This window comes from Mucor velutinosus (assembly GCF_035048745.1).
Source record: "Mucor velutinosus strain NIH1002 chromosome Unknown tig00000093, whole genome shotgun sequence".
Taxonomy (NCBI): domain Eukaryota; kingdom Fungi; phylum Mucoromycota; class Mucoromycetes; order Mucorales; family Mucoraceae; genus Mucor; species Mucor velutinosus.
This window is the reverse complement of record NW_027041907.1, coordinates 1,738,365-2,288,047: the sequence shown is the minus strand read 5'-3', so window position 1 is coordinate 2,288,047 and position 549,683 is coordinate 1,738,365. Positions and strand designations below refer to the sequence as shown.

General features: G+C 41.3%; 190 protein-coding genes and 4 non-coding genes across 194 annotated transcripts in view; 95 read left to right on the top strand and 99 right to left on the bottom strand.

Annotated features, from left to right (window-relative positions):
* Positions 1–88, top strand: part of ATC70_002504 (uncharacterized protein) — a gene marked incomplete at both ends in the record, with an annotated part of 1,477 nt that extends 1,389 nt beyond the window's left edge. The window contains one exon of the mRNA XM_064821878.1: positions 1–88. This exon is cut by the window's left edge and continues 306 nt beyond it. Coding sequence (XP_064681564.1) covers positions 1–88 — 88 coding nt within the window.
* A 506-nt stretch (positions 89–594) lies between these two features.
* ATC70_002503 (uncharacterized protein) lies at positions 595–1,956 on the top strand (the record flags this gene model as incomplete). The annotated part of the gene is made up of 1 exon (XM_064821877.1): positions 595–1,956. One exon carries the CDS (start codon positions 595–597, stop codon positions 1,954–1,956), a length of 1,362 nt encoding a protein of 453 aa, XP_064681563.1.
* Positions 1,957–1,978: 22 nt separating this feature from the next.
* On the bottom strand, positions 1,979–2,836 carry ini1 (Pre-mRNA-splicing factor ini1; the record flags this gene model as incomplete). Its single annotated transcript, XM_064821876.1, has 4 exons — positions 1,979–2,542; positions 2,600–2,668; positions 2,723–2,747; positions 2,808–2,836. 4 exons carry the CDS (start codon positions 2,834–2,836, stop codon positions 1,979–1,981), a joined length of 687 nt encoding a protein of 228 aa, XP_064681562.1.
* A 2,902-nt stretch (positions 2,837–5,738) lies between these two features.
* Positions 5,739–6,928, top strand: SKO1_2 (Transcription factor; the record flags this gene model as incomplete). The annotated part of the gene is made up of 3 exons (XM_064821875.1): positions 5,739–5,788; positions 5,848–6,566; positions 6,630–6,928. The coding sequence occupies 3 exons, from the start codon at positions 5,739–5,741 to the stop codon at positions 6,926–6,928; spliced, it is 1,068 nt and encodes a 355-aa protein (XP_064681561.1).
* A 2,904-nt stretch (positions 6,929–9,832) lies between these two features.
* ATC70_002500 (uncharacterized protein) lies at positions 9,833–10,946 on the bottom strand (the record flags this gene model as incomplete). Its single annotated transcript, XM_064821874.1, has 5 exons — positions 9,833–9,909; positions 9,966–10,047; positions 10,111–10,203; positions 10,262–10,816; positions 10,878–10,946. 5 exons carry the CDS (start codon positions 10,944–10,946, stop codon positions 9,833–9,835), a joined length of 876 nt encoding a protein of 291 aa, XP_064681560.1.
* A 1,689-nt stretch (positions 10,947–12,635) lies between these two features.
* SIT4_1 (sporulation-induced protein) lies at positions 12,636–17,433 on the top strand (the record flags this gene model as incomplete). The annotated part of the gene is made up of 8 exons (XM_064821873.1): positions 12,636–12,816; positions 12,882–13,085; positions 13,148–13,412; positions 13,468–15,176; positions 15,238–15,473; positions 15,525–15,900; positions 15,958–17,032; positions 17,094–17,433. The coding sequence occupies 8 exons, from the start codon at positions 12,636–12,638 to the stop codon at positions 17,431–17,433; spliced, it is 4,386 nt and encodes a 1,461-aa protein (XP_064681559.1).
* Positions 17,434–18,028: 595 nt separating this feature from the next.
* ERG1_1 (Squalene epoxidase) lies at positions 18,029–20,909 on the bottom strand (the record flags this gene model as incomplete). The annotated part of the gene is made up of 4 exons (XM_064821872.1): positions 18,029–18,543; positions 18,594–19,895; positions 19,954–20,593; positions 20,670–20,909. The coding sequence occupies 4 exons, from the start codon at positions 20,907–20,909 to the stop codon at positions 18,029–18,031; spliced, it is 2,697 nt and encodes an 898-aa protein (XP_064681558.1).
* Positions 20,910–22,821: 1,912 nt separating this feature from the next.
* Positions 22,822–23,443, bottom strand: ATC70_002497 (uncharacterized protein; the record flags this gene model as incomplete). The annotated part of the gene is made up of 3 exons (XM_064821871.1): positions 22,822–23,019; positions 23,077–23,132; positions 23,188–23,443. The coding sequence occupies 3 exons, from the start codon at positions 23,441–23,443 to the stop codon at positions 22,822–22,824; spliced, it is 510 nt and encodes a 169-aa protein (XP_064681557.1).
* A 1,418-nt stretch (positions 23,444–24,861) lies between these two features.
* Positions 24,862–25,287, bottom strand: ATC70_002496 (uncharacterized protein; the record flags this gene model as incomplete). Its single annotated transcript, XM_064821870.1, has 2 exons — positions 24,862–25,080; positions 25,138–25,287. 2 exons carry the CDS (start codon positions 25,285–25,287, stop codon positions 24,862–24,864), a joined length of 369 nt encoding a protein of 122 aa, XP_064681556.1.
* A 2,299-nt stretch (positions 25,288–27,586) lies between these two features.
* On the top strand, positions 27,587–28,551 carry ATC70_002495 (uncharacterized protein; the record flags this gene model as incomplete). The annotated part of the gene is made up of 7 exons (XM_064821869.1): positions 27,587–27,687; positions 27,745–27,790; positions 27,843–27,929; positions 27,985–28,037; positions 28,094–28,226; positions 28,277–28,336; positions 28,399–28,551. The coding sequence occupies 7 exons, from the start codon at positions 27,587–27,589 to the stop codon at positions 28,549–28,551; spliced, it is 633 nt and encodes a 210-aa protein (XP_064681555.1).
* Positions 28,552–28,629: 78 nt separating this feature from the next.
* On the top strand, positions 28,630–29,466 carry ATC70_002494 (uncharacterized protein; the record flags this gene model as incomplete). Its single annotated transcript, XM_064821868.1, has 5 exons — positions 28,630–28,696; positions 28,749–28,828; positions 28,882–29,070; positions 29,123–29,271; positions 29,334–29,466. The coding sequence occupies 5 exons, from the start codon at positions 28,630–28,632 to the stop codon at positions 29,464–29,466; spliced, it is 618 nt and encodes a 205-aa protein (XP_064681554.1).
* Positions 29,467–29,643: 177 nt separating this feature from the next.
* ATC70_002493 (uncharacterized protein) lies at positions 29,644–31,274 on the top strand (the record flags this gene model as incomplete). Its single annotated transcript, XM_064821867.1, has 6 exons — positions 29,644–29,679; positions 29,739–30,047; positions 30,108–30,200; positions 30,262–30,476; positions 30,532–30,905; positions 30,958–31,274. The coding sequence occupies 6 exons, from the start codon at positions 29,644–29,646 to the stop codon at positions 31,272–31,274; spliced, it is 1,344 nt and encodes a 447-aa protein (XP_064681553.1).
* Positions 31,275–31,770: 496 nt separating this feature from the next.
* ATC70_002492 (uncharacterized protein) lies at positions 31,771–32,338 on the top strand (the record flags this gene model as incomplete). Its single annotated transcript, XM_064821866.1, has 3 exons — positions 31,771–31,913; positions 31,966–32,219; positions 32,280–32,338. 3 exons carry the CDS (start codon positions 31,771–31,773, stop codon positions 32,336–32,338), a joined length of 456 nt encoding a protein of 151 aa, XP_064681552.1.
* Positions 32,339–32,986: 648 nt separating this feature from the next.
* ATC70_002491 (uncharacterized protein) lies at positions 32,987–35,090 on the bottom strand (the record flags this gene model as incomplete). Its single annotated transcript, XM_064821865.1, has 4 exons — positions 32,987–33,846; positions 33,905–34,394; positions 34,453–34,683; positions 35,031–35,090. The coding sequence occupies 4 exons, from the start codon at positions 35,088–35,090 to the stop codon at positions 32,987–32,989; spliced, it is 1,641 nt and encodes a 546-aa protein (XP_064681551.1).
* An 809-nt stretch (positions 35,091–35,899) lies between these two features.
* ATC70_002490 (uncharacterized protein) lies at positions 35,900–37,457 on the top strand (the record flags this gene model as incomplete). Its single annotated transcript, XM_064821864.1, has 7 exons — positions 35,900–35,941; positions 36,015–36,411; positions 36,474–36,523; positions 36,582–36,754; positions 36,818–36,984; positions 37,046–37,221; positions 37,281–37,457. 7 exons carry the CDS (start codon positions 35,900–35,902, stop codon positions 37,455–37,457), a joined length of 1,182 nt encoding a protein of 393 aa, XP_064681550.1.
* A 2,017-nt stretch (positions 37,458–39,474) lies between these two features.
* On the bottom strand, positions 39,475–40,782 carry YCG1 (chromosome condensation complex Condensin, subunit G; the record flags this gene model as incomplete). Its single annotated transcript, XM_064821863.1, has 3 exons — positions 39,475–40,327; positions 40,381–40,543; positions 40,599–40,782. 3 exons carry the CDS (start codon positions 40,780–40,782, stop codon positions 39,475–39,477), a joined length of 1,200 nt encoding a protein of 399 aa, XP_064681549.1.
* Positions 40,783–41,472: 690 nt separating this feature from the next.
* GYP8_2 (GTPase-activating protein gyp8) lies at positions 41,473–41,960 on the bottom strand (the record flags this gene model as incomplete). The annotated part of the gene is made up of 2 exons (XM_064821862.1): positions 41,473–41,877; positions 41,934–41,960. 2 exons carry the CDS (start codon positions 41,958–41,960, stop codon positions 41,473–41,475), a joined length of 432 nt encoding a protein of 143 aa, XP_064681548.1.
* Positions 41,961–42,313: 353 nt separating this feature from the next.
* GYP8_1 (GTPase-activating protein gyp8) lies at positions 42,314–44,271 on the top strand (the record flags this gene model as incomplete). Its single annotated transcript, XM_064821861.1, has 8 exons — positions 42,314–42,833; positions 42,898–43,071; positions 43,130–43,255; positions 43,323–43,432; positions 43,492–43,558; positions 43,611–43,699; positions 43,756–44,161; positions 44,222–44,271. 8 exons carry the CDS (start codon positions 42,314–42,316, stop codon positions 44,269–44,271), a joined length of 1,542 nt encoding a protein of 513 aa, XP_064681547.1.
* Positions 44,272–46,519: 2,248 nt separating this feature from the next.
* Positions 46,520–48,058, top strand: ATC70_002486 (uncharacterized protein; the record flags this gene model as incomplete). Its single annotated transcript, XM_064821860.1, has 1 exon — positions 46,520–48,058. The coding sequence occupies one exon, from the start codon at positions 46,520–46,522 to the stop codon at positions 48,056–48,058; it is 1,539 nt and encodes a 512-aa protein (XP_064681546.1).
* Positions 48,059–48,531: 473 nt separating this feature from the next.
* On the top strand, positions 48,532–51,377 carry MSH4 (MutS protein msh4; the record flags this gene model as incomplete). The annotated part of the gene is made up of 4 exons (XM_064821859.1): positions 48,532–48,748; positions 48,826–50,001; positions 50,081–50,676; positions 50,742–51,377. The coding sequence occupies 4 exons, from the start codon at positions 48,532–48,534 to the stop codon at positions 51,375–51,377; spliced, it is 2,625 nt and encodes an 874-aa protein (XP_064681545.1).
* A 1,558-nt stretch (positions 51,378–52,935) lies between these two features.
* MTR4 (ATP-dependent RNA helicase mtr4) lies at positions 52,936–53,704 on the bottom strand (the record flags this gene model as incomplete). Its single annotated transcript, XM_064821858.1, has 4 exons — positions 52,936–53,046; positions 53,102–53,293; positions 53,362–53,452; positions 53,511–53,704. The coding sequence occupies 4 exons, from the start codon at positions 53,702–53,704 to the stop codon at positions 52,936–52,938; spliced, it is 588 nt and encodes a 195-aa protein (XP_064681544.1).
* A 907-nt stretch (positions 53,705–54,611) lies between these two features.
* On the top strand, positions 54,612–57,494 carry ATC70_002483 (uncharacterized protein; the record flags this gene model as incomplete). Its single annotated transcript, XM_064821857.1, has 2 exons — positions 54,612–55,589; positions 55,641–57,494. The coding sequence occupies 2 exons, from the start codon at positions 54,612–54,614 to the stop codon at positions 57,492–57,494; spliced, it is 2,832 nt and encodes a 943-aa protein (XP_064681543.1).
* Positions 57,495–57,509: 15 nt separating this feature from the next.
* Positions 57,510–57,925, bottom strand: ATC70_002482 (uncharacterized protein; the record flags this gene model as incomplete). Its single annotated transcript, XM_064821856.1, has 3 exons — positions 57,510–57,599; positions 57,655–57,792; positions 57,848–57,925. 3 exons carry the CDS (start codon positions 57,923–57,925, stop codon positions 57,510–57,512), a joined length of 306 nt encoding a protein of 101 aa, XP_064681542.1.
* A 197-nt stretch (positions 57,926–58,122) lies between these two features.
* NTH1_1 (alpha,alpha-trehalase nth1) lies at positions 58,123–58,447 on the top strand (the record flags this gene model as incomplete). Its single annotated transcript, XM_064821855.1, has 2 exons — positions 58,123–58,221; positions 58,286–58,447. The coding sequence occupies 2 exons, from the start codon at positions 58,123–58,125 to the stop codon at positions 58,445–58,447; spliced, it is 261 nt and encodes an 86-aa protein (XP_064681541.1).
* Positions 58,448–59,199: 752 nt separating this feature from the next.
* Positions 59,200–60,481, top strand: ATC70_002480 (uncharacterized protein; the record flags this gene model as incomplete). Its single annotated transcript, XM_064821854.1, has 6 exons — positions 59,200–59,370; positions 59,435–59,509; positions 59,561–59,776; positions 59,831–59,930; positions 59,992–60,386; positions 60,443–60,481. 6 exons carry the CDS (start codon positions 59,200–59,202, stop codon positions 60,479–60,481), a joined length of 996 nt encoding a protein of 331 aa, XP_064681540.1.
* A 30-nt stretch (positions 60,482–60,511) lies between these two features.
* Positions 60,512–61,195, bottom strand: ATC70_002479 (uncharacterized protein; the record flags this gene model as incomplete). The annotated part of the gene is made up of 1 exon (XM_064821853.1): positions 60,512–61,195. The coding sequence occupies one exon, from the start codon at positions 61,193–61,195 to the stop codon at positions 60,512–60,514; it is 684 nt and encodes a 227-aa protein (XP_064681539.1).
* A 760-nt stretch (positions 61,196–61,955) lies between these two features.
* On the top strand, positions 61,956–63,820 carry rhp57 (DNA repair protein rhp57; the record flags this gene model as incomplete). The annotated part of the gene is made up of 9 exons (XM_064821852.1): positions 61,956–62,098; positions 62,164–62,426; positions 62,483–62,530; positions 62,588–62,656; positions 62,718–62,948; positions 63,003–63,101; positions 63,159–63,262; positions 63,323–63,637; positions 63,698–63,820. 9 exons carry the CDS (start codon positions 61,956–61,958, stop codon positions 63,818–63,820), a joined length of 1,395 nt encoding a protein of 464 aa, XP_064681538.1.
* Positions 63,821–66,930: 3,110 nt separating this feature from the next.
* ATC70_002477 lies at positions 66,931–67,012 on the top strand. The gene has a single exon. It is a non-coding gene; the product is annotated as a tRNA-Ser (tRNA).
* Positions 67,013–68,254: 1,242 nt separating this feature from the next.
* On the top strand, positions 68,255–69,194 carry SPS19 (peroxisomal 2 4-dienoyl-CoA reductase sps19; the record flags this gene model as incomplete). The annotated part of the gene is made up of 2 exons (XM_064821851.1): positions 68,255–68,788; positions 68,847–69,194. 2 exons carry the CDS (start codon positions 68,255–68,257, stop codon positions 69,192–69,194), a joined length of 882 nt encoding a protein of 293 aa, XP_064681537.1.
* Positions 69,195–69,357: 163 nt separating this feature from the next.
* SEC24_2 (COPII subunit) lies at positions 69,358–71,023 on the top strand (the record flags this gene model as incomplete). Its single annotated transcript, XM_064821850.1, has 3 exons — positions 69,358–70,131; positions 70,196–70,547; positions 70,611–71,023. The coding sequence occupies 3 exons, from the start codon at positions 69,358–69,360 to the stop codon at positions 71,021–71,023; spliced, it is 1,539 nt and encodes a 512-aa protein (XP_064681536.1).
* Positions 71,024–71,063: 40 nt separating this feature from the next.
* SDH2_2 (succinate dehydrogenase complex, subunit B) lies at positions 71,064–71,678 on the bottom strand (the record flags this gene model as incomplete). The annotated part of the gene is made up of 4 exons (XM_064821849.1): positions 71,064–71,153; positions 71,212–71,402; positions 71,461–71,513; positions 71,569–71,678. 4 exons carry the CDS (start codon positions 71,676–71,678, stop codon positions 71,064–71,066), a joined length of 444 nt encoding a protein of 147 aa, XP_064681535.1.
* A 447-nt stretch (positions 71,679–72,125) lies between these two features.
* On the top strand, positions 72,126–73,491 carry ATC70_002473 (uncharacterized protein; the record flags this gene model as incomplete). Its single annotated transcript, XM_064821848.1, has 3 exons — positions 72,126–73,084; positions 73,145–73,217; positions 73,276–73,491. The coding sequence occupies 3 exons, from the start codon at positions 72,126–72,128 to the stop codon at positions 73,489–73,491; spliced, it is 1,248 nt and encodes a 415-aa protein (XP_064681534.1).
* A 3,183-nt stretch (positions 73,492–76,674) lies between these two features.
* On the top strand, positions 76,675–78,274 carry ATC70_002472 (uncharacterized protein; the record flags this gene model as incomplete). The annotated part of the gene is made up of 3 exons (XM_064821847.1): positions 76,675–77,616; positions 77,677–77,891; positions 77,950–78,274. 3 exons carry the CDS (start codon positions 76,675–76,677, stop codon positions 78,272–78,274), a joined length of 1,482 nt encoding a protein of 493 aa, XP_064681533.1.
* A 996-nt stretch (positions 78,275–79,270) lies between these two features.
* ATC70_002471 (uncharacterized protein) lies at positions 79,271–79,939 on the top strand (the record flags this gene model as incomplete). The annotated part of the gene is made up of 3 exons (XM_064821846.1): positions 79,271–79,399; positions 79,452–79,714; positions 79,777–79,939. 3 exons carry the CDS (start codon positions 79,271–79,273, stop codon positions 79,937–79,939), a joined length of 555 nt encoding a protein of 184 aa, XP_064681532.1.
* Positions 79,940–80,386: 447 nt separating this feature from the next.
* On the bottom strand, positions 80,387–81,135 carry ATC70_002470 (uncharacterized protein; the record flags this gene model as incomplete). Its single annotated transcript, XM_064821845.1, has 3 exons — positions 80,387–80,595; positions 80,647–80,964; positions 81,024–81,135. 3 exons carry the CDS (start codon positions 81,133–81,135, stop codon positions 80,387–80,389), a joined length of 639 nt encoding a protein of 212 aa, XP_064681531.1.
* Positions 81,136–84,483: 3,348 nt separating this feature from the next.
* Positions 84,484–85,503, top strand: ATC70_002469 (uncharacterized protein; the record flags this gene model as incomplete). The annotated part of the gene is made up of 1 exon (XM_064821844.1): positions 84,484–85,503. One exon carries the CDS (start codon positions 84,484–84,486, stop codon positions 85,501–85,503), a length of 1,020 nt encoding a protein of 339 aa, XP_064681530.1.
* A 425-nt stretch (positions 85,504–85,928) lies between these two features.
* On the top strand, positions 85,929–89,645 carry ATC70_002468 (uncharacterized protein; the record flags this gene model as incomplete). Its single annotated transcript, XM_064821843.1, has 1 exon — positions 85,929–89,645. The coding sequence occupies one exon, from the start codon at positions 85,929–85,931 to the stop codon at positions 89,643–89,645; it is 3,717 nt and encodes a 1,238-aa protein (XP_064681529.1).
* A 1,255-nt stretch (positions 89,646–90,900) lies between these two features.
* Positions 90,901–91,741, top strand: ATC70_002467 (uncharacterized protein; the record flags this gene model as incomplete). The annotated part of the gene is made up of 4 exons (XM_064821842.1): positions 90,901–91,177; positions 91,235–91,478; positions 91,540–91,558; positions 91,616–91,741. The coding sequence occupies 4 exons, from the start codon at positions 90,901–90,903 to the stop codon at positions 91,739–91,741; spliced, it is 666 nt and encodes a 221-aa protein (XP_064681528.1).
* Positions 91,742–92,086: 345 nt separating this feature from the next.
* On the bottom strand, positions 92,087–92,347 carry NOC4 (Maturation and nuclear export of 40S ribosomal subunits interacting protein; the record flags this gene model as incomplete). Its single annotated transcript, XM_064821841.1, has 2 exons — positions 92,087–92,102; positions 92,163–92,347. 2 exons carry the CDS (start codon positions 92,345–92,347, stop codon positions 92,087–92,089), a joined length of 201 nt encoding a protein of 66 aa, XP_064681527.1.
* A 170-nt stretch (positions 92,348–92,517) lies between these two features.
* Positions 92,518–94,954, bottom strand: ATC70_002465 (uncharacterized protein; the record flags this gene model as incomplete). Its single annotated transcript, XM_064821840.1, has 4 exons — positions 92,518–92,810; positions 92,866–93,700; positions 93,753–94,611; positions 94,668–94,954. 4 exons carry the CDS (start codon positions 94,952–94,954, stop codon positions 92,518–92,520), a joined length of 2,274 nt encoding a protein of 757 aa, XP_064681526.1.
* Positions 94,955–95,244: 290 nt separating this feature from the next.
* Positions 95,245–97,244, bottom strand: ATC70_002464 (uncharacterized protein; the record flags this gene model as incomplete). The annotated part of the gene is made up of 8 exons (XM_064821839.1): positions 95,245–95,372; positions 95,430–95,847; positions 95,911–95,997; positions 96,055–96,377; positions 96,434–96,593; positions 96,650–96,768; positions 96,820–96,892; positions 96,945–97,244. The coding sequence occupies 8 exons, from the start codon at positions 97,242–97,244 to the stop codon at positions 95,245–95,247; spliced, it is 1,608 nt and encodes a 535-aa protein (XP_064681525.1).
* A 555-nt stretch (positions 97,245–97,799) lies between these two features.
* Positions 97,800–98,154, bottom strand: MSS1 (mitochondrial splicing system protein; the record flags this gene model as incomplete). The annotated part of the gene is made up of 2 exons (XM_064821838.1): positions 97,800–98,051; positions 98,107–98,154. The coding sequence occupies 2 exons, from the start codon at positions 98,152–98,154 to the stop codon at positions 97,800–97,802; spliced, it is 300 nt and encodes a 99-aa protein (XP_064681524.1).
* Positions 98,155–98,437: 283 nt separating this feature from the next.
* On the bottom strand, positions 98,438–98,773 carry ATC70_002462 (uncharacterized protein; the record flags this gene model as incomplete). Its single annotated transcript, XM_064821837.1, has 1 exon — positions 98,438–98,773. The coding sequence occupies one exon, from the start codon at positions 98,771–98,773 to the stop codon at positions 98,438–98,440; it is 336 nt and encodes a 111-aa protein (XP_064681523.1).
* A 1,282-nt stretch (positions 98,774–100,055) lies between these two features.
* ATC70_002461 (uncharacterized protein) lies at positions 100,056–101,395 on the bottom strand (the record flags this gene model as incomplete). Its single annotated transcript, XM_064821836.1, has 6 exons — positions 100,056–100,219; positions 100,295–100,312; positions 100,375–100,458; positions 100,529–100,810; positions 100,861–101,299; positions 101,360–101,395. The coding sequence occupies 6 exons, from the start codon at positions 101,393–101,395 to the stop codon at positions 100,056–100,058; spliced, it is 1,023 nt and encodes a 340-aa protein (XP_064681522.1).
* Positions 101,396–103,530: 2,135 nt separating this feature from the next.
* RHB1_2 (GTP-binding protein) lies at positions 103,531–104,637 on the top strand (the record flags this gene model as incomplete). Its single annotated transcript, XM_064821835.1, has 3 exons — positions 103,531–103,921; positions 103,980–104,320; positions 104,377–104,637. 3 exons carry the CDS (start codon positions 103,531–103,533, stop codon positions 104,635–104,637), a joined length of 993 nt encoding a protein of 330 aa, XP_064681521.1.
* A 107-nt stretch (positions 104,638–104,744) lies between these two features.
* Positions 104,745–106,449, bottom strand: ATC70_002459 (uncharacterized protein; the record flags this gene model as incomplete). The annotated part of the gene is made up of 4 exons (XM_064821834.1): positions 104,745–105,673; positions 105,731–105,939; positions 106,024–106,193; positions 106,249–106,449. 4 exons carry the CDS (start codon positions 106,447–106,449, stop codon positions 104,745–104,747), a joined length of 1,509 nt encoding a protein of 502 aa, XP_064681520.1.
* An 845-nt stretch (positions 106,450–107,294) lies between these two features.
* Positions 107,295–108,832, top strand: ATC70_002458 (uncharacterized protein; the record flags this gene model as incomplete). Its single annotated transcript, XM_064821833.1, has 3 exons — positions 107,295–107,445; positions 107,502–107,929; positions 108,050–108,832. The coding sequence occupies 3 exons, from the start codon at positions 107,295–107,297 to the stop codon at positions 108,830–108,832; spliced, it is 1,362 nt and encodes a 453-aa protein (XP_064681519.1).
* Positions 108,833–111,725: 2,893 nt separating this feature from the next.
* On the top strand, positions 111,726–113,202 carry ATC70_002457 (uncharacterized protein; the record flags this gene model as incomplete). The annotated part of the gene is made up of 2 exons (XM_064821832.1): positions 111,726–112,797; positions 112,856–113,202. 2 exons carry the CDS (start codon positions 111,726–111,728, stop codon positions 113,200–113,202), a joined length of 1,419 nt encoding a protein of 472 aa, XP_064681518.1.
* Positions 113,203–113,331: 129 nt separating this feature from the next.
* Positions 113,332–114,753, bottom strand: CDC37 (hsp90 co-chaperone Cdc37; the record flags this gene model as incomplete). The annotated part of the gene is made up of 6 exons (XM_064821831.1): positions 113,332–113,408; positions 113,469–113,853; positions 113,906–114,298; positions 114,357–114,507; positions 114,561–114,688; positions 114,748–114,753. 6 exons carry the CDS (start codon positions 114,751–114,753, stop codon positions 113,332–113,334), a joined length of 1,140 nt encoding a protein of 379 aa, XP_064681517.1.
* A 261-nt stretch (positions 114,754–115,014) lies between these two features.
* Positions 115,015–116,102, bottom strand: ATC70_002455 (uncharacterized protein; the record flags this gene model as incomplete). Its single annotated transcript, XM_064821830.1, has 2 exons — positions 115,015–115,807; positions 115,867–116,102. The coding sequence occupies 2 exons, from the start codon at positions 116,100–116,102 to the stop codon at positions 115,015–115,017; spliced, it is 1,029 nt and encodes a 342-aa protein (XP_064681516.1).
* Positions 116,103–116,542: 440 nt separating this feature from the next.
* NRK1_1 (ribosylnicotinamide kinase) lies at positions 116,543–118,364 on the top strand (the record flags this gene model as incomplete). Its single annotated transcript, XM_064821829.1, has 7 exons — positions 116,543–116,646; positions 116,702–116,837; positions 116,893–117,393; positions 117,449–117,503; positions 117,561–117,783; positions 117,840–117,976; positions 118,033–118,364. 7 exons carry the CDS (start codon positions 116,543–116,545, stop codon positions 118,362–118,364), a joined length of 1,488 nt encoding a protein of 495 aa, XP_064681515.1.
* A 4,852-nt stretch (positions 118,365–123,216) lies between these two features.
* On the bottom strand, positions 123,217–124,483 carry ATC70_002453 (Glycerol-3-phosphate dehydrogenase [NAD(+)]; the record flags this gene model as incomplete). Its single annotated transcript, XM_064821828.1, has 1 exon — positions 123,217–124,483. A coding segment is annotated over one exon (1,267 nt), but the record flags the coding sequence as incomplete, so codon positions are not given.
* A 90-nt stretch (positions 124,484–124,573) lies between these two features.
* On the bottom strand, positions 124,574–126,505 carry ATC70_002452 (uncharacterized protein; the record flags this gene model as incomplete). Its single annotated transcript, XM_064821827.1, has 2 exons — positions 124,574–126,376; positions 126,428–126,505. The coding sequence occupies 2 exons, from the start codon at positions 126,503–126,505 to the stop codon at positions 124,574–124,576; spliced, it is 1,881 nt and encodes a 626-aa protein (XP_064681513.1).
* Positions 126,506–128,984: 2,479 nt separating this feature from the next.
* On the top strand, positions 128,985–129,206 carry ATC70_002451 (uncharacterized protein; the record flags this gene model as incomplete). Its single annotated transcript, XM_064821826.1, has 1 exon — positions 128,985–129,206. The coding sequence occupies one exon, from the start codon at positions 128,985–128,987 to the stop codon at positions 129,204–129,206; it is 222 nt and encodes a 73-aa protein (XP_064681512.1).
* A 2,813-nt stretch (positions 129,207–132,019) lies between these two features.
* KIN2_4 (Serine/threonine-protein kinase) lies at positions 132,020–136,172 on the bottom strand (the record flags this gene model as incomplete). Its single annotated transcript, XM_064821825.1, has 6 exons — positions 132,020–132,484; positions 132,541–132,680; positions 132,737–132,923; positions 132,974–134,429; positions 134,485–134,640; positions 134,695–136,172. 6 exons carry the CDS (start codon positions 136,170–136,172, stop codon positions 132,020–132,022), a joined length of 3,882 nt encoding a protein of 1,293 aa, XP_064681511.1.
* A 2,255-nt stretch (positions 136,173–138,427) lies between these two features.
* Positions 138,428–139,381, top strand: ATC70_002449 (uncharacterized protein; the record flags this gene model as incomplete). The annotated part of the gene is made up of 1 exon (XM_064821824.1): positions 138,428–139,381. One exon carries the CDS (start codon positions 138,428–138,430, stop codon positions 139,379–139,381), a length of 954 nt encoding a protein of 317 aa, XP_064681510.1.
* A 954-nt stretch (positions 139,382–140,335) lies between these two features.
* On the bottom strand, positions 140,336–143,785 carry ATC70_002448 (uncharacterized protein; the record flags this gene model as incomplete). Its single annotated transcript, XM_064821823.1, has 1 exon — positions 140,336–143,785. The coding sequence occupies one exon, from the start codon at positions 143,783–143,785 to the stop codon at positions 140,336–140,338; it is 3,450 nt and encodes a 1,149-aa protein (XP_064681509.1).
* A 439-nt stretch (positions 143,786–144,224) lies between these two features.
* tmk2_2 (mitogen activated protein kinase 2) lies at positions 144,225–145,787 on the bottom strand (the record flags this gene model as incomplete). The annotated part of the gene is made up of 1 exon (XM_064821822.1): positions 144,225–145,787. The coding sequence occupies one exon, from the start codon at positions 145,785–145,787 to the stop codon at positions 144,225–144,227; it is 1,563 nt and encodes a 520-aa protein (XP_064681508.1).
* A 564-nt stretch (positions 145,788–146,351) lies between these two features.
* Positions 146,352–147,587, bottom strand: tmk2_1 (mitogen activated protein kinase 2; the record flags this gene model as incomplete). Its single annotated transcript, XM_064821821.1, has 5 exons — positions 146,352–146,725; positions 146,789–146,943; positions 147,000–147,224; positions 147,279–147,381; positions 147,437–147,587. 5 exons carry the CDS (start codon positions 147,585–147,587, stop codon positions 146,352–146,354), a joined length of 1,008 nt encoding a protein of 335 aa, XP_064681507.1.
* A 792-nt stretch (positions 147,588–148,379) lies between these two features.
* ATC70_002445 (uncharacterized protein) lies at positions 148,380–149,109 on the bottom strand (the record flags this gene model as incomplete). The annotated part of the gene is made up of 3 exons (XM_064821820.1): positions 148,380–148,394; positions 148,454–148,806; positions 149,007–149,109. 3 exons carry the CDS (start codon positions 149,107–149,109, stop codon positions 148,380–148,382), a joined length of 471 nt encoding a protein of 156 aa, XP_064681506.1.
* Positions 149,110–152,428: 3,319 nt separating this feature from the next.
* Positions 152,429–154,148, bottom strand: ATC70_002444 (uncharacterized protein; the record flags this gene model as incomplete). The annotated part of the gene is made up of 4 exons (XM_064821819.1): positions 152,429–152,467; positions 152,540–153,831; positions 153,895–153,996; positions 154,097–154,148. The coding sequence occupies 4 exons, from the start codon at positions 154,146–154,148 to the stop codon at positions 152,429–152,431; spliced, it is 1,485 nt and encodes a 494-aa protein (XP_064681505.1).
* Positions 154,149–155,708: 1,560 nt separating this feature from the next.
* ATP1_1 (Alpha subunit of the F1 sector of mitochondrial F1F0 ATP synthase) lies at positions 155,709–160,124 on the top strand (the record flags this gene model as incomplete). The annotated part of the gene is made up of 1 exon (XM_064821818.1): positions 155,709–160,124. The coding sequence occupies one exon, from the start codon at positions 155,709–155,711 to the stop codon at positions 160,122–160,124; it is 4,416 nt and encodes a 1,471-aa protein (XP_064681504.1).
* Positions 160,125–161,511: 1,387 nt separating this feature from the next.
* ARP2 (Arp2/3 complex subunit, actin nucleation center) lies at positions 161,512–163,220 on the top strand (the record flags this gene model as incomplete). The annotated part of the gene is made up of 6 exons (XM_064821817.1): positions 161,512–161,688; positions 161,749–161,880; positions 161,937–162,569; positions 162,624–162,952; positions 163,011–163,117; positions 163,180–163,220. The coding sequence occupies 6 exons, from the start codon at positions 161,512–161,514 to the stop codon at positions 163,218–163,220; spliced, it is 1,419 nt and encodes a 472-aa protein (XP_064681503.1).
* Positions 163,221–163,397: 177 nt separating this feature from the next.
* On the top strand, positions 163,398–165,011 carry ATC70_002441 (Methylase MraW; the record flags this gene model as incomplete). Its single annotated transcript, XM_064821816.1, has 5 exons — positions 163,398–163,812; positions 163,882–164,096; positions 164,148–164,388; positions 164,453–164,668; positions 164,728–165,011. The coding sequence occupies 5 exons, from the start codon at positions 163,398–163,400 to the stop codon at positions 165,009–165,011; spliced, it is 1,371 nt and encodes a 456-aa protein (XP_064681502.1).
* Positions 165,012–165,200: 189 nt separating this feature from the next.
* On the top strand, positions 165,201–170,996 carry ATC70_002440 (uncharacterized protein; the record flags this gene model as incomplete). Its single annotated transcript, XM_064821815.1, has 11 exons — positions 165,201–165,256; positions 165,306–165,600; positions 165,685–165,879; positions 165,934–166,402; positions 166,463–166,748; positions 166,802–167,691; positions 167,747–169,659; positions 169,716–169,839; positions 169,890–170,053; positions 170,110–170,886; positions 170,943–170,996. 11 exons carry the CDS (start codon positions 165,201–165,203, stop codon positions 170,994–170,996), a joined length of 5,223 nt encoding a protein of 1,740 aa, XP_064681501.1.
* A 736-nt stretch (positions 170,997–171,732) lies between these two features.
* NRC2_1 (serine/threonine protein kinase, AGC) lies at positions 171,733–172,231 on the bottom strand (the record flags this gene model as incomplete). Its single annotated transcript, XM_064821814.1, has 3 exons — positions 171,733–171,851; positions 171,918–172,161; positions 172,229–172,231. 3 exons carry the CDS (start codon positions 172,229–172,231, stop codon positions 171,733–171,735), a joined length of 366 nt encoding a protein of 121 aa, XP_064681500.1.
* Positions 172,232–173,069: 838 nt separating this feature from the next.
* Positions 173,070–176,802, top strand: ATC70_002438 (uncharacterized protein; the record flags this gene model as incomplete). Its single annotated transcript, XM_064821813.1, has 10 exons — positions 173,070–173,162; positions 173,219–173,320; positions 173,380–173,452; positions 173,504–173,610; positions 173,667–174,014; positions 174,070–175,522; positions 175,587–175,816; positions 175,885–176,032; positions 176,092–176,497; positions 176,553–176,802. 10 exons carry the CDS (start codon positions 173,070–173,072, stop codon positions 176,800–176,802), a joined length of 3,210 nt encoding a protein of 1,069 aa, XP_064681499.1.
* A 1,274-nt stretch (positions 176,803–178,076) lies between these two features.
* Positions 178,077–179,701, top strand: ATC70_002437 (uncharacterized protein; the record flags this gene model as incomplete). Its single annotated transcript, XM_064821812.1, has 3 exons — positions 178,077–178,453; positions 178,591–178,817; positions 178,875–179,701. The coding sequence occupies 3 exons, from the start codon at positions 178,077–178,079 to the stop codon at positions 179,699–179,701; spliced, it is 1,431 nt and encodes a 476-aa protein (XP_064681498.1).
* Positions 179,702–181,104: 1,403 nt separating this feature from the next.
* On the top strand, positions 181,105–181,768 carry ATC70_002436 (uncharacterized protein; the record flags this gene model as incomplete). The annotated part of the gene is made up of 4 exons (XM_064821811.1): positions 181,105–181,168; positions 181,229–181,248; positions 181,305–181,376; positions 181,439–181,768. The coding sequence occupies 4 exons, from the start codon at positions 181,105–181,107 to the stop codon at positions 181,766–181,768; spliced, it is 486 nt and encodes a 161-aa protein (XP_064681497.1).
* A 7-nt stretch (positions 181,769–181,775) lies between these two features.
* ROT2 (glucosidase II) lies at positions 181,776–185,914 on the bottom strand (the record flags this gene model as incomplete). The annotated part of the gene is made up of 7 exons (XM_064821810.1): positions 181,776–181,994; positions 182,049–184,211; positions 184,268–184,717; positions 184,776–184,849; positions 184,903–184,960; positions 185,029–185,284; positions 185,340–185,914. 7 exons carry the CDS (start codon positions 185,912–185,914, stop codon positions 181,776–181,778), a joined length of 3,795 nt encoding a protein of 1,264 aa, XP_064681496.1.
* A 288-nt stretch (positions 185,915–186,202) lies between these two features.
* LYRM2 (LYR motif-containing protein 2) lies at positions 186,203–187,671 on the bottom strand (the record flags this gene model as incomplete). The annotated part of the gene is made up of 9 exons (XM_064821809.1): positions 186,203–186,279; positions 186,344–186,401; positions 186,471–186,481; positions 186,534–186,625; positions 186,681–186,903; positions 186,961–187,036; positions 187,092–187,317; positions 187,376–187,516; positions 187,580–187,671. The coding sequence occupies 9 exons, from the start codon at positions 187,669–187,671 to the stop codon at positions 186,203–186,205; spliced, it is 996 nt and encodes a 331-aa protein (XP_064681495.1).
* Positions 187,672–191,904: 4,233 nt separating this feature from the next.
* Positions 191,905–197,706, bottom strand: ATC70_002433 (30S ribosomal protein S17; the record flags this gene model as incomplete). Its single annotated transcript, XM_064821808.1, has 1 exon — positions 191,905–197,706. The coding sequence occupies one exon, from the start codon at positions 197,704–197,706 to the stop codon at positions 191,905–191,907; it is 5,802 nt and encodes a 1,933-aa protein (XP_064681494.1).
* Positions 197,707–207,695: 9,989 nt separating this feature from the next.
* Positions 207,696–212,048, bottom strand: GRX3_1 (glutaredoxin; the record flags this gene model as incomplete). The annotated part of the gene is made up of 8 exons (XM_064821807.1): positions 207,696–207,713; positions 207,765–207,933; positions 207,993–208,202; positions 208,256–208,729; positions 208,787–209,013; positions 209,069–211,590; positions 211,651–211,681; positions 211,746–212,048. 8 exons carry the CDS (start codon positions 212,046–212,048, stop codon positions 207,696–207,698), a joined length of 3,954 nt encoding a protein of 1,317 aa, XP_064681493.1.
* A 969-nt stretch (positions 212,049–213,017) lies between these two features.
* Positions 213,018–215,135, top strand: ATC70_002431 (uncharacterized protein; the record flags this gene model as incomplete). Its single annotated transcript, XM_064821806.1, has 4 exons — positions 213,018–213,858; positions 213,914–213,976; positions 214,034–214,976; positions 215,033–215,135. The coding sequence occupies 4 exons, from the start codon at positions 213,018–213,020 to the stop codon at positions 215,133–215,135; spliced, it is 1,950 nt and encodes a 649-aa protein (XP_064681492.1).
* A 905-nt stretch (positions 215,136–216,040) lies between these two features.
* Positions 216,041–217,675, top strand: ATC70_002430 (uncharacterized protein; the record flags this gene model as incomplete). The annotated part of the gene is made up of 7 exons (XM_064821805.1): positions 216,041–216,120; positions 216,180–216,277; positions 216,333–216,433; positions 216,494–216,616; positions 216,683–216,924; positions 216,984–217,068; positions 217,130–217,675. The coding sequence occupies 7 exons, from the start codon at positions 216,041–216,043 to the stop codon at positions 217,673–217,675; spliced, it is 1,275 nt and encodes a 424-aa protein (XP_064681491.1).
* An 89-nt stretch (positions 217,676–217,764) lies between these two features.
* On the bottom strand, positions 217,765–218,822 carry ATC70_002429 (uncharacterized protein; the record flags this gene model as incomplete). Its single annotated transcript, XM_064821804.1, has 5 exons — positions 217,765–217,913; positions 217,971–218,135; positions 218,189–218,365; positions 218,422–218,667; positions 218,729–218,822. The coding sequence occupies 5 exons, from the start codon at positions 218,820–218,822 to the stop codon at positions 217,765–217,767; spliced, it is 831 nt and encodes a 276-aa protein (XP_064681490.1).
* A 171-nt stretch (positions 218,823–218,993) lies between these two features.
* On the top strand, positions 218,994–220,164 carry ATC70_002428 (uncharacterized protein; the record flags this gene model as incomplete). The annotated part of the gene is made up of 2 exons (XM_064821803.1): positions 218,994–219,352; positions 219,417–220,164. The coding sequence occupies 2 exons, from the start codon at positions 218,994–218,996 to the stop codon at positions 220,162–220,164; spliced, it is 1,107 nt and encodes a 368-aa protein (XP_064681489.1).
* Positions 220,165–220,833: 669 nt separating this feature from the next.
* On the top strand, positions 220,834–223,392 carry ATC70_002427 (uncharacterized protein; the record flags this gene model as incomplete). Its single annotated transcript, XM_064821802.1, has 5 exons — positions 220,834–221,485; positions 221,543–221,946; positions 222,005–222,179; positions 222,233–222,552; positions 222,604–223,392. The coding sequence occupies 5 exons, from the start codon at positions 220,834–220,836 to the stop codon at positions 223,390–223,392; spliced, it is 2,340 nt and encodes a 779-aa protein (XP_064681488.1).
* Positions 223,393–225,639: 2,247 nt separating this feature from the next.
* ATC70_002426 (Rhomboid domain-containing protein) lies at positions 225,640–229,053 on the top strand (the record flags this gene model as incomplete). The annotated part of the gene is made up of 9 exons (XM_064821801.1): positions 225,640–225,762; positions 225,818–225,872; positions 225,928–226,012; positions 226,068–226,182; positions 226,240–227,679; positions 227,731–228,115; positions 228,167–228,605; positions 228,656–228,788; positions 228,844–229,053. The coding sequence occupies 9 exons, from the start codon at positions 225,640–225,642 to the stop codon at positions 229,051–229,053; spliced, it is 2,985 nt and encodes a 994-aa protein (XP_064681487.1).
* A 52-nt stretch (positions 229,054–229,105) lies between these two features.
* ATC70_002425 (MFS domain-containing protein) lies at positions 229,106–230,204 on the bottom strand (the record flags this gene model as incomplete). Its single annotated transcript, XM_064821800.1, has 3 exons — positions 229,106–229,268; positions 229,323–229,801; positions 229,854–230,204. The coding sequence occupies 3 exons, from the start codon at positions 230,202–230,204 to the stop codon at positions 229,106–229,108; spliced, it is 993 nt and encodes a 330-aa protein (XP_064681486.1).
* Positions 230,205–230,454: 250 nt separating this feature from the next.
* ATC70_002424 (uncharacterized protein) lies at positions 230,455–231,114 on the bottom strand (the record flags this gene model as incomplete). The annotated part of the gene is made up of 1 exon (XM_064821799.1): positions 230,455–231,114. One exon carries the CDS (start codon positions 231,112–231,114, stop codon positions 230,455–230,457), a length of 660 nt encoding a protein of 219 aa, XP_064681485.1.
* A 4,193-nt stretch (positions 231,115–235,307) lies between these two features.
* Positions 235,308–235,900, bottom strand: PIR3_1 (beta-1,3-glucan linked protein; the record flags this gene model as incomplete). Its single annotated transcript, XM_064821798.1, has 2 exons — positions 235,308–235,648; positions 235,708–235,900. The coding sequence occupies 2 exons, from the start codon at positions 235,898–235,900 to the stop codon at positions 235,308–235,310; spliced, it is 534 nt and encodes a 177-aa protein (XP_064681484.1).
* Positions 235,901–237,087: 1,187 nt separating this feature from the next.
* ATC70_002422 (uncharacterized protein) lies at positions 237,088–239,386 on the top strand (the record flags this gene model as incomplete). The annotated part of the gene is made up of 4 exons (XM_064821797.1): positions 237,088–237,102; positions 237,162–237,452; positions 237,507–238,919; positions 238,973–239,386. The coding sequence occupies 4 exons, from the start codon at positions 237,088–237,090 to the stop codon at positions 239,384–239,386; spliced, it is 2,133 nt and encodes a 710-aa protein (XP_064681483.1).
* A 188-nt stretch (positions 239,387–239,574) lies between these two features.
* On the top strand, positions 239,575–241,139 carry ATC70_002421 (uncharacterized protein; the record flags this gene model as incomplete). Its single annotated transcript, XM_064821796.1, has 6 exons — positions 239,575–239,636; positions 239,688–239,787; positions 239,840–240,145; positions 240,225–240,314; positions 240,385–240,493; positions 240,544–241,139. The coding sequence occupies 6 exons, from the start codon at positions 239,575–239,577 to the stop codon at positions 241,137–241,139; spliced, it is 1,263 nt and encodes a 420-aa protein (XP_064681482.1).
* Positions 241,140–241,164: 25 nt separating this feature from the next.
* On the bottom strand, positions 241,165–241,605 carry ATC70_002420 (uncharacterized protein; the record flags this gene model as incomplete). Its single annotated transcript, XM_064821795.1, has 1 exon — positions 241,165–241,605. The coding sequence occupies one exon, from the start codon at positions 241,603–241,605 to the stop codon at positions 241,165–241,167; it is 441 nt and encodes a 146-aa protein (XP_064681481.1).
* Positions 241,606–241,902: 297 nt separating this feature from the next.
* ATC70_002419 (uncharacterized protein) lies at positions 241,903–242,334 on the bottom strand (the record flags this gene model as incomplete). Its single annotated transcript, XM_064821794.1, has 1 exon — positions 241,903–242,334. The coding sequence occupies one exon, from the start codon at positions 242,332–242,334 to the stop codon at positions 241,903–241,905; it is 432 nt and encodes a 143-aa protein (XP_064681480.1).
* Positions 242,335–247,935: 5,601 nt separating this feature from the next.
* Positions 247,936–248,677, top strand: ATC70_002418 (uncharacterized protein; the record flags this gene model as incomplete). The annotated part of the gene is made up of 4 exons (XM_064821793.1): positions 247,936–247,975; positions 248,035–248,069; positions 248,135–248,368; positions 248,438–248,677. 4 exons carry the CDS (start codon positions 247,936–247,938, stop codon positions 248,675–248,677), a joined length of 549 nt encoding a protein of 182 aa, XP_064681479.1.
* Positions 248,678–249,159: 482 nt separating this feature from the next.
* Positions 249,160–250,994, top strand: ATC70_002417 (uncharacterized protein; the record flags this gene model as incomplete). Its single annotated transcript, XM_064821792.1, has 4 exons — positions 249,160–249,750; positions 250,011–250,053; positions 250,121–250,474; positions 250,672–250,994. 4 exons carry the CDS (start codon positions 249,160–249,162, stop codon positions 250,992–250,994), a joined length of 1,311 nt encoding a protein of 436 aa, XP_064681478.1.
* A 1,610-nt stretch (positions 250,995–252,604) lies between these two features.
* Positions 252,605–254,254, bottom strand: ATC70_002416 (uncharacterized protein; the record flags this gene model as incomplete). Its single annotated transcript, XM_064821791.1, has 3 exons — positions 252,605–253,697; positions 253,755–254,065; positions 254,123–254,254. The coding sequence occupies 3 exons, from the start codon at positions 254,252–254,254 to the stop codon at positions 252,605–252,607; spliced, it is 1,536 nt and encodes a 511-aa protein (XP_064681477.1).
* A 262-nt stretch (positions 254,255–254,516) lies between these two features.
* On the bottom strand, positions 254,517–255,605 carry ATC70_002415 (uncharacterized protein; the record flags this gene model as incomplete). Its single annotated transcript, XM_064821790.1, has 1 exon — positions 254,517–255,605. The coding sequence occupies one exon, from the start codon at positions 255,603–255,605 to the stop codon at positions 254,517–254,519; it is 1,089 nt and encodes a 362-aa protein (XP_064681476.1).
* A 63-nt stretch (positions 255,606–255,668) lies between these two features.
* Positions 255,669–256,688, bottom strand: ETF1 (Electron transfer flavoprotein alpha-subunit; the record flags this gene model as incomplete). Its single annotated transcript, XM_064821789.1, has 4 exons — positions 255,669–255,822; positions 255,875–256,451; positions 256,517–256,568; positions 256,650–256,688. The coding sequence occupies 4 exons, from the start codon at positions 256,686–256,688 to the stop codon at positions 255,669–255,671; spliced, it is 822 nt and encodes a 273-aa protein (XP_064681475.1).
* A 1,250-nt stretch (positions 256,689–257,938) lies between these two features.
* ATC70_002413 (uncharacterized protein) lies at positions 257,939–258,873 on the top strand (the record flags this gene model as incomplete). The annotated part of the gene is made up of 4 exons (XM_064821788.1): positions 257,939–258,056; positions 258,117–258,184; positions 258,246–258,361; positions 258,540–258,873. 4 exons carry the CDS (start codon positions 257,939–257,941, stop codon positions 258,871–258,873), a joined length of 636 nt encoding a protein of 211 aa, XP_064681474.1.
* Positions 258,874–259,624: 751 nt separating this feature from the next.
* ATC70_002412 (uncharacterized protein) lies at positions 259,625–260,969 on the top strand (the record flags this gene model as incomplete). Its single annotated transcript, XM_064821787.1, has 3 exons — positions 259,625–260,392; positions 260,452–260,503; positions 260,560–260,969. The coding sequence occupies 3 exons, from the start codon at positions 259,625–259,627 to the stop codon at positions 260,967–260,969; spliced, it is 1,230 nt and encodes a 409-aa protein (XP_064681473.1).
* Positions 260,970–263,220: 2,251 nt separating this feature from the next.
* ATC70_002411 (Phosphotransferase) lies at positions 263,221–265,220 on the bottom strand (the record flags this gene model as incomplete). The annotated part of the gene is made up of 3 exons (XM_064821786.1): positions 263,221–263,510; positions 263,569–264,781; positions 264,840–265,220. 3 exons carry the CDS (start codon positions 265,218–265,220, stop codon positions 263,221–263,223), a joined length of 1,884 nt encoding a protein of 627 aa, XP_064681472.1.
* Positions 265,221–266,113: 893 nt separating this feature from the next.
* ATC70_002410 (uncharacterized protein) lies at positions 266,114–267,557 on the top strand (the record flags this gene model as incomplete). The annotated part of the gene is made up of 6 exons (XM_064821785.1): positions 266,114–266,573; positions 266,633–266,788; positions 266,849–266,955; positions 267,011–267,154; positions 267,212–267,354; positions 267,422–267,557. The coding sequence occupies 6 exons, from the start codon at positions 266,114–266,116 to the stop codon at positions 267,555–267,557; spliced, it is 1,146 nt and encodes a 381-aa protein (XP_064681471.1).
* Positions 267,558–268,023: 466 nt separating this feature from the next.
* On the bottom strand, positions 268,024–268,531 carry DOM34 (Translation factor pelota; the record flags this gene model as incomplete). The annotated part of the gene is made up of 3 exons (XM_064821784.1): positions 268,024–268,189; positions 268,244–268,411; positions 268,518–268,531. 3 exons carry the CDS (start codon positions 268,529–268,531, stop codon positions 268,024–268,026), a joined length of 348 nt encoding a protein of 115 aa, XP_064681470.1.
* Positions 268,532–269,379: 848 nt separating this feature from the next.
* Positions 269,380–270,587, top strand: ATC70_002408 (uncharacterized protein; the record flags this gene model as incomplete). The annotated part of the gene is made up of 2 exons (XM_064821783.1): positions 269,380–269,505; positions 269,562–270,587. The coding sequence occupies 2 exons, from the start codon at positions 269,380–269,382 to the stop codon at positions 270,585–270,587; spliced, it is 1,152 nt and encodes a 383-aa protein (XP_064681469.1).
* Positions 270,588–271,189: 602 nt separating this feature from the next.
* Positions 271,190–271,761, bottom strand: VPS36 (Vacuolar protein-sorting-associated protein 36; the record flags this gene model as incomplete). The annotated part of the gene is made up of 4 exons (XM_064821782.1): positions 271,190–271,192; positions 271,255–271,512; positions 271,573–271,685; positions 271,746–271,761. 4 exons carry the CDS (start codon positions 271,759–271,761, stop codon positions 271,190–271,192), a joined length of 390 nt encoding a protein of 129 aa, XP_064681468.1.
* A 290-nt stretch (positions 271,762–272,051) lies between these two features.
* On the top strand, positions 272,052–272,730 carry ATC70_002406 (uncharacterized protein; the record flags this gene model as incomplete). Its single annotated transcript, XM_064821781.1, has 3 exons — positions 272,052–272,160; positions 272,244–272,359; positions 272,419–272,730. The coding sequence occupies 3 exons, from the start codon at positions 272,052–272,054 to the stop codon at positions 272,728–272,730; spliced, it is 537 nt and encodes a 178-aa protein (XP_064681467.1).
* Positions 272,731–272,798: 68 nt separating this feature from the next.
* On the bottom strand, positions 272,799–276,692 carry ATC70_002405 (uncharacterized protein; the record flags this gene model as incomplete). Its single annotated transcript, XM_064821780.1, has 8 exons — positions 272,799–273,120; positions 273,173–273,392; positions 273,451–273,679; positions 273,740–275,736; positions 275,794–276,124; positions 276,181–276,392; positions 276,449–276,590; positions 276,645–276,692. 8 exons carry the CDS (start codon positions 276,690–276,692, stop codon positions 272,799–272,801), a joined length of 3,501 nt encoding a protein of 1,166 aa, XP_064681466.1.
* Positions 276,693–277,488: 796 nt separating this feature from the next.
* ATC70_002404 (uncharacterized protein) lies at positions 277,489–278,613 on the bottom strand (the record flags this gene model as incomplete). The annotated part of the gene is made up of 1 exon (XM_064821779.1): positions 277,489–278,613. One exon carries the CDS (start codon positions 278,611–278,613, stop codon positions 277,489–277,491), a length of 1,125 nt encoding a protein of 374 aa, XP_064681465.1.
* Positions 278,614–278,708: 95 nt separating this feature from the next.
* Positions 278,709–279,493, top strand: SSK2 (Suppressor of Sensor Kinase (SLN1); the record flags this gene model as incomplete). Its single annotated transcript, XM_064821778.1, has 2 exons — positions 278,709–278,727; positions 278,802–279,493. The coding sequence occupies 2 exons, from the start codon at positions 278,709–278,711 to the stop codon at positions 279,491–279,493; spliced, it is 711 nt and encodes a 236-aa protein (XP_064681464.1).
* An 86-nt stretch (positions 279,494–279,579) lies between these two features.
* ATC70_002402 (uncharacterized protein) lies at positions 279,580–283,338 on the bottom strand (the record flags this gene model as incomplete). Its single annotated transcript, XM_064821777.1, has 3 exons — positions 279,580–281,430; positions 281,475–282,232; positions 282,306–283,338. The coding sequence occupies 3 exons, from the start codon at positions 283,336–283,338 to the stop codon at positions 279,580–279,582; spliced, it is 3,642 nt and encodes a 1,213-aa protein (XP_064681463.1).
* Positions 283,339–284,746: 1,408 nt separating this feature from the next.
* ATC70_002401 (uncharacterized protein) lies at positions 284,747–289,936 on the bottom strand (the record flags this gene model as incomplete). The annotated part of the gene is made up of 4 exons (XM_064821776.1): positions 284,747–285,918; positions 285,978–289,085; positions 289,170–289,210; positions 289,272–289,936. 4 exons carry the CDS (start codon positions 289,934–289,936, stop codon positions 284,747–284,749), a joined length of 4,986 nt encoding a protein of 1,661 aa, XP_064681462.1.
* A 1,772-nt stretch (positions 289,937–291,708) lies between these two features.
* Positions 291,709–292,161, bottom strand: ATC70_002400 (uncharacterized protein; the record flags this gene model as incomplete). Its single annotated transcript, XM_064821775.1, has 3 exons — positions 291,709–291,808; positions 291,872–291,955; positions 292,016–292,161. The coding sequence occupies 3 exons, from the start codon at positions 292,159–292,161 to the stop codon at positions 291,709–291,711; spliced, it is 330 nt and encodes a 109-aa protein (XP_064681461.1).
* A 74-nt stretch (positions 292,162–292,235) lies between these two features.
* Positions 292,236–292,715, bottom strand: STI1 (Hsp90 cochaperone; the record flags this gene model as incomplete). Its single annotated transcript, XM_064821774.1, has 3 exons — positions 292,236–292,327; positions 292,396–292,585; positions 292,638–292,715. The coding sequence occupies 3 exons, from the start codon at positions 292,713–292,715 to the stop codon at positions 292,236–292,238; spliced, it is 360 nt and encodes a 119-aa protein (XP_064681460.1).
* Positions 292,716–292,781: 66 nt separating this feature from the next.
* Positions 292,782–294,904, bottom strand: ubi3_1 (ubiquitin-40S ribosomal protein S27a; the record flags this gene model as incomplete). Its single annotated transcript, XM_064821773.1, has 6 exons — positions 292,782–292,784; positions 292,833–293,016; positions 293,086–293,523; positions 293,583–294,102; positions 294,157–294,319; positions 294,413–294,904. The coding sequence occupies 6 exons, from the start codon at positions 294,902–294,904 to the stop codon at positions 292,782–292,784; spliced, it is 1,800 nt and encodes a 599-aa protein (XP_064681459.1).
* Positions 294,905–295,007: 103 nt separating this feature from the next.
* On the bottom strand, positions 295,008–297,938 carry ATC70_002397 (Aldedh domain-containing protein; the record flags this gene model as incomplete). The annotated part of the gene is made up of 3 exons (XM_064821772.1): positions 295,008–296,050; positions 296,112–297,497; positions 297,557–297,938. 3 exons carry the CDS (start codon positions 297,936–297,938, stop codon positions 295,008–295,010), a joined length of 2,811 nt encoding a protein of 936 aa, XP_064681458.1.
* A 3,800-nt stretch (positions 297,939–301,738) lies between these two features.
* On the bottom strand, positions 301,739–302,089 carry ATC70_002396 (uncharacterized protein; the record flags this gene model as incomplete). The annotated part of the gene is made up of 1 exon (XM_064821771.1): positions 301,739–302,089. One exon carries the CDS (start codon positions 302,087–302,089, stop codon positions 301,739–301,741), a length of 351 nt encoding a protein of 116 aa, XP_064681457.1.
* A 1,886-nt stretch (positions 302,090–303,975) lies between these two features.
* Positions 303,976–305,418, bottom strand: ATC70_002395 (J domain-containing protein; the record flags this gene model as incomplete). Its single annotated transcript, XM_064821770.1, has 2 exons — positions 303,976–305,018; positions 305,073–305,418. The coding sequence occupies 2 exons, from the start codon at positions 305,416–305,418 to the stop codon at positions 303,976–303,978; spliced, it is 1,389 nt and encodes a 462-aa protein (XP_064681456.1).
* Positions 305,419–305,843: 425 nt separating this feature from the next.
* ERG24_1 (erg24, C-14 sterol reductase) lies at positions 305,844–306,800 on the bottom strand (the record flags this gene model as incomplete). Its single annotated transcript, XM_064821769.1, has 1 exon — positions 305,844–306,800. The coding sequence occupies one exon, from the start codon at positions 306,798–306,800 to the stop codon at positions 305,844–305,846; it is 957 nt and encodes a 318-aa protein (XP_064681455.1).
* Positions 306,801–307,306: 506 nt separating this feature from the next.
* On the bottom strand, positions 307,307–310,240 carry ATC70_002393 (uncharacterized protein; the record flags this gene model as incomplete). The annotated part of the gene is made up of 1 exon (XM_064821768.1): positions 307,307–310,240. One exon carries the CDS (start codon positions 310,238–310,240, stop codon positions 307,307–307,309), a length of 2,934 nt encoding a protein of 977 aa, XP_064681454.1.
* Positions 310,241–310,664: 424 nt separating this feature from the next.
* Positions 310,665–311,581, bottom strand: ATC70_002392 (uncharacterized protein; the record flags this gene model as incomplete). Its single annotated transcript, XM_064821767.1, has 2 exons — positions 310,665–311,358; positions 311,403–311,581. The coding sequence occupies 2 exons, from the start codon at positions 311,579–311,581 to the stop codon at positions 310,665–310,667; spliced, it is 873 nt and encodes a 290-aa protein (XP_064681453.1).
* Positions 311,582–312,245: 664 nt separating this feature from the next.
* Positions 312,246–312,318, top strand: ATC70_002391. The gene has a single exon. It is a non-coding gene; the product is annotated as a tRNA-Lys (tRNA).
* Positions 312,319–313,382: 1,064 nt separating this feature from the next.
* ATC70_002390 lies at positions 313,383–313,455 on the bottom strand. The gene has a single exon. It is a non-coding gene; the product is annotated as a tRNA-Lys (tRNA).
* Positions 313,456–313,679: 224 nt separating this feature from the next.
* Positions 313,680–314,636, top strand: ATC70_002389 (uncharacterized protein; the record flags this gene model as incomplete). Its single annotated transcript, XM_064821766.1, has 1 exon — positions 313,680–314,636. The coding sequence occupies one exon, from the start codon at positions 313,680–313,682 to the stop codon at positions 314,634–314,636; it is 957 nt and encodes a 318-aa protein (XP_064681452.1).
* Positions 314,637–315,061: 425 nt separating this feature from the next.
* Positions 315,062–317,995, top strand: ATC70_002388 (uncharacterized protein; the record flags this gene model as incomplete). Its single annotated transcript, XM_064821765.1, has 1 exon — positions 315,062–317,995. One exon carries the CDS (start codon positions 315,062–315,064, stop codon positions 317,993–317,995), a length of 2,934 nt encoding a protein of 977 aa, XP_064681451.1.
* A 224-nt stretch (positions 317,996–318,219) lies between these two features.
* ATC70_002387 (uncharacterized protein) lies at positions 318,220–319,906 on the top strand (the record flags this gene model as incomplete). The annotated part of the gene is made up of 2 exons (XM_064821764.1): positions 318,220–318,232; positions 318,282–319,906. 2 exons carry the CDS (start codon positions 318,220–318,222, stop codon positions 319,904–319,906), a joined length of 1,638 nt encoding a protein of 545 aa, XP_064681450.1.
* Positions 319,907–320,860: 954 nt separating this feature from the next.
* Positions 320,861–321,817, top strand: ATC70_002386 (uncharacterized protein; the record flags this gene model as incomplete). The annotated part of the gene is made up of 1 exon (XM_064821763.1): positions 320,861–321,817. The coding sequence occupies one exon, from the start codon at positions 320,861–320,863 to the stop codon at positions 321,815–321,817; it is 957 nt and encodes a 318-aa protein (XP_064681449.1).
* A 425-nt stretch (positions 321,818–322,242) lies between these two features.
* KOG1 (Target of rapamycin complex 1 subunit kog1) lies at positions 322,243–323,685 on the top strand (the record flags this gene model as incomplete). Its single annotated transcript, XM_064821762.1, has 1 exon — positions 322,243–323,685. One exon carries the CDS (start codon positions 322,243–322,245, stop codon positions 323,683–323,685), a length of 1,443 nt encoding a protein of 480 aa, XP_064681448.1.
* A 1,886-nt stretch (positions 323,686–325,571) lies between these two features.
* Positions 325,572–325,922, top strand: CCR4_1 (Glucose-repressible alcohol dehydrogenase transcriptional effector; the record flags this gene model as incomplete). The annotated part of the gene is made up of 1 exon (XM_064821761.1): positions 325,572–325,922. One exon carries the CDS (start codon positions 325,572–325,574, stop codon positions 325,920–325,922), a length of 351 nt encoding a protein of 116 aa, XP_064681447.1.
* A 1,688-nt stretch (positions 325,923–327,610) lies between these two features.
* ATC70_002383 (uncharacterized protein) lies at positions 327,611–333,413 on the top strand (the record flags this gene model as incomplete). Its single annotated transcript, XM_064821760.1, has 2 exons — positions 327,611–328,663; positions 328,725–333,413. 2 exons carry the CDS (start codon positions 327,611–327,613, stop codon positions 333,411–333,413), a joined length of 5,742 nt encoding a protein of 1,913 aa, XP_064681446.1.
* Positions 333,414–336,159: 2,746 nt separating this feature from the next.
* Positions 336,160–339,775, bottom strand: ATC70_002382 (uncharacterized protein; the record flags this gene model as incomplete). Its single annotated transcript, XM_064821759.1, has 5 exons — positions 336,160–336,309; positions 336,366–337,728; positions 337,779–339,078; positions 339,140–339,245; positions 339,302–339,775. 5 exons carry the CDS (start codon positions 339,773–339,775, stop codon positions 336,160–336,162), a joined length of 3,393 nt encoding a protein of 1,130 aa, XP_064681445.1.
* Positions 339,776–340,196: 421 nt separating this feature from the next.
* ATC70_002381 (uncharacterized protein) lies at positions 340,197–343,123 on the top strand (the record flags this gene model as incomplete). Its single annotated transcript, XM_064821758.1, has 8 exons — positions 340,197–340,552; positions 340,618–341,030; positions 341,089–341,404; positions 341,458–341,624; positions 341,682–341,879; positions 341,939–342,080; positions 342,140–342,537; positions 342,591–343,123. The coding sequence occupies 8 exons, from the start codon at positions 340,197–340,199 to the stop codon at positions 343,121–343,123; spliced, it is 2,523 nt and encodes an 840-aa protein (XP_064681444.1).
* Positions 343,124–343,253: 130 nt separating this feature from the next.
* Positions 343,254–343,857, top strand: ATC70_002380 (uncharacterized protein; the record flags this gene model as incomplete). Its single annotated transcript, XM_064821757.1, has 3 exons — positions 343,254–343,287; positions 343,346–343,431; positions 343,492–343,857. The coding sequence occupies 3 exons, from the start codon at positions 343,254–343,256 to the stop codon at positions 343,855–343,857; spliced, it is 486 nt and encodes a 161-aa protein (XP_064681443.1).
* Positions 343,858–343,989: 132 nt separating this feature from the next.
* ATC70_002379 (uncharacterized protein) lies at positions 343,990–344,364 on the bottom strand (the record flags this gene model as incomplete). The annotated part of the gene is made up of 1 exon (XM_064821756.1): positions 343,990–344,364. The coding sequence occupies one exon, from the start codon at positions 344,362–344,364 to the stop codon at positions 343,990–343,992; it is 375 nt and encodes a 124-aa protein (XP_064681442.1).
* A 1,819-nt stretch (positions 344,365–346,183) lies between these two features.
* Positions 346,184–348,752, top strand: syf2 (Pre-mRNA-splicing factor SYF2; the record flags this gene model as incomplete). The annotated part of the gene is made up of 5 exons (XM_064821755.1): positions 346,184–346,294; positions 346,352–346,792; positions 346,852–346,977; positions 347,044–348,192; positions 348,249–348,752. 5 exons carry the CDS (start codon positions 346,184–346,186, stop codon positions 348,750–348,752), a joined length of 2,331 nt encoding a protein of 776 aa, XP_064681441.1.
* A 220-nt stretch (positions 348,753–348,972) lies between these two features.
* Positions 348,973–350,095, bottom strand: ATC70_002377 (uncharacterized protein; the record flags this gene model as incomplete). Its single annotated transcript, XM_064821754.1, has 2 exons — positions 348,973–349,878; positions 349,937–350,095. The coding sequence occupies 2 exons, from the start codon at positions 350,093–350,095 to the stop codon at positions 348,973–348,975; spliced, it is 1,065 nt and encodes a 354-aa protein (XP_064681440.1).
* A 3,008-nt stretch (positions 350,096–353,103) lies between these two features.
* On the top strand, positions 353,104–354,630 carry ATC70_002376 (uncharacterized protein; the record flags this gene model as incomplete). The annotated part of the gene is made up of 6 exons (XM_064821753.1): positions 353,104–353,660; positions 353,721–353,860; positions 353,923–354,101; positions 354,157–354,242; positions 354,296–354,459; positions 354,521–354,630. 6 exons carry the CDS (start codon positions 353,104–353,106, stop codon positions 354,628–354,630), a joined length of 1,236 nt encoding a protein of 411 aa, XP_064681439.1.
* A 1,404-nt stretch (positions 354,631–356,034) lies between these two features.
* YME1 (i-AAA protease yme1) lies at positions 356,035–357,454 on the top strand (the record flags this gene model as incomplete). The annotated part of the gene is made up of 7 exons (XM_064821752.1): positions 356,035–356,594; positions 356,652–356,702; positions 356,770–356,889; positions 356,946–356,959; positions 357,019–357,066; positions 357,126–357,276; positions 357,328–357,454. The coding sequence occupies 7 exons, from the start codon at positions 356,035–356,037 to the stop codon at positions 357,452–357,454; spliced, it is 1,071 nt and encodes a 356-aa protein (XP_064681438.1).
* Positions 357,455–357,585: 131 nt separating this feature from the next.
* On the top strand, positions 357,586–361,232 carry ATC70_002374 (uncharacterized protein; the record flags this gene model as incomplete). The annotated part of the gene is made up of 8 exons (XM_064821751.1): positions 357,586–358,105; positions 358,179–358,232; positions 358,294–358,409; positions 358,465–359,400; positions 359,452–359,514; positions 359,580–359,894; positions 359,950–360,986; positions 361,043–361,232. 8 exons carry the CDS (start codon positions 357,586–357,588, stop codon positions 361,230–361,232), a joined length of 3,231 nt encoding a protein of 1,076 aa, XP_064681437.1.
* A 93-nt stretch (positions 361,233–361,325) lies between these two features.
* On the bottom strand, positions 361,326–363,108 carry ATC70_002373 (uncharacterized protein; the record flags this gene model as incomplete). The annotated part of the gene is made up of 3 exons (XM_064821750.1): positions 361,326–362,587; positions 362,654–362,825; positions 362,887–363,108. The coding sequence occupies 3 exons, from the start codon at positions 363,106–363,108 to the stop codon at positions 361,326–361,328; spliced, it is 1,656 nt and encodes a 551-aa protein (XP_064681436.1).
* A 910-nt stretch (positions 363,109–364,018) lies between these two features.
* Positions 364,019–366,336, bottom strand: ATC70_002372 (uncharacterized protein; the record flags this gene model as incomplete). Its single annotated transcript, XM_064821749.1, has 3 exons — positions 364,019–365,169; positions 365,226–366,114; positions 366,169–366,336. The coding sequence occupies 3 exons, from the start codon at positions 366,334–366,336 to the stop codon at positions 364,019–364,021; spliced, it is 2,208 nt and encodes a 735-aa protein (XP_064681435.1).
* Positions 366,337–368,568: 2,232 nt separating this feature from the next.
* Positions 368,569–372,052, top strand: RPL17B_1 (60S ribosomal protein L17B; the record flags this gene model as incomplete). The annotated part of the gene is made up of 14 exons (XM_064821748.1): positions 368,569–368,623; positions 368,690–368,938; positions 368,993–369,409; positions 369,462–369,484; positions 369,544–369,681; positions 369,742–369,759; positions 369,829–369,861; positions 369,932–370,000; positions 370,056–370,266; positions 370,333–370,469; positions 370,521–371,145; positions 371,193–371,268; positions 371,324–371,681; positions 371,765–372,052. The coding sequence occupies 14 exons, from the start codon at positions 368,569–368,571 to the stop codon at positions 372,050–372,052; spliced, it is 2,697 nt and encodes an 898-aa protein (XP_064681434.1).
* Positions 372,053–372,158: 106 nt separating this feature from the next.
* Positions 372,159–373,553, bottom strand: ATC70_002370 (uncharacterized protein; the record flags this gene model as incomplete). Its single annotated transcript, XM_064821747.1, has 6 exons — positions 372,159–372,589; positions 372,664–372,760; positions 372,813–373,051; positions 373,114–373,268; positions 373,335–373,387; positions 373,452–373,553. The coding sequence occupies 6 exons, from the start codon at positions 373,551–373,553 to the stop codon at positions 372,159–372,161; spliced, it is 1,077 nt and encodes a 358-aa protein (XP_064681433.1).
* A 985-nt stretch (positions 373,554–374,538) lies between these two features.
* Positions 374,539–377,188, top strand: ATC70_002369 (uncharacterized protein; the record flags this gene model as incomplete). The annotated part of the gene is made up of 3 exons (XM_064821746.1): positions 374,539–374,644; positions 374,710–375,591; positions 375,645–377,188. The coding sequence occupies 3 exons, from the start codon at positions 374,539–374,541 to the stop codon at positions 377,186–377,188; spliced, it is 2,532 nt and encodes an 843-aa protein (XP_064681432.1).
* Positions 377,189–377,639: 451 nt separating this feature from the next.
* On the bottom strand, positions 377,640–377,936 carry GRS1_2 (Glycine--tRNA ligase 1, mitochondrial; the record flags this gene model as incomplete). The annotated part of the gene is made up of 1 exon (XM_064821745.1): positions 377,640–377,936. The coding sequence occupies one exon, from the start codon at positions 377,934–377,936 to the stop codon at positions 377,640–377,642; it is 297 nt and encodes a 98-aa protein (XP_064681431.1).
* Positions 377,937–379,318: 1,382 nt separating this feature from the next.
* GRS1_1 (Glycine--tRNA ligase 1, mitochondrial) lies at positions 379,319–381,632 on the bottom strand (the record flags this gene model as incomplete). Its single annotated transcript, XM_064821744.1, has 4 exons — positions 379,319–380,688; positions 380,755–380,931; positions 380,994–381,551; positions 381,608–381,632. 4 exons carry the CDS (start codon positions 381,630–381,632, stop codon positions 379,319–379,321), a joined length of 2,130 nt encoding a protein of 709 aa, XP_064681430.1.
* Positions 381,633–381,984: 352 nt separating this feature from the next.
* On the bottom strand, positions 381,985–382,704 carry SRSF1 (Serine/arginine-rich splicing factor 1; the record flags this gene model as incomplete). The annotated part of the gene is made up of 5 exons (XM_064821743.1): positions 381,985–382,019; positions 382,072–382,212; positions 382,318–382,449; positions 382,505–382,619; positions 382,678–382,704. 5 exons carry the CDS (start codon positions 382,702–382,704, stop codon positions 381,985–381,987), a joined length of 450 nt encoding a protein of 149 aa, XP_064681429.1.
* An 850-nt stretch (positions 382,705–383,554) lies between these two features.
* On the bottom strand, positions 383,555–384,351 carry ATC70_002365 (uncharacterized protein; the record flags this gene model as incomplete). The annotated part of the gene is made up of 5 exons (XM_064821742.1): positions 383,555–383,640; positions 383,700–383,976; positions 384,034–384,068; positions 384,133–384,237; positions 384,297–384,351. The coding sequence occupies 5 exons, from the start codon at positions 384,349–384,351 to the stop codon at positions 383,555–383,557; spliced, it is 558 nt and encodes a 185-aa protein (XP_064681428.1).
* A 2,942-nt stretch (positions 384,352–387,293) lies between these two features.
* Positions 387,294–388,358, top strand: ATC70_002364 (Protein kinase domain-containing protein; the record flags this gene model as incomplete). Its single annotated transcript, XM_064821741.1, has 2 exons — positions 387,294–387,296; positions 387,561–388,358. 2 exons carry the CDS (start codon positions 387,294–387,296, stop codon positions 388,356–388,358), a joined length of 801 nt encoding a protein of 266 aa, XP_064681427.1.
* Positions 388,359–388,767: 409 nt separating this feature from the next.
* Positions 388,768–389,487, top strand: rcd1 (RNA-binding protein, CCR4-NOT complex subunit Rcd1; the record flags this gene model as incomplete). The annotated part of the gene is made up of 1 exon (XM_064821740.1): positions 388,768–389,487. The coding sequence occupies one exon, from the start codon at positions 388,768–388,770 to the stop codon at positions 389,485–389,487; it is 720 nt and encodes a 239-aa protein (XP_064681426.1).
* A 267-nt stretch (positions 389,488–389,754) lies between these two features.
* Positions 389,755–391,034, bottom strand: ATC70_002362 (uncharacterized protein; the record flags this gene model as incomplete). The annotated part of the gene is made up of 2 exons (XM_064821739.1): positions 389,755–390,592; positions 390,649–391,034. The coding sequence occupies 2 exons, from the start codon at positions 391,032–391,034 to the stop codon at positions 389,755–389,757; spliced, it is 1,224 nt and encodes a 407-aa protein (XP_064681425.1).
* A 1,160-nt stretch (positions 391,035–392,194) lies between these two features.
* CYS3 (cystathionine gamma-lyase cys3) lies at positions 392,195–392,616 on the bottom strand (the record flags this gene model as incomplete). The annotated part of the gene is made up of 2 exons (XM_064821738.1): positions 392,195–392,501; positions 392,555–392,616. The coding sequence occupies 2 exons, from the start codon at positions 392,614–392,616 to the stop codon at positions 392,195–392,197; spliced, it is 369 nt and encodes a 122-aa protein (XP_064681424.1).
* Positions 392,617–393,126: 510 nt separating this feature from the next.
* On the bottom strand, positions 393,127–394,983 carry RPL26A_2 (60S ribosomal protein L26A; the record flags this gene model as incomplete). Its single annotated transcript, XM_064821737.1, has 5 exons — positions 393,127–393,300; positions 393,356–393,576; positions 393,636–393,884; positions 393,944–394,518; positions 394,577–394,983. The coding sequence occupies 5 exons, from the start codon at positions 394,981–394,983 to the stop codon at positions 393,127–393,129; spliced, it is 1,626 nt and encodes a 541-aa protein (XP_064681423.1).
* A 5,298-nt stretch (positions 394,984–400,281) lies between these two features.
* On the bottom strand, positions 400,282–401,220 carry ASF1 (Histone chaperone asf1; the record flags this gene model as incomplete). The annotated part of the gene is made up of 2 exons (XM_064821736.1): positions 400,282–400,392; positions 400,465–401,220. 2 exons carry the CDS (start codon positions 401,218–401,220, stop codon positions 400,282–400,284), a joined length of 867 nt encoding a protein of 288 aa, XP_064681422.1.
* Positions 401,221–401,660: 440 nt separating this feature from the next.
* ATC70_002358 (uncharacterized protein) lies at positions 401,661–405,033 on the top strand (the record flags this gene model as incomplete). Its single annotated transcript, XM_064821735.1, has 6 exons — positions 401,661–402,027; positions 402,096–402,368; positions 402,447–403,139; positions 403,223–403,734; positions 403,815–404,107; positions 404,181–405,033. 6 exons carry the CDS (start codon positions 401,661–401,663, stop codon positions 405,031–405,033), a joined length of 2,991 nt encoding a protein of 996 aa, XP_064681421.1.
* Positions 405,034–411,008: 5,975 nt separating this feature from the next.
* On the top strand, positions 411,009–412,784 carry ATC70_002357 (uncharacterized protein; the record flags this gene model as incomplete). The annotated part of the gene is made up of 5 exons (XM_064821734.1): positions 411,009–411,192; positions 411,282–411,509; positions 411,569–411,806; positions 411,881–412,584; positions 412,642–412,784. The coding sequence occupies 5 exons, from the start codon at positions 411,009–411,011 to the stop codon at positions 412,782–412,784; spliced, it is 1,497 nt and encodes a 498-aa protein (XP_064681420.1).
* A 175-nt stretch (positions 412,785–412,959) lies between these two features.
* ATC70_002356 (uncharacterized protein) lies at positions 412,960–414,574 on the bottom strand (the record flags this gene model as incomplete). The annotated part of the gene is made up of 2 exons (XM_064821733.1): positions 412,960–413,479; positions 413,538–414,574. The coding sequence occupies 2 exons, from the start codon at positions 414,572–414,574 to the stop codon at positions 412,960–412,962; spliced, it is 1,557 nt and encodes a 518-aa protein (XP_064681419.1).
* Positions 414,575–415,587: 1,013 nt separating this feature from the next.
* On the bottom strand, positions 415,588–417,052 carry ATC70_002355 (uncharacterized protein; the record flags this gene model as incomplete). The annotated part of the gene is made up of 6 exons (XM_064821732.1): positions 415,588–415,720; positions 415,778–415,924; positions 415,974–416,197; positions 416,250–416,503; positions 416,556–416,825; positions 416,893–417,052. The coding sequence occupies 6 exons, from the start codon at positions 417,050–417,052 to the stop codon at positions 415,588–415,590; spliced, it is 1,188 nt and encodes a 395-aa protein (XP_064681418.1).
* Positions 417,053–419,529: 2,477 nt separating this feature from the next.
* Positions 419,530–423,737, top strand: ATC70_002354 (uncharacterized protein; the record flags this gene model as incomplete). Its single annotated transcript, XM_064821731.1, has 16 exons — positions 419,530–419,640; positions 419,697–419,748; positions 419,802–419,908; positions 419,971–420,054; positions 420,110–420,307; positions 420,369–420,570; positions 420,629–420,783; positions 420,834–421,431; positions 421,480–421,574; positions 421,670–421,916; positions 422,000–422,574; positions 422,631–422,672; positions 422,726–423,193; positions 423,245–423,316; positions 423,374–423,519; positions 423,578–423,737. The coding sequence occupies 16 exons, from the start codon at positions 419,530–419,532 to the stop codon at positions 423,735–423,737; spliced, it is 3,312 nt and encodes a 1,103-aa protein (XP_064681417.1).
* A 178-nt stretch (positions 423,738–423,915) lies between these two features.
* ATC70_002353 (uncharacterized protein) lies at positions 423,916–427,113 on the bottom strand (the record flags this gene model as incomplete). The annotated part of the gene is made up of 7 exons (XM_064821730.1): positions 423,916–424,283; positions 424,334–424,654; positions 424,705–424,784; positions 424,838–426,537; positions 426,596–426,763; positions 426,816–426,960; positions 427,022–427,113. 7 exons carry the CDS (start codon positions 427,111–427,113, stop codon positions 423,916–423,918), a joined length of 2,874 nt encoding a protein of 957 aa, XP_064681416.1.
* A 378-nt stretch (positions 427,114–427,491) lies between these two features.
* ATC70_002352 (uncharacterized protein) lies at positions 427,492–428,367 on the bottom strand (the record flags this gene model as incomplete). Its single annotated transcript, XM_064821729.1, has 1 exon — positions 427,492–428,367. One exon carries the CDS (start codon positions 428,365–428,367, stop codon positions 427,492–427,494), a length of 876 nt encoding a protein of 291 aa, XP_064681415.1.
* A 2,193-nt stretch (positions 428,368–430,560) lies between these two features.
* VAC7_1 (Vacuolar inheritance and morphology protein) lies at positions 430,561–431,433 on the bottom strand (the record flags this gene model as incomplete). The annotated part of the gene is made up of 1 exon (XM_064821728.1): positions 430,561–431,433. The coding sequence occupies one exon, from the start codon at positions 431,431–431,433 to the stop codon at positions 430,561–430,563; it is 873 nt and encodes a 290-aa protein (XP_064681414.1).
* A 4,875-nt stretch (positions 431,434–436,308) lies between these two features.
* Positions 436,309–436,911, top strand: ATC70_002350 (uncharacterized protein; the record flags this gene model as incomplete). The annotated part of the gene is made up of 1 exon (XM_064821727.1): positions 436,309–436,911. The coding sequence occupies one exon, from the start codon at positions 436,309–436,311 to the stop codon at positions 436,909–436,911; it is 603 nt and encodes a 200-aa protein (XP_064681413.1).
* Positions 436,912–437,429: 518 nt separating this feature from the next.
* Positions 437,430–444,378, top strand: ATC70_002349 (uncharacterized protein; the record flags this gene model as incomplete). Its single annotated transcript, XM_064821726.1, has 18 exons — positions 437,430–437,732; positions 437,798–438,211; positions 438,282–438,476; positions 438,537–438,782; positions 438,845–439,041; positions 439,109–439,445; positions 439,509–440,749; positions 440,801–440,961; positions 441,014–441,112; positions 441,174–441,501; positions 441,556–441,772; positions 441,833–441,901; positions 441,959–442,073; positions 442,132–442,314; positions 442,365–442,456; positions 442,511–442,653; positions 442,707–442,996; positions 443,087–444,378. The coding sequence occupies 18 exons, from the start codon at positions 437,430–437,432 to the stop codon at positions 444,376–444,378; spliced, it is 5,922 nt and encodes a 1,973-aa protein (XP_064681412.1).
* Positions 444,379–444,487: 109 nt separating this feature from the next.
* ATC70_002348 (uncharacterized protein) lies at positions 444,488–447,472 on the top strand (the record flags this gene model as incomplete). Its single annotated transcript, XM_064821725.1, has 10 exons — positions 444,488–444,541; positions 444,596–444,773; positions 444,831–444,984; positions 445,043–445,146; positions 445,206–445,335; positions 445,384–445,716; positions 445,829–446,106; positions 446,159–446,541; positions 446,602–447,279; positions 447,335–447,472. The coding sequence occupies 10 exons, from the start codon at positions 444,488–444,490 to the stop codon at positions 447,470–447,472; spliced, it is 2,430 nt and encodes an 809-aa protein (XP_064681411.1).
* A 181-nt stretch (positions 447,473–447,653) lies between these two features.
* On the bottom strand, positions 447,654–449,707 carry ATC70_002347 (uncharacterized protein; the record flags this gene model as incomplete). The annotated part of the gene is made up of 2 exons (XM_064821724.1): positions 447,654–449,074; positions 449,131–449,707. 2 exons carry the CDS (start codon positions 449,705–449,707, stop codon positions 447,654–447,656), a joined length of 1,998 nt encoding a protein of 665 aa, XP_064681410.1.
* Positions 449,708–452,246: 2,539 nt separating this feature from the next.
* ATC70_002346 (uncharacterized protein) lies at positions 452,247–453,783 on the bottom strand (the record flags this gene model as incomplete). Its single annotated transcript, XM_064821723.1, has 5 exons — positions 452,247–452,720; positions 452,783–452,847; positions 452,902–453,054; positions 453,110–453,244; positions 453,300–453,783. The coding sequence occupies 5 exons, from the start codon at positions 453,781–453,783 to the stop codon at positions 452,247–452,249; spliced, it is 1,311 nt and encodes a 436-aa protein (XP_064681409.1).
* A 158-nt stretch (positions 453,784–453,941) lies between these two features.
* ATC70_002345 (uncharacterized protein) lies at positions 453,942–457,069 on the bottom strand (the record flags this gene model as incomplete). The annotated part of the gene is made up of 12 exons (XM_064821722.1): positions 453,942–454,016; positions 454,076–454,236; positions 454,316–454,760; positions 454,814–455,036; positions 455,096–455,177; positions 455,236–455,326; positions 455,381–455,584; positions 455,640–456,311; positions 456,364–456,510; positions 456,570–456,677; positions 456,736–456,873; positions 456,929–457,069. 12 exons carry the CDS (start codon positions 457,067–457,069, stop codon positions 453,942–453,944), a joined length of 2,487 nt encoding a protein of 828 aa, XP_064681408.1.
* A 567-nt stretch (positions 457,070–457,636) lies between these two features.
* On the bottom strand, positions 457,637–459,981 carry ATC70_002344 (uncharacterized protein; the record flags this gene model as incomplete). Its single annotated transcript, XM_064821721.1, has 7 exons — positions 457,637–458,137; positions 458,194–458,727; positions 458,781–458,915; positions 458,970–459,051; positions 459,106–459,290; positions 459,354–459,476; positions 459,535–459,981. The coding sequence occupies 7 exons, from the start codon at positions 459,979–459,981 to the stop codon at positions 457,637–457,639; spliced, it is 2,007 nt and encodes a 668-aa protein (XP_064681407.1).
* A 931-nt stretch (positions 459,982–460,912) lies between these two features.
* Positions 460,913–462,003, bottom strand: ATC70_002343 (uncharacterized protein; the record flags this gene model as incomplete). The annotated part of the gene is made up of 4 exons (XM_064821720.1): positions 460,913–461,116; positions 461,173–461,309; positions 461,390–461,481; positions 461,540–462,003. 4 exons carry the CDS (start codon positions 462,001–462,003, stop codon positions 460,913–460,915), a joined length of 897 nt encoding a protein of 298 aa, XP_064681406.1.
* A 4,261-nt stretch (positions 462,004–466,264) lies between these two features.
* On the bottom strand, positions 466,265–466,337 carry ATC70_002342. The gene has a single exon. It is a non-coding gene; the product is annotated as a tRNA-Lys (tRNA).
* A 667-nt stretch (positions 466,338–467,004) lies between these two features.
* ATC70_002341 (uncharacterized protein) lies at positions 467,005–467,922 on the top strand (the record flags this gene model as incomplete). Its single annotated transcript, XM_064821719.1, has 1 exon — positions 467,005–467,922. One exon carries the CDS (start codon positions 467,005–467,007, stop codon positions 467,920–467,922), a length of 918 nt encoding a protein of 305 aa, XP_064681405.1.
* A 422-nt stretch (positions 467,923–468,344) lies between these two features.
* On the top strand, positions 468,345–471,289 carry ATC70_002340 (uncharacterized protein; the record flags this gene model as incomplete). Its single annotated transcript, XM_064821718.1, has 2 exons — positions 468,345–470,771; positions 470,831–471,289. The coding sequence occupies 2 exons, from the start codon at positions 468,345–468,347 to the stop codon at positions 471,287–471,289; spliced, it is 2,886 nt and encodes a 961-aa protein (XP_064681404.1).
* Positions 471,290–471,802: 513 nt separating this feature from the next.
* Positions 471,803–472,759, top strand: ATC70_002339 (uncharacterized protein; the record flags this gene model as incomplete). Its single annotated transcript, XM_064821717.1, has 1 exon — positions 471,803–472,759. One exon carries the CDS (start codon positions 471,803–471,805, stop codon positions 472,757–472,759), a length of 957 nt encoding a protein of 318 aa, XP_064681403.1.
* Positions 472,760–473,184: 425 nt separating this feature from the next.
* ATC70_002338 (uncharacterized protein) lies at positions 473,185–476,118 on the top strand (the record flags this gene model as incomplete). Its single annotated transcript, XM_064821716.1, has 1 exon — positions 473,185–476,118. The coding sequence occupies one exon, from the start codon at positions 473,185–473,187 to the stop codon at positions 476,116–476,118; it is 2,934 nt and encodes a 977-aa protein (XP_064681402.1).
* A 529-nt stretch (positions 476,119–476,647) lies between these two features.
* Positions 476,648–477,808, top strand: ATC70_002337 (uncharacterized protein; the record flags this gene model as incomplete). The annotated part of the gene is made up of 1 exon (XM_064821715.1): positions 476,648–477,808. One exon carries the CDS (start codon positions 476,648–476,650, stop codon positions 477,806–477,808), a length of 1,161 nt encoding a protein of 386 aa, XP_064681401.1.
* A 1,230-nt stretch (positions 477,809–479,038) lies between these two features.
* ATC70_002336 (uncharacterized protein) lies at positions 479,039–479,956 on the top strand (the record flags this gene model as incomplete). The annotated part of the gene is made up of 1 exon (XM_064821714.1): positions 479,039–479,956. One exon carries the CDS (start codon positions 479,039–479,041, stop codon positions 479,954–479,956), a length of 918 nt encoding a protein of 305 aa, XP_064681400.1.
* Positions 479,957–480,378: 422 nt separating this feature from the next.
* On the top strand, positions 480,379–482,100 carry ATC70_002335 (Biogenesis of lysosome-related organelles complex 1 subunit 5; the record flags this gene model as incomplete). The annotated part of the gene is made up of 1 exon (XM_064821713.1): positions 480,379–482,100. The coding sequence occupies one exon, from the start codon at positions 480,379–480,381 to the stop codon at positions 482,098–482,100; it is 1,722 nt and encodes a 573-aa protein (XP_064681399.1).
* Positions 482,101–483,140: 1,040 nt separating this feature from the next.
* On the bottom strand, positions 483,141–488,060 carry ATC70_002334 (uncharacterized protein; the record flags this gene model as incomplete). The annotated part of the gene is made up of 1 exon (XM_064821712.1): positions 483,141–488,060. One exon carries the CDS (start codon positions 488,058–488,060, stop codon positions 483,141–483,143), a length of 4,920 nt encoding a protein of 1,639 aa, XP_064681398.1.
* A 942-nt stretch (positions 488,061–489,002) lies between these two features.
* Positions 489,003–489,957, top strand: CYR1_1 (cysteinyl-tRNA synthetase; the record flags this gene model as incomplete). Its single annotated transcript, XM_064821711.1, has 2 exons — positions 489,003–489,259; positions 489,339–489,957. The coding sequence occupies 2 exons, from the start codon at positions 489,003–489,005 to the stop codon at positions 489,955–489,957; spliced, it is 876 nt and encodes a 291-aa protein (XP_064681397.1).
* Positions 489,958–490,420: 463 nt separating this feature from the next.
* RNR2_3 (Ribonucleotide-diphosphate reductase (RNR), small subunit) lies at positions 490,421–491,473 on the top strand (the record flags this gene model as incomplete). Its single annotated transcript, XM_064821710.1, has 6 exons — positions 490,421–490,507; positions 490,587–490,675; positions 490,734–490,848; positions 490,902–490,989; positions 491,047–491,249; positions 491,306–491,473. 6 exons carry the CDS (start codon positions 490,421–490,423, stop codon positions 491,471–491,473), a joined length of 750 nt encoding a protein of 249 aa, XP_064681396.1.
* A 1-nt stretch (position 491,474) lies between these two features.
* ATC70_002331 (uncharacterized protein) lies at positions 491,475–492,512 on the bottom strand (the record flags this gene model as incomplete). The annotated part of the gene is made up of 1 exon (XM_064821709.1): positions 491,475–492,512. One exon carries the CDS (start codon positions 492,510–492,512, stop codon positions 491,475–491,477), a length of 1,038 nt encoding a protein of 345 aa, XP_064681395.1.
* A 766-nt stretch (positions 492,513–493,278) lies between these two features.
* On the top strand, positions 493,279–493,710 carry ATC70_002330 (uncharacterized protein; the record flags this gene model as incomplete). The annotated part of the gene is made up of 1 exon (XM_064821708.1): positions 493,279–493,710. One exon carries the CDS (start codon positions 493,279–493,281, stop codon positions 493,708–493,710), a length of 432 nt encoding a protein of 143 aa, XP_064681394.1.
* Positions 493,711–493,787: 77 nt separating this feature from the next.
* On the bottom strand, positions 493,788–494,558 carry ATC70_002329 (uncharacterized protein; the record flags this gene model as incomplete). The annotated part of the gene is made up of 1 exon (XM_064821707.1): positions 493,788–494,558. One exon carries the CDS (start codon positions 494,556–494,558, stop codon positions 493,788–493,790), a length of 771 nt encoding a protein of 256 aa, XP_064681393.1.
* Positions 494,559–497,868: 3,310 nt separating this feature from the next.
* Positions 497,869–501,788, top strand: ATC70_002328 (uncharacterized protein; the record flags this gene model as incomplete). Its single annotated transcript, XM_064821706.1, has 2 exons — positions 497,869–498,068; positions 498,140–501,788. 2 exons carry the CDS (start codon positions 497,869–497,871, stop codon positions 501,786–501,788), a joined length of 3,849 nt encoding a protein of 1,282 aa, XP_064681392.1.
* Positions 501,789–501,978: 190 nt separating this feature from the next.
* VTC2_1 (Phosphate metabolism transcription protein) lies at positions 501,979–503,562 on the top strand (the record flags this gene model as incomplete). The annotated part of the gene is made up of 4 exons (XM_064821705.1): positions 501,979–502,482; positions 502,537–502,736; positions 502,822–503,157; positions 503,223–503,562. 4 exons carry the CDS (start codon positions 501,979–501,981, stop codon positions 503,560–503,562), a joined length of 1,380 nt encoding a protein of 459 aa, XP_064681391.1.
* Positions 503,563–503,690: 128 nt separating this feature from the next.
* On the bottom strand, positions 503,691–505,366 carry ATC70_002326 (uncharacterized protein; the record flags this gene model as incomplete). Its single annotated transcript, XM_064821704.1, has 3 exons — positions 503,691–504,935; positions 505,032–505,145; positions 505,220–505,366. The coding sequence occupies 3 exons, from the start codon at positions 505,364–505,366 to the stop codon at positions 503,691–503,693; spliced, it is 1,506 nt and encodes a 501-aa protein (XP_064681390.1).
* A 7,024-nt stretch (positions 505,367–512,390) lies between these two features.
* ATC70_002325 (uncharacterized protein) lies at positions 512,391–516,406 on the bottom strand (the record flags this gene model as incomplete). Its single annotated transcript, XM_064821703.1, has 9 exons — positions 512,391–512,436; positions 512,500–513,554; positions 513,614–514,399; positions 514,454–515,038; positions 515,102–515,205; positions 515,270–515,429; positions 515,486–515,884; positions 515,946–516,089; positions 516,161–516,406. The coding sequence occupies 9 exons, from the start codon at positions 516,404–516,406 to the stop codon at positions 512,391–512,393; spliced, it is 3,525 nt and encodes a 1,174-aa protein (XP_064681389.1).
* A 289-nt stretch (positions 516,407–516,695) lies between these two features.
* On the bottom strand, positions 516,696–517,870 carry ATC70_002324 (uncharacterized protein; the record flags this gene model as incomplete). The annotated part of the gene is made up of 3 exons (XM_064821702.1): positions 516,696–517,434; positions 517,498–517,569; positions 517,626–517,870. The coding sequence occupies 3 exons, from the start codon at positions 517,868–517,870 to the stop codon at positions 516,696–516,698; spliced, it is 1,056 nt and encodes a 351-aa protein (XP_064681388.1).
* Positions 517,871–518,552: 682 nt separating this feature from the next.
* Positions 518,553–519,928, top strand: ATC70_002323 (uncharacterized protein; the record flags this gene model as incomplete). Its single annotated transcript, XM_064821701.1, has 3 exons — positions 518,553–519,530; positions 519,589–519,703; positions 519,765–519,928. 3 exons carry the CDS (start codon positions 518,553–518,555, stop codon positions 519,926–519,928), a joined length of 1,257 nt encoding a protein of 418 aa, XP_064681387.1.
* Positions 519,929–521,647: 1,719 nt separating this feature from the next.
* Positions 521,648–523,215, bottom strand: ATC70_002322 (uncharacterized protein; the record flags this gene model as incomplete). Its single annotated transcript, XM_064821700.1, has 8 exons — positions 521,648–521,786; positions 521,839–522,006; positions 522,059–522,119; positions 522,173–522,487; positions 522,551–522,692; positions 522,756–522,860; positions 522,921–523,023; positions 523,088–523,215. 8 exons carry the CDS (start codon positions 523,213–523,215, stop codon positions 521,648–521,650), a joined length of 1,161 nt encoding a protein of 386 aa, XP_064681386.1.
* A 387-nt stretch (positions 523,216–523,602) lies between these two features.
* On the top strand, positions 523,603–526,028 carry UBE2N (ubiquitin-conjugating enzyme E2 N; the record flags this gene model as incomplete). Its single annotated transcript, XM_064821699.1, has 4 exons — positions 523,603–523,803; positions 523,870–524,387; positions 524,456–525,503; positions 525,555–526,028. The coding sequence occupies 4 exons, from the start codon at positions 523,603–523,605 to the stop codon at positions 526,026–526,028; spliced, it is 2,241 nt and encodes a 746-aa protein (XP_064681385.1).
* Positions 526,029–526,148: 120 nt separating this feature from the next.
* On the bottom strand, positions 526,149–527,520 carry RHB1_1 (GTP-binding protein; the record flags this gene model as incomplete). The annotated part of the gene is made up of 4 exons (XM_064821698.1): positions 526,149–526,634; positions 526,690–527,081; positions 527,141–527,304; positions 527,402–527,520. 4 exons carry the CDS (start codon positions 527,518–527,520, stop codon positions 526,149–526,151), a joined length of 1,161 nt encoding a protein of 386 aa, XP_064681384.1.
* Positions 527,521–529,049: 1,529 nt separating this feature from the next.
* Positions 529,050–530,740, top strand: rpl8_1 (60S ribosomal protein L8; the record flags this gene model as incomplete). The annotated part of the gene is made up of 6 exons (XM_064821697.1): positions 529,050–529,719; positions 529,772–529,830; positions 529,905–530,119; positions 530,174–530,282; positions 530,336–530,484; positions 530,554–530,740. The coding sequence occupies 6 exons, from the start codon at positions 529,050–529,052 to the stop codon at positions 530,738–530,740; spliced, it is 1,389 nt and encodes a 462-aa protein (XP_064681383.1).
* A 332-nt stretch (positions 530,741–531,072) lies between these two features.
* On the top strand, positions 531,073–531,921 carry ATC70_002318 (uncharacterized protein; the record flags this gene model as incomplete). The annotated part of the gene is made up of 4 exons (XM_064821696.1): positions 531,073–531,144; positions 531,198–531,440; positions 531,496–531,648; positions 531,706–531,921. The coding sequence occupies 4 exons, from the start codon at positions 531,073–531,075 to the stop codon at positions 531,919–531,921; spliced, it is 684 nt and encodes a 227-aa protein (XP_064681382.1).
* Positions 531,922–532,271: 350 nt separating this feature from the next.
* On the top strand, positions 532,272–534,956 carry TVP38_1 (Tlg2-vesicle protein; the record flags this gene model as incomplete). Its single annotated transcript, XM_064821695.1, has 9 exons — positions 532,272–532,385; positions 532,441–532,540; positions 532,598–532,691; positions 532,744–532,831; positions 532,886–532,967; positions 533,023–533,833; positions 533,894–534,036; positions 534,093–534,225; positions 534,281–534,956. 9 exons carry the CDS (start codon positions 532,272–532,274, stop codon positions 534,954–534,956), a joined length of 2,241 nt encoding a protein of 746 aa, XP_064681381.1.
* A 64-nt stretch (positions 534,957–535,020) lies between these two features.
* Positions 535,021–535,695, bottom strand: RPS20_1 (40S ribosomal protein S20; the record flags this gene model as incomplete). Its single annotated transcript, XM_064821694.1, has 3 exons — positions 535,021–535,047; positions 535,106–535,338; positions 535,422–535,695. 3 exons carry the CDS (start codon positions 535,693–535,695, stop codon positions 535,021–535,023), a joined length of 534 nt encoding a protein of 177 aa, XP_064681380.1.
* A 138-nt stretch (positions 535,696–535,833) lies between these two features.
* Positions 535,834–537,050, bottom strand: ATC70_002315 (uncharacterized protein; the record flags this gene model as incomplete). Its single annotated transcript, XM_064821693.1, has 5 exons — positions 535,834–535,924; positions 535,980–536,092; positions 536,145–536,343; positions 536,423–536,715; positions 536,772–537,050. The coding sequence occupies 5 exons, from the start codon at positions 537,048–537,050 to the stop codon at positions 535,834–535,836; spliced, it is 975 nt and encodes a 324-aa protein (XP_064681379.1).
* Positions 537,051–537,503: 453 nt separating this feature from the next.
* On the bottom strand, positions 537,504–537,840 carry ATC70_002314 (uncharacterized protein; the record flags this gene model as incomplete). The annotated part of the gene is made up of 2 exons (XM_064821692.1): positions 537,504–537,587; positions 537,649–537,840. 2 exons carry the CDS (start codon positions 537,838–537,840, stop codon positions 537,504–537,506), a joined length of 276 nt encoding a protein of 91 aa, XP_064681378.1.
* Positions 537,841–538,107: 267 nt separating this feature from the next.
* ATC70_002313 (uncharacterized protein) lies at positions 538,108–539,808 on the bottom strand (the record flags this gene model as incomplete). The annotated part of the gene is made up of 3 exons (XM_064821691.1): positions 538,108–538,449; positions 538,510–539,009; positions 539,061–539,808. 3 exons carry the CDS (start codon positions 539,806–539,808, stop codon positions 538,108–538,110), a joined length of 1,590 nt encoding a protein of 529 aa, XP_064681377.1.
* Positions 539,809–545,645: 5,837 nt separating this feature from the next.
* On the top strand, positions 545,646–547,156 carry ATC70_002312 (uncharacterized protein; the record flags this gene model as incomplete). The annotated part of the gene is made up of 2 exons (XM_064821690.1): positions 545,646–545,828; positions 545,885–547,156. The coding sequence occupies 2 exons, from the start codon at positions 545,646–545,648 to the stop codon at positions 547,154–547,156; spliced, it is 1,455 nt and encodes a 484-aa protein (XP_064681376.1).
* A 79-nt stretch (positions 547,157–547,235) lies between these two features.
* ATC70_002311 (uncharacterized protein) lies at positions 547,236–548,538 on the bottom strand (the record flags this gene model as incomplete). The annotated part of the gene is made up of 2 exons (XM_064821689.1): positions 547,236–548,246; positions 548,302–548,538. The coding sequence occupies 2 exons, from the start codon at positions 548,536–548,538 to the stop codon at positions 547,236–547,238; spliced, it is 1,248 nt and encodes a 415-aa protein (XP_064681375.1).
* Positions 548,539–549,683: the final 1,145 nt, after the last annotated feature.

Sequence of the window (549,683 nt, the reverse complement as noted above, 5' to 3'; positions counted from 1 at the left end):
CGAGCAATTAGTGCAATTGTGCTCTGAATATGGGTTTTTGGATGTCGAAGGCGAGGTGATTGACGAAACTCAACAGCAAAAGCAATGATATGTTAAATCTACATAATAAAACATGCTGTGAAATCATGCTGTACAAGCAAGACATAGATTTGGGTACATTGGCCTGAGGATGATGGGATGATCTATAAGTCACTTAAAGTGACGTCTTGCAAAGATTGTGTCCCTTCTTTCTTTTTCCCCACCCTTCTTTATAACAGCGTTATAGCCCAGTCAGGCCTTTTTTTTATTTTGACATATTTTCCTTCCCTGCATCGCCTACCAAAGAGATTATCAGGTCTAATCCCTTTTGCTTACACACATCATTGAAAGAAAACCATGCGAAGGCTCTGGCATCGATTGAACAGCGTGCCGAGTCAAACAAGATGTATATACTGCAATACCCTGTCTCGAAATGTGATACTTCCATCCTTACTGTCACGGGCGGCCCCTCTCTTTCCACTCGAGCTATTTCGACCTTACAGCAGTAGCAATAACGGCAGCGACAGTAGCATTAGCACGACTGATGATTCAACACAAAAGCCGCACACAAATTTGATGGCAAATGTACAAGACATTGAGCTGTCGATGCGTCGAAACAAGGCGACACTGATTGCTGATTTCTACCGCTCCCTGTCAACGCAAGACATTGATCGAATATGGCCCTTGTATACATACCTTTACAACAATGACTACCTGAGCTGTCTGACACGAAAAAACTATCACAACCTATTTGTATATACGATTCGATCTCGAGCATCCCAAAAGAACCTGCACCGATTGAACGCCCTGGTAGATGATATGAGGCAGCGCGGCTTCTCGTTACGGCTGTCAGAATACAACAGTTTGATCAATTGGGTGGGCGGAAAGACGGTGCCTCACAAGCATCCTCATCACTTGATAGATGCACTTCAGTTATTCGACGAAATGCAGCAACCTTATAGAATAGACGAGAATACGGGCGAGAAAATCGAAAAGGATGTGGTGCAGCCCAACGTAACGACATTCAACTCGCTAATACACATTGCAGCTCAACTCTTGGACCTACGAACTGCTCAAAAGCTCTACCACGACATGGTGTCAAGAGGTCTTCAGCCGGACCAGTTCACTTATTCCACCTTGCTGCATGCCATGGGTAAAATGGGCGATGTGGATGGCATTGATCGCATGCTGGAAGATGTGCAATCAAGCGGATTAAACAAAGTCATGAATACAACAGTTATTTGGAATGTGGTGATGACAGGCTACGCTTGCAACGGGGCAAAGGATCGAGCTTACAACATGTTTAAGCGCATGCTGAAAAGTCAAAGGAGGAGCGGAAGAAGGCCGTTAAACAAGACAGCAGCACCGGTCGTGGATGCGGAGAGCTTTAGGATATACATCGACATGATGCTGCATGACGATAAACGGAATGAGGCCATTTCAACACTGTACTCGATGAAGGATGTCGGCGTGCAGCCTATCATCACTATATACAACACGCTGTTCAGTTCGTTTATGAGTCAAGAACCTCGTTTTGGGCCGGCCGACATCGACACATCTAACGACCATCACGACGAGGAGGGCGATCCTCAGCGGAAACAAAATTTAGACACTTTAGAAAAAATATATCAACATATGAAAGACACTCAAGTAAAGCCGAATTCGGAAACAATGTATACCCTCGTATCCGCTTTTCTTGATTTAGGTGATACCAAAGCTGCTTTGGAAGTATTTGTTCATCTTAGCACCCGCCACAACAACACCACCACTCCCCCCACTGAACATCATGCTGAAAAACCAAACGTACGTTCCAATTCCGTCGCGACACTGGCAAGAGATCGCTTGTCAAGAATGGACCGCAGTGAGCCAGCTAAAATTGAGCCAAATCCTGAATTGCTGGAAAGGTTGAATAGTATTTTAGCGAAATCCAATGTATAGTAATATCAATAAACTTTGCTTTTTATTCCAACAAGTCCTGTACTATCTTTTCAGCTACTTTGATCGCTGTCTCATCAATACTGAATTCGTCCGTGTTGATGATCAATAGCTGGTCGACTGTTTCGTCATGTTTGCTTTGATTCAGGTACTCGGGCCACACAATCTTATCAAAGTAGCCAGGTGGATCTACCCAGTACCCCTCTAATGTATGGTATCCTTGCCGCTTTTCTCTTCTTAGTTTTAAAGTCTCGTAAGAAGCTTTGAAGCCTATTTTGCAATCCAGTTGTTGAGAGACATTGTCGCTGCTGTAAAGCAGGAATCCATCCACAAAAACAAATGTGACATGAGCGTGTTTCTCTAGCAATGGGGCCAGTATGTCTCGTAGTTTGGCAGATGCTTCCTGGCTGATGAGAGTGGATCCATCGTGTACATTGCTTTCTTCGTTTGACTGGAAGCCACTGGGCAGCTGTCCACTGTGTTTCTTTGCGTATTCTATATTGCGTGCAAATGCATTAAAATCGACGGATTCAGGGCAATCCCAGTTGGCTAGGTTCGTCTTGGGATCAATAGGAACTAGTTTTTCAGGCTATAGCTAGCAATTCATTATCGTAACTCATTGCAAACCGTATCTAGTGTGATATACCTTGTAATAGTCATCTTGGTAGATGATGGCCGTGTTTTTGAGTATCTGACGAAGGATACGTGTTGCTGTCTATTTCGAAGCTCATTAGCCATTTGAAAATAATCGATAGAAGCTGGTGCTTACCGTCTTTCCAGAGCAAGAAGGTCCGCTATGTAGAAATTACTATTATCAACTTACTTTGCTGTCTTTTGGAGCTAAAGCTACATACCCTATACCAATAGTAAATACTTTTGTCATGACAGTAAGAAGCAAACTTCTTGTATCTGACTTTTATTTCCGCTTGTAAAAGTATCAGCCTGACCAAGCCTTCATGACAAGAAAGCGGCATGGATCACTGCCACCAGCCAAAAACTATTAAATCGCCGATTACAAAAAACCAGTTCAAGATTGGACAGATTTGATTATTTTCGACTCGTTTTCAATTATTTTGTAGAATTCGACTATGTAAACTGTGCTGGTCATCCCATGCTCCCTTAAGCTTTCTTGGAGTACTTTTCAAGGCGCATCTAATGGTGCTACCTATGAAACATGTTTTGAACAAGCTTACCGAGCAATATTGGAAAATATGAAATGAGGTTTTTGACCAAAATGTCGAGATTTTACATACAAAGATATCACAAAAGTTGTTTCAGGGGTTGCGCTGAATTCGTATTAGCATTTTGATTTAATAGAAATCATAATAAAAGTGTTCAATTTTAAGGTCAAAAATGCGATCGTTTGATTTTCGTTAAAATTCATGAGGCATTTCTCATGGTTTAAAGCCGATTTTCGGCGATCCCAAAAAAGTTGAGCAAAGGTGTCAGAAATTTAGTGCTAGATTAGAGCAATTGTTTGGTACCATTTTGGCGGTTCAAAGAGGCTTACAGCGCGAGAAATCGCGGCTCAAAGCCATCTAAATTGCAGTGTTTATCGCTTACTTTTGAGTAGTGAGAGGTAATGCAAGTGTGCTGTTTGCTTGTTTATGAATTGACCCCGTCGATATAGACGTATAGCATCGCGTAAGAGCCTCATACACTTATACAGGCCATTTATAGAAGGATTTATGATGGTAATGAAGAGTTAGACTTTCTGAATATTATACATTTTGTAACAACGAATATCCAGTCAGCATCTAATGTATGATATGAACTCCATCACATCGTGGTGCATTCCATCGGTTCTAGCATGGTCTGTCTTATTAGAGTCAAGCAAACGAATTGCCAATAATTGCGTGCGACTGGTTCTGTCCAACTGATTCTTCGACAGGTATTGCTTGTCAAACAAGTCGAACGGCGCCAATGTTCAAACCATTGTTTATATGTGTGATTGTGATCACAAACAAAGTACTTTTTGTTTGAATAACAATGCCTTCGAAGAAATTGATGTCAAACTTCCCTTACTTTCCGTAATAAAAACAGTTGCGTCTTCTGGCCGTTCGTCAGATGACCCTTAGATCATTACCAGGTAAATCAATGGTATTCTGGCCATCATATAGATTTTACAAACATTCAACCGTTCGTGTTTCAATTTGCAATGACGGTAAAACTGACAGCTACCATAATTGAGCGATTGATGATTTACAGATGCCGATTGTTTCTTTTATATGCGATGAGTGCACCCATCTCAACATAAATTATACGTTGCCCTTAATGCGGTGATTAGGGATCCCGACGTAGCTTTTCATGTTTCTTTTTGTCTTCATAATATAAAAACCCATATTTCGCCTGATCAACTTAACCAAAACGAATCCTAAACATTCAACGGGGAGCAAAGTAAGTAAACTTTTTGCTGCTCACGCTTGTATTTAATAAGATGATGCCATTGACTTTTGATTTGGTATGTATATCTTTCTGTATTGAGAAACACTATACATCGAATGTGCCCGTTGAAAGACGGAGCCTTACACTTATAATTGATTTATACAGTTTTTGTAAATTATGACCTCACTTGCACCGATTCCGATCATTTATATACATCGCATGTGTTACTCGCAGGGGCTATGGCATTTAGGACATGCAAAGCAAAAGTCGTTGCAGAGAATTCAACGTACCCCTTTCTCAATTACCAAATATGGAAATTGTTTGACAGGTTTGCGATACAGCCTATGCTTTCTTGCCCAAAGCCAAATGGGTTCCCATTTTTGCTGACGCTGTGTATGACTATATCTATCCCACTATCCTCACCATCTATTTGCTATTGTATCAATTACTATAAAATGACTATCAAGTCAAATAAGGCAACGTTTCGGTTTCATATTAATACAAGAAACCCAAATTGAAGGTGTGATATGAGTGCAGGGTCACTGTTGCTCAAAATATCTCTCGAGATGAAGGGCCCCCCCCGACTTGATGTCTTGATGTCCATGAATCCTTATCTCCCCCCAAAATAGAATGGAAGTATACTTATATTTCGTTACCGAGACCTGCTTTTTCACATATATCTAATACATTTGTCGTAAATGTGGCGTGCCTTTTGCCCTTTACTTGTAAAAAGGGAGTTATCTCGTTGTGATCTCGAAATTTCTATTTCTTATCAGTGATCTCTCAAGGATTTTATGTACACGTTGCACACTAAATTTCTTTCGGTGTTTTCCCGCTCGCCTAAGAGAAAATGGAAACGTTTTTTTCGAGTGATTTAGATGCCGAATAGCAATTCACTTTACTATTGTAACATTCTTTCTATGTAGAATGCATATAAAGTTTTTTGTAGTTGTTCAATATATACGAAAAAAAAGGAAAAGGACGATCTACCAAATCATTCATTTTAAAGTTTGTTGCTAGGCGACGCATAGGCTAATTTTCTGATTCAAGCTGTCAAGAGTCCACCATGATGAAAAATGCGCATGCCAAATGTACGTCATGCAATCAAAATGTCTTTACCATAAATATGAAAGCTTTGCTGAGTCTTGTTTCGAACCAACTTGTAGCTTTGCAACAGTCATACATGTGATGAAACCTTGGAATGTCTTACTGTGATGAATCTCATCATTCGTGGTAGGTTTCTCCTACGCGGGGCTTGATAGGCTAAATGCGAAATTGAGACTCGTCTCAAATCATGTATATATAAACAGATACAAATCACCCCCCCCACCTCCCATCTTTTCTCTTCTTGATTTCTACATATAAATCGAAATATATATTCACACATAAATACATACAACATGCCTGGTATTCCTAAACAAAGAGTAACCATCATCGGTTCTGGTAACTGGTAAAGTGTAACATGACTTATGCATTGATAAGCGCCTGTATATTCAACATTTGACGTAGGGGTTCTTCTATTGCTCGTGTCTGTGCTCAAAACACTATCAGACATCCCGAGCTCTTTGAACGCGAAGTGCGTATGTGGGTGTTTGAGGAAAAAATTGACGGCAAAAACTTGACCGATATCATCAACGAAAAGCATGAAAACGTTAAATATCTCCCTGGTATCAATCTCGGTGAAAACGTTGTGGCTGTCCCCGATGTCCAAGAAGCAGCCAGAGGAGCCAATGTCCTTGTCTTTGTCTTGCCTCATCAATTCGTATACAAAGTTTGTGAGTCTCTCCGTGGCGTTCTTGACAAGGATTGCAGAGCCATCTCCTTGATCAAGGGTTTGGATTATAGAAACAACAACCTGCTTATCTTTTCTGAAGAAATCGAAAAGATTTTGGGTATCCACTGTGCTGCTTTGAGTGGTGCCAACATTGCTAGTGAAGTTGCTGAAGAACAATTTGGCGAGACTACCATTGCCTGTAGAGATCCCAAGGACGGTGAAATCTTTTACAGACTCTTCCATACTGACTACTTTGATGTCAATGTCATTGGTGATTGGAGAGGTCTCCAAGTTTGTGGTGCTTTGAAGAACGTTGTCGCTCTCGGCGCTGGTATCTGCGACGGTCTTCACTATGGTAACAACACCAAATCAGCTGTCATTCGTCGTGGTTTGCTCGAAATGAGAAAGTTTGGTAAGACCTTCTTTGGTGGTGTTCATACTGAAACCTATTTCGGTAAGTTTTAAAATGCATGAATCTACAAGCGAGCTGAATAACTAAGACATGCAATTATAATAGAGTCTTGTGGCGTTGCTGATCTCATTACCACTTGCGCTGGTGGTCGTAATAGAAAGGTAGCCGCTGCCTTCATTAAATCTGGCAAGAGCATCGAGGAAATTGAAAAGGAAATGTTGAATGGTCAAAAACTTCAAGGTACTACCACATCTCAAGAAGTCTATCATTTCTTGTCTGCTAGAAACATGACACAAGAGTTCCCTCTCATGACTGCAATCTACCGTGTTGTTTATGAACATGCTCCTCCTGAGAGCATTGCTCTTGATCTTCGTACTCGCAATGTCAAGGTTGACATGGAGTAAATCATTTCTCTCCATTTTACGCATTAATCTGTCTAATATCTTACCAATTTTTTATATATATTTTTCCTCCCTCTCCTCCTTCCCTTGAAAATACAACGCAATATTAACCCTTCATCTCAAGCACTCCCTCTTCATTGTGAATAAAATTAAGAAAAATGCATCAAATCAATATTATAAAGCATGGGTTCTTTCTTTTTTTCGTGTTACCAACGCTTGTGATGTTTATCTGATGCAATGTTTGATCGCATGGGAGATAGATGATTGGATGTGGTCCGAGAGTGCAACTGCTATCGCGTTTGCCTGGCCTAGTAAAAGGGATAGAGCCTTCTTGGTGATTGCTATCAATCCATCAAACCTCTTACCATCGATGTATACCTATTTTATTTCAATGATGCCACTTTTTCCACCATCGATAAGCAAATCAGCAATCATCAACAGATCGGCCCGATTTAGCAATGTGCGAGCAGAGGCGTATAAGGACAGAAAGGGCCCGGATGGCAGAAGATGGTGCCTGATTTCGTTGATTTGCTTCCATGCATACATTATTCTGGAAAACCAACCTACAAACGGCGCTTATGGGCATTTGCAAGTGCACATACAGCTACTGAAGGAACACTTCTATGACTCACATCTCGGCTATCTCCAAATCAAGTTATCTTGAAAAGATACAAGTTGAGATGAATACGAGACATTTTTTTTTTGTTCAGCTGCATTTTAATGAACATGGAAATTGCCCATTATTTTTGTTTCAATTTTGGACCGCTGCTAAGCTGATTTGAATGATATTGATTCATATGCTTAATCGTTGTAGATCATCCCAGATGGCAATGGGGAGGGGGGTTGGGGGAGGGGTTTAGCCCCTCCACCAAGAAAGATGCAAAGCTAGGGTAATCAGGCACCTAATCCAATACTTGGTAACATTATGAGGGCTTGATCGCAGCGTAGCGAAGGTACAAAGCCATAGTATTCAGCAGCAAATTCGATTTCTCATTCCCTAAATTAACAATTGATTGTTTGAAATCTACTTATATAGCAAATTTTTATTGTTACTGATTTGAAATGTCTACGGCGACAGACCGCAGGGCTACACCGTCGTCGAGCGTAGCGAGATTGCATTTAATTCAATATTTGGTAATATTAGTCTTAATGGTTTTTACCGTAGCCGAACAAAGATGCAAAGCCATAGTATTCAACAAGCAGCAAATCCGGGTTTTCATTTTCATTGTTAATAGGCTTACCATCAACATATCGTATCAAAATTTGCATGAATCAGCTTTATCAAAACCAATATGTCTCCTATTCGAATTAAAAATTGTTCAAGCTACAGAACTGCCTTCCCAGCAAATTGTTACTACCAAAGATGTGATTTATGCCGTGTAAATAAACTCTATAAAGCAATACATAACCAAATCTGACAGCTTTCAAGCCCTCGTATTTTAACATGTACACTTTTCTGAGCCGCCGAAATGACACCAAACAATTGTACTTCCGTAGTAGTAACTTTCTGACACGTTTGCTCAACTTTTTTAGCCAAAAAAAAACATGGCCAAAAATCGACCAAAAAGCATGAGGGGTACCTCATGGTTTTCACCGAAAATCAAACGATAGCATTTTTCACCTTGAAAATGAAGACTTTTACTATGGTATATATTAATTCAAAACGTTTCTCTTGATCCAAAGCAACCTCTGAAACCACTTTTATGAGGTTTTCATATGCAAAATATGGCTATTTTCGCAAAAAACCTCATTTCAAATTTTATTAGATTGCTCAACAACTTCAGTCAAAACACTTATTACAGTTAGCACCATTGGAAGCGCCTTGAAAAGTACTCTAAGAATGTATTAGGAAGCGTAGGGTGATCATCACAGTTTATATAGTCGAATTTCATAAAATAGTTTAAAGAAGTCGAAAAAAGACGAAATCTGTCCAATCTTAAACATGAAAAAATAAACTGAGTTTGAATTATTTTTGGCGGCAGCTTGCTGTTGGCTGACCTAAATGTCTTTCTGTTGATGACAATGATGATTGCGATGCTGATTAAATGGGGATCATGGAATTGAAAGGGCAATTGCTTAGCGCAAATACTATTTCGAGGAACTTTACCTCAAAAAGGTGTCTTTTTCAATGACAATATCTCGAAAAAGTCGCTGTAGATCTTACACAAGTCCTATATTTACTTATGACCAGTTTTAAATCGCCATCTTATTAAAGGCATCAGCAGCAGCGATTGATACGACAATTCTATTATCAGAAAATAGCGGTTGTGATGTACAAATGCTGCATAAAACTTGAATTTTCTTTCATATTGTCCCAATAATAGGCTTCGTTTGATATCAGTGTAAGCAAGAAGGATACTGAGGAAGATACCTCCTCTCCTCCTCCTCCAGGCTCTGATATTACCTTTCTTTTACTAATAGTTAGTTGTTTAAAATCTACTTAATATACCAAAATTTTATTATATCTAATTTAAAATGTCTTCAGCGAAAGCCCACAGGGCGACGCCGTCTTCGAGCGTAGCGAGATTGACTGGCTAGTAGTCATATGTTGAGTAGTGTCATCTCTGCTTGATGTATGACTAACACTTTATGAGAATTGTCGCCTCTGATGATAATTGTGAATCGTACGAAACCAGGCTCATCAAATCAAAATAATTCTACAAACTTCATATGCATTTTGAGAATTCACCCTTTACTTCAAAAATTCAAAATGGGCGTATTTTGTCAAATATTCATTTGCAATTAGACAGCTCGACAATTTCTGTTTTTATTTAATGGTAAATCTAATCTATGGCATGCTATTAGAAGACGATTTATAACATTGATGGCTTGCCATCAAGCTTCAAACAGCAGCTACAAAAGCTGGCAGTGTCAACACAGGTTTATATTTCAGAAATCTGTAATACATCATGCCTTTTCATTGGCAAGCTTCTTGTGCTTTGTAATCGCAGTGAACAAGCCTCTTGCAGCATCAGTTAAAGCGTCTATCAACGAAACAATGATAAGAACCTGTCAGTTTTCGCAAATTGAACGTACTCACCATGATATAACTGATCTCCCTCTAATGACCATACTTGCTTGATGATGCGGGAATGGGTACTACGACAACTCTGGAGCAGATCCTAAACATAACATGTGGTTAAACGCATTTGCATTTAGGGCCCTTTAATTGAAGGTCAAGTTACCTCTAATAAATCATCATTGCTATCGATTGAATCCTCAGCCAAATCTGTCAATAGCTTAGCTGCTGTTTCAGCCTCGTAAATGAGCGCATCCATCTGAAAGTACACTGTCAGTTAGTTAATCTTATCGTACATACACTTGTACTCGACTTACATCGTGTCTAGACATTGCGGCAACAGTGTTCAATCTAGCCTTTCCTTTGTCAGTTGTAGGTACGGAACTTGAAGTTCTCAATATCATATTGTAGGCTGTATTTCTTTTAGAAGTCGAAGAGCTTGCAGAGGCGTGCAATTCGGAAGGTGACAGGAATGGATTAACAATAGAGGTTGTTCTGTTGGGTCTTTGAATATCGTTCAAGATGGAACAACTATCATCAATATTATCGTTAGTATTATTAAAGGTATATGGGTTGTTTTGGTAACGAGATGCTGATGTTTGAGTTACATCCATGACACGATCAATGGGTGCATTGGTGGTTTGGTAGCTGGGCAATTGTGATGGGGATTGTGGTTGAGGTAGCGATGATTGACGGTACCAAGCTTGAGCTTGAGCACTGGCGTTGTTTCGTACAGAAGTAATCGCAACGCCATTTCTTGCATAAACAGAATTACAGAAATCAATTAAATGATGAAAGTACAAATCATCATGGTAAGCATTGATCCAAATCGATATACATAAAGAAAAGTTGTCCCGCACTTTCTGATGTATCTGCATGGCCTCATCGTAAGTAGGCTATAATTTCATTGCTCTGCCTTTGAGTAACACTTACATTACTAAACCAGATATTTCGAATCAGATTGATAAACTCTTTGTTTCTCAATTCAACTAAATTATACATGTTAGTCAGCTTTATGTTACAGAACATCAACTTATTCCATACCTTCAAATTGGCCACAATTGGTGCAAATTTCTCGTAGCAGCTAATTGAGGCATAATCATCAGTTACACATGAATACAAATCCTGCTTTTACTAGTAGAGTTTTACATACACTCAAAGCAAGATACTGTGTTTGTGGTTCTTTGAAAGCATATAGGTATTTGCTCAAAGCAATTCTCGCTTTCTGGCTTGCTCCTTTGGTGCAATTGATTTCTGTACAGATTTTGATAAAAATGTTCCAGTCTTCCTCAACGTTGGTATGATGGGTTGCTTTTTCTATCGAAAGTAAAGCTTAGAGCTTCTATATTATACATGCGATTTAATCATGGTCTTACTTATCAATCGCTGGACATCATTATTGTTTTTTTTAAAACTGAGAGAGCTGCGAAAATGGACATTAGAGTCGGTAAGTATAATATCTTGTGTATGCATAGCAATTGCATTCACCCACCTCTTCAAACTGTACATCTTGGTGATTGTAATATAAGACTTGATTTGAAAACAAAAAATGGGAAATGCTTGCTGTATTTATATATTTACCATCCTCAGACATGGTACTAGGTAGCACGAGTATTTTCATACTTTTGTTTAACCATCAGTATTACGATTTAGTTGATATGTTGGCACAAGAGTACTGATTAGTACCCTTTTTTTGTTACTATGATACTGGTTGCTATGGTTACCGCCTTGGGTTTGCAATAAAATTCACCGCAGCAACAAATAGTATTGCTGTTCTCAAAACCAACATCTCTTGACTCTTGCGGGTTATGGCACCTCAATCCATTGATGAATGTATGATGGGTCAAAGATATGTGTTTGCTTTGATACCATATACCAGTACAGATGATTCAGAAGAGTGGGGAAACCGTTTGCTATTGAATGTCTTGATTGTTTTTCAGTAGCATATAGGTTTTTTGGATGACAATGAGATGTTACATAGAGATTCTCAGAACCACCAGTGATTTCAATATGTGTAAGGGACACAAACTACCGCTACTGTTAATAAGCTTCAAGCAAAATCTCGTTCTCGAATCAGGCACGGTTTGCTCAATTTGATGGTCGCAGGATTATGTATCAAACATAACTAATTTGTTGTCAACAAGGCAGTGATAACCATTTCCAAGCATTCACTCACGTTACTTTTATGTGAGCTATGCTTCAATTAAGCAAGCCTGAAACATTAATATAAGATAGAGATTGATACATTGCTACATTGAGAGTTTGTATATCTTACACATGCTGTATGAATATGACCTGGTAGCTACAGGGTTTTTAGGAGAAGAGAAAGACAGAGGGCTTTATTAGATTCAAGGAATGAAGCTTGTCTGTGTGTCGGACGTAGCTTGTAATTTGCAATGCCTGCCAGGATCAGCATCACTCGGTAGTGACTCTAGAGTAGAAGTATAACAGACATAAACTAAAGGAATCTAGCGACTTTACAACAGAAACCTATCATATCGTGTATAGAGAGGGCACAATGCGTTGCTACAGCTGAATGGCCAGCAAGAGAAGAGACGCGGGTATTCAAATGCAACATGATGAACAGACGCCAACATTTGTGCAAACAACAAAACAACGGCACCAACAAGTTTTCTTCTCTTTTTCTCTCTTATTTTTTCTTCCATTCAACAATACACACACCTGAGAGTGATGGAGAAACCTTTGCCTTTGAATCCATCCAATCTCTCTACTCGAGATTATATTGCTCGCACGTTAGGGCCCTTGGTTGCAGTGGCAGCAAGTGAAGATGCCGAAGAATTATGTCGAGTAAATCATATCCCCTCCTTTGCCGACTTTATCAAGCCGTTTGGGGACATGATTGAGGGGCGAGGTATGGATACTCAGATGCGATCTACGCAAAAGACAATGCTTGCTGACTACCTTCATTGATACTAGTAACACCTCGTGATTGGCAAGGTGTGCCTATTCCTATCGACAACTTCAACATACGTTTTCGACCTATCAACAAGTTGGAGGAACCCAACCATCAGGCAGTGATGAACCTTGTGCAGGAGAATGTAAAGGAAAAGGGTGAGCAATTTCAAGATCTTACAGAAGAGATTAAAACAAGAAGTGATGTGAGTGAAGAGTACTTGAGAAGTAAGTTGTCTTGAACTAGCAAGCATAATAATGTCCATTAACGCACTTGGAAAAAAACAAAGCCCCTTTGGACGATTTGACACCTTGGTACGCAGATTTTAAGAATGCAGTGCTATCGCTTCGAGGTATCACAGAATACGAGACATTTGACCATCCAGTAGCCACTATGATTGTGATATCATCATCCAATCCAGATCCTGTCAGCACAATCATGCAGCTCTACAATCCAAATGTGCCATCGTTTACCGTTGATAAGCCCTACGTGGATACAAATATCTTGAGATACTATGTTGTGCTCCACGATCCAAATCGTACCAGCATTGAACAGTAAGAAACAAAGAATTTGTAAAGAGGCCAGCATATACTGACTTTTTGATTCCAGATCCAATGCAGTATTCGAGAAATTAAAGCGCACCGTTGGATTGCATTGTTACCTGCTTAGAATCAACTCAAACCCTAGAGATCCATTGGACGATGATAGTATAGAGGATCTTTCAGAGGATGAAATCAGGGCGATCTGGGAGCAGGGACTGACAGAGTCGTACGCTGTAGAATCCAAGCTACAGTCTTTCAGCGCATCCTCATCCACTACATCTGTAAACTTAATGGAAGCAGTTCCCAGCCCATCGCTTCCATCTTCGCCTATCGTCTCAACTGCTTCGTCCACGCCTGGACACTCTCGCTCAACTTCGGTCTCTTCCAGCATCAGCAATCCTTTACAACCTACCGTCATTCACGGTACATCCATTCAATCAGTCCCCATTGATTTATTGGACGAGCAGCTCAGTACAGAGGATAACACAACTCCAGCACCCGAGACTCCAGTAACAGCAGCTGCGCCTGCTATACAATATGGGCGATGTATGACCTCTGGTGATGTAAATAACGTCAAGGCGATGGTTCGCGAGTTTACCATTCAAAGCATGATTCCCTTCATGGAGCGCAACATTCAGCATTGGAATGAGCAGGTAGCTTCAGCACGTCGTGGCCTCACAGGTAGACTGTTTGGTGCCAGTCGTCGCCTCTTTGGCACCTCCACACGAAACCCAACTTCGCAATCCGTGCAAACGATCACAGTGCATGGTGCCAATGTACCTGTGGGTGCAAACGCACTAACGATATACCCTTATGCAGCGCCCGAAGCACAAATGCGAAAATTAGCAGATTATGCCTTCATGCTGCGAGACTATAAATTTGCACACACCATCTACGACACAGTGCGCAGAGACTATGCTACCGAGAAAGCTTATAAATACCACGCAGGAACACAAGAGATGATGGGTATCTGCTTGCTCATGACGAATCAACCACTGACCAACAAGACGGACGTGGACAGACATTTTGAATTGGCTGTGCAACAGTATTTGGGCCGCTGCAGGTCGCCCTATCATGCTACTCGGACGACCATTGTGTATTATGAACTACTCAAGGCTCGTCGCATGTGGAAGGACATTCCTACTGCTCTTGTGCGTATGACGGGCGAAGACTCGGATCTGAGGTCCGGCTTATTCTTGGAACAAGCGGCTCACTGTTTCCTGAGAGCACATAAGCCCATGGTCAGAAAGTACGGTTTCCACTTGGTCATGGCTGGACATCGCTACGGAAAGGCATCCCAGCGTCTACACGCTTACAGATCGTACAAGATGGCCTCTTTTGTGCTGGAGAGTAATGCATGGTCTGTTGCCAAATCACACATTCAGTTTGCGCTAGGTCGTCAGGCATTCCATCTTGGCCGCTTGGAAGACGCCGTTACATACTTTTCCAATGTGTTGACAGACACAAAGCAGACACCTCAGCAGCAAGTGGCTCACATACGCGAGTTCCTGTTCATCTATAAACAGTATATGGCATCCGTTGGTATGGACCCTCTCAAGGAGTCATTGCCGCTTCTGGCGCTTCCTGTCATTGATGATAAAGATATACAAGTGACGCTCTCCAACGCACAGTCGAACACAGCGCTCCGAGAGGAATGGGCTTCCATGGAGCTGGAATTGCTAGAGGAGAGTATCGCCAATGGCTATATTTCGAGCTCCAAAAGGGCGATGGCAGTGCAACAACAGGACGATCATCGTGTTGTCAGCGCTGTAGGAGGTATATATTGGGCACTGTACTGGATAGGGATGAGACAGCTACTAACCTTGTGTGTGAATAGAGCCTGCTATTGTCCATATTGAGCTATTCAATCCTCTGCAAGTAGCAATCTCATTGGGCCATTTGATGCTTGGATGCCAATATCAAGCGTCCACTGAAGTGCAAAAAGTTACAACTGATGCTTATCAAGTCATGCCCGAAGGCACGCAGCAAGGGGATTCTGACATGTTTGAGTTCGAGAACTTTGACCTGCAAAAGATCAATGAAATCACTTTGGAGCCCTTGGAAAAGAAAATGGTAAGCAGTCAGCCACTGTGCGTTGTTGTAGTATTTACCTTTTTGTGCTAGATCAATCTTGCTATTGTCCCCCGACATGAAGGAAGTGTGCAAATCAATGGATTGCACTACACGTTGAATGAACTGGTGCACACATTCAGGCCATTCCACAAGAAGGGCAGGCGCTTGAACAAGACCAAGGAAGAAATGATGTCGGTCGTCTATGCACCCGACAGATCGCTCGATATTCTTGTGACATCGCCCATGCCACTGCTTGATCTTGCCTTTCATAACGTGCCTGAAACAATTCTCTCGGGCGAAGTCATTCAAACTGTGTTGGAGATCAACAATAAGGGCAACAAGGGATTGACCGCACTCAGACTCAAGACCAGCCATCCCAGCTTCATTTGTGTTGGTAATCCAGAAGACATGGACAAGGATATCTATGGTAAGCAGTGATAAATATACAAGTATCCCAAAGAAAAGTCGTTGAACCTATTCCTAGCGTCCGATCCATCGAATGCACCTCCTCAAGTGGAACTGCAAAACAAGCTGTTTGATGCTAGTGTGTTATCTATCCCCTTGCCAGCTAAAAAGAACGAAGAACGCAGTAATGAGAATGGTGTGGTCGTTCCCGGTGAAACGACGCTAGTACCCTTGTGGATCCGTGGTGATCGTATTGGCAAGCACACGTTCAAGCTTTTGTTCTCGTATCAGTCGGATGAAGACAACGCCATGATTGCTCATAGAACACTACGCTACACTGTAAACGTACAGGTGCTTCCTTCGCTCAAGATTAACGCATTCACTCGGCCCAGCACCACGGCTGTAAACGAGTATATTTTAGGCATTGAAATCGAGAATTTGCAGACGGTTGCCAACTTTGATTTGACGCAACTGACAGCAACAAGTCCCATGTGGTCTATCACACCGCTCAGTATTGATCTCTCGTCTGAGGAGGATGTCTTGGCCAAGACCGTCATACCTCCACGACAAACTACATTTGCTTACTACAAGATTCGTAAGTCGGAGCAGATGGATACATCTTGTCCAGAAGCATGGACATCCAAAGCATTAGGCACGTTGCTAAACAAGGGAAACACCAAAGCGATCCCACCTCCTATCCATCTCAACGTGAGCAAATTAGCCTTCAGACAGAATGACATTCCATTCGACATCATACCGCTTAAATCCTTTGCACGGAACTCTCGCATGTATTGGAGACAAGGTAGCTTGGAAGCTCAATTCCCCAACATTTCAAAAGACAAGTACAGTCATCTCTTTACTCTTTATAATACGGCTGATGTCGACTTGACCTTGTATTGGGACATTCCTCAGATGAAGCGCCATGGCCATCATTACATTATTGGCGTGAACCTAGGCGTTCAGCAAAACCCCTTCCAAGGCAGCTCTTCTTATCTGACGGGTAAGGAAAGCCGTAGTTTGTTTGAAGCTACTGCCAAGGAGAGAGCTCTGTTAGTGAGCAGTTTGACACGTAACCGCGCATTGAAGGACGAGAGTCCTATCAAGCTAAAAATCTCGTCACCAGATCAGCAGAAGCATGATTTTGACAAGGAAGGGTATGTCTAGTCTCATGGTTTGCACAATTTACTCGTTTTCTGACACTGCTTCAATATATAGGCTTTTGAAAGTACCTGTCCTCGTGTCCATACGCAACTGTTCTTGGAACAGAAGCAGTAAATACACATTAGAATTGTTACCATCATCGAAACCAGAGAAAACCAGCAAAGCAGGCAATTTCAACATCTTTCCTTTCCATTGGACAGGCTCCACTGTATTTTCAGGCATATTGAGGCCAGAAGAAAAGCTGGATATCCAAATTTTTGCTACATTCCATTTACCTGGAGTGTATGATATTAATAGATGGAAACTCACTGTACGTACAGACGAAAAGGACGATGCTGAAGTCTTTGTACATCAGCCTAGTCTACCTCAATTAATCACTGCCATTGCCATCTAATAAATAGTTTTGCTTGTTACCCCCTACTACCCAACATGCCATCAGCCAAATGTTCATTATCTTATTTGCTCTGCTTATTTTTGTGTTATGATGAACAAACAGCGTAGTGTTAGAAAAATATACAATATTTCGAGCAGATCTAACAACTTACAGGCTTTGTAAACTATATATCACGACGCAAAACTATCCAAATATAGAGTTACGGCCCTAATATCATGGTGGGCCGATACATGGTCTTTACGGATACTTGCAGAATTCTAAGCAGATATCTATTGGACTCCAAAATAAAATATCAACATCCACAGTAGGCCTAGAAAGAATTAACTAAATCTAGGCAACATAATCATAATTAGAGGGCATCTAACCCAGGCAAATTCTATCTATCGGTTGACTCTACGTAACTGGCTTTAGCACATAATAGATCCTTTAATAATAATCAAAGAAATCGGCTAAAGTACATGCATTGATGTAGCTTTTATTAAATTAGGCAAATTAAATAGTAATATGATCAGGTAATACAGTATGTTAAATAAATTGTATGTAATACAGTTCAGAGAGAGCTGATGATAAATGGTTGCAGAAAAGAGGATCGTCATCATGAGGAAGAGCGCTTTTGAATGCTATTGATATCGCTAAGAATAGCATGATAGATGTTTCGAAGCACTTGCTTTGTGTGGAAATTACCATCATCCACATCCTTCACTTTGATACCCATCTTACCACCTGCCCATCTTGCTTCATAAACCATAACCAAAAACTGGAGATCACCATGCTGGTTACTGTTGTGTGCTTTATCAGAGTTGTTGCTATTGCCTTCCTGCAGATACTTTGACCAAACAGGGTATGCACAGCGACAGTGGAATTGGAATTGCTCCTTTGCCAAAATGTCAACATCTAGTTGCTCAAGAACGTGCACCAGATCTGTCATCATTTGAGTAGGTGTGGTGCGTATAAGATGGCCTCGGTTAAAGTGGAACAAGCTTTTTGGGTTATTCGATATGGATTTTTTTCGAGAGGAAGACGAGGATTGAATGAGCTCTGATTTACTAGTAACCATCACGATTTTGGGTGGTGCTTGTTGCGGATGTTGTTGCTGATGAGAGGAGAGACCTACACCAATGTCAACTGTCTGCCAGATTACATGGCAAGTGCATACTTACCATTACCAGTGTATTGCGTGGTCGAGGAGACTGAATTTGATTTCTTGATGGGCGCATCCAATTTGGAAGCCTTGTCCGCTAACATGGTATCTTTTTGAGTTGGTAAATTGCTTGTGGAATGGTCTATAGAATGACGAGTGCTCTTTCTACTAATCGACAGTTTTCTCCAAGACGGACGGTTGCTGGTAGTTGTAGAAGATGTAGAGTTGGTAGACTGACGCTTTTGTAGGGGCTGCTGGTTGTTGCTTAACTCGAGTTTAAGCCAGTTGGATTTTCGAGGCGTAGTAGATGGGATGCTGGTTGCGCTAGTCGACTTGTTGGCAGTAGCACAGTGATCTGTCGCTGTCGTGTTTGCTGTGTTGGATGTAGTCGTTGTAGCAGAAGACGAAGGCGATGAATCAATGATACTCGTATTGGAAGTCTTTTTAGGGGCGTTTTGTGGTGCTGCTGCATCGTCAGCTGATGCGCGAGGGGATAATTCTTGATGTACGCTACCTGGTAGCTTGATACCAAATTTTCGCACTGTCTGCAAGCTCTTTTTTCTTATCAATGTTGTTGTTGATATGACTTTTTCGCTTCTGCTGAGTGATGCTGATGGAATGGGCGTGCCAGGTTCTCTGGTTGACGTCTTGTTGAGCAAAGGCAAATCAGGTAACTTTTTCGATGTATCAAATGTTCTTCTTCTGGTGAGAGATGGGGTCACGCTTGATAGAGGTGGCGATGATCCACGGGTATGGTTGGTATTGTTGCTGGCACCAGTAGCATCGCTTGTCAGCCTGCTGACAACCAATGTGCTTGTAGATCTGCTGAGGGCAAGCGGATTTGGTTCTGCTTCCAGTAGCTGCTTTTTTCTCTGATCTGATTCTCGTCTTTCCTTGACAAGATGATATATAGATACAAGTGGGTCGTACATGGCTGGCAGCGATTGGAAGTCATCTTGCATCACCGTCTTCTTTCGAGTGGACAGTGTTCTTCTCCAACGAGGTTTGCTTGCAAGAGACTGGTCATCGCTGACCTTTTTCTGAAAGTTTTGATCAATTTTTAATGCGGCCGTTTGGTACGCAGCGGATGAAATGATCTTTTGCAGCTTTTCTGCGATTTCCTGAGGACTTCCGAGGCCAAATCCGTCCATGCCGTTTACAATGTCCATATCAATGTGCTCGAGCGGCTGCCTATGAGGCAAGTAGTTGCGGATGGGCTCCTCGTAGCCCTTGTTCATCCACGGATGTGATTGAATGGCTGACAGTGTGATGCGACGACTGGGATCAACCACGAAAATCTTGGATAACAGATCCAAGCAATCTACCCTGTGATGTCAATAAAAAGCATATAGCCTAAATGGGCAAATCTGTTGCATTACCTTTGCCCAGGTGATCAGGATAATCTTCCACAATACCCGACTTGATCTTTTCATGCAAGGCTGGTAGGTTGGTATCATCAAATGGAACTCTGCCGCAGACCAGTACATACAGCACCACTCCGAAACTCCAAACATCTACTTCAGGGCCAGTGTACTGCTTTGCTCTTAGCAGCTCGGGTGCTGCGAAATAAAGTGATCCGCAAAACGTGTTGAGCTGCTGTGTGGGTGAATATACATTCGACAGGCCGAAATCAATGATCTTGAGCTGCTCTGACTGTGTAATGAGGATGTTTTCGATCTTCAAGTCTCGATGGACGATGGAATTTCGATGGCAGTAATCCAGTGCACTTACAATTTGCCTGGCAAACTTTCTCGCTTGTTTCTCTCTCAACTTTCCATGCTTGATGATATAGTCCAGCAGCTGACCGCCGTCCACGTACTCCAGAAACATGTAATACTTGTCTCCCTCTGTAATGTATTCCTTCAATTGACAAATGTTCGGATGTCTCAGTAAACGCATGATGGCCATCTCTCGAATAGTGCGCTGCTCACGTTCCTCAGGCGTGTCTTTTGGATCCTTTGGCTTGGCTGATGCAGGAATAGAACCCAAGTCCACTTTGGGCATAATCTTCACTGCATACTAATGAAAAGAAGGCTTAGTGTGAGTTACATATGTTGTATAATTAAAAAGGGCTTAAATATTATAATTAATTTACCTTTTGCTTGTGGACATCTGTGAGACATTCAGCTAGCTTGACCTTTCCCATTGATCCAGCACCAATTGTCTTTCTGTAAATGACATAGTTTTGAATCTTCATTACTTGGTGTCGCTCAGAATGCTTGCGACTGAGCGTTTCTTTGTTATTATGCTGCTGTTGCTGCCTGGTAGCCGACATGGAACTCGATCTTCGACGATGATTTGGTTGATTGGCTGTCGTTGTGGTGGTTTCTTCCATTGTGCCTGGAATAGTCCTGTTCTATGTTGGTTTAAAGAATATAAAAAAAAAGAGAGAGAGAGAGAGAGAGAAGAAAGAAGGAGAACGAGAAAGTAATATTCTAACTTCTTTTTTTAAAAAAGGTCAACCTGTGCGACCAACCTTAATACACAAAAAATGAAAGGGGGTTTGCTAAAGAGGGGTCACTTGTGTAAGGTTTGTAAGATATGATGCTACTACTACACGCTTTATTCTAGGGCAAAAAGAACAGAGAGAAGATCCAAGTCATAAGTAATGCTATATTCTCTGCTACAAAACTAGCTGCTGCCAGATATCAATGGCATACCTTGCTTGATTGATTTCAAACGCTTATCGACAGTGTACATGATTTATCATCACAGATATGGTATATGAAACGTGATGTATAAACTAGTAGTGAAGAAAGTGTATCACCATTAGCGCTACATATCTTCTAAAAGGTCTCAAGGGAGTTTCATGTGATAAAATGCCTAGTGTATCAAGTAGAATTCCTTAGTGCACAAAGAATTGACAGATGGTTGTTCTCGCCAAGCACAAACAAATTGATCAAGGCACGAGAGAGAGAGAGAGAGAGAGAGAGAAAGAAATTGCGGGGTTTTGTCCATGAATACAATCAGTCAGTCAGTCAATTGAATAGGTACTCTGTTTCATTATGTATACTGCCAGATCAATTAGACATATACCAACATCCTAATCCGTATAAGTCAGTACTTCCAGGAGGAGAACAACTAGAGAAGGAGCAATCCAAAGAAGATGAAATACAGGGCACAGACGTTTGATCAAAGCATCATAGTTACATTTGCTTTCCTCTCCTGCTGCGCCAAATGTTATTTTGTTACGTTTCATTGTTGCCCTGAATTGTATCAAATGAAGCACTAGCGGCACATCTTACATAGTGCCTGAGTGCCTCAAAACACGTCTGAGGGAGAAACAGGGGGGAGGGGGAGACACAGCTCTGAGGCATTGATTGTTTGGCATTTCTTGCTGAGAGGTAAATCTGTGCCTGGTACGAGGAATTTAAGATGGTACCACCATGGATTTATTTTAGGCGATTATCTGAAGAAATATCTGATCAAGACTCCAAACAGTAAATAAAAATACTACTTGGAGCCAACCCTAATCATGGTTGTACCACCCCCGCGGCCAATATGTATAGTAGCATAAGCCGAAATAAGGCCACTATATCAGACATGTATCTTTTTGAATGATGCTAAAAATCTAGGCTGATCTGCATAAAATATCATAGATTTCCGTTAAGAGGCAGCACAATGCGATGGCATATACACTCCATGATTACTGCGAAAAAGGCTAATTATAGATTGCCGTGATTTTGTAGTTCCTATAAATACATGGCTTGTTCTAGAGCGACATTCTCAAACTGTAAAATACATTGCTTGTCATTCGTTGTACATCGTTCACTTTGATTACAATGGTTTTTTCTAGGTGCTGATCATGGGAATCAAAACAAAGCATGTGTAAATTATCATCTTGTCCATTACAGAGAGGCTGTTTTTCCGATCTTGTACAGTTTGTGTTCAGAAGCTCCATGTTAAAGAAACGATTTCGCCAGTAAAACTATTTGTTGATTTTAATTTACACACATTTTGTAACTGTGTAATGAAAAGGCTGGCGCACAAGAATATAATTTATTTGTAGAGTCGCTTGCTACGGCACAAAAGAGAGCGAGATGGATTTTGAACGAGTTGAGAGATATATAAGAGAGAAAAAAAAAAAAAAAAAAAAAAAAAAAAGAGGAGGAAATAATATATAGGAGGGAATTGCATTAATAGAGAAAACAAGAGAGATGAAGATATGATAAAGAAATTAAAATGTTATATGATAGATGCATTGGGGATGAAGTGAATGGGCTATAATGGTGCTGCTGTTGGTGTCGTTATGAGGCCTTTGGTGTTTCGCTCAGGACAATACATGACCAATCTCCACTCTTTTGGTCGGGAAAACGTGTTTCTAAATATTTGCGAACAAAGGGACATGTTGGTATCACTAGCAAATGTGTTTTCTCTGCCCATTGGAATGCTCGATACAATAAAAGATCGCCTAGACCTTGATGTCGATATGCAACTGGTATTTCCTATAACGGCAATAAAGTGAGTATAGACACTAGATGGCGAAAGGTAGTAATATTTACAATATGATAAAACTCGACAATATTTTTACATCTAGTTGGTAAATAGCATAAAGCAGCTACTGTCATAAGTCAGTACACATTCCATTTTTCATTGTGTGCATACATAATTACCAGTATTCTGTTTGTCCAATTGGATTTTGAACATACAGTAACCTGGGTCATGTATGATATCCAATGCATGAAATTGGGACAGGTCGTTTATCAAGGGTAATGCTGAAGGAGGAGATGGTTTAAGAGTGGGCTGTAGTGGCGGCGACAAAGGCATTGCTTTTTGCTGCTGTTGCTCTATCATGTATTTGTTGTTTAGTTCTTCATAGTCCTGGATCTTCAAATCTGGAGGAGACGGCAAGGGACGCGAGTGTGTCATTGATGGCTTTTGTGTTGATATTTTTCTACGTTTACTACGTCTATCCAGGTCGGATAGAGAACCCGTAACTGCAAATTTAGATTGGAGTGTCAAAACGAATATGTGGTGCTGCGATTTTTTATGTTATTTGTGAATTAAAATAACATAAAAATGGGGGGGAAATGTTGAGAAAAGGTCAAGAGGAAGGAAGAAAAAGAAGAGAGAAAGTGGAACAATTTCTCTTGGGTGAACCAAATTTAAAGGCAACCCGGGATCAAAAAGAGAAAGAGAAAAAGGGGTGTACGTGGTACGAAACCTGCACGGGTGTAGGGAATAAATAAAAGCCCGGTATTCTCTGATGAGTTCTCTCCCAAGCTATGTTTCATGGCATTTGAATCAGAGATGGGTCCATTTACTGGCCATTCTAGCATGCCTAGCAGTAGCGCTCAAAGATGTCTGATCTGCTAGTAAGTAAGGATGAGCCATTGTTTCACCAACTAGCAAGAACAAGACGACATGAAAAAAGACATTCTGATGAAGAACCTAGATTTTCACCTGATCCATTATTTTTATCTCCCTCCCCCCCCCCGCTTTCTTCAGAGAAATCTAGACCTTTTCATCTGCAATGTCAACAAAAAGAAGAGCATATATAAACTCTATGCAATTATCATTAACCTAACTTTCATAATTATACCCTTTTTCTTTTTCTTTTTATCATGTATTTCAGTATTCATCCAGTCTGCTCTATTTCTTTTCGTCAATGCGTGATTTTTTTGCCCGAATCAACCACGCGACATCTTCAGCAAGTAACTGGAAATTGCTTCCAAAATGGTATATAACGCAATGACCATATTTCATCAAGGTAAGCAATTCATTTTACAGTACGGTTATTTATATATTGGGGCGGTATGCTGTTACAACAATTGTCCTGCATTGCAGCATTGGTGTGTGTATAGATTTGCCATCACATCAACAATGCCATTATCTCTATTGGCCTCTATTGTAAAAAGAGTTCACCGCTTAATGTTTTTATGGCTATTTATTGTAAATTGCATTTTCGTTACACCCAAACGGCACTAAACCATATCGATGATCTCTGCTAACCATTCTAGTGATTTGACGACACTGGTTTATTTCTGCCAAATTTACAAGCTAAATTAGCGACTAAACACAAATGTCTCAATTTTCTGCTCATTTCGGGGAATCAGCACAAAATGCTAACAAGATGTGTAAGCAATCAAGGACCACACGATATATATCCATGACAGTAATTAGATCATCAATCAGTAAGATTTAGGATATGCAGTAGTTTAATGATTATAAGTAAGCGAGCGTAAACAGAAAGGAAAATGGAAATAAATAAATAGAAGAAGGGTAGAAGTGAATCAATACAAGTGTTAAAGTCTAAGTTGGAACAGGAAGAAAGGCGCGAGAGTATATCATACAGTGGGTGAATGTGAGAGTAATTTGTCCATAATGGTCGAGTGGTACCGCAAGAATCTCTCTTGCTGTGTTGTCATTGATGTTGCTTGTTGATTTTCTTGGTAGATTTGCTTAGCATAGATCACGTTTTGTGCCATGTCTTGGAGGATGAGATTGCCGTTGTTGACGTAGTCTTCCATCATGTCGATTCGATCATTGAGTTCATCATTATCGTCCTATTTATTTGATAATTGGCCATCTTGGTTACGCCATAAAAGAGATCAAATACTTACAATCAAGCCATCCATTTGCAATGCTCTGAATTCAATCAATTTATTTGTCCAAATGTGTAACTGACTAGTACTGGTGATGATTTTCGATGCTAATTGATTCAACTGCGTTTCAAAAGAATAAAAATCAAATGGTGTGAGCTGGAATCCCATTATAAAAATTTAGGGTGATAGGTGGATTTATATGAAAAATAAAATAAAAAGACAAGCTTGCAAAGCCTTCTTTTTATATTCATTCACTGATAAATGGAAAATCATTTTGATTTCTAAAGTATCTTTTCCATTGCTCTCAATTCTAATTGGGAGACTTAAACCAATAACTTTTCTTAATCTTGATTTTCCACGCTATATTCCCTCTATAGGTTGGAAATCTTTCTTGTCGATAGAAAATCCAATTACAGAAGTCGATCAATACAGCAATGGTGCGCTTTATTTGTTTAGCCATAAAGATGTGTTCTTTTCATTGTTTTCTACGCAAATCAAGATATTTTTTTCTTTTGCACTATTTAATCTAAAAGAGAATTCTAGCATTTGCAGAATGGAAAGATGTCTGTGCGTTCATAAATGGTGTATGATTTTTTTTTTCGATGGGGCTGCCATGTGACAAGAAAAATAATGTCCTGTTCTCTTTCAATTACTAAATAGCACTGGGATTAGTTGATTGGAGTTAACCAGTGCTAAGATAGCATCTCGTACTTTTCTTTTGCAACATTCAATTAGCAACATCCATGTACTCCTGAGTCTTTTTTTCTTTCTTCTTTTCGAAGCTTTTCGACTGCCCTAACCTGTATTACATTTCCTTTCGATTGTATTTACATGTTTATCCAGAAGAGAACATGCCGTTGGAATTTAAAGAAACTATTATTTAGCACAATGCTGCATCATGCTATTTGGCAAGTGTATGGAAGAGGTTCATGAAATAAAAAGATCTAGACAAGCATTTGAAGTAGGTGACAATGTTGCGTTTCGCATTTGGATAAGCAATTTGCAAGTCTCAAACTAATCATGCCCAAGGTACTCAGTTGGAGTAATAAGCCGTATTATAAGTAAACTATAGTGCCTCTTTTTAAATTCGTAATTGCATTCTGACTAGTTTCATAGATACTGCCTTCATTCATAATTTCAAGATAGATGAAGCATCAGTTTGGCAGCCAACCAAGGCAAAAACCAATTAAACCTCCGGCTAATTTTTTTTTTTTTTTTTTTTTTTTTTTTTTTGTTCCAGATTGGACAAATCTTGATGGTTTTGAATTCGATAAAGCTATTTTTGCAGATTCGACTAAGTAAAATATGATGATCACCGCATGCTTCCTTAAGCTTTCCTGGAGTACTTTTCAAGGTGCATCCAATGGTACCAAGTAAAATAGATGATTTGAATAAACTTATTAAATGATTTATGAAAATATGAAAAGAGGTTTCTGGCCAAAATGTCGAAATTTTACATATCAAAGTCCCACAAAGATGATTTCAGAGGTTGCTTTGGATCGAGAGAAACGTTTTGATTCAAGATATACCATAGTAAAAGTCTCCATTTTCAAGGTGAAAAACGCGATCGTTTGATTTTCGATGAAAACCATGAGGTATCCCTCATGCTTTTTGGTCGATTTTTGTTCATGTTTTTTTGATCCCCAAAAAGTTGAGCAAAGGTGTCAGGAAGTTACTACTACTCAAGTGCAATTGTTTGGCGTTGTTCCGGTGGCTCATAAAGGCCTACATGCCAAGATATGAAGGCTAGAGAACTGTCGGATGTAGCTGTGTTTCATACATTTGCTTGTTAACAGGCGCGTTTTGTTATGATACAAAGGCGTAAAGACATTGTATGCAGTGATATAGATTCAGAGCATGCTGTTACATCCAAATATTCAGCTAGAAATATCAGGCGAAGTGGCACTGTTGTATCGCTGTATCATAGCACAGTGATACAGCTTATTAGTGAGACGATGGCGGTTGTAAGGCACACTGGACATTTTACGCAATAGATAGTCTGCTTCTAGTAAAACTGTAATATAAAATTAGGTAATCCATAGCTCGGCAGCTCAAATTACTAGGTGGTCCATATCATATCCGTGTACGCAGTAAGTAATGACAAAATACAACTCTTGCCAACTGAAGCATATAGTTGGCATGCAGTATTAACAGCCTGCGTGCTCCATTTAAACAGATTAACTAATGAATCGGCAGGATAAGTTGCATCTAATACAACTCATGATTTTGTCAAACTATGAAATCAGCATAGTGTTCAGCTTACTCGAGTATGTGCATCTTGTGAGGTTAAATGTATTGATCCCTTGTATCACATCAAAGAGAATCTGAGAGTAGCACAGCCAAATGATTGAGTCACAACAGCAATAAATATCCCAAATCCTACATTGCCATTGTGCCTTGAAAAATCAGCTAATCAATTCTCCTTTTTCTCTTGTTTAACCCGTTTTTCTTTAAAACTAGACACAGTATGGGATACCATACATTGAGCTGCTTTAGCCAAACATTTCAAGTAGCCGAGAAATACGAGCTTGTTAAAGAGATTGGACAAGGAGCATATGGCATTGTTTGGTAAGTGATTTGACGCATTCAAATGGCATGCTAAACACATCTCTACATGATACACAGTGCAGCAGTCAATACGCGAAATGGAGAGAAATGCGCAATCAAGAAGGTACCTTTTTGTCATGGCACTGTGAGTGTCAAGACTAATGCTGCTGAAACAGGTCAACAAACTGTTTGAACGACCCATATTGACCAGACGAGCATTGAGAGAGCTCAAACTGCTGGAGCATTTCAATGGACACAAGAATGTAGATATAGGTAGAAGAGAGGTCGCATATACGAGGACTCACACATTGTACACAGATTATTGGCTTATTGGATATGGATATCGTGGACTACTCAGACTTCAACGAAATGTAAGGGCTTTGGTTATGGATCACGACCCTGTTGACTGATATGTACATGTGAATAGTTATTTGTATCAAGAACTAATGGAAGCTGATTTGCACCAAATTATTCGATCCGGTCAGCCATTGACAGATGAGCACTATCAGAGCTTCATCTATCAAGCATGCTGTGGGCTCAAGTACATTCACAGTGCCAACGTAAGCACTGCTACAGTAATGTAAAAGCATTGAACTAACACATGAAATAGGTTCTACACCGCGATTTAAAGCCATGTAACCTGCTTGTCAATACCAAATGCGAGCTCAAGGTATAAAAGATACAAACAATGTAAAAATAGATATAAGAGATGGCCAACAACGCTATAAATAGATTTGCGACTTTGGATTGGCTCGTGGCTATGTAGATGCAAAGAGTGGACAGGAAGGAGACGCTGGATTCATGACAGAGTATGTGGCGACCCGATATTACAGAGCTCCTGAGATCATGTTGAGCTTTAGAAGTTACACAAAAGCAAGCAAGTAATATAACATTTTAATAAGGAGCGCTTCAACGTAGAAGAGAGTAGGTTATTTTTAACACACATCATGTAATATAGTTGACATGTGGTCTTTGGGCTGTATCTTTGCTGAACTACTGGGCAGTAAACCGCTGTTTAAAGGAAGAGATTGTAAGTAGGTGTAGCAAATATTGTGAATGTCATGCTCATCGCTGTTGTATAGTCGTGGATCAATTGAATCAAATCTTGTATATATTGGGAACGCCTGACGATGACACACTGAACCGCATAGGCAGCGAAAGGGTAAAATCACCGAATATCACTGCAACACACATGTTTGACTGACATTCAAGTAGGCACAAACCTATATTAGAAGCCTGGAAAGATTTGCAAAGATACCACTTGATCAATTATATCCCAATGCAACAGAAACAGCCCTTGATCTATTGGAAAAGCTGCTGACATTTGATCCAATGTCTCGCATAGAGGTTGAGGATGCCCTGGATCACCCATATTTCGAGCTATTTCATGATCCAGAAGATGAGGTATACACGGGCTACTATGCTTTCCAATTTATGTACTGAAATGTTGATTCAGCCCACACATTTTGCAACCGTTGATTTCTCTTTCGAGTCACTGAATACTATCGAAGAGATGAGGGAGACGATCATTGACGAGGTAAAAATGTTTAAGGCAAGGAAGCACAGCTTGAGGCTGGACATGAGAGGGTTGCGACGTCAAAACAGGTAAGATGAGATCATCATGACATGCTGAATAGAAACTCAAGATGTGTTGCATTGGGGATTAGCATTACAACACCTACATCAAAGAGGGCACGATACAACTCGCAAGTCAATGAGATGGGATACGCAGATCAGCTAATTACAAGTCCAGTGGATGTAGATCCAAATTTAGAGCGAGATCTCGGCGGTATAATATAAGCATCTTGAGGCAGGGGGACATCCAAATCATCATACATCACGTCAAAGTTCAATAAACACACATTGCTGTGACTTTATTAAATACATCTCAAACAGAGACTATTAAATGATTGTTGTGTTGTCGAAAGTTTCCCCACACATTTTCTCTTTTTTTTTTTCTTGATAATTGCATAAAAAATGTCAAATACAGCCTTTTCAGACACACCTATTCCTGTAAGTGAGATAAAGCGCACGGCTTTAAGTATGCGTACTAATCCAGCATATACAAATAGCATGTCCCCGCCGAGGCACCTCTTCGGGTCAATGCCTTGCGTATCTTGGGCACAAATGCCACACGCAACTCGTTCTTGAACAGCGTCACTTCAAATGTGTTCAATGCTGATACTACTGAACAAGTGCTCAAGCGAGTGCAAGATATTGCTGCACAATTGCAAAAGCACGACATTTTCGATGAAATCAAGATCTACCTTGATACTAACCACGAGATTGCTGATACTGTCGATGTGACACTCCATCTGAAGGAAAAAGATAAGGGTTTGTTCGAGACCAAGGTCAATGTTGGAAACAATCAAGCTGAATTGGTAAGTGTGTAGCAGCTCATTAATCATGTCGTATCGAAATCTAATTAGCATGTAAAAAAGAACGGTGGTGTTGGCTTGCGCAACATTTTCGGTGGTGCTGAATCCGTCTCTGCCAATTTTGCATTCGGTAATCGCACAAAGGCTTCAGTTGAGGTAAGTCTGGTTCAAGCGTCTAAGGACAGCATCATGTAACTCATGCTGATATAAAATCAAGGGTGCCATTGAAACACCTTTCCGTGGAAATGCTAATACTAAGATTGGTGTGTTTGTAAATGGCTCTATCAGAGACCATTCTCAAATCAACGCCTACAAGGAAAGCGCAAAGGCAACTGGTGTTCGTCTCAAGGGTTGGACTCAATACGGTGAGCACGAAGTCGCTTATGCCGTAACACATAGAGACGTTCTTGCTTTGCCTACAGCCACTGCAGGGTGAGTTACTGCATGATTCTGTATGGATTGGATGGCTAATGTTGTTATGTCACAGTGTTCGCAGTCAATCAGGTACCAACGAAAAGTCGTCTGTATTCCATTCATTTGTCCGTGATCAGCGCGATGATGCTGTGCTTCCTACCAAAGGTCATTATCTTGGCATCTTTCAAGAATTAGCCGGTTTGGGTGGCCGTGGTGATACCAACTACTTGAAGCATGAATTGAATGCGTCTTGTCATCAGTCATTGATCGACAGCAAGAGCAAGGACGACGCCAAGTTCATTCTTAGCACGAGCTTCAGAGCTGGTTTGTTTTCTACCGTGTTGGACGCTCCCAAGGGCAGCGATGGGCCCAAAATCTCTGATCGTTTCTACGTGGGTGGCCCTACATCTGTCAGAGGCTTCAAGATGGGCGGTATTAGAGAGACAGGTAAGTTTGGACAGCATTCAATCTGACAACATGTATTGATTGTGCCATACAGAGGAACCTGTTGGTGGAGAGGGCTATTGGGCTGCTGGTGCTAGCTTGATTGCCTCTGTTCCTGGATTGACTCATTTACCTGTGAAAGCTCATGCCTTTGCCAATGCTGGTAGTATTGTCTCCAGCACCAAGGGTGTCAGCGTTGGTGACACTATCAAGGCTCTCAGTGAGACTCCTCGTACTTCTGCTGGTTTTGGTCTGATTTTCCACCACAGCATTGCTAGAATCGAACTCAACTACTGTATACCTTTGAAATATAGCTCCACAGATTTACCTGAACCCAAGTTCCAATTTGGATTTGGTCTTAACTTTTTGTAAGCGTAGATTTTTGTTTAATAAAGCGATTTTATATTTAATACATATACAATGCAAATTTGAATATCGACCAATGCATTATGTAAAGCTATTACGACCAGCATCATTGTGCTTGTACACAGATCACGATGCGTCAGACTGGACATAGGTGCAGCCTCATTCATGCCATGGCAAATGAAGTGAATTGACGATGGATTTCTTATAGGAGCAGGATGGACCAGCATGTGTGTGAAATTCATTTTTCAACCACTGGACATGATGCCGTATGCTTTGTTTATAACATCTTTTCACGGTACAGGTAGCATTGATGTAAAAGAACGAGACCACTACTGATGCCAGCTACCTTTGTTTGCACCATGTACCCGCAAAGCAAGATGGCCATGATTCTAGGAACGTGGTATGCCTGGGCTGTGAAACTTATAGTATAAATTTCATCAATTCCTTTACATTCATTCCTTGATATTATTATCGCCTTTTTGTCTTCTTTTACGACTATATTATGAAGCTTCTCTTTTTTACCATTGCTACTGTATTAGCATCTGTCCTTGCCTCTACGATCGAGCCCCCTGCTTCTGCATTAAAGAACGATACGACTATCGCAGAGCCTGACCAAGAAATCTGTATCTTGTCCATTGTTCCTTGGTAAGTGCTAGTTTATGATAGACAGCACCATGTGTCTAATCCATGTTTACAGCCCCAAGAGATGCCGTGATACCTGCATCTATCCTGATGTACCTTGCCCCAAGACACACCCTCCACATTGTCCAAATGAAACGCCCAAGCACTGGCCACTTCACCAGAAGAGATCTGATTCCACCGTCAGAAGCAATACCGTTGTTTCTGAACAAGATGATGGTATTGAGGAAACCAACTGTTTGGACCGTCCATGTCCCAGAGTTATTTTCAAACCTTGTCCTAAAGCATGTCCCTCCAGTTGCGAGTTCCAGAGTAAGATATCTCATTATTTGACATAGCCAGCAGTATTCTGACAAGTATTTTTTCGCTTAGACCCTGCAAATCCCTGTTGCCCTTACTCTGGTAAACCAGTTTGTATGGCATTGAACTAAATATGTTGAGATTTGCTTTTTTTGATTATGAATAAATCCTAGACCTTTATAAAATTCCAAACGACTAGATTATCTCGAGTATTGATTTGGCGTGAATAACTTTCATTCAATCAAGTCTAGGGCTGCACTTTGTTGTTTGTGAGCTAAAAGTGCGAGGAATAGATGTAGTAGTATTTGATTATTAGATGTAGCGAATGCACCACCTCAGTATCTCTTTGATTTACTAGTTGACATTGGATGTCATACAACTCGAGTGTGCAAATGTGACGAACAGAGGCAAAGAAATTCTTTACACAAGGGCACTGGAATGGATTAAAGGTGGATATCCACCCAACAGCCCCTCCATTATCCACCTTTAATTATACGTTCAAAATACCCTTTGATTCACCCTTAATCCACTTTCAAATTTACCCAAATCTGCAGTGCTCTCCATCACATCAACCATTAGCAGCTTACAAAGAAGCCATCGTGCACCTGAATCGTCAAGAATTTCGCTCCTTCTGACAACGCATTTTAACAGGCATTTTGATGTTGATTATATTTTTATTTTATAACAAAGTGTAGAATTGCTTTTTCATCTTCTCTTTCTTTTTATGTCATCTTTTCTTTTGCATTTACAAGAAAAAAGTTGTTATATCATACTATAAATTAATAGAAACCCTTGGCATGGTTATCACAGACATCACGGAGCTTGGTCTCGAGTTCCTTGGAGAGGACACCCTTGGCACGGATTTCCTCAAGGATATCGCTGTGTTGAGTAGCAACGTGGCTAATGAAGTCCTTTTCCCAATCAACGACCTTGTTAACGGGGATCTTATCGAGATAACCGTTGACACCAGCAAAGATGATAGGAACTTGGGCTTGGATAGACAAGGGAGAGTATTGAGGTTGCTTCAACAATTCAGTGAGACGGGCACCACGGTTCAACAAGAATTGAGTGGAGGCATCCAAATCAGAACCGAATTGGGCGAAAGCGGCAACTTCACGATATTGGGCCAAGAAAAGCTTCATGGAACCAGCAACTTGCTTCATGGCCTTGGTTTGAGCAGCGGAACCGACACGAGAGACGGAAAGACCAACGTTAATAGCAGGACGAATACCCTTGAAGAAGAGTTCGGCTTCCAAGAAAATTTGACCATCAGTGATGGAAATAACGTTAGTGGGGATATAAGCAGAGACATCACCACCTTGGGTTTCAATGATGGGAAGAGCGGTCATGGAACCGTAACCGAAGCTCTTGTTCATTTTGGCAGCACGTTCCAAAAGACGAGAGTGGAGATAGAAGACATCACCAGGGTAAGCTTCACGACCGGGAGGACGACGAAGCAAGAGAGACATTTGACGGTAGGCAACAGCTTGCTTGGACAAATCGTCATAGATGATCAAAGAGTGGCGACCGTTGTCACGGAACCATTCACCAAAGGCAGCACCAGAGAAAGGAGCAAGGTATTGGAGAGGAGCGGCTTCAGAGGCAGTAGCAGCAACGACAATGGTGTACTTCATGGCATCTAATTCAACCTTTCAATACACACAATCAATCTCTCATTCAACACATTTTATACATACCGTTCTCTTCGAGAGTTCTGACGAGTTGAGCAACAGTAGAACGCTTTTGACCGACAGCAACGTAGATACAGTACAACTTCTTGGCTTCATCAGAACCGTTGTTCCAGTTCTTTTGGTTCAAGATGGTATCGAGAGCGACGGCAGTCTTACCAGTTTGACGATCACCAATAATCAATTCACGTTGACCACGACCGATAGGGACCATGGAATCAACAGACTTGATACCAGTTTGCATGGGCTCGTTAACAGAGTGACGAGGCAAAATACCGGGAGCCTTGACTTGGACACGAGAACGGCCAACAGTGTCAAGAGGACCCTTACCATCAATGGGGTTACCGAGAGCATCGACAACACGACCGAGGATACCAGGACCAATGGGGACATCAACAATGGCACCAGTACGCTTGACAGTATCACCTTCCTTGATCAAACGATCGTTACCAAAGACGACAATACCGACGTTATCAGCTTCCAAGTTAAGGGCCATACCCTAAACAGAGCTGTAAGTAAATCACGCAAACAATATAGACATGACAAAGACTATTTACCTTGAGACCGCTAGAGAACTCAACCATTTCTTCGGCTTGACAGTTCTTGAGACCGTAAACACGGGCAATACCATCACCAATGGACAAGACACGACCAGTCTCTTGGAGGTCAACTTCAGAGTTGGCACCCAAGATACGTTGTTCGAGGATGGAAGAGACTTCAGAGGTGGAAGGCTTGGCGGAAGCATAACCACGAGCAGCAGTGGCAATAGCACCGAGGTTGACACGGGCCTACATGAAAAATCAATGTTCATTAGTAACCTGTTGGATCACAGTTTGGGAGAAAATGATGGGTTCAGAAATGAAGTCGTCTCGTATCATAGTCATCTCAAGGCATTCGAAGGTTGTTTGTAGCAGACACTGGCATGTAGTGATTATATGATGCAAAAGGAGTGATCCTCTGTCCGACTGATAGGATTCAAGGTGTATGCTTGTATGTATGTGAGTAGACAAATGTATGGTAAATATGTTGCAATGTAAAAATTTCTGATTTTTTTTTTTTAGGTGATTGGATGATAATACGAGACAATCTACATTTCTACATCCAACTTTCTCTGTTCAGTCAAAACGGTGCTTACAGCAGGAGCCAAGCTACGAACAGCTAAAGGACGGGCAATACGAGCAACGTTTCTAAGCATTGTTGTAAGATATTGTTTGAGACAAAAGAGAGAGCACTTGCCCACCTTGAATTTTATTTAACTTTTTTTTTAGTTTCCCCAGAATTTTTCGAGGGGTCTTTGAATTGAAAGGGGAGGGGGTGGGGCTCTAAACATCTGGAATAGTGTCTACGTCATGAATTTGACTCAAGATTCTGTTCCATTTGATAAACTTTTGGAGCGATGAAGCTGTAAGTGATATAGGAGACACAATGACACCGCATCCAAGTGATTGAACCTCATAATACTGGTAAGTTTGTCGAGAAACTTGGCATTGCAGGCTTGCTCGATTCAATGTCTGGTTGATGTACGACCCAATGTGGATGAACACTGCTCTTGATCTACAACATTGCTGTAGCTGCGAGGGATTGAAGCCTTGTTTTCATCATAAAATTGAATAGACAGCTGCAACGCAAGCTATGAACCAAGGATTTGGACCAAAGGCATCACAGAATAACCAAGCATTCCTTGCATTTGTCATTGTATCTACATTGATCTATCCTCTTACTAATCCAATGTTGCAATTGCTCTCGAAATCAATTCCAATGCCAAGGTACCTACAAATGCTAATGTATTTCAGCATCCAACTTTGTAACTACATCTCACAGTGGCATTGACGTAATTTCACCATGATGCGGGTATTTAATGAACATCTGAAGAGAGCTGAAATGGAGCTTCAATTAATCGTTGTGCTTCACAAAGCAAACCAAAAGCAACTCATACTCACACCTATCTTTTTTGTTCTTTTTCTTAATTTCTTATTTCATTAAAAACCTAAACAGCAGTTGAAAATGAATGCTACAAATACGCTTGTTGTAGATAACGGTACAGGTGTAAGTGAACCGGCACACATTTCGTATTCAACCAAGTCTAAAAACGCGCTTCTTGCTGTTTCTCTACTTGTAGTTTGTAAAGTGCGGTTATGCAGGCTCCAACTTCCCTGAGCATGTCTTCCCCAGTGTTGTAGGCCGTCCTATCCTGCGTGCCGAAGAAAGAGTGGGTGACCTCCAGGTCAAGGATATTATGGTCGGTGAGGAGGCTGCTCAGCTTAGAAACATCCTTCAAATGTCGTATCCCATGGAAAATGGTATCATTCGTAACTGGGAAGATATGCGCCATTTATGGAACTATACTTTCGACGAACAGCTGAAGATTGATCCAAGAGACTCAAAGATTTTGTTAACCGAAGCTCCCATGAATCCCAAGCAGAACCGTGAAAAAATGGCCGAGATTATGTTTGAGGAATATGGCTTCCAGGGTATCTATGTTGCTATCCAAGCTGTATTGACTCTTTTTGCACAAGGTAGAGAGCTAAACTATATGTGTTACTATGGCAAATTGTGCTTATTTATTGTCTGTTATTAGGTCTGATGTCTGGTGTCGTTGTTGACTCTGGCGATGGTGTTACACATATTGTGAGTGTATTATACGAAAAGCCAAGACTATTTTAAAACTCATGTGCTGAATCTATAGGTACCTGTTTATCAAGGCTATGCGCCTGCAAACTTGACACGTCGTCTTGATGTTGCTGGCCGTCATGTCACAAGATATTTGATCAAGCTATTACTCTTGCGTGGTTATGCATTCAATCGTACCGCTGATTTTGAAACTGTTCGTCAAATCAAAGAGAAATTCAGTTATGTCAGGTAGATCTTACATCGAAACCTTGGCATGAATAGCTGCTTATTGAAAGGACTCGATACATGTAGTTACGACCTTGAGTTGGATCAAAAATTGGGTAACGAAACAACAACATTAGTCGAAAGCTACGAGCTTCCCGATGGTCGTGTCATCAAGGTAGGATCTGAGCGTTTCGAGGCTCCTGAGTGTTTGTTCCAGCCCAACTTGATTGATGTGGAGGCTCCTGGCATGGCTGGTAAGTGGTGTACAAAGTTTAACTGTGATGGGGTGAATCTAACTTGTTTCTATATTATCAGAGATGCTTTTCAACACAATTCAATCCGCCGATATCGATATTCGTGCCGATCTTTACAAGCATATTGTTTTGTCTGGTGGTTCAACCATGTATCCTGGTTTACCCAGTCGTTTAGAAAAGGAAATGAAGCAACTTTACCTCACAAATGTGCTCAATGGCGACGCAAGTAGATTAAATGTACGTATATTGATATCTTTCGATGATGAGATGGCATTATAACGCTTTTTTAATCCTAGAAATTCAAAATTCGTATCGAAGATCCCCCTAGACGTAAGCACATGGTGTACCTCGGTGGCGCTGTACTTGCCGATATTATGAAGGATAAGGATAGTTGGTGGGTCACTAAACAAGAATGGGAAGAGATGGGTCCTCGTTCATTGGAAAAGATGGGCGTCTTGGGTTCTACCGCTTAAGATGGCAACTATGAATAAAAAGAAATTAAGCCCTAATTTTACACATAACAACCTTGTGGGAGGTCTTCCAAAAATCACAACTGTAGATAAGAGCCATGCAAATGAGACGAACAAGAATGTCTACTGACAAGAAACATGTGGCAGTGGCATCATTTGAATCTGGATGACTACCATGGTTACCGGATAACTGGGCAAAAGCAACTAGGCTACTCTGAACTGTCAAGATGCTACACATGAGAATATGATAGTGACACTGCTTGCGCAGTCTTTCAAGTGCAGTATTTTATTACTAGCCGATCAATCTCGCTACACTCGATGACGGTGTCGCCTAGTGGGCTCTCGCCAAACACATTCCAAATCAGAGATAATAAAAACCTGGCATATCAAGTAGATTTTAAGCAAATAATTAATAGTGAAGAAAGGCTATATTAGAGTCAGAAGGGGAGGTATTCCTCCATGCATCCTCCTCCTTTTGCTTATACACTGTTATTGACGAAAATTATTATTGAAACGATGTGAAAAAGAGTTCAAGTTTTATGCAGCATTTGTATATTACTACATTTTCCGTTCGTGCCACATTTTTTGATAGTAGTATTGTCAAACCATCTGCTCGCGTTGCTCTTGAGATGGCAACATAAAGCTGGCCTTGTATAAGATCTACAATGACTTTTTTGAGATGTTGTCATTGCAAAAGACACCTCCATGAGGCAAAGCTCCCCAAAAAAAAAGTATTTGCGCTAAGCAATTGCCCTTTCAATTCCATGATCGCCATTCAATCAGCATCGCAATCATCATTGTCATCAACAGAAAGGCATTTAGGTCAGCCAGCAGCAAGCCACCGCCGCCGCCAATATCAATTCAAATACCGCTTATTTTTTTTTCTGTTCAGGATTGGACAGATTTTGTCTTTTTTTCGACTTCTTTAATCTATTCTATGAGATTCGACTATATAAATTGTGATAATCATCCTACGCTTCCTAATACATTCTTGAAGTACTTTTCAAGGCGCTTCCAATGGTACTATCTGTAATAAGTGTTTTGACTGAAACTATTGGGCAATTTAATACAATATGAAATGAGGTTTTTAGCGAAAATAGACATATTTTGCATTTGAACACCTCATAAAAGTGGTTTCAGAGGTTGCTTTGGATCGAGAGAAACATTTTGATGTAATATATACCATAGTAAACGTCTTCAGTTTCAAGGTGAAAAACGCGATCGTTTGATTTTCGATGAAAACTATGAGGGGTACCTCATGCTTTTTGGTCGATTTTTGTTCATGTTTTTTTGGTCCCCAAAAAGTTGAGCAAAGGTGTCAGGAAGTTACTACTACTCGAGTGCAATTGTTTGGCGTTGTTCCGGTGGCTCAGAAAGGTCTACATGTCAAGATACGAAGACTCGAAAACTGTAAAATTTGGTTATGTATTGCTTTATAGAGTTTATTTACACGGCATAAATCACATATTTGGTTGCTGCAATTTACTGGAAAGACAGTTCTGTAGCTTGAGCAATTTTTAATTCAAATAAGAAGCCTATTGATTTTGGTAAAGTTGATTCATGCAAATTTTGATGCGCTATGTTGCTGGTAAGCTTATTAAAAATGGAAATGAAAACCCGATTTTGCTGCTTGTTGAATACTACTGTATGGTTTTGCACCTTCGCTTCGCAACGGTAAAACCCTTATTGAGTTTAATATTACCAAATGTTGGGTTAGATGCTTAGTTGCCATGGCTAGGCACCTTTGCTTCGCCACGGTAAAACCCCCTATAAATCAATGCTATCAAGTGTTGAATTAAACGCGTTGTTATGTTCTTCCCCCAACCCCCCTCCCCCTTGCCGGCTTTGCCGGTGGTTTTGTTCATCTTATACGGCACACAATTCTTTAAAATTTTGAAAGGATATGGTTGGCTTGTCTACTTTTTTTGAATGTTTTACAATATATATATAGTGAAGAAGATGATAATGCGATATACAATAGGGGTTATTTGTTAAGGTGAGCGTGTTATTTACAGCAGAGCTATGGCAATCCACCAAATGGCTCAAGAGGTTGTGCGGATGTGCGTTTGGCCACTCTCAACTTTGCTGATCGACTTCTGGGATTCTCCTCTATCTCTTCCTCTGTGGGCTGAATGACATGCTTGGTGCAAATTTCGAAGGAGGGGATTACTTTATCTGGTTTCTCCACAATTTGCTTATGGCTAATGTCTATCAATCCTTGTTTCATTGCCTTTCTATATTCTTTACTTGCAGCCCTCTTGAGATTAAATTGGTTGTGTCCAGCTTCCTCCATGAGTCTTTTTCCAGCACAATGATACATAAAGTTTTTGGCAATGCGATCTTCGAGTGAGTGGAAAGTAACTACAGCGAGGCGTCCGTCTGGTTTCAGCAAGTGTTCACTTGCGCTTAGTGCTTTCTCAAGCTCGATCAATTCGTTATTGATGTATATTCTAAGTGCTTGGAAAGTGCGTGCTGCAGAGTTTCTCACCATATCGTCGTTGCCTCGTTGCCATCTAGGTTGAGGACATGCTTTCTGAATAACAGCAGCTAATGATGATGTTGTTTCTATTGGACCAAGCTGCCTAGCTGTAACGATGGCAGCAGCAATCTTGCGAGACAATCTGTCACCGCCGTATTGGTATATGATGTCTGCAATCTGCTCTCTCGAAAAGAAGTTGACAATCTCGTACGCAGAAATTGACTTCTTCATCAAATGTGCTTCATTCTCGTATTCTGTCTTTGTATTGCGTCCTCGAGAGAACATTCGCATGTCTAATGGTCCATCTAGCTTGTATGAAAACCCTCGGTCTGCCATCTCAATTTGTCCACTGGACACACCAATATCCATCACAATGCCATCAAAGCATGGAATACTGAAATCCATGTTTCAGTAAAAAGATCTGAGCCCATCATTATATACACTTACTCCCAGTCAAACTCGGATTCTATCTGCTCGTATATACTGCCAAATTTTGCCAACAATGGAAACAAACGATCTTTATATGGCTTTAGCTCGGCTAATTGAAGAGCTTTGGCGTATGCTGTTGGATCCTGATCGACAGCAACCACCTTGCAGTCATCGAAAGAATCTTCAAGATATCATATTTAGTCATTCAAGCCGATGCCTTTCATAAGGAAGCTCACCTAATAGTGCTTTGGTATAACCACCTTCACCAAATGTCATGTCGCAATAGATACCTCCATCTTTTGGCTTCAAATGGCTTACTACTTGTTGTAACATAACAGGGACGTGCACTCTGGGATATGGAAAAGCTGCAGTAGATATGCTTCGTTTTGGCACAGCATATTTCAGTACAGACAGCATCATTTGCAGTAATTAATAGCAGAACAAATGCTTCAACAAGGTGTAGTAGCTATTTTCCGTCAGGGTTTTGATCAGTATGGAGTCACATAGACAGGACAACAACGGTTAAATATTATTGCGATGATGGCACCTATTTTATGCCATTCATAAACAAGATGGCTACACAAGTGTATTTTAAGCTTCAAAACCTATCAATTAAACACGTCTATCACATGAGCTCGTGATAAGCAACTTTCAGCTCAAGAAAACCCACAAAATTGGGAAGCTAAACTGTCTCTCTGTTAATAATTTATGAGTCATTATTGCTGTCTCATTGGAAAACCATCTCTTTAAGATCTCTATCAAAGAATTATTCAAAAACGCCATTTAGCATTGAAGTTGTTTAAAAAGGATTCCCACAGGGGGATTAGTTTATTTTGTTATTAAACAAATGCGTGAGAACGACTAAACATGCGTGTAAAGGCGTAAATAGCCATGATACGTAAAGCAATAGAGTGGGGAGATAGCAGAGGTCAAATGTCCTCATTACAGTTTTTTGCGTTTCTTCTTCTTTTTGCGGAAACCTGAAAATGCCATGATAAACAATGGCAAAGCAGTTTGATCCATGTGTTCACCTAATGAATTGGATCTACGGAGCAGCAAATGTCGATGCTGATGCTTAAAGCCTTCCCTTTGAGGGGGTTCAGCATGGATTCAATGTACAGAAATAACGCTTTGCAAATTTTGCTTGTGAGCAGCAGTAGCAGCATGGTTTCTCTTTCTCTTCTTTTGGTTCTTCTTACTATTGCTGGTCTTCTTTTTCAGAGTTGAGGTGGTGACAGTTACAACAGGTGGTTTTTTCAAACAGCTTTTGGTGGGAACAGGTTCAGGATGAGCTGATTCACCTTCTTCTTCAGAATCACGAGAGCCAGCAGAACAATCTTCTTGGATTTCCACAATGATATCTTCGCTCAACATGTCTTCATTGAGTGTTTTGCGTTGCCATTCTTCTCGACTTCTTTGCTTGGCGGCATCACGACATTGTTCCAATGTAGGTAGAAGATAAACAGTATTGTGGCTCAAATCGAAGCTTACTCTGCGAGGAAACTGATGATGAGGCTGTATTGCCCAAGGTCAGAAACACATTGCAATATAGACTGATAATTTGTATTTACCTCGTTACTGTTGGATGAAGATAGCATGATTTGTTTTCTTGAAAAAGAGAGGTAAAATTGAGAGAAGAAAAGAAAAGAAAATGAGAGAAAAGATTGCATCGGCTTTAAATATTTGACACTTTTTCGCAATCCATAGCAATCTTTGACTCAGAACCACACCAATCATTTAGATGGTCCGAGTAGTTTAGTCTGCTTCCAACATTGGGCTTTTTAAAGGTACCATTTTGCACTGAATCATCCAATAAGAATCTATCCCTCTGTTTTTCTGGTCTTCTTATTCTCTTTCTGTCTCTCTTTCTCTTTCGTATCTCTTTTAAAGACCAAATTATTGTATATTTAAAAAGTAACCTTGTTTGATTTCAAACAAACAATCGGTTGCCATGGATACAAAAGACGTTACTATGGAGATCTCAATACCTCCACCATCTTATGGCCCAAACATGGCTTGGAGAATAAAGTCCTTTTTCAACGCTACTCCACCCGTTCCACCTTTTGCTGTACCAAATGATTTTGATACAACGTCGCAGAAAGGCTTCAAGAGTAATTCTTGGTTCAACAACAACAACGTAAATGACAAAAGCACTGCAACGGAAGAAGAAGAAAAGCAAAAAGCCATCCGTAGAGTGGCTTCAGCACCCAACGCCAAACTCTTGAACATGGCAACGCCAAACTACATTAGTTCCTCCACTATTTCTATACCATCTCTCATGACCGATTCACCTCCATTACAAAGATTGCGCAGAACGTGTCGTCGCACATACTCTAGCAGCAGCATCAAAGTGAAGAAAGTTGAAGTTGGGCCATCTAGTTTTGTCAAAATTAGAATGCTCGGTAAGGGTGATGTGGGCAAAGTCTACATGGTCAAACAAAAAGAAACAGATAAACTGTTTGCAATGAAAGGTATATACATACTAGTGATGATATAAACCTCATGGAAGCAAGGTTTAAACCTTTGATTATACAGTATTATCGAAAAGAGAAATGATCAGACGAAACAAGATCAAAAGAGCCTTAGCAGAGCAAGAGATTCTGACTACATCGAATCACCCATTTATTGTCACTTTGTATCATTCTTTTCAGAGCCAAGATTATCTGTACTTTGTCATGGAGTACTGTGTTGGTGGGGAATTTTTCCGAGGTTTGTTATTTATCAGTATCAGATCACCATGTTGCAGAAAAATCTGACCTGTTCATAGCACTTCAAATGAGGCCAGGCAAGTGCCTAACAGAGGAAGGCGCAAAGTTTTATGCAGCAGAAGTTACAGCTGCCTTAGAATACCTGCATCTTCAAGGACACATTTATCGAGATTTAAAACCTGAGAGTAAACTACCCAACATGTTTTTACTACTTCTCCTAACGGTAACACTAAACTAAATTAATGTGATTAGATATATTGCTTCATCAGAGTGGGCATATCATGTTGACTGATTTTGATCTGAGCAAGGGATCTCAGCCCCCAGGTAATCCTTGTGTTGTCAAATCAGGATCTCCTCATGTAGTAAGTTTTATTTCTATTCGAGAAACTGACAATACTAAGATGTTGCGTATACTCAACAGCCACCTTCTATCGATACTAAAAGCTGTGTTGTTAACCTCCGAACGAATAGTTTTGTTGGAACAGAAGGTAGACTGAGATAAGACAGCCAAGACATAAGAGAAATTAAGATTATTTGTAGAATATATTGCGCCAGAAGTAATCAAAGGCTGTGGCCATACAAGTGCTGTCGATTGGTGGACATTGGGCATCTTGATATACGAAATGCTGGTATGTAAATCACACTTGCAAGTCAAGCCGCGCATGTGGGTTAACCTTGAATGTAGTATGGCACAACTCCATTCAAAGGCGCAGGACGTAACGAAACATTTTCTCGCATCCTTCATTGTGATGCTCAATTTGGAGAGCAGCCGGCACCTTACAAAAGCAACATATCAAGCTCAGGTAAAAGCCTGATTAGAAAGCTATTACACAAAGACGAGAACAAGAGACTTGGGTGCCGTGCAGGAGCATCTGACATCAAAGCGCATCCGTTCTTCAAATCGGTCAATTTTGCTTTGCTTAGACATTGCAGTCCACCTATCACGCCTCTAGTACAGAAACCAAACGGAATTGATGCCCTTAATTTTAGAAAAATGCCACCAGAGAGTCTAAGTTTTGATCTCGAAACAGATGATGTATTGGTTTCGCTTAAGTCTGACAAAACAAATCCTTTTGAAAAGTTCAATTCAAGTAAGTTGAAACAAAATAGTTGATTGTTTGGTCGAGTAAATTTAGATTTGTACATAATAGTTACTCTTTATCATGATGGAGATTCTGATTCAGACGATTTAGATGATTAATTATAAACGCCATTACTTGCAAGAAAAGAATACACTACATCTACACATTTACTTAATATCCCTGATCATGCATAACAACATGATCATTTAATTCCGTTTCTACTACAAACACAAATACTGACCATCTTCTTAATACTAATTCTTTTTACGTTAATAATAAAATCAAAACAATACAAGCATAGCTTTACTACGCATATCATTAGACAAGGCCACTGGTGTAATTCTAAACTCTCTCAACATAACGAACTACGTATGCAGTGAGACTTTGCATGACATTGGTGATATAAGATCAAATCAAGGCCAACTATCAATACTCTGTAGATTTCAAAAGCTTTTTCCAGGGGCTATATGTAGCCATTAAACTACATTAGATATCAAACCAATATGTAAAGTAGCTTCCAACGCTGCTTCAGCGATTAACTGAAAGCGTCGGAGATTTAACTGACGGATCAAAAAATCCATCTCAAATTCAGGGGTAAATAATCAACTCATTATTCTTGATGGAATCATCAGCTACGAAGAGGACGCTATTTTATGTCGTTTAAAAAAAAGACTCACAGCTTGGAAATATTGTAAAGATCCTGAACGAGAGATAAGGGAAGTTGAAAGACAATTAGGATATACGGACAGCAATTCCCAAAATCTCCCAAACGTTTCAATTCGGTGCTGTCCCTCTTTCAAGCTTCCCAGTGATAGCGATCGTGCTACAATAACCATTCGCATTTTGATTGCATGTTTGTTTCCCTAAAGGACGGACTTGAGCTTTAGTTCCCTATAGAAAGCTTGACATTTCTGTGTTTACCTGAAACCGAGATCAAAATTTTCTGATCTACCAACTACTCAACTTGCATAAATTTATGCCCTCCGCTTGGTTTCCAAACTGAAACTTGATGAGTTGAATTGTAGAAATTGGTTGCTTGATGTCATGCTCAATGCACTTATATCTGAAATTGAACAAATTAAAAAGAGATCATCTAATTTTAGTAGCATTGCAAGCTTTTTATTTTAAGTATTTTCTACATCTCTCCTTTTAGACATGTAGCAGCAGTGACAGCAGCATAGTATGGGCCACCAGATCCAATCTCATACACACGCACACTTTATCTCATAGCTAAAAATAAAGGTTTCAAGAGGAGTGTCGTTCAATGTGTTAAAAATAACGTAATGTAACCTGCAGACGCACAAATAGCAGCAGAAAACACTCGTTTTTTACAACGATAAAGAGAATATATGTCTAAATGGAACAGATTGGCTCCTCTTCAAAGCGATTTAAAGTTTTGATTTACGTGCATCCCTAAAAATGTCCTATATAGCAATTCTATTCAATTTGGACCTGATGTACTACTCTAATTTATTGAGTGGATCAGTCAATCATTAGCTTAATAACAATTCAATATGTTAGTTTAAACATCCACAGGTGAAGAAGCAAGTCGTCTCTTGCGGTGGTGGAGAAAAAGTTAATTATATAACTTATTCGTTCTTTATTTGGCAAGTCGGAACAACAGGTAAATTAGATCTATCAATCAATCGAAACTGCATCATCTAATTAGCAATTTACAGCCTATTGTTGCCACGAAATCACACTAAAAAGACTTTATACCTTACAATAATCGCTTGAGCACGAAATCGCTTGGCTGATGTTACAGGTGGCTCAACCAGATTGAATATGGCAACTAAACATATTTTCCAATTACTATAAAGAAGGTGCTAAAAATATATCGACGACATGAACGCCACTTTGGTCTCTTTCTGTTGCAAGATCAAGCAAATCTGTTTGTTTCCAACTGACCATGCTCTCAGTAGGGCATTACTAGACCACGCTGTCTCGAATCTCTCTCTCTCTATATATGGCTCGTATGCTTATTCACTGTGCATCAGCATTAGTTCTCTTAATATTGATTGCTTCTTACAAACGGAGCTTATTCGTCAACCCTTGTCTTACTTTGAATTACAATACACATTTGACTCAACAGAAAGACCCAAACTCACACATAAAATTATACAACATTACACTGTATCCAATTTCTCCCCTTTTCTTTTTTCCTTACTGCTACACTACGTCTTTATTTTTTTTATTCAGCCCTTTTTATATATAGACTTTTTCTTTTTTTCTTCCTTTTTTTTTTTTTCTTTCTCTTCCTCTCTCCCTCACTCTGTCTGCTACTCTCTCTGTCTCGCTTTTACCATCCTCTCGTTGTCTATCTTCTTACAAAGAGTTCCGAATCAGAAATATACACATATACACAACATGAAAAAATCAGTAGCAACCATATTACTGTTATTCGCAGCCTCAAGTATAGCACAGGACGATAATCTCACTTGTCTATCGTTAAAAGGTTCAACAACATGTGGTGCTTTTCAAAGCTTTTATATTAGTACAACTGGTCGATACCCCTTTCTTGCCAATGTGACAGATGTAGCTTCCTTTGATGCAGCAATGAGAAGCTATGTCAAATCCTCGGATTCGTATTTATCAGCATTGGGCTGTGCAAATAGAGCCGAAAACCTACCAACGATACCCTACGCACGCTACTCACTCACCTTTATGTGTGCCACTATTATTCAAGACAATTACTACTCGTTACCATGTAATTATCAATACAACCTCTCGCCGCCACCACTGTGTCAGTCAACGTGCTTTGATTATACTGCAAGTTTACAAGCCATCACAGGAAACACAGAAGTATGTCCTAACCAGCGGGAGCAGCACAGCCAACTAGAGAATCTGAATTCGTCTTGTGTATATTGGAGTGGGCTGAATGGTACATACAACTGTATTATTGGCATGGCAAATGAACCGAGCAATTGTGGATTTGGATCAGTATCACAGGCGTGTGGCTATTGTAAATCAAATGGTACTGATTCGTGTTGCGAAACAGTGAGTGGATGCCGATCTTTATCAGTGGGCGCTATCATAGGTATCATTATTGGTTGTCTGGTGTTTGCAGGTTTGGTGGGTGCTTTTGTGTTTTGGTTCTGTTACAAGAAGAACAAGAAGCAGAAATACAATGGGTTTATGATGAACAGCCAAAACCAAAAACATGAGCTTCACGACAGTTCCAGCGCACTGGGATATGAATCATTGGTATCACAGCAAGGATTCAACAATGCAAGCCAACAAAAAGTGATGACACCACCGCCCGCTATCAGTACAACCAATTTGGCATCGCCACCACCTATCAACACAATGTCAACAAACTCTGTTCAGCCCGTTTTGGACGAATTCTTTGAAGTGAAGCATCCCTATCCACCGCAGATGGGAGATGAGCTGGGATTGCATGTGGGCGATATTGTATGTGTTGCAATGAACTTTGATGATGGCTGGGCACTTGGATTCAATGTGACAACTGGCTTGAAAGGTGTATTCCCGGTTGTATGTGTCGCTCCTGCTCCTGAAGAGCTGTTAGAACAACTATTAATACCGGAACAAAACGCCACAAACAAAACACTGGTTGAAGATGGTAGCCCTGAGCACTTGAACATGCAGCAAATATGTGAAAATTTGAAGCGATCCATGAGTCAACGTACCAATGCAAGCTCTCTACCTACATCAGAATTGACACAGCATAGCAACATACCAAGAAGAACAGCAAGTATAATGAGGAGCACATACGATTACCGCGAATCCGACTCACCCACTTCACCCACTCACCATACTCCATTCTTTGATGTAAATATGTTACATAGCAACAATAGCTTATCACAGCCTGAACCTGCTCTATTTCAACCTATTGAAACCATTGAAATGCATCGAAAAAACAACCGTGTATCTAAACTTGAAGAATAAAATCACCAAAAAAAAAAAATAATAGAATTTCATCCGTGAAACCGAAAACCTCTTTCTCATTGCAGAAACTAATCAAATACAGCAAGACATGATGTGATGCATTGACATTTAAACTACATTCTGTTATTTTCTCTTTGCAGAAAAGACAGAATTTACTTGCTAAAGATGTTTCAAGGAATTGAATCTAAATCATTCAAGCAAAACCCCCCATCTTCTGGTAGTGGTTGCTTTAACGCTGTCAATTCTGACCAAGGACCTTCATAAATGCTTAATTTACGGATATGCAAAATGAGACGAGGTAGGGAGCTTAGGTGTGTGTGGAGTTGATTAGCAGTGTGTGTGTATCCAATCAAGGGCACTATAAAAAGCATAAATTTCTACACAAAATGCTCTTTTTCCTTTTTCTCTCTCCCTTATTCACAGAAAAAACCTATTAAATGTCATATACCCTCATTTCTTTAGCCTTGTAAATAATGAAAGCACTTGATAAAACGAAAATTGATACTGTATTTGAATCCGATTCAAGTCATCCAAGTAGCTCATCATCCTCTTTATCGTCGTCCTCAGTAGAAACAGCAGAGTGCTCTCGAAAACTATGGAAGAAGCCTCACCACCATCAGCATAATAGCACTATTGAAGACACCTCCCATGAAGACTATCCAGAGAGCAATAATGATGTGATGGATCAAGGTTAGCAGTAGAAATTTACGTAGCACATCAGATGGGGTAATCTAACAAAATAGTCCGGGGCTGATCATCATGTATAGATGCTTCATTTTTTTACGCCATAGCAAAGGAATCATTGCCATCAAGCAATAAGCATCGTCGCCAACAGCAACACCATCAGCAGCAGCAACACCGCCGCCATGAGAATAACCTGGCTGTCACTAGGAACGCTTCAAATGACGCATCGAGCAAACGTCAAACAAAGCTGCTGTTGGTTTCTTTGATTGAATCATTGTGTCAAACTTACGGCGATTCACCAGAATCAACACGTAAAATATTTTTAATGATCTGCCAAACACTCAGTTCTTTAGGCTTCATTGATTCTGAATTCATTGATGAAGTAGCTGGTGTACGATCGACTTATCACAAGGCATTTGAGCAGCTATTTTACACTGCTGCTCAAACAGTTAGGCAACAAGAGTTGCGCTCAGGAAATCAGCCAAAGCTCCTTACCTCTGCACAACAACAAGAAATACTGAAGGAGAGAATCGAGTCTTTATCAACGTCTCATTCATCGTCTTCCTCAGTGGAGTCATTTTTAGGTGGCAATGAAGAGATAGCAGATCAAGATATCTCTCGACCTCTCAAATATTCCCTGTCGATTCAACAATCCAGATACAACAACGATTTTGTACAGGTTGGCATGTTGGGTCGTGGTGGTTTTGCCTGTGCCTACAAAGCACGCAACAAGTTGGACGATATTGAATACGCTATTAAAAAGATTCGTCTCCTGGATCAAGAAGAAGATGACGGCTACGACAAAATATTCAGAGAAATTAAGAATCTGGCTCGTTTGGAGCATCACAACGTGGTTAGATACTATTCGTCCTGGCTGGAATATGCTGCTTCCATCGATGAAAATCATGGAGAAGATGATGAAGACGAAGACTTGTCATGGATATCAAGTTCGTCTCCAAACAACGAATTCACATTTGATGATGATGATGACAAGTCAAGCATCTTCAATGGTCAAGACCCTACTTTTGACCTAAGCGAGGAAGATTCGTTGAACAATAATCGACCCACAACTGCTGAAGAAATGTCCTATATTAGCTTTGGAACGAGCGACAATGAGCCTTCCGAAGCTGATAACGTACAGCTCTGTGCATCTTCCTCCAACTCGACGATCAGAAAGTCCTGCTATGGAGGTAGCAGTACCAAGCAAAAGCAAGAAAAGGGTGGCTTCATCCTCTTTATCCAAATGCAACTTTGTCCTAGTAAGTTTTTTTTGTCATCTATGTAGTTCGTCAGCCTCATCAGTTCTGTGTAACTTTTTCTCTTTCACCAACACTATAGGTACTTTGCATGAATATCTCAAATTTCGAAATCAAAACCCTAGCGAATACTTTGATGATCAACAAAACATTGACTTGTTTAGCCAGATTCTTCAAGGCTGTGCCTACATCCACCAACAGGGACTCATCCATCGTGATCTGAAACCAAGTAACATCTTTCTATCACGTCCAGCCACCGTACCTGAACATCGCAATCGTCGTCGTACGGCTAATGGCAGTGGCACCAGCCTGAGCGATGCTAATATAAATTGCAAATGTTGCACTGAAGCCCTTATACCCAAAATTGGTGATTTTGGTTTAGCAGCTAGTGTTTTGCACGCAGAGGATGAGGATGACGAAGTCATGGACGATGAAGAAGACGACCACTATTTAGCATCTACATTCGAAAGCCAACACTCAAACAGTAGTAGTAGTATCATTGAGTTGTTCGCCGCCTCACACCCTCATTCACACCGACATCGCCATCATCGTAGCAAGCATGACGCTAGTAGCAGCAATTCAGATAGCATCTTGTCACTTCGTGCTGCAAATTCCTTCAAGAACACGGGGCGCCCTCGTTTACGAAGAAACAGAACTAGTGGTGTTGGTACTCGCACAGTAAGTATATACCATAGTAGCTTTGGAATGCTAGCACGTATTCATGTACGTCATATATTATATAGTATGCTGCCCCTGAGCAGTTAGCAACCCCATCCTACAATTATGACGAGAAGGCTGACATCTACTCGCTTGGTATCATTCTGTTTGAACTCTATAACCCCTTCTCATCTGCCATGGAACGTGCCATCGCCATTGACCAGCTCAAGAAAGGAATATTCCCAGACAAGTTTAGTCAAGTGTATCCAGTGGAGAAACAGGTCATTTCTCGTATGATGAATCCAGATCCTTGTTTGAGGCCAACAGCACTCGATATTCTAGATTTAGATATCTTCAACCCACAATCACAACATCATTCACAACAAGAACAACAGCAGCAGTTGGAACACATCGAGTTGGCTGCCATCTCAACTACTACAGAGCTGAATATTATCCATGATCGTGAAATGGCTGAAATGCGTGATCGATATTGTCAGATGAAGCAAGAAAAAGAGGATCTTCAACGACGCCTGGATGAGCTGGAACACAAGCTGAACCATTGCAATGTCAATGAGCATCCGCATAAGCGGCCTCATGAATTAGATGATGACAATGATGATTCCTCTACTGCTGTTGTTCCCACAGTACATCAGCATAAAAAGAAGGAAATAGATAGCCTTTTCCAATCAACCCTGCTTGCTAAATTCATGATGCCAAATTGAACAGCATTCATTATTTAGTCTGTACACATGTACATTTGAACTATCTCCTCCCCACTCTCTGTTTTCGCATTCTATTGTAAATAAATTTATTCCTACATCCTCCAATGTTTATAATGTAGACTTTGAAGACGACTTCTTTTGCATACCCAAATAATACAATGTAAAAAACGTCGTCAGAGGCAGAAAAAAAATAAAACATTGGGCATTGGACAAGGTTCAAAAAGCCTTTCTTCACATCTAGAAGCACGTATATGCGATCCTGAGTGAAGAAAAAGAATGGCAAACTTGAAATAATATCAACGGGGATGCTCACATTCGACTCAACTCACAAATGAGGCTGGAGCTAATCGTCAATGAAGATAGGCACACTCAGAATCTACCAACTATCAACCAGAGTGCCGTCGTTATTCCCAATTAATATTCTGATACAAGTCTTAAAGATATCCTCATCACACATCGAAAAGCTTTTCATCAGTCAGTAGCAATAGTCTCTTTTAAACGAACTAATGAATGCATACTGCCTACATGCCATGCTGAAATGCTGTAGATCACGAATAGGAAGTTACGATTACATATATTTTGGTGATAAGATGTGAAAATGCCTAGAGAAACCAGAATAAATTATTCAAGCTAATGATTGTCCTTTTAGCTTTATGGTCCCCATGTAATCAGCATCGCAATCATCATTGTCATCATCAGAAAGGCATTTGGGTCAGCCAACAACAGCGCCGCCGCCAAACCCAATTCAATCTCCGCTTATTTTTTTCTGCTCAAGATTGGACAGATCATTTTTCTTTTCGACTTGACAGATCTACTTTGAGTGATTCGACTATATAAATTGTGATAATCATGCAACACGTCCTAATACGTTCTTGAAGTACTTTTCAAGGCGCATCTAATGGTGCCAAGTAAAGTAAATGTTTTGAATAAAGCTATTGAGCAATTTGATAAAATATGAAATGATGTTTTGACCAAAATGTCGAAATTTTGCATATGAAAGCCTCGCAAAAGCGGTTTCAGGGGTTGCTTTGGATTAAGAGAAACATTTTGATTCAATACATACTATAGTAAAAGTTCATTTTCAAGGTCAAAAACGCGATCGTTTGATTTTCGATGAAAACCATAAGGGGTATCTCATACTTTTTGGTCAATTTATGGCCATGTTTTTTTTTATCCTAAAAAGTTGAGCAGAGGTGTCAGTAAGTTAATGCTAATTGAGAGCAATTGGTTGCTGCTATTCTGGCAGTCTAAAACAACTTCTAGCACTAGAAATCACTGCTATAATGCATCCACATTTCACTGTGCTTGACATATTTTTGGGTGGTAAAAGGCGGTGCAAGTATAATGTGAGCCCTTACACGAATCCTTCTCATTTATGCAAACATGGTGCATCGTAGAAGAGTCAGATCTACAGTTACTGGCCGTTTATGGGATTCTCACGCGATGATAGACTGATTTTAAAGCACAATTACTTAAAATCAGGATCAAACGAAAAAGTTGCATAATATGCAATATCAGATTAAGATGTAGAGCAAAAACACTAATTTCGCCAGCTATTTTATTTATTATTTTGTTGATCCTGTAATGTAGAAGGAGCCATTCCAAAATCTTGAGGAGTAGAAATGTTCTGCTCGATACATATTGCTTTAATGGAAGCATAATGATGGATCTATGTAACGAGTGAATTAGTCTTTTTGCAGCGAATCGTATGCAATTCAACTCACTGCATGTATACAGCTGTAGAATAGCTCTCTCCCAAAAGACGATGCAAATCGATATTTGCTATCATTCGCTGGATCAATGGTCGCTAAAAGAGTCAGCGGCTGCTCTAGTGGAATGTGATCATGCTCCTTGATTACTGATATCAGCCGCTCCAAGTATTGAATAGCAGCGAATCGATTCGTTTCTGACGGATTCTAAATAAGCGAGTCAATCAGTCAAAGTGAGGGAGATGGTCTCTATCCATATCAAGTTTTGGTATTACATTTCGTGCTCTTATATCATAATCCACAACCCAATCAGATGGAATGGGCTGGCATTGTTTGTACAGTAGGTTGAAATGATCGGATACATGTCTATTTCGAGTCTATACTCAGTGTTGTGTAGTAGCAACGCAATTGTTTTCCTAGATACCTAATGTGTTTGCCTATGCTCCCTCCAAACATGACTTTGGAAGTCTGGGTATATTGTTCATCTTGCAATGTATGAATGAGATCAATGGCTTGCTGGATAACGTCGCAGGCCATTTCTTGTATAGGCACATGGTCCTTCTTTTCTTGGGGAGGAGAATGTGGAGCTGTTATTGTATCGTACACAGGTAGAGACATCTTGTTTTTGTTGGTAATGAAAAAAATGGAAAAGAAGGAAAAATAAACAACTATTTAAATGAAATGAGATTTATAGCATTGAATGCAATTCATGTGACGTTTGGCTGACCGCATGTACATCACATACATCCCATCCCATCAAAATCCTGCAGTTTTTCGAGTTGAGAATATTGGATTTCCCACATGAATGGTTCAAAAGCAAGATCATTTGACATGTGGGGGGGGGGGGCAACCCACCATGTATGCCTGTGGCATAAATTTTGCATAATTGGGATTCATGTTATCCGTTCTCAAATCAAGCTGGACTGCTGGCTATCATCAAAGCTAGCACTCTCTTGATGACACTATACAAAAATGACATGCTGAACACACACTAATGCACTGAGATCATTAGGAACATGACGTAGAGTTGCAAATATTGCGAATCTGGTAAAATTGCCATATTTACCATGAACATTGTGAGTCAAGTGAGCGTTTGCTTATGTACACTCTCTTTGCATCTTTCTTAATTTCAAGTCGGTTGGCTGCACATCAACATGTAAGGTAGGCTCTCTACGGGCCGTAGATGAATGCGAGCTACTTGCATATAGATGGCATGTCTTTGAGAGTTCATTTCAGGACATTTATGATTGACATCGCTTCTCGCATGGCATTTTTTAGCAGAAAACACATTGGGATCAATCATCATGGATATCCCAATTTGATACAGCTGTTTATAGCTAACACTCCTTCAGGGAATGCTGGGCTGATCGACCCAAGGAATTCTACCCATCTCCCCATTCGGCTTGGAAGGAGGTGCTCTTTTATGACCAATGGTATTTCTCGACGTACAAAAAGTATATGGTTCCGCTTCTAACAAGCATTTTTACCTTCCTTGTTCTTTGTTCGCATATATACGACTTTCGATATGAAAATTAGTTTAGGCACCTGTCTACCTAAACTAGCCTTGGTGGTTGTGTTTTCAACCACCTTGGCGAATGCAATGAAGTTTGAGGATTTCAAAACCTGCTCACAATCCGGCTTTTGTCGTCGCAACAGAGCCTATGCGGATGAAGCGTCTCTCGATTCGTCTCCTTATACCTTGGTGAAAGACTCCATTTCCCTATCAAACAACAAAGTCCATGCAGATATCAGAAACACAGACACGCAAGTCATCTTGACTTTGGATCTACACATTCTCCAAGATAACACAGCACGCGTTCGCATCAATGAAAAGGCACCCATCAAACCTCGTTATGACGAGCACGGCAAATACACACTTGTACAAGAACCCGAGTTAGTGGACATGTTGTCTTCTGAACAGACAAACGAAGGCATTGTTGTTTTGCATATCGATACGACGCGCAAGATTGTGATCCACCCTCAACCTGTTCGTATCGAATTCTTGGTGAACGATGCACCTGTCATCACTTTGAACGATCGTGGCTTTTTCCATTTTGAACATTTGCGTACCAAAGATACTCACAAGCCCAAGATGGTGGAAAAGAAGAACGAAGATGGCACTGTTAGTACAGTCGAAGCTGAATGGGAAAAGGATTTGTGGGAGGAAACATTCAAGACTTGGACTGACCCCAAGCCCAATGGCCCTGAATCCATTGCTATGGATATTAGTTTCCATGGTTTCCCCAATGTATATGGCATTCCAGAACATGCTTCCAGCCTTGCATTGAAGGAGACTCGTGGTGGTGATAACGCTTATACTGAGCCCTATCGTCTTTATAACACGGATGTATTTGAGTACGCTTTGGATAGTCCTACTGCTCTCTATGGTGCTGTACCTTTGATGATTGCTCACAAGCAAGGTCTGTCAGCCGGTGTTTTCTGGATGAACCCTGCCGAGACCTGGATTGATATTGTAAAGTCCAAGTCTGAGGAAGGCGTCAAGGTAAGTTGACTCAATTAGGTTGATTCACTCGTCTGACGAGTAGTATTATAGGCCTCTGCTCAAAAGGTATTGGGACTACACAAGGAGGGCACTTCAACACAAACGCACTGGATGTCAGAGGCAGGTGTCCTCGATTTATTTGTCTTCTTTGGCCCCTCCACCAAGGACATTCTTCGTCAGTACAGTAGATTGACAGGTCCTCCTGCCATGCCTCAAATGTTTGCTGTGGGCTACCACCAATGTCGCTGGAATTACATCAACCAAAGAGATGTGCTAGAGGTGGATAGACAGTTTGATGAAAATGATATGCCTTATGATGTAATTTGGCTGGATATCGAGTACACGGATGAAAAAAAGTACTTTACCTGGGACACGCCCAAGTTCCCTGACTCTATTGGCATGGAAGAGGCTCTGGATGACAAGGGCCGCAAATTGGTGGCTATCGTGGATCCTCATATCAAGCGTGCTGACAACTATCGCATCTGTGACGAAGCCAAGTCAAAGAACTTGTTCGTCAAGAAGCCTGATGGGGCTGACTACGAAGCTTGGTGCTGGCCAGGTCAATCCTCTTGGGTCGATTTTGTGCACAAGGAATCCTACGACTGGTGGAAGAAGCAATTTGCATTTGACAAGTTCAAGGGAACTCGCGAGAATGTCCACATTTGGAACGACATGAATGAGCCCTCCATCTTCAATGGACCCGAAATCACTATTCAAAAAGAGATGATTCATGATGGCAAATGGGAGAACCGTGTGCTGCATAATTTGTATGCTCATTTGTCTCACATTGCTACTGCTGACGGTGTTCGTGAACGCACAGAGGTTCAAAAGCGTCCCTTTGTTTTGGCTCGTGGCTACTACGCTGGTGTACAGCGTGCTGGCCCCATTTGGACGGGTGATAACATTGCCAATTGGGAATCTCTCAAGTATACAAATCCTATGATTTTGTCCAATAGTATGGGTGGTGTCCCCTTCACAGGCGCTGATGTACCTGGCTTCTTTGAGAACCCTACTCCCGAGTTGTTGGCTCGTTGGTATCAAGCTGCTACCTATCAACCCTTCTTCCGTGGTCATGCTCATATCGATACCAAGCGTCGTGAGCCTTATTTATCAGCAGAGCCTTACAAGTCTATTACGCGCGATACTTTGCGTGAACGCTATGCTCTCTTGTCTCACTGGTATACCTTGTTCTATGACGCCTACAAGAATGGCACTCCCATGATGCGCCCCATGTTTATGGAGTTCCCTGAGGATGAGTCTGTATTCACGATGGATGATCAGTTCATGGTAGGTGATTCCATCTTGGTCAAGCCCATTACAACAGAAGGAGCTGTTACCACAGATGTGTATTTCCCTGGCGAAGGACCTTGGTATCATACTAAATCCCATGAACAAGTCTCCACATTGGGCTGGAAGACGATTGATGCTCCTTTGGACACGATTCCTGCTTTCTATCAAGGTGGCCGTATCATTCCTCGTCGTGAGCGTGTGCGTCGCAGCTCTCCAGCTATGCGTTTGGATCCCTTCACCTTGGTGATTGCCAAGAATCAACAAGGACATGCTCAAGGCCGCTTGTACATGGACGATGAAGAGACCTATGCATTCCAAAACGGTGCCTACGCTCACACTGAATTCAGCTTTGCCGACAACGCATTGACATGTAAGAACATCCACGAAAATGCCTCCAGCAAAGAAGCCGAGGCGTTCGCCAAGACTGTTGACAAGGTTCGTATTGAGCGTATCCACATCTTGGGTCAAAGCAAGAAGCCATCTGGTGTCAAGGTTGTTACACAGGGCAAGACAATCGAGAGTGATTTCACCTTTGATTATCAAAGGCAAGCTGTTACCATCAAGGACCCCAAGGTGTCTGCAACTCAATGCGGCTGGTCTATCATTGTCTACTAAATAAATATGTGTTTTTTATTGCTTGGATGTGTGCGCTAAAGTAACTGAACTCTGTAATGAATGCATTTGATGTTTGCCGGATGAAATGAGTGATTTAATGTGATCCTAAACAAAGTATTAATTGTGATGGATCCACATCTGAATTATGGCAAGTGCTTACAATGCTCTTTTCATTGCGGTGACGCTCAAAGTCGGCTCTAGCCCACTGTATCAATTCTTTAGCGTCTCCCTTGTCCATGCCTTTAGTACAGCGCACAATCTGTCGATATAAGGATATGACTTGGCCTCGCAGCAGAAACTAGCGCTAATGAGTGAGTCGATGGTACATGTGCGACTGTTCAATGGATACATACATGATCTAATGTCAAGCCCTCTTGAAAGAACTTGGGCATAGGAGGTGCTTTATGGAGTCGAATCAGTGTAGGTAACATGCTGGTATGTGGATATGCGGGGTCAAAACGATTTGCAACGAGAAGGAGAGGGGTAGAAGAAGGCCATTTCAACTTCGGTAATTGTAATAATAACCCTGTCACTTTTCACAGCTTTTTTTTTTTTCCTACATCCCATTTGCAACCCCATCCACATCTCTTCCTCATTCTACTTTAGACACAACAATATCATATACAACATGAGACAAAACTTTATTGGTATGGTCGTTAGCAATGCTATGCAAAAGACAATCAAAGTGAAGGTTACCAGCCAAAAGCTTCACCCTATTGTTCTCAAGGTATAATCACATCACATATGCCACACACCCCTGGCTATTGTATGCTAATTCAATTTCGCAATAGACTATTAAAACACACAAAAACTACCTCGTTCATGATGAAAAGGAAGCTTGTAAGTTGGGCGATGTCGTGCGCATCGAAGCTTGCAGACCTTTAAGTAAACACAAGCATTTTGCCGTTGCCGAAGTCATCAGAAGCGTCAAGGGCTCAGCTACCTCTGTATAGATCAACTTTAATTAATAATCAACTCAACAATAAAGAACGATATCAGTGTGATGTAAATAGATATTTAAAAAACAAAGTGGAATCATGTATTATACACTGCTATGCTTACATGTGATGAATACATCACATTGCTCTTAGAGGGTCTCTTTTCTGACCGATTAAAGCCAAGTATTAGGATAGCGCCATTGCTAGGATAGTCTTTGTTGGCTACATACTGTCAGAACTTCAGATATCCATTATAGTGCCACCTTGTAATATCATGGATTAAAGAAGCGGGACGTCAATCAATATTGTCCATTTGACAGATTTGCAGCTTTTTAACAGTGAACCAATGCTACAGTGTGGCTACTAGGTCTATTTGACAGTTTAAGTCTGTTTTTCTTACATAAGATCAAGGGATTGCTTTTCGAAGCGTTTTAATGGTGAAAAATCGGATAAGTTTAATCAGTGAAAGATACACTCAACCAGGAATTACAGCCTATCGCTTGCAGCTGATACTATCTAATCTTTCTCAGGCTAAAGGGACACGAACAAGCATATGAAGCTCTGCTACAGATTTGATCTGTCCAACGTATCCAATCACATCCAGAGATTTGTTTGTAACATATGATAACCCAATCAGATCCACACTGTAGTCTATAAAATATTTTCTTTTTTTACATCTAAAAGGCACACTTTTAATCTTTAGGTTGCTTTTTTCTTCTTGTTTCTCTAATTGATCAACTTTTCTCCCACTTTGCAATAACAGCACCATGTCTAATTTGTTAGAAATCAGCTCTGATGAGCAATTTGGCGACCTCCTTTCCAAGAAAGATACTGTCTACGTCTTGAACTTTTGGGCTTCTTGGGCCGAACCTTGTCAGCAAATGAATGAAGTCTTTGCTGAACTCGCTGGTAAATTCCCTGCTCTTCAATTCCTCAAGGTAGGTTGGATGTGGCTGGTATGAATCAAGGCCTCTAATTGATACCCTTGTTTTGCGGCTACAGATTGAAGCAGAAGAATACCCTGACATCTCTGAAACTTTCGAGATTTCTGCCGTTCCTACTTTTATTGTACTCAAGGTAAGTTAGACTTGTGAGTATGATTGATCTGTCTCTGATGGATGTGCTTAGGGTGGCAAAATTGCTGAACAAATTGAAGGTGCAAAGGCTGCTGAATTGACAAATGCCGTAGCTAAGCATGCAAAGGGTGTGTTGAATAAGTTTGCCAATTCCGCAGCGGCTGGCACAGATAACGGAGCAAAGCCTGTCAAGGATTTGAACGCTCGTCTCAAAGCACTTGTGAATAGCGCACCTGTCATGATTTTCATTAAGGGTACTCCTCAGCAGGTAAATGCAACTTGACGTGGATTTTTGGGATTTGATTAGTAATACAATGTGTAGCCTCGTTGCGGTTTCTCACGTCAATTGGTCGAGTTATTAGGAGAGGAGAAGGTCAAATACAGCTCGTTCAATATTCTTGCAGATGAGGATGTTCGTCAAGGTAAACCATATATCTGTCATACATGAAGCAAATCAGGGCGATTAGTAATACATCAACATAGGGTTAAAGGCTTACTCTGACTGGCCAACATACCCTCAAGTGTATGTCAATGGAGAGTTGATGGGCGGTTTGGATATTATCAAAGAGATGATTGCATCAGGCGAATTTAAAGAAATGTTACCCAAAGAAAAGGACCTCAGCACTCGCCTGCAGGAATTGATCGAAAAGCAATCTGTCATGGTGTTTATCAAGGGCACACCTGAAGAGCCTCGCTGTGGATTCTCAAGACAGTTGATTGCTTTGTTGAACGACAGACATGTTAAATACGGTTATTTTGATATCTTATCAGATGACGACGTCAGACAAGGCATGAAGGCTCATGTAGACTGGCCAACATTCCCCATGCTGTTCTATAAGGGCGAATTATTGGGCGGCTTAGATATTGTAAAGGAAATGGTAAGGTTTTATTATGATTGTATGGCGGATATTGTTTGCTAACTATTGTGATTTAGATTGAAAGTGGTGAATTTGATCAAGTTTTAACTGCTTAAAGAAATTATGTATAAAGTTTAATGATAAGATTATAATCCAACTGGGGCTGCGGTCACTCTTGTGTCTCTTTCGAGTCTTGTAAATGTTGCAATCTTTTCTTTGCATGAGGGGCAATGATGCGTAACGTCCTTTGTGTAGGGGAAAATGAATGGGATCAAGCAGCCTCCACTGTGACAGCCAGCCAAGAAGAGTCCTGCAACTGACAATCCAGTGCATAAACCAGAGTCGTAATCCAAAACTGTGTATACCAATTGTTGGCAATGTGGGCATTGCACCAACTCAGATGATGTCCTTAATGCGGTTATCGGTTGAACTGTGTGCTGCGATTGTGATTGAGCCTGTGCTTGTTGTTGGGAAAGAGGATGAGGATGAGTGGTATCAGGCGGCGCCATACTGCCGTAATACATTACAGGAGGTTGTGGTCCATTGGGCTGTTGATTTTGAGGAGCAGGTGATGCTTGGTATTGAGGATATGGATATGATGGCTGATGCGGTTGCTGATGTGGGCTGTACTGTGGATAGGGTGCTTGCGGCATGTTTGTATAACTAGGTGATGACACCGAATAACTTGGAGGCAAATCGTCCTGAGATGGTAGCTTTGGGTAAACCGAGGCAATAGGCTGTTGCTGTTGTGGTTGCTGTTGTGGATGATGAGGAGATGAAGGCTGTGGTGGTGGCAGCTCTAGATGAGGGTTGTTGTGTAAACTGCTCATTTCCACAAATGGCTCTTGTTTGAAAAGTGGAAGAAATGCAAAAAGAAAAGTCCTTTTTATCATCAAACCGAGAAATTTATACGTAGTTGGGCTTAAGAGAGTAATCATCTGACCAGAAAACCAAGCAATCTTGGCAAAAGAATCATTGTCAGTGTAACCCTGAAGACTGATATAGTCATAGGGTGTGGCTAAGGTCACTATCCTTTAACTCTTAGTAGGTTTACCTAGTGTCTAAAGAAATTACACTTCTCGCTCAAGCCAGTTTTGTGAATGAACTTTGCAGTATTTGAGTGGAGAGCTCTAAACGTGTCCCAAGTTGATATACAGCATGTCAACAAAATGCTTTGAATTGTCGGTTTATTACATTTTTTTTTCTCAAATATTACAGCCTGGGATAGCTCTGGATTTGGTGTACTGCGCTGGTATTGAGAGCAGATGTTCATCGATGAGAATGGAGCCTTTGCCTATAAAACTATCATTGCATTGAGTTGGCATTTGCACTATATCAGTCACTCGCAGCCCTTGGCAGAAGTAAAAACAGCACTATATTGAACATTTATTTATGAAGTGGGCCCTTACATGCTAATTGCATTTACATCTCAAGAAAGCGTGCCTGTAATCTAAGACAAACCTTGGATGAATCTCGCCAAATAAATGCGAGATCAGAAAGGAAGTCGCTTCATTGACAACTGCCGGTTTTTCATGTTCAGTTCAGTGCAACCTGAAAGAATCTTTTCTTCCCGTTAAGCTTGTTTCAAAAATGACAAAATCCAACAGCGGTAAAAGACAACAAAATTTATTAAATTACTTTAAAGCATCCAGCCAGGAAGGACCCATGAGGCCTATTCAACATGCATCAGAAACTTCCCCTTCTACGTCTATTCAGACAAACCGCAACGAACAGTAATGATTGCTATCCGTAATCATGAGTAGACAGCTTATTTTTTTTTTTTTTTTGTCTCGAATAGAACGCCTGAGACCCTTGGAAAGAAGAAAGGGCCTATTGTTCTCATCAGAACGAAGAAAAAGCCTACCATGCCCCTCAGAAAGAAGAAAGGGCCTGTCATTATCGACAGCGACGAGGAAGAAACTGATCATCAAGATGACGATATGGACGAAGAAGTCATTCCTCGCAAAACAAACAAAAAAAGGAGATTGATTGTGGAAAGTAGCGATGAAGATGAGGATGTGGAAGCACCCAGCACTGTCGCATCCGAAGGGCTTGTTTCAGGTACCCTCAAGGATTTCAATAAGCTACTAAAATAGCTAATGCTTACTTTGGTAAAGACCCTGATGAAGACATGGAGGACGATTTAGAATTTTTGGATAAATCAGGTAACTGAAAATCGCAGCAGATGATAAAACCCCATTATTGATTATGGCATTTATCAGATATACTTACATCACGAACAAGAGGCAAACGTCTCGACAAGTATGCCGAGAGCCTGAAGAAACTGAAAGGTATTTTTTTTTTCCCCAGTTCAACGCATAAGGTACAATGCATGATTAAAACATTTATCAGATCGAAAAGTAAAAGCAGCGCAGTATGACAACGTACAGGATGGTCCAATTGACTCGTTCGTCTCGTCAAGGCGTCGTCCTGTCGTTATTTCGTCATCAAGTGAGAGTGATGGAGATGAAGACAGTTCTGAGGGGGGCAGTGGCTCGGACGATGAAGATGATTTTGTCGTGGATGATGATATTGTCGATGGACAAAGGGTTGAGACACCCATTGTGAACGCCGCTTTGCCAGGTACACTCATTGATTGCACAATGAAATTCGCGTAATAACATTAGCCTTGTATAGCCGAATTCAGCACAACGAAATCCATGTCGTTCAAACGGCAAATGGACTTCTACATCCAATCCCTCATAGAACTTGTGTTGGACCCAGCTTTTGACATGTGTAAGGAGAGTTGCAGATGCCGAAAATAAGAGATTGCTAATTTTCGATAAACATCAGCATCAAATCAGAAATACGCCTTAGCAAATGAAACCATCAACAGGAGGGTACAGGCATACAGAGACTCAATGGCTACCAGCGACGTTTGGTATCCCGAGTTTAAGGTATGATTTACAACACAATACTTAGCGCCTGTGCATGATTAATCTGACAGCTTCTTGTAGTCTGACGTAGATAAATATCCAAAATGGGCAGAAATTCGCAATTATGTGTATGATGGATTTGATGTCTGTGAAGCCTGTCGAGCCAACAAACCTGCCAGCATGTCTATCAAACTCTATTCAGATGATGAGCTTGACTATGAAACATATCACATTGGAAGCGAATGCAGCAAAAAAGCATTTATTTACCACGAGCTGAAGCATTTCCGAGCCCACATGTTCCAGAAAGTGCGCAGCCTTGTCAATGATAGACGTTACTTTGCCAATACTAGCGAGGAAGTGTTTCATAATCTGTTACAAACGGGTCATGTCAGAACGGTAAGGCGGTGGGATCTCTATTTTTTAGTTCATCCATTAACAATCGTTCGTTGCTTCTAGTTGAGAAAGAGCATAACCAAGCTATTCTCCAATGTTGTAGTAAGATACAACCCAAGAGGACAAAGGGCAGGAGTTGTCGAAGATGACAGTGATGATAGTAGCGAGGATGAGGATATGTGCTGAGTTATTTCTGCGTAATAATAATAGAAATGCTTTGAATCGTTAGAGCCAGTGTTGAAGGATTTGCAAACGGTTGCTATTTGAGAACATGAAATAATTTTCCTGTGTTGTGTTGAGTGTTGCAGCAACGCCTCCCGTTCGAAGTTCTGGGCTTCTCTTGGGAGTTCCTAGATAGAATATGCTTTTTTTTTTGCCGTGATTTACAAATCACTTGCGGATGCTGTATACCCTATTGTCTTATAAGCATCCTTATGCTCTAGAGCATAATAATAAATAGTAGCGAAATGAAAGTATAAAATATATTCTTTTGCATTCTCAATAATAGTGAAGCTCTTTTATAGATTAATTTATACTGAATTCTGACATAAAAGTCCTGTTATAGCTTTGAGAAGATTACAATTTGAGGTAAATACATCTACACATCCAAAAAGAAAAACAGTGGTAAACTGCCTGAAAAAATTCAATAACAAATTGCTCAGGAGAGCATTTTATAAGCCGAACATACATTTTAACTCCTATATCGGAGTCCCGGGTTAATTTGAAACCCAGATTCTCCTCTGAGGACGATGGTGTAAACCAAATTTCTGTAGGTAGAATGGTTTGTGGAATTTGAGGCTTTATAGACTAAAATTCACGGAAAAAAAAGAATAAAAAAAAAAACAGTAGTAAAGTCTGTAATGAAATAGCCACCCAAACGCAACTTAATTGAAAACCAAAGTTCATCAAATAGCACTCATTCAAATTCATGCTATTTGGATCTATTAATGAAAGCGCTCAAATGTACATCAAAAACCCATTTAAAAATACTAAAGTAAAGATACACGCTTATATCGCACATCGTGTGAATGAATCACTCCTGATCACAGTGTATTCAATCACACCCATGATGGTCGTAATAGGTGATGGTATCTTTATCCAAATAGAATTAAATCAATAACAAGCATATTCAAATATGACAACTATGCCCTGCTGCCATAGTTGCACAATATCCCAGATAAAGGATTCCATGCTTCAATAACAAACATCACACTTTAAACCATCAAGGTTACATTAAATCATGCTATGACGATAGCTCACCCAAGCCCATCAAGGTTACTCAAATCGACCCTTATGGCCAGTGCTCCTGCATTGATTACCACTTTAAATCAAACATCAACAACATTTGCCAGATATCGCAATAGCAGCACCTATTGCTCTCTATCATCACTAATCCTACAAGCCAGATGCAAATGTATAAATACTCTTCTTTTTTTTACTCAATTCCAGGATCTTCAGTTCATTTTATACACAAAATAAAATACAGTTGATTTCTATTGTATTTTACCTTTGCTTTATTTTTTTTGTGAAATTTATTTAAACCTGATTTCACTGCAAAGTCAACTTGATAAAGGTATGTTTTATTATCAAACTGACAGGTGTAAAGTAAACTGAAGTCTCTCTACTGGCCAGGTAGATGATCCTTCTTATATACTATAACAATGGATAAAAGTTCTATTAATTAGATTAACAAATAAGTCAACTCAGATCAACTAATGTCTAATCATGCTAAAAGACAACTCCAGCAAGCTAATCATGATTTAGCTTTGCCTGGATGAGTAATTAGACTCTCATCCGAAATACCCTGATCTATCCTTTCTATAAGGATAATTAATATCGATCTAGTAGCATGTATCCGATAGGTACAGTCTTCTTAGTGTATATCAACAGTACATATCTGAGTGTATATCGCTGAGCATACATCTTTAGCATGTATCTTCTGGATATATGGCATGTCTATAGCATATCGTATGCATGTCTATAGCATGTCTCATATATAGTACAAGTCTGTAGTACATAAAGTATCTGTAGCTAGTATCACGGATATAAGCATGTTGAAGTGAACTAGACTAGATTCCCATCATAAACAAAACCCAAAATAAATGTCATCTCAATCAAATCACGCTACCATCAGCAGATAAGCATGCACAATAATAGTATTAGCATGATGATAGCAAGGGTTAAATGCTCTAAAATAAGAGATGACAGATACTAAAGTAAATGTCAAGGGTATTGTAATGTGTTGTAACATAAATATGCCTAAAAAGGATACAGGCTCAACAATAAAGAGCTATTCTTTACGCATGATTCAAAAACCATATATTGAAATACCGTTCTTGATCCATCAGATCAACAACTAAATGACCCAACAAAAATATATAAAGTAATGGAATCACTGGCAACTACTAAACTGCTGCCAGATAAGAGATATAAACCAAATAATATAAATAGAGACGTAGAATATACATTTTATTGCACATTATCCTAATTTCAAATAAAGAAGGATTTTAACAGTATTCTACTTGCTTTTTTAACCCCCTTTTTACTGCACATGTGTCTTATAGCGTGGATCATGAAGTGCACATCTGAAGCAACAAGCTTATATTGCATTAATCTTGGTGCTTATCCAGATATGGTAAACATCCGTAGTCAATGTCGGAATACAAGTATAAGTCTATAGCGCCATCCATGTCCGTGGTGCCAACTATAGCCTATATCTTATATAGTATGAATCTTATAGTACTAGCGTATCTGAAGTCCATATCTTCTTATAGTATAAATCGATATCGTACATCTAATCCAGTGTACATACAGTTTATATCTAAATCTGGTAACTGGATGAACTGTCGGAATGCAGATCATAGTGGATGTATTCCACATATATAATATCTTCTTGCACACTCTTCATATCTACTTCCTTATATATCCCGATCAGATCTCAGATTGCATATGCTATGTTTATATATAAGCATCTCACAGTATTGTCGTCTTGATAGATAGATCCAATGGTAGGAGTTTAACAAATAACTTAGAGTGTAACTAATAGATTTGAGATTATGTTCGAAGATACTGTTTATTGATTGCATGTACAACTTATATTTATACTATTTCTACGATCGATAATTACTTAATCAATAGAACTTTTGAGTAGATATAATACTTGATATAGCAACTGATAATCAGATCAATGTCTGCTGCTATCAGTTTCCATAACCTTCAAGTATGTGCTGGCGCCTTTTAGTTGCTGCCTTAAGATTTGGCCTAAATATAAACTTAGGCACGACAGTATATAGAAAGTCGCTTTGTCCGAGTGGTTAAGGAGTATGACTAGAAATCATATACGCTCTGCGTGCGCAGGTTCAAATCCTGCAGGCGACGATATTATTTTTACTACAATCTTACAAATGTAGTGCATGTAGACACATGAGGTAGTTAGCCTTTTTTTTGTAACTTCATGAGAAAAGAAGGTTAGACAGCAGTTTTAATCGTTTTGGGTCCTATGAGGACATATAAGTTACGTGATAAACGCACAGTCTTCATGTGAGATGTAATGAAATGCATTACATTATAATAGAAATGCTACCTTGTTCAGCTAATAAATGTAACAACCAAACAAACTTGTTGGACTGAGATGGGTAATAGAATATGTTAAAGAGCATTATTGTAAGTCTCTGCGCAAAAATCTTGGGTCATACCGTAGAGATATGTTTCATAAGCAGTTCTGGTAATGCTACAGTGTTATGAAAACTCTTAAATTAATATAGCATCTATCTTCAGTGAGGTTATCCGCCATTCTGATTTTAATTTCTTCCATGTTACATTGCATCAAATGTTAAGTGAGCTAAACTGTTTTGAAAACATATAAATGTCACTATAAAGTCTATTTCTTCCAGAAACCTTGGTTTAAAGATGCTTTAGTGAATAGTGCATGCTATAAATTTTTGGATTCTCAAATAGATCTTCATTTTTGTTTTAGGTGATCCGAGTTAGATTGATGCTTTCATCTCTGATCTTGGGAAGCTAACGGTCAGTAACAATATATTCAAGTTGTACAGCTCATAGAACAAGAGGTCCAACATGCAGTTTATATATATACACTGCATGTTTTTCAGTGGCCGTGCTTTCCAACAATCATAAGCACATAGCACAAAGGGCTGTAAGCAGGGATTCCCTTTTTAATCAAATACAAAATGAAATAATCATAAATGAATGTAATCAATTGTAGACAAGAAAAGCTGTTTTAATTTAATAGGTGCTACTCCAAATTGTATTTTCAGTCCGTGTATTATAGTATTTGCATTCAATGTGTTACGTTTCATCAAGGCAGAACTAGAAATCTTACTGCCCGAGATAAACCCCAAAAACTTAGATGTGAATAGCACAGGTCAATTCGTGGGTTAGCCGGGTGTCATAATTTCATCTTTATATATAAGGTCAAAGGGATCGATCAACCATGCACCCTTTTCCCTCTTCTCTTCTTCCGTCTCTCTCTTTTTATCCTCATTTCTCATACTTGCTTCATCTATAAATCGAGCCAAGCCGATTTTCTGCAATCGCAACTATCATTAAGCCCATCAAGCGCCAAGACGGGGGGCGTCAACTGAATATATATTTTAAGAAATGATCTCGACAGTTGCAGCATTATATATCACCACAGTGGCATTGGAAGCGGTTTTGTCTGTATTTATTACAATCAAAACCTTCCTTCAACCAAGAAAAGTTCGCTATGTTATGCTAATCTTCAGTTTGATTACGTTGGCTGCGAGTATCGTCAACACACTGTCCCATTTAAATCTGATAACAAGTCATTGGAACTCATTTGCGTATCTGGTATCAACATTGTTTATGCTTGCTTTGCATTACTGGCTAAATTTAGATATTGGCAAGCATCTTAGAGTGGGTGGCATCGATTGGAAACACCCGCTTGTCTTGGCTGGTGCAGCAGGCCTTGGTGGATCCATGACTTGCCTGACAACTCAGGTCATCATATTGCTCATTCGAAATGAACCATATCCAATCCGTGCAGCATTCATTACCGGTGTATGCTTAGCTATCGCTTGTGATGGTGCGGCCTATATGTACTCATTTTCCTCGTTGATTTATTTGAAAAAGCACAGAATCCATGAAGGACAGGCAAAGACAACATCTTTAGGTGTAAGTGCGATGCAATAGTTTGATAACAAGAGCATGAAATAACCTTTAACTCGATTAGGTATGGTTCTTGCTGATTCAATCTACATGGTACATGGTCTATGGGGTGCTTTATATATGGTTCTTCTTTCAGAGTTGGGAATACTTTCAGGCGTTGCTTGTGCTTGATTATTTGGCCAGATTTGTCCTTTGTCTGATGTTTACTTGGGCACCACCCAACTTTGTGATTACATTCATGGCGGGCAGATTGTTTTCGGACTTGTCGCACAAGAGTATTACTTTGAACGACAAAGCTGATTATCATACGCATACACAAACGCAAGACAAAGTACAAGAAGACGATATTGAATCGAATAATAGAAATGATATGTTTTATGCCAGTCATGTAGCTATTGTTAGTAGCAAATAAAAGTCTGTCCATGTATTTTTAGCCAAGCCTTTGGGCTCTCTTCCCTCTTCCAGGTCTTCCATGCTCCGATAAATGATGTTGCTATTATCTAAGCCCAAATTGGTTTAAATAGCCCTTTTGCCCTCTTTCTTTCCTGCTCTCTTCTTCTTGTACATTCAACAACATGAACAACGCCAATAACAGCGACTTCAATCCATTCCGTGAAAACGAAACGCCACCGGCAGGCTCTCCTCACGTAAATTTTGCTGCGAAATCACCTTCCATCATGCCAACTCCTATATACGATGATACATCTTCAGTTGGATCGTCTCCATATCAGTCTCCTGCTCTGTCTACCCCATCTACAGCGATGCCATTGTCGCCTTCGCCTCTTGGGAGACAAGTATATGAAACAGATCAAAGCGATCATGACAAAACAGAAGTGTATGGGCCGACATTCTCTGCAGAAGATCAGTACAATAGCGCACCAAACGCACCTCCAGCCACAGGCGCCTTGCTTAGCAAGGGCTTTGTGCCACCAAGCGAACAAACAGAAGAAATACAACTGTACGAAACAAGTAATCAAAATAACAACAATAGAAACTTTTCACCTTCCAATGCAAATGCAAATGCAAATGTATCACCACCACTACCAGAACAGAGCCGAGTCGATATATTCATGAGCAAGTTGAAAGGGTACCAGCAACCAAAAGACTACAATAACCTGGAATCAGGGATCAACACAAGTCGAGGCTTTGCTCAGCCAATGCCAGTCAAGCAAAGAGGAACTGTATACAAGCACTTGTTTGGCGGTGGATCCAGGTTTGCCATCTTTACCTGGGTATCAGGTGTGATCATGGTCGGCGTCTTTGTATACGAACTTATCAGGAACAATACTCTGGCGGGAAGTGTGATTCAAACCAACCCCTTTAATCCAATGATTGGACCTAATTACATGGTAATTAAACCAAGCAGTGTTGATGATCGCAATTCGAAATGCTAATGATTTGACATGGAAATAGGCACTCATCAACATGGGCAGTAAATTTGTACCTTGCATGAGGAATATTGCACAATATCCAGCATCATTTACACTGAGCAACTGCTATCAATCTCTGGAATCGACATGTACAATCGAGCAAGTGTGTGGATTTGGTGGTTTCAACGGTCAACCGCCCAGTCAAGGATTTCGATTTTTCACTCCCATCTTTCTACATGCGGGTGTCGTTCACATTCTTTTGAATTTGGTCACTCATTTTTCTACAGGCAGCGAAATCGAACGCTCGTTGGGTGTTATTCGCTATGCTTTTTTGTATCTTGCATCTGGGATTTGGGGCTTTATATTGAGTGGTGTGCTTGCTGGGCCTCTTGTCTGTAAGTCGCATGAAGACCAACTAAATTCCACACTTTACTGATCATCTTACTTGCTCACTACAGCCTCCATGGGATGTTCAGGTGCATTGTTCGGCATCATTGGCTACACAGTCATCGAATTGATTGTTCAATGGAAAGAAACTCTCAACCCTGGCAGAGAGCTAGTAAAACTGCTGTTTGTCATTGCCATTTCCCTGGTGTTGGGTTTGTTGCCTGGCCTCGATAATTTCGCTCATATTGGTGGCCTAATCATGGGATTGCTCCTGGGCATCCTATTGGCACCAAATCGTCGCACTGCAACTCGTCGCGCTATCCTATTTACCTGGATTGCAAGAATCGCAGCACTCGTCGTTGCCGTTGTGCTCTATGTTGTCTTCTTGCGCATCTTTTATACCTCCTCTGATTTATCCACCATTTGTCCCAATTGTAAATATCTATCATGCTTACCGGTGAATGGTTGGTGTGATACAGTTTAAAGTGCTATTTATTCATATCATGGTATATACTATGTCGAATTTAGGAGGATTCCAACTTCTTCAAATGATTGTATTTTGGTAAAACTTCACGTAAATAATCTAAGTGTCTCGCATGAAGTGTTGCTTGTGTCTATATGTTTGTTTGTTTAGTAGATGGCTGGAATAAATTAATGTCGTGTATACTTTACAGCTAATGGTTCACTTTGATTCCGTCTTTTTGATTGCGATCCATAGATGATGGTCAAATCAGGAATTGCTTCATTACTCTCTGTGGAGCAAGCTGATCCAATAACACAGTAGTTGCCCAAGGAAGTGCTGCCGATGATACGGGCTCTGGATTCCACTATATTGTTGTTTCCAATGCGGGTGCCTTCAACATCTATCGTGCCGCCATATATCAGTATCTATGACAAATGTGTTGATTGAGTCAAACCTACAGCATCCCACTTCAAACTCATTATCGTCGCCAATAACCAAAGGGGTTGAATTTCTATTGAAAAAAGATTTGAGTTTCATTAATAAATCAGAGCCATGCAAATCCTTACTTGTTGAAGATGATTACATTTTCTTCAATAATGTTGTTTTTTCCAATGTAAATGGGCCCGTTTTCAGCAATAACTCGGCATTGAGGATGAATGACGGTACCTTTCATCATATCGTGTAAGGATCTCTACCATACAATCCCTTCAAATCTCGCGTCTCTTACCTGCGCCTATTGGAGTATGATAAATGCGTGTAAATGATCAGCGTTACAGTGTATATACAGTTTGTTTTCGGTACCTATGGAGATCTCGCCTTTCAGTTCGGTCTCTTGACAAACAACTGATTTAGGGCCAGCTGTGATACGATTTCTAGTAGTGCATATTAATACAGCCTGACTTCGTCTAAACTTCCATATGAGCCTTCATACCTTGACATTGTATAGTTAAAGTGTTGAGAAAAGATGATCAATAGTAGACGAAAAGAGCGCCAATGTGATTTTACTACCACCCATTTTATTAGAGCTCCGTAGACCTGCCATGTCCTTTTTATAAAAAGCCCAACCTCGCAGCTCTCGATACCTTTCATTTTTATTCCATATTTATTATTATAGACCCTCTTCATGTTTAGACATTTTTCAAGAAAAAGCAACATAGTAATCAATAGACGTTTTGTGTCCACATCAAGACCTCTCTGCAGGCCTCCTCGACACGTATCTACTCAATCCATTACTCCCCAAACGACAATTACTGTACCCCTTAACAAGATACCATCCCCACCACCCCCACCAAAGCATTGGCGGCCACAATCTTCGTTCCCTCATGTCAGATACACAGGACCTATCGCTTACGGCATTGCATTAACAGCGGGTACATTCATCACTGCAGGCGTCATATTTGATAAAAATCAGCAAACGTTATGGGATCGGTTTCGTCAGCATTCTCGTCAATGGTCGTTTTTTGGCACTGCTGATGAAGAGTCCATCTTGTCTGGTTTATGGAGAGAGAAAAGAGATTTGCTCATCGAAAAAAGGCAACGCTTATTGGAAGGATTAGCTCGTAGATTGGATAATATGAGTTTGCCTCGAGATGTCAAACAAGCTATTTGGATTGTAGGGGAGAAATTAGCAACCATGTCAGAAGCAGAAAAGACTTTAGCTGGACTCATCGCCATCAACACAGTCGTTTTTGCTTGTTGGCAGATACCAAGACTTGCGCCATTCATGAGCAAGTGGTTTTTGCATTTACCCGGCAGTCGACAAAACATCACACTGTTGACAAGTTGCTTTTCCCATCAAGAGTTCTTTCATTTTGCGTTGAATATGGTGGGTCTATGGTCCTTTGGAAAAGTTGTACATGACACGCTGGGAAGAGAGCAATTCGTAGCCATGTATTTGAGTGCTGGTATCGGTGCGAATGTCGTCAGTCATGCTTGTAGTCTGGCATTGCGTAATTCAAGACCGTTGCTGCCTAGTCTAGGTGCAAGTGGTGCCATCTATGGTTTGGTGGCTTCCACTGCTGTTTTGTATCCCAATTCGAGCATCAGTCTTATATTTTTGCCAATGATCCCCATTAAATTAGGGTAAGTCGAAAGTTTTGGATAGCTTGACATGCGGGCTAAAATTTGTATCAATTTTGATAGGTATGCACTCCCTGCTTTAATGAGTTTTGATCTAGCTGGTATCGTATTCAAATGGAGAATGTTTGATCATTATGTAAGTCATATACACGTTATCAACGTTGCTTGTCATACACTAATCACTATTAAACTAGGCACATTTGGCAGGTGCTGGTTTAGGATTAGGATACATGTATTACGGAGAAAGACACATTTGGGAACCATTGATTCGTAAGATCCATCATATCAGAGAGAATTTTCGAGGTAATGAGAGAGGCCGAGGTGGAGAAGGAGGCACATTTATGTGGACAGAGCCAAGACAACCTGTTGATACAATTACAAGCAAGTGGACTGGATGGTTCAACAAATAGAGAATCATTTTTCGTTTAAAATTTACATTATATAATAAAAATTTAGATTGCATTTTAGTACCGGTGCTCCCTAGTAATCACCCTATGAATAAATCCATAGTCGAGAGCCACAGTGTGGATAGCAAACATTGAGTCTTTGGTGGCCGTGTTGTGTAACATGCAATTAGGCCGACAGAGTCAGTTCCACACACATCCACAAGCTTTAAAACCCCATTAAAGAGTTACCCTTGCTGCCAGGTAATTTGAAAGCCATACTTCGGGTTCACCATAGCGCCAAATTGTGGTTTCGATTAGAATAATTCATTGCAATGGCAGTCATTAAATTTTAAACGAGGGCATCCAGATCTGCACGCAACCACATCCTGATGCTGATTGCAACAGTCAGAGCCCATACGGACTTCGCTACAAAATTATGAGTTCCAAAGAATTCAAAGAAGCTACTAATGTTGTGTGCATTACTGGCAATAGCCATGTTTTACCAGGTTGAAATCATTTTGACAGGTGGAGAAAAAAGTTTTCTAAAAGTTCAAATTATCATGTTGATTCAGCGCCTAAAAGTCATCCAACTGCCCACCGTCAGGATTGCGATGGAATCAGTTGATTATTCCAGGAGATTCACTATATCATTCAATTGAAATAGCCGATATAACGTTAATATACTTTCAAAGTTATACATTGATTCGAGACTACCTCACTAAACAGCTATATCAAGGCATGAAATATTTCACTTTTCCAGTCCTATAGAGAACCCTCCAGAAACAATCTATAATTGTGGATCTGACTCCTCTACAATACTTCACACCTGTATCAACCGGAATGATCCATATACGCGCTTACATTATAGTAGCATTGCCTCTCACCACTCAAAAGTATGCAAAACACAGCAAAATTTGGATGTATTTGAGCAGCAATTTCTCTTGCTAAAATCTGTTCTAGACTACCAGAGTACCACCAAACGTTATCTCTCGTCTAACGCTAACTTTCTGACACCTTTGCTCAACTTTTTTGGGATTGCCAAAAATCAACCAAAAAGCATGAGGTACCCCTCATGGTTTTCATCTAAAATCAAACGATCGCATTTTTCACCTTGATAATGAAGACTTTTACTATGGTATACTTAAATCAAAACGTTTCTATCAATCCAAAGCAACCTCTGAAATCATCTTTGTGGGACTTTGATATGTAAAATTTCGACATTTTAGCCAGAAACCTCTTTTCATACTTTCATAAATCATTTGATAAGTTTATTCAAAACATCTATCTTAGTACCATTGGATGCGCCTTGAAAAATACTCCAAGAAAGCTTAAGAAAATACAGGATGATCATTATATTCTACTTAGTTGAATCTGCAAAAATAGATTAATCAAGTCCAGAATCATCAAAATTTGTCCAATCTGGAACAAACTATGATTCTGGATTTGAATTAATTTTGGCTTGTGGGGACAGCTGGCAAACTCAACGCCCTTTTCATACTGCAATACAGTAGTAAATGCCCTTGAAGCGTATGAAAAGTAGGTGGCAGGCCATAAAGCTATTGTTTATAATGATATTTTATTGCATTCTATATTTAATAACGTTAGTCTGGACATTGACGATGCATGGATTGCACAAAATGTCTCCAGTAAGTAGTGAAATCTCTGAGGCTCCGAGCCATCGTCCAAAGAAAGCGTTGACAGTATTGAGCAGATGAAAGAGGGTAGAAATAACAGTGGTCTTTGTTGATTGATTGTAAAATCATTATTCACATATGAGCCAGGCCTAACAGATGCCTTGAAACTCAGGTTCCATATTAGGGTCGTAAAATGTCTAAGGACTAAACATTTATTATGTTATGATGATGATGATATTGAATAAAAATGATGCTATCGTTCCAAAGCAACCCTTGAAAACACTTTTATGAGGCTTTGATATTCAAAATCTCGACATTTCGGCCAAAAGCCTCATTTTATATTTTCAGATATTTTTCAGTAAATTTATATAAAGTTTTTATTATAATTTCCACAGCTGAATGCGCCTTAAAAAGCACTACGAGAATGAATTAGGAAGCATGATATAATCTTCACAGTTTACATAGTCTACTCTTGCAAAATAGATCAAAGAGGTCGATTTTCTTCAAAATTAGTCCAATCTGAAGCAAAAAACTAAGCAATGATTTAATTAGGTTTGGCAGATGAGTATAATGCCTCTCTGAGCCATGAGTGCAAACGATGTTTGTGAAGCTAATATCCAGGGAAGAGCAAATCGAAAAGTACTATAGTATAAGTTAGCTAAAGCTTGCTACTGCTATTAAATCTTATTAAATCCATCAGGACTAACCGTTGCAAATTACTTGTTCAAGCAAATCCTAATGCCAAATGCAAAATTGGCACCCTTATTAGAATGCCATGCGGTATTTCGTGTCTAAGGTCTGGTGTGCTGCACGTAAAACGATAAGACTACCCGACAGGTTTGCATGGATTTATATATAAATGACCAGCGTCGACTCGTACTTAGTTTACCGGATATAAATCCGATGGGAAACGTGCCCTTCCAGTAGGAACCTTTTACGATGGGATCACAAAGAATAAGCAGATCAAACATCATTTTGTATTATTACTGCATTGTTTAAATACAGAGGAATCAAAGTTGCAGTAGGTTTAAACAACATCATACAATGCAACAATACATTAGATCATCCGACTCCATTCCGTGTAGTATCTTTATGTATATATATATATAAAAGTAGAATATTTCTCAGTCTTTCGTCCTTGTAGATTGTAAAAGTTTGTCCCTATCATTGCAGCGTTCGCATAATAAACTAACGAGCCGATGAGAAAATTATTGCCATTGATTCTTCAACTTCTTTTGGCACATTTATATCCGGGTTTTTATCTATTCTACTGCCAATGCTGTCATGTAAAAAGCTTAAAGTTTGAGCACTCTCATTGAATTGTTCAGACACAATGTGGGGAAAGCACCATATTGCATTGATCTCTGTGTGAATATTTTCACTCTTGACATTTTTTAAGCATTTCTATTTCAATCTAAAAGAGCAGTTTGTGTACGAGAACAGATGAATCAACCCAAGCATTCAAAAGAGACTCAATGCCTGTTTTACCCACTACCTTTTTGTCCTGGGAAGAATGATTCTTTATAAATATGCTTCTTTTTTCTCGTTTTGTTCCCATTTAATACTACAAACAATGACACATTCTATCAAAAGAGATATTGACACATTTGTCGACGAGAAAGCAGCAAGCGTTTACAGCAACAGGGGCGATACTAGTGGTAACTCAAGTGATGATATCCCTTTCCAAAAGAGCGAGGCAGAGAAAAAGCTCGTCAAAAAGCTGAATTGGACGTTGCTTCCATTTGTAGGCGCTATTGTCTTTATTCAATTCGTAGACAAGTCTACATTGGGCATCTCTGCTGTCTTGGGCATCATTGAAGACACGCATCTTACAGGCTCTCAATATAGTTGGCTTGGTTCCTTTTTCTACCTCGGCTACATTAGTTTCCAACTGCCAAACAACTACCTGATTCAAAAGTTTCCCATTTCCAAATACCTTGGAACACTGCTTATCTTGTGGGGTGCTGTGATGGCGCTCACTTCACTGTGTCATAATTTCGCTCAATTGGTAGTTTGCCGTGTTTTTCTGGGTCTCTTTGAAGCCGGTACTTATCCGTGTCTGCTCATCATCATCAATGCAGTCTATCGTCGCTCTGAGCAATCTGCTGCTTATGGTTTTCTCTGGCTCAGTAATGGCACTGGAACAATGATTGGTGCTGCATGTGCTTACGGTATCTCTTACATTGATAATGCTCGAGGCATTCATTCGTGGAAATGGCCATACATCATTTGGGGTGCCTTAACTGTCCTCTTTGGTGTCATCTGCTTCTTTTTTCTTCCTGACACGCCTCAATCGTTTATGTTTAGACTCACTGAAGAAGAGAAACCAATTGTATCTGAAAGAAGCAGAGACAATTGCGTTGTTCGTGTACAAAAGATCAAGATGCACCATGTCTGGGAAGCTCTACACGAAGTGCGATTGTGGTTGATTTGCTTGGCTTGTTTCTTTAATAATTTGTTGACTGGTGGCGTTGTCGTCTTCAATACTTTGATTGTCAAAAGTATGGGTTACTCTGTAAGTTGTTGTACGCGTCGTTAGCGTGTATTCATGAACTAATGTTGATATTGTGTCTAGAGTCAAGAATCTATCCTATTCCAAATTTGCAGTGGTTGCGTCTCTGCCATCTTTTCTCTGGTAGCTATCTTTGTAGCACGTAGAACGGGCCAGCTCTATCTCGCTGTTGTCGTGTGTACATCTGTATCATTGGTCGGTGTCATTCTGTTGGCTGCTCTTCCGCCTAGTGGTGTCAAACTCTTGGGATATCTGTTAGCATGGGCAATGGCGGGAAGGTGAGTGCAGCGTACATACATGTACGATAACGCTCCCACTGATACATTTCGTTTAAAGCCATAGCACCTTGCTGACAATCATTGCAGCCAATGTCAATGGATATACTAAGAAGATCTTTTACAATGCCATGTATATGATTGCTTTCACATTGGGTAATTTTGTGGGCCCCTTGGTCATGCTTGAAAACGAGGCACCAAATTACAAAACTGGTATGATTATCTATAGTATTGCCAACGCAGGTGTGCTTGTATCTCTCTTTATTAATCGGCAAATCATGGCAAGACAAAATAAGACGAGGATTGCTAATCCTTCCAACGATGTCATTGATGTCAATGATGATTTGACAGATCGTGAAAATACAACATTTATATACAAGCTCTGAGTGTTCAATCTTTACTTTGAATATCGTCCTTCTATAGCCACATACCCCTAATAATTTATAAATAAAAAGTCATCCTATATGCCCATCCTTGCGCAAATGTCGGCTTTAAGATCTGTTCAAGCCGGTTTTCCTGGTCAAGTAGGAATCTCACTGCGAAAATGAGGTATTTTTGTGTGCAACCTCGAGATGTTCAAAATAAACAGTTTCTATTCGTTCCCGAGATAAAGACGTACTAACACACGACGTAACCATGTAATGCATTGAGCGATTCCAGATCAAGACGCATGGCTTCATCATCCGTTATCGCATTTATCAAGGATCAAACCGTAAAACTAATGAACTTTTGCACTTGAATACGCCAACAACGAGCGAGTTTAAGAAAGATCAATGACAAACTTCATTCACATTGCATCAAGAGAGTATCCTCAAGCAAGATGGGCATTCGCACTCCGTGGGCCGTTTTCCAGCTACGTCGTCGTCAACGCACACCCAAAAAAAAGGGAAGAGAATGAAAACAAAAAAAGGTCTTTCTCTTTTTCCCTTCATTACATGGTAGATCCAGGTTGATGATTCTTTAGGCTGTATTTCCTCTATCTATATCACCTCTGTACAATTAAGACTTCTATATATATATACATATCCATAAAGAATAGGTAAATATTACACACATTTGGATAAAATGCTTGTGTGTAAATACTAATTGTTGTAGATTTCTATCTTCCTCCCTTTTTTTTCTCTCATATATTATAGACTATTATTTAATCACCAGCACCATTATCAACAGCAAGCACTTACATTTACAATATTTGCAATACCTTGTTTCTTCTTCATCCTGTGCATTAAAGGCAAATAGGTAAGGCATTGGGATACATGTGTAATGAATGCGTACTTGTGTGTAAACCTAAACTGAATTGATAGTGATCTTATCTAGTCAAATCACCGATAAAAATAACGAGAACCTATATTACCCCCTCAAGTAACAATTCAACATCAATCATGTATCCTCGAGGAACTACGGGTGGAATTAGACCATTGATCAATCCACCAACTTACATTGAATACAATGGCCTGCGATTCTTGATTGTAGATGCACCAAGCTCAAACAACTTGCCTTTATACATCAAGGTAGGGGATCAGTTTATAAGCGGTAGATGAGCTGGTGATAACGTTGGATTAGGAATTTGAGCGATGGAACGTAACGGACGTCGTACGTTGCTGCGAAGCTACTTATCCCAAAGAGCCATTGAACGAGAAACATATCCAGGTACATGATTTTGTGTTTGCTGATGGTGAGGCACCACCAGCACTCATTGTAGATGCGTGGCTCCAACTGATTGAGGCACGATTCAATAACCAAGCACAAGAGGCACATGAGGAGGAAAAGAAGCCAGGCGAGAAACTACCATGCATTGCAACACATTGTGTAGCGGGACTAGGAAGGTTTGTGTTGATGGTTATTTTGGGTGTCTAAGATCCAGCGAACTCATGTATCATTCAACTAGAGCCCCTGTTTTGGTGGCCATTGCGTTGATTGAAGACGGCATGCCTGCATTAGATGCAGTATCTTATATCCGTGAACGACGAAGAGGAGCCATCAATAAGAAGCAATTAAAGTACATTGAATCCTACAAACCAAGAACAAAGAGTCGATGTGTCATCAGCTAAATATCTGTGTGCGTTGTTTCGTTTAGACATTATTATATACTATTCCCTTATTACCAGACCTCTTTAATCGATCTAGATATAATACAAATTTGCCCTCCCCTATTTCTAAAGTGTGCGTGTGTGTGTGCTCTTTTTGTTTTTTTTTTTTTTTCACTAATAAAGTTTCATCCCAAATACCAGTATATTCTGTCAGACTTTTGATTTTCACAAGCACTGTGAACTAACTCTCTTAATTAATAAGGCAATCATTAGTAAACAACAACTTCGTTTGATTAGCATGCACTCATTAAGGCCCTAGGTTGTAACAATAAACCGTTTGCTTTTTTGTAAGGGAAAAATATAAATATTTTATTTCAGAGAAAAAAGGAGGAGTGTACCAGAGAATATAAGATAATTAGGTAATATATTTATGTTTAGTTTTACAAATTCATATGTCGAGCAACAGACTTAATGGAACAACATGTTACCCATGCGAGCCAAGAAGAAGAATTGAACAATAACAGTGATTGATGCAACACCGATGGCAACAGCAGGTACGAGGAGGGGCTTGGAAGCGGCTCCAGATTGTGCAGGTGCTTGGGAAGAGGCAGGTGGGGTAGGCGTGAATGTGGCAGCGCTTGAGGCAGAGGCAAGGCTCGATGAAATAGCGCTTGAGACTATCAAAACTTATCAGTGACCCCATCACGCACTGTCAATAAAAAACTTACCACTAGCGAGAGAAGAAGCAGCAGAGGAAGCAGCAGATACAATGGATGAGAGAGCAGTGGCAGAAGGGGCAGCAGAGCTACCGCTGGGAACAACAACGACAGAGGAGGGGGCAACAGTAGTGGCACTGGCAGATGCAGAAGAGGCGGATTCAGTGGTGACAGAAGCAGCTTGAGAGGCAGAGGCAGAGGCAGAGGTAGAGGCAGCTTGAGAGGCAGTGGCAGAGGATTCAGTTTGGCCGGGCCAGTTGTTCTCGATACAGCTGTTGTAACAGCTGGTATCACCATTACAGTTTGAGATACATTGTTGGCCATTAGTTACTACAATGTCAAGTTAGAACGGCAACATTTAGAGTCTCTGGTACCAAGCTATACTTTACCACACTTTTGAAGACAAGAGGTATCTGAGGGATCGCAATTACAAGCGGCATCGACTTGAACAAAGAGATAGATCAAAGCAGTGAAGACGAGGAGATAAGCTTTGGATTGCATGGTTGTATAATGATTAGGGTATAGTGAAGCAAAGAAGAAGAAAATCCTATTGTCAAATGCAAAATGCCTTATATTTATACCCTGAAAAAACTGATGCTCCTTAAAAAAGAACCTTAATCATTGATCGGGTCTATCAGCTCTTTTTGCTTGTATTAATAGACATTTTGTTGTTTTTGAAAGGTTAAACAGCTCCTTCTTGTAACCAGCGCATAAATCATCATTATGTCATTCTATGTATACATACATTGTATTTACTGTGACACATCCTACGAAGAGAGAAGATGGACACAACAGCGAAATATCGTACCATTATATGATATCAATGAGAAGGCACTTTAATGTGATGATGCACTTCTTTTGTTATAATGGCCTCTAAATGACGCTCTTTCAATACCAAGTCTCTCATCTCTTGGCCCTGTGCAAGGTACCATCGGGTGGCACTAATAGATGAAAAAAAGAACTCGATCTGTGTGTGTACACAGGATACAGCTATTTCAATCGTTTCACCCGAGATCTATTATGCCGTCGTCGTCGTTGTATATAGTTGTAGTTTTCGCTTATCATTATTTATTGAAGCCAACTCATCAGGAGATCAATAACATTCTAATTCATCGCATTGAGATTTATAGAATATATGAAATTAATTTAATGGGTTCATTGTTGTCAATAATTATAGAACAAGAAGCTCAGAGGAAGACAGAAGGAAAGGGAGTGGTGTCACAAACTGTGTGCGAAATCCCTCTTATCATCAGAGCACTGCAATGGAATCTGATACATGAACGCAAAGGGTATCGATATAGTAATCTCAAGCAATAACACCCTATTTGAAATAAGGAGAGGGTATATATATATTCATTATCATCAAGCAGTTTACTTTTTTTTTTCTTTTTTTTTTTTTTTGTAATGTATAGAGTATCTTCGATGCTTTCTATTTGTATCACAACCTCTATTTCTTTTTTAATGATTACATGCGAAGCTAGTGCCTTTTTATTTTTCCAACGCTGCATCCGAGATGATATTTAAGCTTATTGTTTCTTTACAAGAAAATACTGCAGCAGAATTCCATAATCGAGTAGCTTACCGAGTATGTGGGGTTTCTGTACAAGTATTTGTTGTTGTCGATTAACATCACTGATGGTGCATTTATTACGAAATCTGACAATTTTTGATTAGCCAAATAAGATCCTCAAGACAACCATTGCAATATAAGGCACAAATGTATCAAAATGCTCTTTTGGCCGCTATTTATAAATGCTTGTTCTGTAATGTCAGTTGGAGTCAGAAGACGTGCCTCGTATTTGCTGATATCATTGGTAATTCTCATAGTTCCATATCGCAGCACGATATTTCAAGGCTTGCGATTGATCAAGGCGTGAATGGATGCCAAGCAGTACACGTTTTACTAACTACATCATGTTGTTTTGCGGTGAGAGTACGGAAAGTATACAATTTAAGGTCTAGTCAACAGGTCAAATCACTTTAGTCTATCGTGAAATATGTCTAGATCTATGCGAAACTTGTGTCCTGACCGAAGAAATAGAGTTATTTAGAGTTTTATAATATCGCTTTTTCAAGACGTCTGTTTTTATGCTAATTGCATAATAGGAAAGCACCATCCATAGGCTTGTTTTCAATAATATAAGCTCAAAAGATCGTCTGAATTAGAGGTTAACGACGATTCAGTTTGACTCTTTTAGAAACAATAGATAGCTTATTGTTAATCTATTCAAACCTTGATCTTTGTTGTAAGTGACACATTGTAATGAGTTCTGACAATCGAAAGGGAGCAGACTTTATATCATACGAGCCTTTCGACACTTTGGGTGGTTTCCTGACCTACGCTTCGCTTTGGTGGAAACCAACCTACGTTCAGGCGGCTCGCGCTGCCGCGGGCCTTTGGCTAATATCCCAAAATTAATATAGCTAAAATGTTAGAAGAGCTTTGATTGTTGATTGATATATAATCGCTAATCATATGAAAGCTTATGCCTCGGATGATTCTTTACCTTCGCTTCACTTTGGTGAAAACCAACTTGCACAGCGGCAGTTCGTGCTATCGATTGCCCTTCAAAATACTACTACTTTTATTTTGAACCTCCACGTACACATAAAAACCCTTCATATTATCTGTGGGTGTGATCCTTATGTGATGCTCTACATCCATATACACATAGCTACTTAATATACAGGCAAGCAGCATACTGGTATTTCCCCTTTTTATTCCTCAGTGTCCCTGATACAGCAAAACCTCAGTACATTTGAGCTGCGTTTTCTTGCGTTCAAGGCCGTCTTAGGTGGTCAGAATAGTACCAAACATTTGCTCTCATCTAGCACTTACTTTCTGACACCTTTGCTCGACTTTTTGGGGATCAAAAAAAACATGACCAAAAATTGACCAAAAAGCATGAGGTACCCCTCATGGTTTTCATCGAAAATTAAACGATCGCATTTTTCACCTTGATAATGAAGACTTTTACTATGGTATATCTTGAGTCAAAATGTTTCTCTCGATTCAAAGCAACTTCTGAAACCACTTAAATGAGGTTTTCATATGCAAAATTTTGACTATTTGGCCAAAAACCTCTTTTCGTATTTCCATAAATTACTCAATAGGTTTATTCAAAACATCTATATTACTTGGTACCGTTGGATGCGCCTTGAAAGGTACTCCAAGAAAGATTAAGGAAGCATGGGGTAATCATCATATTTTACTTAGTCGAATCTGCAAAAATAGATCGATCGAGTCGAAAATTATTTAAGTTTGTCCAATCTACAACAGAATATGATTCTGGGTTTGGATTAATTTTGACTTGTGGGGTCAGCTGGAAAGCTCAATGCCCTTTACATAAGGCAATACAGTAGTAAATGCCCTTGAAGCGTATGGAAAGTAGGTGTCATGGCATACTACTATTTTTTATAATAATATTATATTGCATTCTATATCGTTCATAATGATATTTTCTTGCATTCTATATTTAATAACGTTAGTCTGGACATTGACGATGCATGAGTTGCACAAAATGTCTCCAGTAAGTAGTGAAATCTCTGAGGCTCCGAGCCATCGTTCAAAGAAAGCGTTAACAGTATTGAGCAGAGGAAAGAGGGTAGAAATAACAGTGGTTTTTGTTGATTGATTGTAAAATCATTATTCACATATGAGCCAGGCTTAACAGATGCCTTGAAACTCAGGTTCCATATTAGGGTTGTAAAGTGTCTAAGGACTAAACATTTATTATGTTATGCATACCTTTCTTCCGCTTTTCAAATTTTTACATAGTTTGAATCACCACTGTAAGAAAAATCCCTGAAAAAGCGATAGTAACAACAAACATTGCAACTTTGATCAGCATGTCAAACATTGTGATCGATCAAACCACCATCCAGGCTCTCGTCGAGTCGGTGAAAGCCTTACACTCCCGTCTCGACATTTTCGAACGTGCTCAACAAGCCCAGCAAGCCCTGAACGCTCAGTTCCGAGAAGAAGTAAATGATCTTCACTCCATCATCAACAATCTCGAGAAGCTTATCCGCTCTCCTGCACCCGTAACTGCTCAACCCCCCATCGCCGCTATCCCAATTACACCTGTGGTCCCTGCCGCTCAGGCTCAGGCTCAGGCTCAACAACCCCGCAACAACCCACCCCAGTGGAGCCAAGTCCTCAAACGTCCCTCCGCTGCCTCTAACAAGCGCCGCCGCGAACATGCTCTCCGTACACTCCAACCTCCTCAACCTGCCACTGATAATTCCAACTACACTGTTCTGCACCTCCATCGTGCTCATCGTATGACTCACACCGAATATCGTGCTACCCTCGCTGCCATCGGCATCGATAGCAAACGTATCTTAGATGTCACTTTTCCTGCTCGCAACATCTCCACCATCCTGATCCACACTGCATACAAGGCGGATATACTTCAACTCTTAGCCGCCGGTGAACTGACTGAAGTCCCATACTTTAACCCGCTTGACCATACACATGTAGCCGATCCCCAATTTGCTGACATGCCTGCTCCCCAACTAACCCGTATTGCTGCCGCCCTTCACACTGACCGATGCATCCGTACTGTGCGCTACATCAAGAAACATACTGTCCCCGGCGTCCTCAAATTTTTCATGGCCCAAAACTGGATACCTCTCGTCACTGCTCAAGATCTCTCTGCTGAACTGCTTCCTCGTCCTGCCAAACGTGCTATGGACCCTCATTCTGCCGTTGGTCAATTGCTCCTTGATCCCGTCTACGCCACCAAGTTACGCTCACGCCAGTTGGTTGATCGTCTAGGCAACGTCGTTGAAACCAATGCAATGGAGATTACTGAGGAATTTTACGATGATCCCAACCACTCAGACACCGATGACTCTCTTGAATGAGTGAATCCTCATCACAGCCTTTAAATCAACGTTCTGCATCCCCTGATAATGTTTATGTCCCCCCGGTATCTGCTCCTCATTCTTCTAACAAACACACTAACTTGATTATTCGTAGTCTCAACTGCCGTAGCCTTGCTAAACCATCAAACGTCCCCAACAGCCAAGCCTTTTGTCGATTCCTACGTCAGTCTTATGATCAACAACCACACATCCTCTGCCTTCAAGAAACCCACGCTTCCGATCCCAATACCCAAGCTCGCCTCGACTTACAACTCCAAGCAACATCTTCTATATGGTCATCCCATTGCGGGATAGTAAGTCTTCACCCTAATATTCATATCAATCCCATCTTCGTCTCGGATGATGGTCGAATCATATATTGTACCATTTCCCACACTACTAACCTATTTCCTCCCCTGAAGATCATGAATATCTATGCACCCGTCACTACTCCAGATAGATATATCTTTTATGATCAGTTACTTCAACGCTCCTTCTTCCAAACTCTCGTCACCAACATGAACACGGCGGAAGGTCTACACAACAATCACCTGTCTAATGTCACCGATGCCCCATCTATAGTCGTTGGTGATTTTAATTACAATTTCCGCCAATACCGTCCACCATCTATTGTCAAACCAGCTAGCATTCAATCACAATGGCTATTTCATTCGATGCTCACCCACTACTATCAGGAAAGTACTCATGAATTAATCCACGAACCTCAAGTACCTACCTTTCGTCGCAACACTACGTTCACTACCATCGATTATATGTTCTTGAATCCTCAACTGATGGACTTCCGTACTGACCAGTTTGTCCACTTTGTCCACTCGGACTGGACTGACCATGCGATGCTGTCTACCCAACTAACTTTTGATAATCCAGATCTCGGTAAAGGTCTGTGGCGAGCCAATCCACAATTAGTCCACAACGAATACTTCTGCCAACGCCAGTTCACAAAGCTTGACGATTTCCACACCCTTCTCGCTTCCAATGCTAATGATCTCACTCCACAAGTCATTTGGGATCAAATCAAGGAATTAACTCGACAGGTAGCCAAATCTTGCAGTCGTCGTCAATCGGAATGGCGTCGCCGTCTACTTCGTCGTCTCCAAAGCAAGCGGAACAAGCTGCTACGACTCTACAAAACGACTCAAGTACGCAATGATCGCCTTCCCAAGATCGAATCAATGATAGGTAACTTACAACAAGAATTGGCTGATATTCAAGCTTTACGCTCCGGCATCAAATGGCGTGAACACGGGGAGAAATCCGCTGGTTTCCTCAAGCGTCTTACCTCCCAGCGATCCCAACAACGAGCCATCCCCACTCTTCGACACCCCATCTCCTCCTCCGATTGTGCGACTACAAAGGACAAACAGGCAGCTGCGGTAGCCTACTACGAACGGCTCTACACTGCGGATATAGTGGACACCGAAGCGATTCGCTACTTTACTAATCAGATTCCCCATACTGACAAAATTCTAGATTCAGACCACCCGTCATTATGTGCCCCATTTACCCTCGATGAATTAGTCGAAGCCGGTACTCGGGCCCCTAAACAATCTAGTCCTGGCATTGATTCCCTACCATATGCCATAATTCAATTGCTTTTCACCCACCCACTCACCGCTGCCATTGCTCTCCGTGTTTATTCTGATGCCTTGTCAAACGGCGTATTCCCGCAATCGTGGCAAGAAACTTGTCTGGTCTTGCTCCCTAAGAAAGGTGATCTTGCCTTGTTGCAGAACTGGCGTCCCATTAGTCTTATCTGTTGTGATGCCAAAATCTTCACTCGGCTTTTGAATGCTCGACTCATGCTCCACTTTGGCACACGATTGACCACCTCACAATCCGGCTTCATGCCCCATCGCTTTATTGGCGAACCAGCCATGACCCTACATTGCGCTCTGTCCCTCGCCACTGCCACCCATTCTACGTCAATCGCCTTGTTGTTAGATCAAGAAAAGGCATATGACCGTGTCAACTTGGAGTACCTCACCGCTGTACTCACAGCTTTTAACATGCCATCTTCTCTAATCTCATCACTGCTTTCTTTGTTTACTAACACGCAGGTACGGGTCAACATCAACGGATTTCTCTCTGAAGCATTTCCAACCCAACGTGGTATGAGACAGGGTGACCCTATCAGTCCTTTGCTTTTCAATATCATCTTCGACCCCTTCCTCCGTGCCATCAACCAACATCAAAACATACTTGGGTTTGACTTTACACGCATTGCAGCCACTAATCCTCGTTTTTCCTCCCCTCTCGCTGACAATGTTCCTCTCGCAGATCCAGTCAAAGTCCTGGCATATGCCGATGACACACTAGTTTTCCTCAACGATCTTAGTGAATTCCACCAGCTTCAACAGTTGATAAATAAGTATGCCGCCGCGTCCAATGCCTCTCTCAACTATCACAAGACGCAAGCATTGTCTCTCTCTGGTGTACCGCACGAATCCTGGATTCTCGGCCTTCGCGCGTCTGGTATCTCGTCTTGGCATGACCAGAATGCTACCGCTCCCATCATCTATCTCGGATACCCTATCTGTTCATCTACCGCTCAAAAGAACTCATATTTCGATGCTCTTCTCACTCGTCTCCGGGACTTTTGTCGCCTTCATTCGGTACGCAACCTTACCTTTCGAGGACGGGTTACTGTTCTCAATTCACTCTTGTTCTCTAAAGTGTGGCATATCGCACGCTTGTTTCCTTTTTCGGCTAACGATATTCACAAGCTACAACAGCTGGGCGCCTCGTTCGTTAACCAAAATGCCAAACTAACTCGATTCTCTTTCGCTACTCTCTGCCTCCCTCGTTCTCATGGCGGCCTTGGTCTTTTGGATCCTGCTGTGCAGATCAACGCCCTTCAGTGGCGCTGGCTTCATCCACTTTTGCACCCATCCGATCCCACTCCCCCTACCAAGACTTCTCTTCCTTATCTCCGTGTCATCCTCAACTTCTTCCTCGCTACTCCCTCATACCCCACCTACCACTGGTCTCTCCTCTTTCCTGCCTGTAGGCCATCAAGCGCCAGAAAGGTCATCGCTCCTCTCTACAACCTTCTTCGCGCCGTAGATACCATTGTTCGCAAGTTTGGTGTCTGTCATGTTTCCTTCAGTACTTGTCTACGCCTGCCATTTTCGACCTTGGTTGAACATAACCTTCCACCCAACCATAGCTTATCGCCTACATTTCGCTCACCAAAGGAAGTGGTAAAACACTACCCCAGAGTGCTTCAACTTACAGGTAATGATGTTTTCATCTTTGATATCACCACTCAAGCTCTTCAACTTCGCACTTCGGTCATCGGCCTACCCCACCAACCCACCAGCTTACGCGCTATCAATTTTCTTCAGGCTCAAAACCTACTGCTCACCAACTTCATTCACTTCAACATGTTGCTCCTTGTCCCTCGTCCAAACATCACACATATCGACCTCTCCACCATCACCAACTATTCCGATAGTATCAGCCTCGTATCCACCCTTCTACTCTCTTTATTGGCAACTTCATTTTCTTTTGAGTCTCATTCATTCCTTTTATCCCTCCCTACTAATCAAGGATTCAAATCCCTCCCCCTTCACACTAACCCTTCCTCTTATTCGTCCCCTTTAGATGTTGCCAAATGGAAGCAGTTTTGGACTCTCCAGATTCCTTTGAATGCTCGCAATACTTGGTTCCGGATCCTTCATGAAAAAGTTACTACTCGTCAATTATTACATCAACGGCTTCGCGATTCATTTACCCCGTACTGTCCTCACTGTCAGTCTTCGTCATCCACAACCCCCACTATCATCGAAGATACTGAGCACTTCCTCTTTTCCTGTCCTCGAAAATTGGACGTCTGGCGACAAACTCTCTCTCTTTACATCTCACCTCGATTCTCTTACTTTGCGTACGAGGAATACATTGCCATCCTCCACCTTCGCCTTGATATTGACCGCTCATCTCATGAACTTTTTCCTGCATTATCCGTGTTCCAGGTCTTTGCTTGCATCCAACAGGCTATCTGGTCTGCTCATTACCGCCAAGTTTTCCAACACGTCCCTTTCATCCCATCTACTGTCATCCACTCCATTCATCGTACTCTCCTCAATTTAGACTCCCAACTTTCCTTCGATACAATTATCTGAGCTTCCCCTTATATCCTCCAGTCTTTATATCCCCTCCCTCTATATTAGGTGACGATTTAAGGACTTTAAATAAAAACAGAAGTGCTCACTTCCTTATAAAAAAAAACATTTATTATGTTATGATGATTTGATAGCCTTGAGGGTAAATAACAACGACTCACGTTGCAACATGGTTTTAGCTACATTTTGTTCTTCAGGAAAAAAAACCCCCCAATCCTAATAGGGAGGAAGCAGTGGATCTATCTCTCTTGTGCCAGGGCTGTCAGATCAGATATATCCTCTTAACTTTGCTTCAAACAGGCCGTTTTTACCTGCATTTGACTGAATAAACTCTCTCACCGACGTGTTCAAACGTCAGCAAGTATTTGAAACCTGTACGATCAACCTTCTGGCATCATATATACACCAGGACAATTCGTTCCTTCTTTAAAAGTGCCATTAATCAAGACTCTACAGTAGACCTTACTACAGCTCGTTTATCATCGGTAAATCTGATAAAAAAAACCGCATCAAGCGTGAATGCTCATCAGAAGAGGTCGTTTGGTAGTACACTGGCCACTTAAAACGTCTCACAGGAGAAGGCATCAGCACTCATGACCATATTTAACCGTTATTGCAAGAATTCAAAATTCAAACCTTACTCCAAATTTTTACTAGACACATTGGTGATTTTCGAAACCAAAATGTCAAAAAAAGTAAGCTTTCGATTTTCGGAGCATATTTCCAAGATTAATAATAAAAAAGACACATGGAAATAAGGCTAGACATTTAGAAAATGATTATCGCCGTATTCATGATTCACTAAAAAGAAACAACAAGATCCTGGAAGGTCATCTACAAGCGATAAGCAGAGGATGAGTCAGCGGAGACTCTGAAATGTGATATTGGTTGTACCACACGACGGCGACTATTTGATGTAGAAAGGGTATAAAACAGATTTGGGTAAACTTTTTAACAAGTGTTCCCATGGTCGGAAGAGAGATATACTTGTTCCTCTTGCGAGCTATGTACAGCCATATGTAAGAAGACCCTTTTTCCTTTCTTTTGCCTCTATTGATCTCAACATTTCAACCGAAAGAAAAAATTTCTAATAAATAGAACTCCCCATCTTTCTGTCCTTCTCCTCTTGCAACATTTCCATTTGAGATCTCAAGAATCCAAAACCATTTAAAGCCATCAGTTTCACTTTTTTTTTTTTTCCATTCTATTTCCCAAATTATTCCCATTTCTTGACGATTCTTTCTCTTTCTTTCGAATGTCTTCAATTAGAGAAAAAGACCAAGTACAAGTAAATAGACTTGAGGGTGATCTTGCGCATTCGGATTCCTCTACCACTCATAATTCAATTGTTACACAAGATCAACCTACAAAAACAGAAGCTGATACTACAAACGACGTTGAATTAGGACACCAACTTACAAGAACATCAACTATTCAATCCGTACAAAAGAAGATGAGCAACTTGTTGGATAATCCAATCTTCTCTGGCTTTTTGCTGATTCTAGCTGGTGTCACAATCGCATTTCAAGCAGGTAAGGTCCAAGTCGTTCCACGCAATTGACATGCTTATCCATATTCCATCTTGAAAGGCTGTAATGCTACATTAAATCGATATGGAGGAAGAGCTTTTTCTTCTGTAATATCATTCTCTGTGGGGGTAGCCTGTTGTCTGATATTTTTTGCAGTCGATGTTACTGTTGGCAACACACCTTTGCCCAACGATCGTGTCAAAACTGCACCGTGGTATGCTTGGATTGGTGGTATTCTTGGTGCCTACTACGTGATTATCAACATTTTGACAGTGCCAAGATTAGGCGCAGCCACCGTGCTAAGGTAGCTATCACACTATCATTATAAAGAACACATTGTCGCTGATGCATCTTGATTTTGCTAGTATTTTTGTTTGTGCACAGGTAAATCATGTAGAAATGACAACGGACATGGCATGGAAGACTAACTTGTCTTTACAGATTATTATGGCTTGTTTAATTGACCATTTTGCTTTGGTGGGTGTGGCTAAAAGAACATATACTGTGTGGAGAATACTAGCATCTTTTGGGCTAGTGGGATGTGTAGTAGTTATTGCAAAATTCTAGATCTTTGTCTAGTCTTGGTTGTTTGATACAACCACCTAAATACCAGCCATATACTTAATAAATAAATATACAGTGCCTAGCATTCACATTGATGATCCTGACATTCATTTGTGCATTGAAAGCAACAGTCGACAGCCAATAATGAGGGCTACATTAGAATGATCGCCTATTCTGTAATTCACACACACATACAGCAATGTTATACTCTCACACACATAAACTAACGACATTTAGCACATAAAATCTTTTTTTATTTATATTTTTACAGATTCATTTCATCATTAATTTGTAGGCAATAATAAAAATAAAGAGAGAGAGAGAGAACCGAATGTAGGTACACAACATTTATACACCACCACAACTGTCAGAAACGCATGAGTTGACATCTGTTCAACATGTATAAGGCACATGCAATTTTTACCTTCTGCCCACATCATTCACACCCAAGCCATCATTGGCCTTTTTCCACTGATGCATGCTTTGTGAGTTATCTTTGATGAATTGAGTGTGTGCTTTTGATGGTCGTGCTTGGTTGCGGATGATGGTTCCTAACAACGCTACCGTTGTAACTGGAAAAAGGACGTAATTAACAAATTTATTAGACATTTTTATTTGTTTTGTTGGTGAGAAATAAAAAGAAATGAAAAAGAAGAGGACCAATTTTGAGGCCTATTTATGCAAAACCCTAAAAAATTCGGTGAAACTAAATATCACTCACGCATGAACATGTGGGCAAAATGTATTTTGAGTTGGTTTTCTCAAATCAGTCTCGGTTCTTATAGGGAGGTGAAAGATCCAATTGGCTGTTGATAATGAACATTGTACAATACATCAATCGTCTTTCTCAATTGAGCCAATAATGCTGCTGGTGTTTCTTGCTGATCTTCTCGCTGGTATACTTGTTGAAGTTCTAGAATAGACGCTTCCAATGATTTTAGCTTTTTGGTGTCCATGGTCGGTGTATCGTGCATGTACAGTCGGTGAATTCGATGCAACAAGATGCATTCTACCTTGAATAAAGCTGGCGTATAAGAGCACTGGATGCTAAAGTCAATCATGTCTGGCGAGACTATACTTTTTATGTATTAGTCGATGATCCTTGCTCGTATCCACTCTACATATACCTCGAGACAACTTGATGATGACAGGGCAACCAGGATAGCTTGCCATTGTAAACAGTGCCTGCTCTGCATTACCATGAAAAAAATCCTTGATGCTGTCCGAATGCCCTTCACCGAGAATGCTGGGCAGAAGCGACCTATACTGCTCATCGCTCAACGACGGTACCGTGTATCGGACGTGTACATTTCTGTGGTTCAGTAGCAGTGATGGCTGATCGTTTTGCAACAGTCTAGCAAGCGGGTATCTTCCTGTTCTATCGTGCAATTTCTGCTGACGATAGGACTGCATCAGACGGTTGGAGATTTCGTCTAGTCCGCGTCGTTCTATGCTAGTTTTTATGTGTGAGCTACAAGGACAAGCAAAGTGTATATCATCCAAAATCAGCTCTGAAACAGGAAATAAAAGCTCTTTTGTATTATTCAGCGTCATGATCAATGTAGTGCTCACTTTGGCGGGTAGTTGTTGTTTGTTTAGGTCGACTTCAATGTCTCTTTCCCAAATGACATGGCGTTCAATGCCATTTTCGTAATGCGGTTCGAAACCAATGACGGATATCATTTTCGTTTGTCCTATCAATGTTGAATCCATAGGAAATAATTGAATCGACAAGTCCCATCCTTCCAGCTCCAAGAACCGTGATGTCTTGATGCAAATCCTAAGATAAGCTCTGGTATTGAGGCTGCAGTTTTCGTTTGAATTGGATCGAGTGATAGGGCGCACTGTAAATTCGAAACCTGTTGAATCAAGCGAGTTGCATAAGCCCAACTCTCGCTTATCATTGATACTTCGTAGTGCGTATAGGGTGCGGTTGGTTGATGCGAGTTTGTCGCTCAATGCCTGACATGTCTGTTAATACATCGAGTAATCATACACTTCTTGGTCCACCTACCTGCTCTTTGATCTCCATCGACTTGACCGTATCTTCCTCTTGCGCTAGCTCTTCCAGGGTGTCTTCAATCAGTTGCTGCATAGCTTCAGCGTTGTTTGCAATTGAGATGGGTATATTGTTGTACTGAATTCTGCTGAATTCAATGCCGTTTTCCTGCTCGGACACTGTTTCAAAGATACAGTTCTCCTTATCAAGGATACGCAAGTGCTGGACATTAGACAGTCGAGACACGCGTATCGATGCCAGTTCGCTCTTGTCATTCATCACATCGAGTATGGAAACTCTACCAGTACCAGTGGACACTATGTACTTGGAGTCCTGCACTTTGTCTATCGAGCGCAGAGGGCTTCGCATGTTGAATTGACGCATTTGCAACCCTGATTTCTCTTGATCTGACGTTGCATAGCTGATGACGGTGCCTTGCTCACCAAAAGCGATCACTGTATGGACTGTACTGTATGTCTGTAGCAAATCTAGAAACACAATCTTCTCATCTTCCTCCATTCTAAACAACAGCGCGTCCTGCCTTGAATCAACATCCCTCCAATAGACGGCTCCACATGCTGTGCCATAGATCAGACCCGAATGTGTTGGCAGCGAAAAAAAACTGATAAAGCTTGTATGTATATTTTGAACAGGCAAATGGTAGCTCATGCTGGTATCTGTAGTGTAGAATTCGCTCGTGTTGTGCAATGTGCCATTCGTCAACTGTTGCGCACTGTCGGATGATATCAATATAAGACCGTGGTGGACGAGTATATGCTTCACATTGCTTGCCACGGCTTTCAGTTCGATGAATTGAGTGTGCTGCGAGCATTCATCGTTGATTTTGGCTCGTTTTCGAGCATGTCGATTGCCACTGATGTCACTGTCTGTCAGTCTTGCGCGTGTGTTTTGTCATCGGTAGTCAATTACCTCGAGTCGATGGAGAATTGATATACTTTGTTGGTGGATGTTCTCAGATAATATATACACTCTGCTGGATCGTGTAAGCAGCGACTCACTACTTGTTCCACTCTATCTGAAAGGTCGAGTCTACCCAATTCCAGATTCTCAAGGGCTGCGTCTACTGCCAACAGTTGTCCTTGTTCGGAAATCGCAAAAGAAATGCTATGGTAGTGGCATTCTGTTATTGCGGTGGTTTTCGTATTTTCTGTAGCAAATGTCTTGCATAAGAGTTGCTCAGTCTCCAAGCATTCCATAATAGAGTAAAAGAGAAAGGCTTACATTTGAAAGCTGCTGTGATGTGTGACTTTTATGAAAGGAGCTCGCAACATTGCAACGCTATTTGAATTCGTGCCATCACCAAAATCAACCCTTTGTGCTCTTCAGGGGCAAATCAAGCGGGCTAACACACATCGAATGAGTCATGGTAGCATTTATATGGTTCTCAAAGCCTTTTCAATCACTTATCAACAAGCAAAAAGTAAGGATAGTAGTACATGGATGTTTATATGAGATAGCTTAAATCTCAATGAGTCAGGAAGGACAATTAGTATCTCTTTTCAAAGATCAGGTCAAGCTTGTCTTTGGTAATGACCAAGCCCCAAGCAATACCTCTGTTCTGCAAGGTGTCTTTGTGAGGTGAATTAGCCGGCAATGTCCAAGTGTATTTTTTCACTATACACAGATAAGGTCAGCAATATTGCAAAGAATCATATGGCATTCAAGACTTACACAACATGGAAAGAACAACACGTTGTTCAACCAAGCTAAAGTTCATACCAATACATTGACGAGCGCCATTAGAGAAAGGTGCCCAAGCAATGCCTTGTTGGTTGTCAGCTTCACCGCCAGGAGCGAATCTTTCAGGATCAAATTTGTAAGGGTCCATCCAGACATCAGGGTTGTGGTGCAAGTTGTAGATATCAAGACACATTTCAGTTCCCTTTGGAATGTGTATACCAGCCATATTGATGTCTTCAGTAGCTACACGAGCAGTGGTATTGTAGGCAGGTGGATGTCTTCGCATGGTCTCCTTCATGATCATGTTGACATAGGTCAATTGCTTGGTTTGCTCCAAGGTAGGAATGGTATCTTCAGGGCTATCTCCTAGAATTCGAATGACCTCTTCTCGGGCTCTCTTTTGAATCTCCTGCAAAGCAAACGACTGTGAGTAATATTGCTATCATTACTGTGTACATACAAAAGAACATACAGGATTTTGTGCTAGTTCGTACAGTGTAAAGGCCAATGTGTTGCTCGATGTGTCGTGTCCAGCAAGCATAAACAAATAGAGATTACTCTGTTTCCAAGCGATTAGCATGCTGGCATTTATACGTCCATCGCTGGTACTACTTACACGCAATTCTTCATTGGACATGGTCTCGCCACCAAGACTCATTTCGCTCTCAATCATCAATGTAAGCAGATCTTTCTCAGATTCCAGGCCATCACTCATGTTCTTGGCCACAAGAGCTCTCTTTTCGGTGATGATATTGTCTAAATTCTCTTTAAATTTAGCCATGTTATCATGCACTTGTTGTCTCTTTTTGAACCAGTGCACCCATTTGGTATCAAAGGCAGGGAAGATCATAAAGAAAGGGTTTGCCATGCCAATCTTGATGGAATCATAATAGTGCACCCACTTGTTGTTCTTGTCACCAAGAGCATTGAAATCAAAATCTAATAGCGTGTGATGAATACGTATGTAACTTTCCTGCATAGCATCTCTATCGTACCAAAACCAGCAAGCCCAATGGCATCCAGAGTCAATCTCTCAAAGAGATCAAGGACATCAATTGTATTGGTATCGTAGCTTTCCATGGTCTTGAACATCTTGATGGTCAGATTGCCAAAGGTTTTCACAGGCATTGACCTTTGGAAGGCAGGATTAGCAATCTATGTATGAATCAAGTTAGACACTATCGAATAGAGATACGTTTCGTTGAGCTCACCTTCTTGTGCCTTCTCCAATCAGCACCGCTGAGAAAGACCATGCTAGGACCACCGAGAAATTGGTGAATCAATGTTCCTGAGGCACCGAGATCCATGGTTGCCTTGGGAAAAGTAGTTTCTAATCTATCGATTGAGTAAGATGCATCTTAGATAAGCAGATGATATGTACCTGGCTTCAACAAGACATGCTTGACAATAAGGGGATTGGCAAGCTCAACATTCCACCCGATGACATTGGGTCTCTACATCCATTGATTGAGTGAAACTGCACATCATTAGAACCAACTCACTTACCACATAGACGCCGTTAGCGCCCTGCTTGAACAAGGGCATCACCTTGTCTTTGGAATAATTTTCAAATAATTCGTCTCTGAAAGCGTAGCTAAGGAAATCAAAGTAAGGGACAGTAGCCAAGTGTCTCAATTCCTTTGGTGGCCTCATGTATTTCTTAATTGCAGTATACAGCAAAGCCAAGGCTACAGCAGTACTGATGCTGGCAGCTCCCGTCTTTGTGCGTAGTTTGGGACCAACAAGTTTGACCAAAACATCTGCTTTTGTATTCAATGTTTGAATGAGTTTATTGATGAAAATCATGGCAATGTTAGGGTTGAGATGAGAGAAGAAAAAAGCAAGCAAAAACTCTAACTTTATATTTATAATTCAATCGTGCGATTGCATCGGATAATAGATTCCCTCTTTCCTTGTTTGCTGCCTCTCCACCTTCCCCAATATGCGTCAATGTGTGGAGTATAAGAGATCTGGGAAAAAGATGATACAATCATTGTCAAATTTATGACTTTCCCGGGTGCCATTCGGGCCACTGGATTGCTTACCATCATTGGATAGAGCCAACCCAAGTGCGCGGGAACTGTGTTCCGCCGATTGCGTTGTTTGTGGTTTGTGTTCCATCGAGGACTTCTGCGTTGGTAGTTAGTGTAACTGCCGCTAGTAACGTTTATGGAACTTCAAATACAGTGACTGAGGCGCAAAGGTAAAGGCCGTATCAAATAAGACATTGTGGTAGTGAGGCGAATTGACATCAATGCCAATATCGTATTTGCGCGCTATGTGTATAAGTCCATCAAACCTAATACTAAAGACCGCAAATACTCACAGATCATGGACAGCAGCACCTTTTGCTCAGTCAGACTAAATTTCATACCAATTCATTGTCTGGATCCATTGCCATGTGAAGCCTATATGCTGGTCATGCTCTCCTCCTTGTTCAAATCGCTCAGGAATGAGTTCCTCTGAATGATGCCAAATCTTGGGATTCATGTGAATGGCATTAAAGTCAACGCTAATCTTTTGCCCCTTAGGAATAAAGGTACCATTCAATTCGATGTCTTTTGCTGCGTCTCTTGAAAGCAGTTTGTCCACTGGCCCATATCTGCGAAGTTTCTTTATAGGCAGTTTGTGAGTAGGCTGATACGTTGATATCATCGTAAGCACTCACCTCTTTGATGATCAAGGCCATGTAGTCCATCTTCTTTAAATTCTCCATTGTAGGATCTACATCTCTAGGTTCATCTCCTAAAACATACAACACCTCTTCACGTGCCTTTCTCTGTCCATTCTTTTGTTGTTTTGTTTGTTATCGTCAGTTCCACATGTGGATATGAAACGTAAACAGCAATGGCTACCTTGTACTGTGCTAGATTATACAAGCAGAGCGCCAAAATGTGAGCATTTATGTCATGAAAATCGAGCCATTTGCCTCACATCTGAAATTAACAATGCACTTTACCTGCCAAGAAGAAGATGGTAATGTTGTGTTATTCTATATGTTAACGCAACATCGATAGCAAGGACAGAATACTCACACTCAATTCAGTAGTAGAGGTTTCAGAGCCGTCTCGAATATCAGCTACAATCATCAGTGTAAGCAAACCCTTTTCATGCTCAGGCACACCTTTGGTTTCATCATAAGCCAATATTGCATTCTTTTTGCTCTCTAATGCGCACATACCTAATGCAGATAGGCCAAGCGCATCCAATGTAAATGCCCTCATGTGTTTTACAATAGGAACTGCCACGCTCTCGCTTTCAGTCACATCAATCAGATTATGCGCAACGCTACTAAATGTTTTGGCGGGCAATGCTCGGAGGAAAGCAGGATTCATAATTTGTAGAACCCATCAATACATCGACTACAATGATTCAAAGGGCATTGAGTTTGCCAGTTGGCCCCACTAGCCAAAAATTGATTCAAACCCAGAATCTTAGTCTGTTCTAGATTGGACAAATCTTTATGCTTTTCGACCCGATTAAACTATTTTAGCAGATTCGACTATATAGAATATAATGATCATCCCATGCTTCTTTAAGCTTTCTTGGAGCACTTTTCAAGGCGCATCCAATGGTACCAAATAATATAAATGTTTTGAATAAAATTATTGAGCAATTTGGTAGAATATGAAATGAGGTTTTTAGCGAAAATAGCCAGATTTTACATATCAAAGTCCCACAAAGATGATTTCAGTGGTTGCTTTGGATCGAGAGAAACATTTTGATTCAATACATACCATAGTAAAAGTCTTCGTTTTCAACGCGAAAAACGCGATCGTTTAATTTTCGATGAAAACCATGAGGGGTACCTCATGCTTTTGGGTCGATTTTTGGTCATGTTTTTTTTTATCCCCAAAAAGTCGAGCAGAGGTGTCAGAAAGTAAGTGCTAGATGAGAGCAAATGTTTGGTGCTATTCGGATAATCTAAAACGGGCTTGAACGCGAGAAAACACAGCTCAAATGCACTTAGATTTTGCTGTATTTGCCTAAATTCAGCCCATTCGTCAATGTACTAAGCCAGCTAGCCTAAAGCATCATTCTTTGACTGACTGGAATCCTCAGATAGCTATGTTTAGACTATTCTGTAACAAAGCGTGCCCTTGGATTTTAAGCATATAATCAAGGCATGATATTCTACGACGGTGAATCAATGATGGCAGTTTGTCTTCTGGGTATTAGAAATGTTTTATTTGGTTGGATCAAAATCTATCAAAACAACATATACATGAGATAGCATAACCAAATAAATCTACCCAAACGAACAATTCTGCTGTGTACTTTACTAAATGTCTATCTTATGTAGTCTAAACCCCTTCAAGTCAATTTGTTGATGTAGAACTCTCTGCGTTGCTAATTATCTAGCACTCTGCAGGATAATGCCAGATTCGCTTCAAGAGAACGGCAACTGAATTTCATGAAAGAATTAAAATACTCCTCCCCTCTGCATAAAGTCCATCAAGTAGAAATTCATGCTAATACAACGAGCATTGAAAATATAAACACATGAACTCCAAAAAAAATCAACGCTTTAATAATATAAGAAAGATTTAAGGTATTTTACAGTTGTTCATTGATATCTATGACATTTGACTTTTTTGATTTGCCTTGCAGCTGCATTTATTTGCTGATCTTTTCAGTCAATTCAGGAACAGCCTTGAACAAATCCTCAACAAGACCATAGTCAGCAACTTGGAAGATAGGAGCATCAGCATCCTTGTTGATGGCAACAATGGTCTTGGAGTCCTTCATACCAGCAAGATGTTGAATGGCACCAGAAATACCTACAAAATGTGTGTGTTAATTTTAAGGTTCAATTTTCCCACGGCCAAAATGACTCCAATCCATCTATTTCTTACCAACAGCAACGTAGAGTTCTATTTGAGATGAACAAAGATGAGTAACTGCTTCTCTATGCACTGAACTTTGATCAACTTACCAGGGGCAACGATTTTACCGGTTTGACCAACTTGTAATGAGTTGTCAACGAAACCAGCATCAACAGCAGCACGAGAAGCACCAACTGTTTGATATAGGTTAGTCATCTTCATGTCAAAATTCTCACAAACACGTGATGATATATGTAAATGTACCTGCAGCACCAATCTTATCAGCCAAATCATACAACAAGCTAAAGTTTTCACCATTCTTCATACCACGACCGCCACTGATGACACGCTTGGCAGTACCGAGATCAGGACGATCGCTCTTTTGGATTTCCTCGCTGACCCATTGAGTCAAGGCGGGCTTGTCAGCGGAAGGAGCAGCTTCCTCTGAGGCAGCATCACCGGAGGCAGCAGCAGCTTCAAATGCGGTACCACGGACAGTAACTACCTTGATCTTGTCGTTGGATTTGACGGTAGCAATGGCATTACCTATGAAACTAATCAGTAACTGTATTTGCTCTTGAACTACACTAACTTACCGGCATAAATGGGACGAACAAATGTATCCTCACCTTCAATGCCGACAATATCGGAAACAGCAGCAACATCCATCAAGGCAGCAGCACGAGGGAAGATGTTCTTACCAACAGCAGTATGACCAGCAAACAAATGAGTGAATCCAAATTGAGATTGAGCAGCAGCCAAAAGAGGGGCAACATTCTCAGGCAATGCGTTGGCATAAGCAGCATCCTTTGCAAGCAAAACCTTGGAGACACCGTTCAATTTACCAACTTCCTTGGCGACAGCTTCAGGGGCATCACCAGCAACCAAAGCAGTAACTGAACCGCCCAACTTGTTGGCAGCAGTCAAAGCATTGAGAGTGGCACCACCAATAGCACCATCCTTGTGCTCAACATATAAGAGGGTGCTGGTTCCAGCACCAGTTGCATAGAAACGTTGAGCAAGAGTAGCACGTGCCTATCAAATGAGATGGGTTAACATCCAATATACGGTCATATGTTGGCTCAGGTGAATTACTTGAAGGGCAATACGTGAGGTGGTAGAAGCAAGCATTTTATGAATTAGTATTTATAAAGATTGTGTGGAAAACAAAAACAAAAAACAAGAAAACCTGGGGAAATGGTATGCCTTTTGAGTTATCAATTATGAGATGTTCCATTACATCTCCGAACTATGTCTGTCAACGTCACTCATTTTCACATGGTCTGTGTGAAGTGAAAGTTTATATGAAGAGGTACTTTGTTTCTCAAGGCATCGTGGTCTATTGAAGAGGATCGTGTCATTGTATGTAATAGAGTGGATCAGCTGTGAGAGGGGGAAAAGTATAGGCATGAAAAAGGAGTCAATTGCATTTGATCTATGGCACACTGTCACGGAGATCTGGCTAGATGTTGATGATTCTGTCAGTAGAAAGCAGATCAAGTAGCTTTTTGCTGCTGATATTATCGTAACGACTGTTTATGCTTCGGATAACACTCTACCTTTGCTTCGTTTTGGCGATAGCCAGCCTGCGCAGCGGCAGCTCACGCCACCGATTGTCGTTGCTCATCTTATTAAATACTGCTACATTAAATTTAATCCTTTATTTACACATGAAAACCCTTTACATTATCTGTGGATCTAATCCTTATGTATTGCTCTACATCCATATATACGTAGCTACTTCATATACGGGCAAGCAGCATACTGGTATTTCCCCTTTTTAGTCCTTGGCGTCCCTGATACAGCAGAATCTGAGTGCATTTGAGCTGTGTTTTCTCGCGTTCAAGCCCGTTTTAGATCATCCGAATAGCACCAAACATTTGCTCTCATCTAGCACTTACTTTCTGACACCTCTGCTCGACTTTTTGGGGATAAAAAAAAACATGACCAAAAATCGACCCAAAACCATGAGGGGTACATGGTTTTCATCGAAAATTAAACGATCGCGTTTTTCGCGTTGAAAACGAAGACTTTTACTATGGTATGTATTGAATCAAAATGTTTCTCTCGATCCAAAGCAACCACTGAAATCATTTTTGTGGGACTTTGATATGTAAAATCTGGCTATTTTCGCTAAAAACCTCATTTCATATTCTACCAAATTGCTCAATAGTTTCATTCAAAACACCTATTTTAAATATCACCATTGGATGCGCCTTGAAAAGTGCTTCAAGAATGTATTAGGAAGCGCAGGGTAATCATTACAATTTATATAGTCGAATAAAAAAAAATAGATCAAAGAAGTCGAAAAAAGATAAAATATGACCAATCTTGAGCAGAAAAACAGGTTCGGAGTTAACATATTTTTTGGCGCTGCTGGCCGACCAAAATGCCTTTCTGATGATGATAATGATGATTGAGATGCTGATTAAATAGGGATCATGAAGTCGAAAGGACGAATACTTAGCCTGGATGCTTTATTTTGCTTTCGTTGGGCATTTTCATATCAGACAATGCCAGCCAGCCTGGCTCACCACCAAAATAGATGTGATCGCAACTTCCTAATCATGACTTGCAGCATTTCAACATGACATGTAGGCAGTATGCATTTTATCAATATATATAAACCATGTACAGCAATGACAAGCTAGGCCACAAGCATATGCGTCGTCATGGAAAGAGACAAGTGTAACATTCTGTCTTATACGAGTCAGTATACCTCATGTTGCGCTCAAGTATCATAAGTATGGAATCAGTAGGTGGTCCGTATCAAGCCCGATTTTGAATGTTGAGACTCAATGTACTTCATGATGCACAACAGCCTAAAAAAAAGCTTCACATCGTGCCAAAGAAATCAGTAGGCCTCCATCATATCTGAGCAGATTCTTTACATGCTTATTAGCATTTTAATGTCCACCTTATTACGGTGGAGGTTATGATTTCAGGAGAAATCCAGACAGGTTGAATGTACTACACAAAGGCTGACATCTGATAAAAGACGGCAGACACAACGAAGAACGTAGTTATCGCATTTTAAAGACATTCCATATGATTTCAGCAGTATCATCTTGGGAAACTCTCACGCAGTCTGTCATTTATAAATCAAGATTCTGTTGTATTACACCGAACAGCCAGTGTCATGCAACCAGAAACTTGCCTGAATAGGGCTCAATAATGTGACCGTTCGGAGGACGATCCTGGGCTATATTTTGACAAATTTAGATACCCCATACAATTTGAGTTTCTTTCTCTCAGTTATCAATACAATGCTTGTGGCTGCACCGTCCACCACACATTCAGCGACACCCATCAGCATTCCATCTTCCAACACAACGACCATTAAGAAATCAACGTCAATACAATCTCCATTTTGGTTTGGAGGTGCTGCTTCATGCCTGGCTACATTTGTCTCTCATCCATTTGACTTGACAAAAGTCAGATTGCAGACATTGCGGGTGGAGAATAGCACAGCATGGTCTGAATTCAAGTTGCTGAGCCCTGCTAGAATGTTTAAAACCATGTGGACCATCAGCCGAACAGAAGGCGTTCAAGCTCTGTACAGTGGATTATCAGCTAGTTTGTTACGACAAGGCACCTATTCCACCATTCGATTCGGACTGTACGATCAATTCAAGTGGTCTGTCGCTGGCGATCAAAGTGAGTTGTTGTTTGCTGTTTGCATGGATGGACTAAATATACTTATACATAATGTCAGAACCCACCGTCCGTCAATTGATCTTTTGTTCGACCTTGGCAGGAGCATTAGGTGGTGCCTTTGGTAACCCCAGCGATGTTGTGAATGTGCGTATGCAAAACGACGGACAATTACCACCCAATCAAAGAAGAAATTACAAAAATGTGTTGGATGGTATGGTTAGAATTTGCCGTGAGGAGGGACCTCGAGTGCTATTGAGAGGCATTGGATCTAGCACACACCGCGCAATCCTTATTACAGTATCACAGATGTCCAGTTATGATATGTTCAAGCAAGCATTCATTGATAGGCTGCATTTCAATGACGATTTGATGACACATTTTGCTTCGAGTCTGTTGGCTGTAGGTAGATTGGGTGCGTTGTAAAAGAGGTTGTTGCTTATATTTGCTTTCTGTAGGGCTTGGTTGCGACGACAGTCTGTTCTCCTTTGGACGTCGTTAAAACCCGTATCATGAGCGCACATTTGCTTGACAACAGACATCCTATTAAAATTATGGCACACATGATCAGGAGCGAAGGCGTTGGATCTCTCTTCCGCGGTTGGATGCCTGCATTTGTCAGATTGGGACCTCATACCATAGTGACATTCATCGTACTTGAGCAGCTTAAGGAATGGCACAAGAGCTATAAATTAGCACAACAGCAGATAGATGAGTAAGACGCTTTGCCTGTATATTATCATTAGATTAGACCCCTCCCATCCGTTTGTACTATATATTCTCTCTTTTTTTTTATTATTTTATACATTAAATGATACCACAAAGTTTAGTTTGCCTGAACCCCTCCTGGTCCAAGTTTAAAGCGCTTGCTCACTGCATTTGGTATCTCTTCTTCATGATGAGTGACCATGATCAGTGTCTGATCAGGTCTCATATGCTGCTCCAGCCATCCATTCACATTATGAATCATGGTATCATCCAGTCCTTGGAAGGGCTCATCCCAGATGATTAAATCAGGCATCTTTACCAGTGATCGAACCAGTAATACCATGCGCTGCTCACCCGTAGACATGTCTTGCAGTTTGCGGTTCATCATGGACTCGATGCCAAACTCATGAAACAGACGTTTGATGGTCTGGGTTTGATCCGTATTGATAGATCGAGGCACAACGACATCGAAAAAGCCTGTGCCTGCAGCTTCCAAAGCTGTCAGATTCTGATTAAAGTATAAATGGATTTCAGGGCTGACCAATCCTACTCTTTCCTTGATTTCCCAAATAGATTCACCTGTGCCACGACGACGACCAAACAGGAACAGTTCATTAGCATAAGCTTGCGGATGATCACCTGTCAGAAAAGATAATAGGGTTGTTTTGCCTGACCCATTGGGCCCCAGCAAGGCCCAACGCTCACCCTTTCTTACGGTCCATGTAATATCTCGTAAAATAGGGTTTCCGCTGTAGGTGACCTTGACGTTCTTCATCTCGACAATTGGATCATTGTTGCTGGTATCTATAGTCTTGGCAGAAGCATTGCTTGCTTTGGTAGACTCGAGATGTTTGGCTCTTCTCTTTTGGTATTCTGAGGGGTTTCCTTTCCACTGAATCGCCATATTTCCCAATTCAATCACATCAGTTGCCCAAGAGGGGAACTCGTCTTGGGGTCTCAGAACGAGGACAACAGGGACAGATGATTTTGTGGCCAGATTACCCAGCACTTGTAGTAAATGCTTGCGATGCTCCACATCAAGTCCCACTATCATCAATGCTTAGAACAAGCAAGTCCATTGTATCACCAACTTGCGACACTTACTTAAGGGTTCGTCCAATACCAGCATCGATGGGTTCTTCAGTAGCGCCTTTGCAATGCGCGCACGTCTTGTTTGGCCATTTGACAACTTGACAAAGGATAATGGTAATAAGTGCTCAATGTTGAGCTGCTTGGCAACACGCTCAATGTCTGCGGTGTCTCCGTGATCACCATTCAAGTATTGTTGCAGCGTCAAATCATTGTCTGGGTCACTGTGAATGGGAATATCACATTAGTAACAGATGAAAGAGATGATATCCCGTTTCCCGTTCGAGTTATTTTGGATACATATCTACCTAAAATTGAAACGCTCCTGATAATAATGCTTGCTGTACGAAAATGTGCCAGAATTTTCCTTGAAGGACACCAAGTGAACATGATCTGACGCATAGGGTGATATGGAAGCGTCAATGATGGGCCACTTCCCAGCGCTGAGAGGTTGAATAGAATGTCTGCCTGCAATTGTCTACATCAGTGTCAGTTTTCCGTGTATCTCGTGTGTCTTCAACAAACATATTTACTTCGGCCAAAGTAGTTTTCCCTGCACTGACGGGCCCAACAATGACTAGGCGCTGATCATCTTTGAGCGTAAGTGAGAGATTCTTAAATGCGGGTTCTTTGACTCCAAAGCGATGTACTTGGGCATTCTCCAGTTGAACCAAGGTTTTAGATGAGTAGAATCTGGCATGCCTTATCAGTGGCCTGGATAAAAAAGAGCTCATTTTCTCCAATGGCAATAAAAAAAAAAAAAAAAAAAAGAAAAAGGTACAGTTATAAAGCACATTCGACGAGAGAGATGTTGGTGCTTGAGAAAACTTTAATGCGCAAATGACATCTATGATTGGATACATTGGCTCTTAATCAATATGACTCGACTTTGCAGAGCATCATTTGAAGGATGAATATCAAGCATTGTGCCATGTTGATCGCTCAAGAGAGATTTCCCTCATGGAAAGCAAGAATCATGCAAGCAGCTCTTGATAAGCCAAGCGATAAAATCTATCCAATATTCAAGGAAAACATTTGGGAATCCATGTTCATGCCATTGGAAGGCCGACTAATCATGAATTTGTTGAATTTCATCTCCTCCTAATATGGACTTCCCCACCCTCGCATTTAATCATGTCCTGTTCATTTATCGGGCCTAATGCCTTGTATGACATTTGATGATGGCTGATAACAGGTTTTTGAAGAAAGATTCAATGCAATCAAACTAAAATGTCTCCTTTTCTACCCCAACGGTATCTCTGTATGGCATTAGGAAAAAAACATAAAAAGAGAGAGCATTTATCAAGGGAAAAGCTTGGAAAATCACCTCTTTTTTTCCCTTTTTCTATTATTTTACCCGCATTTTACAATTCAACATTGGATCACCGGGAAAAGACAATGTCTCATTAGAAAGAAAAGAAAAAGTAAGCAAAAAAATGAGCCCACCCACACTCTATTTCCATAAAAGAGTAGCGTCACCCCAAGCACGGATTTCACATAAATACCCAAGTGATTTCCTGTGATTTCCATCCTTTTTTCTCCTTTACACATCTCATTTTTTTCTTTACATTTAATCAACATGGCACCCACTGAAAACTTCACCGAGGCTCAAGCCGCTGCTGTCAACACTGTTGTTGGCCGCTTCACTGTCAGTACTGAACGTCTGCAAAAGATTGCCGACCAATTTGTCGTGGAGATGGAGAAGGGTTTGGATCATCAAGGTGCTACTGGTAAGTTTTCATCTTGTTTCGGTTGACATTTCTCGATATTCACGTTGTGAGTCTAGTTGCTATGATTCCTTCCTTTGTTGCTGGTCGTTGTACTGGTGAGGAGAAGGGTAGCTTTATGGCTCTTGATTTGGGTGGAACCAACCTGCGTGTTTGCCAAGTCAACTTGTTGGGCGGTGGTGAACACACTATCCGTCAACAAAAGTACGTCGTTTCTGAGGAATTGAAGACTGGTCCCATGCGCCACCTCTGTGATTTCATCGCTGATTGCGTTGACAGTTTCTTGACCGAGAATGGCACTGAGAGCACCCAGGCTCTTCAATTGGGTTACACCTTCTCTTTCCCTATCCTGCAAACTGCTATCAACCGTGGTGTCTTGAAGCAATGGACCAAGGGTTTCAATTGTTCTGGTGCTGTTGGTAAGGATGTCACTATCCTCCTCCAAGACTCTTTCCGCCGCAAGAACATCAACGTCAACATTGCTGCTGTAAGTGTAACTTTTTTTTTTTTTTTTTTTTTTTTTTTTTTCTCTCGTGTTTGAAACCCTTCTCAAACATGAGATGAGAGCTACGAAGAGTGAAACATTTTCTCATACACTGAACAATAGATTGTCAACGATACTGTCGGTACTCTCATGGCCTACGCCTACAAGCATCCCAACACGACTATGGGTGTCATCATGGGTACTGGTTTCAACGCTTCTTACTACGAGGACATGACCAAGGTCAACAAGTGGAATGGCGAGAAACACGAAGAAATGGTCATCAACATGGAGTGTGGTGCTTTCGATTGCGAACGTCGTGTCTTGCCAATGACTATCTATGATAACAAGTTGGATCGTGAGTCTATCAACGTCTATCAACAATACTATGAAAAGATGGTTGCTGGTATGTATCTCGGCGAAATCACTCGTAACGCCTTGCTCGACTTGGTTGATCAACAAATCTTGTTTGATGGCCACTCCTCCAGGGAATTGAACAAGAACTGGAGCTTCGAAACTGCTTACATGTCTACCATTGAAGTCGACGATACCTCTGACTTGTCTGATACTGGCCATATCTTGGAATCTGTCCTCAACATTGCCTCTACTACTTTGGCTGACCGTCAAATTGTCAAGAAGATCTGTCAAGTTGTTGGTCTCCGTGCTGCTCGTCTTGCTTCTTGCCATATTGCTGGTGTCATGAAGCACACTGGTAAGGTGGGCGAAGAATGTATTGTTGCCATTGATGGCTCTCTCTTTGAGTTCTATCCCAACTTTGAAGAGAACATGGGTCAAGCTTTGTCTGAAATCCTTGGTGAGCAGGCTCGTTCCAAGGTCAAGTTTGACCTCGCTAGAGATGGTTCTGGTCTCGGTGCTGCTATCATTGCCATGATTGCCACCAAGAAGTAAATTTAGCCAGCCACCACACTATTTTGTACCAACATTTTCCCTTCTTCGCTTTGTGAATATACATATTTCTTTTTTACATTAATCACACTAAACTTTCATACAGAAGAACACATAACAATAACCCTCTTCTTGATATATATTAAAAATAAAACATGTAACTTTTTATCATCTACTCTCTTGTCTGTATACAAATGACACGAAGATATACTTGTGTGAAATGAACGGAGCTTTGGTGTATGTGGTCGTGTCATCCCGAACAAGTTTACACATAGTTATGTCATCTTCATTACGCATTCGAAATGAGTCTTGGGTGCTGTGCAGTCCAATACCATCATATACATTAATCATCTGCATTAAATACTCCTATCAGACGCCCACGTTCTTTTTCAAAACCATGAATGGTTGCTTCTGTCTTTGATTGTATCCTTCATACAACTTGTGCCAGATGCATCATCTCAGACGACCCTTGATTACGGACCAATCAACAGATTGCTTATGTTATAAGGTTTCCCGTGGAATAACGCTTTCAAACGCGGAATGGCCACTGAATAATCAATGGTAGTGCAAAGAAATACGAAGACACGGCACAAAAGCTATAGAGGAAAGACTGGTTTGATTAAATGTCATTCTTTCTGAGCACAGTATACATCTCTCAATTTTGTCATGCAAAATAAATCTTGGGTTTAATTACTTGGAGTTATACAGCCCCACCCTTTGGCAACATGAACGGGATGTTTCCATAATATGCCCAGTCCATGGGATGTTGGTTTGTATTACTCCTATCAGCTAAAATATATTACAATGATCTCCGTAATCTCCTGTCAATAAACAATAGAAAGTGCCGTCAAACATCACCATCATCTCAAAATTGCTTACAAGCTTGCTCATGCTTGTTCTTCTCACTTGTCTCTATAGCCAAATTTCCCAATGGAGCATCCTAGCACAACATCTCATATGCAGTACTACCATTAATGAGATATAAGTGACAACTGACCAGCCTGGTAAATCTGAACGTAAACTCTAAATTGCTGTGGTCCCTAGAAATTTGAGCTCATCAGTGGTTATCATATTCATCACATATAGATCTATCCTTTGATCAGTGCCCCTGACTAGAAAACTGATGAGTCTATACGTAGGGTGTTGAATGAGGCATTAAGCGATGGCGTCTCTCATGAGACTCTGTATCACACGACTAAATAGACCAGAAAAGGCACACTTCCTAAACGCTGATCAGTACTATGCTGCTTCACAGCAAAATTTAGCTATTGCGAGCCCTGAATTCTCCTATATCACGACCATATAGATTTCCAGTGTAATGTCGAACGATTTCCAGCTTTTGGACAGTAAGCTTATGATGACTAATGACTCAACGCAGCGAATGAGAGTGTTTTATATATATATATATATATATATGTTATATACAATTCTTATTGAACTATTAGAGATTTCTCAATGTTTTCATTGGAAAGATTGAATCTGAATAATATCATTGCCTGTACTAAATTTTGCTCAATGTTAACAAGCTTAGATTATGAGAAAATGTAGTGAACCAAAGCGTTGAAAGTTTGGGAATCGTGTCAAAACATGTGCAATGTAGCACTCAAGCTGTTGGTGATAAGACCTTGCAATCCAAAATGCCTTGCTGTCCTGGTGCTTGCAAAATAGAATTTCTAAAAGCATCGCAAGCAACATTAAAATGGATTTTCACGCACGGTGTATATAATGATAAAACAGAAAACTATTCTTTTTCCACAAATCCATGTCTCTGGTAACACCATTGAAAGCCCGGATGTCGTTGGTATTTTATACTGATCGAAATCAGAGAGTATACAGCGATCTGGTATTGCTGCTTGACTAAATTAAGCATTGAATCAAGTAGTATATTGCTAGGTGATCTAATGAGAGAAATATACTCGCTAATCAGATCAATTGACTCATTGTAGACCCTGCATGAAAGATGGATATATAAAAAGCCGTGCAACTACATTATCTTCACTTTAATAGAAGCATGCCATGTTAGATCACATTAGAATACAAAATACAGCCTTAGCTATCTAATGAGGTACGTTTGAAAGACTCTAATAGGACACATGGGATATGTGATGATGTACCAAATATGAAAGGCTGATCTACGCTTCGCAACTGTTAATGCATCCTAAATCTCGGATACTTTGTCATATGCATTGACGTTAAATGCCATTCTCTATAATGCTCACGTTTTGATACCGCTCGACTTGGCCATGATGAACCTTCTGTCCCATATCTCGTAAACACTTTTTAGAAGCTTGCAACATTTTTTTTGACAGGTGCTGCATTTTGCATCCAGGGGACCAGGGAGAGACTTTATTCATGTAATTGGCCAAATTATTGAACCTCCATTGATCTTGTAAATTTTTTCCGTTCGACATTTGTCAACATCGATACTGATTAGGGCAAATCGATGGGTCCAAATCATTAGAAATTCACCACGCAGCTTGTTTAGAAACTTATAACAAAGATGATCGAGATCAAAAGTGCCAGTAGGCAGGCAATTCGACACACTTGCATAGTAGAACTTCAGATCTGATTATGGCAAGTGATACTCTTCTTTAAAATGCCGCAATTTGCCTGGTAACTTTTGACCCTTACCCCCAGCATCAAAGAAGCCAATACCTTTCTTTTCATCTACATTTCTTTCGTCCTTTTCTGCTTTCGCAACTTGTCTCTTTTCTAGACACTTTAAAGAAAGGCACTTTAAGAATTCATCTAACTCTGTAGCTCTTGAGATATACTCAAAGGGAAACACTGTTAAATTAACTGTGTTTCGTACAATCCATCATCACCCCACTCTTTTTAAACCTACATCTAACATCAACGATACAACAATCCACCATCAACACATTTCATCTCAATTATGGCCCAAGAATCAACTGCATCTGTATCAGAGACGATAGAATCAACAGCGAATGGCACCCAAGACTCCTTACTCATTCAATTAGTGAAGCAGGAAAATGAGAGCGGGGCCCTGGCTCCACATCCAGATCCTGCCATTGAGATGAAAGTGGAGCAAGACACCATCATGGCTGAAGCAGCTCCAATATGCAATGAACCCAGTCTGATGAGTGATTCAGCAGTGAAAATAGAAACCGTTGAAGGAACAGCAGCAGCAGCAACAGCAGCACAGAAGGATGATACCCCGGTTGAGCCAGCATTGTCGTCGTCGTCGTTGTTATCATCGGATGTTTCGGTTGAACCACAACAGCAACCACCATCAGTGCAACAACAACAACACCAACAACAACCCGTACAACCTCAACAATCCACTGTACAATCCGAACGACCTTCTTCACTAATTACTCCTGATACCGCCTCCATGTCTACTACAACCGCAACCACATCTGTAAGCTCTGAGTCTGTCAATGCATCAACATCAAATCCTGTTCCTGATCCTGCTGCAACTACGACTGAGAATACTGCAGCCCATGAGCCTGCTACACAGCATGCTGATTTCATTCCTGCTTCAACAGGGCAACCAGCGCAAACTGCCAATGTTCAAGCTACACAAATGCCAGTCAGCGTTCATGCGCAGAATGCAATTTCTCAAACAACAACACCTGCACAGACAACAGCTACTACAACAGCTACAGCTACAACAACCACACCTACTACGCAAGCTGCTACGACCCAGTCAACAATACCAACGCCAGCACAAGCTACACAACCACCGCAATCGCAAGCAGCCACAGATGCCACTCCTCCTACTCCCACCACAGCTTCCACCACCACAGCGACTACAGCGACTACTTCACTCCCAGTTGCTACACCACCCACGCCTGCTCCCGCTCCTACTCCAATTACAACATTTGAAGAAATCCAAAAACAATTGAAAAATACATTAGATCATGTGGAACAAAGAAACATGGTCAGTGGATTCCAAACACTGAGTAAAGCTACAGGTGCTGTGGTGGATCACTGCGAACAACTAGGTAAGATTTATATATAGTCAGAAATGAATTTCATGCTAAAACCTCATCAATGCATTAGGTTTAACATCGGATGATCACCCTTACAATGCCATAGATAGAGAACAATTTTGGGCTGGACTTAACAATTGCTGGTTATATGCACTTGCTCAACGACATGAACCTAGCAGTGATGCTGAACGTTTGACAGATCAACATTTATACAGTCTACGAGAGATGGTCGTGTCCTGGGCAGATAAGCTGGAGCGATTCGGTCTGGTGGATTATGAGATGGGATGGTGGGAGGCAGACATACTGGCGGCTATTGATGGCATCTTGGCTATGAATTATGCTGCTGCTCAGGCTGCTGCCCAAGCAGTAGTGGCTCAAGCCGCTGCTGCACTTTTTGGAGAAGACGTTAATATGTAAAAAAAAAAAACGAAACTTACAATAAATAATAGATACACCTTTTTTTTTTTTTTTGAATATCATAGAAATAAACATTGTATATAATTAATAATCTTTCGTCTAAAATATAACATCTATGCTAAACTCGTTTTATTCGTCTTCCATGTCTTCAATGTCAGGAAGAGGAAAATTCAAAATAGCTGCTACACCCGTTAATTGATTCAGTTCTACACAACAACCATCAGTATGCCAGATCAAACGATGATAGATCAACCCAATCCACTTACGTTCTCCTGAAGGATGCATGCTGGAAAACACATAGACATTGCCATTCTGTGCTCTCACTTGTTCCACTAAGGACACATACTTTTTACGAGTAGCGATATCTGCTGATCTAAACAGCTCGTCAGTCACTAGTAGTGTGCCAATGGCCCCTCTGTTGTTGGCTTTAGCGACATCTGCAAAGCCATAAAACGCTCTATCAGGATCTAGGTTCATCATTTCATAGAATTTATCCAATGCTTGCACTTCCCGAGCAGCCTTTGTGTCTGATAATTTGGCCTGTACTGAGGGGTCTTGCATGACCTCAGTCAATGCATGCTTATGTCCGCTGGAGCAATGGATCAATACAAACTTGGACTTGTTCTCCATAATGACCTTGTTTTCAGTTTTCTATGCAAATTGTGAGCACATTAAGAAGCCACTGACGATATCAATTGCCTACCACTGCCTGGTCGAAGATGTAAGCATACAGTTGATCCTTGACGAAGCCAGGGCTAGCAATGATCACAGCTTTCACAATATCAAAATGAACATGACGTAGGATGCCTTGGTAGATTTGCTCATAGAATCGAGTAAGTCCCTTGTCGTGGTTTGTTACAGAACCCTTTCTCTTTCTTGGAATAGGACTTTCAATACGCTGACGAACAATTGTCATATGTTGTGTTAGGAAACAAATGTTGGCTAAACCCTCTTGACAGACCACTGCTGCGACGTCTGCTTGTTTGGTGATATCGCACGCATCTTCCACACGCTCCAGTGCAATGGTGTCCCATTCAGGCTTGAATAAGGTGAAGTTTCGATTCAGTTCCAAATCAATTGTGTGATAACTGCCCATCTATCATACAGACAGACACATGAGCATACAGTGATTGATCCTCAATTCGAGTCCATACCTTGACATATTGATTCTCACTAGCCACTTTACCATTGATACGCAACAAGCCCACGTTGGGATCGAAATCGACACTCTCTACAGTGATGGTCAAGTTGAGACGCACTCGCTGACTCGAGACAGAGCCTGTTGAGCTTTCTGATTGCAAACGACTATGGATAGACGATTAAAAGGCGAATAATAGACTTTTGAAATCTAGTTTTACCGAATAGTTGTTGCTTTGATCAAGTCGTCTTTGGATATCAAATTGTATACATGCCACATATCTTCCAACTCTTCAGGAAGAAGTGTGATTGAGCCCGATGCGTCCTTTTCTAGAGATTTGCTGATAAGCTAAAGCAAGCAGGTTACTGGTTAATACGATGCTGTTCTTCTCGGCATGCTAGAATTACCTTCATTATATATCAACCACAAACTTAGTTTGCTAGTGAAGTTGCAGAGAGAAAAGAAGGAAAGAATGCAAACAGCACCAACTGCGAAAACTTTACATTTTGTGCTACTGCCCACCAATCAAGGCTTGATTTGAAAGCACTGACTTGAAAACCATTACAAAAGACTCAATGGCTGATATATCACAAACGTTCAGGCTAGTTTCAAGTTGGTTAGAACAAACTATGACATTTTATTGATCTGCTGTAATTATTATGGGTTTGAGTAATCTATTGATCCATTCTATAAGACATAGCTTGAAAGTCCATGTACAAGTATGGTTGTGTCAGCAGTGGAATGCCACTGATGGGGGCATAAGTGTCGAAAGAGTTAGAGCTCAAATCGTTCGCTGTCTTTATAGCATCAAATCCCAACGTGGGTTCAGTATGATCTAAGATTGCAGGTGGCAGTTGATGCTGGGTTTCTGGAAAGTTGATTTGAGGAGGCATAAGATCAGCAATAGGAGCAACTAGGACATCAAAAGGCATTGCTACCTGATCCATTTGCGAGTAGTCGATGATGGAAGCGCACTCGAACGGTGGTGGCGTATATGTATTTGATACTGGTCCACAATAGTAAGGATGAACACCCATTGCATCATAGTATTCTAGAGATTGCAGAGTAGCTGTAGGTTCATAATCGCTCGAGAGAGAAGGCGAGAGACCACTGAATTGAGACATTATTGAGAATGCAGATGGCGAAGCTGATGGGTCTTGGTAGGAAGGTTCACTCAGTGTTGGGCACAGAAGTAGATTATCAAAGCAAGTTGTAGTCGTCAAAGAATCATCATCCAGCGCATTGGTCAAATTAATAGTGATATCCACTGCTTGCAATGGGTTGAAGAACGTAGTGTCTGGCAATAGGTATAGCTGTTCGTTTGAACAATCAATCGGTCGAACTTGAGGATGGAGATCTCCACCTGATGACTCAGTCTGCACTGCAATGACACTACTGTTGTTTGATTTCTTGATCTTTTTTGGTGTTTCACATCTTCTACGAGGGCGATATTTGTAATCAGGGTATCTATATGACAAGTCAATCAGTATGGCACGAGCACATATCTTAAGCAGCGAAACACTCACTGTAGTTTGTGCTCCTCTTTGGCAGCAAGAGCTTTCGTGTAATACTCTTGTCTTTCTTCAGCCGTGAGTTCTTTCCATTTCATTGATAGCTTCTTTGAAATGTCTTGATGTGTTGCACCCGGATATTCCTTGCTGACACTGGCTTGATGTTCCATGCGAAAGATCATGAAGCTATTCAATGGACGAGGAATGACTGATTTTCTACTCTGGGTCTTGGTGATGTTCATTTTGGGCATATTGAGGTAAACGAATGAAAAAAAAAAACGAGTATAATGGACTTTAATTTAATATCTGCAGAAAGGAAGAACGATGAGAACATGATGGATAAATTGTCTAGATATTTATACCAGATCAATGTATATATATATATATATATATAAAATTCATTGTTGCTCGGATATTGGTCATTTTTAGTAAGCATATATATATATTAATACCTTACTTTCCTTTATTTAATGCATAGATGTATAACTACTAGTTCTATTCATATCTCCAAATCACACTATCTGTATTAAATTACCTTTCAGTTCTATACATGTCAACTGTGTTCTTTTAAGGGGCTCTCTGTCGAATAATGGCGGGAATTGAAGCTGCCTAAAACAACATGAATAGACTTAGGTAGCGCGCCCGAACAGAAAGAAGCCAACTGCACCCTCTTTTTGTTTCTCTACTTTTCATGGAGTTTTTCAAGAGCACAGTTTTATCTTCTGCTAAAAGACCAGAGCTAGTACCTGGCGAATCGCTGCTCATTCAACAAGGAAATATTGGACTCTATGACGGGTAATATTGCCAATTTAGTGCGATGTTTACAACAAGACTCAAAACGCAAAAACAGAAAGCATAAAGTAGACCAGTATCAAGACGGTGTGTGCTATCTGACTTCCCATCGCATCATCTACGTTGACAATAAAAATCCATTGGAATCCTCGGTCGAACTTGGACTACATCTCGTAAAAGACATTGAGAGCTACGTAAGTTGATGAACCCAAGATTTGCTTGCAGACGTTTCATTACATTATTGTGTAGGGCGGGTTCTTGAGATCGTCGCCAAAGATCATTATCAACATTGATTCAGTGGCATTAACAACCGAAACAATAGAGCCGTCATCGAGAAAAGGATCCTCGCATAGTTTGAATACAGGCAACTCAAATGGCAGCGTATGGGCTTGCCCTATCTGCTTCTTCTCAAACAAAGCTTCGTCGGAAATGTGCGAATTATGCGGTGTTCGTAAGCAAGCAGATGCAGCATCTCCCAGCATAAATACAAACACTGTTACCGACAGCAGCGCATGCCCTGTTTGCACATTCATCAACCATCCCAGTTTAAATCAATGTGAGATGTGTGGTGCCGATTTACCGCGAGAAACCGTACCAACTGCCACAACAAGCTCAAGCTCTGCTAGTTCTACAAATAACAATTCATTGTCATCATCATCAAAGCAAATCCGGCTCTCATTTAGAAAAGGAGGACAATCAGGTTTTATGAGTAATTTAAAGGGAGCACTGCGCGTAAAGCAATGGGAAAAGGTATGAGATACAATAGTGACCAGAGCGTCTTGTCCTGAAAGATTACACAAACTAGATATCCACTCCAACCACAGAACCGACAGCCCCAACCGTGCGAGGCGTTGGCATCAGTAAGCATCCATGAATCAAGAATTGCAGTTAATACTAAACGAAATGGTAAATAATAGGCGCAATTGAAGATCGCATTCACAAGACAACACTGGAAGCAAATGAGACCATGACAGACGCATTTCAAGATTTAGATAGATTGATGATGAAGGCCACGGAGATGGTGAAGCTAGCTGAAGCCATTTCCAACAAAGTGAGCAAAGATCCTGCCAATGAAGATAATGAGATGTCCACCCTGCGTACTCACTTGCTCAATCTCGGTATTGCTTCTCCTGTTACAAAGTAAATTTCGTTATATATTTATTGCGTCTATCACTTACCAAGTCAAATTTTAACAGAGGATCAGCTGGCTCTATATACCATCAAGAATTATCTCGAGAGTTGGCTGATTTCCTGGCGAAATTTTTCCAGAAAGAAGACGACATGGAGTCCCTGACAGATGTGTACTGTCTGTTTAATCGAGCAAGAGGCACAGGTAATTTCAGTTCATTATAAAAAAGTAATGCATGTTGCTAATAGCTCAACATCCAGCACTAATTTCCCCTGAGGATCTGTATAAAGCAAGCCAGCAGTTTGAGCAACTCAAGCTGCCATTTCGTTTGAGAAAATTTCCCAGTGGCTTACTCGTGATTCAGTCCATAGATATGAATGATAACAGAGCCGCTTCTCGAGTGCTAAGACACGTCAAGAAACAAGGAGGTGGTTTAACAGCGTTGCAACTGGCAGAAATTGAGAAATTAGCATTGGCCGTAGCCGTGGAGCAATTAGATGTCACCGAGAGAATGGGCCTTATTTGTCGCGATGAAGGTCCTACTGGATTAACATTTTATGAAAACTTGTTTCTCGTTTCCACTACCTCATGATAATAAATGGGAGCCAATTTTTTGCGAACCTTTTTTTTTAATATCAGCTGTGCCATACATACTGAACATTGCTTAAATTACACTTGTTGAGTTGAACAAAACTGCATCCAGCAGTGTGTTCGTCTTTTAATGGGACATTCGGCATGGAATAATATTTGTTTACAATCATGTAGTTAGAGAATAAGAGCCAAACAACGAGGACGAGGCGATGCACACGGAGAAGAAGATAATAGCATGGACTGCTACTCATAAACTGATTTTCGGTTGAAGCAATTACAGGATTATCGCTCAAATCATCAACATGATACTGATGAGTATAAGGATGATGTAGACGCTGCTCTATCTTCGAACATTATTTATCAGATGAAGAACATTTACTTAATAAAGACAAAGATCAGTCAAATAATTCGAGCGCAGTAGTCGAGACAGTTACCAACATCACACTGAAACTGAAGCAATGTCATTCTACCTTGTAGAGACATCGTCATGATAAACGGATAATGTAATAATAATCTACGGAAGATATACATTGTTTACTCATGATAAAGACAGCACGTTCTGTGAAAATTTTGGAAATTTCAAAAACAACGGCACTTGTAACAGCGAGAGTAGGTTTGAACTTGACAAAAAAGATGCCAATGTAAACGATACCGAAAAGAGCTACTGCAATGAGTACAGGTCTACGAGTCTCAGGCGATGAGGATTCCGATGTACGAAAGGTATACGGTCTATCACTATTCTGTTTATTATTTAAATCAATAATAAATAAGTACTGATAAAAGCATTTCACAACAGTTGCTTGATTCAAATGATTAGCCAATCAAATCGCTAAAAAACTCCGCTGACCTAAAAAAAAATTGCGAGGGTTTCCCCCTGTTTTGGTGTGAGGCAAAATTTTAAGCTCCGCTATATATAGCACTATAGCCGTTACTATCATCAAATTTCCCTCAGGTGCTAGAGCATGCCTTACTTACACCACTTAGCTTTTAGATTCTGGCATTGAGACTCTCAATCATCGCTAAAGTAAGTAACGATAACCAAGTGGAGGCGGCCTATCTACCTCCTAGCCTCGGATAAAGTCTTGTTGAGCTTCAGGGATAGGCACATCCACACAACGTAAAAAAGGTATGCTTCAAAGAAACATAATAATAATAAAAGAAAGAAGAAAAGAACATAATACTATAAGAGTATAGTAGTATGTAGGTAAAAAAAAAAGAAATGCTCACACGAAGCAAGTCAAAGAAAAGCATAACAAACACAACATCAAAGATGTTTAAAAAAAAAACTCGTTGCTGTTGCAAGAAAAATGCATACATGAGCAACGCGCATGGTAGTAATAGTCGGATGTAAAGCAACATGATACATACACACAACTGCAAAAGCAACAGTGGTATTATAAGTTTGCGATACAACATAATGACTAATGTTGTTTCATGTAAAGCTACAGAGGAAACACTACCAACAAAAGAAAAAGAAGAAAAAATCGCAACAACGCAAACATCATGAATGCATTATCACGAGAAAGGAAGCAAAAATATAAGCGTTCAAAGAAGTTTTATATCATTGCGACCAGAAAAAAGAACGTACTTACCACTTACCATAGCCACAGATAGACCAGAAGAGTATGGGCAATCACCGGAGACAGACCAGAGAACGAACATGCACCAAATACAGCAGACCAGGTTAGCAGCAGCAGCAGCAGCAACACCAGCATCATAGAAAAACTAAAGAACGAACACCATCAGCAGAGAGCAGGCAAAGACCAAAAAAGTTACTTACCACTTATCACCACCACAAGTACACCAGAGAATAAGCAATCACCGGAGATTGACCAGAGAATAAGCATACATCACAGATAGCAGACCAGAAAAGATTAGACTAGCAGCAGCCGCAAAAAACATCAGCAAGACCATCAGCAAAACCATCAACAAGACCATCAGCAAAACCATCAACAAGACCAGCAGCAAGACCAGCAGCAAGACCAGCAGCAATTATCAGCAATACCATAAAAAAAACCGAAGAACGAGCGATACCAGACATTAAACAAAGACTAAAGAAGCAACCGCCATAGATAGAGACAAAAGAAGCAACTACCAGATATCATAGCCAAAGAATCAGACATCGGAGAGAGCAGAAAAGTAATGGCAGCAGCACCCACGTCTAACAGGCAAAAACATTATTGAAACCTAATAAAAAAATTCGATTAGTGCTGATTCTACGTCTTCCAGTGCTCGTTATCGAATAGTACCTACTGTATTCCACTTCAAAGAAGCAGTATCAAGTGCTTGTAACAGTGCAAGACCTTGTCATCAGAAGCTAGAGTGTTATTTCAATCAAAAGGGTTCCAAAACCAACATGGTTTGATACTAATCGCGTTTTGCAAAAAGGGTAAAAAAAAACAGGGTATTGAAAAAATGAGAGGACGCGCTAACCGACGTCACGACCAGTAGATTTGACCTCAACCTTCTGTCGTGGTGGCAGCCGCAACTGCTGCACTTTAATTTGAAATTGTGTAGTGGGTATTTTCGTGTTCAAATTTGACTTGATTTCACATTCTTAAAATGTTTTTGCTAAATTTGACTATAAAAAATGTCGTTGTAATACTTTACTTTCTAATAAATTTATAAAGAGTCAATGAAGGCGCATCGAATGATGCTGGCTACATTTAGCTTTCAGACCAAAAATAATGAGCAATTTCCAAAAATATGAAAACAGGTTTTCTCTGAATATTTCAAAATTTAGCATATGAAAATCTGATAGAAAGAGTTTCCAATTTTACATTTCATCTTTATAATCAATTTGTTATAATATGTATCATAGGAAAAGTCTTCATTTTTGACGTGAAAAACGCGATCGTTTGATTTTCAAGAATTTTCCCTTGCTAATACTCATGAAAAAACGAGAATTTTCAGGAATTTGCAACGACCCAAAAAATTCTGAGATAAGGAATTAGTTAATAAGGCGTGGCCAAGAGGAGGCGTGTGGTGCTATTCCAAGCGCTCAAAACGCTTTGTAGCTGTGGAATTTGAGGGTAAATAGACTAAAACTCACGGAAAAAAAGAATAAAAAACAGTAAAGTCAACTTAATAAAGGTATGTTTTATTATCAAACTGACAGGTGTAAAGTAAACTGAAGTATCTCTACTGGCCAAGTAGATGATCCTTCTTATATACTATAACAATGGATAAAAGTTCTATTAGTTAGATTGACAAATAAGTCAACTCAGATCAACTAATGTCTAATCATGCTAAAAGACAACTCCAGCAAGCTAATCATGATTTTGCTTTTGCTTGGATGAATAATTAGACTCTCATCTGAAGTACCCAGATCTATTCTTTCTACTGTAGGGGGGAAAGTGTCCCGTTCGTTTAAAATTTTGTTTTTTTTGTGCAAGTTTTTGGTCATTTCTTTGTATACAAAGTCGAAATATATATCGTTTGAATGAGAGAAAGTAGTGCTATTTATACATATTTATAACTTTTTCAAAAACTAAAATCCAATGATTTTATTGGTCAAAAAATAAATATAGAAAAATGTACATTTTATTATAAAATCATTAATAGTGAGTTGAACCACCTTTGCTCTTGATGACAGCCTTGATTCGGGCAGGCATACTATCAGTATATTTCTGGCACTCTTTTTCTGTTATTTTGTACCACTGAATGTTAATACGCCGCTCTAATTCTTCTTTTGTAGAGGGCCTAGTGGGATACTTATTAAGACGAAGCTTTAGGAGATGCCAGACATGTTCAATGGGATTAAGATCGGGACTTTGGGGTGGCCAATCCATAATTTCGTCTAGGTTAAACCCATTGTCGGTGAACCATTGTTTAGTAATGCCCGATGTATGCGGTGTTGCTCTGTCTTGTTGAAATCGCAAATTAGATGGTGTCTTCCCAAAGTGCTCAAGAGTGTCGACCAATGATGTCTACAAAATATCGACATACAAGTCCGAGTTTACGGAGCCTTCAATAATGGTAGTACCATAACCAGGCCCCTCCGCTGTTATACAACTCCAGAACATAACCCCACCGTCAATTCCCTGCACTTGAGGCTTGACTTGATGAGGCTGCATAGTTCGATCACCATTCGTCCAGTAAAAAGAATTACCATCCGAGCCCCAAAGGTTTATTCTTGTTTCATCCGAAAACACCCAACGACGCCAATCAGCAATAGTAAGATGCCTATGCTTTTTAGTCCACGCCAATCGAAGCCGTTTGTTTGTCTTGCTAACAAAATTGGTCTTTACTTTTCTACGAGATTCCATTTCGTCTCAATGACTTGCGGATGCCATTAATTGACATATCATGGCCCATCGATCTTAAACTTTCTTGTGCTGCTCGGGGATTATCTAAAGCACCTGATCGAAGTCCTCTTGACACTAGGGACATAGTTTTAGCACCAAGTTTTTTCGGTCTTCCGCCAAGAGGTCTAGCTGGGTCAGGGCAATATAGTTTTCTGAGCCTTGTAAGAGTAGAGTTACCCACTCCTGGATACAAATTCTTTATTTTTGAGAGCGAAAGACCACGTTGGAGCAAAGATTGGAGAACGTTACGCGAATCTTGTGTTAAACGAGCAGGCTTAATGAAAGTTTTGAAAAAAAATAAGAAAGTAAAGATATCAACCATTTTATATTCTCTAGAATTATCCAACTAACATTTTTGCCACGTCTCACTTTAGCTGGCTATACTGGGATTAAAATATAGTCCAGCCATAAGGTTTTTATGTTGCTGTAATCTCTATAAGCTGTTCTATCGAACGCAGTATGGGGTAGAATTGTTTTCTGAGCTTTGGCAATATACTGGGTAAAAGTCAAGATTATTTGAACGAACGGGACAGTTTTTCCCCCTACAGTAGATCAAACTCTTGTGATCCGTGGGCAGGGTAAACCGCCTCATATAGAGAAACCGATGAAACCTCTCTAATGAATAACAAATTCCCAAAAGCTCACGTTTCGTAGTACTGTAATTGCGTTCAGAAGGAGAGAGTTTACGCGATACCAAACCAATATACCGAATTTCATTCTGAATCACTTGGTACAACAAACCACCAATTGCAGTGAGACTAGCATCAGTAGCTAAATGAAATCGACATGAGAAATTAGGGGTGGACATAACCAACGCATTGGTAAGTGCATACTTCAAATTTGCAATAGTTCTGTCATGTCTTGCCGTCCAGACCTTCGACAAATCTTTACACTGCTTCAACGAGTCGAGATCACCCGTTAAGCGAGAATACATCGGAATAGAAGATCGGAAATAGGACATCAGACCCAGAAACAAAGCAAGCTGTCTACCAGTCTTAATAGGAGGCCACTGCATAATATTGGTAAGTTTTCTTCCATCAGGGACTAACTTGCCATCAATTACACTCCATCCTAAAAGGTAAATGCTTCTCTGAGCAAAGACCACCTTCTCTAGATTCAAAACCAGATTAGCCTTTGTCAAACGACGAACCACTTCAGCAACAAGTTTAAAGTGATTTTCCAAGCTACCCGAGGTACTACAGGTTATATCATCAACGTAGCAGAACACTGAGTGGTCATCCTTGGTAGAATTGGGAGTAGCAGCATTGGACGTATTCAGATCTGACAACAGATTCTGCAATGTACGAACAACTACTGAGCCAACATGACGAATACCGTACGCAGCCTTCCGAAAGGTGTACTGAGTATTGCTAAACGGCGAAGTAAACGAAACCTTATGAGCTTGCGAGGGATCCAATCCAAAACTGGTAAAACAAGCATGGATATCCAGACAAGTATGAATCGTTTTATTCCCAATATTCTGATGAATAGATGAAATCAACGGCAACTGTTGTTTGTCATCAACCTCCAAAATCGAATTCAACTTACGGACGTCTAACACCACACGAGGCTTAGACATGTCATAATTGCCATTCGAATCTTTCTTCTTCACCACCAACAACGGATGATTGAAGCGGGTATGACTCGCCGATTGTTCGATAACGCCTTCATCAAGCCACACTTGGATCTGTTTATTAACAGCATCCCTATAGGCCTCCGCAAGTGGGTATTGAGCACGATAGGCAACACAACAGCCAGGTTTAGTATCCAGCTTGATAACAGAATCAGGCAAATTACACTGAGTATTTCTCATGTCAATTTGCGAATTCTCCAATAACAGTTCATTCAATAGCCTAACGTAAGGAGCACGTTCATTTTCACTACCAAATGGATGGTGATTAGGTTAAATCGAGTCGTCAACAGGATCTGGCTTTCTGGGACCAGTCTGAAGATCATGCTGACTCACTAAACCACTAATACCGATACCAATCTTAGAGAGAACATCCACTCCCAATAACACATGTACATTTTCTTCTGAATAAAATATAAAAACTTCAAATGAATGTGAACTAACAACTTTATTATAAGTAACATTCAAGACCACAGAACCAACACGAGGAACGGTAGTCGCTTCATGTGCCAACTGTACAACACTGTCAGCAGCAGCAGCTTCAAAACCAGAATGAGTACGACCTCCTAGATGATCGAAAAACTCGTCAGTAATGCAACTAAAAGTCGCACCAGTGTCTACGATGCCGAAACAAATGACATTTTGTACCACAATTGGAACACAAATGGCATTGGAACGCAATGTAGGAGGTGCACTAAATACAGCATCAAACTTACATTCTTGAGCAGACAAATTCTGCACCAACAAGTCAACATCAGACACAGAAACACTTTCCATACCATCAACAATTGAAGCCTGAGCTCGACCACACAGGCCCTCAGCATCGGTGATAGTATGACCATCTGATTCCGACATTTCCACATCAGAGTCAACCTCAGTGTTCTCAGTCTCCTGAACAGAAGACAAACCAGGACTAACTTCATCCCGCACAGGAACAGGAGAAACAACGACAGAAGCAGCAACCGAAGACGCAGCGGAATAGGCATTGACCTCCCTGCTCTTTTCCCGAAGTACGGCAGCACCAGCCTCAGACGCCAAAGCCTTGTTCACCATGGATTGTACTGTTGGACGCTTCATCATCATGCGAACAGTCTTCGTAGGACCAGAAGAACCACCGTTGGCACACGAATGACCCTTTCCGTAGTGTCCATTGCATTCCTTGCACGATTGCTCCGCACGATGTTGAGCCATGGTCTTGCCAAACTTCGAGACCCTAGGATCCCTGATACCAGAATTAGAACGACGCGAAGAAGCCCCACGAGCACCAGAAGAACTCGGTTCCTCGTACCATCTTGACTTCTTAGCCTCATTGGATACTGGAAGGTGTGAAGCATCCGCTTCTCTCTTGCGAGAGCCCAAGCGATCAACATCCTTACCGACCTTCTCAATAGTCGTATCCAGACGGCGGGCCACAGAAGACATATAGTCGATATCATAGAACGAAGCTTCGGAAGCTTGGCTCATTGCTACAGTAAGCAAGCGAGAAACAGAATTCGGGAACGCATCGAAGAACACCAGATCAGCCACATGCTTGTCAGACACCTCGGATCTTGCTCTCAAACCCTTAAACCGTTCCAGGAAGGAGTCAACAGACTCACTGTCTTGCTTCGTGCAAGCCAAGAATTCACGGATCCGAGCAAACCGACTTTGCTCCCTAGGAACACCGTAACGAGAGATGATCGCCTTCTTCACAGCGGACCAAGAGATCTGCGCATCCCCTTGTCCTTCGACAAATTCATTCAGCCAGTTACGCAGGTCAATACCCAAGCAACGGGGCAACAAGCGGGACCAGTCGGTGTCAAGACTCATTTCATGAGAGATGAGTACATCCTCAAACCGACGAATACATGCTTCAACATTCGGAAAACTTTCCCTGTTACTATCCCTAATCAGGCCGGTCCATTGAAATAAGGGAAGACCGTCAGGTACAAAAGAGTTGACAGCCTTGGCAGCAGAGCGCAACGAAGAAAAACCAGGAGGCAATCCAGATCCATCCGATGTCAAGACAACCAGATCCAACAGAGATTGCAAGTCAGCAGCCCTTTTGCCCAGCAAAAGACGTAGGGGTTCCACCTCCTATTCTGGCTGACCGCCAGCCTTCGAAATTTCGACAGTCAGACCACGAACTTCTTCACGCAAATCCGCAACTGCGTTTTCCAAGGAGCCAGCAGGATTAACAGTAACAGTAGTATGTTCTTGAGACATTTGAGATAAAATGGAGTAAACGGTTGTAGTATAAAATCAATAGTGATCCGGATTACACGGTTAAAAAAAATGTTGTATCCAAAGATACAACATCAACAAATTAAGATAGATTTCAAAAAAGGAAGACTATAAAAAGTAACAAGATACGAAAACTAAAGATTTATTAATTGATTCAAACACATCCTATTTATAAGAGATCATTACTGATGAATTATCAATCTATCTTGTTGTTTCAACTGAGTCAATACATCGTATCATGTTTATCTAATATCAGTCAATTGAAGGATCCGATTCGTTCGATCAGCCATGATGATACGATCTGTAGCCATCATTATCCTTCACTATCAGAGACCATTATAATCGATTATATGATTCACTTCTGTGTTGAACCTAATGTCCTAATGTAGACAGTGAGAAACAACGTAAATCATGATCCGACTCTTGCCGAGTTACTGAATGTCCGCAACCGCTACAGACTCAACATATTAGATGAGTTGATTTGGGTGATAGGATAATAGAACCAATCTATTATCCTGAACATGCCATATGGATCGTAACTGAATTTTGCTTCATGTCAAAGTTTATGATCTGATGTGATCGGTGCTTGAACTGCTTGCTTCTACGCATTTGGAGATCTAGTTTAGAAATGATGCATCACATTTAATAATTTTATGAATCTTACGGATAATAAATGTCTCCCTGTTGTCTACAATATTATAGTTTAGGTATTAAATCCATTTTATTCACGTAAAAAACTACACCTTTTCAAATGAGAACATCAGTTGGGCCGTAGTGTCACCCAAGCCCATCAAGGTTACTCAAATCGACCCTTATGGCCAGTGCTCCTGCATTGATTACCACTTTAAATCAAACATCAACAACATTTGCCAGATATCGCAATAGCAGCACCTATTGCTCTCTATCATCACTAATCCTACAAGCTAGTTGCAAATGTATAAATACTCTTCTTTTTTTCCTCAATTCCAGGATCTTCAATTCATTTTACACACAAATAAAATCCAGTTGATTTCTATTGTATTTTACTATTGCCTTATTTTTTTGTGAAGTCTATTAAACTCGATTGCACTGCACATCTATTTACAAACCATGCTTGTAATATACATTTCTTCTAAGCAATCATACAACTATGTAATTAAATATCCTTCCTTGATGTTCTCCCATTTTTCTTCTGCACCTGTTATTTTGTTGGCCGTCGCACGGCAATAATAGACACCACAAGCTCAATTTCACAAATCTGCACCCTCTCTAGTTTCGTTTTCCATCAAACGTATTCCTACGTCAAAACATCTAGCAAAGATTTGTGTCTTCAAATTACAATAGCTGTGCCAATTCTTTAGAAATTAACTTTCGTACAATGCGGAACTTCAGAGACATTAGACAGAGCTGTAATCTATCTACTTACTTCACAAAACAAACTACTACGCCTTATTCTTAGGCCAAATTCTGTGCAAACTAGTCATTTTTAGTCACAAATAACTCATGCCACAAAGCGTTTTGAGCGCTTGGAATAGCACCACACGCCTCCTCTTGGCCACGCCTTACTAACTAATTCCTTATCTCAAAATTTTTTGGGTCGTTGCAAATTCCTGAAAATCCTCGTTTTTTCATGAGTACTAGCAAGGGAAAATTCTTGAAAATCAAACGATCGCGTTTTTCACGTCAAAAATGAAGACTTTTCCTATGATACATATTATAACAAATTGATTATAAAGATGAAATGTAAAATTGGAAACTCTTTCTATCAGATTTTCATATGCTAAATTTTGAAATATTCAGAGAAAACCTGTTTTCATATTTTTGGAAATTGCTCATTATTTTTGGTCTGAAAGCTAAATGTAGCCAGCATCATTCGATGCGCCTTCATTGACTCTTTATAAATTTATTAGAAAGTAAAGTATTACAACGACATTTTTTATAGTCAAATTTAGCAAAAACATTTTAAGAATGTGAAATCAAGTCAAATTTGAACACGAAAATACCCACTACACAATTTCAAATTAAAGTGCAGCAGTTGCGGCTGCCACCACGACAGAAGGTTGAGGTCAAATCTACTGGTCGTGACGTCGGTTAGCGCGTCCTCTCATTTTTTCAATACCCTGTTTTTTTTTACCCTTTTTGCAAAACGCGATTAGTATCAAACCATGTTGGTTTTGGAACCCTTTTGATTGAAATAACACTCTAGCTTCTGATGACAAGGTCTTGCACTGTTACAAGCACTTGATACTGCTTCTTTGAAGTGGAATACAGTAGGTACTATTCGATAACGAGCACTGGAAGACGTAGAATCAGCACTAATCGAATTTTTTTATTAGGTTTCAATAATGTTTTTGCCTGTTAGACGTGGGTGCTGCTGCCATTACTTTTCTGCTCTCTCCGATGTCTGATTCTTTGGCTATGATATCTGGTAGTTGCTTCTTTTGTCTCTATCTATGGCGGTTGCTTCTTTAGTCTTTGTTTAATGTCTGGTATCGCTCGTTCTTCGGTTTTTTTTATGGTATTGCTGATGGTTGCTGCTGGTCTTGCTGCTGGTCTTGCTGCTGGTCTTGCTGCTGGTCTTGCTGCTGGTCTTGCTGCTGGTCTTGCTGATGGTCTTGCTGATGGTCTTGCTGATGGTCTTGCTGATGGTCTTGCTGATGGTCTTGCTGATGGTCTTGCTGATGTTTTTTGCGGCTGCTGCTAGTCTAATCTTTTCTGGTCTGCTATCTGTGATGTATGCTTATTCTCTGGTCAATCTCCGGTGATTGCTTATTCTCTGGTGTACTTGTGGTGGTGATAAGTGGTAAGTAACTTTTTTGGTCTTTGCCTGCTCTCTGCTGATGGTGTTCGTTTAGTTTTTCTATGGTGCTGGTGTTGCTGCTGCTGCTGCTGCTAACCTGGTCTGCTGTATTTGGTGTATGTTCGTCCTCTGGTCTGTCTCCGGTAACTGCCCATACTCTTCTGGTCTATCCGTGGCTATGGTAAGTGGTAAGTACGTTCTTTTTTTATGGTCGCAATGATATAAAACTTCTTTGAACGCTTATATTTTTGCTTCCTTTCTCGTGATAATGCATTCATGATGTTTGCGTTGTTGCGATTTTTTCTTCTTTTTCTTTTGTTGGTAGTGTTTCCTCTGTAGCTTTACATGAAACAACATTAGTCATTATGTTGTATCGCAAACTTATAATACCACTGTTGCTTTTGCAGTTGTGTGTATGTATCATGTTGCTTTACATCCGACTATTACTACCATGCGCGTTGCTCATGTATGCATTTTTCTTGCAACAGCAACGAGTTTTTTTTTTAAACATCTTTGATGTTGTGTTTGTTATGCTTTTCTTTGACTTGCTTCGTGTGAGCATTTCTTTTTTTTTTACCTACATACTACTATACTCTTATAGTATTATGTTCTTTTCTTCTTTCTTTTATTATTATTATGTTTCTTTGAAGCATACCTTTTTTACGTTGTGTGGATGTGCCTATCCCTGAAGCTCAACAAGACTTTATCCGAGGCTAGGAGGTAGATAGGCCGCCTCCACTTGGTTATCGTTACTTACTTTAGCGATGATTGAGAGTCTCAATGCCAGAATCTAAAAGCTAAGTGGTGTAAGTAAGGCATGCTCTAGCACCTGAGGGAAATTTGATGATAGTAACGGCTATAGTGCTATATATAGCGGAGCTTAAAATTTTGCCTCACACCAAAACAGGGGGAAACCCTCGCAATTTTTTTTTAGGTCAGCGGAGTTTTTTAGCGATTTGATTGGCTCAGGGGTTGAAACAACGAACGATTACAACTAGTAGATTTCGTATTGGTCTATCATATATAATCTTGATTTTGTGTCTGTAATAAAAGAGCTATAACTAAATAAATACAATTTAAATCCTTCTTTATTCAAAAGTGAGAGAAGGTCCAGTCATTTGATTTAACATCTATTAAACAGTTTCATACGAAGAATGTTTTTAAATTTATTATGGCTACTGTTGATGGTTGGTTGGTGAATATGCTGGCAGTTTGACAAGTGGACATTTATTCCATCAATCCACGAAATATATTTTGTTTAGAAATAAATAACCAAGCTATGTGAATAGATAAAGTTGATCGCATACGGTGAAACGTTCAAAAGGTCCATCAGGGATATCAACTTCCACTGTTGTATGTAACGAATCTTTAAATTTGAGCAATGCATTTTTATAGGCCATCATTACAAGTGTTTTCGGGCATGGGATATAATTCTAATTGTCAAAGGCATTAGATGGTTTATGAGCAATTTTAACAATGATTGAGTAAAATTCCACCCAATTCTAATATACCATCAAGATACTACTTCATGTTGGGCGTGAATGCTAAAGTCAAAAACTTACAATATGACTATGGATTGTGCATCGTATTTAAAGCTGAGGCGTTTGATAAGTCTTCCATACCAAAGAATTTTTGATAAGGCAGCTCTTTCCGACCTGAGAATGATATGGCTCTTGAACAATGTAAATTCAACAAAGGTATTCCAATGCTGGCGCTCCAATCCACACTTTACTAATTGAACGATTGAGGCGATATGCTGGAAGATTAGGATTCACACTTCATCTGGTAATTGCTTCATCATAATGTTCAATAGATTGTAAAAATTGTGATCTAACTGCAGTAAAAAAAAGGAGAATTTATGCATACCCATGTGGTATCAAAAGGCTCGTTCTATCAATCTGCTTCAATATATCACACATGAGCAAAGCCTAGCTCAAAAAATATCAAAAACTTGTTCCTCAACGTCCGTACAAGTCTACAAGAAATCTTAGTAATGAAGGCGTCTTTCATGATTAGACGACCATGATTTTTTATTGTAATGTATAATGTGAAGAGCTGATTAGATTTGAAGAAAAAATGGAGGATATAAAGAGAGCAAGACTTGTTAACAAGTGGGTTTTTGAGTAATAAGAAGAATATACAATAAAGAAAAAATTGCCAAACAGTAACGAGTAGTATTAAGTGTTGTTTGATGTTGCGTTGTGACCCCATTGCTTATCTTTTGCATGTTACGCTACAATGTTCTGGAAATAAGCCTGTGCTTGAGCTCTATTTTCCAAGCTCGCTGCCATACCGTCAATAGCCAAACTATTAGGGATACTTCGGACCACGCCATCAATGGCCAAGCTATTGGGAATACTTCTTACAAGCGGCCGTTCTAGAGAATGCGCAGAATTTATGGATCTTGTTGTGCCAGAAGGGCTACAAGTGTCTATAAAGATTAAGGTATTCTTGATGGGTAGATATGTCTGTGTTGTGCAACAACATGGACAAGCTATGGTAATTGAAGTGCATCTCAGCTATCTAAATGCTGAGGTTCACCAGATGTGATAAGCATTGTACAAGATAAATTGCTACTTTGGCATCCAGAATTTAGTATATATAGGATAACTCTTGTCTTCATCAATAAATCTTTAGTTTTTGTATCCAATCTTATTCAAATAAGTCTTGTTTTTGTGATATAAAACATTTTTTATAAGCTACAAATTATAATCCGTTTATTCTTTGTGCTTAAAAGATCTCATCATGGGCGGCATTTCATCACCATTGATTGATCGCGTTTGGCTATCTCCTCCTGCGCCTTCCTCGTCTACCCAATGATGGCTGTCCGCAAGCACATCGCCATTTTCTCCTTCTTGAGGTGGAGGCAACTGAGTCTCTTCACTATAACTTTCAAGGTAGCTTGTGATCCATGGATGATTTAGCAGTTCTTCCGCAGAAGGTCTCTTGTTGGGATCGCGCACGAAGCACTTTTTGAGGAAATCGATGCCTGGGCTCGAAAGTTGAGAAGCGTCTGGTAATGGCGGATGGCCGGTCACAACGTGGTACATAACAGACCATTCATTCTCCAGCGTACTCCATGGTCGTCGGCCTGTAGCCATCTGCACAATACAGCAACCCAAAGACCAGATATCCATGGAACCCTTTCTACCCGTATCACTGCCTGTAATGACTTCAGGAGCCTAATTTTGTACGGTGAGAAGGGCGGTATAACATTGCAAGCCATACTTTCACTTACCATGTACATGGGCGTACCTGCCAGACTGCCTACATGCATGTTCATTGTGGCACGGCCCATTGTCTTTTGCCCCTTGACCAGGATCTTTGATGCACCAAAATCAGTGAGCTTTAACTGACCTTGGTAATCAATAAGAATATCTAAAGGGGCAATACATTTAGTGTATCAGGCTCATTAGATGCGGGCTGGAACTTACTGTCAGGTTTGATATCACGATGCACAACGTTGTTTCCATGCAGATAAGCTAAACCGCTCAGCAATTGATAGGCATAGTCGACGACATAGACTTCATCTTCTATGCGTCCGCCATGATCCAAGAGAGCGCCTAAACTACCGTTTTCACAGTATTCCATAAAGATGTACACACGATCACGATGTACTTCCTACAAGCACAATTCAGAAATGAAACCAGCGAGCCAAATGCTGCACTTACCATGCCGTAATATTGTACGATATTTCTATGTTGAAGCATCTCCATGACCGACATTTCCTCCTTGATAGACTTGTGCAATGCAGATAGAGAACTAGAGTCGGGGAAACGAATCTCTTTGACAGCCATGACGGTGGACGTGTCCAAATTGATAGCCAAATACACCGAACCAAAGGTACCCGCACCAATGAATCGACCTTGCTGCCAACTGAAGGAGATGTTCGAGGAAGATGGAGCCAAGAACATGAGGGATTGATCTTCTGGTTTCTGGTCATCCAAGATTTTACCAATAATTTTACGCTCTTGCTCGTCTTCAGTACGTTTTGACTCGATTTCAGAGATTTTGCGCATCCAGGCGTCACGAATATAGATCACGCCACCACCACCCGTACTGGCAGCATCATTAGCAGCACCAAATGTCGAGCTTGTTGTAATGTTGTCCTTTTCCGTATTCTTGGATGTCATGTAGGAATTGCGCTTTGCAGTCAATCCACGGCGACGTTGCTGGTCTTCCTTCAATTGCAGTTCGTACGTGTATCTTGTACCAAGCACATCAAAGTGAGATATAAGCAGTGCAACACAGCGGGCTACTTTGCTCTGCAGTGTAGCAAACTCGTTCTCGTTCAGTGCCAAAATGTTGACGCCTCGAGTCATCAGATGCACAAATTCCAGAGCAGCTACAGCCCAGCGGAAGGTCTTTCTGTCTGACGGTATACAGTCGTCTGTGATGAAGCAAATCCAGTCAATAGCAAGTCGAACCAGCTTGAGATCCAGTTGCAGGCGGACAGCCAATTCCAAGAATTTGGAGGCACGGATACCAAAATCACTGGCAAAACTAAAGCATTCTTCCACCAGTTCTTGACAGCCTAAGCCAATGGTTTGATCGCGAATGGTGCTGACACTAGAGATGGTTGAATCAGCCAGCTTAAACACCGTCATTTTGATCTTGTACAGTTCTTTATTGATCCTGGGGATATGAGCCCGGTGCTCTTGAATGATTTCAATGCCTGAATGTTGTACAGCCGTCCAGAAAGCGGCCTTAGCAGAAGCAAGCTTTTGAGCGTCTCCTGTAGTGAGTCTCACTCGTCTAGTCTTGATGCCTAAATGAATGAAAGGCGTAGGCACCTCGACCACTTCACCTGTCCACATGATGTTTTGCCATGGTGAAAAGATGAGGATGTAGTCGTCGTATTCACTGTGAATGTTCAAATCGCTGGGTGTCAGCGGTGTGGATGGCTGAGGTTGCTTGTTGTTAGCAAAGCAGGCTCGTATTAACGTCTGAATGACATCTTCTCGTCCATACAGCGAGGGCGATGCAATAATATAGATTCTGTCCTCTTCAAATGCGCCAGTATACACCAAGAAATGGCCTGTTTCAACAAGGCATGTAATGAATTTGTCCATATTTTCAGTGTCAACGACATATTCAGCAGCATTTTCAAACTGGCTCATGAAGAATCTGTTCAAGGAAGGTTAGCTATGTGTTGCACAGTTCATACTCATAGAAATCGTACCTCGCAAATTGGAGCAGTTTTCTTGCTCTCATACGCATAGTATGTAGCAGCTTGGTGTACTTGACTTCGATGCCACCATCCACTGATTCTGGCGATATTTTGAGTCTGGATATATAATCATGCATCACATCAGCCAATAAGCGATTCGTCAAGGAACTGAATTAAATCGTATGAGTTACATTGTGTGTGAGGATGTATGCTATTGCTTACCAGAATTGCTCTGCGCACTCCCAATCAGCCTTATCGACAGCCTGACAGACTGTCTCCTGTAAGAATGCCCACTCTTTCTCCATCACTTCCTTTTCCCTAAGGTTGTTTTCCTTTTCGAGGTTCAACTTCCAGCTAATCAACTTAAAATAGAAGCGGACAGATTCCATCAGGACGTTATCGTAGTTGTGATCCACTGGCTCGTCTTCGTCTAGTTTCCAGCCCGGAGCTGTGTGGGTTAATTCTTGATACTCTCGCTTCACTCGGCATGCCAGAGAAAGCAGGCCGCGGTAATCCTCCATCATGGTATCCACCATCTGCTTGGGTGGTTCTTGCATTCGACTCTTGTTCTCCAAACGTAGCTTCAAAGCCTCTTCAACGAGTGAAATTGGAAAATAAGCTAATCGCCGCAGCTGTGAGATGAATGACGGTAGGTTCATTTCCTTGAACTGAGCAGAGTTGTATATCAGAGTTTCTTTCGACTTCATCAGCAGAGAATTCAACGCTGAGAGCGTACGTTTATCAAAGGTATCTTGTAGTGCTGACTCTTTCAAAAGTCGCTCTACAAATGAGGTATTGTTGCGAGGATCTTCCTTGTTGCTTTTGCTGGTGTCTGTGATCGCTGCTGTAGCGTCGGCTGATGCCCCATCAGTTGTGTCCTCGTCTGACTTTCTTCGAGCGATTTGCAGATCCTCTGAGCCTGTCCAGTTTCTCAAGATCTTGTATTGCATGCTCAAACTGCGAGTAACAGTGCACCAAGAGTTCAAGGCATCTAATCTCGTTTGAAATTCAATGGACCCATATTCTGGATGAGCCAAGATCATCTCTGCACGAGTTGTATAAAGGGATTCAATGCGATCGATATTTTTCAACACTTCGGCCACTTTTCGGAGAGCTGTCTCTCCTTCGTCCTCCTCAATCTTGAACTCCATCACCATTTTGAGAACACCTTCGATCTCTTTACGACTGTCATCCAGCGACTTTTGTTCTTGGAGCATGGTTCTTCCTCGAAGCAAGGCGCGCAGTGAGAGCCAAATCTCTTGTGTGGGTTTCTCCTGTGTAAACTTATCAGAGCTGGATAGCCTCTTCTTTTCAGATTTGATGACTTCGCCCAACAAGACAGATTGTAACATTTGTTGCCATTCTAGTCGCTCGTGTGTAATTTCGGGAGCTACGTTGGTAAATGCTTGATTGCGAACGTATAACTGATTGAATGCTGTCTCATCGTCTTCGTCACTGTTACTTTGGTCTTCCTCATCGCTATAATCATCTTCATCTTGATAAGGATTCTGAGGCATCGGTGTAGTGAAATTAGTAGTGATGAAGGGCCATGGTGTAGAAGAATTGTTGGGATAGAGAGCGTTTACTGCCTGCTGCTGATGTTGCTGTTGTTGTTGCTGCTCCAGCTGCTGCTGCTCTAGCTGCTGTTGTTCAATATCAGAATCATGTTGAGTCCAACGAACTCTTCTTGCGCTCGACATTGATAATGTAGAAGCGACACTGTTGGTTGTATGTAATGAAAAGGGGATTTGAAGAGTGAAAGAAAGAACAAATAGAAAAAGGAAACAAACAACTGGGAGAGTCACATTTGGAGCATGTTCATCCCATTTGATTGGTAATGTCCACAGCTAAAAATGCTTGGATATTCTACTGTTATTTAAACAATTGCATGTGTAACTTTTTTTTTGTTCTGTAATCTTCTTTGATTGTTCCATACATAATCTTCAAGATGATATGAAAACAGCAAGGGGTCATGGCTCGAACAATCGTGCAAGCTATGCAAATCATGACATTGGATCTGGGATGGTGGATCTGCTGTTATGGATTATAGCTCGACGAGTAGAGGATATCAGCAATTGGTGTCGTCAGGGACCTAAAGCCATTGGATTCTATCTTTTAAGCCTTTTTATTTTCTTTTTTTTTTTTTTTTTTTTATTTTTATTTTTTTTTTTTGATCCATCATTTGAACGGTTAGATCAGATCATGAACTTTCGATGGCTACATGATTATTGAAGCTCCTCGACCAGGAGATCTTACCATTTATATACTTGTAGATCTATTTCGTCTTTCCTAATTGCCGAAACTGAGAGCATAGGCGAGCATTTTATAAGAAATCATTGTTTGCATCCATGTAGTGAATTTTGAGAATGGTACCTGAATTTCCAAAGATCGGCAATCGCCAGTGGCAACAAACATATAGTTGCTGTGGTTGCCATGGCAACTGAAGGTTCGGCATCGGACAAAGGACGTATGATCATGGGTATATTATTGTGAAGCAGGCGTTGCTGTCCGTGTATACACAGAAAATATAGATCGAACCTCTATTTACACTCTTAGAAACTGCTTAACTCTAGCCGCCACTTGTTCCATCTTTTTGTGTGGTAGATAAAATCCAAAATTGAATGCTGCATGAATAAATATTCTTAAATCTAAAAAGCTAGAATGTCAACAGTTCTGATCAAAACTTATGTATTTTGACATGATTTTCCATAACAAAAGATTTAGAGCCAAAAATGTGCTTGAGGCAGCATAGACGCTTCTGGGCCACATCGGAAAGAATCTAATTTGCATCAACTCACTGTTTTTCGTTTGATGACGGACAGATATCACAATATGATGGCTTTTGCTAATGTCTGGTATCTGTTTGATATGATGCTTTCCAGTCCAACAAAATTTAAATGCTACTTCAAATGTATGCCATATCATGCCATTTGAAAATTAAGCTTCAATCACAGCCAACATTTGAATGAAACCTCCTGTTCGACATTGCTTTTACCCAGGACAGACAATATTATTGAAAATAGTGCAGTTCCATACAGAGATTCGCATATTTCTTTGATAGTTCTGTACATGCACCTATTCAAACTACTCTTTGCTAAGCTTTAGGAATGCTTACATTTGTATTGTTGCTGTAGACTGTTTTGAGCTGGAGGAGATAATTCAGAAACCCAACAACGAATATCTCACACGCGAGTACGTACAATGGATTATTGCCACATGGCAAATACTGGCGGATCCACATTTCTAACGTTTAACACTCATTATCATGCATAGCAAACTTACACTCAAATAGAGTTGCGGTCAATTTCTTGAATATAGTTATCCAATTCATAAGGATATAGCAACTGCTTGGTCATCATGTTGAATGAGTACACAGCACAGAACTCTTGCTGAGTCAACATTTCCAAAGGAATGCTCGATCAAAACAATCAATTGTGATGTCTCTAGCTAATTTAAGAATCTGATATGCTTCTCACATAAAGTGTATACTTAAATATATTTGTCCAACAGTCGCTTAACCATACTTATCACAGGTCCGTGCAGTCAGTTCTTTGTATGCATGTGAAACCTATCTCTGCTGAGTGATGACCATATTTTGTGCTGGATAATGAACACTGATCTTACTAGTCTCCAATGCTCCAGCCAAACTGCTACTGAAACCTGCAAAAAATCAATGTATTTTGTAAGGGCAAAACCCTGCTCCTTTTTTAAAAATACAATTTATTCTTGTCCTACATTTGGTGTAGCAGTGCAGCTTTTTGACAGCAAAAAGTCCAAGATTCACACAAATGAGCCAAACAATTAACAAATTTGCCGTTTTAAGAAGTTGATACAGCAGTTTTGCAAACCATTTTGGGTTGTTTGTACCCAGAATTGACACTAAATCTTGTATAAATTCATTTAGAATCACAATTCCTCCCCTTTCCCATCTCTTTCTTCACACCTTCCATCCACCATGTCTGACGCTACAAAAATCACCAAGAAAAACGACGACAAAATAAAGCAAATGTCAGTGATAGGCCTGTCCGTCTATGCAGTAGTGCACTCGCATCTCTACTGGGTCTACTCCATCCTGTACATTGCTTATCATCAAATTACGCCGCATAAAAAGCCTCTCAACGCTGCTAAATGGAGGTTCCCAGATAGCACGCATAAGAAGAGCAAAAAGAAGCACCCACATCAGAAACACAGCAAAAAGAAATCACTCACCCACAAGCCAAAAGCCATCATTCCATCCACAAAACCCAAAACTGCAGTGATTGCTCTGACTACAAAAACTACACACATCGACGATGCCAAGCACGCACTAGTACAACAACAACAAAAGGTACCATTGTTTCACGCTCTTCGTACATTCCCATCCTCCTCCAGCAAAAATCCACTCAACATTCATCAGCTCATCAAATCCCACCGTAAAATACCCAAACGTAGCAACAGCACTGGACATTTGAATGCACATGAAGCATTATTGCCACCCAGCCTGGTCAACTCTGAGGAAGACACTAGCAGCGATGAATCCTCTATCCACATACAAACTCTCTCTCCCAACAAGCGAAGCCGCGCCCTAGGTCTCCTTCGATCGACATTCCAAAGAAGCAACAGCACAGGACACTTGAAACAAGGTCTCAATTCTTCATTTTCATCACTGTCTGAAGATGAAGAAGTGGTAATTGAAGTTAAAAAAAGAAAACGCGACACACTATTTGGTATCACACGCAAATTCTCAAGCAGGAAAAATGTGCCTACATTGGCCACAACAACAACAACAACAACAGCAGCAGCAGATCAGCATCCTAAGGAAACATCGCCTCCATCTGAAACAAAGAACAGCACCACCACCAGATCAAAGCTATTCCGCAACATGCCTTCCTGGAAGAAGCAATCTCAAGCAGTCGCACAAAATCCCTAAGATGTCTGTTTCTTTTTTATTTACCTTAATTTAGATGTTGGATGGTAAATAACAAACGTCGCTATGGAACATATATCCACTTTATATAAAAACCCTGTAAATACCCCTATACATATTCAAACAGAAATAAACTTTACATATCATATATCACAACATAATAAACGTTCAGTCTCTAGACACTTTTACAACCTAATATGGAAACTGAGTTGCCAGGCATTTGTCAGGCATGGCTCATCGTAACATGGTCTCCAGACACTTTCAAGGCCTCAAAAAGGAAAGAAGCTGATCTTACAAGTATGTTGGTGGGCTGGTTTTATTAAATATAGGACGCAAGGAAAATGCCATGGCTAACGATAGTGCTACGTAATTTTCCACCTACTTTCCATACGCTTCAAGGGCATCTATTACTGTATTGTCTTCATGATGAAAAGGGCATAAGTTTGCCAGCCAGTCCCAGAAGCCAAAATTAATTAAAACCCAGAATCATAGTCTGTTCCAGATTGGCCAAATCTTGATGGTTTTCGACTCGATTGAACTCTTCTGTGATCTTCGACTATAAAAAATATGATGATCATCCTATGCTTCTTTAAGCTTTCTTGGAGTGCTTTTCAAGGCGCATCCAATGGTACCAAGTAAGATGGATGTTTTTAATAAGCTAATTGAATAATTTACGAAAATATGAAAAGAGGTTTCTGGCCCAAAAGTCGAGATTTTGCATATCAATGTTCCACAAAGATAATTTTAGAGGTTACGTTAGATCAATAGCATCATTTTGAATCAATACATACCATAGTAAAAGTCTTCGTTATCAAGGTGAAAAATGCGATCGTTTGATTTTCGATGAAAATTTTTTTTTTTTTTTTTGGATGATATTTGATTTATTAGAAATAAATTAAACGCATCAAGGGATGGACAAGTGTATGTAAACAAAGTGACGTGCCATATATAAGCTATTTAGAGTTTCCTAAGATTTGACAATCTTATCAATTCGGCGCGGATTTGGCGGCATACTACAGAGGGATCAAAAGGTATATAATTGTAGAGCTGTTGGAAGTGATTTCTCCAAATCATACGCATAATAGTGGCGAAGAAGTCATATATAGTGAACTGCATATCGTAGCTGTATATGAGATAGCGTTCTAGTTTGAGGAGCATAATGTTGTTGTAGACGAGGCGAGGGTCAGCATTTTTGGGATAGCTGAGGAACTCATTGAAGGTGGAGTTCCATACATCGATCTTGTGAGCACAGCTAATTAGAAGATGTTTGGCATCTTCTACTTCGTTGCATAGATCGCAGTGATCAGACTCTAAATTGGGCAAGTGTCTTTGGAAGAGGGCGAGCTTATTAGGGGATTGCTGATGGAGCATCCGGTACCACAGATTACGAGCCGAGTAGTGCATGTCGTTTTTATAGAAGGCTGTCCATTGCTTTTTGGAGATGTTGTTGTTGAAGTGGCGGCCAACGTCTAATGTGTCCAATGACTGCATGATGAAACGAACGTTTTTGTTTGAGAGCTGAAGGATCGATAGTTGTTGGAAGCGAAGTGATGCGGCAAATGGTCTCAGGTCGATACCATCTTCAGTGCTGTTGTTGTGTACGAATGGTTGATAATGCAACTCTTGTCGTAGGAGGGCTTTTTCAAGCTTGAGCCAGGTGTTTCTCTTGCTACATGTGGACTTGGGAACAAGTTGAAACATGGCTTGCTCCGAATTGTATTTGAAAAATTCCTGGACTTTGCTGGTTTTGGCGGTTTCACACTGTAGAAATTCAAGTTCTTCCAAATTTTCATCGAAGGTGAAGATTGCAGTGAGGGGGAGACTCAGGATGGTCAGCGCGCTTGGCCTCCGTTGCCAATCAATACACAGTGAGCTTCGTTGGCGGCAAATGTCCATGGCACCGAAAATTGAGTGGAATGGGTGGAACCCATTCAGCGTGTTCTTGTATCTCGCTGCTTTAAAGAAGAGGGGCACTACATGGTCGGGTGTGTCATGGGCTAGGCGGAGAGCGTTGGTCAGGAGCTGGTAGGTAAAGTCCGGGACCGAACCCTTGTTTCCTTGAAGGAGCACCTTGATATAACGAAACTGAAGAGCATGCTGTTGAGCTCCAATGTCAATCAATCCTAGGCCGCCTTGATCTCGCGGTAGGAAAAATGAGTTTCCTTTCAGTGGCGGGAAGAGGCCAGACATCACGAATTGGTATATAATGGACTTCAGTTGCTTCAAGACATCCAGAGGTAGCGATACAATGCGAATGACGTGCCATAATTTTGATAGGATCATATTGTTGGCGATGTTGGCTTTACCGTACAGAGACACATTCCGTTGACTATATATCGCCACCGCCGCTTTGACTTTACCAAGGAGTTCAGACACATATACATCGCGTTGATGGTTGGAGAACCAGATGGGGTACCCCAAATATTTGATATACCCGGGAGAGTGGCTGTCATACCATTTCATCTTGAGCCGGTTGATGATGTGATCTTGGACTCTGAGGCCTTCAGACCCTTTCATGCTACCGCCGTGCAAGGGAAATGCCACTGACTTGTCATAGTTAATCTTGGCATTGGAGGCCCGGTTGTACGTCTTAAGTCTTCTTTGGAGTTCAGTTAGTTCTGAATGAGATTTTACATACGTGAGAACATCATCCGCATAAGCTAAGACCTTAACGGGAGCAGGAGACACCCACGGGATCTGCACATTTTTGGGTAGTTTGGTGTGCTGAAGACTATAGCCTGAGATTGCAGTGTTGTTGATGATGGATAAGAGGAACGGTTCAATAGCTAGATTGAATAGGACAGGTGAGATGCTATCACCTTGCCGAATGCCTCGTCGTTGTGCGATAGGTTTCGTCAGAAAACCGTTGATGTTGACATGGATGAAGTTATCGAAAAACAGGTTGAGGATGCAGGCGACGAATTGTGGTGGAAATCCAAACTTCAACAGTACTTGTGAGAGATACTGGGGGTGGACTCTGTCATATGCTTTGGCGTTGTCCAGCATGATTCCAGTGTATTCGACAAAGTTGGTTGCATTTCGCCAGCTGGCGGATGAAGCGTTATCCATAATTACCCTGAGAGACATGCCGTGATCACCGATATATCGACCTGACAAGAAGCCGCATTGATATGGGTTGATGAGTTTGTTGGCTACTGGTATGACACGAGAGTTCATAATACGAGTAAAGACTTTGCAGTCGGCCGCAATCAATGTGATGGGGCGATAATTGGCGAGATCGCTCCGGTCCCCTTTCTTAAACAGAAGGATAATACAAGATTCCTGCCATGATTTGGGAAATTTGGCGTGCTGGATAGCGTCATTAAATACTTGGTGCACGATGTCTCGGCAGCTAGGGTGAGATATAATGAGATATAAGATTTCATACCCGATACCATCTAATCCTGGGCTGCTTTCTTTGGGAGTTCGAGCAGACCCTAGCAGAATGTCGTCGTAGTCTATTAATGCGGTGATCTGGTTGGCGTCGTCGGCTGACAGAGTGGTGTCGATGTAGTCCAGCATTTTGTTCAGGCAGGTAGAGTCTATCCGTTCTTCGGTGTACAGTTTCTGGTAGAATCGTTCTGCGGCGTTCAGCTTGGAGGCAGTGTCGAGACAGTCGACCCCAGTACGAGGGTGCTTCAAGTTGGGGATGGTTCGCTGATCAAGGCGTTGTTTACTGGTCTGCTTTATGTATCCAGGCGACTTTTCACTATTTTCAAGCCATCGTTTCCCGGCCTTAAGAAGCTGAATATCCACGATTTCCTGTTGCAACTTGGCTAGCTCGTTCTCCACATCCTGCAACAGTAGCCTCAAGCAAGTAGTGTCATGTCTGTAGCGTCGTATCAAATTGTTCCTTTCACTTTGCAGTGTCTTGATTCTAGCCTTCCTCCAATGATCGTGTGTTCTGGTGAACTGAATAGTAACCTGTTTGGCCTTGTTTTTAATAAGATCCCACTTTTCTTGAGCAGACAGAGAGCTGTCGAGTTTCACCGCAACAAATGTTCTAAGCTCGTCGTCTAGTTTCTGTCGATACTTATGGTTCTTGGCGAGGTGAGGGTTCGCTCGCCAAAGTCCTTTACCGCAGTTAGTCAATCCAGTAGTATATGTTTTGGTCAAGAGAGCATGGTCTGTCCAATCTGGCCTGATAAACGAGTTAGTGGCATCACTCATTTTGGAGGCTATGTCGTGGCCTGCAAACATATAGTCGATGGTCGACATGGTGGACCCACGCCGAAAGGTATACGCATGAGGTTCATTCTTTGGATTGAGACAATCGGAAAAGTGGGTGTTCAAGAAATCGGCAAACTGCTTGGGTTTCCCTGCACGGTGAGTATGATGGTATGTGGTGGTGTCGAAACTGTAGTTCATATCGCCAGCTATGATCAATGAAGGGATGATTTCAGGCATGCTTTTGAGGTGGCTGGTGATTTGGCCAAAAAAACGGTTTCTGGCTCTATAATCGTCTGCATGTGCATAGATATTAAGTATATAGATGGGTGGCATATTGTTGTCAACGAGTGAGATTTTGGCTAAGATACCCCTTCCTTCGTTGAAAACGTGCAATTGTTGTAAATTTAGAGCTTGATTAAAGTTGATTATTCCACAATGAGTGGTCCATATAGCTTGGTGGTACTGGAATTGGTACTTAAAGTTGGTGGTGATGCTTTCGAAGGAGTGTGATTGAGCATTAGTTTCTTGACATAGTAAAATATTGCATAGTTCTCCTTTGAGATGCCGTATAAAGCTGTTGGTAGCAGCGATGTTGTATTGTTTGTAGAGGTTCCTGCAGTTGATGGAACCTATCCTAATATTGACATTTTTAGTTTGTGTTGTCCCAATCATTAGTTTATAATGAAGTGGTTGTTGATGAGGCGCCATACGCTGCATCCGCCGTGCCATGAGGCTCTTGTTGCTTGAAGAGCTTCTTGGCATGTCCTTCTTCATCCGATCCCATGGGGGTGGAATCCATTGCATTCCTCTTGTGGGATGTCTCAGGCGTTGTATCATCCTTACGGCTGGAGACCGGTGGTCTGACATCACGAAGATTGTAACGATTCCTGAAGTTAGCTGTGGTGAGACTGTCCGAGTCCTCCTCTCCAGTACTACTGGTGTCTTCGTATTCAGATTCGTCAGAGCTTGGCGCGACAGGCTGGTTGGCCGATTGATCCTCCTGGGTTGCACCCAGTTTGTCATCCTTGAGAGCTTCGCTGTTTGAAGAGTCAGCAGGAACCTCTGTGCTAGAAGTTTCAGTGATAACCTCTGTGCCATGAGGCTCGATTGTCTCCTGAATCGCTTGCATAGGAACGTCTTGCACAGGTTCAGAAGATGCCGCGGATGCAACCGATTCCGTGTCACTGGTGTCCATAGAGGATTCGCCTCTAGTCGTTGCCTTCTGTTTGTTAAGGTACTTCGGCTTGGGTACTTGCATTAGCTCTAGAAGATCAATTTCTCTTCCAGTAGGCTTTGGAGCGGGAGGGTTCCCCTGGGTGTCAGAATTGCGACGGCGACGGTCTTGGGATGGTTGGTCCTTCTTCCTATTCCAGTAAGCCTGGGGGCAAGTAGCAATCAGATGCTCAAGGCTACCGCATTTATGGCAGGCCTTCCTTTTCTTCCTAGGACAGTCAGCCTTGACGTGATCATCGGTATGGCAATCCGAACAGATGGGTTGCATGTTTGCCCATGTCAAGCGGAGATTCTCCTGCGAGCCATCAAGTGCGACCTGAGGCTTCAACTCGGCTGCATAATGTTTGGATTTGTCGATATTAAGGGTGACGAAGCCGCGTCCAGTGAACCAATCCCCATCCTTGGAGTGGCAGAGCCCGACATTGAGGATATCACCATATTCTTCAAAGGCTTTGATCAACAGAGGTTGGAGTACCTCCACCGGCTTGTAAGGAATGGCCGAAATGCTAACTCGAAAGATGTTGGCATGCTTGTCCAGGGTCTTGTTGACTTGGATAGTTGCACCTTGGAGAATAAACTCTTTCTGCAAGGCTTCCATACAATCCTCTTCTGTGGGGAAGTTGATTTCAATGACTTTGTGATTCTTGCCAACCACACGGTGTCGAATACCAAGACCTTTGGGATATTGTTCACGGAGACAGCTTGATAACGATTTCTCCTTGAAGTGCATGCCGACGAACTGTACACAGTCGATGATCAGAGAGAAATCATCCTGGGCTTCAACGAAGGTGGACGTGAAGTCAAGAGCTTTGCCGATAACACCATTATTAGAAATGGAAGGGGTGATCTTGAATGGAGTTCTCTTTTGCGAGTTGATATCCTTGAAGAATGAAGCATATGTAAACATATTGTTGCCTGGATTATGGCTGGAATCCAGCGTAGAGCCACCAAAGTTGGTGGTCCTGCCTTTTTCACCTAAATTGTGATCTTTAGCGGAGAAAGCCATGATTTTCGATGAAAATCATGAGGGGTACTTCATGCTTTTTGGTCGAATTTCATCCATGTTTTTTTGATCCCCAAAAAGTTGAGCAAAGGTATCAGAAAGTAACTGCCAGATGAGAGCAATTGTTTGGTGCTATTCTGACAATCTAAAACGGTCTTGAACGCGAGAAAACACAGCTCAAATGCACTCAGATTTTGCTGTATCAAGAACACTCTTGACTAATAAGAGGAAATACCAGTATGCTGCTTGCCGTATATAAAGTAGCTACGCGTAAATGGATGTAGAACAGCGCATAAGAATCAGATTCACAGATAATATGAAGGGTGTTCATGTGTAATTGAAGGGTCAAAATGAAATTAGCAGTATTTTGATAAGATACGCAAAGGCGATTGGTAGCGCGAGCTGCCGCTGCACAGATTGGTTCTCACCGAAGCGAAGCGAAGGTAGAGAACCATCCGAAGCATAAACAATCGTAATCAATAATGGTTAATTTTTATTAGAATGCTACAAATTATAAGAGAAAAATGGACAAAAATACACACAGAGACAGGAAACACACATTCACATTTAGGCCATACGAATGACACCAGCGCTCATCAATTTACGGACATTGGCAGCAATTTGAGGGTTCTTTAAATGCTCTTGTGCGGCCTTGGGATCTTCTTGCATTTGTTGGAGAATTTGTTGCATGACAGGGTCGCCAAGAATACGTTGAACCTCAGGATCTTGGGCAGCTCTCTTGAGAGTCTCTTCTTGTGATTCGCCAGCACCAGCACCTGACATGGGGTTCATGGCGGTGTAAGCCTTCATCATTTGTTGTTGGATCTCACGAGCACACTTTCCGTCCTTGTCATGCTCTTTAGCCAAGTTGAGGGTATCAATAGACTCTTGGAATTCCTTCTTGACAAGTTGAGCAGCAGCCTTACGGATATAGCCACGAGCTATATGTCATCATAATTGAGTTGCTTGTTCATTATGCCCCATAGACAAATGTCACTACTTACCGAAAGTGGGATCAAGTTCAATACATTTATCAGCATCCTTCTCGGCTTCATGAATAGCCATCAACTTCAAGTAACAAGCGGCACGGTTGGAGTAGGGTCTGACATCCTTATCATTACGCTTGATGGCTTCGGTGTACTGTTCAATAGCTTGAGGCCTAATCATCAGTCAGCATCTGCTTTGCATAAACAGAGTTGTACAAATGAAACTTACCACTTGGCAGCCTTAAAGAGAGCATTGCCTTCCTCACGAGCCTTGTCAGCGAGTTCAGGATTATAGTAAGCAGCCTTCTCTTGTTCTTTCTTGAGCTTCTCAGCATCACGAAGCTTTTGGAGAGTTTCAGGAGTACGGTGTTCAGTCAAAGATTTACCATAGTATTTGATGGCTTCGTCCAAATTATCCAACTTGGAGTAAGCATTGCCGATACGTTGAAGAGCTCTGTTTCATGTTAAATTTCCCATTCTGAAAGCATAGAATAACGTAATCCCTTACCTGGCAATCAATTTGTAATCACATCTCAACTCACGACCGCGTTCAATGGCATCCTCACAGACCTTGATACAATCTTCAAACTTTTCTTGTTCAAAAAGAACGGCTATCAAGCAAAAAATCAGCTAGAGGATCTATTACCCATGTGCTTTTCCGCTTACCAGCTTTGTTGGTCAAAAAGGTAATGTTGGTATTATCCAATTCGTATGCCTTGTCATAGTGACCGAGAGCGACATCGAATTCGCGCTTCTTGTAGGCCTGGTTACCGAGATCCTTTTCAGCTAGAGCTAATTGCTTATTATCGTCAGACATAGTTATGTGAAGTATTTAGTATTGCAGAGAAAAAAAGAGAGAAAAAAACACGAATTTGGTGGTTTATATAAATCTCTCACCATTGCTCCCACATGAAGGAGCCTTCTGGAACTCTCGATTGTGACTCGATTGGCAGTGCCAGTTGCCTCAAACTTCTTCAAGATTCTATCTGGTCCCTCATGTTTGACATTAAACAATCAGATTTGGAGTCAAAGGCATGAAACTAGAAAACAGGGTGTCATGTTGAGGTATAGGACTCATTAATTGGTAATCACTCAAATTTTGAATGTCTTGATTTAGCCATGAAAATGTTGATTAAGATTTCCATCATCTGGGACCACCGCATATCTGGATCTACAGCCAGCGCATGTTATATACATTATAGACATTGCATAGTTCACAAGACGAAGATCCGTTTCACCAGAGGCTTTGTAGCTGAAAGCGTGTTGATTGAACCAAGCACAGGATGACATCGCTTCAAGTGCATGTTTAAGTCGAAAAGATCCCGCATTCAATTGTAGACGTGAGCTCATTTTACATATTAGAATCAAAAAACGAGCGATTGTAGAGCATAAACATCGTGCTGTACTAAATCAAATGGTCGCTACACCAAGCCAGGTATCCTTTTCATTCTGACAAAAGTTATCAACGAGATGCCCTGAGCTACTGACAGAGCAACATTATGCCATCTAGAGAGATATTTAAGGAAATTCAAAATTTTTATTGATTTTTTTGTTCAAGAATAAAGGGCTATTCAACAGATATGCAAAATGAGTTTATTTTACAAAAGATTTAAGCCTCTTGGTCCTGTTCAAACAAAGTTAGTTTTTCAAAACATTCTAAAATCTGACATTTCAAACGGTTACCTTTTGGAAGACATAGGTCAAGTGACACTTGCCACAGTATTGTCTGTCCTTGTGCTTGGCCATGAAGACACCAGCACCACAGGTGGCGTTGGGGCACTCACGACGAAGACGGGTGATCTTACCAGACTCATCGACCTTGTACATCTTGAGAATAGCCATCTTGACCTTGGTGCGCTTGTGCTTGATCTTCTTGGGAGTAGTGTAGGTCTTCTTCTTTCTCTTCTTACCACCACCGAGGAGTTCGGCGTTGAGGTGGAGAGTAGAGTTGTCTTGGACACCGTAAAGGGCAAGAGCCTCAGCATCTTGGAGAGACTTACCAGCGAAAGAGAGACATTGGAAATCGGCATCAATACCTAATAATGATGACTTGAGTATATCTCGTCGATGATGATTTCATTGAATGAATATTTCGTTTTGTCTATTGTGTTTTTTGCCGCGTTTATATTATATATTTATCGTTTCTTTCCATCTAGACGCCCATCGTGTATCGAAACCCGAGCACACCAACAGAAAAATCGAAATACTCATCCAATGTATCCGATCTTGAAAATACCTTCACGGGCGGCAATCATAGCCTTAACATTCTCAACAGAGGTGGAGGGGGCAACCTCGAGAGCGAGGGTGTTACCGGCAAGAGACTTAACGAAAAGTTGCATAGCGAATAAGAAAGAGGAGGAACTAAACACTTGCCAGTGGCTTCTTGCGTCTTAATCCCTTTCCTTTCAAAAAGTTTTACTGCTGGTATCATTGATTGGCTGGATCAACGTGTGGCTTAGGTGGAAACAATTTTTGTTGAAAAAAGGAACAGCCATAATGGCAAATGATGATGAGCACAAATCACTGCCAGATGATTTAAATTTTAGAAGAAAGGCGCAGATTCTAAAGTATGTGGCTATCGCCTTTAGTAGTATGCTTATTTGAAACGACAATCTCTACTTTCCAATACGGTTGAATCGATGTAGACGATGGCATTTTAGTACTGAAGGTCAGATCTGGCATGTCGAATCCTCTGAGGGTTATTGCGGAGAGCGTTAATAGTGTTTTTTGTTTGCACACAAACATGGAACCCGATAGTACCTTTTTCGAAATGATTTTTTTCATTTTAAAAAGAGTAACTGGCAAAAAAAGTTGCAAGAACTGCTTTAAGCTTATGAAAAACTGAGACGTCAAAATAGGGCTAGATCTAGGACGTTTGGCTTTTGCATTGAGAATTTACTGAGAACATATTATTTAATAATGCTGCCTCATGGATGGATGGTAATTGATTTGAAGCTGGAATTCTTAGCTTGAAGTATGTTAGCAATCTAAACCTACATTTCAGTCATGGGTGGGGGGCTTCTAGTTGAACTTCTGGAAACTTGATATCGAACAATTGATTTAGTAGTTTGCAAATATGAGCCTACTGAATGCAAACTATCTATTGCGTCTAAAATGTCCAGATTGCCTTACAACCGCCATTATCTCACTAATAATCTGTATTATTAGGCTATGGAACTGCGATACAACAGTGCTACTTAATCTAATATTTTCTGCTGAATATTTGGATGTAAAACAAGCTCTGAAAATAGATTAATGAATACAATATCTTTATGCCTTTGTATCGTAACAAGAACGCACCTATTGACAACCAAACGTATAAAGCACAGCCAAATTTAACAGCTTTCCAGCCTTTGTATCGTAGCACGTAGACCTTTCTGAGCCGCTGGAATGACACCAAGCAATTGTACTCGAGTAGTAGTAACTTCCTGACACCTTTGCTCAACTTTTTGGGACCAAAAAAAAAAATCGTCAGAAATCGATCAAAAAGCATGAGGTACCCCTCATGGCTTCCATCGAAATTCAAACGATCGCATTTTTCACTTTGAAAATGAAGACTTTTACTATGGTATACGAGCCTTTCAGCACTTCGGGTGGTTTCCTGACCTACGCTTCGCTTCGGTGGAAACCAACCTACGTTCAAACGGCTCGTTACTATGGTATATATTAAATCAAAATGTTTCTCTCGATCCAAAGTAACTTCTGAAACCACTTTTATCAGGTCTTCATATACAAACTTCCAACATTTTGGCCAAAAACCTCATTTTATATTTTCTGAAATTGCTTAGTAAGTCCAGTCAAAGCATCTGTTTTACTTGGCACTATTGGAAGCGCCTTGAAAAGTACTCCAAGAATGTATTAGGAAGTACTTTTTTTTTGTAGGGGAGACGAGCTCCAGGTTTTATTTAGAGTCCTTAAAATGTCATACTGAGTGATAGAAAAGGCTGTTGGTGGACCCAGTGTCTGCAATGAAGGAGAATAAGATATTTTTGAACTAAGTTGGGAAAGAAATCTACTACTAATTGTATTAGGAAGTACGGGCTGATCATCACAATTTATATAATCGAATTTCGTAAAATAGTTGAATCAAGTCGAAAAAAAGACATAATTCGACCAATCTGGAAAGAAAAAAAAAGAGTGTTCGGATTTTAAATCAGTTTGGCGCTGTAGGCCTACGAAAATGCGATTCTGATAATGACAATGATGGCTAGGATGCAGATTAAATGAAAACACAAATTTGAAGAGACTGTCAGTTAGTCTGGATACTTTCTTTCACTTTTGTAGGGCATTTTCACATCTAATAACGCCAGTCATTACGATTCATCACTAAAATATATGTAATTGCAGCTTTCTAATGATTTGCAGCATTTCAGCATGGCATGTAGGCTGTATGCGTCTAATTGATTCGTTTAAAAGAGATTATTGCCACTGGCTAAAAAGCTATTTGGTATGTGGTGAGGATATCTTTAAAACTTGTATCAGAATTTTCATTGAGAGTGATGGCTGCAATCTCGTTGACAGCTGGCAGATTCTGAGTGCGCCTATCTTCACCAATAATTAGCTACAATCTCATTTAAGAGTTGAGTCAAATGTGAGCATTCTTGTTGATATGTTTCAAGCTTGTCGTCCATCTTCTTCGCTTAGAATCTCATGAGCATGTCTGTAAATGCGAACAAAGATTTTTGAGCCTATTATTTATATAATGGTAGTAGTGTATTGCGATGTTTCTGTGCTGGAAACGATCAAATTCTAAGTGGCTTAGATATATATAGCCATTTATCACCACTGCAACCTGACGTTGGAAGGCAAATCCTTTCCTCATAAACCTAATAGACATGCCATGCTTGGATCAAGGGATGCTTTACGACTTTTCAAGCAACCAAACTGAATAGCATCATCTTTGAAAAAGAAATCATTACTCAAATAAGTTGTGAAATATCGAAAGCATTGATTCTATAAATGTTGAAAGCACTTTAGTGCTACCAAGCAAGACAATTGATTGTTTTTCATTCATATTTTTGTTTTAAAAAAAATTAATAAGCTATCAGACCTGTAGCTCCTTCCTTGTCATGTCCTTGGAATAAAGACAGACGAGATCATCAACTGACAAAAATTGCTCAGAGAGCAATAATTGGCACACTTCACTCAAAAGAAGGTCTACTAAAAATCATCGACTAGCTTTGGGATTGTATCTAGTTTAGAAAACGTAGAATTGAAACATACTGCATACAGATCCTGTAGAGTACGGTCACTAAAGAAATAGAATCATTGCTTACTTTTGCTATCCTTTTATACTTTTTGAACTAGGAAAATTTTTCACACTTTCAAATGTCACAAATAAGCCGTCTCTTTGTTAACCATGATAGTAGATTGGATGGATATAAGTTCTACCTTGCTGACATAAATTTATGGATCTAAACTGGCATTGAATCCGACGTGAGATTGCCAAAGACGTGAGCGACATTGCAACTTACATTTGGCTGATAGGAATTGGTTTGTACAATAATATGATCATATTTATTTCCGGTTTTCATATATATATATATTAATAGTGTGGGAAAGGTTTTTTTTTTTTGTGAGAGTTTTTTTGTTGGGGCAATTGTTTGTTCATAGTTATCATGAAGCATAAATATTGAAGGGAGATGAGGGAATAAAGATTTATGGCTTACGGCTAACATTGATCTTAACAGTCTTGACCTGTTTACATTAAATTGAGTTAGTTGCATGTTCTCACGCCATGTGCATTGCATTTGATGTGTAGACATTTACCTGGATATAGTTGTCCAATGCATATTCACCGTTCTCACGACCAATACCACTTTGACGGAAACCACCGAAAGGTGTATTGTAATCCAATTCGTTGTAACAGTTGACCCAAACAGTACCAGCTTGGAGACGGTTAGAGACGTCAATAGCACGGGCAGTGTCCTTGGTGAAGACGGCAGCAGCAAGACCATATTCAGTATCCAAAGCCATCTTGAGGACATCATCGATATCCTTAAACTTGGAGACGGTGACAACGGGGCCAAAGATTTCTTCGCGTACAATGGTCATGTCTTCCTTGACATCAGTGAAGACAGTGGGTTCAATAAAGTAGCCTTCATCGCCCCAACGCTTACCGCCCATGTAACATGTAGCACCTTGCTCCTTACCAGACTCAATATAACTCATGATGCGATCGAATTGTGTCTGGGAAACTTGAGGACCTTGGAAGGTATCATCGTCATGAGGGTTACCCAGCTTGGTTTGACTAGTATACTCCTTGAACTTCTCGAGGAATTTGTCGTGAATGCTCTCTTGGACATAGATACGGCTACCAGCGCAACAACATTGACCATGGTTAAAGAAAATACCCTTGTGAGCCCAGCGAACAGCTTGATCTAAATCAGCATCGTCAAAGATAATATTGGGAGATTTGCCGCCCAATTCGAGTGTAACTTTCTTGAGGTTACTTTCGGCAGCAGCTTGCATGATACGACGGCCAATTGCAGTACTGCCAGTGAAAGCAATCTTAGAGATCTTCATATGACGAGATAAAGCGTCGCCAGTAACAGCACCATAACCAGTAATGACGTTGATGACACCTGGAGGGAAGCCAGCCTCAACAGCGAGTTGACAGACCTTTAAGGCGGAAAGAGGGGTCATTTCAGAGGTTTTGACCACAATAGTGTTACCAGTAGCAAGAGCAGGGCCAAGCTTCCAACCTAGAAGCATGAGAGGGAAATTCCAAGGAAGAATGGCACCACACACACCAATGGGTTCATGGCGAGTGTACGAAAGAGCACCCTCAGTGTCAATGACCTTTCCGTGCACCTTATCAGCGTAACCAGCAAAGTAACGAAGAGTGATGGCGATTTGCTTGACATCAAAGAGACGTGAAAAGGTGATACCCTTACCATTATCGAGAGTTTCAATTTGAGAAAGCTCTTCATTGTCACGATCAATGAGATCGGCAAGCTTGAACATGAGAGCAGCACGTTCAGAGGGAGTCATCTTGCTCCAAGGGCCGTGGAAAGCATCAGAGGCAGCTTGAACAGCAGCATCGACATCCTCCTTATCAGCTAATGATAAATGAAGGCGTGAATAACGTCTCAAATGCATATAGATTACGCATTACAACTTACCAGCTTGGACATGTGCGATGACCTTACCAGTGGCAGGGTTGATGGTTTCAATGGTATCAGAACCCTTTACAAACTTGTTATTGATAAAGAGGCCAGTTTGGACTATAAATGGATTTACGTGTTACTCTCTTGTCAAATATGGGCTTAGGGAGGCGGGCAGGTGGATCAGAGATCAAGCAGCACGCTCTCTAAAATTACTTACGCTTGAGTTCATAACCCTTGGGAGTAGTGTAGTTGACAACGAGAGAAGACATTTTGTTTATAATGATGAAAAAGAAGAAAAAAAAAAAGCAATCTACAGCTACGAGATGCCGTGTGCTTATTTATACATTTTTGAGTACGTGTAACTGTATTTGGTTTGCAAAAAGTTCACACATTTAGTGCTAAATTAAACTTTGATTTCGCTTTTGAAGCATCTCATTGGGCTTTTTTTTTTCTCCATTTGCGACCTTTTGCTACCGAATCAACTTGACCGTGCATAACATCATAGCACAAGAGATAAAATCCCGTAGTATGTATTTTTACTAATTTAAAACAAGTTCAATTAGAGGGGTAGGAATGAGAGGATACTGACACGCAGTTTTTTGTCAAATGATGTCAATATACTCTTACTAAAAGCATTGGTTGTCAATTACGCGATGGAGCTTTTAGACATTATGTTTACTGAGTCTTGTACCAAAAAGTCGCTAAAAAGATTACATTTGGTATGAATAGTAGAGAAGAAAAGGGGATCTATGTTGTACTTGATGCATTAAAGTTAAGGCATGTTCAACAAATGTAAAATAGCATACAGTCAGGTGGGTACAAGGAAAACTTGGTGTTGTATCCCACTCCCCCAATCGTACATTTTAAGTTAGTTTGCTTTTACGTTTTAATGGAGCTCTTAGGGCATACGCTGAGCATCTGGTTGTTTCTTTAAAACTCACTGTCAAACGTCCATGCAATTAATTATCAATTCCACCAAAATCCCATGGATGTCTGCTTTTTAAGCCTCAATACAGAGAGACAAGCCAGGTCCCATCATCTCGGTGAAGTTATTATCGAAACTTAATTTTAAGGAAAATCGCCAGATGAAAAACATATTCCCATCATTGTATACTTGGATTTGCAGGTGGGAAAAAAGCACATACTGCAGAACCATCTCGTTTCAATGCGTGTGTGTGTTTGCTTATAAATCACAGGAGTCTTTGGCACAGCCGACATTTGATAGTCCTGAGCCTTGGTTTCAGACACAATGGATTTTTTTTTTACTCGATACTAAGTGAACAACTTTCAGGAACAGCCTAAACTTCCAGATTTAGCAATTCCACGATGCTCTACGTCGGTATGAATGGAAATCTAAAATATATATACTGGAAAACTATGAAAAAAAAATAGACAAGCCAATCATATCCTTTTAAAATTTAATAGTATTAAAAGCCAGAACAAACGAGGGCATAACCACCGGCGAAGCCGGCAATGGGGAGGGGGTTTGGGGGAGGGGGCTTAGCCCCTCCACCAAGAACATCAAGCATCACAATTTGCATAAAGTGTATGAAATATCTTTTTGTTAAAATCAAATCGAATTATCATGCCTCCTGTTCAAGCTAGAAACTGTGTAACCTGTAGAGTTGCTCTACCTGAAGATTACAATTTTCGAAAATGTGATTCATGTCGAGTAAATAGAAAAGAAATGAAAAACAAACATTCGAACGAACCTTATATATATATTTTTGTTTCAGGAACGTGCCCGAAACTACGCCAGACAGAGAGCTGCATTAAGGCCACCTAGAGCACCTAGAGCACCTGCCGCTTTCATATCAGAACTTGGAAGAATGCAACCTCATTATCTGGGAAGAATGGACGTTGTATGTGATGGTTGTGGCGCATTGCATTGGGACGCAGCAAGAACTACCGGTCAATCCAGAAGCAACAATCTCTTCTACTCTTGCTGTAAAAAAGGAAAGGCCATATTGCCCTTATTGCAAGATCCGCCTGAGCCCTTGAATAGCTTAATCAACGGAAGCCATCCACGCTCATCCCATTTCTTGAAGCATATAAGGCAATACAATACTTTGTTTGCTTTTACTTCATTCGGTACCACTGCTACGCCAGCAGGGGCCCAGAGAGAAGGAGAGGAGGAGAGAAGAGGTGGAGTTACTCCAGTAAGTGCCCATGGTGAATTGTATCACATGCAAGCACCCTTGAATTTTGGTAATGCTCCAAAGTACAATCAACTGTACATTTACGATCCCGAGTATGCTGCTGCATGTCGATCTGCCAACCCCAGAAATCAGCATTTAGATGATTCAATCATTGAAGCATTAAGTGAAATGATTGATGACCCGGTTCGTTGTGGTAACCCATTTGTACGTATCTACAAGCATGCCCACGAAATTCTGAGTGCAGAGGAAGAACGACAAGCCCAAGATCATGTCAGCGAGGATGCGTATATTCGACTCAATCCTCAAATGAGACTGGAATTGGTTGTCGGTGAAGATAGGCGTACTCAGAACTTGCCAACTGTCAACGAGATTGCAGCTATTATCCCCAATGAATATGCTGATTCAAGTTTCAGAGACATCCTGATTACCTATCGAAATAGCACCTCCACCAGTTCCAGAGGACTCTTTAGAAGGATCAACGAGACGCATGCTGCCTACATGCCTCTCCATTACGTTTTGCTTTTTCCCAGAGGTGAATATGGGTGGCATTGGGGCCTTCGTTTGCAATTGCCTGCTTCAACTGTTGATGCCATGGATGTTGACAATGAAGAAGCGCAAGAAGAGGGACAACGTCGAGCAACAGGCAGGCTTACCCAGCGTGCCTTCTATAGATTTAGATTGCATGTCAGGAATGGTGAATCCAAAATCCTGTTCCTCTCGAGACGTCTATTCCAGCAATACCTGATCGATGCTTGGGCTGTTTGTGAACAAACCAAGTTAAACTGGATCAAGGCTAATCAAACGACTCTCCGTGCTGATGTCTACAAAGGTCTTGCTGATGCTATCAGTGCTTCTGATACAGATCTTGAAACGGTGGGTAGAACGTTTATTTTGCCAAGCAGTTTCACTGGTGGTCCCCGGTTTATGGCAGAGCTGTACCAAAACGCAATGGCTATTTCTAGATTCTTTGGTAAGCCAACGTTATTCATAACGTTTACTGCAAACCCAAACTGGAGGGAGATCCAAGATGAGTTGTTGCCTGGCCAAAGTGCTGCTGATCGCCCAGATTTGGTTGCTGAAGTATTCAACCGGAAGCACGACGCATTACTCAAAGACCTGAAGCAAAAGAAAATCTTTGGTGCTTATAAAGGGATTGTGAGAACAATCGAATACCAGAAGCGCGGCCTCCCGCATAGTCATATGCTGTTGTTCTTGGATAACCAAAATGACCGGTTTGATACGGCAGAGAGGATCGACCAGATTATTTCCACAGAAATTCCAGACGTTCATCAAGACCCTGAACTACATGCAATTGTCACCCGCAACATGATGCACGGTCCATGTGGTGGTTATAACAAGAAATCTCCCTGTATGGTGAAGGATGCTTTCGGTAACGACGTCTGCTCAAAAAAGTTCCCAAAGCCTTATCAGCCAGCAACCATAGTCCCTGATGATGGGTATCCACTCTATCGTAGAAGAATGGATGGCCGCTCTCATGTAATACGCATCAAAGATGATCAGAACGTGTACCACGACTTTCATATGACAAATGAATGGGTGGTAGCGTATAATCCATTCCTATCAAAGAGATACAACGCTCATATCAACGTGGAAGTATGCGCCAGTGTCCAGGCTATCAAATACATCAACAAGTATATATACAAAGGTTCTGATCAGACTACTCTGAAAACCACGACTACCGCGACAACAGCCGCAACAGCTGGTACTGCAGCAATGTATCAGAATGATGAATGTGCCAAATATCTGAATGGCCGTTATATCAGCCCGTGTGAAGCCGTCTGGAGGTTGAAAGAGTTCCCAATGCATGAGGAAAGCCCACCTGTCACTACACTTGCTATTCATCTTGAAAATGAGCAGCCTGTATATTTTGATCCTTCCTGGCCTCAATCAAGAATTGATAATGTCCTGAGAGAGAGTCATACCACGCTCATGGGTTACTTTCATTATAATGCCGTGAATCAAAACAAACCTGGTTTTCAACCATTGCTTTACCAGCAATTCCCAGAGCATATGACTTGGAAAGAAAAGAAGCCAAAAAGGTGGGAAGCAAGACGAACCGATACCATGTCTATCGGCCGCATGTACTACTGTAGCCCTGCTGCCGGCGAGAGGTATTATCTGCGTCTGCTGCTCACAGTTGTCAGAGGAGCCACGTCGTTTTCTCATCTGAGAACTGTCAATAATCACGAGTACGCCACCTTTCGTGAGGCCTGTATGATGCTGCATTTGATCGAAGATGATGGAGAATGGACCAGAGCCTTTGAAGAAGCTGCTACCTTTGCCTCTGGCTACGCAATGCGTTCAATGTTTGTCTCTGCGCTCATGTTCAACTCATTGGTATCGCCTGTTCAGATTTGGAATCAATTCTGTGAAAGTTTCTGTGATGACCTTGAGCATGCAATCGTGCAAAAAGGGTATTCGCTGCTGCTCAGCGTGCAACCTGACGCTGAATTTTACCATGGAACGCGAAGTCTTGATTATGGCTTATATCTGTTGCAAACATCTCTTGGTGCACAAGACAGATCTCTAGGTCAGTTCAATTTGCCTTTGCCTCTCTTCAACTGGAATGGCTTGATAAGCAGAATGACTGGCATACAGCGCAATTCATTGATACTCAATGAAATGTCATATCTCCAAGATCAAGAAGCCTTTTCGTATCAGCAAAAGTATGCTCAAATGAACGCTACCCAGAAGCACATATTTGAGACCATCACCTCCTCCATCAACAGCAACGCCAACAGCTCACATTTCTTTTTGCAAGGTCCAGCTGGCACTGGCAAAACCTTCATTTACAATACTCTTTGTCACTTTTATAGAAGCCAAGGAAAAATTGTTCTCTGTGTTGCCTCCTCTGGCATTGCTGCTTTGCTACTTCCTGGTGGGCGTACGTCACACTCTCGCTTTGCCATTCCACTCAACATCCACGAGCAGTCTGTGTGTGCGATCAAGAAGAACGATGACCTTGCTGATCTCATTCGAGAGACAGCATTGATAATTTGGGATGAAGTGCCAATGCAGCATCGATATTGCTTTGAAGCTTTTGATCGAACACTTCGTGATATTTGTAGTCGTGGTGATGAAGTTACCTTTGGTGGTATTCCTGTTGTTCTTGGCGGTGATTTTGCTCAAATTCCACCTGTTGTTAGGCAAGGTGGCCGTCCTGAAATCGTCAATGCCTCACTGAAATCGTCAAGATTATGGCCCAAATTACAAAAGCTGAGCCTGACTGAGAATATGAGACTTGCCAACTCCAATGACACAGATAGGCAATTTGCAGATTGGATAGGAAAAATGTCGTATGAACCATCCATGATTGGCAGCATTGCTTTGCCCTCTTTTTTGAGGCAGATGACTGATCTTGATCAGTTCATTGAAGATATCTATCCTCAGCATGTTCTGCAGTGTCCTCTGCAAAATAGTGATTTCTTCAAGGAAAGAGCTATTCTCTGTTCAAAGAACGTCAACGTTGATGCTATTAACAGCAAGGTGATGGAGAACGTGATTGGGGAAAAGGTCACTCTGTACTCTGCTGACACAGCTCAGTCTGATCTGACCAACACGGAGACCCAAGCCTATCCCTCAGAGTATTTGCAAACCCTTTCGCCTTCAGGGCTGCCGCCAGCAGTTTTGGAGTTGAAAGTAGGTCTTCCTGTAATGCTCTTGAGAAACCTCAACCCTGAAAGAGGTTTGTGCAATGGTACAAGGCTGATCATTCAGCAAATTGGACAGTATGTCCTCAAGGTGAAAATCCTCGGAGAGTCAGGTGCAGTCGAGTTGATTCCTCGCTTTACTTTGTCTACATTGCCTGGCACATTGCCATTCATTTTGATCAGAAAGCAATTCCCGGTTAAAGTATCTTTCGCAATGACCATCAACAAGTCGCAGGGTCAATCTCTCAGGAAAGTTGCCGTGGACCTCAGGAGTCCCGTATTTACTCATGGTCAACTCTATGTTGCCATGTCAAGAGCAACATCTGCCAATGGCATGACTATTTTATTACCCGAAAATATGAAGCACACAGAAAATGTGGTGTATCCTGAAGTTCTATTTTCAGATACTACCTAATATAACTACTCTATATATTTTTTTTACCCTTTATAACCATTGATTTAATCAGTTTTATTGTAATCGGCCAAAGCCCGCAGGGCGACGCCGTCATCGAGCGTAGCGAGATAGATCGGCTAGTAGTTGATATACGAGCAGACAACTTGCTCATATTGCCTTTTACTACTTGAATATATGCAAAATTTGGATGCATTTGAGCCGTGTTTTCTCGCGTTAGTAGCCGTTTTAGACTGCCAGAACAGCACCACATAATTGCTTTTATCCAGCATTCACTTACAGACACCTTTGCTCAACTTTTTGGTGACCTAAAAAACATCGGCCAAAACCACCCAAAAACCATGAGACACCCCCTCATGGTTTTTACCAAAAGTCAAACGATCGCGTTTTTGAGCCCAAAAATGAAGACTTTTACTATGGTATATACTAAATCAAAATGATTGTACCGATCCAGGGCAGCCACTGAAAACCTGTTTGTAAAACTTTCATATGCAAATTCTCGACATTTTCGCCGAAAATCTCATTTCATATTTTCAAGGATTGCTCAATAAGTTTGTTCAAAACACCGCTTATAATAAGCACCATCGGAAGCGCCTTCAAAAGTGCTTCAAAATGTATTAGAAGGTATGGGATGGTCATCACACCATACATAGGCTATTTTGGCAAAATAGATTTACCAAGTCGATTCTTGATCAAAAACTACCATTTCGAGCGAAAGAAAATGGGTCGGATGTTTAATTAATTCTGGCTGGTACACTCAATACCATTCATAAAAAGGATGGCCTTGGAAGCTAAAACAGAAGGGAGCTGTGAATTGAAATAACATCTTGATTTAGTTTTCTCGTTTTCTTTTTGCTCGAGTTGTTTATTTTCGAAATTGTTTGACGTTGTCGTTGTAAACTACTTATTCAAATGCCAAATGTTAGCTATACATTTTGTGCATCATTTGCAATCATGAACATCCAAGTTAGCAATATCCACGTGAACGCTAACTTGCAAAAAAAAAACATCTTTCTCATTATGCTAGGATACGAGCCATGTATATGTATTGCTCCATGGCCTACAAAAAACTGGTATCAAGTCTGACTTGAGGTTTCAAGGGGACACAACTTGTTGACATATTCCAATGAAGATTGCTTTGTCCAGAAATTGATAGTAATTAACGACACTTACTCTGATATAACAGAGGGGCAAGGTCAACATGTATCCAGTGTCTTGGCCATGTTCACCTACTAAGAGCCTATAAAATCTCTTGTCCATCAATGTCAGTTGAATGTGGGGCATTGGAAACAGGTCACAATGTTTGTTGTACATGAACATCATCGACCTACATCATTAATGCAACAGGAGATTTCTTTTTCAGCGTACATATCAATACATCAACATAAGCATGTTGCTGTATTTGACATCATCATTCAGATCTCTACCGAGACAAACAAAGGCAGTGCATGTATTGCTTAGACCAATCTTTCGACAAGAGAGCTCCAAAAGCGGCAAACGTGGCGGTCCAGCAAGCGAGAAGCTGAAAGCAATTCCTTTCGCGCAACACATCAAAGCAGCCGAAAAGGTATGTTTGTTGATATGATGAAGGGGCTATTTGGTCACCGACATCTTCTTCATTGATTAGACATTTGAGGACTACCATGGCAAAGGATTTTTTTCCGCCCGTGTCTCAAAGACATCACCACCAGAGCAAGCGTTTCTGCCCTTCTGGGTCGTATCGGCCACTGTCCATGCCACGATCGAGCAAGCACAAGTGGTAAGTCTCTTCACCTTTGCCGTTGCTCTAATCTAACGATTTCTGTCATGGTTCAGGGCAGAAGAGTTATGAGAACACGGTACAATCCTGCTACAAAACGAAATGAATCCATGTGGGAAACAGATTGGGCCTGGGTACCTGAGAAGCATAGTTTTACAAGGGATTACGTACCATTAGCACATCCAGGATTACAAATCTACGCCTCGCATAGATACAGACGTGGCCTGGTGGATCACATCACAACAGGTCCAGCATTAGAGAATGCTGTGCCATTCACACCTGCGCTATTGGATACAGATGATAGGGATGTCACCCGCAAAGTAGATCCATTCATGATTTATCCAAGCACAGCATTACGGTTTGCAAAGAGCTACATTCAAGACACAGAGGAGGCACTGGCCGACGATTTCTTGAGAAAATTGTATGGCATGGATGAAACGAGACTACTCAAGATCAATATCCAGATGGAGAATGTGCGTGTGTCACCAGTCTATTATCCAGCATTCATCTATTCGGTCAACTATCTTGGCAGACGGCTGAGGACATTCATCAACGGCTACGATTTAACAGTTGGAGGCACTAAAATATACAATTGGGAGCGAGTGGCCGTTGTGTCTGCACTTGGCATGGCGACTGCAATGGCATTGACAGGCGGTGTTGGCGTAGGCGGTGCCAGTGGATCATTTTGGGTAGGTATCTACAGCTGTTGTTGATAGATAGAGCACTCAATGGCATTTGAATAGCTGGGCATAGTCTTTCCTACAGTCGCAACGTCCTTTTTAGCCATGTATTATCCTATTTTGTCATTGTACGTTCGAGATATCATGAGAAATCAAGAGATCAAAGCAATGGCACAAGATTCGGATACTTGGGACAGTGACTGGGTGAAGGGGTATGCCGCTTTTGAGGATCAAGAAAGACGTCGTACATGGCGAGAGGAGAAGCAATCTTCATGGTACAATACATCATCCAACGAGCAACGCGGTGGAGGCAGCGATCCCAAAGGATACTACAAAGCATTGGGTGTCTCCACGTCAGCAACGCAATCGGATATCCAAAGCGCATTCAGAGGGTAGGTTTAAGAGCAGGTGACAATAGCCCATTGTTTGCTAAACGATAGACCTGACTAGTCTTGCTATGAAATGGCATCCGGATCGATTCACAGATGCTGAGGAAAAGAATAAGGCCAAGGTGAAATTCCAAGCTATTTCGTCCGCCTACAGTGTATTACGAGATGGTATTTATTTTTATCATTGTTTGTGTAATGCCCACAATACTAAGCAACAAGTGTCTAAATAGCTAAAAAACGCAAGCACTACGATCAGACTGGCAGGGATTAAATTGAGCTGCTTGTGCTACTCGGATCCCCTTACAGACTTCTATTAGAAGCGCACCTTTCATTTGCTTGATAAGTCGTGGTAAATAAATTTTCTGTTTCTGTTTCTTTTTTTTTTTTTTTTTTTTTTTTTTTTTTTTTTTTTTTTCTCCTTGTCTTTTCCCTTTTTCATTCAATCATCATGTCAAAGCCTGTTCAGAGAAAGAAACAGCAGCAGCAGCAGCAGCAACAGCCACCAGCACAAGAGGCATCCAAGACTCAGGTAACAGAGCTCAATCCCAAGACTAAGCATTATGAATTTGGTGGTCCAATTGGCGCTGTAGGCATGATTGTCTTATTGCCTATGCTCGTGCTTTTCTTTGCTACATGTTGTGATTCAACCGGCTATCCCTCAAAGGCATTCAGAGACGACTGGAAATCTGCCCTCGCTTCCAAGTTCAGTGTCGATTTCTTAAAGTCATTGTGGGATCCTTATGCCTTCATGGTCTATGTTGCCTTTGTTACTGTATTGGCCGTCTTTTATGTTATCTTGCCAGGAGATTACATTCCCGGTACAGTGCTTAGAAATGGCAATAGATACAAGTACAGAATGAATGGTAAGATAGACAGGCGCTTGGTGTGATGTCGTGAAATGGGATGCCAACATGCTTTTTTTTTTCTTCTAGGCTTCGCATCTTTCCACTCCCTCATTTTCGGTGCACTCTATTTTTTGAAGGATTCTGGATTGAAACCACTCGAATTTGCCTACGACCACTATGTTGGATTAGCATTTGCCTCCATTATTTTTAGTTATGCTATTTCATTGGGCTGTTATCTCGGCAGTTTTGGCGAAAATAAGATGTTAGCATTGGGAGGAAACACTGGCAACCCCATCTACGACGTAAGTAGAAAAGTTGGAGATTTGACGGTTGGCATTAAACAAGTATTGTAGTTTATGATTGGCAGAGAACTGAACCCTCGCATTGAAAGCTTCGACATCAAGTTTTTTACTGAGCTTCGTCCTGGATTGATTGGATGGTTGGTCCTCAACTACTGTTTGGCAGCTAAACAATGGAACGATCTGGGGTACCTCACCAACACCATGTGCCTTGTCCAGTTCTTTCAATCTTGGTATGTCATTGATTCTCTCTGGAATGAGGAGGCTGTCTTAACTACCATGGATATTACTACCGGTAAGTAGCGAGGATGTGCTAGTAAACACAAGTTCAATGCAAACTCAAAGGTGCGTTATCATAGATGGCTTTGGTTTCATGCTTGCCTTTGGTCTGTATACGTGGGTTCCATTCACTTACACTTTGCAAGCTCGTTATCTGGTCGATTTCCCTCGCAGTGTCAGCTGGATCGAACTTGGTGCTATCCTTGCCCTCAACTTCATCGGCTACTACATTTTCAGAAGTGCCAATTCCCAAAAGAATGAGTTCCGTTCCTCCCCCAATAGCCCCAGCTCGAAGAGTAAGTGCACTTGATCTGCCAAATGTTTAATCTCTTGTTAACATGTTGTTTGATGACAGAGCTCAAGTACATGCAAACCAAGGCTGGTAGCAAGCTGATTACCTCTGGATGGTGGGGCATGTCTCGTCATATCAACTATCTTGGTGACTGGCTCATGTCTTTGTCCTGGAGTTTGCCTTGTGGATTTGCCACTCCCATTCCTTACTTTTACCCTATTTATTTTGGTATTCTCTTGCTTCACCGTGAGCGTAGAGATGATCACAAGTGCAGAACAAAGTACGGTGAAGACTGGGAGAGATATTGCAAGCAAGTCAAGTACAGAATCATCCCTGGCATTTACTAGATGTCTCGTTGTAAAATAAAACTATTTAATTGTTCGCATTGAAAACTATCATCAAATCAAATCTGAATATAAAATGAAATTTTGGTTTTTCTTTCTGCTGCGTCGCTTTTTCTCTTTCTTTCTTTCTTTCTTTCTCTCTCTCTCTCTCTCTCTCTCTCTCTCTCATTTATTGTTATAATTTATTGGAGAATGGGAAGACCTACAAAGCCCAGAGTCAAAGGCAACATGCAGCCTGCTAGTAGCAGGTAAGTCGTCATCTAAAATATCATTGCGCATATACTTACACACAGACAGTCGAGCTGCAGAACTCGCTGGCTCAGGCAACTCATTGAGCTTTGAAAACCTCGGTGGATTTGCTCAATTTGTTGGTACGCCTGCCACTTCGGGCATCATCAACTCTCGCCCTGCAACGCCTTCATCATTGGATGGCCATGAAAGTGCTGCTTTACCCGACTTGGATCCAGAGCTTGTTGTGATTTTGAAAAAGGCGTCGAAACGCGACGCTGTAACCAAATTGAAGGCATTGGAGGAATTGGAAGCCTATTTGCAGTCAAACAAGCATGCAGTTGGACATATACTGCACAACTGGGTATGTGTGTGTGTGTGTGTGTGTGTGTGTGTGTGTGTGTGCGTGTGGTTATGATGAGAGATAAGAAAGCTTATTTTTGTATAGGTTACAATGTACAGTAAACTCGTGTTGGAAGTGGATCGCCGTGTTCGATTAGTAGCAAATCAAGTACACGCCTTGATCACAGCAAACGCTAAAAAGAAGCTAGCACCTCTTTTGAAGGAATTCATCGGCCCTTGGCTGCTCTCCATGAACGATCAAAGCAAAGACATTGTCAGAGTGGCACAAAACGCTTTTGAGGTACGTCCCATTTAACAGCTTGCCATGCGGTTGAGATACTCATTCCCTGTACAGTCTGTGTTTGCAGTGGACAAGCGATTAGGCGTTATTTCCTTCTGCCAAAAGGAGGTTCTGGACTATGTTACCGACATGTTACTTTACAAAACAGCAGAGACACTGAGTGATGCTAGATATGTGTCAAAAGAGGATATGCTGTCAAAGTATGCTCGCGTGGTTGCTTCCTGCTTCCAAGTAGTGTCTTATTTGATCACAGGACTGTCGATTGAGGAAAGAGCCAAGTGTCAGGCGGAATACGATGTGATTTTGGATGATACAACCATGTGGAAGAAATTTGCAACACACAACAATCCTGTCATTCGCAAAGCTTTGTACATGTTTATCAAGACATTGCTGTTATCTTGGGTGGATGTGGTGGAGCCTCGATTAGAATTAATTTCTCCTCAATTTTACGCCAGTGTGTTTGTGGAAAAGGATACAGCTACTCATTCTGACATGTGGGACGCATTGCTATTGATGACCAAGAGTAAGTTTTTGGGAGAGAATGAGATGGCTGTCATGGGTGATCTGACCTCGATTTCTGCAGAGTTACCCATTTCCTGGGTCATCATTGGCAAAAAGAAGCCTGCATTGACCAAGTTGTACAACTTTCTTCGCAACGGCCTCAATGGCTCTGTCAGTATTGCCTATCCCAGTATGCTTGCATTGCTGGCTAATTTGCCTGATGAATTGAAGCGCTCGCCCAGTTTTTACACGGATGTTTTCGACAACTTCTGGAAGGGATTTTCAGCAGAGTACATTGACAAGACCAACTCTCATATTTTCTTAAATGCTTATGCTGAATGCATTGTTTATTTTGCCATTAGCTTAAGGTAAGTCTTTTAGAGTCTCGCCTTCAGCTATCCACTCAGTATGTGATTACCAGTAAATTAAACGACGAAGAATCCACAAAATCAGCCACGGCACTTATTGAAGGCACATTTTGGGATATGATCAAAGTCTACTTTTTGAATTCTCGAGACAGCAAGATCAACGACAAACTGGATGTGAATAGTTACGCCATCGTTGCCAAGCATTTGGTTGTTTTAGCCTCTGTGGACAGTGTAAAGAGATGCATGAAAACTCTGTGGATAAATTTGGATGAATTGCTAGTACAGACAGTGGTGGATTGTGGATCTGTCGTTACTCGAGCTCCTTTGAATATGGATGTATTCTGTCAAAAGACTGGCGGTTTTTTGGCGGCTATGTCCAGCGAAGTGAAGACAGCAAACAACCCAAAGCACACCGATCTTACAGCTTACACTAGCGACCTTGCCAAGCGTCTCTTATTGGCGTCTGTGGAATCCAGCATTGTACATAAAGACAAGTCATTTGGATTGCTGATCTTCTCCAATCAATTGGTCAATACCTACCCTGTGCAAGACACCAAGGGTCTTGTTTATGCAACTGAGCAGTCTTTGACTTTGTTGGAAGAAGGCCCTGAAAACACCTCTGCTTCTTTAGCGTCGTACTATGTCACCTTGATCAGCAAAATGGAAGACAAATCTGAATCTGTCAAATTGTGGAATACATTGATTAACAAGCTGAGCGACATGTTTAGCAAGGAAAAATTAGCCTTGCGTAGTGCCATGACTTTGGTGCTTGTTTTGGAGCAGATCCACGCTGAAAATATTGCTTTAGAGACCAATTACCAGTCTGACGCTTTGGATAAGATAGTGAAGGATGTTGCTCTTGTCAGACTGAACGAGGCTGCCATCATTGTACCTCGTCCTGTTCTGGAGAGCATTGTATCCTGGAGCTTGAGACATCATTTGTGTAAGTACGCTTCAACCTGATCAGATTTGCCTTTCCTCTGACCTTTTATGTTTAGCATATGGTATTTTATCAGATGATTGTGCTAATGCCATTATCAAGGCACTCGAGTCGAACCTCCTTGGATTCAACCGCTACCAATACGTTGAGAAGACCACACTCGCACTGCCTGAACCTGCCATCCAAGTTTTGAAGAGCACTTTATCCACCTTGATTATCCTACAAAAAGCGATCGACTACAAGAAGCATGCTGTTGCACTAACTCAACTTAGTGACAAGTTGGTCTACGAAGTCTTTGACGCCATGTTTGTCACTGCCAAGACACCTCATGAAGAAGAAGAGCAAGCCAAAGCGGAAGACAATGAAGCACTCTCACTCCAGATTTCACAACGAGCGGCTGCTGTTTGGGATTTACTGGCATCTGCTGCTTTCGTGGATAATGCACCATTGCAATCAACTCTTATCGAACGCGTGAAACGCTCCATCACAGATATCCAATACTCGGCGAGTCCATCAGACAGCGTACGTCGTATCAACAAGCTGCTGGCTATTGTTCCATCCAGTGCTATTGCTGATATTCTGGGAACCGAACAAGATTGGAAAACCTTGTCCTCTGTGCCATTGGGACAAAAGACAAACGAGTACCTGACGCTGGGTCTTGTCGATGTATACGCCTCTCTATCCATTGAACCGCTTGTGGATGACCTCGGTGAATTAAGACCTGTTACCTACGATATCTATGGCTTGTCCTCTTTTGCAAGATTTGCCCTGTTTCTAGGTGAGTATCTCTCTGATGCGCAGGTTCGTCATGCATTCTTTACTCAAGGCAATCGCGACTGGGTTATCCGCCAGCTGATGTTTGTGTGCATCGCTTGTGAACAGGGCTTTTTGGCACCTGATGTTTGCTGTCTTTGGGAGGTCAAGGCTATCGAAGGTGTTCGCGTGTTTGTGCACTCTGCCAGCCAAGTCTTTGATGATTGGGTGACCGAAGCTCTCTCAGAAGTTGATAGCGTTTCCTCTTGGAACAGCAAGCTTCTTGAATCTATTCAAGCGAAAAGTACTCCTAAGCAAGGTCGCTTAGCAAGCTTTGTCGCCCAGTTGATGTTGACTCAAGAATCCGAGCACCCTGCTCTGTCTGCTCAACTGTTACAGCGTGTATTGCAAAGACTAGTTATCTTGCTGGACTGGCAGACAACAGATGTCGAAAAGTGGTTGCCGCTGATCAAAGCAGAATCCGAGCAACTGGATTTGTTGAGCAAGGTAGCCATATTGACGTCTTTCAAGGGCATTCTCGGCAGCACCGAGAGCTTCAAGCACTATCAGAGCGACCTCTCCAGTAAATTGTCTGGTATCACCTCTCAGGAACAACTCGACTACGATTTTGAAGACCCTGATTTGAAAAAGAAGAAGAACTGGAGTCTATTGGCACTGTTAAATGCATCTTCTCTCAAGCTTGGCTCATTCGATATACCACGTCAAAGATTAATGTATCTTATTCAGGGTACTCGACCTCTTTTGAGCGACGAGGATGCTGATTTTAGCAGTGACCAACAAAAGGCGCGTGTTCAAGCTCAGTTAGCACAGTTACTCAAGCATTTAGCCGAATCAGTGCAAGATGTCTCTGGAAGCCATTGGTCTTTCTTTTTGCAGTGCTGTTATGGCTGGATCACACTTGCTGACACGACCCAGCCCGAAGAGCTCTTGGTTGTGTATCATGCGCTTGATTTGTTCAACACGCTCTGCTTGTTGTCAGGAGACGCCAGTAACGACGAACTGCAGGAAGCTGTGCAAGACATGATGCCCGCATTAAGCAAGTCGCTTTTGCAATTGATGGCCAACGAGGAGAAGTATTTGCAGCAACAAAAGAGAGATGAGCAACATCAAGCAAGACTGGTGTATCAAACACTGTTATCCGACTTGCTGGAGCACATTCCCGAAAAGACCTTGATTGACAGTGATTGTTTCGATAACGTAAGCAGCGCAATCGCCCAAGAAAGAATTGCTCTATCTAACATGCTGCTCACTAGTTAAATGCACTCATCCGCTCTCCTAATGAAGTGCTTCAGAAGCGTGCATATCTCCTATTGAAAAAGTACATTGCTCACAGAGTCCAGGATCTGTCTGTAAAGCTTGAATTTACAGAAACGAGTGGTAAGGTGTAGACAATGCAAAAATAGAAGCAAAACTAACGCATTGGGCAGAGGAAAAAACACACGCTGATATCGATAGTGCTATATTTGATGTCCTTTTGAATCCACCGGACTTGAGTGGCTGGCAATCCGTTGGTATTGAGGAACACACAATCCATGAAGTTCTAGGCTACTTACTGACATGGATGCTCATGTTTGATCATTTCACCGACATTGTAAGTCATCCTCATATTCCACATTAGTATTCCATGTTGACCGTTTTTACCTGTAGACATTCAAATTGAAGCAAGAATACACTGCACAACTCAAAGACCAGGAAGCTGTGTCTCATTTGATGCCCATTCTGTGTATGATCTTGAGTGTAGGCCAACAACAAGGAAGCAAATCATTCGATCTAGCGCCTTGGTCCATTGTCGAGTACGATACAGACGGCTTTGATTCGACTTCCGAGATGAGCTTCCTCGTGCTAGCGTCTCACTTATACTACAGAGCACTGACCCACATTCCCTCGCTTGTGCGACTCTGGTGGATCGACTGCAAACACCGTCAATTAACCATTGCAGTGGAGACTTACACTGAAAAGTTCTTTAGTCAGCAGCTGATCAGCAATGAAATGGATCTGGTCAACCGTCCAGACATCAAAGCCCAATTGCAAGAGAACGATGACAATGAGTTCACAGTCAAGACGCTCAAGGCAGCTGGTGAAGTAACTGCAACTTACAGAGTTGATGAACAAAACATGCAAATTGCCATCAAGATGCCTAGTAACTTTCCATTGCGTCAAATTGATGTGGAAGGAGTACAAAAGGTGGGTGTCAACGACAAGCAATGGCGTGGTTGGATGTTTGCAGTGGCTGCCGTCATTGGATTTCAAAACGGCAACATTGTGGATGCACTGACAGTGTTTAAGCGCAACGTGAATCTTCATTTTAATGGTGTCGAGGATTGTACCATTTGCTACTCTATTATCAGTATCCAAGATAGATCTATACCCACAAAACAATGTAGAACATGTAAAAACAAATTCCACTCGAGTTGTTTGTACAAGGTAATTGTGCTTGGATATGATGATGGTTATATACTAATGCTTCACTCTTGCAACAGTGGTTCCGATCATCTGATACAGCTAGTTGTCCTCTGTGTAGAACCGTTTTCTAAATAAATTTCTTGTATATTTTTGTATCATTTTCTTGGGAAGGAATATTCAGTTACACCAATATCTGATTGATGGGCAGCAACGCTTAAACCATTCTTTCCAAGAGCTCCTAATGGCTTTTGGCAGACTCAGCCTTAATTACCTCTTTGATTGTCTCGGCCCTGCTACGGTAACGGTTGATGCCACTCTCTAGATGACCAAGTCTTTGCTACTTGTACAGGAACAGAAAGGAGGGGATCCGCAAAACAGGTTCAATTTAACCTCAGTGTTCTAGGGCCATTAAGGATTTATTTGTACATGTAAGGGAATTCTGGGTAATATAGCAATAATAGTTTAGGATTAAGAAGTAATAGCGCAAGAAGAGGTCGGGTTGTATTGATTATATCGCTTGTGAAGTGAACATTGTTGGTGTAAAGTGATACACTGTAGCAATTGAGAGACTGAGAAGACACAATGCAAGGGAATCTACCATTCAAGAAATGTATGTTTAAATTGAGGATTCCCTTACAACCATTTTGTAAATTTCTTACTAAAGAGTATCTTTTCCCAAGGCTCCAGCATGTATAGTGCTGTTTGAAGTTCGTACTGGTACACTTTTTTGGATAAATATCTACTGACGCTGTTCATGCCTGCCATTTCGATGTGATTTTCAATGTAAAATGAGAAGAGAAAGAAGAAGCAAAGTTACAAAAGAAGCAGAATATATAGATTTTTTTTTTTATTTGTGACATCCTTCACTTAAGCTCTGCCCTTTCCTTTCTCTTTCTTGGTTGTGCTGGCTGCTGGCACCTCTTCCTCCTCCATCAAATCATCGTCTAGTAGCTCTGGCTCAATCACATTCACATTTTCCCATTGTCCTAGATGTTTTCGATAGAGAATTAGATATGTTTAAGATGGTTGATTGTTGATTTCTTTTGATTTACCATCGTTGCGATCATAATAGACATAATAGACGATGGCATTGTTCTCCAATGCCTTTGTATTCTCCAAAACTGAATAGTCCCCTTTGATCTTACCGTCGACAAGCAATCTCACTTCGTCGTTTGTCTTTTTGTTCTCTAATGCTTGGCATAATTTGGTTTTCACCTGCTCAAGTGTGTCTTTTGGCTCGATGCACAAGAATAATGTTGTCTTTTCTCTTTTGGCTCGAATGTATGTTGGTTTTGACTAATGTTTTAGCTGATTTAGTGCATCCCCCCCATGAATAACCTTTCAAGACATCAAGAAGCTTTACCATTATAATGTTTTTGAGTGATAAGAAGGAAGAAAAAGGTATACTCTCTATCTTTTGTATGCTCTTTCCAATTCGACGCACACGCGTCATGGATGCAAAAGGCTCTTGAATGCTAATTCTCCGCAATGTAGCCATATTGCTCCTGTTTGTCTATACTCACTATGGATTTCCTGATGTGATTAGGTACTAGTAAAAAGATACAACCATTGAGACGCTGCTATGAAATGGACAAGGGCCAGGCCATCAAAACGCAATAAACGTATGATGATTTCAGAGTCGATACCACGGCAAATGTAACCAGGACATATCCAACGTTTTAACATCAATATCTGGGTTAAAATCAAACGACATCTGAGCGACATGTAGACATTTATCCGCAGCATGGAAGAAGCCTAATGTCATCAAGTCAATTCCTATCATCTTGACAGGTTTTTGTTATCCATGGTTTGAAGCAACCCCAGATTTTGAAGATTTCCTATCGAGACGCAGCCGCGGCACTATGCACTGCATGATTTTCGTTGATTTGCTTGACTCCTGGCAGAGAACTATAATGCAAATTTTGCCATGGCTGTCCTTGCTAATACTCACTCGAGCAAACATAAGCTGAATCGATACCCAAACTCTGATACATGATTGACATTTACTGATCTGACAAGAGGTGTTGGATCCCTTTATTAGGTAATGTGACGCATCAGATACGACTGTAATTGAAGACTGCTTACATTTGGTGGATTACAAATAGCGTACCTAACTTCATATAAATGTCCAGATGTCCCCATTTATCCCACAAAAGCTCTTTATCTTTTTTTTTATTCTTCCTTACATAAACAAACGCTTGGCAATGACAGAGAGTTTATTGGATTTCAGCAAAGAGCTTGATGTGGGTCTGCTCGACCAAGTAGTGATGACCTTCTTTACAGGTTCCGGCAATGATGTAACGTATTCCAGACTCATTACCAATGACGACGGCATAGCTAATCCATATCAAAGCAACAAATGGCTCAGCAGGTATTGACTCAATTTCAAGACCATGAAGAAGCATGGACTCGCGCCGATGCTATCCTAGAGAAATCAACCGTACCTCAGACAAAAGTGAGTTACAGCTCTTACAAAGCATAGTTACCCTCATCATTTACTAATCATAGCCTTAGTTTATAGCTTTGCAAATCATGGACAAGTTTATTCAGACGAGATGGAACACCTTACAGTCAGATGGCAGAGATGGTAAGCGAGCCATAATTCATGCAATCAAGCAATCACTCAGTCTTCATTCAGCTATTCGGAATTTCATCGTCAATGTCATTGTCAAAGTATCCTCTGGTGAAGCAACGCTACGAAAAGAACGCACATACATTAACAAACTCAATATGGTGCTTGTCCAAGTGAGTTCACTGTAGCTTGAATCGTGGTTGTTGCCTAGACTAACATGAGTTTTCAGATATTGAAGCAGGACTGGCCTCGTAAATGGCCTTCTTTCATTCCAGAAATCGTTGCATCTAGCAAATCAAATTTGACATTATGCGAAAACAACATGGCTATTCTAAAGCTGCTCAGTGAGGAAATCTTTGACTATTCAGCAGAACAGATGACACAATTGAAGACAAGCAATTTGCGGCAGTCGATCTGCAATGAGTTTTCAGAAATCTTCAAATTATGCAAAGAGATTCTCGAAAAAGCGACCAAACCAAGTCTCATCAAAGCAACACTGGACACACTTTTACGATTTCTCAGCTGGATCCCTATCGGCTACATATTTGAAACTGATTTGCTGACCCTCTTGGAGAAGGTGTGTATTTGAGTGTTCGCCCATCTTGCTGAAGCTAATTGGACGGTTTATTTAGTTTTTCGAAATACAAGATTACCGCAATTGCACACTGAAATGCTTGACAGAAATCGGAAGTCTCGCCGTAGACAGTAATGATCATAGCCACAAGATTATCAACTTGTTTACGCGAGTCATGTCTGCAGTCTACACCATGATTCCGCCCAATACAGATATCGCCGCTGTGTATGAAGACAGTACTGATGCGGATCAAGAGTTTGTTCAGAATCTAGCATTGTTCCTGACGACTTTTCTGGCTGCTCATTTGAAAATCTTGGAACAAGCGCCTGATAATGAATCAAGAGAAGCTCTACTCAATGCCCACTTTTATCTCATCAAGATATCTCGTGTGGAAGACCGTGAAATCTTCAAAATCTGCCTGGAATACTGGGCCAAACTTGTGCAAGAATTGTTTGAAGAAGGGTTTATGCCACAAGGATACCAAGTGTCTTCGTGGAATCAAGAGGCTGTCCAGCTGAGACACATGATCTACAATCAAGTACTATCTAGCTTACGTGTGGTCATGATTGAAAGAATGGTCAAGCCAGAAGAAGTCCTGATTGTCGAAAACGATGAAGGCGAAATTGTGCGAGAGTTTGTCAAGGAAAGCGACACCATTGTCCTGTACAAGAGTATGAAAGAAGTGTTGGTCTATTTAACCAACTTGGGCGTTGTGGACACTGAAGAAATTATGACGCTGAAGCTGCAACGTCAAATGGATGGCACAGAGTGGTCCTGGCAGAACCTGAATCAGCTGTGCTGGGCCATTGGGTCCATTTCTGGCGCCATGACTGAGGAGATTGAGAAGCGATTCCTGGTCAATGTCATCCGAGACTTGCTGAGCCTGTGTGAAATGAAGCGCGGCAAGGACAACAAAGCGGTGGTTGCCTCCAACATCATGTATACTGTTGGCCAATACCCTCGTTTCTTGAAAGCTCACTGGAAATTCCTCAAGACGGTCATCTATAAGCTCTTTGAATTTATGCACGAGTCGCACGAAGGTGTACAAGACATGGCCTGCGACACGTTTATCAAAATATCTCGAGAATGCAAACGCCATTTTGTAGCTCGTAGAAGTGGAGAAGAGCGTCCATTTATTATTGAAATCATTGAGGATATCTCTCGCATCACATCTGATTTATCTCCTCAGCAAATTCACACCTTTTATGAGGCAGTGGGTTACATGATTCTGGCCGAGACGGATAAAACCAAGCAAGAGCAACTGATACGTATGTTTATGCATATGCCGAATAGTGCTTGGGACCAGATCATGGACAATTGCAAACAAAGCACGGATGTCTTGAACAATGCCAGCCAAGTAAAAGTGCTATCACATGTGCTCAAGACCAATGTGTCTGCGTGTACCTCAATAGGACATGGATTTATTAGTCAACTAGGCAGAATCTACTCTGATCTATTGACCTTGTATCGTGCCGTTGGCGTCATTGTGTCACAGTCAGTTACTGAACAAGGTAAGCTATCTTCCACATCAACGAGATTTCACGCTAAAAAACACGACTAAAATTTGCATTTCAGGTGCGGTTGCTGTGAAGACGCCTAAAGTGCGCGGATTAAGAAGCATCAAGAAGGATATTCTCAGGTTGATTGACACATTTATCCAGCGTGCCAATGATTTAACCTTTGTCGATGAGCATATGGTGAGTCCCTTTCTGCATGCAGTGCTATCCGATTACAAAGATAGTGTTGATATTGCTCGAGATGCAGAAGTGCTGGATGCATTAGCCACCATGGTCAAGAAACTAGGGGTAAGCTGAAATGCGAAAATGAAGCAGCACAGTATTTCGTATATGCTAACTCCATTTGATACCAATAGTCCTTGATGACACCACGTATCCTGCTCGTGTTTGAAGCTACGTTTGAGCCCACTCTGAACATGATCACGAAGGATTTCACAGAGTTTCCAGAGAACCGAACTGGATTCTACAACCTGCTGAGAGCCATCAATGCCAAGTGCTTTCCAGGTAAGAGACATGTTTGTCCTATATGTGCATTTAGAATCACTCACCCACTCTACTATTAGCTCTACTGGAGCTCTCGCCTGACCAGTTTAAGCTGTTCATTGATAGTATTGTGTGGGGGTTCAAGCACACAATGCGTGACATAGCAGATGTCAGCTTGGCAACATGCGAAGAACTACTGCTGAACATTAGGCAGACCGATGTTGCTATAGCTGGGGCGTTCTACCAATCCTACTATTTGAGTATATTGCAGGACATCTTTTTTGTACTGACAGATCGAGATCACAAGAGCGGCTTCAAAGGACAGACAGAAGTCTTGGCACAGTTATTCAATCTCGTTACTAGCAATCAAATCAAAGTACCGTTGTATAATCCCACTCAAGTGAGTGATCCCAACATGACAAATGCTCAGTTCCTGGTGCAATATGTATCAGCCCTGCTCCAAAATGCATTCCCTCATCTGCAAAGGTATGTCTTACGTAATTTCAATGTATACATTCCATGTAACTCATCTGTTTAACAGTAATCAAATCAAGATCTTTGTCATGGCACTGATGGAATACAACACGATGCCGCCTAAACTCAAGTTGGAGGTTCGCGATTTCCTCATTCAGCTCAAGGAGTTTGCAGGCGAAAACAGCGAGCTGTATCTGGAAGAAAAAGAGGCGCAGATGGAAGAAAAGAGGAGACAAGAAAGAGAAAAGGCATTGCTCATTCCTGGTATGGTTAAGCCCTCTGAATTGCCTGTCATGGAAGAAGATGAGGCACTGTAAATTGTGTGTTTATTTGAATTAAAAATAAATATCTTTGTACATGTCAGTAGCATCGATTCAATAGCCCCTCTTTTGCGAAAAGAACAAATAAGAATGATTTCTCTCTTGTTACACTGAGTCTCTTCTAGTTCCCCAAATTCACACATTCTAAACACAACAAGAGGCGACTTGAAACTGGATGTTCCCGGCATTGGAAAAAAAGGCAATTCCATTTATAATGAAATGCCATTTTGACGACGTGATTTAGAGACTTTGGATATAATCTCGGGCCAGTTGATTCAGACTTTATAAGGATAGATTGCTAAAATGTTACTAGAAAAGAAGGGTTTCTCAAGATCAAACTGTTGAAATGGTATGGGTGTAGCTTGAACTTTATATTTTAGCGTATTGTAGTATGCTTAAGGAATGGACTAGGATCCCTCCATGAGAGCGAGTGTGTGTAAAGCGTGCGCGCCTCGCTTCATGTTGTTTACCAGTGAATAGTGGTTTGCATTTCTTGATCCGCGGCGAGATGGCAAGGGCAAGCAAGCGGGATGTATTGTACCATTGTGCTTGTGAACATTTCAAGTCAATAGACACTAGTAAATGACATGTTTCCTTGTAATGCAACGACATGATTCTATTTACAAAGATGGAATCGACATGAAGAGGCATCGTAAGAATACATTGCCATGATATCTTTAGCGCATATTCTAGACCTTATACGTCAAAATACCCTGCATACCACAAGGAAGGAAGATCTCATCTACATTTTGAAATAGTCACGAAGAAGCGAAAATTTCTGTTGCAAATGGTATAAATAGCCATGTGAGAATGACATATGAAACGTCTCTCTCTTTCTCTTATAATTACTCACTTTTTTTCCGTTTTTCTTCTATTCACTTATATCTTTCAGTATAAGGAATGAGTATTTATTTTACACACGCCACTCTTAATAATTCTTTGAATTCAAATCTTTAATTAAACAAACCCGCCATTACATGCTTGCTATGCTAATTGATTATTATACGAATAATTTAGTCCGTTACTTGATCAGCTTACCATTCCGGCTCCACTTCTCTAACTTTTGGTCTTGACATATTTCATCCCCCAATCTTAACTAATTAATTAACTATTCTTCCATCTTCTTATTCTATTCTATTCCATACACAAAAAACACATACAAAAAAAAAACCAACATTTATAACCAACTAAAGGCTTCAACCCCACATTTTATACTTTCTCCCAGCTAAATTCAACCTCAACAACAACAACAACAAAAAAAACAAATCACAATGGCTTACAACTCACTTCCTCAACCTCCTCCTGCCCCTCCTCCTGTCTCTGGTACAAACTATTCAGCCGAGCATGGTTGCTTTGAGGGACCCGAAAAACTGCTCGAAATCTGGTTCTCTCCTAGTCCTTCTTTCAGTCGCTTTGATGGTCAAGGTGCTGATTCTCTGTCAACATCTCTCACAAACTCTGATTCTGAAGAAATGTCAGATGAATCCAGTCCTGCCACTCCAAATGAATCTCAAATCAATCTCTCCTTGGGATTCTCTCAAGATCTTCGCACAGTCGATCGCTCTCTTTGGGACTCGATGCTTGCTACTGTCAAATGTACAGTACTGAGTATTGTCAGTAATGCTCATGTGGACGCTTATTTGTTAAGGTAACTACCTAGCCGCTTTTTGCTCTTTTTTTCTTTTTTATAGCATTTAGAGACACATGCTCTGCGCTGCTTATTTTATCACAATGTTAAAGAAACCATGTCGCTGATACCCAAAACCTTCTCTTCCAATTCTCCAGTGAGTCTTCCATGTTTGTGTTTCCTCATAAGATTGTGCTCAAGACGTGTGGTACCACCACTCTTCTCAATGCTGTACCTTATATCCTGGAAATCGCTAAAACTCGTTGTGGATACGAAAGTGTCTATCGTTTGTTCTATTCCAGAAAATCATTCATGTTTCCTGAGAAACAACTCGGTCCTCACAGGAGTTGGGAAGAAGAGGTCAACTATTTGGACAATCATTTTGGTAAGTGTCTTGGAGAGAGTGGATCAAAAGAGGCAAAGGGTCTCATGCTGTGTATAGACAATGGTGCTTCTTATGTGATTGGTAATACCAATGCTGAAGAATGGTATCTCTATCTTACTTCACCCGACATGTCTCATCATCAGAGCGAACATGTTGAAAACTTGACTGATATGAAGCAGTTGATGAAGGAAACAGAGGGCCTTTCCTGGATGAGCGATTCGGTAAATCAGTTCACTCCCTGGAGTAGCAAAGGCAAATTCTCTACCATGGTACCTCGTCATCAGCATCACAATAGCAGCGGTTTATACAGCACAGCTTCTTCTATTCAAGGGTATCGCACACATGATGAAACCATTGAGATTCTGATGACCAACTTGGACATGAAAGCCATGGAAGCCTTTTACCAACGTGGTGATGAACCTAGCGGTCTTGTAGGAGGTAAACGCATTGACGTGGAAACTGGTCTTGATCAACTCTATCCCGAAGCCAATGTCGATTCATACATGTTTGAGCCCTGTGGTTATTCTTGCAACGGTTTATCTGAAGATGGTTATTACACAATCCATTGTGCTCCTGAAGAACAATGTTCTTATGCTTCTTTTGAAACTACTATTCCTGTTAAACCTGTTGAAACACCTGGTAAACATGGTCATGGCCGTGAAGAAGCTATTCGAAAGCTTATCCGTCAAGTCATTGATATCTTCCAGCCTGGATCCTTTACTGTCACTTACTTTGCATCTCATTGCGATGCAGATCAGCAGGTAGATAACATCAGTAAGCTTGTGCGTACTGTGGATCAGTTTGGTGGCTACAGACGTAAGGATAAAATCCTTCATGAATTTGAAGGGTATGATCTTATTTTTGGTCATTTTACAAGACTTTAAGGTCGCAATTTATCGATGCTATGTGTGTCAACATCCTTTAACTCTTATACTCTCATATTTTATATGACGAGCCATTTTTTTATTATATTTTATCCATTCAAACTATCAATTGAATAAAGTCTTTTCAACTACATCGTAACATAATAAATTTATAGTCTCTAGACACTTTCAAAGCCTCAAAAAGAAAAGAAGTTGATCCAACAGGTATTTTGATAGAATGGCATTATTAAATATAGAGTGCAAGGAAAATAGCATGGCTAATGATAGTGCTATGTAATTTGCCACCTAACTTCCATACGCTTCAAAAACATCTATTACTGTATTGCCTTTATGATTAAAACGGCATTGAGTTTGTCAGCCAGCCCCACCAGCAGCCGAAATTGATTCAAATTCAGTTTATTTTTTTTTCTCTTCAAGATTGGACAGACTTTGTTTTTTTTTCGACTTGATTGAACTATTTTGTGATCTTTGACTATACAAAATGTGATAATCACCCCATGCTTTCTAATACATTCTTGAAGTGCTTTTCGAGGCGAATCCAATGAAACCAAGTAAAATAGATGCTTTGAATAAACTTATTGAGTAATTTATAAAAATATGAAAAGAGGTTTCTGGCCAAAAAGTTGAGATTTCACATATCAAAGTCCCACAAAGATGATTTCAGGGATTGCTTAGGATCAATAGCATCATTTTGATTCAATACATACCCTAGTAAAAGTCTTCATTATCAAGGTTAAAAACGCGATGGTTTGATTTTCGATGAAAACTGTGAGGGGTACCTCATGCTTTTTGGTCGAATTTTACCCATGTTTTTTGATCCCCAAAAAGTTGAGCAAAGGTGTCAGAAAGTAACTGCCAGATGAGAGCAACTGTTTGGTGCTATTCTGACGATCTAAAATGGCCTTAAACGCGAGAAAACATAGCTCAAATGCGCCCAGATTTTGCTGTATTAGGCACACTAAGGACTAAAAACGGATAATATCTGTATGTTGCTTGCCCGTATATGAAGTAGCTACGTGTATATGGATGTAGAGCATCACGTAAGAATCAGATCCACAGATAATATGAAGGGTTTTATGTGTAATTGTAGGATCAAAATGAGAGCAGCAGTATTTTGATAAGATACGCAAGGGCAATCGATAGCGCGAGCTGCCGCTGCGCAGGTTGATTCTCACCGAAGCGAAACAAAGGTAGAGAGCCATCCGAAGTATAAACATTCGTAACCATAATGATTCTTATTTCACGCTGCGATAGTAACAGCCAGTTTTAGTATAATGCATTTTGTGCGAGATAACAATTCAACCGCAGATTGTTGGATTGGAGGGGCCTTGGGTAGCATATTTTAAAGGTCGAAAATGCATGTACTCGTTTCTTCCTGTCTTTTTCTGAAACACTTGACTATAATGGACGAGTTTCCATCAGGATATTTTTATATAAAGTCTCGTAATTCCGGGAAAGTGATTGATGGTAAGTGCAGGATGGCATACTAGCTGCTGAGATATCCAACCATAATATTATCTATGCTAGTTGATGGTGCTTCCACAAAAGTAGGATGTCATTCTCTCATAGTGATGATGATGACGATTGACCTTGCGCTCGATAGAACGACGGAAAAATATTAATATGGACACCCAAGCATAATGATGATCGAGATAATCAGCTATGGTATTACCAGGTAAGCATTTTTGTATTAGTGGCAACTGTAGAGTATGATGCTAAATGGGGTCCTGATGCCAGGATGGTTTTGTAGTGAATAAGTGCTCAGGCAAAGTGCTCGACGTGAGAGGAGGCCCACTCGTCGACGATGCTTGGATTTGCCAATACGACCGCAAAAAGATGAGTGATGCTCAAAACCAACGATGGGGATATGAGGACGGGTTCGTTTACACTTTAGCAGACCCTCACATGGTGCTGGATGTACGCGGAAATCAGACATCGGATGGAACACGAGTCGTACTATACCACAAAAAATTTGGATACGACAACCACAATCAGTTATGGGATTTAGTGCCTGCGGGTCAAGTGAGAGCAGAAAGAGAAGTTTTATTTGAAGCAGATTTTGATTAAATAAACGTTATTTGCGTAATGCGTATGTCAAATTACTGGTAAAGCATCGACGAAGATCATCATCATTGACATACTCGCCACCACCTTCAGAAACTTTGCTCATCTGTGTCTTTTCATTGTCGTTGGTGGCTGGGTTGTTTTTCTGGTTATGAATGCGCTTGATATCATGAATGGCATGAATGCGTTCTTCAATCGTGTCTTGAACAATGTACCAGAATACGCTTGTCTGTTCATAAGACAATGAGTATACATGGATAGTCCGCTCTTATTTTATTCCTACCTCCTCTGTCTGTCCAATGCGGTGAATACGATTGATGGCTTGCTTCTCCAAAGACTCATTAAGGACAGGTTCAACGATAAAAGCAGTGTGTGCTGCCACCAGTGTTAATCCACTCGACTGGCTTCTGGCATGCAGCAGAATCACATTCATGTCGGGGTCTTGCTGGAATCTGGCTACCTTGTTCTTGCTTGCTGCAGACCCAGCACCAGTGTCAATATTCGTGCACTGAATACCATTTGCCTCGAGTCCCGTTTTGAGCATTGCGAGCACCTTGGTCCACTGAGAGAACACCACACATTTGCCATTATCCTTTTCTTTGACGTACTTGATATGTCGGATGATGCTGTCAATCTTGGCCCCTTGACTGCTCGAGATTTGCTGCTTTTTTATCTCTCTAATGAGATGCTCAATCCTTTCATCCTTTTTCGGTTTCCATGGCACTGTCAAAGCGTTTTCATTACCATTGATACTGGCGGCAGTGCTGCTGTTATTGGCACTATCGGCCCCCACCACTTGGTCTCTGTCGTGCATCTCCATCTCTTGGTAAGACACTCTGTACCACTCAAATGGTTTGACAGTAGCATTGCAGGTATGGCAACGACGACTCGTCTTGAACCATTGTACACCACAACTGTAGCAAGATGAATGCCCGCAATATGTTATCATTCCCTTCTCAATAGGATCTCGGCAGATGAGACAATCCTTGGGCTTTCCTTCTTGGTTGCGCTGTAGAGCGTCTTGTTCCTCCATCAGACTCTTGAAGTACATGTCGCGAGACTTGCTGTGTGTGATGGTGTCTGCCAACTGCTCTGTCTCTGCATCAATTTTAGCCATCTCTGCTCGTGGATGTTCACTTTGCCATGCCAAAAGTGTGTCAGAAATGGTTTGCAGATACTTGTAATAGGCGATTCGACTGTTGAATAGTTGAGTCAGCTTCTTTAAATCGTTGTCTAGATGCTCCACCAACTTTGTCTGTATGGGTAGTTGAGCCCTGATGTGAGCTTGCTCCTCGTTCAAGATGGGGATGTTGATTCTCTTGTTGATTTTGAAATTTCTCTTGACATCTCTCAGTTGCACTTCCACATCACGAAGACACTCGACTTTGTAGTTGGCAGGAGACATCAACTGACTTCTGAATGCCTTTTCTGCTGCCTCTGCTTTCCTTGCTGTATCGCTTTGGGTTTTGTCCTCTTTTGCTTCTGTTGCATCATCCAAATCAAGTGCAATGGTATCCAGTGTCACTGTATTGCCATTGATAATGAAGCGTCTGTCCTGCAATAACCCTTTGTAGGCTGAAAGGTATATTTGACATAGGGCCTGCTCCTCTAATGAATTGTCGTATTCTTCACCAGTGGCCTCAGCATTCTTGTCCGCATCCACAAGGCTCTTGGTCAAGATCGGCATAATCTTCTTCCGCAGGTACAGTATCTTTGCCAGCTGTTGATCCAGAGTATGACCCACCCCCTTGACATTTTCCAACACATTCAAGCCTTCTTGTTTGCTATCATCATCTTCCATGTCAGCGAGCTCGCCTGGTCCACTCATATCCAGCACAAAGTGTCGAATGCCATAGTGGTATTCGGGGCTATCTTTGATAAACTTGGCAGCTCTGCGCATCTCGTTGGTGTGTGTATCCACTCTTTCTGTGTACGATTCCAGCAAATCTCGACGAATATCACCAGCTTTGGCGTAAAACTCATTTTCCCTCTCTTCATTTTCGAGTGTATGATACGCGCTAGCCATGTAAAAGTAATATCGATGCACTAGCATCTGCCATTTGATATGAACCTTGGACTCGGTCACATCCAGTGTATCTCCTATGGACAAGCCAGCCTTCTCCAGCTCTTTCGCTTTGGCATGATACTGACGACTATCTTCGCATCGAGCCTCCAAGAGTGCCTCTACCGCTGGTACATTTTCAGTATAGGTTTCCATTGCCTTTTCCAAGTCTTTCATGACTTCATACATGCCGGCTTTCTGAAGCTTCAGCTGATAAAAGCTGTATTGATTTTGATCCAAGTTGATTTTAGCTGACTTGGCCATATCTTGCAGCACTTCGGTCATTGTCTGAATTGAATTTGTGTTTGTTCTTGATGTCCTGAGCCGAAGAGATGCATTCGCAATCAGCGAAGGATGGATACAGCTCTGTCGTAGTGCTACCAGCTATAAACACTGCATCAGTCATGACCTGCATCAAAGCACTGAGAGGTCCTACTTACCCAACTTCGCATACGAGATCGTGCCACTTCTCTTGTCTCTGGATACATGTTCCAATTGTTGCTGTCCAACGAATCCAGTTCAATGCTCTGCTTGCACTCTTTCCAAAGATCGTCGTAATAATGCTGCTCAATGGTGGTAAATGGGAATCGTACAACATGGCGCGATTGCTTTGGGATATGCAACTGACTCTCCAGAGCACGCTTTGTGTTTCTTCTAATGGTGTTGCGAGCAAAATCAAAGAAAACAGGCATGAACTGAGGATCTTTGCATAGCTTTGAGAAAGTAGCTGGAGTTTTGATCGAAGGTACAACAGCGATAAAGTCATACAGGCCATATAAATCTTCCAAATCTCTTCTCATAGGAGTGCCTGTTACTGCCCAAGCATACCAGCGAGGAATTTTCTTAGCCACTTTGGCCACAATAGACACTTGACCCTCAATCATTTGTGCCTGGATTTAGTGAGATATGTGAGCAACTGTGTGTGCTTGAATTTAAATGGACACTTACTTCATCGAGTATACACCGGAACCAAAAGGCAGAAACAAGAGGACTCAAATTGAACTCTCGATTGTAGGCAACACCTGTATCATTGTCATTTGGCATTTATAATGAGAAATTATATATTGAAACGTACCATTTCTCTGTGGTCTCTTTGGTGGCGGTTGCGAATAATGAATTTCTTGCCTGAAAGCCTATATCAACAACAACAACAACAACAAGTCAATCTTTTCTTCTGATGGATCAAACTATCGCATGCTACCTCATAGTATGCCAATACAATATCGTACTTTGCAAGATCTTCAGCGGTAGTTTCCTTTTGGTATCTGCGGCCCTCGTAAATGAACACTGTCAATTCAGGTGCATGTTTCTTGATTTCGGAATGCCATTGACTGATGATAGTGCCAGGAGCGACAATTAGAGTCCCTTTTGCAAATGTCAGATTACCAACATCCTCAGCTTTGGGATGGGAGGGGTCGTGAGGGCTGTATGTATGCTTTGCGATCAAATTCAAGACACTGTACACCTTTATTAGTTTCCAAGGTGCCTACAAATAACCTTGACTATACGTACCTCACAGTCTTTCCCAAGCCCATTTCATCAGATAGAATGCCACCGGAATATGACAGCTGGATAAGGTTGGATATGTTGGCTCGGTTTGTACTCGTCCTTGTAGTAATCATATCTATATAAGTGCCCGTCTGCTCTGTCTCATGGGCGCCTGCGTACAAGAGAGGCAACGATGTGTATATGCTTAAATCTGGTTCAATCCCCCCATTGGTATTGGCTGTGTGCCCTTCTCGAGAGATCATCCATTCTACATTTTGCAACTGAAATGGTGATAGTGTGGCAGCGATGCGAGGTGTTGAATAGTTCTCCAGGCGTTGATCGCTTACATTGGGTTGAATATGGTTGTAAAACGATTCCAACGAAGCAACTTTAGGTGCAGGATATATGCTATTCTCTAGTGTTGTGGATGCTGGATACAATGCTAATGCTTTCTTGTATAAGGGGACAGTATCTCTTCTGAAGAGCTTTGGCATTTCAAAGTGGCAAGTGTCGTCCATCGATCGCTGCTCATGCTTAATTACGAGGGGTTCTTCTGTTCTTTTACGTTTGAGATCTGCTCTTTGCTCAAGGGGTGTCATTGTATCTGATGTGTAGAATGATGGGAGAAAAAAAGAAAAGAATAGGTTATCAATCAAGCCTTTTTGCCCCTTCCTGTCTATGATCGAAGTTTGAAAAAATTTTAATATGCTTCCGCGCAGTAGATTTAGCATGAATTAGGTATAATCCAGATGTCAGTGTTTATCGCTGTCATGAGTAGCATGCTCTTCGCTCACAGATAAGCTCTCTATTGGCAGAATAGGCTAATCCAGGCCGTAGTTTTTCCCAATGACAATGGCTTTACCGTGAATGAAGATTTCGAAAACGCATTAGATAGCTGTAGCAATCGCAATAATAAAAGCGAAACTCACTTGATCCATTTCCTCCAGCGATCTACCCTTGGTCTCTGGTAGAAATACATACACAACAAGACCCATGGTGAGACAGCAGGCTCCATAAAAAAAATGTACCATACAAAATGTCTGCAATCATAAGCGGTGTGATTTTGCCGATGATGGCATTCATTGCCTACGAAATAAACAGGATTAGGGTCACCCATGCTTCGAACTAGATGCTCCTTGTTCTCTTTTATCATACCCAATTCATGGCTAAATACAGCTGTTAGTACACTATAAAAAACGCGTCCCCAAGGCAACGTACAAGTAGTGATAGAGATACAAACAGCTCTAATTCTAGTTGGGAAGATTTCTGAGCAGACGATCCATGTTACTGGTCCCCAGGTAAACTCAAATCTATCAAAGCCTCAGTCATTAAACAATCATTTGCCGAGGCAATCTGACCACTTACGACACAGCAAACAAATAAATCATCACCATTGCCACGTAGCCCTGGGCTGCTGGTGCTGGTATACCTTTGGCTAGGGCACTCTCAATACTATAGAGCATACCGCCAAGCACGAAAAAGATGATGACATTTGCCAGTGAGCCCAGCAGTAAAGTAGGTCTTCTGCCTACAGCTTTCTTGTCCAAAAAGAAGAATGAGATCAGCACAAAGAATACCTTGACGCAACCTATTTTATTTGGCAAGGTCAATCACATACGTATGCTGTTTCTAATTTCATATTTACCATATACGCCAGTCATCAACACAGACATGTTGCTCGCGAGCCCAATGGTTTGGAAAATAAGAGGACCGTAGTAGTTCTATGTATAAAATTTAGAGTTAATGATGAATCGCTTAAATACCCTCAAAACTTACAATGGCATTTGTGCCTGTCCATTGCTGTGCTATTTGCATAAAGCAGCCCAAAGCAAGTCGACGAAGGTTGTGTGGTTCACAAAGCTCTTTCCATTTGGTACCATCCTGTTCCTTTTCCATTGTAGCAGAGTTGGCAATTTGATTGAATTCATCCAGGATATCAGGGTGATTATCTGGGAGATTTCTCAGCTTGCATAGGATGACTTTGGCTTCATCAAACTTGCCCCTAGATTGCACGAGCGCATGGAGTACGCTAGTTTTCAAAGCAAGATGATACAACTTACTGCAGTGCTAGCCAGCGAATCGATTCAGGTAGAAATAACACACCAATAAACAAAATGAGTCCAGGCGCGATTTGAAGCCCTAAAGGAAGGCGCCATTGGATGTCTCCAGTCTCTAATCCTACGAGGCAGCCATAGTTGATCCTTAAATTCGTATGTATCAAGACATGTGAGTTTTGCATTGTGTGAGTTTTGTTATTACTGTACCAGAATGCCAGCATCATACCCACGAAAATATTCAGCTGCCACAAAGCGCCCATTCGACCTCGGATCTGAGGAGAAATCTCTGCAATGTACATTGGAACCAGCATAGAGCAAGCCCCTATTTCCCCCCTATGCAAACGTAAAGCATGTCAATAGCAAAATCAATTCTGCATCAACTACAATCTTTACATCCTCCAGCAAACCGACCAAACAGAATCATGGGTAAAATTTGAGAGCCTGTTTGTATTGCACTACCAAGCATGAAAATCAAAGTACTGGTAATGACTGATTTTTGACGCCCAAATCTATCTAAATGTGCCATCATGAACAAAATGCTTGCCTCATGGATTTGAGTGTCTATATCTGTACCTGCATAGAAGTTGGCCGTCAATGCACCTATATAGGCCCCCGCTTGCAGCAATGAAACAATGTTCCCTTGGATCTGTTTTGCTTCGGATGCATTCCCGTTCATTCCAAAATAGACAGGGAAAGCTGGCGTAGAAAAAACGCCACTTATAATTCCAATATCATAGCCATACAATAAACCGCCTATACTTGATACAATGGTTGTAATATGCGTCAGACATTTCATTTTCTGTGGCAATTGAGAATACGAAAGAGAAAAAAGAAGACATATGTGGGGTAATTGGCAAGCCATATTTGTTATATGTATAAATGATGGGCAAGTCTGTATCACGAATTGAGTAATTCCACCTCTTATATGCCAATCATCGCCCTTTGGTAAAAAAAGTGTCATATTTTCAGTCTGCCTATTACAGTTACCCCTTTGATCAAGGAGAAGTTTTAAGCTTTCGGATCTTGCGCAGTGATAGTAAATGCATCCGTGTGTGTGGGTGTTTTTGTGTATTGGTGTTTGAGAATTGATCATATCTCATCTTTCTTGGCGTCTGATCCTCTCTTCGCTTTTGTATCTCACAACCATAAGCTGCTTTATGATCGATTGTTGCTGAATCATATAAACCTGGCTAAATCTCGTTTTCTGGATTTCAGATCTGGGGTTACATAGAGATCTGAATGAAGCGTCTGTGACCACAAACATTCTAGGAATTCCATTCAACATTACTGAGATGCGTTTGCTTTTTGTGTGTGCATTTGTAGCCGTTGGTTGTGTGGTGTATAAAATATTTCATATCTCAATACTACACAGTCCAGTAAGCATAGCTGTACAAAACTAATAATCGCGCTACCTACAAAGCTTGCATCCATGGCCAATTACCCTCGTGATAGATATAGTATAATGCTGCTTTGTCTAGGATTTTTTGCACATTACACTCAGGTTTAATTCCACATTACCAAATCACATTGCACTCGTTTATCTATTTGGTAAACCTGTAACGGTATCCCTGATAACATTATCAAGTCTGTGTCAAGCCTCTGCATTGGGAGAAATGTAAATATAAACAACAAATGAGCTCAAAAGCTGCCCTCCTGAGCCGCACAACTTCATTGTGTGCAAATAGCACCAGTAAAGATCTTGTTGAAGTGGTGCCTAGTGTAGGCTTTTCGTATAATCAAACTGAAACACATCCATTATTGCATAAAATCATGGTATAAAACTTTAGTTTTTGATCAGGAACGTAAGCTATCCACTCAATTAATTAATGTAACGCGAAATAACAACGCAGTGACATTTTTATCAAGTGAGGAAATGACTGAATTATACCGAAGCATATATATTTAGCGCATAGGTCGAGTAGTGTTCATAATTAATGATACCAGCTCAATGCAATTCGTAGGTAAATAATAATAAAACAAACCCTCCGTCGATCAATAGAGTAAATAACTTACGTAAACCCAAACATTGCCTATCGTTAGAGATCTCAGCTGAAGCTGTTGTAGCATTGGCTCTTATGGATTTGCAGTGGCCATTAGGTCAGCCCCAATCAAAATTGTCCAAAATCAATCGATCAGGTCTGATTTTGTAGAGCAAGCAGTGGGGAGCAAAAATTAGCTACTACTAGAAAAGAAGCCTGATTCATTATATCTGGCAATTGTACCGATAATGGTGCCAAAACACCAATTTTTCTATATTGGTTTCATTACACTTTACTCGCTTCATTATTTGACAACCAATGTAGCGACTAAAAGTATCTTTAAATGTCTGATAACCCATCTAGCATCAGTATTATTTCAAGATTCAATTTTGGATGGTCCCAGCCTCAAAAACGAAATCACTTTTGTTGGGGAATTTTTCTATCGTACGTAGTAACCCGACATCAGTACCGCAAATGATACTACTGTAACTGTATAACAGATTTATTGGACTCATACAGCCAATTTTTTTTGAAAAGGGATTGCGAAATCAAATAAATCTGTAGCTCCTCTATGCATTTATGATGGCTGAGGAAAAGGTATACTACTCCTTAAAGCATACAATGTTTCGCTACAGTTTTCAACGACTAGAGCGCTTGTCTGGAGAAGGATTGGCCAGAATAATATTGTTGTAGCAAAAACGCAAACAATACTGTGCTGAAGTAGCACTTATTATGTAACGTTCCTTATATAATATATTTAAAAGACATTCCTCACATGAAACTGCTTACTGGGTGATAAATCAAATGATCGCACTTTATATTACTCTTGAACAAAGAAAAAGGATTTAGATTTTATCTATTTGGTTACCCTTTTATTATTACAATTACAAAATTATGATAAATGATAGATCAATATGAAATCTACTAGTTGTAGACCTTCGCCGTTTGGGTCCGTGAGCCAATCAGATTGCTTGAAAACTCCGCTGACCTAAAAAAAAAAATTGCGAGGGTTTCCCTCTGTTTTGATGTGAGGCAAAATTTTAAGCTCCGCTATATACAGCAATATAGCCGTTACTATCATCAAATTTCCCTCAGGTGCTAGAGCATGCCTTACTTACACCACCTAGCTTTAGATTCTGGCGTTGAGACCCTCAATCATCACTAAAGTAAGTAGTGATAACCAAGTGGAGGCAGCCTATCCACCTCCTAGCCTCGGATAAAGTATTGTTGAGCTTCAGGGATAGGCACATCCACACAACGTAAAAAAGGTATGCTTCAAAGAAACATAATAATAAAAGAAAGAAGAAAAGAACATATTATTACTATACGAGTATAGTAGTATGTAGGCAAAAAAGACACACTCACACGAAGCGAGTCAAAGAAAAGCATAACAAACACAACATCAAAGATGTTTAAAAAAGCTTGTTGCTATTGCAAGAAAATGCATACTACATGAGCAGCGCGCATGGTAGTAATAGTCAGATGTAAAGCAACATGACACAAATACGCACAACTGCAAAAGCAACAGTGGTATTATAAGTTTGCGATACAACATAATGACTAATGTTGTTTCCTGTAAAGCTACAGAGGAAACACTACCAACAAAAGAAAAAAAAAGAAGAAAAAAGCGCAACAAGGCAAACATCATGAATGCATTATCACGAGAAAGGAAGCAATCATATAAACGTTCAAAGAAGTTTTATATCACTGCGACCAGAAGAAAGAAGATACTTACCACTTACCACAGCCACAGATAGACCAAAAGAGTATAGACAATCACCAAAGACAGACCAGAGAACGAACATGCTGATGAATTCGTAATAATAAGTCGATGATAATAATCAGTTGTCAACTGTATCTAAAACGAAAGCAAAGAGCTTCTTTATTACAGGGCATCTAGCTTGCTTAAATATGGTAGATCCCTGGTCAATGACTACTACGTTGAGATGGTATATAAATAGCAGGCCACTGGGGCCTTATGGATTGTTGGTATAGCTTGTTGAGAGGCCACCTAAGTCGGTATGTTTCATGTAGTGTAGGTGGATCTCGATATTTTGACATTGGGGAGATTGAATGTATTGTAGTTCCTGAGGCACCTGTGCACACACAATTGACTGGACTTGTAAACATAGATGTGATGTGATACGATGAACATCATCTATGCTGCTACACTGTAAAAGGTGGCTTGAGGAGAAAGTGAATGTAGCCTAAGATGCATGCTTGTATGCAACATTACCCCCACCCAGCTTTCGACCAGCCACAAACTAGGATATCATACGAGCCGAATGCAATAATCGAGGATACAACACAGAACGAAGAGACAGAACCAAGAAACAAGAAGGCGATACAAACAGGTAGACAGGCAAAGCGATGGAAACCAATATGAAGTAAAAAAAACCGAGATGGTGCCAAAAAAAACAACATACATGGGGTATACGAGGAGAGGTTATCAGAAGATGATAGCAGCAAAGGGAATAGCAGATCGAAGAAAAACCTTGTAAAAAAAACCATATTCAGGCCAAAAAAAACAAATCAAGGACAAAAAGATCACGGCTATTGCTGAATGTTGTGGTTACGAGAGTTTGGAATCGACGGATAACGCAATGTGACGGACGGTCCTGCATGCTTACGACGACTATAAATCTTGCGCTTATTGACAGTGTTGGGAAGGAGTCGATTGGGATTCTTGTGATCCGGTGCAATGCGATCCCAGTAGTCGCGAATAGGTCGTTTGGAATCAAAATCGCTTTCATATTGCCAGGTATTGTCCTTCGAGGACGGATAACCTACCCAATTGACAAGAAACTTCATTCGACCAGTCTTTCTTTCAACGCGATGATTGACGATGGCTTGCACTTCATAGTGGCGAGGAAGTAAGCCTTTTGTAACATGATTGTCCGAGAAATCGACAACGCGAATGTGCTGGGTAGGCACATCACGGGGCAGCAATTCACCAGTAATGTCGGCTAAAGTATAACTACCATTGCGAGTATAGTTCTTGATGAAATATGGACCGAGCCATCTGGGGTGAAGTTTAGTTGATCTGACAGGGTCGAAGAGCATGACCTTTGAATTGATGGGATACTTCTCTTCAATGATCTTGTGATGCTTTTCGAAGCGCTCATGGTCGCGCAATTGTGTTTCTTTGATACGCTTATGGATGGCAGGGATTACCACATCCTTAATGTTCTGTAAGCGGGCATCAATGACTTCCTTGGTAGGATCCTCGGGTGTCTGGTCAGCATTAGGCAATTGAGTGTAATCCTGGAAGAGATTTGGGGCACGCCCAAACATGATAGCAAACGGCTGCGATTGATGCAATCTAGCGTATTGAATGTTCATGGCATACTGAATGACATCGAGATACTCATCCCATGCCTCAGGTTCTGCAGCATCGTGTGTCAATGATTTAATGATAGATCGTTTCGAAATGCCCACATACGCTTCGACAACACCATTAGCTTGTGCAGCGTACGGCAACGAGGTCAAGCGATCCATGCCACTAATCTGACTGAACTCTCTCATAAATGCTCCAACAAATTCAGAGCCATTGTCACTAGTGAGTCGCTTGGGAAATCCAAATAGACAACATACACTAAGCAATGCTCTTGCAACAGTGATTGGACTCTTATCAGGAAGAGCTCGTAGAATGGTGAATCGACTGAAATAATCGACAATGACTAGCAGGAAGTTATTGCCCGAGGTGGAAGTCGTAGCGAAATCACCTAAATCGATAGCTATATGATCGAACACATTGTCTGGCAACACGCTACGAGGAGGATGATATCCCACTTGGTAGATACCATGCGATTGACAAGCATGACAATCCTTGGTTACTGTGGCGATGTCATTGCGCATGTTGGTCCAATGTACCTTGTAATCATTGTGCAAAATCTTTTCCATTGAATTGATGCCCACATGACCGAGTAAATGCACTCGCATAACAAGCTCTAGACGATCCTTCTTCGGAGGAGTCATGTAATCAGCATATTTCATAGCACGTGAAATAAGAGCATTACAATCTGACTGTCCACCAGATGAACCATTGTATGAACTTTTGGCATCAGCAATCAGTTGATTCTTTAAATCTTGAGCGCTGACAGATGGCATGTTGTAGGTGCTCGCATCAAAAATATCAACATTGCTATCATTCAATTCCTTGGAATAATAGTGTGGATCCAATTCGGTTGGCATCCCAAAGGAAAGCTGCTGCAATTGCTTTCGATTGTTGAACTGCTTCTTGCGTTTGAACTGCGTACGATTGGAGTGATTGGGCTTAGCAAGAGAAAATTGAGTGACTTGGGACTCTTTGGCGTTGGTGAAGCCATGTTTGTTCTTTCGCGTAGGTTTACGCTTTTTTTCAGGTAGCATAATACTTTGATTGTTATAACGATTACCCCCACCCAGGTTATTGCCACCCTCGTCATCGTCAGAGGTGAATAACCGACTGAGTGCATCAGGTAATAGGTTACGCGTACCAGGGATATGAACCAGCTCATACTTGTAATCAAAGAACAGTTTTTCATACCACGTCAACAGCATCATGTTGGGCGTACTTTGCGTTTGAAGCCAGATTAAAGAGCGATGATCTGTGTGCAAGACAAACTCAATACCGAAAAGCCATTTGTGGTATTTGGTAAGCATGTAGACAATGGCAAGCAACTCACGTTTGGTGGTAGAATAGGCCATTTCAGAAGGGGAAAGCTTACGACTCGCCATGACAACGTAATGAACCACGCCATCCTTGATGTAGTAGATGATACCACCGATAGCAGTAGCTGAGGCATCAGTAGCGACGTGCAGCTTGTAACGAAAATCAACTGGGCTGAGAGCGACTGGAGACGACAAAGCATTCTGCAACGATTTGAATGCCTTGGTGTGCGCATCAGTCCACAAACCAGAAAGGGATTTACAATTGCGCAATGCATCGAGAGGTGCTGCCAGTTCGCTGTATCCAGGGATGACATTTCGAAAGTAATTGCAAAACCCCAAGTACTTCATCAGCTGCTTACCAGTGGTAGGTATAGGCCACAGATGAAAATTGGTCAATTTGCGAGCGTCAGGCACAAGGCGGTTCTGAATGATGCTCCAACCCAGCACATGAGTACTGCGCTGAGCAAACACAAACTTGTCCTGGTTAATTTGGAGATTAGCCTTGGTCAGACGACGGATCACCTCAGCGACTAACGCAACGTGCTCATCCAGAGAGTCAGTGTACGTAAGGCACCCTAAATCGTCGATATAAAGTGACACCTGATCAAGCATGTCGGTAAACAAATTGGATATCAAGCGCATAGCTAAATTGCCCATGAAATTTACTCCAAAGCAAACCTTCCTGTGGACCCATTGCGTTTGCGTGAATGGATCGGTAAAGGTTAACTTGTGGCGATGACGTGGATCGACCAAGAAACTCGTGAAGAAACTTTTGATGTCGATGGAACTTGTCATGACAGCGCGGCTGTGACGAGCATGGATCTCATCAATGCGAGGCATAATGTACTTGTCAGTGGAGACCAAGATTTGGTTGAGTAGGCGAACGTCAGCAACAATACGTGGCTTGTCAAACGAATATTCACCATTAGAATTCTTTTTGGCAACGACGAGCAAAGGAGAATTCCAGCCATTATGACTTGGACTGCGCTCAATGACACCATCTCGTTCCCACTCCATCAACTGCTTAGACACAGCTTCCTTATAGACAACTGGAATAGGATAGGGAGCACGATAGGCAACCTTACCAGGGATTGTCTCGAGTTGGACAATCGCACCAGGCAAGTTACAATGAGTAGTGGCAAGATCAATGGCAGCATTTTCTACCAATAACTGTTCAATAGGTTTGAAAGCCTTTGCACGCTCAGCAGGTGATCCGTATGGATCGTTATTAGGCTCGATGTCAGGATCAATGGGGTCGGGAAGTCTGGGTCCAAGCTCTTCAAACCATGTTGAAGCAAGGCCAGTGATTCCAATCTGTAGATCAGGCATGATATCCAACCCAAGCAACATGGGGCAATCATCCGAATCAGTAAAGAAATCAAATATCTCAAATGTGTGAATAAAACTGCGTTTATTATACGAGATTTTAAGTGAGCAAGTGCCAATACGAGGTTTAACACTGTCTGTATGGCCTAACTGGACCTGACCATGAACAGAGCGGTTGATTTGAACACCAAGCTGGTTGGCGAAACGAGGGGAACAAATTGAAAATGTACATCCCGTATCTAAAACACCATATACCTTGTGCGATTCTACGACAAGCGGAATAAGAAGTGAATTAGACTTATTGACAGGCAAGATGGAACGTTGATTATCCTTACATTTGTGTGCATGAACTGCAGTATGTAGATCAATGTCCATAGGCTCAACAGCCGAGTGGCAATCACTTTGATCGTGACGACTCTGTTTAGCAACAGCAGCGGGCACCAACAACGAGGAACCAGATTCACTCGAGTTGTTGTTACTTTGCTGATCTTCCTGAACAACAACAGAATTACCAGTAGTAGGTTGGGCTTGAGGAGACGAAATAGACGATGACAACAATGCGGCACTGCGGCCACCATTGGTCTCAACAGCAAGACGAGATTGAGAACGCGGAGGGTTCTTTTTGATCACTTGCAAAAGCTCAACACAGTCGTCAGTGCTATGGGTCTTGCTATTTGGATGGTATCTGCAGAACTTGGCTGCACCAGCCTCAGGCAACGAGCCCACAGTAGGATCAACAGCAGGAGCAGTTGCAATAGCAGTGCTACCAGCGGTGGTAGCAGACGACACCACGCCCTCTTGAAGGCGCAGCATACCAAAACGATGTAAAGTACTAGTAGGAGCATCACCAGTACGCACAGCCGTGTTGCACTCATGGGGACCAGCAGAGTAATTGTGGGCACCACAAGTACGGCATCGATCTGATGCCTTGGCATCCGCAAGCGACATCATGTAACGACGACCCGATGCTTGGTTGCTGGTTGGCATTGAGTTGGCACCACCTTTGTTTTTCAACTCTTCCAAGAAGAGCTTACATTCCGAGGTGTCATGGTTGTGAGGCTTTCCATGGTGGAAAGTGCACGACTTGGTAGCCTTGAAGTGAGGCTTGCCCACGCGGCCAGAAGAGACACCAGCACGAGACACAGCGGCAGGACCATCAGTAGATGAGGATGATGCCTTCATGGTATGTGAGCGGCGGGGGGACGCAACTGGAGCCCATTGTGATGCGGCAGATCCAGCAGCAGTGCGAGCAAAAGCGGGTGCTGAGATGGCAGCAATCTCATTTGCGGTCATAGTTGATAGTGATTCACGAGCGATACTGACGATAATGTCAACATCGTAACTATCAATGATGCCCTTGGATTGACGGATGGTGTTGATCTTATCCTTGACTACCCAAGGAATGGCATCCAGGAACAACTTAGCCAACAAGTAATCGGATGGGGCTTGATCCAGGGATCGACGACGCAAGTCAGTAAAACGATCAAGAAAGGCCTTCACGTTTTCACCGGGCAAAAGTTGAATGCTCAACAAATCAGACGCACAACGTTGACGTTCTTCCAATACGCTAATGCCATAACGAGCCTTGATAGCCGACTTGAAATCATTCCACGATGCAGGAGCAGTGCAAGCAGAAGTGAACGAGCCGTACCAAGTACGTTGTTCTGGAGACAGCATAGGTGGTACTAAGCGAGCATATTCCTTGTCGAAATCCATCTTGTAAGCGAACATGACATCCTCAAACTTCAACAGACAAGCGTCGACTGTAGGAAATATAGGGCTTTTGGGGTCGAATTCATCCATACCAACCCACTGAAATGCAGGTAAGTTGTTGGGAAAGAAAACCGGAACAGAGGCGCTCTTGTTGGATTTGACTCCATCGACTGAGGATGGGCCAAACGAAGCAGCAGCCGAAGAAACGAGGTTATCATTTGCAGTAGCTTTGGATGCAAGCAAACAATCTCGAATCTGTATGATACTTTGAATGGACGTATTCAACTGGATCAACCGAGCTAGGGCCTGGGCTCTGGCCTCCTCACTTTGCTCGAGGAGCAAGGTCGTAGAGAGAAGCTGAACTTCGGCGAGCTGATTGTCAACAATTAGCTTCAACTGATCAGTGCGACCTTGAAGGTCCACATCACTAGAAGATGAACTAGCAGAGGAAGGGGGATCGAGGTCCATCGCATCACTAGCAGTAGTAGTGGGAGCTTCGCCAGCTTGACCACCCAATTTCTGAGACGTTTCAGCGAGAAAAAACTGAGAAGGGCCAGTAATATCTACAGCCTTGGTGGCACTGGCGTCTGAAGGACGCAGCTCAGTGTTTCCAGCAGGCTTAGATTCGGAACTGGGGGGTGTGGTGGTACTTTGAGCAGACATCAGAGTATACAAAATTGAGAGGTAGTAGTAGTAAGAGTAGTAGTAATGATACAATCAAGGTTTTGATTAAAAAAAATGATGAATTCGTAATAATAAGTCGATGATAATAATCAGTTGTCAACTGTATCTAAAACGAAAGCAAAGAGCTTCTTTATTACAGGGCATCTAGCTTGCTTAAATATGGTAGATCCCTGGTCAATGACTACTACGTTGAGATGGTATATAAATAGCAGGCCACTGGGGCCTTATGGATTGTTGGTATAGCTTGTTGAGAGGCCACCTAAGTCGGTATGTTTCATGTAGTGTAGGTGGATCTCGATATTTTGACATTGGGGAGATTGAATGTATTGTAGTTCCTGAGGCACCTGTGCACACACAATTGACTGGACTTGTAAACATAGATGTGATGTGATACGATGAACATCATCTATGCTGCTACACTGTAAAAGGTGGCTTGAGGAGAAAGTGAATGTAGCCTAAGATGCATGCTTGTATGCAACACATGCACCAAATACAGCAGACCAGGAAAGACCAGATTAATAGCAGCAGCAGGAACACCAGCACCATAGAAAAACCAAAGAACGAAAGTTACAAGCAGAGACCAGACAAAGACCAAAGAAGTTACCACTTATCACCACCACAGATAGACCAGAGAATAAGCAATCACCAGAGATAGACCAGAGAACGAGCATACATCACAGATAACAGACCAGAAAAGACCAGACTAGCAGCAGCAGCAAGACCAGCAGCAAGACCAGCAGCAATACCATCAGCAAGACCAGTAGTAAGACCACCAGCTGTAAGACCAGCAGTAAGACCATCAGTAACCATCAGCAATACCATAAAAAAAACCGAAGAACGAGCGATACCAGAGGCTAAACAAAGACTAAAGAAGCAACCGCCATAGATAGAGACGAAAGGAGCAACTACCAGATATCATATCCAAAGAAACAGACAGCGGAGAGAGCAGAAAAGTAATGGCAGCAGCACCCACGTCAAACAGGCAAAAACATTATCGAAACCTAATAAAAAAATTCGATTAGTGCTGATTCTACGTCTTCCAGTGCTCGTTATCGAATAGTACCTACTATACTCCACCTCAAAGAAGCAGTATCAAGTGCTTGTAACAGTGCAAGATCTTGTCATCAGAAGCTAGAGTGTTATTTCAATCAAAAGGGTTCCAAAACCAACATGGTTTGATACTAATCGCGTTTTGCAAAAAGGGTAAAAAAAATAGGGCATTGAAAAAATGAGAGGACGCTCTAACCGACGTCACGACCAGTAGATTTGACCTCAACCTTCTGCCGTGGTGGCAGCCGCAACTGCTGCACTTTAATTTGAAGTTGTGCAGTGAATAGTTTCGTGTTCAAACTCGACTTGATTTCACATTCTTTAAACGTTTCTGCTAAATCCAACTATAAAAAATATCGTTTTAATACTCTACTTTCTAATGCATTTATATAGAGTTAATAAAGGCGCATCGAATGATGCTAATTTCATTTAGATTTCAGACCGAAAATAATGGGCAATCTGCAAAAATACGAAAGCAGGTTTTCTGTGAATATGTCAACAGTTAGCATATAAAAGTCTCATAGAAAGAGTTTCCAGTGCTGCATTCCATCTTTACGATTGGTTTGGTCTAATATGTATCATAGGAAAAGTTTTAATTTTTCGGTTGAAAAACGAGATCGTTTGATTTTCAAGAATTTTCCCTTGCTAATACTCATGGAAAAACGATGATTTTCATGAATTTGCAATGACCCAAAAAAAAATTTAAATAAAGCATCAATAAGTAAGGTGTATCAAAGGAGAGTCGTTTGTTGCTATTCCAAACGCGCAGGACGCTTTGTGGCATGAGTTATTCGTGCTTCAAAATGGCCAAGTTTGGAGAGAATTTAGCCGTAAAATAAGTTGTAGTATGTTGTGCTGCCAGAGAAGTAAATAAATTACAGTTCTTTCTGTTTAGGATATAGATCATCTCTGAGAGGCAAATGTATTAGGCGTTGTATATTACATAAGAGGATCTGAGAATGAGCAGAGATGCATAGTAGAAGTGAGAGGTCTTTATTCAAGCAGCACGAAGGAACATGAGTGGTGCCATCAAATGGCTAATCTATATCCTGGTTCCTAGAGTGTGGTAGCCTATGGCCTTTCGTCCCTGGAAGTGGGTTTCAATTCCGACAAATGTTCTTCCGTCAAAGCTATTAGGAAGAACATTCTATCCTGGATCATCTTTGTTGTTTATCCTTGACTGGTGGTGTGGAATACATCCACTATGATCTGCATTCCGACAGTTCATCCAGTTACCAGATTTAGATATAAACTGTATGTACACTGGATTAGATGTACGATATCGATTTATACTATGATCATGAGAAGATATGGACTTCAGATACGCTAGTACTATAAGATTCATACTATATAAGATATAGGCTATAGATGGCACCACGGACATGGATGGCACTATAGACTTATACTTGTATTCCGACATTGACTACGGATGTTTACCATATCTGGATAGGCACCAAGATTAATGCAATATGAGCTTGTTGCTTCAGATGTGCACTTCATGATCCACGCTATAAGACACATGCTTATATCCGTGATACTAGCTACAGATACTTTATGTACTACAGACTTGTACTATATATGAGACATGCTATAGACATGCATACGATATGCTATAGACATGCCATATATCCAGATACATGCTAAAGATGTATGCTTAGCGATATACACTCAGATATGTACTATTAATATAGACTAAGAAGACTGTACCTATCGGATACATGCTACTAGATCGATATTAATTATCCTTATAGAAAGGATAGATCAGGGTACTTCGGATGAGAGTCTAATTATTCATCCAGACAGAGCTAAATCATGATTAGCTTGCTGGAGTTGTCTTTTAGCATGATTAAACATTAGTTGATCTGAGTTGACTTATTTGTTAATCTAATTAATAGAACTTTTATCCATTGTTATAGTATATAAGAAGGATCATCTACCTGGCCAGTAGAGAGACTTCAGTTTACTTTACACCTGTCAGTTTGATAATAAAATATACCTTTATCAAGTTGACATTACTGTTTTTTTATTCTTTTTTTTCCGTGAATTTTAGTCTATCAAGCCTCAAATTCCACAGGTGGTTCATGAGTTCTGATGCAGCACATCCTCGTTACTGGTTCAAGGCTTATACAATTACCCCGCATTCAAGATCAAGGTCCTATTGCTGCGGCACTGTCAAATAACTATAAATACCTCTGATATCTACACTAGTTTTGATCCCTATTCAATCTTGGAATAACATAATAAATATATTTAGTTCTAATTGTATTTACTTTGTCTATATTTCGTTATTCTAAACACTTTCTAATGTCGCTGATATTCTGAATTGTACAAAACTCAATTTCTAATAGGTAGTTATCTTTATTCTGATTCTAAGACTCTGCTTTTTTTTTAAAATGCGCGATTACAGTAGTTTTAAAACTCGAGCATCAGTAATACTATGGGAATTTGAATTTAACGATTGATTACAGTATTTTGTACGAGTGTATTTATGCTTTGCATGGCTTTCTGTCTTCGCTTCGGTGCCAGTTAACCTACTACGCAGCGACAGCTTACGCTACAGATTGTTCTTCCCCATCGTATTATGTAACTTTCATTTTAGCTTTCCGATCACATTTGGGAATCCCTCATATTACTGGTGGGTGTGATTCTTATGTGATGTGTAATGCAATAGCCATCCAAACGCAACTTGGTAGGAAGCCGGAATTCATCAAATAACATTCATTCAAATTCTTGCTATTTGAATTTATGATGAAATCGCAATAATAAGTCGATAATATTAATCAGTTGTCAACTGTATCTAAAACGAAAGCAAAAAGCTTCTTTATTACAGGGCATCTAGCTTGCTTAAATATGGTAGATCCCTGGTCAATGACTACTGCGTTGAGATGGTACATAAATAGCAGGCCACTGGGGCCTTATGGATTGTTGGTATAGCTTGTTGAGAGGCCACCTAAGTCGATATGTTTCATGTAGTGTAGGTGGATCTCGATATCTTGACATTGGGGAGATTGAATGTATTGTAGTTCCTGAGGCACCTGTGCACACACAATTGACTGGACTTGTAAACATAGATGTGATGTGATACGATAAACATCATCTATGCTGCTGCACTGTAAAAGGTGGCTTGAGGAGAAAGTGAATGTAGCCTAAGATGCATGCTTGTATGCAACAGCTTTTCACACCTGCCAGCTTGATAATAAATATATCTTTATCAAGTTGGCTCTATTTTTTTATTCCTTTTTTTGGTGAATTTGAGACTCAATAAAGCCTCAAATATAACAGAGAGGTTCAATTTGCATAATATTATTGATGCTCAAGGAATGAAATTACTGTATTCACGCATTTCAAAAAGAAAGATGCAAGACTCAGAAATAGAATAAAGGAGTCAACCGCTTAGGTGTTGAGTTCCGTACAATGCAGAACATCAGGGACATTAGACAGAACTGTAATTTACTTACTTCTTTGGCAGCACAACATACTACGCCTTATTTTTAGGCTAAAGTCTGTCCGAACTTAGCCATTTTGAAGCACGGATAACTCATGCCACAAAGCCTTCTGTGCGCTTGGATTACCACCAAGTGGCTCTCCTTTGATACGCCTTACTTACTAATGCTTTATCTCAAAATTTTTTGGGTCATTGCAAATCCACGAATATCCTCGTTTTTTCATTAGTATTAGCAAGGGAAAATTCTCGAAAATCAAACGATCGCGTTTTTCACCCGAAAAATGAAGACTTTTTCTGCGGTACATATGAGACCAAATTGACCGTAAAGATGGAATGCAATACTGGAGGCTTCTATGAGATTTTTATATGCTAGATTTTGACATATTCGCAGAAAACCTGTTTTCATATTTTCTCAAGTTGCTCATTGTTTTCGGTCTGAAAGCTGAATGAAATTAGCATCATTCGATGCGCCTTTATTGACTCTTTATAAATGCATTACAAAGTAAAGTATTACAACGACATTTTTTTAGTCAAATTTAGCAAAAACGTTTAAAGAATATGAAATCAAATCAAATTTGAACACAAAAATACCACTGCACAATTTCAAATTAAATGGCCGCAATTACCGCTGCTATAGTACAATACTGAGACTAAATTCACAGGCGGTGACGTCGGTTAGAGCGTCCTCTCGTTTTTCCATACCCCGTTTTTTTTTACCCTTTTTGCAAAACGCGTTTAGCTTTAAACCATGGTCGCTTTAGAAACCGTTTGGTTGATAATAACACTCTAGCTTCTGATGACACGGTCTTGCACTGTTACAAGCACTTGATACTGCTTCTTTGAAGTGGAATATAATAGGTGCCATTCGATAACGAGCACTGGAAGACGTAGAATCAGCACTAATCGAACTTGTTTATTAGGTTTCAATACTTTTTTGACTGTTTGATGTGGGTGCTGATTCCATTACTTTTCTGCTATCTCTGCTGTCTACTTCTTTGGTTTATTATGTCTGATGGCTGCTTCTTTGGTCTGTATCTCTGGCGGTTGTTTCTTTAATCTTTGTCTGGTCTCAGGTGTCGCTTGTTGTTTGGTTTTTTTTATGGTATCGCTGATTGGAATTGCTAATGGTTTCGCTGATGGTACTGTTGCTGGTATTGCTGATGCTCTTGCTGCTGCTGCTAGTCTGGTCTTTTCTGGTCTGTTATCTGTGATGTATGCTCGTTCTCTGGTCTATCTCTGGTGATTGCTTATTCTCTGGTCTATCTGTGGTGGTGATAAGTGGTAACTTCTTTGGTCTTTGTCTGGTCTCTGCTTGTAACTTTCGTTCTTTGGTTTTTCTATGGTGCTGGTGTTCCTGCTGCTGCTATTAATCTGGTCTTTCCTGGTCTGCTGTATTTGGTGCATGTTCGTTCTCTGGTCTGTCTTTGGTGATTGTCTATACTCTTTTGGTCTATCTGTGGCTGTGGTAAGTGGTAAGTATCTTCTTTCTTCTGGTCGCAGTGATATAAAACTTCTTTGAACGTTTATATGATTGCTTCCTTTCTCGTGATAATGCATTCATGATGTTTGCCTTGTTGCGCTTTTTTCTTCTTTTTTTTTCTTTTGTTGGTAGTGTTTCCTCTGTAGCTTTACAGGAAACAACATTAGTCATTATGTTGTATCGCAAACTTATAATACCACTGTTGCTTTTGCAGTTGTGCGTATTTGTGTCATGTTGCTTTACATCTGACTATTACTACCATGCGCGCTGCTCATGTAGTATGCATTTTCTTGCAATAGCAACAAGCTTTTTTAAACATCTTTGATGTTGTGTTTGTTATGCTTTTCTTTGACTCGCTTCGTGTGAGTGTGTCTTTTTTGCCTACATACTACTATACTCGTATAGTAATAATATGTTCTTTTCTTCTTTCTTTTATTATTATGTTTCTTTGAAGCATACCTTTTTTACGTTGTGTGGATGTGCCTATCCCTGAAGCTCAACAATACTTTATCCGAGGCTAGGAGGTGGATAGGCTGCCTCCACTTGGTTATCACTACTTACTTTAGTGATGATTGAGGGTCTCAACGCCAGAATCTAAAGCTAGGTGGTGTAAGTAAGGCATGCTCTAGCACCTGAGGGAAATTTGATGATAGTAACGGCTATATTGCTGTATATAGCGGAGCTTAAAATTTTGCCTCACATCAAAACAGAGGGAAACCCTCGCAATTTTTTTTTAGGTCAGCGGAGTTTTCAAGCAATCTGATTGGCTCACGGACCCAAACGGCGAAGGTCTACAACTAGTAGATTTCATATTGATCTATCATTTATCATAATTTTGTAATTGTAATAATAAAAGGGTAACCAAATAGATAAAATCTAAATCCTTTTTCTTTGTTCAAGAGTAATATAAAGTGCGATCATTTGATTTATCACCCAGTAAGCAGTTTCATGTAAGGAATGTCTTTTAAATCTATATTGTAGGGAATGCAATACTATAAGTAGCAATAGTGCAACAGCAGTACACCAAGTAACAGTTCTTTCCAGCATCAAATGCCATACTCAAACATGCGTTGCTTATCAATATTTTCCAGCTTATTTCAATTTCATCATGATTTGCTATCTTTTACCTCATTTCCAAGACTCTGGGTTTGCAAAAGTATTACCGGTTCTGAAGTTTGGGCAATCTACAATTAGGCTTTGAAATATTAGTGATGCTAGAGCTCTGACAGCAGCATGTTCCTAGCAAAGTCTTTTGAAAAAAAAACAACAGTGTAGTAGGATCTTAGATTATTCGATGGTGAGCTGCTGATCAGATAAGGATGATTTCGAAAGCAGATAATTCTTAACAAAGCCATATGTACAAAACCTATTGAAAGCTGCTAATTGCAAATTATTAAGATTATTAGATCAAGGGATTATTAGGTGTTGAGAAACGCTGTAGCGAAAACTTGATTAAATTTTCCTTTTATATAATTTGGCAAAAAATCAAAGTTGTGCTTGATGAATTTGTAATAAATAAGTCAAGTGAAATAATCAGCTTTCAACTGTATCTAAAACGAAAGCAAAAAGCTTCTTTATTACAGGACATCGAACTAGCCTACATATGAAAGATCACTGGTCAATGACTACTATGTTGGGATGGTATATAAATAACAGGTCACTATATAGGGTCACCAACGCCTTACCTATCGATTTGTCACTGTTAATTAAGAGATTATATTCGACAAATGTAGCAAAATTTGCGTTTCAATTGAGCCACCCACTATGACAACGATATTCTAAAAAAACGAATGGTCCAGCCTACATACTGCTCTGAATGAGGAACCATAATAGATTTCTGACATTTTTTGACCTCAAAACCATGCGATTCTGATGATAACACTGCCTTCCTGCTAAATCAAACTTAGAATATAATTCAAATGAGAATCTAATGATACTAATTTAACGTGTCTTGCTCTAAGCTATTAGACTAATTTCTGGTGGGATATTTTTTGTGGTTTTTTTTTTGATTGTTTTTGACACACTACCCAGTTACTGTTATTGAGACTCTACCTGTAGTACTTATGAAAGCTTAGAGTAAACAAAATCCTATCGAATGAAGTCTGGATCGAAGCTCTAGCATGACTTTCTCATTAGACATTGATAATTTTGTACCTCCAAAAAAATTATCATTCAGATTTTTGCATTGCTATTACAGGCAAATTTTGGCCAAAAATTGATAATTTTGCACAAGAACTTTTTTGATCATATCTCGGAAAAGACACATCATATTTAGATAAACCAATAGCTATTCAATAGCTCTACTTTGGTTCTATCATGATGTAAAGGCTTTATGCCATAATTACACGATCCCTTTATAATTTTGCTCAACAAAATACTGTATTTTACGATCTTTAGGCAGAAACGTTGTTGTCAAACGATTCCAAATTGAGGTACATTGGTTACGTAAATTGGTATAGAATTGAAATGTATATTAGACGGTACTACACATGTACGCAATTCTATATTGTGTACACAACAAATAAGCTTGTTTTTCTTATATTTTAATGGTGTTTAGAAAAAAAATAAGTACCAAGTCTCTACCAATTCACCTGGTACGCATGATTTTGTTGGATTAGTATACAAATTTATAGCTATCATAAAATAATAAATCTATGGTCCCTAGACACTTTCAAAGCCTCAAAAAGGAAAGAAGTTGCTCTAACAGGTATTTTGATAGAATGGCGTTATTAAATATAGAAAGCAAGAAAAACAGCATGGCTAATGATAGTGCTATGTAATTTGCCACCTAACTTCCATACGCTTCAAAAGCATCTATTACTGTATTGCCTTTATGATTAAAACGGCATTGAGTTTGTCAGCCGGCCCCACCAGCAGCCGAAATTGATTCAAATTCAGTTTATTTTTTTTTCTCTTCAAGATTGGACAGACTTTGTTTTTTTTTCGACTTGATTGAACTATTTTGTGATCTTTGACTATACAAAATGTGATAATCACCCCATGCTTTCTAATACATTCTTGAAGTGCTTTTCGAGGCGAATCCAATGAAACCAAGTAAAATAGATGCTTTGAATAAACTTATTGAGTAATTTATAAAAATATGAAAAGAGGTTTCTGGCCAAAAAGTTGAGATTTCACATATCAAAGTCCCACAAAGATGATTTCAGGGATTGCTTAGGATCAATAGCATCATTTTGATTCAATACATACCCTAGTAAAAGTCTTCATTATCAAGGTTAAAAACGCGATGGTTTGATTTTCGATGAAAACTGTGAGGGGTACCTCATGCTTTTTGGTCGAATTTTACCCATGTTTTTTGATCCCCAAAAAGTTGAGCAAAGGTGTCAGAAAGTAACTGCCAGATGAGAGCAACTGTTTGGTGCTATTCTGACGATCTAAAATGGCCTTAAACGCGAGAAAACATAGCTCAAATGCGCCCAGATTTTGCTGTATTAGGCACACTAAGGACTAAAAACGGATAATATCTGTATGTTGCTTGCCCGTATATGAAGTAGCTACGTGTATATGGATGTAGAGCATCACGTAAGAATCAGATCTACAAGTAATATGAAGGGTTTTATGTGTAAGTGGGGGGGGGGGTCAAAATGAAAGTAGCAGTATTTTGCTAAAATACACAAGGGCAATCGGTAGCGGTAGAGAGCGGCATAAACACACTCGTAATGTATCATGCGTATTTGCTGTCTACTCAACAAGCGATTTGTAAATCATGATTAGGGTGATTTATCCAGAGAATTCCAAGAGTAGCTCAAGAATTATAATGTGAAACCTTGCAATGATACTGGATATAATGAAACTCAAAGACATGTGTCCTCAAAGTTAGTCTTCTTGTCTCTACTGCTATTGGAATCATCACACAATTACGTCCTTCTGTTTATATTAAATTACTTTGTATTATTTGGTATCTTCACATGACATATATATGTTATCTAATATGTGTGCTATGGATTATAAAATGATATCAACTACAGGTGCTTAATGAGTACCATACAACTAGGCAACAAAAGTCAGTAAGTACGCCATGCTGCTAATAAGATGACTTACCGTAATATAACCATCGTTTCCACTCGCGGCCATCACCATCAGATTGGGATGGAAACCCAGAGTACGCGTTGAAGATGTCTTTTGACCCAGGAAACCAGATGTAGGACGAATGGTTGAAAGTCTATTACCATCCATGTTCCATACTTTGATGACTTGATCATCGCCCGCACTGAATATCGCTTGTGAGTATCATCTATTATAGTGATTCGTCATAATAGTAGAGCTTACCTTGCAACCACACTGCTATGATCATGCACCGCTAATGCAGTCATTTCATTGTGTGTATGTGCTTCGATCGTTCGTAGTGATTGAGATTCGCGGATATCCCAAATCTTGATATCACCTTCAAACCCACCAGAGACTAGCTCTCGATTTCCTTCACGTTGCAAATGAATACCCGTGACCCAAGCCTTGTGTTCTTCCCACTTTTTGACTCGACTAAATGGTATCATTAGAATCATGATGAGCTCTGTTTCTTGTACTCAACCTACGCTTCTTCAGGGCTCAAACGACGATCATAGACACCTATAGAGCCATCACCAAATCCTGCAATGATGATATTACCGTTGACTTGATCACTCGTGATACTTGTAACACAACCCATAGACTGTGTCGGAATATCCATGACAGGCATTTCTTGATGTACATCCCAGACCTTGATGATGCGAGCATCGCCACCTGTAAACAACAAGCCTCTTGCTTGATGCCAGTCGCAGACAAGACCACTTTGTCTCGAATTGCTCTTCTCCATGTCTTTCAAGGCTCGCCATGAACTCACTAGCACAGCTTGTTCCTGATCGCTGCCATCATAGTTTTTATACAGTCGAACAACACCGTCATCTGATCCAGTCAAAAGCAATGCCTCGTCTTCTTCGTTGATAAATTTCATGTCGGATATTCTGCTATGAGTAGGATTGTGGTTGTCAATGACGCTCAGAGGTGTGCCTGTCTTCCAGTCCCATACACTATACATGCCCTGAATCAGTAAAATAGACATAGATCATCAGAGCAGGTGCACTTACACTAGGCAGTTGTACGAATCAGCGGCTACTAAGTGAGGCTCGAATTGATGTAAAAGTAGCAAGGTTGCCTCTGTATCATTGTACATGGAATTGATTTGTTCATCCCATCGACTGGACCCTGCCATGCCTTTGGTTGCATTCGATTCTTGTAAGATCTTTTCATTGCGGTTTCTACGCCATTTACGTTGGGTATATACGACGCTGCCCGGCTCATCGGCCTCTGCAGCCTACAGAAAAAGATGTGAGTCTATGATCACACAGCCCTCCCAAGATGCAACTTACTCTCATTTGAGGCTCTGTAAAGTATTCACAGCTCCAATCATAAAAGCATGAAGAGAGAGGTAACGCATTTTCATCGAGCGCAATTGCAGCGTTGGATTTTGGAGTTAATTTGGCAGTTGCATTGCTGTTGTTGTTGCTCATGTTTGCTGCTGCTGTACGGTCCATTTGGCCTGGCTGATTTTCAGTAGAGGGATTGCCAAAATTGTAGATGGTGCGTAAGGTTGAGGCAAACGAGACAGACCTGGTCAATTTGACAGGTCGTTTGGGTGAATTGGGTGCGTCATCTGCGAATGTATGTGCGCGGTCGATGGATGCACTGTCTGGCGCTGATTGCTGGGCAGATTCACGAGCCAAGTTGGATGCATATTCGCCAATCAAAGGTGTGCTCAGTAACAACAAGTTGATGTGATCCACCACAGTAGCAGCCAGCGATGACACATCGGGATGAGGGTCCACAGACAGATTCAACAGCGTCTTCCACAGTACAGCATATACGGAGTCATAGCTGGAAGATCCAAAATGGCCATCCAACGCAGCCCTCCACTCGGACTGTCTACCACGCATCATCTTGCCACGGTCCTCGCCAAACACAGATCTCTGAGACTGATCCTCCTCGATGGTTTGGCTTGCAGCTGCTAAAAACTTGGAGGGACCTGCCTGATCCACTATATGTGATAAGGCGATGACAAATTCTTTGCGCACCATGGGGGAGCCATCCGACATGACAGTTAAGGCAGAGATGGCAATGTTGTGTTCAATATTGACAATTTGTTCCGTCTTGTTGGGGTCAGCCAGAAAAGTGCCCAGCGCATACATGGCAGAAGCACGCACCTCAGGCACATTGTCGTTCAACAGCACACACAGCTTTTCATGGCCATTTTCAGCAATAGCAGCAGATTTGGCTTCGCTGTTGTTCATCCAAACTTGAGCAAGACACAAGCAGATCCATTGGCGCAAGAGTGGATCTGGATCTCTCACATGGGCCAAACAAGCGCTGATGACATTGCCTCTCAAACAAGCCTGTTGGCCCATCTTGAAGTTTGTGCAAAAGACAGACAGGATGAAGGCGCTCATGGCTCTGTGCTCGGATACATGTGGAATACTCAGCATGGCATTGTTAGGCGTCAAGATGTTGATAAAGTAAGCATAGCCATGGTCCTTGAGCAAGTCGTTTTGACACGAGCGATCCACTGCCAGGATACGGGCCCAGATAAACACCAACACAGGCTTCAGCTCAGCAGCAGGACTTTGCAACAGCTTGAGCACGTAAGGAAAGATACCGACCGACAAGGCAGCATTCACAGCCCATGGCCCCAGATCCAGGAACTTGCTGAGCAGGATCAGTGCACGCAAACGATGCACTTGACTTAGCAGCACCTGCAGGACGATGGGTAGTTGTTCGGGAATCTTGGGGTTGACAGCACCTTCTGATAGCCACACTTCGAATGCAGTCAGCTGCTCGGAAAAGAAGGTGCTGGATTGGTATTCGTGAGGGGGGCCACCTGCCTCTGCAGCCTTTAAAGCCGGCAATTGGAAAAGACACATGTCTACAGCCAAATCCCAAGCCTGCCACATTGGGTGATCATGTGTCTCTGGTAGCTTTGGCGTCGACATGGGAGTACATTGATAAGATCGCATAATACGTTCAGCCAATAAATAGTTTCGAAACATGGAGGCAACAGTGAGATCCTGTCTGAACAAGCGTTTAAACAGCTCAGGCTCATCTTGCAAGACGCACCAAGCAATGGTATCTGTCACAGCTGTAAAAATCCAGTTCAATTCACCCAGAGGCGTGCGTCTTTCCGTTGATCTTCCTGGCAGTTGAAGCACCATGTCCATGGTGATGTTGGAGGTCAAGAGAGGATTACGCATCACTACCCATCGCAAGGACATTTCAATAGGTGTTGTCAAGCATGCTGTGAATACGTCTGCTGGTAGATCTGGGTTCATTGGCAATGTCTCTGTGGGGCCACACGCAGCCAGCTGGATACTGTCTTTCCACGACGCTTGTGTGGTGGATGTGGACTGGTGTTGCTGCTGTAAGCGCAGCGCCTCTGAATCTCGCTGCTCTGCAAACCTGTTGAATGCATTGATGATGTTGCCTGCTGCTGAACAATCCCACACATAAATCACAGGCGAGCCGAGCCACGACTGCAAATCAAACAGAGATACTGGGATGTACTGAGTGTAATTTCGGTTGAAGACCCAAATCTCGCCGCTGGTTGTTGGTTTGGGCACACCATGGCCGTTGTAGTGAAACAGAATTCTCTCTTCTTTGGCATTACGTCGCATTTGACAACACACCTTCTTGGTTTCCTCGACTGAGGGATCCAGTGAGAGCTTGAATCGAGTGCGTCCATTGATGGTCTCATACTGGTTGTGCAAACTCTTTCCAATAGCCTCAAGTGATTTCTGTGGAATCAGCAAAAATGGGTCTATCCAGCACTCTAATTTTGCACAGGGATTTGTCTTGACGATGTCTGGTGGGTCGGTGCCAATGTTAAGACAAACCACCAACAGACCTAACATAACAGTGCGTTAGCAGATAGTTGTATTAAAAGCTCATCATCATCATCACCCACCTGATACGGTCTTTATTCTTTCTCGGAGTCTCTGTTGCAACATAGTTAGCTCACACAAATATCAGCTAGACTCTCTCACTCTGTCTGCTCCTTACCCAATCCTTCAAGGCATTTCGAACGACTACATTTGGTTTCGCATTTGTGTCATGTCTTTTTTCTGAAAAGTACAGAAATCGTATAATGTCCTCTTCGTACAGTTCCTGATCAAATCCATGTCTTATTTGCGGTGAGTTGGTATTGTTAGCAGTAGGATGGGCTGTATTATTGGGTGCTCCACTTTGTTCGGGCACTACTTCAGCATCATTTCTCATATTGTGTTCCCCACTCACTAATGTTGAGCTGGTGCTTCGCGCGTCCTCGTTGTTGTTGTTAGGGTCTGCCTGCGTTGCAGCTACCATGTTCAATACTAGAAAAAAAAAAGAGACGAGAAAAAAGTTGCGAGTAAAGATAGAGAAAGAGATAGAGAAAGGGAAAGAGGTGCAATTTTTTTTTTTTTTCCTTTTTACTTTTTACTTTTGGACAACCGCTGGTCATCTTGTATCTTGGAATAGATGTCAAGTCTCGAGCCAACAGTAGCTTCATGAGATGCTAGCGAGGGAGCCCTGTGATCTCATCTCTTCTTGGCCAGCAAGATAAACAAATCCTGCACTGCAATAAGATGCAAGGCTTCACGGCGAGAGTGCTCATCCAGGATGAACATTTCGAAAGGATGTCAAATGTTACAGATGCCTCGGAGTTGACAAGATATGGTTTATTGCATAATGCTAGCAATGGAGGTGCCGAGAAGACGTTCATCATCTCAATTCATGATACATCAGACGTAGATCTGCGACAAATGACAAAGACTGCAATGTTAGCTGAGGCAAAGCAACGATAATGTCCACGAGTGAGTGCGTAGATCAACTATGCATACATCACGGATCAAAGCAGCCTGTAGTCAATAACGCAGTATTCTTGCCTACTTTGATTCCTTGGATCCAGTCTCACTCAGCACAATATAGGTGCCCACAAGGCGTATCCCAGGAAGCATGAGTGAGCACCGTTAAAAAATGCCATTGCTACCTAATGAGGAGTGTCTCAAGACCCGGCTCAATTCATCGTGATTCAGAGGCTGCTCCTGCTTTGGACCTAACTCATCACTGTATACCGAGTCAGCAGTGGTATAGATGACCACTGATTAAGACTAGTGGCATTACAGATTATAGCGTGTTTGATGGTTCTCATCAGATTTGATGTCCTCCAATGAGTGCGAGCCGCCCCTCTCCTGCCTCCCTCTAATTATACACGTACTGACAAGAAAAAAAAAAGAACAGCAGGTTTTACCAACATTTTGTTTATGCTCTTCTTTCTCTATTTCAACACATAATATGCCGTTTGATAAAGAAAAGGAAAATGGACCAGTAAACAACAACTATTATAACCACTCTTTGCACCAAATGTACAGTTCTGGTAATACGCCTTATACTAGGTCGCCTGCTTCATCGCCTTCTGTGGGTGGTAACTATGCTGGTATGCCTATGTATAATGCTGCTGCTGCTGCTGCTACCAACAACAACCGCTATCCTATGCTGCAGCAGACATCTGAAGCTGCTTCATCCCCTGGTGCAACACCTCACTTGGCTCGACAAATCTCGTATGCGCAGATATCTCGACAATCCTCTTCGCCTCACCATCATGCTCGTGCTGCTGCTGCGATGGCTCGCAATACACCAATGTCGTCCACCGTGACTATTACAGATCCCAATGATCCCAACAAGATGTTTGCCAACAAAACAGGAGGTAATAGTAATAGTGGTGGAAAGGAGGAACAACAAGAAAATGCGTGGACTTGTCTTGATATGGGCGGCATGGGCCTCAAAAACATTGCCTCAACTATTTGCAACTATCGATTTCTTACAGCACTCTACATCAACCACAACAACCTGACTTATTTGATGCCATCGTTATCGCAACTCTGCAATTTGAGGATATTGGATGCTTCGGGCAACAACCTCAGCATGCTGCCTCCTGAGATGGGCCTCCTTTGCAACTTGAAGGAATTGTTATTGTTTGATAATAATCTCGTCTCTTTGCCTACCGAGTTTGGAAATTTGTATCAGCTGGAAACACTGGGTTTGGAGGGGAATCCTTTGCAGGCTGATCTCAAGAATATCTTGATCAAGGACGGCACCCAGGCACTTGTCATGTCGCTTCGAGAAAATGCGCCAGGTATGTGTGTACTGTTAAGCATGCCATGTCCAACGCTTACTAATGCTCTATATAGTGGGTATGCCTCCACCTCATCGAGAATGGCTGTTGGTCGAAGGCGACACAATGGAAGATCCAGGTTTGTGCTATATAGGAAGAGGCGTGCCTACTCGGCATCTAACTGGAAATTAAATAGACAAGTTCACTGTACTGTGCTACAATATTCTCTGCCAAAAATATGCAACACCTCAAGCCTATGGTTACACGCCATCATGGGCGTTGAGTTGGGATTATCGTCGAGAGTTATTGGTGTCTGAGATCTTGGGCTACAATCCGGATATCTTTTGTCTACAGGAAATGGAAATGGGACAGTATGAAGACTACTTTGTAGACCATTTCAGAAAGATGGGCGATTATGACAGTCTGTTTCATCCCAAGACGCGAGCAAAGACCATGTCTGAAAAGGAGAGACGGGTAGTGGATGGCTGTGCTATTTTTTACAAGACGACACGGTTCCGCTTGATTGACCATGACTATATCGAGTACAATCAAAAGGCGCTTCAGCGTCCTGACTTCAAACAGACGGTCGACATTTACAACCGAGTCATGAACAAGGACAATGTGGCTATATTGGCTGTCTTTGAGGACATCAACACCAGCCAACGCACACTGGTAGCCAACTCACATCTGCATTGGGATCCCTCAGACGCTGATGTCAAGCTCGTTCAAGTGGGTGTCTTGATGGAAGAAATGAAAAAGTTTGCTAGCAAGCACTGTGCGTCTTCTTCCTCGACCGACAAGCTGCCTACCATCATTTGTGGTGATTTCAACTCTGATCCACAGTCTGGTGTATACGAGTTTTTGAGTAAAGGCATAATTGAGCAGAACCACAACGATTTTGGCAACCATTCTTACGGCACATATACCACAGAAGGATTATCGCATCCTCTCTCTCTTAAAAGTGCTTACAGCAATGTTGGCGAGTTACCTTTTACAAACTACACACCTGGCTACAAGGGCGCTCTGAGCTACATATGGTACACATCGACCACGCTGGACGCCATCTCGCTGTTGGGCCCTGTTGATCCTGATTACTTGACTAAAATAGTCGGTTTCCCCAACGCTCATTTCCCCTCTGAGTAAGTCTTGACATGTGGATGTCTGTGTCTTTGTATTAACTCTCTTTCTTTCTTAGTCACATTCCCATCATGGCAGAGTTCAAGTTTCGGCCACAAAACAAAAAGGAAATTGTAAAGGCTGATTTCAATTCAACAAGATCATCTCATAGAAATAAATAGTATATTCTTTAAAAAATCCATGGCAAGAGAGCAATTATGTGTCAAATGACAGTGAGGAAATATCAGCTGACATTTTCTTGGCTTGACATCTGTGCTGTGATTTACATGTCATACAGACATTGACCCCACATCCTGTGCTTACCCAAATTCCCATCATCTGAAGCATCCCAGTTACTGCTAAACACCACTGCTGAATGGACATTTGGACTACATTAAATGTACGCTGTCTGATTATGCAGCACATCCAGCTTGATCCCTTGAGATGCAATGCTGAAAAGAGCCTCTCAACGCTCAAATCTTACGGCAGTCATCACCATGCTACCAGGCCATGTAATTCTGCTGATAAATCAGACCTTGTACAAATAGAGCCATTCGTCCTTATCCACATTGAATAGGTATCCAAGTGTGGTCGAATAATCGGAATATGGAGTGGAGGCTAAATTTTCAACCTTAATCCCATCATGTAACACGGCCATTTCGTTTTGAAAATGTGGGGTCGAGAGGGCAGAGCGCCGAGGCCTTTGGAAGAGAGCCAACAGTGGCCCATCAGATCAGTAGCTTATAAAAAAAAAGTAGAATAGCAGACCCAATGTAATGAAGCAGTGTGAAGCGTAACCACACATTGTCCTGAAATTCGAATAAGCTCTGACGCCTGGGAAATATTGTATTCATTTATATTAGTAGTCAAAAAAAAAGGGCTCTAATGAGACGCACACACATAGATCAAACCGTGGGAAACTAAATATCAGTTGTTTTAACCCACTACACACAAAATTACACACACTGTGCATTCTCCCTATATATCATGGAACGTATAAATACCATCGACATCAATCAAAGGGCTTTTTCTTTTTCTTTTTTTCTTTCTTTCTTGATCTTTTCAACTTTAAAAAGCCTTTCTCATCATGCTCAGACTTACTCAACGTCTTCCTCAACTTGTTGCTCGTTCCTCTCTCTCCAATGTTGCTCGTCAAGCTGCCAAGCGGTAAGTAGTAGTCGTGTGTCTGTGTGCTTCCACAAGTTACTGACGCGACCTGTCTATAGTAACTACGCTGCTTTGACCTACTCTTCTCCTACTGCTCACGAAGCTCCTACTTCATTGCAAGCCTTCACCGAGGAGGAATTAATGCTCAAGGACACTGGTAAGCCCTTGATAGATCTTGCTGTTTTACGCAGCTTCTCTAATCCAGCATCTAGTCGCTAGATTCGCTCGTGAGGTTGTTCAACCCAAGGTTCAAGAGATGGATGAAGCCGAGGTCATGGACAAGTCCATCATCAATGCCATGTTTGAGAATGGCGTAAGTACATTGCGTTAGTAGCCCCAGGTGGTCTTGTATTAACAACTACTCTCACACTAGTTGATGGGTCTCGAAACTCCTGGTGAATACGGAGGTGCTGAATGTTCCTTCACTGCTGCTATCTTGGCTGTTGAAGAGCTCGCCAAGATTGACCCCTCCATCAGTGCCTTGTGTGATATTCATGTAAGTTATTGGCAGTGCTTTTTCACGTGCCCCTTGATTTGGTATTTAATCTGACAAATCGATTAGAACACTTTGACCAACACTGTGATCCGCAAATACGCCACCCCTGAGCTCAAGGAAAAGTATCTCACTCGTCTTGCCACTGACACTGTTGGTAGCTTCTGTATCTCTGAAGCTGGTGCTGGTTCCGACGCTTTTGCTCTCCAAACTCGTGCTGAAGATAAGGGCGATCACTACATTTTGAACGGTGGCAAGATGTGGATCTCCAACTCTGCCGAAGCCGAGATTTTTGTTATCTTCGCCAATGTGTAAGTCTCTCGTGTTACCTCAATAGTCATTTTTTATTGTACTAATATGTGCATTGCAGTGATCCTTCCAAGGGATACAAGGGCATCACTGCCTTCATTGTTGAGAAGGAGTGGGGTGTTGAGATTGCAAAGAAGGAAAAGAAGGTAAGCTCCCTGTAATGTGCTATCTGTATTACTTGATCTAACGCACTCGTTTCATGTATAGCTCGGTATCCGCTCTTCTTCTACCTGTGTCCTCAACTTTGACGATGTCAGAATCCCCAAGGAAAATGTCCTTGGTAAAGTTGGTGAAGGTTACAAGTATGCCATTGACTCCTTGAACGAAGGTCGTATCGGTATCGCTGCTCAAATGATCGGTTGTGCTCAAGGTGCTTATGACATTGCCTTGCCTTACATGATGGAGCGCAAGCAATTCGGTCAAGCCATTGGTACATTCCAAGCCATGCAACATCAATTTGCCGAAGTTGCTGTCGAGATTGAAGCTGCCAAGCTCTTGACTTACAACGCTGCTCGTTTGAAGGAAGAGAACAAGCCTTTTGTCATGGAGGCTGCTATGGCCAAGTGGTTGGCTGCCAAGGTTGCTGAAAAGGCCAGCTCATATGCTGTTGAATGGATGGGTGGTAATGGCTTCGTCCGTGAAACTGGTGTCGAAAAGTTCTACCGTGATGCAAAGATTGGTTCCATCTACGAAGGTACCAACAACATCCAACTTCAAACCATTGCCAAGATTATCAGCACCAAGTACAAATAGATGAAAAAAGGACAACTCCATTGTAAAATAAATCAAAAAAGAATAAAGCTCTTTATTGCATGTAAAAAAAAAAAAAAAAAAAAAGCCTCTTAGACAATTTGAAGTGGATCCTTGTCTACTTTGGATACAAGGACCTCGATGGCTTCCCCTTCTTCAGACTTTTCATTTGCCAATTCCTTCTCCAAAGCAGGCTTCAATACGGCTGAAAGATAACCACGCTCCGTATTCGAGTGTTCGCCTAGTTATATAACATGTCATTAATAGTTCACAACCCCCTTATTTTTCACACGCTTACACAAGATGACGCTGGTATTTTTAGCCAAAGCAGCCAACACATCATGGTGGCCCATCTCGCCAGTAAAGTAGAGATCGGCGCTGACAGGGCCAAGCACAGAGGAGCCTGATCCAGCACAGATGGCCACGGTTTGGATCATTTTGTTTTTAGCTGTAGCAAGACGTACTAAGGGACATGGCATTAATACTGATCTCCAAGCAGAGACATCAAATACGTACAGTAAGGCAATCCAATCAACTTTTTAACTCGTTCAACCACTGTTGTCAAATTTGTGGGTTCTTCAAATGTAAATAGACGGCCGGATCCAGCTTCTTCTTGGCCAGCAGGAGGGTTCTCAGCAGGAGTAATGGGCTTACAAGTGCCCTTGCCTAATCCACTCGCCAACCAGTCGTTCACTTGTGTGCGTGTCAGAAATTGATGTCATATGCAATGTGCTTCTTGTTCATGTTACCTCCATTAGCACAGTTATCACAAGCTGTATGAGGTGAATAAATACCCACGCCACGTGCAATGGCCTTCAACACTATATCCTGTTTGACATCTGCAGAAGTCAAGCGTTTCATGGAGCTGAAAATGGGAGGATGATAGGACACAATCGTGCCAATATTGGCATCTGACAGTGCTTCATCGAGCACTTGAGGTGTGAGGTCAATCGTCAACAAGACCTTGTTCTGCTTTGGTGATGGAAAAGGAGGCTCTGTAATATCAATTGTCGTCTGTTAATAAACTAACAGAAACCATCAAGAAACAAGACTTACCAACCAAGACACCGACATTATCCCACGAGCTCTCAGCGAGATCTAAAGGTGCAATTTTTTTCATGCAACGGGTAACTTTGGACAAAAGCGACATATTGACAAGTCTCGACTAGTGAAAGAGAGTGTTGTTTGCTTCAAGATTGCAACGCGCTTTATTTACACTCAACGCTCATCTCGAGACCCCGAATCTGGCTAACGACACTTGTATAAATACGCATGAAATGATGGCCATTTCCATATTTCCTGTCATCCAACACACTGTATCATGAAGAACTGCATTCTTATTACCAACGTGGATTCTCTGCTGGGCTATGCCTTGTCGTATCGGTTTTTGGAGGAATGGAATCGAGAAAGACAGCATGAGAGTGATGCTATTTTAAGAGACAAGACTGAATTCCGTTTACTGTGCCGTGAGCGTCAAGGATTAGAGGATCTGGAGCTACTGGGAGCCAAGATCATGGAAGTCGCAGACTACACCAACAAGGACAAGATGAAGGAGTTTATGAACGGTGTTGGCTATGTCATGTTCTTGCCCGAAAACTCAAATCAAACAATCAAGGAAGGTGAAACAGTTGTTGAATGCGCAAAAGAGCAAGGGGTCGATTATGTGACCATGCTGTCCTAGTAAGTATACGTTTTCAAATGAATCATCGTACCGCAACTGATTTGAGCTAACTTTATACGCTAGTATGGGTGCAGACTATGCAAAGAAGAATGACAAACATTTGAACGAATACCGTCATCTAGAGAAGTGCGTTTCTCAACATTTCAATCATAACAGCTATTGTGTGATGCGCTCTGCCATGTGGCATCAGTTTTACTACTACTATGGTCCTATGATTGAAGACAAGAACAGGATTCAGCTGCCAGTCCATGACAAGGCTGAATTTGGCTCTATTGATTTGACTGATCTAGTGGATGCTGTCTACAATCTCTCTGCATTTCCCCAGCAAGACAGCTATGGTGGAGGCTTCGTCGACCTGGCTCATCTGTACGCGACTAACTTGAGAAAGAAGAACAAGACTTTGTTTGAATTCACGTCTCGCCACAACATCACTCCCAAGAATTTGGTTCAATCTGCTGCTGACGGTTTAGAGCGGAAGAACATGACGTATGAGAGAGTCAGCCCAGAGACGCTATACGATTACCTGCGCCGTATCCACAACGATAATCGCTTTAGGCAAAGACCCATCCAACGTGCTACGGATATCGTTGGACACCAGCGCAAATCGAAGGAGGACAGGCCCTATACATTTCCCTTGGGAAGATATCTGAACGACTGTGTTATCGAAAGCATCCTTGAGTACTGGAAAATGGTTGATTCTGGTAAGGAGGAGCATTCTACTGATGATCTGGAAAAGGCCATTGGTCGCCACCCTACTACTGTCGATCAGTTTTTCAAGAACAACAAAGATCAATTTAACCGTCTTCGTTGAAAATCGCATCATCAGATAAAGCTTGAATAAAGTATTTTATTCCATTATGTTTGTCACATCACATGGTTGTTTCACATACATTTAGATCTAAAAAGCATGAAATGCCCATTTGGAATATTTTACAATTTAGCTCAAATGGGAAACGTTCTAGATTCAGCAAGCACATTCGATATCCATACTATGAAGCTTCTTTTTGCATATCGTTCTGAATGTGTTAGGTCTGATTTAAAAGCAAATGAATGCATCATACATCACGATAAATAACGTGCTAAGAGAAATGGGAGGAGGGGGGGGGGGACTTGTAATTCCAATCATCGAAAAGATTGTTAATCAAAAACTCTGAGATTTTCTAAACTAAACAGAATCGAGATCAGAGCCATGTATAAGGACAAATAGGAATTCTACAAATCGAAACTTTCTTCCATTCAAACCTAAAATCAATTAAGAATTATGCTAAACCATAAAAAGCAATTTTTTGATCTGTAAAATTCCAAGTTCGTTTGATGAACGTAATTACCATAAAAGGAAGTTATGACGATACGTCTACTGCCTTAAGACTAAAGTGATTTAGCACAAAAAAAAAAATCGGTTTATAATACGAAATGGACGATGGATTCTTTCATCTTTTTTTTTTTTATTTCTCTGTCATTTAATAATCACAAAAAAGAAATGAGTGTTACATACGAATCTCCTACACGATACTTGAGCGATACTGAATCCAATAACAACAACCTCATGTATTCCATCAGCAGCAATGAAAATGATGGCTCACCATGCACATCACCTTACAATGCAGCCCATCCACCAAAAATGGAACAGCAGCAGCAACAGCACCAACTACCTTCAGCAAGTCATTTGAATCAAGAATTTTTCAACGTGCTGCAGAAACGTCAAAACAACTTTCAATCATCCACGGGTCCACAGCCACAAACATATCGACACCAACATTTGGAGGATTTAGCACCTATTGATAGCGAAAAGATGAACGAATTGATGACGAAATATGATTGCCATCAAGTCCTCGTAATAGATGTTAGATCGTTTGCATTCTACGCAAAGAACAGAATCAAGTCGGCCATCCACATCTCTATCCCATCTGTATTACTAAAGAGATCCACATATACATTAGCCAAAGTGTGCGACTCGATCGTATTTGAAGAGGCGGCCAATAGATTAAAAAACTGGCATAATGCAACGCATATCATTTTTTATGACCATGCGTCATATATACCGAGCGATTCTGGCAACTCAGCGACTGCCATCCTATTAGGGTCTAAATTGCGCAAATCAGGATACAGTGGCCAACTAAACTATTTGCAAGGTGAATAACAAAAATCTGCTTTGACATGGAGATTCAATACTCATCTTAATTTGATAGGTGGATACAATACTTTCAGTAACACATATCCTCACCAATGCGAACTAGTTCAGTTAGACTCAATCAATCGACCCAAAAGACACCAAACTGAACCAATCAGTCTCTTGCCTACATCCAACAAGACGCCTGCGATAAATCCTTTCTTTAGTAACATCCGTCAAAATCTCGAGCTATCGCATGGACCACTGAAAGAAAGATTTCACGTTCGATTACCCTATGGCTCCAAATACGACGAGGGCATCATCTCGACCAATTCGCATTATACTGCCATTAGTAACCATCATCCAAGATTTGGCTTGGCGGGCAGTTCAGTCGACGCACAAGGCAATTTTGTCTTGCCCATGTGGTTAAAGACGATTATGAAGAATGATACGGGTCCAAAGAAGTTGGCCGAAAAATACGAGGTAGGTCTGGGCATGTATGCCGATATGATTCATCTTTTTCTAATGACATCATATGTAGCAATTGGAGAGACTGGAGCAAGCTCGACTATCTACTGTCATGAAGTATCATTCCAGCGGATTAGGTTCTACTGCAGCGACAGAGCAAAATCAATCAAACACAGAGTTCCCCTTCAGTATCACTTCCAGCATAGAAAAAGGCGCATTGAATCGATACGACAACATTTGGCCTTATGGTATGCTTCACACTGCCCAAGTGAATGATCCAACTAACCGACATGTTTTATAGAATACTCTCGTGTGAAGCTCGAAGAGAGCAGCGACAACTATATCAATGCCAATTACATTCAGTTTGCCAATGTCAAGAAGAATATCACACTAAGCCCCATCTCCAAATCTGACGAAGAAGTAAAGCTTGAAGAAAGAGGCCTCTTGAGCGAGGCATCTGTCCGTACCATGAACCGATTGAACGTGGACCTTACCAGCAACCGCCAATACATCTGTACTCAAGGTCCTTTACCTACCACATTTAATGACTTTTGGCAAATGATTTGGAACGAAAACTCGTCTGTTATTGTCATGCTAACACAGGAAACCGAAATGAATAAGGTATGTGCCATTGCTTTTGTAGATGAATGTTTGCTCACTCAGCCTTTATAGATCAAGTGCCACACATACTGGCCAACCATGGAGAACGTCTCGCAGGCATATGGCTCAATCGTTGTAAAGCTCATATCTGAAACCAAGCAAGCTGTCCGTAACATGAACGACAAACGCGAGAGAGTCAACGACGATATGAATCAAGACGAATGCATTGTTACTCGCAAATTCATTTTGTCAAACGACAGCACTGAACGCAGCTTGACTCAACTGCAATACACTGGGTGGACTGATTTCGGTGTTCCTGACCATCCCATTGGCATCCTGACTCTAGTACATCATGCTGACGTTGCTCAATCTAAAAAGAATGAAGGTCCCATTGTAGTTCATTGCTCGGCTGGTTGCGGTAGATCAGGTACATTCTGTGTCATTGATACCATGATCCAACGTTTGTGGCAGAAGCGTGATGTCTATACGTGTGCTACCAATGACAAGATCTACGAAACCGTATGCCGTTTTAGAGAGCAACGCATGAGCATGGTACAAACACATCGTCAGTATGTCTTTTGCTATGAAGCTATCCTGTGGTGGCTGCTTGGTTACGGTAATCTGCCAGCGCAGCCTTCGGATGTCTCTCCCTCTGCGGGCCCTACTCAAGACATGATACGCCAAATGATTGCTACGCCTGTTTCTATTAGCTCTCGTTTGTCTGCTTCACCTCCATCACCTCCTCCCACTGCTACCCTTTTACCACCTGCGTCGTTGTTCTCGGCTCCAGTAGAAAACAATAAGAGTGACGGAGAGGCTTCGTCTGTCGGTAGTATGGTGAATGATTTTAAAGATTTGTAAATACATGCAAAACCCAATTGTAAATCGCATCTCCCTTCTTATATTTGAACTATTAGATAAACTTGTATCATATAATTTACTGTAAAGCATTCAAGAAAAAAGTAGGAAAATAAATCATATCCTTTCAAAAATTTAAAGAATTGAGTAACGTACAAGGTGGATAAACCACTGGCGAAGCCGGCATTGGGGGAAAGGGGAGGGGATTTGGAGGAGGTGATAAACCCATCCACCAAGAACATAACGCATATAATTCAACGTTTGGCAATATTGACCTATGAAGCGGTTTTACCGTAGCAAAGCGAAGCATCTAGCCCAACATTTAGTAATATTAATCTTAATGAGGGGTTTACCGTTGCGAAGCGAAGGTGCACAACCATAGTATTCAAGCAGTAAATTCGGCTTTTCATCTCCATTATTAATAAGCTTACCAACAACATAACGCATCAAAATTTGTATGAATTAGCTTTGCCAAAATCAATATGCCTCCCTCCTATTCGAATTAGAAATTGCACAGACTACGGGACTACTCTTCCAGAAGATTTCAGCTACCAAAGATGTGGTTCATGCCTTGCAAGTAAACTCTATAAAGCAATACATAACCAAATTTGACAGTTTTCACGCCTTCATAGCTTGACATGTAGACCTTTCTGAGCCACCGGAATGACGCCAAACAATTGTACTTGAATAGCAGTAACTTCCTGACACCTTTGCTCAACTTTTTGGGACTAAAAAAAAAACATGGCCAAAAATCGACCAAAAACCATGGGGGGTACCTCATGGTTTCCATTAAAAATCAAACGATCGCATTTTCCACCTTGAAAATGAAGACTTTTACTATGGTATATATCAAATCAAAATGTTTCTCTCGACCCAAAGCAACCTCTGAAACCACTTTTATAAGGTTTTCATATGCAAAATATGGCTATTTTCGCTAAAAACCTCATTTCAATTTGTATTGAATTGCTCAATAATTTCAGTCAAAACACTCATTACAGTTAGCACCATTGGGAGCGCCTTGAAAAGTACTTTAAGAGTGTATTAGGAAGCGTAGGGTGACCATCACAATTTATATAGTCGAAGATCATAAAATAGATTAAAGAAGTCGAGAAAAGACAAAATCTGTCCAATCTTGAGCAAAAAAAAAAAAAAAAAAAAAAAAAAAGCTGAGTCTGAATCAATTTTGGCGGCGGCATTGCTGCTGGCTAACCAAAATGCCTTCCTGTTGATGGCAATGATGATTGTAATGCTGATTAATTAGGGATTATGAATTTAAAAGAACAATCAATTAGCTTGAATCCTTTTTTATTTGGCTTTTTGCGATTTTTTCCCTGTATAGGTGTCTTTTGCAATGATAACCTCTCGAAAAAATCGCTGTAGATCTCATAAAAGTCCTGTGTTTACGCATGGCCAGCTCTGTGTCGCCATCTCAAGAGCAGCATCCGCGAATGGTATCACAGTTCTGCCGCCAGAAAATGCAACTCGGACGGAGGATGTAGTAAACCAGAAGTCTTATAATAATATAACGTAAATGCTTCATAAAAAATATTGATTTGTACCTCCAAAGTTCTCATGTTTAAATCAAGCTTCATGCCTAATAAAGTCATTGTTTAAAATGTACTTTTATAGCAGAGTTTTACTATCTCTTCTGATTTGAAATGTCTTCGGTGAGAGCCCGCAGGGCGACGCCGTCATCGAGAGTAGCGAGATGGATCGGCTAGTACAAAGATACTGAATTTGTATCCTTTTATGACGAGTCTTTCTTATAATGTCTTGGTGGTAGAATGCCGTATTCAGATCTCGAGACAAGTTGATCTAGGTGATGATTGATGTTTGAATTGCAACTTTCTTATGTAGCAGGTGAGTTATGAGAGCAAAATCGAGTGGGTTTCATACAACTTTCTTTTGTTAGAAAGACTTGAGCCATAAATGAAAGCTTTTTAGAGGTTTCCCAAATGAAGAATGACAAGATAGGATTACTTGCCTATCTAATAATTCAATTTCTCTTATGCAATATATATCGCTGCGCCCCTTTGTAGATGAAGTGATCCCAAACAGGCCGTTCAAGAAAACACTGTAGTCGATAGTTGTCCAACAACTTACGACATGATTGCCAGGAAATTTCAAGTGCGACAAATTGTTATACAAATTCGAAAAAGAGGAGATAATATTCTTTTTTCCATCTTTCTTTCATCCAACATGGCCTTATTTGCAAATTGTATAGACTTGGCAATACATCAGGATCAACGAATGACCAAGCTAGCATCAGTCAACTTTGTCGCGTCCTCGCGTGTCTCTGAAGAGTTAGCTCTTTCTGGTCATTTAGCCTTGTCAGCTCCTTCTCAAATCATGGGACAATTTCAGTTTTTAAAGGTTTGCTGCTTTAAGAGCGAGACTAGTTGCTGTTGACTCACCTATTGCAATATAGACACTAGCGCACCCAAATCTGTGCGAATACGTAGAGATACACCGTGGAAAGCATGGTACAGTGTCATAGCTTATGACCATGCTGGACAGTTGCTAAACTTGCATATACAGACCGATTATTTGTAGTATCCGAATACTTTGACCTTTCACTACAAAAAGCGAGAAACTTGGATTCCAAAGACCCTCCACCAGTTAGGTAAATCACGCTGTAGAGAAAAGCATGGCTAGCGTGTACTAAGATCCATATACAGCACGGCAGTATTAAAGCAGTGGGCATTTGAGATCTTGTCCGCATTGCAGTTCCTGAGAGAGAATCACATCATTCATGCCGCATTATCACCTACAAACATCATGCTGGACAAGGAAGTAGGTTGAACATAGAGACAAATGTGGCATTTTGTGCTCACAAGGCTTGTGCTTTAGAACCATGTCAAGCTGTTTGGATATGGATTGCATTATATGACAAGCGGTGGCCGAGATGTAGACTTTCCTATAGGCTATCCGACGTATTTAGCCCCGGAATGCTTGGATAACATCAGCAGTGTTGGTTTCGATAAACGGGATATATGGGCGACAGGCGTGATCTTGGTGGAGCAATATACACGGAATTCATTTTGGACTACAAGTGATGTGGGCTTGATCTTTGATACACTGATGACACTGAGAGAATGGCATCAGGAAGATCCATCGTCGGATATCTGGCATCATGATGGCATCGAGTCGTTAGACATCAACAAGAGCATATTGGAATTTCTGCAGAAGCAAGATATCCAGGACAAGGAGGAGTTTGCTTTTCAACAATTTGTAACAAAGTGCTTGGACATGTCAGTGGAGAAGCGGCCCGGTACAACCGAAGCGCTGTCATCGACCTTTTTTGAACATGGACTTGTGCCAGTGGATACTGCAGCTTGGGTAGAAGGGCCCATTTTGGCATCGGATGTAGTGGAACCCGAAACGATTGATACGCAAAACAGCCAAAGCCAAGAGGACGTCAATGGCACACTGCAGGGATTGCCAGTGTCTCAAATGTACAACTTGTGGAAACTGGCAGGTGGAGATGTCGAATTGGATCTCGTAAAGAGAGGTGTGTTTTTATCGACGCCTGTTATCAAGCGACTGCCTCGAGTGTGTATGATGCCAGAAGGGCTTGAAGTAGGAGACAAAGTGACAGATACAGCACAGCTATATTCAGACGCCATCTATGTACTTGGATTCAAAGAATTATACCAGCGTCTTGAGGAGGGCAGTAAGAAGGCCGCTTCCGACAGGTTTGAATGGGATACAGACTATTTTATCTTGGTGGATGAGAACGATGTCAACTTTTTATTGGACTCTGAAGACATTGATAGCAGTACAGGAAAAGACGAGAGCGACAAGCAGCAAGACGAACCGACAACTGAAGCAGATGAATTGGCAGCGAACATCAATGACTTGATGTTTGCGGATGACTTTTTGTCGTCTGAACCATCATCTATTCAGTCCAACGGCATGCCAACGCCTACAACGCCTTCATCGTCTCGTTCCCGTGCTATGTCTATGAATTCAGTCATGGGTAGATCCAGATCAGCCTCGTCGCTGTCCATGAACAGCACCACCTCTATACCAAACCAATCCAATGTCCCCAAGTTGCCCTTGTTCCTGAGAGAGCAAGACATCAATTACCAATATTACCGTCAGACGCTGTTTTCAGAGCTGCTTCGTCAATACCCAGCCTCCAGAAAAGAGATCCTGCATCATGCCAAAGTGGATATCCCACCTTTACTGAGAGGTAAAGTGTGGGCTGCTGTATTAGGCGTGTATGGCGATGTACAACACGAATACGAACAAATTGAAAAGTGTGTCGACATGGGAGCGGATAGACAGGTAGGCATTTCAAGAGCAGGGTCATCAAGAGTAGCACTAACGGATGCACAGATCGAAGTTGATGTGCCTAGATGCCATCAATACAACCAACTGCTTGCATCCTCGACGGGCCATGAGAAGCTGCGTCGATTACTCAAGGCTTGGGTATCCGCCAACACCAAACTGGTGTACTGGCAAGGTCTTGATTCTCTTTGTGCGCCATTCTTGACACTCAACTTTAACGATGAAGCTATTGCATTTGCATGTCTACAAAAGTTCATTCCCAAATTCCTCAACAACTTCTTCTTGAGCGATAATGCGCCCGTGCTTCAAGAGTATTTAGCCGTATTTCGACATTTGCTTAGTTTCCACGACCCTGAATTATCAAGTCATTTAGACACTATTGGCTTTATGCCTGATCTCTACGCTATTCCGTGGTTCTTGACACTATTTACTCGTATGTATCACGACTTTGTTTTGTATACGATACTGATGACCCTATTTGTAGATGTATTCCCCCTTGACAAAATTTATCATTTGTGGGATAAGCTTCTCGTGGGTCCTTCTTCGCTACCCCTGTTCGCTGGTATTGCTATTTTGCGTCAAATTCGAGACACGTTGCTATCCTACGAGTTTAATGACTGTATTGTGTTGTTCTCGGATAATTTCCCAAAGGTAGACATTGAGAAATGTGTACAAAGTGCCTTGAACATGTGCAAAGTAACACCTCCAAGCGTGTCATCTCGCGTGCACGGACCAGACAACAGTGAGGACAAATTGGAAGAGAGCAACTCAAATAACACTGAGGAACAACAGGCCAAGCAGTGGTGGGATGAACCTATTTCTATCGAGACCAAAAAGGCTGAATTAGCACCTCGCTTGTCAATAAGTGACATCTCCAAGATTCTGCCCTACGCTCTTGTACTGGACATACGGCCTGAATCAGAGTAAGTGTGGGCTTCATTATGCGAGAAATAAGCTATTAATGTGGCACCAGGTACGTCAAAGGGCATGCTCCTTCCTCAATGAATGTACTGGCCTCTCAGTTATCAAGCTATGCCAACATTTTAAAGAAATTAAATCGCAAATACCATGTAGTTATCGCAAATGAGGGCCAAGGAGGGCCAGAGGTAAGTCAAAATAGGCCAATTGTGGGTTCAATGACATGCTAACTCTCTGCTTTAGTTCGCTGCCGACCTTGTGAGAAGAAATTTCCCCAGAACAGCACTGCTACAAGGCGGCATGGACGCATTCGAGACTATCAGTGACAAACCAGCACATTTATGTACTTGCAGACCACAAAAACAGACAACCGCGGGCTTCAAGGGCAAGGGATCTGAGCCTCCATTTGTAATGTGGAGATGCAAAGTACCACCACCATTGAAAAAGAAATAAAACTTGTATCCACATATATATATATATATATATATATATCATTTTATTCCATTTACAAAGCTGTACCTCTCTCGAGATTTTCACGAATTTCTTTAGTATACTTGTCATAGAATCTTGCAATCTTTTGGTTGAACACACGATTCTTTTCGTTGATCCATGAAATATCGTCAGGTTGTTCTTTGCGATCGCGAGATCTAGTTTCGCGTTGCTGAATTCTAGTGTATAAAGTCAGGATCCAATATAACAAACACACATGTAAATTAACGTACTGTTTCTTGGTTTCTTCTGCTAATCTATCCACAGCCTCCTTTGATGGCTTATCATCAAGTCTTGCATAGTCTAATGAATTTGCCATGGCAGAGATATCTGAAGGATCCTCGCCATTGCGAATAGCACGCTCAATATCCAACATTCTCTTTTCCGTGTAAGCACCCATATCTGGTTTGAATTCTGACATCAAACGAATGTATTTCTTGTGTGCTGCTTGAGAGTGATCTGTAAAGCCATTGTTGGCCATTTTAGCCTTCTTGGCCATCTTCTTCTCCCATGCAGCAGCTGATTCAGCAGAGTATTTCCAGAACTGTTTGCGTTCGTAATCCTCTCCTTTATCCTCTGCCTCCTGTTTCTCCAGCAACTTTAATGCTTCTGCCTTCTTTCGTTCGTCTCTGGCTTCAAGTTTGGGGTTTTCTTTGCTACGCTGGAATTCGAGATTACGATCACGGCGATTGCCTTGATCTACTTCAGTTGCCTGAATGCTGTGGTTAGTCATCGGTATGGTCCAATGACTTCCTTCAACTTACTCTGCGTCTTTTGAGTTCCTTCAATTTAGCCATGCGATCAGAGAGAGATGAGCTGCTGCCACTGTTTCTGCTGCCACTAGGCTCACTCCTTGCTTGCTTCTCTTGTGGCTCTTGCTCTTGCAATTCTTGCTCTTGTGATTCTTGCTCTTGTGATTCTTGCTCTTGTGATTCTTGCTCTTGTGGCTCTTCCGTTTCCTCTTCTTCCACAATCTCTGAATGCTTGCGTTTTATTGAAGTCTGTTCAATCTTTGTTTCGGCATCAGGAGCCTCCACTGTTGTCTTTACTTTCACTTCTGTTTCAACCTTCTTTTGTGTCTTTTTTGCTGATGTTGTCTTTCTTTTTGGAGGCATTTTATAGTATCAAAGATGAATGTAGAACGAAAGCAAGGTAAAAAATTGTACGAAAGAAAAAAAGTGGGTGCATGTTTACAGACACTATTCATAAACCGATGTTCGCGGTGACTTGAACAGGAGACATGTGCGCTACTAATACAGAAAGACAAATCAAAGATTTTACTAGTTTACATGCTTATTTACGATAACTTTTCTTTAGCTAAAAAGGTCATTAATATTCATTGCTATACCATGTTCAAGGCCTCGTTTATTCGCCTACGCCAAAAGGAGGCAGATGATCAGTGTTGGTGGTGATGACAAAGCGATACGATTGTTGAGGTTCTTGGGTAATGTGCTCTGTGATTCGTATTTGGCCGCCACAAACAAACGATCTCAGCATCAGGCAATTAGCGTTCAATGCCTCCAATGTTCTCGTTGTGATGGTATTTGATTGTATGATGGTAGGCGGTAGCGTCACTATCAAAGTGTTCAATAATTTGCAACGGTTGGCTATAGCGATCAACCCTTCATCTGATAAACAACCGCACTGATGAAGCTTCAGAGTCTTCAAACCTGGACAGTGGCCGACCAGAGGTATAATGTGATGATCTGACAAGTAGCATTGATTTATACATAGGGTATGGAGATGAGGGCGCATTCGATCTTGAATGGCCATCAATAATGAGTACAGTACTTGAGCCGTACATTGGTGCATGTGGATTTCAGCGATACCTTGACTCAATTGAAGACTAAGGAATTGCTTGAGTTGCACACTTCCTTCATTGATGTCCACATGACTCAAGGAGAGTATCTCCAGATTCAGCTGGAATAGCTTGGTGAATAGCTGATCTGGTATTGCTTCGAATGTACTGAGATGAAGTGCCAGCCCTGATATCCAATGCTTGTAAGGATGTCGTGGCATTTTCATGTGTAGAGTGTTAGTCAACTGCTGAAATGATGTGAGGTTTGTTATGTAGGGCATATTCCACAATTGCTTTAATGCATGCGGCGATATCGTTTGACATGTTTGGCCAAATTCGCACATTGTCCCCTGATCAGCAAATTGCAAAATAACCAATATAACATCAAACGGAATCATTTCAGCTGTCATGATGTGATGAGTTGTCTATTCGAGTTTCAAGTGTGATTTCACTTACCAAGACTCTGAAGAATAAAAAGAAAGAGAGAGGAAAAAGAGTGTTGTAATGGAAAGAGAGACACAAAAAAGCAGGTCTTCTTGTACGCAACTTATCCGTCAAGCCGGCCATCATAAGGATGATAGCACTAAAATGTTGTATTTGGTTTTGAGAATTTTCAACTCCCCTAAATTATGATCAGGTTTTCACATTATAGTACTCGATTACCATTGTCCTTGTAAGCTAAATCAATGGGAGCGATTTTGAGCTGGGAGGTCGAGGGTGGGGTGAGGGGGGGGGGAGAGAAGAGGATAATAAAGGAAAACTCACAGACAGATGGGCGGCGGAAGAGGCGGCATCAAGTTTTGCACTACATAAATCAGCTACTACGGCCTGTGTCTTACTTGGGTGAGTAGATACAACTAGCATCCCTCAGGGGGGTACAATAGTAAAGAATAGAAACAAAGGGCGTACAACAGCAACTGTGATCGATGTCAACCCTATTTTGGATTTTGTAACCAAATTCATATAAAACTGGGCTGCTAATTAAATCCAACTTTGGAAGTTCAATGTACATTCAAATATCTGTTTTGAGAAACATGAATCATGTATAAAAACGTTTTCATTACCTTGGATGATGCGATTCGTGTATCAACTACAGTGTGTCAAAAACGCACTTACTAGATAGACTCTCTTTGCTCATTTAGTACTGTAAGATGGCGTACGCCACAGGCGAGATTCTCAGTCTCCAACGTGGCCTGATTTTTTCGCCTTTTTGGATGCATATTGTTTACATGTTCTCACGCGGATTACACCATTTATGTACACTTCACGTACTGACAGGCGTTGCCCATCTGTTCTTGCCATATATCCTGTTGCTTTCATATCCTGTCTGGCAATAAGATGGTTGAATTAGGAAAGAAACTTAAATTCAGCGGTTAAGCTTCCAATTGGAACAAATGCTTCTGAATTGAAACGACATTGAATAAACAATCCCTTTGCACAACATTGGATCGAATGTGATGAGCATGTTTACGTGCAGCCTTTCTAGAAGATTATCAGAATTGCTATATATAATCTCATTCCAGACGCGATTACGAGGGGGTTGTGGAGATTACGCTAATTTCCGTGTATATTTTGCTCCCAAAAGCCATTGTGTCTCTATGTGGGGTATTCTTGAAATGAATGGCAACTCAAACATGTGCTCCCAGATTATTCATATATTGGTTGTACAACAGCGACATATGCTTACCATGTTGTTACTCGCCTTGTTTCAGACAACTGCTAGACTCTCTTACAATCAACCTTAATCTATCGCCGTGCTACTAGTCGAGAAAGACGCCAAACTCTGTTGATACTGCAGTTATTTCTGTGTGTGTATCAAGAAGTTAGATTCAACCACATTCATATAAAGAGCAATTCCAAAAACATGTCACTGTATGGTTGCAAATAATAGCACTTTATATATAACAAGCTTTTCGCTTGCATGTATGTATACCTTCCTAATGTAACAGTAACATGTTCCTATTGCGCCGCCATGGATAGTGCATTAGTACATAATAAATAGCTTCAACTGATAGCGTATCTACTTTCAAGAGTTTTTCCGCGCTAGAATACAAAGCTGTGCAACTGCTGCTATCAAGCCTTGCTGGTGTCTCCCTAGTACCACGGAATGATAGCTTCTTGATTAATGCCATGTGAATATATTGGCGCTGCCTGATCTCAACGCTAACAGTAAAAAGAGCTTTCGTTATGGGAGTAATACAACAATTACCTACCGTATTTAAACCAATGGTACACGCTTCATCGTAAAGAAATACAATCAACATTACATTTAGCAATTTGAACATAAATAGGGCCATCCATAATCGCGGACAACTGTGCATTGTGGCACAACATATCAGCAATCCAATGTTGTTGGTTTGACTTGCTTCATCGTTGCAACGTGTCTGCTACATGCACATCTTGATTTTTAATCACAAACAGTGTGTTTGCATCATACATAGGACAATAATATATGCTGCTCAAGATAGATCCTGAGTTTAATGCCACATGAAATTTAACAAACTTAGAATGCCGTGCTATTGTCGCGCTTTACAACATTGCTTCTTTGCTTTAGATGTCTGCTAGCTGTTCGCATTAGAGAGAATTCAGGGACAGGGGATTCAGTTATATTTTCTAATGGAATTTTTGGCATTCTTCATTAGTTGTATTCCGGCCTTACGGCTATGATGTTAAGCTTAAAGTAAGGCTTTTTCGAGGCAAGTCTATTGATGCTACGCATATTTTTTAGCTATTGAGCAACTATGTAGAGCATTGGTGAACTGCCTAAAAACAATCAACGTGTAGTAGATATAACCTTCAAATAAGCATTTCAAGACATCATGCAGCAGTAAATTATAGTCACTAAGCAATTCCAAAGCCTTAGTGAGCATTTTGAGATTACAAACAAATATTGTCATGGCAAGCAAGATTAAACAACGCTAAATAAGTAGCCAATCTAACCAAAGGTGCTTTTCAATACATAGTTTATTCTATGATAGTATGAGGTTTTAAAAGCATCATCTACCTGCACCATCATAATATAATCGACTTCCTTCCCTGCCAGAAATATTCAATGTCCAAAAATAAATCTTTCATGATTTGCTATTTTTCAATCATTTTTCGACTTGTTTAAACTGTTTTGCATGATTCGACTATGTAAATTGTCGTGATCATCTTATATCTTCTTAAGCTTTCTTGGAGTACTTTTCAAGGCACATCTAATGGTGCTGGTTAAAATAGATGTTTTGAGTAAACTTATTGAGCAATTTCAGAAAATGTAAAATGTAATTTTGGGCGAAAATGTCGAGATTTTACATACCAAGGTCGTACAAACAAAGTTTCAACGGTTGCTTTGGATCGATACAAACATTTTGAACTAATATATGCCATAGTAAAAGTCTCCATTTTCGTGGTCAAAAACGCGATCGTTTGATTTTTGATGAAAACCATGAGGCATCCCTCATGCTTTTCGGTCGATTTTTGGTAATGTTTTTTAGGTCCCCAAAAAGTTGAGCAAAGGTGTCAGAAAGTAGCTGCCAGATGAGAGCAAGTGTGTGGTTCTGTTCTGGCAGTCTAAAACAGCGTTAAACACGAGAAAACACGGCTCAAATACACCGAGTTTTGCTGTGCTTTGCACATTTTTGAGTAATAGAAGATAATGCAAGTATGTCGTCCACCTGTATATGTATCTTTCCCATTGATATAGACGTGAATCATCGTAAAAGCGCCTGATTTACAGCTATGGAGGACTCTTATGTGATAGTGGAAAGGCAGAAAATCGATAGTAGTAAGGTATTTGCTGTAGCGTACAGTATTTTAACGAGACGGATCAAGGTGATCGACAGCGTGTGTCGCCTGCGCGTAAGTTGGTTCTGGCCAAAGTTAAACGAAGCTAGAGAACCACCCAAAGCGTAGTGGCACCCCCTTTTATTAATAATACAGAAAAAACTTCATTACTGTAGAGCACAGTGCGATCATTTGGGATCCTGTGAGATGTCCTGTGCACTCCTCCTCATTTAGGCTTCGTAGTTAACATCATGATGCACGGCTTAGAAAGAATTGAGATTTGTGTTGTCAATAACGTCAATTAGTAGCAACAGTTTGGTAAAATCCTAAGGGTCTAGAACACTCAGCAAATGGATTGCGTCGCAAATCTATTTTAGTAGTTGCGTTATAGGCTTGTAAATGCAGGGCAAGATGTTGTTTCTATACATAAAGCCTACAGTTTAGAGTTGGTTTCAGTTTCGGACATTTCATCATGCAAGGTGTTTCCAAGATTTCATTTGATTTCAGGTAATAATGTAATAGGAAATGCAACATCTTTGATACAAAACTGTTAGGGTGGTTTTATTAACTATATTTACAAGTGGGAAAAGTTGATGTACTATATAAAACGTGGGGTTTTGGTGAAAAATATACACGAAAATGATCAAGATCCTGCTTAAGCCTTGTCCTTGAGAGATTTGCCAGCATCAGCAACCTTATCACCAACATTCTTTTGGATTTCTTGACCCTTTTGAGCAGCAGCTTCCTTGGCAGCTTCATATTTATCAGCACCATCCTTCTTCAATTCCTCGACCTTGGCACTGGCATTAGCCTTTCCTTCCTCGTATTTACCCTTGGCTTCGTTGACCTTTTGATCGATAGCTTGACCAGCTTCAGATTTCTTTTCTTCATACTTGGCCTTGGCTTCATTAGCCTTATCACTAGCAGCTTGCTTGCCTTCTTGAATCTTTTGGTCAATCAATTCACCCTTCTTTTCAAGAGTTCCCTTGTTGGCTTCTACAGGTACATTTCGTTGAGTATCTTGTAAACATGCATGTCGTTTCAATTCAACTTACCAACAGATCTTTGATACAAATAGTAACCGATACCACCAGCAGCAGCTAAACCCAAGAGGAGACCACCGTTTCCACCGCCTTGTTGGTTGTTGGCAGCGGCAGAAGCAGTTGGTGGGGGAGGAGCGGAATAGAAACGCTTGTTGGCAATGACGGCATTACGACGAATAGAAGATCTCAAGATGGAAGAAGACATTTTGTTAATTGTTTGTATATATTAATATGTATGATATAATGAAAAGAAAAAGAGAGGGATAGAAATCAGTGCGTATTTATATTTTATCTTGCGAATACACTAACAAGTTTTATGAGATCATTATCACAACCTATTTCAACGTTATTAGAAACCAGACATTATGCTTCAAGTCAAAGTGACGTAAATCTGATGCATTGATCTGTTTTCGTGGTTGTATTTTTAACCTTATGTCCATCAAAACCCCCAAGGTACCATTGTTACTACACTTGTCTCCACATTATAGCCATGATTAGATATAGATGGGCATGACGTAAATCACAAGCATCATGGAGTAATCTTTGCAAGATGGAGTATTGAGTTTCAATGGCATCAACATCTGGTCCGAGCATCCATTCATTTAAATTTGTAATAATCATTTGGAGAAACCATGATTGCATTGCTCAGTTTTTCAATTAGCAAAGTAACATCGATTGATGAATGTTCCATGAATTTGTTGATCCAACTGACATTTAAACTTGATCCCATAGGGATGATCAATGTTGCCATGGTTACATTCCATCATGCTTCCGTGGCAACAGATGTCTGATCAAGAAGCACTAAACTAAGAGTTAATGCATGATACGTTTAAATCTGATAATTTAAATATGGCGATCCTTCATCAGATTCATTTCGAAATTTTGAAGGTAATCTATGGAGCATTGCGCAACCCCTCCCTATTTACTATTTTCCACCACTCAGAATACGTCATCAAGCGTTCAGATACGCAGTGCTGCGATATCCATTCTCCCCTTCCCTCGCGCATAGTTCCTTGGTCAAAAAGTAAGGTGGTACTGGTAGGAAACTTGCGAGTTTTCTTTTTCAGCAAAACCTTTACACCGACACTTTTACTTCTCACCCTCTCACATCCCTTTAGCAACGTATACTATTTTCATTTCATACAAATTATGAGTACATATGGAGCTTTTTCGTTTTCACAAAAGGTATATAGAAGAAAAAGAAATGCTTTTCAAAATTAGCGTTTCAAAATGACAATGTCATGAGATGTACTTATGCTTCTTTGCCTTGTTAAGTTTGCTACTGTAACTCTAGAAGCTACACGACTCTTTCAACATTGCAACCTTACGTTACGCGCACCTTCCTTGAGTAAACATCCTCATCTACATCAAAATTATGAACAATGGATACGAATGAACAAAGACACAGTAATGTTTTTCTCGATAGATAGATATGTACTTTGAATATTCATTATCACGCCATCTAGCTACCAGCATCTATACTCTCTGCAGACCTCGGTCAACTGAATAGAGCAGTGACAAATGCAACTCGCATATTGAAAGCAAATCCCAACATTGCATTGAATATGGCCCGCTTTATACCAAAGGAAAATTTTAAGACTGGAGCCTTCCAACCTATCCAACAACAACAACGTCGCACCTTGTTTTCTAGTAATGGAGGCAGCAATCGTATCACTAATTACCGACGATTGAACAAGCTTGAACAAGAAGCCAATGCTTCTCCAACGGATGCATTCAAACAAGCTACTTTATACAAGGTATAGACAAGAGTGCTGAATGATACGGGCTTCATTAATGCCTTGTTATGATAGGAATGGCTCAGATCAAACAACCCTCAAGCAGTGATCACTCGATTTGAACGTGGTAATTTCACACATAACGAAGAGTGCTGGCAATACTACATTGCTGCATTAGCGCAGACAGGGAAATCCGAAGCAGTATTACCCAGAATTTTGCAAAAACTGGAAGAATCTGGATCTCACAAGTTATCTGAAGCTGCGGGTGGAAGCAATCAGAGCGCCATTACCAAAGAGATCATCCAGCAAGTGATTGCCAGTCGCCAGGGAGGACGAGCTGTCAAAATGGAGGGTGCTGGTGGCGCCATTACTTCAGGATCTGGCAACAAATCAAATCCCATCTATGTCGTCGTGGAAGAAGCTCGTAAATACATGTTTTGGAAGGCTTTGCGATGGGTGGGCGTTACCTTGACATACGCATTTTGTATTCTTACGATTTTATCACTCGCGTTGGAGAACTCTGGACTACTAAAGGCAGCCAACTCACAAACCGAATATGAGCCAGTAACACAAACAACAGTTCGTTTTGAGGATGTCCAAGGTGTCGATGAAGCCAAGCAAGAGTTGGAGGAGATTGTCGAGTTCTTGAAGAATCCTCATCGATTCACAGAATTGGGCGGTAAATTACCAAAGGGTGTGCTATTGACAGGTCCTCCTGGTACTGGCAAAACTATGCTTGCTCGAGCTGTCGCTGGGGAGGCCAATGTGCCCTTCTTCTTTATGAGTGGCAGTGAATTCGATGAAATGTATGTTGGCGTGGGTGCCCGCAGAGTTCGAGAATTGTTTGCTGCTGCCAGAGCAAAGGCACCCAGTATTGTATTTATTGATGAAATTGATGCTATCGGATCAAAGAGAAACCCCAAGGACCAATCTTACATGAAGCAGACTCTGAATCAGCTACTTGTCGATCTAGATGGTTTCTCCCAAACAGAAGGTGTCATCTTTATTGCAGCAACCAACTTCCCCGAGTTACTGGACAAGGCTCTCGTTAGACCTGGTCGATTTGATAGAACTGTCAATGTTCCGCTGCCTGATGTGAGAGGACGCATTGAGATCCTGAAACACCATATGAAAAAGATTCATGTCGCCAGCGAAGTAGATGTCAGTGTTGTAGCAAGAGGCACCCCTGGATTCAGTGGTGCTGATTTAGCCAATCTGGTCAATCAAGCAGCCATTCAAGCAAGCCGCGAAAACTGCAAAGAGATCAATCTGCGCCATCTGGAATATTCCAAAGACAAGATCATCATGGGAGCAGAGCGCAAATCAGCAGTGATTACAGAGGAGAACAAGAGATTAACAGCATATCACGAAGGTGGACATGCTCTTGTAGCTTACTACACACCAGGCGCCATGCCATTACACAAAGCTACGATCATGCCAAGAGGATCAGCATTGGGCATGACAGTGCAACTGCCAGAGATGGACAAGGTAATAAGGAGATGATAACCTATAGCGATACTCATACTCATTCATGTGTGTAGGATTCCTTTACTAAAAAGGAGTTTTTAGCGCAAATCGATGTTTGTATGGGCGGCAGAGTAGCCGAAGAGTTAATATTCGGACAAGACAATGTTACTAGTGGAGCCAGCAATGATATTATGAAGGCCACCGACGTCGCCAAACGCATGGTGCGCTATTATGGCATGAGCGAGAAGGTGGGACCTGTGAACCACGACGATGATGACATGCAATTACTGAGCACACAAACCAAGCAACTGATTGAGAGTGAAATCCTGAACCTGATTGAAAGCAGCGAAAAGAGAGCCAAGCACATTCTCGTGGAGCATCGTGAAGAATTGGATCGACTTGCCAATGCTCTTGTTGAATATGAGACACTTGACTATCAGGAAATAATAGACGCTTTAGCAGGCAAACCTATTTCAAGGTCCAAATAGCTGTATTCAATAAAAATTTAGCTTGTACACACACATATTAGAATAACACACACCCACCCACACACCCATTTTACCGTCTTTTTTTCCCTTTTCCTTTTTCCTTCTTCCTTTTTCCTTTTTCCTGTTTCTTGTTCTTGTTTCTTTCCTTTTTCTTGATTGCTGTATTCTATTCTCTGTTTTGTACTCAAATGGACGTATCGCAACTATGTTCAAATCCTTCGGATTTAACTCCAACAGTGTCTAGCAAGACGTAATAAGTAGTATGCCCGTGGGATTGTGCATGGCGACTAACATACGCTAGGTGCTCCAGTGCGATGCACGATGAAAATAAATCAGAAACTGGCTTGCTTGGATCGGATAAGAATCCATCCACATCAGGTGGTTACACTTCAATAGCCAATGTAAGATGGTGATAGCACCCATGTAACGAGAGATACTAAAGCAGTCTGCTAGGTGCTAAACCAGTGCTCCAAACTATGTGAGAGTATATGGCAGCTCAAGCTGCAGCACAGCACCATGTCCAGTATAGAGAGGGAAATCATGATTGATAACCTATCTGAATCAGCAAAGCAGACGTTTCGAGACATTCAGTCGACTGGAAAGCACATTCACAAGGAGAAGCACATGCTCAAAAAGCGTCGCATTCAGTATCAGAACGACTATGACGACGACGATGAAGACGATGAAGACGACGATGAAGATGACGATGAAGACGAAGACGAAGAGCAAAACGAAGATCATCAGAATAAATCTGTCAATGTAAAAAAAAAAAAAAAAAAAAAAAAAGAACAAATGCTTCTTAATTTAGATAGGGCTCCTTTTAACCTTGTTGATATAGAAAGATCATGCTGAATACGAACTCATCAGACAGGCAAGGAACCTGCAAAACAACAACAGTCAGTCAAGGCCAAAGTACCGCAGGAGAAATGTAACGCTGCCACTGACTCATTGTTGTATTTGATTCACCCTCTCTAACAACAAATTTTTCGCAAATTTAGAGGCGCAACATGATAGGACAAAAGTGTCATTCTTGTGGCACAACTGAAACTCCTGAATGGCGTCGTGGTCCTGATGGTGCGCGGACTCTCTGCAACGCTTGTGGTCTGCGTAAGTGCGAATCAATCATAGATGATTGAAGGCTAAACAGTAGCGTGTAGATTACTCAAAACTGCTGAAAAAGGGGTCCATTGGCGTGCAGACACAAAACTATCTCATCACAGGTGGCTCGCCACAAGTGTCAGCGACATCATCCATACTACAGACCCAATGTATTCGGAACAGTTCAGCGAATACAAAAGCAATAGAAGCAGCGTCCACAACGAGCCCTGTGAATTACCCGTTTGTATTGATGGATCCAAAATACCTCAATAGAGGAGTAGGTACCCTGAAGCATGATCCCGACACGTCAATCATATCAACGTCTAGCCAACGATCCTATTATACCCCTTCACTACCTTCCTCCACACTGCCATCATTACAATTGACTCAACAGCAACAATTACCATCTTTATCTACATTAACAGCTAACAGCGATTCTAAATTTGTAAATACCAACCAGCCCGAAAAAGTATCGTTACCATCACTGACAAAACTGCAACGCAACATCAGTGATAACCAACTTAATAAGAATCACACATCTACGCCAACTACCACTACTACTATTACCTCCAATGCACCGGGTGGAACCAGCGACAGCAACACTATGAACAACATCGCTCCACTTCGTATTCATCAATGGAAACAAAACGAATAAACACATTATACAGACTTTTTATTACCTAGCATTTAGCCTGAGGAGAATAAGGGTTCACATTCACCTCAAACGTAACTGATCGCTTTGGTTCACACTGCTCATCACCAGTACCGTGAAACAGTGTTATCAAATAGTAATAAGATCCCGTTATAGGCACTTCCATGCTGAATGTTTTGGTAGCACCTAAAGTATTCAATGACTCTTTTTCGACCACATTCGATACTTTGGCATTGGTCTCTGCGCTATACACATCAACTGAAATCTTGGCCTTCCCACCAGCTCCATCAATATCAAAAAAAGGTGCAACACTGGCAAGATCATACGACACCTGATAACATTGGCCAGCTGTCCATCTGAGGTTTTCCTCTGTTGGCGAAGTAATTCGGATACCTGTGCAAATGTCTTGCTGTTGCGCTGATACACTGTATGATAACAGCAAGAGGACAGTCAGTAGATAGATATGCATATGTAGTGATTTTGAATAAAGGGGAATGTAGTCTGTTGTACTGTAGTTTTATAGTCATTAACATTTGTTTACTTTAATTCCAATGAGCACAGATCCTTTGGAATTTATTAAATTACATAAAACAAGCTAGGATTGATATATCGGATCAGTGTAACGCATCGAATACGATTGTAACACTTTGAAGGGCTGTTATGATGATACCAAACGTAAAAAGGATCGACAATCTGCTAAATGTAAAGGATTTAAAATACTGGCTTTATTATTACAGAAGTTGCTATAAGTACACAAGTTGAGAGCTTAATTGCATTTAGATGGTGGAGAGTTCTTGTTGTACTCGACGTAAAAGTAGGGTGTTTTGATTGGCTTGCAACTATCACCGTAGGTAACAAGGTAATAGTAATCACCCGACTTGTGATATTTACCCAGATCAACATTGAACCAAGGCGTGGAGATGCCGTCAGCCTTTACCTTATTGATCAGGTTGCCAATGAATTTGTCGGTCTTGTATTCGTACAGATCAACAGAGACCCAGGAGCGATCTGAAGGTGGGTTGCCGCCAAAGTCATACGAAACTTGATAACATTGGCCTGCAGTTGTCTTGAAATAGGTATTGGGTGCAGTAACATGAAATCCATTACACTTGTCCTTGGATGAAGTAGGAGCAGCAGAAACCATGGCAGCAGCAAAAGCCAAGATGGAAGCAGACTTGAATAAGGTGAAAGAGACCATTAGAGAATTTGTTTGTTTGATTGTTTGTTTGATAAGTGGATGAGTTTGAGGAAAGAGTAGACAAGTTTCGTTCTTTATATACAGTTTTTACAGAAACCTCGTGAACTTGAATTGAGCCATGAATAAGCTAAAGTTGTATATATAGAATAGCGACGCATTAGAATAAATGCTTAGAATGATACGAAAGTGAGATATAAATAACAAAGCGAGGTCTCTCTGCGCTTGTCTTTCACAAAAGAAGCACCTGACTGTATGAAAACAAGGTGTTCCAATGCTTGTTTATACAGTCGTTGTGTAATAACGTGGCTATGCTAAGGCTTACTTGACATTTACATAAAGTGAGCTCCATTGCTTGAAAATTTCTCACGAGTCTACTTATTGTGTAGTAGGATAAAAGGCTTCATGCAAACTCTCTTGCTACTATTAACAGTTTCTTTTGCAATTGATAGTAATAGTGCTATTTTTGCATCTGAGTGATCAAATGGAGCACTACAAGTTGATTCTTAGGCAACAACAGGCTAAGAGAAACATGCCTATTTAAAAAAAAAAAAAACTGTGTTTTGCCGCCTATTTTGCTATTTATACAAACAAATGATTTGGCTGAAGTGCCTGTTTCTAATTCAGGAACATAGCACTTTACAATAGTCAACCAAAATCATGAGAACCTTAAAGCACATACTTTCGCTCTTTACATTTATGGAGGTATTTTTAGATTTCGTTTATGCAAAAAATTCCTATTATCGTAGACAACAACGTACTATTCATCTGAGCATGCATCTCAGCCCTACTTTTTTTTCGTTTTTTGCTGGATAATCTTTTGCTTTGATATGACCAAATCATTATCCAGCCTCATCATAAAATAGTTAGTTAATAAGAATAGTGTCACGAAGTAGCTATCCACCGATCACATTTATTTAGCACCATTCTGCCCATCTCAAATGGCTCGACAAGGCAAATATCTGTGGATAAAACTACCCAAATCATGCCATATCTATCCAAGAAAACATGGATTCAGTGATAGCCCGAGTGCAGGACATTACTGTATCATTTTACAGCCTTTCGTGTTGATAATAAGCATAATCTGAAATGTATATATGCCTGCAGTTGGCCATATATCATACAATCCTAAAGTGTCTTACTAGTACAGGCTAAAACTTCGCTTTAAGACTTCTTATTATTATGTAAAACCCTTAAATGTAATCTACAACTGCGAATTTAACTCTTCATCGTTGATCCGCGTCTGTAGCAATGAAAATAGCTTATTTACAAGTATATAGCATACTTGCATTATCTTCTATTACTCAAAAATGTGCAAAGCACAGCAAAACTCGGTGTATTTGAGCCGTGTTTTCTCGTGTTTAACGCTGTTTTAGACTGCCAGAACAGAACCACACACTTGCTCTCATCTGGCAGCTACTTTCTGACACCTTTGCTCAACTTTTTGGGGACCTAAAAAACATTACCAAAAATCGACCGAAAAGCATGAGGGATGCCTCATGGTTTTCATCAAAAATCAAACGATCGCGTTTTTGACCACGAAAATGGAGACTTTTACTATGGCATACGAGCCTTTCAGCACTTCGGGTGGTTTCCTGACCTACGCTTCGCTTCGGTGGAAACCAACCTACGTTCAAACGGCTCGCGCTGCCGCGGGCCTTTGGCTAATATCCCAAAATTAATATAGCTAAAATGTTAGAAGAGGAACCCTGATTGTTGATTGATATATAATCACTAATCATATGAGTGTTTATGCTTCGGATGGTTCTCACCGAAGCGTAGCGAAGGTAGAGAACCAACCTGCGCAGCGGCAGCTCGTGCTACTGATTTCTCTTGCGTATTTTATCAAAATACTGCTACTTTCATTTTGACCCTCCACTTACACATAGCAACCCTTCATATTATCTGTGGATCTGATTCTTATGTGATGTTCTACATCCATATACACGTAGCTACTTCATATACGGGCAAGCAGCATACTGGTATTCCCACTTTTTAGTCCTTAGTGTCCCTAATACAGCAAAATATGAGTGCATTTGAGCTGAATTTTCTTGCGTTCAAGGCCGTTTTAGATCGTCAGAATAGCCCCAAATGGTTGCTTTCATCTGGCAGTTACTTTCTGACACTTTTGCTCGACTTTTTGGGGACCAAAAAAACATGGTCAAAAATCGACCAAAAAGCATGAGGTATCCCTCATGGTTTTCATCGAAAATCAAACGATCGCATTTTTCATCTTGATAATGGAGACTTTTACTATGGTATATCTTGAATCAAAATGTTTCTATCAATCCAAAGCAACCTCTGAAATTATCTTTGTGGGACTTTGATATGTAAAATTTCGACATTTTGGCCATAAACCTCTTTTCATATGTTTACAAATCATTTAATAAGTGAATTCAAAACATCTATTTTACTTAGTACCATTGGAAGCGCCTTGAAAAGTACTCCAGGAAAGCTTAAGGAAGCATGGGGTGATTATCATACTTCACTTAGTCGAATCTGCAAAAATAGCTCGATCGAGTCCAAAATTATCAAAATATGTCCAATCTGGAACAGACTATGATTCTGGGTTTGAATTAATTTTGGCTGGTAGGGCCAGCTGGAAAACTCATGCCCTTTTCATAAGGCAATACAGTAGTAAATGCCCTTGAAGCGTATAGAAAGTAGGTGGAAGGTCATAGCACTATCGTTTATAATGATATTTTATTGCCTTCTATATCGTTCATAATGATATTTTATTGCATTCTATATTTAATAACGTTAGTCTGGACATTGACAATGCATGGGTTGCATAAAATGTCTGCAGTAAGTAATGAAATCTCTGAGGCTCTGAGACGTCGCTCAAATAAAACATTGACAGCATTGAGCAGAGGAAAGAGGGTAGAAACAACAGTGGTTTTTGTTGATTGATTGTAAAATCATTATTCTCATATGAGCCAGGACAGATAGATGCCTTGAAACTCAGGTTCCATATTAGGATTGTAAAGTGCAAAAGTACTGAACATTTATTATGTTATGATATGAGCCAGGTCTGATAGATGCCTTGAAACTCAGGTTCCATATTAGGATTGTAAAGTGCAAAAGGACTGAACATTTATTATGTTATGATGATATGAGCCAGGACAGATAGATGCCTTGAAACTCAGGTTCCATATTAGGATTGTAAAGTGCAAAAGTACTGAACATTTATTATGTTATGATATGAGCCAGGACAGATAGATGCCTTGAAACTCAGGTTCCATATTAGGATTGTAAAGTGCAAAAGTACTGAACATTTATTATGTTATGATATGAGCCAGGTCTGATAGATGCCTTGAAACTCAGGTTCCATATTAGGATTGTAAAGTGCAAAAGGACTGAACATTTATTATGTTATGATGATATGAGCCAGGACAGATAGATGCCTTGAAACTCAGGTTCCATATTAGGATTGTAAAGTGCAAAAGTACTGAACATTTATTATGTTATGATATGAGCCAGGACAGATAGATGCCTTGAAACTCAGGTTCCATATTAGGATTGTAAAGTGCAAAAGTACTGAACATTTATTATGTTATGATATGAGCCAGGTCTGATAGATGCCTTGAAACTCAGGTTCCATATTAGGATTGTAAAGTGCAAAAGGACTGAACATTTATTATGTTATGATGATATGAGCCAGGACAGATAGATGCCTTGAAACTCAGGTTCCATATTAGGATTGTAAAGTGCAAAAGTACTGAACATTTATTATGTTATGATATGAGCCAGGACAGATAGATGCCTTGAAACTCAGGTTCCATATTAGGATTGTAAAGTGCAAAAGTACTGAACATTTATTATGTTATGATATGAGCCAGGTCTGATAGATGCCTTGAAACTCAGGTTCCATATTAGGATTGTAAAGTGCAAAAGGACTGAACATTTATTATGTTATGATGATATGAGCCAGGACAGATAGATGCCTTGAAACTCAGGTTCCATATTAGGATTGTAAAGTGCAAAAGTACTGAACATTTATTATGTTATGATATGAGCCAGGACAGATAGATGCCTTGAAACTCAGGTTCCATATTAGGATTGTAAAGTGCAAAAGTACTGAACATTTATTATGTTATGATATGAGCCAGGTCTGATAGATGCCTTGAAACTCAGGTTCCATATTAGGATTGTAAAGTGCAAAAGGACTGAACATTTATTATGTTATGATATTAGTTCAAAATGTTTGTATCGATCCAAAGCAACCGTTGAAACTTTGTTTGTACGACCTTGGTATGTAAAATCTCGACATTTTCGCCCAAAATTACATTTCACATTTTCTGAAATTGCTCAATAAGTTTACTCAAAACATCTATTTTAACCAGCACCATTAGATGTGCCTTGAAAAGTACTCCAAGAAAGCTTAAGAAGATATAAGATGATCACGACAATTTAAATAGTCGAATCATGCAAAACAGTTTAAACAAGTCGAAATTTAACAAAACTCATCCAATCTTGAGAAGATGAAAAACGGCATTTCAATTTGGAGTCGGCTGCCAACCTATGCCACATTGTCTATGCTCAAGCTGTTACCTATTTGATGCTGTTCATATCATGAAGATTCTCAGCACCTTTGATGCTTATAAAAAGGGGATTGTGCATTGAATATAACAACTGCTTGTCTGGCAAATCTCCTTTGATTTTGTTCCACAAATTTATATCTGATACAAAAAACAATCGTTTGCAACCTGCGAATGCAACTACGAAGCCTGATGTGAGATGCAAATATCGCTATCCTATTCAAGATGATGCTTTGTATGTGAGTCCTTTCTACCAACTAGTAAAGCCCTGATATACAAACAATTGTTTTGCCATCCAAAGTGGTAGCCATTTAAAGGAAGCTTGTAAATACACATTGGTAACCGGTTGATTATCACAGACTTTTACATCCCATTAGTAAGAAAAGAGGGAGTGAAATGTTTCTGACGACGACAAAGTACGATAATAAATCATTGCAATAGACTATTGAACTTATATACTGAGGTCATTTGTGCTTCCAAGACACAAGAGAGACGCTACTCTTGCTTGTGCTCATGCAACCACTACTTCAATGTGTCTTGAGGATGATGATGAGAATGAGCTCCGGGATTGTTCTGCCATTGGTCCGGCGCGCACTCGTTGAAAATGTTGTGAATTAGGGGGGAGATGTTTGAAAACAAACACCCCACTCTCATCTGAGGACGAGCAGCGACGACGGGGCAGCAAATTGAGTAAGTACAGTAGGAAAAGTGCGAAAATGGATGGATCTCTCTCTTTGCTGTGCGTATTAAAACGTAAGATATACATACATATACATCCGTGAGGATACAGAGATAGACGATGATGGATGGCCTGGGATGTGAGACAGGAAATGGGGTGATGCTCTCTTTTTTTTTTGGTTGGATGTATGGATAGATGATTGCTTGGATGGATATTTGCAGCACAGAAAAAAAAATCAGTTGATATGAAATGAGCTACGTTATTTCATACAGTGCGAAGCTGCCTGCGACAACCAAGAAAAAGAGAGCATTGCAGGAGAAGGAGGCAATATAATATTGAACATAGTATTGACACATTTCCAATTCATTTAGACTCTATTAATTAAATATGGTCAGATACGCTGCTACTCCAGCCAACCCTGCTAAGGGTAAGTGTGCCCTTGTGCATTTCTTGCTCAACATACTCACACATTTCTGATTTTACTAGCTGCCAAGTCCAGAGGTTCCTATCTTCGTGTTCACGTATGTTGATTTGATGCTTTGACGTTTAGATTCAGTATTAACAGCTTGCCCCTTATTTCCAATAGTTCAAGAACACTCACGAAGTTGCTGTCGCTGTCAAGGGATTGAAGTTGAGCAAGGCTTATGCTTATCTTAACAACGTTACCGAACACAAGCAAGTCATTCCTTTCCGTAGATTCAACGGTGGTGTTGGTCGTGCTTCTCAAGCCAAGGAATTCGGTACCACTCAAGGTCGTTGGCCCGTCAAGTCTGTCAAGTTCGTCACTGACTTGTTGAAGAACGCTGAAAGCAATGCTGAGGTAATTATACAAGTGTTCAGGGTAGAATGTAGTAGATCAGGATTATTTACGATTTGTTTAAACTTGTAGGCCAAGGGTTTGAATGTTGAGGAACTTTATATCTCCAGCATTGTTGTTAACCAAGCTCCCAAGCATCGTCGTCGTACTTATCGTGCTCACGGTAGAATCAACCCTTTCATGTCTTCTCCCTCTCACATCGAGGTTGTCCTCACTGAAAAGGATGAGGTTGTTCCCCGTGCTGATGACAAGAAGGTTGTCAAGCTTAATGCTCGTCAATTGGCCCGCAACGCTCGTCTTGCTCGTGCTTAAATATTACAATCTCTTTTTTTCGTTATTCAATAAAGAAATCAGGAAAATTACAACATGTATGAAATGTTACTCTTTTGATCAAATCATCACATGAGTAGTAAACTTGTTAATATATATATAAGAGTGTGCGTGAGAGAGCATGGAGCGAGTCCTATGGATCAAAGGGAGAGAATACAACATGTAACTCTGCTGATCTCTTTTGAAGAAAACTTACATCATGTCACTTGGATCATTTGAAAGGGGGGGGGAGAGAGAAAGAGATAGAAAGATCGCTCCACAGCTCTATTTTTGATTTAGTGCCCCGCCTTCTGTTGTGAATAGTATCATAATATGTAACCATGTCATGTATGAGTAGATCTATCGAGCTAGTGCCATTAGAAAACAGCGTAACCAGGAGGGCCCAACTTTTTAGATAAATTGACATTGCGTGCATCGTTTCTTTTTCTTTCTTCTTTTCCCTTTTTCCTCAATTTTTAACAAAAATGTCTACTGAACCTACTACTACTACCACTACCGCTACTATCGACGCACCTGTCACTACCACAGTCGATACTACTCCCGTTGCTCCTGCCACTGAAGCTGCTGCTGTAGCTGAACCCACTGCCACTACTGCCGCTCCCGTCGTTGATGAGCCTGCTACCACTGAAACTCCTGTAGCTGATGCCACCACCACTGAAGAGCCTGCTGCTACCACTGAAGCTGCTCCTGCTCCTGTTGCTAGCAAATCAACAACATCCAAGCGTCTTTCTCTCTTGCTAGGCAAAGCAAAGACATTTGTTGATAAAAAGGTCTCTGATAAGAAGCCTGCCAAGAAGGAAGCTGCCAAGGAAACCACTGCTACCGCCACTGAAATTCCTGAAGCAACTGAAACTACCGAAGCACCTGCTGCCGCTGCTGTAGAAGAGCCTGTCGTGCCTGTTGCTGCCACCAGCGAAGAGCCTGTCGCTGCTGAATCAACCGAAGCCGCTGTACCTGCATCAGCTGCCACTACCGCCTCCACTGAAGAAGCTCATGTCGAGAAGCCTAAAAATGAGAAGCGCAAATCTATCTTGGGTAACATCTTCCGCAGCAAGGTAATATATTACACTGCATTTATCATATGTCGGATCAGATTCAACTCTTTTGTTGCTTGGAGTTTGAATCCGTCCATGGGCTTTTCCCAAAGAAGGTTCAGCATCAGCAAGGCTGGTGTGACCCATTTGGGTTCCTACTATTTTATTTATTATGGTTCCAGCCTATTTTAAAACTCTATCATGGACTTTTGTGATCTACCTTTCAAAGTTCCATTGTACAATAGTTACTCAACCTTTTTTTCTTGCTTTTTTTTTTTTAGAGCCCAGTTCAAGCTAAGGAAGCTGAAAAGACTGAACCCAAGGGTAAGGCTTTCTGAAAAAAAAGTACAATGACGAGATACAATAGACTCATCTTGCATATCATTTTTAGTTGATCAAATTGAAAAGCCTGATGAAACAGTCGTTGATAAGGAGGTTCAGGAGACACCTGCTGCTGATGCTGCTGCTGCCGCTACATCGGGTGCTATCGTAGAAGAGGAAGCTGATGTTGCCACTCCTGCTTCTGCTAGCAAAGAGGCTGCTCACAAGGAACACAAGGACAATGTCATCGATACCATCAAGAAGGGACCACTTGGCAAATTCTTCAACAAGAAGGAAAAGAAGGAAGAAGCCAAGGAAGAGCATCATGCCGCTGCCACCGAGACTACTGCTGATGTTGCTGCACCTGTAGTCGCTGACGAACACATTGTTGAGCATGCAGCTACTGCAGAGCCTGTTGCTGCTGGTAAGTTTAACAAACCATCAACCCTCCACCACTTTCTTCATAAACTATCAATGGAAACACATGTGAACATGTGTAACTAGTGTTATTTTTGTATACAGGGCATGTTTGTTGTCCTGTGTTTTCAACAATTCCTTCTTTTATACATGTACAACAGCAACATCATCGTTTATTTCTAATATTAAATTTGTTTTATTTAGTCGCTGCTGAACCTACCACAACTGCCACCGCCACCAAGACTTCTGAAGTTAAACGTTCTGGATCTCCCTTGGGACGTCGTCTTACTCAGATGATTCGTGGATTCTCCAACAAAAAGAAGCCCGTTGAGAAGAAGGAGGAACCCGTTGCTGCTACTGAGGCTACCACTGAAGCCGCTTCCGAACCTGCTGCTCCTGCTGTTGAGGCTGCTGTCGTTGAGGCTAAGGAACCTGAAGAGCCTGCTGCTCCCAAGAAGGAAGAACACGAAGAGCCTGTCATTGCACCTACTGCTACCACCAATCCTGCCGTTCAAGCAACTGCTTAAGCGAATCGGTAAAATTAATGAAATAGTTAGCTTTTTGTGTGTAATGAGGATGGTTAATTAGTATAACCCCCCATCGTCATTGCAGGCACAATGTAGCGACTACCCTTGAACATGTTATTAATATCCTTATAATTCTCTATTATTTATACTTTTTATTACTATTATTATACTATATTCTTATACAAAAACCGTTCTTCTGGAGCAATTACATTACACATCCTTCACAAACACATATTGCAGTTGATAGCATTGAATAATAATAATAAAAACTCTTTTTTTTTTTTTTTTTTTTTTTCATTATTGTGATTTCTCGGTTATTATGTTTTGGCAAAATAATCTTTAATATCACACCACCTTTGATGTGTAACAGCTTGTGGTTTTGTTTGATGTTGATTTGTATAGAGCACAAATCAAAAAATCTTGTGTTCGACATTGGTAAACAAAGAGTAGCGACTCCTCTTTTAAGCATCTCCCTATTCTCCCCTACATGGCATGCTGAAGCTTATTCAAGCTGATCATACATGTTTTGATTTCTCACCATCATGTGTCTATGCTTTCATTTGTATATGCACAGAAATATTATATCATACACCCAGTTCTTTTTTTTTTTCATTTTAATTTTCTTGTGCCACCACAACCGAACACCAAAAAAGAACAATATCCTTTAAAAAGGTCATACAAAAAGTATACATCATGAGCATCATGTTACATTGCAACTACCAAGATAATGAACAAAAGGGCAATGTTTAATAAGCCAAGCTAGATTGACCAAGTCGCTGTAAATGTTATCATTTGAAAATCACGACACGGTTCAGACACACTCAGCATATCATTGAGTAACCATTCTCTGTGATCTGACTCGAGACAGAATTTTGGATTCACCCCTAGTTGTTTCTTGCAGAACAACAGAGAACATCTAGATTTTTATATGTTTTTGGACCTTTGTGAGACCAGCAACAAGGAATCCGCTAATACAAATACCCTTTTTCTCTTTGGCTCATGTTGGAATGGACGCTTGACCTACATTTATTGTTTATAGCGTTGACTAAATACTAGCAGATGATTCATGCACGCACAAGCCCATATCGTATTGTTGATTTCCTGCAATATTTCCAAACACAAACAAAACCAGCTTTCCAAGGGGATTGAATAAAGTGTTTCAAGTGTATAGATTATATGCAGAAAGCATTGTAACTTTACATTTTGTGTACTGAATACTTTACAGATCAACATTAATCGATCCAACTTCTTATCGTCACGATGATCTGAGCTGGGAGATTCATGTATTCATGTGCCAAGGGCCTCCTCTGTCTGCTCACGAACTGTATCTCTAGGTGAACTCAGATAAAGGCCGCCAACGACTTGAAATACATAGCTAGATCATGTTGAAATGCAATTAATATATGCAATGTAATCAACACAAATATCACAATGTCACCCAGAAAATAGTCGAGGGTGTGATAGGTGTCATCTGCTCCCAACTTCCATATGCGCTTAAAAGCATCTATAATGGCATTGGATTCAGTCTCTGCAAAAGATTAAAATTTGAGAAAGGGTAACCTCCATATGCACATACATTTTCAAGTAAAGAGGATATCAAACATCTAATTTTATTGCCCACAAGTGATGGGCTCGTTGACAGGATCAATGGCATCATCATCAGCGACACTTGAAGCAAACATATAATCATTCATGATATCGTCCACATCGTATTGCACTCGCCCCTTTCTTCTCAGTTGACCCTTTGTCTTCTTTGTTGACTTGCCTACGAATTTGGGAGCCTCAATGCCCTTCAACAGTGGATTGTAAGCATAAGTTCCTGCAGAGCTATTGTCATCGGTGGTCTTCTTTTTCGACAAATCCATCTTTGTTACTGGCTGTGTGGCTTCATCATCAGACGACGAGGAGGAATCCGCATCTTGTACCTTGACTTGCTTTGTTTGCACATCGATTGTCATGACCTTGTGTCTGTTACTCTGCCCTTTTCTCTCTATACGTCTCAAGTTGGATTGCTGCTTTTTGAGCATCAATGCCTTCTCCTGTGATGTTAACCAAGGATTTGACTGGTCGGTGGGTAGCTCGAAATCAGTAGCTTGATCAATAACAGTGCTTCGCTGTGCACTGGTTCTCTGAAATTCTAGTAGCTTCTCCTTGTGCTGCTCTGCTTTCAATCGGCTATCATCGTCATCACTGCTTTGATAAGGTGAGCCATAGGAGCTCATGTTGCCGCCACCCAGCTTGGACGCATAAGCAGCTCTGCCACCACTGTTGGCACTGCCAGGCGCACGTTTGGCAGGCTGATTTTGCGCTTGCTTCTGTTCTGCTCGTTTCCTTTTGGCTTCTGCAATGAGTGCCACTTGCTGTTCCTTGGATAACACGGGCGATTCACAGAGGGAACATGGTCCAACACCTTCCTCTGTACAGATGATTTTGCCGCAATTCAAGCAATTCGGTGCTGCGGTAAGCAAGGGATGTTTTGTCGCTTGACATTGGCAAGGTTTTCTCTTTTTTCCAGGTGTTTCCGCCTTGATGTCTAGTTCTTTCAATGCTGCCTCCAACGTCATTTCTTTCTTGCTGGGCTTTTTCTCCTTTTTCGCTGAAGCATTCGTAATGGATGTCTGCTTGTTTTCAGATGGAAAAGCTGCTGCTCGAAGTTCGTTGGTTTGTGATTTGTTGTTCTTTGATTTTTTGTTCTTGCGTAGTCTGTCGAAGAGTGAGCAAACTGGACAATCGTGGTCATACATGTATCAGGAAACATACCCTGCAAAGTATTCGTCTTCCTTCTTTTGATGCACACTAATGTTGGCTGGCCACATTGTCTCATATGGTTGCTGATGAGAAGGTAGAGCTGGAAAAACACCCTCTGACTGAGTGTTTGGAATTGAAGAGACGGTGCTAGATGACGATGGGGAAGCAGTTGCATTAACAGAGGCGGAAGCTGTAGGCTTTGGCTTTGGCTTTGGCTTTGGAAATGCTCTGCTCTGTTCTGCGGGTGCTTGCTTGGGGTGAAAGCGACGTTCTGTAAACTCTTGTATGAAAGCCAATGCCTCATCGCTGGTGCCAACCATTTCCTACAGGTAAATATTAGTTGATACATGCGCGCGTGCTTTAATACGTATGTTTCTTACCAAAAGTTGATCAGCAAAGGCTTGTGAAGAGTCGCTGGTCATTAGATAGGGCAGTATCTGTGTCTGCAAGGTCTCAGGATCGAATCCCAAGAATACGCTTAGTTTATCAATAGCCCAGCTTTCGAGTGACATTGCTCAAATGACAAGTGTTTGAATAAAAGTGAAATTCATCAAAAATCCTGGTCTCGCTTTTATGGATGTCGAGAAACTGCGGCACATTCGGGGACATAAATCAGTCGAAAAGGCTGAACTGAGCATGTTTAGATGAAAGAAAAGAGAGAAACAGGGCTTTATTAATTGATACAACTAATTCAAATATGTGAAGGTAAAATAACAGAAAGGGAAAAGCAATAGAAAATCCAAAATTAACATGGTTTTTATATATACAATCCTTCTAATTGGCATTGACAAGAGTCTTCAAAATGTTCTCGAAAGTGTCACGAATTTGCTTGGTGGAATCACGTTCACGGAGGGTGACAGTACCGTCTTGAACGGTATCGAAATCAATGGTGATGGCATATGGAATACCGAGCTCATCGTTACGAGCATATCTACGACCAATGGAGGCCTTACTGTCATCTGTACGAAGAGAAACACCAGCCTTACGGAGCTCGCGAGAGTACTTGCGGACCAAAGGCTCGAAAGCAGCGTTACCAGAGAGAGGCAAGAGACAGCACTTGAAGGGGGCGACAACGGTAGGGAATGAGAGGACGTTACGAGCCTCATCGTCTTCACGAACCCACCAACTGTGTTCCAAAAGGGAGTAGAGGATACGACCGATACCGAATGAAGGCTCAATAACGTTGGGGGTGTATTCACGGACATGTTCGGTAACTGTACCACGCTTGACAGTGACATTCTCCTTACCGACTTCGATGGATTGACCATTGACTTGCACAGAACCAACACCGTTAGCCTCCAAGTCCTTGGCCAATTGAGCATATTGGTCTTCGGACAAAGCCAACAAAGCCTCCTCAACGACCTTGGCATCCTTCTTGTACTTGGGACCAAAGGTCTTCTTGTTGATTTCAACTTGCCAGAGCTCCACAGTGCGAGGCTCAGCCAATTGCTCACGAACAACCAACTTCTCGCCAGTACGATTAGAATGAACAGACAAATCATAAGCAGAACGATCAGCACAACCGACACATTCGATCCAACCGTAACTAGTGTGAATTTCAGCATCCCAACAATCACAAGCATAATGTGCCATTTCGTTGTCCATGTGTTGACGGAAACGGAGACGATCACTCTTGATACCGATCTTGTCCAAGAATTGGTAGATACGAGCAATAAAGTAACCGAGAGTTTGGTTATCGATAATCTTCTTCTCGACAGCTTCACCCATAGCCATTTGAATAGTATCAGTCTTACCGCTCATTTGCACATCCTTGGGCAACAAAGTCAAGACAACATCCTTGACATCATCAAACTTGGGATGATCCTTGTTTTCAGGATCAACGTAGTGCTCAATTTCAGCCATGGTGAATTCACTAGAGTGTAACCGAGTGTGAGATGACGGAATCCATGTATATCTGTGCAAATCTTACCGAACACGCAAAAGACCAGAGCGAGGAGAGATTTCGTTACGGAAAGAACGGCCAACTTGAGCAGAGGCAAAGGGCATCTTATCATTGTTGAATTCAAGCAGCTTCTTGAAGTTGAGGAATTGACCTTGAGCAGTTTCAGGGCGCAAGAAACTATGGCTGTGTGAGTACATTTGCGCTAAATACTATCGAACTTGATATTTACCCCTTCAATTGACCTGTAGGACCGATCAAAGACTCAAACATCAAGTTGAATTCTTTGGGTTCGGATAGCTCATTGCCAGATTCAGGAGAACGAATGTCAAACTTCTTCATGATGACAGCCAGCTCATCACCACCAAAGTTATCGATTTGAGCCAAACATTCCTCGTACGATTGGCGAACATCATCAGCTAATTCAACGGCAACAACAGTACCCTTCTTCTTCTTCTTCTTTTTGTCGACCTTGGCAGCGGCATCAGCAGCACTCTCAGCGGCAATCTGCTCGGCTGTCTTACCAGCCTTGGCAGATCTGGCTTCCTTGTCACCTTGAAGACGTGCCTCAAGGACAGCTTCAATAACGTGATCAGCTCTGAAGATTTCACCGTTCTTCAAGTCTTTGCACATGAAATCAGCAAATTTGTCGACATGGCCAGAGGTCTTGAGCACATCGTGAGTGGTCATGATGGTGGTATCGACCTCGAGCATCTCTTCCTCCAAGACGAAATGGTTACGCCAGAGAGAGATGATGTTGTTTAAAAGGGCACAACCAGAAGGACCGAAATCATAAAGACCAGCGACACCTGAAATTCGCAAAAGATAAGTCAAACTAGGTACAGATCAAACACTATCATCTGAGCTACATTACCACCGTAGATTTGGAAAGAAGGCGCGTAGAAGAAACGTTTAGTAACGAGTTGCTAAATGGAGATTGACAGGGCTAACATTTAGTATGGAAAAACTCATTTTGCAACTCAAATGTCGAATGGTGGAAAAAGTACCTCAAGAGCAGCTCTATCAAACTTATCAGCAGAAGCCATGTTGAGCAAAATAGTTGTAATATGAGTAACGAAGAAGAGCATTTCACTCATGCTCCTCCGAGTTTCTTATATACGCAAAAAATTTAAGTGGCTTTGAATTTTTCTACAACAGAAGATGAGTCAACATATGCTGTTGGAAAGGGTACACAATAAAACTTACACCGAAGGAGCCATTGTTACAAATTCATGCGTGACATAATAACATGAGTCAACAATACTGGTACTTGGCCACCTGCGTCGCATTACCATTTTTTTTTCCTATCATTAGCTGCGAGAAGATATTGTAACATTCGAAGAAGCAATTTGCGTTTTGTTAAACAGAGAATACAACGATGAGAATATACGCAAAGCGAAAGCTCTTTTCGATATGAATTCCAATTAGTGTATTTGGAGAGTTATCCTGAATTATCAATGCTTGTACATTGCTCTCCTGTATATCTTTCAAAACTTGCATTACCCAGGAGTAGCTTTTGAAGAACATTGACATGTGCATGCCCACCAGTACAAGGTACATTGATCTGTAAATCTATCTTTAGTGTGCGCACAGACTCGTTTGCATTTAAATAATATGATTGCTGTCCATTTTAAAGACTGGTGCATGCTATTTTATAAAGGCATACAACACATGAATGGAATTCTCGTTGGCCACAATGACTTGATTAGGGGAGTCTGTGGTGGGCTTGGTGCCTGAGATTGGCGAGACCTTCCAGTAGATCCCCATGATGGTATGATACATCTGCTCGACAAGATGACGAGCACATTTCTTGCTTCGTAACAACCATCTTGATTTCGATATACGACACCCTTTCGTCAATCTGACTTTAATGCCAAGTACCCAACATGTGTTAGGCCGAGTGAACATACAATGCTGAAATGTGTGCCTTTAACCACCCTTGGTTTTTTCCGCAGAATCCCACTTTTCATTAGGCATTTGGAAAGTTCACGCCTTGCTTCCTCGCATGCATCCACCCGCACGCCATTGAAAGCGAGATGGTCCGCCGAGGGTCTATATTAGAAATCCATCGCATTTGACTTCTTCTTTAACTGTTAAATGACGGCATATCACTTTTGTTAACCACATTTGGAAAGGTTGTCGACGTAAGTCGGTTTCTCAATCCAAAAAATTGTAAAAATGAATCGTTTTCTTTGGGATTCTCTTTTCTTCTTTTTTTCTTTTTCTTTTTTTTTTTTTTTTTTTTTTTTTCATTAAAGAAAATCAACGCACACTCACACTCACACTCACACACATCATGTCGTTGTTCGTCGGTCGCTTGCCTACTCATAATTTCGATGATAGAGATTTAGAGGACATTTTTTACAAGTATGGTAGAATCATCAATTGCCAATTAAAGAGAGGAACTCGTTTCGGTAAGTACATTTTGGGTGTTTATATAGAAAAAGAGGGAGCTAAATGATGTATGAAAACAGCATTTGGCTTTATTGAATTCGAGGACCCTGAAGACGCCTATGATGCTATCAGAGATACGGATGGTCTTGTAAGTACATGCTTTGTTACGTCATTTAATGTCGTATGAATGCTGATGGTCTGTGCCGTAGGACATTGATGGCACTCGCATTGTCGTGGAGAAGGCAAAGGGAACCCCCCACAAGCATAGTGGTCCAGGCTGTTACAATTGTGGCGAGGAAGGTCATTACGCTCGTGATTGTAGAAGGTAAATTTATATTATTCTTGCTTGATTTTCATACAGAAAGCTGCTTTAGTTTACAATATTACTTTTTATCAATTCAATATTCAAGATACATGCTCTTTCGAAAAGTATAAATGTCAAGTCAAGGAAATATACACAATTACACCTTTGAATAGCATGCTAACAATCTCACCCAAATTAGAGGTGGAAGACCCGATTATCGCAGAGGTAGTAGAGATGACAGATACAGATCTCGTAGCCGTAGCCCAGATAGATACAGTTCTCGTCACAGAGATCATTACAGACGGGGCCGCAGCTACTCCCGCTCTCCATCTCCTTACGATGACCGTCGTGGTCGTAGCTATTCTCGTTCTCCTCGACCTGCTGCTCCCAGAGGATATAGCCGTAGCCCACCACCTAGAGACCTTTCTCCTCGCAGAGATTATAGCCGTTCTCCCCCTCCACCATCACAACAAGAGCCAACTTCTTACCCATCAGAGGATCGTATGCAACCTGAAGATGAAAAGAGAGATTGAGTGAATTTGTAATATGGAATGGATGGGCGGTATATCGTAGTGGAAGGGTGAATGGGTATCATAAACTAAAATTAACTAAACATTACAACAACAAACCTATTGCATTTCTCAATTTCATCTAATAAATAATCAAATATTTTGAAAAACCATAAATAGCCAACGCTTTGATGGCAGCACAATGGTTCTCCTAATTCTTGTGGATCGGTATTTTCAGCTTTGATCATTTAAGTGGCATATTAACTTGTGTGTGTAGCTTATGGTCTGACAGTGTTTGGTACACTTTTATTTCAAAATTATACATATTTTTTTTTTGACACAGGGAGATATAAAGCAAATGAAAATTAGTACAAGGTGAAGAAGTTTTTGTATAGATGATGAATCGATAGGGATAGGTGGATAAAGTAGTATCTAAGCAAAAGACTAGGAGGGTAAGTTTACTCAAGAGTAAAGTATCCATATATACCTGCTGATGTTTGATAAAGAAGAGGGTTTGATTCTCCCAAAATGAAGTAGTCGGTATATTTGATCCGTACATTTAATAGCCAGCAACAACGACATTTAGTCATAAAAGGTACATTGTACACTTAACGAACCTTAATTTTTTTTTTTTTTTTGCTTATTGCCCTCTGCAGTGCTTGGAGTTGTGTGGCAAGCATGCTTCTTCACCTGTGTAACAAATGTGGTTGTATTTAACCAGATATAAGACATTGTATCAAGTATATCCTCTTTCTTTTCCCTCCATTGCTTATATATGACTGCAGATATATCAATACCTAGCAAAAGACGCAATAGACTGTTAAGATCAGTGGTGGATGCCCTTTACAGGTACAGACGGAGAAGGCAGGACAATCAGCTCAAGGTAGCAGTTGCATCACCTTTGACCGCCATGAACGATTCACAGTTGATCGCCAACACAAAATTAGATAGCCATATCACATCCTCTTGCACACAAAACATCGACATCAGCAGCAATCAAAAGACATTGACTTCTCGATTGTCTATCAAGAGCTTGACCAAGGCAATCCATGATTCAGGTGTCAGAATGAGCCGTTCAACTTCCTTGGCATCTTGCATCGAAATTTTACCAAGTAGTGATATTCAAGATCTGGATCGCATGGTGTCCCAACACTATATTCTTAGAACAGCCTTTGGCGCTGATTTCTCTGCACCCATTGTTCTATCAGCAGATCAAGAAATGCCCAGTCAGCTAGTTGTTCTGGACATTGGGTGTGGATCAGGAACTTGGACCATGGAAATGGCAACGCAGTTCCCTCATGCTCATTTTATTGGAATCGACAAACAAGCTTCTTTTCCGCATGATGTCAAGCCAAAGAATTGCCATTTCAAGCTGTTTGATATCAATCAGTCTATGGTCAAGCTGCCTTTCCTGGACCAGTCTGTCGACTACGTATTCCAAAGAGATCTTAACTGTAATCTATCAGAGACAGCCTGGTTGCCCCTTGTGAAGGAGGTTTTTAGAGTTTTGAAGCCTGGAGGCTGGATCGAGCTGGTGGAGCCGGTAATTCATATATTCACTTGTACAAACAAATTTTATTCACATGCATATTCATCATACAGGATATTGAAACACACAGCGCCTCGTCATATGAAGACTTTTTGATAAACAAATGTAAGTTCTGGCCATAAGCATATAAAGAATTATCTCACTCTATTTGTTTCTTGCAGTAATTGATGCCTTTTATCAACGTCAACGAGATCCTTTCGTCTCAAAAAGACTGTCTTCGTTTGTGGCTGTTGCTGGCTTTAGGAGAATCCAAAGCGACTTTCAGTCTATTTCTCTGGGATGGGGATATCAAAAACAATGCACTAATACGCCTCAATCGACCAAAAAGGAACATCAATCGCTACGATGTTCTGAATTTGCAAGAGCAGCAGCTAATCATCGTTTAGACTTATTGAAATCGTTACAGCCCTGGTTCACTCGAGAAAATAACATTAGTAAAACTAAGTATGACAACTACATCAGCCAATTACCAGATAAATGGTACAATGCGAAATCTTATACAAATTGGCACCGATCTACTGCACAAAAACCATACAGTCATGATGCTGCTGTCCATGCTATTGCAATTTAATGTATTCAATAAAATATATCAAAAGGGTTTGCTCATTCTTGCAATGCAAATGTTGCTGTACCACCTGAAAACCCACTATCACTCTTGGAATATGTAACAAAACAAGTTGCCTCATACGGCTGGCTTTTTATGATTCTGTCAAGTACTATGGTTACACATCTTGATTTGGCACAGCCGATCTAAAATCGAGTATGCAATCAGCTATCGATATCGGTAGTTGCGGTGTGCGGTGAATTTAATCAAAGGGATAGCACGGAACACGCATACAATGATCAATCTTGTAACACTCCTGAATATATTGACACTCATGGAATATGAGTGTAACTCTCTAATACAACAACTACTAATTAAAATGTTCTGTGATTTATCTTCATCTAGAGTTCTCTCTGTGTATAATCAGTTCTTGCTGTTGTTTGCACGTAACATGATGATGAATCAATAATCTGCCTTGTAAATGCTCAAGCTAAAATGTAATCTTTATTTCAAGAAATTAGTTTTGCTTAGAAAACTCATCAATCTCCTTTTGCTCATTCTCAAAATGTCTCTGCAGAGAAGGTCAAACACGAATCACCTTTATAACTTCAACAAGGCAAGAGTCGTTACTAGCGTCTACCTTGACGCCTCTGTTATTGTTCAATTGATGGAAAAGAAGAATATCCGTATATGAGTTCTATCTGAGTAACTGTTGGCTGCGAGAAGAAAAGCCGAGTGCAATATCACAAACCTATCAACAGAGAAGCTGGAAGTCTCTAGAGAGAAGTAGAAATAGTAAGAGAACGCAGAAACAGGCACTTACATGCTACCAACAAAAGAGCTGGACGCTGCACAATGTTGGATTTCGCTTGAACGAAGTAAAAATGGCATAAAATTTCTTGTATATGGAAGAAAAATACAACCATCGATCGCAATCAAGTAGTGGGTGTGTATTTGACCAGACTTATTGTTGCCTCATACTCTATGAATCTTCCGACCCTAAATTCATGTAAAATGTAAATACTACGATACGTTTCATATTGCATCACCATTGTCACCATAATCGGATTATTATCATCATTAAACGAGTCTGACCACGCTACGGATGGCTCTCTATCTTCGCTTCCGTTCGGTGAGAGCCAACCTACGCAGCGGCAGTTCGCGCTACCAATTGCCCTTGCTCATCGTATTAAAATACTGCTACTTTCATTTTAAATTTCCATTTACACATAAGAATCCCTCATATTATCTGTGGATCTAACCCTTATGTAACATTCCGTATCCATGTACATGTGAGATAATTCATATAAGTGCAAGTAGTATACTGATGCTACTCCTTTCTAGTCAAGAGTATGCCTAATACAGCAAACATTGGGTACATTTTAAGTCGTGATTTCTCGCGTAAAAAGCCGTTTTAGACCGCTAGAGTAGTACCAGACAGTTGTTCTCACCTAGCGGTTACTTACGAACACCTTTGAACAACTTTTTTTGGGATCGTCGAAAATCAAACGATCGCCTTTTTCACTTTGAAAATGTAGACTTTTACTATGGTATACATTAAATCAAAATGTTTCTCTCGACCCAAAGCAACCTCTGAAACCACTTTTAAGAGGGTTTTAGATGCAAAATTTTGACATTTTGGCCAAAAACCTTATTTCATGTTTTCTCAAATTGCTCAATAAGTTCAGTCAAAACATCTATTATACTTAGCACCATTGGAAGCGCCATGAAAATTACTCTTAGAAAGCTTAAGGAAGTATTTTTTTTTGTAGGGGAGACGAGCTCCAGTTTTTATTTTAAGCTTAAGGAGGTATGGGATAATTGTCATATTTTACATAATCAAATCTGGCAAAATAATTCAACCAAGTCGAAATTGTACAAAAGTTGACCAATCTAAAACAGATATTAATCGAAATTACAATTTCATTTGGCTGCCAAACTATGCCATATTGTTTATGTCAGGCCCCCAACTTTAACCATAGCCAGCTGATGCCATTCATACTATTATGAACATCCTTCATGTTTTTTTCAAGCTATTACTACGAAACGGATTGCGGGCTAAGGGGCTATATAGATTAGCCTGGCTGTTGGCTATATATTGCTCATCTAAATGCAAATCCTAACCCAACGATGCAATGTTGACCATCACCTGATGATTCAAGGCATTTGTCACATTTTCATAGCAAACAACAAAGCAATTCATAGATGGGAATATATAAAGTGTATTAGTACAAAAAAAAAGTAAAGGAAGAAGACGGAAAAAGTAAAACAGGATCATCTAAAGGTATTGATCTTGTTCTTCAATAGGTGTGTTGGTACCACTCGAAGTAGCTCTTGATCTTTGCTGATGCTTTTTACCCACCAACATGTTTTTCAGTGCTCTCAAAGCAAACACAGTGAGTCCAATGCCTGTCCAATCCTCATCATGCAAATCACGGAGGTCTCCAACTGTCATGATATCTTGATTTTGAAGTTTTCTTACCCATTCAAGAGCCTTGTCCTTGTTACGATTAGTGGAAGCAGCCGTTTCGAGGACAAATGTTTCGATGCTGGTATCATTGGGATATTCTACAGAAAGATATGGTTGTCAGCAAAAGGGTTGACTTGATACTCTAAAAAACAGTACCTGATGAATCCAGAGGAATATGTTCGTCTGAATTAGCAATAGGTGAGGTGGTTGTAGTGGGCGTCATCAAGTTGTCTGGTTCCAACTCGGACTCAACAAAAGCAGAGATTTTAGCTTGTTCTAATGCAGTAATGGTATCTTTATATCTCTCTTCTGCGAGTTGAGTTCTTTGCTCAAAACTATTGCACTTCTTTTCCACATCTGCAATCTTCTCTCTCGCTGCCATTAATTCGTTCTTTGCTCTCTCCAGCTCTGAACGGATGTCATTCTCTCTTCTCCAAACCATGCGGTCATCTTCAACCTTATCAGCCGCCGTGTTTTGTTGTTTCGTCAAATCACGCAAAAGCCGATTGATGTCTCCAGTAATCAATTGCTGATATCGCTCCGGCAGCACCTGCTCCTCAATCATCTCGGCAACGACGTCCTCTGCAGTGTCCGTATCAGCGTTGAACTCAAACTTTACAGACAGCTTATCCATGCCCTTGAAAACAACTTGCAAAGTCAACTGCTTCATACCAACATCCGTAGCCAGCATGACAACTTCAGGCTCCACTGCCAAAAACGAATGCTCCAAAATCTCCTGTGCCGACATGCGTTCATGTTCAGTTGCAAGACAGTTGTTGATCAAGGCCAGCACCTCCGGGTCTTGTACTCTGGACAAGCACTCGGGACGAATGGTCTGCGTCACTTTCTTAAAGACTTGAGCAGCGTTGGTGCATTCATTGTAAGGATATTCACCAGTAACCATCTCCAGTAAGCACATACCAAATGCATAAATGTCCACCTTCTCGTTGTAGCCTTTCTCTTCGTACATTTCAGGTGCCATGAATTCAGGAGTACCAATGACAGTGTACTTTTTATCCACCTTCATTTCAGCTGTGCCCATATCACCAATCTTGATCTCACCATGAGCACCATTAATAAAGATATTATCGCACTTGATATCACGATGAATAATGGTAGGCTGATGGCCATGCAGATAGACGAGGCCCTTTAGAATCTGACGGCACCATCTCTTGACAATCTTCATGTTGGGCAAAGGAGATAATTTTCGGATGTATTCACGCAATGTGCCGGATGTCATGAGTTCAGTGATGAATACAAATTCTGATTCATTGTACCATGCCTCATGAAAGGTGATGATGTTTGGATGTCGCACAGATTTGAGAATCTCAATCTCATGGCCCAAGGCTTTTACTTCTTGACGAGTCACCTGTAATTTGGGATGTTAATATTATGAAATAAATTTTCAAGGTACACAAGAAATTTACCTGTAAGACGTTCCAAGCGACTTCATAGCCTTCTTCTCTATCAATGGCCTTGTAAACAACCTTGAATGCACCTTTCCCCAGAAATGTATTCAGCTTAGCAAACCGGCCATTGTTGGATACTTCAATGACTCGTTCACTGTCTGCTTTTGATCTTTCCGAATCAATTTCAACATTGGGATTCATCAAAACAGACCCAAATGGCTCCATGTGAGGTTGTCGCTCGTATTCGGGGAACTGTGCTGCAAGCTGACGTACAAGTGAGAGTGAACTAGTTGTATTTTGCTCTGCATCGTTGTCCTTTTCGTATGCCGTTGCAGTTGGACTGTACACTCCAGAATCGATAGACTCTTCGCTTTTTGATTTCAAAATATTATTGTCCATGGTTTGCTACTCCTTTTTCTTTATAGAACTGGTAAGAGAGAGAGAGAGAGAGAGTGAGGAGAGAGGGAGAGGGGTATTGTTTGTTGCTTTCTTTAAATAAATAATCCTGGCTGCTTTCTTCTTTCTGTGATAAGTTACCAACCCAACATAACGCTGTTTGGGGCTGGTTTAAATGTGTAAATGTTGCGAGAAAAAATTGGCGTAAAAGAGAATTTGGATATAAATGTAGCCGAGTAGGTGTGTGATGTGAATCCTGCTAGCAATTAGCCCAGATAAATCGAATAGATGCTGAGGAAAAAGAGTAGTAGAGAAAGAGATTAGGGATAGTAAAAGATTTTTTCTAGCAATTTTTGTAGCTCAACGGAATTGAGCCAGCCTCTTGTTGCCTCTGGAATTGAAATCACATCAAGCTACCTTGCGAGAAATGAAGCTAAAATGCTCATTCACATACCAAACATGATGGCCATTCATCAGATTAAATATACGGGGCCTCTAGGCAACCATGTAGATCGATAAATCAGTTGCTAGGCAACCTGTCTGATGTAGAAATCTGACATGAACATCGGCCATACACCTTTCCACATCACATCCAATCTCATATTTTTTACAGATGCACACACACACGCACACAGACACACACACGCACACAGACACGCACGCCCTCGTTTATTCGTTATCGTGGTCGTCGTCAGTCAAAAACACTTGAACTAGTAGATGCGATGCTAATTTTTTCTTTCCTTTTTCCTTTTCTTTCCCATTTCTCTGCTTTACACCATTTTATTTAATACTACTTAATTTATATACATATTATATATTACTTAAACTTGCAAAAAAAAAACTGAAAAGCTTGAAAACGCCATATAACAAAAAGAAAAGACTCGAAAAAAAAAGACATGCAACAACATAATGGAAACATTCAGCAGTATCTGCAGCAATCCTCATTAACAGGAGCTGGCGGAAACCCTTTAACATCTTCTCTTCAACCTGGTCCCAACAATAATATGAACGCGTTGTCTCAACATTTTCCTGCTATGAACCGTGGTGCTGGAGGAAATAATGCAGACCCTTTTGTGTACGCTCAAATGATGAATAACGGTGTTGGCTCTCAGGGTATGCCGATGTCAGCCAACTTTGTCTTGCAGCAACAACAGCAGCAGCAACAACAACAACAGCACCAGCAGCACCAGCAAGACCATCAGGCTGCTCAAAAGATGCAACAATTAGATGAGGAAAAAATTTACGGGCTTGTATTAGATTTACTCAACCCTTCCTCGAGAGAGCAAGCTCTGTTAGACTTGAGCAAGAAGAGAGAGCAGTACGAGGATTTAGCATTGGTTTTGTGGTATTCCTATGGTAATGTATATCTACATTGCATTCACGACGACCTTAACACTCATGATGGTTTGCAATAGGTGTTATTCCTGTTCTTCTTCAGGAGATTGTTACAGTCTATCCTCTGTTGACCCCTCCTACATTGAGTGGTGGAGCTTCTAACCGAGTCTGCAATGCTCTCGCCCTTCTCCAATGTGTAGCTAACCATAACGAAACAAGAAGCTTGTTTCTCCAAGGTAAAAACTGAGAGCAAGTCTTATTTTTTCTGAATACTGACATTGATATATCTATGTTAGCTCACATCCCTCTTTACCTCTACCCATTTTTGAACACGACAAGCAAAACTCGACCTTTTGAATATCTGAGATTGACAAGTTTGGGTGTCATTGGAGCTTTGGTCAAGGTAAATAGAAGAATCAGCAGCAGTAAGAGCAATTTAGTTAACATGTGGACTATAGAACGACAATCCCGAGGTGATTAGCTTTCTTTTATCCACTGAGATCATCCCTCTCTGCCTTCGTATCATGGAGACTGGTAGTGAGCTATCCAAAACTGTGGCTATATTTGTGGTTCAAAAGATCCTTTTGGATGAGACAGGATTGGTAAGTCATGTTGCGTAGGGAGACCAAAGAGAAAAATGGCTCATCACGCTGCTCTAGTACTATATTTGCCAAACCTATGAGCGTTTTTACGCTGTAGCTACTGTATTGCACAACATGGTCAATCAACTCGTAGAAAGTCAAGCTATGCGTCTTTTGAAGCACGTAATCCGCTGCTACCTTCGACTTTCTGAGAACCCAAGGTAAATGTGTACATTTGGAACTGCATTACGTTGAACATTTGGAGTAACTTGAAATAATTTAATCAAGAGCACGTGAAGCTTTGCGTCAGTGTCTCCCTGAGCCTCTTCGAGACTCCACTTTCCATCAAGTCTTGAAAGATGATGTCGCTACCAAGCGCTGTCTTGGTCAATTGTTAATCAACCTCTCAGAAGGAGCCAATTAATGTCAATTCATTGCGAGAAAAAAGAGAGGGACTATATATATACATACATACACAACACACAACACTGACAACGCGCAAGCACACACAAAAAAGAACATACTATATACAACCATTATACACTCCAAACTTATACAAATCAACTATATATTTAATCATTTTCTAAATAGGCTGGCTGGATCCTATATCATGAATGTAGATGTACATTTTTCTTTTTTTTTTCGCTTCTTATCTATCTCACCCCTCCCTCTTTTGTTCTTCTTACCTTACATTTGAACTATTTCATTATTCCCCATAGTATTAAAAAAATGAATTCAGTTTCCAAAAGTAATTTCAATATAAACGCGCTCGCACATACTCATTTATAATCATAGACACTTTTTTTTTCGTCTCTGTAAATGCTTATCAACGAAGCATGATGGACTTTATTAAGAAATGTACGCTACTGACACTTTTGATCATCAAGCACTCATTGAGCCGCTTCCTCGCCTGCTTGTTCTCCTTCTGTTTGGGTCTCGACTTCAGAATCCTTTTGCAAAGCCTTTCGTACATTAACAATGTGATCGTTGTAGCTAAAGAATGACTCAAAGACGTTTGAGATGATACCCTCTCTGTCTATCACAAAGGTAGTGCGTCTAGATGAACAAGTTAGAGGGTCTTGAGCTTCTATTACATCCACATTTACGTACTGAGGAAAACCAAACAACAATTTGGGTACCTGAAATGTTGTCCGTAGCTGTCCCTCGGTATCAGCCAACAAGATGTAGGGCAGTTTTTGCTTGCTGACAAACTGCTCGTGAGACTTTACACTGTCAGCACTCACGCCAATGATCTCTGCCCCCAACTTTTGAATTTCCCTAATGTTAAATGTAATTACTCATTTTAGAAGTTTCTAGCACAAATGTAGAGCGGTGTCACTTCAAATCGATCACGAAATGCGCAAGCCTATTAAACATCAAGGACCTGAAGCTTAGCATGGTTGAGGTTACACATTTAAACGAACAATAGTGTATACCTCTTTGGTGCAAATAAATGTGCTATCCTTGGGATAAAAGAACAGGACAATGGTTGATTTTACCAATGCGATCAGCTAAATTGACATCTTGGTCGTGCTGATCCTTTACTGTCACGTTTGTAGGGGGCTTCTTTGTTGAGCAAAGCGTGAGATGTCATTTGGATAGCGTTTGAAGGATGAATGAAATGTTGGGATGTGGATATATATATAGCTGTCTGATGCCTCCTTTTTTCCTATATCAGTGGCAAAGCGCTCCTTGTTTGCACATTGCGATGAATAGTTTAATTCTTACCGCATATCAAGATTCCCACCCCCCCTTTTTTTGTTCCTTGATCTCAAGATGTCATGTGCTGTCAATGAGGAAACCGCATTTCGAAAAGGTGGTGGAATTTACAACGGATATCGAACTGCTGTTTCAATGATAGTGCCTTTCTATCGATAAGCTAAACAAACATATATCATGGCAACGGGATGGCAATGGTGTAGGACAAGAAATTATTATTTTTCCCAGGCTCATTTCAACATGTTGAGAGAGCTATAGCTGCCTACATGTTGGTAAACGAGAGACGGACACGCCGGCGCTTAGAAATCAAACAGCCTACTATTTTCTCCGTTTTCCAAGAGGTTTTTCATGTTGCCATCATTTGCCAATCCCAAATGAAAGAATGGATATTGCGTGCTTCGGGATTATTAACCTTTGAAATGACGGGTTGTTCTCCCTGTCACAAAACAAAATGGCTATAAAAGCATTGGAAAAAGTTTTTGGATGCAATGGACCTTTATCTTTCACTCAAATCAACTCATTTAATCATGTCTTCTGGATTCGGTACTCGTGCTATTCACGCTGCTCAACACCCTGACCCTACCACTGGTGCTGTCATTCCTCCTCTTTCTCTTTCAACCACATACAAGCAATCCGCTGCCGGTGTTCATACTGTAAGTATCTATAGAATAAGGGGTGAGATCAGTTGAATTAAACATGGTGTATAAAGGGATTTGAGTACTCCAGATCTGGTAATCCCAACCGCAACAACTTTGAGGAAGCCATTGCTAACCTCGAAGGTGCCAAGTACGGTCTTGCCTTTGCCTCTGGTTCCGCCACTACTGCTACCATTGTCAACTCTCTCCAAGCTGGTTCTCACTTGATCTCTGTCAACGATGTCTATGGCGGTACCTACCGTTACTTCACCAAGGTTGCTGTTAACCTCAACATTGAAACCACTTTTGTCAACTTGAGTGATCCTGCCAATATTGAGTCTCACTTCAAGCCCAATACCAAGTTAGTCTGGCTCGAAACACCTACTAACCCTACCCTCCGTATCATTGACATCAAGGCTATTGCTGAGCGCGCTCATGCTCACGGTGCTCTCTTGGTTGTTGACAATACTTTCATGTCTCCCTATTTCCAAAATCCTATTGCCTTGGGTGCTGATATTGTAATTCACTCTGTCACCAAGTACATCAATGGTCACTCTGATGTCGTGATGGGTGTTGCTGTTACCTCCAACGAAGAATGGTACAAGAAGCTCGCTTTCATGCAAAACTCTCTTGGTGCTGTCCCCTCTGCTTTTGACTGTTTCATGGCTCGCCGTGGTCTGATGACTCTTGAAGTTCGTATGCAAAGACATGCTGAGAACGCCCAAGCTGTTGCAGAGTATTTGGAAACCAACGAGCACATTGAAGAAGTTATCTATCCTGGTCTCCCCTCTCATCCCAACCACGAATTGGCCAAGAAGCAACAAAGCGGTTTCGGTGGTATGATCTCTTTCCGCGTTAAAGGTAATTTGGATAATGTCAACAAGTTGTTGAGCAACCTTGAGCACATTACTTTGGCCGAGTCCTTGGGTGGTGTTGAGTCTCTTGTTGAGGTTCCTGCCATCATGACTCACGGTGCTGTCAGCCCTGAAGATCGCGCTGCTTTAGGAATCACTGATACCTTGGTTCGTGTCTCTATTGGTATTGAAAACAAGGAAGATTTGATTGCTGATCTTAAGCAAGCTTTGGAGAAGGCTTATTAATTTCATTTTACCCTGTCATGTATCTTTTTTTGCTCTTTCTTCACTCAATTGTATCTATATCATAGAAAAAAAAAGAGATCGATACTCTTTTTTTTTTAAAAAACTAATTATTTAGAAATTGAACATGTTATATATATATATATTATCATTTTACAATAAATACTCATTTGTAGCAACCACCAGAGATGTATTCGCCTAATTTATTGAGGTGGTAGGACGTGAGAAAATCAGCGCCGCCAAAATTCATGCCACGGTTCGTAATGGTTCCTGGGGCCACTAAATGCACAGGTCCTTTATTAGCATGATTCACATATATCTAAAACAAGCCAATTGCATTTATATTTTGCATCCGTATTGCTCGCAAAGTGTGCAGTGTGGTCAAGTGAGAAACCAAGTGATTCCAACCTTCTCGAAATAATGCAATTGGCATGTATCTTTAATCTTGAAAGCTGTCCAAGCACTATTTGTTCAAATTCACCAACGACAACATTTACTCGACTATGTGTGTGATTTTTTAATATTTACAATCGTAATACTCTTTTAATGTATTGATATTTTTATTTCAAAGTGAATCCATGCTCTTGTCAGCAGATAGTTTGTGTTTACTAGCAATACAAGTCAATCATTAGGCTGTCAAATGAATGGATCAGATCTCCATAGATCTTACCTGCTTCATAGCATCCTTCTTGCCCTTACGCTCGAGAATAGCGACACGGCTCTTGTCCAATTTCAGGTTAGTGACAACAACTTTGGAGGGAGAGATACCAATGGGAGCAGTGGCACCATTGACCTTCTCACGAGAGACACGGTCAATGTGGATCACCCACTTTTTACGGTACACTTGGACAATTTTGCCTTCACGGCCCTTGTAAGTACCACGAACAACCATAACTTCATCGTCCTTGCGAACAGGAATGGAACGACACTAATTATGATATATAAAGAATAAGTGGACATGTTGTAGTTTCGAATAGTAGGATTTTACGTTATGCTTCTCACGGAGCTCCTTGGACAAAGGGGCACTCATGATCTTGCGACGAACATCAGATGTGGCGGAGAAATGAGCCTTTCTGCTCTTACGGCGAGATGAACTGACGTCTATGCAATGTTAATGATCCATCCATCCATTTGTTAGAATGCCATCATTTGATCCATTACCAGCACTGAACTTCATGGTTGATATGGGTGTGTACTGAAAGAGGGATCGAATGCTCACACCATGCTGTTACTACAGTCATTCCATCTCGGGATTTGGGAGCATAAAAACTAGCATTTCAAGACACACACACACACACAGACACACACAACATCTCTCACGTATCTTCCGGACCGGATGATGTGATTCCATGTAATTCATTTGATGTAACTGTAACCTGAATTGGCGCGCGTTTGAAAATGATCAAGGCGCGTTGGACCCATTTCTCTCCTTCTCTTCTTTTCTTTATTTAAAAAACAATATAAATTATGTCTCTTGTCAATATCTTGAATATTCAAGTTTTGGATAACCCCACCAACTTTACAAACCCTTTGCAGTTTGAAATTACCTTTGAATGCAATGCACCTCTCAAAGACGGTAAGTTGAATCATAGCATATAACGTTGATTTGAGGGCATTTGACTCATGGATGAATAATGCGCAAAAAAAAAAAAAAAAAAGACATTGAATGGAGAATGATTTACGTTGGATCTGCAGAAAGCTCAGAATACGACCAAGTACTTGATTCTATCATGGTTGGACCTGTTCCTGTTGGCGTCAACAAGTTTATTTTTGCTGTAAGTCATGTTTGATTGCACTATGTGGAGGTAAATGTGCACTAAGCACTCGATGATAGGCTGATGCGCCCAAGGTTGAACTGCTGCCCAAAGCCGATTTATTAGAAGTTACAGTTGTGTTATTGAGTTGTCTCTACAACGACAAAGAGTTTGTCCGCGTCGGTTACTATGTCAATAACGAATATACTGACGAGCAATTGCGTGAAAACCCTCCCGAGCAAGTGCTTATTGATCAACTACAAAGAAACATCTTGGCAGACAAACCCAAGGTGACTCGATACATGATTGACTGGACTAATCCTGAAAATACTGTTCCTCAACAGCCCGAACAACAACAATCAGCTACAGAGCAAGACATGATGGTTCAATAAGATCTACACACACATAACAATAAAATACAAATAATCAATGTACAATACTAAAAAAGAGATATGCCTATTTATTCAATGCAAGTGTAAACGGGTCCTGATTTAGTGAGTTCATCACAGACAGTGTCCAAGAACTGGTATCGGCGCAGATATCTCGCCGTGTGCTCAATAACTGTAGGCTTGGTGTGGTAGCTTTGCTCGTCTTCTTCTTGCTCAGAATCAGACAGATCGTCGCATGAAATACCAATCGCGCCTCGTCTTGCTTTGATTCGACTGTCTGTCAATTTGATGGCTGCAAGCTGTTCTCCAAGTTCAGTCAATGTGTCTTCTTTATGCACAATTTCTCGTTCAATATCACGGATGGCACGATGAAGTGTATACATGGAAAGTGAGCTATACCCCGTTGTCAGTCTCTGTTCATGCGTATCATCAGAGTCCCACTTACCCAGCATTGTGCGCATTTCTGATCCTGTTTCGCTTCTTGTTTTCTTCTGTTTTGAACTCCAAATCGTTGAGGACATTGCCACATGCTTTTGATTTGCTCTGCAATTCGATAAATGTTTTCTTTGTCTCTACATCCAATTCTCGGCTGTCCAGGATATCAACCACCTTGGAGTCAAAGTCCTTACCCAAGAGGTATTTGATGTCTTCCTTCTTGTCCATTGCTAATCCATGTTATGAGTGCCCTAGTATGAACACAACATGCATTGAGGCTATACTTACATTTTTTGCAGTTTTGAATCAAGGCATGTACTTGCTGTTTTATTTGTTGAAGTGCGGCCCCTTGGTTCTTGATATCGGCATTGAGTTCATTAGCAATGTTGCCAAGCTCTTGAGCATCACTGAGATTCCATGACACCTCTTTGACTTGCAAGTTGGACACAGACTTGGCTTCCAAAGGCATTGTACAAGCCTTGACAGCAAGTGTCAGCTTGCTATGATACTCCTTCAACTAGAGAATGTCAAGACGATCGATCAGTACACCATATCAAAGTACTTGTTATCATCTTACCCGTTCAATCTCTTCTGTCACTTTGATGTAGAGCTCCTCGTATTCCTTGGCCATTCCTTCTTCTTCTGTAGGCTTCAATTTCTCGGCTGGTGGCTTACTAGTTGTGATTTCAGCTGGCGTCTGCGGTTGGGATGCGGTTGTTGTAGCAGGAGCCGAGATAGCTGTAAGTTTGGATGGTACGACGGGAGTGATTACTGCTGGCTTGGATGTGATAGTAACTGCGGGAGCTGAAGTAGTAATGGTTGCAGAGGCAGATGGTGTACTAGTAGTTGACGCGGTAGTGGTCGTTTTTGTAGAAGCAGGTGCTCCAAATGATGTGGATGTGCCAAAAGTAGGCGGTGTTGCTGCTGGAGACTTGGCACCAGACACAGTGTTTTTTGCTAATGAACCAAAGCCGCCAGATCCAAGACTCGATGTTGATCCAAATGCACTTGTAGCAGGCGCTTTTATAGTCGATGTTGAGCCAAACAAAGATGGTGGTGTGGCTGCTGCAATCATAGTAGCTGTGTTGGCAGAGGGTGTTGCAGCTGCTGGAGCAGCACTCTTACTGAATAAAGAGGAGGGTATAGTAGTGGATGGAGATTTTGCGCCTGGAACAGTGTTTTTGGCAAGTGAACTAAAGCCACCACTTCCTAGTGTGCTTGTGGAGCCAAAAGCAGATGCTGTGGTGGGAGCGGCAGCAGCAGGTTTAGATGCCTCTGTCTTCTTCTCATCGCTTGTACTTAAGGAACCAAATGAGAGAGATGCTACATCAGGCTCTGTCTTTGATAAGGTAGTAGTAGAAGCTGCGTCTTTTGGAGCGGCAGTAGCTGGTGTGGGTGTCTGAGCAGGTGCACCAAAAGCACTGGTTGTGGAGGCAGAGAATGGGGAGGCAGTGCTCTTGACAGAACCAAAGGTTGAAGAGGAACCAAAGGGTGATGAGGAACCAAAGGGTGAAGTGGTAGCTTGGTTAGCAGCTGCTGCACCCAAACTGGAAGTGGATCCAAATGATGAAGTGATCGACTTGTTTGCAGAAGCCCCGAAGCTTGATGTAGAACCAAAAGCAGGCGTCTCATTCTTGCTTGCAGCCCCAAAGCTAGTGGTTGATCCAAACAAGGGCTTGCCGGTATCCTTACTTGGAGTGGAAGCAGCAGGAGCAGTAGAGGCAGAACCAAAACCACTGGAAGAGCCAAACGCAGGTGAAGCAGAGATTTTGGGTGCAGATCCTAGATTTGAAAAAGATGGAATGCTTCCTCCTGTAGCAGATCCAAATCCACCGAATCCTCCAAATCCGCCACCCGTGCTAGAAGATGTTACAGCAGGCGTTGCGTTCTTACCAGACAAGAGATCTGCGAATGCATTGTTGGAGGTAGAAGCAGCGCCAAATGCAGAGAAACCAGAAGGAGCTGGTGCGGTGGCAGCTGGAGCTGGTGCCACAGCAGGCGCTGTTGTGGTTGATTCACTCTTAAAGGACTCGCCTCTTCGAGCCAGCTCGCTGTTGTAACAGTGGAAGGAGCCAATCTCGCCATCATCATTGAGATAGTAGAATACAGGCATGGGCTCTACACCAACATCCTTCTCACTGGGATCAAAAGCAGGCAACTTTTCATCTGCAGTCAAGTCCAAAGCCAAACCCACAGGGAAAGTGTCTATGGATGTCGTTGGGGATAAGGGTAAATTAGCCATGCCATTCTCAGGCAGCTGCCATGTAGCCCATTCACCATGCTCATCATGACCTACAACTGAAACCTCACTGGTAGCTGCATTGGCAATGATGATGAGATGCTGGATCTCCTTTCCAAGCCCACGAATTGTCTCCATATAGAAGTGATTGCCACGTCCTTCTGTTGTGAAAATAGGTGTGATCTCAGCAAGACGAGTGTAGACGGGATCCGTGCCAGTGGCAGGCTTTCTGTTGATGATGTATCCATCGTTGATATAGTCGTCTTCATTGCTGTTGCGTTTGCGGGCGTACAAGGCAAGGAAGATGTGGTTTTCGATCCACAAGACATCGCACACTAGACAGCAATACTTGTGTCAGCAACCTGTTGCACTTGAGATATCCATGAGCTTACCATATCTATTTTCTACTTCATCGCCGTGGCCAGCACTCATCGCTTCTGGTATGGGCAAACTGTCCTTCACTGCGCCCTTGATGTCGAAATGTTGGAGCCCACCATCGCTTTTACCGCAGACAATTTGCTTTCCCTTGAATGACCAACAGATGGCTGTAACATTGTCCAAAGGAAAAGTGCATTCTATATTTCCAGTGGTGAAATCAATCAAAGCGCAATGCTGGTTTGTGTATAACACTGCTGCTATGTTGCCGTATGCTTCAGGGTTGGGTCGTACATCAACCACATCGCTGCCCAATTCAAAGGTATTGACAGGCTTCACATTCCCTTTCTATAAAGGCAGATCAGTATACGAAGGCGTTGTGCTTTCCATCTGGCGACATATACCTGACTTTGGATGTCGTCTGTGCTGTAGACAGACAAACTGCCGCCATCACAGGCAATCAAGATGTGTTTCTCGTCTGCTGAAAACCTGATTTGTCTGATGGCATTTGTAAGAGACACTGATACTCTGTCGTCGTCGGGAAGCTGCTTTATCTCGCCCTTGTTTGCGCTGTAAAAAGTAGTACGAAGCGCCTTTGTCAAGCCGAAAATGAAACCTACTCAATGTACATAAATCTACTGTTTGCTTTGTCAAGCATGTCTAACAATTTACCATGCTTTGTAGCGGCAACAAAGTGACCAAACTTGTTTGAACAAGCCAGCAAGGACACGGTGGCTGGATAGTTTGCTGTATCAAAGGGTTCTTGTTGAATGGACACTTTGGCATCGGGAACGAGGCCTGAAAACTTGAAAAACTAGAGCAGAGGGCTCAGAAACACAACATTCAAAGGGGACATCACTCTCTTTACCTCAACGTCAGTGGGGTCAATTATCTCATCAGCGTCAAAGGAGCTCATTTTTTGTGTAATTGCTGCTGCGAATGCACACGCGAGATGTAGTAGAAAGAAGTGATAGATAGAGTTGTCAGCATTTCATTTTCATTTTATACATTTCAATCAAAAAATTATTATCGCGTCACGGACGTCCACCTTTTGATCCCTCTGCATAACTGAAGTAATGCTTGTACTTCTACGTATTTATAAACAGGTTTGATACCGACCATCTTGAAAATTCTTATGGACCGCCCACTGACTTCATACTTATGGCGCTTGAGCGCAATATTAGATGCGTTGATTCGTATAAGACAGAATGCTATGCATTTACGCTTGTCTCTTTCAATAACGACGCACTTATCTATTGTTTAAGATGGTTATATACAGTATACATATATGGAGATGTTGTCTTGCCAATATCAGGTAGCTATTAAACATTAAGAACCGGACAAGGCTCAAAAAATCTTCGTTCGCATTTACAAGCATGCTCATGAGATCCTAATGAAGAAGAAGAACGACAAGCCTGAAATTTTAATAGCGAGGATGCTCACATTCGACTCTGCACTCAGAATCTGCCAACTGTTACAGTCGACGAAAAAAGATTGGCCCAATAAAAAAAAAAAAAATTGGCTAGTTTGAAATGAAAATGGGTCAGCCAATGAAAATGGGTCATAATTTGAAAATGGGTCACTAAGACGAAAATAGGTATAATCCTTTAGAATGCTTTATCCAATTCTCGCAATCTTCTCTGCTGATGTGAAGTGATGCGTTGCGAATACGATCAGAGATTTTTTCATTCTGCCTGACAGAAGAAGGATCGTTATTTACAACAGTCTTCAGCTTGGACCAAAACTCTTCGATCGGATTTAAAAAAAGGAGAATAAGGTGGCAAAAAGAGAAGTTTATAACCACGTTGCCCAACCCAATCTTCAATAAGTGCAGCCTTGTGAATGGATGCATTGTCAAGAACTAGATATTTGTAGCTCATGTTAGCCGCATCCAGTGTCGTGAGGACTTGCTCTATGTATTCAAGGAAGTCACTGCTGGTAGTACCCTTCCTCTTGGGGGCCTGAGATTTCTCACCAGTTCGAGTTCGTTTTCCACTCCTAGCACTAAGTACAACTTCTTTTCTGGATAATGTGATTAAACCACTCTTACAAATAGCACCCAAGATGCTGACATTTGCTCCCTTCGTTTGAACATCAATTTTGCAAGGTGTTCCAGCCTCAGACCATCCATATGAGCGATGCATACTCCTGTTAAAGCCAGCTTCATCCAAGAATACACATTCATTCATAAAGTCTATGTTCTGGCTAACCCAGTATGCTACCGCATCTCGTCTTTTGGCAACAGTTTCATCCGTGTTTCTGCCATAATATCTAGGAATGATACGCTTGTAGGTTAGGCGACACTTCTTCTTCATGTGATTCTCCACTGATCTGGGGGTGATCTGTATATCTCTAAATTCTTTTGACAGGTGGCCTGTAACAGCTTCAACTGTCAATGTTGGCTCATTAGCCAGCAGCTCAAATATAAATACAGTATGTTCGTCTTTGAGTATTGTGGGTCGTCCCTTTCCTTCTTTGATTGCGATAGAATCAGGGAATCCTTTTTCAGCTATTTCGCTTGTCATTTGATTCCACTGCTTGAGTTTACGAGCAGCTGTTGACTTGGAGAGCCCTACCTTTCTACTCGCTTCACTGATAGACATATTCTCAAACTCTTGCAACAAATTGATCAAATTGACTACCTTTGCTTCGTTCTTGGTAATGTATGATCCCCTTTCCTTCTTCACTACATCAAGGGAGGGCTCCTTGGAGTGAGGTTTGGTCTTCCTCTTAGCTTCTTTTTGTGCTGCATTTACTGCTGCAGTCTCTTCCCAGTCCATATATGATTGTATCATCACAGGTACTGTCTCACTGTCAAAATTGTATTCTTCGTTCATGTTAAGCAATATGAAAAAATCCAAGAAGAGAAAAAGAAGAGAGAATTTGGCCAATCCTCATTACATTTCTGTATTGGTGACCCATTTTCAAAACAATGATCCATTTTCGTCTTAGTGACCCATTTTCATTTCAAACTGACCAATTATTTTTTTTATTGGGCCAACCTTTTTTCGTCGACTGTACACAGCCTATTTCACCACCTTCATCAATTTCACAACCGATTTCACAGCCTATTTCACCACTTTCACAGCCTATTTCACCAATTTCACCAATTTCACAACCGATTTCACAGCCTATTTCACCAATTTCACCAATTTCACAACCGATTTCACAGCCTATTTCACCACCTTCATCAATTTCACAACCGATTTCACAGCCTATTTCACCAATTTCACCAATTTCACAACCAATTTCACAGCCTATTTCACCACTTTCACAGCCTATTTCACCAATTTCACCAATTTCACAACCAATTTCACAGCCTATTTCACCAATTTCACCAATTTCACAACCGATTTCACAGCCTATTTCACCACCTTCATCAATTTCACAACCGATTTCACAGCCTATTTCACCAATTTCACCAATTTCACAACCAATTTCACAGCCTATTTCACCAATTTCACCAATTTCACAACCGATTTCACAGCCTATTTCACCAATTTCACCAATTTCACAACCAATTTCACAGCCTATTTCACCACTTTCACCAATTTCACAACCGATTTCACAGCCTATTCTTGGTCGAAAGAAATTTCTCGCAAGAATTTCTTGAGACCGTCAGAACAAAATAGGAAATGTTATTATGCTAATCCAGAGAGAAGTATTCATGAGCATCAAAGAACTGGTCAAGAGAATCCAAAAGAACCGTTGATGTGAAGTCCACCTGAGCCATCTGATTACGTTGGTAATGGTTTTCGAAGGTTGAGGAGGAAGTCCAATTACCGAGAGTTACGATGTCGTCTCTAGAGACCCCAAGATCTAACGCTCGCTGAGGATGCTAGTGAACGGATGGAAACATTAGGTTCAGAAGTGCAGAGTGCAATAAAGTCACGATGTAGCCATGAGGAAATGGTTGAAGACGATAGGGGCTGTTGGATGAGATGAGACTTTACAAAGAGTTGTGAACCAGGAGGACGAGAAGCCAAACCAGGATGAGCACGAAGAGCCTTGAAACACTGAACTGGGCATAGTTCTATGTCGGACGCATGAGGATGGATCGTAAAGGGCTTGATGATGCGTCGTTTGCGACGAGTCTCTTTAGGCGCCACGACTTGTAAAGTAAGACAGCCAGTATCCGTGATAGAGCAGGAGTGATACGGGATACGAGCTAGGTCAGAGGGTCGGAGGAAGGCCGCCATAGCAAGCAGAAAGACTAACTTCTGTTGTAATAACTTGATAGAAATAGTTGTTCGAGAAACAATAGAACGGGCATAGGTCAGCGCGGGGGAGATGTCGATTGTGGGTCGGTGTATAGGGACGGGAGGTGCTTGTTTCATCATAGTATCTATGTAAGAGTTAATCAGTTCACTCTCACGTATACCTTTTGGTTCATCATGAAGATGAGCTACGGCAGCCCGTACAGTTTTCAGTGTAGCGACCTGTAAGTTGTAGCGGCTGCGAATATCCGAGAGGAAGTTAACAAGTTCTACGGGTGTAAACGAGGTGAAGGAAACTCCATTCTTGATGGCCCATTCTAGGAAACGAAGCTGGTTCTTGCGATAGCTTAAGTTAGTCCCAGTGGGAGCTAACTTTGCTGCCAACAAGTCCTCAACCGCTTGTGCATTGAGATTTTTCTTTAGTAATTGCTGCCTGATAGTTGCCACACGGAGAGCATCCAATTCTGTTGTAGTAATGGGTGGGGAGTCCTGGGTGATGTTGTCTGCACCGCTTGTGGTGGCAACATCCAAGGCGGGGAAAGAGCCAATCGTTGTAGGAGGGGGAACCACAGAGCACTGGGCCAGTACGGAACCACCAGAGTCACCAAGGAAAGTCGTTCTTGCCTGATCTTGTTCAATACCCGTGTGATGAGATTCCAAGGAGGATTTACGAAGGGATTCCGGAAGTTGGTCCATGTTATCGATAACGCATCCGTATATAGAGCGTCTGGATCCGGCATCCATGACACGCACTTTGGTAGCAACTTCGTAGTCCTGTCCGCGAATAGATCGATGGAAAAAGGTCCCCAAGCTTGCTGTATCTGTTGAAATATCTGCGGCTTGATCATCCATTGATTCTTGAAATACTGGCGCCGAGACTCGAAGTCCGCGATCCTGTTGTGTATGCCCTGGATGTGTTGCGCCTGAATCATTATGCGATTGCGGAGACACCATATCCATACCTGTGTTGCTAATTCCATCAGCGGAAGAGAACGAGTTCCGCCTTGCTTGTTGATGTAGGATAAGCTGGTTGTGTTGTCTGTCCGGATTAGCACTGTTGAATTCGGCGGCAGATGGAAAGTTCTGAGGGCTATGAATGCAGCTTGTAGTTCCCTCCAGTTGATCGATTGGGCTGCCTCTTCCGCTGTCCAGTAACCATGGGCCCGCTGAGTCTTCCATGAGCAACCCCATCCAGTATCGCTGGCGTCCACGAACATTGTCTGATTGGGCGTTGATGGGAGCATTGACCGACCGTTCCACTTGCGGATGTTGACATACCACCATTGAAGTTCTTCCAGACTTGCTTGATCCAACGGGCGAGGACGATCCCAATCCACGTCTGATTTCACTGACTGATTCTTGTAGAATAAGAGGTGACGGGTGTACAGACGAGCAGGGAATATCGCAAATGTTGCCGCTTGTATCCTCATTGTCAGGCTGTGAATAACCCTGGGAGACTGCCGATGCGGCTTGTCGAGTACCTGCTTGATTGAACGACGAATGTCCCTCAGTTTGGTTGCAGGGAGTCGGGCTGTCATGGACTTGGTATTCAATACAAAGCCGAGGTGTTCCAATTGTTGAGTAGGAGTGAGAACCGATTTCTGGAAGTTGATTAACCATCCTAGATCCTGCAATAAAGAGACCACCTGTCGAGCCTGTTCCATCGCTAGTTGCTTGGAGTCCGCCATTAAGAGCCAGTCGTCTAAGTACGCCGAGATCCTGATTCCGCGCGAGCGTAAGTGCTCTAATATGGGCCTGCAAACTTTGGTGAAGACAAAAGGACTAGAAGCCAAACCAAAGGCGGTTGTACAATACTGGTAAACCTGGTCCTTCCATTTCAGACGTAAGTAGCGCCTGGAGTCCTGATGAAGTCCTACATGAAGGAAGGCATCGGATAAGTCGATGGAGACGAGATAGTCGTTGCGTTTGATCATCAGAGATACTTCTCTGATAGTTTCCATCTTGAAATGAGGTGCGTCTAAATACTGATTGAGGTTCTTCAAATTGAAGACAGGGCGGACGCCACCGCTCTTCTTGGGAATTACAAACATTGAGCTGTAAAACCCTGGGACCTGTTGTACCTGATGAGGAGGCACCTTCTCGATTGCTGACTTGTCCAAGAGGTCTTGAATGGCCTGGTCGATAAGAGTAGCTTGGTCTGCGGAAAAGGGGGTAATAGATGTTGGTATTGTTGTGGTTGGAGGTGTTGTATGGAAGGGAATATGATAGTCGTGTTGAACTGTGTTGATAACAAAGGAATTGTTGGTGATATTTGTCCATTGTTGAGAATGTTTGCTGAGCCGACCACCTACTGGATCGGTTGTTATGTTGTTGATTTGAATTGGTAAAGATGTTACCGTTGTTGTTGTGGATGTTGATGTTGCGGTTGACGTTGGTGCTGTTGGATTTACTGACGAAAAGGGTTGGAGTTTTTCTTGTGGGCGTTTTGTTGAAAATTGTTGTTGTTGCTGTTGGCCTTGTTGTTGTACTGGCTGGTGAAGTTTTGCTGTTGTTGTTGTTGTTGTTGCTGAAACCACCCTGCTGCGAGGGTGGACCTGATCGAAAAAACGAAGGATCCGATCCGTTGGAGGGAGAGCTAGAGATGGGTGTGTTGCGATTATAACGACGTTGCCTGCGATTAGCTGTGGCTTCACGGGTTGCCTTTCGGGCAGCTGTCTGTTGGACAAGTGTTTGTTGGAATTCATCCAAAGGAAGGGTGTAATTCACTTCTGCATCATTCTCCAGGCGGAATGAAGGGTTAATGACCCGCAGAGCCAGATTGTTGCGCTGTTGAGTCATTGTCGAACAAACATGGAGTAGGAGACGGCGAATATCTCGCAACATGGTGCTATAACGTTCTAGGTTGGGATTACCTGTTTCATGAGTGAACATCTCATGAATTAGAATGTCCAAAGGGCGAAAGGTGGCAGATAAAAGATATTGGAGACTCTTGAGAGACTGGTCCTCATACTTCTGCCCACGATTCATGATTTTGGCAGCGGTAGGAATCGTCGCTGGAGCTCGATAGTCTAAATGAGCCATAGGGGGATAAGACTCAATGATAGCCTTGCGTTCAGAATCAGGCAAAGGCTTAGAATGATGAAGGGGAGTATCCAATTCCATTAGGTCCGTAAGGGCATCGGAGGGAGACCATTCGTAATGGGGCCTAGTACCAAACGAATGGAGAGGTGGGATAGCAGTACTTTCCTCTGACTGCATAGGAGTAGGCATGGCAGTGTCTTCCGCTGACTGCACAGGATTAGGCATGGAGGCCGCTTGAAGCTGGGCTTGAAGTGTAGCAAATTGCTGTTGTAAAGCCAGAAGTTGTTCTTCAATGGTAGACATTAGTATAGGTTGAGAATGTGATAATATAAGCCGGTAATGACCGAGCGAAAAAGAAGATTGATAGTATAAATATTTTCTTTATTGTCTTTATATATCTTTGAATTCGCTCAAAAATAAAACTTCAAGAAGATTCTAGCATAATAACATTTCCTATTTTGTTCTGACGGTCTCAAGAAATTCTTGCGAGAAATTTCTTTCGACCTAGAATATGGCTATTTTGGCCAAAAACCTCATTTCATATTTTACCAAATTGCTCAATAACTTCAGTCAAAACATCTATTTTATTTGAAACCACTGGAAGCGCCATGAAAAGTACCCCAAAAATGTATTAGGAAGCGTAGGGTGATCATCACAATCTATATAGTCGAACATCATAAAATAAATTAAAGAAGTCGAAAAAAGACAAAATCTGTCCAATCTTGAACGGAAAAAAATACTGAGCTTTGAATTGATTTTGGCGGGCGTCGCTGCTGCTGGCTGACCCAAATGCCTTTCTAATGATGACAATGATGATTGCGATGCTGATTAAATGAGGATCATGAAGCCGAAAGGATTATTGCTTAACCCGAATGCTTCTTTTTTTTTGCTTTTTTGGGAGCTTATCCCTATAAAGATGTCTTTTGCAATGACAATCTTTCAAAAAAAATCGCTATAGATCTTACATAGATCCTGTATTTACGCATGGCCTGCTTTATATCGCTACCTCAAGAGCAGCATCAGCGAACGGATGCTTCCCCCTCCGACTCTGATACTATAGCCTTTCTTTCACAGTTAATTGATTGTTTAAAATCTACTTGATATCTCTGATTTGAAATGTCGCCAGCGAGAACCTGCAGGGCGACGCCGACATCAAACTTAGCGAGATTGACCGTCCAGTGAAAACTACACTATAAAATAAGCTCAAATATAGGTGGTCCATACCTCAGTGGCTCAGATTACTAGGTGGTCCGTATCAGATCCGTTTATAAAACCTCTTTCAAAGCAATATGCAGGCTTGTGCTGTGGTATGCGGTATAGAATTGAGCATTGGGTGCTGGAAAATTAGCCTTATGCATGTTCATAATTAGTGCAAAAGCTTATTGGAGTTGCAATTGCTTTGGAGCAATGATTTACATGCCAGACACCTGCTGTTTATTATAAAGAGATAGGATTACTTTGATAGTATTATTTTACAGTTAAAGACAGGAATACAACATTATACAGCTAGTGATAAAGGATAGCGTAGAGGCATAAAATATATAATGTGATAATGGTAGTTGAATAAGATATAAAATTTGAGGTATAAAGGGATAGTGGTCAAACAAAAGAGTGTTATTATATATGTGTGTGTATATTTTAAAGAGAACAACGTTTATCGCATTGCTGTTAATTATATTAAAGTATCATTGAAAAAGAAAGAGATATTGCATTATTCTGTAGGCGTTGGGGCAGCTGCTTCCGTGGTGGAAGATTGAACAGGGGCATCTGTTGTAGTGGTTGCAGCGGCTTCAGTTGTAGTGGGCTTGGGTGCTTCAGTGGTTGCCCCAGTAGCAGCAGCGTCGGTAGTAGTAGTACTAACAGGAACCACGGATGATGTTGTTGAGGAAACAGCGGCAGATGTGGCGGTATAAGTAGCATTAGGAGCAGCACTGGAAGTGCTGTTATTGAGAGTAAGTGAAAGTGTGTCAGGGACATTGCCGCCAGAAGGAGGAGAATCGCAGATGGCTGCCCAGGTAGGATCGTATTGGTCAGGGAAGCCAGGGATAGAAATGGTGTAAGGCACGTTCATTTGGCTGTAGACCATATGGTCAGTTTCGAATTGGTCACCCACAATGGCAGCTGCTGTTTGAGTGATGTTGTAAACACCCTTCATAGCACCTAAATCAGCCATGACAGCATCAATGTTGGCGATATCAATGTTGACAGGAATCTCACCAGTCGTCTTTGACTCCCCTGGTCCAACTTCGAAAGGCGTGGGGAATTCGTAGTTGACGGCACCAATCTGAAAGTTGGTGTATTGGTATTTGCCAGCGTAGTTACAAGTAAGGTAGGAGGTACAGCTAGCAGTGATGCTCTTCAAGGCAAACTTGGTATCCAAAGGATTGCGGATGGTAATGGTGGCCTTAGCAGGGAGACCGGCAGCGAGATCATTGATATCAACCACAACATCTAGCTTTTCAATCAAACCAGTAGTAACACCATTGATGGAAGTAGCAAGTTGAAGTTTAGAAAGGCCTTGCTGGAGCGGTACAATGGGTGTAGAAGTAGCACTACCACGGATAGTCAAGGGTACAGCAGCACCAGTCAAGTAGTAGTAGAGCATCTTACCAACAGCTTCAATGCTGGTGGCTCCTTCAGCCAAGTGCATAACAGAGTTATAGTCTTGAGCTCCAGGCTTGATCGTAGTATCGAGCATGTAAGCTTTACCGACAATGGCATTGTATTCATTCATGTAGACATCAAAGTTAACATCGCCAATTATAATAGTGATGTTAGAAGGATTGTTCAATGTGACAACCAAGTCAACAATGATGTATTGGAGAGTGGCACCAGTGACCTTAAGGGACTTGATGGTTGCTACGTTGCCAAAGCTATTGAAACCTATAAAAATAAGAAATGTTGGAAAAAAATATTAAACAGTATTTCTTCCTCCTACTTACCAGCTAAATGAGTATCAACATCAAATGTAACGCCAGGAAGGGGCAGGGTACCAACAGCAGTGTTAGCAATAGCATTAGAAGAACCCTTCAAGCCAAAAGTGACACTAGGAGTCAAGGTCAACAAGGCGTTGAAACCAGTAAAGAGTTCGTGGTTGGTCACCTTGAATGGAATGTCATTGAAACCAGTAGTAATCAAACCAGTGTTGGAGGTGGAAGCAGGTGATGTGGGGATGTCAAGAGTGGCCACAGAGGCTCCTTGGTAGGTAGCTTCTACCTTCATGTCAAGTTGAGCAACAGAGAGAGGGAAACCGAAGGGGTTCTTGAGTTGAGCCTCGACTTTGGAAGAGCTAGTAGGAGGAGCCCACTGATCCTTGGTAAAGTCCAGCTTGAGATCCTTCATTTCAACAGAGGGAATAAGCTTAGGGATAGTGGCAGGACCAGGCAAAACGACGTTTTCAATGTTGATGGTCTTGAATGCAGAAGTAAGCCAGCTGACAGGACCATTACTACCAGAACCAGAAACACCCTTGATCGTAAGATTAGAGGACATGCCGGCAAGATAGTGACCAAAGACAGTAGTTATAGCAATAATGCCTTCCTTGGTATCTTGTGGGATCAAGCGACCTTTCATCTTCATGCTAGAGGAAGAGAGAGGGGCAAAGAAAGCAGCACCATCAGTGGCAAGTGGGCCAAGATCAACACCAGTGAAGTAGGTCTCAAATGCAGCGCCACCGAGATTGAAACCAACTTGACTAGGGTTGTTGATGACAGTATCAGCAGTGAGAGTAATACCACCAGCAGGATCATTGGCAGGTAAATCAAAGGACTTGACGGTAACAGCGTTCTTGAAGCCGTTGGAACCCTTCAAGGTAACAAACTTGTCAAGAGAGACGCCCACAAAGGTAAAGCCAAGAGCAGTGACACTGACATCCTTGCTGACAATCTCCCATTCAAAGGACTCGTTGTTAATCAAGTAAGCAGAGAATTCAGCCATGTCATTACCGTTGTTGACAGAGAAACTACCTTGGACATCAAAGGAAGCACCGACATCAGCCTTGGCTTCGATGTTGGCCATAGTGACTGTACCGAGCGTCTTTCCTTGCCAGTAGATGGTAAGAGGTGTAGGGAAGCTGATCGTAGCATCCATAGGGCCAGAGTTGGAGATACTACCCTTCATTTGCACAGTGAATGAGTTTTCAGCGACATTGGACATGACAATCGTCTCAAAACCGAGAATAGAGCCATCCACGACTTGTTGCACGATAGGCTGACCAACGATAGGGATCAACTTGGTGACAGAGTTATCAGCGGCAACAGCAACACCAGCTTGAGAGAAGGCCAAATCATTGACATATTGACCAATAGTAATGGTGGAAGAGAGAGAGAGGTCGACCTTCAATGCCTTCATAGCATCCAAAGTAAACTTGGACACGTCAAACCCCTTAAAGAGACTGGAATCAGTGCCGACATCTTCTTGACCTTCAATATTGAAGCCACCCAAAGCGAGCAGGCCATCCAGGGCTCTAGTATCCATATTAGCTTGAACAGCAAGTGTACGGAGCAACAAGGCAACAGCAGCGGGTTCCAGGTTCATGCTCATGCTCAAGTCTTGAGAGGTAGCAGTGGCCTTACCGCCAATGACAAAAGGATTGCTGCTAATGTCCTGATCAATGTTACCAACAGGCATACCGACAAATGTAGCAGCAGCAACCACCTTGGAGATGCTCAAGCCAGCAGAGAAGGGATTGGCAATAGTGACCTTAACACCAACCATGCTTGTTTGCAAGGTATTGTCGAGAACAGACATAGAAGAACCTTGAATCAGAGCAGTGGTGAGACCAGGAAGCGTAGAACTGAGGCTGACAACACTCAAGGCCTGAGCAAGAGAGGCAATGCTGGTGGAGTTGGCATAACCAGAGATATCAACAGCATTGTTGGAGCCCATGACAAAGGTACTAAGCAGATTTTGTCCAACATCGGATGACTTGGGGTCAAAGGAAGCAGCAGCAGCAACCGTATTTTGACCACGGTTCAAGGTAAGGTTGTTCAAAGTAACAAGGCCAAGGGTTGTACCACTAGCACCCATGTTGAAGCTCACATCACCAGTCGAGATACCAAAATCAGATGGGTTATCCATAGTGACATTGATAGCAAGAGCAAGGCCAGCCTCGGTACCACCAGTGACATCCAACGAATTGATGACAGTGGCTGTGCTGTTCAAGAATTGCAAGCCCTTGAGCGTGGTAGGTACGGTAAAGTTGATACCAGTCAATACAATGGGACCGATCGGTGTGTTAGTCTTGGTAGTAGCAATACCAGAGACCATAAAGGTGTAGTTATCACTGGCAGTCAAGGCATAGGTGTATTGGTTGTAGAAGCTCTCCTTTCCAGGGATACCAGCAATAGCCGTGTTGTTTAATGGGAAGATGATGGTGCCATTTTGTTGATTGCTAACAGCAGGAGCGAAAGGCGTTTGCATCACAGCAAAGCTCTCGGTTTGTGCACCGGTAGTATTAATGGCAAGAGTAATGTTCTGAGAGACTTCGCTAATATTCAAGGAGAAACCAAAGGGCAACTGGAAGTTGGCAGTGACAGCAGGAGCATTGGCAATGGGTGAGTAAGGAGCAGCAGGGTCAAACTTCAAGTCAAGATAGCCCATGCTGACGCCGTTGATGATCTTGAGAGGAGCACCAGCAGTAAGACCCACATTCAAGTTGACTGTAGAGAAACCTTCAGAGAGCCAGTTGATAGGGTTCACGCCGTCAGGAGCGCAAGACACACCAACAGCAGTAGTATTAGAGAGTTGGCCAGCGACATAGTTGGAGAAAAGCACACCAATTTTGTCAAGAGAAGCAGTGTCATTGTGAGGAGAAAGAGTACCCTTGAGGAGGATGTTGTTCTCACCCTTGGCAAGGTTCACGTTTTGAGCAGCAACCATTCCCAATGGCACGCCATCATAGCCGATAGCGAGCTTGATAGTACCCAATTGCACACCGATAGGAGAAGGACTCTCCAAGACAGTGCCCAATTCAACCAGAATACCGCCATTGGGGTCATCACCAGGAAGCTGGAATGAGTTAATCTTGACATTAGGGAAACCATTCATGCCTTTTTTTTTAAAAAAAAAAAGAAAGGTAAGGGTGGGTTAGTACATTGTTAGGGAATAGTATTGTGATTATAAATAGGCTTTACCATTAAGAACAATCTCTTTGTTGAGGTCCACAGTTGCTGTTCTACAAGATTCAGGGACAACGGAGATTAATATATAGTCAATATTACACAACATTGACATACCTGGTGAGAGCTGTAATGTCGAGTTTACCCTTGAGGGTCCATTTGAACGATTCTACAGCCAACATGGTCTTTGCAAAAGCAGCAAAAGCAGCTTGATCTCTGATCAAGAAGGGAGTGATGGCATTCAAGTTACCATGACCACCGCCAATGCTTGTTTCATTGTACAAGAAGATATCACCGAGATAGGATTCGTTGTAAAAGATCTGAACAGGGTTATGGAACTTGATTGTTGCGCTGAATGGGCCAGTATCAGAGAGGGCACTTTCCATGTTCATGTAAAAGGTAGAGTTCATGTCATCGCCATCACGTTTAGTATAGACTTGGTTTGCCAGGGCATCAGGTTTGTTGAATGTGATTCCAGCAGCAGTAACGTCAATCTTGGACTTATTCATCAGGGACTGAGCGATCTTGGGGAAGATAACATAAAGAGCTAAAACAACAGCAACTACCACTACAATGACTGTAGTAATAGAGCAAATGATCCAGTACTTTTTCTTTTTGTAAAACTTTTGTTTGGGAGGAGGAGCAGCTTTTTCAGAGTATTCCTCCATTAAATCATTATCGTCATGGCGAAGGTTTGTTTCATCATCTGCTGTGCGATAATAATTGCCGCCATCAGACGCAACTGCCTGATGCTCATACGTTTGGTGTATGCTACCAGCCATTATTATGAATAGTAGTAGTTAAAGAGTGGAGAGAACTGTTGAGTGTTTTACAGACAAAAGGAGAGTATATAAAGACGGTGAATATGGATTACTAGAGGGATGATGTTAAGGTACATTATATACGAAACAGATGGCGATATTTATACTAAATTGGTTTCTCTTGTACAAGGACATGGACATAATTGGTTTCTTCAGTCTTGTAGCACAGTATCAAGCAGTAGATGGAGACAACTGTACTCACAGGTATTACAGGTCCCAATTTAAGGATTCATTTTCGAGTCGATCCATGTGAATTGCCCACCAACAAGACGTACTGAACAGAAGGGTAAACGATTAAGATGTCGCTATGAATGTACAGTGTTAGTGATATAAAAAGAAACGCAAGGTATACAGAATACAACGTAAATCATCTGATGAGACGCTTCTCACACACAAATCCAGCAAACACGATGTAAGGTTTCCCTTTTGATTTGGTGCTACTACGTAGAAATAAATACTTTACATACGACCTGTTGATCTGTATATCGTACGAGTATTTACATTGCATCCTTGAACGGTATGTTTGCATTTGGTTCCTCCTAATCATTGCAAAAAAAAACAACATGGATCTAATCAGGTTATTTCTGTTTTTCTGCTTTGTGTTGAAGAATCTGACAAACTTTAAGATCGTACAAAAACAGCAATGTGGTGGTGGCAAAGGTCATTTGCAGGTAACCCTTTGTATCACTATCCCTAAAAGAAGAAATGATCCCTTAACAGAAAGATGTCTTCTGAATGCCAGTCTTTGTATTATTTGGTCTAGTGCAATCGTGTTGACAGGTGAGAATTGCAGCTAGTATTAGCTGAGAACAGGAGCAAGCTTATACCAACATGCTACAAAATGTGCGTGTCAAGCTGGCAAGGTTGCAATTAAGCGCCATTGCAAGATGTTTGCTTTGGAATGACATCGTTGGTAGTGGTCGTGGAAATCTTTACGTGCGGTGGCATCGAACCTACAATCTCATCAAGTGCGTATCGTTACTGCGCATCGAGCGGCTTCATTAAGCCCAAACAAGTATATAAAAATGACTTTCATGCAAACTGTAGACCACTTGGTTCCTGGATCAAGAAGTGATGTTGTAATTCACGTAGCGACAAAATTTGCTAAAATCCATTTCAGGACATTCCTGTCGAATATATCATCACGTAGCATACGTTAATGAGTAATGAAATCACATTTCAAAATGTCAAAAAAAAACTACTACTTGCAGCATTTATCTTCATCAAAGAATCAGCTATATCATTGGAAATGGGTATCATATCATAAAAGTAGCTTGTAACTTACACAAATGCTGTCTGAGCTCTGAGAATGATGAACACGAATTTCGTGATTATATCTTGTTGGAACATTTAAACGGGGAGGTCAGTGTGTATACTCTGTGGAACCATCAACGCTGCTGATGCATATTCTTTCGGTTTTTGTGCAAACTTAAGATGGAGAATATCCATATACACAAGTATCGTCAATCAAGAGCCACCTGAGGATGCGAAATAGAGATATTGCTCATTGCATTTACAAACTGATCACAGTGCGATCGCCAATCACATCTCAGCATAAGTCTACATCTAGATTCTTGCACTGCCAGATGTTCTGCACTGTACAGGAAGTCTATTTAAATTGTGATACCTATCACAACCACAAGTTAAATGCAAAAAAGAAGGGCATCTGTTTCTTATATACCAGTAATTTCAATAATACACACAAGCTTTTTTATTTTATTCAGCACAATTCCTTAAATTTGATCAAATGCAGTGACACCACCCTCTGTAACAACGCGAACAAGTTTACCGCTGGTAAGAGGCAATGTACCTGTAAGATATCCCTCCAATTGGCTACAAACATGGAATTTTGATTAACAACACATGTGGGACATGTATTGATATAAAGCGACTTACTTTGCGATATCTCCAGGAGATGTCCATGTGCTGAAATCAGCATTGGGCATAAACTTTCTGTTCATGGGAGTATCAATGGTAACTCTGTAAAATACAGCGTATTAATGCGATTTTGTAGTCCAAGCAATACAAGCAAACACTTACGGTAGTACAGCAGTGACCTTACAGCCATCAGGAAGTCCACCATTGGGAGCAGAGAGATCCTTCACAAGATGATGAACAGCTGCCTTTGCAATGCCATAACCAATCATACCAGGAGTAGCGTCTAAAGCGGCCAGTGCGCCTGTCATGGTCAGAAGTCCACCCCTGAACATGTTGGTGTTAGGTTTTTCTGTGTGTTTTTCATGCAACTCGGGATGTATACTTACGGTTGAAGGTATTTGGATGCGATGTGAGCAGCAATCAAAGAGGAATTCACGCTTTGGCTCAGCATTAATTCAGAGTTCTTCAAGAAATCTAATGTACGCGCGCCCATGCTCGTATCAGTTACAATCGCTCCCAAAAACTATGTGAGGACATATTACCTTTGCTTGCAGCATTTCCTCCTGCCCAACCGCCGGCAACACAAAATACACCACACAACTTCTCGGAGCCCAAGACTGAGGCGATGGATTCGCTGATAGATTGGCCTTGCTCGGAAAGAGAGCCGCTGCCAGTTGCCAATGTATTGAAATCAGCGTCCTGGTTCTCGACTAAATCAACACTGATCACAGTCTGTACACGAGTGTCAATGACATGTATATTGATCTCTTTTAACACTACATACATAACCCTTTGTTTTAAAGTGTTGAACAAGAGCACGACCTAAAGCACCAGCACCACCATAGATTACAAGCTTACTCATATTGTTTCTTATTGAAATTGATTAAAACCAACATGAACAAAAGGGACAAATGTACAATGCTTTTTATTACTATCCGACAACAGTCCCTGTTAGATGACCGTGTGAAAATATGCTTACTTTGTCTTCACTGGCGCAAATGGTTTTATCTGGAGACGTTGACACTGCTCCGGTGGTTGGATCTACTTGAGTGACATTGCATATAGCGACTGACTGTGGATATGTGCCCAACATGAAAGGTATGGGCTTATATTTGAGCACGCCTCGGACGACAAGTCCATAGGGGTATCGGATCATCCTGGACCTGATGTGCCAAAACAAAAATTAGGTTTATATAATTGAAATTAACCCCTTTTGTATAGTGCAAATTTACCATCTCTCATTACCGGCCGTGTCAGCCCCAGGTGATTTGATGCGAATTTGACTGATAGCTTCCAAAGAGTTGTCACTATGAAATCGATTTGAAGGTATTGATAGTGGCTCATCAAAATGTGTCAAACCGCCCAAGTATTCGGCTGGATCCACTCCTCTAATCGTGCTCGAGTTCATGGCAGTGACAATGATGTTGCTGCTGGGCACAATCTGGCTGAATGCAAACACGCTTATATCCGCATCAGCGACGTGGATTGTCCACCAATTCCAATTATCTGCCTTGACTTTTAGATCGAAAATGAGCTCCTTGTCAGTTGCCAGCACTCGGCCCATATCGACCGATAGTTCCATCAAGGGCTGTGCTTTATAGACTACCATGAGCAGCAGCAGAATCACTAGCAAAATAAGCGACAAGACCAAGTTTTGAAGTGTATGTGTGCTGATATTCGGCTTCATTGTAAGTTTGAACTGTATACTAGAATCCTGTAGTGCACATACCATGTCTTTTTCGGCTTTGAAAATGATCGCTTTTGTCGTCTCAATAATAAGGGCGCTTCTTCATCATCACTGGTGTATCCGCCATTTCTGTTACCATGTCCTATATACGGAGGCGAGTGCTTTTGTGTCGAATAGTACTTTTTAGTAGATGATTTCCTTGATAAAGGATTAACGTATTTCTTGTTGAAGCTGTCATGCCATAGATTGAGCAGACTTGATTTGCTTGATTGCTGCTGCTGATGGTCTTTGACATGGTTTCTTAATTTTGGCCGTCTTTGCTGCGATTGCTGTTGCTCTCCACTGGACCAAAAAAGGTCTTCCTCCTCTTCATCTACTGGCGGTTGTGGAGGTTTGTTGTACAACGTCTGCCTTAGCCACTCGCCGAATCCCTTTCTTGAACGCTTTTTTGAGTCTAATAAGCTTGCTGGCGTAGATCGAACGGAAAGAGGTCGATGAATGCCCGGTGCATTTGATTCATTTCCACTGTAAGGATATACATAGTGCTCATTCTCATCAGAATCTACAGAATCTCTATAAGAATTGACTCTTACACATCTATCTAAGCTCGCCATACCTTCTACATTGGAAACGGCATCGACTAGATTTCTGTGAAAGACCTCGGCCGGACTCGCAGTGCCGTTCATGGCAGGTTTCGATTGCTTCTTCATTACTTTTCTATTATTTTGAAGACTCGTTGATGGGCGCATTGGTGTAGGTGCTTGTATTGAACCATTATTCTGGTAATGTTAAAAAAAAAAGAAAAGAAAAATGGAGAATTTCAATATTTATGCAGTGATATACAGAGTATGGTGTGATGATGACCGAATTACCTCACTTTTCACAGGTGTCAACCTTCTTTTATGATCGTTTACGGAATGCGAGGTGGTTAGTGGATTTGACGTCAGCAGCGATGCCATGCTATTGTTACTATTTCCCGTAGTACTCAGCGTAGGTGCGGAGGGCGACATGGTCAATGCATACGTTGGCATAGGAGCAGGTGGTGAGGAGGTGGTATTGCTGCTATCCGCATCGAGGGTATGGTTCTCCTCGTTCGGTAGGATATCCACCTTTGGCAGCAAGGTGTCCGTGTGCTGTGTTGGTATAATTGGGGCTGATTGCGTCTGAATGATGAGGTTGTCCTCACTGCCACTGTTGCTCGTTGGCTCGAATTTAGCCTTCTCTACAACCAAAGTGCGATCAAACTTGGACAGTAATAGGTCACGGCGAAGAGAATTTGTGTTGAATTTGTCGTATTTCTTGAGTCTCTTTTGCTTTTCGTCAGCATCGGATGAAGAGTGGGGTTTGGGTATTTCGGATGACATGTCGATTTGGGCGAGACAAGAAAAGAAAAATGGAAGGAAAAAAAGAAGAAACAAGTTTAATTTATTGACACTAATTAGGGGATTCAAGACTGTGTTTCTCGAATCAAGTATAAACAGATATTTCCTTAGTTGGAAGTTCAGGTAAAGGATCATCCTCGTTTTCCACTGATACACTCACTAGTCGGGCAAAGGGACACAGCAAGTCCGTTGGATCATACTGTTGATCTATCAAGCTGCATGACGATATCTCTGCTCGCAATGTCAGTCCGCGTTCTTTGAGTTCGTCCATATTGGTTGGTACTCCCCATAGATCAAACAGAGCAAGTTGATCCAATGGCGGCAATGTCAAGCCAAAGTCTTGCTTGTACAATGGCACAGTGTAGAGAGAAATCGCATCTTTAAACTGCTCTCTCAGCGCCTTCTTTTTCAGTTCCAAATGCACGGTGGAGAAGCTGTGTGTTGGGTATAACATGACATACGATCGCAAATAGATTAACTCTTCAAAGTATTTTCTCCATGACCTCTCCCATTCACTTGATACGAGGTTGGGAACAATGACATCTTGCATTTCAAAGCCATTAATGTCTGCCATTCTTGCTGTGATGTAATCATGAAATTCCCTCCAATGCTCTGGAAAGTAAACAGCACCTGAATAGCTGGGCAATTGCATCATATAAGCATCGTCTTGCACAGTGTCGCTTGAATTGAACAGTCGTCTGCCAGAGGGGTCTGTCTCCAGTATTTGTGGTGAATACAGACTGATGCCAAACAGTTGGTCCGAAAATGATGCGTAGCGATACTGCAAAATGGCATATTTTGCCCAGATATAGAACATGGGCGAGAGTTCAATATCGTTATTCAAGATAATGGCATATTCATCATTACTTGCCGGATACCATGATTCCACAAAGATGGGCGATTTGGGCGTTGTTGCAATGCGATGACGGACGCTCTTTACCCCTTTCTTCCAGTTGTAATTATTTGCTAATGCTTGTGTTACTTGATCAGTTGTCTGATCCATGAGAATCGTCAAATCAACCTTGTCTCCTAGATAGTGTGCATTGGTCGCTGAATTCAATAGTCGTGCTAGTGCATGTGGCTTCTTGTCTGTAGTTATCATGATTTTGATGTTGAATGCATCCCATTCTAAAGAAGAAGAAAAGTTAGCAGGGCTTCTAGCAGCAGCACTGATATGTATATACTGTACTTGAGAGTGTGTCCAGTGATAATTCTGTCATCCAGGTAACATGAGCAATATCTTTTGCTGGCAAATAAATGCTTGGAACCTGGACAATCCTGCTGGCTGTTTCAATGCTGATGGATGCTTCGTCTTGGAGCGTATGAATCATTACCACCGGTCGAATCACCGTCAAGATACGAGTCAAGCGATGCAACACATCATTTACCAAACTCCAGTCCGTAGACTCATGCAATATGCTGAGATCATGCACTATCACTCGGGTAGGAAAATCATCATAACCACACAAAGAAGGGAGTGAGCTCTTTATCTGCTGATCTGATAATCCTCTCAAATTGCCGCTGGTCACAATATGCAAATCTATTTCCTCTTTGGCTTCAAATCGACATATCAACGGTGCTAAATGTTCAAAATCGTCCTTGGAATCAATGTAAAACAGAATTGGCTCTGCGACAATATCGGGAGAGGATGATGGTTGTCCTCTGTAGAGCATATCTTGGTACAGCACAGGTTGCATCTGTTTATCGTGGGCCACCGCTTCCAAGGCTTTGCATGTCTCTGATCTCTGCGTACGCTGTAATCTCACGTCTCCCCAATAAGCTCGCTCGATCGGATCGCTGGGTAGAGCAATAGATGGTATGCCTGCTGTCATGTACAGAGTACGACTGATGAATAGTCCCAACAAAGGCTCTGCAGCTGCAATCTCTTCCTTCTCCATGGCGTCCATCAGATACGATATCCAGGATCGATGTAACAACCAACTGTCGTTGATCATATCCACAGCCTGACTCCTCATCTGTCTGCTTCCCGAGCTCATCGTATCTGGAATACATTCTATCTTGTCTTTAGAGGCCATATTCAACACTGCTCCTTCTGTTCCTAGTAGTGCTGATTTGTATTGTGATGTGAACGACAGCTTCAGTAGATTCTCCAGATAGCGTTTTCCAGGGGCAATATCTTGGTCTATAATCCACACAAACTCAGTAGCCACATGAGCTGCTGTTTGGAGCCATAAACTGGTGTTGTCGTCTCTAGCCATCACTTTGACTCTTCTGCGGTCCAATGTCATGATGCGTGCCTCTACTTCTTGCTTTGATGCTGTATCACAAATAATCCAGATGTGTTCTGGTAAGGCTGTCTGAGTGAGTATCGCTTGCACTTGGATATATAGTTGTGTCACTGTTGTCGTATGGACAATGACTGTAACTGGTACGCGACGATTCTTGCCTGCGTATACAGCAGGTAATGATACGCTGTTGGTGAGTCGACGAAGCTCGTCAAACGTGTGTCCTATCGCTGATCCTTTCGAAAGCAGATTGACAAACGAGTTTTCGCCTGGGTAATTCACATTGAAATAATTGTCGAAGCGGGATGAGGATGTTGCAATAGGGCCAGCTGTGGTGTTGGTTGTTGCTTAGTCTCGCATGCTCGCTTAGATATAGAGTTGAACAAACCTTTTTTATCTATTAATAACCTGTCAAGTAGCGCATAGTCTGTATATTGTGAAGAGTCGTTGAACTCTGTTTTCTCCTCAAAGAGGCTACTCGCGGTTTTCCTTGATGGTAGGTGTATGGATGGATATTGATAAAAGCCAACAAATAAGAAGATACATACGCAGCAAGTTAATGTGAAAGCTCCTAATTTGCTCTTCACGAGGTGCGATAAATAGTTATTAGATTTTCTGAGTGGATAGTTCTGTCCGTCTATAATGGTGATTTCTTGCTGATCGGCGTCTTGCTCAAGTGGCGGTGGATATACTGAATACTTTTTCGAACTGGTGAGTTGTCTCCTTGAGCGGGTGCCAGCCCTCTCCAAATCTTCATCGTCTAAGCCCATGGTTTGTTTGTGCAAAAGGAAAGAAAAAGAAAGAGCAAAAAAACCTGTAATTAAAATAAAGGTTCAAAAAATAGGTTAAATGCTCGCATTAGTACTGGCTTTCAACCAGTTTAACCCAACTACTCCTTAATGTTTAGATAGCCAAAAGCCTCGTGCCTAAATATTTGAATCATGGTCAAGCTGTGTCTACAGCTGGTCTGCAGTATATTCAGACATCAAAGCAAACAGCCTCATTTTACTGCACTATTTCTGTATTATTGTCAAAAGAACAAGCAGTGCTAGACTTTGTATTGCTCGAAGATTGTGTAGCAATCGTTAAATTACCTCCCACCACTAGCCACTAGATCACAGCTAAATTACTTTTTTTTAGGCACTTATCTAAAGTAGTATAATTCAAATTGTATGTTCCAGTATGTTTGCATTTTTGTAGAATAAACTCGGTACCATTCGATTAAATAAAGCTACTTAGGTGACACACTTTTAATGGACACACTTGAATCTTTTTCTCCTCGAGCCTTTGGCTCTTTAAAGAAATACTTGATTTTATGGATCTCACCCATTCAAACAATACATCAACTAGATAGTACACGTTTATGTGCTGAAATCTCGAGTGAACATATATCATGGTAGATGGCGCTTCTCAGGCGTAATCCAAAGAATCAAACTAGGTGCGTATGCTTACTTCATTTTGGTTTGTTGTCACATAATAATAGACGACATCTTGAGCAATAACGGTCAGTGATGGGATCAAGTAACCTATTATTTAATTAATGAGACAGCAGAACTGATTGCTATATACTCTGCCCTATTATGGACTATGCTCTATTATAGGATTGAACGAGTATTATAATAAAATATTTCGAAATTTAGCTGCTGGCATTCTAAGAAAGCATATTACTAAGCTCAGCCAACCTCTTCATCAGAGAGTGTGTTAGGCACGTATAGCCTGTCAATCACGAGTAACCACGAATGGTGTCTTGATAAGCAGGGTGTAGGTACCATGTAATCAAAATCGCTTCTGGTAGCTTCTGTTCCTCTTCCGATTATCTATACAATGTCATGGCTCATAGGTTAATCTCGAAATGTTTAAAGATCGTCTGCTTATTATAGCTCATAAAATATAAGATTTCGAGCAAAATTATGAAGGGAACGCACATTTGATACTTAAAACCCTTACATTATAGTAGATATAACGTAGAACTATCAAATGGTCTTTGTTTTGTGCGAATTCAGTGAGTATTTGTCGAGATATAGTCAGAAAAAGTCATCATGCAAAATCATCACTTTTTGTTCAAAATCTGCTTGTGATAGCAAGCAAAAAATCTGGTGACCTTTTTTTGGTCAGGATAAGATTGTCAATATTTCATGATATAGTTATGCCAGAGATTTAAGCAGTAGCTCATTTAATAGGAAATTTTTTGCTCTACAATGTTTAGTAATGCTTAACAAAATGTTTTGATGACAGATACTGATTAATCTTTAGAAAACAGTCAAAATATTGCAAAAACAATCGTATCAAATATCAGGTGAACAATGTATACCAGAGACTTGAAATAAATACCATTGTATTCTCCTTGCAATTCTCTACAACTTTCATATAAGTTTGAAGAGGAGTTTACTATTAGGAAACGTGTAATGTTAAGGTCGATAGATTTCGGGATCCTATGGATCATCATTCAGAACGATAGAATCTCCGTTAAGCTTCCACATGTGTATACTACGCAAGTATGAATTTGACTGAGCATTTTAAAAATTGGAGCGTACGAAAAGAGCCATAGTAACTTGCTGGTTTCAAGTTATCAATAGATACTGGACATGTTGGAGAATTTTGCTTTTAAGGTTAGATAGTTGTAACTTGCTTTGTTCGATAATAATAAGTCTTCCAATTTAAAGTATGTATATTTCCCCGCTTAAAAATAGCGTCTCCAATGTCAATTCTAAGCACAAAAAATAAAAGGATTATTATTTGTAGCTTATAAAAAATGTTCGATATTGCAAAAACAAGAAAAGACTTATTTGAATAAGATCAGACACAAAAACTAGAGATTTATTGATGAAGACAAGAGTTATCCTATTTATACTAAGTTCTGAATGCCAAACTAGCAATTTATCTTGTACAGCGCTTATCACATTTGGTGAACCTCAATATTTAGATACCTGAGATGATGCACTTCAATTGTCATAGCTTGTCCATGTTGTTGCACAACACAGACATATCTACCCATCAAGAATACCTTAATCTTTATAGACACTTGTAGCTCTGCTGGCACAACAGTTACCAACAATCAATATGTTCCTAGTGGCTGCTGTTTATACCATGTCAGCGTAGTAATCATTGACTAGTAATCCATCATATTTAAACTACTATTAAGATAATCCTCTGTAATGAAGAAGCTTTTTGTTTTAGATACAGTTAACAACTGATTATTTTCGTCGACTTCTTTATTGTGAAGTCATCGATGTCCAACATTGACGCTAAACTTTGAATCTGATTTTACGGCTAGATTAGGTATCTCCGTTTTGGACGACCACCGAAAGTGTCCTGCTAACCTAATAAACACTTCGTCTAATCTGAGCAAAGCTGTTAGATTCAAATTTGCAAAGAATCATTGACATTCAAATTTTAAAATTACTGTATTCGCGTATTTTGAAAAGGAAGATCCGAGCTTTAGAACTAGATAGAGGCATTTATCACTTACGACTCGAGTTCCTTACAATGCAGAACATCAGAGACATCAGACAGTGCCTTACTCTATTTACTTCTTTGGCAACACAACCTAATACGCGTTATGTTTAGGTCAAATTCTGTCCAAACCTAGTCATTTTCAAACACAAATAACTCATGCTACAAAGCGTTGTGGACACTCGGAGCAAGGCCAAACGTCTCTTCTTGGTCACGCTCTACTTATTGATGCTTTATCTCAATTTTTTTTGGGTCATTGCAAATTCATGAAAATTGTCGTTTTTACATGAGTACTAGCAAGGGAAAATTTTTGAAAATCAAGCGATCGCGTTTTTCACCCCAAAAATGAAGACTTTTCCTATGATACATATTAGACCAAACCGATCGTCAAAATGGAATGCAGCACTGAAAGCTCTTTTTATGAGACTTTCATATGCTAAATGTTGTCATATTTACAGAAAACCTGCTTTCGTATTTTTGCAGATTGCTCATTATTTTCGGCCTGAAAGCTAAATGTAATCAGCATCATTCGACGCGCCTTTATTGACTTTATATAAATGCATTAGAAAGTATTACAACGACATTTTTCATAGTTAAATTTAGCAAAAATGTTTAAGGAATGTGAAATCAAGTCGAATTTGAACATGAAACTATCCACTGCACAATTTCAAATTAAAGTGCAGCAGTTGCGGCTGCCACCACGGCAGAAGGCTGAGACCAGATCTACTGGCCGTGACGTCAGTTATGGCACCCTCTCATTTTCCATGCATTCGTTTTTTTATCTTTTTTGCAAAACGCGTTTAGTATCAAACCATATCGATTTGGGAATCCTTTCGATTGACAACAACACTCTAACTTCTGATGACACGGCTTTGTACTTTTAAAAGTACTTGATAATGCTTTATTGAAGTGGAATATAGTAGGTACCATTCGATAACGAACACTAGAAGTCGTAGAATCAGCACTAATCGAATTTGTTTATTAGGTTTCGATAATTTTTTTGCCTGTTTGACGTAGGTGCTTCTGCCATTACTTCTCTGCTATCTCTGTTGTTTGATTCTTTGGTTATTATGTCTGGTAGCTACTTCTGCTGTCTCTATCTATGGCGGCTGCTTCTTTAGTCTTTGCCTGGTCTCTGGTGTCGCTCGTTCTTTGGGTTTTTATGATATTGTTGATGGTCTTGCTGACGGTGTTGCTGACGGTGTTTGCTGATGGTCTTGCTGCTGGTATTGCTGCTGCTGCTAGTCTGGTCTTTTCTGGTCTGCCATCTATGATGTATGCTCGTTCTCTCGTCTATCTCTGATAATTGCTTATGCTCTGGTCTATCTGTGGTGGTGATAAGTGGTAAGTAATTTCTTTGGTCTTTGCCTGCTCTCTGCTGATGGTGTTCGTTCTTTAGTTTTTCTATTGTGCTGCTGCTGCTGCTGCTGCTTATCTGGTCTTTCCTGGTCTGCTGTATTTGGTGCATGCTCGTTCTCAGGTCTGTGTCCGGTGATTGCCCATACTACTCTGGTGTATTTATGGCTGTGGTAAGTGGTAAGTATGTTCTTTCTTCTGGTCGCAATGATGTAAACCTTCTTTGAACGTTTATATTATTGCTTCCTTTCTCGTGATAATGCATTCATGATGTTTGCGTTGTTGCACTTTTTCTTTTTCTTCTTTTTCTTTTGTTGGTAGTGTGTCCTCTGTATCTTTACATGAAACAACAATATTAGTCATCATGTTGTATTGCAAACTTATAATACCACTGTTGCTTTTGTAGTTGTGTGTATTTGTGTCATGTTGCTTTACATCTGACTATTATTACTACCATGCGCGTTGCTCATGTGTGCATTTTTCTTGCAACAGCAACGAGCTTTTTTTTTTAACATCTTTGATGTTGTGTTTGTTATGCTTTTCTTTGAATCGCTTCGTGTGAGTGTATCTTTTTTGCCTACGTACTACTATAGTCTTATAGTATTATGTTCTTTTCTTCTTTCTTTTATTATTATTATGTTTCTTTGAAGCATACCTTTTTTACGTTGTGTGGATGTGCCTATCCCTGAAGCTCAACAAGACCTTATCCGAGGCTAGGAGGTAGATAGGCTGCCTCCACTTGGTTATCGCTACTTACTTTAGCGATGATTGAGGGTCTCAATGCCTGAATTTAAAGCTAGGTGGTGTAAGTAAGGCATGCTCTAGCACCTGGGGGAAATTTGATGATAGTGACGGCTATATTTCTATTATAGCGGCACTTAAAATTTTGCCTCACATTAAAACAGGGGGAAACCCTCGCAAATTTTTTTTTAGGTCAGCGGGGTTTTTGAGCGATTTGATTGGCTAAGAGGTCGAAGCAGCGAAGGTCTACAACCAGTTAATTTCCTATTGATCTGTTATTACTATAGTTTTGTGTTTGTAATAAAATGATATCCAAATAAGTAAAATCTTGAATTTTACTTTATCCAAAAGTACGGTAGTAATCAAGTGCAGTTGCTTAATCTGGCATCCATTACACAGTTTGATGTGATTGAGGTATGTGGTTTAAATTTATTATGTGGAGAACGCTATATACAGTTTAAGAACTACTACTATAGCAACACAATATGGGCTACGATATTATTGATATTGTATCAGTATGTTATTCTTGCAATCACGCCACTGATGAGCAATTGTTCTAGCTGTTGAAACTATAGTGCAAGGTGTTATGGTTTAAGAAGAGCATTTGATTTTTCATTACTGTTAAGCACAAAGAATAAAAAGATTATTATTTGTAGCTTATGAAAAATGTTCGATATTATAAAAACAGAAAAAGACTTATTTGAATAAGAATGCATGCTTATATCCGCGATACTAGCTACGGATACTTTATGTACTACAGACTTGTACTATATATGAGACATGCTATAGACATGCATACGATATGCCATAGACATGCCATATATCCAGATACATGCTAAAGATGTATGCTTAGCGATATACACTCAGATATGTACTATTAATATAGACTAAGAAGACTGTACCTATCGGATACATGCTACTAGATCGATATTAATTATCCTTATGGAAAGGATAGATCAGGGTACTTCGGATGAGAGTCTAATTATTCATCCAGACAGAGCTAAATCATGATTAGCTTGCTGGAGTTGTCTTTTAGCATGATTAGACATTAGTTGATCTGAGTTGACTTATTTGTCAATCTAATTAATAGAACTTTTATCCATTGTTATAGTATATAAGAAGGATCATCTACTTGGCCAGTAGAGAGACTTCAGTTTACTTTACACCTGTCAGTTTGATAATAAAATATACCTTTATCAAGTTGACATTACTGTTTTTTTTATTCTTTTTTTTCCGTGAATTTTAGTCTATCAAGCCTCAAATTCCACAAGGACGACGACGGTGCGCAACAAAGTAATCATGCATCAAGTCATGCAAGCAGAGGGCTTGATCCAGAGGACTACGTTGAGGGCGGAAACCACCTTGGGCAATGTCGAGAGCAGGAGAATGGGCATCCAGTTCAGGCATGAGAGAGAACTCAAACAGTTTGCGCACAACAGAAGTCAGAGAAATAGGCCTATAGTTGGCGGGATCAGAAGCATCGCCTTTCTTAAAAATGGGGAAAACTTGGGCTTGGCGCCAGAGAGCAGGAGTATACGACCGTTGATAGCACAACTTGAAGAGCAACGACAAGACAGGAGCAATCTCAGAGACCAAGGACTTGAGCATCTCAGCCTTGATATGATCTGGACCAGGAGCTTTATGTGTTGGGAGCCGTCGAATATGAGATACTAAAGTATCAACATCAAACAGTGACATGTCCACAGGCACACAGAAAGGCAGAACAGAGTCAAAGGTGGGAGGAGCAGCAGGACGAGTAGCAGTGGCAAGCAGAGAGCCATCATACACCGAGGCGAGATGAGAACCCATAGCAGAGACAGAAGCAGCAGGACCATCAGGGTGGCTGTACGTAGGAGAGGATTCTTTATTACGCTTGATGCGCTTAATAGCAGCAGTAGCTTTTGAGAAATCACACTCCAGGGCAGTACAAAATTGTTGCCAGGACCTTCGCTTTGCAGCTTGTACCAAGGAACGAAACTTGCGATGAGCAACTTTGTATAAGAACCATTTTTCAATTTTGGCAATACCAAAGGCATGCCTCCATTGACTATATGAGCGATCGCGTGCAGTAGCAGCATCCTGAATTTCTTGTGTCCAGTACTTCTTCCAATGGCCAGGACGACCAGATTTTACACCAATAGAACTATCCAGAGATTCATACAAACATTGATTCAGAGAATCGTTGAGTGCATCAATATCCGGACGAACACCAGGAGGAGCAGACACCAAACCAGAAAGAGTACCAACCAGAGGAGCAACAGAAGATCGAAAGGATTCACGGAGTAAGCCCAAAGACTTATCTTTCGTCAATTTCGAGAGCTTTCATTGACGCCGAGGAGCCAGAACAGAATCACCAGGAGCCACAGTGTCATCAAGAGGTGGCACATACCCGAAAGTAAGTGACATCAATCGATGGTCAGAACCAAGAGACAGATCAGACTCAACCACCAGTTGAGGATTCACCAAAGCAACATCACCAATATTTGTCAAAAACAAATCAATGATACTACTCAATTCTTGCTGCTGCCGAAGAGAAGAGTACGTCGTAACGCCAAAAGCCAAAGACGCATTGAGTACAGACAAGCAGTGTTCATCAAACCAAGGTTTGAGAGCATTACCACGAGCATTGGAGATAGCATCACCAGTCAGAGGACCCAACCGAGCATTGAAATCACCGCAGAGAATAGTATCCCTAGTCATAGGTAATGAGCTGAGGGCCGAGAGCACCTTATCAGAGGATAAGGGTGGAGGAAAGTAAACACAATGAACCGTTAGGGTGCCAACCTTGAGAGACAGAGTGTGCGGATTGTATGAAGGGAGTTGGGAGACAGTGAAGGGACAGGAAGGAGAGACAAAGGCAGTGACACCACCAGAACCACGATTGAAAGCACCAGGTACTTTTGAACCATAGAGATGGAATTGAGACCAATTTGTTGGAAAAGAGCCAGATGTAAGCCAAGTTTCAGTAACCAGCAGAACCTGAGTATCCAGTACATGAGAGAGAACATCATGGACTGTTGATTGGCGAAGACCATTGGCATTCCAAAGTGAAAGAGAGACGAAAACCGGGGAGACAGGCACATTAACATTATTAGGCAGTATAGATGGGGAGGAGAAGGAACTCATTATTGATCCACATCAGACATATCACTATCAGATCCAGCCTTGTCCTGGGAATCAGAGTTCAGCTTGCGACGGAACAGGAAATCAGCCTTTTTGGGCTCCTTCTTAGCAAAGCATTCAACGGCCTGAGCAACGGCAACAGAGAGACTTTCATCGCAGATCCAACCTTTCTGTATAAAGTACTTACCGACACCACTAACATTAAGTGGGCGGAGGAAGGACAAAGTTTGCAGGCAGCGAGCTTCAGTAAATTGGTGGATCAGAGCATGACGATCATCATCAGAGAGGCTGGCGTACTTGGGATCAGCAATATTGCTGGGGTCCAATGGATCAAAAGCAGGAAACAGTTCACCCTTAGCCTTGGTCAATAGAGCAGTAAACTCCTCAACGTATTGAACGTGCAACAGAACACCAATAACATGGGAGGCAGGAAAGCAGATATCCAAGACACGACCCAGATCAACACTAGCATTAGCTAGATGCTTACGCACTTCAGAACGTTGGATCTTTCGGGATCTACCAATATATACATATTGATAGCCCTGGACACCTTTGGTAGCAGCAGTGGTAAAGGCACGACCAGCAGCAAGACGTTTTTTGTCTTTTTTCTTAGGATCAGGCTTGTGAGCAGCAGCAGTAGCGATTTGGGCGAAATTAGGAGCTTCCTTGAGAGGCTTTGGAGACACTGGGATAGAGGAACTTTCGCCCCCCTTGGGTCGACCCGAACCAGGAGAAGTGGTGTGACTAGTAACTGGACCTTGTTGTAATTTTTGAATAACCAGGTCTTTGTCTTGTAAAATTTTTTTCAGATCCTTGTTTTCTTGTTCCAAAGCAGCCAAACGTGTAAGGAGGTCCTCATGCTTGTTAACTTTCTCTGTTACCAAAGTAAGTTGTTGCTGGATTTGTTGCAGTATCGCTGGAAAGTGACTCATATCCAGAGCTTGTAGATTGGTGTCCATGGCGTTGAATATTTTTTGAAATTCCAACAATTCGAAAAAATATGAAACAGGTGTACCACAATTCTGAAATTATAACACAATAAACTGTTGATGGATGCAAGTATACTGGTACAATTTCGAGTGGATTGGAGTACTGGATGATGAGATATTACGTTTCTTGTGGTTTTCAGGATACTTTTTCCGAAGAGGGTGGCAAAAAGTGTCGAAAAACGGGGCCTAGCTAGCTCAGTTTAAGATTGTTTTTATTTATATACAATGTTTTATAATTGGGCACTCGGTATGAGCATATGCCATAAAACTAGTAACTATATAGACTAAAGAAAGAAAACCTCAACAGAGACAACGGAAAAGATGAGGAAAAAAGTTTGAGATGGCCGTAAAAGAGCAGAAGACTACTTGTAGTGGCACGATTGATCTTGAGGGATGAACCAACGGATGGGAACTTTGATTTGACTTACCACCGAGGCACCGCACAAAGAAAACAATCGGCCAAACGTTCATCTCAGTTAGCCATGAGAGGGAGGATAGAACCACAATGATCCGGGATCAGGATCAGGGGCGATAGTAGCCAAAGGGTGGACCAGACAGTCGATTGCATGAAACAAAGATAGTAACGCAGACCAGTATACTGGAGGACCAGCAGAACCACTTATAGGCAGCATGTTCAGGGCATTGTCAATGACATGTACACCAGGAGGAGCAGCAGGCAGAGCATCCCACAGATCACGATCCAAAGCACGACATTGAGGGAAGTGATTTCGAGAGATGAAAGATCCATCCATGCAGGGACATTCCTCACGCATGTTTGCAAAACGACCAAGACGCCAACAAACCAAACGACTACGAGCAGATCGACCAATAGGTAAGTACAGTATGGGATCAGGGCGAGAGACAGAAGGACGGCACGCACGAAGCAGAACATGTTTACCAGTAGTAGTAGCTGCAGCTAGTTGTTGATCCACCTGATCCTGCCAGAAGTCAGAAAAGTGAGCCTTGAGACCAGCAAATGAAGGGACAGGGTCAGGCAGAGATCTATACAAACTGTTTTCACAGATGTACCGATCCAGTCGAGTGTACGACAGAGCATCACGAAGAACCACCACAAGACTATCCTCAGGTAGAGTAGCAGAACGAAGAGCATACCTAGTTGCCAAGACATTATACCGATGTTTCATTGAAGGGAGACAGGTAATGTGCTTAGCAACGTTGAACCAGGAACCACCCACGAACATACCAACCAGCCGGTTTTGGAGCTTGTCAAGAGCCTCAAAGGTACGATAGTCAAGATGAGATATAGCGAGGCCATACTCAATCTTGGGTCTAACGAAAGCCTTGTACAGACGAGAACAGAGCAGCAGAGAGAAACCATTACGGTTGACACCAACAGAGTTCAGCAGAGCCATAACCTTGACAGCACCAGCGGACCGCAGAGACAAGATACTAGGAGCATGTAGCCCTTTATATCGAAACGGCATACCAAGATACACAAACTCATCTACCACCGGCAGCGGCTCATTGTAGAGAGTAAGACGAGCATCAGAGAGGGCAGCAGGAGAACCGAGCACAGCACATTTAGATGGCTTCCACCTATAACCAAGACAGACAGAGTGTTCAGCAGCAAGATCCAACATAGACTGGACACCAGACAAAGACCCAAAGATAGCAACATCATCGGCAAAGAGCAAGCTATTGATGGCAATAGGACGACTAGCACCAGAAGGACTGACCATCGTAGCACCAGTATCAACAGAACGCAAAAGATTCGGTAAGGAGTTGATATACAACGAATACAAATGAGGACTGAGTACTGAGCCTTGAAGTACACCAGTAACAGGAGAGAAAGCAGCAGAGGTATGATTAGCAATCAAGACTGAGACTGAGACATCGTCAAACATGTTCATCAAAAGACCCAGAACAGGACGAGGAAGTGTAGAACCAGCCAGGGCTTGCCATATAACCCTACGATCGACAGTATCATAAGCAGACTTGATATCCAAGAAAGCCACCACAGGATAGCGACGGTGAGTCAGAAAGTAATCATGCATCAAGTCATGCAAGCAGAGGGCTTGATCCAGAGGACTACGTTGAGGACGGAAGCCACCTTGAGCAATATCCAGAGCAGGGGAGTGTTCATCCAGAGCCGGCATGAGACAGAACTCAAACAACTTACGCACCACCGAAGTGAGCGAAATTGGTCGATAATTACCAGGATCGGAAGCATCACCCTTCTTGAAAATCGGAAACACCTGGGCTTGGCGCCATAAACCAGGAGTATAAGACCATTGATAGCAGAGGTGAAACAGCAGAGAGAGCACTGGGGCAATTTCTGAGGTCAGAGCTTTTAACATCTCAGCCTTGATGTGGTCAGGACCAGGAGCTTTATGCGTCGGCAGACGTTTAATACACAGTACCAAGGTATCAGTATCAAACAAAGACATGTCCGCAGGGAGACAGAAAGGCAAGTCAGAGACCATAGGAGTGACAGGAGCAGGACGAGAAGCAGTATTTAATAGAGCACCTTCGTAGACCGTAGCCAAATGAGAGCCCATAGTAGCAACAGAAGCAGCAGGACCATCTGGGTGACTGTACGTAGGTGAAGACTCTTTATTGCGCTTGATGCGTTTTATAGCAGCAGTAGCTTTTGAGAAGTCTCTTTCCAGAGCACCACAGAACTTATGCCAGGACTTGCGCTTAGCAGACTGTACCAGAGAGCGAAAACGGCGATGAGCTTGCTTGTATAAGACCCAACAATCAATCTTAGTATACCCAAGGGCATACCGCCATCGACTGTAGAGACGATCCCGTTCAGTAGCCGCGTCTTGGATTTCTTGCGTCCAGTATTTCTTCCAATGGCCAGGACGGCCAGACTTCACACCTATTGAGCTATCCAAACATTCATACAAACATTGGTTCAAAGAACCGTTGAGTGCATCAATGTCGGGACGAGTACCAGGAGGAGCAGACACCAAACCAGAGAGAGTAACAATCAGAGGAGCAACAGAAGATCGAAAGGATTCACGGAGTAGGCCCAAAGGCCTCTCTTTCGTCAATTTCGAGAGCTTCCATTGCCGCCTAGGAGCCAGAACAGAATCACCAGGAGCCACAGTGTCATCAGGAGGTGGCACATACTCGAAAGTAAGTGACATCAATCGATGGTCAGAACCAAGAGACAGATCAGACTCAACCACCAGTTGAGGGTTCACCAAAGCAACATCACCAATATTTGTCAGAAACAAATCGATAATACTACTCAATTCTTGCTGCTGCCGAAAAGAAGAGTAAGTCTTAACACCAAAAGCCAAAGACGCATTAAGCACAGATAAGCAATGTTCGTCAAACCAAGGTTTGAGAGCATTACCACGAGCATTGGAGATAGCATCACCAGTCAGAGGACCCAACCGAGCATTGAAATCACCGCAGAGAATAGTATCCCTAGTCATAGGTAATGAGCTGAGGGCCGAGAGCACCTTATCAGAGGATAAGGGTGGAGGAAAGTAAACACAATGAACCGTTAGGGTGCCAACCTTGAGAGACAGAGTGTGCGGATTGTATGAAGGGAGTTGGGAGACCGTAAAGGGGCAAGAAGGAGAGACGAAAGCAGTGATACCACCAGAACCACGGTTGAAAGCACCAGGTACTTTTGAACCATACAAGTGATATTGAGACCAGTCAATCGGATAGGAACCAGAAGTGAGCCAAGTTTCAGTTACAAACAGAACATGAGTATCAACAATATGAGAAATAACATCATGAACTGTTGTTTGACGAAGACCATTCGCATTCCAAAGAGAGAGAGAGAGACAAAAACCGGGGGGACAGACACATTATTCAAATTACCAGACCATGATTCATTGTTAAGAGACATTAGATCTCCATTTCAGAATCAGTGGAAGTATCGCGGCGACGCTTGAACAAGAAAGCAGCCTTTTTAGGGTCTTTTTCCTTTAGTCGGTCCATAGCACCAGCAACAGCCTCGTCCAGTTCGGCTTGACCTATCCATCCAAGATCTAGGAACCAACGGCCAACACTACTCACATTAAGTGGGCGGATATGGGACAGAGCATCTACGCTGCGAGCATTGACCATCTCAGCAATAAGATCCATTCGATCGTGTTCAGAGTAGGCATCGTACTTTGGGTCGGCAATATTAGCAGGATTCAACGGGTCAAAATCCTCCAATATTTCCGATTCACTTGCACGGAGCAGAGCCAAGAATTCAGCAACATATTGGGTATGCAGGAGAATACCAATAGCTTCGGAGGCAGGGAAGTTGATGTCGAGGATACGAGACGTATCCACCCCAATGGCCTTGAGAGTGCGTCGAATTTCAGAGCGTAAGATCTTACCAGATCTACCAATATATACATATTGATATCCTTGGGGACCCTTAGCAGCAGACGTTTTGAAGAGACGACCAGCAGCCAACTTTCTCTTAGCAGCTTTAGTTGGATCAGGGCGATGTGCAGCCTTCTTAGCTATAGCAGAATAGCTAATAGTACCAGAATCAGTGGTGGCAGTAGCAGAGGTGGTGGATCCAGATGCCCCTTTGATGGGGGTGCTTGTAACAGAATCCTGTGACGTGGCTTGCAATTTTTCAATGACCAGATCCTTGTCGTGTAAAAATTTTTCAAGGCTTGGTTTTCCTTTTCCAAAGCATCGAGACGAGCCAAAATACCATCATGTTGATTAACACGTTCAGAGAGAGAGGCAAGTTGTTGTTGTAACTGTTGCATGATAACAGTAACCTGATTCATATCAGTTGGGTGCTGAAACTCGGGCATATTGCTGATTATTTTTTTAGAAATTGTTGAAGATCCAAAAAAATATGAAGGAGATGTTCAATAAACTTGAAACTATAACACAATAGACAGAGACTAAAGGCAAGTATACTGGTATAGTTTTGGAGTTGATTGAGTTGCTGATTGTTGGGAAAATAGCGTTTTTCGTGATTCTAAGGAGACTTTTTACGGAGAGGGTGGCAAAAAGTGATGAAAAACGGAAAGAGATGCCTAGCTAGCTCAGTTTAATATTGGATTTTATTTATTTACAATTGTAGTCAACTGCGGAATCGGTATGATCATATGTTGCAAGACTAACAGTGATTCGGCGGGAAAAAGCATGTTTAAAATTAAAGGTTGAGGGAAGCTGCTAAAGGGAGGGGACCAATAAAGTAAACGGCATCAAAACCCACCAGGGAGGAGGAGAAACAGAGGGAGGAATGGCAATGGCCGCGCCGCAAGACGGGGGAGACGAACAGGACTCAAGGTAGAAACCGGCCAGACGCACCGCAGCACACCTAAACGTGCAAGCACAAATACCGAGTAACATGCCAGGTTAGAAAGGCGGAAAATATGGATGCGAAGGTGGGATTCGAACCCACGACCTCTCGGCATACTCACTGCTTCCGCATGAAGCTCTAACCAAGTGAGCCATTCAAGCATCCATGCCTAGCTAGCTCAATCGGTAGAGCGTGAGACTCTTAATCTCAAGGTTGGGGGTTCGACCCCCCCGTTGGGCTCTTTTTTTCTTTTTACTTAACAGTGCAACGTCTCACACTGGTACAAAGTAGTTTTTTTTGTGGTGTGAATAGTAAGAGTGGAGATAGAGTAAATATATAGATAAATAGCCAAAGCAGATTCGTCTATAGAAATGAGCAACAGGTTTATAGTTGTCTAACTAGTAACGAATATAGAAATAAGGAAAGGGATGTGTAAATAAAGTGATAAAAGTAGATAAAGTACAATGAATCGAGGTGTTAATGTATACAAAGGATTCAAGGGATCTTATGATTGATAAGCTCAATGAAATAACAAAGACAATAAGATATAGAGCTATATAGATATGTATTTAGGTAGGAATAAGATAATGTTTTATTGTTTAATATCATTTGAATATTTATATTAAATTGATTCTATGGATTATGTGTCCTGAATTCTATTTCTATATGATATAATTTGTAATGAAGGGCTGATCCTTCTACAATTGATTGTGATACATTTAGTGATCCTAAAAGCTTGAACGATTTTTATAGCTGGAAAGCTATATTTGTTGTTGAAGGATGGTGGTGGATGCTGATATTAATAATGTTACTGGAGGATGAAAGGTTGAATAATGTGGGGTTGCTTCCCATTTGTGTGCTTCCATTAGAAAGGAGAGATGTTTAAGAGTTTGAATTGACATCTGTCAAAATAATACGAGACTGAGTGGTAACTGATTTGTAATTCTTGAGATAGGGTTCAGAGTATATTCGAATATAGGAAGCATTTAAGAGTTTAATGTCAAATTATAACAACAGAAGTAGGATCCAATATAGTAAGCAGGAAGCGTAGTTTATTCGATAGTGTAGGTAATTTACAGCAAAAAGAGAGATTCACTTACAAAACCAAAGTTAATTTGGAACAATGTATATAAAAGAATAGAATTGAGATAAAGGATGATCTTTATTGGTTTGCAAACTGATTTGATATTTGTACTAAAAAGGTTACACAGAAAGTTTGTGTGTACCTGACAACAATACCAACTCCTTGCGTAACTCAGAAATGAGAGTGTGAGACGTTACACCGTTAAGTAAAAAGAAAAAAGAGCCCAACGGGGGGGTCGAACCCCCAACCTTGAGATTAAGAGTCTCACGCTCTACCGATTGAGCTAGCTAGGCATCTCTTTCCGTTTTTCAACACTTTTTGCCACCGTTTTCGGAAAAAAGTTGTTCCAGACTAGAAAAAACGTATTTCCTCGATAACTACCAACTCCAACAACTCGAAATTACACAACTTTGCTTGCCTTTGGTAACAGTTTATTGTGTTATAGTTTCAAATTTGTCGAACACCTCCTTGATATTTTTTTAAAAATTTTCAAATTTATAAAAAAATATTCTCCGTCATGGCCACCAATCTACAGGGTATGGATATGAATCAGCTTCAAATGATTCTTAATCAGCTCCAAGAACAACTTACCTCGGTTACTGCTCGCGTCAACGAACATGATGGTCTTCTTGCTCGTTTAGATACTCTGGAAAAAGAGAATTCAGAGTTGAAAAAACTTTTACAGGACAAGGACCTTGCAATTCAAAAATTGCAGGGTGCAGTCTCCGGTCACGTGGTCCCCTCTGGTTCGAGTCGGCCCACGGCGGTAGAGGGGTCAACCCTCAAAACTACTACTGGCTCTATGAATACTAAGGCTACTAAATCACCTAGCTATGCAAATGTCGCAAAGGCTGCTGCTACTCTTCCTGATCCTGCTACTGAAGCTAAGCAAGCTAAGAAGCGTCTTGCTATTGGTCGCGCCTTTACAACTGCTGCTCGTAAAGGTCCTCAAGGTTACCAATATGTTTATATTGGTAGATCTAAGAAGATTGCACGCTCTGAAGTTCGCTCTCTCTTGCGCAAAGCCGGCGTTGATTTGGGTCGTGTGCTTGACATCTGTTTCCCAGCATCCGATGTTATTGGCATCCTGGTGCATGTGCAATATGTTCAGGATTTTACTGCACTTTTGGAGGCTTGTGAGGCTGAATTCTTCTTCGACTTTGACCCTTTGGACCCTGCTAACATAGCTGATCCTAAGTATGACTCTTTGACTCTGGATCAACGTACTGCTTTGATCATGGAATTTACTGCTGCTCGGTGTCTGCAAACCTTAGCTTTCCTACGTCCTCTGAATGTCAGTGGTGTTGGTAAGTACTTTGTTGAGCAAGGCTGGATTTGTGACGAAGACCTTTCTGTTTCTGTTGGTGATGCCATTCAACGCTTTGCAAAGAAGGAACCCAAGAGGGCTAACTTCTTGTTCCGTCGCAAGATTAATGCTGACTCTGCCAATGAAGATTCTGCTATGGAACAATAATGTGTTCCACCACTGAGTCCTCGATACTGTATACCCAAAATGATAACCCTGTCCACTCCTTATTTGTCTCTCTCTCTCTTTGGAATGCCAATGGTCTTCGTCAATCAGTGATTCACGATGTTCTCTCTCATGTCCTGGATACTCATGTCTTGCTGGTTACTGAAACCTGGCTAACTTCTGGCTCTTTTCCTACAGATTGGTCCCAATACCATCTTTACGGTTCGAAAGTACCTGGTGCCTTCAACCGTGGTTCTGGTGGTATTACTGCTTTTGTCTCTCCTTCCTGTCCTTACTCTGTCTATCAACTCCCATCCTATAATCCGCATACTTTGTCCCTTAAGGTTGGCTCCCTTACGGTCCATTGTGTATACTTACCTCCACCCTTATCATCTGATAAGGTGCTCTCGGCCCTTAGTTCATTACCTATGACTAGGGATACTATTCTATGTGGCGATTTCAATGCTCGGTTGGGTTCTCTCACTGGTGATGCTATCTCTAATGCTCGTGGTAATGCTCTCAAACCTTGGTTTGATGAACACTGCTTGTCTGTACTCAATGCGTCTTTGGCTTTTGGTGTTACGACGTACTCTTCTTTTCGGCAGCAACAAGAATTGAGTAGTATCATTGATTTGTTTTTGACAAATATTGGTGATGTTGCTTTGGTGAATCCTCAACTGGTGGTTGAGTCTGATCTGTCTCTTGGTTCTGACCATCGATTGATGTCACTTACTTTCGGGTATGTGCCACCTCTCGATGACACTGTGGCTCCTGGTGATTCTGTTCTGGCTCCTCGGCGTCAATGGAAGCTCTCGAAATTGACGAAAGAGAAGCCTTTGGGCTTACTCCGTGAATCCTTTCGATCTTCTGTTGCTCCTCTGGTTGGTACTCTTTCTGGTTTGGTGTCTGCTCCTCCTGGTGTTCGTCCAGATATTGATGCACTCAACGATTCTTTGAATCAATGTTTGTATGAATCTCTGGATAGTTCTATTGGTGTGAAATCTGGTCGTCCTGGCCATTGGAAGAAGTACTGGACGCAAGAAATTCAGGATGCTGCTACTGTACGTGATCACTCTTATAGTCAATGGAGGCATGCCTTTGGTATTGTCAAAGTTGAAAAATGGTCCTTATACAAAATTGCGCATCGCAAGTTTCGCTCCCTGGTGCAAGCTGCAAAGCGAAGGTCCTGGAAACAGTTCTGTGGTATTCTAGAAAAGGATTTCTCAAAAGCTACTGCTGCTATCAAGCGCATCAAGCGTAACAAAGAGTCTTCTGCTACCTACAGTCATCCCGACGGTCCTGCTGCTTCTGTCACTGCTATGGGTTCTCATCTCGCTTCGGTGTATGATGGCTCTCTGCTTGCCACTGCTACTCGTCCTGCTGCTCCCCCCACTTTTGACTCTGTTCTGCCTTTTTGTGTGCCTGTGGATTTGTCACTGTTCGATGTTGATACTCTTGTATCTCACATTCAGCGGCTCCCAACACATAAAGCTCCTGGTCCAGATCATATTAAAGCTGAGATGCTCAAGTCCTTGGTCTCTGAGATTGCTCCGGTGTTGTCTCTGTTGTTCACTCTGTGTTACCAATGGTCGTATACTCCTGCTCTCTGGCGTCATGCCCAAGTCTTCCCCATCTTCAAGAAAGGTGATGCTTCTGATCCCGCCAACTATAGGCCTATTTCTCTGACTTCTGTTGTGCGCAAACTGTTTGAGTTCTCTCTCATGCCTGAGCTGGATGCCCATTCTCCTGCCCTTGACATTGCCCAAGGTGGTTTCCGCCCTCAACGTAGTCCTCTGGATCAAGCCCTCTGCTTGCATGACTTGATGCATGATTACTTTGTTGCGCACCGTCGTCGTCCTGTTGTCGCTTTCTTGGATATCAAGTCAGCATATGACACAGTCGATCGTCGTGTTATCTGGTCTGCTTTGGCTGGTTCTAGTCTTCCTCGTGCTGTTCTGGGTCTGTTGATCAACATGTTTGATGATGTGTCTGTCTCTGTCTTGATTGCTAATCACAACTCGACTGCCTTCTCTCCTGTCACTGGTGTTCTGCAAGGCTCAGTGCTCAGTCCTCACTTGTACTCGTTGTATATCAACTCTTTACCAAGTCTTTTGCGTTCTGGTGCTACTGGTGCTACTATGCTGCCTGTGCCTGGTGCTGATGCTCCTATTGCTATCAATAGTCTCCTGTTCGCTGATGATGTGGCTGTCTTTGGTTCAAAGTCTGAGGTTCAGCGTATGTTGGATCTTGCTGCTGGTCATTCTGTCTCTCTTGGATATAGGTGGAAGCCTTCCAAATGTGCTGTGCTTGGTACTGCTGCTGCTCTTGCTGGTTCTCCTCTGGTACTTTACAATGAAGCTCTGCCTGTCGTTGACGAATTTACATACCTTGGTATGCCATTCCGATACAAAGGCCTACATGCTCCTGGTATTCTGTCTCTGCGTTCTGCTGGTGCTGTCAAGACCATGGCTCTGTTAAACTCTGTTGGTGTCAACCGCAATGGTTTCTCTTTGCTGCTCTCCTCTCGCCTGTACAGGACATTTATTCGTCCTAAGCTTGAATATGGTCTGGCCATCTCCCATCTCTCTGCTCGTGATTTTACTGCTATGGATACTTTGCAAAACCGACTTGTTGGCATGTTTGTGGGTAGTACTTGGGTTAATGTCGCCAAGCACATTACCTGTCTTCCCAGTATCAAACATCGCTACAATGTCCTGGCTACCCGTTTTGCTCTGCGTGCTGATACTCTGCCTGACGATTGTCTGCTGGTTCTGCTTCGTGCCCATTTGCACTATACAAGGTTGGATCGTTTTATATGTGAAAACCCTCTGTATCAGTCGCTGCCTGACCCTGTTCCTTCTTCTGCTGGCTTGCGCACTACCTTTGCTGCCTATTGGCAAGATCAGGTTGATCTCCAGCTCTCTGCTGCTGCTGTCACTGGTCGTCATACTTTGCTTCGTGCTTGTCGTCCTGACACCATGAGGCCTGATCCCATACTTTACCTGCCTCTTGGTCGTATTGCTCGAAGTCGTTTGGTCCGTTGGCGCCTTGGTCGTTTCACAAACATGCGAGAGGAGTGCCCATGTATGTCACCTGCAGGTGTTCACATCTCTCGTGATCACTTTTTGTACTGTCGTGCTCTTGATCCTGACTTGATCGATGCCTTGCCGCCTGCTCCACCTGGTGTGCACCGTATTGACCATGCTCTTAATTGCTTGCCCACTAATGCCTCTGCCGGTCCTCCTGATTTCTGGCCTGCTCTACTGAACCTCCTGTATGCTATCGATTGCCTTGTGCATCCTCTGGCTGTCATTGCTCCGGATCCAGATCCAGCGTCTCTTTGGTACTCCAGTACTGGTTGATCTGACAGGGATGAACATGTTCCATTGTTGTTTTCTACGTGCGGCTCCTCGGTGGTAAGTCATTATCAAAGTTCCCATCCGTTGGTTGTCCCTCGAGATCCTCAATGTGAGCACCACTAGTCTCCATGTCCTGTACTCTTGTCACTGCATTTTTTGTCCCTTTGAAAGTGCTCTGGAGGGGTTTTTTTAGTTACTTGCTCTATATTTGTTCTTGAAGTTAGGCTATGCTCACATCGAGTGCCCATTAAATTTCTTATAAATAAAAACAATCTTTAAACTGAGCTAGCTAGGCCCCCTGCTCTGGATATTGCTCAAGGTGGCTTCCGTCCTCAACGTAGTCCTCTGGATCAAGCCCTCTGCTTGCATGACTTGATGCATGATTACTTTCTGACTCACCGTCGCTATCCTGTGGTGGCTTTCTTGGATATCAAGTCTGCTTATGATACTGTCGATCGTAGGGTTATATGGCAAGCCCTGTCTGGTTCTACACTTCCTCGTCCTGTTCTGGGTCTTTTGATGAACATGTTTGACGATGTCTCAGTCTCAGTCTTGATTGCTAATCATACCTCTGCTGCTTTCTCTCCTGTTACTGGTGTACTTCAAGGCTCAGTACTCAGTCCTCATTTGTATTCGTTGTATATCAATTCCTTACCGAATCTTTTGCGTTCTGTTGATACTGGTGCTACGATGGTCAGTCCTCCTGGTGCTAGTCGTCCTATTGCCATCAATAGCTTGCTCTTTGCCGATGACGTTGCTATCTTTGGGTCTTTGTCTGGTGTCCAGTCTATGTTGGATCTTGCTGCTGAACACTCTGTCTGTCTTGGTTATAGGTGGAAGCCATCTAAATGTGCTGTGCTCGGTTCTCCTGCTGCCCTCTCTGATGCTCGTCTTACTCTCTACAATGAGCCGCTGCCGGTGGTAGATGAGTTTGTGTATCTTGGTATGCCGTTTCGATATAAAGGGCTACATGCTCCTAGTATCTTGTCTCTGCGGTCCGCTGGTGCTGTCAAGGTTATGGCTCTGCTGAACTCTGTTGGTGTCAACCGTAATGGTTTCTCTCTGCTGCTCTGTTCTCGTCTGTACAAGGCTTTCGTTAGACCCAAGAATGAGTATGGCCTCGCTATATCTCATCTTGACTATCGTACCTTTGAGGCTCTTGACAAGCTCCAAAACCGGCTGGTTGGTATGTTCGTGGGTGGTTCCTGGTTCAACGTTGCTAAGCACATTACCTGTCTCCCTTCAATGAAACATCGGTATAATGTCTTGGCAACTAGGTATGCTCTTCGTTCTGCTACTCTACCTGAGGATAGTCTTGTGGTGGTTCTTCGTGGTGCTCTGTCGTACACTCGACTGGATCGGTACATCTGTGAAAACAGTTTGTATAGATCTCTGCCTGACCCTGTCCCTTCATTTGCTGGTCTCAAGGCTCACTTCTCTGACTTCTGGCAAGATCAGGTTGACCAACAACTGGCTGCTGCTACTACTACTGGTAAACATGTTCTGCTTCGTGCGTGCCGTCCTTCTGTCTCTCGCCCTGATCCCATACTCTACTTACCTATTGGTCGATCTGCTCGTAGTCGTTTGGTTCGTTGGCGTCTTGGTCGTTTTGCAAACATGCGTGAGGAATGTCCCTGCATGGATGGATCTTTCATCTCTCGAAATCACTTCCCTCAATGTCGTGCTTTGGATCGTGATCTGTGGGATGCTCTGCCTGCTGCTCCTCCTGGTGTACATGCCATTGACAATGCCCTGAACATGCTGCCTATAAGTGGTTCTGCTGGTCCTCCAGTATACTGGTCTGCGTTACTATCTTTGCTTCATGCAATCGACTGTCTGGTCCACCCTTTGGCTACTATCGCCCCTGATCCTGATCCCGGATCATTGTGGTTCTATCCTCCCTCTCATGGCTAACTGAGATGAACGTTTGGCCGATTGTTTTCTTTGTGCGGTGCCTCGGTGGTAAGTCAAATCAAAGTTCCCATCCGTTGGTTCATCCCTCAAGATCAATCGTGCCACTACAAGTAGTCTTCTGCTCTTTTACTGCCATCTCAAACTTTTTTCCTCATCTTTTCCGTTGTCTCTGTTGAGGTTTTCTTTCTTTAGTCTATATAGTTACTAGTTTTATGGCATATGCTCATACCGAGTGCCCAATTATAAAACATCGTATATAAATAAAAACAATCTTTAAACTGAGCTAGCTAGGCATGGATGCTTGAATGGCTCACTTGGTTAGAGCTTCATGCGGAAGCAGTGAGTATGCCGAGAGGTCGTGGGTTCGAATCCCACCTTCGCATCCATATTTTCCGCCTTTCTAACCTGGCATGTTACTCGGTATTTGTGCTTGCACGTTTAGGTGTGCTGCGGTGCGTCTGGCCGGTTTCTACCTTGAGTCCTGTTCGTCTCCCCCGTCTTGCGGCGCGGCCATTGCCTTTCTTCCTTCTGTTTCTCCTCTTCTCTGGTGGGTTTTGATGCCGTTTTCATTACTGGTCCCCTCCCGTTAGCAGCTCCCCTCAACCTTTAATTTAAACATGCTTTTTCCCGCCGAATCACTGTTAGTCTTGCAACATATGATCATACCGATTCCGCAGTTGACTACAATTGTAAATAAATAAAATCCAATATTAAACTGAGCTAGCTAGGCATCTCTTTCCGTTTTTCAACACTTTTTGCCACCGTTTTCGGAAAAAAGTTGTTCCAGACTAGAAAAAACGTATTTCCTCGATAACTACCAACTCCAACAACTCGAAATTACACAACTTTGCTTGCCTTTGGTAACAGTTTATTGTGTTATAGTTTCAAATTTGTCGAACACCTCCTTGATATTTTTTTAAAAATTTTCAAATTTATAAAAAAATATTCTCCGTCATGGCCACCAATCTACAGGGTATGGATATGAATCAGCTTCAAATGATTCTTAATCAGCTCCAAGAACAACTTACCTCGGTTACTGCTCGCGTCAACGAACATGATGGTCTTCTTGCTCGTTTAGATACTCTGGAAAAAGAGAATTCAGAGTTGAAAAAACTTTTACAGGACAAGGACCTTGCAATTCAAAAATTGCAGGGTGCAGTCTCCGGTCACGTGGTCCCCTCTGGTTCGAGTCGGCCCACGGCGGTAGAGGGGTCAACCCTCAAAACTACTACTGGCTCTATGAATACTAAGGCTACTAAATCACCTAGCTATGCAAATGTCGCAAAGGCTGCTGCTACTCTTCCTGATCCTGCTACTGAAGCTAAGCAAGCTAAGAAGCGTCTTGCTATTGGTCGCGCCTTTACAACTGCTGCTCGTAAAGGTCCTCAAGGTTACCAATATGTTTATATTGGTAGATCTAAGAAGATTGCACGCTCTGAAGTTCGCTCTCTCTTGCGCAAAGCCGGCGTTGATTTGGGTCGTGTGCTTGACATCTGTTTCCCAGCATCCGATGTTATTGGCATCTTGGTGCATGTGCAATATGTTCAGGATTTTACTGCACTTTTGGAGGCTTGTGAGGCTGAATTCTTCTTCGACTTTGACCCTTTGGACCCTGCTAACATAGCTGATCCGAAGTATGACTCTTTGACTCTGGATCAACGTACTGTTTTGATCATGGAATTTACTGCTACTCGGTGTCTGCAAACCTTAGCTTTCCTACGTCCTCTGAATGTCAGTGGTGTTGGTAAGTACTTTGTTGAGCAAGGCTGGATTTGTGACGAAGACCTTTCTGTTTCTGTTGGTGATGCCATTCAACGCTTCGCAAAGAAGGAACCCAAGAGGGCTAACTTCTTGTTCCGTCGCAAGATTAATGCTGACTCTGCCAATGAAGATTCTGCTATGGAACAATAATGTGTTCCACCACTGAGTCCTCGATACTGTATACCCAAAATGATAACCCTGTCCACTCCTTATTTGTCTCTCTCTCTCTTTGGAATGCCAATGGTCTTCGTCAATCAGTGATTCACGATGTTCTCTCTCATGTCCTGGATACTCATGTCTTGCTGGTTACTGAAACCTGGCTAACTTCTGGCTCTTTTCCTACAGATTGGTCCCAATACCATCTTTACGGTTCGAAAGTACCTGGTGCCTTCAACCGTGGTTCTGGTGGTATTACTGCTTTTGTCTCTCCTTCCTGTTCTTACCCTGTCTATCAACTCCCATCCTATAATCCGCATACTCTGTCTCTTAAGGTTGGCTCCCTTACGGTCCATTGTGTATACTTACCTCCACCCTTATCATCTGATAAGGTGCTCTCGGCCCTTAGTTCATTACCTATGACTAGGGATACTATTCTATGTGGCGATTTCAACGCTCGGTTGGGTTCTCTCACTGGCGATGCTATCTCTAATGCTCGTGGTAATGCTCTTAAACCTTGGTTTGATGAACATTGCTTGTCCGTGCTCAATGCGTCTTTGGCTTTTGGTGTTACGACGTACTCTTCTTTTCGGCAGCAGCAAGAATTGAGTAGTATCATTGATTTGTTTTTGACAAATATTGGTGATGTTGCTTTGGTGAATCCTCAACTGGTGGTTGAGTCTGATCTGTCTCTTGGTTCTGACCATCGATTGATGTCACTTACTTTCGGGTATGTGCCACCTCTTGATGACACTGTGGCTCCTGGTGATTCTGTTCTGGCTCCTCGGCGTCAATGGAAGCTCTCGAAATTGACGAAAGAGAAGCCCTTGGGCTTACTCCGCGAATCCTTTCGATCTTCTGTTGCACCTCTGGTTGATTCTCTTTCTGATTTGGTGTCTGCTCCTCCTGGTGTTCGTCCAGATATTGATGCACTCAACGATTCTCTGAATCAATGTTTGTATGAATCTCTGGATAGTTCTATTGGTGTGAAATCTGGCCGTCCTGGCCATTGGAAGAAGTACTGGACGCAAGAAATTCAGGATGCTGCTACTGCACGTGATCACTCTTATAGTCAATGGAGGCATGCCTTTGGTATTGTCAAAGTTGAAAAATGGTCCTTATACAAAGTTGCGCATCGCAAGTTTCGCTCCCTGGTGCAAGCTGCAAAGCGAAGGTCCTGGAAACAGTTCTGTGGTATTCTAGAAAAGGATTTCTCAAAAGCTACTGCTGCTATCAAGCGCATCAAGCGTAACAAAGAGTCTTCTGCTACCTACAGTCATCCCGACGGTCCTGCTGCTTCTGTTTCTGCTATGGGTTCTCATCTCGCTTCAGTGTATGATGGCTCTCTGCTTGCCACTGCTACTCGTCCTGCTGCTCCTCCCACTTTTGACTCTGTTCTGCCTTTTTGTGTGCCTGTGGATTTGTCACTGTTCGATGTTGATACTCTTGTATCTCACATTCAGCGGCTCCCAACGCATAAAGCTCCTGGTCCAGATCATATTAAAGCTGAGATGGTCAAGTCCTTGGTCTCTGAGATTGCTCCGGTGTTGTCTCTGTTGTTCACTCTGTGTTACCAATGGTCGTATACTCCTGCTCTCTGGCGCCAAGCCCAAGTTTTCCCCATTTTTAAGAAAGGCGATGCTTCTGATCCCGCCAACTATAGGCCTATTTCTCTGACTTCTGTTGTGCGCAAACTGTTTGAGTTCTCTCTCATGCCTGAACTGGATGCCCATTCTCCTGCTCTCGACATTGCCCAAGGTGGTTTCCGCCCTCAACGTAGTCCTCTGGATCAAGCCCTCTGCTTGCATGACTTGATGCATGATTACTTTGTTGCGCACCGTCGTCGTCCTTGTGGAATTTGAGGCTTGATAGACTAAAATTCACGGAAAAAAAAGAATAAAAAAAACAGTAATGTCAACTTGATAAAGGTATATTTTATTATCAAACTGACAGGTGTAAAGTAAACTGAAGTCTCTCTACTGGCCAAGTAGATGATCCTTCTTATATACTATAACAATGGATAAAAGTTCTATTAATTAGATTGACAAATAAGTCAACTCAGATCAACTAATGTCTAATCATGCTAAAAGACAACTCCAGCAAGCTAATCATGATTTAGCTCTGTCTGGATGAATAATTAGACTCTCATCCGAAGTACCCTGATCTATCCTTTCCATAAGGATAATTAATATCGATCTAGTAGCATGTATCCGATAGGTACAGTCTTCTTAGTCTATATTAATAGTACATATCTGAGTGTATATCGCTAAGCATACATCTTTAGCATGTATCTGGATATATGGCATGTCTATGGCATATCGTATGCATGTCTATAGCATGTCTCATATATAGTACAAGTCTGTAGTACATAAAGTATCCGTAGCTAGTATCGCGGATATAAGCATGCATTCTTATTCAAATAAGTCTTTTTCTGTTTTTATAATATCGAACATTTTTCATAAGCTACAAATAATAATCTTTTTATTCTTTGTGCTTAACAGTAATGAAAAATCAAATGCTCTTCTTAAACCATAACACCTTGCACTATAGTTTCAACAGCTAGAACAATTGCTCATCAGTGGCGTGATTGCAAGAATAACATACTGATACAATATCAATAATATCGTAGCCCATATTGTGTTGCTATAGTAGTAGTTCTTAAACTGTATATAGCGTTCTCCACATAATAAATTTAAACCACATACCTCAATCACATCAAACTGTGTAATGGATGCCAGATTAAGCAACTGCACTTGATTACTACCGTACTTTTGGATAAAGTAAAATTCAAGATTTTACTTATTTGGATATCATTTTATTACAAACACAAAACTATAGTAATAACAGATCAATAGGAAATTAACTGGTTGTAGACCTTCGCTGCTTCGACCTCTTAGCCAATCAAATCGCTCAAAAACCCCGCTGACCTAAAAAAAAATTTGCGAGGGTTTCCCCCTGTTTTAATGTGAGGCAAAATTTTAAGTGCCGCTATAATAGAAATATAGCCGTCACTATCATCAAATTTCCCCCAGGTGCTAGAGCATGCCTTACTTACACCACCTAGCTTTAAATTCAGGCATTGAGACCCTCAATCATCGCTAAAGTAAGTAGCGATAACCAAGTGGAGGCAGCCTATCTACCTCCTAGCCTCGGATAAGGTCTTGTTGAGCTTCAGGGATAGGCACATCCACACAACGTAAAAAAGGTATGCTTCAAAGAAACATAATAATAATAAAAGAAAGAAGAAAAGAACATAATACTATAAGACTATAGTAGTACGTAGGCAAAAAAGATACACTCACACGAAGCGATTCAAAGAAAAGCATAACAAACACAACATCAAAGATGTTAAAAAAAAAAGCTCGTTGCTGTTGCAAGAAAAATGCACACATGAGCAACGCGCATGGTAGTAATAATAGTCAGATGTAAAGCAACATGACACAAATACACACAACTACAAAAGCAACAGTGGTATTATAAGTTTGCAATACAACATGATGACTAATATTGTTGTTTCATGTAAAGATACAGAGGACACACTACCAACAAAAGAAAAAGAAGAAAAAGAAAAAGTGCAACAACGCAAACATCATGAATGCATTATCACGAGAAAGGAAGCAATAATATAAACGTTCAAAGAAGGTTTACATCATTGCGACCAGAAGAAAGAACATACTTACCACTTACCACAGCCATAAATACACCAGAGTAGTATGGGCAATCACCGGACACAGACCTGAGAACGAGCATGCACCAAATACAGCAGACCAGGAAAGACCAGATAAGCAGCAGCAGCAGCAGCAGCACAATAGAAAAACTAAAGAACGAACACCATCAGCAGAGAGCAGGCAAAGACCAAAGAAATTACTTACCACTTATCACCACCACAGATAGACCAGAGCATAAGCAATTATCAGAGATAGACGAGAGAACGAGCATACATCATAGATGGCAGACCAGAAAAGACCAGACTAGCAGCAGCAGCAATACCAGCAGCAAGACCATCAGCAAACACCGTCAGCAACACCGTCAGCAAGACCATCAACAATATCATAAAAACCCAAAGAACGAGCGACACCAGAGACCAGGCAAAGACTAAAGAAGCAGCCGCCATAGATAGAGACAGCAGAAGTAGCTACCAGACATAATAACCAAAGAATCAAACAACAGAGATAGCAGAGAAGTAATGGCAGAAGCACCTACGTCAAACAGGCAAAAAAATTATCGAAACCTAATAAACAAATTCGATTAGTGCTGATTCTACGACTTCTAGTGTTCGTTATCGAATGGTACCTACTATATTCCACTTCAATAAAGCATTATCAAGTACTTTTAAAAGTACAAAGCCGTGTCATCAGAAGTTAGAGTGTTGTTGTCAATCGAAAGGATTCCCAAATCGATATGGTTTGATACTAAACGCGTTTTGCAAAAAAGATAAAAAAACGAATGCATGGAAAATGAGAGGGTGCCATAACTGACGTCACGGCCAGTAGATCTGGTCTCAGCCTTCTGCCGTGGTGGCAGCCGCAACTGCTGCACTTTAATTTGAAATTGTGCAGTGGATAGTTTCATGTTCAAATTCGACTTGATTTCACATTCCTTAAACATTTTTGCTAAATTTAACTATGAAAAATGTCGTTGTAATACTTTCTAATGCATTTATATAAAGTCAATAAAGGCGCGTCGAATGATGCTGATTACATTTAGCTTTCAGGCCGAAAATAATGAGCAATCTGCAAAAATACGAAAGCAGGTTTTCTGTAAATATGACAACATTTAGCATATGAAAGTCTCATAAAAAGAGCTTTCAGTGCTGCATTCCATTTTGACGATCGGTTTGGTCTAATATGTATCATAGGAAAAGTCTTCATTTTTGGGGTGAAAAACGCGATCGCTTGATTTTCAAAAATTTTCCCTTGCTAGTACTCATGTAAAAACGACAATTTTCATGAATTTGCAATGACCCAAAAAAAATTGAGATAAAGCATCAATAAGTAGAGCGTGACCAAGAAGAGACGTTTGGCCTTGCTCCGAGTGTCCACAACGCTTTGTAGCATGAGTTATTTGTGTTTGAAAATGACTAGGTTTGGACAGAATTTGACCTAAACATAACGCGTATTAGGTTGTGTTGCCAAAGAAGTAAATAGAGTAAGGCACTGTCTGATGTCTCTGATGTTCTGCATTGTAAGGAACTCGAGTCGTAAGTGATAAATGCCTCTATCTAGTTCTAAAGCTCGGATCTTCCTTTTCAAAATACGCGAATACAGTAATTTTAAAATTTGAATGTGTTGCATACAAGCATGCATCTTAGGCTACATTCACTTTCTCCTCAAGCCACCTTTTACAGTGTAGCAGCATAGATGATGTTTATCGTATCACATCACATCTATGTTTACAAGTCCAGTCAATTGTGTGTGCACAGGTGCCTCAGGAACTACAATACATTCAATCTCCCCAATGTCAAAATATCGAGATCCACCTACACTACATGAAACATACCGACTTAGGTGGCCTCTCAACAAGCTATACCAACAATCCATAAGGCCCCAGTGGCCTGCTATTTATATACCATCTCAACGTAGTAGTCATTGACCAGGGATCTACCATATTTAAGCAAGCTAGATGCCCTGTAATAAAGAAGCTCTTGGCTTTCGTTTTAGATACAGTTGACAACTGATTATTATCATCGACTTATTATTACGAATTCATCATTTTTTTTAATCAAAACCTTGATTGTATCATTACTACTACTCTTACTACTACTACCTCTCAATTTTGTATACTCTGATGTCTGCTCAAAGTACCACCACACCCCCCAGTTCCGAATCTAAGCCTGCTGGAAACACTGAGCTGCGTCCTTCAGACGCCAGTGCCACCAAGGCTGTAGATATTACTGGCCCTTCTCAGTTTTTTCTCGCTGAAACGTCTCAGAAATTGGGTGGTCAAGCTGGCGAAGCTCCCACTACTACTGCTAGTGATGCGATGGACCTCGACCCCCCTTCCTCTGCTAGTTCATCTTCGAGTGATGTGGATCTTCAAGGTCGCACTGATCAGTTGAAGCTAATTGTTGACAATCAGCTCGCCGAAGTTCAGCTTCTCTCTACGACCTTGCTCCTCGAGCAAAGTGAGGAGGCCAGAGCCCAGGCCCTAGCTCGGTTGATCCAGTTGAATACGTCCATTCAAAGTATCATACAGATTCGAGATTGTTTGCTTGCATCCAAAGCTACTGCAAATGATAACCTCGTTTCTTCGGCTGCTGCTTCGTTTGGCTCATCCTCAGTCGATGGAGTCAAATCCAACAAGAGCGCCTCTGTACCGGTTTTCTTTCCCAACAACTTACCTGCATTTCAGTGGGTTGGTATGGATGAATTCGACCCCAAAAGCCCTATATTTCCTACAGTCGACGCTTGTCTGTTGAAGTTTGAGGATGTCATGTTCGCTTACAAGATGGATTTCGACAAGGAATATGCTCGCTTAGTACCACCTATGCTGTCTCCAGAACAACGTACTTGGTACGGCTCGTTCACTTCTGCTTGCACTGCTCCTGCATCGTGGAATGATTTCAAGTCGGCTATCAAGGCTCGTTATGGCATTAGCGTATTGGAAGAACGTCAACGTTGTGCGTCTGATTTGTTGAGCATTCAACTTTTGCCCGGTGAAAACGTGAAGGCCTTTCTTGATCGTTTTACTGACTTGCGTCGTCGATCCCTGGATCAAGCCCCATCCGATTACTTGTTGGCTAAGTTGTTCCTGGATGCCATTCCTTGGGTAGTCAAGGATAAGATCAACACCATCCGTCAATCCAAGGGCATCATTGATAGTTACGATGTTGACATTATCGTCAGTATCGCTCGTGAATCACTATCAACTATGACCGCAAATGAGATTGCTGCCATCTCAGCACCCGCTTTTGCTCGCACTGCTGCTGGATCTGCTGCATCACAATGGGCTCCAGTTGCGTCCCCCCCGCCGCTCACATACCATGAAGGCATCATCCTCATCTACTGATGGTCCTGCCGCTGTGTCTCGTGCTGGTGTCTCTTCTGGCCGCGTGGGCAAGCCTCACTTCAAGGCTACCAAGTCGTGCACTTTCCACCATGGAAAGCCTCACAACCATGACACCTCGGAATGTAAGCTCTTCTTGGAAGAGTTGAAAAACAAAGGTGGTGCCAACTCAATGCCAACCAGCAACCAAGCATCGGGTCGTCGTTACATGATGTCGCTTGCGGATGCCAAGGCATCAGATCGATGCCGTACTTGTGGTGCCCACAATTACTCTGCTGGTCCCCATGAGTGCAACACGGCTGTGCGTACTGGTGATGCTCCTACTAGTACTTTACATCGTTTTGGTATGCTGCGCCTTCAAGAGGGCGTGGTGTCGTCTGCTACCACCGCTGGTAGCACTGCTATTGCAACTGCTTCTGCTGTTGATCCTACTGTGGGCTCGTTGTCTGAGGCTGGTGCAGCCAAGTTCTGCAGATACCATCCAAATAGCAAGACCCATAGCACTGACGACTGTGTTGAGCTTTTGCAAGTGATCAAAAAGAACCCTCCGCGTTCTCAATCTCGTCTTGCTGTTGAGACCAATGGTGGCCGCAGTGCCGCATTGTCGTCATCGTCTGTTTCGTCTCCTCAGGCCCAACCTACTACTGGTAATTCTGTTGTTGTTCAGGAAGATCAGCAAAGTAACAACAACTCGAGTGAATCTGGTTCCTCGTTGTTGGTGCCCGCTGCTGTTGCTAAACAGAGTCGTCACGATCAAAGTGATTGCCACTCGGCTGTTGAGCCTATGGACATTGATCTACATACTGCAGTTCATGCACACAAATGTAAGGATAATCAACGTTCCATCTTGCCTGTCAATAAGTCTAATTCACTTCTTATTCCGCTTGTCGTAGAATCGCACAAGGTATATGGTGTTTTAGATACGGGATGTACATTTTCAATTTGTTCCCCTCGTTTCGCCAACCAGCTTGGTGTTCAAATCAACCGCTCTGTTCATGGTCAGGTCCAGTTAGGCCATACAGACAGTGTTAAACCTCGTATTGGCACTTGCTCACTTAAAATCTCGTATAATAAACGCAGTTTTATTCACACATTTGAGATATTTGATTTCTTTACTGATTCGGATGATTGCCCCATGTTACTTGGGTTGGATATCATGCCTGATCTACAGATTGGAATCACTGGCCTTGCTTCAACATGGTTTGAAGAGCTTGGACCCAGACTTCCCGACCCCATTGATCCTGACATCGAGCCTAATAACGATCCATACGGATCACCTGCTGAGCGTGCAAAGGCTTTCAAACCTATTGAACAGTTATTGGTAGAAAATGCTGCCATTGATCTTGCCACTACTCATTGTAACTTGCCTGGTGCGATTGTCCAACTCGAGACAATCCCTGGTAAGGTTGCCTATCGTGCTCCCTATCCTATTCCAGTTGTCTATAAGGAAGCTGTGTCTAAGCAGTTGATGGAGTGGGAACGAGATGGTGTCATTGAGCGCAGTCCAAGTCATAATGGCTGGAATTCTCCGTTGCTCGTCGTTGCCAAAAAGAATTCTAATGGTGAATATTCGTTTGACAAGCCACGTATTGTTGCTGACGTTCGCCTACTCAACCAAATCTTGGTCTCCACTGACAAGTACATTATGCCTCGCATTGATGAGATCCATGCTCGTCACAGCCGCGCTGTCATGACAAGTTCCATCGACATCAAAAGTTTCTTCACGAGTTTCTTGGTCGATCCACGTCATCGCCACAAGTTAACCTTTACCGATCCATTCACGCAAACGCAATGGGTCCACAGGAAGGTTTGCTTTGGAGTAAATTTCATGGGCAATTTAGCTATGCGCTTGATATCCAATTTGTTTACCGACATGCTTGATCAGGTGTCACTTTATATCGACGATTTAGGGTGCCTTACGTACACTGACTCTCTGGATGAGCACGTTGCGTTAGTCGCTGAGGTGATCCGTCGTCTGACCAAGGCTAATCTCCAAATTAACCAGGACAAGTTTGTGTTTGCTCAGCGCAGTACTCATGTGCTGGGTTGGAGCATCATTCAGAACCGCCTTGTGCCTGACGCTCGCAAATTGACCAATTTTCATCTGTGGCCTATACCTACCACTGGTAAGCAGCTGATGAAGTACTTGGGGTTTTGCAATTACTTTCGAAATGTCATCCCTGGATACAGCGAACTGGCAGCACCTCTCGATGCATTGCGCAATTGTAAATCCCTTTCTGGTTTGTGGACTGATGCGCACACCAAGGCATTCAAATCGTTGCAGGATGCTCTGTCATCTCCAGTCGCTCTCAGCCCAGTTGATTTTCGTTACAAGCTGCACGTCGCTACTGATGCCTCAGCTACTGCTATCGGTGGTATCATCTACTACATCAAGGATGGCGTGGTTCATTACGTTGTCATGGCGAGTCGTAAGCTTTCCCCTTCTGAAATGGCCTATTCTACCACCAAACGTGAGTTGCTTGCCATTGTCTACATGCTTACCAAATACCACAAATGGCTTTTCGGTATTGAGTTTGTCTTGCACACAGATCATCGCTCTTTAATCTGGCTTCAAACGCAAAGTACGCCCAACATGATGCTGTTGACGTGGTATGAAAAACTGTTCTTTGATTACAAGTATGAGCTGGTTCATATCCCTGGTACGCGTAACCTGTTACCTGATGCACTCAGTCGGTTATTCACCTCTGACGATGACGAGGGTGGCAATAACCTGGGTGGGGGTAATCGTTATAACAATCAAAGTATTATGCTACCTGAAAAAAAGCGTAAACCTACGCGAAAGAACAAACATGGCTTCACCAACGCCAAAGAGTCCCAAGTCACTCAATTTTCTCTTGCTAAGCCCAATCACTCCAATCGTACGCAGTTCAAACGCAAGAAGCAGTTCAACAATCAAAAGCAATTGCAGCAGCTTTCCTTTGGGATGCCAACCGAATTGGATCCACACTATTATTCCAAGGAATTGAATGATAGCAATGTTGATATTTTTGATGCGAGCACCTACAACATGCCATCTGTCAGCGCTCAAGATTTAAAGAATCAACAGACTGCTGATGCCAAAAGTTCATACAATGGTTCATCTGGTGGACAGTCAGATTGTAATGCTCTTATTTCACGTGCTATGAAATATGCTGATTACATGACTCCTCCGAAGAAGGATCGTCTAGAGCTTGTTATGCGAGTGCATTTACTCGGTCATGTGGGCATCAATTCAATGGAAAAGATTTTGCACAATGATTACAAGGTACATTGGACCAACATGCGCAATGACATCGCCACAGTAACCAAGGATTGTCATGCTTGTCAATCGCATGGTATCTACCAAGTGGGATATCATCCTCCTCGTAGCGTGTTGCCAGACAATGTGTTCGATCATATAGCTATCGATTTAGGTGATTTCGCTACGACTTCCACCTCGGGCAATAACTTCCTGCTAGTCATTGTCGATTATTTCAGTCGATTCACCATTCTACGAGCTCTTCCTGATAAGAGTCCAATCACTGTTGCAAGAGCATTGCTTAGTGTATGTTGTCTATTTGGATTTCCCAAGCGACTCACTAGTGACAATGGCTCTGAATTTGTTGGAGCATTTATGAGAGAGTTCAGTCAGATTAGTGGCATGGATCGCTTGACTTCGTTGCCGTACGCTGCACAAGCTAATGGTGTTGTCGAAGCGTATGTGGGCATTTCAAAACGATCTATCATTAAATCATTGACACACGATGCTGCAGAACCTGAGGCATGGGATGAGTATCTCGATGTCATTCAGTATGCCATGAACATTCAATACGCTAGATTGCATCAATCGCAGCCGTTTGCTATCATGTTTGGGCGTGCCCCAAATCTCTTCCAGGATTACACTCAATTGCCTAATGCTGACCAGACACCCGAGGATCCTACCAAGGAAGTCATTGATGCCCGCTTACAGAACATTAAGGATGTGGTAATCCCTGCCATCCATAAGCGTATCAAAGAAACACAATTGCGCGACCATGAGCGCTTCGAAAAGCATCACAAGATCATTGAAGAGAAGTATCCCATCAATTCAAAGGTCATGCTCTTCGACCCTGTCAGATCAACTAAACTTCACCCCAGATGGCTCGGTCCATATTTCATCAAGAACTATACTCGCAATGGTAGTTATACGTTAGCCGACATTACTGGTGAATTGCTGCCCCGTGATGTGCCTACCCAGCACATTCGCGTTGTCGATTTCTCGGACAATCATGTTACAAAAGGCTTACTTCCTCGCCACTATGAAGTGCAAGCCATCATCAATCATCGCGTTGAAAGAAAGACTGGTCGAATGAAGTTTCTTGTCAATTGGGTAGGTTATCCGTCCTCGAAGGACAATACCTGGCAATATGAAAGCGATTTTGATTCCAAACGACCTATTCGCGACTACTGGGATCGCATTGCACCGGATCACAAGAATCCCAATCGACTCCTTCCCAACACTGTCAATAAGCGCAAGATTTATAGTCGTCGTAAGCATGCAGGACCGTCCGTCACATTGCGTTATCCGTCGATTCCAAACTCTCGTAACCACAACATTCAGCAATAGCCGTGATCTTTTTGTCCTTGATTTGTTTTTTTTGGCCTGAATATGGTTTTTTTTTACAAGGTTTTTCTTCGATCTGCTATTCCCTTTGCTGCTATCATCTTCTGATAACCTCTCCTCGTATACCCCATGTATGTTGTTTTTTTTGGCACCATCTCGGTTTTTTTACTTCATATTGGTTTCCATCGCTTTGCCTGTCTACCTGTTTGTATCGCCTTCTTGTTTCTTGGTTCTGTCTCTTCGTTCTGTGTTGTATCCTCGATTATTGCATTCGGCTCGTATGATATCCTAGTTTGTGGCTGGTCGAAAGCTGGGTGGGGGTAATGTTGCATACAAGCATGCATCTTAGGCTACATTCACTTTCTCCTCAAGCCACCTTTTACAGTGTAGCAGCATAGATGATGTTTATCGTATCACATCACATCTATGTTTACAAGTCCAGTCAATTGTGTGTGCACAGGTGCCTCAGGAACTACAATACATTCAATCTCCCCAATGTCAAAATATCGAGATCCACCTACACTACATGAAACATACCGACTTAGGTGGCCTCTCAACAAGCTATACCAACAATCCATAAGGCCCCAGTGGCCTGCTATTTATATACCATCTCAACGTAGTAGTCATTGACCAGGGATCTACCATATTTAAGCAAGCTAGATGCCCTGTAATAAAGAAGCTCTTGGCTTTCGTTTTAGATACAGTTGACAACTGATTATTATCATCGACTTATTATTACGAATTCATCAGAATGTCAATGATTCTTTGCAAATTTGAATCTAACAGCTTTGCTCAGATTAGACGAAGTGTTTATTAGGTTAGCAGGACACTTTCGGTGGTCGTCCAAAACGGAGATACCTAATCTAGCCGTAAAATCAGATTCAAAGTTTAGCGTCAATGTTGGACATCGATGACTTCACAATAAAGAAGTCGACGAAAATAATCAGTTGTTAACTGTATCTAAAACAAAAAGCTTCTTCATTACAGAGGATTATCTTAATAGTAGCTTAAATATGATGGATTACTAGTCAATGATTACTACGCTGACATGGTATAAACAGCAGCCACTAGGAACATATTGATTGTTGGTAACTGTTGTGCCAGCAGAGCTACAAGTGTCTATAAAGATTAAGGTATTCTTGATGGGTAGATATGTCTGTGTTGTGCAACAACATGGACAAGCTATGACAATTGAAGTGCATCATCTCAGGTATCTAAATATTGAGGTTCACCAAATGTGATAAGCGCTGTACAAGATAAATTGCTAGTTTGGCATTCAGAACTTAGTATAAATAGGATAACTCTTGTCTTCATCAATAAATCCCTAGTTTTTGTGTCTGATCTTATTCAAATAAGTCTTTTCTTGTTTTTGCAATATCGAACATTTTTTATAAGCTACAAATAATAATCCTTTTATTTTTTGTGCTTAGAATTGACATTGGAGACGCTATTTTTACGCGGGGAAATATACATACTTTAAATTGGAAGACTTATTATTATCGAACAAAGCAAGTTACAACTATCTAACCTTAAAAGCAAAATTCTCCAACATGTCCAGTATCTATTGATAACTTGAAACCAGCAAGTTACTATGGCTCTTTTCGTACGCTCCAATTTTTAAAATGCTCAGTCAAATTCATACTTGCGTAGTATACACATGTGGAAGCTTAACGGAGATTCTATCGTTCTGAATGATGATCCATAGGATCCCGAAATCTATCGACCTTAACATTACACGTTTCCTAATAGTAAACTCCTCTTCAAACTTATATGAAAGTTGTAGAGAATTGCAAGGAGAATACAATGGTATTTATTTCAAGTCTCTGGTATACATTGTTCACCTGATATTTGATACGATTGTTTTTGCAATATTTTGACTGTTTTCTAAAGATTAATCAGTATCTGTCATCAAAACATTTTGTTAAGCATTACTAAACATTGTAGAGCAAAAAATTTCCTATTAAATGAGCTACTGCTTAAATCTCTGGCATAACTATATCATGAAATATTGACAATCTTATCCTGACCAAAAAAAGGTCACCAGATTTTTTGCTTGCTATCACAAGCAGATTTTGAACAAAAAGCGATGATTTTGCATGATAACTTTTTCTGGCTATATCTCGACAAATACTCACTGAATTCGCACAAAACAAAGACCATTTGATAGCTCTACTTTGGATCTATTATGATGTAAGAAATTTAAGTTTCTAGCCTACATTCTCTTCATGCTTTTGCTCAAAATCCTGTAATGACCTTCAAGCAGCAGCAGGGAAGTTGTCCAACAAATTTTGCTGATAATGTGATGTCGTTTTGGGACAGTAGGCATATACTGTGGTAAAAAGCAACATAGGCGAAAGCTCAATGCAGGAGGCATGAGTGAGATCAAGAAAGCATGTGCAGTATTATCGTGATAATTTTTGTAAAGTGTCGAGCAAGATGGCCTACTGCTTGATATCGCTAGATCGACAATTAGCTATAGTTAGGATGCAACAAAGGATACAACGCCAGTAAAACTAAATGCGTATGTTAGCCCAAAAGGTAGTTCAGTATCCAAGAATGAAATACAAACTTGTAACTGTGGTTTACAATATTATATACAATTTTTTTTCTTTCTTTTATTCTTTGAAATCGAAAGCGAGAACACGGGGATAACATTTGGTATTGTATATTTATAAAATTAAAAATCTACTGTTGCCGTCGGATTTTTCATGCTTGGTGTGTGCGCGTGCTTGTATAAGGAAGGCTTCCTCTAGTAAAAAGGTGGAGCAGTGGCCAAGGGAACGAGAGTGACACTGTTCAGATTCAGTAATCTTCTAAAGGAAGAAACGTTTTGTGTGAATCTCTCGCGATCTTTGGGAGATAATGTCCAGTTAACACCGTCAAATAGGTTATTCAAAGACTGTAAAGTAGGTGATTAGTAATTTATGGAAACTATCTATGCGGTGGTAAACTTACAGTAGTAACAAATGCTCTCCTTTCAGGCAATTGTTGCTCAATAACGGCATCGATGTATCTAATCATGTACTCGCGTTGGAGCAACATTAAGCCATACAGAGGTCTAGACAAGGACCATTGGTCACTGTTATCATCAAACAACACTAAGCTGAATACCGTAGACATCAAGGTGGGTAGAGTTTGAGGGAATTGACGTAGATAGGTCATGAGCCAGTGGTTTCCGGCGATTTGATTGATGTTGCCGGAAGCGACAGAAGATCTTCTTCTTGAGGAAGCGTCCGATGTAGATGGCTTTTGAGCTTCTCTCTCTGCTTTTTCGGTTTCCCTAATAACATAGCTACAAATGTTGAAGATGGAGGAACAAGCATGGGAGCGAACAAGACTATCAGTGGATTCGACACCTTGTTCACAAGCTTGCATCAAGTACAGGAAAGCCTCAGGGGAAATGCTGGGTATAGTCATCAACTGTTCTCTAGATAATTCATCAAGTAAGTGGAAGAATGACAGTGAGAGTTTGGGAAAGCTCATCAAGTCGTCCATGGGAATATTCATCATGAGTTGTATGACCATGTCAAGGGCTTCGTTGATTGCCTTGTCTTGGTAGAGCCAGAGGACGCCAAAGTTGATATAGCGGCCACCCAAACACTTGGACATGATGCTGAAACAGGTTGCGATGTTTTTATACTTGAGTTCATATTTTTGGTTCTCGTCAGTAATGGTTTGCTTGACGATTTGAGAGCCAAAGGAGCACACAATTTGGCTTGCATCACGGAACATGAGAATGCCATTGGCAGACGATATCTCGAAGCCCAAACGCTGACTCTTGTTGTGGACAAATTCAGAGTAAAAGGTCAATAATGAGCTGACAATGGGATCAGGAGACCAAGCTTCCATAGCACGCAATAGGACAGAGGAGTATTCAGTGTAAAACCACTCAAAGAACAGGATGAAGTGTCTTCGCGTCTGCATGGGAGAGATGAAGCCGCACATATCCACGAAAATATCACGCAAAGCACGGCGAGTTGTCTCCTGTCTAAAGGCTTCCACGCTGTTCAAAGGGCCCAAGTTGCTGAAGCGAACATCGAATGGCTTCATGAATTCGTAAAAAATGCGTTCGTCCACATTGTCGTCAGCAAACAGGAGTTTGCATAACACTTGAAAGTACAAAATTCTGTTGTCGCTCTGCTTTTCGTTCTGACAGAATGCAAATTGGCTTGCCATATGATTTTGAAGAATCAAGCGGGTTGTTTCGATTTTGCGTAGGTTCTTGGAAGCTCCATATCCAGTGGCTAGTTCGTTGAACAATTCCAAGGTGCGTCTGATAAGCTGCTGATTGTCGGCCCAGTATTGCAAGTTGGATACACTACACGACTTGTTAGTACGGAAACACATACGCTAACCATCAACACTTACATTTTGCGCATAATAATATCCAGCATCAGCACTTGATCGCTGATACCAAACACCTTGGACAATTTGGAATAAATGTCGCGACCGTTGGATTCACTCATGTAAGACTTTTTGAATTGCTGGAAAAAGTAAATGAAGGCTAAATCCAGCTTTTCGTTCATGAATGTGTTGCCGTGCTGCGTCTGCAATGATTGCTGAACATCCATCAACTGCAATACCTTGGTGGTGATTTCACTGTCGATTTTGTCCAAGTCTTCAGAGTTGAGGAAGGCAGATCGATTACCGACGAATGCAGCCATCACATACACCAGCCAAGCAAACTTTGTTTCAATCACCTCTAAAGCCTCTCTGAACGTCTCAGGGCTGGTCATGTTGTTGCTGGTTGTCTGGTTGATCAATGCTTGGTACTCTACAGTAATAGGATCAAAGAGGTTGATAAGCGCAGTGCTGGAAGCCTCGTATTTGCAGTGTGCAATTTGACCGAGCATGTTGAGTGTTTCAATGATGGATTCTTCGTTTTCCAAAGGATCGTCCAAAGCTTCTTCAATACGAGTAGAGACAGCATCAATCGAAGTTGAAATGTAGGAGCGAGTCAATTCCACAGTGATGCTACCTAATTTCTCGACTGCTGATTCTCCCAATTGCTGGTAATAAGTCATGCTTTGCACAATACGAGCCCAAAAGCCGAGCACATACATGGAGGTGTTTGGTGCAAATTTCCAAGACTGAAAAGCTTTCAACGAGAACTCTGCAATCAACTCGATCCAATTCAAATATCCCGGCTTTTCGACCATTTCGTTCAAGGGCACCGTAGCTCTGAAACGAAACAAGAGTCTGCAAAATTCATTGTAATTATCCGTATCATTCAACCCTTGTGAAGCGACAATAATCTCGCGGATGCCTTGCATAACTTTGACAACAAACTTGGATCTTTCTTCTTGGTCGTTAAAGAGGGTCTTTCTGACAGAGGCAATTTGAACCAGGCATTCCATGACTTTGGATGATCTTGGTGGAGGGAATTCTTTGTATGCTCTAAACATGGTATTCAAAAATTCAGGGTTTTCGAACAAGGATCTCCAGGAAGCAGGGATTTGAATGATGCCAATATCCTCTCCAGATTCATCTACGCTGGTTCCATTGAAATCGTACGAAAAGCACTTTGTCATCAGGTTGAGTGTTGCTTCTTGCAAGCGCTGTTCTTGCTCGCTTGACGTAAATCCTATAGAGTGTTGCACTAACTCTTCCAAAGTCTTGTATGCAGTTTCACAAATATTAAGCAATTGAGTATCACGAAATTCGCCAGCTAATGTGTGGTCAGTAGGGCATTATGGCATTTTTTTTCTTGCACTTGTATAGTTGCTCACCTGCTTTTCTAAACTTGGCAGCGCTTCTAGCGAAGCTGGGAGGATTGATATCTTGCACCATTACTGCTAATATCTGCATGCCAACTATACGATGATCAACAGAAGCCTACATGTCGGAAATTGAGTGGCTATTCTGTGAAATGACAGGCTCCATCAAATTACCTGAATGAATTCCAAAATGTCCTTGTGAACATTCTTGTACTGCTCTACATCAGCCCAACCCAACAGCGTAATCACAGCCAATACACCTGCTAACTGAGTGACGATAAATGGTAACAGATCAGGATGCATGAACGCGTACTGTAGTAAAAATTGACGTAGCTGAATTTTGGCATCTTGATTGAATAAAGCAAATTGAGCTTGCACTAGTTGCTTCAAACGAGAGAGCGCAAAAGTTAATACGTATGGGTCTGGGGAGCTTTCCAGCAGAACACGCAAAGCATATGCTGTGTCCATGGGTGTGCTGATATCTTGGGTATCGACGCCAGCAGGAGGTAGTCCATTAGTGTCGGTAAAGGTGGGGAATGAGTGCTCAAGTATCTTTTGTGCTTGGTTGCGTTCTTCGGGAGATTTGGGATTGTAGAGCTGTTGGCACAAACTCGCAAAGTAGAGGGTTCTTTCGTTTTGTTGTGACATATTGGCAAACTTGACGATGGTAGAAAAAGAACAGGAAAAGCGAAACACGCGCGAGCTAAGCACTGCCATTAAAATAAGTGTGAGCCATGTTTCCGAGTTGATTGCAACTTATCATTGGTTTACAGATCCCCTCCTATTCTTACAAGTTGCAGTTACTACACTCTCGATTACAGCTTTTCACCCCGCTACACTCTTGCGATTCACTAAATGTTTTTGTCTTTCTTTTCTTCCTTCTTTCTTTTCAGACATTAGCAGAAACAAGAAAAGTTACAAGGGCATGCCATATAACTGTCTATAATAGCAAAGACATCAATGTATTTTACTATAATATGTATCTTGTTGTTATTCACTCAAGTCAAAGGTAAGCTGTCCACCCTAAATAAGCTTGCCAAGCACTTTTGTACTTATTGAATTCACAGGCATGTCAACTCGCCCCTCAAGGTTGTCTAAAATTGAAACGATCGATAATCCAACCATCACATTCAATCATCAGGGTTTCCATGGCAACAAGAGACATGTGTATGATGACAACGGCTCAACGATACAGTATCATGATCAATTTAATCTGGAATTTACGGCATTTGATATATCAATCTCTCTTTCGCTTTCACCAAACTTTGATTTGTTTCATCCAGATGCTCAATTGACTGTATTCAATACAGACGGATCACCACAGACAATCGAAAAAGTAGCTCCTCATGAATACTTTGTCTTCAAGGGCCATGCCAACAACAAAGAGCATCAGTGGGCTCGAATTCTACTGAGAAAAGATTTAGAGTAAGCTGATCTTTTAAGGAGTAATTACACAGAAAACAAAACAGCTAAATTGAACTTTTTGTTAGACACACGACACCTATTTTTGAGGGTGCATTTACCGTTGATTCAGATATATACCACATCAAAACTGCTCCCAATTATCACTTGACAAAACGCAGCGATGACCCTGTGTCGATGAATCAACACTCCAAGATGATTATTTATAGAGATTCCGATCAATTCATGGTAGAAGATCAGGAAGAATCTGAATTATTAGAAAAGCGACATGGAAGAAAAGACGATATCATGTGCGCTATGGAAGAATTGGCTTACAACAGACGTATGACTGGATCTCACGCTGCTCCTACCGCCTCCAACACAAGCAGTAACGCATTCTCCAATCTATGGGAGAAACGAGACATCGATGTATTCTCTGCTGTTGCTGTTCCATCATCCTCGCCCTCCGCAGTTACACAGGGATGTCCCACAGCTAGAAAGAGTAAGGTTTCTTGAAAGACACTCCAACAAAATGATATTAAGCATTCATCAATGACTAGTTGCATACATGGGTGCTGCTGCCGATTGCTCGTATGTTTTGTCGTATGGCAGTGTTCGCTACGCAAAATTACAGATGATCAATGACTGGAACGTCGCTTCTGCTGTTTATGAAAAGACGTTCAATGTGTCATTGGGATTGATCTACTTACAAATTTCTGTGCCTGAATGTCCAGCAAAGCCCAAGTCAAGTATTGCATGGAATCAGGAATGCTCAAATTACTATTCTATCAATGATCGTCTTAGTGATTTCAGTCTCTGGAGAGGGACCAAGGGTGATGATGGTGCTGCATTATGGCATTTAATGACCAAGTGCGCGTAAGTGTGTTGACAAATACTTGCTTGAATGCCATACTGATGCTGCATCATAGAACGGGCGTCAAAGTAGGGATTGCGTGGCTGAGTCAGCTGTGCGAGACTCAAGTATCGCAGCAGATTGAAGATGATGGATCGTATGAGTGGGTATCAGGCACAGGCGTGTCTTCAATCACAAGAGATGAATGGAAGGTGGTGGCACACGAAGTAGGCCATGGTTTTGGTAAGTAAATGCGGGAGAAAGTGTGCCATTTTGTATTGACATGTACATTGATTCCAGGAGCTATTCATGATTGCACTTCGCGAATGTGCCCTTGTAAGGGTGAATGTGGCTGTTGTCCCCTCAGTGATACAGTGTGCAGTGCAGGAGATACATATTTGATGAACCCTACCAGCAATGTCTCGACAAACGACTTTAGCCCTTGCTCTGTGTCTGATATTTGCAATACATTTCCCAATATTGGATACTGTTTAAAGTGTAAGCTTGTCATTAGGTTACATATGCATTTACTAACCAAATTGAACCTTTAATTACAGTGCCTGACCTGAGAACAGGTGGCTCATTTTCACTCTGCGGCAATGGTATACTGGAACCTGGGGAGGAATGCGATTCAGGACTTACTGATAGTGATTGCTGCTACGCAAGAACATGTAAATTGAAGCCGAATGCCATTTGCGAGTAAGTTCATATGGTTCTTTATATGAACTAATGACCCACACTGTTGATGTACCATGTAGTGATTACAGTAATCAGTGCTGCTTGAATTGTACGATTGCACCAAAAGAGACTATCTGCAGACCTGCCGTTTCTGAATGTGATTCAACAGAATACTGCACAGGAGAATCTAGTCAGTGTCCTGTTGATTTATTCGACGCTGATGGATCAGATTGTGCAAATGGCACTATGAAATGTGCTTCTGGAATATGCACTTCGAGGGATCAACAGTGCATGGCTCGTGGATTACGTCAAAATATCAGCGAACAGTGCTCTTTTCAGAAGGATTCATGTCTTATCAGCTGCACAGACCCAAAAGATCCGAGAAATTGTTTGATGCTGAGCGGCATGTTTCTAGATGGCACTGAATGTGGATTAGCTGGATTCTGTCAGAAGGGTACCTGTGTTGGCACTGGAGCTTGTAAGTACCTCTTTATGAAAATGTCGGTGAATTTTTCGTCTGACTGAATGCAGTGAACACGCTCAAGGCTTGGACTGCACAGAACAAAGCGATTGCTATTCCAGTTTACATATTCGGTAGTATTGGTGTGCTGCTCATCATTGGCTGGATCGTTTGGTTTATTCGACGACGATACAAATGCAAAATACTGCTATCTGAAAAGGACAAGGACTCACGACCCAATTCCATCATCAGTTATCCACCCTTGGCAGCATCCAAATCACCTGCTGCTGCAAACACCACTCTGGTGCCAAATCATACGATGAAAAGAGAATCACAAATTATACCATTCCCTATCAATTCTATACCCTCTTCTCTATTACAGCAATCATCACATAATACCAGCACAACAGCAGAGATCGAGCTTGAAAATCTATCTATTCCAACTAATAATATCAACAACCTTGTAAATACACCTGTCAGTAGCAACAATGGATCTTCCAGAAGAAACACTTTATTTTTGCCACCTACTAACACTTCAAATATTAATGATCATCGTTCTAACTCTGCTGGGACTCATAGAAGAGGAAAATCGAATATAGAATAAACATTTAATTCTGTGATCTACATGAAAAGCACCATTATACCTTTGACATCGACGTCGGTAGCCCAATTCCAGTTGTGTAAAACTGAGGAGGGTGGGATTTCATGTGCAGTTTTCTTTACCTTAGATTACAATGGTGAAATTCACTGCAGACACTATAACTTCAGGTAAATATTACAGCGACAAGTTTGAATCACAAACCGTTGATCCAAAGTTTCTTGAAAGGCGCGTGTGAGCTAGATGACCTGATCTTCAAGAATGGTCAAGAAGCTCTGTCTCGAGAACTTGAATCATTTGTGAATGAATTCGAGGTAAATATCCTAATTTGAGGTTTTTTTTTCGTTTATGCACTCAACTCACACGATAATTAGACAAAACAACAGCTCACTACCGCAGGCTCTTTAGCAAAAACTTATGTGAACATCACAACGTGTGATTCAAAACTAAAAGTGGCAGCTTCTAAAGCAGATTTATCCAACACACAACTAGAGATTGCCAAAGCTCAACAAAAGCTCAGTACACTATTAGATGCAGTGAAAGAAGCACAAACAAGAAACAACAATATTCCCTTTGAATCCGAGAAAGAGGCATTTCTGAAGCAACAGCAGGACAGAAAGAAGAAATTGGAGCAGGAAATTCGACGAGAGGCCGACCTATTAGATGAAACTTATGCGAAAAAGACTCGGGAATTGATACATAGAAACCTTGTAGGTTCTCAAAGCTGGTTCAAATTTTGATTCGCTTTTAATTGGAGGCAGCAAATGTGCATGTACAATAAACAGCCCTGCTGAGTGATATATGTCTATTGAAATGCTATTGATGAAACTATAACTATCGCTTTAACTGTACAGATCATTTAAGCGTAAGCATTAGATTGAAGCGTCAGTGAACATTACATCGAAGCTGCTTGAAGGCGCTTGGATTTGGAAACTTTGGCTAGTTCTTCTGCAGATACTGTGATGATGTCTTCTTAGACGGTGACGACGGAATGTGCTGTTACTTGAGAGTGTTTTATCACATTTGGCGCAGAAATGATCAGGATGATAATTGTCGATTTCCTTGTCGGGATGAGCAATGACCAATCTAGTTCTAGGCTGTAGTTTATGCACATTTCGTAAATGCCTGAGGTAGGTTTGTCGTTGATGATAGCCTTTGCCATACTTTGCACAATAGAAATTGGGGTCATTTTCGTCAATAAAAGCATCATGATAAGCATAGGCCTTGACTATGGGGGCCAATGCCATATTGCAAACTTCTCTGCAATGAACGCGATGGGATTTGAGCGATTTTTTTTAGGGTTTTGCACACTCGACAGTGAAAGTTCGGGTCAAATGGATCAGGAACATTGACATATGAGGTGGTTTTACCATAGCGAAGTGAAGGTGAAAAGCCATGGCAGCTAAGCATCTAGCCCAACATTTGGTAATATCAATCTTAATGAAGGGTTTACCGTAACGAAGCAAAGGTGTAAAACCATAATGTTCAAGCAGCAAATTCGGTTTCGCATATCCATCATTAATAAGCTTACCAACAACATAATGCAACAAAATTTGCAAGAATTAGCTTTACCAAAATCAACATGCCTTCTATTCAAATTAGAAATTGCACAGGCTACAGAACCACCCTTCCAGAAGATACCAGCTACCAAATATGTGATTTATGAAGTGTAAATAAAAACTACAAAGCAAAACATAACCGAATTTGACAACTTTCAAGCCTTCATATCTAGACATGTATACCTTTCTGAGCCTTCGGAATGATGCCAAACAATTGTACTTGATTAGCAGTAACTTCCTGATACCTTTGCTCAACTTTTTGAGAACCCAAAAAACATGGTCAAGAATCGACCAAAAAGCATGAGGTACCCCTCATGGTTTGCATCGAAAATCAAACGATCGCGTTTTTAACCGCGAAAATGAAGATTTTTACTAAGGCATATATTGAATCAAAATGATCCTCTCGATCCAAAACAGCCCGTAAAACCTTGTTTATAAAATCTTTGTATGTAAAATCTTGACATTTTCGCCAAAAACCTCATTTCATATTTCATGACATTGCTCATTAAGCTTATTCAAAACATCTATTTTTATTGACACCATTGGAAGCGCCTTGAAAAGTACTCCAAGAAAGCTTAAGGAACGATAGAATGACAATCACTTTTTATATAGTCAAATCCTACAAAATAGATCAAACAGGTCGATTTTTTGCCCGAAATTTAACAAAACAGGATAGAAAAATGGCTAGCGGACGTTTAAATATTTTACTGCAAAAGCTCCAATGTCTTCCTCATGAGGACAACCGATGCTTTTGAAAGCTAATATAAAGAAGAAAGCGAGTTACAAAGTATTGTATGGTTTTGGCTAGTTACCGTTATTTAAGAGATTTGCGCAGTTTTATATCTGGTAGGTTAAACTTTTGCGAAATGTGCATTTAAATGCGACCCTGATGCGATATGTAAAACCGTTATCCAATATATTCGAAATGGGGTTTAGTACCTCGAGTGTCACTAGTCACCAATACACTGTAGCTAGATTTGGTGAGGCCAAGCAAACTTGAGGAATCATAATGTCATGTAATTTTTGGCGTTTCTCAATAAATCTACACTCAAAACTGACACACACAGCTGTCTTCCACCGCTTGTACGTTATACATTAAATCGGTTCAGCTCCTTATAGGTAAAACTCAACACTTATCTTTTATTGAATATGTAACAACAGGAAAATTTCTGATATTCATACAACTAATTTTACTGCGGTTTTGTTGACTCATTATTATGATATCTATTTCTTGCATTACATTTCATGGAGGTAGGTAGCCTAAGCCACTATATGTGGTTACATCTTCCCAAGGTATAAATATGTTTTTGGTTTCTCAATTTTTTTTGTTTTCCAGCAACCAGCTTTTCAAGGTAAAAAGAAAGTGAGTCAATTTTTTCGTTTGATATAAATATTTCGTTACATGCGTATTTTGCCGTTTGTAACAGTGATATTACGTTCTTCAGTCCACTCACCCAAAAAACCGTACCTAAATCAATTTTCAGCAGCCCGAAGATCCATCAATATCATGTCCACTACTGAATCTGGTGTCAAATCTAGAACGCAACCCAAATGGCTCACACCTGCTGCTAAGGCTACTCCTGTCTTGAAGTTCCAAAACTCACTCACAAAGACAAAGGTAATTAGAAAAAAGAGGCACTGATAATACTGTTTCTAACATTTGCTAATTGCATAGACTGATTTTATTCCCAAAGAGGGCAGACGTGTTACTTGGTACAATTGTGGGCCTACTGTCTACGATGCTTCTCATATGGGTCATGCCAGAACCTATTTGAGTATGGATATCATTCGCCGCGTGCTTGAAGATTACTTTAAATACGATGTTTTGTTTGTACAAAATGTCACCGATATCGACGATAAGATCATTCTGCGTGCACGTCAACAATATCTCTTTGAAAACTTGAAGAAAGAAACAACTCAACTAGACGAAAACATCATCCGACAAACAGAGGAAGCTTGGTTGGAATTCGCTAATGCTAAATTGAAGAAATTGGATGCATCCCTTGTTAGTTTGGCTACTTCCAACTGGCCAGAATTCATCAAGAAGATGACTCCTGAGGAGGTCGCTAAGGCTCTTGTGTTGGATGAAAAGTACAAAATGATCTCTAGTGCTTTGGTAAGTGATATTGGTGCATGGAGGAATCAAGAGTGAGGTGATTTACAATGCAGCATTAGGATGCCTCTTATGTTGCTATTCAAAATGCCAAAGCCAATTTGCAAAAGGGCGTCAGTGGAAAGGAAGCTTCTGATGAGCTCTTGGTTGCCTCTCAAGACATCGTTTCAGCTTGGTTAGATGCCAGAGTAAGTGCAAATCTTTAATTTGATGTATATGATATATTGATTTGGCATTATTTGCGAACGAATTAGAAAGGTCAAGAGGTGAATGATCCCAAAATTTTCCGTGATCTTCCTGCTTTCTGGGAACAAGAGTATTTCAAGGATATGGAAGCATTAAATGTGCGTGCTCCTGATGTTCAAACCCGTGTCAGCGAATACATCCCCGAAATCATTGACTATGTCCAAAAGATCATTGACAATGGCTATGCTTACGCTGCCGATGGATCCGTCTACTTTGATACCTCTCGCTATGATGGTCATGCCGGCCATCACTATGCCAAGCTTGAACCTTGGTCCAAGGGTGATACTGCTTTGATTGAGGATGGTGAGGGTTCTTTGGGTAGCAAGCTCCAAGGTAAGAAGAGTCCCAACGATTTTGCATTATGGAAGACTTCCAAGCCTGGAGAGCCTGTTTGGGATTCTCCTTGGTCTCAAGGTCGTCCTGGTTGGCATATCGAGTGTTCCGTCATGGCTAGTGCTGTCCTTGGTGAAAACATGGACATTCACTCTGGTGGTGTCGATTTAGCCTTCCCTCATCACGATAACGAACTGGCCCAATCTGAGGCTCATTTCGATTGTAAGCAATGGGTCAACTACTTTTTGCACGCTGGCCATCTCCACGTTGAAGGTCAAAAGATGTCCAAGAGTTTGAAGAACTTTATCACCATCAATGAAGCACTCAAGACATACACTGCTCGTCAACTCCGTATCTTCTTCTTGTTGCATCAATGGGACGCCAAGATGGATTTCAAGAAATCCAGCATGCAAGAAACTATTCAGTTAGAACAATTCATGAAGAACTTCTTTGATAACACCAAGGCTGTTGTATATAAGGTTCAGAATGACGGTTCTCGTGGAGCCACTGAATTAGCTGACGGCTCCATTACTCATCGTTTCAGAGAACCCGAGCAGCAACTATTGAGATTGTTACAAGACAAGCAAGATGCTGTGCACGCTGCTCTCTGTGATTCTATCAATACACCCGTTGTTATGGACGAACTAGTTGACTTGATCTCCAACACCAACAAATACATGAACGCTAATGGTGCCAAGGGCGTCAATATTCATATCTTGAACAAGGTTGCCAAGTGGGTAACTTCCATGTTGAAGATCTTTGGTGTCGCTGATAACGGCGTCGAGATTGGTTTCGGTGCTTCTGCTGGTCAAGGTTCAGGCAACGTAAGTCGATGAAAGGAATGTAGTATATACCTTTTATTAATTCATATTGTATACAGACTGAAGAAGTGTTGATGCCCTACTTGCAAGCTCTTTCTTCCTTCAGAGATCAAGTGAGAAATGGTGCTCGTAACAAAGTTGAGCATACTGAATTCTTAAAGATGTGTGATTCCCTTCGTGATAATCAAATGGTTGATCTCAGTGTATCGCTAGACGATCAAGAAGATGGTGTTGCTCTTGTCAAGCTTGTGCCTCGCGAAGAATTGATCCAGGCTCGTGAAAAGAAATTGGCCATTGCTGCTGAAAAGGAAGCCAAGAAAGCCGCTGCTGCTGCCGAGCGTGAACGCAAGCGTTTGGAGAAGCTTGAAAAGGGTAAGCTTGCACCTTCTGAAATGTTCAAGTCTTCAGATGAATTCTCCAAGTTTGATGAGTCTGGATTCCCCACCCATAGCAAAGATGGCGAAGAGGTTACCAAGAGTAGAAAGAAGAAGCTTCAAAAGGAGTTCGACATGCAAAAGAAACTTCACGATGAATACCTCAAGGAAATGAGTAAAAGCGCATAAACATCCACATCAATAAACATCCCTTATTATATCATTTCTGTCATTTGGTTGTGGTATTCAAGAACTACAGCAGTTTGTATGATAATTTAATAGTTTATTGAACAAGAGAAGGGGAGTGATCTTTGTCGTTTAATGGATATATTTACAGTAAGGGCTTTCTTTCTTGAAAGAAAGAGCAATAATAATGATGATGATAGTATAATGTGTATAATAAGTTAGTTTAGAAATCGGCATCCAAAGTAAAGGTCTTCTCAACGGGAGTCTTGTTCATAACACCAGCACGTTGATAATCAGAGACACGTTTCTCAAAGAAGTTGGTCTTTCCTTGAAGAGAGATCATATCCATAAAGTCGAAGGGGTTGGAGACATTGTAAATCTTGTTAAAGCCCAGAGCAACCATGAGTCTATCAGCGACGAACTCAATGTATTGGCACATGAGCTTAGCGTTCATACCAATAAGGTTAACAGGTAAAGCATCAGTCAAAAATTCTTGTTCAATTTCAACAGCTTCAACAATAATGTTCTTGACACGATCTTCAGAGGGAGTCTTCTTGAGGTGAGTGAACAGGAGACAAGCAAAGTCAGTGTGAAGACCTTCATCGCGAGAGATTAATTCATTAGAAAAAGTCAAACCAGGCATAAGGCCACGCTTCTTGAGCCAGAAGATGGAAGCAAATGAACCAGAAAAGAAGATACCCTCGACAGCAGCAAATGCTACCAAACGTTCAGCAAATGAATCATTACCAGAGATCCACTTGAAAGCCCAGTCAGCCTTTCTCTTGATACAGGGAATAGTCTCGATAGCGTCAAAGAGCATTTCTTTTTCGGCGTTATCCTTGATGTAGGTATCGATCAAGAGACTGTAGGTTTCAGCATGAATGTTTTCAATAGCGATTTGGAAACCATAGAAACACTTTGCTTCAGGAATCTTGACCTCATCACAGAAATTTTGGACTAAGTTTTCGTTTACAACACCATCAGCACTCGCAAAGAAAGCCAACACACGAGAAATGAAGTATCTTTCGTTTTCGTTCATTTTGGTTTCCCAATCGTGCTGATCCTTGGATAAATCAATCTCTTCCGCAGTCCAGAAAGAAGCTTCGGCCTTCTTGTAGAATTGCCAAATCTGACATAACAGATGTATAAGAAGACGATCTATATTGATGGGGATAAACTCAACTTACCTCATGATACTTGATGGGGAACAGACAGAAACGTCTGGTGTTGTCCCTGAGGATCTCTTCAACCTCCTCACCTTCAACAGTGTCATTCAACTTTTTGATTTGAGCATCGTTCATGGATAGCTTGGCCATTTGAGAAGTAGGTTCGATAGTAGCAGACATTGTTGATTATAGCAGATGAATGAAAAGGTATGAAGAGGTTCAAAGAGTGGCGATATCGTGTACTCTTTTATACTTTTTTTCTACGTGACTATATACTATTAAGAACGAATAGTAAATTTTTTAGAGCGCGTTGTTTAACGGAAATTCTACGCGATCCAAGTTCGACACGCTCATTATTTAGATTCTCCCTTCTTTGTGCAACTCGCATGTAAAATGCAATCTATATTTTAAATATCCATTCCATTCTTAATAGAATAGCCTTTCACTTCGCTCCTTTTCTCTCACTCTTTCATATCTTCATTGGGATGTTTGGAACAGGAACCCCACGTCTTGTTGCTGAAACATTGGATTTCATTTTATTATTGTTTTTGAGGGGTAGAAAAAGAGAGGCACTTAATTCAAGTGGAGCAATTTCTGGATTGAGGTCATTATGAAGAATGATCATTGTTTTTATGCTGCGTAAAATGGAAAGTAAGGTAATGCACTCTTGCAGGAGAGAAATTAGTAATGATTGACGATGCATTAATAATTGAACTTTCAAGCGCGACGAAGCGCAATAGGACTAATTAATGGCAGATTCAGATCGCCGCAATCATCTCAATCTTGAATAAGATCGGTATACTTTTATCCGAAAGCCACGACTGATAGCATCTATCGCCCATCTATTACACATCTTCATGCCTTGCTTTAGCAGCTTTCTTTCACTATAACAAACAGTTAAGAATTTATCAACCACCAGAAAACATACAAAAGCTATTTTTTTTTACATATTGTCTATTTATTCCACAACTCTTTTATCCTGTCAAGTAGTCTTTTTATCATTGTCAGAGATGTACAGATGTTGGTTTTAAGAGCCTTTTTAGAGCAATGTCATTTTGATCTGTACCTGAAAAACTATGGTGGAATTTAAAAATAACCAATCAAACAGCTGTTCCTGAATTTCTGATCGCAGATCAAAATGCGTCAAAAGGCTTTATTTAGGTGAAGTAGATGCAATTTCTTTTTAAAAAAATGGTATTGGTTCAGAGTCAAAATGGTAGTTAGGGCATATGAGTTAGAGACTGATGCTGAGACATCTATTGTGAATGTAGTTGTAGTTTTATTAAGTAAATGCGTAAATGAAGTTTCGGTATTCGTTTCTGTGTTAGTTGTAGTAGGAACAACTGTTGTGGTGATCGTCACTGCAAGAGAAGTAGCAGGCACTGTTATGCTTGTTTCAAGAGTAGCAGAAGCGCGAGTAGTTGTAGTCATATGGTTTTCGTAGAGAAATCCCAATGTTTCTGTAGTCATAACTGGCACTTCAATAGTCAGTGATGGGATATTGAAACTTGTCTAGGTAGAGAGTTGTGTCAATGTCGTTATTGTTATAGCGTCCTTTGTGGCTACTATACGAGATGACAGGACTGTAGATATATATATCTTGTACTTACGGTTGTAGTTTCTAGCACTGATGCGTAATTTGTATAAAGAAATTAGGGGGCTGTCATATTGATAGGTGCCCAAGCATTGACAATCTCCACCAACGTCGGTAAAATCACCAATCCTTGTTTCAGTTTTCGCATTGTCGTAGGCTAAAGAAACGATTGACCCCGCAAACGGTACTTTAGTCGAGGCATCTACTAATGCCGCTGTAAGGTAAAAACCACATTAGCATTCTATCAATTTTGCACGCTTTTTTCTGCCATTCTTGCACCACGCTGACAAAATTGTGCCATTAAATAAACCTATTTCTGCACGTTTAAAACATGGTATTGCTAGTTGTTGATTGCTGAAAATCATCATTTGATGGCACAATGTTGGAAATAGCACAACAAGGATCCAGTCCAGCTGATGGGCAGTTCATGATGACTGTGAATTATGTATTCGATAGTACTGCCGCCTATAACAGCGTTTACTACTTTCTTTTCATCACATACCGCTCAATACTGTATGTTGAATAAAAGCATACGATCAGCGGGATATCCAGGAGACGAAAGTCCTGACCAATTTTGCTGAAGAAACATGTTTCCTGTTGACCGAAGGCCGTTTGATGTAGATTCACAAGTGGAGCCGGTGCAAATATCAACCACCGCTGTAGAACGCCTACAACGACGAGATGCCAAGATTTCATGGCAAAGAAAGAGGTAAAAAAGCAGCTCTCATCAGAGCAGACATGTGGTTTCAACATGGAGCAGTGATGCTTATTTTACGTTGCATGTAGGTTTACTGTTGCACATCAGAGAAAAGAGGATCCATTACTATTTTAGTCATATATTAAATTCATGGATGAATGCCTCAAGCAATGTAAACGATATAATTAAAAAAGCCACACACATGTTCAGGTATTAAAAAAAAATTTATTGATATTTGATCTACAAGAATACATATATGCAATCTAACAATAGGATGTCAGTATGATGAATACGAAAATTTGAATGGCAAACATGCATCAAAATGAAGAAAAATGGCACTTCAGAGAGGGCAAGTAAATGATATAACTCATAAAGTTAGAAGGTCCCTGTTGCGTATATGGGACCAACTTCAGCGAATCACTTAATCATCAACAATGTCACATTTCCCATTTTCATAGAAATGACATGTTTACCAATATTTACATATAATAATAGTTTACCTTATTTGCTAGTTGATTTCAAAATTCTATATAGCGAAAAGAGAAGAAAGTAGGAAAAAGTGGCCACAGATGTTGCTTTTTTATACACATGTCAGTGAGCAAAAATTTTTCATGGACTACTACCTTTGGCCCACTCCCACATTGCTTTTTTCATTAAAGGTAGTCCCAAATTCAAAATTTTGAATTTGAAATGTGGTGTAATTCAACTGTCAAAAAAAAAAATAGAGAGGGTCATTTGTGCTACACACAACATTCATCATGCAATGCTCATGTAAATAGAAATGAAGAGGCGAAGAAAATGCTGTTTGAGATTTGAAATGTATATAAAAAGGGCCTTACTTGCAACATCTCGCCCTCTTCTTCGCTTCTCCTTCTTACACCACTCTATATCTACAAAATGATGATGACAAAAAGGAGACAGACTCTCCTTTTACAGTTGCTTGCGGCCATTGCTGTTTTTTGTACAACCGCCTATGTCTTTTTCCCATCAACTCGCCCTGCAAGTCCTCAACTCGCTGATAATTGGTATGATGAATCTGATCTCACAGGCTTCGAGCCTCATGAAAACCAAGAAATGGCAGCATTAGCTGCTGTGCATCATGGTGGTAAGCAAAAGCCTGTCATTGATCCCAATCGTGTCAAGGCCGCATTTGTTATCTTGGCTAGAAACTCTGATTTGCAAGGCATCCGTCAATCTATTCGTCAAATGGAGGATCGCTTTAACAAAAAGTTCAACTATCCCTATGTGTTCTTGAACGAGGAGTTTTTTACTGATGAGTTCAAGCAAAAGACTAGTGATTTGACAAGCGCCCAAACTTTCTACGGCAAGATCGATGAAGACATGTGGGGATATCCTGACTACATCAATCAAACTTATGCTGCCGAATGTAGAAAAGATATGCACGATAGAAAGATCATTTATGGTGGCAGTGAACCTTATAGACACATGTGCCGGTAACGTGTATTGGGTGAATGTGTCATGAAACATTGGGGCCTGACTCAAAATTACCCTAGTTTCCAATCTGGCTTTTTCTTTAGACATCCCTTGCTTGATAACTTTGAGTACTACTGGCGTGTTGAACCTGATGTACAATATTTCTGTGATGTTGACTATGATGTGTTCCAAATGATGAAGGACAACAAGTTCAAATACGGTAAAGCATCTGCGACAAAACTGAAGCCAATTTAACCACGTATACTCACCAGCCATATCCAGGTTGGACTCTTTCATTGACTGAATACATGGCCACCATTCCTACCCTTTGGAATGCTACTCAAGCTTACATGGAAAAGTACCCAGAGTACATTAATTGGGGTGAGGATAGTTTGATGCCCTGGCTTACTGATAATGATTTTGAGTCATACAATGGTTGCCATTTCTGGTCTAATTTTGAGGTAATGTTAGATGCTGGGTAAGGCTTAGATTGGAGATTAACATGGAGTGCTACAGATTGGCTCCCTTGATTTCTTGAGAAGTGAACCTTACTTGAAGTACTTTGAGCATTTGGACAAGCAAGGTGGTTTCTTCTATGAGAGGTAATAATGTGAATTTGCGTTGTGTATGGTAATTTACTCAATTCAATGTTTAGATGGGGTGATGCTCCTGTACATTCTATTGCTGTTGCCATGTTGCTAAAGACCTCTGAGGTCCATTTCTTCAATGACATTGGTTATAAGCACAATCCCTTGATGCATTGTCCTACTGATCCTTTCCTTCAAAAGAACTGTTGGTGTGATGAGAAGCAAAACTTTGGTATGTATATTTATGAAATGGCTGTAAGTTTGTGTAAAGCTAACTTTTGCATGCACTGAAGACTGGCAAGGCTGGAGTTGCGCTACCCGCTACAAGAAGATCCAAGAAGATTTCGTCTGGAGTGAGTCTGTGTACAAGAACAAGACTGATCCATACCGTATCAAGGCTTAAAACCGCATATTCCTATAATGTTCTACATTTTATATATCTTATTCTTTCATTTTCCTTCACACTTTCTCATCTTTTCCTCCTGATTTCCAGTTTCATGATAATACTGTAGTATTTAACGTTTAATTATATAAAGACTCTCATGCAACATTTGTAAGTACCATTGACATTCTTTAAGTTCAGTCAGACTCTATTCAATATCAGAGAAACATACATACCATGTTTCAACTAAATTTAACTTGATTCAGCCTTGTTTATAATAGTTGCAATTTGCTACGTATTCACTGATGCGTCTCTGGAAGGAAAGAATACGCTAGCAACAAGAACATTTTATCTATGGTGAGATACGCCATTAGCTTTACTAAGCTAAAAGAGATGAAAAGAGCAGAATTCAGTACTGCAATGATAGCCTCAAGAACGCATGATGCCGCAAAGCATAGTGCTGTAATACATGTGCAAATTTGTTGGTCTGTGCATTTCCAACATATATCACATCCGTTGATCGTCGCTCCTGCCAATCCTTATACACAACCTCATGGTTGGATAGAAAACCAAATGCAATCGAGTGTATTTTCTGCTGTTCATAGTAGTGTTTGGCTGGTATTTGAGAAATCGGCCAGATGAAGATATTCCTGTGAGCATCAAAGCAAAAGACGATGCATGCTTCTTGATACAAGCAGCATTAGCAGTTAAAAAAATGCTCGCTTGTACCTTGTGTTGGTTAACATATCTTTGCTACTTTTGCTTCATGATTCAAAGACTCAATGAACATTTGTGTGCAGATCTTTCATAACATTTAGGCATTTTACAAGGTACATGAAGCCTTGATTGTAAACTGACAAATTTCCTCGAGAAAGGTAGACAAAACGACCGTGTAAATTGCTTGACTGGATGGAAGCGACATCTTGTAGTAGCATACTCCGGCAAGATTATTTGTTACTACTGACGCCAACATTTATTTGGCTCGGTTTTCATTATTTGTTTGTCAAGCGGGAAGACGAGTAAAAGGACAGGAGAAACAACGAGCGCAGAATCAGCCGTGGGCTGTTTTTTTTTGTATTATTGCTATGCTCTGAGCATTTGTAATTGAGTTGTCTGTTGGATGAACAACGGGAGTTTGCAGATTCTGTCAGTAAAATGCAATTGTGCTGCGCAAGAGCATAGCCATAACTTGCAGTATGATGATTGCATGATTTGATAAATCAAACCTATAAAGAACCGGATGTCACTCTTACTATAACTACCGAGACTCTCCCCCAGTCACCTTGATGTGCCATTCCGGTTTGACGACAGACATAGCGTAACGCATCAAAATTCATGCAAATCAAATGTAGCATATCAATTCGTTTCTCTTTTTCATCTCTGCTTTATTTCGAGACGAAAATCAAAACGAAAATCAAAACGAAAATGCCTCTGATTCAAAGATCTTCTCCACCTATTACAGCAGAAGACATGATGCCTACTTCAGCATTTGAAGTATCTCCCATCTTGACAGCCTCCATATTCGATGAAATATACACATCCATTGTGACAGATGGCGACGAAGAAGACGAAGAAGAGCAACAACAAAATATGCCACTAGCTGCTACCATGCACCAACCTCTACTACCACCATCAATGCAACAGCAAACAAGACGTCGACACACACCATTAGGCCGATTAAGCACCAATAGCCGTGGTAGTGGTATATTCGAATTGCCTCCACCCAGTGCTCGATGGACAAGACGACTGAGTGCAATGCAGCGAATCAATAGCGAGCAGGATGTTGGAGAAGAAGTGGATCATATTGGTCCTGTTTTGCCAGCAGATAGCTCGTTTCCCAGACCGAATGCTACCAGTTTCATGTATGGTCAACAGTGTCTGAATGATCGTGCTTACAATACAAGCCCACTACTGCAACAAGGGCAAAGTACGAGAGTGAATATGTTGGCTTTTGAGGTTTTGTATGATGATGGTGGCCAATATGGGTAAGTATATGATTTTATGAGTATTACATGATGCTAAAATTTGGGGGGGGGGGGTAGGGCCATGTATGGCATTGAAAATCTGCTGTTGAACGATGGATCAGTCTACTGGCAAGTATAATTTATCAGACTATAGCTATTCAGTGGCCCATTAACAGATATACGATTATGTATACAGCTCTGGTAGAAAAGGGACAGTCAATATCTTGGCTCAGTATTGTGGATACATTGAAAGTGGTCTTGCAGCAGATAAAAGCTGTTCTATTTCCAAGATAGTTATCAAAGCACCACAGCATGGGTAATGCCATCCTGTCTACCTAGTGATACACAATGTCTAACACAGCCCATTCATAGATTTACAGCGCCTTGTATGGAACTATAACGATTTGTCTTGTTTGCATGTACTCACACTGTCGACATCATGTAGGTCGAGATGGCATGATTTTCATTTCACACAAAGTGATCAATATTTCAGGTAGCATTCTGTACAAACCATCTGCCCCTCTCATTTCATACTCACAAGCAGCGCACTAGATACATCTCAATTCGATAAATTCACCAAAGATGACTATGATCAATACATTGCCAACAAGTTACACAAAAATGGCATGCTGGAAGACACGGATCCAGTTGCTTGGTTCAGTCTAACGAATGATAGAACCAATGTGATTGACCTTGATTTCAGGTAGGCTCCGTCTACACAACATTTCGTCTAGACAACTCATATTGAGAGCAGATCTGCCAAGTATGTTTTGGTCAAAATGCTGCGAGCTGATTACGAATCAGATAACATTGACATGCAATACATTGGATTCATTGGCCATTCTGGACCAAGGTCATTTGGCAGTGGGAAACTGTGTTGAAGCTCAGTATGACTTGAAAATATAAGGGCATTCCTGTACACCCTTCAAAATTCGCGATTAAAATATTTTCATTCTCTCTCACTCTTTTCATTTCATTTCATTTCATTTCTCCCTTTTCTTTCTCTTTGAATATGTCTGTTGAAGAAGAAGAAGAAACCATGCTCTCAAATACAACTGTACATAAAAGAGGTAGACCCAGAAAGAGTCCATCAGCAGCACAGAAACAAACACCTCCTCCTTCTATTCTACAGCAACTAAATACCCAAACACAACAACAGCAAGCGACTGAAAAGGGCCCTTTTGATAAACCTAGAGAAGAGCTTTCCTACAAGGATTTCTTCCCTGATTTAGACATAAGAGAGCCATTAGCCATCATCAAGGTACCAGAATCGTCATTCAAACAGACTGTTCACCATACACCATCTGCGCCCACACCAAAATCACCCTCCATTGATGAATACGAAACAGCGTCAGAGGGGGAGTCTTCCTCTGCAGCGGCAATAGCGATGGCGACGGTAGCAAATCCATTGCATAAGTTACCTATACCGTCTTATCAAAAGATCAAGCCACAAAAGCAAAAGAACAAAAAGGAAGAAACTGGTGTTGTGCAGGCATTTCATCGTCCTGAGAACCATTACATTCGCTATACTGGTAAGTTGCATCAATGCATGTTGTAAAAAGCATAATTTTTTTTTTAAAAAACAAGAGTTATTGATCGCTCCAGAACCGTCAGAATCTGAACTATTTACCACCATTGAATACGACATGGATGAGCAAGGTAAATTGGTATGCTGGCAATACTCAAAAATCACAGATCTGCTCACACTTTAAAATGACAGACGAAGTATGGTTGCAGATATACAACAAAGAGCGCAGAAAAGAAAATTCAGGTCAAATCTCAGGCGAGCTATTTGAAGCCATCATTGATCAGTTGGAAAAAGAGTGGTTTAATTTGGTAAGCTGTCAGGTCCAACTCTAGAAACAGACAGAGACTCATCCAACTGGTATAGATTAAAAACCTGCCCAAAAAGACAGCAGAGGATCCCATTTTGCCTGAAGACTCAAAATGTGCAGTGTGCGATGATGGAGAATGCGAGAACAGCAACGCCATTGTATTCTGTGATGGATGTAATCTAGCAGTGCATCAAGATTGTTACGGCATCCCATATATCCCCGAAGGACAATGGCTATGTAGAAAATGCATGGTATCACCAGAGAATCCAGTGTCGTGCATATTCTGTCCTGGTGAAGGTGGCGCGTTCAAGCAAACCACAACCAATCAATGGGGCCACTTGCTCTGTGCTGTGTGGATTCCTGAAGTCAGTTTGAGCAACAGTGTCTACATGGAACCGATTGATAACATTGAAAGTGTGCCCAAGAGTCGATGGAAGCTTAGCTGTTACATTTGCCGTCGTCGTCATGGCGCTTGTATTCAGTGCGATAACAAGCATTGCTTTGTGGCATTTCATGTTACCTGTGCAAGATGGGCTCGACTCTGTATGCGCATGAAATTGCACGGCACGCATTATGATGGTGTTGTCTTGAAGGCTTACTGTGATCGACATACACCTCGCGATTACAAAGAGACGGTGGATGTGGATGCTAATTTGGCAGCAGCGCAGCAGTGGTTTATAGAACACAAGCACGTGATGCCTCGTAGACGCTATGTAGATGAGGAAGAGGACGATGCGTATGATTACAATGTGCAGCAGCAGAAAACCAAATTACTGCCCACCTCGAAGGCTGCGAGAGCTCATCAACATCAGTATACAGCAGGCGCACCTATCGCCCCTGAATATGTGCTGGATAAATTGGAAAACCTGCCTTGTGTACGACAAGCCAAGATCAAAAAAAAGAACAATCTAATTGCTAGCATTTGTCGATACTGGTCCTTGAAGCGTGAGTCGAGACGTGGAGCACCCTTACTGAAGCGACTTCACCTGGAGGTACGTAGTATATTTGGCAACTGTATTTTAGTCAACTGATCCCTTTGGTAGCCATGGACAGCATCGTCATCCGAATTGAAGCAATCTGAAGTGGAAAAAGCACAAAAAGCATCTGTAAGCTTCTTGAACTCACTGTCGAAATGTATTCGATATTCTCATATTTTTTTTTTAATTTATAGTCCATGATGAGTCTACGAGCAGATTTGGAAAAAGTGAGAATGCTGACAGAACAAGTGCAGAAGCGAGAAAGACACAAGCTGGATCGAGTTCGCAAACAGAAAGCCTACCTTGAAATGATACTCTATCCTGTGGAGTTCATTGTGCATCCCATATTACGACAGCTGATGGCCATGGACAAAAAGGAGTTCTTCAGGTATCCAGTGTCTCTGGATCTAGCGCCAGATTATTACGAAGTGATTGAGGAACCCATGTCGTTTTCAGAGATACAAGAAAAGTTGGCCTTGCATCAGTACTCTACAGTGGATGAATTTGAGGTAAGTTTCTCTAGCTGTATTCAACAGGACGTGGCATTTATGGACATGGACATAGTATGATTTGAATCTGATCTGGAAGAACTGTTTATTTTACAACAAGAAGGAGACGCTTTACTACAGATTGGCTCAAAAACTCCAGAAACAAGCAGAAGAGTTGCTCGTGGAAGCGCATGAAGACTTTAAAGCACTTCAAATTCGCAATGAATCTGGTGCGTTGGATGTCGATATTGATCCCGATATTTTCGACTATGGATTACCCCCAGGATACACAGCACCGCCTTTCCCACCACCATTAGTGCCCTTGGCGACTACTACAGAAAAGGAACATGTGCCTGATCTGAGCAGTGTCAGTAGTTTGAGTAGCGCCATCGACTTATCTCAGAGCACAAGCAGTTCAAGTAGTACCAATGATAGCAACCAGCATGCAACAGCGCACAGAAAGAGAGCTGCTAGTGATGAAGATTCGCCAGATAGTATCAAAAAGCGCACTCGATCAGGCATCAAAACAGCCCAGACTTTCGATTCACGTTCATTGCGATCACGACGAGCGGAACAAACCGAACCCGAATTGTCCTCTACACCCTCACTGTCACCCTCTACTTCCGCTACCACCTCTCGAAAGCGCAAACGCACGACTTCGCCCACACAATCTGAATTGCCATCATCTATGCCTATCGCATCCACAACGCCGAAAACCAAGGTTCAACTCAAACGTACCAGAAAAATCTCATCATCTTTATCACAGCCAAGGCTGAAAACAATTGATACCTACTTTAAGAGGCAATCCAAGGAAGGAAATCCACCAGCAAAATCAACCACCACCACCACCACAAATAAATCCGATAGAAAGCTGAGAGACGCATCAGGCTCAACCTTACCACCACCTTCATCCGCCAAACCACCTACTACAGTCAAATTCACAGACGGAGAACTTGTTTGGGCCCGTGTAAGAGGCTTTCCACCACATCCAGCAAGCATTGTTGATCCCAAACATACCAAAAAGAAGATTCCTGATAATGTGCTTGCGCTCACAAAGACAGACAAACTTCATGTGCTTGTTGAATTCTTTGAAGTGAGTGATTCACACATGTGGTAAGTTATACTATTTATACAAGCTGTAATACATCAGGGTTCTAACAGCAACGTAGGGGCTGGATCGACAAAACCGAAATCAATCCATTTGGTTACCTTGAGAAAGACAAGGAAATGCTGCTGTCAGCCAAAAGAAGCAAAAAGCCAGGCCGTATCAAGGAAGTCAAGAAGGGCTATAAATATGCTTGTAATTTAGCTCATATTGATGCCACCGTTGCTCTTGCTGCCATTTTCGCAAAATTCTAACCTTCTATTGTAAATACACCATGTTGAAAGTAAATAATACTCAACTACATAATAGCACTCTCCATTGTCAAATAAATGAAAAATAGTTTATTACTAGTTGGTTTTGAGTTTATGATCATTACGATAATTACCAATTGCTTTTTTCGCTAATTGAGTCAAGCCTATGATGCTCGCAACAAGCACTGCCAAAACGACAGCGTACAGATCCAGGTTATAAGCCTTAAAGAAGGTCATATCTCTCTTTACATCACGACGATGCAACAGCTGGCCATCTTGATGCGTAAATAGTACCTCTTCTACCAAAGTAGCAGCCTTGCTAACGCCAATCTTGTTGTTTAATTGCACTAAAAATTGAAATCGCTTGACATTCTCTCGAAAGTGATTGCCTTGATCTCTTGCCACTGTTCGGATAATCTCAGTGGCTCGCTCTTGTGGCTCATTGTAATCCAATCTCATGCCAAAACCATTCTTTTCAGCGTTTTTAGCAGCTGCAGGTTGATCGCCAAAGAAGGGAAACACAACGACAGGCACGGCAGCGTTCAAAGACTCATACAAGGATCCAGCACCACCATGCGTGATAAACATGCTAGTGGAGGGGTGATTAAGGATAGCGATTTGAGGAGCCCAGTTGATGAAATTGATGTCCTTGCTGCCGTTGTCTTGGAAAAAGGATTGAATGTTGTAGGTCCTATTGGATGCAGTGGTCAGTGTATCTGGAAACTCGTTTTCCAATCCGCGAGTAGCCCAAATAATGCCATCTAGCTCTTTTGCTTCATACGCTTCCAGTAAACCCGACAACAAGAGCTGGATGTCCTTGGGAGATACAACAACATGTTGCCCAAAAGCAACATAAGCTACTTTGCTGTGCGTTTCCATAAACCGAGCCAACTCTTGTGTCAATGGAGGCGCCTTAATGGTGGTAATAGGGCCCACAAGTTCAACAAGAGGGCCTAATGGCCTAGCCAACTCGAATCCAAACGCTGAATTGACAATCTTGAGAGAATCCCTCCATCGATCTTCGGGTACTTTGACTGGATCTTCAATGCCTAATGATGTGAATAACGCATGCTGTTCCTTAGCAAAGTGGCGCAACTTGTAGATAAAATGCGCTGGTTTGAGGAACGTGGTATCGAAGCGCTGCCATAGAGACATGTTAACTGTGCTTGGCTCACTCATGGTCAACATATTGTTATTAATGTATGGAGCCCCAGCGTCAGGACCTAAAGCCATGCCAGACGTGATGATGAAGGGAATCTTGAGCTTGGTGGATGCCTCAACACACGGCGTGCTGAAATGGTCGCAGATGGCAAGATCAATCTTCTTTGATTTGAGCGTGTTGATGATGCTAATGTAATCTGGCAAGACAGTGAAAGGGTAAGAAGCTCACATTGCTGACAGTAGCTGTAAATCACAAAGAGTACCTGACTCGAATTCTTCATTGAAGGATGAAAACATGTCTATAAATGATTCCACCATGGGCCTATCGCGCATTTTTTTGATGACTTCTATCTTCTTGTCATCGAACGCATACTTGGGTCCTATGGATACAGTGTCAACAGATGGAAAACTGTGGCCAAACTTGACGTGGTCATCCTGCTTTAGGTCTTAGATAGCCTATATATATATACGGTCATCCGCTCACTGCCAAACTTACTCTTGTGATAAAGTATGTCTTTTGGCCACGGTTAGCAGAAAGCTCTTCCATGAATGCCAGCACCCAATTGGTATGCGATGCACCGCCAGACATGACCATGAACGCAATGTTCTTGGGCTCTCTGAAGACATCTTTCACCTCAAATAGAGTGGCTGTATCTGCAGCAGCTGCAACACAAGACAGAAGCCAAGAACTGAGAACGAGGGTGCTAGTAATTTTCATTTCGAATCTTATTCAGCAAGAAAAAGAGGAAGAGATACGACACAAAGTTGATCTTGCTTTATATAAAAGAGAGATGATCCCGACGAAAACGCGCAGCAACAAGTCTATTGTATACCTGTTAATCATGCCAACAACTACGATTTACCTTGATATCTAGTTTCATACGTGTCTATAACTGCAATATATACGTTAACACTTTAATTGACTTGATGAGCATCATCCTGCTGCCTGTATGATTGAAGCGTTTAGATGAATGATGGATGAATTGTTATTGTAGCCAGATGAGTTATATATATATCTAGAGATCTGTTGTGTCATGTATAACAAGCATGAATATGCTAATTGAAACCAAATCAAGCTTTGTTTACTGTTGTGTGTCATGGCAAGTTTCGTGTCAGCTACCAACAAGCCGAGTTGATCAACTTGCTTGAATCCATATTGGATTTATGTATATCAATGTGAGCGAACAAAGCAACACAGTCGAGCAGCATCCCTTGCACTGAAGAGTATACGTATAGATTAACACGCCGAGAACAACGACAGAGATTATAATGTAAGCCTGCTGCGCAAATGCTCGTTTCACACATGATTCCTATGCGCATTTGCCTATTTATAGTGTTGCATCAATTCGTTTTTGTAAGATTTCTCAAGAGATCGGCTTTTAACCGGAAATGATCCCTTTCCGTAGTAATAGTTACAAATATCTTTTTTATCGATAGGGGGGGATAATAATGATTAGTACAACTTGTTTTGAAAATATGTATATATGTAATAGTTTTATCGTTTCAAGACAATAGCAGGACACAGAGGTCGATGTTGAGGAGAGGAATGGGGGGGGCAGGGGAAAGCAACAGAGAATCTAGCAGATGAATAAAATAGCAATAAGATGTGTGTGTATACTGCACTTGGATTAAAGGTAGAATAAAGAGGGAGATTTGATAGTGAATTTGAGGTATGCGTTCAATGCAACGGCAAACAAGAGGGCAAAGCAAATGACTGTAGGACCCACCAATTCATCATAAGGGCCAGCAGCACGATTATGGATCAATTCACGACGACGATAGTAAAGACCCATACCGTACATCAAAGTGGATACAGATACTAGGGTATAGACGACACCACTCAACTTACCAACAGCATCTCCCGAGTTGAACAAGGCAAGCGAGAAGGTGGAGATCAAAGTACCAAAGGACATCCATGAAAAGTAGGTTCGTTCATTGGCAAAAAAGACCTTGGGTTCCACACGTAGTGGTGTCACCATCTTTTTAGGGATCTTGACGCCAGGTGGTAAAATGACAGGTGCAGCATTGAGTTGTCTTTCGCGTTGTTCTTGCTGTTGCTTGCTAAGATGGCCTGATTTACCCATGAATTTGTCAAATACAGAGCTAATATTGTCGATTATCTTGGAGGGATAGCTCGCTTCTTGTTCCTCAGCAATGGTAGAGGCAGCGGAGGCTTCATTGTGCGTACCCATATAAGATGTGGTATGTTGTGTACCTAGTAAGGAAGAACGTTCATTGGAGGAGGAGGGGGCACGTGTACGAGACTCCGAATGGATGGAATCCACTTCACTGGGTGCTTTACTCTTGCCCTTATGATTCTTTTGACTGACAGAAGGTGCATTAGAAGGTAATGTAGGCAATTCTTGCAGATCGTTGTCCATTTGAGCCAGCCAGTAAGGCAACAGAGGCACACGTGTATCAAACATGACAGCAATACCATGGACAAATTTGGAGAAATCAAATGCCTCCTCCAGAATGCCGCTCTCCTCTAAATCAACAATCCATTCAGGTTCCTTCTCGTTTGGTGCCAATTCAAGTTTGATTTCAAATGTAGCAAAAGGGTATCTATTAATGTCATTCTCGTTCTTGAGATTGTCAAAGGGGAAATTGGTGTCAGCGTCAGGTCGTCTCCAGCTGTCAGCAGGGCGACGCACTGTGTTGTCGTCTGGGAACAGTTGCGAATCTTCTCGAATAAAGCATAAATCAGTGTCCAAGGCCATGCGGACGCTTCTGTCGCCAGGGATTTGGAATGCTGTTCTGCGATAATAGGTACGCAACACTGTGCACATGTGTGAATTCTCGGAGAATTTCTCTTGCTTTCACGTTTGATCCTACCTGGCTGCTCATTCTTCTCCATAATGTCTTTTTGCACGTCTTTGATCAAGCTCTCATACTTTTGCACATCCTCCTCAGAACGACCGCTGTTCTTGTACTTGCGCACAGCCTTCTCAATGAATGTCTGATCGCCCTTCAGGAAACCCGCGACATACTTGTCCTTGATAGTGAAGCGATCCTTCAACTCACCACGGTTCTCCTCTGCCAGCGTTCTGCGCTCAAAGCCAATGGCATTGTTACCTTTAGCGCTACCATACCAACGCAAACGAATGATCTGGGAACCCTCAGCAGCCTCCACACGAGAGTTGTAGGCATCTAAATCAGCGTTATCCAAATACACCGAGGAGATGGGAGGGTCGATGTTATCTTGCTTTTTGCTATTGTCGCGATACACCAAGACGGGCAAATGACGAAGCACATAGGTTTTAAGTTCCAATACGTTTTCAGTTTGAACAAAGAAACGTTTCACAACCAAGCGACGCTCATTGTTTGTTTGTTCGTCCAAAACGTTCATGGCCTGTGAAGTAGGTTTGAAAGACATTGTCATACCACCATCTCTCACCTTGGCAAACAGCTCAGACAGTTTGATCAAGAGACCGTCGTTATCCTCGTTCCAAAAGGGACACTGATTCAATCTCACCATGAACATGGGGCGAAGAACGTACTCTGTATGGCGATCGTGTTTCTTTACAATCTTGAGAAAGCCAGTGTAGTTGATACGAGAGTAGCGGGCAAGACGGTTGATGTCATCAGCAATCCAATTGATGTTTTCTTGAATAGAGCTCATGTCAGTGGTATCTTGGCTAGGGATTTGGTTGTTGATTTTGTCATCGTAGGTTTCAATACTCTTTTTGATTTCCTCGATTTTCTCTTGGTGAAAGGCGTATACCTACAAGCAGCTGTTCAGTCTATCTTCTAGAACACACGCCCTGTCCAGCACTACCTTTTCAAGATTGTTATCCAGTAACTCTACAAACTCTGTCTCATCCTTTTCAGTAAAAGGTCTGTCTTTTTCAGCCTTTCTCAGCTTCTTCTTCAAGCCATCATAGTCAATGTAGAAAGGAGTCCACTCAGGGTAGATTGCATCCTTCAACTGCGAGCCAAATTTCATCGTGTAATGAGGGGATATATATATATATATATATATATATAATATAAAGTGTGAGTGATGAGAGAAAGAGGTGAAAAGAAAGAGAAAAGGAAAAATAAATTTTTATGGGCTGGTCAAGTAAAGGTGTGGTGGAGATGAAGCAAGTATGGCAAGCAAAGAAGGAAATAGGGCGATCGGGAGCTTAATCACTCAAGTTGTGGAGTCTTGTCTGTCTGTGATAAGGCCTATGTAACCCACACTCATAGCTGCTACCATGTCTTTTTGATACATATCCACAGCACTCTGTTCATGTTTGCTATTGTTCTGTTTACTTGTAGATATGAACAAACAATCTAATCTATCGAAAAACCAACACATCAGTACTGAGATCATTGTAATGTAACATCGCACTGAGCGGCACGTTGTGTGATGGTCCTAGTTGATTCGACACAAGACCCTTTGATTTACAAAAACCGCACCAATGCTCGTAGGTCAATGCGCTTGAAATAAACTTGATGCCTACTGCTATTTATGTATCTGATCCATCCAATTTTACAGGTGTATCAAACATCATGCTCAATTCAAACATGTCGTACAGAGACTTTTTGATGTATGCCTTTGAAGTCCAATCTAAAGTGTATGATAAGAGGCAGTATATAAAAGCAGTAGTTTGATGCTAGAAAAAAGTGCCTTTACATTGGAATTATGCTGTAGGAAGTCTCTTTTCCGTGATCCTACTGATATACACTGAATATTCTATCATGTGAAAGCTGCCTACAATGGACCGGCAGCGATGGATCCGATTTCTCAGCGATGCTCCACGTCAGTATCAAGGGGGAACAATTCATATACGGGCAAACAGCATACTTGCATTACCTCATACCACTCGCATATATGCAATTCACAGTGAAATTTTGATGTATTTCAGCACTGATTTTTCGCGTTAGAAGCCGTTTTAGACCGCCAAAATTGCACCAAATGTTTGCTCTCAACTAGCACTTGCTTCCTGACATTTTTGCTCAACTTTTTTGGGATCGTCAAAAATCGACCAAAAACCATGAGCAATACCTCATGGATTTCATCGAAAATCAAACGATCGCGTTTTTAACCGCGAAAATGAAGATTTTTACTAAGGCATATATTGAATCAAAATGGTCCTCTCGATCCAAAACAGCCTTTAAAACCTTGTTTATAACATCTTTGTATGTAAAATCTTGACATTTTCGCCAAAAACCTCATTTCATATTTCATGACATTGCTCATTAAGCTTATTCAAAGCATCTATTTTTATTGACACCATTGGAAGCGCCTTGAAAAGTACTCCAAGAAAGCTTAAGGAACGATAGAATGACAATCACTTTTTATATAGTCAAATCCTACAAAATAGATCAAACAGGTCGATTTTTTGCCCGAAATTAACAAAACAGGATAGAAAAATGGCTAGCGGGCGTTTAAATTTTCTGGCTGCAAAAGCTCTAATGCCTTCGTTATGATGACAATTGATGCTTTTAGAAGTAATAAAAGAATATCAAACTCAAAAAGCACTATAAAATAGCATGTTTGCTTTGTGTCGTTTGATCTCTGCTTTTTATGCTGCATATTTTTATATTTGATAGTTTTATTTGTTGCAAAATGCTCTTCTAGAAGGGAATCCTAACGACAAGATACAAATTCAGCCTATTCAAAGAACTCGCATATGGTACTTTAACGATGAGCTCGAGCCTTTACTATTATCAGTTTAAAGAGGGCGGTTAATATGGGCTATTAACTGATAATTATACCCATATGCTAGTGTCAAAAGCAAACAAGGTGAACGCAGTTAGAAGCATGGATACAACAGCAATGTTCCAAGAGATTTACTGTGACACATGGCAGAGGTAGCTTCCTTTAAGACACCGCTTGATTCTTGATGATTGCATGATACTACCAGATGAAGGCTCTTTATTGTGAAATGAGTGAACATAGCAACACAAACCGTTATGCAATTTACCTGCATTTGGTATGCTTATTTCACCGTAGCATCAACTCAACAAAGACAGAACAGGCTTCAATCAAAGATCTGTATACACTGAGCACGCTTTGTAACATCATTTGATCCATGTCTGGCCTCACTTACCATTTGTTTTGCGAGCGAGTCCGCTCAGGGGAAAAGCGAATGTCTGATTTCAGCCCCTGATTTGCCATATTTATGTTCATTCCTTTTTGATTTTTCTTTTTTTTTCTTCTTCTCTTTCGTTCAACGATAAAAGACAAATGACAGTATCCCCTTTTAGTACTTCACCCAGCAGTGTACATTCGAATCCTTTTGGTACATATAGATACATGATTGCATGCCATATAGAGCAAATCACTCATCCACCATGCCAACATATAGGTAGTAGTAGTAGCGGCGATCAAACAGCCAGCCGTTGCATACATGCCATTACAAACCAAGACGACGACGACACCTCTGTCTTATCGCTTGCTTGTAGCAAAAAGTACTTATTCTCTGGCAGTCAGGGATCTGCGATTCATGTGTGGAGCCTTGACACGTTTCAACTAGTCACTGTATTGCAAGGACACCATGGCAGTGTGTTGGGATTGACTCTGTCTACAGATCAGCAATGGCTATTCAGCAGCTCTGGTAAGTGAATCAGATACAACTCAATGCATGCTCGCTGGCTCACACCCATTATAGGCGATGGCACAGTGCGAGTGTGGAGCATTGATACATTAGAATGCGATCGAGTCATTCATTCATGCCATGATGTAGGTGACATCTTTTCAATGGTATACACACCCAATCGAGTGCTCTTTTTTGGTTGTCAAAACACCAGCATTCAATGGTACGATTTTAAGGAGGCTCCCCAACAACAGCGTCTTATCAACAACAACAACAACAAGAACGAGAACGGCTGCCAAAAGACGCAATTCTTCAAACTGTTTCATGACTTGGGCCTGCATTCATCCAAACAGTTTATTCAACAAGATGCAGCAGTAGCTCAATGTGTCATCCGAACAAGCAATGTTTACTCTAATGCTCATGATGGTTATGTTTATAGTATGACATACGCACAAGATATACCCAATCTGGCAGGACAAGTATTACTTACAGGTAACATGCAAGTTACCATTCACATGTATCATGAACTGACTCTCTTGTTTAGGCTCTGGTGATGGCCATGTCAAGGTGATTTGAACTGTATACGCACACCCATTTAATGCTTACATGCTCTATCCGTACGCTAGATCTGGTCCATTCAAGCCAATAACATGTTACAGCATCATCAAACACTGACAGGTGGTGACCCTGACAGAGGCATTTTGAGCCTAGCCATATCTGATGAGGGCTATTTGTTTTGTGGTGTACAAGGTGGCCATGTTGAGGTAGGTTTGAATATTGTGCCATTTTCTCGACTTTTTGCTCATCAACTTACTTTTGGATAGATTTGGGATCTTGAAACGGTAAGCTACGTTGGCTCAAATGTGTGTCTGTTGACTGACGGATCCGCATCGGCTTTTCCTTTTCTGTAGTATCAACTGATAAAGACGGTGGCGGCACATGCGGTAAGGATTTCTTGCTCCTCATGCCATTTGCCGTATTTAGCATACTCATCAAAGCAATCTTGTCATGTAGGACGATGTGCTGTCTGTCATTGCTCACTGTAATGGCTTTGTAAGTGCTTCTGCTGATGGCTCTATCAAGGTAAACATAGTACAAAAGTCGTCTCTGCGCAGGTGGCTGACATGATGGATGGCAGATTTGGAACGAGGCGTTTTGCTTGAAGGAGGTCGTTGACCAAGAAAATGGCATTATTCTATCTATGGTACAATCAAACGACTACTTGATCACAGGCAGCAGCAATCACTCTATCAAAATGTGGAATGTAGCGGCATCATTAAACAGTGACATGTCAAAAACCAGCGGTGAGCCGCATTTACGTGGTCTGATGCATGCGAGCAATCCTAGTGGTAATGATGCCACATGCATATATCATGGCTACGCTGGTTGACTGACATTAGTATGTCACCCTTTAGATTTACTCTTGCGCATCCTCGAGAAATGGATATCGATTCGAACCATCAGTGGACAGCCTCAATACTTGGAGGAGTGTCGTCGAGGAGCTAAATATCTCAAGAATATCATGCAACAACTGGGTGCTACCAGTCAATTGGTAACGTACCACTCATGTCTTAATTACTGTTTACATTAACTCCTCATCCAGATTCCCAGTATTGCTGGGAAGAACCCTTTGGTCTATGCCAAGTTCTCTGCGAATCAATGTAACCATCGTCCACAAACATCTATTCAAGACCAGTCAACGACCCATTTACAGCGCACACCGCACACGGTACTCTTTTATGGTCATTATGATGTGATGCCTGTAGAAAACCAGAAAAACGAATGGCTCAAGGATCCGTTCAAACTGACTGGTCTCAATGGCTATCTGTACGGTAGGGGAACCAGTGACAATAAGGGTCCAATTGTGTCTTCCTTACTCGCTGTGCATGAACTATTCAAAGAAAACACATTGGATGTCAATGTCATCTTCTTGATCGAGGGAGAAGAAGAGTGTGGTAGTAGCGGTTTTTTGGAAGCTTTGACAAATCATCATAGCCTGCTTCAAGACATCGATCTGATACTATTGAGCAACTCGTATTGGCTTGGAGAAGATATACCTTGCATCACCTACGGTCTACGAGGCGTTGTTCGTGCTGATATCACTGTGTCAAGCGGCTTGCCTAATTTTCATTCGGGTGTAGAGGGCGGTGCCATTTCAGAGCCATTGATTGACTTGGTGCATGTCGTTGGTAAATTGGTAGATTGTGAAATACGAGTGCTTATTCCAGGTATGCATGTAAGCTGTATATAGAGTCCAATGTTCAATTTTGTATAGATTTTTACCAAGACGTATTGCCTATAACACCTTCTGAGGAGCGCTTATACGAGCCAATTGTAGATTGGATACAGTCGTAAGTAAAACTTCAGCAAATGTATCTTGTTCCATTACTTATATATGATGCGCAGGTCCAAGGCATTGCCTCTGCCAAAGAGTCGCTCGCAGCATTCATGTGTCACCTCGCCCTCACTCAATTCAGATGCATTCAGTGACGATGATGAAGCAGCCAGCAATAGCAGCTGTATGGCAGCAGATCAATCGCGGGATCAGATCAAGAATCAGCTCATGTCGCGCTGGAGATATCCAACATTGACAGTACACAAGGTGGATGTGTCTGTCAATAATCCCACCATCATTTCAAACTCGGTTACAGCCACCATCAGCATGCGCATCGTCCCAAACCAGGAGATTTCAGATATCTGCAACAATCTCAAGATCTATGTTTATCAAATCTTTGATCAGCTGAAATCTGATAACCAAATCAAGGTACCCATTCTGCATTCTCTCTAGTGAATCCAGGCTAATTTCGTTGTGTGTGTGTGTGTGTGTGTGTGTGTGTGTGTGTTTAGGTCGACATTCAGAGTTCTGCAGATTATTGGCTAGGCGATCCAGACAGTGAGTACTTTAAGGCAGCTGAACGAGCCATTGAAAACGAATGGCACATAAAACCACTGTATATTCGAGAAGGTGGCTCTATTCCAGCAGTGCGATGGTTGGAAAAGGTTTGCAAAGCACCTGCTATTCATATACCATTTGGTCAGTCATCCGATCAGGCCCATTTACCCAACGAACGTATTCGATTACATAATCTACATGCTGGAAAAAGAATCATAAAAGCTCTGCTGCAAGACATTTAAGATAAATATTTAATATGTACAATTGTGTGTGTGTGTGTGTGTGTGTGTGTGTGTGTGTGTGTGTGTGTGTGTGTGTGTGTGTGTGTGTGTGTGTCTATGTAATGTTCTATAAAGATGCCATCCTAGTGGCTAATCTGGATGGTGGCCAATCTTCTGTTTTACGTAAATCCTCTTCCAAATGCAACACTTGTTCATAAATGACAAACATAATGGCGCTTTGAAGACTGGTCCAAAAGACACGAGGCCCAATACCTCGAAATAAACCAGCCAGTCCTTGATTGCTGTAGTTCCATATTAATCCATCCACAATGCCATTGTAGTGCTTGACTGTTGTTGTTGTCGCTGTAGTTGCTATGATGTCCTTCTTTTTGCCCTTTTCGGTAGGCTGTGTCTGTAAGAGCGTCTTTACCACGTCCAATGGTGTTGTTACTGCGCCTGCAATGCCTCCTGCCAGTGAACCTGTCAGTAAATCCATGCCAACGGGTAATTGCTCTCCAGGTTTGACGTAGTTGTTTTTGGCAAACTTTTTGAATTGCTCTACAAAATCCCCACAAAGTGTGTCAGTATGCAGATCCAGATTGGAGGTGTATACATTTCGTCTTAAGAATTACCATAAAAAGCAAATTGCAATGCAGAGTAAGGCACATCACGCAAAATAGTGGCTCTGAATCCATGAAACAAGGCATCCAGTCCATCGTATTTGACAATCTACAGCGTATTACTATCACAGTTATCTCTCCTTTTAAGCTCTCACGCTTACCGTTCTTGCCGCATGCCATGTTCCCTTGTAATTGTATCCACTTACAAAATGGGGATTGTTGTATTTTCCTTGCAACTGCATTCTCGTCTTGAGCACTTCGGAAGGCACATAGACAATGGAAGCTGCTAAATCGCCCAATGAACCTGCTGCCAAATGTGAAACGATTTCGGGTATATTGTTGGCTGTCAGATTACGTTTGGTAAATTCGTAGATACCAAAGTACAGGGCAGTACCGGGAACTATGTCATTTTCGAGATGAGTCATTGTACTGCTTCCATGATGCGCACTACATAATCCTTACTTGAGCCAAGCATAGCAGGTGTCACGCCCGCATACAGTCCTCTGAAAACACCCTCCTCCTTGAAAATCAGCTTGTATGCTTGAACCATGTTGTGATATTTGATGGTGGATCGATGCAATGGCTGGCCCTGTAGCCTTGTTTTGACAGTATCCACACTATGCGCATGACGAGTCTGGTGAGCCAAACGCATGCTGTGCTTTGCTCCCCGTTATTGGGCTTACCTGTGCATCAAGCAATCTGCTGCTGAACCGCCTATACCACCTGCTACAATGGCCTGCATATACCGCAGCATGTCACTACCTCTCTGGATACTTGCACTGAGACACTTCTCTACTTACATCAAAATAAGGTGGATACACGCCATGATGATCGCCATGTGCTGATGCTATAGCATAATCTGTATGTTGCGTTTGCTTTTGACTGGCATGATGGTTGTTCATGAAAAAGTGGGTGTCTAGAAAGTGAGGTATAAAGGAGAGAAGAAAGGAAGAGGGAAATCCCTCATCCCACAACGCATTTATGATGTCTTTTTTTTTTAGTCGCAACTAGCTCGAATGATTCGAGTTCAGCAGCACCTTTTCATTTCACCATGACTCTCGTGGATCACACACAAGCGCCGCCTCCAGGTATTCATTGTGTCCATTGGTGTTTATGCGTGGGATTACATTTGTCATTCAAGGCTGAAAAAGGAAAGACATCTTGAAGAAGCTTAATTTGGCTTTGCAGGGCCAGGGCAAACAGAAATCCCTGGCTCGAATACATTCATCAGAGCAATCATGCTGGGTGCTTGCTTTGATGTCATGCCCTGCACACTAAAGGTAAGCTAAAGTATCCATGCTCTTTTCATGGCGGATAATACTATTGGCGCTCTTGTGTGTGTGTGTGCAACATGGTTCCAAAGCCTTGTTGGTTCGTTGCTCCACATGTCGATGCTCCAGTTTTCATCTGTTGAGTTGATTGCGACGCTTACACTACAGAAAGTTGCTCACCAGTAAGCTGGCTCTCCCCTTCCATCATCCTTGGCATAGTCTCTGCCAATGACGAGGAGTCTTTTGGAAACATGTTGTCATGGAAACTAAAAATATAGCATCTATTGAGCGGCAAATCAACCATCTTATCAGATTCACTTTATTACTATAGCACTTGGAGCCTATTTGCATGGCTGTAAACTCTTCTAGACATTTCAATTTGACAGCAAGGCCCGCAAAAGGATAAACTGGCTGTGTGTATTGACATTTTCAGGTATGGAATGGCTGGATAAAAGGCAAGAAAGAGCGATACAGAAACTAATTGGGTTTCAAACCAATCCAAACAAATTTACACAAAACGAAAAAAGATCTACACCCGCAACAGGAATGTAATTTATTTTAGTTTCTTCTTTTGCTTGTTCTTTCTTTCTTCCACTGCATACACAAAAAGCGTTCTATGGGGGCTTCATCTGATTCCAGTGCCATAGCAAAACTCATCAAACTCGGCTGCTTGGTAGGCTTCATCTTTGTAGGCCTCACATCACTGCTTCGCTATATATTTGGTAAGGAGAAGGAAGCAATATCACATCTCTTGAAAGACAGAATGGCTGATCTTTTGCTTGGCTAGTTGCCAAGGATCGAAATAGATGTGCTAGTCTGCTGAATGATGGCTGGTGGATAGACGACACATACAGGAACTGGCAACCAGCGAGCTGTATGATGCACAACTACAAACCATCAGAGATATCCAGCTGTCTTGGCCACGCTCGTATCGTGTATGTTGGTGATTCCATAGTTCGACAGCAGTTTTTTGCTGCCCTGAATCTCGTCAAGCCTGGCATCGACACCTCGGGAGAAGCACATGTCAACCGCAAATATGTGTTTAATGAGCAACATCTCACATTGGAATTCTGGTGGGATCCTTACCTGAACGAAACCACTGATTTGCTGCAAGGCAGCCTGCCTTCGATCCGGCCTAGCTTGATGGTAGTAGGTTCAGGTGCATGGCAAATGCATTACTTGGGAGAAAATTACTTCAAGGAGTGGAAAAAGGGAATTGACACTGTGTTTGATGCTGTGCAACAAACACAAGTGGCAGATGCAGTGCTCCTGAGCCCTGTTGAGATACCACAGTATGACAAGTTGGGGGCAAACCGCACACAGACTATGACCATGGACAAGATCACGCAGATGAACGGGTACCTGATGGAGAGATACAGCCAGATGCGGACACCACAAACACCCTTAGAGATACCTTTCGTATGGAACGAAATTGGCACGCACGCAACCAATGTCTCCGAGGATGGGCTTCATTACAACCCCATTGTTACCACTGTTCAGACACAGATCGCTCTCAACTACAGATGCAATGATCAGCTCAGCAAAAAGTTCCCCATGAGCGACACTTGCTGCTTTATATATCCTGCACCCAGATGGTATCAGTTAGCGTTCATGGCCTTCTTTTTGTTCTGGATTCCTGCTGGTTTCTTGGCTACAAGTTTGTTATCCGGTAAGTGATGGTTGTACTAAGCATCATGCGGCATATTGAAAATGGTAGCATAGGCACTTCCATGATAAGCAAGCTGTTTCCCTCCAAGAAGCTGTTGAATGCCTGCTTTGTGTTTGGCCTGTGCGTCATGTACATGTTTTATGGAGACCGAACGCAGTTGTTTGGCAAGATCCAAAAGAACTTTGACGCCACCGTGTTTATTGGTATGATGATGGCAGTGGCCGTCTTGGGCATGGTCAAACTACAGCACAAGAACGAAGGAGACCAGGGCTTTTTGAACCGCCACCAAACCGATGAATGGAAGGGATGGATGCAGGTGATCATTTTGGTGTACCATTTCTGTGGCGCTTCAGGCACATCAGGCATCTACAATGCTGTGCGCATTTTGGTAGCAGCGTATCTCTTTCAAACTGGCTATGGTCACTTTTTCTTCTTCTACAAGAAGGCTGATTTTGGCATGGGCCGCATCTTGAATGTCATGGTGCGACTCAACTTTTTGACATTTGTATTACAGTACTTGATGGACACGGATTACCTGAGCTATTACTTTACGCCCTTGGTCTCATTTTGGTTTCTGGTGATTTGGCTGGTCATGTACACTGGACACCAGTGGAATAAGGTGCCTACCTTTATGCTGATCAAGCTGGCTGTGTCGTGTGCTGCTACCACTGCATTCATCAAAATAGACGGTGTATTGGAGTTTGTGTTTAACCTCTTGGAAATCGTGTTTAATGTGCATTGGAATGCGGGCGAATGGCGCTTCCGTTTAGCGTTGGATGCCTATATCGTCTATGTGGGCATGCTTTGCGCTTATGCTTTCATCAAAATGACAGAGCACAAGGTGATGGACCATCCTCGTTTCCCTGCACTTAAGAAGGGATCGCTTGTGTTTTCAGTGCTCGCCATGGTGTGGTATTTCTGGTACGAAATCACGCGCGAAAACAAGTTTGTCTACAATGAAACACATCCTTACGTCTCCTGGATTCCTATCATGGCCTTTATTTTCCTCCGTAATGCAAACGTCTATTTGCGCAACACACACTCTGAAGTTTATGCTTTCATTGGTAAGATCTCTCTCGAGACATTCATCGGTCAGTTCCACATGTGGTTAGCGGGCGATACCAAGGGCTTATTGGTCATTTTGGCTCAGCCTACTTGGGTTGCTGGTCTGGGATGGTGGATCAATTTGCTGATCTCTAGCTGTTTGTTCATCTTTGTGTGCCATTACATGAGCCAAACGACACATACCATCTCAGTTGCTATTTGCACCTTGGCTCAATCCAAGAAGGCCGATTCAAATGGAACCACCCCGAGGGCAGCAGGCGGCGACTATCAAGCTGTTCCCCTGCTACCAACCTCAACATCAGAAGTGCAACAGACCTCATCCACCGGCATTGATCTTGTGGTGCAACCCACTCATCTTAAGCAAGAAGCAGCGATATTACAAGCACAGGAGGAACAAGAGGATGAGGAGGTCTGGGATGCATCACTTGTTAACGAAAAGAAGCCGACTCTATTGAGAAAGATTTTAGATGATACCCGAGTTAAAGTGCTTTTGTTTTTCATTGCCATGGGATTATTGAACAATTTCTGTTGAATAAAATCATATTACATTGTATGGCACTTTTGCTGATATACGAATACCACCAGTTCATCCTGCTGAGAGGCACAGTTGTGTAATTGCGCTGGATGGGTTATGTAAATGAGCTACCCTGACCTTTATGAATCACAATGAATCCCATCCACTTCAAATGCCCTGACTTGGTATCGACCACCGAGCAGATCAAACGAAACAGACTCAATCAATGACATATACTTGCACGCAAATGAGCAATGCATCAACCATCATTTCAATAAATAAGGTCTCCCAAATCAAGCAATGGGCCCTGAAGAAAGGGATTTGGTTGGTACCTGAGCCAAGAATGCATAGTCAGGTGTAGAGCAGAGTATAACATGGCATTGGCAATCTTATGTATGTATAAAAAAGCTGTTTATTCAAAATATTATGTACAACATGAATGGATTTGTATTGCCAGATGAAGGACCATTTAGGTGTTGATCTTTCTCTCGGCTTCGCCCTTCTTCTCTTGCACCTTGGCTTCCGCCTCACCAGAGTTGTTGCCAGTAAAGGAATTAACAACGCCTTGAACAGCACCAGCGGCTTGATCATAAGCACCTTGGACAAAGTGTTGGACATTGGCAGCGATTTCTTGAACGTTACCATCGCTCTTTTGAGCAGTGCCCTTGGCCTCGAGAGATTCATTACCCAAAGCAGAACCGACGTTTTCCTTTACGTTACCGACGAATTGGTCCTTCTTGGCTTCAGTCTTGGATGGAGAGCTCATTTTGATGTGTAAAATATAGTAGATTTGTTGATAATGCTGTAAAACTGTCTTGATTCGCAGCTGTTTATATACATTTGGGCAACTGTTGATAAGGTAACACCAAAAACGTCATGATGATGAATGTCTCCTTGCTTTGCATAATTACGCTTACGAGATCGACCCTGGTTTGCTGCTTGTTTGCTCAATTGGATAGTTCAAAATGACGACAGGGCATCCTTGAACGTTACTAGAAATTAAACAAATAGCATTCAAGCTTCATAGAACAAAAAGGAACATTTGCCAATCGAATAAGCAAATGACACCATCTCGTCATTACCATCTTGGATGACTTGTTATAGAAACGACGATATAACACGAGAATATGAAGTTTATACGCACCACGCAAACACTGACTATATTTGTGCAAGATTAATCGTGCCAAGCGGCTAAATTGTATGGGTCTGTGCGGTGATGAGCAATGTTGGAAATTAAATTTCTGTCACTGATACGAGCACGAAAACCAAGGAGAGACCATGGTGATTTGACATTTATATTAAATATTTCAAGGGCGGCGCTCTGCGTATATAAAGAGATGACCACGATTGTGGGTTCTGTAAATCATAGAGCGTCTACAGAACTGAATGGCCTCCACCAAGAAAAGACCGAGCACTTGGAATCCTTCAAGCACTATTAAAAAGGCAAATTCAACCAGTAGACTGAAGCGATGGAAATCACAGCAGAGAAAAAGAGCCAGCAGATCAAGCATCCTTCCAAACAGCAACCGGCAAACAATCACCACCATATCTACACTGACATTTAGCAATAAAAACTCGATGCTCCATTGGCAGTACCACCAGGAAAAGAACGCAAACGATCCATCTCATCCAAATCAGCATCTACACAGTGTTTTCCATACACAATCACTGCTATTTCTGTTTGGATTTCTATTTTTTCCTTGCTGGTGGATTGGCGGTTACTACATTAAGGTTGTCGCGAATGATATCGAAACAACGACCATCATCATTCACCCCTCCATGATAGCAAATGGCAAGACGTCATCCAAGTTGTTTCAATTACCACCTCACGCTGACATTGGCAGCAGATCCTCATCTTCTTTTGATGAAATCTTATTTTTTTACAAATGGAATCGATGTATGAGCCTATTTTCCATCTTTTTAGTTTTGATAGTGATATCCATGCTCATTTGGTATCTGGCAATCGCCTTCAATTAAATAAAATAATCAGCTCACACTAGGCTTTTCATGATTAAAACGGCGTTTTTTTTTTTTTTTTTATATTTGAATTTTTATGAAATGTTGTTATATGAGATACGAAAAACCAAAATGTAAATAAAAAAGGAATTAAATGATGATGTAGGGTTGCTTTTGTTTCATGCCCGAGGGTTAATTGGATGGGGTTTCTTGCTTTTCAGTGCTAGTAGAGTCACTGTTGATGATGGCACCCGCTGTAGGAGATACTGTAGATGTAGATGTGTTGTTGGTGCTGGACGGAGGATCGACTGCGGCAGAATTAGAAGCGACAGTAGTGGTATCGACATGAGGTGCAGACACGGTCGCTGATGTAGCATCAGAGGCTGCTGCAGTAGATGAAGGAACATCACTCAAACCACCGACAATGGAGGCTGAAGATGGATCCAAATTACTGCCCTTTGGCTGCTGCTGCTGCTGCTGCTGCTGATTATTGAAGTAGGCTGGCTCGTATAATTCATGAGAATAGGGTTGAGCATTGTAGCTACTGACAAGTCCAGAACGATCAGAAACTGCAGCGTTTTGATCGTGCTGATAGAATGCGCTGCTGGCACTTGTAGAGTTGGTGGGCGGATTCTCTGTGATGGGAGTTGAAAGCAGAGATGAGCTGGCAGCAGGAGAATGCTTTGCTGAAGACTGTTGCTGTTGAACTTTTTGGCCATGAGCACCCACATTGTTGTAGCTGGAAGCAGTATATTTTGTAACGATTTTCTTGAGAGCATAGGGCAATGTCTTCCAGGGGAACACCTTGACATCCTTTTCGATATTACGAGGCTTGGGATTGGGGAAACTCATAATGAGCTTGAAGAAATCAGCACTCTCAGCCTTGCATTTACTGACGGTCAATGGTCTGAACCCTTCCAAGTTTCTACGAATACGGTTCTTTTCCTCTACGCTAAATCGGATGTCCATCAAGCATTCAAGCAAGTAAATGCAGTCAACAGAGGTGATAAAGAAGTCGTTGCGTTCCATCCAGTAGATGCAGGAAACCACAATGTTACCACTGTTGGAGGCACGTTCACCTTGAGGTACAGGCTGGAATGTGGTCGTGATTTTGTTGCCATGTTGCTCGCGCCAGAACTGCACCAGACGACGACGATGATCCCATTCCTCTGGAGCCCAACTCTTGGTCATGGCCTCCAAATCACCCATAATGTCTAGATTGGCGCGGCTGACGAGGCCAGGATAAGGTTGATAGTTGGCTACTGAAGTAGTAGGTGTATGAGTAGCTGATTTGAAGCCATACACGGCACTATTGCTATCATTCATTTGATGCTGACGGGGCCTATTGGCACCATGTGGATGAGCATTGAGTGAAGGATCCATAGGGTTGTTGTAAGCAGATGGCATGGCATTGTTCGAAGCTGTCTGATCCAACCCACCAGTAAGCATGCCCGTGAATCCTCCTGTTCCAGCGGCGGAGGGGAAGAGATTGAGGGTAGCAGCTGAGTTGGCATAGCCGTTGTATGGGTGATGCTGTTGGGGTCTTGCATGTTGGGCATATTCTGGTAAATGACACAAGGATCAATCAATACATCAGTTCATCACCTTCACAGATCATGGTACTTTACTGTCTACAAAAATGCCAGCTTGGCCTGGATGCCCATGGTGTGGCGATGGCTGCTGATAAGCATGGTAGGATTGATAGCCGGCAACCTGAGCTCCGAATCCGTAAGAGGTATTTACAGCTGGAGGTGAATAAAAGCCTTGATAAGCGGCGGCAGAAGTATTCAGAAAGTCGTTGTTATCTGCCATTGAAGATGAGAAATTAAATAAATGTTTAATAATAGATTGACAGTGACATACATACCTTTAGGTTGATATGGACCTGATGCAGTGTGCGCATCCGTAGTACTGGCGACTGCAGCAGTTGTAGCATGAGGATAGGATGGATGGGCAGCAGCCGCTGGAGTGACGCCAGAGGAAACAATAGGACTCGTCTTTTTATCGTTTAAAGCCATGTAATTGAAATCTGCTACCGTCCATGTTTCTGTCACCATGTCTTTGTCCAAGAAACAGATGCTAACGGGTACATTGGGTGCGGACGAATGTGTCTGCTGGAACGAAGGCACAGTAGCGACCAGAGAAGTGATGCCCTGAGATTGCAATTGCTTTGTGTCCACCATCAGACTATTGAATGCTAGTTTGGCAGGCATTTGAGGCGGCAATGCTTGTACTACCACAGTAACAATAGTTCCCTCGTTGCCTTGAGCAGGCGACATTTCGATCAGCTTTGGCCCTTGGATGGTTTTGCCCTCGTTCTTTTGCTGGAGATGTTGCTTTTGTTGTTGCTGCTGCTGATGGTCCCCTGACATGGAAGGCCATTTTTGCTGGGGCTCTACACCTGAAGCCAAGCGGACAGCAGGAACTAATAGATATTGATAAATAAATTGAGTTTTTATACAATTATGCGTTCATAATTACGATCGGATAGAGCATTGTTATTCATGTCTACCAGCCATGTTAGATATGATGCATTGGGGAGAGGCAAGAGATCAAACAAAAGTTACCTGAAGCGTTTCTCTTTCAAAAGATCGTCGATATGTGCGAGTTTTTGTTTTTTTTTATATATATAAATGTAAAACAAAGAGAGGAAAGAGAAACATCTCATAGGTTTTACATTTTTTAAACCAAAATGGAGCTGGAAAAGCCGGTCCATGTAATTTGACAGCAAAGATTATATCACCATTTTGCATGTTATTTTTTGTTGATTGATCAAGTTTCATGGCATTAAAATCACATGATGTTATATACTTGCTAGTTATAAAGGGTCTCTTGGTTTATTCGATTTTATATATAAATTATGGGTGAGCATACATGGTGGTCCATTGGCGAGCTATTAAAAATGGACGTCAGCATCACGAATAAAGCTTCCACATTGAATTTACCTTGCTCAATGGCACCCTTTTCATCTTCCTTCCAGTGGGAAGCAACATCATTTGCTAATGGATCATCTGGGTTAGGTGCAGACAGCAATGCCTGTATGGAGAGTAACACGGTGCGGATTTGAAGAGCAGGAGACCATTTATCTGCAAAGGATGACAATCAACATCCTCTCCTCTTTCTTTACATCTCCCCCGCCCTTTGGAGGCGTTCTTGTCCGTCCCCCCCCCCCTCCTTCAACTTCATCTTACCTTTAAGGATATCCAAGCAAATACGACCCAGCTTGTCAATGTTGGGATGGTAGATTTTTGTCAAGAAGCGAACCTTGGGAGGTCCCATTGGATAATCCTCGGGTAAGAACAACTCCAAGTGGAAAATACCGCCTTCAAGATGACTATTAATCTCTAATGAGGGTGATGTTCAATAACATCTATTTACCTTCAAATGGAGATTGAGAAGGACCAGCGATAATCACATCGAAATAACGCAAGTTATCATCATGAGGTGTGGCACTGATGCCAGGAGCAGGGTCAGCTAATAAACGTTCGGTTTCCTGCTCAATCACGTAAATAAATCATATCTGTACACTATCGAGTAGTCTGCTTTCATACCTTAACAATTCTTTTGGGAAGAGACATGTACGGCTACTCGACTATGGATATGAGAAGATGAAGGGGAAGAGAGAAAAAGAAAGAAAAGGAGCTGTGAAAAACACAAATAAAAAGCTCGATAATAATAATGGAACCCAGTTACGTATATTCTTGTGGATGTGCCAGCTGCGAGTGTCTAATGGAATCCCATTGGGCAAGAGAGTGATGCTTCCAAGTGCTTGTTTCGAGCATGTCATGCTCATACTACGCCTTCTGTCCACTCTTCAGTCTTATCCGAGCCAGCATGAAGGCATTTATTTCAGAAAATGTTACAAGACGCAAATGATAGTCTTTCCAGCTTATCACATCTCAGTGGGCCATGATACGTTCTCCATATACTCAAAAGTAGCGCCAGTTGGATGATCCCATTCAGCATCACAGGTAGTTGTAAAGTTCCAATCTGGGTAGGGCATCGCTTTGGATCTAGAGAACAGTCAGTTCAATAGCATGCTCTAAGGGAAGATGCGCCAACATTGACATTTGAATGCGGAAATTGAATGGACCACAGTAGATCAATGTAGCATAATCAATTGAGCAAACATTCAAATACGACTTTCAATGACATTTCTAGTATAGCATCACTCATTGACTGATATGAGCATGACTCTTGATGCCTATTATACACGCAACCCTGTTTTCGAGTACGTCTAATCACTGCTGCAATACCTCCCTGGCTGTCAAGTGGCTTAAGTGATACAGCAATGATCCCAAATGAACTACATAGTTGCTCTCCACATGCTCCAGTCGAATTACAGTTGCAGAGCGTATATATACACAAGTGTCTCCAAATAAAAAATATCGTCTGAATCTGACATGACTTTATTTAAGCATCCATCCGCTACATGAGAACGCAACCACCCTTCTCTTCTGGAGGTGGATTATTCGCCTTTTCAATGGAAGCAATCAACGAGTCGAAAATTTTGGCTAAGGTATAGTTCGTTTAGGTCAATCTTCAAACGCACATAGAATGGCAGACAACTTACAAACGTTCTCATCATGCTTTGCTGACGTCTCAACAAAAGGGCAGTTCCATTGCTGTGCCAATTCTAAACCTTCTTGTGTAGTAACTTGTCTCTGAATGTTCAAATCAGACTTATTGCCCACAATGACACAAGGCACCGTTTCTAATCCAGTGAAATCTAAAATCTTGTCTCGAATAATCTTGATCATGTCAAAGCTCGATTTGGACGAGATGGAGTAGACTAGTACGTAGCCGTTCATACTCGATGCGTGATGTGATGATAGTATAGAGTACTCGTCCTGTGTCTTTGTGTTTAATCTCTCGCGCGCCGGGACATATGACAAGTTGCTATTTACCTGACCCGCTGTATCCATGATTTCCACCTTGTATTCTATTTGCAATGTTGCATGTTTAGTATACTGCTATGCTATAACTCCCCAATGCCTTTGTCTCACCTAAGCCTCGGTACTTGATGGTCTTTGTAAATGTATTCTCGATGGTCGGGTAATAACTGTCAACAAAGTGATTTTCACAAAATTGGATAACAAGCGAAGATTTGCCTAATGTAAATGCTTAGAGATGTTCTCACAAGCCATGCCTCTTTAGCTAAAAGTATTACCAACGGCTCTTGTTCCTAACACTGCAATACGTCTGGCCTTGGCTTGAGTTGACATTGTCTGCTTTCAATAGGTAAGATGTAAAGAAAAACGGAGGGAAAGAAGGAAGGAAGAAAGGGAAAAAAAAATGAAATCTGTGTTAGGTTAACCCTTCTTTTAGTTGATTGTCATGGCAGGAAACCCCGACTATTTCATTTAAAACCTAATCTCTCTCATTCATACTCTCATGATTTGACATGCATCGACCTAGTAGACTATGAGCTGATATGGCTATTGCGAATATTTTGTTATATAGTGAGATGTGGCCATTTGGGTCAATTTCTATTCGGCTGGATAATGTAGCATTCGGGAGGTTTTATCCCGGCATACACACAGCATGTCATAAAGCAGCAAGCGTTTTATTATTTTTTTTTGTTCCACAAACTTGGCATAGATACTAAATTATCTATGAACCCAATATGACGCCGATTGCATTCGTTGTTAAGTAATGAAGTGCTTATTGTTTACACCAGCAATCCCTTGCAGACCCAAAAATGTCAAGTCGCCAATGTGAAAAGGCCAAAAGCATGTAAAACATTGTGAGAAAATTTGGTTCTTTTTAGCATAATAGCCTGAGAAACTTGTTGCAAACATAAATTATGGCAGCAATGTGTAAATCATTCCACAAATGTCACTTTATGAACACATCTTGTTTAGGTACACAAGCTTTCTTCGCATCGCATTACCTTAAATGGTGCTAATCATGTCCTTCCTACTTCAGATTGCCGTGTGTAGCGTCAAAAATAGAATGAGACGAGTTCAGTTTTGGTATGTCGATTCACGTTCACGTAGGGTATCGCCAGGCCAAAACGTTTTTAGAGTGATGGAATTGTGGCAACGTTGATTAGAAGATGAGCACCTGTTTCCTTTGCAAACGACAGGCTAGCATCGTGTCTAAATGGAGCCAACACCGCTTCAGAGCATCTAGTGATAAAATCGATCCTGCTTTGAAGCCATTTAATTTGTGGTCTTGTCGTCGATTTCAAGAACTAGAAGATTATAAGGCTCGACTGCATATCGAAACCTATACTCTTAGTGTTTGATTTAATGAATGATGAGTCTTTTTAGGCTGACCGTTGAACCACGAATATGATGCGGACCACCTAGTGATTTCAGCTACCGAGTTATGGACCAACTGTATTCCAGCTAATTTTATAGCATAGTTTATACTAGATGCAGACTATCTACTGCGTCTAAAACGTCCAGTATGCTTTACAGCCGCCATCACCTCGCTAGTAAGCTGTAACATTGTACTACGATACAACGATACAACAGTGCCACTCAACCTAATGCTTTTAGCTGAATACTTGAACGCTACAGCGTGCTCTGAATCTTGATTAATGAGTACATTGCCTTTATACCTTTATCTCATGACGAAAACTTCCCTCTTGACGAACATGTAGATAAAACACAGCCAAATTTGGCAGCTTTCAAGCCTTAATATCTTGCCATTGAGATCTTTCTGAGCCACCGGAATGATGCTAAACAATTGTACTTGAGTAGTAGTAACTTCCTGACACCTTTGCTCAACTTTTTGAGGACCAAAAAAACATGGCCAAAAATCGACCAAAAAGCATGAGGTACTCCTCATGGTTTTCATCGAAAATCAAACGATCGCGTTTTTCATCTTGAAAATGAAGACTTTTACTAAGGTATATATCGTATCAAAATGTTTCTCTCGATCCAAAGCAACCTCTGAAACTACTTTTATGAAGCTTTCATATGCAAAATATGGCTATTTTCGCTAAAAATATCATTTCGTATTTTATTAAATTGCTCAATAGCTTTAGTCAAAACATTTACTTTACTTGGCACCATTAGGAGCGCCTTAAAAAGTACTCTAAGAATGTATTATGAAGCATTGAATGATCATCACAGTTTATATAGTCGAATCTTCCAGAATAGATTAAAGAAGTCGAAAAAAGACAAAATCTGTCCAATCTTGAACAGAAAAAGTAACCTGAGTTTGAGTTAATTTTGGTGGTGGTGGCTTGCTGCTGGCTGACCTAAATACCTTTCTATTGATGACAATGATAATTGCGATGCTGATTAAATGGGAATCATAAAGTCAAAAGAACTATCGCATAACCAGAATACCTTTTTTCTTTTCTTTTTTTTGCTTTTGTTGGGCATCCTCATATCTGACAACGTCAGTCAGCCAGGTTTACAACCAAAATATGGGAACACAACTTTCTAATCATAATGTGCAGCATTCCAACATGGCATGTAGATAGTATGCGTCTATTGAGTTGTTTGAAAAAGACTACTGCCACTGTCTAAAAAGCTATTTCAGAATGTGATGAGAATATCTTCAAAAATTGTTTCAGAATATTCATTACGAAGAATGGCTGCAATCTCGTAGACAGTTGGTAGATTCTGAGTGCGCCTATCTTCACCAACAATTAGCTCTAATCTCATTTGAGAGTAAGGTCGAATGGGAGTATCCTCGTTTCTATTATTTCAGACTTGCCATTATTCACTCAGGATCTCCTGTGCATTTTCCTAATTGCAAACAAAGGTTTTTAAGCCTTATCTAGTGCTTAATGTTTGAACGTTATATGCCTCTGACGACATTTTCTTATTATTTGAGTAAACAACTGCCTAATATTCACAAGACGACATCTCCATATAAACATACAAACAATGCGAGCTAGACCTCAAGTATATGCGTCGTTATAGAAGGAAAAAGTCTAAATACATAACATTTTGTCTTATACGAATCAATATGCCTAATTTTGCGGCTTAAATGCCACAAGTATGGATTTAGTAGGTGGTCTATAAGAATTTTTTAAGGTGGTCGGTATCAAGCCTGTTAAACCAGATCAAGCTTCATTATCAGATATCTCCGGGCCGGATGAAGGCTACCTCTAAGCGACGGAGTACAGAGACAAATGGTTCCATTGAAAACTAACACAGTGTCAGGCTAACTAGAAATCCTCCTCTTTTTCATACATCTCAATATGGTAACGTAGATCAATGCAACTAGATGGATATATTCTCGACGATAGATGAGTTTCTTGGGATGGATGAAATGGTAGATACAGGGATGAGTACATGATTCATTTTTTTCGACAATGGATCAATCAAGTCATTTTTCGATGACTGGATGTGACATGGCCGACTATTAGTAGTGTATAACCTTTCCATCACCAGAGAGCTCCTACTTAGAGATTGAAATGATCCACTATATGTAAAAGATAGAAGACTAATGATATTGTCTGTGCTAGGCTCCTACCAAGAAGTCCACTGGTAAGAAGGTCGCTCCTTCTCCCTATCCTGTCAAGGGAAAGCAAACCACCAAGGCTGCTGCCAACCCTTTGATTGAAAAGACCCCCAAGAACTTTGGTGTCGGTCAAGATGTTCAACCCAAGCGTGATGTCTCTCGTTTCGTTAAGTGGCCTCAATATGTCAAGCTTCAACGTCAAAAGAAGATCATCTACCAACGTCTCAAGGTCCCTCCTGCTCTTAACCAATTCACCCAAGTTTTGGACAAGAACACTGCCACTCAAGTCTTCAAGTTGATGCACAAGTACAGACCCGAGTCCAAGAACGAGAAGCGTGATCGTCTCCGTGCTGCTGCTCTTGCCAAGTCTGAGAAGAAGGAGGTTGCCAAGACTGACAAGCCCGTTGTCATCAAGTACGGTATCAACCACATCACTGCTTTGGTTGAGGCCAAGAAGGCTCAATTGGTCGTCATTGCTGATGATGTTGACCCCATTGAGTTGGTTCTCTGGCTCCCTGCTCTCTGCCGTAAGATGGGTGTCCCTTACTGTATTGTCAAGGGTAAGGCTCGTCTCGGTACACTCGTCCACAAGAAGACTGCCACTGCTCTTGCTTTGACCGAAGTCTCTGAGGCTGATAAGGCTGAGTTGGCTACCATTGTCTCTGCTGTCAACACCAACTTCACCGAGAAGTGGGAAGATGTCCGTCGTCACTGGGGTGGTGGTATCATGGGTCCCAAGTCCAACGCTAAGATGGCCAAGCGCGCTGCCATCGCTGCTAAGGAAATTGCTGCCCGTCAATAAGCAAACCGTTCTTTTTTCCCTTTCGTTTTTCATCATGAGAAATAAAGCATAGAACATCTCTTTTTTCTTTTTTTTTTTCCAACAGAATTTAATATTGGTTTCGAGGATTATAGGGATTAATCGAGTTTATATATGTGAGTTTAGGAGAGTCTGGAGAGAAAGCGAGTGAGAGAAAGAAAGAGAGAAAAACTGGGATTATCGTTTTATTGGGAACACACTTCTGTGTTGATGAAAGCAATATCTCCTAAACGAGTAAAACTATCATTCTCTGATCCCCCCGTCAATTAAATTAAAAATCAAGGGACAATGCGCACATGTATCTAGTGGTATAAAAACGAAAGCTTAGAGAGAGGTTTCATAAACATACCATCTTATCCCTCTTCACCTCTGTTTCTCTTTCTTTTATAGCATGGAAGATATTCACTTCTTCAATACATTTGCCATTTGGACACGAAGCGTGGTGCTCATTCTCTCCATATTCGTTGTCGTTCTCTCACTCAGCATCTACAATTACAGCGCTATACCTATCTATTCACTACTGGAAGAAGATGCCACCAACGTCGTTATCAAGGGACACCAGATCATCTATGACATGATTCAAGACAGAAGGCTCATTGCAACTCTTGTGGCAGCTCAAGCATCTATATTCTGTCCTCTGTTTCTACTCATGAGTTCCTGCAACACATCTACTAGCTGCTTTGAATACGTTACGAGAAGATCGTTCATTGTGCTATCCACCACTGATATTTGGCGCGCCATTGTTGAGCAATTCTGCCAATTCCTCATGCCAACGGGTCTTGCCATGAGTTGGATATTCTGCATCACCTTTGATCAACGTACAGAAGCTGCTTTGATAGATCAGAACATAATGGGGTTGAACTTTGCAGAGCAGCAAACAAGCTGCGCTTTAGCAATCTATGTGGCAAACGGGCTCAAGTATATTATTATTACCGTACTGGCAATGGAGGTTTTGGCAATCTGGCTCTCTTCTTACCAGTATGCAATGATCTTATTCAGAGCACAGTATCAGCAACGGGCTATCCAATTGAATGAGGATGAGGACGACGTTGAATGTGCTGGTATAGAACCCATGCAAGGACAAGATGAAGAGAAATTGCTGGATAATTAATGAAACATAGCATATATATATATATACCTGTAATCATCATAATAAAAATAAAGCTGAACATTGATAAATTGTACTTGATTTGCATTACAAGTATTCAGACGTTTCTCCAGGACGATCATCTTATTCTCTGAATACAGCGGCTACCGAGGCAATTTTCTGGTAATAGGGACTCTTTATCAACACACTGAGAAAAGGGGATATCATCGATTTTATGCCATACAATAAATAACTATATACATTTTCAAGAATAGGTAATAGGACAAATGTCTAATCATCTTTGCCAGCAAGCGCTTTCTTCTTGGGCTGAACAACAGGCTGATCATTACCATTGTTGTCATTATCCGATTCATCTCCCCAAGCATCCCAAGCATCCAATGACACGCTGTCTCTTGGTTCCTCTACGGCGTGGTTACTGTTCAATGGAGCAGGAGGTTCATGCACACTCTCCTCATCATCGTCATCCACAGTATCCAAAAAGCCTTCTTCCTCGTCATGGTGATTCAAAAACGACATTTGCTCTTCATCAGCGCTTGCAGTTTCAGCAACAGCCGCTTTTGCCACTCGATACAAGTAAGCCATCACCACAAGAGCAAGCAGAGAGAATAAGACAGCAGCAGCAAACCGAATCTTCATGACTCTCTGTTCTGACTCGGACAGATCGTCATCCTCGCCCAGTACATGCTTAGCAAAAGAGGTCAGATTGGCACCAATGTAGACGTGTAGTGCAATTTTGAGTAGCGAAATGGCTGTTCCTGCAGCAAATTGAAACAGAGAGATGTTGGTGGCAGCAAAGAACACATTCAGCAGGTTGAAAGGATAGGGCGAGAATCGGATCAGCAAGAACAGCTTGAACCCCTTCTTTTCAACAGTATTGACGACAGCCTCTAGGTTGGGGTATTTAGACAATGTACGCACCACACGAGCCTTGAGAAAGCTGCGAGATAACTGGAAGCAGACAACGGCTCCAGTCAATGCACTGAAATAAGAAATAGGAAATCCAACTGAAAATCCAAACGTAAAACCAGACAAAGTTTGATAGGTGCCGTAACCGAGGATGGGAGGAAATGCACTTGAAAAGATCAGCACGGACATGAGGATGTAGCCGCTGTGATGGAGGCTGTTAGTTTGTACTGCATATCATGAGTCATGTATCATACCAACCTGTAGCCCATGCTCGCTAGCTTGTCGCTCAATGTCTCCAATGCTTGAAAGAACTGACGTCGATGAGTATACATAAAGATGGATGATGTTACAATAAAGACACCAGCCAGCAAGTACCACCGCCAATGATATATGAATGCTTTTATCTTTCGCTTGGTGAGCTGTTGCGCTATTTGAGCGAGACGTGAAGGCTGTCTTCGTTGCTGCTCTGGATACAGCTCGATATCAGCACCTTCTGCTGCTGTTGCTGTTACTGCAGTAGTAGCTATGGGTTGCTGCAGCAGCAGTGACTCTTGCTGCCCCAGCTCTGGTAGGTCGTTGCTGTCGTAGAGCTTGTCATGCGCACCTATGATTGTTGCGTTGTCTATGGCCGAGGAAGAGGTCATTTTCTAGTATGTGTTATCTACAGTGGAGAAAAAAGAACTTTATTGTTTGCTCTATTGGCTGGTGGATGATGAACGAGGACCAACACATGGCTATATTGAAGTGCCGAGTTCCAGCCAACAGTTGCATGGACATTGATCTACCTCATGATTCGGAAGAGAGCAGCAATCCGATTGTACTGCACGTCATTTAGTAACTATTAAGAGCATCCAAGAGCTATAGAAGCGCACACAGATCGTACAAAGTGGTGTTATAGAGAGCACAATATCAATCTCAAAAAAACACGCATTAGAAAAGGATACTCGAACGTATATTATTTCTCATAGTCATTCAATCGCTCTGAAGCCAAGCGACAAGGAGCCTAAAGTACTCCTCGACGCCATTGTCAAATGTCCATCCTATGTATACCATGTCAGCTACTACAGGAGCATAGCCAGCTTCATGAACCACTTACTGTTTGTCCATGTCAAGGCTATTTCGAAAGGAAAGGCCGAACTGGAAGATTTCGCCTACTTTCCGTATAGGTGTGGGGCAACTGCTTTTGCAAAGGTTATCAATGTTTCCCTCCCTCACATCAAGCTCGAGAACCCACACAGATCCTTTCGTTACCAGAGGCCAGCGATCATCTAACTGACAAAGTTGCCACAAAGACAGCCTCAGTCAACCTTCGCATCCGGCGTTGGGTGCTGTTTAGGATTTCTAGCTTGATTTCTTGAGCTCTGTTCTCCAATGTTTCCTCAGCCAAACCTCGTCCCCAACTATGCAATGATACTAGTAGCTTACACACGCCACACATACAGTATCATGGTCGTTTTCACTTTCTGGGTAAGAGTTGTGACATTTGGCACATCGTTCAGACATACGCTGCCGTCTGAGGCTGGCAATACAAGTGCTTTAGCACTCCTCATGGACAGCAAGCTTGTTTGATGAAAAGAATAGAGAAATAGTGTTACCGTAGCCCTCTTCTTTTATACACAATACTTTAACTGCATTTGTTCTCTTGCAATGTGCTCTATTTTGAGCCCGTTTGAATCTTCCACCCACAACACTTCATGATTTGTATTTTTTTTAATACTGTTTTTTTTTTTATTCAAAAAAGCCTGGCCACATTCGAGATGGCGAGCATTTGGGCTATTGAGATGAGCTAAATAGAGCGAGATATTTAGGCAATGGTAACCTCAACCTCAACTCCGGGTTCAATGGAGATGGAGGTGATTTGCTTGACAATCTCAGAGGGAGAGTGCAAATCAATCAAACGCTTGTGGATTCTCATCTCGAAGCGATCAAAAGTCTCGGAACCGTTACCACAAGGAGACTTACGGGTGGTAATGCGAAGAACCTTGGTAGGGAGACGGACGGGACCCTTAACCTTGAGTTGCTTATCCTTGGCACGTTGGATAAGATCAGAAGAGACCTTTTCCAAGTTCTTGACGTTGCGAGAAGTCAAGGTGATACGGATACGGTGGATCCTATACAACGAGTCAGCATTTCAACACGTCTGCTCCACTTTGTGCGAACTTACTTGGGTTGATCTTGTTCCTCAAGACCAGGCTTTTGGGTAGAGTTCTTAGCGACGTAGGACATTCTAGTTATGAATTCTCTGCAGTGACATTGTCATTAAACAACACTTGCTAGTAGCATTATCAACACATACCAGCGGTGACTAAGTCAATTTGCTAAAACGAAGAAGGAGCCATAACATTTTAAAAATTTTACATCCATATAAATTTTTTTTCTTCTATTCAACATGATCTTGATTGGCTCCTTAGTGTGAAAGCCACCCAAGGGCAATGCTGTGGTGGATCTCAATGCCATTTTGCATTCTGGATAGCGGGTCACAGTCAATCTTCATATAAAAAAAAAGCAGCATGTATTTAACTCATTGCATAGAGTATGTGTAGGTGCTTTGGCCTGCAAGATTGTTTGTAAATCTCTCCAAATGTTGATAGTTTTAATGGGATTGCATCTGGCATTTGATCTGTGCTTCATACTCCGTTCCAAACAGAGGTACCATCTGTTTAGCACAGATCCGGCATTATATATTTATAGATTAGATATTAGCAAGTCCATTATGTAAAACTAAAAATATGTCGTCTATACTGGAATGCAGCTTGTTCGTTTAACAAACTTCAATCTATGTGGCAGCGGCATAGATGTCACTCCTCCACTACGAGATTCATGTATATTGGGTAGACCAAGCTTATCATCTGCTTCGATAAAACACCTTGCAAGCACCTGGATCATGGCATTGAAGATTTGCGCTTCTGCCTATACTACATGGTAAGCTATAGTATATTGGTCATGGCATACAAGTCAGACATACAAGGTAAGCGCCTGGACAAATTCTCCTTCCCCATCCAAACGCATAATGATCACGCTCCTCCAGTTTACCATTCGCAGCAGCATGCATCGTCTTGAGATTGCTCATAAATCGCTCAGGAGAGTATATTTCGGGGCAAGAATAGTTGTCAGCATTTTTGTGCATGCTATCCATACTCGATATCAACACGGCACCTTTAGGAATGATAAAGTTGTCGATCAAGACTATAGCACGCAAAAAAATAATGAGCAACAGATCCACAATGAGAGCGCACTGCACGTACCGTCTCGCTGTACGCTATGAGGTATCCCAAATGGACTGATGGGTCTATATCGCATACTCTCCTTGATAACGGCAATGCAATACGGCACCTCTAGACGATCCTGAAATCCAGGTACTCGGCCATGTGCTCGGATGAAGTTATCAATCTCCTCTGCTGCTCTCTGCTGTACATCTAGATGATGAGATAGAATTGCAAAATTCCATGACAGACTTGTTGCTGTAGTATCTGTGCCCCCCGCAATGATATCACCTGTATGTAAGCAGCATGTGCTGAGTGATCATGTACCGCATAAATACAGATATACTTACACATCAGTACTATTTTATCCTCCTCTGTGAATTCATATTTTTGCTCCTCCAGTGATTTGACCACGTTAGGGCCATCTCTTGACATGGCCTCTTTCAATAATCTTTTGAATACGGGATCTCGCTTTGTTTTTATAAAGTGCTTCATCTTCACTTGTGATCCGGCAAAGTAATCGACAATGGAAAGAATGGGTAAAAAGCTGGCCAAATCATTCTCGAATCCGCCGAGCATCATAGTCTCTTCTATCAAGCTGCTCAACTCATGGAATTTGGGATCTTCAATTGTCTCGAACCTATCCCCAAATGAGACCTTGTAAATCACGTTCAATGCCTGCAACATGAAATGCTGCATTGGATCTACACTCTTATCCTCCTCTGTTGCACGCATCAGGCGGTTGACCAACTCCAAAGATTCGTTGCTGATAGAATCCATGTACTTATCGATTTGTTTGGGTGCCAATATGGAAATGACTATATACAGACTTTGCTGAATGCTTACATTTTGGACAAGAAGATATCGGTGCTCTATGTACCTGCAGATCGACTTTTGTTGTAAGATGGCCCTGGTTGCGCAAACCCTATACCTCTTGAATTCAAGTGAGCCCACCACACTGAAACACTTGCCGCTTTACTTACTTTCCCCTGAAACTGTAGTGCTCTGATGCGTAAGTTGAATAAGGCCGGAATGATGTCTCGCTGCCATGCGTTACAAATATCTTGTGTGCTAGCTCTGGGCTATCACATAACACCCAAATTTGCTGCCCTAGGTGAACCTTGATGATGGGGCCCAATTCCTTGTGCCATTGAATGAGCTTCTTACTCGGTGCATCTCCTAAAGCGAGCATGTGGCCAATATACGGATAACGTGAGCCTGGAGTAGGGATTTCGGTTGCATTTTGGAATTTGTCGCTTTTGGGCTTGCTCTTGTTGATTGAAGAGACGAATTGGCATGTAGAGTACAGCACAGTTGCGGCAATTGTTATACTTATAATTGGAATCGCATATCGTTGGCTCAAAAAAATCAATGCGTTCGCTTTAGTCATTTTTAAAGAATAGAAAGAGAAAAGAAGAAATTAAGCCTTTGGACAGGACAGAAGAAGTAAATCTCCTTTCTTGTAATCAAATGGTACGTTGTGCACCCAGGGGTATTCACGGTTTTAGCGAATAGGCTTGCATGAAATAGCCTCTATGCATATGTGTGTTACAGACGTCTGCTGCTCGATGAAACAATGCTGATCCCTCTTATCGACTTTTGATCGAGAAGCATAAATTTGTGGTGCTATCTTCGTGTACTCGTATGATAGATCCATGGGTTTACAGTATCCATATAAATATAAAATCACAGCCTCATATGCATCTGCAATTTCTTGTTTTGTTGACTTGATCCATGGCGAATGGGATTTTGAATCACTTCATCCATTGTTATAGCTCCGTTGATTTGTTCGCTTTGTCCTTTCATGACCAAAGAGTTATTTCTTCAGAAATAGCTCTCATTAATCATGATGCTGACTGTCGTTTTGGTTGTAACGTTTACAGCTCTGAAAGGCAAAGCGATTGCCCTTGTAAAGCTTATCTCTTCCTTTCTGTGTTGTTGAAAGTAGTTTTGATAGTGCCTTTCCATATCGATTCAAGGCATTGGTGTTACATTGTGTTTTTAAAAGAAAGAAAAGGGACCTAATATTGATGCTGTAGTTTGAAAAATAACCGAATCTTTTTACTACAAAGAGCAAAGCACTATCAGTTTATGAAAAAGAATAAGCTTTATTCGATATTACCTTCTAGAGTCTCGCCTGTATTCGCTGCTTCCCACTAATCAAATATGTTTTATTTGATATAGATGTACAACTAATTTTGCGTGGCTAGCATGATGACTGTTGAGAATGGTTAATTTTGAGCGGAAGTTACTAGTAAAACTTTTTGAATTACTATATGGATGTGAGCTGTATGAGTAATGAAAGTTGTAGAGGTTACTTTTTTTTGACTAGGGCATATTTGACTAGGGCATATTTGACTTGGGCTTGTTGAGAATGACGCCAATGAGTAATGATGAAGTGTGTTATATCAAATACCATAGCAAGGTCTCACACTAAAGGTTGTGGAAGGTTGTGGGCTATACTTTGGTCCTTCGGGTAAAACATGCTAATCATGATTTACGAATTATTTGTTGGGTGGATAGCAAACCCGTTTGTATTATAGTGCAACATCGCGCTATAAACCTAACTTAACAAAAAGTATATAAATGCAACCAGTGAATGCAATCTCAATAAAAGTGTAATTTTTTTGGCAGATTCAATTTTACTGCCACATCAAATTTTGACATGACACAAGGTAATAAAATGATCGATATCCAATGGGTTGTTGTACCGCTAGGTTTCGCCACCCAGTGACCCCGAGCCAAGAGCCTAGTAGCTTCTGCTTTTTTTTTCAATTCTCTGCACTGTGCTAAGGTTCTTATATCTTTTTTTTTGGCGCTTGAAGAATCCCGTGCTTATAGCTGATTAGATAAACGTAGGCTTTAATTTGAGCGAATTCTTAAAGGGTACGTACATTGGCACCGAAAGCCATCACAACATGCTAAACTTAACTTAAAGCTCTTTAATGGTTTTGTTTTGTGCAAATCCGTTGAGCATTTGTCGATATACAGCTTCGTGCAAAATCATCAAAGTTTAGCCAAATTTGCCTGTGATAGCAAAGTAAAAATTTCGAAAACAAATTTTTGAATGTACAACATTATCAATTTCTCATGATACTAACGTGCTAGAGCTTCGAGTCTAGGCTCATTAGATAGGATTTTGTTTGCTCTACGCTTTGATAATTAAGCATTAAAAGTAGAGTTTTGACAACAAAAGCTTAATAATCTGTTAAAAGCAACCAAAAACCACAAAAAATATCCTACCAGAAATTAGTCTGATAGCCTCAATAATGATGAGTGTCCAACATTGTGGATAGACTTTAAAACCTGTTCTACGGCTAAATACGGCATGTCTGCTGTGGACGACCATCAAAAGTGCCCTGCTAACCTGACAAGCATCTTGGTCAATCCAGGTAAGTTATTGGATTCATATTTGCATAATATCGTTGACGGCCAGGTCTTAGAACTATTGTAATCGCGCATTTCAAAAAGAACGAGCTGCGTTCTAGAATTAAAGCAAAAGTTTCTATCACTTAGGTATTGAGCTTCGTACAATTCAGAACATCAGGGGCATTATACAGAACTGTAATTTACTTACTTCTTTGGCCGCATAACATACTACGCCTTATTTTTAAACCAAATTCTGTCCAAACTTAGCCATTTTGAAGCACGAATAACTCATGCCACAAAGCGTTCTATGCGCTTAGAATAACACCAAACGACTCTTCTTTGATACGCCTTACTTACTGATGCTTTATCTCAAGAATTTTTGGGTCATTACAAATCCACGAAAATCCTCGTTTTTTGATGAGTACTAGCAAGGGAAATTTCTCAAAAATCAAACAATCGCGTTTTTCACCCCAAAAATGAAGACTTTCTCTATGATACATGCAGTAAAAAGGGGGTTAAAAAAGCAGGTAGAATACTGTTAAAATCCTTCTTTATTTGAAATTAGGATAATGTGCAATAAAATGTATATTCTACGTCTCTATTTATATTATTTGGTTTATATCTCTTATCTGGCAGCAGTTTAGTAGTTGCCAGTGATTCCATTACTTTATATATTTTTGTTGGGTCATTTAGTTGTTGATCTGATGGATCAAGAACGGTATTTCAATATATGGTTTTTGAATCATGCGTAAAGAATAGCTCTTTATTGTTGAGCCTGTATCCTTTTTAGGTATATTTATGTTACAACACATTACAATACCCTTGACATTTACTTTAGTATCTGTCATCTCTTATTTTAGAGCATTTAACCCTTGCTATCATCATGCTAATACTATTATTATGCATGCCTATCTGCTGATGGTAGCATGGTTTGATTGAGATGACATTTATTTTGGGTCTTGTTTATGATGGGAATCTAGTCTAGTTCACTTCAATACATATTAGATCGAATTGACCGTAAAGACGACATGTAACATTGGACACTACTATTATGAGACTTTCATATTCTAACTTTTGACATTTTTGCAGAAATCTTGTTTTTATATTTTTGCAAATTGCTCATTATTTTCGCTGTGAAAGCTGAATGTCACCAGCATCATTCGATGCGCCTTTATTGACTCTTTATAAATGCATTAGAAAGTAAAGTATAACAACGACAGTTTTTATGGTCAAATTTAGGAAAAACGTTTAAAGAATCTGAAATTAAGTCAAATTTGAACACGAAGATGCCTACTGCACAATTTCAAATTAAAGTGCAGCAGTTACGGCTGCCACGGCAGAAGACTGAGGCCAATTCTCCTGGTCGTGACGTCGGATACGGCGTCCTCTCATTATTCCATACCTCCGTTTTTTTACCCCTTTTACAAAACGCGTTTAGTATCAAACAATATTGGTTTTGGAGCCCTTTTGCACTACGGCCCAACTGATGTTCTCATGAGAACATCGAGGTGCTCATATAAGAATCTATTTTATGTTCTCATTCGAGAGCATCGATGTTCCCAAAAAGTGGAAAATGCTCTCATATGGGAACATCGGCGTTCCTAAAGATCTATTATAAGTCGGCCGATGTTCTCATAAGAACATCCGAGATGTTCCCATATGAGCACATCCATGTTCTTAAATAAGAGCAAATGTAGCTGTTTATGAGCGCATCGATGTTCTCAAATCAAAATATCGATGTTCTTAAATGAGCAAATCCATGTTCTCAAATGAGAACATTCATGATCGCGCATGAACCTATCGATGAGCTGAAATGGGATCATTGAAGGTCTGAATCAGCTTAAATATTGGTAGCTTTTATTGGACCATAATTCGTGGTTTAAATATTGGCAGCTTTCATTGGCTCAGAAATTGTGGTTTAAATATTTATACATTTATTATTGGTTAATTTTAATGGGTAAACGAAGGCTACGTGCCAAAAACGTGCAATAGTAAAGCCTTGTAGTGGTAATGGTCATGCTGTAGGCTATAGTAGAGTCAAAGATAATTGAGAATAATAGCCTGGATCAGTATGAACTGTTTCGTGTTTCCCAATATTATCAGTTTTTAGGGCAATATAAAAGTGATGTTTCCAGGCGAGATCCAGAGAGAGCATAGAATGAAAAGGTTGAAGCCATCAACAGTGTTCCATGTAGAGCAACGAATTGTACAAAAGCCAGCATAATATCAAAGATGTGCATGTACCTATCAGCAAAGATGTGAACTGAATCAAGTTAGTAAAGCGTTCCAGCAAAGGCGTAATGACTACAATACCTCTTTCACAAGACAGATAGAAAGTACAGCACACCACCAGGCAGCGACTCATTGGGAGCAGACATTCTTGAAAAGAAAACATCGAACGAATGTTAATGCGTCTTATGCTGTCAGAAGAATCAGATGTATAGACCGCATCATTCAACTATGAAGCATCTGCCATTGTTCACTGGATGCAAAAGGGGATCCATAAAGTATGCAAGAGATGTGCTCAGTTATCAAGCCAAACCCGCCAGACCCACTCGACGCTGGCACTAGTCAACTTATCAGGTGAGTAACGACTGATTCTTCCTGGTGATGCAGCAAAAGATGACTTACTACTTGAACAGTGATAAGCAAGAAAGCAGATAAATGGAACCAGCAAGATGGAGGGAAACGGTTAACCAAATGGCATACTTGCGACATCGAAATTGACCTGGCAAAGTCGCCTTTACATTTCTACAAGATATTTGTTAGCTTTTATATGGCAAGAAGCATTGGACATACCATAAATTTGTTGTCTCGAAAGGGTGTAAATGAAGATTCCATCCTGGATACTATGGCAGGGATATGAAGCTTCCCACGGCGCACATTTGAAATGGTATTCCTTCTTCAATGGCATTGAAACCTAGCCTCCACCTTTAAAGCCATGGACGGTAAATGCTGCCTCTTCTTCTTGCTGCTACAGAGTACATGTCTCTTATGCTGATAGAATTAAAGTGAAAATAGATGAAAAATGAAGAAAAAAGAGAAACAAAAGCACTTTTTTCTCAAGGGATGACCTAAATATACAAAGTTTCGATCTAAAAATATAGAAACACGCTCTAATCATGCACAGTATCAGACTGATGTAACCAAATCAAGTAACTTTTTAAGCTGAAGTGACCTATCAAATGTGATTTTAAATGTGGCATCGCAGCTAATCCATCATCTCAAATCCCAATAGAGCAAGGCAGCATCAAATGTACAAAAGCAAAGTAATTTTATTTTGGATGAAATATACAAGATCTCACAAACGCACACACCATTACATATTGCTAGTAGTACTAAGGTTGTCATCATCCTCAGCATTACCAACACCGGCAGTTTGAGCAAGCTGGGCAATATCACTGTCTCCAACAATTGCTGATTCAGTCTCCTAAAAGCATTTGAAATGTTTCCAATACTTAGATGTTAGCCATGGCCAAAACAAATAATAGGAGCTACTTACCAGAAGATGGCTTCTTGCCTCGTTTTCTTGCAAAGACACATTGGCAGCAGCATTGGCAGCATTGGCAACATTGGCAGCAGCATCAGCAGCAGCATCAGCAGCAGCATCAGCAGCAGCAGCTCGGTTTCTGCTTGCTCTATTTGCTTTGAAGGCCTGGGAGAGCAACAACCTGGCACACCACTGCTTCTTGCAGAGACAAATCATGAGATTGTCCCGTTGCAGGGCCTGCTCCTCCAGTGCCAGGCTGTAATATACCTGTTCATCCTGCACATGGTCCAGGGCATTCCAATGCGAGATATTTGGATGCATCACCAGTATAGCCTCCAAGACCCTCTTTGCTGTGCGGTGGAGCTTCTCCCTGCGCGATTTGAGCTGCCCTGGTGTCAAATCGGGTACAGATGCCCCATTGCATAGTTTGTGTAGATGCTGGAGCATTGCGTTGTATCTCTCCACAGGAGAAGCTCTGGCCCTGCCGGTAGGGTTTGCTTCAATTACCCGAGGACCTCTTCTGTTGCTGTTTGATAGTACCTGGCTTCTGTAAGTGGGATCCAGGATGCTTCTTGTTGCCAAATCGCTGCCTGCGTCTTCCAATGGCGACATGAATTGCTGTCGAAATCCATCATTCAAGACGTTCAGTTGTACGCCTTGTTGGCTGATTTCGGATCTCATTGCCATCATTTCTTGCAAGAGTCTTGCGGTGAAGTCAATGCTGGCAGCGTTGTTGTTGTTGTTGTTGTTGTTGTTGTTGTTGTTCATGGTTCGCGCTGATAATAAAAATTTAGTAAGCAAAGAAAAGATATGTTTAGAGTTGTGTTATACCGTATATCTCGTTGCGCACACACCACCACGTTGTTGAACGTCATTCGGTTCACAGGCTTCATGCAAGTAATGCTGACCTCATTGTACGCCCATAGTATAAGCATATGTGCACAGTGAATACCACTCGATTTGACATGATGTTGAAAGTGAAATGACGTAGAAGTAGCCTGAGGCGACATATCACATCATAGGAAACACGTTCCTTACTTGATCTTGGACTTTGAGTTACCAAACGTTATATGCAAGACTACGTATCACTTGCTTGTAAACGATGATAAACGCATTTGTTGGCGAGCGCAAATAAAACTTGAATTAGTATATAAAGCTGCCACTTGAAATTTGTTTTTACTTGCCTATTTTTCTTGGTTTCTCCAAACATGTCATTCTCAATCCGTATATCACGAGAAACAGAGCCATCCTTCTGTACAAATTGCTATACCAGCTTTGACAGTGCCCGTGCTCTACGCAACCATCGCCGAAACTGTCGTGCTCCCATTTTGAATGAAGATCAAGATGTTGAAATGGAAGAGCAACCTCCAATGGAAACAACGCTGATACAGCCACAATCTCCCCCCAGTGCGCTAGTCACAGCCAATTCAGATCATGCAAACCAGCTGCATGATGATGATGCCATGAGTGATATTGAAGAAATGATTCCTGCTGCTGACGATGCTGATTACGACTACGCAGGCTTTGAACAGACGCCGGGTGCTGCTGATCTGCTGCCTATTGTCGATAATAATGGTAAGGAATTGCAGCGCTAAAGTAGATGTATATACTCACAATAGCGGATTCCACACATGCGATAACAGGAGACAATCCAGAAGAACCAGGGCTTGAATTTGATTTGCTAAATGTCAAATACAAGACAGTTGGAGTAGTCGACCCAGATGCAGAAGATCAGGCTTGCTTCTACGATTGCAGATCCCTCGAAGACATCAACCAAAATACATATACAACCACAGAACTGGTTTCGATTGAGCTGTATGATATCGTCAATGATTTTGCTATACCACGGGATGCATACAGAAAGTTGGTCAGGTTGATGAACACTGTTTTGAGAGATACAGAAAAAATTAGTCGAGGTAATTCGCATTGCAATGACATGTCATTTATACAATAACTCACCAGCTTCCGATCCTCCCCCTCCCATGAACTGATAGAAAGCAATCCGGAGATTATGCATGGCCCTCGTGTGCAAAGCATGCTTCAGCGCCAATCATCGTTGACATCCCATGAATATGATGTGTGTATCAATGGCTGTAAGCTGTACGCATTGGAAGTAGATGACGAGGAGACAATTTGTGATATTTGTTCCCATGAAAGATACGATGCACGGGGAGATCGTCGAGCCCTGTCAACAATGAAAGTCATGTCAATTGGAGACATCGTATCACGATTAGTTGCGAATCCAATAACGAGAGAGGAGCTTCGGTACCGACATGCCTACGACAACAGAGACCTTGAAGAAAATCCATCCGATGTTATCATTGCTGACGTATTTGACGGCGCCACGTACAAGTCCATCAAGAATACGCATTTCACAAATGACCTGGATATCGCAGTTGCGATCATGAATGATGGCTTTGTAGTTGAAAAGAGAGGTGATCGGCTATTCACAATTATTCATCTGATGGTGTTCAATTACGATCCACACAAGCGTTACAAGGAGGAGTACACGCACGAGCTTTGTATCTTTCCAGGAAAAAAGAAGCCCAAATCATTTGACTCGTTCATTTCCATCATCTTGGCAGAGCTCCAGTGGCTTTCTACGTATGGAATGGTAGTCGAAACAAATGATGCTGGGCCAATTCGTTTGAAGGTTCATCCTCTAATTTGTGGTGGTGATACTCCAGGTAATTATCCTGATTGATAAAGCAACTAATCAGCATCCACAATGGCTAACATGAAATTGATTTACCTACCTGCTTTATTCTAGCCGTGTTTGACTGGAGCAAGTGTGCTCATCATGCATCTGAGTATGGCTGTCGTTGGTGTCTTTCGCGTGGTATGCACCCTGATAATCGCAGCCATGGGATGTACTTTCCAAATGCTGGAAGCATGCGTACGAATGAAGATTACGAGAGGGCTGAGTCCAACCTTGGATTCAACGGTGTTAGCCTTTTCAATCAGCTATCGTCATGCATTGCACCCCAATGCTTTGGATTCGAAGAAATGCATACATTAGCACGAGGTGTTGGTTCAGAACTCTTCGAGATGCTCACTGTCGACCTGTCTCCGAACAACACAAAGTTCTTCTACACATATCCAGATGGTGAATTGGAGCGAGAAAATTATCCATTTTTCATTCCAAAGCAACGGCTGTTCGAGATTGGCAAAGCAATTGAGGACACAAGATCATATATACCAGTTGCATTTGATGGAAGCTTTTTGAATCTGGTGGAGAAGCTACGAGGCACCCGCAGTGTTGACTATCTTGATAATTTGCTGGTAAGATCAGTTCCACTGTAATCTGCAAACGTACACATGTAAGGCGTGAATTAGGATCTGATTATTCTGATTTGAAATAGACCATCATACCTACTCTCTTTGTCCCAGAATTAGCCAGTCCACAGGCTAGGAAAGCAATCATGAAGCTGGTTAGAGGCGTCTGTCTTGCATTGCAATGGGAGTTCACTGAGTCTAGGTTGGCAGAGATTGATGAATGCATTGACTTCTTCATTGACTACTGCAAAGCTCAGAGAGATGCCATGTGCTTGTCACTTTCGGTCTTCCGTCCCGTAATGCATCAGCTTACACATGTAGTGTGGATGATAAGAGAAATGGGGCCAATTGTAGCCTACTCCTCACGAAGTCAAGAACGGTTAGTCATCTATACATGCTATGTTTATCACACACATCCAGTTACTTACATAACAACATCATCCATTTTACAGAAGCATTGGAAAGTTTGGTGATTTGATAACTGGCAAGTCAAGGACAGGCAAGCAATCTTCCAACTTGATTGAAATTGTTGCAATCAGAAACCAGCTGAAAAGGATCTTCGACTCAAATGAGTTCCTCCAAGGCATTCGACCGCAGCCATATGCATCCATCACATACCTCAATCATCCAGAATCTCTAACAAGCTCACAGTTGTGGGAACCTGATCAAGAAGAGACAAATTTGGATCATCATTTTGGCTTCGATGGTACTGATCGTGCTGAACTCCATGGTGTTCCAATTGCAAGATTCAAGCGTGCTTTGTCGAAATACTATTGCAGGATATTCTCTCTTCAAAGGCTGAACAGTCCATTGTCAATGACGATCAAGGTTGCCCATCGTGCTCTAATCGGTTCTACTGTCATAGGATCAGAAATATACAGAGAGAAGATGCATGAGTTTCGTAGAAGCAACCATCTGGTCATGTTTAGGTCAACTCACCTCAATCGACTTAATCACCCTGTTTCCTGTTGGTTTGTTTCGCGAGTGATATTCTTTTTCCAACATGTCTATGATGGGTCGACCTACTTTTTGGCTTTCGTTGAAACCATGAAAAATCATGGTGTTGCTTCTCACGACAGGTCTGTCCCTTTTGTTCGTATGAATGAGCCTGTCGAACAACAAATTGCAAGAAGGGTGCCGAGAGTGATTGATCCCAAGTATGCTGTCATTTCTATTGACGATGTTGAGATGCAAGTGGGATTGGTGAAATCTTTGGATAACGACTTGCACTTTAGCGTCATTGCAAACTACCATGCGTTTGAACAAGATATGTCGATCGATGCTGGCGATATTCGCAACCTTTAACGAGGATTGAAATCGCAACATACAGATTTTTTTTTTTGCTTTCGCGTAAAACTACCCACTTGAGGCTACGAAATAAAAGATAATACATTTGTCAATACAATACATAGCTACATTCATTAATCATACTTGTATACCTCTTACAGCTTTGTTGTCCATGAAGGCATGCGCAAAATAATTATAAAAAAAAATAATAAAAGAAAAGGATCCGCATCACTGACCATCAAAGCATTTTGAGAAAAGCATAATTAACCCAGCAAGGTTAACGTCCAACGAAGAAAAAACGAGTTTGCTCGGATTCGAACTGGCGACCTTCAGTTTGTTAGTCAGGAATATTACCACTTTGACATAGCGACTCAAAGTAACCAGAAACTTGGGTCACGTGATTTTTTCTCCTGATTTGTTTCAAATTGAGCAAGTTTGGAGGCTTCTAACTTCGTAGATAATGATGCTACGAATTGGCGTTCGGTACGAAAAATAAACAAAAGAACTCAAAAAGTCTGACCATACCATTTAAAAGCGCATATCTGATAACTATCTTCACAGTGTAAAGCCAAATGTTCTGATATGGGAACATCGAGGTGCTCACGAGAACATCGATGTTCCCAAAAGAGCGCATCGATGTTCTGTGAGAACATCAGTTGGGCCGTAGTGTTGATTGAAAATAACACTTTAGCTTCTGATAACACGGCCTTGTACTGTTAGAAATACTTGATACCGCTTCTTTGAAGTGGAATATGGTAGGTGTCATTCGATAACCAGAGCTGGAATACGTAAAAGCAGCACTAATCGAATTTGTTTATTAGGTTTCCATTTTTTTTTGCCTGTTTGACGTGCGTGTGGTTGCCATTGCTTCTCTGCTGTCTTTGCTGTTGTCTGCTACTTTGGTTTATTATGTCTGGTAGCTGCTTCTTTGGTCTTTATCTCTGGTGATTAGTTCTTTAACCTTGTCTGGTCTCTGGTGTCGCTTGTTGTTCGGTTTTTCTATGCTGCTATTATTTTTGATGGTGCTGCTGCTGGTGTTGCTGCTGGTGTTGCTGCTGGTGTTGCTGCTGGTGTTGCTGCTGGTGTTGCTGCTGGTGTTGCTGCTGCTGCTGCAAATATGGTATTCCGTAGTCTATATCCGGTGATTGCGTATTGTCTGGTCTATCTGTGGTGGTGATAAGCGGTAAGTAACTTCTTTGGCCTTTGCCTGCTCTCTGCTGATGACGTTCATTCTTTAGTTTCTCTATGGTGCTGATGTTGCTGCTGCTGCTGCTGCTGCTGCTGCTGCTAATATGGTCTCTTCTGGTCTACTGTATGTGGTGTATGCTCGCTCTCTGGTCTATCTCTGGTGATTGCTTATATTTCTCTGGTCTATCCGTGGCTGTGGTAAGTGGTAAGTATCCTTTTTTCTTGTGGTCGCAATGATATAATGCTTCTCTGGACGTTTGTATTACTGCTTCCTTTCTCGTGATAATGTAATCATAATGTTTGCTTTGTTGCGCTTTTTTTCCTTTCCTTTGTTGGCTGTGACATGATCAGCTCAACGAATAACTGTAATGTTGTTGCTTCGTATATATGAACAACAAGCATCATGCACTGTTATATTCTTGTATTACCGCTGTAATACTTTGTTATATGGCCGTGGGTTGTTGTTTGTGTTGCCTCTGTTGCTTCATATGTAACAATATTAGTTGTTATGTTGTATTACACACTCATACTACTACTGTTGCTCCTGCAATTGTACATTTTTGTGTTGCTCAGATTATTATCATACATGTTGCTCATGTATGTATTTCTGTTGCAACAACAATGGGCTGTTGTGAACATCTTTGATTTTGTATTTGTTATGTTTTTCTTTGACTCATTGCGTGTGAGTATCCTTCTTTTTTCTTTGCTTACATATACTATTATACTTCTATAGTACTGTAGCATGATGTTATTTCCTTCCTTTCTTCTTTTAATATGTTTCTTTGAAGCATACCTTTTTTTACGTTGTGTGGATGTGCCTATCCCTGAAGCTCAACAAGACTCTATCCGAGGCTAGGAGGTGGATAGGCTGCCTCCACTTGGTTATCGCTACTTACTTTAGTGATGATTGAGGGTCTCAACGCCAGAATCTAATGCTAGGTGGTGTAAGTAAGACATGCTCTAGCACCTGAGGGAAATTTGATGATAGTAACGGCTATATTGCTATATATAGCGGAGCTTAAAATTTTGCCTCACATCAAAACAGAGGGAAACCCTCGCAAATTTTTTTTTAGGTTAGCGGAGTTTTCAAGCAATCTGATTGGCTAAGAGGTTGAAGCAACGAAGGTCTACAACTAGTTGATTTTCTGGTGATCTGTCATTTAACATTATTTTGTCTTTTGTAATAATAAAAGCGATAATCAAGTGGAAACACTTTAAATCCTTCTTTGTTCAAGAGTAATATAAGGTACGATCGTTGAATTTATCATTTATTAAATAGTTTTATGTGAGCAATGTTTATCTTCTAGGTAAACGGCAGTACATTGGGTGGCATATCCTACCACTATCACTAAACGCTCCCCTGTCAAGCATGCGTCGTTGTTTATCATTGATCTGCTATATGTTTCAGTTTCATGGTTTGCTATCTCTCGCCCCATATCAAAATATCCGAATGTACAAAAGTATTTTCGGTTTAGGGGTGGTTTGGGCCTTCGAAAACCAAGCTTTAAAATATCGATACTAGAGCTCTGAAAGTAGCACGTTCCTAACGCAGAGTTTTATTATGAGGAAAATGATAGTGTAGTTGCATTTTAGACTGGATGGTAGGTCGCTTATCAAATATAGATGATTCTCAAAATAAGATAATCTTGAAGCAAAGACCAATTATTATTGATCTATCAAAGTGAGGAATCGTAGCATTTTCTAGTTTATTTCAACAGCTTCTTTCAAATAGTATTATTTCATCAAGTATAAAATGCGGTTTAACAATCTAGAGAGTATATTTTGTATGTCACCATCGTATTTACTCCCATTATATGCCGTTATCTCTTCATCTTTCATAATTATCCATTCACATGTTTCTTCTTTATACTATTTATGATTTATAATACTTAACTACTTTACTCATATCATCTATCACTGTTTGATAGGCATATTATGAAAAAAATTTCAGTTGCTATGTACGTCGTCAAATGATTAAGCGAGTAAGGTGTAACAAAACCAATAAAATATATAAAAACCAGTTTTGATACTACTTTCTGTACAACTGCCAGCTCAACCCGGCTTTTCTACTAACTAAATTTTGCTTCCCTGTACTTGCTTTACAAAATAAGGCCACGATTGAGTATCTTCGATAATCCTTTTTAAAAGTAGTGGGTTTTCTAGCACCCAAATTAGAGTTCACACTGGCAAAAATACGTTTTTATATATAACAGCACAGGAGGGGTCCATATGGTGCTCAAGTCTAAAAAATAAATTTTGGGGCTTGAATAGACTCATGTTGGCGCACAAGAAGAACTCTAATGCACCACTGTAACAGGCGTTAGCAGCGTTGAAGTTTCATTTTTAGCCAGCTTGACTGGGATGGCCTTTTCGGAAGTGCAACTCCATGAGAGCGGATGCTACAACCAAAAGTACGGCCTCAAACAATAGTTATTTCTTGGGACTACACAATGAATACTGCTACAGGCAGAGTGGCTCCAGTCTAGTACGTGTTGACCTTTGAAACCCTTAAAATATCTGAGAAACTGACTTGTCTGAATACAAGTTGCAGGATTGCGTACAGATGTGGTGCCATTGGATACGTATTTCAATTCTGCATAAGTTTGCTATGAACTAGAAACAGCGGTTACTATTGAAGACGTTGTATTAAAGCGATCAAAGGGTGCAAGTATGTATCCTATTGGTGTCAAGCCAATAGCAGTTTGATATTGATAGCTTCGTTTAACGTGTGGCCATTATCGAGCTCGCAGTATGCCATAACCTCCTTAATACGTTGCGGATTTCAAGTTGTTTGATGAATATTTGACATGTTGGTGGGTCGTGCTTTCAAGACTAAAAACTGCAAATTGCTCCATTGTATTCCATCAAGCCTTCTAGTTTAAGGTATACATATTCTTCCTTTTTAAATGAGGCCATCTGTATTCACAAATGAGTAACTTGGAGAAATCAAACACCTGGAAAATTAAGTGTAACTCTTTGTTATAGCGTCATGGATATTTCTTTCTAGCAAAGCTTGTAAGGACTTGTGAATTAATAGGGATGCTGCGCTTGGATAAAGTAGAAGATGGCAGCAAGATCGCTCGGCGAGACGAACGCACTCTTTTGACGTTCATGTTGTGCTCGTCAACTCCCTTCTCAATCAACTGTGCGATGGAAGAGACACGAGAAGAAACTATAAAATCTTGCTGACAAGTTCTTGAGAGAGGCTGGTTGGTAAATGGAAATAACACTACTTTTAAAGGATTCTATCACAAATGACTTTTCAGGGTAATGAGGTTTACCTTTGACGGTAAATAGATAGCAGAAAGTGCCAACGAACAATTGTAAACCCTTTCGAGGCAAATGCTATAAATTCAAAGCATACTTGTCTCGTTCTTTCAGTCCAATGCAGAAGGAAGGGTCCAGCTTTTATATCATCGATTAACTTTAGATTGAGTCGAGCTACGAAATGACAGACGAGCTTTTGAAAAAGCTCTTTCTAACATCACTACATTGATCGGGTATCTTGATACATATTAGCATAGAAATCACGTCTACCAAAAAGAGCCATTCTATTTGGCCATTAAACTTTTGGATTCTTGACATCTCCAATGCAGTCAAACTCTGCTATGCACTTGGCCAGCTTCTTGGCCCAATGTATAAAGAGCTACGAGTCAAGATATTTTTGTAGCATAATCAATGACATAATATGTCTGCAGATACAAAACTAGAGTATGCTCTCTATCCAAGACGGAAGTCATTAAAAGATCATAACCATGTGCTGCAGTGTTTTCTTTGATAATATCGAATTGTTTCGTAACTCAAAAGAGTGGGCCAGGCATTCTGCTACAAAAAGTTGCCACATAGATGCATTTGCGCTTCATATATGGTGCATTACTGGAAGCCAATGCCTTTGATTTGCAACAAACTAACGATTATTACTCTTATGATAATAGCCTTAAATAAACACCATGGTTTTCATTCGATTCTTGTGTGTGGGTGTTTAATGGATTAGTTTCCCACAGGCATTGATACAATAAAACTAATCCCAATTGACAGGATTATTAGGGATCATGGGAAACTGTCTCCAGTTGGGCAGACTATGTGAAAAATACCTATAAAGCGTTATGGAATGGTAGCTATATAACATACGTAGCATTTGTGTTGTGTGACAAGGCGGACTACAATGGGAATACATTTGTATGGATCACATCGACAATGCACACATCGCCGCTTTCAATGATTATAGTAATGAACCAGGTAAATCCTTTGGTAGCACCTGATATCATTGGTAAGGAACATGTAAAAAAAAAAAACTGTAGCATATGCCAATGTGTAATGTGAAAAGTGCATCGTATTGACAGCCAGATTATATAGATTCAGCATCAGTTCCTGTATAGCTTATCATACTCTCTATCTCACACTATGATCGATAGCTGATAGCGATAGAGTTCATCAACTCCATGTGTGAAAAACTTGAAGTGGTACAAGTATTATATTTCATTTCAATAGGTATGCCATTGACACCACACTATACACATTTAAGTCTTTAGTACCACTTGGATGAGTAATAGAGTTTTTTCATTTGGATTTATATGGACATTTAAGCTTTCTTATCATTCATGCAATATGAATGCGAGCCGATCATTTCTTGTCGTCTTTTGTGTATAAAGAAGAAAAAAACTACATTACACTTACACTAATGCATCGTACAATACTGCTGTACAAAATGCAATGTGTAACAAACATTTTGATATAAATACACTGCAATCAGGGTCTCTTTTTTTTTTCTATACATCTCTTTCTTTCCCCTCTGATCCAAAAGTATGAGAAAATCAATCGTTCTATCCACATTGCTGGCATTTGGCTGCTACTTGACTGAAGCCAAATCTTACAATACCAAGGTCGTCATCTTGGGTGGTGGTGTCAGTGGAATCAGCGCTGCTTTGAATTTGACAGCTAGTGGTATAGACGATATCATGATGGTGGAAGCCAGAGATACATTAGGTGGTAAGTTGCGTATATATATATCGTACACATTTCTTTCTTTTATCTTGTATGCTAAAACCCCTTCCTCTCCTACCTTCTTTCCCCTGCAGGCAGAGCGCAGGATGTTCCGTTTGCAGACGTAAATGTTGAATTGGGCTGTAATTGGGTTCAAGGTTTAGGTACCAACCCCATCAACCAATTGGCACTCAAGTACAAGCTTCGCACTGCTGTTACTGATGGAGATGATGTTGTATTTTACAGCGAAAAGGGCAAGATCAATGCCACTGAGAGATACAATGACATGAACAATTATTACGAAATCATGACTGAAGATACAAGTATGCCAGCAGTATACATATCTTGCAAATGTTTGTTATTCTAAAGATTCTCTCCATAGTTAAAAGAGTCAAGAAGGATCAAGTCGATCTTGCTGGTAATGTTGGTCTTGATATTGCTGGTTGGTACGCCAAAGATGCCATTGATGAAGCTATTGAATACTACGTCTGGGATTGGGAAATGGGAGAATCTCCTGAACTCTCTTCTACCATCTTCACCGTTGTTAATGACCAATGGACTTATGGCGAGACAAGTTTTGGCCCTGGTAGTGATGGCGACAATTTCGTGATTGACCCTCGGTAAGTAATACTACAGATGGTTTCCTTTTTCAACACATGGCCGAACAACGCGTACTGATATGCATACGATATAGCGGTTTCAAGTACATTTTCCAAGAGGAGGCCAAGAAGGTCTTTAAGCCCAACGACAAGCGTTTGTTGCTCGATACTACTGTCACCAAGATTGAATACAACGACAAAGGTGTTACTGTTCATACCAAGAATGGAGACACGATTCATGCTGAATATGCCATCACTACTTTCAGTATCGGTGTGCTGCAACACAAGGACATTGAATGGAGCCCCAAGTTACCCGCATGGAAACTGGAAGGCATCTACGGGTTCCACATGGCTACCTATACCAAGATCTTCATGAACTTCCCTACTCAATTCTGGGATAACAATCAATTCACTGTATGGGCTGATCCTGATCAACGTGGTTACTACAATTCCTGGCAAAACTTGAACGCTGAAGGGTTCTTGCCCAAGAACTCTTCCAGCAACATCTTCTTTGTCACAACAACCCAAGATTTGTCTTACCGTATCGAGGCCATGACGGACGAAGAAGTCAAGGATGAAATCATGGTTGTCTTGCGTCGCATGTATGGTGATGATATTCCTGAGCCTACTGATTTCAAGTTCCCTCGCTGGCATAGCAACCCATTGTTCCGTGGTAGCTATAGCAACTGGCCCATTGGTGAGATGGATGAGCACCATGTCAACATGAAGGCTCCCCTGAATAACAGAGTGTTCTTTGCTGGCGAAGCCACTTCTACAGAGTATTATGGATTTTTGCAAGGTAATTTCATGTATTCCAACCACAAATGATTTATACTCATACGTTATCTTTGTATAGGTGCTTGGTTCAGTGGTGCTGAAGCCGGCTTAAAGGTCTCTAAATGCGTCAAGGGCAAGTGTCCTCGATCTGAGTATTACCCTGAGATTACCAATGCCAAACTTCATGCCAGCGCCATCCGTAACACACTCTCCAAAAAATAGATGATATTAAATAATTTATTATTATAAACAAACCCACAAAGTGAATGACAAAAAAGAAATATAACGGCAGAGCAATTCCTATTTTATTTTCTCGTTGATTCAAATACACCATAATGAAATTTTCAAGCAACATTTGACTACACATACACACTCGCACACCGATGACACATGCAACTTAGTCGACATCCATTAAATCTCGAGGACGCTCGCGGTTGTTGTCTGAATTGTTTTCTGTTTCTACTTCAGTAGAACTGCCTGAAGCAAGGCTGCGAACTGAACGAGAATTCCTTCGCTGGGCATGATGGTAATTGAACAAGAGGTCTCCATCACGTGGAGCACGACTAGCTATAGTAGGTGTGGTATGATGATTTTCATTGGTAGTAACTGGAAGCGAGGAACGTCTAAGTTGAGTTGTTTGAGTGGTATTAGTTTCTTGTCCATTGTTGTGTTCACCAATGGGTATGGCCAGGACATCTGAGGTAACATTGTCTTCCAAATGAACGACTTGTTCAGCAGGTGGAGGTGGAGGCGGAGCAGCAGCAACGACTGCAGCTGCAGCGGCTTGTGTTATTGAGGATGTTGCTGTTGGATTGGGTGGCGGGTGGCTGTTGTGAGGTCTTTCAACGCACCACCAGCGATGGCCATCAGCCCATGCTTTTGACTGACATGATTTCGAGCAATATTTGGCTTTTCGACTAGAGAAATGATTCAGTACTCTGTTGCATCATGGGTTTCCATATAGCCTACACTTACCAGCGACGGCATTTGGCAAACTCGCGTGGGAATCGCTCCCATTTACCACACTGCATGTTTGCACATTGTCGAACACCTCCTCTGGCTTCGTCTTTTCTACAAGCATTTCTCATAATGACACCAGCCCAATAGATGATGGCAGCGGGATGGAGGCGATGGGTGAATTTTTCAACGACAGAAAATACATTGAGGCGATGATTAGAGTGGAAGGCTTGTCGAATTAAAGGGTATTTGGATAGATAAGCGAGCAACTGCAGAGAAAGTAGAATGTCTTCTTCACGATGCAGTATTGCATCTGTTGAGAGATTGTTTAAGAGAGGGATGCTTGATAGGGATGCGGTATAGGGCCTTGGTTTTGGTTTTCCAGTGCGAGTCATGAAGGTGTTTCTTTTTGGGATAACGAACAGCATGTTCAAACTGGTGTTGTTGGGAATTCTATTATTATCAACATGATAGTTCATAGGAAATTCCTTTTCAACCAGATTGGTAGAAGAAGAAGATGTCGGCATCGTCGGTAAAGACAAAGCTGTTTGATGTTGCTGGTGAAAATGATGATTTGTTTGTTGTTGTTGTTGCTGCTGCTGCTGCTGTTGTTGTTGTTGTTGTTGTTGTTGTTGTTGTTGTTTTCTTTCTTGGTCTTTTTCAATCTTTGCTTGATCCAGTGCATTCATGAAATTTTCAAGGATAGCCAAAACAACATGTACAGCACCTGCTTCTACTACACGGGACCTGATGGCTTCAGTACCACGTACACCCACGTTGACTACACATTGAAAAGCCAATGACCATTTCCACAAGGAATGTTTGTCTGTGTGTTGGCAAGTAGCCAGGATCTTAACCAATCTCTCTAGCCCACCATCTGCAGCCAGGATTTCACGAATACGTGGTGATGTTGAGGTCATGTAGGCAAGATGAGTAAGTGAATTCACCAGAGGCAGAGTTGCTGTACAATCAAGAGCTCGACGATCATATAAGGTTGATGTGATAACAACAGCTGCTCTATTTTGTGCTGGAGAGCTAAAATTTGGTTCACGCATTATGTCTTTTTTGTTGTATATAATCTAATTGCTAGTTTGTGTGTATAAATCTGCTTCTTTCTTGTTTAAGGATATAATAAAGAAAAAGAGAGAAAAGAGAGAAAAAGGGAAGAAAAAGAAAAAGAAGGAAAAAAAAAAATATTATTATTATTAATAAAAATTTATTGATATTCGTGTGGTGTTTGGTGTGATGTCTTTCCTGTACATGTTGCCTGATTAACTTGCAAGACTACAGGTTTTTGTTTTTTTTTTATTAGCAAAAGTGGCTCTTCTCCCTTTTTTAATAATATATTCTTTATGGCATCCTTTGTCTCCTTTTTTCTTATGCTTCTTGGCTTTATTATGGTTACCTTTCTTGTATCCAAGATACAAAATCTGTAATGATCCGGAATTTCAATTCAAGAACGTCATTCAGTCGTCTGTTACCAATGATTTGATTCCTTTTTAGCTTGAATGACCAGTAAAATGTTTAAAAGTAAAGATGATTAAGGAATCTGTTTCATTGTAAAAAAGTTTGTATTAGCAAATAGCCATCATTAAAGTGCAAGAGTAATGGTGGATTGATAGAAAGACATCTCTCTGATATACCATGCTATTCAACTGTGCTAAAGGACATGTATACACAATACAAACACTATCATCATGTGTTCTCGAAACTTACAATTGCATTTACACAGCTGCTATCCGTTGCCATGGCATGCAAAGATCAATGAGCATCGTAGCGTCAGATCACACAAAACAAAACTCCGCACATACCTGCATTGGCAAAGATCTATCATCGCAATCAAACAGAAAACGCATAACCAAGAACATGAGTTGACGAGAAAGATTGCAATCTTACAGGCTACATGTCAGAGAAGTAGGCTATATGGTAAGTAAGACTGGTATAAGCTCAGAAACGAAAAAGAGTATGTATTTGATCAATGAGTAATGTGTATGTAAAATGCAAAGATCAACATCATTCGTCTTCTATTATCTCCTCTTTGTCTCCATATCTGCCTCCCTTGTTTTCGTTAATCTTCCATATCTCCCGGCTCATGCAAACTATTTCTTTTGAGCAATACGCACTCTCCGCCATTCTCCAGATCAATATTGTACTGGTAAAAGTATCCTTCAGCAGTGATCACCAGCACTTGTGGCGTTGTGCTGTGATAGAGCAGATTATTAACAAGGTACATTGCTGTATGGATCTATGCTATATACCTGCTCAAAGCAACCAAGCTACGAACGCCAACATTAGGTAATTTCAGTGAAGCAAAATGACGAGATGGCTCCCACATGTCAGTCAATCTGTCTGGTAAAAACGATCCCATACTACGTCCTATATGCTGCAAAGAAGATCGTCTCTGCCTAATGAAAGCATCAACATGTGCCAACTAGCAGATCAAATGCAACTTACATAGAAATGGATGATGGCTCATTCTTGTCAAATGAACTATTGTCGGACGCATTGCTATTCGATGACAATTTAAAGATATGGACCGTCTCAGTATCGCTTGACACACACAGCAATGTACTGACTAGGTTAAAAGACATGGAGTAGATCTTGGCCGAGTAAGAACCTCTTCGGAACTGATACACCTTGTCTGCACTGGGAATTGCAAAGACACGAATGACTGTACCCTATGCGTGCGCGTCAGCATAACAGAAGCGCACTGCCGAGTCTTATCCCTACCTTCTCGCTTGCAGTCGCTAATAAGGTGCCTTCAGAATTCATAGAAATGCAGCTGATGGTAGATTTATGCGCCTGTACGATATTGGCCAGCTTCATTGCATTGGCATCGTAGATCTCAATGTCCCCAATACCGTTGTAAGTTGAAAATGAGTTGGATGACGATGACGACGAGGATGTTGTGTAATAATCAGAGGCTCGTAGTGGCTGACAAGCCAAATAGCAATTTTCGCTGGAAGGTGATAATGCGCAGATGGCTAAATTAACGATGAGTGTACTTGATTTCCTTTTAAAACACTTTACAACTACCTTCGGGATTTGGGATCGTATCAATTGTATGTAACAGTTTCATATTGCTGATGTCGTATACGAATATTTGGCTCTCCAATATAACAATGAGTCGCTTTCTATTCATTTTGACAGATAAGATAGGGCTATGGAAAGACAGCTCACAAATAGTGCTCTCCCGTTTCGTGTTATTGATGCGCAGATATCTTGAGGGAGATTCATGGCTGGATCCGACCAGAGCAACGAGAGATGTGCAGAACAGCATTTCAACATGGCCTATATCGCTGTCCACTGGTTTGTGTATATACAAATGAACGACATAAATTAGACGCGCTTTGTCACAAAAGAACATACTAACCTTTCGAATAACATTTGTTGAAGGGATCACAGTTATAGATACGGTAGCCAGATTTTGTACCAACAGATATGCAGCTGAAATCTTGATTAAAGTTGACGCTGGTGATTTGTTTTGCTTCGTGTTCCTCCCTCAATAACTGTTCTTGATCGCTTATAGTCATTGCAATGTGATGTGAAAAGAAAAGAGGAAAGATATAAAGTTGATTTATTTGTGTGAATCTAGAAATAAAAAGGAGATATACATATAATGCTGTGTAACTATATGAACTACATGTATGTTTGGCTGTCGCTTGCCTCATAAATCAACGAAAAAAAAAGGCCATAGGCAGGTACACAGTGTATTTGTATTGTCTTTAACTACTCAAATATACACTAAACACCGTGAGATTTAGATGTATTTACCCAGTTATTTCTCGTGTTAGAAGTTGTTTTAGGTCGCTATAATTGCACACTTGCTTCCTGACATCTTTACTCAACTTTTTGGGGACCAAAAAAAAAATGGCCAAAAATCGACCAAAAAGCATGAGGTACCCCTCATGGTTTTCATCGAAAATCAAACAATCGCGTTTTTGACCTTGGAAATGAAGGCTTTTACTATGGTATATTTTGAATCAAAATGATGTTATTGATCTAACGTAACCCCTGAAATCATCTTTGTGGGATTTTAATATGTAAAATCTCGATTTTTTTTTTGGCCAGAAACCTCTTTTCGTATCTTTATAAATTGCTCGATAAGTTCATTCAAAACATATATCTTACTTGGTACCATTGGATACGCCTTGAAAAGCACCCTAGGAAAGCTTAAAGAAGCGTAAGACGATCGTCATAGTTTATATAATCGAATCTGGCAAAATAGTTCAATCAAGTCGAAGAAATACCATAATCTGGCCAATCTAGAGCAGACTATGAATCTGGGTGTGAATTAATTTTGGCGGCCGGTGCTGCCGGTTGGCAAACTCAATATCCTTTCATTTTGAAGTTCAATTCCCATTATGTCAACATTTGCTATTAATAGTAAAAGGTAATGATTTGCTACTATGAAAAGAAGCAATCAGTTTGTGTAAAGAACGGGTATCCGAATAAAAAAAAACGTATAAATACATCTAGACGATTTGTGTTCCTGAACTGAGTATTAAATTTTGATGGCAGCTCAGGTACACAAACGTCAATGTTCAGATACAGAGCTGGTTTAAGATCCATTCAACACACTGAGGGAAAAAAAAGCACAATTTTGATACAACAAGACAGAGACATTTTTTGAGCATTGTCGCTTTAATAATCTTTGTCCTCATTACGGTTGAAGGTGCACGGATAGCATTGATTGAGCACGACTATAAAAGGCGAATCAGCAGTTGATGCTGAATAAGAATAATGCAAACATATCAGATTTTCTTGCTATATTGTAATTCAATAATAATAATCAGCTCGTAACCTTGAATCCTTTGCATCTGACGTATACAAATCAAAAGTCAAATGCATCATGTATTGATGATGACAATATTAATGTATGATAATAAAGCGGTAGCCAAGCTAGCTAAAGTAATGTGATGAGATGGCTTTTAAATATTAAAATAGCTTTTATTGTCATTGTCATGGAGAAACAAATGAAAAAGGAAGAAAAAATAACAAAAATGATACGTATTTAATGTCATAACTTACGCTAAAATACACGTAACTGTCAGAATTGGGATGAATGATACGGCTTCTTCTTCTGGTATATGCTCTGTTGATTGAGAAGAAGCACAATTGAGAAGCAACATGTTCCAAAAAAAAAAAAGATGAAAGAAATCTCGGGCCGCGTCCTCCACATCACTATTCTTACTGTTGTCCTTGTAGAAATGGAAAATTCACGTGGCATATGCAGTGTAATCCAAGTTCATAGTACCTTTCTTTCCGAAATGTTCTATACTATTCATCAATGTATGTATCATTTTGATACTATTTCATACACTTTGGCTTGTTACGTATTAAATAAACAGATCTAAAAGCGCTCAACTGTTGCTCACTAAGAAAAAAAAAAAAAACAAGGCCAAGATTCTCGGAGGATCAGGAAGGTATCCTTCCGATATATATTGCTTGGTGTAACAGACTTGGTTCGATTACGCAAATAATAATAATACATAAATTCCTCTACGGGTCAAGATTAGCTTGTATCATTTCGTCATTTTTTGATAAACTACCTAGACATCAATACCGTTATAAAAAAAAAGGAGAGACATTTTATATCACTGAAAGCATGTACAATAAACATTGAGCGACAACAGATATCATGGCAAAATGTGCAGCAAAACTTGTTGCTGCACTGAGTCACCTCAACCTTAAATTGCTCTTGTTGTTTGATATTTTGTAGCATTTTATTTTCACTCGGAGCACTAAGCATCTTGTGCTAGCGTTGCTCGTACAAGAATAGGGTATAGGTTGTGAGTGAGAAAAATTGACAGTTACAAGGGCCTGATTTGTATACATCGAAAATCTCCTTCTGTCACTCTTTGCTTTTGGCTCCATCAAACGATAAGAGAACAAAGAAATTGACCGTCCTTGTTCCTTTTTTTTTATAGGGCAAAATGCCACTTTTTTCCTTTCCCTTCTTTTTCTCCTCTTCCTTTGTCCATCATTTCAGCATTTTATCCTTCAAATTATGCAACAACTTGACATCAGTCTAGACAGTATTGGATACATCTACTCTCGGCAATTGAACGATTACAGCAGCAATCATCAACAGAAGTTGCCATTGCATTTTGAGTCTGTGGTATGCTAGCTACATGTTTGTAATATGTGGTCATTGAATAACATCTCGAGAAACAGTGCCACTACTACGATATTTTAGTTCACGACCCAAGAACAGACAGCAGTACAGGTACCTGAATATATTCCATGCATTTAAAAACAAACAAATAAACATCAAAATAGACAAGCAATCAAAACTCTATCAGCAATTCAACAAAATCATCACTTCGCCATCGACGATACATCATCATATCACACCACCCATTCCACGCAAAAGAGAGTTCGTCAAGGTAAAGTGTCATTGGGATGCTGTAATTTTGTTGCAACTAAAGGCCCTCCATCCGATATGTAGAACAACGAAAGAAGACAATACCTCTTGGATGAGTTCATCACAACCGAGGCCAACTACCTCTCCAGCTTAAAAACATTTGTTTCCGTAAGTTCACCTCATACAGGACCCATGATCACTAACCTTAATTTCGCCCGTATAGTTGATAGTTGAGCCACTGCGACAAAGATCTAAAGATAGACAAACAGCTATCATTGGGCAGTACGAGTGTGCAAACATCTTTATGAACATTGACGAAATCGTGCAAGTAACAGAAAACTTTTACAACGACCTCATCCAGTTCAGTGCCAATCCTGCTGCTACCCAGCAGCGGAATTTGGGCGATTTGTGTCTCTATCATGTAATATAATGCATAGCAATCAATGCCATACATGGTGTATTAACGTGCTATGAAACATTAGATGCGCCAATTTACTTGCTACAACAAGTTTTTGCTGGGGGTTCATAATGCGCAGATCATCAATGAAAAGCAGATGAAGGCTCCCAGCTACTTTCATTTTATAGAGAAAGTGATTGAAGGGCAAAAGAGCGGAAATCAAACTGTATATGATTATTTGGCATTGCCTAGCCAAAGAGTGGGACGCTATACCATGTATTTCAAAGGTAAACAGTGCATGTGTCCTCGAGATCATTGTCAGATACTAATACTGTAAGGAAACAGAGCTGATGAAGCACACGACTGACGACCATCCGGATTTACCGGGATTGCATGGCTCCCTCTTGAAGGCAGAGGAAATAGCCAACATGACCGAAGAGATCCATACGCAACTCATGAAGATATTTCGTCGCTTGCTGCAAGCTATTCAGTATTGCCCAGTAAGGACCATTACTGCTACCAGCTGATCACACGCTAAAATATTCCATAGGAATCTCTGCTCAGCTTTCAACGTCGCCTAGTTGGGTATTTGGACACGATCGAACTGGATCCAGTGACGTTAAAACCTATGCAGCCAGTAACGCTCTTTTTGTTTTCTGACAAAATCATGGTGGTGAAGCGTCCCTCGTATGAAGTAGATGGTTTGGACTTGTGCGGGTTGGATCAACGCATGTACGAAGGGTCTGAAAGAAAGGATTTCTGTATACGCAAAGAAGCTATTACCGGGAAAATGAAGTTTATTGGCTGGGCTAGTGTCAATGATATTGACGTGTATGACGGACCCTCGGGCAAGTCGATAACCAAAAGATATAAAAACAACCCAAATCTAACCATGCTCTTCAATATAGACAATTTCACCTTGCTGTGTAACAAGTCCGGCTCGTTATTTTCCTCACCTGATACGGATCAAACGACACAGAGATCATTGGAGGCCTACTTTCAGCATGACCAGCAGAAACACTGCTTCCTGCTAGATCAAGCCGGCGGAGGAAACAGTATCAATCGAGAGCATTTCCAGACCATGGACAAGATCAAACTGCACTTTATCTACCAATTTGGTAAGTGCAAGAACGAGATCAAGCAAAGCGGTAAGAGGTACAAGCGTGGCAATGCAATGTGTAACTGACCCCAAACAGATCAACTCTTGCAGTCCAGTTACTGTCAGTGGAATCAGCACCATTTCTACGCCAATGTCTATCCTACATCCGAGTATCATCAAGTACTAAACAAGGTAAGACGCCCTATTCTTTATGACAATAACATCAATTGTTGTAATGATACACAAGATAATAATGCAATCAAGAAGCTTAATAATAATAAACAAAGAACGAAATTGCTTTATTTTATATTGAAAAAAATACAGTCAATATAGAAGCTATTCTGAGCAACTGCTTCGTGGCTCCCAACATGGTAGGCTTCATTGTCCCGCACGAGAAAGACGATAATTATAGATTCGCTATCCGTAGTAAATGTGCTATTGGAAACACTGCTAATGACGAAATATCGCTGCTGACATTTCGGTCCAATGATGCACATCAAGTACAATACGCTCAGAATCAGCTGTTTGGCAACTGTAAGTAGAAATCATGCTATGTTATCATACACACACACACACACACACACACACACTCACTCACTCACTCACTCTCATCGTAGTACTTGCTTGTGATCGCGATTTGTCAAAATCAGCTCAATTGGCATGTAACACAACAGCACATATTACTACTACATCAGCGGGGCCTGCTCCAACAACAAACAACTCCAATAGTCGATTTTCCATCATCAAGCAAGACCTGGTCCGCAAAAAGAGCAAGTCAACCTTCAAGCTGTTCACTGCACTCGCAAGCCCAGCTAGCAAACCGTCCAACAAGGAGAAGCTGGGCCATGCCAGAAGCGCGAGTAGTAGCGGCAGTGGCACGACAGCGACATCATCCAACAACACAATATCGCCTTCCTCTCCGTCACCTGCATCAACGCCTACCAGACCGCGGACAACGAGTACGTACAGCGAATACATCTTGGGGCTGGAAACGTCGGGTAGCTCGATTTATCATTCGTCGTCGTCAGCATCCTCAACGCACAGCAACAATTCCATCAAATCACAACATAGCCATGAATCTCGATTAACATTACAGTCATTGGCCTCAAAAGAGCTATTGCCGCAACAGTCATCACTGCATCGATTAGCGAGCGAATCTTCTGCCAGTATCAGTCAACAGAGATATTTTAGTGTGAGTATCTTGTATTTGTATATTATCGCGTTGTATTGACATTTATGTATGTATAGCCAAGCTTTCATCCCAGCCGCACAGCATCTTATGAAATACAGGTATGTCGTCTACAAATATGCCACTATAGACCCCATCTGACGCGCCTGCCTAGTCTGCTGCTACCAAACGAGTGTCTGAGGAGTTGCATCCCATCTTTACCAACAACAACAATAGCAATTCAAGCACAACATCGAAAATTGATCATTTACTGTCCAGTCGCTCGCGATCTCCCTTTAGCATTCGAGAGCCTACACCCGCCATGATTGAACCAGGCAGTGGTTTCTCTACATTGCAAAGTCAAGCCAGTTCCACCATTTCAACGTTTAATAGCCCTATGCCTCATTATCAAGTGCAAGACCATACACCTCATCATCAAAGGCTCATGGACAATGCAACGCCGTCTTCAAGACCCTTATCCGATCTGATTATACCTATTGCAACGCCTAACAGCAAAGAGTTTGGTATCTATTCAACAAGTGCCGATGCTGCTTACAAAAGATCTCCACTAGAGTCTGATATTTATTTGGAGCTGGAGGAAAGAAATAAGACTATTTTAATGTTGACATCATTGCTCCGGAAGGTTTGTCTTGACCTACAATCATATGGTTACAAGGCTGATTTGTTGTAATAGAAAGAAGAAGAGATTGATATGCTCAAAGCAGACTTAGACGACTCTGTCTCTGAGCTTGGCACAGTGTGTGATGTAAGTCGAGATGATACCGACAAAAAAACAAGCAGTAAGCTGACCTCTTGCGACTAGAAATACAATTCTGAGCTGGATCATTTAGCTACCATGTACAGCCAGGAGCAATTAGAAAGGCCCGCTCATCCATCTCCAGATGCTCAAATCAGGAAAAAGCTAGAGACAACATTGCGAGAGAGAAATCAATGGCAACTTCGAGCAACGTAAGTATGCAAATGGTATTTATAGAGTACTGTGATGGTCTAATAACGTTGGCTGTAGTGAGCTTGAGCATCAGCTTCGATCCTTGTTACTGAATCAGCAACAGCAGCAACACGGCAACAAATACAGTAATGCTCGACATTCATATCATCAGCAGCATGACAAGAGAAGTCTATCTCATGGCGGTGGGCCTGTCATGTCGCAAGCCAACGATATGTAACATTTAATATTTACGCACCTGCTTTTCTACACGTTTCATTTTATGACATTTTTACACATATTCTCCAATCCTCATACCATGATTTTATATAGAACAATAAAAAGAAATGCAGACAGAACGACTAATTTTATACATAAGGCTTGCAAGTAGCAGGTTTATTAGGGGTTGCTTGGGCCGATTAGGCTCTTCGGTTTCTTCTACTGGCTGTAACCCTTGAGCCTCCACCAAGATTGCTTGATCCGCCTGCTGATGAACTCTCGTGATTTGAATTATGGGATGGCGTTAAGCCCAAGCTAGCCATGCCACTGCGAATACCACCAGAACCTACATTGCTGGCATTGGATGTATTAGAGGATAGCCCCAATCCCTTGCTATCATGTGGAGAGGATGTGTGCTGTTGCTGCTGTTGTAGCTGTGAATGTGGTTGCGTGGGAGACGCATCTCCGTACATCAATCTTGGTCTTCTGGATCTGCCAGCACTATTGGATGTCATGCTGATTGAAGAAGTATTTGTGGAATGCGCTGTGCGAGATGTGCTCTGTAGAGCTTCTTGGTTGTCAATGACATTCATTAAAAAAAAAATTCAGGCTACTTACATTGTCTTCTTTGCTTTTCGTGTCTAGATTGTACTGATTTGAAATGGGTCAAAAGATCCCCGTATTTGATGGTACTGATTTCTTCCGCTTTGGTAGAACTGGATTTGCTGCTTTTTCTATCTGTGGATGTGCTTGTGGCTGTTGATGAAGCAACAGGTGTTACCTTTGGAAGAACGTGGAGAAAACCGAGTGATGAGACGCTGCTTAATCTGTTTCGTAACGTGGAAAAGGCAGAGGATTGAGGTAGTAGCATCAGGATACCGTACAGGCATTTGAACAAATAGGGGTATTTTTCAGGTTCCAGCAGCTGAAGACGCAAGTCTATATTGCTTATCAGTGTTAATCTTCTGGAGGATACATACAACACCTACATGTAAACACAGGCGATTCCAACAATTGCACCAGCTTGTCCACTTGAATAAGCATATTCACTGTAATCTCCAACTCAGCACTAAAGTCTTCTGTCAGTAAACGCATCTCTAGATGCGAGCCATTTTCACTTACAATATTTGGAGCATGTTGGCAGCATGCTCATAGACCTGAGATAGCAGACACAGAGAGAACGCAGAGACAGCATTATGGCACCAAGAACGATAGAGCGCATTAAACAGACGCTGGTTATCCTTGTGCTCCAAATTTCTCAACCGTTTTCTCAGATCTGTCAGTTCAGACGAGGTGATCAAAATGATGTTCAAGTTCTGAATCATGATACTGGCAAACTCCAAATCCTCATCTTGTTCCAGAATGTCGGCAATGGCGCAGTAGATGCGTTCTGGATCCAGACTCATACACAGCTGTCTGATAATCAAGCTGCCTCTTGTCTCCAGTAAGCGTCTGTCTGTACTGAACAAGGATAATAACGACATGATGAAACTTCTGAAATAATCGTGATCCGAATAGGACGAAATTTGTGCTAATAGCTGTAAATCACGACGGACTACATCTTCCGAAGGATCCGAGAGCGTCTTGAGAAGCGCAGGAAATGTACCATCATCGGAAGCCAGGATCTTGTTGGGCGCCTTTTTATGTAGCATTAATAACCAATCGAGACTTGCAACACGGGTTTCTTCGTTTTGGTTGAGGAATTGCAATCGCAGGTTAGCCACGGTCGCTTGATAATCAAAGGGGTCTTGCTGTGCTGCTGATCCAGCGATAGAAGACACCATGAGCGACTTCTTCTTCGTATTGTCACCCGATGGATCACTTTTGCTGGCAGCAGGCTCGGGTGGTGATGCATGGATGGGTGTCTCTAACACAAGTCGTTGTAGATTTTGGTTGGTTTCAAGTGCAATGTTACGGATAGGTGTAACTGGGTGAGCGAGAGAGGGCAGCACTGCCTTGATAATCTCAGGGGTATACTGGATAATCACATTCTGAGCGATTTCAATAAATGCGTTGATCCACAACAAGGCTGTCTTTTGGATGTCCTCCTCTGAGGATGAGAGGTGAGGGACAAGGATCTCGACGATTTTCCCGTATTGCACAATAACACCTTGCCCAGGCACATAGGTGCCTTTGCCATGGCCATCATTCTCGGAGTCCACCAGCGATTTCTCGTCCTGTTCTTCCTCTTTGGCGTCATCTGCTTGGGTGGATTCATCCTGCTCTTCAGTCGCTGCTACTGCTGCTGCTGTCGCTTTCGATGCTGTGTCTTCTTCCTCTGTGTTGTCTTCAGTAGCAGTAGCATTATCTGCTGTTTTCACGCTTTTCTCTTTCTTCTTAAACAAGGCCTGTTGCTGCTGCTTTTGCTGCTGTTGTTTGATCTGCAATGTGCGAGCAGCAGCTGCTTCTTTGATCTCGTTTAAAAAGTCTTGCAACAAACCACTGGCAGCCACTCTTACATCCTCACTCACATCATTGAGACATCGAATCAAACCATCCAGGAATTCAGGCAGAAAGGATACCAGCTCGAGATCAGGGATCGAGTCCAACACACACATCCAAGACACCAAAAACTGTCTTGCGGCTGAATTGCGGACATAGATACGTTGGCTGAGCAAAGGTATAAATCGCGGTAGCGAGAAGGCTGTGTTGCGAGGAAGTGAAGAAGGTGTATCCAGTTTGTCGCCGCCTGCTTCGATCGAGTTGTACGGTTCGCTGTAAGGTGAGACGTAGGTGGTGGATAACTCGGATACAATGTCTTTGATGAGCCGATCCAGTAGCTCTGCACCATTCTTGACGCTGATCTCTGAGTCTGCAGATAACTATACAAGCACGTCAAGCACATGAAGATGGACATTTTTTGTTCAAGAGACTTTATACCTTGCATAAAGCATCAAAGATACTATTGAAATAGCGCAACACTTCACCTTTTGCCACTTTGGCAATGTTGTACATACTCTCGCAAGCGTAATAGCGCACTTTTTGATCCTGGTTGCTGAAGCATGACAGGATGGGCGGCACAATAATGTCAAGGTACCTGGAAACACCCTATCTAGTTGTGTGAGTGTCTGCAACATACCAGCGGCACAGAGCTACCTACAGGACCCAGTGCAATCGATGTCGCGGCTAACCCAATCAGACCACCATAGCGAGCATAGGGGTTGTTCGAGTACACAAACTCTTGCACAAGAGCGTCTACTATCTGTGTGATTCGTTCGTTGGAGTCTTCGTTTTCACGCACAAGTCTAGAGCAGCATGATGACTATCAGCATGGCCTCTGCTAGCAGATACTGCTCACTCACTCACCTTTCGATTTCCAGGGCAGCTGCCTTTCTTCTGTCGTAGATTTTATCGGTAAGCCCTTTGATAAGTGTTGGTGAAAAGATGCTCGCTTCCATTTTTGCTCAAGAAAAGTGAGGGGAAAAAGGAATAAAAACTCAACGAAAAGTTTTTGTGGGTTTTTGATGGAAACACTCTACATTTACCCCTCATGACGTATTTCCTTTGCTGCTGTAAATACGTTGTACGACGCTTGTTTATGCAGGTGTGTGATGAAAGAGTCATTTGTACGGCGATATGATCTCAATGGTGATCAGTGTGTGTGTGTGTGTGTGTCAAATGCCAGTGCTTCATTATCGTCATTACATTTGATCTTGATACTCTTTCAAGCTCGTGGCTTCATCAGTACAACTAATTTACTAGGTAAACACATCTGCAGCATCAGCATTTAGGGATACGAGTGTGAACATTGATTTTTATTGACTATGTGTCATGATCTATTGGATCTTATCCTTGTTGGCAGTAAGATATTCTTCCAAGGTTTCAGGCTTTCTACCAAGCAAGATCTCAATTGAAGGATTCACCTTGCTATCGTCGTTGCTATCCAAATTATCAACGAAATCAATGGCAAACAAGTGAGGAAAGTGGCCAAGTTCCATGATCTTGTTGTATTTTTGAACGGGAGACACCTGAATGTACTTGATATCTTGTCCAGTAACGCGACTAAAGATGGCAGCACGCTCAGCAGAAGTGACAACATCACCGGTAAGGTTATATACAGCATCCATGTGCTTCTTCACATCTTCACGCAAGACGACAGCAGCAACAGCACCAATGTCATTGGGAGAGATCCAGCCTTGAGCAAGATTGGGGTCGGAGGTATCGTAGAGACCTTTATCAGCAATAGGACGAGCCATTCCGAAGTGATTTGACATGAAACGACCAGGACGAAGAGCTACGAAATGACCACGGTTGGGGATATCAAAGATAGCCTTCTCGCCATAGTAGTGATGAGAGCCAATAACAGTGCTTCTCCAACCCATATTGACACTGAAGGAGGAGATATCGACTACTTGCTGTACACCAGCCTCATAAGCGTAAGTAGCAATTGTCTTTTTGATGTTTACGAAATCGCCAAAATCACCAACCAACAAGAGCAGACGAGTATGGCCCTTGATACTTTCCTTGATGGGCGATAAATCGCTGTAATCGCCTACAACAGTATTGACGAGATCGCTTGAGAATAAGGAGGCTACCTTTTCAGAATTGCGAGCATACAATGTAACGGGGATCTTGTTGTCAATAAGGTCATTGACAGCTTTCACGCCAATATTTCCAGTGGCACCAATGACGAACACTCTTTCAGCAAACATTTTGTATGTAATAAAATTCAAATAATAGAGAAATAATTTGATATCTGGAGAAAATCCGAAATAGACGTCTTTTATATACCTCGTCTTTTCTGAAACCGAAGCATTTTGAATAGACATTTAATGCAACGCAATTCGGAAATCATCCACGTCAAGCAATTACTATATTTGTAGATATTCGTCTTGGCCGAATATAGCAGTAATCTTACGTTTCCCATTTGAAAGAGTAATTGAAATAATGATTCCTGTTTAAAGCTTGTAGCCCATCTGAAACTGCAATGTGTCTCTTTGCGATGGTATTGTCGATGAATTGATCTTTTTTATGCTAAAAGTAATGATTAATTTCGAATACGAATTTTACTGTAACGTAATCACCTTCCAAATCAAGCCATACGGCGAAGATGCGCGCCACCGCCGATAGACAGCATAGATTATTTACATCCCGTTTGCCATTGGGATCCTCCCGCATCCTCAGGAACCAAAATCTCATGGTACTTGGCCTGCTTATAAATTTCAACAAAATCGTGTATAGGTTCTGAAAGTTTGCTATAAGATTGAGCTACAGGTCGAATGATATTGATGTGGTAATCAATGTCATCATTGTATATACGCATACAACTATGAATCGGAATTAAATTACCTCACAACAATCAATTCTATTTCTTGAATATAAAACGCGTGCAATAGAAGCAAGTAATAATAAGCTATCATTACTTTTATTTCCTAATCCCTTCATATTAGCTTGAGAAACATCAATTGTCTCCATGAAAAAAGCATTTAGCCACTCATCAAAAATATTTGACTCTCCGAACCGTAATTTTTCTCCCAAAATGGCAAATCTTGCTGGAATTTCGACTTGATTAAACTATTCTAAAAGATTCGATTATATCATAATGATCGCCTCTTACTCCATTATGCTGCCCGTGGTGGTAGGGCGAAGTGGTTAAGCATCCAACATGCCATCTGGATGATCCCGGTCCAAATCTCAGTGAATGCATTTTGGTGATTATTTTGACGTAGTACTGATGTTCTCGTTTGGTGTTTTGTGCTCTTATCCAGTATCCATATTTTGACGATTCGCATAATTGTATTGGCTCTAGGTGTCGCACCTGATTAGTAGTAGATTTCTTTCCCAACTTAGTTCATTATATATCTTATTCCCCATCATATCAGACATTGGGTCCACCAACAGTCTTTTCTTTCCCTCAGTATGACATTTTAAGGACTTTAAATAAAACCTGGAGCTCGACTCCCCTACAAAAAAAAAAAAAAAAAAAAAAAAAAAAATTACTCCCTTATTCTTTCTTGGAGCATTTTTTAAGGCGCATCCAATGATACCAATTATAATGGATGTTTTGAACGAGCTACTGAGTAATTTATGAAAATATGAAATGAGGTTTCTGGCCAAAAAGTCGAGATTTTACATATCAAAGTCCCACAAAACTGACTTTGGCGGTTGCATTGAATCGATAGAAACATGTTGATTAAATATACACCATAGTAAAAGTCTTCATTATCAAGGTGAAAAACGCGATCGTTTGATTTTTAATGAAAATCATGAGGGGCACCTCATGCTTTTTGGTCGATTTTTGACAAAGATTTTTTAGTCCCCAAAAAGTTGAGCAAAGGTGTCAGGAAGTAAGTGCTGGATGAGGGCAACTGCTTGGTGCTATTCTGACGGTTTAAAACGGCTTCTATCGCGAGAAATATGAGCTTAAATACATCTAAATCTTGCTGTGAATTGCATGTATTTGAATAATAAAAGGGAATACGAATATGGTGTCTGCTCTATCATAATTATTTTCACTGACACAGACATGGAGCATTGCAAAAGAGTCAAATCCACAGTTACAGAACGTTTATAAAGAGCTCTGCTGTGCTATCAAAAGGCTGAAATGTGAAATCTTGGTACATTTGGCGTTCAACATGGAATCGCTCAGCTGTGGCACGACCAGATCTGTACTCAAATTCATGCAAAGTCTCAATTGAACCTAAGGAACAGCTTTCGAGTATCTCTCTTCCCAAATTGACTTGAAATACCTGTGCAATACGGGTTGGCCTAAGAATGAAAAAGACATATCGTGCATTGCTGTAGCGCAAGGCGATCTGACAATATATTAGTTGGTAGAATATAAGAAATGATTTTTTATTGAATGCACGGATGTTTATCGTATACATAGAAACATATAGATATATTCACTTGAGATTGTTCTTGTTGGCAGTAAGATATTCCTCTACCGTCTCAGACTTTCTACCTAGTAGTATCTCAATAATAGGCGTAGTTTTATCATCATGACCATCCAAATCAGTTACTAGATCCAATGCAAACACATGAGGAATGTGGCCAGATTCCATGATTTTGTGATACTTATGAACAGGTGAGATTTGAGTATACTTGATGTTCTGTCCAGTAATGCGCGTCAATATAGCAGCCCGTTCGTTGGAAGTAACCACATCACCAATGAGACTATACACAGCATCCATATGTTTGTTGACATCTTCGCGCAACACCACCGCGGCAACAGCGCCAATATCATTTGTAGAGATCCAGCCTTGGGGAGAATCTGGTGCTCCATTATCGAAAAGGCCTTTATCTGCGAGGGGACGCATCATGCCAAGATGGTTTGATGTGAATCGACCTGGACGAAGCGCAACAAAATGACCACGATTAGGGATATCATAGATGGCCTTTTCAGCATAGTAATGAATGGACCCAATGGAAGTACTTCTCCAACCCAAATTGACTACCAAAGAAGAAATATCGACAATTTGCTTGACACCAGCCTCATAAGCATAGGTAGCGATGGTTTTCTTGATGTTGACAAAATCATAGAAATCACTCACCAGCAAAAATAAACGTGTGTGCCCTTTTATACCTTCCTTGATGGGTGATAAATCCTTGAAATCGCCTTGAATCACATTTACAAGATCGCTCGAGAACAAGGAAGCAACTTTCTCGGGACTACGAGCAAATAGAGTGACAGGAATCTTATGGTCAAGAAGGTCATTGACAGCTTTCACGCCAATATTTCCAGTGGCACCAATGACGAACACTTTTTCCGCAGACATTTTAGATATAAAACTTAGATAATAGCAAGAATAATTTGATAACTGGAGAAAAAGAGGTTTGATTTATAACATTCCTTTTATATCTTTTTGCTAAAGTCTAAATCAGTGATGTTGTGTAATGTGATATGGTAGGGAATTTAACTTGTAATGTCAACATGTCATGCTCGACAAGTATAATTGTCTGGGATACATTTGGTTTCAAACGTTAAATAGCACAATACGTTAATTTATATTCAAAATCTCTAAAACTGAGTAAACATAATGTGCATAGCAAGCGTCATTTTAGAAAATGTTTATCAGCTTGCAATGATCATTCTTGGTAAAAGGTGTATCCTACGGATCGGCACGGAAGCTTAGAAATGCCGCTGCCGTCTAATTATCCCTATTTAATGTTCAACACGGCGCATATTCCCTCTCATGAAGAATGATAATGGGTAGAGTCATTGTCGAGGCATATGACTGAAACTGAAAGTTCATGATGCGCAATACATCTCAATCGTAGCTATAAATATTTTTTTGTGAAAAGGACGCTATTATCCATGAATATTGATCTCGTATTATCATGATGATTTGTGGCATGAGATAGTTTTTAGCCAAAATGTGATAACTAACAAACCTATTCATAAAGGCATCGATATACATATACATTTGATACCATCACATACATTTATAGTCTCTAGACACTTTTATAACCTTACTATGGAAAACTGAGTTGCCAGGCATGGTTCATATATGACTAGAAATTTTTATTAAATTGCTATCGATCAACAATCAGGCTTCATCTAACATGTTAGCTATTATTAATTTTGCAATATTAGCCAAAGGCTTACGGCAGCGCAAGCTACTGAACGTTGGTTGGTTTCCATCGAAGAATTGAAATGCTCATTGTAACATAATAAATTTATGGTCCCTAGACACTTTCAAAGCCTCAAAAAGGAAAGAAGTTGATCTGACAAGTATTTTGATACACTGGCGTTATTAAATATAGAATGCAAGAAAGATGGCATGGCTAACGATGGTGCTATACTTTCCCCCTGCTTTTCATATGCTTCAAAAGCATCTATTAACTGCATTGCCTTCATAATGAACAGGGCATTGAGTTTGCCAGCCAGCCCCACCAGCCAAAATCAATTCAAATCCAGACTATTGATTTGTTCCAGATTGGACAAATTTTGATGATTCTGGACTCGATCGAGCTATTTTTGCAGATTCGACTAAGTGAAGTATGATAATCATCCCATGCTTCCTTAAGCTTTCCTAGAGTGCTTTTCAAGGCGCATCCAATGGTACCAAGTAAGATAGATGTTTTGAATGAACTTATTGAACAATCTATGAAAATATGAAAAGAGGTTTCTGACCAAAAAATTGAGATTTTACATATCAAAGCCCCACAAAGATGATTTCAATGATTGCGTTAGATCGATAGAAACACTTTGATTCAATATCATAACATAATAAATGTTCAGTACTTTTGCACTTTACAATCCTAATATGGAACCTGAGTTTCAAGGCATCTATCAGACCTGGCTCATATCATAACATAATAAATGTTCAGTACTTTTGCACTTTACAATCCTAATATGGAACCTGAGTTTCAAGGCATCTATCAGACCTGGCTCATATCATAACATAATAAATGTTCAGTACTTTTGCACTTTACAATCCTAATATGGAACCTGAGTTTCAAGGCATCTATCAGACCTGGCTCATATGAGAATAATGATTTTACAATCAATCAACAAAAACCACTGTAATTTCTACCCTCTTTCCTCTGCTCAGTGCTGTCAATGTTTTATTTGAGCGACGTCTCAGAGCCTCAGAGATTTCATTACTTACTGCAGACATTTTATGCAACCCATGCATTGTCAATGTCCAGACTAACGTTATTAAATATAGAATGCAATAAAATATCATTATGAACGATATAGAAGGCAATAAAATATCATCATAAACGATAGTGCTATGACCTGCCATCTACTTTCTATACGCTTCAAGGGCATTTACTACTGTATTGCCTTATGAAAAGGGCATGAGTTTTCCAGCTGGCCCTACCAGCCAAAATTAATTCAAACCCAGAATCATAGTCTGTTCCAGATTGGACATATTTTGATAATTTTGGACTCGATCGAGCTATTTTTGCAGATTCGACTAAGTGAAGTATGATAATCACCCCATGCTTCCTTAAGCTTTCCTGGAGTACTTTTCAAGGCGCTTCCAATGGTACTAAGTAAAATAGATGTTTTGAATTCACTTATTGAATGATTTGTAAAAATATGAAAAGAGATTTATGGCCAAAATGTCGAAATTTTACATATCAAAGTCCCACAAAGATAATTTCAGAGGTTGCTTTGGATTGATAGAAACATTTTGATTCAAGATATACCATAGTAAAAGTCTCCATTATCAAGATGAAAAATGCGGTCGTTTGATTTTCGATGAAAACCATGAGGGATACCTCATGCTTTTTGGTCGATTTTTGACCATGTTTTTTTGGTCCCCAAAAAGTCGAGCAAAAGTGTCAGAAAGTAACTGCCATATGAAAGCAACCATTTGGGGCTATTCTGACGATCTAAAACGGCCTTGAACGCAAGAAAATTCAGCTCAAATGCATTCATACATTGCTGTATTAGGGACACTAAGGACTAAAAAGTGGGAATACCAGTATGCTGCTTGCCCGTATATGAAGTAGCTACGTGTATATGGATGTAGAACATCACATAAGAATCAGATCCACAGATAATATGAAGGGTTACTATGTGTAAGTGGAGGGTCAAAATGAAAGTAGCAGTATTTTGATAAAATACGCAAGAGCAATCAGTAGCACGAGCTGCCGCTGCGCAGGTTGGTTCTCTACCTTTGCTACGCTTCGGTGAGAACCATCCGAAGCATAAACACTCATACGATTAGTGATTACATATCAATCAACAATCAGGGTTCCTCTTCTAACATTTTAGCTATATTAATTTTGGGATGTTAGCCAAAGGCCCGCGGCAGCGCGAGCCGTTTGAACGTAGGTTGGTTTCCACCGAAGCGAAGCGTAGGTCAGGAAACCACCCGAAGTGCTGAAAGGCTCGTATACCATAGTAAAAGTCTTCGTTTTCAACGCGGAAAACGCGATCGTTTAATTTTCGATGAAAACCATGAGGGGTACCTCATACTTTTTGGTCGATTTTTGGCCATGTTTTTTGGATCCCCAAAAAGTTGAGCAAAAGTGTCAGAAAGTAACTGCCAGATGAGAGCAATTGTTTGGTATTATTCTGGCGACCTAAAACGGCTTTGAGCGCAAGAAAACGCAGCTCAAATGCACTCAAATTTTGCTGTATCAGGGGGGCACTAAGGACTAAAAAGGGGAAATACCAGTGTGCTGCTTGCCCGTACATGAAGTAGCTACTTGTATATGGATGTAGAGCACCACATAAGAATCAGATCCACAGATAATATGAAGGGTTACTATGTGTAAGTAGAGGGTCAAAATGAAAGTAGCAGTATTTTGATAAAATACGCAAGAGCAATCAGTAGCACGAGCTGCCGCTGCGCAGGTTGGTTCTCATCGAAGCGAAACAAAGGTAGAGAGCCATCCTAAGCATAAATACTCGTATAATATAACAATTTTCTCTCGGCTATCATATTTTCTTTCTTCTCGTTATGATATGTCCGATGGAATGCATTGATATGTGCATACACCAACCCAGGCTTTTTCGATTTGCTTGTCAATGGCCACTGCATATTTGTATAATACATGTTGTGCCTGAATATTCAAATACAAACACTTGAAATAGTCTATTTCAATATGCAATTTCAAATGCAACATCAACCAAGGAAAAGGACATTTACTACATGCACATATCACAATGCCATACATAGAGGAGTTATTACTGCCATACTTGGTAGTCTATATGAAACAGACTCTTCCCGTGGGCTTTGTATTTGAATCTCGAGCTAATGATTACTCCACTCCACATTTGAATAGAGATGTTTTGATCTCAATAGGAAATGTGTCAGGCATCGTGATGAAACCCTATTTTACGACCAACCATATAATCTATAGACCACACTATCTCATCATCCGCAGAAAAGCTCTAATAAAACACACATGAATCGAGATAGGGTTTATATATAGCAATGTGCTGGCATCACAAATCAAATTAAAAACATACAGCGGTGGCGGTAGCAGTAGTTGAAGCAGTAAAGGGATCAACTGTACGATTTACTCGATCGATGAAGACAGGGTGATCAAGTCAATTCTATATGCCCCTTGATTTGTGCTTTTGATCGGGTATCTTTTAAACGAAAATGTGTCTATACGAATGCGTACGTTGAAACGAGATACACAACAGTAGTAAAGTGACTCATTCAAAATGGCATAAAATGGACACATATTCAAATGGCCTATTAAATCTTGAATTCTCAAGGACCTATGCTTGTTTGCTGTGCTCTCTCTGAAACAATATTAGGCCTGATTATCAAAGCTCACACGGTTGTTACATGAAGCAAGCTTTTGAATAAGTGCATGTTACACATTGAGGGGGTCCATTGTTTATATATATTACACATTTTGACAGTGGTAGTTGACAAAGCATCTACAGACAAACGAGATGATATGCAGGCCAAAAGAAAACAACCTTGAAATGGACTAGTCCACGCTGTTCAGTTTTTGGTATATGTCTCCCTCTTTACAATAGTGTCCCCTTTATTCTGACAGCCAAATGTCCCTAATGCTGCGATTCATTATGAAGCGGTAAGACCCTAAAAGGAGCCCTTTAAATTAATCATCTAGTCATTAAAACATGTATTTAAAGAGAAGAATGCCATCTCTCTCTCTCTCTCTCTCTCTCTCTATTTCCTCCCTTTATCACTTTTGCTTGCAAAATAATAATGGACATCAAAAATTTACTCTGCCATACTACACAGCATTATAATGAACAGCAATACGAAAAGCAGGTCTTTGGGTATTGTCCCGCATCACCATCTTCATGGTCAAGTGCATCCTCCAAATCATCAATAGATTCACCTATTTTATCACCCACGACGCCTACGCCTATCACGCCTCCTCATGCACTACGAAAAAAACTACATCAAACCCGAACACCATGGACATCATCTGAAGATTATTTATTAGAAAAGGGTTATTTGCAAGGTTTATCCTGGGCAATGATCTCTTCAAAATACTTGCCTCATCGTTCTCGTGGTTGTTGTTGGGGGAGATTCAGGACGCTGCAGACCAAAGGCACTGAAAAGAAGCATTGGACTGAATCCGAGGATCGTGTATTACTGGGTGCCATCAAGAAGCATACTCGGTTATTCAAGCAAGCTTGGAGAACTGTAGCATTGGATTTGAGTGACAGAGATTGGAGAGAATGTGAGATTCGATCTGTTCGTATCTCTGGTATATTAGTACAACAACATCGACAACAACAACAACAACAGCAGCAGCAGCAGCAGCAGCAGCAAGACTATACAGTATATACCTCTGTTTAAACGTTTCCATTTTTTTGCAAGCGAAAAAATGCACATTTGATTGTTTATAATTAAATGGAATATATCCTGATTTCCTCATTATTCGACTCTATTTTGATTCTTCTCTCTCTCTCTCTCTCTCTCTCTCTCTCTCTGTTCCCATCTATAACACTATTTATGATTTTGATCTTCTTGGATAGCTCTCCTTACGACTAGAAAGAAAAAAAAATTACACACACACACACTTTTTCGTATCCTTTTTCATTGTATATATACAAGGACAATAATTTATATGATTTTTTTTCTAAGCATAATAGCAATGACATTCGTTTTCCCCCCACACATCTGAATAAAATGGCGTGCGCGTTTTATTACATTTGATACATACATGTATATATATATACATGTAATTTCAATTCTCGGTAATTTTGGTTCTCTCAAGTTGGATTCAATTAAAATCATCCCGATATTAGCATGTAATCATGGTGAGCTCCTTTTTTTCCCTTTCCCATTTGTGTTATATATACATTGACATATAGATGAACTTGGTTATCATATTCGTACTATGGCTCTCCTTATACGCTGTTCATTGCCATATTCAACATAACAAACGCAAAGACGAGCTATCAGAATTCAGCCTGCCCTCCTGTGGAATTACACCTACGGTACCCAAGAAAAGACTGCGCATTGCATTCATTTCGCATGAATCTGCTATGGCCACTTTCTTTCATAACCCAGAACAAGGTTCACGGGATGCTGCAAACATGGTCGATGTCGATATTGAATGGAACCGCTACTTGACTATATCAGAATCCAAGATGGCTCAGGACATCTATGATGCAGTGAACAGTGCAAGTCCTCACACATGTACTCATCTGCATCGATGCTAACAGTAAGTCTATCATAGGGCATCGACGGTATTATAGCATCTATACCCAACGACAGTGTGTTTAAAGCCATACAATATGCGGTATCAAAGCACATACCTGTCATCGTGTTCAACGCAGGCCTTGATTATGCACTCCAACTAGGCCTCACCCGAGTATTGCAAGACGATGTAGAAGCAGGGAATTTATTAGGCGAGAAACTCTACAATGCCAACTTCTCGAAACCGTTGGCTGTGCAGCTGTCTTCCTTGGATGATGGTACTAGTGTGCGTCGAAGATGGGGTATCCAACAAGCCATAGGACAAGCTCCTGCATTACTAAAGATCTATGAAGATGCCAATGTCACTGCAGCTAGCACACCTGCGCAGTTTGTGCGCGATGCTTTTCTTTCAAATCCTGGTGCTTATGATTCGATTGTATCGCTGGGTGGATCAGTAAGTGAGATCCAATGTATGAAGAGGAGCCCTTGCATGTATTAATACTCCTAGTTATTTCATGTTATAGTCATGTGCAGACATTGTTGCAGCGTCAGTGCTAGATTTGAAACGTAACCTTGCTTTCACGAATATTGCATCTGCGTTTTTTGATATTGGCGGTGAAAACGTATCTGCTCTGTTTAGACTTGAAAACAATACATTTGCAGTGACACAATTGCCGTATTACCAAACTGCATTGCCGGTGTTTTACATGTATATCAGGGTAAAACGTCCAGAGAAAAAGTGTTTCTACTGCATTGACTCATAGTGAACAACGACATAGCTGCTGACAGGGGAAGATGTATTCAAAAACCAAACCATCAAAACTGGACCCAACCTGGTCACCAATGCAACCCTGTCTTATTTTCTGCAAAACGAGGCGAATTCACTGATATCCATCAACGACAAATCTGGATCGATAGGCGCTCTTGTTCCGCATACCCGAGGAGATACATACAATGCTGCCATGATGGCAGGCGTCTCCCATCTGGCACAGAAACTCAACTGGACAGTATACAATCCCAAGGAAGTGCGTGCCATCTTGCAAGAAACACATTCTTTTTGTTTACTCAAACAGCTATTCTTTGATAGGAGGGCTTGCTGAATTCACCACAAGCCACGAAAAAAAACGTAGACTATTTCCTCGACAAGGGAGTAGATGGGATACTCATGCAATCCAGCAACCATCAGATACTGACATACGCTTCACAAGCCATCAATAGAGCAAAGACGCCCACCAGCGCTGTTGCAGTTGGCTCGTTCTTTGAACGATACAACAGAACCTACCCGTAATGTACATGGATCACTCTGCAATGGACAAGGGCATGATTGATTTTACTCACCAGTTGTCTATAGGAACCTCTCCAATGTAGCGCTGGATATAGTAGGACTATCTAGATCCATTGCGCACAGAGTTGTTGCAGATGGCAACAGTCGACCTGTGTGCATCACAGAGCGGTCCATTGACGTACAAAGTTCCTTTTGTCAGTATTTTTATGTAGCGTATCAAGAGTTACACGGTAATAACGCGCTTGTCAAGCAGGAACAAGTAGTGCAATCGGTCAATCTCTCTTATCCAGGTGCTATGGAAAATGAATTCATGGCCATACTGCGTCGACTGTATGAAGATGACGCCTATGAGCCTGACAGCTACATTGCGTTTTCAGAATATGTGTTTTCCATCATCAACAGTGTAAGTCGCTTGTCTGCCACCGTGCTTGTGCGTATCAAACTGACACACTGTGCTATAAACTAGCGCATCCTCAAGGGCTATCTCAAGAACAGCGCCATGTCTGTGTACACGGCGGGCGAACTGTTTGACCAGAATCAAGCCTATCTAGAGGGACGTGTCAAAGGGCTGTGGGCCACTAACATGTTCTCCGTAGGCTTCATGTCCTTGCTGCATATTGTGCTCAACAAAATGATTGATATTCCTTCTTGGAAAGGCGCATTGATATCGATACCGCGCATCCAGAACATCTGTGATCCAGGCACCTATCACTCCAACTTCACCACCACTGCATACTGCCAAGACGCGAATGGCAATACACAGAAATCAATACAATGTATCCAATGCCCTGAAAACATGTACACTGACTTGCCTGACCAATATCAATGCAGAGGATGCGCGCAGGGCTACTATTCAATACCTGGTTCATCTTCATGCAGCTCCTGCTACGATGGATTTGATAATCATACAAGCAGCGCTATCAAGAGCACCTGCACCGCTTTCATCAATGACCAAGCTGCCCAAAAGCGACAACTGTACATGCTAATTTTTATACCCATTATCACCGTCTTGTTTTTGATTACACTGGCCTTCTTGGGCAGATACTTGCGAAAACGATGGTTGGCACAACGCACGCTAGGCAGTGATGAGGATTGGCTGCTTTCCTTTAACGAGCTTGTGAAGCCGTCTATTTATCGACTGGAGAGTAGTGGCAACAGGAAGAGTACGGTTCAAAAGTCATTACTATCGAGACCGGAATTGCCTTTACAGAGATCAAGTAGCAGTATAACAACGCCTTTGATGGTTGTAAATGACTTGAACCCTGTAGAGAACGAACTTGTCCCAGCAGCAGCACCGGCAGCAGGAGAACATGGTGGTGGTGGTACTGATGATGGTGTTATTGCCATCCCCAAGCAACATCCGGCCCCGATCAAGGATACACCTCCGTCCCATAATTTGAGATTTGACCCTGATCTACAACAGCATGTCAATCATAGCCATCATCAACAGGAAAAAGGAGAGATTCAAGGAGTAGCAAAGAAGAAGAAGAAAAAGTTGTCTGAATCATCTACATCCACCACAACAGCGTCCATAGCATCTTCCACCTCCGTAATGGCTACAATGGGCATCGCAGGAGGATCCTTGCTCATTCACAAGAGCAACCATCCAAGGTCAGGAGCAACTTTAGCAGCGCAGCAGCAGCACAACAAAGCTGACAGCAGATCCATCTCAGGAAAGCCTGAATTTATACGTGCCCTTGGATCTCAGTAAGTCATCCATAGATCATAGTCGTTGATGTAGGCTTACACTATGTCTAGTCGCAATTTGCCAGTGTACATTAAGCAGATTGGATTCAAAAAAGTGCGTGTGGATAACGACTTGCGCAAAGAAGTGTCCTTGATGAAGAACATAAGACACTCTAAACTGACTGAGTTTATTGGCTTGGTCCTGGAACCCCAGCGAACATTCATTGTAGAAGGTACACATAATTTATAGAGGCAGCCGATAGCTACTGAATGTCTTTTGATTAGAATACTGCTCAAAGGGGTCCTTAGCGGATGTACTAGCCAACCCTGATATCGATTTAGCATGGATCTTCCGATTCGCTCTGATTAACGATTTAATTAGTGGTATGTATACATGTACATCCCTGCCTCTCTCACACGCCATTCTTTACTGACACACCTACAGGGATGCGATTTTTGCATCGATCGAAATTTCAATACCATGGGTGCTTAACGTCAGATTGCTGCATGGTGACTGGAAGATGGGAGCTCAAGATTTCCAACTATGGACTCAGGCAGCTAAAACATTCGCAAGTGGTAGATACCATGGGCAGTTCTTCTACTGCCCTGAAAAGAAATAACAGTTTATTTCTAAAAGACGCTGCTCCCACAGATGAAGTTGCACATGTGTTGCGATCGCCCGAGGCACTTTTATGGTTGGCTCCTGAATCCGTAGTTACAACATCTTCCAATGTCTACTTGGTCTATCCCAGCAAACCAGCTGATGTGTACAGGTAAGCTTTCGAGTGGATGTACAGCAACACCAGTCATCTCATCGCACTCTTCAGTGCGGGTATCATCATCAATGAAATCCTGACAAGAGAGAAACCCTACGCCAATCAGCAATCTTGCCCTGAGTCCACCTTTCAGCAAGTGTGCACTATGAATCTCAGGCCTCGAATGCAACCACCGGGCATAGACGACTTTACAGAGGGCATGAACTCTATCGTCTCGGACTGTCTGCAACAAAATGCCTATGCTCGTCCATCGTTCACTTCAATTGGGGTAATTAGGATTCCCTCATTCTCATGTGGATAGTCTAATGGCATGTTATGTATCGTGTAGAGTCGAGTGGAAGAACTGGACCCTTATTTCTATGACTCAGAGTCCATGATTGATAACATGGCGATGTTGGTATGTAGTTGAGCTCATGTTTGATTGTATCTGTTTGTTCACGCTTGCTTCTTATAGCTCGAGAAATACGCAACCAACATGGAAATTTTGGTAAAACAACGCACAGCAAACCTGCAACAACGAACAATGGAGCTGGAGGAAGAAAGAGCAAGGACAGAAAAGTTGCTAAAGGGTGAGATTCGCTTACATACAGATACAATGCCGGCATAGTATAACACTGAAATACTTAGATTTAAAGATGGCAAAAGAAGTAGCTGAAGCAGCTGCTGCCTCCAAGCAGAATTTCCTAGCAAACATGTCACATGAGATACGCACACCCATGAATGCAGTAATTGGCATGTCGAGAAGCTTGATGGAGAGTGAAGAGCTGCCCATAGATTTATATGATTGTGCTGAAACAATCGAGTCTTCAGGTGCGTGTCTGTACGTCATACTAATGTACTCGCAGTAACCTCCCGTGTAGGCAATCATTTGATGGCATTGATTGATGATATTTTGGACTACTCCAAGATTGAATCAGGCAAACTAGCGCTGGAAAGAAGCAACTTGGATTTGGTATGTAGACATTGAAACCTGAAACAAGGCAAACAACTTATACAAACTCTGTAGACGTATGCCATTGAAAGCGCCATCAAGCTGATTTCAGGCAACTACCTCAGTAAAGGCCTTGTATTATGGTATACCATTGCCCCTGAATTACCAGTGCACGTACTAGGTGATCTCGTGCGGCTCAGGCAGATATTACTCAACTTGTATGTAACGACGGTTGCATTCATCCTGTGCTGGACAACTAACCTCAAAGCAGATTGTCCAATGCCTTCAAATTTACAAAAGAAGGCTATGTATGTATATCAGTCATGCCTTACCAACAGAGCGACGTAAGTCAACCCGAGAGTACTGTCGTCAATGACGCTTCTACACCGCTTGGTATCAGCCCTAATCTCAGAGACGATAAATTTGATCCCACTGCCATGGTCACCTATCTCTTTTCAGTCAAAGATACAGGCATTGGCATACCTGCAGAAAAGACGAACAAGCTGTTCAAATCCTTTTCGCAAGTGGACGCATCTACAACACGAAATTTTGGAGGGACAGGTAAAAAAAAAAAAAAAAAAAAAAAAAAAAAAAAAAAAAAAAAAAAAAAGCCGTGCTGTATAAAGGAAGCTTTGTTGACAGACAACTTAGGGCTTGGGTTGGCTATCAGTAGAAAGCTGTGTAGGATCATGGGCGGCGACATGTGGGTAGAATCAGAGCCAGGAAAAGGCACTACCTTCTACTTTAAGGTGGATTTACAAAAGCAAGAGGACTCCATCACGTACGGTCAAGAGAACCATCTACTAGAGCTGTCCACAGCTTGCCCTCGACCTCTGATCATATCCGAGAATGAGGCTATTCAAGTGAAATGGGTGGCTATGCTGCACAACATGGGCATACCCAAAGCAACCTACATGTCTATCAGTCAAGCCGAGCGCCACTTCTCACAGGTCGAACACAAGCAGCCCATGCTCTTTTCCATCATCATCATCGATACCGATTTCAGCACAAAAGATGTCAAGTTTAGCAGCACCAATGTACTAAAGACGTTAGAGACATGCTACAGCCATGTAAAGTTCATTCCCACTTTGTGTGTCATTGACAATCGTTTAAAGAGGCCCAATAGCGACGATAAGGAGGAAAGTATATCTGATTCATGTATCCAGCATCCTGTGGGCTCGGTAGATCCAATACCCACGCCCAACGATGAGAAATCAGACCCCTTTGCTGCTGCCAATGCGACACTATCTCCACACATTCAACATCCATCGCCACCTGCTTGTTTGCATGCTACTATCACAAAGCCCTTCAAAAACTCGCGACTCATCAGCATACTGCATGAACTGCTCAACAGCACAGAGAAATCACCTACAGGTAGAAGAAAAAGAGTGGCATCTGTTGGATCCATCAGTCTAAGGTCCATGCGCCGTAGCAGCACGCAGCGCCACTGCTCCAGTAGGAGAAGTCGCCCAACGAGTGGCCAAGCAAAAGACGCCATGGAGAGCACTGCATCATCCGAGTCAGGATCCTCTGACAATCTGGCCAACATCAAGACACTCGTCGTCGATGACAACCCCATCAACCTCAAGGTACTATCCAGAATGCTGATACAAATAGGCATACAATCACAAACAGCCAGCAATGGACGAGAAGCATGCGACATGATTGCCAAGGATCCCTTTGATCTGGTGTTTATGGACATCTGGATGCCAGAAATGAACGGTTTAGAAGCAGCTGAAAAGATACGGCGCGAGATGGCCACTTCTGCTGTCCATCCGTACATCATTGCGCTGACGGCATGTGTAATGCCTGGTGATAGAGACAAGTGCATTGAAGCAGGCATGAATGGCTATGTCAGCAAACCCATTCGGAAAGAAGAGCTTGAGGCATCGATTCATACTTTTACGCAGACTGTGTTGCGCATGAGCGATGATGGTCTTTGAAAATAGGGCGTAAAGTCACAGTGTTATGCAATTCGCATTTTACAATAAAAGCATTGCGCGTCCTTGTTTCTCTCGTTTTTTCTTTCTTTGTAAACCAAACAGTTGAAAAATGACATATCCTCCATTCAGATTAGAAGCCTCTCTTACCAGCCATGAGCAAGATGTAGTATTCAGCACATCTGTAAAGTTATATGAATGACTAACGTAATGGCATTAGGTGAGAGCGGTAGCTGCCATGTCAAATGATGTGCTTATTTCAGCTGCTCGTGATAAGACTGTGCGTTCATGGACTCGCACCAGTCCAAATGCATTTGCTCCTCATCACATTTATCTAGGACACGGCCATTTTGTAAACGCATTGGCATTGATCAAGCCAAATCAGGCCTATCCTGAAGGTAAATGGAAGCCATGTGTGTGTGTGTACCTGATAGATAGACTAACCGCTCACACAGGCTTGATCGTATCTGGTGGATCTGACAAGTTTATCAATGTCTATGATCCCAATCAACCTGCTGAACCTCGATACACACTCATTGGCCATAGCGAGAATGTCAGTGCTTTGGCAACAACTCCTTCTGGATATATTGTATCTGGTTCCTGGGACAAGTAAGTGCAGAATGGATCGACCAAAGCATTATTGCAGTACGGATAACACTGGCAATAGCAAAGCAATTGTGTGGAAAGAGTTTCAACAAGCCTATGTGCTTGAAGGCCATACTGCTTCTGTTTGGGCCGTGCTGGCTATTGAAGACGATTTGATTTTGACAGGTTGGATTTTTTTCATCTCGCATGTGTAATCAGCCACTCACTCACCCATACGCAAATAGCTTCTGCTGATAAATCGATTCGTTTGTGGAGAAATGGAAAGTTGGTTCATGTCTATCAAGGTCATACTGAAGCTGTGAGAGGACTTGCATTGGTACCCAGCGTTGGATTCGTATCATGCTCAAATGACGGGTAAGTCAATAGTCAGACAACAGACGGTGGATGCTGATTATCAAGCAGCACATTGAGAGTTTGGACTTTGGAAGGAGAATGCATTCAGCAATTAGATGGCCACACATCGTTTGTCTATTCTGTCGACGTTTTAAGCACAGGCGAATTTGTGTCTGCTGGTGAGGATCGTACAGTGCGCATTTGGAAAGATGGAAACAACATTCAAACATTGCAACAGCCTTGTGTGTCTGTATGGACTGTTGCTGCTCTGCCTAATAACGATATTGTTGTTGGTGGTAGTGATTCTGCTGTTCGCATCTTTACTCGCAGCGATGAACGTATGGCTGTTGCTGAGAAGCAAAAAGAATTCGATGATTTATTAGCAAGCCAAGCTATACCCTCGTAAGTACACACACACACACACACACACACACACACACACACACACACACACACACACACACATAAAGAATGAGAGACCAGTATCTACAGACATACTCATACAAACCCACAGTAACCAAATTGGTGATGTAGAAAAGGACAAGTTGCCTGGTCCCGAAGCATTGCAATCAGCCGGTAAAAAGGAAGGTCAAGTCATCATGATCAATATGGGCGTTACAGTAGAAGCACATCAGTGGAGTGCTCAGAGTCAAAGCTGGCAAAAGATTGGCGAAGTTGTGGGCAGTAACAAATCAAAAGCAACATTTGAAGGAAAAGAGTATGACTATGTATTTGATATTGATGTCGGTGCTGGTCCCAACGGCAACCTCAAACTTCCATACAACGTATCTGGTAAATACTGCTGTTTAGCCATTGAAGTTTATGTACTCACACATTTTTCCAGAAAACCCCTATGATGCTGCCCAGAAATTTCTGTTGAAATATCAACTCGATCAATCCTTTTTGGATCAGGTAGCTGATTTCATCATCAAGAATGCTGAAGGCGTCAACTTGGGTGGTGGATACCAAGACCCATTTACTGGTGGAAGTAGATACACCCCTCAATCGAGTCAACCTACTATCGGTCAAGCATACATGGACCCTTTCACTGGTGGTGGATCTTATCGTCCTGGTGCTACGAACGCTGCATCTGGACCCGGTGCTGCTACTTATTCGGATCCTTTCACTGGCGGCGGTTCCTACCGACCTGCTGGCAGTGCTCCTGTTGCTCCACCAGCAGCAGCAGCAGCATCACCATCATTGCAACAAGCCAAAGTGTTGCCTATTGTAAGTACCCCCCCCCCACTTGATAAGCAGCATGCTATTGTATATTGACTTGTTGTCTAGAAATCCTACTTGACACTGAAACAAGCAAACGCTGAAGCCGTTGTCAACAAAATCCGCTCCCTCAACGCTGACATTGCTAGCGAGATCCAACTTTCAAGTGAAGAACTAGACGCCTTGAACGCTTCAGCTTTATATCTCAAGAACCCTGCCGCTTCAAGGGTGAGTGCAAATGGAGGCGACGCTGGACTGCTGGCTATCGTCAAGATGGCAACACACTGGCCTCAAGACAAACGATTCCCTGCACTGGATTTGATACGTTTGTTTGCACTCTATGCACCTGAGGATTTGGCCTCCGCTGTACCTGAAAGAAATGTGCCTGCTTTCTTGATGAAATCAGGTGGTTTGTCTGTGGACGAGAGTGTACCCTTCAACGAAACCAATGCCATGTTGGCTTATCGTGGCCTAGCCAATCTCTTCAACCAAGAAACAGGCCGTCAATTGATCTGGGAAAGACGAAACATTGTAGCTGATATGATGTCGGTAGATGTCTCTGGCAAATTCAGGGGCAAGAACGCTCGTTTAGCGCAAAGTACATTGGCTGTCAACTTTGCCGTCTTACTTGCTAGTAAGAATGAAGGTGAAACCGAACTTGGATTTACTGGCACTTTAATGGAGTTATTAAAGGATGAGCAGGATGATGAGAATTTGTATAGATTTGTCATGGCTTTTGGCACGTTGGTAAGTTCTTCTTGTAGCTTTCAAGCTAAGCATTGTATACTGATGATGGACATAGATTTCCCAGTCGAGTGCTTGTCGTGAAGTGGGGAATATCATGGAAGCCAAGACTGAAATTAGACGTATTCAATCACAAAAGGCTGGACAGGAACGTATGCAGAAGGCCACTGCTGAAATCCTTCAGATCTTGGCGTGAGATTAACTCATACTCTTTGAATAATATCCCTTTATTCCTGCGTTTAGTCGAGATAGTTTTAAACAACTTTTTTTTTTATTACAATTTTGATATACGAGATGAACGATGGCTTTATTGCTAAAATTGCAGGGAATAAAACTTTGGGTAACTTTGTATGTGTATATCATACCTACTGCGTTCTTTAATTAGAATTGGCCTGGCCAACACCCCTCATCATGAAGTAATATAAAGTGGGATCCAGAGGCTTAGCAAACACTTGTGGCGAGGGTGCAATTTTGAGATTACTGATACTAGTGTTGCTTAGACGTAATTTGTGAGTCTCCTTTAGGTGCTGATCAAATTGGTATTTATCAAAAAAGTCTTTTCGGCAAGCAAAGCAGAAAAAGTGATCTTTATCTGCATTTTCTCTATCCAAGGCCTTGTTGCTCTGGTTATGATCGTTTTCGACTTCCTGCAGGCGTTTGTAATATTTCGTCGCAGACATACCATGAAAGTAGCGTAAATGCCCCTTGTAACTCTTGTCAGTTTCGAATGTTTTGAGACACTTGCTACAATGAAGGCTGGGTTCATCCCACATGGGTGTAGGGCGCTTCTCCATCAGTTGTATTTCTTGTTCCCACTGTGCCACCTTTTTGAGATGCTCGCTGTATTTCCTCTCATTGGTAAATGTGTTGCGACAGTGATGACACTTGATATCAACCATTTTTGGAAACCCATTCATCCGATGTACCTTGCTCATATGTTTTCGATAGGTGAATAAATCTGGATTTTTCAAGTTGCATACGTAGCAGAAGAAATTGGGGTCGTTTGGATCTGGTAAAGGGATAGAATGCGCAGTTTTACAATGGTTTCTGTATACATGTTTACTTGAGAACGTCTTCTTACAACACTTGCAATAGTTATGAGGGTCTAGTAGATCAGGATAAAGGGCAACAAAATTTCTTTGCATTGCTGATTGAGGAGCTATGGCTGGACTGGATGCTTCAGCTGGTGAGAGACTTTGCGTGGGTGATCTTGATGGACTGGTAGAAACAGAACTATTTAACAGGCCGTCCTCAAGAAGGAATTTCACAGCAAAAGCATCGCTATCATTCTGGGTTGTGCTAGATGATGTTGCGCTTTTGGCTTGAGCCTTCTTGGATGTAGGTGAATCGTTCTTCTTGATGTTGCTAGCTGGAGTTGCTTTCTTGTTCTTTTGTACAGCGTTGGGTGCTGTTGGCGTGGCAGAGTTTTGATCGCTGCTAGGAGCTGTGAAGGAAGATGTAGCGTCGGGGCTCTTGCTGCTAGCAGTTGCTGGCAATACTTTGTTATTGAGGTTTTCGTGAACAGTAGGGACTTTTGAACTTGTGGGTATTGGAGCTACTTTTGCGGATGAACATTGGATTTTGTGCATTTTTTGCAGATGCGAAATGAATGTTGCTCGACTCTTATACTTTCTATCGCACATTTGACAAACGTCGTCGACATTGTCGAGATCTGGCTGCAAATGAAGGTATTTTGCGGTTTTGGGGATAGTGATGTTGTGAGCTGCGGCATAATGTAATATTAATTCAGAAAACGTGGTAGGCGGAAATACACACAAGTGACATTGACGTGTATGAACTAATTAAATAGGTAAGCTTATAATGTATCTGAAGGTGATATTCAAACAACTATACTCAGTAAATTGGCAGGCTCTGTTGTATTAGCTTCCTGGGCTGGACTTGGTATTGGCTTAGGTGCTTGTTGTGTTTTCGTGTGCGGTGCTGTTGTTGGTTTATCTTTACTAAGACTGGATGTGGTTACTTGTTCGAACTTATCATTCTCTCTCCGGCGATCACTAGCTGCCTGTGGCGCGGCGACACTTTGTGTAAAATCGCCCTTGTTGGTTTTGTATGCAGCTTCAGTCTGCTGCTCTCCTTTGTCTTTCAGCCCTTTAATATCGCTGCATGCAGCCTCAATCTCATCAGAGCCTTCAGCGCCCACTTCTTCTTTATCACCGACGCGACAGTTCAGATTCTTGTTTAGTGAAGGTTCTGCTTGGCTGTCGCGATGATGGGTTGTCGAATTCGCCTTGTCCAGAGGGTCGTTTGCTGATATGATGTGTGTCAAAGTCTCAGTGTTGCCACTTGTATCCAGCATTCTCATCTTTTTGATCTTTTGGCCATCATCTGGTTCGTCAAAGCAAAAGTCGAGTGACAACGTTCGTCTCTCAACGATTACCAGAGAACGTTTAGACGGGTGTGATTTTTTCATTGTTCGAGACAAAGTAAAAAGTAAATTAATGCTTTCAAAGAGATGAAAACTTTCATTTCAGCTTCCACCACAAGCCACAGTACCTGTATTGTTTTTGACATCTGAGGGCTTAAAGACTCGTAGCATAGCAATAAAAGCAAAATGTCGTAAAGAGACTCTAATAATGGCCATTGAGAATGTATAATGCTTTATTTCAACCCTTTCAGTTTTCATTGCGTTGTCTGCCTGTTTAAATACGATAAATGCTTCCCTGAATATGAGGTACTTGTGTTGAACTAACCTTATGAAAGGTGCGGTCAGACAAACAATATAGTATCATATTATTATACAGTATAACAGTTGTTGCCAATGGTCGTTAATATCAAGCCAATCAACATCTACGCCATTCTCTGGTTCCTGCTGAAGCTTTGTTCGGCTTCATTAAGCCTTACATTTTGGAGTATACATATCTTCAGTGCTTATAAATGCCACGCTGTAGATTATCTCGCAAAATAAGAGTTTCCAGCATCAAGTTATTAGCCAGATATACGTTCTTTAAGATAGTTCTACTATATATTTAGCTTCAGTGGGGTATTATTATCTACTAAAAGTTCGGTACTGCCTGCACAAATGATTTTGGTTTCCAACTTTTGGACAATCATTTAAGTTAAGTTATGGAATATCAATGCTGCTGCTTTATAAGAGGGCTTTATCGTAACGAAGCAAACGTGCAAAACCATAGTAATCAAGCAGTAAATTTGGGTACTCATTTTCATTATTAATATGCTTACCAACAACATAATTCATCGAAATTTGCATGAATTAGCTTTACCAAAATCAATATGCCTTCTATTCGAATTAGAAATTGCACGGGCTGCAGAACTGCCCTTCCAGAAGATTTCGGCTACCAAAGATGTGCTTCATGCCGTGCAAATAAAAGCTATAAAACAATACATAACCAAGTTCGACAGCTTTCAAGCCTTCGTATCTTGACATATAGATCTTCCTGGGCCGCCGGAATGACGCCAAACAGTTGTACTCAAGTAGCAGCAACTTTCTGACACCTTTGTTCAACTTTTTGAGGACCAAAAAAATGGTCAAAAATTGACCAAAAAGCATGAGGGGTACCTCATGCTTTTCATCGAAAATCAAACGATTGCATTTTTCACCTTGAAAATGAAGACTTTTGCTATGGTACATATTAAATCAAAATGTTTCTCTCGATCCAAAGCAACCTCTGAAACCAATTTTACAAGGTCTTCATATGCCAAATTTCAACATTTTGGCCAAAAACCTTATTTCATATTTTCTCAAATTGCTCAATAAGTTCATTCAAAACATCTATTTTACTTGGCACCATTGGAAGCGCCTTGAAAAAGACTTCAAGAATGTATTAGGAAGCATCAGATGATAACCACAGTTTATATAGTCGAATCTCATAAAATAATTTAAAGAAGTCGATAAAAGACAGAATTTGGCCAATCTTAAACAGAAAAGATAGACTGAGTTTGAATCTATTTTGGCGGCGGCGCTGCTGCTGACTGACCCAAAATGCCTTTTTGATGAAGACAATGATGATGCAAGGATGATTGCGATGCTGATTAAATAAGGATTATAAATTTGAAACGACAACCTCTTGGCTTGAATTCTTTTTCTTTGGTTTTATTGGGAGTTTTTTCCTATAATGGCGTCTTTTGCAATGACAATCTATCAAAAAAGTCGCTGTAGATCTCATAGAAGTCCTGTATATGTGGCACGAACAGAGAATATGGTATACAAATGCTGCATAAAACTTGAACTCTCTTTCACAATGTTTCAATAATAGTTTCCGTTGATACCAGTGTATAAGCAAAGGGAAGAAGATGCAGGGAGAAATACGTTGCCCTTTTTGACTGATATAATAGCTTTTTTTTTTTTTTTTTTTTTTGCTATCAACTGATTATTTAAAATCTACTTCAATAGCAGATTCTTATTGCCTCTGATTTGAAATGTCTTCAGCGAGAACCCACAGGGCGGCGCCGTCATCGAGCATAGCGAGACTGATCTGCTAGTATTTAGTACACTATATTTATATTTGTTTAAGTCGTTTTTTTCTTGGTAAATATGTAACGCAATGCGAGTATAACTTTGGTAGGCTTTAAAAGCTTGCAAAAGCATGCTCATGATGGATGAAAATAAACACACAAGTGCAGTCAATTTGCTTGATGAAGAGAAGGCGATAGACAGTAAATCCGATCTGCAACCAAGCACATTTAACATTTGGTTGCCAAAATCTCATGATTCAATGTGATTTGTACTCGAACCAAGCGGTTTCTTGCATTTTGAGATCTAGTTTAGAAATGATACATCAGATAACATGACAATATATAAAAACGAGCAAATGTATAATTATTCTTGATACGTCGCTATTAAAAAGACATATCTTTGAAAGTATCTATCAAACGACTTTATTGTCGTTTGATGTTTATCCTATCTACTATGATCGAACTCGCTATTATAAACAAACTGGTATATATTTCAACTTTATTACAGTCATACTTTGATTATATCCACATTTGCATTAACAATGTGGCGCTTGACCGTAATGAGCAGCATTCACATTTTGCAGAAACATCGGTTGTGGTGAACAATAAGGTGGAGGCATACAAACGTATTGTAGAGCTGGTTCTTCCTTTTGCTCCTCTTTTTCTGGTGCTGGTTCCTCTGGACAATCGATATCAAACTCTATCTCCAAGCACATAATACAGTAATAGTATTGCCAGCCAAACGAAATCAATGTACTAACAGAGACAAACGCTAGCATCACATAGATAGGTGTGCTCATCAAGTAGACGTTATGATGCTTTGGATTACCATCGAAAATGAGAAGCCATGGGTTGATGAAACCAGTATGAGCAAAGAAATCCAAGCCAAAATAAAAGAGATATGAACCCATCAAACCTGTTGTAAAGAGTACCGTGTAGCTCCTCACAAAGAAGAGAAGAATAGGGCCTAGCAAGGATAGCCCAATAATGAAACAAACACGAGCGACTTTCTGTTATACAAGAAATGAGAATGTTAGTACAACTTGATATGAAACTTGCAGACTGAACCTACAATGATGATGACCAAGTCTTCCTTCCAAGATAAAAAGTACACGGCAAGATAAAAGCCACCAAGACCTAAAGTGAAAGCAATGAGTACATGCGCCCCCATTATCCCAATTTAATACTTACATGCAAGACAATAGACTCCAATAGGCCAAAGAAATATCAAGATGATAGCTCCCAGTATGCCTAATCCAGCGCTGACACAAATGTAGATCAGATCACCTAGAGGATAACCGCCTGCGGGTTCGCTATTAACAAGGCCAATCCAAGTCATGGTAGCTAAGCAAAATCAGTTATTGGATGCTCGCCTGAAAAGGTTTCTGATAGACTTTACCAAAGAATACAAATCCAATCAGACCCAATGTAGGGCGGAAAAAACGGAATCCAAGAATTTGCAAGTATAAGCCAGCGATAATACACACAATGCCAGCGAAGCCTTGAGCTGGACTAATACTATCACCATATGTATCTGTATCACTTATGTCAGTATGCAAATGAAATGGCTCATATACTAGGCTACTTACGCCAAAGGTAATCAGACCAGCATTGACCAGTACAGGACTTTTTGCCGCCTTTGGATGAATTGGATGATGGCTTGGAAGTTGATGTGGATTGACTGACCGTTGTTGTTCTAGTTACAGTCATAGCATGGCCACCACCACAGTTTACTGTTTCTGTAACTGTCTTCCAAAGGTTATTGAGGGACAAGTTGTCGACAGCAGTAGTAGCAGCAGCCTCTTGATCCGAAACAGTGGCAGCAATCAATGCATTGTTATTGTTGGCTCCATTACGGCACATGCTTGCCCAATTTTGATATAAATCCAAGTCATTTATTTGCTCCTCATCCAAATCGTCTCTTTTTGAGAGTATAGCAGCATGTGTTGGGACGCCAGTTGAAGTAGATCTTGCTTGCAGATCAAAGACAGTCTTTGTTGGCAGTGTATTGCATGCAACCAATTGTAATGTAGCAAGCAGCAGTAATAATGAGGTTTTAGCAATGATATTCATTGTTCAGGAAGAAAGCAACGGAATAAAGAAAAGCGAAAATAGATGTCTAGTGTTGTTTTCATTCTTTTCTACACTGCAAAAGCATGTTTAAATATATATAAATGTTTTTATTCTTGGTCGTTTTGAGCATTTGGTGATCAGGTCTAGAAAATTGCCATTTATAGGCCGATGTTTTCGACCTTTTTGGCACCAAGGCCACCTCCCTTCTTCTTTTCGCGCAACTCAGCCATACGCTAATGTCAAAATGCAGTGTTAGCATTGATAAAGGCCGTTTCAAAATACTATTCGGTACCTGTCTTCTTTCTTCTCTCCTGCGTTCAAGTTCAGCTTTGCGTTCATCTTTATTTACACCATGAGATGATGGTATCGAGGAGGATGTTGTATGTTTGGTTTCGGACGCAATCTGTGTAACAAATGAATCCACACTGCTCATGTTATCATCTAAATCAAGATCTGCCAGCATGGTTTTTTTTTTTTTTTTTTTTTTTTTTTTAGTTCGAAAAGCATTCTAATTAGCCAAGATGAAGCTTACCGAGTGTCTTGCTTTTGTGTCCCAATTTCATGGAGCCTTGTGCTTTGGGTTTTTGTGTGTTTCCACCAAATGAAGAAGGATATGAGCCAAATGAGGAAACAGGCGATGCGATTGATTTTTGCAGTGGTGGAGGAGAGAATGCGGCAGAAGATGGCTGATCGAATGAGTCCCATGCGTTATCCTCCTCCTCATTATTCTCGCCATCATTGTCTACAGGTTGATTAAAGTCAAACGGATCGCATTCCTCTTGATCCCAACCATGTGTATCCTCTGCATCGTCTGCCTCAATCAATGTGTGGTGATGGCTGCTGCTGCTGTAGCTGTTGTTGACACCCAATTGCATTCCTGGTGTCTTTTTGACTGTGTTGCTGGTATCGTTCTCAATCACAGCTGCTGATCCTTGTGGGCTGATGGGGTTGCCAATCTCTCCACTTGGTGATGAAAACTAAGGAACAGCGTTAGACCAGTATTCATCCAGAAACACCTATCTACACTTACTCTTGACTGAAGCGATGATACAGCCCAACCTGCGAGACCTTTTGTGGCACCACCAAGTACGCCTGCCATGCCTGCGCCTTGATTGGCGGCAGCAATTGCATTTTCTTCGCTGGTTGGTGTGTTTACTCGTTCGACAATGGCAGTGTCAGGCATCCTCTCTGCGAATTCTTGCACTTTGGTCACGAATGAATTCATCACCTTGAAAGCTTGGTCACGCACAGGTCTGGTACGAAGAAAATACATCAGGATTCGATCATGTACGACAGACCCAGATCAACTTACTTTTCCTTGTCAATCAACATGACGGATACAGCTGGTAGAATCTTTGTTGCGCACTCCTGGGTATCGTAGTACTCGATTGTAGCTAATGATGGCATCAGCTTTCCAGTCCATTTCCAACGCAATCTCACGCCAAAACTTACCGTTCAGCGCCATTAGTGCTGCTATTCTTGCATGATGAAATCCGTCTCTGAGACTTCTTGTAAAACCACTCACCAGCACCTTCTTTCTTGTCTATTGAATACAGCGTGAGCGTTATAAAAGCAAATCATTGTGCTCTGTACATACACTATCGCTAAGATATTTGGCTATTTTTCCCAAGCAAATCACTGTGTTTGTTCTGATTCCTGGCTCTGGATCCATTTGAAGTTTGGCGAGGTATTTCAACAGCTCGTAATTTATGATTCTCTCGCTCAGCTTGGGCACAATGAGGAGAATAGACTTAATAGTTTGCTCTCGAATGATGGGAATTGTGTCTGTGAATCCAGTTGCCTATTTGCGTTCGATATCAGTCTAAATACAAATGCAAACGGACGCACCCACTTACGATATGAGGGAACACTTGGTTCGTTATCATTTTGTTTGTCATATGGTCGATGAACTTAGGCATGTTCTCTAACAGACTGACACGTATAGCACGATCAGGCGAGGCAAACATGCGGATGATAGGCTGTATCACTACACTCTCATATTCCTCGTCTGATAAATGCTCCCCTACTTTGACAATAGCACTCAATGCCTTGGCTCCTCCTGACCCAAACTCGAATGCTTTGATCAATTCAGGCAGAATCTTGTACTTGGAGAATTCGCTGGGGAATGTATCAATGGTCGAATCCAACTGTCTAAAGAATCCTTCCTTCTCTCCTTGCTCCTTGATACTGATATTCTCCAAAAAGAGATTCACCTTGACAAAATCGCTGGAGAAGAAGCCTCTCGGCTTCAATCCTTCGTCTAAAAACATGTCTGCGCTGGCTCTCGCTCTGAAGGATGGGTTGAGAAGCATGGTGTAGATGCGTTGCATGTTGCCGGGAATACTGCCTTTTTGTGTTGAGAGTGAATCGGTTGTTTCGAATCGATGATTGTAAGCTTCGTAGATTAGACAACCCAAGTGATAGGAATCCACTGCACCATTGGGCAGATCTTTGATTGCTGTCCATCCTGACTTTTTGACTTCGGGAGTTGCATATCGTTGTGCGTCAGGGACAATGCCTCCAAACGTCTATTGGCAGAGTTAGAGACGTATAGTGAAATAAAGCTGATGCAGTATTTACCAAAATGATAGGGCTTTCCTCTTTCATAGAGCACAGTAATTCAAATCCTCCCAGCTTCCACTCACCTGCTTTGTTGGTGAAAATTGAAGCGACTCTAACATTTCCATGCACCAAATCACAATCACTGTTCAAGAATTTGATGGCATTCTAATATTCAGAAATGAGTTGGTATGCTATTGTACATGGGTGAATCCTGGATACATTACTGCCACTTTGTAAAGACCCCACAACACCAGATTTTTATCTGGATCTTGGTTCAGTTGATTGGAGAGAGGTTCAACGGGATCAGTGACAAACATGATACTCTGCTCTGTCTAGTAAAAAATGCGCTTTGAGCATGCATCACTCAATTCTCTGTGCTGATTCACTTACTTCAATGCCGTCCAGGTAACGCAACACATCAGGGTGTCTCATTGTGCGAATACGCTTGAATGCATTTCTTGCCAGCTGTGCTTTGTCCCTATTCTTTTGGCAGTCGAATACAAATATCGACACTTCAGAGCCATCTTCCTGTGTGTCATGTCTGGCATTAGCAATGTAGAGTGCGCAACAGTTGCATGCTCACCTTTTTGGTGCCGTGGTGAAGGCTCCAAATAGACTGATCAGAGTAAAATCCGACTTTGTCGCCTATGCTATAACCGAATCCCGAATTGTCTTTGCCCAGAAGGTGCAAACTGCTCTTGACTATGCCTGAAAAGAATGCCATGAATCAAGGTGCTTATTTATGAAGGACGAGAACAGATAAAAACGAATGAATTTTTTAAAAAAAAAAAAGGGCTTTGCTGGTAAATGTGTAACTTGTTTTTCGAGTGGGTTTGAATGACCGTTTGGTCGTCATGTTTGCTTTCCCATAGGCGAACTGGTTGCAGGATTTCTTTGTGAGTTGGATGTGTAGCTGTCTTGGTATTTGCTAGACCAAAGGTGTCTCGGCTTGCTCTGTACCTATCTCTCGGCTTCTACTACTGTATCGACTGCCAACAGGTGGGCGCTCAAATCTGGGACATGATACTTTATGGATAGAGAATGGATTTTATTCATTAATTCAACATGTATATGTAATTTATATCTGCGCATGTTGCTATGTAGATAATTGTGCTGTAGTAAAAATAAATAAGAAAGAGGGCGAAAATTACAAGTTAAAATAAAGAAACAAATGTTACAGATGACGATGTGGCTATAGAGAAAGGGGAGGAAAGAGCATAATAGAAACGGAAGATGCGGCCAGAGTATACGTTGATGTAAGTTGTGTATATGTTTTCAGTGTTTGAATGCTTCAACCAGATGCACTGCTGTCGGTGGTAGGATATGTGGTAATTTCGTGGTTTCGCAAAACCTTATCCACCAGGAAAGCCACGCGCTGGCCGTATTTTGATCCACGGAGAGATACCATATGGCGCTTGATTAATCGACAAATAAACACCTTTTGATCTTCACATGCATTGTTAATTAACCATTGGACTACATAGTTGCCATATTGATCGGATGCAATGTCAATCAGAGCCATTCGGGGACGACAGCTGGCATTGTTTCTAGAGATGAACTGGATAAACTTCTTCATGAATTGCTGGCCGCCAATACGGAGTGCTCGTTCAACCACTTTGGAGGCAAATTGATCCATGGAAAGCTGGACACTCTCATTAATGACGGACTGAAAGGCCTTTTCGCGGTCGTCGTTCTTTTCAGCATGCTCCAGTACGTGCTGTACGACCCAGTTGCCCCACTGACCTTTGGCAATAGGCACAATGTTGTTGAGCACTTCATTCAGGATAGGACGCTATATTTTTAGAGCGTGAATTAGTCTGTGAACATCTGCAGGGAGGGGCAACTTACCTTGTCGCTTTCTGTCATGTTTTCAAATATGTTTTGAATAACTAAACTGCCTGTTTCGTCCAATGCGACTCTATCCCATTGATGTTCCAGTGCTTGGTGAATGCGTTTCATGATGGGAGGGGGAGAGTGCTGCCACCTTATCTCGAAAACCTTTTGCCACACATGACAAGCATACTTGTGTGTAATTGTTTCAGGAATACGCACAAGTAATTCGGACACGAGACTAGCCTTTGACGTCTCATCAACACAGTCTAACGCCCGTTGTACCACATGGCAGCCAAATGGTTCACATGTCAATTCCAAGATATGACCTTTCATCTTTTGAACTAATGCCTCGATTTGTTCAGGTGTGCCAAGCTCAAGCTGCCGTTGGATAAGGAAATTCCCGAATCGGTTGGTCATGAGCTCGTATGCCTGCTCTAGTGTCGCCTTGAAGATGAGCTGTTTTTGTTCTGTGGTGGCGCATTTGAGCTTCTGTTGCATGAAAATAGATGCTTGCTGGTCTGTTTCCTTTATGATGCGATCCACGAGCAACTAAGAGATATATGTGAGCTACTGACAAGGCATCTGCTGTGATGGACACTTACGCTCCAGTCGATATTCACATTCTTGTCGAGCATGCGACGATATTCAGCTGTATTTGGGTTAATTTTTCTCTCGGATGCGGCCAAGGCGGATGTGGTATGATTAGAGACAGAGCTCAATGAAGACGAGCAAGACTTCTAAGGCAAAATGATAAGTTCCAAAGGCAAATACATTAGAAATCAAGGACTCACCTCCAACAAGCAGTTTGACATGTCAGCTTCAATCAAAACAGCACGTCTTGCAGTGTGAATGTCTTCAGCCGAGTCGCATAGCCTACAAAACATGAGTCAACTAGGCCAGAAAATGGCTTTTACATTCGCAATGTACCTGGCATCGGAATATTCTTCATTCAAACATGACAGATCAAACCCCCTTGACTTTAAAAACGATTGATACAGAGCCAATTGGCACATCTTTTCGTTCAGTTTCTTTGACATGAGTTCTTCTTGATCTTTGTATTCTAGATCTTTGTTTGCCAGTGTTGTTTGCATGTTGAAAATTGTCACACGTTGCTAAATAACCAGCAATATAAACAATAAACACACAGTAATTATGTAAACATCTCAAATACTCACTCGTTCAATCTCCAGATTCTTTTGGTTCATCTGTTTGACCAGCGTCTGAATTGCTTCATTGGCTTCCATCAGTTGATTTCGAATGTTTAAATCGTCAAACGTAGGCTGAAAAAACTGTTCATTCTAATAGGAACAAGAATATTAGACTTGCTGTTGCTAAAACAAGGGGTTATCCGGTTACCTTTCTCTGATGCTGTGGGTGATACAAGAAGGGAGGTTCCATTTTGAAAGGATCATCTCTTGCTGTGTTTGTGTTTGCGGTTGTTGTGGTCGCTGCTGCTGTTGTTGCCAATGACTCGATTCTTGGAGAAGGCGTTTGAGTACCTGAGGATTCGACATCTGCCATGATGCTGTAGAATTCAGGCGAGAACTGATTTGCATAATGCAGGCTAGGATGCTGGTTAAAATGACCATGATGACTGAATACATCTGAGCTGCTGTAGAATGTATTGAAAACATCAGTGTTCTTCATCGGCGCATTGGTAACAAACAGTGAAGGCGTATGAAAGGGCGAATCAAACGTCTCAAAGCTAAACTTGTTGTTAAATTTCTGTGGAGCAGTTGTCGTCGATGACGGATCGGTAGCCACTGCCACTGGTTTGGACGTAGTAGCAGATGCTGACAGCATGTCTGTTTATGTTTGTGATGTAGCAAGGAGTATAGAAAAGTGAAAGAAAGAGGAAAGAATCAGTGCAAGACGTTCAGGTCAAAGAAATTCCCGTATGTCTTTTATAGAATGACCTTCAACCAGATTACACACACGAATATTACTGTTTTTTTTTAGCCCCTTAATATTGCTTTTGCTCTTTCCAAATGTTTGTATATTTGCAATAATTAACCGTGCTATTATTGCATCAAAAACGTGCATCTGTTTGAATTGTCGTCTCGAGCGTCAACTCGCAGTTTGTTGCTGTGCCATCTGTCAATGATCGACGATGAAAATTTATTCAAATTCATATTATTTTAATGCGATCAAGTGTGAGTATTCTGATTAGTGAACGCTTTTCTATCCCTTGCGCCTGTATCATCCCCTGATAACAGCAACAGATATATCGGTTTGCATCAATTCATGGTGATGTCGTATGAGCTCATGCTGCTAAATCAACAAACAGCATGATGCGATTTCAAATGGCGCAGCAGCAGTAAATCATTGTTGCAATTGGTAGGTGATCACTTTCTACATGGCATCACCACACTTGCGCTGTTGCCGATCTCTTTAAAGAATTAATTTATGGTGGTTACATGTTGAAATTATTGCATTTTCCAAACAGAAAAGAAAAAATAGACTGCACTGTAAGCCACTTCACACAATAAAGAAAATGTCGGAAAAGGGGGGATACCTGTCAATATCAAAATGTTCTATTCTAGGCTTTTTTGATAGAAAGAATAATAAAAAAAAAGGAACCCCATTTTTTTTTATGTATAAAAAAAAAAGTGTAGGGCAAATGTTTTTGATTGTTGTGAGAGTTGAAATGTACGTTTTAACAAAAAGAGAACAAGGGGAGATGGCGTATATAGATCAAAGAAAAAGAGAGAGAGAGAAAAAGTATATATTATATTTAGTTAGTGGCGGTCAATAATTGCAAACGTTCAGCAACAGAAAGCTGAGTGCGGGTCATGTTGGCGAGGTAAACAACCATTAAGAGATCTTGCAAATGAGAGTTGAACATCTTTTCAAATGATGTGCTGTCAATCTTGGGAACAACTGAGACAGTATCCATAATGTATCTACCAATGGCGTTGTTGGGGGCGACGCTGCCATCCTAATAAAACCACATCAATACCCAGCTCCATCCATCTTTCTACTCTAAAGACTTACAACAACACTGTCAACATATTTGCTGATTCTTTCGAGCATTTCCTGGAGCTTGGTGATGGCAATTTCGAGATGATCCATGTCTGAAATCAAAGGAGCGGAACGAGACTCGTTGGATTTAGCAGATGCGAGCATATCCACTACAAGAGATCAAATACACATATTAGCGCACTGTCCCCTCCTGGTTTTCTCCCATGAATCTTGATAAAACAACACTTACATCCACTTCTTTCAGCATCAAGATATTTGACCTCACAAGGAACAGGCAAGAATAAGCAATCTCCGGGGTTAGTAGAGAAACCGACAGGAGCACTACAACACATCTAGATCAATGACCTGCTTTTAAAAACTTGCCCCAACATCGACTTACCTTGCATAAGCGCGAAGACCCATATCTGTGGTCTTGACAAGAGCATCTATATCAATGGTGACATGAATAGGTTGGAAGGGAGCGACGTCCTCAGCAAAGAAAGAGTGAACAGGTGTACAAGCAGGAGACAAATCAGCGCCAGCAGTATACCAACCCAAAATGATTTCCTCTGGGTTGACTCTTTGATGTAACTCATACATATTGCGGTAGTGTTCCTTGTCCAAAGCAATATTCTCTTCTTCTAATGTGTAAATCAAGGGCATGACATTTCTAATTTCGACTTCACTGCCATCTTGGCTACGAACACCTAGGAGAGCACCAATGACTTTTTGTTGAGAATCATCGCGACGCAAGAAATGATCCAAAACAGAGAACAAAACAACAGGGCTGGTGGTGGTGGTAAATGCACGTTGGTGAGGTGCACTGGACAAGTTGACAGTCAATGTATCTAATTTGTTGGCCATTGTAGAAAGGTTCTGTTGTAGTAGTAGGAAAGAGAAAAGGATTTCAAACGAGAAAAAAAGTTTTATACATTTTGAGGCGATTCAATTATGACTGCGAAAGCCTCTATTCGAGTTGATGGTTTGTTGGTTTGGTTCATCTAGAAGACCTCAAAGTGTTACTTTTAGTCGTGTAAACGAGATATCCGTCATGCAGAACAAACTAGCTCGAGAGAAGAATCAGAAAACCGATGAATTAGGTTATTACTTGCATCAATTAACAGTGAAAAAGAATGAGTTCGTTTGATTTGAATATACGCTTTTGCCATGTTGATGGCAGAAACGAAAAATGGGACATATTAACACTAAGTGCAACTATCACAAATAAATGTATGTGTGTGGAAGCCTCCCTTACTAAGTAGTTGAGCATCTAAAGTGCTGATCTCTGGTAAGCAATGCAACATTAGAGGGCAATCAACGAGGATATGCTCTCGCATGATGGTTATATGTTTAGTACAGTAGATAAAATACGGTGTATAGATAAGACTAGTATGCTGTATTGCTAAAATAATCTACTAATATTCTTGACTATTAGTAAGATTGCTGCTTACAGCAGTCAAAAACTCTGGTACAAGCATATGAAATCCGAGTAGCGAACATTACTCAAAATGCTGGAAGCAGCATGGAAGCTGGAATAACAGACATCTCTTTTCAAGGATTATTAACAACTAAAAGTAGCAGTCCTACTTGGTTCGTAAATACAAACCGTACCTTATATGCAAAATAAAAGCAGTTGCCTGGGTCTTGTCGCATTACCTTCGTGTTCGGCCTTTTTCACTTTGAGCATTTTCCTGTGAAAGATATGCAGTTGGCACTTGTCAATTTTCTAGGTCAAAGCTGGAGGGAAGTGGCCTTGTTTTCAATCAGCCCTGCATACATGAGATAGTGCAAGCAACAATTGTAGTGATTAAATGCTTAATTCAAGATTGCAAGTGATCTCAGTGATGTGATGACATACAACGATAATTATGCCATACCTTACAAGAGCAAAAATGCTTTTTCCTCTATTATCATTTCAATGTTCCTGAGCCTTAAACTTGCTGAACCTTTCGGTACATCTCAATTTCTTAGCATACATAACGCGTAAGGATACTACTCAAGTCATAAAATACCTCGATGAGGCTCTAGAGCAGCTCAGGGATAGGCCTGGTGTGCTAGGATTTTAAATTTGCAATTTAGTGTATGCAGTAGTAGACCATCCAGACTATAAGCATAATATCCCCAGGATTTTCAGTTATTACACTGTAGAAATGAGACATATTGGCTTTTTTTCACAAGATTTGAAGCATATCAAGGAGGCAGACGAATTTGCATTAAGATGTGCTTCTTGGATTTGTGCTTCTTTTCTCAAAAACGTTACTTTGCGTGGTAGCTTTCATCCTTTTTTGTTTTATTTTTCAAAGAGGTTTCTTTGGTTGTTATATATTATTATAGCTACTATATGATGATAGCACCACAACAGCTAATATTATAAAATTAAGCAGGAAAATGCCACCATATCGCTGCTTTGTTTATGTGAGTAATTTTGGTGTTGTGCCAGAAGGGCTAAAAGTATCTATAAAGATTAAGGTATTCTTGATGGGTAGATATGTCTGTGTTGTGCAACAACATGGACAACCTATGATAATTGAAGTGCATCTTAGCTATCTAGATGCTGAGGTTCACCAGATGTGATAAGCGTTGTAAAAGATAAATTGCTAGCTTGGCATCCAGAATTTAGTATAAATAGGGTAACTCTTGTCTTTATCAATAAAACTTTAGTTTTTGCGTCTGATCTTATTCAAATAAAGATTTTTTTTGTTTTTGTGACATCAAACATTTCTTATAAGCTACAATTTATAATCCATTGATTCTTTGTGTTTAACAGCTTTTATTTACAAGATCAAGGTTTTTATATAATTTATTTCGCCAAATATAGCCGACCATGAATTTTAGAGCTCCGCTTTCGGAGTTTTTGCTTAATTTAAAACCCAGATTTTGCCTAGTTGACGATAGCGCAAACCAAATTTGCGTAGCTATCATGGTTACTGAGAAATTGATGATTTTAGAAAATGGTTAATTTTGAATAGATGCTGCTAGTAAGACTTTTTAAATTACTATATGAATGTGGAATGTATGTGTAGTGAGAGTTGTAGAGAATACTTTGGTTAACTAGGAAATGTTTGATGTGGGTTATCGAAGGTGATGCGAATGTGTAATGACGGAAAATGTTCAAAATGACTGATTTTCAAAGGACCATACCGCTAGGCTTTACTAAGTGAACGAGAGCTTCAATCTTAATAATTTCTGTTTCTTTTTCAATTCTTTATGAGATGTTATGGTTATTATAGATAAACAAATAAAAAATTGAATATCCCCTGCTTGTAGCTCATAAAATATATGATTTTGAGCAAATTTATGAAGGGAACGTACATCTGGTACTTAAAACCCTTACATTATAATGGATATAATGTAGAGCTATCGAATGGTCTTTGTTTTGTGCGAATCCAGTGAGTATTTGTCGAGATATGTTAAAAAGAAGGGGTATCATGCAAAATCATGGAATTTTGTTCAAAATCTACGTGTGATAGCAAGCAAAAAATCTGGTGACGATTTTTTGGTCAGGACAAGATTGTCAATATTTCATGATAATTTTATGCCAGAGCTTCAAGCAATAGCTCATTCGATAGGAAATTTTTTGATCTACAATGCTTAGTAATGCTTAACAAAATGTTTTGATGACAGATACTGACTAATCTCTAGAAAACAGTCAAAAATTGCAAAAACAATCGTATCAAATATCAGATGAACAATGTATACCAGAGACTTGAAATAAATACCATTGTATTTTCCTTGAAATTCTCTACAAGTTTCATATAAGTTTGAATAGGTGTTTACTATCAAGAAACGTGTAATGTTAACGTCGATAGATTTCGGAATCCCATGGATCATCATTCAGAATATTAGAAATTGAATCTCCGTTGACCTTCCGCATGTGTACACGACACAAGTCTGCATTTGACCAAGCATTTTAAAAATTGGAGCGTACGAAAAGGGGTGCCATAAGTGGCAGTCATAATCTCAGAGATGTACATGCGCTTACCGTATCTACCAATGATTCCTATTATTTATTCAGGCTACTACATCGCCAATAGCATATAAATGGAAACAATACGAACTTTTCACATTGCTCTGTAGTACTTTACAAAGTGGTTTCTTGTAGTGTAAATAGTAAGAGTGAAATAGAGTGAATGTATAGATAAATAACCGAATTAGTCTCATCTATGGAAATGAGCACCAGGTTCATAGTTATCCAATTAGTAAAAGATGTGGAAATATAGAAAGAGGTGTGTAAATAAAGTGATAAAAGTAGACAAAGTACAATGGATTGATATGATAATGTATACAAAGGATTCAAGGAATCCTATAATTGATAAGTTCAATGAGATATCAAAGATAATGAGCTATAATAGAGCTATACAGAAGATATGGTTTGAGGTAGAAATAAGATAATCTTTTATTGTTTGATATTATTTGAAGATATACATTAATTTGTTCCTGGATTATATGTACTAAATTCTATTTCTATATGATAAAATTTGTAATGAAGGGCTGATCCTTCTGTAGTAATTGATTTTGATAAACTTAGTAAACTTAAAAGCTTGAATAATTTTTAAAGCTAGAAAGCTATATTTGTTGTTGAAAAATGGCAAATGTTGGTATTGATAACGCTACTGCGCTGCTGGAGGATAAAAGATTGAATAATAAATGTGGAGCTGATTCCCATTTGTGTGCTTCCAGTAGGAAAAAGAAATGTTTAAGAGTTTGAATTGACATCTTTTAGAATGAAAAGAAGCTGAGTGTTAACTGATTTGTAATTCTTGAAATAGGGTTCAGAGTATATTCGAATATAGGAAGCATTTAAGAGTTTAATGTCAAATTGTAGTAACAGAAGTAGGATCCAATATAGTAAGCAGAAAGCGTAGTTTATTCGATAGTGTAGGCAATTTACAGTAAAAAGGGAGATTCAGTTACAAAACCAAAGTCGATTTGTAACAATGTATATAAAAGAATAGAATTGAGGTAAAGGACGATCTTTATTGTTTTGCAAACTGGTTTGATATCTATACTAAATTAAAAGGTTACACATAAAGTCTGTGTGTATCAAACAACAATACCAAGTCCTTGCGTAACTCACAAATGGCAGCGTGAGACGTTACACTGTTGATAAAAAGTAAAAAAAAAGAGCCCAACGGGGGGGTCGAACCCCCAACCTTGAGATTAAGAGTCTCACGCTCTACCGATTGAGCTAGCTAGGCATGGATGCTAGAATGGCTCACTTGGTTAGAGCTTCATGCGGAAGCAGTGAGTATGCCGAGAGGTCGTGGGTTCGAATCCCACCTTCGCATCCATATTTTCCGCCTTTCTAACCTGGCATGTTACTCGGTATTTGTGCTTGCACGTTTAGGTGTGCTGCGGTGCGTCTGGCCGGTTTCTACCTTGAGTCCTGTTCGTCTCCCCCGTCTTGCGGCGCGGCCATTGCTATTCCTCCCTCTGTTTCTCCTCTTCTCTGGTGGGTTTTGATGCCGTTTTCATTACTGGTCCCCTCCCTTTTAGCAGCTCCCCTAACCTTTAATTTAAAAACATGCTTTTTCCCGCCGAATCACTGTTAGTCTTGCAACATATGATCATACCGATTCCGCAGTTGACTACATTTGTAAATAAATAAAAAAACCAATATTAAACTGAGCTAGCTAGGCAGGCTTTTCCGTTTTTCATCACTTTTTGCCACCCTCTCCGTAAAAAGTCTCCTTAGAATCTCGAAAAACGCTATTTTCCCAACAATCAGCAACTCAATCAACTCCAAAACTATACCAGTATACTTGCCTTTAGTCTCTGTCTATTGTGTTATAGTTTCAAGTTTATTGAACATCTCCTTCATATTTTTTTGGATCTTCAACAATTTCTAAAAAAATAATCAGCAATATGCCCGAGTTTCAGCACCCAACTGATATGAATCAGGTTACTGTTATCATGCAACAGTTACAACAACAACTTGCCTCTCTCTCTGAACGTGTTAATCAACATGATGGTATTTTGGCTCGTCTCGATGCTTTGGAAAAGGAAAACCAAGCCTTGAAAAAAATTTTACACGACAAGGATCTGGTCATTGAAAAATTGCAAGCCACGTCACAGGATTCTGTTACAAGCACCCCCATCAAAGGGGCATCTGGATCCACCACCTCTGCTACTGCCACCACTGATTCTGGTACTATTAGCTATTCTGCTATAGCTAAGAAGGCTGCACATCGCCCTGATCCAACTAAAGCTGCTAAGAGAAAGTTGGCTGCTGGTCGTCTCTTCAAAACGTCTGCTGCTAAGGGTCCCCAAGGATATCAATATGTATATATTGGTAGATCTGGTAAGATCTTACGCTCTGAAATTCGACGCACTCTCAAGGCCATTGGGGTGGATACGTCTCGTATCCTCGACATCAACTTCCCTGCCTCTGAAGCTATTGGTATTCTCTTGCATACCCAATATGTTGCTGAATTCTTGGCTCTGCTCCGTGCAAGTGAATCGGAAATATTGGAGGATTTTGACCCATTGAATCCTGCTAATATTGCCGACCCAAAGTACGATGCCTACTCTGAACACGATCGAATGGATCTTATTGCTGAGATGGTCAATGCTCGCAGCGTAGATGCTCTGTCCCATATCCGCCCACTTAATGTGAGTAGTGTTGGCCGTTGGTTCCTGGATCTTGGATGGATAGGTCAAGCCGAACTGGACGAGGCTGTTGCTGGTGCTATGGACCGACTAAAGGAAAAAGACCCTAAAAAGGCTGCTTTCTTGTTCAAGCGTCGCCGTGATACTTCTACTGATTCTGAAATGGAGATCTAATGTCTCTTAACAATGAATCATGGTCTGGTAATTTGAATAATGTGTCTGTCCCCCCGGTTTTTGTCTCTCTCTCTCTTTGGAATGCGAATGGTCTTCGTCAAACAACAGTTCATGATGTTATTTCTCATATTGTTGATACTCATGTTCTGTTTGTCACTGAAACTTGGCTCACTTCTGGTTCCTATCCGATTGACTGGTCTCAATATCACTTGTATGGTTCAAAAGTACCTGGTGCTTTCAACCGTGGTTCTGGTGGTATCACTGCTTTTGTCTCTCCTTCTTGCCCCTTTACGGTCTTCCAACTCCCTTCATACAATCCGCACACTCTGTCTCTCAAAGTTGGCACCCTAACGGTTCATTGTGTTTACTTTCCTCCACCCTTATCCTCTGATAAGGTGCTCTCGGCCCTCAGCTCATTACCTATGACTAGGGATACTATTCTCTGCGGTGATTTCAATGCTCGGTTGGGTCCTCTGACTGGTGATGTTATCTCCAATGCTCGTGGTAATGCTCTCAAACCTTGGTTTGACGAACATTGCTTATCTGTGCTTAATGCGTCTTTGGCTTTTGGTGTTAAGACTTACTCTTCTTTTCGGCAGCAGCAAGAATTGAGTAGTATTATCGATCTGTTTCTGACAAATATTGGTGATGTTGCTTTGGTGAACCCTCAACTGGTGGTTGAGTCTGATCTGTCTCTTGGTTCTGACCATCGATTGATGTCACTTACTTTCGAGTATGTGCCACCTCTTGATGACACTGTGGCTCCTGGTGATTCTGTTCTGGCTCCTAGGCGGCAATGGAAGCTCTCGAAATTGACGAAAGAGAGGCCTTTGGGCCTACTCCGTGAATCCTTTCGATCTTCTGTTGCTCCTCTGGTTGTTACTCTCTCTGGTTTGGTGTCTGCTCCTCCTGGTACTCGTCCCGACATTGATGCACTCAACGGTTCTTTGAACCAATGTTTGTATGAATGTTTGGATAGCTCAATAGGTGTGAAGTCTGGCCGTCCTGGCCATTGGAAGAAATACTGGACGCAAGAGATCCAAGACGCGGCTACTGAACGGGATCGTCTCTACAGTCGATGGCGGTATGCCCTTGGGTATACTAAGATTGATTGTTGGGTCTTATACAAGCAAGCTCATCGCCGTTTTCGCTCTTTGGTACAGTCTGCTAAGCGCAAGTCCTGGCATAAGTTCTGTGGTGCTCTGGAAAGAGACTTCTCAAAAGCTACTGCTGCTATAAAACGCATCAAGCGCAATAAAGAGTCTTCACCTACGTACAGTCACCCAGATGGTCCTGCTGCTTCTGTTGCTACTATGGGCTCTCATTTGGCTACGGTCTACGAAGGTGCTCTGTTAAATACTGCTTCTCGTCCTGCTCCTGTCACTCCTATGGTTTCTGACTTGCCTTTCTGTCTCCCTGCGGACATGTCTTTGTTTGATACTGATACCTTGGTACTGTGTATTAAACGTCTGCCGACTCACAAAGCTCCTGGTCCTGACCATATCAAGGCTGAGATGTTAAAAGCTCTGACCTCAGAAATTGCCCCAGTGCTCTCTCTGCTGTTTCACCTCTGCTATCAATGGTCTTATACTCCTGGTTTATGGCGCCAAGCTCAGGTGTTGTTTCCGATTTTCAAGAAGGGTGATGCTTCCGATCCTGGTAATTATCGACCAATTTCGCTCACTTCGGTGGTGCGTAAGTTGTTTGAGTTCTGTCTCATGCCGGCTCTGGATGAACACTCCCCTGCTCTGGATATTGCTCAAGGTGGCTTCCGTCCTCAACGTAGTCCTCTGGATCAAGCCCTCTGCTTGCATGACTTGATGCATGATTACTTTCTGACTCACCGTCGCTATCCTGTGGTGGCTTTCTTGGATATCAAGTCAGCTTATGATACTGTCGATCGTAGGGTTATATGGCAAGCCCTGGCTGGTTCTACACTTCCTCGTCCTGTTCTGGGTCTTCTGATGAACATGTTTGACGATGTCTCAGTCTCAGTCTTGATTGCTAATCATACCTCTGCTGCTTTCTCTCCTGTTACTGGTGTACTTCAAGGCTCAGTACTCAGTCCTCATTTGTATTCGTTGTATATCAACTCCTTACCGAATCTTTTGCGTTCTGTTGATACTGGTGCTACGATGGTCAGTCCTCCTGGTGCTAGTCGTCCTATTGCCATCAATAGCTTGCTCTTTGCCGATGATGTTGCTATCTTTGGGTCTTTGTCTGGTGTCCAGTCTATGTTGGATCTTGCTGCTGAACACTCTGTCTGTCTTGGTTATAGGTGGAAGCCATCTAAATGTGCTGTGCTCGGTTCTCCTGCTGCCCTCTCTGATGCTCGTCTTACTCTCTACAATGAGCCGCTGCCGGCGGTAGATGAGTTTGTGTACCTTGGTATGCCATTTCGATATAAAGGGCTACATGCTCCTAGTATCTTGTCTCTGCGGTCCGCTGGTGCTGTCAAGGTTATGGCTTTGCTGAACTCTGTTGGTGTCAACCGTAATGGTTTCTCTCTGCTGCTCTGTTCTCGTCTGTACAAGGCTTTCGTTAGACCCAAGATTGAGTATGGCCTCGCTATATCTCATCTTGACTATCGTACCTTTGAGGCTCTTGACAAGCTCCAAAACCGGCTGGTTGGTATGTTCGTGGGTGGTTCCTGGTTCAACGTTGCTAAGCACATTACCTGTCTCCCTTCAATGAAACATCGGTATAATGTCTTGGCAACTAGGTATGCTCTTCGTTCTGCTACTCTACCTGAGGATAGTCTTGTGGTGGTTCTTCGTGGTGCTCTGTCGTACACTCGACTGGATCGGTACATCTGTGAAAACAGTTTGTATAGATCTCTGCCTGACCCTGTCCTATCCCTTCATTTGCTGGTCTCAAGGCTCACTTCTCTGACTTCTGGCAAGATCAGGTTGACCAACAACTGGCTGCTGCTACTACTACTGGTAAACATGTTCTGCTTCGTGCGTGCCGTCCTTCTGTCTCTCGCCCTGATCCCATACTCTACTTACCTATTGGTCGATCTGCTCGTAGTCGTTTGGTTCGTTGGCGTCTTGGTCGTTTTGCAAACATGCGTGAGGAATGTCCCTGCATGGATGGATCTTTCATCTCTCGAAATCACTTCCCTCAATGTCGTGCTTTGGATCGTGATCTGTGGGATGCTCTGCCTGCTGCTCCTCCTGGTGTAGTACATGCCATTGACAATGCCCTGAACATGCTGCCTATAAGTGGTTCTGCTGGTCCTCCAGTATACTGGTCTGCGTTACTATCTTTGCTTCATGCAATCGACTGTCTGGTCCACCCTTTGGCTACTATCGCCCCTGATCCTGATCCCGGATCATTGTGGTTCTATCCTCCCTCTCATGGCTAACTGAGATGAACGTTTGGCCGATTGTTTTCTTTGTGCGGTGCCTCGGTGGTAAGTCAAATCAAAGTTCCCATCCGTTGGTTCATCCCTCAAGATCAATCGTGCCACTACAAGTAGACTTCTGCTCTTTTACTGCCATCCCAAACTTTTTTCCTCATCTTTTCCGTTGTCTCTGTTGAGGTTTTCTTTCTTTAGTCTATATAGTTACTAGTTTTATGGCATATGCTCATACCGAGTGCCCAATTATAAAACATTGTATATAAATAAAAACAATCTTAAACTGAGCTAGCTAGGCATCTCTTCCCGTTTTTCGACACTTTTTGCCACCCTCTTCGGAAAAAGTATCCTGAAAACCACAAAAAACGTAATATCTCATCATCCAGTACTCCAATCCACTCGAAATTGTACCAGTATACTTGCATCCATCAACAGTTTATTGTGTTATAATTTCAGAATTGTCGTACACCTGTTTCATATTTTTTCGAATTGTTGGAATTTCAAAAAATATTCAACGCCATGGACACCAATCTACAAGCTCTGGATATGAGTCACTTTCCAGCGATACTGCAACAAATCCAGCAACAACTTACTTTGGTAACAGAGAAAGTTAACAAGCATGAGGACCTCCTTACACGTTTGGCTGCTTTGGAACAAGAAAACAAGGATCTGAAAAAAATTTTACAAGACAAGGACCTGGTTATTCAAAAATTACAACAAGGTCCAGTTACTAGTCACACCACTTCTCCTGGTTCGGGTCGACCCAAGGGGGGCGAAAGTTCCTCTATCCCAGTGTCTCCAAAGCCTCTCAAGGAAGCTCCTAACTTCGCCCAAATCGCTACTGCTGCTGCTCACAAGCCTGATCCTAAGAAAAAAGACAAAAAACGTCTTGCTGCTGGTCGTGCCTTTACCACTCCTGCTACCAAAGGTGTCCAGGGCTATCAGTATGTATATATTGGTAGATCCCGAAAGATCCAACGTTCTGAAGTGCGTAAGCATCTAGCTAATGCTAGTGTTGATCTGGGTCGTGTCTTGGATATCTGCTTTCCTGCCTCCCATATTATTGGTGTTCTGTTACACGTTCAATACGTTGAGGAGTTTACTGCTCTATTGACCAAGGCTAAGGGTGAACTGTTTCCTACTTTTGATCCATTGGACCCCAGCAATATTGCTGATCCCAAGTACGCCAGCCTCTCTGATGATGATCGTCATGCTCTGATCCACCAATTTACAGAAGCTCGCTGCCTGCAAACTTTGTCCTTCCTCCGCCCACTTAATGTTAGTGGTGTCGGTAAGTACTTTATACAGAAAGGTTGGATCTGCGATGAAAGTCTCTCTGTTGCCGTTGCTCAGGCCGTTGAACGCTTTGCTAAGAAGGAGCCCAAAAAGGCTGATTTCCTGTTCCGTCGCAAGCTGAACTCTGATTCCCAGGACAAGGCTGGATCTGATAGTGATATGTCTGATGTGGATCAATAATGAGTTCCTTCTCTGCCCCATCTATACTGCCTAATAATGTTAATGTGCCTGTCTCCCCGGTTTTCGTCTCTCTTTCACTCTGGAATGCCAATGGTCTTCGCCAATCAACAGTCCATGATGTTCTCTCTCATGTACTGGATACTCAGGTTCTGCTGGTTACTGAAACTTGGCTTACATCTGGCTCTTTTCCAACAAACTGGTCTCAATTCCATCTCTATGGTTCAAAAGTACCTGGTGCTTTCAATCGTGGTTCTGGTGGTGTCACTGCCTTTGTCTCTCCTTCCTGTCCCTTCACTGTCTCCCAACTACCTTCTTATAATCCGCACACTCTGTCTCTAAAGGTTGGCACCCTTACGGTTCATTGTGTTTACTTTCCTCCACCCTTATCATCTGATAAGGTGCTCTCGGCCCTTAGTTCACTACCTATGACTAGGGATACTATCCTCTGTGGCGATTTCAATGCTCGGTTGGGTTCTCTCACTGGTGATGCTATCTCCAATGCTCGTGGTAATGCTCTCAAACCTTGGTTTGATGAACATTGCTTGTCTGTGCTCAATGCGTCTTTGGCTTTTGGCGTTACGACGTACTCTTCTTTTCGGCAGCAGCAAGAATTGAGTAGTGTCATTGATTTGTTTTTGACAAATATTGGTGATGTTGCTTTGGTGAATCCTCAACTGGTGGTTGAGTCTGATCTGTCTCTTGGTTCTGACCATCGATTGATGTCACTTACTTTCGGGTATGTGCCACCTCTCGATGACACTGTGGCTCCTGGTGATTCTGTTCTGGCTCCTCGGCGTCAATGGAAGCTCTCGAAATTGACGAAAGAGAAGCCTTTGGGCTTACTCCGTGAATCCTTTCGATCTTCTGTTGCTCCTCTGGTTGGTACTCTTTCTGGTTTGGTGTCTGCTCCCCCTGGTGTTCGTCCAGATATTGATGCACTCAACGATTCTTTGAATCAATGTTTGTATGAATCTCTGGATAGTTCTATTGGTGTAAAATCCGGTCGTCCTGGCCATTGGAAGAAGTACTGGACACAAGAAATTCAGGATGCTGCTACTGCACGCGATCGCTCATATAGTCAATGGAGGCATGCCTTTGGTATTGCCAAAATTGAAAAATGGTTCTTATACAAAGTTGCTCATCGCAAGTTTCGTTCCCTGGTACAAGCTGCAAAGCGAAGGTCCTGGCAACAATTTTGTACTGCCCTGGAGTGTGATTTCTCAAAAGCTACTGCTGCTATTAAGCGCATCAAGCGTAATAAAGAATCCTCTCCTACGTACAGCCACCCTGATGGTCCTGCTGCTTCTGTCTCTGCTATGGGTTCTCATCTCGCCTCGGTGTATGATGGCTCTCTGCTTGCCATTGCTACTCGTCCTGCTGCTCCTCCCACCTTTGACTCTGTTCTGCCTTTCTGTGTGCCTGTGGACATGTCACTGTTTGATGTTGATAATTTAGTATCTCATATTCGACGGCTCCCAACACATAAAGCTCCTGGTCCAGATCATATCAAGGCTGAGATGCTCAAGTCCTTGGTCTCTGAGATTGCTCCTGTCTTGTCGTTGCTCTTCAAGTTGTGCTATCAATGGTCGTATACTCCTGCTCTCTGGCGCCAAGCCCAAGTCTTCCCCATTTTCAAGAAAGGTGATGCTTCTGATCCCGCCAACTATAGGCCTATTTCTCTGACTTCTGTTGTGCGCAAACTGTTTGAGTTCTCTCTCATGCCTGAGCTGGATGCCCATTCTCCTGCCCTTGACATTGCCCAAGGTGGTTTCCGCCCTCAACGTAGTCCTCTGGATCAAGCCCTCTGCTTGCATGACTTGATGCATGATTACTTTGTTGCGCACCGTCGTCGTCCTGTTGTCGCTTTCTTGGATATCAAGCCAGCATATGACACAGTCGATCGTCGTGTTATTTGGTCTGCTTTGGCTGGTTCTAGTCTTCCTCGTGCTGTTCTGGGTCTGTTGATCAACATGTTTGATGATGTGTCTGTTTCTGTCTTGATTGCTAATCACAACTCGGTTGCTTTCTCTCCTGTTACTGGTGTTCTGCAAGGCTCAGTGCTCAGTCCCCACTTGTACTCGTTGTATATCAATTCTCTACCGAGTCTTTTGCGTTCTGGTGCTACTGGTGCTACTATGCTGCCTGTGCCTGGTGCTGATGCTCCTATTGCTATCAATAGTCTCCTGTTCGCTGATGATGTGGCTGTCTTTGGTTCAAAGTCTGAGGTTCAGCGTATGTTGGATCTTGCTGCTGGTCATTCTGTCTCTCTTGGATATAGGTGGAAGCCTTCCAAATGCGCTGTGCTTGGTACTGCTGCTGCTCTTGCTGGTTCTCCTCTTGTACTATACAATGAAGCCCTGCCTGTCGTTGACGAATTTACATACCTTGGTATGCCATTCCGATACAAAGGCCTGCATGCTCCTGGTATTCTGTCTCTGCGTTCTGCTGGTGCTGTCAAGACCATGGCTCTGTTAAACTCTGTTGGTGTCAACCGCAATGGTTTCTCTTTGCTGCTCTCCTCTCGCCTGTACAAGACATTTATTCGTCCTAAGCTTGAATACGGTCTGGCCATCTCGCATCTCTCTGCTCGTGATTTCACTGCTCTGGATACTCTGCAAAACCGACTTGTTGGCATGTTTGTGGGTAGTACTTGGGTCAATGTCGCCAAGCACATTACCTGTCTTCCCAGTATCAAACATCGCTACAATGTCCTGGCTACCCGTTTTGCTCTGCGTGCTGATACTCTGCCTGACGATTGTCTGCTGGTTCTACTTCGTGCCCATTTGCACTATACAAGGTTGGATCGTTTTATATGTGAAAACCCTCTGTATCAGTCGCTGCCTGTCCCTGTTCCTTCTTCTGCTGGCTTGCGTACTACCTTTGCTGCTTATTGGCAAGATCAGGTTGATCTCCAACTCTCTGCTGCTACTGTCACTGGTCGTCATACTTTGCTTCGTGCTTGTCGTCCTGACACCATGAGGCCTGATCCCATACTTTACCTGCCTCTTGGTCGTATTGCTCGAAGTCGTTTGGTCCGTTGGCGCCTTGGTCGCTTCACAAACATGCGTGAGGAGTGCCCATGTATGTCACCTGCAGGTGTTCACATCTCTCGTGATCACTTTTTGTACTGTCGTGCTCTTGATCCTGACTTGATCGATGCCTTGCCGCCTGCTCCACCTGGTGTGCACCGTATTGACCATGCTCTTAATTGCCTGCCAACCACTGCCTCTGCTGGTCCTCCTGCTTACTGGTCTGCTCTACTGAACCTACTGTATGCTATCGATTGCCTTGTGCATCCTCTGGCTGTCATTGCTCCGGATCCAGATCCAGCGTCTCTTTGGTACTCTCGTACTGGTTGATCTGACAGGGATGAACATGTTCCATTGTTGTTTTCTACGTGCGGCTCCTCGGTGGTAAGTCATTATCAAAGTTCCCATCCGTTGGTTGTCCCTCGAGATCCTCAATGTGAGCACCACTAGTCTCCATGTCCTGCACTCTTGTCACTGCATTTTTTGTCCTTTTGAAAGTGCTCTGGAGGATTTTTTTAGTTACTTGTTCTATATTTGTTCTTGAAATTAGGCTATGTTCCCATCGAGTGCCCACTAAATTTCATATAAATAAAAACCAATCTTAAACTGAGCTAGCTAGGCACCTTTCTTTCCGCTAAAGAATTTTTTATATACTTTCATAGCCCGAATTATATCGAAGATTCCTATAACCCATCATCTCTCATCAAGTACTTGCTATATCAATACCATAACCGAGCAAAACACTTTTAACAAGATTACACCTGCTGACACCCTTTCGTCCGGTCAAAAAAGGCCCATTTCAACCCTCTCTCCACCTTTCTTTGCTGCTGATATCTCTCAACATTTAAAAGCAAAGAAAATGCAACCTCAAGACCTCTCCAAAGCATCTTATTTCACATCCTCGATCGATGTTGACCCCAACTCGATTGACTTTGGTCTCACTTCCCTCCCACCTGCTTCGCCCACTGATCAAACTGCGTTGTCGACCTTTATGGTTGAGGTCAGACATCGTTTGAGCAGATTAGAATCTGCCCATGCTGAAATTGCGCAGTTGAAAACAGCCCTGGCTGAATCCGAGGCTGCTAGAGACGCCCTTGCGGCTCAATTGGCAGCTATCAACGTTCAATCCACCACCAATGTTGCTCCCACCACCATAGACGTTGTATCGTCGAACACTCCAACACCACCATCAACAACATCTGCCTCCAAGTCTACCCCCAGCTACTCCCAATCTCAAGTGACAGCGCAACCATCTTTTGCTGCCGTCGTTGCATCCAATACAGGTGCAAAGCGTAAGAAGAAGCCTGCTGCTCGTCCTCCTCCATCTGCCACCAAGGCATCCGCTACTCTTGCTCGTCTTTTTGCTCCTCAAAGTGATATACCATCTGGTTATCAATTTGTGTACTATGCTACTCCTGTCCGCCGTCGTCTTTCTGAGCTGCGTCGCCTTGTTCAAGGCGTAGGATTGAATAACTCTCGTGTGCTGGATATTCAATATCCTGTACAGAATGTGATTTCTTTCCTTGTTCACAACGACTATGTTCTCACCCTCACCAAAGCCATGCATCTACATGGTCGTGGCTCTTCTCCGTTGATTGACTTTGATCCATGTGATCCAGTCAATCTCAAAGATCCCAAATTTGCTTCTCTCTCTCCTGATCTGCGTGTCCAAAAGGCCATTGAGGTCGAAAACCTTCGCTGCCTTCGTTCGCTGTCTTTTGTCCGTCGCTCTGTCCGTGTTTCTGTTGCTCGTTCTTTTCTTTTGTATGATCGCATCAACCAAGCCCAATTTGATGCCATTTTGAAAGAAGAATTGCTTGCTCGTTCCTCCTCCTCTGCTGCTGCTAAACCACCATCCCGATCCTCTGATCAAGAGCGTTTAGCCAAGAAACAACGTTTGAGTTATCTTGGCTACCTCTTGCATCATGATGCTGAAACTGCCTCTCTCTTGGCTTATGCTGTCTCCCCCACTCTCTCTGCTACCAAGGATCTTGAAATGTCAGAGCCTTCTGATAACTGATTGACACCTTGCTGTTAAAATCGTTTTGCTCTCTCATCCCCACTCTCATTGTTTCTGTTTCTGCTGCCTTTGTGGTAGTGTCTGTATTCACTTTGTCCTCCTTCTCTGCTTCTTTCTCGTTTGGTCTTTGTCTCTCTACTCATTTTGCTATATGCAAATGCCTCGTTTTCTCCTTTTTTTTCTTGCTTTTTTTGTGCCACTGAGGTCTGTGGGTTTATTTTGTCTGTGCTGCTGTCTGAACATCGAGGTATCCTCAATTGCATGTCTCATACACCATAGCTTCTTATTCTCTACCCTTTTATCTCACTTGTTTTACTCCTTTTTCCTGCCTGTACTTCTTTTTTACCAGTTTAATTTTTAGTTTAGGACCTTTCCCTTTTCTGGACACTTGCATGTTGTTCCTGCATGGAGATCAAACTATCAATTTAAGCTTTTTTGCTGTACGTCGCTTCTCAGGACTTGCAACTAATGATCCAAAGATCGCATGCATATAAGTCTATATTTTTTACATTGCTAATTCATTGTAATCAATAAACAACCATAAATTTTCGCCTGAGCTAGCTAGGCATGGATGCTTGAATGGCTCACTTGGTTAGAGCTTCATGCGGAAGCAGTGAGTATGCCGAGAGGTCGTGGGTTCGAATCCCACCTTCGCATCCATATTTTCCGCCTTTCTAACCTGGCATGTTACTCGGTATTTGTGCTTGCACGTTTAGGTGTGCTGCGGTGCGTCTGGCCGGTTTCTACCTTGAGTCCTGTTCGTCTCCCCCGTCTTGCGGCGCGGCCATTGCCATTCTTCCTTCTGTTTCTCCTCTTCTCTGGTGGGTTTTGATGCCGTTTTCATTACTGGTCCCCTCCCTTTAGCAGCTTCCCTCAACCTTTAATTTAAAACATGCTTTTTCCCGCCGAATCACTGTTAGTCTTGCAACATATGATCATACCGATTGCGCAGTTGACTACAATTGTAAATAAATAAAATCCAATATTAAACTGAGCTAGCTAGGCATCTCTTTCCGTTTTTCATCACTTTTTGCCACCCTCTCCGTAAAAAGTCTCCTTAGAATCACGAAAAACGCTATTTTCCCAACAATCAGCAACTCAATCAACTCCAAAACTATACCAGTATACTTGCCTTTAGTCTCTGTCTATTGTGTTATAGTTTCAAGTTTATTGAACACCTCCTTCATATTTTTTTGGATCCTCAACAATTTCTAAAAAATAATCAGCAATATGCCCGAGTTTCAGCACCCAACTGATATGAATCAGGTTACTGTTATCATGCAACAGTTACAACAACAACTTGCCTCACTCTCTGAACGTGTTAATCAACATGATGGTATTTTGGCTCGTCTCGATGCTTTGGAAAAGGAAAACCAAGCCTTGAAAAAAATTTTACACGACAAGGATCTGGTCATTGAAAAATTGCAAGCCACGTCACAGGATTCTGTTACAAGCACCCCCATCAAAGGGGCATCTGGATCCACCACCTCTGCTACTGCCACCACTGATTCTGGTACTATTAGCTATTCTGCTATAGCTAAGAAGGCTGCACATCGCCCTGATCCAACTAAAGCTACTAAGAGAAAGTTGGCTGCCGGTCGTCTCTTCAAAACGTCTGCTACTAAGGGTCCCCAAGGATATCAATATGTATATATTGGTAGATCTGGTAAGATCTTACGCTCTGAAATTCGACGCACTCTCAAGGCCATTGGGGTGGATACTTCTCGTATCCTCGACATCAACTTCCCTGCCTCCGAAGCTATTGGTATTCTCTTGCATACCCAATATGTTGCTGAATTCTTGGCTCTGCTCCGTGCAAGTGAATCGGAAATATTGGAGGATTTTGACCCGTTGAATCCTGCTAATATTGCCGACCCAAAGTACGATGCCTACTCTGAACACGATCGAATGGATCTTATTGCTGAGATGGTCAATGCTCGCAGCGTAGATGCTCTGTCCCATATCCGCCCACTTAATGTGAGTAGTGTTGGCCGTTGGTTCCTGGATCTTGGATGGATAGGTCAAGCCGAACTGGACGAGGCTGTTGCTGGTGCTATGGACCGACTACAGGAAAAAGACCCTAAAAAGGCTGCTTTCTTGTTCAAGCGTCGCCGTGATACTTCTACTGATTCTGAAATGGAGATCTAATGTCTCTTAACAATGAATCATGGTCTGGTAATTTGAATAATGTGTCTGTCCCCCCAGTTTTTGTCTCTCTCTCTCTTTGGAATGCGAATGGTCTTCGTCAAACAACAGTTCATGATGTTATTTCTCATATTGTTGATACTCATGTTCTGTTTGTCACTGAAACTTGGCTCACTTCTGGTTCCTATCCGATTGACTGGTCTCAATATCACTTGTATGGTTCAAAAGTACCTGGTGCTTTCAACCGTGGTTCTGGTGGTATCACTGCTTTTGTCTCTCCTTCTTGCCCCTTTACGGTCTTCCAACTCCCTTCATACAATCCGCACACTCTGTCTCTCAAAGTTGGCACCCTAACGGTTCATTGTGTTTACTTTCCTCCACCCTTATCCTCTGATAAGGTGCTCTCGGCCCTCAGCTCATTACCTATGACTAGGGATACTATTCTCTGCGGTGATTTCAATGCTCGGTTGGGTCCTCTGACTGGTGATGTTATCTCCAATGCTCGTGGTAATGCTCTCAAACCTTGGTTTGACGAACATTGCTTATCTGTGCTTAATGCGTCTTTGGCTTTTGGTGTTAAGACTTACTCTTCTTTTCGGCAGCAGCAAGAATTGAGTAGTATTATCGATCTGTTTCTGACAAATATTGGTGATGTTGCTTTGGTGAACCCTCAACTGGTGGTTGAGTCTGATCTGTCTCTTGGTTCTGACCATCGATTGATGTCACTTACTTTCGAGTATGTGCCACCTCTTGATGACACTGTGGCTCCTGGTGATTCTGTTCTGGCTCCTAGGCGGCAATGGAAGCTCTCGAAATTGACGAAAGAGAGGCCTTTGGGCCTACTCCGTGAATCCTTTCGATCTTCTGTTGCTCCTCTGGTTGTTACTCTCTCTGGTTTGGTGTCTGCTCCTCCTGGTACTCGTCCCGACATTGATGCACTCAACGGTTCTTTGAACCAATGTTTGTATGAATGTTTGGATAGCTCAATAGGTGTGAAGTCTGGCCGTCCTGGCCATTGGAAGAAATACTGGACGCAAGAGATCCAAGACGCGGCTACTGAACGGGATCGTCTCTACAGTCGATGGCGGTATGCCCTTGGGTATACTAAGATTGATTGTTGGGTCTTATACAAGCAAGCTCATCGCCGTTTTCGCTCTTTGGTACAGTCTGCTAAGCGCAAGTCCTGGCATAAGTTCTGTGGTGCTCTGGAAAGAGACTTCTCAAAAGCTACTGCTGCTATAAAACGCATCAAGCGCAATAAAGAGTCTTCACCTACGTACAGTCACCCAGATGGTCCTGCTGCTTCTGTTGCTACTATGGGCTCTCATTTGGCTACGGTCTACGAAGGTGCTCTGTTAAATACTGCTTCTCGTCCTGCTCCTGTCACTCCTATGGTCTCTGACTTGCCTTTCTGTCTCCCTGCGGACATGTCTTTGTTTGATACTGATACCTTGGTACTGTGTATTAAACGTCTGCCGACGCATAAAGCTCCTGGTCCTGACCACATCAAGGCTGAGATGTTAAAAGCTCTGACCTCAGAAATTGCCCCAGTGCTCTCTCTGCTGTTTCACCTCTGCTATCAATGGTCTTATACTCCTGGTTTATGGCGCCAAGCTCAGGTGTTTCCGATTTGCAAGAAGGGTGATGCTTCCGATCCTGGTAATTATCGACCAATTTCGCTCACTTCGGTGGTGCGTAAGTTGTTTGAGTTCTGTCTCCTGCCGGCTCTGGATGAACACTCCCCTGCTCTGGATATTGCTCAAGGTGGCTTCCGTCCTCAACGTAGTCCTCTGGATCAAGCCCTCTGCTTGCATGATTTGTTGCATGTTTACTTTCTGACTCACCGTCGCTATCCTGTGGTGGCTTTCTTGGATATCAAGTCAGCTTATGATACTGTCGATCGTAGGGTTATATGGCAAGCCCTGTCTGGTTCTACACTTCCTCGTCCTGTTCTGGGTCTTTTGATGAACATGTTTGACGATGTCTCAGTCTCAGTCCTGATTGCTAATCATATCTCTGCTGCTTTCTCTCCTGTTACTGGTATACTTCAAGGCTCAGTACTCAGTCCTCATTTGTATTCGTTGTATATCAACTCCTTACCGAATCTTTTGCGTTCTGTTGATACTGGTGCTAGTTGTGGAATTTGAGGCTTTACAGACTAAAATTCACGGAAAAAAAAGAATAAAAAAACAGTAATGTCAACTTGATAAAGGTATATTTTATTATCAAACTGACAGGTGTAAAGTAAACTGAAGTCTCTCTACTGGCCAGGTAGATGATCCTTCTTATATACTATAACAATGGATAAAAGTTCTATTAATTAGATTGACAAATAAGTCAACTCAGATCAACTAATGTCTAATCATGCTAAAAGACAACTCCAGCAAGCTAATCATGATTTAGCTCTGTCTGGATGAATAATTAGACTCTCATCCGAAGTACCCTGATCTATCCTTTCCATAAGGATAATTAATATCGATCTAGTAGCATGTATCCGATAGGTACAGTCTTCTTAGTCTATATTAATAGTACATATCTGAGTGTATATCGCTAAGCATACATCTTTAGCATGTATCTGGATATATGGCATGTCTATAGCATATCGTATGCATGTCTATAGCATGTCTCATATATAGTACAAGTCTGTAGTACATAAAGTATCTGTAGCTAGTATCACGGATATAAGCATGTGTCTTATAGCGTGGATCATGAAGTGCACATCTGAAGCAACAAGCTCATATTGCATTAATCTTGGTGCCTATCCAGATATGGTAAACATCCGTAGTTAATGTCGGAATACAAGTATAAGTCTATAGTGCCATCCATGTCCGTGGTGCCATCTATAGCCTATATCTTATATAGTATGAATCTTATAGTACTAGCGTATCTGAAGTCCATATCTTCTCATGATCATAGTATAAATCGATATCGTACATCTAATCCAGTGTACATACAGTTTATATCTAAATCTGGTAACTGGATGAACTGTCGGAATGCAGATCATAGTGGATGTATTCCACATTTGCCCCCACCAGTTTCAACGCATGTTGACTAATTCAAAGAATTATGTAAACGATCAATGATCTGTATTTCGCATTCGCTGACAAAGATATAACGCAATGTGATAGTCTAAAGGTGCTACTGCAATTTGCATGTTGCCCTGATATATCCCATGACAAACATCACTTTACTGTTCTGCAACGTTGAGTCTCTTAGAGCCTCTCAAACGCTTGTCAGAATCATCACGCTTACGCTTTGATTTGGAGGAAGCAGTGTCACTATTTAGTGCCTGTCTTCTCTTCTCAAGCAGCTCATATTCCTTGATCTTTGCCCAGTACTTACGAATGGTTTGAGGGTTGTTGAACGATGCAGCAGTTTCCCAGGAGTTGGCAGCTTCTCCAAATGTCTTCCATTTTACCAAATACTCTCTATTGTGTTCAGGACCACGATGCGCTCTGATCTCGTCAACCTCATATACTTCTTGTTCGATGATAGACTCGTCGATTGCTACCAGCTTCAATTCAGATGGCACATAGTCGCGATGTAGTAGTTCATTCATATCGTCTTTCAACACATATGTAGATCTTTTCTTTTGAACAACTTGATAAGGTCCATCATAAGCGGCCTCAAGTTTGCTTTCTCTATGCGGAAGTCTTACCATAACCCAATCACCAACTTTGAAGTGTGTAATCTTGTGATGCTTATTGAATCGCGTTGCTTGCTCTTCAATAATGCGTTGTGTTCTTTGGTTAATAGCTGGAAAGACAACCTGGTTCATAATCTCTGCCTTCTTGCGTAGCTCACCGAGAGTCATTGGCTTCTTTGGTAAGTTGTCCTTGATCTTAGGATCATCGTAGTCTACGAATCTATTCAATGGTCTAGCAAACATCAATTGAAAAGGTGCACTCTCAGTGCGATACCTAATTTTTGTGTTTATAGCCAGTTGAGTTCCAGGTAGAACCGAGTCCCAGTCATAGATGTGTTCACTGACCATCTTACGAAGTGCATTAAGAATATTTTTAACACCTGATTCGGATGCACCATTGCCCCTAGCGTGGAAAGCCGTAGAGTATCTTTGATTGATGCCAAGTGCTTTACCGATCTCGCTCATCAAAGCACTCTTGAATTCACGTCCATTATCAGATTGTAGTATTTGTACTACGCCAAAGTCTCCAAAGATGGTAGTCAGAGCTCTAGCGACAGTATCGGTTTGTTTGTTGGGCAATGCACGAGTTATAATAAATCTGGTGCAAATGTCGTATACAACTAATATATATATATTGCCATTGTTGGTTGGAGTTAACGGACCAAGAAAGTCAATGCCTATGTGATCAAATGGACCATACGCTACAACGTTTCTCAGTTCATGGTAACCCTTTTGAACTACATTATGCCTTGCACATTCCATACATGATTGACAAATTGCCTTTGCATCATCATATAGACCTGTCCAATGAATACCTTCTTCATGTAGTTTCTTGACAATACTAGTGGCACCAAAGTGTCCAAATTCATGAGTTTCACGAAGCAGTTGGTCTCTCTCATTGTCAGGTGGTGCAATGTAAGCAACGCTTTCATAATTGCCCTCCTTGATCTTCATAGCAAGTACATTCAAGTGCTTGTCTTTATTATAGACTACGTTGTTCTTGGTTAGATAATGCTTTGTTTGCTTATTGTTGCCAATGAATCGTTTCTTGGAGCCTTTGCTTCTCATGATATTCTTTTGTAATTTAGCAATTTTCTTATCACTGTCTCCCGCCAGCTCTGTATGATCTTCTAAAGGTTCATACAAGCGACTAAGTTTGTCAGGTAAGATGTTGTCTAAGCCCTTGATATGAGTGAATTGCAGTTGGGGATACTCGTTTAAAATCTCCATGTAATTTTGAATGACTCTAGTAGGACATTTACATGTGTAGATATAAATCAGAGCTCGATGATCTGTCATAACCTCAATCTCAGGATGCCCGTACAATAAGGGTCGCAAACGAACTAAACCGAATAACACGGCATACAGTTCTCGTCTCAGGACAGGCCAGTTCTGTTGGGATTTGGTCAGAGATTTGCTCAACATCGCCACATAGACTGTGCGTCCTTGATCGTCGCGCTGCGTCAAAATGACTGCAACTGCATATAAGCTAGCATCACATTCAAGATAAAATTTCTTATTCATGTCTGGTGCAGTCAGTAAAGCTTCAGATAACAAGACCTTCTTGATAATCTCAAGTCGTTTGGTGTGCTCCTCAGTCCATTTGCTACCAGCATCTGGATCATTTCGTAGAGCATCAATAGGCGCCATCAGTTTTGACAGATTTGGGATGTGTGGTCTCAAATATGAAATAACACCAGCTAGTTGTTTAACCTGTTTGGCAGATTTGCATGGACCCCAATGATCAATGTCAGAGAGACGTCGCATGTCAACCTTGGAAACATGAGGACCAACTACAAAGCCTAGCAAGTAGATGCTAGATCGAAACCAGGAGCACTTTTCAACACCAATCTTTAAGTTGGCATGTGTCAAGCGTCTCAGCACCTCCTTAATCAATTCGCAATGACTGGATAAGGATGAAGATACGAGGCATAGGTCGTCCACATAGACCTCCACGTTGGGCATATCAGAAAACAAAATGTTCATGACAGAGCTAAAGACAGATGTGATTGGGCGCAACCCGAAACAGCAGCCTAACCATCTATACGATTTTCCTCTAAAATTGAACAAAAGCACATTTCTTGATATGTCAGAAATTCTAAATGAAAAATATGCGTTTTTCAGATCGATTTTCGAAAATATTGTCCCCTTCTGCTTGATCCGGGTGAAGATATCCTGTATATTTGGTATCTCAAATTGGTTTGTATTGTTGGGCATATGCTGGTTGATCCTCCGCACATCCATACAAACTCGAGTTTTGGTGGGTTTGCCATCATTGTCCTTCTTTGATACTGCAATGAGAGGGCTGTTGAATAAGCCGTTAGGTCTACACTGTTCTACAATTCCTGCATCCAGCCATTCATTCAATTGCTTTTCGATTTCGGGCATTGCATGATGTGCGATCGGATATTGCTTGACGTAGTAATCAACATTCTCCTTGATTGGTATAGTGATCTCAGATTCAGGCACGTTACAAAACGTTCCAGGCTTGATTCTCTGATTCTCATCAATAGCATCTTGGATGTTGCTCATATACTTATTCTCCTCAGCTTGGGATTCAAAGATTGATGCGGTTTCTGGATCAATAGAATGTTTAGTATCAAAATTGACATTTTCGAAATCGATGCTTTCAAGAAGCTCTGATTTCTCTTCCTCTGTAAGATGTCCAATATCAGCAAACTTGTGAGCAACGCCAGTTAGCCCAATTCTAAGTCGACTCAATGTGTCTACACCCAGTAGCACATCAAAATCGCCTAGGTCCTGAATAAAATTGGATAGCTCAAACGAGTGATCAAATGCAATGTCATTAAGATATCTTATCTTGATAGCTGGTGTTTTACCCAATCTCTTTACTGAATGACTCAGAAAGTTCAAATTGCCTTCAACAGAAATAATATCTTGGGAAGTGAATAGTAATTTATTGTGAAAAATGTTTTTATTTAAGAAGGTGGAATCTGATCCCGTATCTACTTTCGCGATCAAACGGACTGGTTTTCCTTCTTTGCTCTCTAAAATAATAGGAGTCAGTAACTGAAATGGATTGAAACTTTCAGGTACATTTTTCACATTAGACTTACAGTTGAGCGAGGCATCCTCTGCTTCAATCTCGTCCAAGCAAGCATCTATTTCCTCCATGGTGACATCTCCAACAGCATCACCAATGTCAGAATCAGTGCTACTTTCCATGGTAACATCGTTGGTCTCAGAACCAGAACCAGACTTGTTGTCCTTGCGAACAGTGGTTGTTTGTACAGTATGCACACCAATGTTCTTCCTTGATTCTCTCTCCTTCTTCCAGTCGTAGAACTCTTGACAACGATGACCGTAAGCACGGGGCTTACCACAAAAGTTGCAGGTTTTGGGATCAGAGGATGAGGAATTCATAGAATACGGAGCAGCAGTAGTAGCCCGGTTAGGCTTGTTGTCAGAGCCAAAGTGCTTCAATCTTGACTTACAGTCAATGGTGTTGTGGTTGGCATTGCTCCCGCCATGCTTCGCACAGAAATACCCAGTGGCAGATACCCTTGCCATCTTTGTTCTCGAACCAGAACCACCAGAACCACCCTTACACTTACCTCTGATGTCGACCTCAACATCATCATCACCACGATTTTGCTCGTCAACAAGGAACAAAGGCAACACACACTCATAGATCTCGTTGATAGTCCATTTGTGGTTGGAACCATGCTTGACGGACATTTGGTTGACCATCATTTGCTGATTCTTGCGTAACAGCGTGAACTGATAGAACTTGGCTAACATGTTGCTGTTAGGAGGGAAGCCACAATCCTTGACGTACTTCATGAACTTATTCGTATAGTCCTGTAGAGTATCTTTGTTCTTCATGCGCATGCTGAAGAGTTTGGCCATGGATTCCTCAGAGTTGATGGGAGCACCAAAATGTTTGCGGAACAATGCCTTGGCTTGATCCCAATCATTGCATGCCAGAAGATCATTCTTGGTCCATGATTCGAAGTCAAATGGCAGTGAAACAGGCACGTAGCGTTTCCAAACCAAATTTACTTCATTACCGGATGCTCTGATGACGTTCTCAAAAGCACTGAAGAAATGATCGACTGTGGTGAATCTTGGATGGTCAGGCCAATGCTTAGCTTGTCCTACCACCTGGAAACGGGGGATCTCATTGAGATTGACAGGTCTTGCTTTGGAATCAGCCCTCTTAGTAATCGCATTGACTTGCTTGCTGAGCCATTCGATAGACGCAGATGCTTCATCAGCCGCCAAGCGTTCTTCCTCAGTGTAAGTATCACCAGCGTTACGATGGATCTGATCCAAGCGAGCCTGAGCAGTGTCAATCTTCTTGAGAAGATGATCAACTGCAGAAAGTTGAGCGTGCTCATCCACTTGCATAGATGAGTCATAAGGAGAAGAAACACGGATAGAGTCTTGAGCAATATCCTCTTGAGTGTTTTCGGTAGCGTTGTATTGGTTGTGAGACATGATAAAAATAGTTTTTAAAGTAGAATAATAAAATGTAGAGTATAAGATAAAGTGTAAAAGTGATAACCTTTGAGTTGAAAAAAATGTGGAATTTGAGGCTTTACAGACTAAAATTCACGGAAAAAAAAGAATAAAAAAACAGTAATGTCAACTTGATAAAGGTATATTTTATTATCAAACTGACAGGTGTAAAGTAAACTGAAGTCTCTCTACTGGCCAGGTAGATGATCCTTCTTATATACTATAACAATGGATAAAAGTTCTATTAATTAGATTGACAAATAAGTCAACTCAGATCAACTAATGTCTAATCATGCTAAAAGACAACTCCAGCAAGCTAATCATGATTTAGCTCTGTCTGGATGAATAATTAGACTCTCATCCGAAGTACCCTGATCTATCCTTTCCATAAGGATAATTAATATCGATCTAGTAGCATGTATCCGATAGGTACAGTCTTCTTAGTCTATATTAATAGTACATATCTGAGTGTATATCGCTAAGCATACATCTTTAGCATGTATCTGGATATATGGCATGTCTATAGCATATCGTATGCATGTCTATAGCATGTCTCATATATAGTACAAGTCTGTAGTACATAAAGTATCTGTAGCTAGTATCACGGATATAAGCATGTGTCTTATAGCGTGGATCATGAAGTGCACATCTGAAGCAACAAGCTCATATTGCATTAATCTTGGTGCCTATCCAGATATGGTAAACATCCGTAGTTAATGTCGGAATACAAGTATAAGTCTATAGTGCCATCCATGTCCGTGGTGCCATCTATAGCCTATATCTTATATAGTATGAATCTTATAGTACTAGCGTATCTGAAGTCCATATCTTCTCATGATCATAGTATAAATCGATATCGTACATCTAATCCAGTGTACATACAGTTTATATCTAAATCTGGTAACTGGATGAACTGTCGGAATGCAGATCATAGTGGATGTATTCCACACTAGTCGTCCTATTGCCATCAATAGCTTGCTCTTTGCCGATGATGTTGCTATCTTTGGGTCTTTGTCTGGTGTCCAGTCTATTATGTTGGATCTTGCTGCTGAACACTCTGTCTGTCTTGGTTATAGGTGGAAGCCATCTAAATGTGCTGTGCTTGGTTCTCCTGCTGCCCTCTCTGGTACTCGTCTGACCCTTTACAATGAGCCGCTGCCGGTGGTAGATGAGTTTGTGTAGCTTGAGGAGAAAGTGAATGTAGCCTAAGATGCATGCTTGTATGCAACAACATCGGTATAATGTTTTGGCAACTAGGTATTCTCTTCGCTCGGCTACTCTACCTGAGGATAGTCTTGTGGTGGTTCTGCGTGGTGCTTTGTCGTACACTCGATTGGATCGGTATATCTGTGAAAACAGTTTGTATAGATCTCTGCCTGACCCTGTCCCTTCATTTGCTGGTCTCAAGACTCATTTCTCTGACCTCTGGCAAAATCAGGTGGATCAACAACTGGCTGCTGCTACTACTACTGGTAAACATGTCCTGCTTCGTGCGTGCCGTCCTTCTGCCTCTCGCCTTGATCCCATACTGTATTTACCTATTGGTCGATCTGCTCGTAGTCGTTTGGTTCGTTGGCGTCTTGGTCGTTTTGCAAACATGCGTGAGGAATGTCCCTGCATGGATGGATCTCTCATCTCTCGAGATCATTTCCCTCAATGTCGTGCTTTGGATCGTGATCTGTGGGATGCTCTGCCTGCTGCTCCTCCTGGTGTACATGTCATTGACAATGCTCTCAACATGCTGCCTATAAGTGGTTCTGCTGGTCCTCCAGTGTACTGGTCTGCGTTGCTGTCTTTGCTTCATGCAATCGACTGTCTGGTCCACCCTTTGGCTACTATCGCCTCTGATCCACCCTTTGGCTACTATCGCCTCTGATCCAGATCCCGGACCATTGTGGTTTTATCCTCCGTCTCATGGCTAACTGAGATGAACGTTTGGCCGATTGTTTTCTTTGTGCGGCGCCTCGGTGGTAAGTCAAATCAAAGTTCCCATCCGTTGGTTTACCCCTCAAGATCAATCGTGCCACTGCAAGTAGTCTTCTGCTCTTTTACTGCCATCTCAAACCTTTTTCCTCATTTTTTTCCGTTGTCTCTGTTGAGATTTTCTTTCTTTAGTCTATATAGTTACTAGTTCTATGGTATATGCTCATACCGAGTGCCCAATTATAAAACAATCTTTAAACTGAGCTAGCTAGACAATTTGATGATCTTGGAGACCAAAAAATTAAAAAAGATAATACAATATTTGTCAGTGATCACGTGATTTGATATTTTGTTTTCCATATTGCTCTTCTGTGTGTTTGATAGTGGCGCGCTTGTGTCTCTTACAAAAAATAACAATGGACGATGTAATAGAAATTATGGATGATTTGGAAATGACTGACAAGCCCACCAAAAATGTCTATCAGTACAGCGCAAGAAGAATCGTAAATGCCAAAATACAACTGTAAATTTAACAAGGACCATCTTTTCCTAACAGCTCATTCAAATTTTTCAAAAAAAAAGGTGTTTTGTATAGATATGTCTGATGAGATGAATGAAATCCTAAGAGCATCCGGAAATGGAGGCGTGAAAGATACAAACTTATACTCGAGGTATGTTCTATGAAGATGTGTTCTCATAATGTGGATGACACTGACTCCATTGTATAAGCTCACGTTTAGAGACAGTTAAAAGATTCTTGAAACGCTATGTCGCTACGAACAAGCTGATCGGAAATGACAAAGATGAATATGCAATTGTGTTATTGACAGATGTAGCGGTTTGGGTAAGTCAGGGTCATAGTGTTTGATTTTTCATTGAGCTTGATATGCCTGATAGTCTGTCGATTTCACCATAAACGCTTCTGTATTCAACACTGAAATCGATGGCCTTTCCGAAGATCGGTTGAGAACCTATGTTGGTTTTGGTGAGTGGCATAAATGCGCCAGATTCTATTTCCTTATTCAACCCACATGCCATGTAGATATGCAATCTTTGGGAGATACATTAAATGCAAAATTGAGACTGCAGAATGTGGATTACTACTATCAAGCAATTGTCATTTACGGTCGATCATCTCTACCAACATTGCCTGAAAATGATGTATTTACAAATATGAGAAAAAGAAACAATTTCATGTTGGACGTACTATTTCTTCACGATGGATTCAAGGATACTACAGCGCAGGTATGATATACATGCCTATCCTCTTGCCTGTATCATTAACCACATCATGCCTGCAGGCTATATATGATTGTTGGAGTGAACTAGACAAACCTACAAGGCCTGGGTGGTTTTACGAATGCAGTTTATTTACTGGAAAGGATAAAATTGCTGAAGCTCTTTCACAACTCATTGGACATCCTGCTTACCGAGCAGAACAACCAGAGCCTAACAACCATGCAATATAAACTATACGCTATGCAAAGCTTGCTTTAATGTTCTAATTTCATCCCTATAACTCAACATCCTTTGATATCTCTCTGCTGATTCCTCTGTTACGTGGCTCAGATTCGCCCTCAACACATCACAATGTGTGTTCACGCGTTCCATTGCACTCTCTAATTCCTGATTCTGCGATTTCTTTTCTAGCAATTGTGATTGACAAGCGATCAATTCTTGTTCCAAAGACATGATTATATTGCTGGTATCATCTTCCTTTTGCTGTTGATCCTGGGCTTGTTTTCTTTTGGCATCATGAAGCTCCTTGGTTAGCCTCTTGTTGACCTCTTCCAATAAATTTATCTCCTCTTGCATTTGACTCAACTCATCCGACTCTTTGGATGCAAATGTCATTAGTAGACGATCCTTTTCATCTATTCGCTGTTTCATGCGATCCACATTCTGTTGAAGAGCCTCAATCTGTTGGTCGCGTTCCAGAGCAGCATCTGCTGTGTTTTTGACTTCCTGAGCACTGTCTCGGAGAAGCATATCTAACTGTTCTCTTTTCTGCACTTCTGATTCATTCATCGCCTTTAATTTGTGCGCCATGCTATCCAAATCATTCACTTTGGATCGTAGGTTGTTGCTCTCCACTTGCAATTTGTTATTTTCATTCTGAAGGTCGCTAATTTCAAGCTCTAAAATGTTGTTCTTGGTTTGTAACTGGTTCAGTTCTTGTTGAGATTTCTCTTGCTGCAGTTTGAATTGTCGAGTGAGTGTATTCAGCTTTTCCTCTAATTGTGTATATCTTTCTCGCTCAGATTCTAAGCTTTTTTGATTTCGTAGCAGTAATGCATCTTTTTGGGCCAGCTGCGATTGCAGATCAAGGTGATCTTGCTCTAACCGAGATATGCGATCTTGATTTATTGCGCTTGCGGCTTGTTTGTTATTCAGGAGAGTTTGGATATGTGTCAAGCCGTCCAGGCTTTGTTTCATTTTGGTGTCAAGTGTAGTGAATCCGTCATTAGCATTATGATATTTATCGACTGTTGAGTGGTGCTCAAGCATAATATGCAATAAATATATGAAAAAAGAATTGTAAAATCTCGTTTCTTTTGGCAACTAAATGACTAATTCCCCTCTTATACATTTTTAGATTGGAGGCCATTGGATAGGCAAGAAAGAACGGCAGTCTTATTCTGAGCTCTGTATCTTTGATTGAAGCCTCATTGCGCTACAGAAACTACATTCATGCAACTCTGTCTGTTATGTACCGAGCATCTCAGGCCAATGTCAAGCGCACTTGAGCATTGAATACATGGCGTAAATTGCTGATATATCCTGCAGATTGCCATTAAACTCAAAAAGTATAGAAATCAACCCAAGATGGCACCTCAAATGTATCAAATTTCATGACAGTATCCTAAATTCAACTTATACTATGCAGAATAAAAGGAACCATGCTTGTCTTGGTATGCCCTATGAAATACAAAAGCATCAAGTACCATTTCACTTGTCTTTGACGCAATGGGCTCTCAGTCTAAACATTGATCGATAACGTCATGCATCCTCAGGGCTGTCAAGTTCCCAAGCCTAGCGGCCCAGTGACACAGCATAGTCATATCAAAACCAGTACACTACAACAACAATGAAACGCTCTTGGAACAACTTACTTCAAGAACTACTGCATATCATATTCAAAGGCCCTGCTATTATCATGTTGGCCCCTCTCGGGCTCAATCATATCAGCAAGAACTGGAGCCAGGCTGCTAACAAGGTCTGATATTATGAAATTGACCTTTACGAGCAGAATAGTGACCAATTCTTCTACACAATGAACGAACTGGACAGTCGCTGTGGAGACTACGTCCAAATTGCTATAGTCGCCAAAGGTGTAGATCTCACTAGGGGCTATGATCATGATGTGATTCGAGGTTGCATCAACCTGGCACAGCTATGGGTAAGCGATCTACATGACAAGTATGTTCTACACTTGCAGTATCTATACGAGGAAGAAGGAAAATTACATCAATATGAGAATGGAATAGTGCCCAGCGACTTTGAGCACACTAAACTATTGCGTGATTACAATCGTTCTATGGTTGCCATGAAAGAGAACATGGTCTCGCTTTTGCTTGCAGGTACCCAATTCAAGACGTTCCACTATGAATACGCTATTGACGACTTCGACTACTTGGCAAATCAGTTGAACCAGTTTTCTCGTTTGAAACGCTTAGTGATAGAAGCACAAAGGGGGTTTCTTTAGCTTGCCGTTTCGAATTTGTGGTTGCATGCGGGTTCTTTGGAAACAAGAGGAGCAGGCCATTGTGAGCTTGTATTCGTCTACAGGCAAGGCCGAGTCGCTGGTACCAGTGGCAAATTGCTGATAGTACATTTTGGTGCTTCTGCGAGTGCGTCCTTCGAGTGGGGCACTGTCTGATCATCCGAGATGGCTTGGAATCTGTTCACAGCTTCGAAAGGGAAACAAAGAGAGGTAGCTACTCCAGGTGCAACAGTAACAACACCTAGATCAATACCTTGGATACTTGTAAATGGGTCAGCCAGAGTAGGCATGATGTTGACGTCAATTAGAGGGCCTTGGGCTGGAATAAGCTTACCATTGATTTTCTTGTTCAAAGCAAATACCTTTGACTGGCTCTCTCGCATGTCATGCAAGGATTTGCTCCTTTTCATGTAAACCTTGCTGAAGGATTTGGGAGCAATTGCCAGATCACGGTATAATTGCGTGCCCCTTTTCTTGCTCTTCCTTTTGTAAGCCCTCGACTTGATACCAGCCGCCATTCTTGTTAGCCCCAACTGCTTCAACTCCTTTGTCATGGCTGTATATGCTTGACACTTACCTTTGATGTCCTTACTTGGCGCCTTAGCCATTCGTTCTTCAGCATCATAGGCCTGGGTATCGACTCCAACCAGTTTCTCCTGGACAGACTTTGCTTGCTTAAGATGCTGTGCGACCTTGTAATCAACAAGTTGCAAATAATATTGATTGGAGAGCATAAAGCAGCCAACAAAAGTGAGCTTGCATTCTTGGAATAGGCTCCAGATATTGCTCCTCTTGATGAAGTTGTTGAGGATGCTAAATCTTTGCTCCATTGTTTTCAAAGCATTCACATCTGTCGTCTTGTGATGCCATTGGATGAGTAAAGATCGTGATCCAAGGATAATAGGTGGTACAGAACGGCATGATTGATTCTAACAGCATCTGAGTCCTTGGATTCCTTTTATCGCTCTACAATCTATGGGGGATGTAAGCATTTAGTTGGTGGCAATATGTACATCATCATAACATAATAAATTCATAGTTCCTAGACACTTTCAAAGCTTCAAAAAGGAAAAGAAGTTGATCTAACTAGCGTTTTGATAGACTGGCGTTATTAAATATAAAATGCAAGAGAGATAGCATAAATAGCGGTAGTGCTAGATAACTGATACCTGCTTTTCATACGCTTCAAAAGCATCTATTACTGTATTGCCTTCATGATGAAAAGGGCATTGAGTTTGCCAGTCGGCCTCACTAGCAAAAATTGATTCAAACCCAGGCTCATAGTCAGTTCTAGATTGGTTAAATCTTCAGGATTTTCGACTCGATCGAACTATTTTGCTATATTCGACTATTTAAAATATGATAATCAACCTTTGCTTCTTTAAGCTTTCTTGGAGTACTTTTCAAGGCGCATCCAATGGTACCAAGCAAGATCAATGTTTTGAATAAGCTTATTGATTAATTTACAAAAATATGAAAAGAGGTTTCTGGCCAAAATGTCGAAGTTTTACATATCAAGGTCCCATAAAGATGATTTCAGGGGTTACGTTGGATTGATAGCAACATTTTGATTCAAGATATACCATAGTAAAAGTCTTCGTTATCAAGGTGAAAAATGCGACCGTTCGATTTTCAATGAAAGCCATGAGGGGTACCTCATGCTTTTTGGTCGATTTTCGATCATGTTTTTTTTGATCCCCAAAAAGTTGAGCAAAGGTGTCAGAAAGTAACTGCCATATGAGAGCAATTGTTTGGTGCTATTATGACAATCTAAAACGACCTTGAACGCGAGAAAACGCGGCTTAAATGCACTCAGATTTTGCTGTATCAGGGACACTAAGGACTAAAAAGGAGAAATACCGGTATGCTACTTGCCCGTATATAGAGTAGCTACGTGTATATGGATGTAGAGCATCACATAAGAATTAGATCCCCAGATAATATGAAGGGTTTTTATGTGCAAGTGGAGGGCCAAAATGAAAGTAGCCGTATTTTGATAAAATACGCAAGGGCAGTCAGTAGCGCAAGTTGCCGCTGCGCAGGTTGGTTCTCACCGAAGCGTAAACACTAGTGTATATTTAATGAAAACCTACCTACTTCATCATGAATACAAGCAGTGTTTTTTGTTTGCTTGGAAGCGTTCGGATAGTGGCAGAGATGCAAAGTATCTCTCGCAGAACAGAAGAAATTCGATTTATCTGTAGACACACGTTACAGTTTGTTATACAATCGATTCTTGATGATCTTGCTGTAAGCTTGATTCTCCATTTTGCGATCATGTTTCTGTTGCAACTCGGTGGAAAAGCTGTCATCTTCGTTCAAAAAACTTGGAATATCGCTGTCGCTGACGATTACCACAAGTGCGCTTTTTTCTGAATGCTGCAAACGGCCCTTATTGCGTCTCCATATTGTCAAGAAGTGAGGATTTACTTGACTGCCAACTCATCACAGTGGTCCTCGTGAGCTTTGCCACTATAAATTTCAGATTGAGTTTTGTTTTTGATTGTTAGGCGAGGCATATTGGGATTGTATTGATTGAAAACAAAAGGTATAAAAAAAACAATCTTGAATGAGACCTCTTCTTGAAGTTTATATAGTTGACTTGAATGGATTAAATGGAGTGATGATATTTCATTGATGAGATACTAAGCGTCTTCAGTATATTGATCATACATTTTATCTTATTAAAGAATGCCTAGCAAAGTTTCTCAGGGATGCGAACGCATTCCCGAGCCTTTTTGGAGTATTTGGAGAATTTTAAAGCCCATTTATTAAGATAGCTCTATTATACGTTATCACAGCTGTAGAAACAGTTGATATTAAAGTATATATCTCGTATTTACTTGGATTAAAGGACGGGAACTTGCTTGGACAATAACTATGTTATTGAACCAAAAATTTGGCGCATAACTAAATGCTAAGGTCTTCCGCCATAAATTATGTGACTAAAGAAAATTCCATGCAAGAAATCACAAAAGATCAATGCAATAATCTGCTCATGAACACAGACATGTATCGAGTAGAGTTGAACTGCAATAGCATCAGGCCATTTTGGTGTTCATTCATACCAGATGGGTTCACAGCCTTTACTCATTCACGTTGATCAGTGATAACCATGTGGTCCATTCGTGAGTCTAGTAAAACCAATGTTTTTATAAATACAGTTGTCTAAAAGCCTTATCTACATTGGATAGCTTCTTTACAAAATTGATGAAGAGATACATCTAAGGGAACCATGTCCACCGAAAGGCCATCCTGTATTTGCTTGTTTTACCACCTGTCAAAAATTTGGTTACCTTGGCACTGTACTTTAATGCACCTGTCAAATTGCAATCCGTTGCCATGATGAGGAGCTTGTCATTCGGGGTTTCTCAACCATTTGAGATTGAGCACACCTTTTTGAATTCAAGTATGACAAACGTGCCAAGCTCCGTTGTAAAATCAAACTACATGGAAATGCCATGGAAACACTGCAACAAGCAGACATGTGTACATGAACATGTCAAGACTTCCGAGCGAGTAGACTAGTGTACAAGGCATGCATAGCTTTGTGATTGAGTTGTTTTCTAGGGCTTGGACCAAGAAAATGAAAAGACAAATCGAGATGTCCATCATGGACAGTAGTAACCTTCGCCTTTTTGATATAAATTTAGTTCATTTGCTGACGTGAGTGATGGGTTATAGATCCACCAACGGAATGCGAATTGAAAGAGACAGAGAACAAGAGCCATGACAACATGGTGAGATAAACAGACGACATGGCAATGGCTGATTCATGCTCGACTGTAGTCACTGGCAAGGTCTACAAAAAGTGGATGTAGATCCATCTTGGTTAAATCGGCCCCAAATGGTCTTAGTTTATCATACGCACAAACACAAACCATGTTGTTTTGAAACCCAGTGTTGTTTTGAGACAAGAGGCCTCTTTTTTTTTTTTTTTTTTTTTTTTTTTTTTTTTTTTTTTTTTTTTTTTTTTCCCTCTTGCTCTTATCCCCAGCTCATTTTGATCATCATTCTTATTTTTCTTCTTTTTTTCACACTAAAAAAATACCCTCCCAGCTCTCTTAGTTAACTCATTAAACCATTCTCAGAAAAAGACAAGAAGAAAAGAATCCACGTTTAATTTATTTCTGTGACAAAATGCCCCAAAAAGCAACAAGTCATGTTAATCAAAAGTCGAAGCAGCCAAAAGATGAATTGCCTGTTTCCATTCACCCAGATGATGCCAAAGACAAAGTATTCACCGCTATATTGAAAGCCTTGTTGAAGATGGGCAACAAACCAAGCTCACCCAAAGAGCTTGCCAACACAATTGTTAAGCACAAGTATGCGACACTTGGGTATGTCATGTTCAAATGTGTGTCCATGTTGCTATCTTGCGCTGACACGTTTATTTATTTTTTTTTACTAGTGGTGCCACGCCTTTTGCTACAGTCTCTTCTCGTATATCTCAACACTTCAAACGAGCTGCAGAACACAATCCACCCAGAGCGCCGCTATTGGCCAAGCATGTCGATCAACATCACTCTAGAAAGATAAATTATTCACTTGCTACTGATTCTGTGCCCAATGATGGTTCAGCGACAGAAACACATGATGATACAACTACCGCAGCAAACACTGCAGCAGACAGCCAACACGATGAGGCAGCATCTAGCTCGAAACCTCGTAGATCAAGCAAAATCACACCTACTAAAAAGTTGAGATCGCGCACCATCATGGAAGAGCAACAGGATGACGGCGATAATGAGCACGATGAAGAAGAGGACGACGATGAGCATGTATTGAAAAAGCTAAAACACAGCAATAGACACTCCACATCGATACATCCTAGCCAAAAAGAGCCTCAGCCATCCACCATTGCTGGCTATGCGCCTCCTCAGACATCGACAGCAAACGACGCGGATCAAGACAACAGCGATGGAGAATTGTCAGACTACCACGAAGAGATGCTAAAGGGAGACGATGCTGAACTCGATGTGCCAATTCATCCTGGGCGACGCTTCTCTCGACGAACCTCCACACTCAGCAAATCTGCATTGAACAAACCCTCCTCTACTGCCACTTCCACTGCTCCATCCAAATCAAAATCGCATGATACCGACATTACTAATACAACTATAACCCACACTACACCTCCATCACCACCCCCAACTACAACACAAGATACATCCTCCAAAAACACTGCCACCACCTCACATACACGGGCAACTACAGCGGCCGCCATACCACCACCGCCATCATCATCACCTTCCTCATCCAAATCACTGGCACCACCACCATTAGACAATAGCAACGGCACCAGAAAACCATCCTTCTCATTCAGCAGTGGATTTCCTGGAGACCAAGAGCTGTGGACGCCATTTAGTTTTGAACATGATTTTGATAACGTCTTCTTGCAAGATGCTTCCACTGCGCATCATATTCCATTTCACATTGCAACGCCTGAATCTGTGTCAGTATCTGAATTGGACGACTACTTTGCAAGCACATCAAATACAACCACAAGAACGCAGCGGAAAAGTTTCTCATCAGCCATGCTTGGTCCAAACGATAAATCACTATTACAAAAAGTTCTTTTAGCTAGTGCAGCGAGGGGAGTAGCTGATAAGATTGACGAAGAGGATGAAGCTGGATCAGACAACAAGGGGGATACGAAGCAACCATCGCTAGCTGCCAAAGCAAGTACAGACAGTGCGCCTAGCACACCTGCTGCAGCAACAACTGCTACTGCAACGGATACTGCCAAAACTGCCTCTACCACACCGTCGATTAATGCTGATAAGGGGAAGGCTACACAAGTGAAATCGGAAGCGACAGTGCCCAAATTAATACAGCCACCTATCAGTAGTTCCAGCTTAATGGACGTAGACAATGGCGAGGATTTTGTCAAGTTTGAAGACGATGAGAAAAAGGAACCTCCAACAACATCTGGGCCCCCATTGCCTGCTCCCATCAATACCACACTGACTACGCCAGCAACACCACCACTACCAGCGGCAGCAGCAACTGCCAAGAAGGTGACAGACATCTTACCCGCTACACCGACTACCTTATCAGCAGCAGAAATTCTGAAATCCATGAACATTCAAAACATGAACTTATCAGCACTGCATCAAATGACATCGAATATTCCTAGTTTGCAGCATTTATCGCCTACATTTGATTTGGCTAAAACCATGGCAGCTTACATGCAATCACTTGCGAAATCAGCCAATGCCAGCGCGTCTTCTTCCAACTCGCCTCATGCCATGGATCTCAAAACCATCTTGGCTCGATTTCCTGCGCTGGAAGCATTCATCAAAAAGGAGCCATCACCTGCTAGTGGCAGTGGCACAGCGACACCGCCCCTCATGTCGCCTACCGCCTCCACTACAGCCATCGCAGCAGCCCCCGTCACCACTTCTTCTTCTTCCGCCTCCTCCTCCACCTCAGCAACACCTTCTGATTTTGTTCCCAATTTGATTAGTGGCGCCCCTAGTCCCAGCACCACCACAGCACCATCATTTACTGCAGGCAGTACGGAACCCATTGTGCATACATTAACCACCATGAATCCACCCATGTATATAACCCTGATAGATCATATTGCAGTATGTATCGTTGTATTACCGAAAACAGACACCACTCCTGAATATCGCATTATGCGTCGTGTGGATACGGGGTTCATCAACGGCACTGTTCTCTTGACTGCAGGTGGAATCGAAACAGAAAGTGAGCGCAGTATGATTCTCAGCTTCGAAATGGAGCGTGTACGGATGCCCAAAAAGAAGAGTCAGTTGTTTGGTACCTGGATTCCGTTGCGTCGTGCACAAGAACTCGCTGTTACTTGCTCTATTCAGCACAAGCTAGGTCATTTCCTGGAGGATTCCATCGAGTCGTACTTTCCATCCCCTCTGCCTATTCAAATCAACACGCGCAAACCTGCTCGAGACAGTCGTCTCACAGCATTGGCTCTGGCTGCTCTAAGATCAGAAACCAAGAACAATGGCTTCATTGTGCCTCCCATCTCGCGTCAGTCTTCTTCGTCGGGCAGTATGGCAGCTGCACAGTTGCAAGAGTTGCTATTGACACATCCTCACAAGGCGCTGAAATCCAATGGTATGCTAGGCAACAAGGCTCCTCTGCTGGGTCGCTATGATGACAAGGATGAACCTGTACTGCCTGCCAAAGCAGTGCATCACCACCACCACCACCACCACAATTCACATCGCAACAATTCGTCTGCCAGTGCTAGTAGTATCAACAGCAGTAGTGGTGTCAGTGAGAAGGAAGACAGTGATGTAGATATCGTGAATTCCAGTGATTCATCAGCTGTTGCTTCATCCAACGAAGAAGAGAGTGATTCCGAAGCAGACGACAAGTCAAGAAAATCAGCTACCTCAGCCTCATCCAGTCAACAACAGCAACCATCAGCTCCACCACAGCCACCTACCATCAACTTGGAAGAGATCCTCAACAGAGTGACATCCAAACAGCCAATGCACATTCATCCTCGTGATTTGCAAAAGAAACGCAGAAGAAGTTCCATTGCTGCTGAGAAGGATAAAGAGGAGCCTGCGCCCAAAGCGACCAAGTCATCGCACTCGCGAAAGAAGAATAGCAGCAGCGGCAGCAGCAGTAGTAGTGGAGGTAAATGGGGCAACAATACCAAGTCATCTGCTAGTGTGGCCATCAAGAAGTCAAGTGGTGGATCTGGCACTACGATTACTATTAAACGACCTACATCGTCTCATACAGCTCACTCATCAACAGTAACAGCAGGAGCATCAGCAACAACGCATACTAACAAGAAATCCAATACCATCAGAAAGGAAGAGGTACTGGATAATGTCGTGGTGGAGCATAAAGCCGAATCAATGCAACACTCTGCTGCTAAATCGATGGCTACAGGCACCACAGACGAAGACAACGACGGGGAGGATAACGATGGAAAAGATGCACTCAAGGCGGTCAAGACAGCCATATCATCTGTAGCTGCTGTGGATCAAGACGACGATGATGAAGACGATGAGGATATTGACATTGGAGGTAGCGATTTTGATGACGATCTTCGCTGAGTGCTCCTCCTTCCAGACTTTATACATTCTGTCTTGTACACACTATCAAATTCCCCTGCATCAGCAGTACAATGGCATTTAGCACAGAATCCTGTTAAAGGAGACATCATTGATATACAATAAAAACTGAATCAAAAAAATACATTAAATGACACACCTCTCTGGTTTTTTTTTTTTCATTCATTCCTTCATGTACATTTTATTGCTGATCACATCCATCCTCACCGCCACTGCTAAAGCACTGGTTATCAATAATAAAACAGTGATATGCTACGGTGGACCAGGGACACTGCCATCTACCGATTTATACAACAAACATGGAGACTGGAATCGCACCTACCATCCTGCAGAACCACAACAGATTCACACATCCTGGGTATCCAACGGAAAAGCCATTCGAGTGCAATTCTCCACCATATCTTCAGTAGAGAACTCTCGATTGCATTATTGGTATGATTCAGACAACGATGATGTCGTCTATGAGAACTTGAACTGGGAGTTTGTGGATGGTGGCATTGCAAAGAAGAGTCAGTTTATGCACACATTCACATCAAAGCAGCTTGTGCCCTCTACCATCTACAAGTACAACATTGAAACCACGGACAAGGATCAGGTCTTTGTATCAAACACATACGAATTTCACACACCACAGGAGGATGCAGTGTCGTTTAAATTTCTAGCCACTGGAGACCTGGTAGGTGGATCAAGCAGCCATAATGATATGTCCACTAATGACGCTACTAATTAGGGTGTCGCTAATGCTGTGTCCATGCCTTTGTTTAAAGAGTTAGCGCAAAACCATGACTATGATTTTGTTGCCATCATGGGAGACCAAGGCTACAACCTGGATGATTTCAACGGCACCAAAGGAGATCAGTACATGAACTTTGCTCAAGACTTTTATGCTAATGTGCCTCTGCTGACAACAGCTGGGAACCATGAAGAGGCGTATAATTTCTCGCACTACAAAAACAGGCAGGTGATACTTTATTTCTCATTGATGCAAGTAAACTAAACTGCGGTTACACACTAGATTCGACCTGATGCCGTACTATGAATCCAATTTCGATAATGCCATGCAGTATTCTATTGATTACAAATCACTGCATTTGATCTCGTTTGCTACAGAAGTCTTTTTCGAGGGTTCCGATGCGCAAGTCCAAACATCGCTGCAATGGTTGGAGAGTGATTTGATCAAAGCAAGTCGACGCAGAGCAAAGGTGCCTTGGATCATCGTCATTGGACATAGACCGCTGTACTGCTCCATCCTATCAAATCCTGACTGTAAAGAGAATGCAGAAACCCTGCGATTTGGACATTCAAAGCAACAAGGATTGGAATCGTTGCTGGTCAAGTACAATGTGGACATGTATTTATGGCAAGTGATAGTATGGAGCATCAACTAATATCTAGTATTGACACATTATTAAATAGTGGACATAAACACAATTATGAAAGGACATTTCCCGTTCGAAATGATACAGCACTCACCAGATCCTATCACAATGCACCTTCCTTCTTTCAAGTGATCACTGGCAACGCTGGAAACTACGAAGGCGGGGATGTATTTGATAAAGACACAGAGATACCAAGCTGGCTTGGCAATCGTTTCCAAGGCTACGGATTCTCCACAATTGAAATCTCTCCCAGACATTTGGACCTTCATCACTACGAAACTCACATTGACGGTACATTGGGCCGCTTGCAAGATCATGTCAGAGTGAGCAAGACAGCGTGCCATATTAACAAGCAGAGAATCATACGTCAAGATTGATATTTTATATTCAAATGTACAAGTATTTTATTTTTCCTGGTAAAAAAAAAAAATAAGAGAGGGGGGATATTTTGATTTTCTATACACTACACAAATATCTAAATAAATAATAAGCTACTCGAACCTCTTTAAAGGCGAGGCACAGACATATTCAGTCTTGTAATACGTCTTTTTGGCACTTTCTTGTTGCGCAATAGGGTGCTGTTTGACTTTTTCACATGCGGCAGGCTACGGAAAGTAAAGTTTGATATCGACTCGGTGAGAGGGGATAAGGTATAGTTGACACTTGTCAGCAGCGATAATTTAGCTGCCATCGTGTTGTCTGATGGCTTCAAAATAATGGTTTTATCATCCAAAAATTCAGTCTCTGCAGGTGCAATGTACGATGGGCCTAATTCGGGTCCCTCGACAGCGTACCAGGGAGCATCTGCTTCACTGTAGATATCGGCCATGGAGGGTGTGGATAGGCCCGTTTCTGATAATGTATCTTGTTGTTGTGCTGCGTACATCATGGCTGTCAAGGGATGGTATTCTTTATGGAATAAGGGACTGATACCCAATTGATTGATGCTATTGTTGTTGTATTGACGATTGTGCGTAAAGAGATTAGCGGCGGTCATGGGCGCTGTCCTGCAGCCACCTGCTAAATCAAACTGAGAAACGCTCTTTTCGTACGTAGTATTCGGAAAGGTTGGTGTTGTCGTAGAGCTCACAGTCAAATAGTCATCATAGCAAGCATAGTCATCATTCAAATCAAATGTGCCTGTGAGGGGTGTACAAATGCTGCTAGGCTGCGATCGAGGCGTCAGAGGATAGTTTGCATCAAGTTCAGGCATGGTGAGATCATCGCTGTAATAGGTATTGGATCTAGCACGCATCAGTGGAGCAGTGAAAGGCGTGCTCGCCATGGACCAACTTGAAAATGCACGACGCATCGTAAAAGGAGGTTCAGAAGAAACAGATAATCGCTCTTGTTGCTGCTGCTGTAATAACTTGGTTCGTCTTTCTTCTTGCTCCTTCAATTTTTTCTTTTCTTCTTCGGATTGGATGTATCGTAAGCTCAAGTTGTGGATCATCACCGGTAAATCTTCCTGGAGCAAGTTTCGTAATTGTGCTTCAATCTGACGTTGCAAAAAATCTCGGAGGATCGAGACGCTATCAAAGGTGGAGCTGACGCGAATGCTTTCCAAGGGGTCGTTTTTGAATACAAGTGTTACTCCTTTGGTCTTTGATACGACCAATACGACAATGCCTCGCAATTTGAGGTCACTGATGCGAAGAATCATAGGCACTACCAAGGGCTGATCAGCAGCAAGGATGCTGGGACGGGAATGGCGTGGTAATTCAGAGACTTTGGCGTGCATGGGATTTGCCTACAGAATGTGTGAGATACAAGTTTGATGCGATCATGACAGGGATGGCTGCTCTACGAAAAAAAAAAAAAAAAAAAAAAAAAAAAAAAAACTTACTTGGACTTTAGTTTGCACCTCAATGTAAGCATCGCCAGCGTAATTCAACTTGAAAATACCCCGGAACTTGTCATTAGCAAGCTCTCCAATCTCGAGTATCTCTAACTCTGGAGGCTATCATACGTAACATGGTGAGTAATGAGGAATTCCATCAAAAGAGAGAATGTGTCCTTTTTTTTTTTTTTTACCTGTGTGCCCATATGTAATTCCTTTACTGTGATGTGGTCTACGATGACAGAAGGCTTGTTGCCTTTATTCATTGCAGTTTCCAGTTGTGATTTTGCTTCGATATAAAATTCATGATCGAATTCTGGCCAGTTGAAACGGAAGGCCATGATGTGTTGATATTTACAATGATGAAAAAAAAAAAAAAAAAAAAATAGAAATGAACGAAGAAAAAGGAAACGATTTGCGGGGGTGGTCGGTTTTTTCCGTTACAAAAAGACTAGTTGTACAGGCTTCTTTCAAAGCTAGGCCCTTTATAGACTGGATATAAATTTGTCCGAAGATTCGATTTAAATCGACATGTTTCTGAAACTGTCTTATGTCCCCCTTTTATATAACAAGCTCCCCTGATTTACATATCGTTGGCCTACTTTTGATGTTGCAACAGGGAGAAGGAGGAGCTCACAATGTTTATTTACGTTGAGATCAACCTCGGATGTTGTTGTTTAACAGTTGTGTACAAATTACTAATTGGGATAGGTAAACAACCCGACATCTCTCTTTTGAAATGAGTCAAAATTTACAGGATCATGGTAGGGAACCTCCAATCACAATGGTTCATTTCAACCCAGGTTATGGCTCGTGATGGCTCGTGGAAATGCGGATTTCTTTTTTGTTCCAGTGTAGAATCTTCCTACAATGTTGAGCTTCCCGGGGTTGTCATTTGTAAATGATACATGAAACGTTGATAATAGCTAGTAGAGTTCATTGAAGCTGTGTGTTTTTGATGGCAAATGTATACAAGAACTTGATTTCGTATTGCGGTGATAGTCTAATATAGCGATTATGATATCGATGATGATGTTTAGTTCAGTAAATTAGTGCACTGAGAGATAAAATTTCGTATTGCACAGACTTGATATTATGCAATACCAACACCAAGAGAGCATATATCAATCACTAGCATTGATCCTGTGGTGCAACTCATTCATCTCAAACGAGAATTAATAATATAAGACGTCCAGCAGAAGATATAGAGGATAGAGAGGTTCGGGATGTATCCCTGGTTGATGAAGTATTTCAGACGATACTTAAGTTTGTGTTTTATTGTATTACATTGCATGGCGCTTTTACTGATGAATGAATATATACCAATTTGACCCATTATCCAACTATGAGGTGCTAAGGCTGAATTCAGCATACATCTGCTTGGACGTAGTAGTGATGGCAACATTGCGTTGACAAGAACTGTTGGTTACATATTCTACTTTTTCTTATTTTCATAATACGCCATCATTCTATTGCCACAAATAATTATAAGCGAGTTAACGTGCTATTATAGTACAAATTATTAAAGACACAGAGTGTGTTAATAACAAAATTTCAAAGCTTATTAGTGAGATAGATCAAATCGACTAGCATTTATATAGGGACGTCAAATATCATGATTGGTATCAACATGGATTAATACATATAGCCATGAAGCCTTGATGGATACAATGATAATGCTACATCAAATGTCCTACCAAGGCCACACACTAAAGGCCGTGAGCTATTCTTAAATCCCTTGGGTAAATTGTTATACTAGATATGATTTACGAATCAGTTGTTGGGTAGATAGTCAATATATTTGTATTATACTCTAGAGCCTAGCATAATGAAAAGTGTATAAATGCATCCTTTGATGGCATTCTCGATAAAAGTGTAATTCTTTAACAGATCCAATTTTACATTCTATTTTGACTTGACACGACAGCGAAGCAAGGTATGGCCAAGCTGTTTTAACCGCAAAGTGCTCCCACACCGTGTCTATCACCTTCATCATTCATAATCATGTCACTTGTAATGGACAAGCTGTGTAAATGTCTTATCCACTCTCTTGTAAGCTTGGCCGAACTAAGACTTGTTGCTCGTGCAGTTAGCAACTAATTTTTGAAACAGATTTGCGTTTTTAATGTGGAGTATAATTGTCTACTCGTTTGTCAACAGAGAGAGTAGTTCGGTAGTAGTATTAGTAGATGGAAATCTCATGGGATGCAACACTTGCTCAATACAAAACAAAAGCAAAACCAGCAGCAACAATGAGCAAATTATAAATCTCCCCCACATAACAAAGTTAAAAGATGTCTCTTACATGCCACTGTTTAATAAATGCTAGATCATCAAACAATTGCAACTTATCTATACGTTTGAAATTGTATCTATTTGGAAAATGCTTGATTTATCAGAAGTAAATTATCTAGAAAACGAGTACGCAAAGTAATCAGGTAAACAATATATTTTTTTATCACATTGGATATAAGAGGGGTTTTTATATACTATTTGAACTGAGGGATGTGATGATGATGTGAGAATAATAAGGTGCTAGATGGACAGATCTGAATGATAGGATAATAGATCCAATGTACTATCCTGAACGTGCTGCCATAACTAGAATCGTAACTAAATCCTGCTTCATTTCAAAGTTTATGATATGATGTGGTCTGCGCATAAATCGATTATTTTTTACGTATTCAAGGATTTAGTTTAGAATGGATACATCAATAATACCCTTTTATTACAAACACAAAATCAAAATTATATACGATAGATCAAAATGAAATCTACTAGTTGAAACCCTTCGCCGTTTGGACCCTTCAGCCAATCAAATCACTCGAAAACTCCGCTGACTTCAAAAAAAAATTGCGAGGGTTTCCCCCTGTTTTGATGTGAGGCAAAATTTTAAGCGCCGCTATAGTAGCAATATAGCCGCTGCTATCATCAAATTTCCCCCAGGTGCTAGAGCATGCCTTACTTACACCACCTAGCTTTAAATTCAGGCACTGAGACCCTCAATCATCACTAAAGTAAGTAGCGATAACCAAGTGGAGGCGGCCTATCTACCTCCTAGCCTCGGATAAAGTCTTGTTGAGCTTCAGGGATAGGCACATCCACACAACGTAAAAAAGGTATGCTTCAAAGAAACATAATAATAATAAAAGAAAGAAGAAAAGAACATAATACTATAAGAGTATAGGAGTATGTAGGCAAAAAAGGGGTACTCATACACAATGAGTCAAAAAAAAAAAAAGCATAACAAACACAACATCAAAGATGTTTAAAAAAGCTTGTTTCTGTTGCAAGAAAAATGCATGCATGAGCAAAGCGCATGGTAGTAATAGTCGGATGTAAAGCAACAATGGTATTATAAGTTCGCGATACAACATAATGACTAATGATGTCTCATGTAAAGCTACAGAGGAAACACTACCAACAAAAGAAAAAGAAGAAGAAAAAATCGCAACAAGGCAAACATCATGAATGCATTATCACAAGAAAGGAAGCAATAATATAAGCGTTCAAAGAAGTTTTATATCATTGCGACCAGAAGAAAGAACATACTTACCACTTACCACAGCCACAGATAGACCAGAAGAGTATGGGCAATCACCGGAGACAGACCAGAGAACGAGCATGCACCAAATGCAGCAGACCAGGAAAGACCAGATCAGCAGCAGCAGCAACAACAACACCAGCACTCTAGAAAAACCAAAGAACAAAAGTTACAAGCAGAGACCAGACAAAGACCAAAGAAGTCATCACTTTTCACCTCCACAGATAGACCAGAGAATAAGCAATCACCAGAGATAGACCAGAGAACGAGCATACATCACAGATAGCAGACCAGAAAAGACCAGGCTAGCAGCAGCAGTAAGACCATCAGCAAGACCATCAGCAATACCATCAGCAATACCATAAAAACCCCCAAAGAACGAGCAACACTAGAGATCAGACAAAGACTAAAGAAGCAGCTACCAGACATAATAAACCAAAGCAGCAGACAGCAGAGATAGCAGAGAAGCAATGGCAGCCGCACGCACATCAAACAGGCAAAAAAAATATGGAAATCTAATAAAGAAATTCGATTAGTGCTGCTTTTACGAGTTCCAGTCCTAGTTATCGAACGATACTTACTATATTCCACTTCAAAAGAGCAGTATCAAGTATTTTTAACAGTACAAGGCCGTGTTATCAGAAGCTAGAGTGTTATTTTCAACCAAAAGGGTTCCAAAACCTATATGGTTTGATACTAAACGCGTTTTACAAAAAGGATAAAAAACGAGGGCATGGAAAAATGGGAGGGCGCCCTACCTGACGTCACGACCAGTAGATTTGGCCACAGCCTTCTGCCGTGGTGGCAGCCGCAACTGCTGCACTTTAATTTGAAATTGTGCAGTGGGTATTTTCATGTTCGAATTTGACTTGATTTCAGATTCTTTAGACGTTTTTGCTTCGTTTGACCATAAAGAATGTCGCTGTAATACTTTACGTTATAGTGCATTTATAAAGAGTCAATGAAGGCGCATCGAATAATGCTAATTACATTCAGCTTTCTGACCGAAAATAATGAGCAATTTGCAAAAATATTGCAGTGAAATCAGGTTTAAATAGATTTCACAAAAAAAATAAAGCAAAGGTAAAATACAATAGAAATCAACTGTATTTTATTTTGTGTATAAAATGAACTGAAGATCCTGGAATTGAGTAAAAAAAAGAAGAGTATTTATACATTTGCATCTGGCTTGTAGGATTAGTGATGATAGAGAGCAATAGGTGCTGCTATTGCGATATCTGGCAAATGTTGTTGATGTTTGATTTAAAGTGGTAGTCAATGCAGGAGCACTGGCCATAAGGGTCGATTTGAGTAACCTTGATGGGCTTGGGTGAGCTATCGTCATAGCATGATTTAATGTAACCTTGATGGTTTAAAGTGTGATGTTTGTTATTGAAGCATGGAATCCTTTATCTGGGATATTGTGCAACTATGGCAGCAGGGCATAGTTGTCATATTTGAATATGCTTGTTATTGATTTAATTCTATTTGGATAAAGATACCATCACCTATTACGACCATCATGGGTGTGATTGAATACACTGTGATCAGGAGTGATTCATTCACACGATGTGCGATATAAGCGTGCATCTTTACTTTAGTATTTTTAAATGGGTTTTTGATGTACATTTGAGCGCTTTCATTAATAGATCCAAATAGCATGAATTTGAATGAGTGCTATTTGATGAACTTTGGTTTTCAATTAAGTTGCGTTTGGGTGGCTATTTCATTACAAATATGAAAACAGGTTTTCTACGAATATGTCAAAATTTGGCATATAAAAATCACATAAAAAAAGCTTCCAGTGTTGTATTCCATCTTTACAGTCAATTTGATCTAATACGTATCATAGAAAATGTCTTCACTTTTGCTGTGAAAAACACGATCGTTTGATTTTCAAAAATTTTCCCTTGCTAGTACCCATTTGAAAATGAGGATTTTCATAAATTTGCAAAGACCTGAAAAATTTTGAGATAAAGCATCAGTAAGTAAGGCGTACCAAAGGAGAGCCGTTTGGTGCTATTCCAAGCGCACAGAACGCTTTGTGGCATGAGTCATTCGTGCTTCAAAATGGTTAAGTTTGGACAGAATTAGGCTTAAAAATAAAGCGTAGTATGTTGTGCGGCCAAAGAAGTAAGTAAATTACAGTTCTGTCTAATGCCCCTGATATTCTGCATTGTACGGAACTCAATACCTAAGTTATCGACGCTTTTATTCTAATTCTGACAATCTAGTCTTTTTGAGATGCTCGAATAATACAGTGATTTTAAAACTTGAGTGTTAGTAAAAATATGCAAATTTGGATCTAACAACTTGCTCGGATTGACCAAGATGCTTGTCAGGTCAACAGTGCACTCTTGATGGTCGTCACCGACAGAGATATTATGTTTATTCATAAAACAACTAAACTTAAGGTCTATTCACAACAACGCTGGACAATTGTAATCAAGGAAAAATGGCTGATACGAGGCAGGTTGAGTCGGTGTCAGCACATTTGGGGGGGGGGACCAAACAACGAAATCTTGTATCAAAGTTGAGCGAACAGAGGTTCATGATACGTACATATTTTGCAATACAAGAATCGACATCAACAACCCATATTGAGATCGGGTTTAAATAGTTTCACGAAGCTGCAGCAGTAGCATTAATCTTCGTGAATCTTCAGTGCCCAACAGGTCAGCCCATGCCAAAATTGTCTAAAACCACTTGCTCGACCCCTCACAAGAAGTGTATAGTGGTCCTGGTGTAAAGTCTCTAGCATCAATATGGGGCTTGGATTAGCTGTTCACCCCTCTTGATAAAATGCCCATCATAGTAGCTTTAACCTTTTGCCACACCACAACGAAGCAAGGTATCACCAACAACAAACAGTAGTTTAGAATACAACGTTTCGTAACACCTCATCTATCGATCTATTACTCGTAATTGCTTGTAATCAACAGGTTCTTATATGAAGCTCATTACTTGAAAATGCCGTATTTCAAAAAATCTTCTCTTTCTCGGCATCAGCCCCATCCAATCTAAAATCCAATTACACCATCGTTTCTTCTCAAATCCTGTCATAGGAACATGCTACTTTCAATGCTGCAGCATCAATACTTCAAAATTTGATTTTGGACGATTCGAAAATCGGCATTGAAACCGTTTTGTACATTCAAGATCTGATGTGAAAAGAGGAGCGCCGCACAAAAGTACACTCTGTAGTACACCTCTATCAAACAAAGCATATTTGACTACTAGGAAGCTGGGGAGGCCTAGTAGACGACTTGAACGATATTGCACGGAAGGTATAGTATTTTAAGCGAGGAGAATATGTATACCTTAAGCTACAAGGCCTAATGTAGTGGAACAAAGCAAGCAACATTCGGATTGATTCAAACAATGGTATCGACCCCTAAATCGTGTCTAACTATTTCTGTTTGCACCATTTTCTATTACGATAGATTTTGGAGCAAGAAAGAAGCGATGGTGAGAATTTAAAACCAACTTTTGTGCTATCCAAAGAATGCCCTCACGACGATGAACAGTATCTACGCCTTGTGTAGACTGATAAATCAAGCCTTATGCTGACCTTAACATATAGAATAAACTGATAAAGTCATATTCTTTACTTCAGGTTTCGGTTAAAGGTACTAGTCAAATATATCGATAGCATGAGGTCCTGCTTTACCAAACTCATGACATCGTTTCTACCATAATAACGTTGCAGGAATGCATGAGAATCCTTTTTTATTGCTCATTCATCAAATGTGATTTCTATTCTTGAAAATCTATAAATACGGTTTGCAATGACATGACAGCAGGGACATTCTAAGGGATTTCTATTCGGATTGAATGAATTTCAAGCCATTCAACACTTGGTCAAATCTAAACGACAGCAGAAAATGTTAGAGTCTTACACAAGCTACTCATATAGCAAGACGTTTTTACCTTGACATCTTGGCCTTTGCTTGCTCCGACTCTGCTCTGACAAGCGCAGTGAGAGCATCCCAGTCTTCTTTAAGATGAGCATACTTGGCTTCCCATTCTTGCCTTGATTTTGTCTCTGCATCCAATGATGATGTGAGTTCTTGCAATTCTGCTGCACGAGCATCGCTTTTCTCCTGAGCTCTCTTTTCGTTCTCTTGACTTGATCGTAATGCTTCCTTTAGTTTCTCGATTTCTGCATGTTTAGCGGATATATTCTCTTCGTACTCCTTGTTGTTGTTCTCTAACGCTTCAATTTGTTGGCTTTGAGAGCCCACTGTTTCTTCTAGCGTGGTTAGATTAGTAATACTTTTTTCCACTTGTGCTTGTAATGCGGCTATCGTTTGCTCAATGGATCCCTTTTCTTCACTGACGATGGCTAATTGATCTGTTGATTCCTGCACTTGTTCTCTCAATGACTCTAATTCATGCGTCAGACGGTCTTGCACAAGCTTGGATGTGTCGACTTGTGTGGTGAGTTGCTCTATCGTTTCAGCTTGCGCATCAATGGTCTTTTGTTGCTCTTCTACAAACTCTGATTTCTCCGAAAGCTCTTGCTCGAGTTCCTCCACGCGCTCTTCTGATGTTGTGAATTTTCGCACCAGATCATCTTTTGTCTCTTCCAGCTCTCGAATGATATTCTGCTCTTCCATGATCAGCTCTTTGAAGTCTGAATGTTCGCTCTCTAATTCTTGATTTCGGCTCATGAGTTCTGCAATCATATCATGCTGTTCCTTGATTTCGCCTTCCAAAGATGTAATCTTTTGCTCTTTTTCACGCATTTGACTGTCCACACGGTAAGCAGCGTTCAAGGGCTTGAGTTTGGCATAGATTTTCCACCAAGGCCATTCGCGCAAGGTAACATAAATGCGAGCATTGCGTTGCATGACACGGATAGCATCTGTTTGACGCGAGAACCTTGTCTGGTATTGACGCGCCATTCTTCCACGGCACATGGCTTGGAATTGAGTGATGCACGCGCTCAGTTTGTTGTCCCGAAGCTCTTCCAGAGATGCAAGCTATATTAAACATGGGGGTTAAACTCTGCATATACAAAATAGCCTTGTTCAACACATACCACTGTTGCTTTGAAAAAGATCTTGGTGGTACCAATCTGGTAGCTATCAGTTGACAGACTCATTTGTTTCACCAGCATTTGACAGGCTGTTCGTCCATCAATGAATGCATTGCGATCCATTAGATCAGGGCAAAATACTTGATAGCGCTTTCTAAAGTCATCGAAGGAGAGGCGGTTGGGGAAGCCCTTTCTGCAGATACGAATACCTTCCAGCACACCATTGCATCTGAGCTGATCCAGCACTAGCTTTGTTTGAATCTCGCCTGGGTATTTGCGGTCATTTGGCAGTATACAACGCACGAAATGAGGATGTGTCATGTGCAATGTATTCATCAATGAGAGTAACTGCTGTTTGTGACGCTGGCCAACAGTTCGAAAGGAGCCACTGCCTTTGCGTAATTTGAGCATGGATGAGAATGACGTAGTGGAGGCTGCTGTGGTTGATGATACAGAGGCACCAGAACTGAGCTTGGTCGCTATCTTTTCATCTTGATCTGAAAGGTAGTCTTCAAAAAGATTGGCTACGTGCTTCTGTGTAGATTTGGCCAACAAGCGGGTAATGTCTTCGTTGAGAGGATCTTTGTTCTTTTCTATCCAGCCGTCTACTGAGTATTCAACATCGCCGGCGTAGTGCTTGAGAATGAAGCCATCTTGAAATCGCGTGCTCTTGTATTTGGCTTCCGGGTTGTCCTTGTCGCAAAATTTATTGAGTTTCTCCAAGAAACGCTGATCGCTTCCTCTGGGCGCAACACATTCCTCCTCCAAACAAGACAGAATACCAACAGGCTATGATACTGGTTAATAGGCATAATCAACACATAGAGTAGATGCTGCACTCACATTGGTCTTTTCGATCAGATCAATGGTTGGCTGAAGATCTTTTCCAAAATCAATGTAGTTCCAATCAATCTTTTCCTTTTGATACTCTTCTTGCTCCAATTCAAACATGTTTTGGTTGAAGAACTGCTGCAGTTTCTCGTTGGTGTAATTGATGCAGAGTTGTTCAAAGCTGTTGGATTCGAAAATTTCAAAGCCTGCGATATCCAGCACGCCGATAAAGCCCAGCTTGTCCTTTGACTTGTAGCCATCAATCGCTTTGTTGATTCTCTCTACCAGATAGGCAAAATTTCTCTCATACAGCGTCTTTGCTAGTGCGTCGATACTGGCTACAACTTGGGCTGGTGATTTGGCCTGAGTGACCCAGTCTCTGCCTGCCTTGATGCGGGGAGACAACAGACTCTTTTTAAATTCTTCGGCAGAAATGCCTAGTAAATGACATACTCTCTCCACAGCGGCAAAATCCTTGATATCAGCTCTGTCTCTGTAATCGGTGACGGAAATATTGCCCAGGTGAAGTATGGATGCCACTACCCTGAACAGATCCAGCTTCTCTTTTTCCTCCAATCCCATGATATCCAACGATTTCTAATTTTCAGGTTGTTAAGATATGATGTGGGTTTCAAGATTTGATCTACTAGTACTACTTACAGACAGGCTTTGGTATTCTTTGGCGTCATCGACACCTTCGATTTTCTTGTTGGAATGCTTGATAAAGTTGTAGCTGTTGACATCTCCATCCAACAGCAATTGCCCTGCACACATACACACACACATCAATACACCCATTTTGCCAATACACACACCACCAAGACTTACTTTTTAGCTCTTCATCAGCTTCCAACAGCTGGTAGAATATATGGTAGTTTCTCTCTCTTGACGTCTGCTGATGCACTCTTGATTTTTCAAGCAAATACCACTCGATATTGGCACCGCAAATTTGGGCTCTGTTGTTGAATTCGATGCGAATGAATTTACCCTATTTTGAAATAAGCTACTATTCAACCGGAAATTTTTCTCGTTTTTATAGCTTACAAATCTTGATGAATTGTTGTTGCGGATAGTTTGCGCATTACCAAACGACTCAAGCACTGGATTTGCTTGCAAGATTTGGTTTTGGAGTCGGTTGGCATGCTGCTCTGATGTGGTCACTGATTTCTTGCTGCTATTGCTGTTAGTGGTTGCCACTGCTGTCAGGTATTGGATTACAATTTTGGTGTTCTCAGTTTTGCCTGCACCCGATTCACCCGTGATCAAAATGGACTGATTCTCCTTGTCTTGCACCATGTCGTGGTAGGCTTGATCTGCAACAGCATAGATGTGAGGCGGCATCTCTCCACGTCTCTTGCCCTTGTAGGATTGAATGTAGTTTTCAGTGTAGATAGGGAGATTTCTATAGGGATTCACTGCGACCAAAAAGAGGCCAGAGTAGGTCTTGAGAAGTGTGTCAGTGAATCTTTCAAGGAGTACTCACGATCTGCCGCGCGCGACTTACATATACATGGCTTGCCTTGTAGCGAAGCGTGAGATTGTGAATCACAGAAGGCTCATTCAAGTAGGTGAGTTCAGCCATATCATCGACCATGTCAAATTTAGGCGGATTCATGGGCTGTATCTGTGATTGAGGGATAATGCCAGTCTAAAGGTACTTGATTAATTTATGCAATTTCTTTGTTACTCGCCATGTGTGTGTGTGTGTGTGTACATTACCCCTCCTCGCTCATATTCTACCTCTACTTCTGAGCCCTCCTCTTCCTTGATAACATGCCCTCTCACATAGCCTTCCTTGTCGTCTTGTATCCAAACCCATTTCTTTTCATTGAATTTTGCCTGTACGACTGCATCCAACACATCGTCAATTTTAGGCCTGATGAATGTCTTTGAGCCGTAGCTATGCACAAATGATCCACCATAGTCCTTGGTATGTTGTAGTGGTGATGCTGCTAATGAGGACATTTTTCTTAATGTGTTGAAAAAGAGATGAGAAAGTGAAAGAAAGAGAGATTCGGATTATATTGAGATTGCATTTCTCAAATGCAATTATGTAGAGGGGGGAGGAAGAGAGAGAGAGAGAGAGAGAGAGAGAGAGAAATGTCTTGTGTAATATCTTGTCTATATTGGGTAGCTTTGTAAACATCCTTAAAAAGGCAAATTCCAAATAATAGATTGAGAGAAATGAGAAAGCGTGGATATCATCATTGTGCCATAAAAGCGGAGAGATCCGAGTCTATGATATAATCATGCTTTATTTCAACGCGAGAAGCGATATCTGCTCTTCTATGTCTGCTCCAATTTCTATTTGCATGGACGGAGGGCTGTGTTGTCTTAACTTGACCTGAGCTTCTTTAAACACTTTGGCTGTCATTTGATCCATACCGTACGATCTGTTGTACACGACTTCTTTGATGCCTTGCTGGATAATCTTGATAGCACATCCCAAACAGGGGCAAGTGTTACAGTACAATACAACGCCGCTATCAAACACAAAACTGCCTCTGCCTGCCTCCAGTAAAGCGTTCTCCTCTGCGTGCATACAAAGACATCTGTCAAGTCCTGTACCACATGAAGCACCTTCATTGCAACGTCCACACCCGCCTTCATTGCAGTTACGTAGGCCACGTGGTGTGCCATTATAGCCAGTTGCCATTACCCTGGAATCTTTGACTAGAATACACCCCACTCTGCGCTTCATACAGTTGGATCTTCTCGCTGCTAAATCAGACAGTTGCATAAAATAGGTATCCCAAGTAGGTCGAAGTCTTTCCTTGTTGGTCATGTCTAGGCGATTTAGTGCTTCGTATAAAGCGCATGTGTCCTTGTAAGCGTTGGTGATGATGAGATCCGATGTCACCATGATGTTGTAGAGTGGCGTTGTCGTCGTGTCTACTTTCTGTTCATCTTGTGCTGACATGTTGTACATGGTGCGATCGTCTTGGGTCAAAAATTCTTCTAAATCAACAGGCTTAATGCCCTTGGCTTTACACCTAGTTGCGACACACAGTATTAGCGTTAGCCAAGACGAGCTAAATCTCTATCCATAGACTTACCCTGCTAGCCCACGTTGGTATCTCATGGTTATGGGTGCTTCCACTGAAACTAACAAAAAGAAGGGGCGTTTCCTATCAAAAAGCTACATTGGTTTCACATGTACATCTCTCTTGCGACGAGTCCTTACTTGAGTTTCCATAGCTCTCGACTATCTACACTGCAAGTGACGAAATTCTCTTGCCAGCGTTCAGTGACATAGAGCTGCATGGCATCCACAGTGTCAAACACCAAAGCATTGTCATACATGCTCTCTCGACCAGCGTTTGTCTTGTCATTCCTCAAGGCCAAGTGTTGGAATGTGTGCTTCTCTATAAGGTATTGGGCAATGGTATGCTTGCCACTATATTGTGGTCCTGTAATGCCAATAAACATCTATAATGCCTATTAGAAATGTCTATAAGAGAGAGAGGGAAAGGGAAAAAATTGTCTCGTTTTCGCTTGATTGCAGTTGTATAGCAACCAAAGCCCGAGAGACGATATAGTCACACACTGCTGTCGATTGTGTATTGCCTTCACATACATTGCCTTTATCGAAACATGAGGTCTAGCTGATCCGTATGCCGCCATATTCACGGCAGTGTGCTCATGCTCCATAGCGACATGAAACTCATGTTGCGCACCAAGTTAAACCATATCAATCTAATGTCACTGGTCGGCAGTTGCTGTTCAGTGGACTCTGGAGGATCCCAAGGCCGAGAGAAACAAATGTATCCTACACAGTGAATCCAAGCAGATGATGATGAATTCTTGATATAAACTATCCATGCTACAAATCAAGCTTATTGTGCTTTTACAAGATGCTGCCCATGTTATTCTGATTGGGTAAAAGTGTGGATTTAGCTGAAAAGAAGAATCTCCTCAGCACAACCTATCGCGCGTTTTGTGCTGGGAAAAAAATTTGTCAAGCAAACAGTGTTGAATCATCTTTCTCTTTCTTTCTTCTCACTTTGATACTACTGTTGTGTTTCTTGATATTTATCTGTATAACCAGTCAATAGCATAGAGCATCTATCCATTACATAACTGCATTCATCACTATATATAAATACTTTACATGTCGAATAATCAGCAGCAACAACAACAGCAACAACAGCAGCAAAACCACATGAGTCAGCTGCCGCAAATGATTGCTCAATATCAGCAGAACATCGAGTTCTTGAACAACAATATCGCAATGCTACGTAGAAACATAGAGCGAACAGACATATCAGAGCAGGACAAAGAACAGTATAAAAAGCAAGAACAGGAACTCCAATCCAAACTAGCCATGCTTCAAACACTCATCAGCAACCTCACTCCACAGATGGTGGCTCAAAACTTGCAGCAACGCGTATTGTCACAACAGATGAACAGCAATAACCAGCAACAGCAACAACAGACGAATTCGCCTGCATCCACAAATGACAATATGAGCGGCACATCAGCACCTGGATCTCCGGCTACATTCAATCCTCAACAGCAACAGCAATACAACCAATTCAATGCTGCAGTGGCCAACAACGTTGTCCAGCAGCAGCAACAGCAGATGCGTACAGTACAGCAACAACAGCAGGCATTGAATAAGCTTGGTTTAGCTGCTCAGGCTGCCGCTGCTCAACAATTGAACAATGCTTCTCCGCAAGCAGGATTTCCATCACCCAACGTCAAAGGCAATGTAACAGTACCAACCACTGCTGCAGCACAAGCTGCTGTTGCCGCTGCCGCCGCTGCTGCTGCTGCTGCCGTCAAGAATAACGGCATGTTTACATTTCCCACGAATACTGCACAAACACAAGCACAGGCACCTGCTACTGCTGCTGCCCCTGCCAACGTAGCTACAGCAACACCTTTGCCTGTTTCCGCCATTACTACACCAGGTGGAAGCACTGTCAATGTCGCCTTGCCCACACCAGCAGCTCCAGCAGCACCCAAACCAGCATCAGCACCTTCCTTGGATAGCGATGGCGTTAATCGTGTCTTGACCAAACGCAAAATTCAAGAATTGGTGTCTCAAATCGATCCTTCTGAGAGATTAGAGCCTGAAGTTGAGGATGTAAGTAATGCGCTGAGAGAGGGGAGAGTATCACTTGTGTTGACGGATCAAATTACAGATACTATTGGAGATTGCTGATGAGTTTATTGAGTCCGTTACAACATTTGCATGCCAATTAGCAAAGCACCGCAAATCAGATACATTGGAAGTGAAGGATGTTCAGTTGCATTTGGGTAAGTGTCGAGTCCTTGAGAAAGAGAGAGAAAGAGAATATTGATACCAAGGTTGATTTAGAACGTAATTGGAATATTCGTATACCTGGATTTGCAGCCGATGATATTCGACCTTTGAGAAAACCCACTATTCCATCATCTCATCAATCTAAAGTACAGGCTGTCAATGCTGCCAAGAGTCAAAGCTCAAATACTTCTTCAAAGAAGGATAGCAGCCACAATTAATAAACAAACAACTGTATTATACTATTAGCCTCACTGTACGTTTCGTATGCAATCATGGATATGATGAGAATTTTGCATTTCTATATCAAGATTTGTATTGTTTCGACCAATTTGCAACCCAATTTCGATCATTTCGAGTAGGGAAAAGCTATACAAGTATGGCGCCTGCCTGCATATGGATTGTTATCATTGTTGTAAAGGCGGAAGGATGTAATGGAGCTGGATTCTCTAATACAGTGGAATGAGGATTAGTGTTGAATCACCATATATAGTAATTCGAGCAACCCTCTATATGTAGCAGTTATATATCTTCTGTTTGACTATGCTATACCGTTGAGAACGTGTGTTCCTCTAGTTTTAAAGGATCTCGTAGATTTGATTTATCTTGTACATAATCATGACAATATTCCTGACGTTGACTCTTGGTGGATGAGCTTGGCCCTCGCCATTGCCGGCTCGTGCATCTTATTCAGTGCTCAATTTTCCCAACTATTATTATAGTTTTGCAAGTGTGAGTACGCTTCAAATGGCTCTCTAACTTCGCTTCGCTTTGGTGAGAATCAAGCTGTGCAGCAGCAGCTCGTGCTACCGGCTACCCTTGCTCATCATACCAAACTACTGCTACTTTTATTTTAACTCTCCACTTATACATGAGAAATCTTTATATTATCTGTGAATCAGTCTCTTATACGACGTTGCACATCCGGATACACGAAAATACTTCATATACCAGCAAACAGCATATTGGTATTTCCCCTTTTTACTTCTTAGCGTCCCTGATACAGCAAAATCTGAACGCATTTGAGCTGCATTTTCTCGCGTTAAAAGCCGTTTTAGATTGTCAGAATAGCACCAAACAATTGCTCTCATCTGGCAGTTAGTTTCTGACGCCTTTGCACAACTTTTTGGGGACCAAAAAAACATGGCCAAAAATCGACCAAAAAGCATGAGGTACCTCTCATGGTTTTCATCGAAAATCAAACGATTGCGTTTTTGACCTGGATAATGAAGAATTTTACTATGGTATATATTGATTCAAAATGTTTCTATTGATCTAACGTAACCTCTGAAATCATCTTTTTGGAATCTTGATATGAAAAATCTCGATTTTTTGGCCAGAAACCTCTTTTCATATTTTCGTAAATTGCTCAATAAGTTTATTCAAAACATCCATCTTACTTGGTACCATTGGAAACGCCTTGAAAAGCACTCCAAGAATGTATTAGGAAACATCGGATGACCATCATATTCTATATAGTCGAATTTGGAAAAATAGCTCAGTTGAGTCGAAAAGTATCAAGATTTGGCCAATCTAGAATAGCCTGTAAATCTGGGTTTGAATCGATTTTGGCTTGTGAGGCAGGCTGGCTGTAATAGATGCTGCTGAAGCCAATGAAAAACAGGTGGCCGAATTACATAGTAGGATTACCTTCACCCATGCTATTTTTCTTTTAAAGTCTTGCATCTAATCATGCAAGTTCATCGAAATACTTGTAAGAGGTCAACTTCTTTCCTTTTTGAAACTTCTAAAGTGTGTAGGGACAATAAACTTATTATGCTATGATTTATTTATCCAGTTGCATCAAGTGAAGCTGCTTCTTGAAGTCTCATTATTCTGCATATATGTTTAGGATACTTCATGAGCTTGCACAAAGTGATAAGAGGGAGATTGTGCAACAATTTCAATGCCAAACAGATACAACTTTGTTATAGATAACCTTAAGCATTCCTAGGTTTCTTGGCCATTCTGCTTGAATGGTCATCCTTGTTTGGCTGCACTTGTTTGGACGCTTTAATGTCGTTATCTTCCTGTGTGATTCGTCGAAGAGGATATTCCACACCGTGCTGAGCCAAGACACTAGAAAGATATTTCAGTAACAGTGTCATAAGAGCCAGCTATAAGCACTTACTTCATCACAGGCTTGGGATCTTCTTGGAAATAGGGATGATTCAGGGCTTTTTCAGCTGTGATTCTCTTTGCGGGGTCGTATTCTAATAATGCTGATAATAAGTTGAACCCTGCCTCGCTCTTTGGGCTCAACATCATTTGGTATACTTGTTTGAGGTTGTTGGGACATCTACATTGCGGAATCAGCTAGGGTTGCCAGCACAAGATATCAATGCACTTACTGTGGGAAGGAACTGAGATGAGGATAGTCTGGTAATTGATCTATAGTCGGCCATCTTTCCTCTGCACATTATCAGACACTCTGTATACACACATATTACAAAGACTGCACTTACTTGTTGGCGTGCCCATAATCTCAAATATCTTTGTCAGTTGACTTCTTTGAAATGGCACGTTCTTTTTGCCATCCATCTTAGCTTCCTCGCCCTTAAATATAGGTTTCAATGCTAGTAACTCTCCAAAAATACATCCAACAGCCCACATGTCAATTGCTTTTGTGTAGTGCCTTGATCCAAACAACAGCTCGGGAGCACGGTACCAGATAGTAACAACCACTTTATCGCCGTTGAATAGTGGTTGCAGAGGTTTGTTGAATAATCTCGCAAGGCCCAAATCACCCGTTTTCACAACACCCTCGCTCGTCAGCAGTACTTTTGTTCAATTGGTGTAAGTGATGGTGTGCAGTGTTCGCTGGGTCCAGCGACAAAACTTACCGTTCGCAGGCTTCAGATCACGATGCAAAACCCAATTAGAATGTAAATAAGCCACGCCGTTAATGAGTTGCCATAATATCGACTTCACTACAACTTCCATTATAGGTTTTCGCTCTGTGTGTAGGTGATAATGAATGATTTGCTATAGATTGAGCTTTGGTTTAGTGCCTGTGCTCAGAGTCTCTTCTCATTTGCTTGTGATTACCAGAAAATCGTGCTCTGCATATTCAAACACCATGAAAATGGCCTTATCTTCTAACAGCACTTCTTCTAATGACACCACATTGTCATGCTTGAGCTCTCTACATAACTGCGTTTCGTTGTCATCAGTATCCGTGTGTGTGCGTCATCTATGCGTACGCTCGCTTACTGCAATCTCTCTACAGGCTGATTGTGATATACCGACGTAATGATGTGTGTCGCCTTCTCTATCTGGCTTAAATTTCTTGATGGCGAATTCACGATGATCGTCTCTTGAGAGGAAACCCATTGTATCAGCATGCCAATTGGAACAGGTGTATCTGTCAATTCTCTTACTTGTTTCTCGACCGCGCTTTGTAGACTCGACCATATGTACCCGAACTAATAAAGCCAATGATTTCGTATTTATCCAGCACTTTGGGACGACAGGCGTCCCTCTTCATTTTGTATTCGGCCATAGACATGCTGTAGTATATTGAAGAAGAAAAAGGAGTGTCTTGTCTTGATGGACGTAAAAAAAAAGTCGCTTATTTAAATCCCTGATACTTATCGTTGGTGCCATACAGCGTGTGCTTCTCATATTTGGGCATGCTATCCCATTCAGTCAATTGCAGTCCCTTCCTCACATCAGCCTCCTGTTGCCCCTGGATCACTGTGTCGAATGGCTTGCAGATATAAAGTTTAGTCTATCAGATCCAGCATGATGCCATGACAAAGGATCAAATGCTTTGCAATGCCCTGTGTGACCTCCAAATCTGATATTGAGATCCATCCCTTTTTCCCACCAAAAACTCACTTTTTGTACCTTTTTCTCTCTCTCTCTTTATTCCTATATTATAGCGCCTGAAACCATGTCAAAGCAATGGGTCAATACAATCAAGCGATCCACATCCGTCTTGAGAACAAAGCCCATGCTACTGCCATACAAACCCAAACCCATCACCGTGCGACCGATACAAACACAATCCACAAAAACTATACCCAGCATACCACCACCACCGGTAGTTCCTGCTGCTACGACGCATACATCGCTACAGAAGCCTTTTAAAAAGGTAAGATTTTGCTGTAGCCAACATGCACTATGGGGGGGGGCTTGTATTCAATGTAGCTTATACTAGACATTCAACAAGTTGCTGGTTGCCAATCGAGGTGAGATTGCATGCCGCATAATCAAGACAGCCAGAAAAATGGGCATCAAGACCGTAGCCGTGTATTCCGACCTCGATGCCAATGCCCTGCATGTACAAATGGCTGACGAAGCAGTTCATTTAGGGCCTGCCTCTTCACAAGAATCCTACTTGTCAATACCCCGCATTTTATCTGCTATCCAACGCACAGGGGCCGAAGCTGTGCACCCGGGTTACGGATTTTTAAGCGAAAATCCCACGTTTGTAAAGGTACTGGAGCAGAACGAGATTACGTTTGTAGGGCCAAAAGCATCGGCGATTGCTGCCATGGGAGACAAGATTCAGAGCAAGCTGATAGCAAAGGCGAGCGGCGTGCATTGTATACCGGGATTTGATGGCGAAGTGGATAGCGTACAAGAGTCACTGCGCATTGCAAACCAGGACATTGGATATCCGGTCATGATCAAAGCCAGTGCGGGAGGTGGAGGCAAGGGTATGCGCATTGCGTGGTAAGTAAGCTGATGGCCACTGAGGGCGACTGATACAGTGCTTTAACGGCAGTCTATATTACTATCAGGAATGACAAGGAATTGAGTGATGGATTCAAACTGGCCAAGCAAGAGTCCAAGTCATCCTTTGGTGATGACCGCATGTTGATTGAAAAGTACATTGACAACCCTCGCCATATTGAAGTGCAAGTGCTGGGAGACAACTTTGGAAATGTAGTGTATCTGCCAGAGCGAGAATGCTCCATCCAGCGTAGAAATCAAAAAGTCATTGAAGAGTCGCCCAGTGTGCATGTGGACGCAGAGACCAGACGCAAGATGGGAGAGCAAGCAGTGGCGCTAGCAAAACATGTCGGTTATAACTCTGCAGGCACAGTAGAGTTCTTGGTGGATTCTTCGCGCAATTTCTATTTCTTGGAGATGAATACGCGGCTACAAGTGGAACACCCCATTACCGAGTATGTCACTGGACTGGATTTGGTAGAGCAGATGCTCTATTCAGCAGCAAACCACCCTCTGGAACTGAAACAGGATCAGATAGATATCAAAGGCTGGGCTTTTGAGTCGCGCGTGTATGCAGAGGATCCAGAGAAATACTTGCCCTCCGTTGGACGCTTGCTGACATACCAAGAACCGTTGGCTATCGAAGGAAAAGTACGCTGTGATTCCGGTTTCGTAGAGGGCTCAGAAATGCATGTAGAGTATGATCCCTTGATCTGTAAATTAGCAACGCACGGTCAAACGAGACAAGAAGCGTTGCAGCACATGGTGAAGGCCTTGGACGAGTATGTGATCAAAGGTGTCACGCATAACATTCCTCTGCTGAGAGCTGTGTTTGCTCATCCTCGGTTCCAAGACGGCAAGCAGATCACAACTCACTTTTTGGCAGAAGAATATCCCAATGGTTTTCAAACAGAACAATTAAGTAAAGAAGCCGTACAGCAATTAGCTGCTGTCACTGGCGCATTGTGGATGAAAAAAGAGGCCCGAAACTGGCAAGGCGGCTGGAATAGACCAGCCACAGCTCTGTCCATATGGGTTCACATTACTGATGAACAAAGTCAGCAAGTAATGAAGTCTAATATCAAACTGAAGCATCTTCAAGGCACCGAATTCGAGGTAACTAAGACTAGTCTTTGTCAACTGAGTTCACACTAATGTGGTTTTCAGGCACACTCAGCAGACGGCATCTTCAAGTTTTCTACAAGATGGCCGTTGAATGGGCTGCTGGCACACTCGCTTGTGGGCGACACCAAGAAACCACTCGTACTGCAATACCTCGACCCCCTCGACATGGGATTCCGAATTCAATACCATGGCAGCAAGTATAAAGTTAATGTGTATAGCAAAGAACAAAACGATCTATCAAAATACATGAAGACTCAATCCGTTGCTGAGCAGAGCAAAATCATATCCAGTCCTATGCCGGGACGTATTGTCAGTATTGCTGTCAACGAAGGAGAAGAAGTAATAGAAGGAAGCGAGTTAGTGGTTGTTGAAGCCATGAAGATGCAGAATATTCTGAGAACACCTCAGTCTGGCATCATCAAGAAGATCCATGTCCAAGCTGGACATAATGTGAGATCAGGGCAGGTGCTGATCGAATTTCAAGATGAAGCGAGCAGCAGTAGCCATGTACCATAGAAATATTCCCTAATAAAGCCTATCATTGGCAGTTTTGTGTACCATAGTAATTCTACATGTCAACATTTACAAAATAAACCCTTTATTATTAACGAGTAAAAGAGAGAAAAAAAAATATATCTACTGAGCAAAGACTTCACCACCTTGTTCGCCAACAAAAGCACTGATCTTTTTGACTTGATTATCCCATTCTGTGAGCTTACGTCTCATGCCTTCAATTTGATCTCTGTCAAGAACACGAGGTTGAACCCAGGTAACAACAACAATTTGATCCACTTGATCGATAGAACCACGGATCAATTTCAAAGACAATGCCTTCATGACTAAATGTTCAACTTCGTCAACGGATAAACGAGTTTCAGCTGCAATTTCAGAGAAGGGAATAGAGCGGTTATCTGTGGAGCGTCTGAAAACGGCCTCAATCAAAGACATTAAACAGATTTTTCTTCTGAGTGCGCCTTGGTTTTGTTGGAGTAAAGGTTGTTTTGTAAAATGAGGTACCAATGCTTCAAATTTGCCAATATCACCAGCATTGAAGGCGAATAATAAGGAACGAAGCCAGTCGTGCTCAGTGCCAGTAAGAGAGTCGAGGATAGGGTGCATTAACTGTGGTTTAGCAGTTAGACATGGACTCTGATCAGAATGCACTTGTATAGCTTACCAATTCACCAAAGTTATAAATCATGTCACCCAACAATGCAGACAGAGAAAGGTCATAAGCTCTTTCAATTCTATCATTCATATTCAACTCTTCAACGTCGACGCAAGCCAAATACAACAATGCACTCTTGTAGTATTGAGCATAGTTGGCCTTGACCTTGTAATATTCAGCGCTGACACGATAGAAATTGGCATAAATAGCTGTATCGACACTATCAAATCCATCCAAAATCTTTTCCGATTCATCAATGGCCTTCTTTACGTCGTCTGTTTGATTTAACTTTAGTTTGAACTGTGCTGACTCCATAAGTGCAAGGACGTAGACATCTTTGGTTTCAGGTGTATCGACCTTTTTAATGATTTCATCCAAAAAGCTGACAGATTCGTTCAAGTCTAAAAGTTGCTTGTTTCAATACACAACCAGTACTATTCAAGCTTGATCTCGAACTTACCAGAGAATTGCTTTGCAGCCTGAAGAGCAATAGAGACGAGTGATAATTTGTTGGTTTTGTCCTCCCATTCAGCAACAAAGTTTTGAAAGAGTGAGATTTGATAAGGAGCAGATTCAGGTTCCTTGAAGAATTCCAAAACCTTGGTGGTCAATTGATGCCATAACCTGTCATATATCTTTGTGAGTAAAGGAATGTTGACTGTACGCGCGACAGGCATAGACACAGACGCTTGCCTGAATCAAGTGCTGCTTTGTTACTTACTTTCTTTCATAGAGATCTTCAAATGTAGTATAGTAATGTTGGAGTTGAGCAGGCGTCTTTTGTCTTTCCTCGTTCAAGAACTTGGGAACATCGAAGTCTACTTCCATATTTTGAGTCATTGTGGTTATGTTTTTGCTTAAATGTAATAAGTAAAAGAGAGAAAGTTGGCACTGGTGGAAAACGATTGCGCGTCTCTTTCATTGCTTTCTTTCCCCTTTATGAATCCCGCTCCTGACAAAGGTGTGTAGACATTTCTACCTTTATTAAATATACGTCATCTAGCCAGAAGCACAGCAAGATCTGTTCCAATGGTTTTTAGATGTTGCTACCACAACTCACTGCAAGGAGCTGGCAGACTGTTGTAGTACACAGGCATCTTTCACGTTATTGAACACATTATTCTCGTTAGCACTGATCGATTTATATACAATGAAACACACGCAAGCACCATTTAAGAATGGATATTGTCATTTGTACGGCCCCCAACTAATTTCCACATTTCGATTACCTGTCATCACATGCGAACTGACCCACAACCGTGGATCTGGCTCATCCATGATGGTCCACGTCTATATCAATAAGACTCGATTCATATCGAGGTAGATAGCACACATGGAATACCTCCTACTGATCAAAAACATGCAAATCACAGCAAAACCAAGTGCATTTAAGCAGAGATTTCCCGAGTTAGAGGCCATTTTAGACTACCCGATTAGCATCAAACAGTTGCTTTCATCTAGCACTTGCTTTCTGATACCTTGGCTCAACTTTTTTTTTGGATCTGAAAAACATCGCCAAAAACCATGAGGTATACCCCTCATGGTTTACATCGAAAATCAAACGATCGCGTTTTTGACACCAAAAATGAAGACTTTTACTATGGGACATATTAAATCAAAATGTTGCTCTCGATCCAAAGCAGCCCTTGAAACATCTTTTGTTAGTTCTTTACATGTAAAAAATCTACATTTTGGCCAGAAATCTCTTTTCATATTTCACGATATTGCTCAATCATCTGATTCAAAAGATCTCTTTTGAATAGCATCATTTGATGCGCCTCGAAAAAGTACTTCAAGGGGCTAAAGGAAGTATAGAATAATCTTGACAATTTATATAGTCAAATCTGGCAAAATAAATGAAATAGGTCGATTTTAACTAAAGTTTGTCCAATCAGAACAAAAATCAATCAGCAGGATGTAAAATTGTTTTGGCTGACAAAATCACTCATGCATTCATCTTGAGTGCAATCGATGCTCTTACGAGCTAGTAAAAAGGGAGTTGCGGCTTGGAGAAATATCTTCGCTTATTCTAGCAGCTGTATTTTGTTTTACTTATGCCAGCGCTGCGCTCTGATGCTGTTGGTTTAACTAATGTGTAATAGCAAACATATGGTATACGTCAAACGTCGAATTTGATTAGACAATGCCTCTATTGTTTTCCCTAGCTCGAAATGACCAGCTTACAGTGTTTGATTTTTCTCACCATTGTACTTAATTTTGCCGCGGCCCTCCGTCGGTCCGCTGTCATTTAAATTACCCCATACTAAAAACTGGGAAAATGCTGTTAAATCAATGATCTGAAGTAGTATAAATAAAGGCAAAGATTCCTGCTCACTTGGGTTATATCAACAAATTTTTTTCTTATTACAATGATGATGATGAACGCTCAACAACAACAACAACAACAACAACAACAACAATCTATCAAGACCAAAGGCGATATTAGCTCCGTCTTTTCTCATCTCGGTGGTAAAGAGACTCAATTGGATCCTCGTCTTCTCGCATTGAAGAAAGAAATTGCTCCCAAAGACCCTGCTATTCTTAACGCTGCTTACCAAAGACTCTTGGAATCCTTTGAAAAAGAAACACCCGAGATCAAGCAAAAAGGCTCCTCCATTGTTCCTCAAGTTGAATTTGAAGAAATTCAAGCCAACAACGGTCGTTTCCCTACCAACATTGAAGCTGAAATTCGCCGCCGAGGCTGTGTGGTCATTAGAAACGTTATCCCTGAACAAGAGGCACGTGGCTACAAGGATCAGATCAAGTCTTACCTTGCTAATCATCGTGGTCAAGTTGAAGGCTTCCCCAAGAACGACCCTCAGGTATGGGAGCTCTATTGGTCTCAATCTCAAGTCAATGCTAGAAGTCATCCTCGTTTTGAAACTGCTACTTTGGCCTTGAATCAACTCTGGCATGCTCAAGAGGATACTGTTATTGATTTGAGCAAAAACGTTGGCTACTGTGATCGTCTTCGTATTCGTAACCCTGGAGATCAAAGCTTTGCCTTGCAAGAACATGTCGATAGTGGCTCCCTTGAACGTAATGTAACACTCACCAAGAGCATTTCGTTGTACTTAATACCTTTGCATAGGCTGGCAGGACCCTGAATATCGCAAATGTTACACTGACATTTTCAACGGTGATTGGGAGGTAAGATTTGCATATTAAAGTCAATATATATATATATATATATATAGCTGGCCGACTTATGTATTGATCCTTAGAAACATGACTCTTTCGATGCTACTCATCGTGTCGAAGCACGCATGGATTATTACAACTCTCCTGGTGGTTGCTCAGTCTTCAGAAACTTTCAAGGCTGGATCGCCATGTCTGATATCAAGACTGGTGCAGGAACCCTTCGTGTTTGTCCTCTTTTGCAGCAATCTGTTGCTTATTTCTTGATGAAGCCTTTGATTGAGGAGTACATCGATAAAAAGTAAGTTTTCACAAGCGATCTGTCTGTATAGCCTACTCACTTGTTTTGATTTAGTGACTATATTGGTGCTTTGCCCGGGTTGTGTCAAGGCATTGGGAAGACTGATTATCCTCATATCATCGACAATATGATTTCCATGCCTGATGTCAGGCCTGGCGATGCTGTAAGTTGGTTACCCATTGTCGTAGGTGTAGCTTGACTCAATCTTGGAATTAGGTATTCTGGCATTGCGATCAAGTGCATGCAGTCGAACAAAAGAATGATTCTGAGGTGGACTCATCTGTCTTGTACATTCCTTCCGCGCCCCTTTGTCGTATCAACTCAGAGTATCTCAAGATCCAAAGAGATGCGTTTGAGAAGGGCTTGTAAGTATCAACTATGATTTTGTATCTGTAGCTCATTTTTAATAATTGAAATTTCATTAATATTCCTAGAACTCCTCCCGATTTCCCTGGTAACCATTTTGAAGAGACGTTTGATGATAGAGCTAAGCCAAGCACAGTCAACGACATTGTAAAATTGAACATGGGCTTGATCCCATACCCTGAACTCTCTGCTGATGCTACAGAAGGACAAAAGAAAGCATTGGCTATCCACCACAAAATCCTTGGTTTTGCCTGAAAAGAAGAATAGCGCTTTCAAATTGTATATATTCGAATAAATAGCCTGAATTCATTATATCTCTCCTTGCTGACATGTGTCGTTTTTATACGCCAGGCAACATTGTCCAAGTACGTTTATATACGATAATTCGTTTGCCCCTTTTACAATGGGCACATCAATTATCTAACATGAGCCATTTTGCATAAATGCTTTCTTTTTTCCTCTTTACACAATTTTAGTGCCTTTGCACATTACAAACGAATAAACTTCCCCCCTCCCCATTACACTCTTTTCTCTTCAACTCCATTCCCTTCCTTTTAATCTTTTCTTTTTTCTTTGCAGACGACACTATGAAATCAGTTCGGTTCTCATTCATCAACAAGAAATTTGACGACCAATATACCTTTGATCTTCAAGGCTATGTAAGTAGAATCAGTTTTGAGATTACTGCTAAATATTCACATTTTGAATACAGCTTTCAGTGCGAGACTTTTGCACTACCTTCAATCTATTGAATCAATCCGTTCGAAAGAACCCCCCTCCCAGCAGCAAGTTCTTCTGGTTTACCCTGCTATGGATCCTCTGGATGATTGCTATCATTGGCAACTATTTAATATGGCTATTTACGCAGAGCTCGTACGGTCTAATCATATTGCCATTCTTTATGTTACTCACTACATTGCTTGTCGTCTGGAGACACAGAGTATTGCGTCAAAGAGTAAGTACTACCAGGCATTAGATTGAGAATTTGCAACTTGAACATACTCCTCTAGTTTGAGCTTGGCATTCTTTGTGTTTGTAATCGTATCAATGCAACAGAGAACATTCGCGGCATCAACTATCGCTTTAGCAAAAATGGATCTGATCTCAATGACATTGCAAAACAAATAAAAGTAACCGATAATGCGAACATGAAGACAGTTTATGTAAGTCTGCATGATTCCCGTTTATCTAGTGCATTAATTCTGATGCATGAATGACAGTCTATCGTCCTTGAATTTGATGATCGCTACAATGCGCTAACCAGCCAGCAATTCAATCGATATCCAAGCGTGGATTTTGTCACTGTGCCGCTGTATGCTCATGTCAATCCATCCAAAGACGAGAAAAAGAGCAGCATCTATCCTGCTTGGTCCTACAAGAGCAAACAGCAAAAGCAGGAGCAGTATGATGAGAAATACATCATTCAATATCAGTAGATGTGATCCCCTTCTTCCTTGGACATGCTGATTTCATTACACCTCCATAGTTTACCGAGATTACGCTTGCGTTTCTTTAGCTATAATTCGACTCCTTGCTGTCTTAATTCCTCCTTATATAAAGAATATCATATCAATCAGTATTTGCTAATGCGAGTTAAAATGATTCTTCAGGGAGGTGTGTCTGATTGTTCGTCGACCTCCTGAAAGCATGATTTTTCCATGTTGCACATTTTTCAAAGGCATATTCTGACAGCATAATGTAAAAGTGACTCTTGAACACTGTTAATTTTTTCAACCATTCTATTCGCGCTCATCCACTTCCTGTTACTTTTTCTTCGCACATCATCATGGAAGATCAATCTGGCATCGCCCTCAAAAACAAGCCGTTTATGGTAGATTGCGTTGAATGGAGCCAAGAAAGTCGATTAGCCATTTGTGTCAAGAATGGCGTCCATATTGTGGTAATAAGACGAAATCTTATAATGTCGCCTCCATAGCCAACAGGCATATTTGTAGACACCCGTTATCCTTGGCATGCTCTCTACAAGAGAAAAGTATAACCATGTAGGCATATCACTGCCACCCTTGGAGAAAAAAGTCGACGAAACCCTCATTGGTAAGGTGCTCGTACAGAATGCAAACAATGCAATGCTGATCTTTCTGTGCAATGTAGCTAATGTTGACCTGATGGAGACATCCTATCTGCTGACCGAAGAGGGATGCCGTATGGCTAAATGGTCACCAGCAGGCTTATCTCCCAACCAAAGGTATGTTCTGTTAGAGCAATATCTAATCGCATGGGCTTAACAGTTGATTTAGTTGCTTTTTAGCTGTGATTACAACAAAGCATAGAGTGCTGATATATCAAATATCGGCGAGAGATGCCACTAATTCAGATTGGCAAGTGGTAAGCGCACTATGGATTGGATAGACATGGACCTAACTGTGAAATGCAATTTAGTACGAAGATCTGACCGATAGAATAAAAAATCATGCAATTACACATCAAGCAACAACCGCACCCAGCCCTCACCATACGCTATGTACGTAACCCCCCAGAAACACATCTTTAAAGCACACTGACACCATGATACATAGGTGCCAGTTGGTCAAAAAGCTTAATACCCGATCCATTTGCTTTGCAGCCAGTTTTGTTTGCCACATCCAACAAAGCGGGCGATGTCTGTATGTGGGCATTCACCAACACATTTGAGTACAAGACACAGATAACACCACATGCATCTTTTGTCAACTTACTTGAATGGACCCAATGGAAAAAGATTACCGACACAACCTACATTGCTTATATTGTATCTGCTTGCACAGACGGTACAATGGCCATATCATCCGTACGAATCCAAGTATCCACTGTGCCTGAATCAAGAACTACACAAATTCAAAATGTCGAAATGCAAGTGCTACATACATGGTTTGAGGACAACGATTCAGCTGTCATTACATTGATCAAGGTTCACGATGAGCTTGAAAAGGGAGTGATAAAGATTGCCATCTCAAAAGGAATCAAGGTCCAGGTCCTGTGCTTGAATGTCAAAGAGGATTTCACGTTGGAGGCAAGCAAAGATTGGCAGGTGTACATACTTCAAGCTTCCGTGTTGGGATTATCCAGCGGTAATTGGGTGGGTGATGATAATGGCATGGATCTATTTAGAGGCTATACTTCGGAAGGTGAATGTGTCTATTTGAAAATCGATTCAGAGGGTAATATGGCGTATGACAACCAAATGTCCATTATGTGGAGCAGAAAAATGGTGCAAAAATACAAACGCCAATGGATGGAAGACCAAGCAAAAGCAGACGATGATTCTATCGTAGCAGCATCAGATGCGCTCCCAACGTTGTTTGGTACCAGTGATTCGCCAAATAGCATCTTTACAGCCTTGTATTATTCGTAAAGTATACATTTGTATGGTGTGTTGATAAGGATAGAAACTCATTTTGTGTCTGTTAGGCTGAAGGCAAATCTAGACATTCACTATAAGGGCGATCACTATGAAATTGCGAATCTGTCCTTTCTCTTGAACAGAGAACGCGGCGAGGATGTTGACTCTATCTGTGAAATGACGGCTACTTTTATACAAGATCCCTACTTTAGTAAGACAACCACAATTTAGAGGATAGGATCAACCGTACTAAGTACTGCGATATAGTGTTTACAAAGCCAGTGAGGGGTTTGCTACGAGAAATACTGTATTATTTGGTAGATGATGCTGATGATGAGCCCATGACACAATGGATCTCGACTGTAGCCAAGTACTTGGATGTCCCACCCACGATAGAAAGGTAAGACCAGACATGCTTGCTTGTTTGCTATGTACTCAATCGGATGCCTGTGTAGCATCAACAACTTGGCAGCACGTATCTACTGCGAAACCAACACAATTGCTGCAAGAATCATCAACAACACACAGCTGGAACTAGCGGAATACAAACCACCTAATTTCGGCCCTGACTACGCATCTACATGTCAAAAAGCAAAACAGATTGTGCAAGCAAAATATGTCAACGCTGTGCTCTCTTATGCCAACGAGCTGCCCGAGCAAGAATTCTCTACTTTGAATCAACAGGATGTTACACTGTTACTACTGCTGGCTGATCTCGCATTGAGCCTTCGTGATGAGGCCTTAATCAAACAGGCCTTGATTACCTTTGTCAGAATACAAGACAAATTCCCTCAAGCTGGCGATTTATTGTCAGAAATTGCATTTGCCACCTCATTCACAACATCATCAGCAGCGATTGATAAGAAGGCAAGAAACAAATGCCCTGTGTGTGAAGCCAATGTGTATTTCATTGACGGCGCATCGAATCCACTTGCTCAATGTGAAGCTGGCCATTTCTGGGAGATTTGCAGTGTGACCAGAACAGTGTTACACTCGCCCACTGTTCGAAAATGCTTGTCTTGCAAGGCCAAGAGTTTACGGCCCACCGAGGAAAGCACATTCACTAATGTTGTGTTAAAAGGTTGTTGTAAATGTCTTTATTGTGGATCTGGTTGGATCAACTCGAGTTGAAAATAATGTACAAAATAAAATTATATGGGATATAAATGCAAATGGTGTGTGATGAATGTGGTGTTTACCAACGAAGGTAGTGAGTAGGACACTGTAGTAAGAATTAGTAATCAGATCCACTACCACAAACCACATTGCTTAGTACTTACAGCGTAGCCATCAGGGTTGTTCTCCAAGTAAAATTGATGGTAATCCTCAGCATCAAAGAAGGTGGTGGCAGGCTCGAGTGTTGTTACAATAGGTGTGTTGGGTAAATGCTTCTCTTGCACTTGTTTGGTCACTCGCTCAGCAATTGCCTTTTGCTCATCGCTGTGATAAAAGATTGCTGAACGGTATTGAGTACCGATATCTTCAGGTCCTTGTTCATTCAGCGTAGTGGGATCTACATGCACTGGCTAATTAAACACTGTTGCCTCCATCACCATTTCTTACAAAAAAAAAAAAAAAAAAAAAAAAAAAACTTACCATGCATACTGTAAAAGAAATCAACCAATCTTTCAAAGGAGACTTGAGTGGGATCAAAAATGATTTCGCAGACTTCGGCATGGTTTGTAGTACCAGTCTTTACTTGCTTGTAGCTGGGATTATCCAATTCGCCACCCATAAATCCTACCTTGGTGCTAATGATACCAGCATTCTTGAAATGCTTGTTGAAAATGTGTTCAGTACCCCAGAAACAGCCAGCGCCAAAGGTAGCCTTTTCAGTGGGAGCAGTAGTAGTAGTAGCAGCAGGAGACATGTGGACAGTAATTGATGTTTTGTGTAAAATGAGGAGCAATAGTAGTTTTATTAAATTTTTGACAGATTTGCCATCTATTTATACAAATGAGTAAAAACTCAGTTCAAGATCGAAATCTTCATTGCGCAAAAACAGAGATCAATCACTGGTAGAACTCATCTTTTCGACATTTAATTGGTCGACAAGCGAATTGTAGTGAGCACCCAACGAATAGAGATGCTTATGATAACTACAGGAACAATCAATACCCGCGGCCATCTTTGGTATTCTTTAGTAATACTTACGCCAACTTGATGGGTGACTTTTCAGGATATTCATCATCGCAAATTTTGATGATAGGCCCTCCATCTTGAATGATATCTACAGGTACTTGACTTGACCTAGCCAATGCTAACACCTAATCTCCATGTCAATACCCACATCAAGATCAACCTCGACTGAGAATTTACCTCCAATTGACCTCCCCAGCGTGCTGTATTAATAATATCATCACAATATCTATCAAAATCACCATCCTCTAGATATAAAAATGGCTTGAAATCATCTGGATGTTGACGCATATGTTCAGCTGCTGACTGGCGAAGCTCCTTGTATGTTACATCCTTGTTGTATCTTGTTTTTAACTGATCTGCAAATGCGTTATATAAACTACAGCGCGAAAAAATAAAATAAAATAAAAAAAAAAGTTAATTTATGCAAATCAACGCCTCCCTGCAATGCTCTTTACCAGTGTCCATCAGCAACTACTTGTTTAATTTTAAGGTTCAGGGGAATCACTAGTCTTCGAATAGCTTCTGTTTCTAAAACGCCCAGATCAGGTTGATTTTCTGCCTCCTTTTCTGCCTCCAAACGTATACGCTCCATCTCTGCATTTCTCTTTTCAATTCTTAATTTAGCTTTGTTCACCTTCTTTTTGGGTTGTTGCTGCTGTTGCTCTGTTGTGTTTGGTGTTTCCTCGGGCTTCTTTTGCTCTTCAAGGCTTAATTCATTTAAACGATCCAAAGAGATGCCATCATCCAACTAGACATCATGTCAATACTCCCGCCCATAACTGTGAACACCATAAGCCAGCTTACCTCTGGTTCTGGAGCATTAGGATCCAGTCCAGCCTCCTTTGCTTTCAGCACTCTAATTTCCTCTTCATGCTTCTTCTTGAGATCGTACTCCAAATCAGCAATTCGTGAAGCAACTTCTCTCTTCTTTCTCTTGTCGCTTTTAGGAACACCTTTACGCAAAGCAATGATCTTTGTTGTGAGCTTCTTTTGCTCCTCTTTTTGATTCTCTAACAACTGATCCATAGTCAAGCCTTTTTCGACAGTAGAAGGAGTAGGTGTGCTTGCGCTAGTGTCAGACATATTTGTATTGAACAAAGGTGAAATGTTGAATCTGGATTGTTATTGACGTTTTTCAACAGACCATTTCCACGGTCACAGTGAAAACATGTCAAAGATGTATCGACTTGTAAGCGTTATAGTGGAACAAGGAAGCAAGCTGTCAATACACAATTAAATTTAATCGAAAGAGCATTGTCTGCTTTATACATTGTTCTTTTTCATTTTCAAATTGCTCAACTAGACATTGAAAAAACACTGCTGATAAAGCCAGTGACGAAGTCAATGCTCAATCAATGCGCTGTCACCATAGCTTGTTGCTGCGACGAGAAATCATCATACATCAATAATTGTTCATGCTCGGTTGAGCATCATCGCATATACGCTCCAGCAATCAAATGAAGGCCCAAGTCAAGGTGTATCACACACTGTTTTTATTTCGATATTTACACTACAATTCCGTATATCTGATTTGGCTTATTTTCCAGATTGCTGTTGAGAAAACTCCAAATACTGCTTCTGCCGTAAATCCAACACACGACGTTTATTGAAATATTCAACCTACAAATGCATTAATTACTACTACTAGACAAAAGGCGAACACATTCAATAATCTACATACCCAACTAGCCATGCATCCTTCCTCATATCCTTTCTTTAATTCCAAACATTCAGTTGCTTTTTCAGGGTTCTTTTCAACAATGGTAGGGTCAGTAATGTTTAATTTATCGAGACATCCGAAATATTGATCTCTCAAGAACCAACAGCGCTTTCTTTCTTGACGGGTAGGAGGTTTTGTGCTTGATTCAGTCATATTAGTCTGGTTCAAGAGAGAAAAGAGAAACCAAGTTTACGGAAAGATTTGGCATCCACTTTATCACATTGAAAACTGACATTTAATTGGAGACAAACCAACAACAGGGGGTGGTTATCATTTATGCTATCAAGAGACAGAAGGTTTTTTATATATAAGAAAAATGAATGATATGAAATTGTACACAATTAATGAGGTATAAGAAGATGAAGGAATTAGGAAACTTAGTAAGAACTCTATTTAGAAGGGGAAGAACAATGAAATGGACTATTTCTCATAGCTGTAATGCAGTTGAGATAATGGGGAGGGTGAATGCGTATGAGGGCCAATGCGAGAAGCTACCTGTGTTACTTCACTGTCATATTGTACATTCTCTTCTTCATCCCTGGCAGGAGGTGCTGCTGCTGCTTCTTGAGCTTCGCGTCTCTCTTTGCCTCGCTTGACCCACTTTTTCAAGATTTCAACTTCAATGTTACCGAGGATCAGTTGCTCAACATGGTATAATAAGAGCGGTGTAGACAAGACGCCAATGGTACCTGGATCGCCGTTTTGATACAGCACATTGATCAGTGGGACACCCATTGCAACAGTCTTTGTGGCGCCACAGTACTACAGAAAGCATTATTTTAGTATTAAATTCCATGTGTCGCTTAGCAATGTTAAACTTACCATAATGGCAACTGTATCTTCACGAGAATACCGAAGTCTTTTCACGAGGGCAGGAGTTGAAATGAATTTAGGCAATGGCAATCTGGCCAGTACGAGACAAAGCAAGGAGAATACAATGTAAAATCCTGCATTCATGATGGCTACAGCAACAATGTCTTTAGCACTGACAGCTGAAAATGAGCCAGAGTACACGGCGTCAGAAAAGACGGACCACACCATGGTCAACAACATGAAACTACTAACATCAGATAGTCTGCACTTTACTTTGAATTTAGCCACAGGTTCCGTAAAAAACCATTGGATGACTTGACCCACAATCAGTGGAGCCAAGACAGTGGCACCAAGTTGCTTTAATACTTGAGCGAAATCAACTTGGCCACCAGCCTGTGCTGCACTTTCATCCTCGGGTGTAGCAGCTAGCAATGGTGTCTGGAATGCGGATACAAGAGCAGGAGAAACAAAGATACCAAGCACATTTCCCAGAGCAGCATTCATAAGGGCTGTATAGCATGATTAGCTTCTGTATGGCAGAATTGCATTAACGGGTTTACCTGATGCTTCATTTCCATTAGCATTTTTGGTCATGACAACATTTGAAGAGACCGTGGTAGGTGTGCTTGCTGCAATCACAACACCAACAAGCAGTAATGAGTTGATGTTCATGTGGCACTTGAAGAATAATAGCACAAGACCATATACAGTAAATGGGATAATGATGAGATTGATCATTTGGATCAGCAAGTGAAGTCGAACACGCAAGATGGTTTCTGCCAATATTTTTGTGCGTAGAGATAATCCAGAGATCAAGAAGATAACCACAACAGCGCCTATCAGTAAATAGATGAGTATATAGAGATTAACCAGTAACACAAGCAATACAATACCCCATTTGATGGTCCATTCAGCTCGAATGTAACCTCCTTTTCTAGCAACATTGGGAAAGAAGATGGCCAGAATGATAGCGACTAGTAGACCCAGCAAAAACCAATATTTTACAAACAAAGCCCAGCATGTTTTTCTGAAAGCAATAGCAAACAATTTAAGCTTATTCTCTGGCTCAGCAATAGTAGCCGACTTTTCAGTATATATGGATGGTGTCAATGTCTTTTTTCTGGTGCTGTCTGCCGATGGACAATTTGGGATTGTCACTGCACTGGCAAATGATGGATTGGTCTTTAACCTTGATTCATTCATGGCTAATTTAAGTAATCCAAAGAATAATGAAGGTGAAGCAGAGGAAGAAGTAGAAGAAGAAGAGGAAAAAGTCAACTTGTGTAAAAACCAAGATTTTATAGACATGTATGTTTATATTTATATAACAAAAGAACAAGAGGAAAAGAAAAATAGAAAGTATTAACAGTTTTTTGATGCACATCTTTATGGGGGGAGGATCATACACACACAAAAAAAACAAGGGGAATCATATAGACAAGTGAGCAAGGTGCACATCAACAAAAAGTAAGGGGGGAAAGCGCACTATCGCCTTGATAGTGTACCTCTTGGACCAGCAGATTTACTCGATAGAGTGTCTGACGAGTAATCCAGGCGAGCAACAATGTATACATGATACAAGGGTGCAGTTTTCTATACCTTGAATGACTGAAAAATAGCATCCATATTTCTATCATTTATACCCCCTTTAACCGTGCGAGTTGTACAAATCAAGAAAATATGTATATATATATATAAATCATTTGCTTCGTTATGATACGGGCAATCAGCAATACAAGGCGTACTCGCAAGATGTAATAGTGGTTATGGAGTGAAAATCATTATTTTGCCACACAAACACCTTGTAACTATAGGCTCATGTAGAGATTATGTGGTGCAATCCCAAACACTATTTTAGATGTAAGGCTCCTCTGCCTTTCCTTCTCCTTCCTCCGCCCTGTTTCCCCCCTTTCCTTCTATAAGCCATTTCCATACATTCATCAGTGCAAATGATGATGCTTATGATGATGATGTTAGCGACACATGTAATATGAACCATATTCAACCCTTACGTTTTCAAATCAAAATCCAACATTACCGCCAAGACAAAATGGTGTTTCAAGCAGATCAATCTGAATTATGCACTAGTATTTGATAAATATTTAATAAACAATAGAATACTAGGCTATAAATGATCTGTATTGTGAGGGAGATGTGTCTTTATTCCATAGCGTATATTGACATTGGTTACATGTTTTATTTGATAAAATGAATTACAATATGGAAACCTTAGACCCTTTTTTTTTCATAAGACACTATGATTTACATCTTGCCCCTCCTTGCTTATTTATATAGGGTCTCCCTTTTATACTGTATTTTGTCATGGTGAGGGGAGTATGTATCATAAATGTATGGAATTGAGACACACACATCAAAATGTATAGTTTTTCTATTATATGCAGTGACAAGTCAATATCATTGATTACGTAGATATAACGCATGGTATTTCCCGAGTATTTGCCCTAGAATTATTACATTATCTACAAACAAGGTGACTCTACATGTTGGGAAATGCCTTTATTTCATGTTAAATCCGTCCTGAGGCGAAATTTCTGGGATTTTTCATAAAGTTGATGAGCATGAAATGATCGCCCCACTGTGTCGACGAATTCAATCGACTTAGGAGTTGTTTTACTTTACCTTTTGTAGACATAAAGGGGGCTTTCTCTATCTATTTGGTTGCGTACTACGAGTTGGCAGACTCTATCTTCTAGGAGAACATAATGATAGCTTATGGTTGATCTGGATAAACTTCTTCACATATCTCTCTTCCTCTCTCAACCCCTATAATATATGACATGCTCGCTTTCTTGCTCTCCTTTCTCTATAGTAATTAATTAAAAATTTATACAACGCTCGACAGAAATACACAATACACAATACTTATAGATGATCTTTTTTGCACTAACGGAATTTAACGTAACTTATCAGTGTCAGTCATCTCTTAGCTAAATAGACATGTAGTATGCTGATCAAACAAACAACGAGAAAACAAGAGTTACACATAATGTCAACATGTGTTTGTTTGTTTACGATATTGCATACGGCACATGATAACAAAGACTAGATACGATACGTCAAGCGACCTGCTTGCTTGACTAAGCGCACATTGCAGCACATCTACGACTGTTTTACCGAGGGTATCTCTAATTGTCGCACTGCCTGTGCTTGAGATCAGGAGCACGGGAGCATGGTTTTGATATACAATCATATCACGGTATGCGCTACATTTAGTTTCATGGTTAAATATAGTATACTTTCTTACATCATTCGGCTTTTGCGACATGATTGTAGTGGCGCACAAGTTGTGATTAAAACAGAAATCAACAAATGGCTCTTCTGATTTTTTTCAGGAACGGGTTGCCTTGCAAGACGAAATGAATTGACAGTTACTAATTTGATATATAAGAGCATGTACATGTATTATATACACTAAAGTCATGATAAAAAGCAATCCCTTTTGACAATGTATACTCTTTTCATCTAAGTGTTGCTAAAATAAAACACTTTCCAGGAGTGCATGCACAAGAAACAATATTAACGAATGAGTGGCAGATGTATATTAAACACACATGTGATTCTAAGCATACCATCAGTGCACTATTTAGATGGCAGCAGTGATAACTTTGGGTGTGATGATGAATACTACATTGCGAACGCCCTTTTTGTGTATCTTTAATTATTGCATGTTGCAGTTACATGGCTTGGATATGACAAGGCTTACAGTTTAAACAAAATGGCATTGCATTTTCCATTGATAGAGTAATTGTAGTGATTGCTTTTGAATGAAATATAATTGAGATTATGTTTGATATATGATTTATGTACGGATATGATATGGACCACATTTATTATTTGAGCTAGCTTTATAGTTTAGTTTTCACTAGATGAAGATTATCTATTGCATCTGAAGCTTTCAGCATGCCTTAAGACTGCCATTCCCTGACTAGTAAGTTTTATCATTGTGCAATGATACAACGATACAACAGTGCCACTCAACCTAATATGTCCGGCCAAGTACTTGAATGTAGCAGCATGCCCTGAGTCTAGATTAATGAATGCAATGTCTTTATGCCTTTGTCACATAACAAAAAACGCGCCTCTTAACAAGCAAATGTATAAAACACAGCCAAATTGGGCAATTTTCAAGCTTTAATATTTTGTCATGTAGACCTTTCTGAGCCACCTGAATAACGCCAAACTATCGTACTCGAGTAACAACAACTTCCTGACACCTTTGCTCAACTTTTTGAGGACCCAAAAAAAAAAAATGGCTAAAAATCGACCAAAAAGCATAAGGGGTACCTCATGGTTTACATCGAAAATCAAACGATCGCGTTTTTCACCTTGAAAATGAAGACTTTTACTATTGTATATATCAAACCAAAATGTATTTCTCGATCCAGAGCAACCTCTGAAACTACTTTTATAAGGCTTTCATATGCGAAATATGGCTATTTTCGCAAAAACCCTCATTTCAAATTTTATTAACTTGCTCAACAACTTCAATCAAAACATTTATTAAAGTTAGCACCATTGGAAGCGCCTTGAAAAGTACTTCAAGAATGTATTAGGAAGCGTAGAGTGATCATCATAATTTATATAGTCCAATATCATAAAATAGAAGAAAGAAGTCGAAAAAAAGACGAAATCTGTCCAATCTTGAACAGAAAAAATAAACTAAGTTTGAATTGATTTTGTCGACGGCGGCGGCGGGCAGCGCTACTGCCAACTAGCCCGAATGCCTTTCTGATAATGACAGTTGGCAGATTCTGAGTGCGTTTATCTTCACCAACGATTGGCTCCAACCACATTTAAGGGTTGGGTTGAGCGTGAGTATCCTCGTTAATATGATTTCAAACCTATCGTTTTTCTTTTTTGCTCAAAACCTCAAAACTTCAGGAGCATGCTTGTAAATGCGAACAAAAGTTTTTTGAGCCTTGTCCAGTGCTCAGTGTTTAAACTTCATATACTTCTAACGACGTCTTTTTTATAGTATACTGTAGACCAGCCGATTAATCTCGCTACGCTCGATGACGGCGTCGGCCTACGGGCTCACATCGAACACATTCCAAATCAAAGATAATAAAAATCTGGCATATCAAGTAGATTTTATGCAATCAATTAATAGTAGAAAGGTTATATCAGAGTCAGGAGGGGGAGGTATCCATTCGCTGATATTGGTCTTGAGATGGCAACATAAAACTGGCCAAAGGTAAATACAGGAAGTTTATGAGATCTATAGCGACTTTTTGAGAGATTGCCATTGCAAACGACAACTTCATAGGGAAAAACTCTCAATAAAAGCAAAGAAAAAACAATTCAGGTTAATCAAGTGTTCTTTTGACTTCATGATCCCTATTTCATCAGCATCGCAATCATCATTGCCATCAACAGAAAGGCATTTAGGTCAGCCAGCAGCAAGCCGCCGCCGCCAAAATCAATTCAAATTCAGTTTATTTTTTCTGTTCAAGATTGGACAGATTTCGTCTTTTTTTTTTCGACTTCTTCTATTTTATGATATTGGACTATATAAATTATGATGATCACTCTACGCTTCTTAATACATTCTTGAAGTACTTTTCAAGGCGCTTCCAATGGTGCTAACTTTAATAAATGTTTTGATTGAAGTTGTTGAGCAAGTTAATAAAATTTGAAATGAGGGTTTTTGCGAAAATAGCCATATTTCGCATATGAAAGCCTTATAAAAGTAGTTTCAGAGGTTGCTCTGGATCGAGAAATACATTTTGGTTTGATATATACAATAGTAAAAGTCTTCATTTTCAAGGTGAAAAACGCGATCGTTTGATTTTCGATGTAAACCATGAGGTACCCCTTATGCTTTTTGGTCGATTTTTAGCCATTTTTTTTTTTGGGTCCTCAAAAAGTTGAGCAAAGGTGTCAGGAAGTTGTTGTTACTCGAGTACGATAGTTTGGCGTTATTCAGGTGGTTCAGAAAGGTCTACATGACAAAATATTAAAGCTTGAAAATTGCCCAATTTGGCTGTGTTTTTGTTTTATAGCTTTTATTTACACGGCATGAATTACATCTTGGGCAGCTGAAATATTCTGGAAGGGTAGTTCTGCAACGTGTGCAATATGTAATTTGAATAGAAGACCTAGTGATTCTGATAAAGCTAGTTTATGCAAATTTTGATGCGTTATTATGTTGTTCGTAAGCTCATTAATAATGGAAATGAAAAGCCAAAATTGCTGCTTGAATACTATGGTTTTGCACTTTTGCTTCACTAGGATAAAATCACCTCATATGTCAATGTTATCAAATGTTGAATTAGATGCATTATGTTCTTGGTGGATTGGCTTAGCATCCCCTCCAAACCTCCTCCCCAATGCCGGCTTTGCCGGTGGTTTATTCACCTTGTACTGTACTCAATTCTTTAAATTTTTGATTTGTAATCTCTAATAACCCTGGACAGATAATACAAAAGATCAAATGGGAATGCCTAAGAATGTGTTTATCTTATATTTTCGAATTCTTTTAGATCTCCAAAGCATTTGTCGATAATACACCACATGTGCGTATTTTACCAATTCTTTCAGTGATCATTTGTACTCTTATAAAATGATTTTGAGCGTGCATTGATTAATGCTCGCGCAGAAAAAGAATTTTATATGCACCACCATAGCAAAACTTAGTCTTGTAGAAAGATATTTTTTGCCTAGTGTCATATTTGTTGTAGTAAATTTGTGTTTCAATTACGAGCTTCTTAAATATCTTTAACATCTTCATAGTAATCTCTCAAGTTTCAAGCATTAGAGAACTCTGAAACATCATAAAGATGGCAAGCGTATATTACTTTGTAATACTTGACATTAGGCACCCTTATATTATGGAAGAATAGGTAGCTATTGACATGCTTAGTGACTTTGCTAATATTATCATTGATTCTCAAGACACAAGTGGTTTTGAGTGCTGTTAACACAGTGATTAATGTCGTTTACGGCCTTCAGGTCCAGAATCATTCAAATCATGCAAACATGTCAAATACTTTAAGGTGTAAACCGTCACCTGCAAACCGTCACTGGAAATCTGATGTCTGGAAAGCCACTGTCATTTGAAGGATAGGGTAAGAAAAAAAACTTTCGTCTTCCTTACTTTTTAGCATAAACACAATCTATACACCATGGCAGCAAAGATTAGGCAAAAGAAGCTGGATGCAATCGCAGCTGCGGCCATGCCTGTTGGTCAAAAAGTAGTTGCTCAATTCAAGACAGCAGAAGGAGAATCCACCGGTCCTCCACTCAATTTACCCGGAGATGCCACACCTGAACAACTTGAATTATTATTGAATCAACTCTTGAATCAAGTAGGTCTTCAGAGCGCCATCATATGTTAGATCAAGTATACTAACGCTTTATTCAGGGAGAAGATCCTCTTCCCTACTCATTCCATGTCAACGAGGATGAGATCATCAAGGATCTTTGGACAGATCGTAAAGACAAATCAACCGAAGATACACTCACTATTGTATATCAACCGCAAGCTATCTTCAGAGTGCGAGCCGTTTCTCGTTGTACATCTACGCTATCTGGACACACTGAAGCTATTTTGTCTTGCTCGTTCAGCCCTGACGGTTCACAATTAGCCACTGGATCTGGTGATTGTACAGTGCGTATTTGGGATTTGAATACAGAAACACCTCGCCACACACTCAAGGGCCATGCAGGTTGGGTTTTGTCCATTGCATGGTCTCCAGATGGTGCCATTTTAGCCTCAGGTAGTATGGATAACACAGTGCGTTTATGGGATCCCAAGACCGGTAAGCAAATCGGTGATGGACTCAAGGGACATCGTAAATGGATCACCAGTTTGGCTTGGGAGCCTTATCATTTGAACTCAAAAGCCAATCGCCTGGCCAGTTCTTCCAAAGATCATACTGTTCGTGTATGGGATACCTCATTGAGAAGAATGGCATTCAACATTGCTCAACATACCGCTGCTGTTACATGTGTCAAGTGGGGCGGTGAAGGTTTGATTTATTCAGCTTCTCAAGATAAAACTATCAAGGTGTGGAATTCATCTGGCATGCTTGTGAAAACATTAGAAGGTCATGGTCATTGGGTCAATACACTAGCTCTCAGCACTGATTTCGTTCTTCGCACTGGTCCTTTTGATCACACTGGCAAGAGACACAAGACCGAGGAGGAGGCCAAGGCTGCAGCTCTCGCAAGATACAACACATTCAAGGGATCAGGCTCTGAAAGGCTCGTTTCTGGCTCTGATGATTTTACCATGTTCTACTGGGAGCCTGAGAAGAGCAAGAAACCAATCACTCGTATGACAGGCCATCAAAAGCTGGTCAACCATGTAGCATTCTCCCCTGATGGTAGACTAATTGCAAGTGCATCATTCGATAATTCTGTCAAACTTTGGGATGGTACCACTGGCAAATTTATTGGCAACTTGAGAGGACATGTTGGTGCTGTATATCAAGTGAGTTGGTCCAGTGATTCTCGTTTGCTGATCAGTTCAAGCAAAGACAGTACACTCAAGATTTGGGACATCAAAAAGATGAAGATCAAGATGGATTTACCTGGCCATTTAGACGAAGTCTTTGCTGTTGATTGGTCTCCTGGAGGCGATAAAGTAGCAAGTGGTGGTAAAGATAAACAGCTCAAGATTTGGAGACATTAGATTAGATATATATTTGTACATTTTTTAATAATAAAGATTTTTTTTTAAAAAAAAAAGAAATAATTCTATATGTTTTGGATTAATTGGTATCTACAGTTACTTGTCTAACTTGCTCTTCCTGTGCTTCTGGTTTAGGCTTCTTGTTGCTCTCGTCTTGTTGGGCTTCAGCTTGACGCTTCTTTTCTGCCTTTTCTTGCTGCACCTTGGCTTGATGAGCCTTGGCTTTCTCCGAGTTGTTGCCATTATCCTCGGGAAGCTTGGGTCGAATGTAAGGTTGACATCTCCAATAGGCGTATTTACGGATACCATTTTCATCTACTTGGCCCTGCACATCCTCGCCCTCTCCTTGTTCCTCGATATCCTTCAAAACCAAAGCCCTTAATTCAGCCAACACCTGTGTATATTCATCCAGAGAGCCATCTTTGCCGAGACGAGCTTGACCAAGACGAGCTCTCATTTCCTTATGATGAGGCAAGGTGGAGTGCAATACCTTGAACAAATGGCCCTTGATGGCGCTTCCGTTTGTCTTCTCCACTTTGCAAATGTCCAAATATTCTTGAGCCATATCAATAGCCAAAGGAGGGAACTTGTGGTCCTTGGAGAAGATGGCTGGGTTGTAGAGACTTCCTTCTGCCGTCATGACAGCATCGACGCCAGTATAATCCAAGCATCTTTGAATATCATCGTGATATAAAATATTACCATTAGCAACAACGGGAATGCTCAATGCCTCCTTGACGGCCTTGATCTTGTCCCAGTCAGCAATACCCGTGTTGTGGCCTTTCTGTTCTCTCAATCTACCGTGCACAGTCAGCATTTGTGCGCCTGCAGCTTCAATCATCTTTGCGTATTCAATTGTCTTTTCAACAGTGGGAAAGCAGCGAATCTTGACAGTGACAGGAACAGCTAATTCCTTGTGCAAAAGACTGACCATTTTAGCGATCAACTCCCATTCATCTTGTAAGAAAGAGCCATAGTGACCTCGCTTGGCAATGTGTTGAGGACAGCCGAGGTTGAGATCGACGGCATCGCAATCGTTTTCCACAAGTTTGGCAGCTTTCAAAAGAATATCGGCATCGTTGGCACAAAACTAGTCATTCGAGTCAGTATTTACACATATGAATGCACCAAATGCGACCACTCACTTGTACAATAAGGGGTCTATCTTCTTTATTGGTAGTAAATTGTTCGTCTCTGTACTTTTTGCCTTCGCTGAACAATCTAGCATGGAACATGGGAGTAACACACACATCAGCGCCATATCTTCTGCTAAGAATTCTCCAGGCATGTTCAGACTGATCCACCATAGGAGCCAAGATTGTCTTGGGAGCCTTCAAGGTTTTATTGAAAAACTCATAACCTTCCAATTTTACAGGTGCCATTGTTCAAACGTTTGAATTTAAAAGAAGTAAAATTTTTACTCTAATCGATCAGATATAGAATTTAAGATTGAATGTGGAGTTGTGGTGTTCCAGTCACAGTTTGTGGATCGAAATCATGGATCAACTCCAATCAAGTTATTCGTAGAACAAAGGGCCATAGCAGTGTTCTTGACATTTGATGATTGTGCGTAGCCAATGAGCTATGTTGTCCTGTAAAAAGTGAAAATGGAACAGAATCCAAACAGGGGGAGGCCATCTTTGAAGCAGGAGCTCAAAAAAAAAGCTGAGAAAGTCTGATCCAGCAACAGCAGCAGCAGAAACATTTGGATTATTCAATCCATTCATACCCTTTTGCGTTTGTAGAAGTATTACCATATGCACTTTCGAAGACACTCAATAACATGACAAGTGATGACTGACGGCTCAAACAAATTAGCAAACGCCATCGTTTGGCCTAAAGTATCATCGATCCCACTCATTTGCAATACATGAATCAGACTGGATACGAACCATAAACTAACTCCATACTTATGGCACATGTCCGCAATATTAGGTATATTGGTCCGTATAAGACAGAATGTTAGACATTTACACCTGCCTTTTTCCATGACAGCGCCCATGCTTGAGGTCTAGCTTGTCACTGCATTACATTGTTTATGTGTATATAGAGATGTTGTCTTGTTGATATTAGGTAGCTATTTTTTAAAGTCGCTCATTAATATCATCATCCTTTAATAATATACTAGAAAATTATGAAAGAAATGTCGTAGTGTCCAAACAGAAATCAGAAGTCTCTCTCCCAAGAATATAACGCATCTAATTCAAGTGATTTCTTGCCAGGCATTCGGCTGCAAATTGAGTGATTTCCTGTCTGCTATTTGGCTGTGGATTGAGTGATCTGTAGTTTCAAGGCAACATTTGGTAACATTGACATATGAGGCGATTTTACCCTAGTGAAGCAAAAGTGCAAAACCATAGTATTCAAGCAGCAAATTTGGCTTTTCATTACCATTATTAATGAGCTTACGAACAACATAATAACGCATCAAAATTTGCATAAACTAGCTTTATCAGAATCACTAGGTCTTCTATTCAAATTACATATTGCACACGTTGCAGAACTACCCTTCCAGAATATTTCAGCT